We start from the raw sequence: 527064 nt of genomic DNA on the forward strand, positions 1-527064 counted from the left end.
TTCTCCTTCTGCACAGTGGCTGCTGGTTCTCTTTCATCCCTGCTCAGATGGATCCTTTAGCCTCACCCTGGGGATGGTGTGAGGTTGTGCTGGTTTTGGCTGGGATAGAGTTATCTTTGGCTGTGGATAAGTCCATGCTGCAGCAGGTACACCTTGAAGCATCAGTGGCTGTGCATGAGGTCATGCTGGAGCACCTCAAAGTGTGTGGCCATGGATAAGCCCACGACAGAGCAGGTACACCCCTGGAGGGACTGCAGCCATGGGTAAGGCCATGTTGGAGCAGGTTTACTTCTGAAGTGACTGTCGCTGTGGGTAAGGCCACGCTGGAGCAGGTATATCTCTGAAGGCATTGTGGCCCATGGAGAAGGCCATGCTGGAACAGGTACAGCTCAAAGCAACTGTGGCTGTGGATAAGTCTATGCCGCAGCAGGTATACCCCTGGAGAGACTGTGGCTCATAGATAAGGTTCCACTTGGAGCAGGTAAGCCCCTAAGGGACTGCAGTCTGTGGATAAGTCCAAGCCAGAGCAGGGGCAAGGGGAGGAGTTCATTGCAATGTTAAACCCTATGGTCTGGTCCAAAGGGACCAGGGGTGGAGATTGTAATGGAAATACCTTTAAATTCTTGTAACCTGTGATTTAAGTTGCATGTTATAGGAATTACTATAGCAGGAACCCCTTGTTGCTAGCCAGGCTGGGAGCTGGGGGGGGAGTTCATTGCAATGTTGAACCCTACAACCTGGCCCAAAAGGACCAGGGGTGGAGATTATAATGGATATACCTTTAAATTGTTGTAACTCATGATTTGAGTTGCATGTTATAGGAATTACTATAGCAGGAACCACCTGAACCAATGGAGGACAAGCCTTACAAGAAGCAGTGCAAGTGCAGCAGTGACCTGATCTGAGCTGGCTTTGGTGCCCAGTAACTCCACGCAACACACCACCTCTCCTGGCCTGAGTGACCACATAACAGATGGAGCCCAAAATCATGGACTAAATGAACTCAGTGGACATTTTGTAGACATTTGTGGACATTTTAAAGACATTTTATAGGGGTTGTCCATAGACTAAGGGAATGATATCTGTGTATTATATCAAAGGATGGGAAGGGGGGTGGTGGTTAATGAAAATGTATTGGATAGTGTGAGATCTGAGCATGATGCAAATTGTATGAAATAAGGGGTGGAGAATGTGCTGGTTTTGGCTGGGATAGAGTTAATTTTCTTTATAGTACCAAGTATGGGGCTATGTTTTGGATCTGTGCTGAAAACAGTGTTGATAATACAGGGATGTTTTAGTTATTGCTGAGCAGTGCTTACACAGAGTCAAGGCCTTTTCTGCCTCTCACACCACCCCACCAGCGAGTAGGCTGGGGGTGCACAAGGCGTTGGGAGGGGACACAGCCGGGACAGCTGACCCCAACTGACCAAAGGGATATTCCATACCATATGACGTCATGCTCAGCATATAAAGCTGGGGGAAGATGAAGGAAGGGGGGGACGTTCGAAGTGGTGGTGTTTGTCTTCTCAAGTAACTGTTACACGTGATGGAGCCCTGCTTTCCTGGAGATGGCTCAACACCTGCCTGCCGATGGGAAGTGGTGAATGAATTCCTTGTTTTGCTTTGCTTGTGTGCGTGGCTTTTGCTTTACTTATTAAACTGTCTTTATCTCAACCCACGAGTTTTCTCACTTTTACTCTTCTGATTCTCTCCCCCATCCCACCGGGGGGGAGTGAGCAAGTGAGTGGCTGTGTGTTGCTTAGCTGCCAGCTGGGGTTAAACCAAGACAGAGGTGTACTTACCACACAAGCATAAAACCACGGAGAATTTTCCTTCTTTAGCTTGACTTGAGCTGTTGAGGCATGAGAGAATTGCTGGAGAACATTTGGCTCTGTGTTTTCCTCATAGTGTTTCTTTAACAACTTGAGAATGACCCAGTGTCAGGACACAGAGGGACAGAAGTTATTCTATATCTTCTGGGCTGCAAGGTTAGTATTGAATTAACGAAGTTTGGCTTTGTGCATACCTACATATAGCAATTACGTGCTTCTAGCTCTGCATGATTCCTCCATCTGTTGTAACAGCCACAGGTTATAAATAAATAAATAAAGGGCTTAAATTGCTGTGAAACTCTTCTTTGATACAGTTATAGACACAACATTGGAGAGCTTGTGTAAAATGCTGCTAATTTTTTTTTTCAAACTAGAGCATGCCTGACTCCCCAGCAATTCCTTTTTCCAAAACTATTCAAAGATTCCACAAGCACAATGGTATTTTAATCTTCATGAAAATTATGTATATGAAAAATCTGCCTGAATTAGACTAGCCTTCCTTTTGTTGGGGAGGAGCAGAAACTTTTCCCGATATTCTCTTTCTTTAACCATTTACATGTGTGTGTGTATAAATTCATAATTGTATATATTTATGTATTCATATACATGAATGTATTAAAATTATATGTATGTAACACCACTATGTAAAGCACTTAAATGTCACTATTATTCAGCAATGCTCTCCTGTTTCTCTGTCTTTCAGTTATTTAGTTCTGTAACATTTTATCCCCACAGCCTGCCTTCTGAATGGGAGTGCATTGAGATCCACTTAGTTGACTTATCTGTAGTTATCTCTTTAGACCTTTGTAATTTAGTCCCCAAATACTGGAGGAGTGCAATTAAATTGTAGAACTGCAGAGCATTACTAGCCAGAAGCCAGATTGTATTTCAGGGGAATTCATCAGAGCTTAAGAGGTAAAGATGGGCTGGTCCAATCTACAGCTGGATGGTAAAATCTCCAAGGAACACCCAGGTGCTGAGGAAAGTGGTGTTGATGGTTTAACGTGTGTTGTTCTACACTCAGAGTTGCTGCAGCTCAGCGTGCTAGAGATGCTGTTTCTTAGTAAATGTTAAACTGATTTTTTTCTGACATCGACAGCTGACTTACATGCTTCCAGCTGAAACAGTTTTTGGTTAGCTGAAGGCAAGCCACAGCCAAAGCAAAACAAATAGATGTCTTTTGTAAGAAGCTGTATCCATACTGCCTATAAAGGTAAGGCGTTCAGGTCCTTCCTCAATATTAAGGGGGCAGAATGGGAAAAACAAAGCTACAGCAGTTATATAGCTACACCCGCAATATTGATCTCTCAGGGTAGTTAATTGCAGCCTGTACTCCAGCCAAACTCCAATCAGATACTTCCATTGGGTCTCTGTGAATTATATATGTGTTTTGCACCATCTGAATTCACCACCTAGTCCCTGCTGTTATCCTCATCTACTCTCTAGCATTTATCATGCTTCACTGAAACAGCTTCACAAAAGCAAGTGAAGAGATTTATATGTATGAGAGCGTGTTTTGATAGCAAAAGATTGATGAGCCTGACTTCTTATTTTGTAGATGTGTGGCAACCCATCATTTTACTGGGTTTGTCACTGTTTCTCAGTTCTCCAGAGAACTTTGCTGACTGTCTCATTAGATTGTCTTCTTAGCAGAACTACCTTCTGGGCTCTTCATACTATAGAAACTGTGGAGTAAAATGTGCCTGTTGAAAGAGTGAGATATAGTAGATTGCAGAGGTGCAGCATGAACTGTGTATGTAAAAAGGAAAAGCCTGGCAAGGCAGCTACCCCTTTTTGAGGCTGCCAAGAGAAAAAGGCAGGCTGCAGTTCGACCAGTCATCTGCACCCCTCATCTCAATTACTAGCCCTCTGCTTTTGGAATCAGACCAGGAAACCTCTACAACTCCCCCACAATGAGGTGAGTGCTGCCTCAAGCAGTAGAGCACTAGTGACAAGCTTCATCCATTTTCTTCACTGGCTTTTCTTATTCACACATTGACTAGACATGACCTCAGCTGCCATTTTGAAACTGGTGAGATGACAATTCACAGTGGCCTTTTGCTGTCATTAAATCCTTCCCATTCCTCTCACAAAGTCTGTCTGATGCAAAGCAAGTCTGATGTGGACACTTTTCTTATTTCTCTGTTTCTGCCTCTGTGGCCAGAGCAAACATTTCTCCTTCTGATGCTCTCTAAGTACATAAAGTCCAGCTCAGTTTTCAATGCAGAGTTAAACCGGCTCAGTTGTTCAGAGATGTATTTTGTACCTTGATTTGATTTGCTTTATCTTCTGTTCGCATATTCTTCTTTTAAATAGCAAAAGATCATGACAAGCTTAGGTTATGGCCTACCACTCAGTTGGAATTATCTCAGCTTATTTTTTCTGCTGCCCTTACTTAATCTGATATGTGGAGTTCAGAATAGGTTGACCTTGTTGGTTGCAACTTGAGATAACTGGCTCTTGTTCCCAGCTGTGGAACAAATTATCTTTGTGACCCCCATATCCTCTTGATTGCTCTTTGAAATGTGCATAGGGGTAATTCTCTTCTCTCTCTCATCATACAGTGACTGGATCTGTGACATTTGCTGTATTCCTAGAAAAATGGGTGCCTTGCTCTTATTATTAATATGTGTTATAATGCAGATTGTCAACCTTCTATGAGCTGATTAAATCCAGCCAAATAACTGTGTTGAACTTGTCTATAGTGCCTTTGAAAACAACTAATCTGGCATGCCACCGTGCTCTGAAACTCAGACTGACTATACGTCGTCTCACTGAAGACCTCTAACTTGCAGAAATTCTCCACTGCCAGGTGTGTGGGGAGCTGTGTTACAAACAAGAAAGCCTATCCAGGGGAAAGCATTTACATTCATAAAGTTGGATCTTAGGAAAGGTAGTAGGAATGGCAACAAAAGGTAAATGGAATTAAATACTATGCATTTCTTTGCTCCACATGTAAGTACTCCTGGCAGTAGATTATCCAGTTTCTTTCCCATCCGTTGGGGAAGATGTCCCACTGGTAACAGTCCCTTGCGGTGTGTTGCCTCACTCATGCATCCAGCCTTACTTGTGGTGTGGATCAGTAGGGTGCTGTTTATCTCTGATTTGTTTGCAGTTTGGGCTCCATTCCTTGTGGATCCTTGTGTGGCTTGGTCTGTGAATTCCCCCATCTAAGTCCTTCCTGCTGAAGTTGTATGCCTATTTAGGAAGGAATGCAAGTTTCATGGAGAGTAACAGAGGGCTCTGAAACTGTATTTCTCTTGGCAGGGTGGTAAGGGGATCAAAATTCACACCAAAATTCACATTAGCATTGCTGATGTCTGTTAAAGAACTCTCGGAGGTAGTTCTGTGTTCTTGTGCTTTGAAGAGTGTGTCGATCTCAGACATGTACCTGTATTCAGCATTGCCTCTGGGCTACCACACATGGACTTCCTCACTTGGCTAGAGCAGTTTTTGGATTGCAAAAACCCTTATTTCTGGTTTGGATTTTGTCCTCAAGCTTCCACCCCCCAGCTTTAACATAGTAGCATTTAGGTGTTTAAAGCACCCTTGCAGGACCTTACTTGGTTTACTTTTAATTCAATTATTTCTTTTGCATCTTGCCAATATTTTTTCTTTTGGGATGTGATTCTCTCATCCCATTTCCTTCCCTGCTTAATTTTCAGGCATTCTCTGTTCTTTGGCGCTGAGTGCTTTGAGTGTAGAGGCCTGTGGTTCCCTACATAAGATGTTGAAAAGTTTTCTAGCCTGTTACAGGACCATCTGCTGTATAGAGGTCAAATATTAACATTTTGGATACTAATAAAAATATCATCTTCACTTCCTTCTTGGAAGATAACCACCTTCCTTATTCCTAGCAGGGGATGTGTGAATCTGCTGTAATGTTCAGCACTCTGGGGTGACAAATTGATGGCACTGGGCTTTGGACCAGTTCGTAACAGAGGGAACTGTCTGCTGGGCACCCCAGAGTTTGCCGACATCGCTGAGAGGATGGTTACCCTACATTGGTCTGTAGGGTTTTGATGGCTGGCCACCTCTCCGTCGGGAATGCCGTGCCACTAGGTGGTGGTGCTGCTCAGACCTACCGACCGGTGGGGACAGCTATTGGCAGGGGGTTCCCAGAAGAAAAGTGGCAATTTTAAATTCATGAACATTTTTTCAGCTGTAAACTGATCTGACAAAGTCAAGTAATGTAATGTTGTCCTCTCCTTTGTTCAACTGTGGAAATGAGTCCATGTAAAAACCACTTAAAGGTGTGCTTGGGGGTCCATAAACTTTGCACTACAATTTTAAATTTGTATCTTATACCTTTTTCAAACTGATTATACTCTTTTTAATACGACACCATTATACTGTGCCTCAGAAAGCTGTGGACATATTTTTTCACTTTATATTTTGAAAACCCTATGAAATTTGGAAGTGATATTCTGAATCTTCAAAATGCATAACTAGTCAAATGTAGGTGTATATATCCGCAAGTTTGTTTTCTCAAGTAGCATAATTTAAGAAACAAATTATACAGAATATTATTGTGTCCCTCAATTTTATTTTGTGACTTGTTCTAAGTTATTAATATATCTAGGAGCTACACTGGCAAGTATTCAAATATTTGTTCAGGGAATCTAAATGAACTATCTAAAGTGAAGGGTGATCTTTCCTCTCTTTCCATTTTCTCCAATAGGCTATTTCACATATTTCAGATTACATAAAATGGAAAAACTCTCTTCTTTTGGATTGCTTTATTGACTTCTTTGGGTGCATACTAGAGATAGATTGTTCCGATGTATTCTTTGCTGAGAACCAGGTCTGAAAGCAGTCAGCAAAAGGGCATGTGGGAATGTGCATGGGGTTTTCTGCATTTTTTAAAGATTAATCTTGCAGGGGGAAAAGACCACTTTACTTTGTTTAACATTTTTTGGCAAAAAACAAAGTCATCTTCAGGCCTGAGACTGTTTATCAAGAAGTGTCAGTTTTCTTTTCCCCTTTCTAGGCACTGCCGGGAATGCTTGACTGTTCCCTTCTTCATCCCTTCTGCATTTAGTCCACCCATGCAGTGCTCCATTATCTCTTTTTACTAATAATATATACAGTGAAACTTGTTTTCTTAATCTACTCTGATACCCTATTCTCTGAAGGTAGCAAGATTTGAATTTATATGGTCTGCTGAGCTCCACTGCATTGTCTTTCTCTGCAAAGGTTGCAAGCAGGCTGTTTAGCCACCTTCTTCCTCCCTGTCATTCATTCTCCCCTCTGGTTCCAGCAGTTGTTTCCCAGAAGGCAGCTCCATGATCCAAAGACAGTAAGGAAGTCCTCTGGGGCAGCCAGCAATGCCACTGCAACTGAGGTCCCAAAGGGAAAGCCATTTTAGGTTGTTCCCACCATCCAGCAAAAATGCTTTTTCTTGACCAATTATTTTCTTCAGGGCTTGCCTTTTCTACTCTTCTTCTAAAGTCTTTTTCTTAAAATTGGGAACTGACCTGTTGACCCTAGTCCCTCCATCATGATTGTTTTATCTCTCTGAGCTATTTTGTGCTACTTCAGTGGTGCAAAATAATCTTCAGAGTTGCTCAAACAGCTAATGGAGAAAGGGGTTGGTTAAGTTCGGAGTAAGGAAATTTTCTGACCTGGACGTCGAACTCTGCTTCATTTACATGTTTGCTGGCATGTGAATCCAAATATCAGCATTGCTCGACCTGGATCTTGCTACAGAATTTAGATCTGAAAATGATCCAAATTTGAGGGCTGTTCAAACCTAGTGTTTCGGATCAGCTCATGGGAGATACACATTCCAGCTGTAACATTTGAAACTTTGTTTATATTCCAGTTACTTTCCACAGTTTTGAACCCTTCTCTGGCAATAATAAGATTCCAGCAAAGGGACACTGGAACAGAAACATCATCAACTGTTTCTTCAGCCACCTTGCTACCAGATAGACATGAGCACGCTTGGTACATAATCCTTGCATTGGTAGAAAGCTGAAACTTGCACCAATCCACCAAAGCATGCATTAACCAGTAACATGTTTCTGGCCAAATCCTGTGTATTTAGCATTCTGGGCCTCACTGGAGTTACACCAAGGAGAATACCAGCCCCAGAGTGTCTGTTCATTGTTGTTTTGAAATTCAAAAGAGAGAGAAAGTTGATTATGTCAGCATCTTCTTCAAGCCATAATTCTTCCTGCTGCTTCCTTTAGAAAATATGCAAGATAACAGGAATTCTTGTAAATTCTATTTCATCATACATCAAAGCATTGACCATGCTATTCTACTATTTCAAAAGATGCAACCATAGTAAAACTCTCTATGAGAAAAGTTCTAGAAGAAAGCTTCCAAGTTCATAAAGATCCTTTTGGGTGAGTATCTTAAGTTCAGAATTTTCTACTTGTCTTTTTTGTTGTTGTTCTAATGGTATTATAAAACTAAAATTAACTGGAAATATATCTGGCAAACAAGACTTCTCATAGATAAGGGCAAAGTTTGAAAATCTAAACATTGTCACTCTTCCAGTTATAATCCACCATTTCTCCCTGGTCTAGTTCTTATCTTTGCTGAGTGGCTCTGATCAATGCCTCTAACCTGCCATCAAACACATTTCACATATGTATCTCAAATAAAGGCATATGTCATTTGCCCCATTTACAAATAAAAACAAGGCTCAGAGAACTGAAGTGATCTTACCAAAGTCACACAGAAGAAAAAGACTCCAGGAGTTCTGCCTGGAGAGTGTCCAGAATCTGTACATCACAATGTATTGGGTTTTGTCTTACTTTTTTCCCAAAGGTTTTTCCCTTTATTAGCAATATATATTATTTCACTATATTTTCACATTTATAATAGATTAAATACATGGGGATGGTGGAAACAATGTCCATGATACAGTTTCATGTGGGATTCAAGGGGTTACGAAAGCAATAGTTGACCTTGAAGGGTAAGAGGAGGGGACTGTTTATCTTTCTTTTATTGTCTAGTAAAATTTTCAAGGCCTTGTGTACCAAAAAGAGCTGCCAGGGTAACTACAACACAGACACATTTACCATTTACCTTCACCTCTGGTGACCTGGCTCTGTGGTTGAGAAGCACGGCAGCAGACCATAATGTCTCCTATTATGGTCTCCTCATCCCTATAATCTGGACCTACATGAGCAGTCTCTTTTCAGTGTGTGATAACCGTGCAGTCTCAGCCTTCTAGGGTGAAGTTCCCTGGATTTTATCACAATGTAGAGAGTACATTTCCAATAAACAGTAGAAGATGTCAGAGGATGTGACTGAGGTGTACTTGAACCAAGCAAGTCAACTCCACTAATAAATTAAGGCTCAGGAATCCTGATGGGGTCGATAAGCATTACTGTCTTTTCTCTTCAAACGAGCAATCAGAGCCTGATGCCAACGTAGTCAGAAGTTTTGTAGCAGAGCCCAAAGCAGACTCCTGATCTTTCAATTCCTAGATACGTTTCTTAATATTTCTTAGTGGGTTTAGATGAACTTGAAAAGAGATCCATTCCCTTCTGCTGAGAAACTGTCCCTGTAAACCATCACTGGAGTAGGTCATGTACTAGATCATTTTAGGTATGTAAATTGAAAAAAGAAACATCAGTCATTCCTTAGGGTGGGGGGAAGCCACCACTATTCTCACTATTACGATTTCTCAGACTGGTGAACCTGTGGATCAAATTTAATATGACTTCCAGCACTGCCAACTAGGACAGAGACATGACAGAAGCTCTTGGGTGTATTTTCTGTTCTTTATATGCAGTGTCATGTCTGGGAGATTTTTCTTAGGGCAAACATCTACCGAGGACAGGAAAAGAACATTGGAGCAACTGTGATCTCAATGAGAAAGCTACAAAGCTTAGTTTCAATATGCTATATTTAAAAATTCACTTGGCTTGCCCTCCTCCCAGCACCAGTTAAGTATTTTTTTCCAAAATATGAAAGAATTTTGTTTGAATATGAAATCGTGTTAAGCATTATACAAGGTGATCTTTTCAGGATTGGTTAGCTGACTTCCTATGGACAAGGAACAATTGTCAGAGGAGAAGAAGCGAAGCTAGTGACTGGAGACAACAGGGTTTATGTGCTTTTGGCTTTCCTATTTACCAGAAACAGCTGACATTAGAAGAAAATAATTTGTTTTCTCTGTCTAGTCAACCCTTTTCCTTTCAATGTATAGTGTTAAGAAGATGCTAATTATGGAGCTATCCTTTTCTGCAGCCCTTTCTAAGATAAATTCTCATTATTGTGAGTGAGAATAAGGAAATACCCTTCCCTAATGCAGTGATGCAAATTTGTGCATGCTACCATCATAGGAAAATTCTCCAGATGAAAAGGGAAGTAACAAGCAACAGGGAGATTTTCTTTTAGAGTTTTTTTCTGCATAGAGGCCAAAATTTGAGATGTGCCAAGTATTACTGCTCTAATCCTGTCTGGTGTTAGCTATTTGCTCAACACTGGATGGAATATATGGAAGAGAAAATAAATCTTTCAGTGCCAAAGAACTTGATTTAAGTAACATACTTCGAACTCTTCTGGTAAGTATCTTGGAAAGAATGGTTGTTGACTTGGCAAGAAGGTGATTTTTTGACTGAACTGGAAGGGAGAAGATGCCTACACAGAAGGGTAGAGAAAGAAAATACACTGGCCTTAAATGGTGTTATTAGTTTAGTTAGAAGAGTGCAAGACATTTTAATGGACCCAAGATGGTGGCAGACTTTGGGGAAAAGCACCTCAGCGTGAGTTGCCAAAGCCTTTGAAGTCAGTACTGGCAATTTTTGTTGTTATCCCTATTGGAAAGATTATAAATGAATTTTTAAAAGGGATGTGATTGGTCTGAAGGAATGACTGAGCGTGTAATTTTTTAGTTCATGCTTTACTGAGTATGGAAGACGGCAGAAAGAGTACACCACTATAGGGTTTAGAGTGAAAAATGGAGATGACTACAGTGTGGATCTGCCTTCAGATGTCTGAACAGGGAGGAACAACTAGGAGAAGATTTGTAACAAAAAGCTTTTGATGACTTAATTAATCCAAAACCAGTCAAAAAACCCTCTCCAATATCTAACTGTAGTATTGTCAATGTTCATGAAATTTATTAATCAACAAAATTACAGAAAAACAGTAGTTGCTTTTGAATAAGCATCTTGAGGTAGGTTAATCATTCTGGTAGGAACAATGCCCTCATCTCTTTCAATTTATTTAGTCCAGAGGAAGGGAACACTGTTTTTTGATAGGAGCTTTTTCTTGATTTTTATTTTCTTTTTTAATCCCAGGTGTCATCAGAGGATCTTCAGATGGCTACCACCCTCTTTTCCATGGCAGGATCTCTGGGTGAGAGGGCTTATACAGGCAAATATTTCAAGTTATTCACAGAATTACAAGATAACCTAGGTTGGAAGGGACTCTATGGATGTTATCTAGTCTACTCCCCACTCAGAGGAGGGCGAGCTAACATCACGTTCTAGAAAAGGGTGTTCCTTTTCCTCTCTTGTGCTACAACAAGCTACACTTTCTTTAAAGAATACCTTATCCATGTAAAAGAAAGAAACTAGTTAAAAATGCTTTTATCAGATAGTACTTGTGTGTCTGTGTGTTTAAGTTATGCGATACCATCACTTTACTTGGTAAGTAGTGATGACATACAGAAGTCAAGATTTATTTTCAAGATGTGAAACAAGATCTCTTCCTGAACTGAATCTCCACATTTTAGTGTGTCCTGTAAATGTTAGTCATTGCCATATCCACACAGTAGTCTAAAATGAGCTTTAAAAAAGTCTTGAGGTAGTCTCAATAGTCACCTTGGCAATTTTATTGTGTGATTTCATGCATACTTATGTTGTCTTTTTTTCTCTCTCTCTGCAGTCACAAGAGTTAAAACCTGTGACAATGAAAGATTCATCTTTAAGTATTTTTCTGATCTAGGACACAAGACCTCAAGAAAATGCCTCTGTCATGGGACTGATAGGAAGTTGGTCACACAAGAACTGTAGTGACAGCTTTTACAAATCACTGCCTATCCACTAATAGAACAAAGTCAGCAATTCTTTTAAGACAGTTGGACAATAAGATAGGCTTGGTCATGTCTGGTCTGATATGGGTTCACTGTGGCTTTTAGATGAGATGATTGATGTTCATTTTTAATCTTACTGCCTACTGTCTCCAAAATGTAGAGACTGGGCTCCCAGTATGCCAAGAATTGTATAGATATTTAACATGATATACTGTAGAAATATGAAAAGGGATTGGGGATCAATAAATTGTCATCCCTTGCATCCAGTTAAGGGAACAGAAGTGTAAGGGTAAAGATTCAGATCCCAAAGTTCCTGAAAACATACCAGGAATGATTTTTATTAACTTCAGTAAACCATGAAACAGGTCTTAACTTATTTGCTCAGGATCAAAAGCAGGAAGTCTGAGGCAGTCTGAAAACTGAACTTACTCTTGGTGCAGGTCTTTAAGCAGTGAATTGCTATGTATTCTAGTCCTGTCCTGCTGTATATTTTTGTATTTGAAAAGAAAAATCAATTCAGAGAAGTGCCTCTCAACAGTCTTACTGATACACCAGTCTTTGGGAGTTTCTGAAAACTTTCCCTGACTACTACCGAAGTCTGCCATTAGTATACATTTGCTTCATGTAATTAGAAGCAGCTTATTTCCTTCCTGGAACTTGATAGCTGCAATAATTGCATGTTGAAAATACCATGCTTCTTCTGCTTTCTGTGTTCAAAGTTCAGACTGGGTCACCGAAGCAACTGGATCAAATCCATGAAGAACCATGTGTGAAAAGTGCATAGCTTTTCTGCCTGTAAGTTGAAAAGCATGCTGTGGCTGTAAATCAAGCGCAGATGATTAAGAGACATCATCTGTAGCTCAAGTTGTTGGTCAGCCGAGTGGCGTGGCCAAGAACACGTCTCATCAAGCCGCATGAAAGCCCCATGATGATGCAGATCTGAGGCTTGCAAACCGCACCGAGGTGGTGTGTTGCTTCTCAGAAAGCGTTTGCATTAGAGACTTTTCTTTGAGATACGGTGAGTAGTTGTCTGAAATCTCTTTCTGGAGGCTCAGGGAGCCTCAGGGTGCTGTTCCACCCCTTCCTCAGTGACTAGTGATGTGGGCTGCCCAGCCTCAGCCTCAGCCGCGTTAACACAAGGCGGCATCGTGTAATCCGAGGAGGGTAATGGAGAGGTCAGCAACTAACTTTCCCCGCTGGATCCCCAAGTAAGCACAGAGCGGGACAGAGCCCTAAGGATCTCTGTGCCATCTAAATGGGAAACAGACATTCAAACCTGTGAACGGACGTAAATGAGCTCTGGACAATATAGACATTATTTTCTGACTTGAGACCTGGGCTAGACAGGCAGAAGGAACAACTCATGGAACCCAAAGCACATGGCACATTTCCATCTGAAATATACTGACTGCTTTGGGGACGTGGGTACTGAACTACACACTGCTTTTTCCTCCTGGTCACTGCGAGAATACTATGGGCTGTCAGTGCATTATGTTGGCTGTGACCTCTGTATTTCATTTAGTCTTCCTACAAGTTAAGTTGACTCTCGTTCAACAAATCTCCACAGCCTCCTTTACCTTAAAGGAGTCATTTCAGTATATTTAGAAAAAAAAACCCAAACAACCAACAACAAATATCTTAATCCTCAGTCTCTTAAAACAGAAAATTAATTAAAAAAATATTCAAATTTTTTTTTCCTTGACAAGATAATTATTGTTCCCTTTATTCATCCCTGAATATGGAAAACTGACTAGACCAGTAGTTACTAACCTCAGACTACTCACATGATCTGTGAGATCATCACATGCTCTGTAAAACTATCTTAATAAAGCAACTTGTTTTAATAAAGGTTTATGGAAGTCCATGAGAATGTCTGAGAATAAGAGGCCTACTGATCAAAAGTTAACACAAGAGAACTACAGAGTATACCAAATTGTGTATGAGGTCACAAAAAAAAGTTGGAATGGCTCTCCCAGAGATATTTTCTTTTTAACATATTTGTGAGAAATAGCTGTCTTAAGCAGCTATCTAAATACTTCCACTGAGCTCATCACAGCAATATCTAAATTAAAGTGTGGTAGGGATTGTTTTTTGTAAATGTTTTCTAAATGTTTCAATTAAAAAAAACCCAAAAAAACCAAAACCAAACCCACCCCAAAATCACTAACTTTTTGCATCAAAAATTTTCAGGTTTTTCCTTGAAGAGGACAAAGACATTAAAACAGCCCAGAATTAGGTGGTGAAAGCTTTGGGCCAACACATGGGTGAAGCATGGCAGAACATCCTGCCTATCGTGTTACAGATGTGTTCAGCACCTTCTGGTTTTCTGTCTGCAGCCATCTCTAAAATCCCAAGAAATACTCAAGGGCTACGAAGGTAAATTAAACACCATGATCTTTCAGTCTCCAGCTCTTTTTTCTACTGACATCCGTTTGCAAAAATTGGAGTGGCGATAGGTTTTATTGGGAAAATCGTCTGAGATCACGCTGCTAACTAACTCTGCTTCAGAATGATGACAAACCTAGCCCAGAAGTGAAGACCTGATGGCCTGCGACCAAAACATACCATCTCATACATCTCTTCTTTCCTCCCTGCAGTAATACTTATTTCAAGGGAATCTGAGATTAAACCTCAGATAACAGCTCATCACTATGTATAAATGTCAGAGTCCTTCAGAGAGCTTTAATTAGCTTCTTTTCTAGGAAGTCTGAAGATCTCTCCCCTACCTTTCTCCCTCTCTAAAATAATTTTTTGTAATTTCTGGTGTCATTCCTGATATATTTCCTATTGAGTTATAAACTTTGAATGTTTTAACTGTTCTTCAGAGAAAGTCTCTAAAGGAAGTTGCAGGCTTTTCACATTTATTGTGGTTATTTCAAATACTGAAAAACAGAGAAAAGAATCAAAAGGCAATTCATGGGTCTATTAAAAGAGATTTAGTATTTATAGAACTTATCCAACATTCTTTTGCTCTTTTCAGTTCACACAGACATATTCTTTTGTTTATGGATTTGTGTTAAATACACTTTGGCATAATAAAACTATGCGTATTTAGTATTGTTGATAACACTCACTGCTTTGGCACTGAATTCTATTCTAAAGAGGGGAAGTACATCCTGCTTTCAGAGTGCAAAATGAAATAATTTGGATTGAAGTAGATATAAACTTCTAACCCAGATTTGCACTGAATTTAGTTTGAACCTTTACATGAATGTGGTTGAGATTATATCTGTACTTATGAGACACAAGATTTTTGGATACCAAGTGTCAATGTTCAGTGCTCTAGCAAAGGCTTTTGTGTGGAACTGCAGAACTACAGAAAGCTCTGCACAGAGAAACTTGTTTGGATTTTTTTTTAAACTAGTGGGGTTTTTTTGTTTGTTTCTTTTCTTTTCTTTTTTTTTTTCTTTTTTTTTTTCTTTTTTTTTTTTTAAGCAGAAGCTGAATAGAACTGAAAGCTTCAAATGAGTTTTCTGGGTTTTTGAAAGCAGAAATCAGTGACTCAGAGGATGTGTTCTATTGCTGACGTTTCACAAGCCACTGTGATGACTTTAGACAACTGATTTACCTTTTCTATGCCCAGTCTCCTCCTTTATTGAAAAGAAAAAAAGAGGTTGGGGGAGATGGTTTTGATGCTATCTCTGGTTCTTACAAGACCTTGCTCATTGCTGCTGCTGCTTTTTGGAGTTGAGGAATGGCGACTGTGAGAGATTTCTAGGTAGACAACTGATTCTCTTGGACTTCAGATTTGGTTCAAAATTATGCAGTTCTCACTTGCAACAGTGATGAGCAGCTCAAACCCAAGCAAATGAAATGAAATGTGCCTGCAAATGTTGGTATAGCCATGCCAGATCTGTGTGTATGGGAGAGATCCTGTCTCCCTACAGCAGTGAACTTTCTCCACGACATTAACTTCTTACTGCCACCAGAAAACATTACTTGTTTAGTTCAGGTTTTAAAGGTACATGCTTTTGGACGTGACAATCCTGAGATCTCATACTCACTTGAAAGTTTTGGGGGAAATATTGTAGTGGCACTGATCTGTGAAGGCTTGCACAGAATCTGGGAGTTTTTGTCACTGGCATTACTTGATATACTCTTTTATCACGTTTCAGTTGTTAAGATTTCAGGGAAATTTATGCTTTTGAATTCCTGAGAAAACTGTCATATTCCTCTATTTGCGGCTAATTCTGTTTAAAATGAATCATGAATAGTGTAGCTGGAATAACACCGAGTGAAGTTATTGAGAGATATTTGTTTTCCATAACTTAAAAACTAACCCTGAAATAGTGAACAGTCCAGAAACTTTATTAAAAGCTGGATATCAGAAACCTGGCATTAATTACAAATTCCAGCCCTAATGTCTGTTGCACAATAACAATTTTATTACTTTTCAGTTAGATTTGCAAAAAGAAACAAACCCAAGTCAAAACCTCAAAATATTCAACTTTCTCCAATTACTTATTTTGGCCAGATCACCTATGTACCAGTGTTAATGTATTAAATCTTGCAATTGCTTTTCAGGAAAATGGGAATTCTACCTTTATTTAGGTTATGTCCCTTTGGGGTTATTTATTGTTTCTTTTATTTGAATTTTTTCCTGTCAAAGTTTCCTTCTGTGTCTTCTTGGTATTCCTTGTAGCAATGACAGCTTTGACTAGGCTAGAGGAAGCAGGATGGAGCTAAACCATGTGTACTAGCAAAGTAGTTTGATAATAAACCATTAATTTTTACTTTACTGATGTATTCTTAGTAACTAGAACTTGCTGGATTTTGAAATGAGGTTCTGTAAATTCCTGATACTACATAAATAAAATTAAAAATGAAAAAAATGTGTAGGTTTGGTCTGCGAGGTATAATTTGAGGTCTGTCTACAAACTGTTTTCATTTTTTTTATTATTCTGCATGTTAATATTTCACGGTAGGACATAGCTGCTCCTAGTGATACAGAATGTTTCAGTCTGGTTTAGGACTGTGGTACTTGACAAAGGGGTCTGTACTATAATTATGAGATGAACCCTTATAAAAAAAAAATGTTTTCCAGCTCTTCAGAACAGCTGTGTTCAGCTTTAAGAATTTACATCCAGAGGCATTTGTAAATACTGCATTCCTGTGAGAGGGTCCAAGAAGCAGCACAGCCTCTTGGCCCATACAACATCCCTGGATATCAGAGTGTATTGACACTTGCCATTTAAAAAGCCCCTTATTTTAAAACAATAGCAGTGGGAAAAGAAAAATGCTGCTTTGGGGAATCTAGTGGAGGTAAAAGAGTCCAGTCCAAAAAGGCAGATGACCAAACTCCCATCATATTCTCTGATTCAATAGATGACAGTCAGCAGCCTAAACTTACCTCCCAGTTTCCTACCGTCTACTTCAGACCAAAAATGGAGGACAGATTCTTCAAGTGGATGAGAGAGGTTGGCTATTGGAGTGTTTTCTCCATGTTGGCTACCAAGGCTGTGAACCAGGGGCTTGGCCCATCCCGTGCATAACCCCGCTGGAGTCAGTGAAGTCCTGCCCCGGGAACTTAGCCTGTCTCTTTCTGCTGCAAGCTGCAGTAATAGCTTTCCTCATGTGGAACTGTGTTAGCAGAAACCAGACTGAACTGGCCTCACACAAGCCATCGTTATCGCCTCCTAGTAACCTTGCAAAGCACAGGACGACAAGCCGCTGCTCTGTATTTTCATAACCCTGCAGTAATTAGTGCCTGGCATCTGTAATGGAAATAAAGTGCGTAACATCAGAGTTTCTAAGATGACACTGTTTTCATTATATGTTTAATATTTCAAAGAACATAAAGGCAGATACATCAAAATCCCAACGAGCCTTTTTTAATTAAAGCTTCTATCTTTCTTCTTTTCTTCTCAAGATATGCAAATGGATTGAGCTGTTAAAGAGAAAGATAAAAGGAACCCCAAACACTGTTTATACATAGCCTTTATGACTGCAGGTACTTGTTTTGCAGGAAATATTATTTTGACTGGAGCAAGTTATAGTGCAGCTTGACATAACTCAAGGCTGCTTTGCAGTGCTAGAGGCAGACAGTGACTAGAAGGATGCCTTACCTAGTTCTGTGAGGTTTCACCTCACAGCATAGATCCTGCACCCAGATTTCATGCAGTGGTCTGCCAGAGGTGGCATTCTTATACCCCTACTGCCGTTCAGCTGTTTATGATCATACTTTGGGTTACTTGGTTGGCTCAGGTTTGGAGGAAAACAAGAGAGTGGATTACAGCTGGTTCCTCTCTTCCGTGATGACGCTTCCTCTGCTACACCTTAATACCCACACTATGTGTGATTATATACCATTTATATAATGTACCTTACATAAGGTACATATAATGTACCTTCTCTTCAGAACAACAGCGCCATTATCCTTGGAAAATGGGCATAGCTGGCAGCAGGTGAAAAGTTGTCTCTGTCCAAATCACTGGCACAAATCTCCCAGACCTCTTAGCCCAAAATTTTACCTGAGAAGCTTGGGATCAAGATCCATGTTATTTAGTTGGCAGGACAGAGTTTAGGTGGTGGGTTTCACTGATGTAATTTGATAACTCTGGCACTGTAGCTTTTTTTGATCAGCCTTGAAATAGTTAGCAAGGACATTCGGTTCTGTGCTTCACTGTAGATGCTGCTTGACCTCTTGATTCCAGGCCTAGCAGCCAAATAAATTCAAATAAACTGATCCAAATGCTGAAGTGCTTATTCAGGCAAAATTCACTGTTTGTTTTCCTTAGATAAAGATTAAATAAAAACTGAATCAGGACTTCTGGAACTGGCCCCATAAAAGCTGGAAGACAACACTTCAGAGACAACTAACAGAAGATCAATGTGTAAGAGTTCAGTACAGAGATCGCTATTTTTTTATTTTTATTTTTATTTTTTCTTATATATTATCTACAAGCACAAGCTTTCATATTTTTAATGTAAAAATGCATACAGATCATTATATATATAAAAATCAACTAGCCTTGTAGCAAACTGCCAGATGCAACTATCCCCAGGTTTGGGGACAACTTGTCTGGATCCAAGTGCAAACCCAGTGGCTGATCCTCACTTCCATCCGTGGTTGCACTGAACCCCCAGATATGAAGATTCTCAAAGTTCTAGGGAAGTCTTGGTTCCTGATCCAGGTCTTGCAGCATGGGCATGACTAACTCTTCATCAATTGAAGATAAATATTTAAAAACTTCATAAATGACAATCAACTTGTTGTAGGTAACAAGTATCCATTTCACCTTTCCTCCCCCTGTTTGTTTATTGTCCTTCCCATCCTCTCTCCACAGAAATAACGGGCAGAGGAGAGGAATTCAATGTTAGTGTCATATATGTACATTTAAATAGCAGCAGTAGAAACAGAATTTAAACTGTTGATGTCTGCTGCAAAAAGGCTACCGAATGTGGGTTCATGTTGCATTTGGCCTTTTCAATGCTGGGGCACTTTTAGGCTCAATTTGCACATTGCAGAAATATGACACATTTATAGCATAGCCAATAATATGTTGCAACATTGTGAGCAACAGTAAATCAGATTGCATTTAATACTATGTAATATGTATCAACAGATTATAATATACCATATCATAACTGGCTTGACAAGCAGCCCATTACACCAAGGAAAAAAATTAATGAGCAATTAAGTAAAGAAATTTGTGTTTGTGTGGGAGGAAAGGTCACGAAATAGCAGCCTCCTTTTTGACTGAGTGTTTATCATGTTCGGCAGTTTCCAAATTCAGTCTTTGCAAAGGAATGTTACTATATTTATTAGAGGTTCTTTATGTAACAAGTCATGTTTGCACAGTGGAACATTTTCTTTCACCAGGATTTTATAATTGCTCCATACAGACATAAAAGAAGATACAGTTTGCTGAAATTCTTTCGGAAAGTATTAGGGCTATAACTTAGCCCCTCCTTCCTTTGAACTCTCCTAATATGAATATGATTAATTTTTTTTCTCGTCATTCATATATTACCTTTTTGTATTTTAAATGCAGCTCAACTCAACCCCAAGAAAGGTTTTCAGAGAAAAGAACTGCTGAAGTGGTCTTCGAGAGGGATAAATCAATTGCGTGGCATACCGACATAAAGACTTTCCTCTCAGCTATGTTGCCATGGGATTGCAGGTAAGGATTTTGTTTACTTCAGATTCGTGCAACAGCACTGATTTGAAAGATAACAGAATGACTTAGTGAAATGCTCGCTCTGGCTCCTAACACAACATACACATTTGCAAGTTCAGACCTTCAGCTAATGACTACTGGTGCGTGAACAGGCACTAGCTCGTTCTTTTACACTCGTATTGATTCTGCATTACTAATAGGACTAAAAATGGCAAAACTTCTCTTTTTTTTAACAAAAGTTAGAGATATGACCAATAGTTTGGGCACAGGTGTGTCACGGAGATAGTGACGTCACCTGTTGCAAGAACCCCCTGCCCAGAAGCACATGGTGAAGTTTCCACTGCAGTGTGTGTAGCTGGTGTAGGGCAACACACCCGAACATGAGGACCAAAATACAGATATTGATTCCAGAAGAGTGGAATGAATTTTCACTATCTAGAATGGGGGAAACAGAGAAAACAAACAACAGTACAAATAAAATATACACCTGAATGTGATGTTCTTTGATGCTGGCTGGGTAAAAGATATGGGTGAGAGAATGTTTAAAAAAATTTACTTTGGTAAAGTATCTTTAAGCAAATCCTTTTGAAAAGTCCTGACTTGGGACTTTTCGCTGTCCACAGGGATATACAGGCTTGATTCTCCAGCCAGTTCCACCTCCTATATGGCTACCTATAACTGTATAAAGTGCCATCCAACCAGATATCCTCACTCTCCTACATCTGTGGCAATTTGTGTTTGATAGCCTTTTGGTGTTATTTCCTCACAGAGTCAAATAACCATGTGAAGTACAAAGCAGTGGAGAATAAAGTTATAAGTAGTTGCTACAAGAGGGCTGTTCCTTAAGGAGAATACTGCTAATATTCCCATTTGTCATCCCAGCCTTTGGCTGTGGTTCTACATGATGCCAGCCTGAGCTGCACACCACACTGCCTAAAGGGATGCAACACAACTGGTGGGAGACGAGCACAATCTGCATGAAGTCTTTCAGTCTTGGTTCCTGCATCTCTTAGCATACAGTTAACAAGCCAAGTAACAAGGCAAAACTTGACAGCTGGCTTAAATGAGACACATGAGGGAGGAGAATGGAGGAGAAAAAACTGGACACCTTTTATCCCAGGCATGAAAAATATGATAAAATGCACTTTCAATTGAATGTGCCAGATAGAGTCACAAAAAACCTGTGCTGGTTTAAACCACAGAGTGCTTCAAGCAGCATCTGGAAGTTTAAACAGCTGGAAATTATGGCCTTTTGATATGGTAGAGGCCATTCACATCTGATTTACATTTGGGCTTAGACTTTAAATACTTGCCTTCCCATGGATTCAGTTCTTCTTCGGTATAAAATAGAATAAGAGGAATTACTTGAATTGAAACAAGACCAAAACAAAAAAGTAAACAAAAGCTAAAAACTACCCATAACTAAATCAATAGTAATATGGTTTTTTTTTTTAGTTTAATTTCCCAACACATAAACTCCCATTTCCCCAAGTACAGTACTGCACTTTGAGGGGGAAATGCTGAAATGCCACTGGACTAGCTGATTATTTCTTGATGAATTCTGCAGTTTCAGAGGATCTGGAAAAGCAGCTGAATTTCAGCTCTGTTGAAATGTGTGTCTTGCTGGCTAAATGCTCCATGAAAAAGACCTTTCTTATATTTTTTGTATACCTTGCTAAGAACATCAGCACTCATAAATTTGACAAAAATAACAACAAGGAAGGACAGTTTGGAGTAAAAGCACACAATGCGCCAATTTAGAGCTGGTGAAAGGTGTCAGATGAACTTTCTGGTAAAACACAGCAGCCTCTACATGTATTCAGTCCTTGAGAACACTGGTTGTGATGGTTGTTGATGGATTGAGGACTGAATCTTACTCTCCAATGGCTACTGAGCAGCTGGCTGGCTGGAAATGATGTTTAGGCACTACTGACTTGCAGAGGATTGGAGCCAGCCTTGTAGAAGCAGAAGACGCTCTATCAGTGCCAATCCCCACAATCATCTAGTCCTTTGGAGTTTGCTCTTTTTTTCCTTTTTTTTTTTTTCCATGTTAGCCAGAAGGAATGTGGCTAAATACATCTCGAAACAGGAAAAAAGTCTGACCCCGTGTTACTCAAAAAGTGGTGTGGTTTGTCCTTTCTATTTTTTTAATTGCAAAGCTTTGACCATTTTTAATTAAATGTGCTCTGCCTGCCTCGTCCCTACTCCAAGCTAATATACTCTAAAATGCTTCTCTGGCTTAGTACAGCTCTTTTTAGCTGCTGATTTTGGTAAGCATCTTATTAATTGCCTGCTTGACGTGGGTGGTGGAGCTTCGTCTCCGAGTCTTGCCCTGGACCATCTTTCGACGCCGTACCTCACGACAGAGCTCATAGAAGGCCTCCATAATGTTGCCCTCTCCTGTACAAGCAGAGCACTCATAAAAAGCACATGCTAGTTCTGTGGCCAGCTTTTCACCTTCCTCTGTGCTGACCTGCCTGGAGTGATCCAAGTCTGCTTTGTTCCCCACCAGGATCAGGGTGACATTTTTGGGTTTTTTAACTTCATCCAACAAGTTCTTAAGTGGCAGCATTTCCTCAAAGCTGCCTCTGTCCGTGATGTCGTAAACCAGCACGAAGCCTTCACCCCATCGCACATGTCCTTCTTTCTGAATAGCATCCTCCTGTTTTGAAAAGACAGACACCAGCCTTAGGAATTTGATCTATGAAGAAGACACCAGGCCTTCAGATAGAAGTTGGTCCTCCAAAGCCTGCAAAGCCATGTACATCTGCTTTACTTTATACTTTATGCACATCACCTTTTTTATCATGTAGCACAGGAGATCTACTCTACCAAGGTGTCATGGGCTGCCTGTGGGCAGGCTGGTAGCAGGCAATTGGAACAGGGTCTCTGTGGAATGATACCCAGCACACGAACTGCATAGGACTGTGCAGCATGAGCATCTGCCATGTTTTGAAAGTAAGGGGGACCTGGCTATGACAAAACTGGCTCTTCACTTTGGTGGGAATCATTGACTGAGGCTGTCAAGCCTCATCATTTGACTGTAAAAATAGACTGACTTCATGCATAGTAATAACGTGTTGTTGGGTTGGCCCTGAATCAAGGAATGAGAACAAAATCATTTTAATCCTAGAGTAAACCCTGACTTTTTTTGTTCTTCCAGTGTTCGAAAACTAAGCAGGGTCCCTTGCAGAAGGGTCTGGATCCAGCATGCTGTGTCCAGCAGCAAGCTGATGGTGGTGGAGGAGGGGGAGCTCTGCTCAGAAGCAAATCTCTGTCCCCAGAAGTGGAGCACACCTGCCACCCACCGCACTCCCCTTCAGTGCTGTCTATCTGAGCCAAGGTATTGGATAATAGTACATGTACCCACGCACCTGACCAGCTGTATCTAGTATCTCCATGGAAACCACTTCATCATCAATGGTAGCCTGGTGACGATATGTAGACTCTAAAATAAGAACACATTTTGTGAAATGTATTAAAAGAAGGTAATTGGTTTTGTACCTTCCTTACAGCTACCCCAGCACAAGACCTGAGATGTGGCATACAGCTTCACTAAATTTTATTTGTTGGAGCTCTTCCGGGCATTCTGGAGCACACTCAAGTCCTTCTTTCTACAATGGTGACTATGTTACCTCTCCCCATATGGCACAACTCTTTCTTTCCCATGTCTTATACCTGCAAAGGGCTGCGCCTGTGGACGCTGCACTCTGCGCCCAACAAAAGGACAGAGTTTCCTGTGGCAAAGAGCTCTGCAAGGCTGCAGCCCATTTTTCATGTTTGCTCATAGGGAAGGCTGCCACCTGTGAAACACAAATACCGCTACTCTCAAAGTATCCAGCTCAAAAGCCTATCACTGCATAGCTTGAAGTCTGACAAGATCAAACCAGTATGGTTGCAAACCAGTGAACCTAACCACTAAGCTCAGGCCTTATACTGTGATAAAATTACAGAACAGTTAGCTATTTTAGGAATGTCTCTTTGAAACATGCTGAAATCATCACATTCCCCTCTTCTAGCGAGGGCTCAAGCAGTGATTTCCCTGTGTATGATTTATAAGGATAACCAGTGGGCATTAAGCATTCACACTATGCTACAGGAAAAAAAGGAACCTATTTACTGTGTCCCAGGTTCTGGAACCAGGCAACTAATCAGAAAGCTAATGACAAAATGGCTCGTTTTATCTTAATGAGCTGATAAGTTAAATTTGATAGCATTTGACCTAAAACTTGGAAAATGATCTGTGCTAACATTCAGATTTATTACTGTTGCTAGCTCACAGATGTCCTGTATCAAAAGGCAAATGTGTATGCTGTAAAACTGTGGCCAGTGACTATGAATGCTTTGCATTGTCAAAGACACAATTCTTTTATTTGGTGCAAATCTCCTCAATAGGAACAAAGGATATCTTTAAGAAAACACATTTCTTGAATTTGAACTTCTGAAAGGGCTCATGTTTGGTGAATGCCTTTTTTCGTTACATATTAAGAAAGTCACCTCTTCATAGTGATGAATGTTTCAATGCTGTCAGTGCTGCAAACTCTCTCTTCCCAAACCAAAAATGTCACTTCCCTCCTGTGCCACCTTAATTGCTTTAAGTAGCACAGCTGCCTCTAATAGGGACAAATGGTCAGTTTAATTAGGCAGATGGCAAGCAATCTTGCTGTAGGGTTTCAGGCAATGAAGACTAGGTTTTTTAAAGGCTGTAAATACCCCTTCTATTTAGTGTTGCAAGGGTGTTGAAGGAGTTGAGAGTTCCACCTTTGTGATCCTGAGGCTATACCTACACAGCAGAGTAAGATATAGCTAAGTCTCTCAGTGGTATGTCTTATCTGTCCCTTCTGTACACCCTCCTAGCTGCCACAATTCCCCCAGGGGAATGCAGAAAAGCAGGCCCTCTAGTTTGGCATGGAAGCTGCAATGATGCACCTTCAGCAAGTTGTTTTAGTGACTAAAATGTTCGGTGCTAGGTTGGGACTCCCTGTGCAGCACTCCACGTCCAAGGTCATTTAGGAACTTCTGCTTTGTTTCTTTGGGGGAGAGTGCTGTGAAGAAGAGATGGCTCTCTGAGTGAGTAATGTGATATTAGCTCCTTACTTGTTTAGGCCTTGCAATGCTTAAATGCCTTCAACCATCTGGCCCTGCTTGACAAGTAGCTGTTGAGAACTGGTCCACACAACTTGAGAAAGTGATCATCCAATCATGCTTGCAGCGTATCTGTGAAATGTCCTTCTTAGGAAGCAGAGTGTGGTAGGCTGTATGGCTCTCCCTCACAAAATGGGAGAATAAATCTCAAGGACTAGACCTGTGCTCGCTGCAGAAAAGCAGCACAATTCCTAAATGATACTTGAGTTCTCAAAATGGGACTCTGGCGGCACTTTATGTTGCAAGTTTAACTCACTTTGGCTGCTCACATTGGGATGGAATTTGATTCTGGATGAGTAGCACTGATTTGGGTCAGATTAGTGTAAATATATCTTAGTAAATGTGTCTCTGTTCCTGTGCTTTGGAATGTGCGGTAGCTGGGTGAATTTTAATGAGTGTAAAACAGCTGGATGCTTAAAGCAATTTTTGGTGTAATAACAGACATGGCTTCTCCTTCAAGGGAACAGAAACTTCTGAAAAATCTGGTCATCTTGCAAGTTACGAGCCTTGAAGCTGTGATTCCCAGTCTGTTCACATGGATCCCATGGTACTTCACAAATGCATTGCCTGGCTTTGGGATTTATTAATATAACTTTCCCTGTAGCACTTTGTTTTTTGAGACATGGGGCTAGAGAGAAGTTAGATGACTTGAAATACCTGCTGGATCCCTAACTGAAACCGTCCACAGTGCAGGTTTCTGTGTCTCAGCTAAGCACCCTTGACCTCTATTAGGGTTGATGAAGTAAAATAGCTTGTCTGATCTCACTCCTGGGATGAATCACACCTCAAAACACTTAGGAGTCTAAAATTGGTCAGATGAATCCAGGCTGCAAATGTCTTATCCTTGCATCGTCACGATCAAGTAGAAAGAGCAAAGTCTAACACTGTGCCAGCAGCCTTCCTGATATAGGCTCCCAAGATGACTATAGGCAACTTTCTGAGCTTCAGAATATCATTTGCACCAGGTGATGCCTATATATTATACCTATAGCTATATAGCTAAAACCTCATAGATAGAAAAGAAACCCCAGAGCTGTGTTTTACTCTTCACAGACTCAGTGTCAAAACTGCTAGCCTCAAAGCAGAGCTAGGGAGCCGCTGCTGCTGACCGAGCCATGGCGTGCCTGATGCTGTTAGTGCTGTGGAAATAGTTACATGTGGTGGTTTGCTCTCCTTCAATGTAAGTAAATCTGACCTGTTCTGGTTGGCTTGGGGGTGTGCTATGCTTCTGTTCATATTCCCAATAACAAGGTCAAAGGTGCTGATGAGTGTGGCTTTGGAAGCTGATGTCAGATTTCAGGGTCCCACTTGGTTATAAAGCTGCGATCCCCCAGCACTCTTGCTGTGCAAAGCATTCTTGGTTCTCACAGTCCTATCATTTGAAAAATTTATGTTTATTCCAGAAACGTTTAGAGCTGTCAAAAGGCCTGAGAAACATGTTGGAAAGTGGTAGCAGTTGGTTTAAGTCTATAATATATTGACACAATAATTCATTAATAGGAACTGGATAAAACTTTCAAATTACCACAGCTGCTGAATAGCTATGGAAGTAATTTTTTTTGGGAAAAAATAAATTAAAAAAAACTGTGGGGCTCTCTGTGTTGATAAGCATGTTACAAATCTCCCTATTCTTCTGAACAATATGATTTTAAAAAAATGCAGAAAAAACCTGCTAAACTTATATAAAACTTTGAAGCCCACGATCCACTGACTGTCCATGGATATGATGTTCAGTCACAGCTTGACTACCTCACATCCTTGTGCTATGCTTATTGTGTCATATTTAAGAGTTTTGGCCTGTAAGACTTAGCTAGTCATTTATCAAACCTATTTGTCCAGGACTATCCTGATCTATTGAATATATCTGTTCCAGAAGATTATCTTTCCAAGAGAAAAACTATTATCTGAGAAGTAATTGCTAGATCTTGGTTTATATTTGCAGTGATGTAAAAAGCTGTAGCAATGTAAAAAGCTGTTTTCAGTACTTGTCTATTTTGAACAGGCAATATATATCAGGGATACGTCACAGCTCTGGAAGGAAATATTTGCATCGGAAGGGTTTATTGCTTTTAGGAAAACACCTGTAATAGGAGTAGGTAAATCAGCTGAGATGGAGCAATGACATACACCATTTTACATGTAAATGGTCTCTTTTGTTTGTTTTTAAGTACAGTAATTTTTCCATTCAGAATTTTAGTTCATTTTTGTCAAGAAAGGTTAATAAAACAAGGACATTTAAAAAATTCTCTAAGAAACTTTGGTCTCATGGTGGCTTTCAGCCAGTTGGATCTGAGAACTGCAAGAGACCTAGAGAAAGAGTTTTTGTGTAATAATTATAGCTGAGTTTCCAGATCAAAAAGCTACAGCTAATAGGCATGAACTTCTAAGTTATGGTTAAAGTCTTGTTTGATGGCAATGCAGCAGTATGTTTAAAAGACCAAAATTTCCCGTAATTATTTCTGACTACATAATAAGGGTTCCTGGGTGGGGTTTTTTATTTTTTGTTTTTCCTAAATAAACTCCCTGCTCATTTAGACTCCTGCAATCTTTGACATCCATGAGGATGGCACCTGTCTCTATCACATTTGAGAACAGTGACTTTAACAGCCCACTGGGAAAACAATTTACCCGCAATGCTAACCCTCGTGCTGTTTGATATGTTCTCCAGAGCCTTCCTTTGTGAAATCTGTCCTCCTCTGCATTTTCTTGCTTCTTCAGGAACTTTTCACCTTTTAGAAAGCCCCTCTAAGTTGAATGTACCTTCCTGACTCAAAGTCTCTTCTGCTTTCTTCCTTCCCCCACCCCAGCTCTTCGCAAAACTCAGCTGAATGTATTTTTTTTTCTTGCTTGCATCTGGCTGTTACTTACTCCATCCATTATTTACCTTACAGGAGGTTTTTTGTTCTGAAACCATCAGTGGTTTTACAGGAACCACAGCTCTGCCCTTGTGTATTTAGAACATATTTCTAATGCTAATGCAGTGTATCCCCACATGTGTCTTTATTAACTGATACTACAGACCCCAAAATAAGCATAGTTGGGTTATTTATTGTTTATCAATAATACCATCAAATGATATGCCATGCATTGTTATTGCTATCATTAATATCATGTGTAAAAGAACAAAAAGTATTAAAAAAAGAAAGGAAACTGACAGCTCTGATAATTGGACTTGGACTTTTCAATGTTGTAAGTGTTTCCACACATGTAACCCCAAGAGTCAGGAAATACAGAAGGAAAAGTTCTAGGAGGCTGTACGGTACCTGTGATGTGCTTTATATGTACGACTATCATACAACATGAACATTCATGTCAAGCCACTAAACCAAAATGTGTATGAAAGAAGGTATTTGTTTGCAGTGATATTAAATTCAACTCTAAGGACTCTAGCCTGACTCACATGCAGTCTGCTGTTGTGAATGCTGCTGTTGGAATTGATATGGTGATGTGCAAAGGAGTTTCTTTTCTAACTTCATTTTTGGGTTTTTTTTGGCTGCCTTCTACAAGGCTGCATTTGCTGTAATCAGAGTTGTGACTGCAGTACAGCAGGTATTCCCAAACTAGTCAGATTAAAGCTGAGCACAAAAAAGTGATGGGGGAGGCACTGCAGGCAGCAAGTGTGCCCTAGCTTGCCGAGATGCTTTTAGTTGCTGTTTTCAGTCCAAGGCAAAGCTCTCAAATATTTACATCCTGAAAGTTTTGCTAAAATCAGGGTTGGGTGGAGGGTAGAGACCCTTTTAATGCCCCTGCAGAGGCACAGGGAGGAAGGCCCAGTCTCTGCTCTGGGCAGTCAGCAGGCACGTGCCTCTGCACAAGTCAGGCTGCGGGGCTGTCCCTGGCCCATGCAGATGGGCAAAGACTATTAGTAGGTGACCTTAGAAGAAGCTTCAGGTGGTGTGGGGACTCATGGGGGACAAAGGATGCTCTGTGGAGCACAGGGGCACATGCAAAGAAAAAAAAGCTACTGCAATATGAACTATGGAGAACAAATTCAGAAGAAATGAGGCTTCATTAAGTCTGCTGCTCAGTAAGCAGCTTGGTTTTTATCATATTTTCCTCTATAAAAAAGTGGGAAGGAAAATAAATGGCTATTGCATGCATAGCCCCACTAGACTATAAAGTTCTCATCTTGGTATGAAAGGATTTGTTGCATCCCCAAAATTTGCTCTTCAGGTAGAACAGGTGGGAGATATAAAACTAGTCTACAGAAAAACATTTTTTTTGTGTTGATGTTTTCAATAAATAACGTATTTTGGCCTCCAAACAGAAATCCTAGAATACAGTTTTCTTGAAGACAGCTCAAACTTAAGGGGAAGTATGTCTACTTGTTGGCTTCTGCTGCATATGATTTTTCTCCTGCGTGCGAAGACTGGCTTTCCTTTGAGGAGAAGGGGAGTGGTGTTACATTTCCTTTCCTATAGGTTCTGTCCTTATCCAGCTTTTGCTGAGATAGGCAGAGAAAACGTGTACAGATACTTGGGAACTGCATTCATTAAGGCATGCTAAAACAAACCCAACAAAGCCAGAGCAGTGCTAACTAGTAGGGAGTAAGCTTCAAGGCTCTGTTTTTTTTTAATTTTCTGATTTAACTTTCCCACCAACACTTAACTTTCCCACCAACACTAAGCAGAGGCATTAGTTCCTGGTGGGAATTATGCCCATGACAAGTTTAAGTCTAAATAAACCATATTTTGCTACACTTTTCTGTTTGATTGTGGCAAGAAGTCTTTGTTAGTGAAGCTGTGAGTTTCACCTTATTTCTGCCAATATGAATGAAAACTAACCAGTGAGACTTTTTCTCACACCTAAAACAAGCAAAACAAAAGCCTGCTCTCCTGAAGGTGCAAAAGCAAGCACTGGAAGCTTCTGCTCATCTGGAGAACATTTCAGAATATGATGAGCAAGAAAAGTAGAGGCAAAATATTTTGCAGCTGTAGCTACAGCAAGAGCAGCCACTGCCATTCCTGATTTTTGCTGTCTGTTGAGCTACTGTAAAAAGGCAATATTTTTATTATTGGCATCAGGAATATCTTCAAACAAAGCACATTTTCAGATAGCTGCTTCCCATGTTATTTTAAGCATCTTCCTCTGCTGCTCTCAATTACAATCTCATCATTTCAAGTCTTTGTCGAGCATTTTAGAAGCCAGTGTCAGGGGTTTAAAGTGCTCTAGGCCATACCAGTCCATTTCCTTACAAACACCTCGGAGAAATCAGGAATACTTTCATGGCTCATTGCCATAATACATTGAGTATAAATTTCTACAGCTGAGGAGTATAGTAAAAAAATGATATAACGTATTAAATGTATATCAAGTTAAGTAATGTTTCTACTGTTTTGAAGTGGGGGAAAAATAAAAGCCCAGGAAGATACCTAGTAAGGCACAATCTTGACTATTGAGGACTCAATCTGTGAAGCACTGAGGCAGAAGGAATGAGTAATTTTGTTAATAGAAATTGAGGATGCTAGTAACTAGAGTCTGGCTTGAAAATAAGGCTGTTTTCCAGCAATTTATTAAGCATCTACACATTTGTCATGGTACTCCCTGAAATACAGGTTGGCAGCTATTCCTCCTAGCCCCAAATGGTTGGTTACCATTACATCTCACTTTGGCTGAAAGCCCGTACTGGACCACATATGTTATTTCTAGCTCGTGCTTGGATAAGCTGTAGTTGTCAACAGGGGTGTTCAGATGAAATATGCAGAAGGCAAAGTTCTGCAAGATGATGGCAGAACTCTCTCCTCTTTTGCTTGCTATGGAAAATGGTTATTTTTAATCATGAGCATGTTGATGATCTGGTCTATAGCACTGTGTAGACTGCAGTATACTGTTGTGCAGCAGGAGGAAGAGAGGGCTGGGAGGGGAGGCTTCCCCAGGCTGCCTTCCTCCTGGGGCTGCTGGTCTGTCAACCTTCACACCCTAGGACTGAAGGGACCATCAGTTAATGATTTATTAACACTTATTTTAGTATGGGCCCCTTTGTTAAAAGTTCTGTTTGCTGTCTGGGCAGTTTCTCTCTCAGCTGTGCTGCTGGGAGTTAGTATTTTTATGGTAGGGGAGGCAGTAAACCTTCAGGAGTGTTAAGACAAACTTGCTGAGTGAGCCACAAGTCAAGAAAACTAGAAATCTACAATATACAAAGACATGTGTTTCTTCAGCTTGTGATCTGCAGCAGTGAAAGCAATCCTGGGGACAAAGAGTTTGTATTCAGACAGTATTCCAGCTGTCCAGACAATGTGTTAGCTGAATAAACCAGAGAGCAAAGACAGTCCTTGAGAACTGTATTTGGACCTGAGCTCTTTTTCATGGCTACATTGGCACAAAATTAGCCCAGAAAGATAGTTCTTGCATCTTCTCTTGCTACAGAAAATTATTCTTAGTGAGGTCTTGGCTCCCATTGCTAAGCTGTTTCTGGTTATCAACCATTTTGATGGAAGCTAGTTTGGACGTATTTGCACTCTGCTCTGTTGTTTGTACACATCTGTACCTATCAGGTACAGAAAAGAAACTCAGGCTAGCAGTATTTGCTAGGGTTCTAATGTTAATTACATTATGTATGGTATCTGCAAACTTCCCTTGTGGTCCCTGAATGACACCATTTTGCTAACAGAACCCTCAGCTACAGATGTGGTTACATAGGCAAAACTACCTTTCTAATGTAAAAATAATCTTCCTTGCAACAAGCTTTCCAATGGGAAAAGCATTCTTGCCAATGTAAACAATATCTTCACAAAATGATTTCTGCTGTTCTTGCCACAGCGGTGAAATTTGTCTTGAGCTGGTCTACAGGAGATGAAGTTCTCTGCTGTGAGATAATTCAGGGCGCTAACAGAGGTGTCTGCCTCCCTCAAGCACTTGTTTACCTAGTGTATCTTTCTGCAGTCCTTTGGCTGTTTCATGTTATGCTGGAGAAGAATGGTGCTATCATGGGCCTTTTATAATCAAGCTAGTGGGACAGCAATTTGTACCACCTTATCTCCTATCTTTGCTGCTTTACTGATACCTACACATTCTACCTATGTTTGATGGTGACTTATGGGCTGTCTGTATGTTGCATTAGATAGGACTTTATAGAAACACCAACTCAGTTTTTTCCCCTCCCAGTTGAAAAAGTGAACAAAAACCGAGTGACTTAAAGAAATTGTGACATAGTTGGAAGAAATAATCTTTAAAAATGTCACTATTAATCTAGTAGTCCTAGCAAAATTATAACTTTTCTTAAGACTCATGTTTCTTTACGGTTAACTCTGCTCCTCCAAAGTAATGAATAGTCTTTTCTCTATCCCATTCAAATTAAATAAACTCCCATGCTTTCTGTCTCTCTTTGCCTTCATAGATGGGCCAGTCTGTCATGCACTGTTCTGCTGATTATCTGCTCAGAGACAGTTTTCCTTTCAGAGGATTAGCAAAGTTGTATGAAATATGTGAACAGCTAGAGAAAGACATCTAGGGATAGTGCGAGAAAGCCAAGTGACTTTTAGAAAGGTCAACAAAAATATTAACTCCTTGGTTGCTGTTATTTTATAAGTACATTTTTGTTTAAAGTACCTTTGATATGTGAGTCTTAAGTCTATGAGTACTAGTTACTTAAAGGATTTACAACCCTTCTATGAGATGAAGGATTTTATAAGTGAGAAGCAGAGGCAAAGAGACTGCGGGCAACAAATCAGTGACAGAATCAAGAAAAGAACTGAGGAACCTATCTCCTGCACTTCCTTGGGGCTTTATTTGTTTGGTTTTTTCCCCTATATGGCAAAAATGGATCGTTTAAGTCCCTGCACCTCAGAAAGCACCTGATTCTCCCAACTGTACATAAAAATGCTAATTCAGAACAAATGACACAACCCAGTTCATAATCCCCTCTTTTCTTTTTTTTTTTTTGAAATCTTGGATATCCCAGCTCTGTTTCTAGTTAAGCAAATTGTCCCGATTATGGTAGAACAAAGAATGTGTTCTCAGAGAAATACTGCAAAACTTATTTTAAAAAGCACCCACTTAACCATAGCTATGATGAATTTTCTTCTTTCATCATTTGATCCAGGAGATTCTCCCTGCATGTCATGGCTTATGGAGGCAGGTAATTTGCTGTTGCCCATGAAGTATTCTGCAGGCCATCAGTGCTGTCTGTCTACTGCTGTGATGACTCTTTGGGCTTCCTCTGCCTTTTTTGCCCCCCAGGAAAAAATAAATTTACCAGTTCCCTTGATGACTTAGTCTGATTCAGAATCTCCAATTTCAAAATCAATTAAATATTACTTGTTTGATGGCAAACCACAATATCTCTCCATCTTTGAGGTCAGGTGAAGTCACCCTAAATTCTGGGCACTGCCACTAGCTCGTGGGGAAAATTTCCGAGATCCAGACTGTTATTCCTATTTACTAGCACTGAGGAGAGCAGCTATTCACAGCAGCCTTGAAAATCGTGATGTGACGTCCTGGGTCACTGAGGTCCACGGGATTCCTGCATTCAGGCCAAGAGTTCACTTGCAGAGGGTAGGTGGCCAAATAAAGGTCTTTGCACCTCCACTTTGAAACTCATCCGCATAGAGTATGTCCATCTCTGAGACAATGCTGGCTGGCAGGTGTTACGTGTTTATAGACTTCTGGTTTTGTGGCAGTGGTGAGGTGGTCAAGCCCTGAGAGGACCACCTGCAGCGGCGCTGCTGTGAGGGTGGCTGCTTGCAGGCTGCAAACCCTCCCCGAGCCAAGCCGCTTCGGTGGCAGGCAAATTGTCAGCCTGCTGCCACCCCATTCCTGGCAAGCGCTGATGAAATGGTACATAGGAATGCTTGTTTTTGTGCTTCTTCTATGAATCTCTTAGTAGAGCCAAACTGAAATATAGCACAAATTTCCAGTTCTGTATTAAATCCACTGTGGATGTGTTGGTTACGTTTGTGAAGCGCTTTTAGGCTGTGGCTTAAGTGGTGCCCTAACCAGGCCAAGTGTTTTTAGGCCTTCTAACACCACACTGAATTCGCTTATTAATTTGCGAGTTGTGTTCTATTTAAAAATGTATAAACATTAATGAATTTTGGTGAAATCCATGTGGTAACCCAGTCCCCTTTCTCAGTTCATATTTAACAAGCTAAAGAAGACTAAGTTTAATGCTGAATTCATATATTTAATATTTTAGAAAACAACTGCATGTATTTTTTTAAATGTGCAGTTCCAGCCTATTTCTACATAGAGCTCTTTCATTGGACCTTCTGATTCTGTTGCACATGTGGGATAGTTGTGGGATTTATTATAAATATAGATTGAAAGTGGAAACTCATTTGCCTTGATAATGCCAGGTAACCACTTAGCCTGAGTGATTAGGCACCTTTAAAAAAAAAAAAATCGAAAAAATAAAAACATGCCACGATGATGACGGTGACTTGCCAGTTAAGCAGAAATGATGAGAAGTCGAGGCTGATGGTTAATACTCGCCTGAAAAATGACCTTTGCTGCAGTTGTTAACTCCTTGGCTCAGAACAGTAAAATAAAAAGCACAGTGATGTGTACTTTGCAGCTGTCCTACCAATGCTTGCACAGATCGAACATCATGGACAAAAGTGGCAGAGCTGCAAAGCCCTGACTTCAGCAGCAGCCCCATGTGCCAAAGCTTGCAAGATTCAGTGATGCTCCTCTCGCCAGAAAATGTTATTTTGTGGTTTGTAATTTGGCTCCTGGAGATACAGCAGTATATCCAGACACTGCTAAAAATATGGTCCTTCATTTTCTTCTGGCAGGTTACAGTAGTAAAGAATATTTATAAGGTGTGTGTCATCCTTGAATTAAAAGAGGACAAGGTTTTTTTACCCTGATGCTTAGTTTAGGATAATGTTGAATTTCCATCAGGCCTTGTACAGCTTGGTGAAAGCTTTCCTGAAAATAGGAATTATCTGGGGATTCTTTGCATCAGAGGGCTAATGGGTGGTTGAAAACTTGATATAAGAAATAAACTATAAATATGATATTTTTGTCACAGCCCCAGTGATTTTTGGCAAAACCTCCTGTTGCTTAGTAGCTAGATAGTTTGAATCTGTTTTACTCCTGCCCTTTCAAAATTACTTGACAAAGCTGCTTATTCTCCCTTTAGGGCAAATGGGTCTCACTGACACAACTTAAACTTTTTACGTTGGTATAAATATGTAGGTATCCCTCTTTCCACCCAACTGCCAGTCCATGACTGCTAAGAAGAAATGAATGTATTCTGCTAAAACTTCTCAGTAAATTCAGCTCAGTGATGTTTACAGGTAACTGGACGCTAAATCACTGCAGGATGATCATGATAGAGAAATGCATTCCTTCAAGCACTGTTTCTCAAAGCTTTTGGAGGCACAGCCTCTTTTTTGATTGATCTCTGAAGGCCTGAATAGTGGTTAGAATTTCAGAAGATTTTTTTTTCTGACACTTCAGAGCCTCCTTTGAATCCTGTTGTGATCCATAGTTTGAAAAAAGAATACATTAAAAAACAATCTCTGGTGGGCAGCTTCCACCAGATATTACTGTGATTAAGAAATAACTTATTGACAATAGTTTATTAGTTTTTTTAATTTCTCAAACCTTTTCCTCTGAGAAACTTAAAGCACTTAGCTCCACAATAACTGTAATATATAATTTAAGCTGTTATCCTCTAAACTGAATGAGAATGTAGAATTTAGTAAGTCAGAAGAGATTTAATTTTTGTTTTATTGAGATAGGACTGTTGTCTGCATGAAAGGTTTCCGTGTTGCAAATAGAAGACGATTAGATTCCTGAGGGGCATGGTTAATTCGCAGTTGTATTCATTTGTAAAACAGAAACAAATGTCATGTCTTGTACACCAAAAAGGGCATGGGGCCTTCATAATGGGGCAAAAAAAAATAAACCGAGCAGCTTGCTAATAACTTAGTTTGTGTGCTTAAACAAGGCAACAAGAATACTTTTGCACACAGTGTCCCCGTAAGAAATTAATGAACTTGGACTATACAGATACAAAACACTTTATATACTTTTATTGTCAAGTTCTTAAAATGATGTATTAGTGATAGAGATGTGAAGTACTAATAATACTAATAGAACACTATACTGAACATCCCACTGTGTAGTACAAGGCAGGTGACATATAATTCACTGATTAATATACTGATATTAGCAGACAAAGGAATGTATTTGAGTTCAGGTTGTTCTGAGAATTATTTTCCCAATATGAGATTTCTGATACCTGTCACTTCTTCAGCTTACTAGATGAAAATACTTAGTATGATACTGGATACTTTGCTTTGTTGAAAGGGCTGCCTGGTTTTTGTAGTAAAGTGTATTAAACTTTCATATTTGTTTCTGCTGTGCAAGTTTATAGCATTCTCTCTTTCTTTAGTGAGACCTCTTAGAGAAAGAACCTTAACAAAGAAATAGGTATTTAACTGTACGATCTGTATTTGAGCCTCCAAAGAAAGGTTAGGAAGGAGATGGCAACAGATTGTAGGAGAAAAGGAAATTTCCTGGCCCCTTACTTCATGTGCGAATCACTTAGTCCTGAGGTATTGAAGGTGTCTTCTAAGATGTTAATGCCTCATCTCAGGCTTGTTGGCCTGGATTTTCTCTGGTGCAGAGCATTCAAATACATGCTAACTTAGGAAATACTTCAGACCTCAGCCCAAATTTTCAAGTGAGGCCTCTAATTCAGAGCAACTGTTTGACAGGTTTTTTTGAGGTATCTGTGCCAGCTTCTCAAAAGTGCCAGACCCAAGACAGCTAAGCGGGAGCAGTGGAGGAGACATGTCCCTTTTGATGACTGATGTCCCTAACTGGTCACCCAAAAAGCGAGACACAATGTGTGTTTGAAAGTGAGGACAAAAAACTTACTTAAGGGTAGGCAGACTGACTGTAAGTACCTACAATTTTTTTCCCTTGAATTTGAGATCTGTATCCCAGCCATCTTATTCTCTAGCAGCTGATGTTTGGGTTATCCAAAAGCAGAAAACTGATCACACACTAAATAATTCAGAGTGAAATACTAACGCAATTGCTTTCAATGGCAAAATTCCCACTGACTTCTGTGTGGGCAGAAACGTGCCTCATATTAATTCTGCTTTCGTTTGTGTGTGTTACTGCTTCTCTATTCTGCCATCTTAGGTAATAATTTGTTCCAGCTTTAAATGACCATAGAGAAGCTTTTTAGAGCAAATTTAAAGGTTGACTGAGGCTTGGAATTTTAACTCTATGACTTTCCATTACTTCAGCCATGCTATTATATACAGCATACCATGTGTACAGAATAAAATACAACCTACCTAGCGTTGGGTCATATTCCCAGATGAACCGTTTGGTCAGGAAGCGTACAACGAGAGCTGGAGGAACAAAAAGATTCCAGGTGAGATGCACAAGCCATCAACTCATCTGGTTTTTAAAGCTTTCCCAGCAAACTTTTCTGTGTGAACGAGCATGTAGCAGCTCCCCTGAACTGAGCAGAAGTCAGTGTTGCTTATTGCAGCAGTTGAGACCTTTTCTCTGTTTGTGGCCCGCTTTACACTTTTGGAGGGGGGAAACAAAATGGAAAAAATAAAACTCTTTACAGTGTTAATCATTTACCCATGTAACAACACAGGACAAAGAGTACCAGGAGGTTTCCGATGGTAGTCTCTAACTTTTTCCACTTTTTTTTGTCACAATAGTTTCTACCATTAAAAAGCCAAACCAACCCCATTTACAGTGCTATGAGCAGATGACCCTTGAAAAAACGACTATTTTGGATGCTTTAGATTTCCCATAGCCAGTGGAAAAAGGGTTAGAAGTTTCTGAACCAGGATGCTTTGAAACTTCAAAACTAGGGGGGTTCAAAATTTAATTCTTGAAAACTTTCCCTTCAGATTTTAAACCTTGTAAGGTGAACATATAATTGGCTAAATAGCTTCCTTCTGTATTTTGGCATGCCTTCCTTGCAACAATTTATCTTCCGTGTTTTGCCTACCTGTCACTTGAAGCAATCAGCTATAATGTTCTAAACCAATGGTCAACAAATGCTATTAATGAATTTGCAGAAGTAGAAATAAAGCTTTAGATTTTGGAGCACTGCATAACTAGTTCTCAGTTTTGGTTTATGGCCTAAGGTCTTGCTACTTACGTTCTTATATTTAATTTTTTCTATCCCTCCACCCCCTTTTAAAAACAACCTATAAAGGTTTTGTCAGGACATTGATTATGTTCTAATTTAAAACTAAGCAATGCCTTGAATTTCTAGTGGTATAAACAAAGCGTTCACCACTGGCAACTATTCAAAATCCTTTCTGCATTTCTAAAACGGAGCTAGAGATATCACTGCACTAGCTATGATCGCAGTGATTTCAGCTATAGGAAAAGTTTTCCCTGTCAGCCCTACAGGATTGTTCTGTTCTTTCAGTTGCAGATGAGCAGTAAAAGGTGACAGCTAAACCCAGTTCTGATCCTTTTCAAAATTAAAGCCATGGGAATGCCCCACATCGCAGATTTCTGTGCCCAAGACTAGGACAAGGCAATACTCTGCAGAATGAATATAATTAAGCTTTCCTTAATCGGAACCTATTTTTTAAATACAATCAGAACACTAGTTTTCAACAAGATTTAACTATGCCTCACACTTGGAGGGGTAATAAGAAGCTGATCCTAAGGAAATGAGATCACTACATAAGAAGCAATTTTAAATCGTTGTTTTTTTAAGTTTCTGTTTTCCCTAGGAAATCCTATTTTTAAATTTTTTTTTTAGCCTTTGCAGAAATGCTCTCCTTGGCCCTCAGAGTGAATGTGGCAATTCTTAGCCAAAGTAACTTTTCAAGTCGTGGTCCTAATGTGGATGTTGTTATACTGCAAGAAGATCTCTGTGTAGTTCATTTTCCATCCATGATGATGTCTGTACCAGGACTTTTTTCCCCACATTTTACCTCAGCTGGAATAGTTTAAACATCTCGATGTTTCAAAAGTTTGGTCATGATTCTTCTCTAATTGCTAGTAATTGGTTCTCTAATTGCTAGTGAAATAATAGCATGTTCTTTTTTTGTTCTTTTTCTATTTTGACTGGGAAAGTGATGCAGGGTAAAAGTTTTCCTGACATGATTTCAGAAGACTCCTTGCCACCTTCCTTTTCAAGAACAGATTTTAAAAATGCTTTCTTCTTTCACAACTGTACTCTGAAGGAGAAGCAGAGATGTGCTACCTGTATTGCAGTGCCTTACCCTGAGCCTGTGCCTGTACCTGGAGTCGCTAATGGAGAGAAAAGGTGTAAGAGCGGGGGAACCTGTCCAACTATTTTCATATTTAAACATGGTCCACTTATAGTTATGATAACCTTGTACTTGTAGATGAAAATTGCTGGAGAGGAAGGTCAAAGTGATGAAGGGGACTGGAAGAAAGTCTGTCAAGCACTAATGTCTGAGACAGGTAAGAAGGCAGCAGCTCTGAAGGGAAAGAGGGGAGAAGAGCTGATTTTGGAGGTAGCCCAAATGAAGGAGGTGAGAAGGTGACAAGCGATAAGAAGGAAAGGTAAAACTGGACCGCAGCTGCTGAGATGAGCCTGGGAGAAAAGAGGTTCAGCTATGTACACAGGATGAAATGGTACAGGCATTGAGTGCTGCAGAGGTGAAGAATTAGAGATCACAGACATAAGCTCTGGTGAGGAGGTAAAAAGTAGGTTGTATTTGTCTCCAGCAGGGAGGCCTGTATGCAGAAATAACAAATAATCACATATGCAGGAGGGAGCTGAAGAAAAGAAAGGAAGGGTGGGAGGCGGCTGCCATGCATAGGGCCAGATGGCAATTAGTCTCCCTCGCTGGCAGGTCTCAGCGGGAAGCACAGCAAGCCCAATGAGTCGCTCACTAGGCACTGCCAGTAATAAAGTACTTGCATAAGGCTTGCTTGGGCAAGGTGAAGGGAAGAAAATGCCACCTCAGCACAACCCCAGGTGAGTGGGGAAGTGTCAGCTTCAGAGCCATGTGCTCTGTGCCAGTTTTGGGGGCGCGCACACTCGGGGCCATGCAGAGCTGCTGTTCCTGTGGGGCTGGCTCTGCTCAGCCTCCTCGCTTCTGGCCTGGCCGATTCCCTCAAAATAATACTGCTCTCCTTCATGGCAATGGTCACAGCCCATCCTAGGGAGCTTTTCACTTCCACACATTTTTACAAGGCTGAAGATTAGCAGCTGGATTTCACAGATGGGGAATATGAGGTAGTCTTGATCCAGTGCCTGTCCTGTTTATAACTATTGCGAACTATGTTGGATGGGAAATGCCTTCAGTTTTGCCTCATTAGGGGTGCTTAGCAGATGGGACCCTGACATCCAGTTGAGTATTAAAACAATGTATGTGACTTTGGTCTCTGATTTGACTGAAAATAGTCAATGAGAGGAGAGCTGGGAAGGGCATCCAACTGCTTGGGCTGTCAATCCGGAGACCAGCTTGCTGGCTCGTGCCACCTGCCCGAGCAATGATCCCCCTAGAGCAGGGGTATTACTGTGAAGCCATTTTGTTTACATTGAGCTCACTTACTGCCCGATTACAACGCTTTTTAGTAAAATAACTTCTGCCAGCAGAAGAATTAGAAGTGAGGACATTAGGAATTCACTATGCTTAGAGCTGTAGCACTCAGATTTCTGCTGCTGGCATAAATAATGCTCCGGGCAAAGCAATAAAACTTCTCTGTGTCCTTAGCAATGCTGCATAGAAAGAGTTGAGATGGGCATTACTTCCTTCTCACCTCAGCAAAGGTGTGTGTACCCTGTTTGACCTGTCAGCCTTATTTAGACATGTTTAACTCTAATACTAATAATGAGGCAAAAATAACCCAACACACTAAAAAAAAAACCACCCAAATGATGGGTTTTGATTCAAAATAACATTGAGGTTGAGAATGTCTGAAACGCATTATTTTCTTATTAAATTAGGTGACTAATTCCAATGTTCATATTAAAATTACCATTTCCAGTGCTTATCCTCAAAGAAGACGAAATGCATTTTGAAGCAGGCAAGATTCAGATCAATGCAGTACCTAATAGGAGTGAATTTCATGGTCCTCCACTGAGACTTTGACAAGGCTCTTCCCTGAACACTTACTGCTTGTGAAATACAAGAACTTGCAGGCTTAGCAGGAAAGACTCTCCAACAAACTGCAATTTGGATTCCCACTGTGTTTTTCGGAGACATGACCATTACCTAGGGGAATTGATGTAATGTCCCAGCAAAGGAAGAACAGACTCATGTCTCTTTCTGCCTTTCCTTACACCCTCACTTCCAAGTCAGCTGTTTTGTACAGGGTTTAAATTAGGGTAGAACTTGGCCCAGGACCTTCATTCGCTCATGTTTAAACCTTCTGCCTTAGAAGTTATTCTTGGAGAAGAAACATGACTGTCAAATACATTTGCAGTGTAACTCCACTGAAGACAATGAAGTTATATCAGGAATTAACTTGGCATATAAACTGAGATTATCAACCACATGATTAACTAACTTCTTTGGGACTTGTGTGGCTGAGTCCCTTACTCAGCTTTAAAAATCTCAGTCCATATCTTTTGGAACATTTGTTTTTGTGGTGTTTTGCGTCTTGCTTTAGATCTTTGTTTGGATTTAGTAACATATAAATGCTCTGGCTAAATTTACAATCTGCCTGAATACATATCTTCATGAATTTGTTATTGTTCCAGCTAATACAAGCTGAGCTTTTGGGGGAAGAATGGAAGCAAGGTTTTTATTTGAAAAACATCCCCCTTCCCCAAAAGCTACAGAGTTCAAAGTTATTCTAAGAAAAATAACAGTTCTCCGCAGTGAAATAGCTGTATGATGACTCTTCTATGCCATGAGAATTTTCAGCTGTAAAAATGGTCTGAAAGTAGTCCCATTATTTAACTTATCAACAAGTCCATTCCTGGTGCCATGATGATGTGTCATCAGTAAACCATACTTGGCAGGAGACACCAGAGTGGTTAAAACCAGAGGTTATAACGATCAAAAGGCACTTTCATAAATGAAGTATTTAATTTTTTTCAAAACGTATATTTTTGTTAGAGAGTTCATCCCCCATTCACCCTCTCGGAGGCCCCTCATGTATTGGAGTTTCAGTCCCCTTGGAGCATGTGGCGAGCTCCAGCCTGCAGGATGGCGGTGCCACAGGTTTCTGGCATGCAATGTGCTGCCTCCTTAAACAGCTCTGCGTCCAGCTTTGGGAAATAATGGCTTGTTTTAAAGGCACTACCACGAGAATTTAATTTGCTCCTGAAAGTGCAGGTCGTTTGGGGGGTGTGTGTGTGGGCAAGTATGAACTTGTAATGCAGAGTCCTTTTCTGATCATGGTACGTCATGGATGTAAACATGCAGTCATTACTTCTGGTTCTGCATCTGTGGGCCTGCGTTTGACTCAATTTTGATGGTATCTCTGGCAATTCAGTGGTGTGGGGATGTGAGTGAGACATCAACAGAAGGATTTCTCTGCCTTCCCTCCTCTCTTGGTTCGTTCACTCTGTGGTCACTTCCGATGTTGAGACCTACTGTGCTTGTAGTAAACTAGAAGGTAAACTTAATGGAGCAAAATGAGATTAGTGGGAGGAAAGGAAAGGAAGAACTGTACCAAGCATAAAAATGGTCTGTTTTACACTGCCTTGCTGTCTCAAACTCTGCATATTTTATGCATATTTTAATCACTGTCTTAAGCAGTGAACTGTTCAGAAAAATTACTGTGTATGCTTGTATGTTTTTTTATGTAACAGCAGAGTGAGGTCCTCCACTGACTGGTGGTATAAATATAAAAAGTATATATACTTTTATATATAATTACCAATTAAACATAAATACCAAAAGTATATATACTTTTAAATATACTTATATATACTGTATAGCAGTATTTATATAACAGTGTGTGTATATATATATACACTGCGTAATAGTAAATACAGACTAGGATTGAACAGCTATGTGATGAAATGTGTTGCTCTTGCCTTTCAGGAGGTTATGCTGCTTAGTGTAATGTAAGCCTTTTTTCTTCAGTGGTAGTGATGTGGGCTTCAGTTCTGTGGACCCACAGCTGAACATCAGAAATGGTTCAAATGTCTTTTTGTTCTGGTGGGGTATAAAGGGACTGGAATACCTGTCTCAAATCTCTATCTTAATCCCCACAGCAGGATCATGGACTAAACCAACGTCCCATGTTCAAGTACTTCGAAAACACTAACATACTTTCAAATGTAAAACTTAAGCACTGTATATTGGATTTATCTTTACAGTAAATAAATTACCTGCTAAATATGCACGTAGCAGGACTCCAAAGACTGCTTCAGATGCTAATTCAGTAGGCTGTTCAATTAGATGTCAATAACTGACCTTCTTTTGACAAGTTGTTTGGAAGGACTGTGCTACTGTGGAAGAGACAGAGACCATAGTCCTACTCAGCTGTGTTTTTTAGCAGTCTTCATCAGGATATCCATCCTTTGGCCTGACCAAATGTCAGTGTAATTAGTGTCATTTTTTAAATGGCTGTCACTTTCCAGTTTCTACTACAAAGTTTTGGGGAGTATTTCTTTTGTTAGTGGCAATTTCAGTTTATCTCAGATGTAACTGCATTTTACTGCTGTGGGAAGTACCTGATTTTAGGAACTTTTGAGTGGAAAGGGTCTGGAGAAAAGTATCTTGTTTCAAGGAGCTCATCTGAAACTCTGGCAGTACCTAGCATGGTGTATTCACTAATTGCATCTCAACTATCTTAACAGCAGACTGGAAAGAAGCACTACATCAGATTATTTTGCAAGCACTTTTTAATTGCAAGGAATGAAGTAAACCACCTGTGCTTTTATCAGAGCATGCACATCAGTTTACTGTTGCTGCCATGGAAAATGAACATAAAAATCATTTACTTCAGTGCAATGAAACTAATGCTTGCAGGTGCTCATGAAATGGAAAGGTGAGCCATCCATTTCCTGACTTGCACAAGGGTCATTGCTCTACCGATGTTCACACTTATTTCCACAGGGTGACCGTTTACCCAGTGCTCTGCTCCCTGCATGTTTCTGCTCTCTTGCTCACCGACCAGACCATGTGTGGGCTGCCCAGACTAAGGGTTGCTACCTGCCTGCGGTACGCCCAAGCACAGGGTCTTGTGGATGCTCCAGCTCTTCTGCAACATCTAGCTATGCCTGGTCCCGCTTTCATAGGCTTGCAGCTTTCGCACAAATTGAGTCCGATGTTAGGGAATTGTCTGTATCTCCCTTCACTGACCGAGATGTCTGGCCCCCAGGTTAGAGGCAAAATTTGCCACTACTCAGACTGGGGAGAAAGCAATCTTGGCACAGGCGTGTTAGTGGAGCGAAGGCCACTTTCCTTATTCAGTACTGAATACAGAAAATACAGGAGTTGTTTGTCAAAAATTTTTGATTATAACCACATCCCAACATTAATAGCAGGAAGTGTTTCTTGTCTTGCTTCTGGCATGGTAATTTCACAATAAAAGAACCTCTCCGTATATTCACCTGGAATAGTCTACTGTGAATTTCACAAATTACACAGTATTATAGTCATTCATCCCATCGCCACTGAACAGGAGGATTTTTGTAGTAATGTTCTGCCCATTGCCTTCAGTGCTGGAGGCGTTTTTTTTTTACAACGGTTGCTGCATATGGAATACGAACAGGAGGCTTAATTTATATTACGTTATCCCATTCCACAATATATTGCTCCAATATAAGGTTGTTTATTTCATAGGTCTCCTGTCATATAAAAGATAAATGATCAGACTGGTGTGTCTAATGGTTTTGATCATTTTAGGAATGCAGTGTGTAATATCCGTACTTCTATCATTTCTCCTCTCGACTTCATTGTATAACTTGTTATGTCGCCCCTTTGTGAAGACTAAACTTTCTGGTGTGCTATTACTAACACATATGGTTTTCCAAAACATAGTTAGTAGTAACACCTCCAGATGTTTGTGTGTCTGAGACAGAGTATATATGTGATTGGGCTGTAGAGCAAGTCTTACAAATGAAATCACACAAATAACTGTTGCTTTTCTAGATGACTGACACAGGTGAGGTTTGAATTTGCATGCTGTTTTGAAAGACACTGGGCAAAGTGAAGGAGAATAGGATGTTCAGTATAAAACTCTGACATAAACCCCACTCCCCATCTCAACGTGAAAAATAAAATGTTGGATTTATTTGAGAAAGCACTGAAAAAAGAAAAATATTTTCAGAAGAAAGAAGGGGTGGAAAGCTTTTTTCTTTAAAAATCTGGTACTTCATTAAGACAATGGCAAGATGACAAAATTTTCAGGGGGCTGTAGCTTTTCTGTATTTTTTTTCCTTACATTTCTCCAAGTGTTGACTTTAGAAAACATCCCACTCTCTTCTTTTGGTCAAATTAGTTTGTCATCTTAAAAAAGGAAAAAGAAAGAAAGGCGCTAAAGGAGGGAATTCTATAATACTTTAGATGGCAGGATGATCTTCTGGTTATTGTCAAAGCATTTTTGTATGAATGGATTTTTGTTTGAAAATGCACTTTCAACAGAAAGGCCTTTTTATTTTTTAAAGGAAGCTAGTTTTTTAGATTTCTCTTTCAAAGGAAATGCCTGAACACCTCACCATTTGTTTTCAAAGAACCTTGTAATTTAGGAAATGTAGGCTAGTGAGGTTGGGTTTGTTTGTTTGTTTTAAATCTGCATTTTGTTCTTTTATTCACTGCAGTATTACTTTGTATTGCACTGGAGAAATGTGTGGGACTAAATTGTGTTTTGGTTTTTTTTTTTAACCGGATGCCACTGTTACAGGGAGATGGCAAAGATGCACTTTCTTGGCTATAGCATCCACCAGCTACTCAGCTTCAGCTGATCTGTATGTACTGAAAGGGTTCAAAGTTGATTTCACTCTGCTGGTGCTGAGCCTGGCTAAAGGCGCAGGCAATGTGAGCTACTTGAGTAGCGCTCCTGAAAGGAAGGGCTAGCCGGCTGGCCGGCTGCTTTGGAGATGCCTTGAGCTGCTCCTAGGACGGTGTGGAGCTGCTGCCGCATCACCTGCCAGTGCAGAGTGAGGAACATGCATGAGTGCAGAAAGGAAGCAGTGGCCAGTGCAGTGCACGAGTGGGGATTTTTGTTGCTGTTCTGGGTTTTTTTTCCATTTGTTTTGTTGTGGGTTTTTTGTTTTGGTTTGGTTGTTGGTTTTGGTGTGTTTTTTTTTTTTTCTTAAGGCTCTCCTTCAGCTCTTGCTCTGATCCCTGCTCTCTTGCCTTCTGAGCGTGGGAAGGGAGAGAGATGAATAGGAGGAACTGGAAGAAAGGGGAGAGAAGTAAAGTTGCCTTATTAGAGAAGGTCCGCATGTCCTGGGAGAGCCATGGATCCCTTTCCCAGGGAGTAGGGGAGGGAGCATGGTCTCATGCCCGAAGGAGATGAAGACATGTTTCCAACAAAGTGAAAAGCCAGTTCTGTGTGAATCCTTGGTGGTAGGGACTAGTCTACAAGGCCCAGCTGTTCTGCGAGAGCATCCTGGCTGCCAGCAGCAACCTGGCCATAATCCTTACCCCTGCCTACAGGGGAGGCTGCTAGTAAGGAGCTCAGCGAACCAATTTGCCTTATGCTGGGGTTAGTGCTTGATAGTTTTGGGGGCTGGCTGGTGTTTCACCATCCTACTGAATGTTGTTCTTGCCAGGAGCAAAAGACGTTTTGTTTCATGTGGTATGTCCTGGTATGACAAACCCATTCTGGAAAGGTGCAACGCGCTCTTTTGCTGCTAGGCTGAAGACTTAGTGTAACTCTAAATGCTTAAAAATAGGGTTTTATCAGGCCCTGGTGAGTCAGCCTGAATGAAAGGGCAGTTAGCATATTGTGAGCAAGGCCACTGGCATTAATGCTGGATCACTGCCTGTATTTGTAACCTTCACGACGGCAAAAAGTACCTTTGTTAAAGTGCCTTGCTGTGCTACTAAGTGTACCTTGTGTTTCACTAAGTCTGTATATATCAGCACAAATGGTAACCAGAAATGGCATAAAATGTACCACCTTCTCTCATTTGCCACAGAAACCCAGTGATGTAAAGGGATGCAGAGCTCCCTGTTTCATTTTGGTAGACAGCACTGGCTGTTTCTGTGTGGTCAGAGTCTGAAGAGACTATCTATCACTCTCTTCTCCTCAGCCTGACTGTAATAATTTTCTCATTTTAAGTCCATGTATACTTTATCAGATGAGACTACAGCTCACATCAAATGAAAAACAAGCTGTTCCCTGGCTTCTTCTGACATATAATTCATTTCTTTTACATGCACACCCTGGCTTTCTGGGTTTGGCTCCATGGAAATGTCAGGTAACTTGGAAAAACTTTTCATTGCAATTACAATCCAGCTGGAATAGGATATATGGGAAAATCTTGAAAGTTCATATGTCCTGTGCAATTTCCAGCTTTCTTTGACAAAAGAGCTTAGGTGAACACTAGAAGTTCGTATCGGCCCTATTGACTGATTTGTGGCTCATTGATCGATAGATGCATGCCTGTAAGGTGCTTGTGTCACAGGGAAATGAAGAATTAGGCAACAAAATACATTGAAGACTGACTCATGGATTTTTCATGATCCTCTTTTTTATAAGCCTGATGACATAAGCATTGATAAATGTTACATCTTTTTAATACAGTGCACAATACAATAGTTATGGGAACCCATTCTTTTGAAATTGTGCTATTAGCTGATTTTGCATTGCAGCTCCTTGACTACCTGGAATTTTAAAGGTAGAAGATAAGGAATTGTTTTCTTTCTGATGGGCTCATTGCCAAGTACCTGAACCAGACACCTGGAGAAGTTCCCAGAAGAATGAATGGAGAAAGGCATGTGAGAACAGATATATCAGACAGTGACATAAACCACAATGGTTTTCAGGCTTATGTGACTAGTTACTGGCAACATAGTGTATAATCTTCCAACTGCCTCTAGCATCTCATGGAAAGCGGTGGCAAATGTCCTGACAGCTGTTCTCATGTTTTATCTATGCTTTTTTTCTTTACCCTGCCTCCTTTTCTCTGTGTTGTTAAGACATCTGCTCTTGTTACTCGCTTACCACCTGGAATCTTGAACTTTTGTTTGTACCAGCAATTTTTTTACAGCAAACAGCTTTGCCATTACACATGGAGAATCGAGACACAGCAGCAGGAGCAGAGAAGCTCTTTGAGACAAAGGTATCATTTCCACAGTAGGGTTTGCAATGCTAAAGAACAAGAAAAGTGAATGATAGAAAGGCTGTGATCAACAACTGAAGTAAAACATAATTAAATGCTACAGACCACATGCTTCTTTCTCACGGTACAAAGAAGTATGTTGCAAAGTGGAGAAATGATTAGCTGAAGAAGAAAGCTCAGTCTGAATATAGGTTTTCTAACATGCTGTAGAAATGCTCATTTCTAGAGGCAAAAAACCAACCTCAGTCCCTGAAGGTCCCAGGGACCTACAGGCCCAGGAAGATGGGACTGGTAGCCACCTAATGGTATCTAACAGCATCACCTGCAGCATCACCTCTTTTCTTTTGTAGGGCAGGCTGGAAGAGCAGGTGTGGGTGAAGAGCAACTTTTCATAAATCACTAGTGACCAAAGCCTGTTTAAATCTGAAGCCTAACTGGTGATCTGCCTGATCTCACATCACTGCTCATCCCATACAACCGCTGTCAGTAGGAAGATTAATTCATCCCAGAAACTGGAAGTAATGATTTCCTATCAATCAGAGCTATGACATGTTAGGATGGGCAAAGATAACCACTACCAAGTGGCCCAGCCAGTGTACTACAGTGTGGCGTGCTTGGTTTCCAGTAGTAGTGACAGCATTAAATGAATTTAAACTAATTCATTGTTTTGATAAACAACTATCATCTCCTATCTCTGGCTGCAACTACGGTTTTATGAGCACTCATTTGGTGCCTATAATAATGTAGGGGTTATTATTAGCTTTCTGCTTGGAATCTGGATACACAATCCTGGGAACTGTTCAGAGTAAACTTTAAAATTATGTGTGTGTGGCAAGAGGAAAGCATGATCTAAATTTAAATGCTGAATTTCTGCTTTCATTTTCAATGCTTAAGGGCATTCAGCTAATAAACATCATACGTCTTCAAACAAAATAAAAAACACAGTAGTAGATAATGGATGCTGTAAAACCTCTGACTTATCTCAAGTCTGAAACCTGGAGCATTAACATAACTTAGTTTATGACGTTCATCACAGCTGTCAGGAGACCTGGCCCTGCCTCCCCAGAGTGCAATAGCTACAGGGAGTGTTCTGGTCTTAGCTAGCTAATTAGCTATACTTAGTTAAAAGTCTGTATTAAGAGGAAGCTCTGCTACATTTATGCATGCTGAATGATGAGTTATACCCCAAAAATCTGAGGTGTTATCTGTGTGAGATTCTCTTGTCCATAGAAATTACACAGATAGCAAAGATAAGTTATATATTCAGGACTCTTCCAGTCGTTATCTCATTCAGTGGTTTATCCAGTTTAAAGTGACCTTAGTGATGGGATTTTCTTCATTCCTTTTACATGAGGCTGCAAGCACCAAGTTCCTGTTTGTTCTAGGGCGACGTTAAAGATCCCACAGCAGTTTTGCAAGTGTATTGTGTCATCTTTCCCTGCTAGGATCCTCTCCTCCATCCTGAGGTTGGGTAGGTACATGCTACCATAGTGGATAACAGTGTCAGGTGCTCAGAGATCTTTCAGGAACTAAGGAAGCTTGCAATTATGATGATACTAACTTCTAATATTTTCTCAGGCCAGTGTGATAAACCTCTCATCGCTGAGTTTTTCTTTTAATGCTTTTTTTAAAGAACACTTCCTCGGTTTCACTCCATGATATTTTTAGAGTGAGCAGAGAGAATATAAACAATTCCACTTTCTCTGCCAGTATTTGAATAAAGCAATATACATTTATTTTTCCTGTTACTGCCCTGCAGAGTGCCGTATACCGACTGCAGCAATCTGTGTTTGCTTAGCCATTCACGATGACATCATAGGAGCCGTGAGGAAACACAGCCCTGGGAATCTACAATTTGACAAGTAAGAAAACCTCCAATTGCTCATAATGAAGGCTGATGCAGTGGCTAGGGAGCGCCAGTCTGAGACGTGGTTTACATTCCTTGCTTCACCATACTTTTTGTTTGGCTTTGCCCAGAATAATGGGTGATTACATTTTCAAAGCTAGTAGTGTGCCTGGCAGGGCAGAGAGGTAGCCAGCATGATGCATTTAAATGGTGTTGCTCTCTAAGGATGCCCTTCCCCAGTGTTCTCCCATCCATCTCTCCCCACCAAGTCTCCTGTTGTCACTCCCTAGTCTGTAGCTCTCCAAGTCCACCCACCCAGTCATGCCGATTCACGTGTTTGTGGGGATGAGCTCTACGTGGAATTAATGAAATCATCCTGATTCAAAAGATGCTTTTTCCCCAAGACTGGTTTGTTTTTTTTTTTTTGGTTAACCCTGATCATTCCACTGATTCTGAGAAAGGCATGGTGCCTCCAACAGCTGAAGCGGCCAAACAGAGCAGAAGGTGGTCTTGTGGGAAAGGTGCTTAAATTGGCTTTGCTGCTAGAGAAAACACACCCTACACCTGGTGATTTCACTTACACTAGGGCATTTCTAGAAGTTTCTTTTGTGACCTATCTTCCTCTTTCAGCCCCCGAGCAGCTTTTGAAAAATTTGGTCTTTAGTTTCTCTGCACATTCCTCAGTTTCATCTGGAACCTGGGTGTAATGGTACTGCTGCTGGGATAAATGGATTATCACTGCAGATAGGCTGATGCTGACAAAGCAGAAGTGTTTCAGAAATATAAAAAGTACTTTTTACTTGGATGCTGTAACAATGCTTTCACAGATGTACCTTTAAGGAAAGTATTCATTTTATTTTATTGTTTGTTGGAAGCTGCATTTTCAGTGAGCTGTGTACAGACAGCAAGAATATTCTATAACCATCGGTTCCTTACTGCTTTTGAAAAAGGAGGCAAATTTAGCTGGCATTTTTAACTTTCCTGATGCACCCTGACATAGCCTCTCCAGGAGATAAGGATGAGTCTTGTGGTCTCACAGATGACTATGCTGCAGGGTGGGATGAACTCTTCAGCTCCAGCTGAGTTCAGCCAAAGCTGAGAGCTTTGCCCACCTTTCTTACAGGAGCAAGGGTTATTTTTAAAGTAGTCTGATCCCCTCTTTATTGTTTTGGTTTCATATAGAAAAAAAGATACACTCTTTAAGCTCCACTTACAGGTATTGTCCTGCCCTGTGGGCTTGCTGTTTAGACAGCAGAGCACCTGGGAGGGCTGTGGCACCTCCTGCTCATCCACCTGGGGCAGATGTGATGGAGCCCTGGGGGGGGGGCAATAAAAGCCACAGTGATCTTGCTCCTGCCCTCCCAGCAGCATTGTTCTGTCATGTTCCTGCTCCAGGCAGGCTTAGCTACTCTATCTGCTCTACCTGTTGTCCTGGAGGATGAGCAGTCAAGGCAGCAATTCCTGCTCTCTCACTGTTACCGAGGTCAGAACTGGAGGAGGAATTTTGTTATTCCTCCCCATTCTCTGAATTCCCTCCCCTCCCATTCTTCAGGGTTTAGCCCCCAAAAAAGCATGACAAGCAGTGAGATGAATAATTCACTATAAAGGAATGAGCATGGTCTGGTTAGAAAAGGGGTATACATTATACTCTCATTTTAATTAGATAAAGTACAACATTTAAATGTATGTCACTCATTGATACAGAGGATAAGAAGTCCAGGACTGTGTGTTTGGGAAAGCAGAGAAGCAGCAGGCTCATTGCAACCTATAGTCAGATAAGCCGCTGTGACAGAAAGCGTTGGCTGGAAAAATGAAAAACATTCCTGGAAACAAAGCTGACAATGAAAGGGCAGAAAACTCACATGCCACTGAAATTATTCCTAGAGGAACATGCATCAGGAGGCTATTTTCAATTGGGCTGTTAAATTGTTCAACAGCTGGGAAGTGCCCTGCCATTGCTCAATGTAGCTATATATTTCTGGGATGACTTTTGTACTGAATTATTCCTTCCTCGAATGGAGCCTGAGGCACAACCCACTGAAGTCTTTGCCTTTCTTTCTGTAGGTTGAAGCTCATGCCCCCAGGGAGTAGTTTAGGTGCGATGAGATAAGTAATGTTCTCAAATTGATACCAGCAGCAGCCCCACCCCTACAAGACAGAAGTTAAGACTGAAATCCCTGTGCCTGCAATAGCTGGAAACACGGAGGCTTAGGCTAAATTCCTGCATCATAGAGCGGTCTCCTAAAGAGAGAGCTTCTCATCTCTCCACTGTCTTCTGTGTGAGGGTTCTCACAAACATTTCACTAGTTTTTCAAGTGTTTCCTTTGCTATTCATGGCTCTGAAAAGCTTGCCTGTGTCTGGAAAATCATCTTGCATGTAAATTAAAGTACAACTGCTACGTCTCAATGGCTCTTATGTGGATAGACTTACTCCTGGTCTTTCTCTCATGAAACTTGGTTATACTGATTCAATTTCAAAAATCACTGGGAAAAGGATTGTTAGGCCAAATTCTGACTGTTTGGGCAGGGAACTCCTCGAAAACTGGCTGGCTACTTTTTCTCCCTATTCTTTAATTGCTCACCTGCTTGCCTGGGCCTTCCACAACTGTCCAGATGGTGCCAGCGGGGAGCACTGCAGCCGCTCACCAGTTACTGCTGTGGGGGTTTAGGCACTTGCTGTGGAGTGTGTTGACAGGGTTAGTCCCTTGGAAGTGTGTACTTTACAATTGTCCACTTTTGGTCGAAGGCATCGCTCCAAGTGCTTACCCGTCTCTTCATGCCATTCTCACTAAGCCAAAAGCCTCATCTATTTATTCCAGCAGACCTTTCTTGAAGCTACATTAATTACTAAAGAAAGCACATAAAGAGCACAACAGAGGAGGAAAACAACATCCCACAAACATCCATAAACACACAGCTAATGAAACATGGACAATAACTGCTAGCTAGGATTAGACTCAGCTGTTGCTTCATTATGGTCTTGCTCCACCAGACTTGAGCTAGCTTCCTACTAGTCGTGACCAGAGTGCCTAACGAATGGCAGATGGATGTGCTGTAAGCCACAACAGGTGACTAATGAATCCAAAGAGAGATCGCAGGGTTGTGTGCCAAAGGGGTCATGGTAAAAACGCTGGTTTAGTACAATCATAGGCCTGAGGGGAGGGGGACAGGGTAGTTAAATTTATATAAGGGAAGTAGAGGAAGTATGTAAAGAAAAACGAGTATCATTACGACTATCATTGCTCTTGTTGGTAGAGAGTTGACAGGAACTTTTTTGATGAAAATTTTGCCATTTTAGGCTATTGCCCCTCCAATGCCCCCTCCCATTTTCTGAAAGAAAACCTGAAATACTTCAAATTTAGGCAAAATTTCATGACAGGTTTCCCCATCGTTCTGCTTGATCACTCTATCTTTATTTTTTCTTTTTCACTAGAAGGATCTTAAGACCAAAAAAAGGTGATAACTTTTCTGCTAACTATGGTTTGAACTAGTTCTTAGTATTAATGTTCCCATACCCTGTCTTTCCCTTTACTCATCCAAATAGCATGGGCCACATTTCCTACCAGTCTTTAGATTTCAGTATCTGTGTGAGTCTTGATTCTCAAATATAGGCAAGTAAGTTGTAATCCACCCACGCAGAGGGCAAGTCTATGATTTAAGCCAAATTAAATTCACTTTAATTCCATTTGAAAAGATTATGTAGTAGATAAACTTTCTTATGCTTCTCTCCAATAGGACTTGAATTGCAGCAAGTATGCATTTTTTCCTCCTTTGATCAGGAAAATAGCAAGCATCATAAAAAGGGGGTTAATGAGTAACTAGTCACTCCATAAGCTTGGTGCATGGCTGCACAGCTGATGGCCCATGGGTCTTTTCCACCTAGTCCTGGCAAAATGATATTTCCACTGCTCTATAAGATCATAAAGTATATTTGTCTCCAAAAGCCCAATCTGAGCAGATTCCTATAATATCATTTGGTCTATGGTTGTCAAAATTTTGGATGACCCCAACTTAAAAGATAGGGAAATCTTTAAAAGGCATTTCCCAATCACTTCAGTGAGGTTAGATTATTTTTTTTTCAAAGGCCCAGATCCAACATCAGCCTCTGTTGAAAGTTCTCATTTACCATAAGCATAAGTCTATTTAAGCTCTTAAGATGCAAATAGGGACCTAATCAGATTTTCCAGAAGCACCAAGTTTCCTGGCACTTATTTGCAGCTCTGGGGACGTACTTATGTTTAAAATTTTGGCCCTCAGTCCCTGTTTATAACTTGCAATTTCTGTCATTTTCATTATTTCCAAGAAGACATACAACCCCTACTAACTTTGCAAGTACTAATGCACCTGTGCCAGTTTAGACTTTCGTTATAGATTATATATTTAATCTATTTAATATATTTTAATATATTTAATTATTCCTATAGCTTCTATTTTAAAATAATTGGAAGTTTTGTGCATTAATACGGAACCGGATGAACAATACTATGGTATATGGGACAGCAAAGTAGAGGTGAAAAAGCCACAGACATAAATCAGGAGCAAATACAAAAGCGTTAGAGGTTTTTGGTTTCCTCAGAGGTAATCATGCTAACTATTTTTCTGCAAGTCAAAGTAGTGTATTTTTCAGCTGCAAATTCTACCAGCAGTACTCAAATAGAGAAAGGAGGCTTAACTGAGAAATCATTAGGAAGCTTCAAATGATTTTTGGATTAGGTTCTTTAGCCTAAACAAATCAGTGCCCAAGCTCTTGCACCCATCTTACTTAACAGACATGAAATGTATAGCTCACTTGCACAATCAGCTAAACAAAAGAAAACTTGGAGGCTTAGGCTGAGATCTAAGATGTGTTAGGGATCTATTTGCAACAGCTGGCTTTAGCCTCACAAGACTAATTTCTCCAACATTTTTTTTCTAGTTGATAGGTTAGGCTCCTGCATTGGGTTACAATCTGGAGGAGCCCGTCTCTGTCCCTTGGGTAAAGAGCTGCAGGGAGCTAATGTCTACATTTAAGAATATCCTCCCTGATTTTTCCCATCACATACATTCAGCTTTCAATAATGTTAAGGGTATTTGGGTTCCTTGAGTACGCAGGGTTATTTTGGCATACTGTAGGAAGGTTAGGGACAGCCCAAGGCTCTCTGAGTAAACAGAGAGCCTGTGCTTCTTCCACAGTGAACTGTTAAGAAAACTCGTCTGCTTCTCCGAGTAAGAGATGAAAGAAACAAGGGGCCAAAACAATCAGCACCAACCGACCAGGTTTGACTTGTGTTTGCACTGCAGAGTGGGTAGGTTACCAGCCTAAATAAAAGCCGAATTCAGGCTTGACCCATTTGATCCAAGTAAAAAGCAGTTTATCGTAAGTCTGAGGTTTTCTGTGTGTTAACAGAAAGGGCTGCATGGAACCAGGGGCAATTCACTGTGAGCAGGATGAAGGGAGAGAAAGAAGCAAGAAGAAATGTCAGTAGATCCCCAGTGGAAAGGACAGCAAACACTGAAACAGACAAATGCAGTTCACAATTCAAGCCAACTGGCATACCAGAAAAAGCAAAAAAGCCCAACAGAGCCGCAAGATTCACCTTTATGCAGAATTTCTGTTTTGCCATTTAAGTCCATATCTAAAGTAGATGGGACAGGGAGAGAGAGGAGTGACCATTTAGCACTGGCCAGAGGCTCTAGTGCCTGGGTCTTCACCTACACCAAAGAAACACTCAGTCAGACTTGAGCAAATGACTCCTCTGATCTTCGGGGGCACTCTTACATGCAGGGCTATTTCTGACATACAAATGAAAGGTAGCAGAGGCTGACTCACACAGTTAATGAAGGCAATCTCCTGGCCACACTGCCTTTCCTTCCATTCTAGCCATGCTTTTATGCACTAGTTTTGATAAAGTGAGTTAGTATAGAGGCCTCTGGACCAGAGCATTGGCAGTGGAGGATCCCCATTTCTCTGGATACCTTCCCGTTCTTTTGCTAGCTGGATGACGGGCCACTGCCAGCAAATCAACACAAAAATGGCTATGCCACGTAATTAGACGAAGCCCAGGGATCGTAGCATGCTTTGCGTGGTATCTCTGCTTTGCACTCAATCATAATAGCCTGCTGAGCAGACCTGGTGCAGTTTAATTAGAGTGTCTGGGTCCACCTCCTGTTCCTCTGTAATAATATTAGTCAGAAGTGAACCGTCTGGTTCCTGCCTCTCCTAGGCTAGCGTAAGCTGCTGATGTGGAGCTGGCCAGATTGGTTAATTGCACCCCTGACTTTTAAAGGTCAGGTCTTACAGAATCTAATAACATTCAGAAGATTTCCAAAACAAGGTGGATTGGAAAGAAGAGCCTGGATTCCTCCCATGAGATGCTGCCTATTGAGCTGTGGGACAAACCAACCACCTCTGCAGCATCCCCCAGCAGAGCAGCTGGCCAGCCCAGCCAGCAAGGCCACAGCCAGACGGTAAAAGGCACCTTCAAGGGCAGCTTCCTCTCAGGTTTTGAGCCACTGGCATGGGGCAGGGTTGCACTAGCTTCTGGGGGTGTGAACTTCAGGAGAGAGGACAGAGTAAGGGAAAAGTGTATCAGAAAGGAAGCTGTAAAAACAAGTCTCTGCTCAGCTGATTTGCCCTTAACGTAAGGGACTGCATCATATCCTAGAAATTTTTCATCCTTGGCTTATCCTAATAGGAAAGCTGAACAGTTGCTCAGGCAGTATCAGTTGAGGTAGAAAAACTCAAAACCTGAAAACTGGCTTGAGAAGAATAAGATGTTTCAGTAAAGGATGCATGTCCTCAGTTTCATGCATGATCTAACTGTCCCAGTGAGGAAGAGAGTTGATTTGCTGAGGGGGACACCTAACTAAGATCTACAGTTTGTATAGTTTATTCATCAGAGCTAATAACCTCTGTATTTGAAAAGCAAATTCTCTTCTGTTTTAACCTCCTTCATAGGAAAGGCCCCAGCAATCTGCATTGTAAGCACCTCTCTCTCCACAGAGGAGGGGAGGCAGCTGAGGGCAGTTGCTGCCCTTTTCCCCTCCCTGAGTTCCCTGGCAGGCTGGAAGCTCCCCTGGTGGGAAGGAAGGGAGATCCTCAGCTGGGGCAACCCTTCTTTCCCCAGATAGATCCTTTTCCTCCTCATGCAAACACCTGAGTGAAAAGGCTGTAAGTCCTAAAAATTTCCAGTCACCCCACTGTTCCTAATTCAGCCTGCCTTGAGCCAGGTGGTCTTCACTGCGATAGCCACAGAAAGGGGGAAGATTTGAGAGACATCAAAGAGGAGCTCTTGCTCTGCTGCTTCGAGAGGAAGAGTCGTCAATCTATTTAATTACAGCCGGTACATCCACTTCTGTTCTTGGCAGATAGCCTTGTTTAAAATTTTCCGTTTGCTAATCCACAACTGAGTTTATACAAGATGAGTAGATATTTTTTGTCTTTCTGTGGTTGACAGTTTTCTAACGTTGTTTATCAAGTAAAAAGTTTGAACAATTATTTTTTCCTTGCTTTTCTTCATCCTTTTTCACACCTTCTTATTGCGCTTTTAAGGGCTTTTCACTTTGAATTTTAGCCTGGTTTTTGCATGTGCTTATTTTCAACTGGCTTGCATGTAGATGATGTTCAACTGAACACACAGTTTGGGTAAGGAGATGTTTACAAACTGATATTAAAACATTCTGCTTGTTTGTACAAAACAGTAATTGAATAAACACTAGTTATTAGTTTCCTTGCATATTTGCTTTGCATGCTTTTACTTGGTTTCCCCAAACAACATAGGGGTGTTTAGAAAATTCTAAAAAAAATATTTTAAAAAAACCTTAATGTGTTCTCTTTATAAAAATCTATTTTTGCAAGAATAACTACTTTGAGCAGTAGGGCAAACCCTCTGTGCAGACCAGAACAGTGTAACTGAAGCTAAGAGATGAGTTTGAGCTTCATTTGAGGTTCAGTGAAACCGATGGAATCATGCTGATTTACACCAGCTGAAGATTTGGTCCAGTAGTGCTGGCTTGACTTGAATGTAACAAGAAAGTGTTGCCAAAAATGAAGATCTTCTACTGTTAATATTTTTTAACTGAAAAAGGATATGGGGGGGAAGTGCGGGGTGGAGGTACAAGAACTGGTGAGGTTCAAGGTGGCTGTCATCTCAACTCGGAGATAGACAGTTACTATTCTATGCAAGTGTGCTGCCATAAGATGCCCACTTTTATTTCTAGATAAAGCATGTTCCAAGGACCTTTCCAGATTAGGATGCATATACTATCCAATCTTTTTAGGCATCGGGTTAGGAGTAAATCTTGTCTTGATCTTGTATGTCTTACTTGATCTTGTAAATTCTGGCATGCTTGATTACTGTCTTCTAGTGCTTAACATTCCTGACTACCCACCAATGTAGACCTCAGGGTTATTTTTTATGCTGTGGACTCAGATCCTTCTGGTTAGTCACGGATTAGACATTCCTGGTAGTGTGAGCCCAGCTTTTATATCCACAATAAAACAGGCCTCAGGCCTGGCAGTGCTTCTCTAAAGGTCTAAAGCATAATTCTTTCACAAAGCCCTCCAATATCCTACCACCTATAATTAGAGATATTTATTGAAGACTATAAACTGTTTCAACATTTTGACAATGAAAATGATGTGATGATCTTCTCTGGATGTGCAATGCACAGGTTAAACAGCTGCTGTTTGGAGTATTATTTCCTCTTATTTTGCTCTAAACTATACGTACCTATTAATCTTTCCAGAGATTAAGCTATTAATCTTTCCAGTGATGTTCTCACATTGTAACATTAGAGAAACAGGAAGAAGTGACTAGATTTCACTTTTCCCTTCATAACTACACGTTCTCTTACTTCTCATCTGTACTTGATTTTTATCCCACACTGTGTAGATTCTGGTGTGAACTCTAATTTTCTGTAGTGCCCTTCTACAAATTTTTTTAAAGCTCAATTTTTGGTTAAGGTACAGCTGAAACAGTCTAGAATTCAGTAGTTAGGAATTATGATGAGAATAAATTATTGTGCAGTATAATTTTATTATGGTATTTTTTATGTTAGACCCTAGACCTGCCTAATGTACCCATTAAACAACATTTACTCTGGAACCAAAGTACTAAGGCACAAGTGGCTATTTCTCTTCAAATGCAGGAAGGTTTGAAGAGGATGAACTCTCTGCCCATCTTGCTTGTTGTTGCTTCTCCTGCTATGGGCTTCAGCTCTCATTAAACTATATACTCTAGTTAGAAACTGAAGCTTGAAAAGTTGTTGCACTGAAGGAAATTCATCACAGGGAGAAGCTGCCTTGCTGCTACTAGTGGGAGTGGAGGACTGGCAGCTCCTACAGTAGAGAACTGTATTTTCTTGAGCAGTAGAGCTTGCGGGTTTGCTGGAAAGTTACTCCTATTTCTATTGCACCCTCTGGATGTCACCAGGGATCACATGCAACTAATAAAGTCTTTCAGTCCGAGAGTTTCTGCTTCTGAAGATTGGTCCTGGGATCTGAATAGGGCAAGGAAAGAGCAGAGACTGTAGGGAGACAACCCAGTCAAGGCTATAGCCAAGTGTGAGGCTGCTCTGGAAAATCAATGCAACTGATGAAGCATGACATTTTAATTGTCTTGTTTGCAGAACTAAATTAGATTATGAAGAACAATGATCAGTGGCTGTGATTAAAAGTTTGAAATGTGCCATGTATCCTGAGACTTGTACTAGAGTGTGAATGTACTCTGCAACTGCTAGGTTTGAAGTGGCTGTTAGCAAAAAAGGGGCCTAGAAAACAAGTGAGATTGTCAAAGCCAAATGAAAATGCTTTTCCTCCTCCAGATTGTCCCCTGAAGAGCTATTGTGTTAGAATTTGGTTTCCAAAGTTACTGTTAATTCGTGAACTAGCAGGATTTTAATGTTGCTTTAAGTGCAGTTGTCAACGTACCTGTAATGCTGGAGTCCCTAGTGGTACTTCTGTAATGGTATCTCTATGCTATATTTGACTTGCACCACACCAACAAATAGTTTAAGTGGAAATTACATTAATGCAAAGGAGCATGTATGTGCCTGAGCTCTTTCTAGCTCTGCTAGGGCTAAGACCACTGAATCTGTTTTGCTAAAAAATCTCTAGGATGACGTAGCCCCCTACCTGAAAGATGCTTGGTATTTTCCGTCTTAAATTCATTCTCCTCCACCAGGAAAGAACATGTAACACCCAAGTAACCTTGAGCCCAGATAAACAGCCAAGTGTTATTATAGTGCAAAACCTCCCTGTGGTTTTATTGCCCCCTTGAAACACAATTGCTATAGAAGTGTCTGTGGGAAACTGTACTAAAACTGTCCCTTTGAATGTATTAATTAGAGTCTGTCAAGCATATTTTGACTGGAAACAGTTCATGACACAATGAACATATTTTTGGCCTTAAAAGGATACTAAGACAGGAACAACAACAAAACTTAGTTAATACTTGTTATTTTTTTTTGTTATTAGATAGCATAATTCTCAGCAGGGACTACTCTTGATCTACTGACTATAAGGTCTACCTTGTAACATGAAATTCTACAAAACAGCAAAGCTTTTTATTCCTGGTTGCAGGATTGGGTTGTTTTGGGCCTGAGTGTTTACTATCTAGAGACTTGCATTCATCAACGACACATGAACATGGCTTTCTGTTGAGCGATTAAACGTCTGATATTTATGGTCCCACACTGTTGTAGGATGAATGAGTCACATATTTACTTGGGAGATTAGACATCAGGGACCTGTTGCACAGCAAACAACCACGCCTGTAGGTTCTGAAGCACTTGTGGGCTATAAAGCACTAGAATAATTATGCTGTTCCTCCTGAGTAATGTCAAAAATTTCTTTGCTACTTAAATACGGCCTTCGATGATATCTAAAAGAACATCTGAGAAAGGCAAAGAGAACCAAGGACAGGAATTGAGAGACAAGTAAGTTGACTAGTTGTCACAGTTCAACATCCCTGGATATTAAATTGTTTTTTAGACTTTGAGCTGGACTCTCTCTCCTCACAGAGAACTTCAAATGTTACTTGTCTGTGTCAGAGAAGATCTAAAAATGTAAGAAGCCAGGAAAAGAGAAGGGCACAGAGATGCATTGTTTCTGCTCTACTTTGGGGCAATTGCAGGGAGGCAACTAATTTCTGTCAGAGAAATTTCTGCCTTGGAAAATCTTTTGATTAAGAGAATCAGTGCTGTTCACTCAGTTCTTTGGTGACCAGTGCTATTGACTTTCTGGGCTGTGCTTGCTGCTTGGCTGTCTGCATAAGCAGCAGTAGAGACACTTAGGGCTCAACTCGGCTGAATGCAGGTATGAAGTGGCATTAGAAATTCCCTGTAGTACCTTACGTGGCTCTAGCAGCCATTTAGAAAAGCATGGGTCTTTGACAGGTCCTGTCTCGCACCAGCCAGCCTCTCAGGTGGCACTAGGTGACTCTGTTTAAGCCACTTCATAGAGCCCTGGCTGGACACGAAGAGTGTGGACCCTTCATTCCCACGTAAACATGAACACACAGGCATGTTGAACTTCAGTTTCTGAAATTGAACCCTACCCTTAGTCTCTCTCACCATCTCCTCCACAGGAGACTCTCTATGGAACTTCACACCTAAATTCACATTCTCAGGATGCCGAACAGCTTGGGAGTAACTATGGCCCAATAATATCGCTCAATTGATCCTATGAAGGAGATGATGTAATGCAAGACCATTGCGATTTTTACTTTTTTACTGCTTCCTGCAGATGAATATGAGTTGCTTCCTACTAATATCTTTGATTTACATCTCTAAGGATTTTCCTCCTTACAAGAATGCAAATGACAAGTGAGTCAGAGCCCACTTAGGAGAATACCCACCTGTGACAGTGGTAGAGTTACAGATTCATAATCCTACTGCACGGTCCAAAACTAAACCATTTCTGTGGATACTGCTATGGGAGAGCTCGTATACCACCAGATGTATCAACTGAACAAGGTTATAACGTTAGCTTGAGATGATCTCTGAGAGGCTAATACCTGCAGTTTATCTCTGCTTAAATTGCTCCCACAGACAAAACATTAATTTTGCTTTTTAAGTAACCAGTGGGATAGCAACTCTGTTGTGAAAAATGAAGATGTACTATTTTCTCAAGGACATTTGTTATCTCTGACCGGGAAAGGAAGGACATTTACACTCAGAACAAGGTTACCATGTCACAGAATTAGTGGAGAAGTTAAGAGGGAGAAGGTAAAAGATAAGTTTATTTAATAAAGATTTTACAAACAGTGGATGGGAAAATTAGATGCCATTGCTCTCTGCTTTAGGGAGATACTTTTTTTTTTTTTTAAAGGAAGACCAAACATAACGAGCTAACCTCAAAATAGCCTCTGTCTTACAGGAAATATAGGAATTGCTAAATCTTATTCAGCACATACAACTTCCCCCTACTCACTGCGCAGTTACAATCCTGCTTTGTGCAAAACTAATGAATCAAGTGACTGGAAAGGCCCTGATGAAAATAACATACACGCTCTTACACTGGTGAGATCAAACAGAAACCTTTGCTGCAAGAGATCAATATCAACATTTGTGACACCACATAAACCACAGTACAGAAAGACAATTCTTACCCCTTAAAGTAGACACTGACATAAAGCAGAGCAGGTCAGACAGGGAACAGGAACAACTGTACAAATACTTTGGGGTTATCCTTACCATTAGTTGATTCTAGTACTATCCATTCATACTTGCTCACTAACATCAGTTTGGTGGAAGAGGGGAAAAAGCTACACGGTGTAAGAGCTTTGGTGTTTTGGAATTGATTTAGAATTGAGTTCCGTTTTGGATTATGTGTTGTGCAAGAATTGGAGATCTTCACCTCTACTGCTGCACAAATCAGGGGATTAAATAGTTTTTGTGACCCCTAAGTAGAGCTGTGTTCTTACTTATGCTACAGCTCTTTATCTTGGAAAACCAGACTTAAAAGTTTCCATGCCAATTCAGTATGTATTCCTTGTTAGTGTTTGGGAAAGAAAAGAAAAAAAAAAAAAAAGACTATTCTGGATTCTGAGAAATTCCTGCACACCTGGACAAATAAAACACTGTGATTTCCGTAATTCTCATAAATTTTCCTTCTCACCCTGGAGTATAAGTTTGTTTTCATTGCCTACAGTAGGAGTGATTGAGGAAGTCAAGTATTCAGTCATTTCATGCTTGATGCTATGGAGATTACATCTCTCTTGCCTTAATTTTCTTTGGAGCTTCTTTCCAAGGATGCTACTGTGTTCTGGATTAGGTCACACATCATGCTTTTAGCCTCTACATGCTCACATAGTAAGCGTGTGTGACTTCAAAATGCCATCTGTAATTACCAAACCAGTGCTTGCTACTTCATATAATGCCAGTGTCGCTGCCTGTACTTATACCTGCATTTTACATAGCCTGCTGTTTGGGTCAATGTCTTTGGTTTGAGCCATCTTTCATAGCTCAGATTTCCTCTTATCTTGCAACAGTAGTCCTCGCCTTTCCAGCATGTACCCAGGCGTAGAGACTGAAAGGGAGGTCTCTTTTTAACCCGCGGTTCCTAAGCGCAGACCTTAAATCACAGACAGACCTTTGAAAAGAAATGTGGTTGAGAAATACAATTAAAGAGACTGCAAAATGAAGCTCCAAACAGGTGAAACATTTCATTTGTACCCCATTCAGTCACTGGTGACCTTTTTATTAATGAATGACGTTTTTGCAACCAGTCTATCAGTGACATTTGCCTTCCTTTCAGAAATATGCTGAGATCTTTATCACATTGCTGCTGTTTGTGATTGCAAAATGGCCTGGAGCAAATATCCCGCTCATGTAATTTGACATAACTCCATGGAAATCACTGAAGCTATGAATGCTTCTCCAGGGAGAGGATCAAACTCAGAGTATACGTGTATCTGGTTTTTAGGAACAAATTTTCAGTTTTAAACATTTCAGAAAACACAGGTGTGACTCAAAAGTTATTTTGACTTCCCCCATCTCCCCAAGTGCTCTAAAGGCACTTCCCATTTGGTTGGAAAAAACTTCCTGAGCAATTCGAGTCTCAAAGATTATTTTATTTATAAGCTATGAAGAACCAAAAATAGCTGTGTAGATAGAGGAGAATGGGTCTTTCATCCAGGCTCTGCGTTTGATAGTTGTGATTTCATGAGCTGTGGCCAAAACCAGGAAACAGGCAGATCAAATTTCTCATGCTGTTAGTGCAGTTGATATTACCTCAGGGAAGTAATTATTGCCTCAGAGTTTGTTATAATACAGTGAACACAAACAATTTAAAACCACTGTGTACTGCATCCCCTTCTGACTCTCACAAACCAGCAAGGGACTTTTTCCTGCTTGAAGGTGCTGGTAGATCTGTTTTCCCACAGACCTGGTGTGCCAGGGACAGCAGTGCCACACACAACCCAACTTGCAGCATGCTGCTGCTGCTACGCTGCGGAGCCACAACCATGATCTTATCTTTAAAACAGGCTTAAGCACGATCAGAGTGGTGGCCTGACTGCCATCCACATATGCTTTTCAAGAACTTCAAGCTGGAAGGAAATGGCTTGCCACTGGGCTCAAGCTTTGTCCTGCCGATGATGGACCTAGGGATGGAGCCAGGATGCATGCATGCTCTGTATGGCTGCTCTCACTTGAGGTACATTTGCTTAAATGTCCTGACTGCATCAAGCAAACCAGAGAGGACGTACCACTCTCTGTGCTCAAATCAACAGCACAAATTCCAGTTAGATCAAGTTAGGATGTGGTGTAGGTGGCAACCCATGTCTACAAGCTGTAATGAGTCTCCAGTATCCTGGCTTATCTCCAGATGCATTTGGATGGGAAAAGACTTTTGACCAACAGCCATGTGGAATAGATCTGAACCAAGGATGAAAAGGAACGTAATCTTGTTGCTGCTTTCCCACATACCAGTCGTTAGCTCCTAGCACAAACTTCTCAGTTCACTTTTAGCTGAAAGTCTGACAAGGTAGAAAATAGAGCTAGTCATGCCTGCTGCCACTAGAAATGCAAGGAATCAGAAATGCATTTAGTAGTTCCTCTTTACGAACATTTTGTTGATTTCCCAGCTAGCAGCAAAATACTCCAAAGATTAATTTCACTCTGTTCTATGCAGAAGATATACACAAGCAAATCCCAAGGGCATAATGAAATATACAGTGGAGATGCATTTCTATGAAAAAGTATGTTCTGTATTTTCAGATTTCATGGAGCTGTTTTATCTTTAGATCCCTCTAGTGTACACTAGTGTACCCCCACTTTGATAATGTGTTTTCCCTCATCCTGGTTTCCTGTTACCTTTTTTTTTTCCCAGTGGACCTCCTTCTTTCTTACAATCCTGCAAGAATGAAGATACGTTTCACTTTTATTTTGCTCCATTACCATTTATTATACAGAATGAGGACAGAATCTGGCCCATAGTATTCACTAATGTTCAGCAAACATCCATCATAATTTTTAATTAATTTCAGCCAAGTCAATTCATTTTTCAGCTCTATTTTGTGTCAGATTATGATATAATTTGTATCTGAAGAATGTTTTCTGTACAGAGGAATTAATCCCAGTGTAGAAGGGAACACTCAAACAGCAGGTACAAGTTAAAACATACTCTGCTCTCACAGTGATACACAGGCCTTGGATTGTTTCTCCATGTTAGGGTGATCATTACTCTTGAAGATGCTTCCACAGTGCAAAACTATGTGTAGTAGCAAATTTTTCTGTTAACTTGCTTGGACTCCGTATCAGATAGGAGAGGTCATCCATCAAACTGAAGACAGAGCATTTCCCTGCTTTCCCTGTTTTGCAATCACTAGTGTGTAGTAAAATGCAAATGAAAAACATATTTATATTAATGTTACTACTGCCTTCACTGTCACCCATATTTGGAATATGAAATGAATAAACATTTATGAATAGCAGTAGCACAGTCTAAAGATGGAAGAGTGGCCTCTGACCTAAGGCACGTTTTATCTTTGCCTCTGCCACACCGTGGGAGGGGACCACAAGTGTCTCTGCCTGTGTCTCCATTTTCCCATTTGCAAAGTGCAAGATGTTGCAAGATCTTTATTATTTAGTGGTAAAGCACTTGCAGAACTTCAGGCCTTCTGAGATGTGTGCAGGGCTCCATATGGTCTTTAAACAGCTGCTGGAAATGTGTCAAGGAGCAGAATTTGGCTTAATGAGGTTTCCCAGATAACTGAGTGGGAGTGGGTTCTTCTGCCCCAGCTAAATGTCATGGCAGGGGTGATATATCTTGAAACTTCTAAAATGTTCAGTGAAAAGGTGATTCTCTGTCTCCTACAATATTTATTATTATACAATAACTCTTCCTTTCAGCCAGTGGCTCATCTATCTGGCTTCGTTTCTTAAGGAAAATCATCCAAATTCAGCGAAGATGGACTTTGTGCTTTTTTTAAGCAATGACAGACTCTGACCTACAGAATTGGTTTCTCCCCTATCTTTTAATGCCATATATTATTACAAGCCTTTCATCTAAGAATAATAATGGACTTGGAAGTTTTGTGGAACCTTTACAAGAGTGGGAGCTCTTCAGAAAGAAATGAGACGTGCTGCTTTTAGTACCAACATAGCGGAATGAGGATGAGTTTCTCAGCCAGTCCAACGCTCTATTTAAGCTAACAACTGATTTATGCTTGCTCTGGATTTGGCCCTGCTTTCTTATGGTGTCCTGCATGGGCTGTAAATCAGACATGCCATACAACTATGCATGAGCTTTAGAGTAACTTTTCAGTTTAAAAAAGCTTTTTTAAAATAAAACTTCATTTTCCACAGAACTGTTTTGCTTTTTTTGCAAAATGTTAGGGAACACTTTTGTTTTGTTTCTGCACCAGAAGCGATGAAAAATGCAGGCCTGTTGGTTTTCAGTTGCTTTTCTTTCACTGACAATTTTAATTACTTTGCAGAATAGTCCAAACTTTTACCTAATAGGAGCATATTCACTTTCCATTATGAAATAAAATATTTTCATTTTCCAATACTAACTCCCATAAAATAAAAACAAACCAGCAAAAGAATTAAAAATATGAACAGTCGTGTTATTTTCTGAGACTTCTCCCAAGCCCCAATTATTTTCTTAAACATGCTCCGTTAATAATACCCTCTAAGATGTCTTGGAAGCTTCCTAATTTCAACAGGATAAACTACTGCTTTTGGCAATGTTATTCTCAATTCTTTTCATACTAGCACTCACATAAAGCATATCAGCCTGTTCTAAAACCCCATTGATTTATTCTCTTAAATACAGCCAAATTAGGATAAAATTGCAGTTAAGGGTCTTTTCTTCCCCTGATGTGAGATCATTGCACATTTTACTGTTGTTAATAAACACTGTCATTACAGATTAATTGTCTTATCTTTGAGACCCCTGTGTGGTCTTTGTCCTGTGCACAGCCACAAGGTGCAGCTTGTCTCTCCAATGTCTGTACCAGTGACGGAGAGAGAAGGCTTCTGAAATGACACCTAGTGAGCTGTAACCACCGAATCAATGGTTTATCACTGGAGGTGAATATATTCACACTTGGTCTCCCAAAAAGTTAATTTTATTATATTTGGCACACTGTTGTGACGAGAGACCGAAATGAATGGGCAGCAAAATATAGTTAAGCCTGTTTAGAGAAAAACGGCAGAGATTCATACTACAGCTATTTTAATTACTGATCAGCATACATTTATACATGATGAAAAATAGCTTATTAAAATAGTTAAACATAATTATCTAATCTCTAATCTAGACAGGTCTGACTGTCCATGTCCAAAAGCCAGCGTGTCACCTCTTCTTTGGTATCTGTAATCATAAGCTTTTTCCAATCTGCCCAACAAGCCTTCCAGTATGTAGAAACTAAGTCCACATACTTCTGGCAGTTTATCAGTAGAAATAATTGATTCAATAAAATTCTGTTGTAACCTCCTTGTTTGAGCACTCTGACTGATACTTTCTGGACTTCTCAGTCCACGGTATCAATTAGTCCTATATAAAGAGTTGCTTATTTTTAACAGTAGTTTTACATAACCCAGTTTGGGTGCATCTCTCTGAGAGAGAGGGTACCATGTACCCTGCTAACAGCATCTGCCCGGGGAACTGCCCAGACCAGTGTTTTTAAGTGGGCCACACTCCTACCATACAGGCTTAACCCCACTTAGAATCAACTAGCTGCCTTCACACCACCCAGCACTTGGCCCTGATCCCCTACAGACCCCATGGCTCTAAGAGACAATTGTTTTCTTTCTTGCAGTTTTTCACTTAGAGGTGCCTGAGATCTCGTGTAGGCTATACGACAGCTTGAAAGACAGTGGTGTTTCTATAGCCCAAGCGCGCGGGTGGTTATTGCATGCCATGGGAGAGTAACAGGAGAGTGCTTAGGGGTCTTTGAGTGTGCAGGGCTGATGGGGAGGTGCTGGAGAACATGCTTTTGCTCTTCATCCCTACTGCTATAGGAACAGTCCACAGAGCAAACTGCTCCCAGAATCACACTTGGAGGGGTGTGGAGGAATACAGTTGTTTTACTCCATCCCGTCCAGATGACCAAAGGACCAGATCTGGGAGCAAAGCATGCAGATAAGTTATTTGACAGCATGGATGTACTCTGAACAGAATTCTTTGCAGCTTGAGTCTGACCTTATGTATACAAATATGAGTGTGTATTCTCATCTGGTTGGCTCCCTTTCTTTTTCCATTTACGTTAGGTAAATACTTCATTTTATTTGTCCACAATTCAACAGCTTTGCAGCTTCAGAACCAAACACATGAAGTTTAAGAGAGCTTTTTACTGACTTTTTCCCTTACTTATCCCAACACTGACTATTTATTTTAGAGCTCCTAAGGCACCCCTAATATCCAAATTTTCAGTGCTGTCTTCACCACCTCTACCCCCTTGGCTGAAAGGTGACTCAGATATTACAGTGCAAGTTGTTATACATTCCTTTCAGGGATATTTAGAGATGCTTCAGCTATAAAGATTGTAACCAGATCTCGGTCTGTCCGAAAGACTGCTTATGTTTGGATCCAATTGTTCTGGTTTATATCCATCTCTAGCAATGTTTAGTTATCCTTTTAACTGTAAATTATGTTATTTATATGCTTATTTGCTGTAATTTCTTCTGTTATAAGTGACATTTAAAGTTTTGCTCTCAAGGAATTAGGCTAGAAATCCCTGAAGCACTGAAATCACTTGAGCATACTGGCACGTTTCAGCTACTACAAGCTGCAAATGTTAGCCTCTGCCATCAAGCTAGCAAAGTTACTTAAAAAAGCCTGTTGGCAAATATCTAAACCCACCACAATTTAAAAAAAAAAACAAAACACCAACACCTCCGCACCCCCAAAACTTCAGTAGAGCACGAACTTTGATCACAGGGGCAGGAAGTGTAAGTCCACTAATTGTCATTTCCTTGAAAAAGACTATTCTTATTTTTAATACTTTAGCCTCCTTTTGGGAATATTTCTGATCTGAATTCTGTTGTTCTCACTAAGTGATGGCAAGCTCACTGCAGAGGACTTGACTCTAAATAGGAACCCTGCGAACACAGTGGGAATCCTGAAGCAGGCACCCTGGCTGCACTGTGTGATCCCTGCCTATGCTTTCTTCTTTCCTTCTTTTCCCTCTTCCCCTCCAGCCGCAGCTCTAAGCTGGGCTTGGCGCAGTGCTACAGCTGTAGCTGCTCCGTGCAGTCCACCCCATTACAGTACCAGGATTCTGGCGGTGTTCTCCCGCTCTGCTCCTTACACAAGTGGGGGCCTTCAAATGGCTTCAGACAGGTTCAACAAAACTGAAAATGTGGAGATCCTGGCATGTAATTGTGCTGATCACTTTCTGTCCTAAATTGTTGTAAGTATTTTGTCATGATGCTGCTTCCATTCAAAGGGAGCCAAGAGTGGTTCTATCAAAGGAACTGCTTCTTAAGAGAGGCTCCAGCATGACTTAGAAAAGAACTGTTAAACAGGACAGAGCAATTAAAAAGTCAAACGGAAAGTATTTATGCTTAACTATAACTACTCTCTAAGCTTACTTTTATACCTTTAACATTTATACCTTATCAACTTCAGATGGTTACTTAGGTTTGCTGATACAGCATACACAAAAAAAACATTTTGACAACAGCTTCAGGTGCGTTGTAAACTTATTTAAAACCACAATAAGCAAATGTCATCAGTAGCCTCCAAAGCTTTGATGTAAAAAAAACCCTGCAGTTTTTTTAAAAAATCTCCACAACTGCCTTTTCAGTGAAGGATGGTGAATTAACCTACTAATTTCTGCAAGGTTTAATACAATAGTTCTATTATTCAGAAAATGGGCACATTCAACCACTCTACATATTTGGGAAGAGATCAAATGTAGATGAAAGCTTCCACTTCAACCTTTATCAGTGCGTAATGAGACAATTTACAGAGCTGCTGTATCTTCTCTTATCAGCAGCCTTCTAAATCTCCTGAATTGCTAATGGCTTCTGTGAAGCAATTCAGATCAGCATCTGGTGTCTTGTAAAAACCAGTGCAGCAACGTGTGCATGAACAAAATCTGATTTTGAGATATGAATCAAACAGAAATTTCCCATTCAAACAGCTGCAAATATTTTGTTTCACTCCTCTTCTCCCCTCATCAGTTTAGTTAGAACCCACAGATTCAGAAAATCGAGTTTTCTAATACGTTGCTATTACCCTTTCACAGGACTCGCGTTTTGCCTTACAGAGGGGCCTGGGGCAAGGAATGTCCTGGGAGGTGGCTGCTGCCCTTAGAGGCAGGGCTGTTGGCCTTTATCGCTCCCTTCGCCCGCCTCTTCTCCTTCCAAGAGGTAAGCAGCCAGGCCCCGCAGGGGTGAGACCGTGATGGATGTGCCCAGCACAGCCAGAAGTCTCTGGAGATCCACCCTAACATTCCTGTCAAATCATCCGACTACCTGGCTCAGAGGAACATGAGAAGTCAGCATGCATCTTCATGCTCTGTGCGGGCCTACAGTTGAAAACCGTTGCCTTAGTGTATTTTCCCCGTCAGTCGGGAGACAGTAATCAACTGTGCGTGTGTCTCCAGACCATCGCAAACGGGAAGGCAAGCTGGTTAGCTGCTGCCTTTGGTGCTGTAAGCCAGCCACGTTTGCAATGTACGGGGAGTATCGTGTGCTGAGCCTTCTGCAGCTCCGCTGAAGGGAAGCAGCTTCTAGCTGAGGGGCCATTACTACGGGCTGTATCGATGTGCTATCTGACTGCCTGTCACCCTGGGAACCCAGCAGGTTGGGCTGAAAAAAACCTCCCTTAATCAAAGGGGAAATAAATATTCCCACTTAGGCTTTACATGCATACAGGTTGGAGGGGGAAGGATAGGAAGCCTCTTCTCACCTCTGGTAACAACTCTGCTAGTTTTTATTTTCAGCAGAATATGGGGAGTAAATGGAGCTCAGCAGCTTCCCACAGCTGGATGGGGATGGAGGGGATGGAAGCAGTATGCTACAGTATCAGCCCAGGGACAGGAGAGGAGAAAGCAAAGAAAGAAGGTTTGTAAACAAAATAATAATAAAAAAAGGAAAATGCGGCTTTAGGGAGACTGAAACCATTTGTTAACTCAGCAAGTGGTCTGGTCCAAAAGAAAGTAGAAAATTGTTTCAGAAAAACCAAAGTGATTTTGCTTTGGAAACAGTTTTACCATTGCTGATTTGATGTCATTCTGTAAAAAGTGTAAACATAAGGCTTGACTAACCTGAAGAAAAGAAATGCGATGTTTCATTTTGAATTGAACAAAATGTCCCAGCTGCACTCTTTCTTTCAACTTGGCCACGCAACCTCCATTTCTGGTGGCAGGAGGTACTGTGACCTACGTCTGGGCTCTCAGGGCCCTAAAGGCATTCAGACTCTCTTCCTGCTACGTCCTGTTCCCACTGCATCAGCATGCCCTCCTGTCATTCCTAACTGAAGGGATCTGCAAAGTGCCATGGCCATCTCCTGAAGCGCTTATGTTACAAATAAAAGTACACAGCAATGAAATGTGAGACAACAGCAATCACTGGGGCAAAGCGCTGCGTTTTCATAACCATCTTACTGAACCGCATACATATGTTTATATCATTACTTGCATGAAATGAAACAGATATAGCCCATTACGTAGTATTAGCTTGGTAAAGGAATGGGAACATTGTTATCGAATTACCTAAAACACTTTTGCTCAGTGCAGTTTGTCATTAACTGCCAAGAATACCTCATTTTTACATATGCTTTTCTTTTTAAACCTATGCTTTCTACTAGGATTTAGCACACTAAACTGGAAACCAGAATCTAGAAGTTTGATATATAGAGGCCAGGGATGGCCATTTTATCGGGGGGGGGGTGGGGGGGAGGGAAGGTGCAATTGCAAATCCCCCCCAAACTACTGCATTTTGGATGGAGAGTGTTTTACAGCTATAACTAAATTGGCCTACCTGAATCTGGGCTGGGGGTGCTGTATGTAAATATATATGTGCAGAGCTGATAGCACGAAGCAGATACTTAGGTGCATCAAGGACTGTGTACATAATGTGGTGTCTGAATAATTATCATGGTGGACAATTAACCTCCAAAAGCATGCTTTAGAGCTATTTACTGTGCAGCTGCAAAAGCTACATGACTAAGTGGCAGTCTACAAACAGAACTGTCTGCTTCCTCTGACAGCATTAATTGCAGTTCACATCATCCAGCACCACCGTGAAATAGCAGGTTCATGACTTTGCCTCACAGGTCATCAGAAGAGCAGCTTAGACAATCTAAAAATCAGGTGCATGGGTATCGTTCTCCTGGTTTTCAGTTGTCATTTCTGAGAGCAGTGCCATTTTCTTGAATTATAGATAGAAGAGCTAATCAATTAGAGTAAATTGAGGTTAGAGTGGGCATTTTAGTCATTCAGTTACAGATGAATATCACAGCACATTTAGATGATCTACTTGTCAAACTCATGCAGATAAATGTGTTATGTTAACTTCACTTTGTGAATACCTGACATATGCACGATGTCATGCATATCCTCACATGCTTTCCTCAATTCTTTTCCAAGCAAAGCACCCCTTAAAATCCACAAGCACACTGCTGTGTATGCAATAATTCAGTAAGACTGAGTCAGAGAGAGAATATTTACCAAGGAATGCAAAGGCAGCTTGATTCAGTGTTCATCAGACAACACACAGGTATCCAAGGGATGACAATATTCCTAAAAAAACTTAGGCTTGATTTAATTAACACTATTACACCTGAAAAGCGTTATGACAAACACATGGGAAGAGTTGAGGCAATCTTCTTCCTCAGCTTAAACCAGGGAATAATCTTTGACTGAAGAAGCATCTCCGGCACTTCCTGATGTTTGTCATGTTCCTAACCCCTTTTATCATCACTCTATCAAAGCAATCTCCTATTGATTTCTACAGTGTAATGTCTTCTTCAAATACCATACTTATTTGTTAATCTATAAAATAGAAAACAACTTATGAGTGAGGCAATTTTTTTAATACACTAGTCATGTAGAAAGCAAATACCCGATAGGGGGACTCATGACATGAAGGATTCGACTCACTGACCAAACGAGCTCTCTTTCTGTTGTATGGGCCTGTATCTCCACTCCACCATTTACATATAACAGCTTTATTTGCATAAAATATAACGTAAATTTTTAAGTATTTTATGTGCATAAGATCAATGGGATGTGAATTTTTTAATATTAGCTGTCATAGACACCTAAGTTTTTTTTAAAGTTATTAATATGCTTGTTAAGTTTGTAAAATCAAGCTTCAAGTATTTAGCATTCAGGTTTTCCTCAATACCTTAATTTAATTATTTTGTGTCTATTATAAAAGCTTTGGCTACATGATCATGTATTATTTTTTCAAGACCTATGGCACATTTGATGTACTGGATGGAGGGTGGAAGGCAGAGCGTTGGTAATGAATGAAGTTTCTGTATATTGGAGATCTGCCTCATTGATTGGAGAAGGTGGAAACTGTGCAGTTAAGTTTTGGATCTGATTCTGTAAAGCTCCACCTGTGAAAAATGGCCTTAACACATTTGATGCTACAGTAGTGAATATGTTTAGTAAAAGAAAGGTCTTTACTTCCCACTTAAGAATTCCTTATGGTTATGGACTACAGCTGGTCATAGATTTGTCACCAAAAGCATTCTTCACCTATAAACTGACTTTTGATTAACCATAATTTTTATGAAATATTCCTCTATATAACCAAGTTCATATAATGAAAGAAAATTATATAGTAAAATTTCAGGTTTTCAGCATACTGTGTTTCATCTAAGAGAATTATCTGTCAGCTGCTACTGCAGCCAAGACTAGGACATGAACAAGTGCAAACATATGTTTTTTTAATTTTGACTCTATTCCACTTAATCTAATGTCCTTCCAAATGAAACACTTCACTATACAGATCCCATGTTTCTTTAAGAAAAACAAAATAAAATACAGCCCCAAGAAAAGCATATAATTATAAAACTCATCCAAGTATCCCATTATTTGCATCTTTATTGTTTACTATTACTATTATTACAAAGGCCTTTGGTGACTGTTAATAATATAGAAGCTTTGTTGAGCTGATTAACACTGTGATCTGTGCTTTCAAGCTGTACTGGCTAAATTGTGCTAAGAGATGCTTTACTCCGTGGGCTTTTTTAGGCTCATGAGCAGAGAATTATAATTCCCAGCATTACTGGAATAGCAAAATGTCTTTCGGTTTATCCCTTCAAAGTGCAAAAGATGACATTTTCAGAAGTCCTACCAAGTCAGATAAAGCCCCAGCTATGATTCTGTTGAGTACTTTTCTTGTCTCAAATAAATATTTTTTTCCCCACATTGTGATTTATCTTTAACAGATATTAAAAGCTAAATTTAGTTTCCTGAAATAGGATGAACCTAAACATACTAGTATTTTCCTTACAAGCTTTTTAGGGATGGGATTGTGGTTTCTTTCATATTTTTATACAGTAAAGAACCAGTTCAGAGTCTTTTATAACATAAACAAAAGAATGGTAACAATGTATAATGACTAGAAAGGGAGATTTAATAGAAACAATGTCTAGATTTCAAGAATAAGGCACAAAAAATGCCCAAAGCAAACAGAAAAAGGAATTTGCATTAAAAACTTAAAAACTTTATTATTGAAGAACAAAAAAAAACATATAGGAAAGACAATATAAACAGTAGAAGAGGTACTATACTCCTCACTGACTGAGCAATTCCTTTCCATGCCTGTTTTTTCATTGTGCTGGGATGCTTCAAGAAGTAAAATCTAATTTAAACTGATGATACATGTGCCTAGAATCCGTTACTTCCTATTTTAAGAGTGCTCATTTAACACTTAATGGATCAAATTCTGCTTTCAGTTACATAGATAACTGCAGACGGATTTTATTGATTTCTTTGAAATTACTTTGACCTTGTCTCAAATAGAAGTTGGCCTATTGTCATTATTCTAAATACATGGAAAAGTGAAGAGGCGATAAAAATGTATGATTTTCTTTTAACTGGGTTGCTCTGTGGCATGTTTCAATTTTGGTATCTGTGTAGCAGGGATGGAATGTATTCATAAAATAAACACTAAACTGACTCCTTTATAAAAAAATAGCAGATTATTGATATTATTAAAGCAGATTAGGTTTTGGGTTGTGTTTGTTTGTTTATGATGACACAGGCAGTATCGTATTTGTGTGTGATCCTTTGAAAAGTAGGAAAATAGTTGTCCTCCTTCAAGTTGTATAACCACTTCGAGCTTGATTTCCTTCTGGTGGGGTATTCCAGGACAAGGCAAAGGTACCATTTTATTCTGCAATACATTGTGCAATTAATGACTAGAATGTACACAAAAACCTTCCCAGCGGATGAATAACTGTTAAAACAAGGCTTCCCCAACTCAAAAGTAGAGGTCTAAGGTCTTTTTCATGCCTAGACCTACACTCCTATGTTCATTTTTCAAAGGAAGATTTAAATAACCCTATGTATCTCAACAGGATCTAGATTCTTAGAAAAAGGAATTCAGAACAGGCAATCATATCTTATTTTGAGCAATTAGTCACTACTCTGTCAATGCCAGCAGAGTTCAGTGGGAGTTTCAGGTGTACAAAAATGGTCTTCATCTTATTTAAGCAGTAAGGATTGCTAACGGTAGTATGAACTACAGCTCTACTGTAATACTTTAATTTCAAACTTGCCCAGTTTTTCAAAACCCAGACTTAATCTCTGCTCTACTACATCAGATTTACAGTGATATAAGCTAGTAAAATCTTAGTAGCATAAAACCGGTGTGGCAGAGTAGGGAGTCTGGTCAGAGACCACCTCTTTTTGTCTCTTCATCATTTGCTACTTCACAGTAACATGTAAAGCCTGCCTCCATGCTCTGAAAGTAATGAAATTGTATGCAGGAAGGGCTGCAGGATGGTTGTCCACTTTCAAGGTCTCCCAGGCATATATTTAACCAGGGCATGTCAGGAACTCAGTGCTAATTCAAACCCTACTATTTCCAAAGTTGTCGCACACCATTCCGATTTTTAAAGTTTGTGCTGCGATTGAGATATAAATCTCTGTATGCATTCCCTAGCATTCAATTTCCATGGAAATCATTGAGACTCGAAAATAGGAGGGATCAGACTTTCTCACAAGATTTCACATGCTCCTTGGTTCCTCTCAGCTCTGAATTGCCAAGGGAGCAGCCTCTCCTGTGGAATTCTGCTGCCTCTCTTTCTGGTTGACATCAAGAAGTGTTGAGGTATGTGTAAAAACTTAACTTTTTTTTCCCTCCCCCTGCATCTCAAATAGCATGCAAAGTTCAAATGCAGTCACAATTAGATGTTGGTTATAAGTTCTCAATGTCCTCGCTACAGATATTTCATTTCTAAAAGCAGCCTGTTAATGTCAAACATTTCCATTCTAGCATTCAGAGATTATGAGTTTATTGCAGCAGCTGTAATCTTCATGTATTTCAAGGGAAATATATTAGGAGACATTTTAAATGCATTTTCCTCTATTAACATAAATCTTGGCATCTTGTGTAATGAAGTCGAATAACAGGGCATAAATTACCCCCAAAGGCCTGAAGCAATAAAGAAGTCCTAAAGGAAAAAAAAAATTAAATTAAGAATTCAGGTTTAAAATTTTGTGTGAGTTGGGAATGCAATTCCTCGATACCAGGTAGTCCTTCTGTCATCAGCGTACAAAAGCTGAGACACTGGTAATGGGACACAAAACTTTTCACCAGAAGGTTAAATCTCTAGCTCCACAGTGTGTGGAAAACATGAGTCTCCACTGTCTGGCTGCTTCTTGGTGGCTTGTGCGGAGCAAGTCCCAGGGAGACATTAGAAACAGGCTGGAATCTCCTTGTATCTGCATTTCAAGTTTTTTCTCCTTTTAGGCTAGCTATAGTCTAGGCTGCTCAGGCCCAAGTTCAACCTAAACAGCTCCAGAAAGTTCCCCAGCAAGTGGTCTACAATGTAGAAGGAAAAGGGCAACGCACCTCTATGCACTGTGGGTTTGTTGCTGCCAAAAACAGCCCACAGGGACCCTTGGCAACTTTTACACTTCGCCAGCATGAGCTGGCCGCAAAACCAACAGCAATCAATGTGCAAGCTGAAATCCCACTCCAACCCTCCCCCTCGAGATGAGTTTAGCTGCCGTCCTCCGTAGCAATCTTTAGCAGCCCCGAGCTCTGACTCAGCCTGCCACCCTTGCCGCCTCTCCAGCACGCTTCTTCCACCCAGGCCACTGACAAAACCCCCTGTGGTGAGCATAAAACACCGGGCACGGGAGGGAGGCCAGGGCTTCCAGGGCAGGGAATAAGCCATGAAGAGGGACCTCCCTTCACTGACACGTGTTAGCTGTGGCTGCACATGGCAGCTGGCTGCAAAAGCTCTCGTGCTGGATGGATGCTCTGGGTAGCACATCGCAGGCTCAGCAGCTGTCACCAGTGCTAAATGCATCTTGGAGAGAAAAATCTGGTGCTATTTTCTCTTCTGACGCACATATGAAAGCTCATGCTGTTGATGGTAACTGAACTTGTTGGATGCCTACTCAGGATTGTGGCTGCGAGTCAGCAACGTTTTGGACACATATACAACACTAAGGTTGAAGTGGTGGATTTACTGAGAGGTTTGAAGGTAAGCATGTGTTCAAGTACCCTTAATGGCATATTGTTTAAACTCTGCACAGAGGATAGTGCAGCTGTTAGGAGGAAACAGAGATGGTAATTGATGATGAGTCAGCTAAACATTTTGGGTAATCCCTTCAATTAAATTTTTGCACTTAAGTTAGATTGTTGTCATGCCTTAATAAAATAATACAGGCTCGTTAGGGACTTATTTATGGAAACAAATTCATTGCTGTGAGATTACAGATAATCTGTTGCATACTCGACTATTTCAGATGCTCTGGTTTACATGACCTTTTTCCTAGTTGCTTAGCTAAACTGAATGGAGGCTATCTGCGTGGAGCTGCGATGGAGGGGATATATGTTGGAAATGTGATTATTGTACATGGTGACAAACTTGAGTACCCACAGTGTAGGTGGTTGGGAGTCTAGGTTGTGGTATTCTGGCAACAGCTTTGGGTAAATGAAAACTGTCTCTGGCCTGTCTTCACAGGTGAGTTTCACCTCCCCATCCAACAGAGCAGCCCTTCACTAAGCATCTGTTCCCAGACTTGCCACTTGGCTCTCCAGAAAGCAGCCTTACTGCTTATGTTAATGCGAGTTCAGAGACACTGTTCATGTATGCCCAGTTTGGTATGTACTGAAACATGTCCCTGGCCTGGACTAGCAAGCTCAGCCCACAGCTGGACTGAGGCCACAATGCCAGGAAAAAACAACCTTTCTCCATGGCAGAGCTCTATGGAGGGCTGCTTCTAAATAGCATCCTAAATACAGGTGTATAGAAGCACTCTCTTCCTCCATGCCTTGTGCAAATGCTTTGTGCTTCTTTTGTCTTCTGCTTCCTAGACCTGTGTCTCTGCTAGCTGAATAAACAGATTTTATCCCAGGAAAATAAGCCCATAGGACAGCAGTAAAAACAGATGAGGCAGTACAGGCGACTAAACAATCTGTCCTGGGTTTCTTAGCTTGATGCTGAGAAAATGCTTTGAACATTATTTCAAATAGAAGTTTCTATGCATCCTTAATCCCAATCTTCTCTTATTTGACACCACTTCCTTCACTCATTCCTCTTCTTTGAGGAATATATCTATATCTAACACCCCTCCACCGCCCACCCCCCTGCAAAGGGGGTAGATTTAGAGTAGATATAAGGAAGAAATTTTTCACGCTGAGGGTGGTGAAACACTGGCACAGGTTGCCCAGAGAGGTGGTGGATGCCCCATCCCTGGAAACATTCAAGGTCAGGTTGGATGGGGCTCTGGGCAATCTGATCTAGTTGAAGATGTCCCTGCCCACAGCAGGGGGGTTGGACTAGATGACCTTTAGAGGTCCCTTCCAACCCAAACTATTGTATGATTCTATGATTTGATGCTTATTTCTGTTTAGCAGCCTATCTAATGTTTTATTTATTGACTGCATAGTTTCAAAATGGAAATAAGAGATGGGGAAATTTCAAAAGAAAGACATGACTTCGGGAAACACTGTGTATGTACCGAAGTCAATGTAGTAAAGCTCTTGATATAGTAGCAAACCCAGTAATATTTTTTCTGCCAGCGAACAAAGTCTTTGTGTGCATGTCAAAGCACTCACTCTCCCACTCTCCCAGAACTTTCTCGCACTCTTAGACAGAAAGCTGAAAACTAAAATGAAAATAGTTTCAGGGGTTGTACACCCTCTGTGCCTGAAACTGATCTATTTTTGACTCTCATTATCTCTTTCTCTTGGCTTGCTCAAGTGTATTTTCAAAGTATTTTCTTCCATGCATAACATTTTATAAGGAGCTAAGTTAGAATAAGGTCTGCAGTATGTAAGTACTGAAGCTCTGGGTAGCCATTTTAGCTTCCACCACAGGTTCCAAGAGGAAGTGAGGCAGGTAGGACATTAGATTTCTCTCACAGATGTCAAATAAGAATCCTGCTAGAAGCCCAAACATGGACAAGGTACTTTCCTGTAGCAGCCCTTTATGCCGTTCAGGGATAAATAAAGGGAAGCTGAGGCATGAAGGGGCTTTCATAAATTCTCTGGGCCAGACAGCTGCATCCTTGTGTGTGCTGTAAAGCCCGAAGGAGTTGAGCTCTGAATGCTTTTGTTTATGTGGCCTTATATGGCCCAAGTTGCACCATCATCCATGCTGGAAGCAAGTGAGTGGTGGGCAGTGATGCTACCATTATCTCTTTACCGAGCATCCTGTGATGGCAAGTGGCTCTGAAGCTGCAACGCATCGTACAGCCTGGGTCAACAGCCTCCTCTCGCTTCTCCACTAGCCCTCGTACTGCTTCTGCTGCAAACTGCCTTACGCACTGAACAGCTGCTGTTGCCAGCGTCAGAATCAGTAAGGTCAGAATCAGTAAGTACCAAAAGGGAGGCACTGTCTCTGGTTGCTCATTTTTGCCCAGAGTGTTAAAGAAATGGTGACGGTATTGTATTGAGCTCTTCCTCTTTTATATAGGCTTTATCAACAAATCATTGAAAATAAGGACCCTGAGGTCACCAAATCTGCCCTGTGAAAGTTCAACTATATCTACTCTTGACAGATGTTTATCTTGTGGGTAAAAGCCTTCTGTGATTCTTCAACCTTCCCACAGCAATCTGTTCCAGGGGTCCGTCATCTTTGCTGTTAGATGTTTGCCCTTAAAGTCTAACTGAACTCTCCTTACTGCAAATTTAAGGCCATTGCTTTTGTCGTACCCACAACTAGATTTCAAACATTGGAGAATGCTACTCGTTGCTCTCTTGCTCTTAAGCAGCTCCAAGTAGAGTGGAGCGATTACTTCACCATTCTTACAGATGATACTCTGGTTTATACTGGTATAATATTTTCCCTATTTGCCTCAGGCTGATTGACTCACGGTCATAGCTTCTGATTCATTATAAGCCTCAAATCCTTGCTGGATAAAGTGAAACCCAGCCAGACATCCCCCAGGCTGTGTTCATGTCATTAATTTCTTCAACCTCTGTGCCACACTTTCCACTTCTCTATGTTGTACCACAACCTTTTTCTAAATAGAAGCAGTCTTTTTCTTAAAAGAATGGTTGTCTTACACCACTTCTCCAACTCACCAGGATCATTTTGAATTCTTATTCTGTTCTGACACATTTCTTGTCCATCCCAGCTTAGTATCATAAGCATATTCTCCATCCCATCATCAAAATTATCAATTAATAAACTGCAGTGTGCCTGTCAGAGGTCAGGGGCTAACAAAGAATATTTGCAAATTGACCCATTGTCTCTCTGCCACTGCCTCTCTTCTCCGTTCAGTTCTTGTCCTGAATCATTTTCCAGGCAGGTCCTCTTTGAGACTTCCCTGTGCATGCAGCTTTCTTATAACAAGTTTCCGACTGAACTGGGAACAGCTGCTCTTTATGACTTACTCAAGGCTAAGTGTCTCAATCATTGAAAAACAGTCCTTGATCTCACTGCAAAGCACCAAAGTACTAAAGCTCACTTGTTTCAGAATAAAATAGCAAGCTGTTAGAAATTTCTTTTTTCTTCAGATTAAAATCCAACTGTGATTTGAGGTTTAAAGTTCAAATAACTTCTGCTTTTTCATTCTTCTGAGCACCTTGGTGAGTGATGCACTCAGTCTTGTCCAGCACCCAGCTTAGCTATGCCTTATTTTTATTTCTGTCTGCTGCTTCTGACCACAAACATAAGCCTGGCCAGCACAAAGGAAGCCATCACCACTAGCAAAGACTGCGTCAAGTATTATTATAGTAAGCAAATCTAAGGAAGTTAATGCAAATAAGACTTGGAGAGACTATTACACTTGAGTACTTTAGTGAGTGATTCAAGCTGAGATGCAACTTTCTTGGAATTTGCACTGCGATGAACTAGAATGGGTCGTTCTTGGAAACCTCTTGCGCCTGAAGAGTTAATTTCTAACTTCTGCCATTTTGTCATTTCTGTGAAAATCAGCATTTTTCTTGGAGCTTTGGCTGTTGGAGTCACACTATGGTCTCCATTTTTATTACTAAACAAGAAATTAATGACTCTTGGTTACAAAGATGAGATAAAAATGCAGCCAAACACATTACAAAGACTCAAAAATATAAATATGAAATACAAGCAAACTTATTTATTTATTTATTTATTTACAAACCCAGTTCCACTGGCTTCTGAAGAAATTCCATTATTTGGGGTGAAATCTAGGTCACGATTTTTGAGTCCTTGGGTTTGGCAGTATGATTTTAGCCTGTAGCTCAAAATGTAGCCTGCCATCTGCACTTTGGGAATCCATTACCATTGTCAGAACCACACAGTGTAATATAGCAATTGCCCAAAGCAAAACAAAACCAACCCAAAATACTTCAAGATATTATAGTCATTATATCCATCTGTCTAGCTATTTATAAACTAGTTAGCTGAGGTGTTTCACGTATTCTGGAGGCAATAACTTGTCGTTCCTGTTTATTTTTGCAGGTGCCCTTGAACCAAGTAAAAAAAGCAAAGTGGCACAGGGTTGAGAAGGGGAGAATTTGTTTGCTGCACACAGTGAAACAGCAGGTCCTTTTCTCAAAGCCTGAGAAATGATACATGAACTGCAGTGAAGAATTTCTGGAGTTGGTTCAATTCGTTTTGACACTTTGGGGAATACTAATTGAGCGTTCAATAGCTTCAACACTGTGAGAGTGGGGTAAGCCAATCCAGGAAAACCATCAGCCGTGGGGAAACCAATTTCCTCTCTCAAACTTATTGTTCCTGTATGTCAAAGGCGATCCCAAGAGATTCTACTTGTTGCTGACACATTCCAGAAATCATTTCATTTTCCCAGTACTTCTTTTTTTTCTTAAAATCAGCAGAAGCAGGGGTGAGAGTTAAGTATCACAAGGGCAAAAGAGAAAGCTTTCGCTTATAAAAGAAATGTTGAGAAAAGAGGCAAGATAGTTAAGAAAAGGCAAAAATGCCAAACCTGCTAGTTTCTACTGCCCTTGGAGCGCTATGCTGTGCATGTATATATGTGTGTACAAGTAACTACTGTATCTGCAAAAAGATTTATTTACTTGGCTGGTCTCTCTGCTGATATGAAATAGAGTAGCTCTGCTGAACTCATTAGAATTATGTATTTGTTAGATCGTGGCTGCTTAGCTCACTACAAAACAAAGAGATAGATGGTCCTTGGAACATGAAGCTATAAGTCAAATATTGCTAGCCCTCAGCTACAGCACTCTCAGCTTCTGCTGAAGATGTGACTACCCCACACAGTGAGGATGTGCCAGATCTAGCCTTATTCTTCAGCTGTGTTTGAGAAACTATCAGGAAATTAAAGAACTACATTAAAAGTAAGACCCTTCCTATTTCTCATTAGAAAAACCTCCCCCAAAACAGGGTTATATGCCTGTCTTTGAGAGGATGAGTGAAGACCCTCGACAGCCACAGGCACTTTTCACTAAGCAGTCATTACACCAGTGAACACGCAGAACAAGGAACAAGCACCTCCTAGAAGCACTTCTCTTCCTTTTATATAGAGTAACTGTTCAAAAGAAGAACACACAATTATCATATTTACATAAATCTTTTACAAAACTAGTCTCTCAGCAGTTTCAAAGACATTTCTTCATCTCAAGACCTCCCTCCCATTTCCGGCAGGGATATTAGTGTCATCTGGAAAATCTAAGTCCACCTGACAACAAATATTCTGGTGAAACTAATAGCAACAGAGCAACAGCTTTCAAATACTCTTTGCGCTTCTTGCTGAAGGAGTCAGTATTAAAGATTTACTATGTGTTTCTCCACTTCACTAAAAGCCTATACTTTAATATTTTAAAACTTCTAAAGTTGTGTGCCAATAGTATCACATGTGTCACTGGCAGCAGTACCCATTCTACTGGTGGCAGAATTCAGCCATGGGAAAACCTACTGTGGTTCTCCTTGTGTTGTGACAGACCCATAGTAGGTCATCATTTCTTGCCTACTAGGTATTTTCCCTAAAATTTCAACACATGAAGCTATTCCTCACTTCTTTACAAAGTTTACTAGTACTGTCATCACTGTTACCCCAGGACCTCACATTAATTAATTTATCTTCACAGCACTCCTTCATTAGACGCCAGATTTTCCAGAGAGCTCAGACTCAAATTTTTGAGTTCTCAACACGTAAATTGGAGCCAGATTTTCAGAAAAGCTGGGTTCTCATTTAGGTTCTTAAATAAGGAGCAAGTTTTCCAAAGTTCCCAACAACTCTCACAGCAGTGCCTGCTGCCCAGATTGTGTAAGAAGCTGAGGATCCAGTGTGCTAAACTTTTTTTCTACATATGAATATTACATTTTGGTGTCTAAATGTGAGGTGATTTCCCTGTAAAGTCTGGCTGTCAGAGTGGGAGGCTGAGCTCTTTTGAAAATCTGGATTGCTATTGTAAGGTTATCACTACTTTGCAGAAGACAAACTGACAGATAGAATGAGACCCCAGTGCAACAGAGCATTTGCATAACAGATGGAAACGAAATCAGCATTCAGGCTTTCAAGCCATCCATTTCTGTCCATGTATGTTCTTGCAAATTGGCCTGGAGTACGGTTGGCTCATAATAGCATATGTGTCCAGCTCCAGTGAGAACTGCGTGTCAGCAGTGTGCAAGGTGGGCACTGGCTAAAATGCAAGCGGAAAAGCATCCTGCATGATGACAGAGCTGATGTATGCAACATAGGGAATGAGACAGAATTAAGCAAGTTCCTGGAAAGCTGCAATATAACACTTTTTCTGCCCTCCTCAAGGGAGCTGGGAAAAACAAAGACGTACTATCTGTGCTTGCATCTCAGAATCAAAGCAATCCTAGGAAAAAAACTGGGTTTTTTCTGCACTGATTACAACCTTTTACTGACTCTGGTTTACAACTTGAATATCATGCACCGTGATGTAGATTCATCCACTTTAACTCCAAGAGCCAGTAAGGTGCATGCCAGCCACCAAGGACTCCTGCTCAGGACAGCCCCAGAGTGGAAGAAGCCCACAGGACTGAGTGAACTGGTAAGTCTACACGGCACAAGTACGTAATGCTGAATGACATAGGGGCAGAAAGCAAGACTGGGCAATAGCTCTTGGTCAGTCTCACTGTTCACTCATTGCGTTGCCCTGGCTTTGTTTTGGACTGTGCTAACTGGCTCCTTCCTAGACAAATCTGCTTCAAATGGAGTTAGCCCTGAGGTCTTCGTTGCCACCAGGTCTCAGGGCTAAGAACCGGTCTTTAGGTCTATATTGTATAGCAGTACAGGCATAGCCACAGAGCCCAAAACAACCAGCCTTGCTAGCAGGCAAGGTTAATTACTCAGAGCATGCACACATCCCAGCTGGCTGTTCGTTTCTCTTTCCTGAGCAATCCCATTCAGTGCTCACTCGGTGAGATCTGAACTTACTGTTTCGCATGGAGTAGCCCTGCCCAAGGTTGAAATCCCAGCACAGCCATGCCCAAAGCAATGGCAAAACTCAGTGATTTTGGTGGGGCAGGAATTCAGCTCAAATGAAAGTCTGTATAATTGGTTAACTGTTATGAATATTTGGTAAGACATAGGAGACAATATTTATTGTTCTGTTATAATCCTTTCCCTCTTTGAAAACGTAGGCAGAGATAATTTTCAAGCATTCCTACTCAAGCTTTGGCAATTGTAAGGCACCGTATTTTTCGCTTCTAGTAAAGGCGGCTCAATTTATAAGGGACTGGAGCAAGATGGCAAGGGCCAAACTCTCAGTTGTGCTAAGCACCAAGGGTGCTGGCAGAGAGTGGTGGTTGCTTGTCATGTGTAAAGGGTGTTGAAGGATGTTTCAAGGTGGGTCCAGATTCTCAAGCCCAAAGTGGCGTACTTCACAGTCTCCCATTAACTCTGCTTCTCCCGGTCATGTATGCAGTTCCTTATTCATTCCCTCTCTCCATACGATATCTTACATTTTTAAAAATACTTCCAATCTGGCTGTGTTAATGTGACAGATGGGAATGCTCTGGCAGCTCCCTTCTGGTGAAACATTTATAAGGTGTTGTATGGCTTCAGAAAGCAACATATTAGGAAAGGGGGGAAGGGGGTAGAGGGAGGAGCTCTCCTATTTTAATTTCAAGCAGCAGGAGCCCAAGTAGAGTGAGTCAGAGCTCTTCAAACATGAATCCCAAAGCAAAGAACAAAATGGAAAGAGGAGAAATATAGATTAGGCAGCCAGAGCAAACTTAATGCTTTTAATCACTGCGGACCTAGATGGTGATTTGTTTGCAAAATGCCCAGGGAATGGGATGGGATGCCACACGCATGCTACACACGGGTGTTTTAGCCACAGAGAGAGGTAAATCATTGCTTAACATCATTACTGGGGCCTAATTCAGCAAGTGACTTGGGACGTGCCGAATACTGAGCGTGTGAGGAGCTGTACTGACAGGCTCCAGAACAGCCCAGGGACCGTGGCTCGCGTTCGTGGTCCTGCAGGGAGGGAGGGTGTGCGGCTACTGCAGGAAAGCTGCCCTCTTCACAGCCAGCTGGGATGTTTACAAAGTTTAGAAAGCAGGAACAGTAATTACCATTGCGCTGAAAAAGAAGGGTAGGTGGGGAAGATATTTCTGGTTTTCCTCACACCCCCTCCTAGCAATATCACTAACATGAGTACTCCCATAATGCGCAATATAATGGTATCCCAGCAACCGTGCTGAAATAATACTATTTTGTACTTTATGTATAGAACAGTACCTGCGCAAAACTCAAAGTCCTTTACAAAGACGACAACCATAATTATCCTAAGGGCTAATTTTGTAAATTAGGGGGGCACTGGAATACCAGTGATGTTTTTGCCAATCAAACAGAGGGAACAGATACGTATTTTCCTGAAGTCATTATTTATTTATTTTGGCCAAGAGCAGGTTCCAGTATGCTCTTCCGGACGGCTTCATCACAAAATCAGCCTTGATTACCTGCGTGGCAAAATAAAGTTCATAAAGAGGCACTATCTTTCTGTGTTTCATTTCCTGATGTTATTTAGAGATCCAGAACTCTCTTGGTTGCGGTGGTCCAACATACCTTCAAACTAGTCTTTATTTTGCTACTGCCAGATTGCAGTTAGACAGCGGGGTATGCTTTCCTGTTTGCTTAGCTGGAGCCGTTGCACTTTAATGTTTACTAGCACTGCTGAGAAAAATTCCAGCAGGGTTGGTTTTTTTTTTTCTCTTTTTCCACTAGCATTTGCTTATTTGTCAAAAATGAAACATTTTGAAGAGATGGGTTGCTTTTGACAGTTTTCCTTCACAACCCAGGAAGCTTTGGGATCAGTCAGCACAAAGGCTGGGTTTCTTAGGGCTCTTGGCATTGCACTGCCTGTGGGGAAGAGAGCCAAGATGTCTGCTCCAGAGTCTTAGTCCCATGGCTTTTTCTTTTTATAGAGAATTTTAAAATATGTCTCTTGTCAGAATAATACCAAATTTCAAACCATCTAAATTCTCTATTAAACAGAATCACCTTTCAATGCAGAACTGCAGTATTTATGCACTTAACACCATTCCCAGAGGCACGAAAGTACATAGGAGTCCTATTTGGAGTATTATCCAACACTTACTTGTATTACAAATGATAATGCAGTGTCTTTCTAGAGCACATGTGAAATAGAAGATGTCCTCTCACTGATTCATTGCCACCGAGATGACAAAGTCTAACCAGAAATGAATGCGCCTTGTTAGATCTTGGATATATCCCAGATGCTTCTCACTGGCTTTTCCGATCCAAATACTCTCCAAATTTTAACAGCCATGGTATTTTTAGACCTCTCTAGCATCTTCCATCTTAGAGCTTCGTAGCAGGCCTTGGAGGTGGAGGAAACATTGCAAGCCCCCATTTTGTAAATGAGAAGGCTGAAAGCACGAGGTTGCCAAAGATCACAGTGCGGTTCCAAGGCAGTGTGGGGAGAGCAGGACAGATGGCCACCCTCACAGGAGAGGGGAGCCGTGTTATTTCTGGCACACTCAGGCACCTCCATTCTGCCAGCCTCCTCTCTGGAAGCTGGGATGGCTATAGGAGCCCTTCATTTTCTGTCCAGAAAAGTCATGTAATGCTACTTTGTGCTATGAAACAGAATCTGCACTTTTCCCCTAAGAAGGTTGCATTTCAGGAGTAAGTGAAATGACTTGCTCTGAGTCACAAACGTGCCAAAAGGGAAACATTTTCCTGGCAAAATACTAACATCCCTAACTGTGCTAACAGCGAGCAAACCATCTCCTATCCCTCTCCTCCCAGCTTCAATGCCCTTCATGGAAGGGGCATGTTAAAAAACGGTGGCTAGTTTGGCTAGCGCGAGCCACAAAAAGTAGTTTCTGCCTGGTTGGTTGGCCCTTGGGGACGTAAGCAGCACTGATGCTAGGAGCAAATGCAGAACCACACTGAGAGCAGAGCTCCACATCCCTGTTGTGCTCCAGCTGTGCCCCACAGGGATTTAGAGACTAAATATTTCATTTATCCTGCAGAAAGGACTATAGTGTTTTCTCAGGAGCTTGATATTGCATAATGGTATTCATTTTGCAGTGTACAGAGAACTTCAGCATCCTAGGCTGGTACCATTTATAGCGTTTTGGGAATCAGTGAAACATGCTGTCTGTATATCATCTGTTACCATGGCCTGGAAGCATTCACTTCCAGATAGAAGAACAGCTGTAGTAAAGTAAAAGTTGTAGTAAATACATGGCATATAGCTGCACACTACATTATAACTGCTATGAAAAGCAAATCAACCACATCCATTTCTTCCAAAACCTCCTGCCATCTGCATGCTAAACAATGATCTAATTTTGCTGGTGGCCTGGCAGAACTTCTTTCTCTCAAATTAGGGGGGCTGCACCTGCTTACTCAGTGCTGATGAGTTTGACTTACAAGCATGAAATGACTTTTGCATCTCCAGGTCTGTTTTCATTGCAGTTCATGGACTATGAATAATTAACTACAGTACCTGCAACACAGGCATCTGCTTTGGCACATGAATTCAGTTTCTGAGCTGCAGCTGAATTCAGCACTTGAAAATAATTTCAGATGAACTCTTCTGATTCTCGCTTTGATTCATTTTGGGAATATAAGAAGTGACAAAGAACTGCACTTAGACTCCTCCTTTACAGCAGGAGTCTAAGTGCACTTAGAGTGCTCTTTGTCACTTCTATTACCAAAATGAATTAATGTGGGAATAGCAAGCAACACCTCCTCTTGACCTATTAATTCTTGTGGATAAGTTTGTTTAGCTCGGAAACATTCTTATTTATAAGTATTTCCTTCTGCCTTCTCATTTATAGCTTTCTAGTTCTCTTTTATGTGGTCTGTAATGCCCACTGAATGGCATGATGGTTAAGGAGAAACTGGCTGGTTTTGAGCTGTTTGGTTGTATGCTAGGGGAAAGTGAAACCCCCTGCCTGTCCATCTGCAGCTTATGCTGTGTAAATCCAGTAGAACAGCTACGCCATGTGAATCCACAGTAACATGACATCAAAACCATACAGTATATGTGATCATCATGAACCCCAAATGAAAATGGAGAGTGAGCGCAGAGCCAGGTTGGAGTGCCAGGAAGGCATATGCCGAAACAGTGGGGGATCTGACAGGGATGGGACAAAATCAGTCCATGAGGCCATGGGTGAAGATCTTCAATGTGCCATTTGTCCTACAGTCAACAGACTGAGCTGTGTGGAAGAAGGAACAAGACAACTCGGATTAACAGAAGATTAACCACACATGCACCCAATGAATGTCATGGGACCCACATACAAAAGGCTTGTGGGTGTCCAGTCCAGCATGCTGTCAGAGCTATCTTTTTTCCCAGGCCAGTGCTTTGTTTTGCATGTTTATATGTCTAGATACATGTATTTTACTCTGGAACTATTTTCTAGGCATTCTTCTGCTCTGTGAGTCCTCTTATGATCATCTTTGCTCTTGTGCTCTTCTTGTTCTGTTTGTATAGCACCTAACACAAGCTAGTCCAGTGTGCTGAGAACGGAACCGCTACAATTACAGGAGTGACTAAGTCTGGGAGGAAGGACACGAATGGAGTCCAGGGTTTTTTTTCAGAGGTGGGTCCCAAGATTAAGCTCAGATGTCTAAAAAGGTGAGTTTACAATGCAACCATTTCCTCAGCTGGGACTTCACATGCATTATTGGAACATAATATGCTTCAGATAACTATTTGTCAAATTTGCACGGAGTTTGGTCAGCAAATGATTAAAATAAGAGACAGATGGCAAGACAGAGCAAGACAGCATGACGGAAGAAAAATAGCAGTTGCCTTAGGAAACCAGGATCACAAAGACAATAGTAAAATGGGGCATTTGGATTCACATGATATTTTCTCATTCCACATCTTTTCTTCTGACAGTCCACACTTTTTCAGAAGTACCTCCCCTTATTGTTTTTCCCATCCCAATTAGACTTGTGTTTCTCATGCAATTAAAGTCATACCTCCCAAATTCTTAGAGATGGAATTACAGTGTATGTATAAACACAAAATAATGGACCACAGTAAGTTGAGATTAGAAGAGTAAACACAAAGCACATTTAAGATACTCTCAATAATAATCATTATATTGCAATGCCCTTGCACATCCAGAAAAATCTTCTACACTGTGATTCTACTAGATAAGTTCTATGGTTTTTTAATTGTGTACCATTCATTCCCTTTCACTTCTTTTTGAGCAATAGCAATTCCAAATTCCATGTAAATCCACGAATTACCCTTCTAAGCAACCCAAGTCCAGTCGTATAGCACCATCTCTAGTATTAACACATCCCTGCTTAGGAAAGATTAATTCAACAACCTGTGGAATTCAAATCACTATCTAAAATTACACATTTCTCTGGTCCCTTCCTACTCGCAAAATGCAGTAAGTTGGCTAGGATCAGAGACTTCTACTGTATCTTTGTTCCCAAAGGACTATGCTTTTTGCCCAGGACTACTCCATGCACAGATTCTCTTGAGACTTGCTAGTTACTTCATCATTCTTTAACACAGTCTCCTGCTGCTAGTAAAGGAATTTCAGCATGTAACTGAGGTTTCATTCCTTCACTAAACTTAGAATTTTTAACATCCAGAATCCTTTCATCTCTTAGCACACATTTTCTGAGCTAAATCCATCAGCTGTCCAAAACCCACTTTTTTTTTTTTTTAAAGCTGGGAAATGATAAAAGTTCTCGATTGCCCTTTTAACAAGGTCACATAATATTACGTGTTTTGCATGAGAAAAGAGTTGTTAGCCATGTTGTTCTGATCAAATTTAGTTTTACTATTATTTTCTAGTCTTCCTGCAGCTTCAGCTGGATTTGTTTTTACTCAGTTAAGGTGTGGAACTGCTGAAATAGGGTTTGTATGTTCAAGTTTCTATGAATCAAAGCTTCGATACCAGCCTCAGTCACTATTTACTTTCCAACTTCAGATGGCAATTAGCAAGAGAGATTTGAACTCTTCTCAAACACAATATATTTTGCTTTGACATTTCCAGAGTTTTAAATCAGATTTACACTTATAAGCTAGCCTGGTGGTTTCAGTCCCCAGCCCTGCTGAAACAAGCTTTAAAGCATAACAGTGTTTGTTTAAACAGGTATTCAACAGGTAATGGAGAGGCAATGACCTCTTTATACTAAGATATGACATTTATGTAAAAAACATCTCTAAGTTATTCTGAGTGGCTAAAGATGACACATTTCTAGGCTCTTTTCCTAGATCACTTCTGAACACCAGTAGCAGGAAACGTATTGTGGTCACTGTGATTTATTCTTAAAGGAATATATACCTGACTGCTCCATCTGCTTTGCTAAACATGGTTTATTTCTTCCTCAGTAATAAAGGAATCATGTAAAGCTATGTCAAATGTGCTAACGTTTACAAAACACCCTCCCATAAAATACAGTAACAAAATACACAGGGAAATGTACCCATGATCCACCTAACTGGTATTCTGCGCAATGGACATATAGCAGGGACAAATGTTGCTCATAAAATGTGTAAATTAACATGATGATACAGATGAAACAAAATTATAGTCCCACCTCAAGCCAAACCTATTTCAGGCTCAGTAAACCCTGCTTAAACTTTGTTGTGCTCTTTTTTTCCCCTTTATGCTCCAGCTTAAGCAGAAGCAAAAAGCCCCACAAATTTCATTAGAAAGTGTATTCTTGCAAGACTTCCAAACTATTTTAGGATGTTCTGAAACTTTTGATATATACAATTGAAATAGATTTTTTGTGTTCCTTTCTGACCAAGTTATATGAAACAGTTTGAGATACTTTTTTAACAGCAAAATCTCTTACACAAGACAATAGTTTTATAATAAGATTAGTTACAAAACAGTTCCCTTTTATTTCCTTAGTTTTGAAGAAACAGCCTCTCTCTGAGGTTTATAAGCCATCTCCTTCCTTAGCATTTCAAAAGGTGAAATTTGCTTATATGCAGTGGAGCATTTTAAGGCCTCAGTGCACCACAATTCCTAGTGTAATGATCCAGGATATAAACATTGCAGAGGCCATTTGTTGACTCTTTGTACAAGTCTGTATGCCCAAATATCAAATCTAATAAAACAAAGGCAAAGTAGTGATGGGAAGACTACTTCATCTCCATCTTGGAAATGTTCCACCATTTCTCTTTTTCTTTCTCTTTCCTTTTTTTTTTTTTTTTTAAACCCATGGCCCATATGGTATATGACATCTCTGCACAGACTTACTCAAGCAGATCTGTTTTCATGTGTGCTGCAGTGGTATCTAACCTATATGCTCCAAGCCAATTAAGTCTATCTGCAAAAATGAAAAATAGGACAGATGAAACCATGAAGATTTATGAAAAACTGAAGCAGAATACTGGCAAGTTTTCAATATATAACCTATTTCTCAAATCTGCAGCCCATTGGAAATACTGCGTAATAGGCTGATAGTGCCCATGTCCTGAGATAACTTGCACGGAGTTTCTGCACAAGCAGAAAGGATTCCTCTTTACTCTGTTGAAGGGCACCATTTGATAAACTCTCCCTGATAAACTCTCCTTCAGCTATTAGCAGCTGAGAGATTGTGTTTTTGCTGGATAACTCATAGGTTACACAGACAAAAACATCACGTCGTTAGCAAGGCCAGTATCAAATGTAGCTGTAAATCATCAAAATTCAGCTTTTACTCATAGATCATCACTTGTAATTTTGAAAATATATGTTTAGATAAATAATTTTCCTCAAGAGTGCGCAATTAAATCCCAGCTTTAAAAGTGTATTTCAGCACCATAGTAACTACTTCGCATGCTGTTTTTCACAGAATGTAGGAATGTACTTCGGGCTCTGGCTGACCACTCAGGTATATTATTCTCAGTTTCAGTAGCTGGAACCAGACTGTCCACTGTTGCACATGTCAAAAGTATCTGTACTGCTGACAGTCTCTCCCAAATTGTTCCATACTCAGATATGCTGGTATTTACTTCCTATCTGTTTCAACGGGCTTGGATCACAAAGTGTGATGCATGCTTATAGCATGGTGTCTTCTCTCTCCATCAGCTTCACTCCAGAGTAACCTGCTAAGTAAAGAGAGTTGCCAAGGAGCTTGCAGAGCCCGTGCTGAAAGCTCTGCCACTGTTATCTGCCCTGTCACTTGCACTAGCTGGCCCCAGGGCAGCTGTTTCTCCATCACCCTCTCCACCAGGGATGGTTGGGAGCAGCACAGGACAAAGCCCTGATGGGAAATGCAGTCTGTGGCTGAGGGGAAACAGGGGACCAGGTGATGGAGATCAGCTGATTGCAACACTCCCTTTAAATTGCAAGCCCTGGGCTGCTTAGCTTAGTTTAAGCTTGGAGGGTATGTTCTTTGGCAAGTGGAAAAACAGTGTGGAAATTAGTGTGGTGCAGGTCCTATGAAGAAGCTTAAAGTAATCCAGCATCTGGAGATGAAGTAGGAAGCATGATGAAAGAACCTAGAGGACTAAAGGTTGCTGAGGAGCTGCAGCCCCTGTCTAGCACTTCCGCTTCTCTAACTTCTCCTGGGAGAGCTAAATAAATCCCACTGCCGCTTTGCTTCCTCAACAAGGGACAAAGCTTTTAGCTTGTAAGGACAAGGAATGAAGCATCTGGTTGCGTGCCTGAAGTGGAAGCAGCTATCTGCCCGAGGCAGGGTAAAGACCGTGGAGCTCTGCTAAAGTGGTAGGAGACCTGCCTTGTAGCACTTGTCTGGGGCCCAATTCACTCCTAAAAGGGTGGAATTCTGCTTTGGCTGGAGGTGGATGTATATCACAACTACTGCCATGGGTATGCAGGGTCAGAAAGCTGGGAAGGAGTCATGCTACAAAGGTAAGAGCCCTGCACAGAAATCAGTAACTGCCTGGGGGTGTGGTACTATGAAAAATGCCAAATCCGAGAGTCTGAGTTTTTACACTAGAAAGTGTGTATACTAGGATGTGGCTAGTAAATACAACAATGTTTTGTGGGAACTCAAACTCCTTGCTGTCTGGGTATTCATCTATCATACTCTCAAATACTGTGCTTGCTGTAACCACCTGATTTTTGCTGTTTCCTTTTTTAAATGTGTTAGTATGACTTTATATATATTTATTTATCTGTGTACGTGTATTAAAAAAAAATATAATCTTGTTAGGTGCAGTACCTGTTGCTGTAGCAACAAAAATTATTTTACAGTGTCTCTCCTGAAGCAAATAATGATTTTGTGCCTGGATATGGAATAGGCATTTTCATGTCTTCCCCTCACTTCAATTAATTCCATTAATGTAATACATATATACAGTTATGATAGTGTAAAGCAACCAAAGAAGCAGTGAGAACTATTTCCCATTATATACTCCTGCAGGAGGGAATTTGTGGAAGGCTCTATCTTCTGGCCACAGTTAAAGGAGCAAAGGAGAAGCCTTTGGGGATTTCAAACTGGACTAGCTGGGGCAATTTTTCTGCTTTGCATTTCTTGTGTAGAGAGCTGCTTGAAAAATTTCCAGCTAATGTTTTTTTCTCCTGGAAAATGCCAATTCATGGAAATCAACAAGTTTCATGGGAATATGCTGATTTTTTAAAAATATTTTCATTGCACAAAAAAGTAAAAAGTGACTGGTGATGACAAGGTCAAGGAATGTTCTGATATTTCATTTCAAGTTTATAAGTTTTAACATTTTATCTTGCATAAGATTCTAAACAGAGGCAAAAATGAACCATCATTTACTTAAATAAGAAAATCACTTTACGGTCAACTTTTTTGTAACTGCGTGGAGTTGGAAATAGGGTGCACTGAAAATACCAGATCTTTTGTGGAGCTCCAAAATCTGCTGCTATTGGTTTCTGCTAGGGAGTTGTTTCCTGGGTGCAGGAACTTGAAATGGGACTGGGCAGGGCTGTGAATGCCCACTTGAGGAACCAAGGTACTGCTGTTATTGATGGGTTTAAAAGAGGACTTTGGATCACTTGTGTATTTCTAAGCCTGGAAGTGTAGTTTCTTGCTAATGCTTTTCATAAAGCTGTGGTAGATGAGCCTTGGTATAAGATGCTTTATGTATGGAAAATCTAGTCTAAAGCTTTAATTCACTCCTATCCCTTTCAAATACTAACACTGGATTACTTGCATCCCGCATCTTAGCTTGTAGGAGTGTGACTTTAATAAATCCTAAATTGTGGCCAGTGAGGCTCCAAGCCCATTTCTGAACAGTTGTGAATGCATCTATCTTTCTGATGTGACAAGGTATAAAGTACCATATGATCAATTTTGTTTTTAATTAGTGGTCTCTGCTCAAGAACATGACTAAGCAAGTTCAGGTGCTTTAGCTGCTGTGGTTTTCCTTTTATTAGTACAATGATTTTGACTTCTTGGAGGGTTGTGGGTTTTTTGGTGTGGAGCTGGAGTGGGTGGTGTTGCAGAGGTTGAATGTTTTGGTTTTTAAACTTGCAATAAATGTCAAGATTTGCTTGTTCTTGAGAACAAAATATATGCATGAAACACTTCTAGAGAATAAAGTGCTCTTTGTTACTTTAGACACTCATGATCAACTCCTGGGCTAGAAGTGTTTCTTCTAGAGTTAGACTAACTGAAGCAAAGGAATCCATTTCAACTCAAATTAATGAAAACCTGCTCTTGAAAAATGGTTTTTATGCAGAAAGTGTCACTTTGTAATAGGACTATACATGGACTACTTCCCCATATGCAAACTGTACCTATATTCAGGCCCGAAATATTAGATTCAGTAGATGCCTCTTGTCTGGTGATGGAAGAAGAGCAACTCAGAGGTACAAGTGCCCTGTAAGGCCACGTATTGAGGCTGGCAGCCAGACCTCCCCATCTGATCCCTGAGGGTAAGCACTCGTACCCATCCTTCTATATTAAGGTAGACAAGCCCGATGTGAATTCCTGTTTGAACAGCATGGGGTCAGACCTTTAGGAACTTCTTGCAATCCCGCTTCAAAGTCTCCTCCTACCATGTAAGCCAGGCATTTTTTCTTATTTATCTAGCTTTGCTCCTAACTTATTTTATCCATAGCCAAGGCTCCAAACATCCTCCTTTATCAGTTGTTTCCTAATGCCTTTCCTATGTGCTTTGGAACACAAGTTGAGAATCCAATCTATGTCAAGGTGTGCCCTCATTGCTTAATGGGAAAACTCTGTGATCTAACTTGAGTTATATTCAGTTATATTCATTTCAGCCATACAACTTGGGTTAATGCAAATAAGAGCTGATCTCTGCATACTGTAGTCAATAACCCTTGGGATGATCTAGGAGACTTTCCTAAATGATCCTAATTGATTGTGATGTGTGTTTATGAGCACATGTGCCCTCAGCAGCTTCTCTCTTTTTGCATTGTCTTTATTTTTTTTTTTAAACTTAGTTTGTCCCAGCTGATGGGAAATAGGCCTGACTCTGCCTACAGGTGGGTCCTACAAGGTCCATCAAGGGCTGAGTGCAGGACCACCCCCTGCTTGCAGGGAGAGCACAGCGCACTACCATGATGGGAGCTACAGTGGTAGGAAGATCAGGGAGGGGTTATCTTTTGTCCTGTAGCATCCTCCTTCCCCTTCTCAGTCCTACCCTTGGCAGCATGTGAGCCATGTGGGTCTCAAGCAGCTGCCATGGGCAGCACTGAATGCTGAATGTAGGAATAAAAATGAACACTGAATGCCATGAAGCCTGTCAAACGGGCACCTTCAGAGCAGGAAAGTTTGAACACTTCTTTGCTCGACACCCCAGCCTGAAAAAGTTCTCACAACTTTCATCCAGTCCCCAGCCCTGAAAAGACTGGAGTTCAGCTAAGCTCCTGCCCCATGAGTCAGGATCATTGCCCGTGATTTCAAGTTCTCTGCTGTTCCATCCCATGCTGTGTCTGCACTATTGATGGAGCATTGGCCTGGCAGGCTTGCTGCCTGCCCATGCTGTTTAGATGCTAGTCTGCTCTTGGGTGCAAACTCTGGACATCTCCAGAGCACAGTGGATAGACTACTTGAGTCCACTTTATTTCCTAGCCTGGAGATCAGGTGTACCTCCATGTGCTATGGATCCGCTGCAGACTCAAAGTGCTTTGTGACAGTGTTTCCCCTATAGGGTTCCTTGCTTTGAGAAAGGACTTGTCCAGAAATCATCATGTGGCCCAAGCTGTGTGGCAAAACACACTTAAATAAGCAGCTTCATCCTAGGACCCACAATGTAAAGAACTAGGTTTTTGGCCTACACTTCACCCAGCATCAGAGATGCAGCCCTAACATACCAAGGGAATGCTTTTCTGTCCCGCTCTCTGGGCTAACTGGGCTGGGCCATGTGTTCCTCTGTGTGCTAGACGCAGTGCAGGGAAGTGGCCGGCAGAGCAATGTGGACTTAGAAAGTGAGATGTGAGGGTGGGAGAACAGGGGTTTCCAACCAGGGCAGAGAAAAGGGAGACCAGGAAATGATGAGCAGAAAGTGAAATACGCAGGAGTGGGTAAACAGTCGCATCCTACCTGTCTTTGCATTGCTTGTGCCTAGCTTGATGTGACTTTCATTACAGTGTCAGTGGTAACTCCAATAATAGGGGAGCTGGGGAAAGGACTGAAGATAGGAACTGAAGGGCAGGCTGAGGAGAGCAATGACAGTGAGGGAAAGCATGTGAGGGGACTCTTGGGTGAAGAGATGCAGCCCTTCCTTACCACAGACTGGCCTTTTTTTGCTTGTCTGATGCAAGCAACATGCAGATCTTAGGAAAAATTGCTTTTTAAAGGGATGTGAATGATTTGATGCCATGAAAACAGAGCTGGTACCTGGCTGCAGTCAATGGAAAGCACTGAGAAACCTTCCTAGGTAGAAAACATTCTGTACTGGAGGCTTAGTATTTGGGCCTGGACTAGTAAGTAGGGCTTTTTGTTGTTTTTCTAGACTTCTGGCTTGACTATTTGTGAGTGGCCCTTCTCCAAGAAAAATGTTATGCTGTTTCTATGGGATACACAACAAATCAAAATTTTCTTCAGGATCTGATAATCCTACTTCCCTTGCATGCCAGTATATCCTACTATGTGATCTAGTAACTAGCTGTTAGCTGCTGGTACTATACTTTGATCCAGCAGCCACCAAAAACCCATGCCTGTAAACATCATGTGCTATCTAGAAAATATGGACCTCTTGAGTTTAGTAGTATGTTACTTCCCTAAAGACACAAAGCCTGTCTCAATAAAACATTTGGTGTGCTGTATATAGGTTCACTCAGACCTATGCTAGAGAAGGAAAGACCTGAAGAATAGTACAACAAGATGCAAGTTGGTGTTGAAGTCTGAACTATTAATGGCTTGTTTCTGATACAGTACTCTCTCTCACGAGGTTCAGCTAAGAAACTGGCTGTTTTACTGAGTTCAGTCTTTACACATTTCAGTGCCAATCTTGACAGCCTTGGTGACATTATCTGAAGTGATAATGAATTGTAATTCCATAGTCCTGAGCTGTAGCTAAAGAAAACTTTTGTCTCATTATCTTGAACCACCCCTGCAAATCTTGATGCAGAACCTGTAAGAAAAATTGCGTAAGGCATCAAAGCCCCTCCAAACGGGGAATATGATCATGGTGGCTTATAAACCAGGATGCAAAACTTCACTTTGACAGTTCCACATGTAGACAAGTCATTTGATACCACACAGGCAATATTATAAGCTTGTTTTATTTCTGGATCCCTGATGTGGGAAATAGAAGATACACAGCTTGAGCTCTTGGAGCTGTACTTTGAGCTAGGGCAAATACCTGGAAAGGAATTCAACTAAATCATAAAAGACTAGGTTTAAAATCAGGACAGTTGTACAGAGAAGTATTCTAGAATAGTCCTTATGCTCCAAGTTAACGCTGTTCCTTCTTATTCCAGAGTAATTTCCTTGCCTTCTGGGAATGCCAGCAGAGTTCTCTCCAGAATGTGCTCATCTCGGAGCTGGCTGTCATTGCAACGTGCTGAAGATGAATTAGGTTTAATGTACTTCTAAGGTTGTGCTTGCTCATCTTTGTCCATTAGGAGAACAAATTCTGCACATCTTCCCTGACATACCTATACTGCAAAGCCACTATGTATGCAGGCAGTAATACTGGGGGAAGGTCCTTTGGCCTGAACAGCAGATTTAATTATGTTATCTGGCTTAAGCTCTCCTGACTAAATAACTATGTGGAGCAGGGTGTGTATACAGTACTCATTACTACTAAATCTTCACACTTACAGTAAAAGTAGGAATGCTTTTTGCCTAGCTCCTTGCTTTGCAGTGACTTCTGACTAGTTTTCTATCTATAACCTTGGTTTCTTGAAAGGAGGCATTCTTAATTCTCAGTGCACCCTGGTGCTCACAGGCAGGCTTAATGTCTCAACCCACTTTGTTGCTGTAGGAAAAGGGCATCAGGTATACACCTAAGGGCTAATAAGTACCACTGGGATATTGCATGAAAATGTTCTCTCAACCACATCATTCTCCGGGACAGAAGCCTCTACAGCGGAGAGCTATTTCAGATGAGTGCTTCAGTGCCAATGGGAAAAACATAGGGATAGAGTTTAAAATGGACTGAGAGGAAAAACATTTTCTTTAAACCAGCTTGCTGAGTCTCCTACATTCCATTGTGAAACATTTTCTAACCTCCAGTCTTTTTAAAGCAAGCATGCGAGCCTGCCCCTCGCCACATAAAGAGCAGAATGTTCTTAGGCTTCTATCAGAAGCCAACGTGCTTCACGCTTTTCAGAAGGGTCCTGGCATATTCCTGGGTCGGGTACCAAATGTGTCAACCCTCTGATCCAAGGCAGTACCAACTGGTGTTACTGCCACTACTGGCATTCTGTCTTGCTAAACCCCAGTGCAAATTACTGATTTAGCAGTGACAAAAATGTGTACTGTAGTAGGCTGTATAGTATCCAGACTGTTTGCACAGGGATCCAGGGATGCTGATCTGCTCTTTAACATAAACGTGCTTAAATTTGGAACACATATATGCCATATCCAGCTGAGGCTACAGATATACTTTGTGTGGGAATTATTCATCCAGGGCCCCAGTGACAGCACTTTCTCTTCTAGAAACAGTTGCCTTTGAAAGCACCAAGGTCCCATCCTCTGAACTGCGCAGACTTCCTAGCAGCATAAGTCCCAGTAATTTTTTTCTGGTTGTGTTTGTCACATTTCATTAGGTTGTTCTTTAAATGTGCTGCAGTGAAGGTACTTCAGGCCAGCATGTCCTAGCCATGTGTGGGCTTGTATGCCTAGTGAGTTTTGGGGGGTGGGGGGAGGAGGGAAGGGAGAGAAATGCCTCAACAGTGAGGTGGGAAGAAATGCAGGAGCAGTGGGGTATGTCTTGTAGGACATAGTGAAGGCATCTGAGTAGTGGACTCTGGTTGCCCCAAGCAGGAGCACCCAGAGTTGAAGGGTTCTTGAATCCTAGTGTCTTCAAGATTCATTGTGGAGAACATGCTCTGTTGGGTGCCCAGTGAATGGACAGGAAACTTCAGGTTGAGGATACTGCCAGAGATGTTTAGACAAGGTGGTGAAGGTACAGGTGAAGAAACTTAGCTAAAAATATTCTGATTACTGGCTTTGTCTCCCCTGGGAAACATGAGCTTTTCCTATATTCTTCCCTCCAAACACTTCTCTGATATTGCAGTAGCCTCTAGAATGATGTTTCTCAGCCTGTGGTTTCTGAATTGCTGGTGGTTTGTGCGATATCTGGAAGTGGTCAACAAAACAATTGGCAAAAAAATGGAGGGGAAAAAATTAAAGTGAAAACAGGTGCCCTGTGTGCATGGCAAATAGAATGGGGGGGGGAAGGCATTTAATGCTAAGCCTAACTCTTTGGGGAGCACTGCAGAAAGATTCTTTTTTTTAATACAAGTAAATTATTTTGACATTAAAATATATTGAGGGAAAACTATTCTGGAGGCCAAGGAGGTAGATAGCAGTAAAAGAAATCTCATCTAATTTTTCTCCCAGTGAATAAATTTCCTCAGCAACCCTAAATACACCCTGTTCTATATGGTATATGCTGATATATCTTATTTCCTCCAAACCATTTTTACACAATTGTAACCCAAGCTGACATGCTCACATGTGGAGCCTCCCACTTCAGTGACATTCAACTACTTAAAGGTCTGAAAGCATTTATCCTCCCCAGGCTTTGTTGAAATAAAGATATAGTCTAATAGTCATGTTAGAGGTGAACCTAAGGTTCTACAAGGAATCTGTGACAGATGGGGAAACTCAAATTCAAGTCACTAGCTTTCAGAGTAAGACATCTGTTCCTTAACGACAACTACATCATAAGACATGGGGAACCCAAACAAATTAGGACCAGGCAAATTCAGATAGGCACTACATCATCCCCTTTTCCTTGCACTAGCTGCTGTGTGCATAGTCTTTCCCAAATAAGAAGGAAGTTCACCTCTGTCCTGGTTTCAGCTGGGATAGAGTTAATTTCCTTCCTAGTAGCTGGTACAGTGCTCTGTTTTGGATTTAGGATGAGAACAATGTTGGTAACACACCGATGGTTTAGTTGTTGCTAGGTAGTGCTTACACTGGTCAAGGACTCTTCAGCTTCCCATGCTCTACCAACTGAGAAGGCTGGAGGTGCACAAGGAGCTGGGAGGGGGCACAGCCAGGACAGCTGACCCAAACTGGCCAAAGGGATATTCCATACCATGTGACATCATGCTCAGTATATAAACTGGGGGGGGGGGGGGGGGTTAGCTGGGGGAGGGGTGACCGCTGCTTGGGAGCTGGCTGGGCATTGGTTGGCTCGTGGTAAGCAACTGCATTGTGCTTTACTTGCTTTGTATATTATTATTACTATTTTACTTTATTTTAATTATTAAACTGTTCTTATCTCAACCCATGAGTTTTCTCACTTCTACCCTTCTGATTGTCTCCCCATCCCAGTGGGGGTGGGGAGAGTGAGTAAGCAGCTGTGTGGTACTCGGTTGCTGGCTAGGGTTAAACCACAACAACCTCCATTAAGGCTACCTTGCATCTTCATGGGGTAAGAACATGCAAACATATGGCTGTTGCCATACAGCAGCTAAAACTATGGTGTGAAATCAGTGCCTGCCCCACAATTAGTTATTTGTGTAACCCTCACTAAGCATTGTGTTGCACTTGCAAAAGCAAAGTTCCTTGCAGATACAAAGTGGGAGAACCAAACCATTCATTTGGGTTGATACCTAAGCCTTGATTCGCTCTTGAAACCAACTGAGATGGCAAACTGATCTGTAAAAATCAACAGCCCATAACATTAGTACAAGCAAATGGCTTTCTGCTGACATATTATAGAATCATAGAATAGTTTGGGTTGGAAGGGACCTCTAAAGGTCATCTAGTCCAACCCCCCTGCTGTGGGCAGGGACACCTTCAACTAGACCAGGTTGCCCAGAGCCCCGTCCAACCTGACCTTGAATGTTTCTAGGGATGGGGCATCCACCACCTCTCTGGGCAACCTGTGCCACTGTTTCACCACCCTCAGCATAAAAAAAAAATTTCTTCCTTATCTAGTCTAAATCTACGCCCCCTTAGTTTAAAGCCATTCCCCCTTGTCCTGTCGCAACAGGCCCTGCTAAAAAGTTTGCCACCATCTTTTTTTATAAGCCCACTTAAAGTACTGATAGGCTGCAATAAGGTTTCCCCAAAGCCTTCTCTTCTCCAGGCTGAACACCCCCAACTCTCTCAGCCTTTCTTCATGTGAGAGGTGTTCCATCCCCCTGAGCATTTTTGTGGCCCTCTTCTGGGGGGCCTTGTGTCTTGTGACTCTCCTCTGGACCTGCTCCAACAGGTCCGTGTCTTTCTTGTGCTGCGGGCTCCAGAGCTGGACGCAGTACTCCAGGTGGGGTCTCACCAGAGCAGAGGAGAGGGGCAGAATCACCTCCCTCAACCTGCTGGCCACGCTGCTTTTGATGCAGCCCAGGATAGGATTGGCCTTCTGGGCTGTGAGCACACATTGCTGGCTCATGTCCAGCTTTTCATCCACCAGTACCCCCAAGTCCTTCTCAGCAGGGCTGCTCTCAATCCCTTCACCCCCTAGCCTGTATTGATACTGGGGGTTGCCCTGACCCAGGTGCAGGACCTTGCACTTGGCCTTGTTAAACCTCATAAGGTTCACATGGGCCCATTTCTCCAGCTTGTCCAGGTCCCTCTGGATGGCATCCCATCCCTCTGGCATGTCAACCACACCACTCAACTTGGTGTCATCTGCAAACATGCTGAGGGTGCTCTTGATCTCACTGTCTGTCATTGATGAAGATATTAAACAGTACTGGTCCCAATATGGACCCCTGTGGGATGCCACTTGTCACCAATCTCCATCTGGACATTGAGCCGTTGACCACTAGCCTCTGGATGCGACCATCTAAACAATTCCTCACCCACCAGACAGTCCACCCATCAAATCCATATCTCTCCAGTTTAGAGAGAAGGATGTTGTGGGGGACTGTGTCAAAGGCCTTACAGAGGTCCAGATAGACGACATCCATAGCCCTTCCCGTGTCCACTGATGTAGTCACTCCATCATAGAAGGCCACTAGCTTAGTCAGGCAGGACTTGCCCTTGGTGAAGCCATGCTGGCTGTCTCAAATCACCTCCCTGTCCTCCAAGTGCCTTAGCATAGCTTCCAGGAGGATCTGTTCCATGATCTTCCCAGGTACAGGGGTGAGACTGACTGGCCTGTAGTTCCCCAGGTCTTCCTTTTTTCCCTTTTTAAAAATGGGGGTTATGTTTCCCCTTTTCTAGTCAGTGGGAACTTCACTGGACTGCCATGACTTCTCAAATACGATGGATAGTGGCTTAGCAACTTCATCCGCCAGTTCTTTCAGGACCTGCAGATGGATCTCATTGGGTCCCATGGACTTGTGCACCTTCAGGTGCCTTAGGTGGTCTCGAAGCTGATCTTCTCCCACAGTGGGTGGCTCTTCATTCTTCCAGTCCCCACCTTTGTCTTCTGCGGCTTGGGCGGTGGGGCTCAAGCACTTGCCAGTGAAGACTGAGGCAAAAAAGTCAGTGAGTACCTCCACCTTCTCCGTGTCCTGGGTAACCAGGTCTCCTGTTCCGTTCCAGAGAGGGCCCACATTTTCCCTCATCTTCCTTTTATCCCTGACGTACCTATAGAAGCTTTTCTTGTTGCCCTTGATGTCCCTGGCCAGATTTAATTCTATCAGGGCTTTAGCTTTCCTAACCTGATCCCTGGCTGCTTGGACAATTTCTCTGTATTCCTCCCAGGCTACCTGTCCTTGCTTCCACCCTCTGTAGGCTTCCTTTTTGTGTTTGAGTTTGTCCAGGAGCTCCTTGTTCATCCATGCAGGCCTCCTGGCGTTTTTGCCTGACTTCCTCTTTGTTGGGATGCATCGCTCCTCGTGATCCTTGAATATTACCCAGCTTTCTTGGGCCCCTCTTCCCTCCAGGGCTTTGTCCCATGGCACGCTACCAAGCAGATCCCTGAAGAGGCCAAAATCTGCTCTCCTGAAGCCCAGGGTAGTGAGCTTGCTGTGCGCCCTCCTCGGTGCCCTAAGGATCTTGAACTCCACCATTTTGTGGTCACTGCAGCCCAGGCTGCCCTTGAGCTTCACATTCCCCACCAGCCCCTCCTTGTTGGTGAGAACAAGGTCCAGCATAGCACCTCTCCTCGTTGGCTCCTCTACCACTTGGAGAAGGAAGTTATCATCGACGCATTCCAGGAACCTCCCGGATTGCTTAAGCCCTGCTGTGTTGTCCCTCCAACAGATGTCAGGGTGGTTGAAGTCCCCCATGAGGACCAGGGCTTGTGAGCGTCAGGCTGCTCCTATCTGTCTCTAGAGGGCCTCATCTGCTCAGTCTTCCTGGTCAGGTGGCCTGTAGCAGACCCCAACTATAATGTCACCTGTCCCTGCCTTCCCTTTAATCCTGACCCACAAGCTCTCAGTGAGCTCCTCATCCATCCCCAGGCAGAGCTCCATGCACTCCAGCTGGTCATTGACATAGAGGGCGACACCCCCTCCTTGTCTCCCCTGCCTGTCCTTCCTAAAGAGCCTATTATAAAATATAATCTATAGAAGCAAGCAAACTATACAAATGGTTTGTAAGAAAGGTGACAAAGAAAACTCCTCACAGAAAGTGCATTCAGGGAAAGCTCTTTAATTTTAAGGACAAACATTCCCCTGAGTCATAACTACATTTAATTTCCATACGTTAGAGAAGGTGGAGAAAGAGGAGGAGGTTGTGGTGTAAACGAAATGGGAGGTTCCTCTAGTAAAAATTTCAGATGAGCAGTTGCTCCTTCAGGCATCTGCTTGTAGGAATATGCCAGGCGAAAACTCTGCATCCATATGGTGCACTGCAAACAAGGCACTTGTCAGCATACAAACATCAGCTGATTTTTGCACATCTTTTTTGTTTGCCTTATAGCAAATGGTAGAGAGAGTCCTCTAATCTCTGCTGGGGCTTGCTGGTTCTTACCATAATGAAAGAGGAAGCAGGAAATAGAAAGGTACTATATTCTTCAGGGGGTTGGAGAAGTTGAGGTAGCAAATGATTAAGTTGCCAAGACCACACAAGGAGCGAACTATTATCAGTAGCCCTCAGGCTCCTATTTCCTAGTCTGCAGCTCTCGTTAGTAGATATGGGACTTCTTGCATTAAAACTAGGATTGCTCTCCATAAAGCAGCATAAAACTTGGGAACTGCATCAATGCACCCACTAGATGGCCAGATAACCTCCTGGCTACCTGTGCTCCTTATGGCACCTGGGGACATAGGCAAAGAACCTATCTTACAGCTCAGCTCCTCAAAATAAGCCACCCTGTGCTTGGGCACAGGTAGGCTGCACACTTTGCTTTAGTGACTTAATGTGTAGTCCTCTTAACTGAGGGACTTACGATATCAAGGCTGTGTGTTCAGGTTGATGGAGCTCTTCTGAAGAACACTCTGGTCCTACAGGGGTTTTGATAAGGATGTTTTTAAAGTACAGTGGTATAGCTAAAGTATTTGTTTACAGTAGACAGGTCTAACTTTTCCTCTGCTTGGCTACAGTCAGATTAGGGTTTTTATGCTTTAGAAATTACTCCTAGGAGTCTGGGTGACTGTTTAAAAAAACAAAATCACAAAAAAAACCCCAACCAACCAAAAAAACCCCCAACACTTTGAATAGCTCTAGCTTGAAATTTTGTTAGACTTCTGAATATCATGTGTGTGTTTATCACCTCTCTTATGAGGGCTGTCTATCCCTGCTGTGAAGTGAAAAGGACGCCCTATGGATGGCTACCTATCATATGGCCCAGCAAGCACAGAACTGTGCCTTCCAGATAAAGTGGTCTTGTAAAAGAAAGGAGCCAGGCAGACACAGAATAAAACATAAGCCAACAACTTCAGAATTGCATTAAACTGAAATGTACCTGGCCAGATTTTGCTCTCTGGTTCACAACATCAGTTTGTGTGGTCAACTCCTGTTGCAGAAGTTTCTAGCTGATAGACTTTAAGACACAATTCATCTGTTCAGCCTCAAGAAAAACCACCCCATGCTGCTGTGACTGTGGTGAAAAGGGTCCTCTGCCGAGAAAACAGACTTTTAGTGCCATTATTCATTTTTTTAATACCTGTGCTGGGACTTCAAGTGCCACTTGCAATGGTTGTTTTTCTTTGATGTAGACCTTTGAAATAGATTAATTCCAGAAGTCTTTTTGATTTGTGGAAGCTGAATGCATATAAAATCACCTAGATGGCTGACAGCCAGCTGCAGTCTTGTTTAGTCACAAAAGTATTGCCCTCTCTCATGACTTTACCACAATTTTTTTTGTTACCTTTACTGCAGTCCTGACTAATGGCAGCAGACACTCTGAGAATCTCAGCTTTGTTTGAAAGCCCATGGAGATGTGTGTTCCGCCACCCTGATTATGCAGAAAGGCTTGAAAATGTTAAGCAGGTGTGTTCTGAAACCACACACCAGAAAGCAAATAAAAAGAATCTTAATAACAGTTAATTGAAAATGTGAATTTAAAAAAATGAAACCTCCTTTCTTGGGGGGGGGGGGGGCAGTAGTAGCATATGTTCAGGAAAGTGGTTAGTCCTGATCTGATGGTATTTGGAAGTCTGGAGCTAATAAGGAAAGGGCATCTTATAGGAAAAACATCAGCACGTAAAGTTACTGCACTGACTGTGTGATTTGTTCCCCGTAGCACAGGAGCATACGAAATGCCCTCCTGGGTCAGACCAGCAGTCCATCTTAGCCAAGTGCTTAGTCTCTGACAGTGGCAAAAGGAGATACTGTTTTGGGAGAGCATACAAGCCTGGCTGCCTTCTGTGGTCCACTTCTCTCCTTGAGAATTGTTGTATTAAGGATGTTACAGGGCACATCCCTGCCTTCTGCTTTCAAAATCCATTTGTAGATCTGTTATCTATGAACTTGTGTAAATCCTTCTTGAACTTGCTGATGCTGCCTGTATTTTAAAACTCTAGCAGCTAGTTTCAGGATTTCACTACCCATTCTGTAAAGAAATACTTGCTTGTATCTGTTTTAAGCCAGTCTTATACCAGTTTCATCAAGTGGCCTCATATTGTAGTATTCAATGAACTCTGTGTTCATTTTGTCCACCATTTTAATGATGTGTAAACCTTGATCATATCTTCCTTCTACCTTTTGCTTTCTAATTGGGAAGTCCCATTTTTTCCAGTGTCTCATTGTAAAGCTGCTGTTACATCCCCTTAATTTCTCATTCTCTCCTATCCACCTTGACTGCAAAGCTTAATTCAGTCATAAACGAGCATCTTTTTGACTCTAGCCAGACTTCTGAGAGCTACCTATCCTGCAGAAGCACTTGCAGAACTATGCATTGCAGGAGTGCAGGAACTCCCCTCCACCTGCCCCTTCTCTTACTCTCTCCCCAGGGAATTTTCTTTGTCATCCACACTTTGCACTTGTATAGCTTCTTCTATTCAAGGACTTTAAGTATTTCTCTAAGATTAATAAAGCCTTCTCCTTGTATCTCAGCATAGGATGGTGAACAAGGAACCCCAGAACAATGGAAGCTTTCTCAAGGTTATATAATAAATTGCAGCAGAATTAAGAACAGACGCTAGAAAAATAGGACCAAAGTCTCCTGCTGTCAACCACAGCTCACTGTGGTTCATTTCAAGACAGAATTTCTGGATAACATTTTAACGTGACATTACTTCAGAGCTTTACACCAACCTGACTTCAAGGTTAAATATTGAAGTGTATGTATCTTTTCTGGCTGCTAATTAACTATTGGTGTAGACACACTTGGAATTTAGAACTGTCATTCATTTGCTATGTGCACATAAACGTGATCCTTGTACCTGTATTCATATTAAAACTGTTCTCTTTAGCAGTTAAAATTCACTGAGAGTACCCTTGAACATTCATGCAAACTTGTATGAATGACACTGCAAGTCAGATTACGAATCTCTGGGAGGTGTAAAAAGGCAAGGAGATGCTCTCTTGCTATATCATAGGAAGAAAATTACTAAATACTCTGTATCAAACTAGTAAAGCAATTAACTTTTTTCCGTTCTAAATAGATGTTAAGCCCGCTGCTCAAAAAGGTTGAAGCTCTTCTCAAAATCACCTGCATCTCTTCTTACATAAAAATACAGAAATATGTTGAGGGGAAAACTTCCGTAAAGAAATTATTTTTTTTCCCAAGGTATTTTTGTAACTCTTTTGGTAATGGCATGTCGTAAAATGTTTAAAAAGCCTAGGATTTGGAAATTCTCACCCGGATATGAAGGCATCCTGACTATCAGTGAAGGATATAATACTTAGAATTCAGGATTCAAGCTCTCATGTGCTTAGTTCCTGGGCCTGTGCAACTGATCATCCAAACGTCACAAAATGTGACATTCTGGATCTGCAGACAGCTCCTGTATCTTTGCTAAAGATCAGACTTTTATCACTCATTATAGATGCAAAAATTAATATGCCTCAGGTTAATATAAATACTGGTTCCATGCCCCTGCAAGCCACAGTGGAAACACTGAATCAGTACAGCTTTCAGAAACCTTTGAGCATAGCAAAGCTTTGAGCAGGAAAAGGCTGACACAAAGGCATCCAGTGTGGAAGGATGCATCCCCAAGAAAGGCAGCAGAGCTGTAAGACCCCCCTTCTACTGTCCTTCAGCAAGGGACATCTTGGAGAGAGTAGAAAAAAAAGAGGTGGTAAGGGGGAGGCAGTGGAAATCAGCAAAAACCTCCTTTGTAACAATGCGTAGAAAGCCAAGGCAAGAGACAGGGTATTTCAGACCCTTAAACTCCTACATACAGGGACAAATGCTGGAGGGGGAGTTTTGCTTCACATAGCAGATAGACTAGGCAACAGTCAGAATGATTAACTTAACACTTGCATAGACCAGTGATGCTACCCTATAAATAGGTCTTAGCTAAGTTTTCAGTTCCACATAGTTAAGGGCTTAAGCCAACAACAGTACAGTTTAATTAAGACACCATGGCATACGGGATCAAGAACTGCATACCAACCCATGCTTTTTTCTGGTTTTCCCAAAGTAATGCGCAAACAAAAGTTGAAGTTTGGATAAACTACCAGAAGTTTAGGGTTTTGTTCAAAAATTATTTGATTTTCCAAGGGTCTGCAAAATTGGCCTTATTCTTATGGGGACAACAGATCTTCCTCATGGCAATTTCAGGCAAGGCGAAAAATACCATTCAAAAAGCTCCCTTTGGTATTGCAGCACCAAAGCACAAAGTAGAGAGCGGGGGGAAATGGGGGAAGGGGAGAGGAAGTAGCTTTAAAAAGAAATTGCATTAAACTCATCTTCTGAGTGAACATGAAATTGAAGTTACCCTTGAATTATTTTCCCCACAGCTTGTTTCAGCAGCAGATGAACCCCAGACCACTCATTTCATTGAATTGTTGCATTTGAGTGAAACCACACACAGCAGAAGAGACAACCTATCTAGTTTTTGTGTAGTAGGGCTCTGACTTAAGCTTGTTAATACTGAATATAAGCTCATTTCAGTGAATTGTTCACTGCATGCACTTAATGCTCATCTGTGATGTGTCCCCACACAGTATATATATTTTTAATATAAATTTCCTAGTCAAAACTGCACTAATGGTGTCAAATGGTGCCTATGTTGGTGGTAAATGTGTTGACCTTTGAGGGTGGGATACTTTTCACCCCTAGTCTAAATAAGGCGCCAGCAAATCCATCACATGAGATTTATTTAAAAGATTCATCACACTGCTGCTCTTGCTGCAGTAAAGCAGGCTATAAAATTCCACCAAAGCTAAATAACACTGTGCTGCTGAGCTGATGTAAATGCCAATGCACAAAGTGCCCTGCACTCATCACTTGAGGCAGCCTAAACTGGAATCTCAGGCTAAACAAAAGCTTCTTTGCTGCTGTGCGAGTGCTAAATTTTGGGGAAGGCATTTGGATTATCTGTCACTTTTTAGAGTCTTATGGGCATCTAGCTAAGATGAAGACCTAGAATTAAGATGAACACCTAGAATTAATTTAATGCATCGACAATGGTGTCTGGGCCTGCTGCTGCATGGTATGTACTCAGGGTATTAAAACTGCCTCCCAAGCTGCTCACTGGCCTCACTTGAACATTGCATTCCAGCCCTGCACTGAAAAAGCCACTTTCCCAAAAAAAAAAAAAAAAAAAAAAAAAAAAAAATACTCAGAGGCCACAAGAAATGGATGGCTCAATTGAAATGGGTGGAAAAAAACTGTTCTGGAATGGCTTCTATCTAGGACACTAGACAAAATAGAAAAATAAATGCTACCCTGATGTCCCCTTAGTGGCCTGTGTTTGAGAAGAGGTCTTAGGAAGCTAGGCTTTTCTCTTTTAGCAGTGCTTCAGTTTCTTAGATTCATAAATAGCCCATATAATACTTGTGCTGTTTGAAAACTGGAACTTGTTTTGCAGGATTGCAGGCTCTACCTGGGCTATTCAAGACAGTGAATATGAGGCCACAAACCCCAGCTGCTAAAAGATACATGGAGAGATATGTTTGTGTGTGTGCACATATATCCATTTCCCTGTGTTTGTTTATATTTATGGTATTTAACTAAAATTTTCTCCTGAACCAGTGAGGTAAACTTCATCCCTGTGCTTTGGATTATTTTTTGTGCTGGTGAGAGGTGCTGGCTGGCCTGACAGCCCTTGAGGCAGGAGACCTCCGTTTATCCTTGGTTCTAACTATCAGACAGGCAGTGGCGTGAGGGAGATCTCCCTTTGCCGATATCTTGCGAACCTGCCCAGTAGGGAAGCATCTTTAAGTGGGTGAGACTGATTCATTCTTTATTTCTAGTTGCACTGGATGTAAAAAAAGATAGTGTAAAAAGCTCCATTGAAGCCCAAGCATGGAAGAGACAAAGGCTCGTGCTGACGTGTGGAGACTTAGATGCCAGATGTAAAGTGACCAAAATTTTGCCGCTATCTCTGAGGCTGGGAGCTACATTTTTAGCTTCCAGAACTGCTTCCTGAGACAAATCTGTTTCAGATAAACTAATGGAAAGAAAAATCTTAATCCTAAATTGCTGTTTGCTTGTCATTTCTTGGGACTTTTGTCTCCCATGCACTTCACTACTTCTTCATAGTGCCTCTGTGCCAGGAAAAAGGAAAAGGCCACAATGTTAGCGTGCCCACTTTTTTCCTTACATGGCTCCTGGAAAAGAAAGACAGTCCTGTATCCACAGCTGGAGTATTTGTTTTCCATAAGGATAAACTCATGAGGAAAACTTAACTCCCAGCTCCAACACATGAAACACAACTCGGGAATTCCAGAGGCATTGGCTTGCTACCAAACATAAGTATGCTTTCACGAGCATAGCAAAAAGTGTGCCTTGCTGACATGCTAACCCCCCTCTGTCATATTTTGAGTTCCTGCTCTGGGCAATGAGGATACTAGAATACCTACGTAAAGTGGCTGCAAGAATATTTTTTCAACACAGACACAACCCATGTTTTTTTTCCTAACCTTGCTCTTAGAAATGACTTAGAAATTACTTCTGCAGACGTCTTCAGGGGAAAAAAAAAAATCGGCCTGAAGCAGATACCCAGCATGGAAATATCCAGCCGGAATAGCTAAATCTAAGCAATGTCCTGAGAAACTCAGAGAGGATCTGGTATTGCCCTACTACTATTTAAGGCTACCCTAAACAGTGTCGCTTCCAGCTCCACCTGTCACTCTGAAAACTGATGAGTCTCATCCTTCTCAGAGAAAGAAATGCAGGAGCCACATTGATTTCACTTACAGAACTCAGCATTTTGAGGCAGCACAGCTAATTAGTTCCTCTTACTGAAATTGTTAGCCTGATGCTTTGTATGCTAATAACTAGCATTGTCTCCTCAATATTTTAATTGCCAAAGCTCTCAAACCACCTCTTTTTTTACCACTGTCTGAGCCAGGCTCATGTAGAAGTATCACATCACTGCTGAACAGAAAAACACTGTAACTGTGGGCATGTCCTTGCTGTCCTGTGATAACAAGCACTCAGCTAGATGCTTGTATCTAGGAGATGAAGCCAGTAGGTTGCGGTAAATCTGCATTTGTGCAACTGAAAAGAAAAATCTAACATGCTGATAGCGGCAGTTTAAACCATGCAAAGACCAGGAAGAGAGTCCTTGGTCCAAGGAGTCAGGGTCTAGATTGAACTGGAGAGGTCTGGGTTGGAATCCTGGCACAGCTACTGGCTTGGCTTCGGTTAATTCATGTCTTTGACCAGTGTCTGTCCCCAGTACGTGAAATATGTGCTACTGCGAGGGTCTGTTTGCACTATTTGCAGCCTGTTACAAGGCAGGGGTGGAAACTATAACTGAACTATAACTTTTTCAGATGATGAGCTTTTAGAGAATTTGTAGGAAGCGCTCCAAATTCTGAATGCAAAACACCACCGCACCTATGATTGAGGAAATAGCACGCCACACTTCTCCAAGGGTCTACAGTTTTGCCCTTTACAATGCTTGCTTTTAAATGGTATTTCGTCTTCCAATTCATCATACTACTTTCTAAGACAGCCTGCTAGCACTGGGTGTGGGGACACGCGAGACTCCTGCTCTCCTCCCTGGGAAGTGCCATAGTGGGACACAATTCATGGAACAACTGACCCTGCTCTCCACGGACCCGCTCCAAACCCCACAGAAATAAACACATGCTTTTTCATCAATTTCCTCAGACTTTGGATTGATATCCAGATGTCTGTCAATACTTTTTAATTGTGGAAATATTGCTACGGAAACTAAGTTATGACAGCAATTCAGAAGAGCCCAAACCAGTATTTTTCTGGAGGGGCGGGGGGGAAGAAAAGTCTCTCTGCAAATCACTGCAGATTGTCCTGGATCAGTTCTGTTCAAGTCCCTAGAGTGGCGAAGGCTGAGGAAACCTGCTCTTAATCAAGAGATTTAAAAAAAAAAAAAAAATCTTAAAACATCTACCTTCTCACCCTTCCCCCAGTGAGTGTTTTGAAACCTCTGCTTTTCAAATCTCCTAGAGCTGTCTCTGAATCAAGAGGGCCTCCTTTAAACTGGGACCTCCCTAGCAGATTATCACCTCTAAGGATGAGAAAACAGTGCAGAAGTAGTGGCACCAACAAGCTGCAATTCAGATTGTTTGAAATCAAATCTTACCTATATATCAACCTCCTCCTGTCTGTGAGGGACACAGCATTTGTTCAGGGCACTGTACAAGGTTATTTAGTATAGCATTTTGTGGAATCTTGAATTAATTTAACTAATAATCTTTAATTTCCCATTACTAATGCTCTTCAGCTTTGCAAATAATCCAGTGAAATTTCCATCTAGTTTTGAAGAGTTGTAACTAAAGCTCACCTTTCCGCGACTTTGCTTTTTCGTCTTCCAAGAGTGTTAACTTAGATTTTCTTTCTAAAACTGTCTGCATCTAGATTCCATCCCCCACCCCATATGTGCAGGATCTCCTCTATGCAAGCTCTTAGTTTCTTTGCCAGTGTGTTTTCAAATCTTACACCCTGGTCAGAGGCTAAAATATTCATGTTAGCAAGAGTCAGCAGAAAGCTCTGCATCTTTGTTCTGATCTCAATGTGAATTTACAGAAGAAATTGCGTCTGTATTCTGCTATTCCACATGCTCCTGTTAATCCCTATTCTTGCAAATAAGCCACTGCTGCACAAATTGTGCTGTTCATTTTAATGAGTTCAAATCCGTAAAATTTGCAAGTTAGTTCTCATTAACACCCCTGTAGCATAGTCCAAACTTTAACTCAGCTAATGCTTTCAACTTCGTGCCTTAAAGTTACATGTACTTGTTTTATTTAACAGAAAGTTACATTTTTTTCTTAAATCCTATAAAGAGATTCCATAACTGTATTATGGAAATCATTTGTTGTGTAAAATGAAGATGGGGCTCCACGTGGTTAGAGAGCGTGTAGGAATAATCAGATATATAGAATGCAAGCTCTACTAAGAAAAAGGAAAGTTGAAGTGGCCCAGAAGAGAGGATTGTGACTACAGAAATTATTTAGCTCGGGGGGGGAAAAAACGCAACTAGGCACCAGGGAAAAATTCTTAATATAATCATGGTCAACAAGATTGTATTTGTCAAGTCAGAAAGGGTCACTGCAGTCATCTACTCTGACCCCCAATGAAGGACACAAAATGCTTGTCATTAGGGAAATTATTTACTGGGGAATAAAATCCTAGGAGGTTCGTGAGCTACCTAAAATCGGACAAGTTCTGCACTGCTGAGACTACTACTAGAGAACTCTGCATTGATTCCCTAAGAGTAGAGAGAGCCCATACATATGTCTCATGTTACTGCCATTCAAGGCTTCTCCAGGATCATTTAATATTGAAGTATGGTAGCAAGTGGACTACCTGCGTGACAATATTCAGGCAACAATATTCTTTCAAATGCATGAGTTAAGGGAGCTGCCGTGATTTGGCTTCTGGAGATACAGATAGCGTAAGTCCTCCTACAGTAAGGTGGTAAATGACGCTTACTTTACTTCATTTGTGTGCCAGATTTTTTTTTTTAGAAGTAGTAGCTATGACATCGTGCTGAGGTAACAAAATTCCTTGATCATGTCCCAGTACTTCACTAAAGTCCTTGAGTGATATGAGGAGTTACCACATTAGTATCACTGCCTTCACTGCACACTCCTGTGCTATGCCCAGAAGGCTTTTTCAGTACTGGCTATCCCTCATGTGAGAGGTACAGGGATAAACTGAAGGCAGAACAATCATTAGACATACAAGAGACAGTCCTCACTCCTACAGTGACCTAGCAGCTCCATGCATTCATGAACTTCTCTTCTTCCAGCCTGTTTGTGGGGTTTTTTGAGTGTGGGGTTTGGATTTTTGGTTTGTTTTGGGTTTTTTAGAATAGCTGAAAGCCAGCATCAGAGGCACTTTGCTTACAGGAATCAAACTTGGATCTCTTGGGTCATATACCACCATGTTTACTGGGACACTGGCCTTGCTCCTCAGAAAGCCTGCAATCCAACAGGGAACTGCTTCAGGCAGATAAGTTCTTCTAGAGGTCAATATTCAGACTAAAAAAAAAAAAACCACACCACGTTCATCTTGTTCTCCAAATACAACAGCGACATCATTAAGACCATCCCTAAGACTCTTCAGAAACTGTAGAGGTGCAACTGGATTGTCTTACAAAAGAGACCCATGTGCAAAACTACTCTCACTGGGTTAGTACTCTAGGAGGCACACTGAGCATCCTATGTTTGTGACTGCCCTGGAAACTTGTTTTCTGAGCAGAACAGTTTGGGATCTGAGAGCGCTCTTGCAATCAGCAGTTTCAAAGTGTTCTGAAATGTCATATGGAGTATGCCTTTGGATGTCAAGGAGTGTAGAGCCCCGACTTCTTAAGAGTCACCTATTAAAGTGAACAGAGAAGTCCTGGAATTGCACAATGATTTAGTACTTTTAACGCATGATGATGTCAGTCTGTCCGTGCTTGAAACTAAAAACTTTTTTCCATCCGCTATGTCTTGCTATCCACAAAACACAAAAGCATTTTAACCTTCACCAAGAGCAACGGTATTGATGGGGAATGAACAGAAAATGACAGTGCACAATCAAGCTTCAAGGTGTTTTAATCATGAACATGTTTCCCTAAGACCTGTTCCAACTCCTGCTGTTGGTCATTGTATTTTCCCTGCCTTTTTGAACATGAGTGTCACCATGACAGCTACCTCCTGTGCAGAAACTAGAGGTAGGATCTAAGGTGGCAACATACTGTTTTAACCTGGCTGTGAAGGTCATTCTTTTCTGTTGAGTCCCCCGCTTCTATTTGCAGCCAGTCCCTGTCCATGCTGCAGCACTGAACAAAAAGTAGTACTTGCAGCACTCTGATGTGCAACAAAGTTCCTCAAACTTGATAGTATTAAAACAGCTTACCAGAAAGTATCATTCAGTAAACATCTGGCAATTGAAGAAATGCTATAAAATGAGCCAGGCAAAATTATTTTAGGTGATTAAAAAGTCTTTTTAGATACAGACCTAATGTGAGGCAAGATGTATGATATTGAACATGAAATTAGTCCTAATGATACTGAAGTTTTGTTCAGCTGGGTCTAGAGACCTCCTGCAGGCAAATTATGATACTTTTCATACCTGTAAGGTGCAAAAACTTAAGAAATTGCTCTAGGGTCATTCTGCTTTTTCCATGGTCTGTCTCTTGCCTCATCTTCAAAGGGATGCCAAGCTAGCCTGCTCCAGAGCTGATGCTTATTGTACCATGCAGATCAGTAACTGCCCATGATTTTACAGATCAATATACATCATAGGTGCTATAACTGCTTAGGAAATAGGCAACTTTACTGAGGTTTCGGCACAAAAATAAAATAGGAGAATGAAATCCCTACATAATTTGGTGGTTTTAGAGGGGGACTAGGAAAACAGAACAGGCAAAGCTCCTTTCTTAGCTCAGAATCCAATGTGTCTGCCTTTTCAAGCAGGAAAGAGTGGAAATGGTGCATGAACTTTTCCTTGGAGCCCTAGAAGTCTGCAGAGCTATACATAAGACCTGTCCAAACTACACAAGTATTTCTTATAGTACAGGCTCCCAAACTCCTCCCAACATACAGTGAGCACTATGTGAATTTCTACTGGTTTCCACCATAGTGGTGCTGAGTCAAAGCTCAGGTGCCTCTTTCATGCTAGATCCTAAATGGAAATTTAATGAAAAAAACAGTCATACTGAGTATGTTTAAAAGAGGTAGTTCATTTTCATGAGAGAGGCTTGGTTGTTTCAGATGCCAGGTCAGGAACTGCAAACAAAAATCCCCAAGAAATTACCAAAGTGATATTGAGGATGCATGGTGGGGGGTAGTGAGAAATAGACTGGTTTAATTACACTGAACACTAACAAAAGAGTATTCTTGCATGAGATGTACTTATTTGAGATTACCATGGGGTACTGAACGTTAATTAAAGGCAAGATCTTGATTTCTTGCCTCAGACAGTGCTTGCTTTTATTTCAGTGAGGCAGTATCAGTTATACGAGGAGAAAGATGGTCAGCTGGTGGTTCGAGGACAGGTCTGCCTCTCCCTCCAAATGGGGCTGAACCATCCAGTCGGGTTAGTCACTTCCTTTCCAGTAAAAAAATGAGCTTGGATTGCTTTTTGCATCATTTAGTTTTCATATCTTAACAGTACAGCTCATTAATGAATCCTTCATCCATTGACACAACAGGGAGAATTTTGGTTTACATTTTTCACTTATCAAATCTCAAAAGCAGGGGTTTCTTTCTGCTCAGTTTCAACTGTTTTCCATCCATGGCCAATCTATGTTCGCTAGCCTCTAGCTGGTTTATTCACAGCTCTGTGACCAAGCATGTTTCTTTAGTCACAAAGTCATCAATAGGACACAGTATATGAATATCTGGTAACTAAAATACAGTAAGCTGTGTCCTGGATGAAGCTGTCTCTTGTTGCCTTCAACCCTTCTGCCTGCAGCTCTTCAGCAGCAGGTGTTCTGCTTTCAGGATTCTGCATCTTTATGGGAAAATTGCTGTGCTCCCAGTTTTTGTCATTTGATTAGCAAGGTAAATATAAGCAAACAGGAGGAGTGGGTAGAAGGGCCACCTCTGCAGTTGCACTTGCTAGGATATGAATTACAAGAACTCTCGATCCTCCTGCTTTAGTGAATTTCTTTGCCTTGTTTCCTGACCACAGCCATTTCCTCAGCTCCCTCTTGCAGCAAGGGGAAAGGTGGTCGTGTGGGCACAGCATGGTAGTGGGAGGTGGGCAGCCCCACTTCACGCTCCCGGCTTTGCAAAGGAGCTTGTTTGACCAGATCCTCAGCTGGGGTAAGCAGGCATCCGCTGCCAGAACAGGTAAAAGGCCACACGTCACTGAAGGACATCTTTCTAAGTAAGTACATAAATAAGGATGCTGATATTCTTCTCCACTCCAATAATCTCCTGTGACCTACCATGCTCCGTGTAGACAAAGGCCAAGTTTTCTTAATTAGAAATAAATTTCCTGAAACTTTGCCTGGCAATAGATCTAGCAGACGTGGACTCATGGGACAAACTCCTGCTGTGGATCACTATTAAATTATTTCATGTTGGAATTTGGCCTGGAGCAGAACCAGCTCCAGCGTATGTAACCACAAGCATCCAGTTGGGTTAAGCAGTAGTGCTTGGCATCACAAATTCTGTCACTGAGGTTGGTTAACACAAGGTGTTTGTTTTGGCATTCGTACTTCCATGCCCCCTGTTTTGCAGAGTGTGGGGTTTTGGGGTTTTTTTTGTTTGTGTTTTTTTTTCTGCTCCCCATGGGTCTAATACTGCATTCTTCTGTGGTGACTCTCCAATATATTTCTATTTATTCTGCAGCCCTATTCCAGTGAGGAAATAATAAGCCCACTCCGATTTTTTGGCTTCTACATTCTTTCTTGCACTTTCCTGCTCCGAATGTCAGACTTGAAGTTCTCACTTGTAAAACTCCTCAAGGGCGCAGGTTAATTGCTGGGTGGGTCAGGAAAAGATCATGGTCAACAGCTCTGTGTAACTGGCTTCCGCTGTTGTGGGGAGTGGGATTTTTGTTTCCCATGGCAGGCACAGAGATAAGCCACTGACAAAAGCAGCCCTCTAGAGTAGGGTTGTGCAAATCTATGATAAATTATATTATAGTTATACTCAGAGTTGGATGGCAAATATAGCTGCATGAAGGGGAGAAAGACAAGCTCCTTTTATGCTTGTGGCCCTGTGGGTCAAAATGAAGTAAGTCCTACTGGGCAAGTAGTGAAAGACAGGATTGCCAAATATGTTTTTAATGAAAATAAATGTTATTTCAATGCTTTATTTTGCTGTCAATAATTAATAGCAGTGGATAAGCCATAAAGGGTCATGAGGATCCCTCAGGGCCTATAGAGGTTGGGGCTCAGATGCTGGGTATCTACTGCCTGCCTGGGAGCCATCTGCAGGCTGGATCTCAGCAGCCCTGGCCTGGAGGAGAAATCACGGAAAGAAGCTTTGGCAGTGCCTGAGTCACAATTCCCTTGGTGACTTGAGACTATCAGGCTCCTCCTTCTTTCGCCTCAGTTTCCATATTGGCCACTTAAGGATAGTCATAGTGGCGTGCCTTGCAAGGAGGGTCACGGTGGTGGCCCTTGTTCCCACAGCCCTTTGGAAAGCTAGAGTGCTGTTCAAGTGCTACAGAAACTCCCTCCCTGGGAGAGTATATCCTGTGCACTCTCCAGTTGCATCCAGCTTGAAAACTTTTCAAGCCACTTATCTAAACAGTTCCCACACGGTAATGCATTGCTGCCCCAGGCCTCTGCTCTTGCTTGTCTGCAGCTTCCTCTCTGCTGACCCCAAGCAGCAGCAGCAAAACAACCTGTGAACGTCAGGAGCTTCATGTGCTTTCAAAACGACGCTTGATGTTTTCAACATACTCCCTCATTTTCCTGTGCGCAGACTACTGTCTAACATTTCTGGAAAGGCAGCTGGAGACTCCAGCCAATTTCTATGGCATTTTAAAGCTGCACATATGTTTAATATATCTACTACTTCCTTCCCCAGGGCTTCATGCTTCTCTTGCCATTCATCTTTTCATACCGTATGCATAGAATATGAGTTATCTACAGCGTCACTACCATAATATATGGCATTTCCCAACACCTACATGGCAAATCCATTAGAAACTGTAACAGCTGCAGACTAACTCCAGCAGCGTGAATGCTCTACCTGGTGGGAAACAATCATAAAAAGTACTTTTCCCATTCAGAATTATGAAAAGGTGATAGAAACAGAGGCACCCCCACCTTCTCAGTTATTTTTCTGACTCCGGGAAGAGGTAGGAGTCAATGAAATCAGGGGAGCCGGTTTAATCTGAATGGAAAGAAATGCTAGTTCAAACAGCAGGCCAGGTTCAGAGCTAGTGAGGTGGGAGTCCTATAACCAGTAGAGTGGCAATGGGGACCGCTCACGGCAGCACCCTGCAAACTGCGTGTGGAAAGGGAAGGAAAGCCGAGGGGTGCCCTCTCCCAAAGTTGTAACTCTGCCTCTGCAGCAGCGGGTATAATAAAAGACAGTAATGCTGAGCAAACACGGACTTGGAATAAAAGCAGCAAATGGATGAGGATGCTGTAGTTTCCTTGCCCGCTGCTATCTTATAGCAATTCTTGCACTCTCCTGCTCACCACGGTGTTGGGAGTGACTTGCCAGGTGTGCGGTGAGAGGGTACAAACACCTTCAGTCAACATCAGCTAATGACAGCCCTGTAACCACAGCTCAGCTGAAGCCTAAAGCATTTTGTTCATCCTCCTACTTTAAGGCGGTGTTAGTTTTTCATATACTTACATATTTATTTTTGGGTGCTGTAAATGTAAAAGGCGCAATGGTGGTGCAAAGCTAAATGCAGAAAAAGAAAGTTTGCTTGGGAAGTACAGACATAACTTGTTTCTCCTGCTCTGCTATGAAGCCAAAATAGGTGAATTTACCCACTTCTATGTTCAAGGCTAGCTATGTAAAGATATACACTGCTTCCTTTTTTAACCTGTGTGAAGTTGGCTTCACACAACGACTGTCTGGAGCAGTCAAAGATTGGAGCATCCTCAAAGTCCAAGCTGGGGAATGGTTTCCAGGACAGTAGGAACCACTTAAGAGTGGCTGTTCTTTGCCACATCACACCACTGCTGCGAGGTCAGCTCATCTGGATCTTGTGCACTGAGCCTTTAATGATGCACTGACAGTGTGGGCAAAGAGTAAGGAAGGAGCTGGAGATGAGAAACAGAGATGGGAGGAAGCAGTAAGTGAGGAGGCTGAAAAGGCAACTGTAAATACAAAGTTTTCACGTAAAGTACAAAGCAGAAGTGATTCTACCATAGGCAGACTTTAGGGAACATGTACTAAACTGGCAAGGGGAGAGGGAAGGGTGACAGCTGAGAAGAAACGAAGCAAAGAAGTATATGCAAGGCAAGGGGTAGGCAGGGACTCCAGATACCAGGGAGGTAAAGAACAAGTTTGTGGAAGAATAAAAACCTTAGCGTTTCTGAAAGGAACCATTAGGGTCAGCAGCCTGGGAGATCTCAGTGCATTCAGTGACCCTGTGGGGAACTGCAGACTGACCAAAACACTGCAAGGCTTTCATGGTAAGCAGGCGAAGGATTCCTGGGATGCCACCAGGAAGCTCTTCAGTTGTCTTTCACAATGACTACAGGAGACAAGTGGACAGGATGGCCATCTTATCAAGGCAAGCACTGCAGGGGGTGGCTGAGCACAGGCCTAGAGAAAAAGCTGTGCTGCACACATAAATCTTGAATCCTGGCATTCCTTCCCCGGTAATCAAACAGCAGGCTATATTTAGCCCAACCTAAACAGAAACAAAGAACAGTAGAACTAGTCTTAGCTCTAACAGCTGCCACCAGCTGCTCAGAGGGGACGCAGGTAGAGCCAATGTCAGATATAGTTAAATGAGATGGAACAGGGAAGGCAGCTATGCTTGAATGAACAATGTTGGTGTTTGGTTAGAGAAATTCTGCGTTTTATTATTTCATGGTTAGCCAGAAGAAAGATTGAATGTCAAGCAGAGCATGAATGCTTTCTACACCAAGGGCAAGGCTATAGTGAACCATGGACAGGCAAATAAGCAGAGGAAAGGGAGGAGATAACAGATACAAGTAGACCACCTTGGCACTCAGGGCAAATGCTTCTGTGTCTAGCCCAGCTTTTTGGTGTTCCCTCTCTTCAGTTTTAGCATAACAAAAATCAACAAGGGCAGTTTTGAGGAAGTCCAAGAAAGACTGGTTGTCACGCAGCTGCTGACTAAAAGCTTGTATCTGTGTGGTAACGCTAGTGGGGCTTTTCCAAGCAGCACGCTGGGGGTGCCCACAGGTACTGCTGATCCCAGTAGGGCCCCGCACTTGGTTAACGTACACCCTGCCCGTCCCCAAAACCCGCACGTGTTGGGACCACTACAACAGCAGCCGCTCTCCTTGTCAGCACGGCAAGGACTCTCAGGGCCACACATTCACGAGTGACAGTGACTTATTTCACTGATCCATTAACCCATGGCTCACCCTCCGTCTAGGCATCAGTGTCATCCACTGGACAGAAGTGTGGAAAGGTCATGTTAACGCAACTGGTTGCTTGCAGTATTACCTGCTCCAGGGGGACGTATATGCATGCTTGCTGGGGGAGAAATCACCACAAAACCTCACCCAGTGACCTATTTACTGTTATATTTCTGCTAGCATGTATGCACATACATGCACGGTACCTTCAGTGAACCTGTACCTGGTTGAAAAGTGTAAAACCAGAGGATGCAAAAAGTGGGATTGTTTAACGAGTATTTTACCAGTGAAATATTAGGGGACAATTAATATAGTGGGTGTTAAACCTGATCACCGAATAATCGCTTAAGCATCTGGTGGTCATTGCCATTCTTAAGAACAAAGAAAAAAAAAAGCAACTGATCTACTCCACCAGTGTTAAAAAAAAAGAAAAACACACACAAAAAAAAAAACCCAACAGAAAATCCAGAGAGTCTCCTTCCACCCACATTTCTGGATTTCAGAGGCACCTTATTACAGTAATCCCCCCTAGATACATCAGTTGGTATAGCATGGACTTTGAAGCTTTTGTGGTAGCTTTCCCTGCCTTACTAGCAGAGCTGTGAGCTTGATGACTAATCACTCCTTAATAACTCATGTTTCCTCCCCAAAAGTCCCTGAAATGAAACTAGTTGGGGAAAACATATGAGCAGGGATTTGTGAAGTAGAAAATCACTTTGAAATGGGCTTCTTTCCCAGTAACCCGTACGGTTTTTTGAAGGGGGAGGGCAGCGGTGCTGAATTCAGTTCTATTCCCCACATGCCCAGAAACTTGCAATCGGGAAGTGAGCCCTGGTAGTGTATTTCAGGCATATCCCCAAATAATGAAAACAAAACACAGATTTGTTGTAGGCCTCTCTGGCTTGGCTGTTGCTTGAATTTGTTCTGTAGGAACTTTCAAATCCAGGTATCTTTCTCCCAAGTATGTTCCTCCATCCTGGGTTAGACAGGGAAAATAGCGTAAGCCAACAGATACAAATCTACGTCTACTCAGCACTTTACCAACTGTGACACAAAATGACTGAAGTTGGCGAGATCTTCATTTCTGAGATGGGACAGGCTCTTTGCAGGATGGTATTTACTGATGCCAATTTATCGATCATCCTCTTGCCCAAACGCAAGCATCTGAGCTATTGATGGATCAAAAGGTGACAACAGCCCCATGTCTCATGTACCTGATTGCATAAGAAAACCATTAGCATAGCTGCCTAGAAGCTCATATTTACTGGGGGGGAGCCTGTAGGAGCTTTAGTATCTTCCCTGTCACTTAAGCACCAGCAGAAACCACACACACTTCCATGTCACGTACCACGGCTGCAGCTGCACAGCCCGTCCAGACAGATGAGAACTGCATCTGCCCATGGCTGGGCACACCATACACGCTAACACAGAAACCTGGAGTATTCAGCCTGGCACACACACAGCAAAAAGGCAAGTTGGATAGCACATGCCGCAGCTGGACATTCTCTCTTTTTTGGCCAAAACATAAAGGCTCCTAAGCAGAGGTATTTTGAGCATTCATAGTCAACTGAATTATGAGTTGGAAAAGCATCAGCCATGCAGTGCTATCCAATACATGCCCTTCTTTTCTCCTCCTGGTTCATACATTTTCACTCCTCTTTAGCTTTCTGGGCACATACTGTACCTTGTGATGACATGGAAGAACAAGACCTTTAAGTCTTTATTAATTGTTACTACTGTATTTTTAAAAGGAGCTATTTAGGAAATTCTAACTTTTGTTACCATAGGAATGAAGCTGTAGGATTCAGCAGAAGAACAATTTAAACAGCAATGTTTAAGTAATTCACTTCAACTTTAATTCTCCGCTCCCTCCAAGCTCCTCTTGGACATAAAGAAAGAGCCTTTAAAAGCTCGCTCTCCCCCTCAGTGCCGCTTGACTCTAGCCCAAATTAGGAGGTGCAGCCCTCTTATCTATAGCAGGGCCTAGCAATGTCCCTTCCCACCCACAGAGTGTCTCCTCTTCTATCCGAGTGAAGCAGCAGCGAAGTGCTCCTTGGCTCAGGCAGAGCTCCTCATCTGTTTTTTTGTCAGCTAGTTTAAAGCAGTATTTATGCAACTTTTATACAATAAGAACTGGGTGAATGGAGGAGTACCCAGTCCACTGTACAAGAGCAGGATGCTCATACCTGATGAGCTTGCCCAGGTAGCTTGATGTCCTGGTTTCGGCTGCGATAGAGTTAATTTCCTTCCTAGTAGCTGGTACAGTGCTGTGTTTTGGATTTAGTATGACAGTGATGTTGATAACACTGATGTTTTAGTTGTTGCTATGTAGTGCTTACACTAGTCAAGGACTTTTCAGCTTCCCATGCTCTACCAACTGAGAAGGCTGGAGGTGCACAAGAAGCTGGGAGGGGGCACAGCCAGGGCAGCTGACCCAAAGTGGCCGAAGGGACATTCCATACCATGTGACGTCATGCTCAGTACATAAACTGGGGAAAGCTGGCTGGGGGGGGGGCGCTGCTCAGGGCGTGGCTGGGCATCAGTCAGCGGGTGGTGAGCAATTGCATCATGCATCACTCGCTTTGTATATTCTTTCATTATTACTGTTTTATTTTACTCCAATTATTAAACTGTCTTTATCTCAACCCATGAGTTTTCTCACTTTTACTCTTCTGATTCTCTCCTCCATCCTACCGGGGGCAGGGAGAGTGAGCGAGCAGCTGTGTGGTGCTCAGTTGCCGGCTGAGGTTAAACCATGACAGCCCAGATGAGCTGACCAGTGATTTACTACTCAGTGTAATTCTGAACTAAGTGCCTTACTAGAGCACTCTTACGTGCCCCTTTCTGAGTTGGTTTGCTCCTCCTTTTCTATTTGAAAGGTTTTAGTCTACGTTAAGTAAAAAACAAAACAGGACAGGTGAGTTGATTAGCAATTCTGCTGGCCTTCTCCAGCAGGCAGGAGGAGACAAGGCAAGGAAGGAGAACAGTAAAAAGCTGACACAGACTTGCTATTCCCCCTTGTTTGTTTTTTAAACCTTTGAACCATGGAAACTTCATAAGCAGCAAAAAAGTGGAGAAAAGTTTTATTTTCCCTGGCTTTAACTCTCTTTTGAGATGCTATCACTATTCTGACTTGTGAACAGTGTTCTAGTTTGCCACCTCATGTTTGGGAGAGTCTTGGATTAATTGGAAGGGACTACTTACTAGAACAAGGAATGTTGCACCCCATTAAACAGATGTCTAGCATTAACGATGAGATTAGGATGTTCCTCAGCTCTCAGTAATGGTAACAATTCTGTTGACTGTCATGGTGCATGAGGGACAGCTTTAATTCTCCACATGTCCTGAAGCACAACACTTCTTTCTTCATAGCTGCTTTGACTCACTGATCCAAAGTCCCGATCAGGAACTGGAAGAGGAGACTCTCCAGGATATTACAATATGTGTCTGTAACTTCACAGATGCTGTCAGGTGGTGAAACCACTTACAGATTAAGAACCTAATGCCTGGCTCTTCCTCAGCAAATGAAGATGAGCCAAGAAAGCAAGCCAGTGACCGTATTTTGGCATGACTTTCTGGCAATTACAGTGGCCTTATTTATCACCCAATGTCTCCTTTTCATCACACGTCTCTAGCGTCTCCAGCATTCTGCCTTGCATTCTTGCTTCCAGAGTCTGGCTTATCTTTCAGCTGTCTGGCCAAGCCTACTCTAGTAACCTACAGGTTACTGTCTCAACAACGTATTACAAGCTGGTCACAGGGATAGGGAATTACATTACTAAAAAAAGACACTATCAACGCTAATTTAGCAGGGCGCTTATCCTCCAAACCCAACTATCTGAAGACTCCTTTGCGCCCAGCTCTGCTTTTAGCAAAGGTGTAACAGCACTTCCATAGCTCCTACTGTTGGCTACAGGCAAATAGGTATTTTCAGACACACACCCCCCACACACACACTTATTTCTCTGGAGTTGGCCGAGCTGTTGAAACTGGATCCCTTTTATGGGAACATACAAGAGGGGTTTTCATAAGCAAGCTGGAGATTCTGGGAGGCACAGTTGCTGCTCTGTTGAGGTGGCGGATAGCACTCTGTAGTCTCTCCACCCACTTAAATTCAGGCTGTTGTGCTGCCCACTTATTTGCGCCTTCGTTTCCACGCAGATTCACATGCGTGGTCACAATCAAAAAGAGGGGACCTTAGTCATATTTTATGTAATATTTCCTTGCATCTCAAAGGGAAAAAAGAAAAGAGAGAGAGGAGGAGAACTCTGAAAGACTAGGATGTTTTTACTGGCTTTTCATTAAAAATGATCTCCCACCCAGTTCCAGGACTACAGGAAAAACATTTTTACCATAAAATCCTAGTACAGTGAAGTCTACAAAAAGGATACAACAGGTTAAAAAGGCTCTTGTTGATCCTACACTGGTAAGGCATTTTAACTGAGCACTCAACTGGTAGTTTTTCTATTTTTTAAACATAAGCTCTCAAATGCCTCGGAATATCAGGGCAAGGGGAGTCTTTTAGTGTTACAGTTCTCCTGCAAATACTTCAACATCCTCTTGCATTATTTTTAATCCAGCCAAAAGACTGGACAACCACAGAAACCCTCAACCAAATGTAAGACAAACCAAAAGGAGAACCACTGAAGTTACTTGCAAAACTTGGAGGGGACAGTGAAATACAAATGCAAAAGAGGGGTGGGGGTGGGTGCAGCAGGAGAGAAGGAACAGTTTAAACTTATCCCAGTATATTATCAGCATTCCCTCAGGTATTTTATTCAAAAAGGTAGGACTTAATCTGCATTGTCTTTGTATAAGCAGTATAATCTCTAACAACCTCTGCCTCACATACGCCTTTTTTCCTGAAGGCTGACAGAGGGTACTCCACTGATAGCGTTCTGGTAAAATACCTTCTGAGTAAACATGCTTTTATCAACAACCCGTTCCAAAGTTAACAGAACTATAATAGCAGTTTATGGGCCAGAACCTTGGCACTTCTAATATAAAAGTTACTTTGGGGAACCGGACCTGGGTGACAGCCCCTGAGAGTCTAGTCTAATGCTCTCACCGGTACGTCCTACCTCCTGGCTTCTCTTGTGCAGATTTCTCTAAAATAAACAGTATCTTAAAATTCCCAAACTGGCACAAGAGCATGATTAGACTCAGTCTCCTTATTTCCTCATCCCTGTGGTGCAAGGACAGATTAGAGTGGCCCTGGAGCTGTCCCGTTAATGCAACACCACCAAACTACCCAAGAGAGCTGCAACCCTTGTGTTACACTCCTTGTCTCACTGAAGGAAAGGCTGTCTGTAGAAATGGATTTTTAACATTTATGCCTCCCCCTTGTGTTTCTACCATATGAACTCACCAGACTATGTTTATTTCTCAAAAGATCTCTCCAAATGCAAAAACTTTACACATCATATTTTCTTGGTTTCCTGGTAAATATGTAAATCCAAGAGAGCACTGAGAAAAATTCTTTGAGTTGCTGAGTCTGGATGATTTCCCACTGAAATCATCCAGAATTACAGCTATTACAGAAGTCATCCAATATTTAACAGAGGATCTGATCTTAGAGGATAGGAAGCATAATATAAATACCTTCATCTAGCACAAGCTATGAAGAGACGAATTAAATATTACTAATTCTGTTCCAATGGAAAGGGGAATCTTGCCACTCTATGAGAAGTGGGATTAAGTTGGGGTGAGAAGTTTGGTTTTTTGTTGTTGTTGGGGGTTTTTTTAAAGCGATAAAAGTACTTTTATTCTGGAGAACCTGGAGAAAACAGTGTGGAAAGCAATAAAGAGAGCACTCCTGGCCTGATCCTGACCTCCCTGACAAGAATAAGGTCACAGCTGTCTTTTTGTACAAAGAGTTTGTCTGCACAGAGGGAGCAAAAAGTTACCTGATGACAAGCAGAAGAAAAAAATCAGACAGCAAACATACCTGACTTGCCCACGCCAGCTCGACCAAAGATCGCCAGCTTCACTTCTGCGCTCTTAGCCATGCTGGAAGGAACGGAGTGGCGACAAATTCACTCGATTATCAGAAGTGAAGCAGAAGAACTGTTCCCAGCTCCTGTCTTTGGCTTCACCGTGTCATTGTGACGTCAATGCAGAGCCTGGGGAAGAACACCACGAGGATGGAGCTGCAAGGAGCCAGGCTCTCCCTCAACCTCCCCCTTTTTTCTTTTTTAAATAGTCATAACTGATGCTACGTTCCCGCTTTAAACATTGCAGTAACTCCACTGACACATTTGGCACTGTTTGTGCAAAACCTGCCTTCAGCTTTCTAGCTCCCGCTGCTTGTTTCACACTGGCACTGTAATACTGCAAAAGGTACTTAACCCAAAGTACCTGCCTCGCAGGTTCCTTTTTCTTTCTTTCTCTTTCAGCTGCAATTGCTTATATTTACTGTATTTGCCTCAAGTCCAATGAATTAGCTTTTGTAGAATGTATTTAAAAGCCATGAGCACTCACTAATAGCGCCTGCAGATAGCTGATCTTTTCTCAAGCCCTCCAGTTCCAGAAAGATTTCAATTACTCAGCTGCAGTTGTTGCTTAAAAATCTCTAAGCACTTGTACCTTGCCCATTCTGCTAAACAAATCCGTACCCAGAAGTTCTCTAGCGCTCCTTGTTTAAGCTGCCTCAGCTCATACATAAACATTCGGCAAAGCGAGGGGTTAGAAAAAGGATTCCAGAGTTTCTGGTAATACACTTTAACAGGCCACATGGGAATTATCTATATTCACAGCTTTGCTGCATGACCTTGAGCAAGTCACCTGACACTTCATGTCCTTGATTTCTCTAACCTGGACAGTAAAAAAATATAACAGTACCTGTCACTGTGGAATGCTTTAAGATCTTGGGTGAAAAAATGGCAACTGTGACGATGATAATGATGATCCTCAGCCCTGACTAAAACATCAAAAATTCAGTCTCCCTTTAAAACAGGGTAGAACTTTACTTGTGAATGCAACCTGTTACGAAGGTTTGCTTTCATCTGAAGTATCCACTTTAGCCATAAATTCTAACAGTGACGTAGGAAGCTCTCTGTTAATATTACCCGCTCTACAGCAAAATACATTTCAAACATGTTTCTTGAAATAAAAGCCTGAGGCTTTTGCCTATAAAAAAAACTTGTAAAAAGAAAGAGTAAAGACACCTTACATAGAGAAGGGTCCCAATTCATCTCTGAGGTCTTTATGCTCCTGATTCATTTTGCCTAAGAGTAGATACCAGACCACGCTCACTTTGCATGAACGGTTAGGAACTCGAAGTGTTTCAGGAGCTGTATCACCTAGCTGGGTGGGTGGGAGGGGGACACCCGTGTTTCCCTCCCACGAAAGCTGCCGGTCGCCTGCCGGTACCTAACCCAGCGCCGCGGGGCTGCGCGCCCGGCCAGCGGCGAGCCCCTCCCGCCGCCTGCGGCACGACCTGCCGCTCCGCGCCCGCGCTGCCCCGCGCTGGCACCGCTCCCCGCCGCCAGGCGCTCCGCGCCCCCGCCCGCCCCTCGCCGGCAGGTCCGTTTCACGTTTCTGTGCAGATATCGAGTTATCGCCGCCTGCCCCGTAACTTCGGGTGGGCTCTGCTCCCCGGCCGGGTCCCGGCAGGTGCCGCCCGCCCGGCGCAGAGCGGCTCCCGCGGATGCGGGCACCGCCGCTCCCCGGCACGCCCGGCTCCGCGCTCCGCGGCCCCGCGCGCAGCGGGCCCCGTGCCCCCCCGCGCCGCATCTTCCCACTCACGCTCCTCCCCGCGCCCCCCCCCCCTGCACCCGCGGAGAAGCCCCGCGGGCGCGCACGGCTCGGCTCCGCGCCGCCCGCCCGGCGCTCACCTCCTTGCGCGCGGCGAGCAGCGCGGAGGGGCCGCGCTCGGCGGTGCCCGGGCTGCGCCGCGGCGCTCGGCGAGGGAGGCGCGGCCCGGCCCCGGGCGCGCCCGCGCTCCCGCCGGGGGCGGCAGCGCGGCCGCACAATGCGGAGGGGCCGCCCCCCCCTCTCCGCCCGCCCGGCGGCGGCTCCCGCAGCGCCCGCCGCCGCGCGGCACTGCGGCGCCCCCTGCGGGCCGCCGGGCGCAGCACGCCCGCCGCGGCGCGGCCGTGCGGAGGGTGCCGGGCGCGGGCCCGCTGCGCTCCGCCGGGCCCGGCGGGCGGGGGGCGCCGGGCGGGACGCGGAGGCGCCGTCCCCTCGCTGCAGGCTCCTGCAAGCGTTACCCGGTGCCCGGCGTGGTCTCCGGGAGGAACGAGCGCAGCCCTGTAATTTGGCGTGTTCGGCGGTAACGCAGCCTTTAATTACGTGGGACAATGGCTGTTGTTCACATGCATAAATTTTGACGAAGTGCTTGCTAGCGGGCCCGGCCAAGTCTGCTCCACAGTTTAATTTAGCATCTCAAGTACTCTCTTTCCCTCCCTCTTACTTTCTTAGTCCTGCTCCCCAGTACCAGCCTGTGTAACCCTACGCAGAGCCAGATAGCCTCTCCCTGTCCTGGCAAGCGTAACGGCAAAGCGACAGTAAGGTTGCTGCCTCATCAGACCGCTTTCCCGTAGCACCGACTTTTTACCGGGCGCTCTTCCTCCCTACATCCCAGCGTGGCTTATGGCAAAGGAAAGCACTGTTATTTCAATTTGCAAATGGGGAAAACGAACCGTGTAATTACACCAGTCCCTCCAAGAGGCCAGTGTCAGAGCCAGGGATCAAATTCTGAAATGATAGGACCACGTTTACCGGACAACTCTTACTTCCTTGTTTATTAAACTATCCAGTAATGTAAAGATACATTAGTAACAGATGTGAACCAGAGCGGGAAAGCAGAGTTCAGTGGACGTTCCTCCTCTGTTTCTGTTCCAGCCCAGATCTGAATGAGATATGAGTAAAAGAAAAAGCTCTCCCCTCGCTGTCTTTCTTGATGCAAAATTAAATAAAAGTTGGATTGGAAAAGATCTTCCATGATCCAGGTCTCTCTACAAGAGCGTGATAAGCGTTCAGGGGGCAGGGTGGCAGTCCTGAGGAGAAATGAGCACCTACTATTCCCTCCAAGCTGTGCCAGCTGCAGGCACTCAGGAGCAGATCTTAAAATAGTTGAACTGCATATCATTCAAAGGCAAAAAAAAATTAGAAGGCAGATGTGAAAGCAGTAGTGTGGTTTATGCTTTACTTCTTAAAAATAAATGCTGAGGCTTTAAGCCTTCACTCTCTGTTTGGTTTACATAATTTAGAGGGATTAGCTTTTTCCATCCTCCTAAGAGAGCAACTGGTGAGTGTCTATTTTGCATCTGGGGAAATGTGTGTTAGTCTCAAGGCCTGACATTTGTTTTGTGTCTATGGAATTCACCCTGCATGGGGCTGTCAAATTAAATACGATAACTGGCTTTTCCAAAGCAGCAGATAATTTATTGGTCATTAAAAATCCTAGTGGCTGTGCAGTCTGCTTGCGCTGAAGTCTCTTATTGGTGCCAGGGCATAAGAATTCAGTAAACGCTAATCATGGACACAGGCAAAGGTTTCAGGTGGTTGAGACCCACAGGGCTGGTGCAGGACCACTTCAGTTGCTGTTTGTTTCCTCTGTATTCACTGTGCTTCTCATACATAACATCGATGGGTTTGGGGTTTTTTTCCCTACCCAAAATGGGTTTCAAAAGCCTTAGGTTTTAGTCCTATAGACCAAGGACCACCTTGCTTTGTCATAAGCAATGGTTTGTTGGTAGCTGTGGCTGACACGGTGTATTTTCTCAGTGGCTTTGCCACTTGTGCTGATCCTAAAACGTGCTCATGGGTATTATCCTGGCATGGGTAATGAGATCAAGGTTTTCCCCTCTGAAGACCGTCACGTGACTGACTGCCTGAACGATGGGGCAGGTTCCTTTTCTGCCCTTCCGCCTTATGAAAATTTGGGAGAAGGGAAGCAAAGCTGAAGGTAAGTGTGGTCTGATCCCAGATGGTCTGTGTGCTGTCAGTCCGAATGCAGCCTGATCCAGCAGAAGTCAGGAGCACCCGCTTTCCCAACCCACCAGAGCCATGTGTCTTAGGTTTCTCCCTCTTGTCCCTTGCGTCTTTGGTGAGTCATAGTGTTTCACAGCCTTAATTAATTTTTGAAAATAGCACTTTGGTATATTTAAAAATAATATTCTTGTTTTACCAGGAAATGGAGTAGTCCCAGCACAGGAGGATAGCTGGCTTATGGGAATTATTGGCTGGAGTGGAGCTGAGGGAAACCCACTCCTTTTTGTAGGCTCCTTTTCTGCGATGTCAAAGCAGTGAAGTGTATCAACCCATAGTCATCAGTGAGTTTATCTGTGGCTTTATGACTCCTAGGGGCAACACTGAGCCTTGTAATAGGGCAGAGCAGGCGACCTCCTCTTCCTTGGTGAGCTCAGGCACTGCAGACGTCTTGCTGCTGAAGAGCTGGGCCCAGCCACGCTGTGAACATGGAAACTGCAGCTGCAGGTCTATGGCTGTGTAGTTACTCCAAGGTCTGTAACGTGGGCCTGCACCTCATGATGCAAGAGATATAGCTGGCTTAGTTCCCTTGTTATCCACACCTGGTTGCATCCCTTTTTGCTTAGGAAGGTGCCCGCCAGTGGTCCAGAGCAAGAATTTTGGTTCATTTATGGTCTGGTAAATGCCTGCAGTCAGCCAGCATCTGCAGTCAAAGCTTCAGACTACCCCTGTTCACCAGAAACCCTAATGGCTGAGGAGCAGATAATGAAATAGGAATGCGAACAACTTGAAATGCAGATGAAGCCACAGACTCTTAAGTCAAAGCAAAGTGCTGTTTCAGGACTGATTAACAGAGGTGCATCCAAGCAGTTACAGTTGACAGAAGTATTTTAGAAAGGCTCACAATTTTAAGTACCACTAAATAATACTTTACTGGCTTAGTAACATATCTAAGTGTTGCCAAAGTCCAGAGTGTTCTTTCTGTCTGGTCTGGAGGTGCTACCTGTTTATCATCAGAGTCTTCTACTGGCTTATCATTTTCATTCTGGATGCTTATGGTGTATTTTCTGGAGGTGTTTCTGTTGTAAAAGCTAATGGCATTTGCTTCCTGAAAGGTGGGAGAGAGGACTGGTGTGACACTGCAGGCCTGACAGCTAACACATGAAGAGGATGTATGAACAGGAAAGGAATACTGAAGGTATGGTATTTTTTGTCCGAAGCTGGAAATCCCATTATAGATGACAATTTTGCAGGTTTCGACAACTTCCAAAACAAGATATGGGCATGGGATTTGATGAGACTCGTGAGAGAGGAAAAGATGACGGAGACCTGATTTCAGAAGGTGATTTAGGAGTCTCTGAATCCTATGGAAACGAGTGGCATTTCATCTTCTGAGCACCTGTGTGCAACTGAGTCCAAGTGTCTACGAACTGTAGAGCAGATCATGCCGTTGGTGACATGGATGAGGAAACAGACTCCTCCGGTATGATTCCTGCAGCAAGGAAGGGGTTATTGAGCTCATGACTACTGTCTTTGCTGCTGCTGTGGAAGAGCAGCCCAGACCTGCAGTGAGGATTGCTCTGGAGCAGAGCGCACCCGGCCAGAGCTGGATCCTTGTCTCAAACAGCAACCTGTCGGTGACTTGGTTTACTTTTTCGCCCTTCCTTCCAGCACTCTCCTGAGAGCTGAGATGATACTCGATAACTAGTAGAAAAACTTGTTAACACAAATATTTGTAGCTATTACTGAAGGTTCGCGGGGAAACGTTCGGATTGTTTTCTTCATTTTCACAGAATATCTTCCAAATGTTTTTGTGTTGGCTCTCGGCAATGTACATAAATCTGTTCAGTTATGCTAATCTAGCACCATGAAAAAATTGCAACTCTGTTATTAAATTATGGATGAACTTTGCTGTTAGTTTGGTTTGTAGTCAATATGAAGTATTGTTGTTTTAAATTAATATTGCATTTTCTCATGTTTTCCCTCGTGGCTCATGAAACACTGAATTTATAATGATGGGTTTTCTTGAGTGTACGCTAAGGATTTATAACTTCTCTTTCTCTCAACTTTTTCCTCACTATTTAGAAGAAAAATCAAATACATATTTTTAAGATGCAGGCTTCATTACTTAATAAGTGTTTATTTCTAATGTAGTAAATAAGACCACAGTCCTGTGAAGATTTGTTTGTGTTTATCCTTACATGGACAGGCTTAATGGAGTGGCCAAGGAAGCTACAGCTTCCCCATTAGTATCACTGGATACTACTGAAGTAGTGGTATACTTCAGTATTCCACTGAAGGTGGGCTGTGGAGTCGCCTACAGAATCCGGGCTTCAACATTTTGTTCCATTTGGCTTCACAAGGTGCCAAAACAGGGCGCTGGAGATGGACATGGGATGCTCTTCACAGCGTCTTGTGGATCTCACACATGCAAATGCCTCTATGCTATGTCCTAATGCAGGCCTTCTGTCTCAGTAGGCATTTGGCGCATCTGCATGGAGGCATGTAAATACACAGCTTGGGTTTCTTGCAGTAGCAAGATTTTTATCAGGTGTATTTAATAGTGATACATGTGCAAAGCTGAGAGGCACAGCTCAATAGGAACTATTGCGAAGTAGAGTAGCGAAGCATGAACTCACGTTTTATAACACATGGCTAATGGATACTTTTCATATTGCCCAAGTTAAAATGCATAAATTCTGCTAATCTGTGTTTCTTCTCACCTGTGCCATTGACTAGGTTGTATCCTGACAGTCTGCCCTTAAAAATGGGCAAGCTGTGACTCCACACTCATGGGAAGACAGCAGTGACTGCACTGACTCCATCCAAACTCCAGTTTAGTACATTATTATTATTATTGGTTTTGCCCTTTGCTTAGGGTTTGCTTTTCTGGTATTGTTATTTCTCCCTCCGCACTTACTCAGATCACAGAGAGATCCTTTAATAGGTGTTTGTTAATGTAAAATTAATTGCTGTATAATCCTAAAAAAAGCAGGGTGACTGTAACTCTCATACATATTTATAATGATTAAATACCTACTTGCTTTAAAAGTGGAGAAGTTCAGTTTCTACACCAAAGTAAGTTTGGACTAATAATTAAATCACCTACATAATAGTCTGCAAACTAGCTAGTACTCTTCTGCTAGAGAGATTTGTGGTATGGTTTTAATAAAGTACAGTTATAGAATTAAAAACCACTGGTAACAGTTGCGACAAATTTTGCAACAAATGTGCAATACCAGATTTTATTAATGAATGAGTTACACTGGTGTGTCATCTTAATTTCTTACAGATGTATTCATGTTCTTTGAAAGGACCAGTGGAAATTGTCATAAATTCATTTGCTATTCATGTAAATGAATGCTAGCCCTTATTCTTCCTCAATGGTATTATGATTGCAATGTGGATTGCCATAGGGACCCCACTGTAATTCATCATTGCTTCAGTGTTCAAATTCTCTGGTGGAACCAGATATTGGTATCGACAACATCTGGAGTTTTACGTCTTTCATCTTTTTTCTACCTCCTTCCTTCTGTTTAATCAAGAGAATGGGAAGGGGAAATTGCTGCCATTGTTAATATCTTCAAGAAACTGAATGACTGCTAGGACTTTGGAGGATATTTAGACCTAGGATGTAGGAGATACAGGCCTGTTCACAGAGGTGAGACTGAGGAACATCTGCTTTCAACACACTGCCAGTCAGCAACATGCCAGTCAGCATGGCATGCCCAGAGAGGCGGGAGGCCACACTTCCATCTGCCATTCTGAAGCCAAGCGGTGGATTTGACAGGGGATGCCCTTTCACAGGAGAGTGTCTTGGCAACCACAGTACATATATATATGTGTGTGAATATATACCCCATTTCTTTCACTGGGGCTGTTTCATGTTGTATAAAACAGTTCTGTACTTGTATCAAGGAGAGAGGTAGGTTGTCGTGGATTTTAAGTAGGAATCTTTATCCATGCCTGACCAAATCCAGACTTGCTTCCTACCAAAGCCCTTCAGATGCTAGTCCATTCTCAGGGGCAGGGTTTAAATGAGCTCAGGGATACACTGCAAGGGAAATCCTGAGTGTCGGCTATTCCTCAGCATAGACCATGTCTGCCTGTCCTTGCAACGTATGAAAATACGCTGCTTTGTGGGAATGTGACCATGGCCAACATCAAATAGACACATCAGCCTGTGTCCCTCCTAAAATGGCCTGATAACATGTACAGCAAGGTACTGTGCAAATACTGGGCGCAGCCAGGTAGCAGGGTGGGGATACACAATGCTGTCAGAGAGCATCCATAGACATAGCTGAAAGGGCTAACCCTGCAGCCCTGTGGCTAGGATGAAGACAAATGTAGCAGTCCCTACCACAAAGAATATTTAGTTACATTTAGGAAAACATCGGTGTGATAAAAGGATAGCATCCTGCCTCAAAACTGTGTGGTACTTATGGATAGGGTACAGTCTTGTGAGTTTGGAGAGGGCTGGATTCAGAACTCTTCAACAAAAGGAAAAATTCAACTTGGCATCCTATACATAGCACTGGCTGAAGATAAGGTAAAGGTAAAAGGGGGAAAAATGAAGAAATTGTCACCATGAGAGTAACTTTCTTGACTTTTCTGTCTAAACTATCCAGAACTGAAATGCTTCATTTTAGGTTAGCCAGACCACTGCATTAACAGAAAATGAGATTTTTTTGGAAGAGAAACAGATTTTTTTACTTTCCTTGGTTTCTCACTGATTTCTATTCCTGTGTGTAAGAGACAGCAATTTTGTTTACAAAATCCATTAACGTTTATAAATTCTCCAGAAATGTGCTTTTGTGCTTTCCTCTGTCCTGTCTGCTGTGCTTGGGAGGAGCTCATATATAGAGATAATTCATTGTCCTTCTTCAAATCTAGCCCTTAAAATTCCTCCTTGCCATAATCCCTAAAATCAACTTGACAAATGTTTGCCTACAAATATGTTATGACCACTGCCTATCATGCTGAGTAATATTTTTACAATCTTTGTCCTTCTCCATCTATCCACATCCATCAGTTGTCTTCCAGGACTATGAGCGTGTTGTGGTAGGGAACCAACTTCTGTCCATCCAAACGTTCCGCAACTGGAACAACCTTTGCACAATTCACGTCGATGGGATGGTGACACATCTTGTAAACATCTTGAAGGAAATGTAGTAAGTACATTTTTCAGTCAAGAACTAGATGATTTGCTGTCCATGAGTCTTGCAAACTCAAATGTGATTCACATACCCAGGGTTGTTGGGGGCTAAATGACTTCTGTCCTCCAGTGCGTGCTTGAACTACGTAATTTTGCCTTGAAGTGCACCTGTGTATTCCTTCTCTGTGGTGCTGTTTTGGAGAACGATACTCTGGGATTTATATTGCCGCTTTTCTCCACAATATCTGGGGACAAGATCTGGAGGAAAAAAAACGCCAACTATTTAGATACTTGACTCCTATGATGTGTTAGTGTCATCTAAATACTTTTTTGGGACTGTCCCTGAGTTCTTTATGTATAAGGTGATGAAAGAATTCAAGCGGCCTTGGATCCTTCTCTGCTCAGGGCACAGCTGGTGAAGGAAATGAGCTCTTTCGGCATTATAGGAGCTAGCTGGAGCTGGTAACGGGCACTGAGCATTTCTGTGCTGCTCTATGACTGTAGGACACGAGGTGATGGCGCTAGTGGATAATCCGTCCTCATCTGGAAATCATTATTGTTAATCAGTCTAGCTTTTGTATACTAATTACTGTTATCATATTACTTATCAAACTTTCTGTGAACTAGTTTCTGAGACTGTGTGCACGCTAAAAGTTTCAGTCAGCAACAAAGACCTTTAGGCACCATTTGTAAATGAGTGGTTAATAAACCAACATAAAAGTTTGTTAAGACAGAATGAGAGAAGCAGTCAGAGATACCCTCCAACGAAACAGAAGGTAATGTTAACAAACAGATGTTACAAAACCAAATTTCTCAGCATATTATCCTGTGGGGTGGAGAAACTCTGAAAGGACTTATTTTAAAAAGCAACTAGTAATGCCATAATTTCAGAAATCTTTTCAGCACATGTTAAATTCCCATGGACTCCCTGTTCAACTGAAGGCAAAGCTTGAAGGATTCAATAAGACAGAAGCAATTAAAACAGCAGAAAGAAATACCTAAGATTAAGTCTTTAGTTCTTTACCCAGGCTTCCCATCTTCGTATAAACACAAATCCCATGGAAAACAGTGTAACATTATTGTGGAGATTAACTAACCAAGCAGTAGCTACTTTATTTAAGCTGCTCATTATTTCAATATCCACTCATAGTGAGAGAGCAGGAATACAATTAAGAGTACTCCTTAAGGAACACTATCCACTAATGCCTGCACTATACCTTTCATTAGTATGGTATCATCCATAATAATAATGTCTTTAAAAAATCCATTAAATATTTTGGGCCCCAGTTGAACAAAAGATTAAAAAAATAAATGTTTCATTTTGAAATGCTTACAGCTAATACTTAAAATTAGTTTAATGTCTTTTTTTGTTTTGGCTTTATCCAGAAAAAAAACCCTACAGGAAACTCATAATTTAGAGCAATGAACATAGCTGCAATATCCTTGCATGATTAAAGAACATCCTGTACAATGGTATGTTGGTTTTTTCATTTGTTACTTGAGTTTTCTGCCTCAGGAATTAAAGAGGATGTTTTCTCTAATGTCACAAGATTGTAGTTCAACCATTTCATGCATACAGGTGCACAGCAAATGGGCACTGAGAAAGAATACGTCAAGTGAAATAGCTTAGTTATAAGAATTTTACAATATTTTGGCTGGTGTTGGTTAAATTTATTCTAAACTGTGGATTCTTAAACACAAAGACCAGTACTTTTTCCACAGTCAAGAGGATTTCTGTTTACATCTGTTTAAGGACAGCGGTAATCTGAAGTCCTTGTAGCAAAGAAAGAAAGATCAAGACTTTTCTGTCATGTTCCATATCCAGACTGAAACACCAAAACAACAGCTCATTGCTGTCCTTGCAACAAAACAAGGAGATGTCAACATATCTGAAAGTGTCATACACAAATCAGGGAATGGTGGTGTATCTCTTTTCAGTAAAGTAACTCTGATTAATATAGTATAAATGGTAACATAAGAGTTCATCATTTGCTTACCTAAAAGTTTTGGTAAAAAATGTTAGAAGATAATTGTGTTTCAAATTCTTCGACGTCTGTTTGGGAAGTCTTTAAGAGGTCAGGATATTAATGAAGAATTCATAAGCACATTTTCTGAAAATCAGGCACCCAGAGTCGTCCGTTGCTTTTGAAAACACCAACTCTTGTCTAAAATTACTGTTAATTTAATCAGTATTCATCTTTTGGGTGATTTAATTAGCGGATGCTTAATCTGACATATCTCATACCAGTTTGATGTTCAGAGAACAGCGATCCAGTATTTTGTAAATACTAGTTCCATACTAGATGTTTCCAAGCAAGCAGCCAAACTGAGGTAGCCCATACCATGCATATGATGTGGATGTGTGTCTGTGATGCTTTGCATTTCCTGCTAGTCATATAAGTATATTGGAACAAGTTTTCCGTTGTATTTAAAATTACAGGTTACTCTATATCGTTCCCTCTCATGATTCAGTCAGACAACAGGCTCACAGTCCAGCCTGAATACAACATGATCATATGCGGCAAATCAATTACTGGAACGTGGGAAAAAGTGTCCCTAGCTGTGGACGGTGTCTGTAGCTAGTGTCTCCATTCTGGGCATTACTACTAATGGTATCCTCTTAAAAACAGCTAGGGGTGGACGGGTTATTTCATCTATCTTTAACCATTTAATACACATCTAGTCTGAGCTACTGATCTAACTTTCTGCAATCCATGAAGTTACCTCTAACAGGCAGTTCATCTTACCTCTCTCTGAAGGCATCTTGGAGGCTCCAGTGTTTCAATACAACCTAACAACTTACTGCTGATACAATCTACTTCCAGCAACCCTTCTCACCCAGCTGGAGAGTGGTCACAGGCATCCTACCTCCTCTTATAGTCAAAGTGACCTATTTTGGTGAGATACATTGAGTCTAGCGCACTTTTTTTTTTTCCATTAACTGTAAAGTGATTTTAGTTGAGTAGCTCAGACAGAGCCATTTACTATTGGCCAAATAAGTCCTATTTCCAGCCAAAGTCTTGAAGGTTTAGTTCTCAAGGTCCATCCCTATAAAGTATATTTCCCAAGAAGTGACTGCCCCGCAGCTGGAGGCGCAGGACTTTTCTCCAGGAGTTCAAAATTTAGCATTCATATTCTATGTATGTGCCTTACCAGGCAGGTTTGTGGCTTGCTTTCTTGTTTTTACAGAAGATGAGAAACCTGTAAAAATGACATATATTTGTGGTACAATCTTGTACACAGTTTTGGTCTATGGACAACGGTTTGTTTTCCAGACCACAACAGAAGCATTCTGGAAAGCTTCATATGTGTCATTCCTGAGAGCTTTTCACCCAAGAAACTTTGTCTCTTTGTCTCTCTTAACTCCTGGTTTTGTATTCCTCCAGCTTTTACAATTAAAAAACAAAAACAACCAAAAGATCACCTAACCACTGTAATTGTGAACTACAATCTGCCTGTCTTTATTATAAGATCTGAGGCAGTCACCATCATCAACTGCAGCTACATAAAGAGCTTGATTGCTCCTTCTCTTGAGCCTGAATGGGGAGACAGCTTGGTTTTGAGGAGGTCCACTATTGTCCTCAGTGCTAAATCCCACTATTACTGCCCTGGCAACCACAAGCCCTTCAGTAAAACAACCATCTCCAGATGCACACAGCTATTTAACGTGGGGTTCAGGGTGGCACCTCTTAAAAGGTACAAACTAGCAGTCTTTATTTAGAAATTTGAATTCCTAGGCTGAATTTCAAATGAAACAAAGATATTTTCCCTTTTAGGTGTTCTGGGGATGCTATGGTGAGAGGAATGTATTTTTATGTCTTTTTTAAGGCAGGCAGTGTGTGCATTCCATGGCCCTGTGTCATCTGCAGCATTAAGCCACCTTCTTCCCTGATTTATATTAATCTTGTAAGCACCAAAACTCTGCTAACTATCCAGCCAAACTAAAAATAACCTCTGAAAATAATCCAATGTAAAAATGTTTGCCTTCCAAGAGAGAAAGCAATCTACTTTTTACAGCCCTTCTACCATGTTAAAACACTGATTAAGTTACTAGTTACTGACAGTACCAAAAAATGTAAAGAAACTAATTGCTTGTGAGCTGCTTCTGAATGATAATTAGAGAAACCTGGTGTAGGTGCAGCTTTGAACTATCAAAATGCTGTTAGACTAACACTATGGAAGAAATATACTGAGCTCTTAAGATAACAGTGTTTATGCATGGAAATTTCCCTAATGGCGTGCAAATTTATCCCTCCTTTCTTTGATTTGTGCCAAGTGTTGAACACTCATCCTGTATTTTTAAGAGTGTTCCTGATTTTGTTAATTTTTGACATGACTAATTGGAAGGTTGTATTAAGTGATCAAAAATTTGCAGAGCAAAACTAACACTAGCAGTGTGGCTGTTCATTAAATCCTACTTTCCATGTATAATTCAGCTTGAAAAAGCGTAATATTTTAACAAAATGTATACCTCAAAATAAAAAGAAGAAGAAAGAAGCATTGCAATAGTTCTACCCCATAAACCTAAACCAAAATTGGGGATGTGGGTTCATGATTTTGGAAGGCTTTTATTTTAGGAAGGGAGACTCATCTTTTTGAATGCCACTCTGTTGTCAGTGGAGAAACTGAAGGAGTCCTCCAGGTAATTCAGGACACCTGCAGAGCTTGAATTCTGGTTCATATAACTCTTAGCAGCAGCAGCAGCTCCTGATCACTGCTTACAAATGGAGCAAAGAAGTTTAGCCTCCCTATGTAAAATTAATTTCTTGGAATTAATCCCTTTGCCTGTTAAGACTTGTAACTCCCCCAGGTGTCTTTCCACTCATGTGCCAGGTAAGGAGATAGCATGTAGGGATGCAGACTTCTAGCAATATTTATTAACGGCTACATCAACCGCAAATGGTTGTTACGTGAGCTCCAAATTGATTGGAAAAGGATCACTGCATACTGTGTGTGGTATAAGGTGCTGAAATGTGGTAGCCAGCCAGCTCCTGGCACAGGAAAGAAATTTCTAGATAGGGGCCTTACCAAAGCTCTTTGGATATTTTCATTTAATACATAGGAAAAACAAAGAAAAAAGACCAGACCGTTAATGGCTTCTTTGTAATCTGTTGGTGTTGGGTTTCAAACTGCTGAGACTGTAGGAGAATAGCATTGGAGCTCTGTAGCCAAATCATAACAAGAAATGCTTTCCCTCTGTTATTTAGGAAAATAGCAGTGGCTGAGTGATCATTTCCAAAAAGAAGTGGGGTGAAGAACCTTCAGATCCTATGTCTGCCTGGTTTAATACTTGAACTCTGAAAAGCTTTCTCAATCCAATGCAATGAATTGGGAATATCTGAAAAAAAGTGCTGGTAAAGCTTGTTTACAATAGGGTTTCAGTCACTGTGTTTGAATTATATTTACTCAAATCCTCTCTGTTTGGTACGCTTGGTCTCTGACAACAACATTGACATTTAAGCACCACCTTTAAAACAAAGGTCCTACATCTTTCTGTAAGGTTTTTCTGCAATGACTGTAACAATCACTGAAATGCAGAAAGGATGTGTTTATTTCTAGGCTACCTAGTCTATTGTATGGCAGGATTAACCTATTCACTCAAGGTTTTAGAATGTAACTGTAATTTTCATCCCCTGTATTTGTCATGGACTAAATAAGGCACAATATCTGGGGTCTGTTAGCCCATGATTGGGGGGTGCAGAGCAGGTAAGGTGACTGCTTTGGTTGTAGCTCATTTTAGCATGCATATACTAAACCTGGAAGAGTCTAGAGATTAGCACAGCCCTGTGCAAGGATGACAACCATATTTATGAGTTCTTCCACATCATGGCATGTGGTAACATGATGGAGCTTGTCTGACCTCAAAGCTCAGCAGGGTTAGACCCCAAAAGTCAGTACTTGGATGGGAGACCTCTGGGTGCTGTAGGCTTCCAGCTTGACATAAAGGCGGGAAAAAAAAAATCACCCTGAGGACAATCAGTCCTTGGAAAGGGCTACCCAGAGAGGTTGTGGACTCTGTCCTTGTGAACTTTGAAAACCTGGCTGAAGAAAGCCGTGGGCAACCAGGTCTCCATTCAGTGCTGAACCTGCTTTTAGCAGGAGGCTGAACTGGATGACCTGCTGAGGTGGCATCTGTCCTGGTTTCAGCAGGGATAGAGTTAATTTCCTTCCTAGTAGCTGGTACAGTGCTCTGTTTTGGATTTAGGATGAGAACAATGTTGATAACACACCGATGTTTTAGTTGTTGCTAGGTAATGCTTACACTGGTCAAGGACTTCTCAGCTTCCCATGCTCTACCAACTGAGAAGGCTGGAGGTGCACAAGAAGCTGGGAGGGGGCACAGCCAGGACAGCTGACCCAAACTGGCCAAAGGGATATTCCATACCATGTGACGTCATGCTCAGTACATAAACTGGGGAAAACTGGCTGGGGGGGGGGGGGGGGGGCCGCTGCTCGGGGACTGGCTGGGCATCGGTCAGCGGGTGATGAGCAATTGCATTGTGCATCACTTGCTTTGTGTATTATTATTATTGTTGTTATTATCATTTTATTTCAATTATTAAACTGTTTTTATCTCAACCCATGAGTTTTTCTCACTTCTACTCTTCTAATTCTCTCCCCCATCCCACCAGGGGTGGAGAGGAGTAAGCGAGCGGCTGTGTGGTGCTCAGTGGCCAACTGAGGTTAAACCACGACAGCATCCAACCTGAATTATTCTGGGATTCTGTGGCCTGAGGTTAAATTTTATGTATTTCAATGCATTTATGTATTTTTTTATTGATAAAGTTACGTGCTTACATGAGTTGACTGTAATGGTAATATTCAATAATCATGATAATTGTATCATAAAAAAGAGGTCACACTTTTTGGCATGAGTAGAAAAAATATTTTTCATAGATTTCTAAAGATAGCACTAATTGCCATAAGGCTTACTTTGTTTATGCATAGGAAGAATTTCCACCAATTGCTAATGATAGACTGTAAGATACTCAATAGCCTATAAATGAAGTAAATAATAAAAATAATTTTAGCATAGCTTCTTAGGAGAAAAGTCTTTTTTTTTCTTTTTTCTTTTTCTCTTTAAGAAATATAAATGACCAAAACCAGGAGTATATTTGTGATAGAAGCAGAGTGGGCTGGAGTAGTCTCAATTAACAGAAATTACACAATCCAGCTACCAAATAAAAGCTTTGCTTTCCAAGTTTCACCCACAGCTAAGAAGTTTGGTCTAGTCATGTTGGGCTTAAAGCTCCTTGTTTCTCTAAAAATATACTAGTTCTTCTTTCAGTTGGAAAAACAATTACTAGGTATTTTGAAAGGACACGTTTTTAGTCATTTATCCTTCAAAATAGGTAAATACTCAAATGTGTCCGAAGTTGTCCATTTCCCCATTGTTGAAAAAGCACTAATTCCTTGTCCTCTTGGTTATTCTGAAGACCTGGATGGCAGTGTTGAAAGGTTTGAAAATGTAAAAAGTTGGATGTTTTCCAAATGTTAGAAGAACATACTTTAGTTCAGTATGTACATTACATAAAGGATTGCCTGCTGCAGCTTTGAAATCCTTCAAGAACAAAGCGATAATGGAGAGACTCTTTCAGTGACTGAATATAAGTGCATATTTTTGAAGTATTTTTAATACTATTGTAGAAATAGATTTTTTTGCATGTTGAAGCTCGAAATAATACATTTATTGAGATTAAAGAAAAATTCCTGATAAATTCATGACTATAATCTTTCTCTAAAAGTACCTCATGGCAAAGTGGAGAAAAATAGAAAGCAATTTTATTCAGTGATATAAATTAGCTCTCCAATATTTCTTGTTTTAACTGTTACTAAGTAAAATCAACTTCAGTCACAAAAATTAATCAGCTCCATTTTTTCCTCTATGAAAAATCTCAACTTTTTAAGGAAATTTTTGATGTTTCTGAAAGGTTAAGGCTTGGCCAAGGGCTGTATATGGATCATTATCTGACAAGTTCTGTGTTCCAAAGGGCCAACAGTGGGTGGGCGCATGCTCCAGCAGTCTTGCAGTAGGACATGGGCAATATCCCTTCTTCATGCTCATTTCTACCTTAAGTGAAACAGCATAAAACTATTTCCTTGTATAACCAGGTTAGGACAGACTGCAAAAACATGCTGAAAATTGGTTCTCCGAAGGCAAGTGTCAAAAGCTGGTAGAACTTTTAGTTCTATGGCTTCATAGCTCAGCGGATTTCTAACTTTTCTTTACTTCATATTGGTGAGTGCAAACATGAGTACGTGGTACTTTTCTCACTATGGGATTCTTGCGTGGGCCTAGGAGTTCTTGCTGCATGGAAATTTTTTCCTTGCACAAGCTACAAGTCTTGTGCAAACAAATGTGCTGGGGAAAGCGGTTGTCACCGGCCCCCACTATCTCTTGCACAGCTCATGAAAGGGGCAGAAATAAGGGAGAGGGTCCCACTGTACCATCTCAGCCCAGCTGGGAAAGGGAAGCATGTGTGAGCATGCAGGCAGGCTGGCTTTGAAGACAGAGGGGCTGAATTTTGACGCTGATTTTGGTATTTTGCAGCTGCACTGCTCCTTAGTGGTGCCTGTCGGTTAGAGCTCACTTTTGCAGGGACTAAGAAATCTGGTCCTGAAGCAGTGATCTGTGCCAGTAGGCATGTTTTGCTGGTTACTTACAGCATTAATTGGTCTTAATGGCTTCGGGAACGTGTTGTTGGGAGGAATGTGCTAGTTAGGTGGATTATCTGCAACAATGGCAAAGTCCTTCAGGGCGAGGCTTGGTGGAAAAGGCTGGGTTCCAAGGGGAAAATAATGGCTTGCGTCATATAATTAAGAAATGTATCACTGAGTATACACCCAGTGAAGGTGAATTAGGAAGGCTTTTGGATAGATTAATTCTGGCATTTTGTATTGTGTCCTTTTTGCATCTTTTTTGGTATATAAGGTATTTAAACGGCACACAAAATACATATTTGATCTGAATCTGTACAGAAAAGGCTGTAATAATACAATACCTTTTAAACAGAGAGACAACTTACGTCATTTGGGAACTGCAGCTGCTATGAGAGGCAGCAGCTTTCTTTGTAGGAGTTGCGCCTGGCAAAAGGCACCACAGCAATGTTCTGTAACGTTTACCTGTAGGAAGGAACATGAAGACAATTAGATATTTAATTACTGTTCTTAAAAGAACATGAATAGAAATTCAGAATTCTGAATACCTTTTTGGATCCATTCTGTACTTTCCGCTTAAATGAGGCGTACACCCAGACTCCACAACCTGGGAATAGTTTTTAGGCTTCCAGGCTGAGTGCATGTCCAGATGTATTTTGACACAAGTCAGGGCGAGACCCCAGCATGCACCAGCAGTCGCAGGCTGCCTCACTTCCACCAAAAGGCAGCTGGGAGCCATCTGGCAGCAACACGAAGTCTATCTTCTAATATCTCAGCAGATGAGTATAAATGTGGCTAACAGGCAGCTTCTCTGCATTCAGGCTGTAGTCTCCTTGGTCGAAAAGTCAGGGACTTGTGCTGACAGTGGAACCGATTGAATTATTCAGGATACCACTGATTTGCAATGAGATGCTCTAAAACTATTTCACTAATTCTTAAAAGACACCTATTCTGTGGCCAGCTCAGCTTGCTTTTCTTGCTGAAGGTTGTGCCACTGCACATGTTTTTGTTAAAACACACCCTGAAGGACCAATATGCACAAGATTATATTAATATTGACAATAAAGAATTAACATGCATCCTGTCATTAACTTCTACCAAAGCAGATTTTGTTTACAGGATCATGTGTGAAAGTCCTTAATTATATTGACTTTAGCCAGAAGCATTCTTTCCCCACAGAAATATTTGTCTAGATACACTTGCACAATAGCCACCTGTTTTTGTAGGACAGTCAAGTAATAATTCTTTGAAAAAGAGCAACTAAGTGCCCAACATATTAAAGCAAAGCAGGATTAATGAATTATTTACTGTACTAGAAGCAATTTGTATTTTTAGTAAAAATACCAAATATTTAAAATTCTAGCACTGCTATTGAGATAAAAGCGGGAAAAATCTGCTTAGGATCATTTGTCTTAAAGTTAACTTGAGCTGGTTACATTGTTTACTGTATTAGGCAAGATGTATTTCAGCTGATAAATAAAGAATGGAGGTTTTGCCATATGATGCACTTTCCCTAAGTCATGATTGACTCTGAAAGGATTTGCTTTGCTTCTTATGTAGCTTTTCTATTACACAGCTTGTCTGAGACAAGCTTTGACCAGCTTTGCAATGAGATGTGATTACTTTCTACTGCTCTATTTAACCGCAAAAATTGCTGTGAGCTGCAAATCTACTCACATGATGAAGTTCAGACTGAGCTACTGTCAGAGCTATAGAGGGAAACTCCATGCAAGTCAAGAGATTGCTTCTCTTATGCTGCATCCTTTTGAGGAGGCAGGCTAAGAGCAGATTTTGCCCATCTATGTGGAATAAGATCATGTCAAGTATAGTAGCCTGTGGAAATTATAAGATATTACCCAGAAAACTTTGTCAAAGAATTTTAAACTGAGAAAACATGGTGAAATTGCATGGGAGTTGAAATCTAGAGCAATGTGAAGGGCTGCCTTTGATATGTTTTGAATTCAACTAGAGTGAAAGAAAACGCAGAATTTTCCAACACCTCACACTTGAGTGAGAGTTATTCCCTAGCGTACCACAGATTTCTACCCCAGTGATTTTTGCCAGAAATATGTGAATTTATGTTTTTGAAGGACCTGTTACGTCTAAAAGTTTATAATCTCACATAATTATGCAGGCCTCTAAAGCTTATTGGAATATATTAATGGATTTTAATTCCTTTGACCTCTTTTTTGTTTAAACCCTCTTGGTTTATGGTTGTTGTCAGGAAGAGCCTGTGCTTACCTTGTTGCCAAAGAACCTGGGCTTTTTTTCTCTCTCATCACAAAGAAGAGAAAAATTATACTTTGGTATAGTTTTATGCAACTGTGCAGCAGGATCTATGATGGGAAAGATTTTTTTTCCTAGTGACCAGCTGTCTGAAAGCAGCAGTGCATAAACACATCCATTCACCCAGATCATCACTTTCCCAGATTTGATTTAAGACACTTCATTGAAGTTATTATGCTCGTGTAAAAGAGCAACAATATATGAGCGAATCAGGCCTTAGGCCTTGATTTTCATCCAAAAGATAAAAGCAAATGAAGAAATGCAGAGAAGGAAACAATGGGTAAAGAACTGGAACTGAATCACTTCTGGAGGGAGATTTAGGACTTAATCCTGCAAAGAAAAACCTGCTCTGGCCCTGATCCAAAACAGTACTCAAGTCTTAACTCTAACTCCATCAGCAGTTTCACTAAAGCCGCAGTAGTTTCACTAAAGCCTAATGTCTGCCCAAATGCTTTGTAGACTAAGGCCAGAATATCAGTAATTTGCAGGACTGAACCCTCAAAGAAATGATCGTGGTCAATTGATAAGGACTGGTAAGGAGCTGAACTTGCAAGAGAGCTACAAGGCACTGGCTGTGGGCATATCAATGGGTTGCTGAAGTGAAGTGAGGGTTAGTAGGGAAGTTGTAGCAAAACCTACTGAAAGAAAATAGCTTTCCTATTATTTAAACATTCTCAACTTTTTTTTTTTTTCTAATTAAAATAATTTCTAAATAGGTTTTGAAACAACACAATGTTTTTGAGAACCGAAAATTTTTTTTGTGGCAAAATTCCTTTCTTGCCCTCAAACTTTCCATCCAAATTTTTCGGGTCAGAAGCTAGATCCAGAATTGAAGCATATGAGAATGCCTCCACATTTGCTCTCTGGATATAGAGGTTATTGCTTGTCTTTCTTCTCAAATAAATACTTCTGCTGTTCATCTAGTTATTTCACTGGTATATACCACTCTTCTATTTGCACGGTTTTGAAGATGCACAGTCAGTTTAATGGTACATGTATATAAATGGTATATGTAATATATTTTTAATTATTTTCCATCAGCATACTGATGCAAACTATATCATACCCAATTCCTTGCAGACGGCTGTTCCTCGAGCTCAAATCTTTATGGAACCTTTTAAAATGATGATTGTTCCATGGTTAGTTACCTTTTCAGGTAGAAAGGAGAGAGGTATTTTGGCTGTGGGGGAAAAAGGCAGTGTCTGAATGGTGATTTTCTTTTCATAGGGCAAGTATGCCTGTGGCAACATCAGTGGAGATGGAAATAGGTTGTGGATAACTGTTTGGCACTGAATGTAGGTTAGGTAAGACCATTCAATGCTAAGCGAGGTGGGAGAACAGTCCAGAGCACTCGGAGCCAGCCTGAAGCCGGCCAGCCTGCCTCAGGGGGTGACACAGAGGACACTGATTTGGGGGAGCCTGGATTTGCAGGTGGGTGGCCCGGTCTGCCTGCCATCTCCCCCCTCTAAGGCCAGGCTGTGTTTCAGCAAAGGGACCAGACCTGCTGGCCCTCCCAGCCCCGGGGCAGGCAGGCTGGCGGGGGAGTGCCTGCAGGCTCCTGGGGTGGGAGCGTGACCACGCTGCCTCCTCCTGTAGCTGGGCTTTGAGTGGTTTCGCGTCCTGCAGGGCCAGTTATGCCTGGTGCTCGCTCTGGGACTGCTGCGTTTTGGGTTCTGCATGCTCTTTTCCAAACCAAATGTGATAAAAATTTACCTTATAAGGAGTCATTTGTGCAAATAACCCGGGAATCCAGAGCTCACATGTGGGTCAGAGTTCAGCTTCAAGTTTGAGCTCACACTTGCTGGCTCACGACAATCTGGTTTAGAACTCCTCAGGCTTCCCAGGATTTGCATTAGGATCCAATATTTTTTTTTCTTGGATGTTTGGATCTGTGGTTTGTACCGTTTGAAACAGGATATTCAGATCCAGACATAGAGTTTAAATCTAGATTTAATCTGAGCTGTCTCTAGTTATGAGCACATGTAGAGGAAGAGAAACAGGGTGTAAAGAAGGTGACTAAATTCCTCAGTGCTCCAAAAGTGTTCATGTTCAGTTTTATTTGTATTTGGACAGAGATTTGAAACAATTTTCAGATTATTTAAACAGTCTGCCTCATTATGTCTTGATCTAAACTGGACATCTTTCTAAAAAGATATTTCTAAAAGCGCTGCTATAAACTAAGTATAAATTACTGATGTGATGCAGGAATTGCTAATTCAGAATCTATGGCTTACAGTATTTTAGCATTTCCACTGGATGATATACTGGCTAATCATTAAGACGATTAAGAGGAAGACATGAATGAAAGTAACTGCAGATGGTCCTCAAGCTGCTGGAGTGCTACATCCAGATTTCAGATAGACCTCCAACTGTTTAGGCTCTCATTATGCAAAGCAAAGGTTGCCCCAGAATTAACTTTTACTGCAAGCCCCCCACGAGTCTTTGACCACCCAAATACCTACTAAGAAAATTTCTGCAGCGTACCACTTCATTTTCATTTACGCCACACTTCATTATAAGTGGTAAATAAGCATAGATAGCAAACAACCAACAAGAGTCCTTTTGTCTACTACCCCACATGGGAATCATCTAACCTTATAATAGGGGAAGATGTGCTTTTGGAGTCCAACCAAGCTGGTAGTAGTCCTTCTACATTTGCTTTTCCTTAAGAAAATGCAGTTCATGCCCTTTCCCACTGAATAAATGGTTCTAATTATCTGAAACATTTCACATTTTTTCCAGTGTTTAATCACTGGCTTCCAAAAACCCTGGACTTGGAACAGAGTCTTGAAGCTCTGCATGACCACAGCCGTTGCTCTTATCTGACTTAATCTTGCCCACCTCAGGGATAATTTACAGCTATTTGATCTGTTATATAAAATACATCCAAGGTTATTGACCTATAGCCTCCCACAGTCCCACTTGCTCACACAGGATATTCCAGGGTTGCTTTAGCTCAATTGAGCAATAATATTTTCTAAAAGTAGCCCCAGTGAAACTCGTAGGGCTAGCTACTTGTTTAGGAAAGTCGTGTTTACTGTGTAAAAGTACCAGAGTCCAACTTGGGATAATGCTGCTTTCTTGATGAAAACACCTGCCAGGGAAATTCTGCAGCTGGTAAAAAAAAATAAAATAAATTAATAAAAAAATAATAGAGCCTGTACCATTAGAAGCATTCCTAAAGAAAAGAAGGGAATCTGCACTTATCTGGAAATCTGTGGGTTTTTTTATAGTGCCTAAGACTGAAAGATTCGTATAGACCATCCTACGACTTTTATCTGTAACTTGCTCAGGATGGGAGAGGATCCTCAAGAAAGCACTTGGGTACAAATGCTCCAGAAGTGGCTGCCTCCCAGTACTCTGATGGCTCCAGGCAAACTGGGGTTAATCATATACTCTGCAGTAAGTGGAAAACTGGTTGCCTCTTTGGTGTTTAGGTTTGAAATTACTATTCATTCTGCACAAGACACTAAAAAGAAAGGTGTTATCCCAGGGAGCAATCCTGTTTTGTTTCTTTCTGCTGTTAGGTGAATAACTTGATATTTTCAGAAAGTTAACTCAGATGGACTTATGAAGATGAAAGTGTAATTAGGGGTATAATCCATCTTCACATCTGAGAAACTGTGTAAAACCAGTGAGAAGGAGCTGTACAGCAACAGTCACATGCACTCCTTAAGCCTGATGCTGATAGTGACTCCTTGGCTGGTACCGTGTGACCTTTTAAAGGCTTGTAGTGGAAAGAGGAAGAAATGTCTCCTGACTCTAAAAATCTAGTTTACCATTTCAGTCTATGACAAATTAACTGCTTTGTTACAGTGACCGTTTACCCTATTTGAATCCCAGCAAAGGCAAAAAATGTGAGCATGTCTGCCTGGCATAAAGTGTGGAAGTAAGCAACATGCCTCCATTCACCTCTGGCTTACTGTGCCGATGCTAAATTCAAGAAACACAGAATTTGAAATATATGTAAGAATGTATTGGATGCAGCATCAAAGCATTGTCTTGATCACCATCATCCATTCACAGTCTTGCAGAGTGTAGTAATGCATATTTTCTTGCTTATTCTTAGATTTGTAGTTTGACCCATGAGAATTATTTTTATCTCTTGCTGAGATCGGGGGAGTAGACAGGCTACACTAGAGCTTTGATATATTAGCTGATTAGAGCTTCTGGCAGCCTTCAGGATGGAGTTTCTCAGCAGCAAGTTCTCTGGAGGATTTCTGAGGGTGGGATTACTGTTAAGTTTTTTTCCTGATCACAGTCCTGCTGCTAATAGAGTGTGTGAAACAAAAGTTCAAATGTTGGCACATTCTCCTATGGGATAGCAATATTCACAGTGTATAATTTCCATATCTGAAATAAGCTACGTGATGATTTTTTTTTTTCTGATCTGTGGTGTATCCAGAAGAAGCATAGTCCGTGGTTACTAGTCTAGTTATTAGTGCTTCGGTACTGCTTTTCCAAGCTCATGCAAATTAGTGTAAAAAAAAAAAAAAATCATAGAAGCTATGTGATTGCTTTTCTATGAAAACAGGGTATCAAAAATTGAGGAAGCGGGAATTCCTGCTACCTCAGATGCCTGAGTTAGAAGCATAGTCATTGTTCAGCTCTGATACAGTCCTTGTAGAAAGTTTAGCATCTGAATTTCCTACAAAACTGCTAGTTCTCTCCATTAACAACAGAACGATCCTGCTGTAACTAGGTTCTTAAATTCGATACTTAAATTCGGAAGTGATCAGTTATTCCCCTCCCAACTGCTAGCACCTTCTGGGGCTTACTTCTGTTCCTCAAAAGCTTTGAAATCTTTGATGGAAATATAACTGTGATTTCCCCCATGCCCCCACCCCCCCCGTTTGGAATTGGATATGGACCTTACAGGGGTACACTGGTAAGCCACTGGGAGACTATCAAGAAATAGTATCTTTCAGACCGTTTGAAATAGATTCAAAGTAACCAAAATGCAAAAGATGCACTGTATCCTCTTACCAGTCCTACAACGTATCTATGTTAACTGAGCAATATTTGTAGGTTGATGCTCTTCGCTGCACATGTAGTATTAGGTTTAAGAGAATTTTAAAAGGGATTAAGAGATTTTAAAAATAATCTTTCGCTCGCTGTGGTAGTTAATCACAAGCTGTGAGTGCTGGTTTCTCTCCAGTGCTTCCACTGAAGAAGGTGGAAATTTCCTTCTCTCACCTAGCCGAGTAAGAGCGCTGGGGTCCCCAGATGCGTACGATCTTTGCGGCTTCCAGTGGAGGTGTTACAGCAGAGCAGAAGCTCCTTTCCACCTCCCAGCTGTATACTCCTCATTACAATGTGTTGCCAAAATTTCTGCAGGAATTCACAATGTTGCCATCTTTCCTTGTTGCTGTCCTCAGAGTCCCACCTAGAGACTTTTAGAGGAAGAAGCGCTGCCTTTCCACCTTCTCGCGTGCCCCTTTAGCAATCAGGTGCCAGCCATTGGCATGGCTGAGGTGCCTACACCTGCCTTCCCAGCCCTTTGAGCCGCATATGCGCACCATCCCATGCAGCTGCCACTGCACCGCCCACCCCTGCCACACCAGAGCATCAAGCCATCAAAGGGCAGCTGCCTTGTACTTACCAATTACCCTCTTAACCACATTTTTTGCGTGGTTTGGAGGGAGAAGCAGGAGGAGTACCCCAGCGAAGCTGACCTTGGTGCTTCCTCTGCCCTAGCCTGTGGGGCCGACAGGCTCTGGACTCCCTGGGTGGGGGTCAGCGGGTATGGTGTGATAAGGTGTGCACACGGACACCACAGCCACGTTGCTGCATTTGTCATTTAATTTCTGTACCTTTGATTGGCATGGTAATATAGAAGGCTAAACCCATATGCAGTTCAACAGGGATCAACGCTACGTTATGGGTTGATAATGAGGTCTAGGGGGACTTAGTATCCACCAGCTGCACATCTGTGGAGAAAAAAAAGGAAGAGAAATGAATACTATCTCTTCCTTGTAGCAGTACTTAAAGCGTTGAGGCTGCTGGAATAAATCCTTGGCCTGAAGGAGTCTTAAACATGTTGAACCTGGAGTGGTAATTTACATCTCCTTTGAGCCTGCCAAGGTCGGCCAAGTATAGGCCACAGAAGGCATCAAGCAGAGAATATAATGAAATCTAATTCTTCCATACTCCAAAAACTTTATCACTCCAGAAAACATGTTCAGGAAAGCCTGTAAATGAGGGAAAATGAGACAGAAAAGGCACAAGTATTAGCAAATCAGAAGTGAATTCAACACTGGAATGTGTCTCACGGTGGCTGCCCAGTGTAGGATAAAAATAAACAAGAAGTGATCTAAGAAATGGAAAATACGAGCAATGAGAAGACAATTGCGTTTCATCTTCCGGCCACGATGCGTAACGAAATCCTTAAAAACCGATCCAACATTGCCACCTGCGGGTCGCTTTGGTGAGGAGCTGGAGGGGCCACCGCCGCGCTGCCCGGCGAGGGGGACACGGGCACAAGCCTGAGGGGTAGGTGGGAGTCTGCCGTGTAGAGCCTGGGGGACGGCGAGCCTTCAGGCCGGGCGTTATCCATCACAAACGCGTAATTCTGTTCGTCAAACGCAAAATGGGATGCTGTTCTGAGACACTGGTAATTAAACGCTCTTCCTGTTGTAAAATACTAGTTTCAGCGATTTAAGAGAGGGGAATCATTAATCTTCAGTTCCTTCCTTAGGTCAGATAGCAGTATTGGTGATCCAGCTAAATTTCTCTTTGTGGTTTTAACTGAGTATTTGGAGTCACACGCCACTCTCTTTTGCAATGTCAGATTCTCAGTAGCTCCGTTGACTTCCTGGGTTATACCTGCAGGGAATTTTGGCTTCAGGTGAGTTACACCACAAGAGAATTTGTCAGTTATTGACAGGTCTCTGGTTGAGTGCAGTCACTGACCATAGTTAAAAATTATATTCAAGGGCAACCCACATTTCAGCAAAGAGTGCATTCAGCTGATGTATCTGTTTATTCAATGGCATTGTATTTAAATGCAGATTTTTAATAAATATTTCTGTTTCTTCATAGTTTCATTCACTGATGATACATTCTGATTGTAGTACATTATTTCTACGCCTTCATTCTTATGAATGAAATACAAGAATGAACAGTGAAATAAAATAACTATAAAACAAAAGAAAATGCTCCACTGGTATACAAACACTATATATATATATATATATGTATGTTAGACCCGTTACATATGTGTTCAAAGAACGTATGCCTACAAAGAAGCCAAAGTAAGAGGATGATGATGCATTTAAACACTCCATATTCAAGAAATGGGTAGCATTGAATTAGCTTGTGTTCCATTTATGCAGGTGCACCATAGTTGGCTGGGGCCACTTGAGAGGGTCACTGTAGAAGATGCAATGTATAGTATCCTGCTACTTTTCAGGAGGCTACCTTCCCTCCATGGGTGTGCAGAGAAATTAATAAATACATGTAATGTGTTGATTTTACTGGATCTGTGCTGACTTCTTTCAGCTGAAGGTCTGGAATCTGGCATAAAAATCCATATTGCTTGGCAAGTGTTTTATTGACCAGGTTTTTCTTCTGGAAAGAACAAAGGAAGCAGATGGAAAGCTTGCGGAGCGTGTTGCCTGGATGCAGAATGACGAGTGGTCAACTGCAGCAGGAGAGCTGCTGGTGTGAGAAAACGTGAGGTGGAAAGATGGCCGATGCTGTCTCTGTCAGTGATCACCATGAAAACAACCCTAAAAAGGCCTTGTGCTATTACACGTTGCCCTTCTGGGAAAAATTAAAGTAGAAATTTGTCGTGTTCTGCCCTATGGGTGATAAGGTACCTGCTGTGTAGTCCAAGGAGGGGTGGAAGAGGGGTTGTTCTCATGCGTCCAACTACTCCTTGTATCCATCCCGAGCTGACTTGTCCGACTGCTGGCTCCCTTTCTGGGCCAGTTGTGCCTGTGACCTACCCGATTAGAGGGAACCAGCATGCTAAGGGTGGAAGCTGCACTGGTTACACCAGCATTATCTCCCCCTGCTTTGGGGAGCACCAAGTTTGCTTCTCACAGAGAAAAATATTCTTTATAGGCAGGATGCCACATCATTCTTCCTTTCCTCTATCTGTCCTCTCATCTCTATTTAAAGTGACGTTCAGTTCTTCTTGAGCTGAGGGTGAGATAACAGTGATTAGAAGACAGTATAATTTGATCCATGCCCAGATACTCACTGTTATCCCCTGCTTAGCAGATGACCATAAAGTCTTTTATAATCTATGGCTGAAACAGCAAAACGTATGTGCAAATTATTATTATTGCTATTGTTATTGTTAGGCTTTATTATCTCACCTAGTGCTGTATTGTGAATTATAAATTATTACAAAGCTGTTATGTAAAATAATTACCTTCTTAATAAAATAATGTGCATGGGGAGGTACTGAGGATTATGTAAGTATGGCCACAGGACAATAGGAAAGCTATTCCAGTCAGGTACCACAGATGGTTTCTGGCACCTAAAGTTTACATGCAGCTCACAATGTAATCAAGAACCAACCTCCAAAACCTTATTTTGACACTTTGAAAACTGAGCAGGAGGAATTCTTCTCCTGTAGGCCTTTTAAAACATTATTTGCTGTGCTTCTTCCAACTGTGAAAAAATATTTTTGAAGGAAATGGATGAATTTTTTGGGACATACATTACAGATTTGAGAAGTATTAATTAGGATGGACTTATTTTTTCTATTCTTTCAGATGCAGATGGCGATGGGAAAGGAGGGTCTGCTGTGCAAGAAGAGATGAATTAGACTTCCAACACTATATCTAATCCAAATGTAATACTGGATTTCTCCACCTTCAGAAATTTGAGGGTTTTTTTGAACACATCATTGCTCATAGAACATAGAGGTTGTAGGTTATGCTAACTGACATTACTGCTGCTTAAACTATCCGTTGCAATGTGTTGTGAAAAACATGTACTTCATGTATTCCTTCTGGAATGTAAGCGTGTGGGGCAAAATAAGAATGAACTGAAAAACCTCCTTCTGAAATATTTGAGGGCCTCGGAATTATTTAATCTTCCTTTTTCTATGCTCTCTGGTTTGTTTCACAGTCATGACATTTGTGTCTTGAGACTCTCTGTGGGACTTGAAATATTTCCTGCCTAATTTCAGAACAAAGATGTTAGACTGATGTAGGCTGTATCATTTGTAGGTGTACATTGGTGTGTTCCTATTAGACTGTAGGGTTTCTTTTAGAACTGTGCTCTGAAAATGTCTTAACTCTGTTCATTTCTCTCTCTCCTCTTCCTTGGAAGGCTGTGGTTGTGCTCACGCTCACTAAAAAGATGCAAAGCCTAGTTACACCGCTGTAGGACAAGGAGAAGCAAATGAGGCCATGCTGTTGCTTCAGCCTCTGCTTTAGAGTTTTACTTCTGCTGCATCCTGTGAGTTGTGATATGTAAATCTCTGTTGGCCATAAATCCCCAGTCTTGTCAGAATGCATGCAGATTATAAAAGGGAAAGGAAGGGTAGGATGCATTTTAATGTTTTTAAGCTTTGCTGAGGACATCTGGCCTGCGGTGATTTGCTTAAAAGAGGATTAATTGTAACGCAAACTCAGGAAGAATGGGGATTCTTTAGTGACAAGTGTCAAGTATACAGGAAATGCATTGTTTATAGGAGCCAGTGGAATCAAAACAGAATTATAAAACCTTTCCAGGATCTCCCTGATGTTTCAAAATGCTTCAGAGAAATCCATTATATTTGGAGAATTTCCCCAGCAGGAATTCTTCATGTAATAGAGTTTTGTCCGCAATGTCTTCCATTTTAATAAAGGACTTCCTTGAAATCCAAAGTTACAGCAAATGAAGTGAGGCTAAAATGCGTTTGCCTTATGCGTAGAAGTGCTTTGCAGAAATGCAGTTTTGTCAGCAAATAGACTGTTATGTGTTACATGAGAGTGTTTGTGCCATGTAATTAAATTTCTACGTTCTGGCTTGTTGCAGATAGACATCAATATGGACCCACAACTTTAGTCCTGTGGATGAACATCTGTGGCCCCACAGCCTTACTACCTGAGGGATGACACACTAACCCCGGGCATATCTACCTGGTGAGCTGGAGGCTAGTGTAGAGATACCCAAGCTAGGAGAGATCCCAGCCAGTGTGGATTTCCAGTGTGGCTCGGAATGCAGCCCAGCCGTTTTTTGTGAAGTACAGTGCTCAGACTAATAAACCTGCCCCAGAAGAGTCTTTGGCTGTGGTCCTGCAGATACGCATGGGGACAGATTCATAAAATGAACCAGATCTGTGATACATTTTCTGAAGGGTGACACTGCACTAATTGGATTTTCTAACAACAATAGCACTCACTAGTTTTGAAAATGAAATACTGAGAACAGAAAAGTGCTGATTTCAGAATAATGTGGAGGTCAGCTATTACAGTCTTTCTATGAAATAAATATTGGATACCAATAAATAAGTGACGTTACACTCTGAAATGTTAGAAGACTTTGGATTTTTGTTCTGAGAATGTGCTTTTGTAGAGCATCAGATAGGAAGGCTGTGGTATATGTTTTAGTGGAAGGCTTTATTTTTCCCCATCCCCTTTAGAAATTTTTTGAGAATATGAGGTTAAATGCCAAGGCTGTCAGGAAAGTAGTTGTGTGGTCAGGAGTGCCAGGGAGAGTCCTGTCTGGCAGCAGGAGCTGTATCTTCTAAAAATCTATGTATGAAGGAGATTTGGGACAGCTGAGTTCCTTTTTTTTTTTCTCTTTTTTTTTTTTCCATTTCTGTAACTAACAGCTTGTGAGACCTAAAGCAATAAGCAAACAAAATTGTCAGTTCCGTAAGACAAAATCCCCAAAAGGCAGAAGGAGAGGGATCAAAATGTTTCTACTTGGTAGTATTCTTTACTGGATTGCTTGTTGCTTTAGGTTTAGGCTTGCTTCCAAACAAAACACAAATTTAAGATGACAAATGAAAAGAAAATTGAAATAGCAAAAAAATTTCAATCCTTTGAGATTTTTTTTCAGGAAAATAACTGCATGAATTTACTAGAAATTTGTGAATCATATCAGCTGATAAAAATGTGTACTTTTGGCAAAATATTTTAACTGAATCTACTGTGACCTTTCCAAGTCACTTCATTTTTAGCTGTCTCCTTTTATGTGTACATAGAAGCAGCACAACTGTATGTTCCAGCTAAAAAGAGGGACACGTATGGAGTTTGTGTGTGGTAAAAGTATTTCATGCTTTGCCTGCTCTTCTGACAGCCTTATACTCACCTTGTGCTTTTGTGCCGCATGTTTTTCCAGAGAAGCATCCTGTTGCCATCAGAGGAGGAGCGCCTGTCTTGCTGGGGCCGGGACCCACTCCGGGGCAGAGCCGGACCCTGCCCCGGCACTGCGGGGACAGCCCCTTACAGCCACCGTGTGCGGGTGCCTGGTCCTGCACTCCTGGCACTAGCTGCAGCGCGGGTAATTGGGCTCCAAAATATCGACCTCTCGTCCTACGTGAGCTGAAGAAGTATTCGGTAACAGCAGAGAGTGTAACATCTGTATTTATATTTAAGGAATTGGTTGTTTTTCATGTACAGAAAATGGCATATGAAGGTATTCCATTATAACTTCATTACCTGAGCTTTAAGCTTCCAAACGGGAAGCAGATAGTATGGATAGTGAAAAAACAGCAGTGACCTTTTGGCTTGGACTGTGTAGGTTGGCTGCCCCATAATTTATGGTTTTGTGCCAAGCATCAGAAATTTCCACGGGATTGCAACCGCCCCTCTGGAGCAGGATCCTGCCTCCTCTCCATGTAAGCCCTTCTTTCAGCTCTCCATTTTTCAGAGATTTTTTTTCTCTGAGGTGCGTGTGGCGTTACCAAAAAAGAGGAATCTGATTTACTCTCCTCATATCTGTTTCTCATCAACCGATTTGTTTGGGGGGGGTGGAAAGCCATATTACTCCCAAGAAGTAGTGCTGGATTCTGAACAGAAATAATAATCACCTCACTCAAATCCCCCTCATTTTAACTATGCATAAGACTGGGTTCAGTGAAAAGATCCAAGTATCTCCTTTTAACGCACATTTTGCATCATGTCTCTTTAAAGCCTCCCTTCCACTTCCACAATCAGCTAATTACAATTAAAAGTAGTGGAGAGGGTCACTCTCAGCAGTTGCTAATGGCAGCTAATCCATTACAGGAGGGGAAGTAAAATGTCATCTCATCCAACTGATACAGGAAAGGGCTTTTGAAGAGTTAGATCATAATTGTCCAGACTAGAATTTGGCTATGACGGTGCATTTAGAAGAGCTATGGGATCCTTAGTAACCATGTGAGTGGTTAGGAATTTGGTTTGATGTCTCATCCAAAAGAAGTTTAAAAAAAAAAAAGAAAAAAAAGAAAGAAATAGGAAGGAAGATGTGGGTACCTGCCAGTGCATGACTAAATAGGTTGCGTTCACTGAATGTTTTCTTACTTTCTCAGGAGCACCTGCTCGGGATCCTTTTCATTGTCACAATTTTTCTGCTGACCAAGCTGCAGAATTATTATCAGCACACTTACGGGTGACTTACCTGAAGGTAGCTGATAAATCCTGAGCAGAGATTTAATTGGACATTTGGATAACACAGCCCTTCTGCACATCACTTGTATTTATTACCTTGATTGCAACTGCATTGTGACACCAGTTCCCAACAAGACTTTTTCTTGCTGGACATGGTGGGGGTTTCTGGGTGCTGGTCTTCCACAGAGGAGGGTCTGAGTGGGTATTAAGACCCATTGTGCTTGTGGTGTTTGGGAGAGATGAGCAGCTGTGGGAACTGTGTATGCTTCTGTCCTTGAGGGTTGGTCCCAGCTGACCTGTAGGCAGCTGGCTACGTGAGCTATCTGGTCCTCACTGCACTGAATGCTCCCACGTGCTCCAAAAAAGCCCCATCCCCAAAACACGTTGCACAAAGACAGCCCCTACCCAAAGTATCTAGAGATGCAGTGAAGTGGAAGGGGCTACAGATGGTCCAAAAAATGGTGGCAGGGGAAGAAGAAAGAAACAATAAGCGCCTCTATTTCTGGAGGCTGGCCTGGGCGGTGGTGGCAGCCCCGTGTTAACCATGATGCACCGTAAGCTTCCACTGTGGGATTTGCAAAAGCAACCTGCCTCAGGCTTCCTGCATTTACTGCTATTTACAGGCACCAGATTGTTTCACTTTTTGTGGGTTTCCCCTAAGCTGCTTAATGTTCAGCTGCACCTAATTTTTTGAAGCATGGAAAAGCATTGCTGTTTGCTGGGAAGGGCTGAGAGAGGATCTCATCATCCTCACCACTTGAAATCTCCTGAGGTCCCTTTCCATAGCCATGTTTTTTTCCTCTATCCCATAGAAAGGATTACATTATGGTAATATTAAGACTGAGTGCTGATGCAGGCTGAAATCGGGAATCACTGAAGTTAAAGTTGTGTACGCTGACTCAGTGCTGCTTCTCTGCGGGTAGTCTTTGGCTACACAGCCTGATAGGACAGCATTTCTATTTTGCCCCCGCCCCCCAGGTAATCAATCAGCTCCCTACCACCTTTAATAATTGCAGTTAATTTTTCAGACCCTCAGAAGTGGTGGGGTAGAGATTTCCCCTCTGCTGTGTGAGAGGGTGCAGCTGAGCAGGTCAGCAGAAGCTGGTGCTTCACCTGCTCCACCCTGTGTGTAGCTCAATGGCATTTTGGCTAAAATGCCATTCAGAGACCTGGCCTTTCTTCTCCTTTGCTTTCCTGAGGTTGGGCCAACAGCAGAAAGCAATGCCTCTTTGAGTGGCCCAGTTATGCTGATGGGTTTATTGCAGGGAACAGAGACAAGCCCCCTCCTGCCACCTCCCTCTGCTCTGAGAGGGGGGGAAAACAAGGGGGCAAGCACCCATCCGTAAGTGCCATTGCCTTGCCAGGGTCCTCTAGGAGTTTATTGATGCTGTAAGGCAAGATGGCCTCACTCCATCGCATGGGCTCATCCCAGCAAGTCTGACTCAGGTTAGTGACATGCTGCTTTGTATGTTTATTCTAGAGAAATGCATATTGACCATTGGGTTAACTCCGCTATTAAGAAGGAAATCCACGGCTTAGGGATTATCTAGATTTATAAATGCTTTGTAACTTTCATGTGACCGAGTGCCTCAACCCAGGAAGTACTGTGGATACTGTTTGGGTTTTTTATGGTACTTATGCTGGATGATATATCTTGCAGGATGAGGACCAGAAATGACCCTTGAAATATCGCAAGTAGCTAAGAATGGTACTGAACTCATTTCCTTTCACGCTTAGAACCTTTTTTTTTTTAAATAATGAGAATCTGTTAATTAACAGACTCAATGGCCCGGTCCTACTATGTTCTACAACACACATTTGTCTCTGAATGTGAGACTTGATTTTTTTCTTATAAGCTTAGATTTAAGCAGGTCAAATACCAGGCTAGGTTAAAAATGTCAACTGTTTTCCAGAGAAAGTTTCTCTGCCCACAGAGGAAAAGATACCTTTTTAACTTCCAATGTAAAAAAATGAAAACATCTTGATGGGTAATTTATATTTAGACTAATGCCACTCCTTCTTTTTTTGTATAAAAAGTGTGACCGGTTCTATGTACTTTGACAAAACACCTAACACGAAAGCAACTAAGTAATCTGCAGGTATCCCTCTCTTGACTTGTCTTTATGATAGCAAGGTATTTTCAAATGCTCTACAGTGGCTTTAGTTCTTCTATTTCCAACTTCTGAATATTAACTAAATTATTCTCATACTGCTACAGCTTTTCCTGTGTACTTTGGTACCTGTCATGTCAAGAAGCGTGAAATCCACTGCTTGCATGCTATACGTGGGGTTGAACTTTACATCTCTGTGGAGAAGAGGAGCATGGTGTCTCCAGTACCTCAGAGATTAAAATACTTTTTCTTACTCCTGGGAAATCAGCAAAACATTTCTCTGAATAAATGACACATTTGCAGTCTTAGATAAATGTATGAATAATCTGGGGTTTTCCTCAAGATGGAATACATTTCTATTCTTCACACATGTAAAGTTGTACTGTGTTTGCTGTGGGAAATGACATTTTTACCCTTGGTGGCATTCATGGAGATAAGAGGCCCAGTTCTGTTATACAAGTAGCCTAAGAAGAGAAATCATCCATTCCGTGTATTACCGAAAGGGGGTGTGTGGGGGTGGGTGTATTTTACTTGCTTCTGAAAAAAAGCTGAATAGCGATTGTTTGGGTTTTTTCCTGTGTGTGTTTATAAAGCACACTAATGCGATGAGAAATAGTTAATCAGTGCTGCTCTCTAACTGAGCCTGACCGTGACCTTAGATTTAAATCAGGAGCAACCCCATTTGAGTCAGCACTACTATCTGAACTTAAAAGGAATAAAAAAACCCCCAAAGCCTAAAACACAATGAAAAAAAACTTCCTTCTTTTGATTTTTAAAAGTTGTTGTTGATTTTATTGTGATTTCTGTTCCAAAACTCATGGATGCTTTGGAAACTGGGGGGCTTCACAGCCTGTTAACTGTTTACTTGTGTCTTTTGTTTTGTTTGCCTTTTTTTCCCCTATAATAATGGCAGTAGTGGGAGGAGCTGCAAAAATCTTTCTACGAAATTTGAAATTGTCACTAAAATCTTCATCAGTACTTCAGTAAAACGTAAAAAATATTCTCCCTCTGGCAAGTTTCCTGGTGAGACTAGACATGTGGATAAACTTTCCTCGACAGTGAGGCTTGCGCTTCGTGGTTAGTATGGGAAGAGTCAGTCTCAGGGATGAAGGGGCTGGCAGGGCTCTGTGCTGCTTGTTGGGTGCCTGCCCCACGTGAGAGCCTGCTCCAGCTGAACGCTCCATCATATTTATCATAAACTGGTGAGCCTATGATAAATAACTAAAAAGGTAAAAGGTAAATGGATGTGTCTGCTGTTCTGCAGTGAGACGCGTAGTAACACTGCTGCCCACAACGAGGTGTTGGTAAACTCTGCTTGCCTGCCTTACCTTTGAATACGCTATGGGAAAAGTCACACAAATAATAATACTTAAAAATCTGCCTTCATTGTCTTCAATCAACAGCGCAAAATGGCCATTTCATCTTTGGGACTTATACTTACCGAGTTGCTTAAAAATGGCAATTCATAAGTTCTGGTAATGTCATATTTGTGTAATATTGCACACGTTTGTGAAATACTTTGCTTTAAAATTCCACGGTAACTGCTCTCAGTGATGTTAGTGCAGTGTACGAAGATCACTGTGGTTTTGGTGTGGTAGTTTGGGGGTTTTTGTTTGTATGTTTGTTTTTAAACTATAACTTAATTGGAACTATTTCTTTGCCAGAAATCTTTCTCCTTTTAAGAGCATGTGCCGTAAAAGTTAAAAGTCGATTTTATAGCTATAGAAAATTATATGTGTTATACTTTCAATTGCCACAGAGTGGCAATGTTTCAAAAAATTTTATTCAGGTCTGCTGACAATATTGTTGAACCCCAGCAGTGGGCTGATGGTGGAGGGTTATCTTGTAACCCTCTCTGTACTCTGCATAATTCAGTGTGGCAGGGACAAGTACCCGTGTCAAGAGGCAGGAGTCCCCTAAGATGCTGGGGTAGAGAACTGCGGTGGTTAAGGGTGGGGATAGGGTAGAGGGATTTAATTATATATTTCAAAAATTCTCATAATCTTTTTAATTGGGCTGGGAGAAACCAGCATTGCTGCTCTCTGAGCTTTTCATGTTCTTTTCCTGATATTTAGGATTTAGGGAATCCTTTTTTCTGCCCCCCCCCCCCCCCCCCCCCGTATTTATTTTATGTAGGAAAAATCAGAACTGTGATTTTTGAAGCTGAATAATGGGCAGAATTGCATACTTACTGTTTCTCTCACATTTACATCCAAATATTCTGTAATGCAAAAATAATATATTAAGGTTCTGAATTGCAATAAGGCTGTTTAGCATCTTTTAAAATTATTGTCTATGCTTGGCAAGTAAAGTAATAATCTAGATTCACACAGACACTGTCTTAATCTCTCAGTGCACTGGGGAATCATGCCTGTTTGAAGCTTTACTCAGATAAATGCGTGTGAAGGAATACATGCCAACAGAATTTCTCAGATTTGCCGTATTCGAAAAAGACCAGAGATAGGGCCAAACCCCGGATCCAGCTAGCTTCAAGCTTAGTCGAAGTCTTGTAGCTCAGGCAGCTATCTCAGTATTTCCTCAGCATCCAGACTCCCTTACAGAATTATTGAATATTAAATGTTAAGGTAAAAAATAAAATTAACGAGTTGGATTTTGGCTCGTCCCTGGGATTATGTTTTGATGTTGTGCCCTGTAATTGTTGAATGTCAGTTGTATACCAGCTCCTTGATGCTGAGTATAAAGGAACTGGAATTCCAGGCTTATGGAAACATGATATTTAGGAAAAGTTGTCACTGATTAGTACACACTGCTGCTCCATGTAATGACGTACAGTTGTGCATGTATAAAATCAAAGGTAGCCTTTCCTTTTCCCTGGATCTGGTCCCTTTTCCTTCTTCTTTTGCCTAATCTTGAGGTGGAGCTCTCAGGCTCTGCAGTCACACCTGCCCTGGCCCCACTCTCTCCATCAGGTAAAGGTACTCGATACATACTGGTCAGGACCCTGGGATAACTAAGCAAATTGTCAGGGATGAAATGGAGCCCTAAAGGGAGACTAATAAAGTGTGAAGGTACTGAGCGTGTCTATGTGTACAAAGTAGTCGCTTATGCATTTTGTCCCCTGCAGAACTGCTGCAGAGTAACACAGGCAAAAAAAGGAGAGGGCAAGGTGTGGCATTGGCAAGTGCTGCTGTGAAGCTGCTGCGGTGCTTCTGCCTGTAAGAGAAGTAAAAACAAAGTTCAGGAGAACCAAACTGAAGCTTTTTGCCAGCCATATTCCTCCACTTCTTTACCCTAATAAATAAGGGAATAAAGGATTAGAGGACTTCAAACTTGTTTTCAGTGGTGTGGAAGATTATGCTCAATGCTTAGCTTTATTTTAACCCACAAACCCAGTCCAGGGGGACGTTATGGCTACAGCTGTGAGATTTATACTGTCATGGTCAATTCTTGTAGCACTTGGTGAATGGGTTGTACGTCCATACACTGCTGTGTTTTTGTTCCATCTGTATCAAGCGGTCTAGTGTACGTCCTTGCCCCATCCCTCTAATTTCAGAGGCACATCTCTGAATGTCCCTCCCAACCCATGGACTAACCTGAGCAACAGGCATTAATAGACGTGTCCCACCAATTCAATGATACTCTTTTTAAATCTTACCAAGTTTGCACAGACATACTTTAGCAGCTATTAGTTTCCAAGGACATTCCTATTCCTGAGGGGATCTTAAATTCATTGAAGGGTTTTCCTTACTCACTGTAGAATATTAAGCAATAGAGTTATCTTTGATACCATTTTAATTAATTCTGTTGCAAGACACTAATTTATTCAGAAGGCTACCACTGACACTACACGCGCACTGTATCGCTTATAGCTAGTCTAATTTAATGTGCTGCACTTTTATTGATTTTTACTTTAGCAAAATACAGACAATAATGCATGGATTTGGAAAAGCTTTATAGTTCATAAACATTGGCACATTCATATTTGACTTTGTCAGCAAAGGAAAATTAGATCAAACAAGGTGCAATGATGCATTTGTTGCTCTGGGAGCCTCTAGTTCAGAACTTGACACTGATAAACTGTTATAATTAATTCTCTCCATTTAATGACATGGTATACACTATCAGCAAAAGTGAGCTTTGATGTCAACGTATTTTATTGATCATCTTCCTATATTAATTGAACATGCCTTGATGGAGTCTTTCCTTATATATGACCAAAAGGGAAATGTAGTGAATTTTGCTTATGGGCCTAATCAAAAACGCGTGTTGAGACAGTTCATGCATGCTCACCCAGAGCAACACTTACCCAGAGTCAGAGAATGTTTTTCAGTGATAAAGCAGAAGGAATTGGGAAAGTGAACTTCTTGGCTCTATTCCTGGATTTGTTATTGAGTGAGGCAAGTCATTAAACACAGTTTGACTCCAGCTTACCTATCTGTTCAACGGAGATAGTAATATTTTCCTGTTATGGAGAAAGATTTTAAGGCTTAATTAATTAATATTGTGGAGCTCTTTGCCATACTCAAATGAAAGTCAAAATATTGCTTGGCATAGGTTAAAGTGTATGACAACAAAATGTAATCTGATAGTGCTTTAATTTTATGCATTTTTTCTGACAATTAAAGTAATTTGATTGCACTGATGCTAACATTCAAATACTTCAGGGTTATTGGAGAGCTCATACTAAAAATGAGTGCCATAATAGTTTACAGACTTGCATGTAAAATGCTAAGAATAGCTGGTTATCAACACTGTTCTCATCTGATGATTTTATTTTGCTTTACAAGTGCAGGGAAAGTGCCAGAAAAATCAAAAATTGCAGGATGTTTTGACGTTAACAGACACTAATAAGTAGTACTCAGTGGAGCCGCAGAATGAAGTGATTAAGTAGGTCAGCTTACTTAAAAGAATAGGAAAAAAAATAAGGCTAAAACAGGGGTGCAAATGGGTAGAAAGCACGAAATCCACAAAAGACAGCAATATTTGTACAGCTGTGCCCAGATAATGCACTGGTAACAACAAAAGAGAAATAATGTTAATGAAAAACAGACAGTCTGGCAAAAGAGGGTATCCAAGATATGTGTGTCGGATTCCTACAGCACTGTATATGGGGAGGAGCGGCAAAAGCAAGTACTTCATCAGCTGATGGTGATTGATCTCAAGACCTCAAACTGCTATGCTTCTGCCCCCTGCCTGGTGCCACATCAGGCTATTGCAATGCCTGTGTCTCATTTGAAATCTGGAGGACTTGAATGCGTTGCTACCAGTCAAGGGTTTTGCTTACTCCTCAGGCTATCTGCCAGACTCTTGCTTGATCACATTTTTTGGATGAGGACTCCGTAATAATAAGCATCAACTTAAATGTCCACCTGTGTGTATTCTGCATGCGTAATGATCTTAGCAGTAAGTTTTCAATTCACTTCCATTACTATTTGATCTCCTTTCTTAAAAATATTTTCCAACAATATTATTTCCATTCCAGTGAAAAGAACACAACTATCTTTCCTTTCTTCGATGTCGACTCTGCTTGTGAGACTCTTGGAAGAAAACAGGCATTTTCAGGCTCAGTTGAGCCTTTGTGGCTACACAGTCCAGCCTTTTTTTCCTAGCATTGCAACAATGAACTTGTTGCCAGCACAGTAACCAGCTTCTCCTTTCTGATTCCTGTCATGCTGACTACTTGAATCAATATTGCACCTTAAAATGATGAGATACCTTGATTCAAGTCGGATGGATCAGTGCCATGAGGATGATAGACAGAAATCTTGCAGATAAGTCTCTGAGTCTTAGAATGCACTAAAAATTATCCTGAAAATCTGCTTTTTCTGTGTTTTCATCTGGGTATTGTCTGTCTTTTTAGTTTCATCCTCTTTTCCACAGGAATTTCAGTTGACCTCATTATGTGTTTTTTTTTCTGGCACAGTCAGATTTTTGTAATAAAGTGTGTTGCCATATATAACAGGATCCCATTTCTCATCTCTGTCAGATGTAATTACATTGATGGCAATGCATTCAAATCCACCTTGATATTAGAACATTACTTGTTTCACTCAGCGGTGGGACAGAAACTGAAGAGTTTTTTTTTTAATATGCATCCTTTCACAAGGGCTTTCATGGTCGAACATTTGCAACAAGGCTTACTTAAATTTGTGTCTCACTAGTCTGAATCCCAGCATGTATCTGTACCTTTCTGCTAATCGTTTATGTGGGCTACTGAAATTATGGAGTCCTCTCAGTTTCAAGCTGGCCAAGGTCAACAAGCTCCCCTAGTTAGAAGCAGGCCTGAATGAAATTCCTGGGAGCAAATATCTAATGAGACTTGGAGAGGGGGCATGTTGGGCTGCCCAAGACAGGATGGGTTGAAAATGGGTGTGAACGCCAAAGCTGAAGTATTCTTGGCACATATGTGAATTATTTTCAGCCTGACCTTGTGAATTCCATGGACCGAGTTCTTAAGCCTTTTACACTGAATAATGGTATTTTCTCCTATAAACTATTCCATTGACTTGAGATGATGTTTGTTACAGGAATGTGATGCTCTAACGGAGTAAGCCATTGTCAGAAAGCGGTCACGGCCCTTCTCACATTTCAAATGGGGAATTTCACATTTTCACTTCCTTTGCTGAATAAAAGATGTAAAGTATATCAGATCTCATGAGCATCACCCTTCATTAGTTGCTTCTGGTTACACTCAGGTTCTGAGAATTACTGTACCAAGGTGCCTTTGTTTTCAGTGTTTTTTAGCCCCGTGCATGTATTTGGGTCGTGTCAGCTAGCAGTCTACTTCAGAGGGGCTGTTTCCGTGCACAGCCTGCGTAAAGCTCCACATTTAATTATTGCAGCTGAAGCTATTATGCTTGTAAACACATTACCTCTGCAAAGTCCCCATAATGTCATTTTGATGTTTTCTACACTACTGATCTACCTCCCGCTTTGTGTGGATTTCCTAAGCCGACAGAAAATATCAGAGCTGTCTTGCCCAAAAGCATCAGGCCACTGCAGCCATTTTGTAGCTGCCTCCAGTTTTACAAGGTGTTCGGCGTGTACTTGAACAGCTCTGTAGATGCTTGTTTGATGTGTAATGTGCAGCCTCCCAGGGCTCCAGAGTTTTACCCTGAGCTGGTGCCAAGGTTCTACTCTCTGATATGGAAATGCCGAGGTAATTTCATGCTTTGTAAAGCTCTATGAATATTTTTAATTATGACAAAAATGCCATGGAAATGAAGATTGTTCTGGGTTTTATTGTTGCATGTAGTTTTGTATGACTCTAATTTCATAGCAATTTAGTTCGTTTGGCACTTTGAGATTTGTGGGTTGTATGGAAGCATAAGAAAGTGAACCCATATTTGTCATGGATATGATAACCTTGGCTAAGTTAATGTAGGGACTCTCGTGCAGAGTTCTAGCAGTGCTGGATTTTTTTTTTTTTCCTGCCACCCCCATTGGAGACTGACAGTCTCTAGGCTCTGAAATGCCTCTGAAGCACAGGCTTTCCCCACACTACTTCAGTAGACTTCAGTGCTACCCTGTAAGGACCATGTGGGTCAGGGCAGGAGACAATATGTTAGGTAGCCTTTGTGTCAGCTCAAACTTTGGTTTCTCTTCAGAAACTGTGGGAGTTTTTCCTTATAAAATCCTTTCTGCCTTGTAGTAGACTCAGAACATCAGATGATTTCCTTTAGGACATAGGAACTCCATAACTGAATAAAAACCCAGTTTACTAGGTTGATACCTGCACTCAATTTGGGCAATTTGTGTCCTCATACATATTATCCTACCTTGAGCATTGGGTGGGCATAGCTTTAGGTGTGCTACCACTGAGACTGAGACTGGGTAAGGACACCAGCAGGAGTGTGCTTCATGGGGAGAAGACAGGCACTTGACTTCTCCCTCAACTGTCCCCATCTAAGCCAGGTCAATGTCACTGCAATGATCTCTCATCCTCTGCCCTTCTCCAGCGTTAGTCAAATAGGTTGATTGAAAACACATATTGGTTTTGGCCATGGTGAAGCAACTAACAGCCCAGGCAGAGCTGTCACCTGTGGAGTCATCCCCTTGGTGTTGCTCAACGGCCAGTGGTGTATGCAAAGCTGCCTGGCATCCTCCTGGTGGGGCTGGGTGGAGACCAAACACCTGTACCGGCAGGCACTGCTGGCCCACGGGAGAAGAAGGTTGCAGATGGGCTCAGGGGACTCGTCCTCATCCCATCTGAGACTTCAGCTGCTCTGTTGGAGAAAGAGGCATTGGTGCTGATTTCAGCTGAAGGCAGCAACTAAGGGCTCTGATTTTCCTAAATCGCTCAGATGGCATGGCTACCTGACTGACTTGCTCAGGTCTGCTAGCCTTCTTCTGATTTAAGGGGTTGTTGAAGATGTCAGGGTAGGGACAGCAAACCATGGTCTTAGAAAGAGCTGGGTGTGAAAATATGCTATATGAACTGTGAAGGAGTATTCCTGGAGGTGAAAGTCATGTTAGAAAAAACAGTTTGCTGACTCATCGTATCAATTTCTATTAAATTACTTTCCAAAAAAATAAGTGAGGCATCCTATGTCTGCTGAAATCAATAATGCAAGTCCCATTAGTCTGAGAGTGTGTTAAGTTCATAATTGATGTATTTGACCTATTAATGTGCTAATTTATTTAAACTGGACAGACCGTACGTGTTTCTTGAGAGATGATCAAGAAAAAGGAAAGCAGATTATTTTTAATTAAGACTTTGCAAGTAGGTGTGTAATGGCTCTCAAAAATGGAGGGGAAATTCTGTGGAGATGTTCTAACACTTATGTATTTGAAAAAGCTTTTGTTTCCCTTTCTACTGTTGGACATTTTTTCCAAATACTCTGGAATGAGCCCACATATAATGTACAGAAAGGCAAACATGAAAAAAAGAAAAATCCCGCATCATCCTGTCCTTTGTGTTTAACACTCTTTCTGACCCCTGAGATACTGAAATGTTAAAGATTGAATTTAAAAAGAAAACATCATTGCCTTACCTGATAAATCTACAGATTTTCTTCCTATTTCCACATAATACGTAAAATTCTCTTAAATCCTGCTAACCTGCTTTCCTCGGTGATTTCTGCAGCTGAAATTAGAACACCTGACGGTGCCAATAATATATTTGCTGAATCTTGTCTTTTCTCTCTTCTCTGAATGAAATTCACCCCCTAGGAAGTAAATTGTTTGTGAATGAAAGGAGATTTTTATGAATATATTTATGATTTCAAGCGATTTGACCCATTCTTACATAGCTGCAGGCCCATTTTCCACACTGGGTTGCTTTTGAAATTGTTTACTCTGAGTACCCGGTAATTGGCGTGATTAATCAAACGGTGTGACCGATTGCTTTAGTCGCGTGTTGTTGCCTGATTGATTGGCTGGGGTTTTCGTGAAGCAGAGGGAAGATGCTGAGTCCTTTAAGCAGAGCGTCGCACTGCAAAGCGGTGAGGAAGAGCGTGGTGGGAAGGCAGCCAGGGCTGGCAGCAGTATCCCACCAGGCTGGGTCGGGGCTGCTTACCCCCACCCACAGGTGCCCCAGGCAGAAGGGTGACAGCACAGATGCTGCTGCTGCAGGAATACAGGCAGGGAGTGAGTCAAATAACAGGGCACTGCAGCCCAATGCATGAAACGGTTCTTTGTCTTAATTTGGATTTCACGCTGCTCTCCGTCCGTGGGTAACTTCTGCTGAGGAGAGATAACAAATCTGACTGCAGACCTCACAAGGCTCTCTTTTTCTTTGGCTTCGAGGTGAAACTTTGACTCTGAGGTGCTTCTGTTCAGGGCCTTCTGACACTATAGAGCATGTGAGCTATATACTTCCCTCACCTGCAGAGCCAGGGGGACAGCTATTCTTGTTTGTTTGAAAAATGCTTTGATACCTGCGGTTGGGAAGTAGTATGCAGAAGCTAATATCTTTGCGTAGGAAAGAAATATCTTTAATGCAAAAAGGGTGCTTATTGAGGCCGTTTGGGAAATGGGAGCGAAAAGGCACCGATTTAAGGCATGCACATTTATATTGGGATATAGTAACCCCATACTATGAAGACGGAGGAAAAAATTTTAGCATAGATGTCAGGGAAGAAAAGAAGGATGTTATCTGTGCAAAATTGCAGCTCCTATTGTAAATTTCTGGGGAGAGAAATGTTTCCTGTAAGTATGACTCAGGTTTCTGTGAATCAATAGAGCCTCTGAGGGTCAGAGGAAGTCAGTACATTTTAGAGGTGAAAGGTACTAAAGCCGGTGGCTGACTGGGGCGAGCCAGAACCCAGTCCTTCTTCTGGATGTTTTTCCTTTCAGTTTTGTGGGGGGATAAAGAGCCTAGATGGTTCTGCAATGTAAAGTATGGTTGAATTACTGAGGAGTACCCCCGGAAAGATGTACCCACCTTAAGCAGAAAAGATCACTTGGTTTTGTTTTGTGTTTTTTTTTTCCGTCTTATATGGCTGGGGAAGGTGCTAAAGACAGCCAGAAATTCCCAGCCTCCCTCTTTCTCCAGTGTGATTGTGCCTTTGACCTGCTCAGATCATAAACAAAAATGGAGAAGCCGGCTGCATCTGGAAGGAAACATACAGGCTACAATACAAAATAAGCACAGTCAGAAACCGTGGCAATTTTTTTTAATCAACTATATCTTCTGAGACTTGATGGAGAACTATAAGAGTAAAAGAGATGATACCCAATAACAGGCAGGGCTGATCAAATATTTAATAGCTCACAAGAAAGGTAAACATATATGAATATTTTTCTTGATGTAAAACTCCATTCACAGAACTTGCTGTGTTTCTCAGGCATCCTGTAGCATCCAGATACCCTAGGACAGATAAAAAAGAGTTGCATACACTGTTTAAATGTTAAATAATCTCACTGGCCTTTTTGAGTATGTTTACTGCTTGCGTTCTGCAAAAAAAACCCCAAAAAACAATGTATGGAGTTCCTCTCCATACACTATTTCAGTGAACACTGCACAGTGTTAAAGGAAAGAAATATCAGACAAAATCTTTCATACACTTATTTATGAGGAAGAGATTCAATGCCAAAGACAGATTTCTGACTTTTTTTAAAGGGAAATGACCTTTTGTGGTATAGTTCACCGTTTCTCCTGCATTGAAAGACTAATAAGCATCTGGAAGCTAGTCAGGTTGTACATCTGAAGTGTGTCAATCATTCTTGTTATGAAAAGACAGATCTTAAAAAAAAAAAAAAAAAAAACAAAAACCAAAACCACAAACCTGTCAACTTGTTTGTTAGGGGGACTGTGGGACATACTTTTAAAAGTCACAGGGCCTGTACTTATCAAAAAGAAAGCTAAGATAAATTTGCACTTGAACACATAAGTGGCAACCCGTGTACATTATTCTAGCCACCCTTTGCACTTGTTTTTGTTATTGTTTTATCCATTGCTGTCATTGAAATGGAAGGACTTTAGGTGTGAATATATTTAAGAAGGATCCACGCTTTTTTTTTTTTCATAAAAACCTTTGTCACTGAAAAATAGCTTTGCTTCAAAAACTTCATGGACTAGGACTTCTTCTATTTATAGGGTTGTGGGTTTGTTTTGTTTTGTGTTGTTTTGTTTTTTAAAATAAACCTCATTTCATGCCATATTTATCCAGACTTGCTGAGGCCTGTAAAGCTTCATATAAATCTGGGCTTATACTGCAGCTAAGAATAAATGGTAATTTACAGCTTTTCCCCCTAGGCCAGGCAAACTTGGTAGATCTGACTGAGTGTTGCTTTGGGGTTTTCAGGGGCAAGGGAAGAATTTACTGTAAACCTGAAATTAAGTCCGTGTAAGCTAAAAGCAGGAACACTTTTAGAAACATTTGAAACCATAAAACATCTTGATTTTTATTTTTCTCTAATAATCGAGTGTGATATATGGTTCAGTTAGGATGTTACATTCATTAAATCACTGATTACAAGCAACCACAATTGTTTTAATTCATCAGGTCATTATATTAAAGGTAAAGCTCTAGCATTGTCACTAGCACAACCTTCAAGTAGTTGATGAGCTACCTGAGAAGCTCTTGACAAAGTGTGTTTGATGTGGAGTCCTGCTTGTAGGTGGTGCTCTTAAAATGCAAGAGGATTTTCTTTTAACGATTTTTGTCTTCTAGTGATCTGTGTCCTATAATACCTTGAAATATCTTTATCATGTTCCTGCATACTGCACATCACAAAATAATTCATCCCCAGATTTTACAGTAAATCTAGTGTGCATAGACAGGACTGTGGGAATTTCATCTGTATCATAATACCCTGTTACGCACCTCACTGTCAGGTCCCTCTGCTCCAAATTCTCCGCTTCACCGCAATTCTGCCGGGTGGATTTAGAAAGAACCAGAGTCCCTTAAAGCTGCTCTGATACCACTGCAGCCCAGCGTACATATAGCCCAAGAAAAATTAGGATGCCTTGCAAGTATATGCTGAAAACAGATTCTTAGGGAAGAATGAGAAATGCTCATAATGCAACATGCTCTGGCCATCGATCCATGACATAATGCCACACATGGCCTTCGATAAATTCTGGGAAACGATGGCAGGGATTCACAAGCATCAGTCTTATGTGAGTCAAGGGAACTTGCTGGTGAAGCGAAGGACTCCCTGTTCAGTTCGCTGCTTTGTACTGCAGGAGCTACACAAATGCAAAGGTCAGGGCTTTGACTTAATCTTTGCTATAGGGCCTTCTTAGTAACTGGGAATATGTTTCAGCTTGTACTGTGCCAAGAAGGGGTTGTTCAGATTTCTGGAACGCAAAGTGTGTGTGTGGGAGTTTTAGGTCAAATCACCAAAACCACATTATCTGATTCAGAAAAAGCCATGTTTGACTTCACAATGGGTTCCCCATTTGAGCAGGTTTTTGCTGATTTTTATTTTTTAAAATTTTCTCAAATATTTGCGTGTTTTTCATTCAAATAAACCAAATTCCAGATTAATTTGTGAGGTATGCTGCTGAATACTTCCGTCCTTTCCTCCTGGAGTGATGTAGTGGGTTATAGAGCCCTTAGGAAGCCTTTTGGCTGTCGGTGTACCTTTGACCAGTGGATAGGGGCTTGAAGGACTTCTGGAGCTTCTGGAATACCCTTGTATCCGTATCTTTCACTAACTGACCACTTGCAAACACTTACAAATTGCCCTGTTTCTTTTTCCATGAGTAAATGGAAGATATCTCATTGCCTCATTATTTTTAAAGCGTTGCTGGTTTATTAATAGACTCGCTGTTTTTATTGTTTAGATGCTAGAAACAAATAAGGTTGCCCTTGTTTTCATAGTTCCTTTTTTTTTCTCCAGTCTGTATTTACTTTTCACACCTCCTATTCAGAAAAGAAGAAATTTCTTTTCTTTTTCCTTCACGTCCTACCTTCTTGCATTCTTAAGGAACGCTTTGTATGACATTCCAGGTTTCACCCATTGAAAAAGCCTGGAGCCAGCCTCTCCAGTATGCCAATCTTTGCTTGTTAGCTTTGCTCACATTATACCTTCTTTCTCTACTCGGGTGTAGGCTTGCCTTGGCAAGAACTGTTCTACTGCCTGTGTCTAACACAATCCTGAATAGTTGCTAGAAAACACCTTTTTTACTTTTTTTATTTAAAAAAAAAAAGACTTAATTATCATTTTCTGGAGGATTCGGTTCTATTGGCAGATTGGCATCTTCCAAAGCACTGGCACTTTTTGAAAAGGTGGAGTATCACTAGACCCCCATAATTTAAAAAGGATGCAATTTTTGCATTCTCTTGGCTGCATTATTCTTTGCTGCAACAGCCAGACCAGAATGTTTTAATATCTTAGTCCTTTACTGAAGGTTTCATTCCAGAAGCGCTTCTTACTTCTTTCAGCTATTGTTCGCTTTAACTCTTTGATTCAGATAGTATTGTTCTGAGGCCAAAATGCTACTAGAATTTTATATTTAACTTTTTTTGCTTTTTAGGTAGCTTTAGTCTTTAGTCCTGTTTATGCTACCAGCATTTTAACATTTGAATATTGTAAATGAGTGGAATATTGGAGAAGACTGCATAAAGTACAATCTTAATGTCAAAAATCATTGACTATTACAATTTAATTTACTTAGTAAACAAGAATTTCCTAGCTTAAAATTCAATCCACAGCTCTGAAGTACTGATGACAATCTTAATTTCCTAAAGAAATTTACTGCTCTGTCTTTTAGATAACCTCTCTCTTCATCCTAAACCTGTGTACTGAAGGAAATTTAGACACGGTTAACCCCTTGCATACCAATTTCAGATAATGCTCCAAACACCACCAGAGTGATGGGTACCCAAGAGAGGCCTGTGTCCTTCACTGGTAGCATTGAGTAGGTCTTTTCTGTCCCCAGCTTCTTACAAATGAAGATATGAATAGCATTTGCCTTCTGGAGCTCTAAATTTGGGCTTTGTGCCAGTATCTACACAGGACCTGAATTTCTCCTTCATTTTCTGGATTAATCCCCATCAAGTGTGGCAAATCACTGCTCAAGGCCCCATTTCAGTATAAAATAAGCACATCCCTCTCTGGCTTTGGCCACTTTGAAATCAAGCTTTTGTTGACTGAAGGCCCAAATTATATGAAAATCAAAAAAACGCCACATATAAGCCAGGCAGGGCTCTGAAATGCAGATTCATTATTGTCTAATTTAGTAACGCTGTTAGAAAACAACTTTGTAACTGATCAGTTTAAAGGACATTCCCACAAGAATGTAATGGAGTTCATCTTGCCTAAATGACTTAGAAAATTTGAAACCAAACCCTGAATCTACTTTCAGCCACCGTTTTAGTTTTTTAAGGAAAAGCAAGGTGGTGGCCCATTACTATAAGCAATGGAACCACACCTAGATCCAAAGTTGCTCTGAAGTTTGGTGCCCCAGACACAGCCTTATTGCACTTACGACCCTATTTTGTTCAGATCGATATTGGTTATAGCTCTGATAGCTGCACCGAGGATGCACCCTAATTTATAGTGGTGTGAGTGATAGTGTGGTTGGTGACAAACCAGATTCTGATGTAGTCTTCTCGTTTTGGAAAGACTATTTTCATCATAGTGGTCGAATGGGGGGGCGTGTAGGTGTGTTGGGGTTTTGTTTTGGTTCGCCCTCCCCCCTTTTTTCCTGGGGGCATCGTCTTAAGCAAGACTCCTGCAAAGATGAATAGCTTGCCTATCCTTAAGTTTGGAGATGGCTCTGATCAAAGTGCAGGATTGCGGGGTGGGACAGGGAAGACACGACAGAGGACGTGGCCTCAGGTTTCTCCATGTGCCCCTCTGGTCACTGGGCCCAAGTATCTCGTGGGACAGGATGAATTCTTCTCCACCCCTTGCAGGCTTAGATCTGTATCGTGAACCTCTGAAGAGTTCTCCACGCGCTTTATTCTACCTCCTGAGAACAGCCGTAAGGAAGCCTACGTTGTTTCCCAACACTGTGTCTGCTGCTGGTATCTGGGTACCGGCTACAGCTCCGGCAGCTGTAGCTCCCACAGAGCCACAACTAAGGAGCAGCCGCCTCCCGCAGAAGCCTAAAGCCCCGTGCGGGGCTGGGCTTGCCCCGGTCAGGGTCTGGCCCCGTCCTTTCTCTGCTCCACCAGCCGGCCCCCTTTCCCCCCCGCGTGTTCGTGGCATTTCTGTCCCCCGATCGCGGCGGGGGAGGGAGAGGCAGGAAAAATGACGTTGGGGAGGGACTGTTGTGCGCGTTGGCGGCGGGGGGGGGGGGGGGAGATGCGTTTTTGCCTGCCGCCCCGCTTTTCCTGCCCGCGGAGAGGAGATGCTGTTGGGAGAGGGAGAGCCGGGGGATCGGGGTAGGGCGGTGCGGGGGAGCGAGGGCGGCGGCTGCCGGCTCCCAGCCCTGGCCTTCCGCCGGGGGCTGGGGCCGCTCCCGCCGAGGAGACCGCGCTCCCGGAGCCGGCGAGCGGCTCTCCCCACCCTTTCCCGTGCAGCGAGCGGCGCGATCGCCCAAACTCCTGGGAGGGGAGACACCCCCCGCCGCCGCCGCCTCCCCTTCCTCCTCCTCCTCCTCCTTCTCCTCCTCCTCCTCCTCCCCGCCGCAAACCCCAAATAAAAGGGGCGGGGGGCGGCAGGATGCGCCGCTCGGCGGGGAGGTCGGCGCCGCCGCCGGCCGCCTGATGCCGCCGCAATTCGCCATTGCCGGGCACGGCTTGGAGCCGAGCGGAGGGAGGCGAGGGGCAGAGGCGGGGGGCCAGGGGGCAGAGGAGCAGCAGCCCCCCCTGCCCGGTCGCCCCCGCGGGCCGCGGCCGCCGTCCCCCCCGATGCCCGGCCGCCGCCGGCGGGGGGCCCCGGGGGCCCGCTCCTGCCTCCTCTGGCTCTTTGTGTTGCTGAAGGTAAGTGCCGCGGAAGGGGAGGGGTGCGGGTCCCCACCTCCCGTGGGCACCGAGCCCCCGCCGCGCCGCCTTTGTGTGCCTTCCCGGCGGCTCGGCGGGACCGCGGCGCCCGGGCATGGCCAGGTAGCAGTGCCCGCTCCGCCTCTCCTGCGGGGCGGCAGAGGCAGGGGCTCAGCCCCGGCTGTCCCCTCTTTGTGCTCCCGCGGGTGGCCGCACAGGATCTGCATGTGGATTTGGGGGGGGGGGGGGGGGGGGGCGGTGCCGCCCCGCGGTGCGCGATCCGACGGGCGGGCAGCCCCCTCCGCCGTGCCCCGCGCCCCGGGGCGAGATGCGCCCCCGCTCCCGTATCCCTTCCGAAAGTGCCAGCAGCCCGGGGGAGCTGCGGCGGCGCTTCCTCCCATCCTCCGCCTCCTCCAAAGTTACCCGGTTCCCAGCGGGGGTGCCGAGAGAGGGGTAATGTGCCGTTTTAGGGGTGTAATTGCCCCGCGGGGCCGGGCCGTGGCGGGGGCGCCGCGCTATCCTTCAGCACCCCCGGCCCCTGCCGCCCACCCCGGCCCCTGCCGCCGCCCGGCTGCGGCGCTGGCTCCGGGGAAACACACCCCGCCGCGGCGTGTTCCCCCATTAAATGCCTCTTATCTTTCATGCATCCCGCCCCCCCCCCCGCAAGAGAACCGTTATGAAAATGGAGCTAACAAAGGGGCGGGTGGTGTATCGTGACGGTTTTATCGTGGCAGAATTTAACATTGCTTTCTGATCGGTACCGTGCTATGTTCAGGCTCAGCCTATCTTCTTGGCAGATTAATTTTTCAAAGTTCTGCTTAATACTGCAAGCTTGGTTTCACATGACATTTTTTATCTCTACGCTTTAGGTCCTTTAATGGTTTCTCAAGCATATTTAATATGCTTCGTGTAACTTCTAGAAGAAAATGTATGTACCGTCTAGGTGAATATCACTGACTATAAATGTCATTGCCCTAAAGTACAGTGTTCAGCACTACTAAAAACTTTCTTATATATTTGTCAGTCATTGTCAAGGAGAGCTCCGCAACTAAGGACCTGACCTTTCAGAGTCTTCTAAATGTAAATGTTCTATGGAAATCAGCAGGACTCCCTGTGTGAATAAGAGTTTGCAGGATCATGTCCTAGAACAGCAGTGGTGTCACTTCTAAAATTGACATTGCATTGACAGAACTATTTAAAGGGAAGCTTTCACAGCATCTGTTCACATATAGTAGTCAACTGTCAGCTGTCTCATTTTCATAACTGCTGAAACATACATTTATGCAAGATAAAATGTTAATATACAGACAAAATTTTGTTCCTTGGAATTTGGTGATTTTTTCTGAATTTTTATTTTTAAGAAAGTAAGACTGTGGACGTTATGGCCTAGCAGAAAGATGAAGGTTCTAGTTTGTTCCCTAATAGAGAAGTGCACAGAGTTCTAAGTAGCTGTTTTATCCCACAATCACAGAGTTCGTATTACTGTGAATCCTGGCTTTTTTAAAAAATTAAGGTGTTTTGGTGGTGTGGTTTTTGGTTTTGTGTTTTGTTTTTTTTTTCCTGTTTTGGTTTTACTAGCACTACTGCGACAAAAAATACTGTGGTAAAGCAAGACAGGAAATAGGTAGTTTAAATTAGTAAAATACTATACTTGTAAAATAAATAATAAATCTCAAGAAATTTGGTAAGGTTTGAAGGTAGCCTCGGGTCTTCATTCTGGTGGAAAGTAAACATTACTTCTGAGCCAGATAAAACTCAGACAAACCCGGGACTGGAATGACAAAGAAAGCTGATGAGCATTAGCAGAATTTTGTAGTGTAAGAGAAGGTAAAGCTGTAGCTCAAGATAGAGGTGCATCAGTAACACCAGGCATGACTGGATTATGACTTCGGTTGGATAGCAAGTCTACTGTAATTAGTTATCTTGTACATTATTATCGGATGCTACAATAAGAGGAGAACTGACACTTCAGAGGACACTCAAAGTAAACATGGTTACAGGAAGGGAGTTGGGGAAGCAAGAGCAGTGCTTGTTTCAGATCACTGGAATAAGACAATTTTCCCGAGTCTGAAATTCACTGAATTTTCTTTAATGTCTGCATTTTTTTTTTTGCAGTGACAAATAATTGAAAACAACTAATTTCAAAACAAGGCATTGCCCTAGTTTTGTGCTGTTTAGTTCTGCCAACTTGTTGAAGCAACACTAAAATTATCCAGCCTCAAGTTACTAAATTGATGTTTCACCTGGAAGTTAATCTCATTGAGAAAGCAGCGGCATTGAACTGATTAATCTGAAAGTGGGCAAAACTGATGTCTGCATGCTTACTGTTTCAGTGTTAGCAGCCCAAATGTCACTTGCTAAGCTGTATCTGCTTGGTGGGGCCTTGATGCCCATCTGGCAATTCGTAAAATCATCAGCAGACTTTGCACAGTGATAAAACTGCTCAAAGCACATTTTCTCTTCTCTTCCAATTGTTGTATTTCATGGTGTAAAGTAATAGTGCCGACTTGTTCCAACTCCTTATGTTGTCTGAGGTTGCTGGTACAGTCAATGACAAAAGGAGCTCAAACAGGAATATTGCCCACTGCATGTCATGTGCCTGATATTGTTGTCCGTGGCCTAGTAATATTATCGCATCGTACTTCTTTCACAGTACGATGCGAATGCTTTCTGTGCTCCAGGTAATACCATAATCTCTTTTGGAAATACAGCAGTGTGATCTTGAACCTTTATCATTCTCTTTCTTCAGTGGTTTTCTTACGTGATGTCTAGTTTAGAAACTAGCAGAAGAAAGGTACTGTGTGCGAGCTCAGATATTAATATGGATTTACAGTACTTGGGAGAGGAACAGGGCTGTGTCTTGCTTCAGAGAAAAGCCTCCAACCATTCTGCTGTAGGAATCTCTTACTTAATATATTGCCATTTTGCAATGGGTCTGTGTTCTCTGGTGTTTCAGTCTGAATGGCTGGAAGGCATACTCTTTAGCAGCGTGCTTTGTAATTGTCTCATTTTGGTGTGGCAAAGGCATGGCTGATCACAGCTGAAAGGAAAAGCTGTACTTCAGCTAAATAAAGAACAATAAAAAGTAGACACGTTCCCTGATCCCAGTGACTGACGCTATCTTTCCCACCTTTTCTAACTGCAATCCAGCAACCTTCCCTTAGTCACGTCTACACCGAGCTTCGACCAGTTGAAGTTGTGTCCTGGATTATGTGACCGATATGTCAGATGTCCCATGCTGTTACTAGCTTGTATCTGGGTGATTCTATGTTTCCTTGTGTGTGGGACAAGGTAGAGCTCGAGTAGAGGACAAAAGCATCTTAAACATGCCAGACCTGGTGCTGGGACATCATTTACAATCTGTTACACCTCCAGGAGGGTCTGACCAATGCTCTCAAGTAGGAAGACAATGAGAAAACTGGTTGTCACAGTAGTTCCATGTATGGTCTGAATAGAAGGGATGATACTCTTCAGGAAAATTGTCTACTTTAAAATTGTCTGGTTTATTTTACAAATAAAAAATGCATCTCTTATTTCCAGGAGACTGAGGTCTTTGTATCAGTCAGAGCTCTTCAGGCTCTGCATATAAAGCAGCAACACCCTCTTTCCTTCCCTTAGCAAGGACAACTTTTTATGTCTAGCAGGGTAGACTTTTGTCCACTACTACATCAGTTTACGGAGTTTGGTGTCATAGTGCAGTCTAAATTCAGGTTTACATGGACCAAGGCGTTCAAAGAGATTTAGATTCTGTAAGACTTTACTTAGCACAACCTTACCCAACAAAGGAAATGCATTTCTATTGGTGTAATTTTCAAGAATTTCTGCATCTAATGTTAATAATCTGAAGCAAAAGCCATACCATCAGGACACTGCCTCTTTCTGTGGGAGAAACCTTTTTAGGAGAAAGGCTGATTTCACAGATGGGAGCCCAAGTGCTTCATCACTGTTTCCTCCTGGCTGGAAAAAAAACCTGGACACAATGTGAATATTGGTACGGAGTCCTTTTAGCATCTCTTCTCTCTCTGAGAGATGCTGGCTGAAGCTCTTATCGAGAAAACAAGTTTGTTTGTTTTTTTTTCCTCATGACCACGTCCTACTAATATCAAAATAAAACCCCCTATCTTACAAGTTAGTTTTGCAAACAAAAATGGATGTAAGGTTTCTCATGATGGGACAGACTCAGAGGAGCTACTTAGGTAAAAGTCTGAACTTTTCTGCCTACCGCTAGTCTGAGACTATCCAGGCCATATGGGAGAGAAAAACATCCTCCCAGCAAAAGCATACACTTTTCTTTTTAAGAAAGTTTATTATGAATGGTCATCCTTAGCTCAAAACTTCTACAAGTCATGTTCTCTCTCATTTCATTATTTTAATGGATTATTTCTAGACCAGGGTGATTCTAGAGGGCAAAGCTAATGAAGAGGATGCTTGGATGCCAACTCATGTTTACGGAACTGTAGTAAGGACTTGCAAAACCCTCTCTGCCAGTGGAATAGAAGTCTGCTACTACTCCTTGGCAAATTTCTGATTTCATTGTGGTGAAATGATAGTGGACCATCAAGAAGAGATCTTTCATCCCTACAGGAGTAATGAGCCCCAGACTCAAATTGCACGAGGTCAATAAGACAATTTCTAGGTTGTATCACCTCAGTCAGAAGCTGAGGGAACTGGGGTTGTTTAGCCTGGAGAAAAGGAGGCTGAGGGGAGACCTCATCGCTCTCTACAACTACCTGAAAGGAGGTTGTAGCGAGGTGGGTGTCGGCCTCTTCTCCCAAGTAACAAGCGATAGGACAAGAGGAAATGGCCTCAAGTTGCGGCAGGGGAGGTTTAGATTGGATGTAAGGAAAAATGTCTTTCCTGAAAGAGTGGTGAAACATTGGAACAGGCTGCCCAGGGAAGTGGTGGAGTCCCCATCCCTGGTGGTATTTAAAAGACGAGTAGATGAGGCACTTAGGGACATGGTTTAGTGGGCCTGGTGGTGTTGGGTTGCTGGTTGGACTCGATGATCTTAGAGGTCTTTTCCAACCTCAATGATTCTATGATTCTATGATTCTACACTCGGGGGTGATCCCTCATTAGGGTTAAGACAAGGACCATGCTGAATGAAGACTTACCTGTGGCGATCCCATGGCAATTCGTTAAAGGGCTCACAGGCGGCATGCTGACCGAACTTCAGAAGCCCACTAATCTCTGCATTTCTGATGTCACCACACATAGCAATCCAGGCAGATCATGACATGACCTTACAGAGCTTCAGAATGAATGTTAAACTGAACAAAGTCTTGTATAAATCCATCTTGAGACTTGTTTTACTAGACAGTCTCAGCTCTGGAGAAGAGAGCTTTTTTTACTTAGGCACATGGGTCAGGACAATAAATGTCAAAAAATAAAGCTTTGAAGACAGGTCTTTTTGCTGAACAACTTGAAAGGCTCATAGTTAACTTTGGTTTTAAGTGTTCTTTAAAATTATTTGCCTTTTCCATTGGAGAAGTATGTATAATTTTTTGTCATCCTGAGCACTCTTATCTTCTAGTAAATTAGTGATTACATTTCCATTACTCAAGATTTTAAGGATTCTATTCTTGTAGCAAAATGTAATTGGTTGCAATGCAAACAAAAAAAATCAAACTTTGATAAACGTTAAAAATGTTTTAAAATGAAAAGCTTTACACAGAGTTTAGTACCTAGGAGTCTACTAAGAAAATGAAGAGAATGGCTTATTAAATATGTTCTGCTCACAAAAGCCATTATAACTTTTTTTTTAATTAAGCTTCTATCAATGTATAGATGAAAAGAGGAAAATCTTTATGAAAGAAATGTGGCAACATATACTAGCTGCCACGTGCGCAATGTGTAACAGATGAATAGAGAATGGGAGATACTTGAAACAGAAAGGTTACCTTGCTTTTCATAGCACTGCATAATCTTGAATGAATACAGCCAGTGAAGGGAGCAACTCCTAAGGAAGAAGTCTGCCGTCTTTACGGTAAGCCAAACGTGATGCATTTCATTTCTGGAACTCCTTCATTCTTATGCTAGGAAATTACACTGGCTTTTAAATGAAGGAGTTCCAGAAATAAAATGATATGCATCATGTCTGGCTCGCCATAAAGATAGCACATTGTACCAGAGCAAGAGTAGTATGTGCTGTGCTCAAATTACTATGGTTATCTTTGCATTTTCTCTTCTCTTATATGCGTGTATTTAGAGAAGAAATGCTTTACAGTAAGCATCGGTGATGGGAAAATTGGTGACACAGCTGATAGTAACAGGGAAGAGAGCTATCTGGAGATATGTTTTTAAGGGAATTAATACACTCAGCTTTCAGTATGCTGTTCTTGAGGTGGCAGCATGGACATGAGAAGAGAATATGTGGGATAGGCACTGTGAATGGGTAGAAAACATAACGTTGGGGATGGAAAAATTCGAGTGGGACATTTAAGCACAGGGATCGAGCACTTCAGAGGAGCTGAATGGAGATAACAGAAGTTAACAACTCTGTGCTATTCTATGTCAGCCAGAGATTTAACATAAGGTAGCTGTTTGGTAGATATGAACACCTCAGAGGATAAAAATCCTAAATTCCTTATTAAGTACTTTGGGAAAAACAGATAATGTTGCCTGTCAATCTAACAGCTGTGATTTTGAAATGATTTGGCCTCAGTGCTCTTTAGGAGGTTGAGACATGGGTCTTCTAGTTGTGTCAGAAGGTTTTGAACAACTAGCTCCCTTGTGTGCTATAAACCTGTAGGTCCCCAATTTAGTTATGTTGACTTCCGACTATGTAATGCAAAGGCCAAGGCTTTGGGACAAGAGAGGTAGGTCCCAGTCACTAAGTTGTCGATCAGATCAGCAACCACTTCAATTTTAAAAGCTTTCAATCATTTCCTTGACACATCCCTAGAATCAACCAAGAAGGGGCTGTTCTTCAAGGCTGAGAGGAGTCCCCAGAGCAGCTCACAGGCTGTCCCGATTGCCTTGTTACCTTTGTGTAGTCTGCTGTTTGGCATGTGTCTGTTATCTGGACCACAGCTTTTCAGGATCATTTCCTCGTTGTTCATATGGAAGTCATTTTAATATGGAAGTCATTTTAACATGGAAAGTCTTTACTCCTCATTGACCTATCAAATGAGAAGGAAGGGTCTAGTTCTCATTCCACTTACAAACAGCAAAAAAATTTTAAACTCGAGCAAGAAAAAAACAAAACACCCCCCCCCCCAATTAAAATATGGTGAAGAACACGAGAGAATTGGTGGAAAAAATTCCACAGAAAGAATGCTAATTAGTGTTTTCCCAAAGTACTGCAAGGCAGATTTAAGAAAAAAATGAACATTTTCCAACAGCAATGAAATTTATTTATTTATTAGTTGCTTAGCACTGCTGTGCCTAGCTTTGTTCTGTATGCAAAATATCTGCAAACTCTGCCTGAAGTCTGAAAGATAGACACATCAAAATAAGGATGCTCTTGATAACTGAGAAATGATTATCATATATGCCAGTTGCTGGTATTCTCCAAGGGGCGGATATACCTTCCAAACAGAAATAAGTCACAATTGCTTCCCCCAGGAACTGAGCAGAAGGCTTTTTGTTGTTGTTGTTGCTGCTTTTGTTTTTATTCGGTATTGATTTCTACAGGATGTTGCTCATCAGAGCTTCTGGACATTTACATCAGTTTAAAACATCAAAAAAAATTAATAATCAATGTGACTTTAATCCCTTCAAAGAGAACCCATTAACCTACAAAAAATGCTCTAGCTCACAACAGTTTCATGAAAGTAACTGTAAGCAGGGCAAGAGATGAAAGAGAGAAACATCACTTTTTTTTTTTAAAGAGAATTTTATTCAAAACAGAGAACATAGCTAATATTTTATTGCAGTCTGCTTACTGTAAATGAGGAGGTTTGTTTTTTAATAATTTTCTTTCTCTAATTTGGCTGCCTCTGCCTAATCTTGCACTGATATTAGCTTGAGTCAGTGTCTGCTTCTGAGGAAAAGATTATGATGTCATAAAATCAATATCAGAGGATCCTATACCGTAATCCCTTTTCAGGGAAGTCCATTATATCAGTGCCTCTCCTTCTGTGAGTAATGGCTGTAGAATCAAGCCCTCTAATTTCGCTGTGTGAAGGAATAAGCAGATGGGATGGGATTTTACATAATTAACTAGCAGTTATTAAATACAACAAGAAAAATTATGACATTTTCTGAAAGATAAATGAATACATAGTGAACACTTAAGTGTATTTCAAAATGATCTCTGGTATAAAATTACTTCTCAGTCGGTTACAAAATGATGTGTTAAGCCAAAAATGCTTTTTTATTTTTAAATCTTTTTTGAAAACTAACTCAAGACTCCATAGGCTCCAATGCTCCGTCAGGTTTTCTCAGCAGCATTGTGGGAAAGCATGAAAACTACAGAATGGTGATACGGTATGATGTCACCAGCATTTAACTGAAACGGAGGCACTCCATGGGTACGGCTAACACTTTTGTCATCTCACCTGTTGTTTATGTGCAACATCGACCTGTTAGCTGGAACCAGAACTGACGGGTTGCCTCTAATTCTTAGGATGCTGGGAGCTATCAGAGAGTCTACTGTGCTTCTGGGAATGGGTCCAAAGTCCAAACGAAGTCAATAGAAGTCTTTATGTTGCTTTAAATGGGCTTTGGATCAAGCTGTAGCGGGAAGACCTGCGATCTCAGCCGGGTCATGCTGTGAAGTTTGACATGCAAGCACAGAGCTAACCGTGACATGCCAGTGACCTTGGGCTCGCTGCAGTGTTGGTAGCGCAAACTGGAAGCCACGGGACGGTTTTGATTTTTGGAATCTGAGCTTAAGAAACTCTGAATCAGATAAATCTTGAGCAGTTTTCTTGCTTAGGGAGTAGCTGTATTGGCAAGAGTTGGCGTGTTGTAATCCGCTGCTGGAGACAGTGCAATAGGAGCACACTTGAAGGCTTCTGCTCTTAGAAGAGGAACTCCTCTGCAGGAAACTTAAGTTATGTAACTAATGCTAGGCAAAAAATAGGGTGGTTTTCTCCAGGCAGAGCCATCAGTCTCCTCTTTCTCTTTGTCTGCAAATTTCAGGGACTGTTCAAATAAGAGTTCAGATTGAAGTACGTTTCAACCTATAGCTAATTTTGCTGGCATTGCAGCATTAACACAGATACATGGGTGGATGAAAACCAAATTCTACATCAATACCAGATACTCACTTGTATACGGATCTGAACAATACAGCTGGCCGCTGCTTCTTTAATAGGCTAGCTGAGTCAAAAGCGATACCAAAACCCAATTACGATCTGGGGCCTTTGAATTTCAGAACATAAACTCTCATCCTGCTCCACTCTGGTGCGATCGGAACACAGACGTTATTTCATAGACTCTTTCACTTACGCTGTTCCAGTTAACTACAGAACAGTAGACTTCCATATCTGTGATCACACAAATGGAAATACCAGTTCAAAATATATTCACGTGCTTATCTGAAATGCAGAAAGGAACTAGAATTTGTGAAGTAATTTAAGATAGGTGTCTGGAAAATAATTTTTCTCTAAAGGGCAAATGCACAGCCAAATTAAGAGCTGGTAACAAGTTCAAATTACGTATTGAGTAGCAGAGCTGCTTTTGCTTGGAGGAACTCATGGTGGAGTCAAATCCTCTGAATTCCTTCCACAAAGAAGTAAAAATTGGATGTGTTTTTAGATGTACACACAGAGCAATTGTGGAGGTTCATTGAGCTCTGTCTGTTTCTGCATGGACATGTTTCTGTTTGGTTTAAACCTTGAGAATTAGAGGGGGAATAGTCAAAAGAAGTTAACAATAGCAGCAAGTAAAAAAAAAAAAAAAAAGAGTTTTGGCCCTTTGACTGCAGTGCTTCGTAACAGCTTTAAATGGGATCTGTATCCATATCTGCTGCATATTGTAAATATTCTTTAAAAAGAAGATATTTAGCTTTTCCTTTTCATATTTTTGTCGTCAATGACCCAAACTTTGCAGGAGCCTTTTTGCAAAGCAACATGCCAGAGACCGGTTGGCTATGGCAGACATCATGCTTGATGCTGGGACAAAGGGGTTTTTATGTGGTGGCATACCAGCCTAGCTATCAGATACCAGTTTTTCCTGGTAGGCATTACTACACCAGGTGATGGACAGTAGCAAGTCAGGATATCGGTAAGTGTCCAGGTGGAGGAAACAAATTCTGGAATGTCTGTTATATGGTGCATGAGCATTCGGCTTGGAGCAGAGCCAGAATGCCTTCCCTATGGCCTCGCCAGAAGGACTGGTGTGACTGGAATAGTTGCAGGTGACATTATTTCATACACAATTAAAATATGTTTGTGAACATTACGAGGTTAAGAGATAAAATGGAAAAGAAACAGAAGCATTTTGGAACGTGCCAGAGCATATCTTACAGGCTTCGTCTATTCCAGTTATGTACATGGTTATTTCTGCATCCCTTTTCTTTCTGTAACTAAACTTCAATAAAGACGTGACCTGTTTGGAGGTTGGCTTTTAGTAGTGGTATCTTGTAATGGTTGTATAGGATCAACTGTTCATTGTCAATATGTACTGTGGGGAAAACTCATCTACTGATCAGGGTATTTTTCTTTTTATCTGAAAGATTTTTTTCTTTTATTTTTTCTGGAGATAGGGATTCGTTGCCCTTATGAGTGCTGGTTATATGATTAAAGCATATGAGAGGTAGTGGCTACCTGAATTAATACTAGTTTTAACTGGAAGAATCAATCTTGCCATTGAAATGTTTAGTGTAAGCTGATAGTTTACCATCTCTGCATTTGTCTGCTGTCCCGTAAGGTGTATGGGTCTCATATGGTGCTTAGAAAGAAAGGGTCAAATTTTCTCATGCTTATTTCCCAGTGTAATAACTTACTGTGCTGAGGTTCAACAACACAGCAGAATGGGGCTCACAGCAAACTATCTTGTCTAGAGTGAGGTAAGCCAAGGGCTGCCACGTTGGACTGTCTGTAGATGCAGTGGTAAGGCTGCAAGTCAAAAGCAAGGAATAATTCTCTTCAAAAATGGTGCGGCAAAAGTCACAACGGTGTTATAAGCTGGATGTGGTCTGGTTGGATATCACTGGACAGCTTTATGTTTTGCTGTCCATTTATCCTTCTAGCTGCCTTTAGGATGACAGTAATGCTGATATTCCTCGCTCCACTGCATAGCTGCGAGGGCGTACAGGGCACACTGCCCAGTTGCGGCACGTGGGGAAAGGGGGGGGCAAGAGACTGCAATGGGCCAGTTGAGAAAGCAGGCAATTCAGAATTGTCCCCTGGTTGTCAACAAAATGACAAATGCTGTAGTACAGAGCAGGGACTCCGCGCATCTCCTAGGATACAGGGAAACGTGTAACTGTTTAGAGTCATACAGTAATTTAGGCTGGAAGGGACGTCTGGAGACCATGTGGTCTGAGCCTCAGCTCAGGGCCATGTCCAGTTGAGTTTTGAGTATCTGCGAGGATGGAGATTCCACCACCTCTCTGGACAACCTCTTAGGCCCCCGCAGGAAAGGAATGACAGTCAATTAAACCTTTTTAAAAATCATGAATTGGGACTCAAAAGGGCATGAAACTGTCTTATTAACCTGACTGTGTTGTGGTTTTTTTTTTCTTTTTTTTCCTTAAATGCATTTAGAAAATAATTTTAGGCTATCTTTCTCCGTAGAATTTAAAACTCTGGGCTACAGTCACAAGCTTTTTGTTGAAGTCTGCTGGTTTGCTTGCATTCACCAGCTCCTTGGAGCTTGAGCCTTAAATATAACATCAAGGATAAAATTCTTAGAGCTGCCAATTAAGCTGCCTTAATTATTACCTAAACTGTCTGCAGAGTCAGACAGGTATCTGCCATCGCTGCACATTCATTTCACAGGTTTACATTTCTCAAGAAGGCTTTTTGATTGAGATTTTTTTTTTCCTCCCCTCCCCCCCCCCCCTTACTTACACTTCTGGGAGGAGAACGATGCCTTCATATATTTTACAAGCTGAGGCCTTAGGCATGCAGGAAACCATTAAAGCTTCACCGCGGGGGTACTTGTGAGCGATGTGAATTAAAGGCTGTTGGGGCAGGGCTGGCCTCTGTCCTGGCTGGCTTAGTGCTGGAGCAGAGGAATCAGTCATCACTGATCCTCTCTAACTTTACAGTTAGAGAAACTTGTGAAAATCAAGGTGGAAAAATACATATCTCAAGGGAATATGTGGTATCCTTTCTGGAAATTTCCCTTATGCTTTTTGTATTGATAACTGAACCACTGCTCCTAAAATCAATAGAAGATTACAGGGACTTGACACACTTAATGAGCTCTAAAGGAACAGTTACTTTGGACTGTGATTACAGCTTCTGCTGCCTGACTCCGCATCATACTAGCATTTTATTACTAATGATTTATAATGTTGGAGGGGAGGATGAATTTGGTGATTCATTAGTTTTTTCACAGATTTTGCCTTGAAATTTTGTTAGCTCATACTTTCAGATGTTTACTTGTCCATGCTAGAATACAGATTCCTTTTTTTAACTACAGGATACAGAATAATAAAAAATACCCCACTGTCCCAAACCAAACAAAATAACCCACAAAAAACCCCAAAACCCAAACAAAAACCCCTCCCCCCTAAGTTTAAAAAGTCCCTAAGATGGTTGTTGTTCTATGGCCCTTGCTTCTTCCAGTTCTGTTCCATGAATCCTGATTTCCAAACAATATCACCATAAAAAAGCCTTCTGCTTATAGCTTTAAAAAATCAGATCTTCCAGTGAATAACACAAAAGCGTATCTTACAGTTAAAAAAAAAAAATCTCATAATGTCAGAAGCAAAATGATGCTTTTTCCCTGAAGACCCTACAATGCCAGATTTAATTTATTTTGGGAAGAAAGAAAGACTATTCTGCAGAATATGCTTACCACTTGTGAAGTGAAAGGTGTCGCCAGAGAGTGTGAAGATATCCTGGAGAACAGAGCTTACACAGAACGAGCCGAGTTTATAGAAAAAGGAAAAACCTCTGCACCTCTTTATATTTAGCATAAAAGAAATGGATAGAAGGGATTTCAAGATGTTGTGCATGGCCTAGGGCAGATCAGCTGTGCTCAGACTGTGGGTTCAGAACGTTCGGTTCTCTAATCCCAGTTCTCTTCAAAGCTAGGTTTAGCTATGCCAAACTCTCTGGCCTCCACTGCGCAGGGAGGGTGGTGTGAAAGAGGAGACCCTGAGGTCCGCTTTAGCTGCTGCTGTGCCCAACAGAGCTGCAGGGCATGTGGGAAAGGGGCTGCAGACTGAAATGGCTCTGCCAGAGATCCCCTTGCCTGCAATGCAGTTTAAATGCACGATTTTATAGAATCATAGAATCATTGAGGTTGGAAAAGACCTCTAATTTCAATTGATGTTAATAATTTGGAAGGTTTATAGATTATTAAAACAGGGATGGTCTGACAGTTGCATGTCATGTGGATACAGGAGTTTCACATATACTCTGGTTTTCCACATTGCGTTGTTTCTTGGTGTCTTTTACAGGTTTAAAGAACAAAGTCTAGTGGTGTCAGATGATGCTTGGGATTGATCCTTTATGTTTTTGTCCAGAAACGCTACCCCCTGTTCCTACAGTACTATGTGACGGATGGCTGGTAATTGCTGTGAATTTTTGCAATGATAACGAAAAGGCTTTTTGCATTAGGAAATGAGCCCCAACCTGAATGAGGGGAAGCAGATGGACTGCAGAGATGTGTCTGCATCCTGCACCCAGGAATGCATGTGCTTAGTTAAGAAGGCTAATAGAGGGGAAGGGGAGTGTCCCCTTCTGCCCCCTGATAAATCCGTCTCTCTGCTGTCATCAATGGCTGTAGAATGGGAGCTCTGGGATTTTTCTCTGCTGAAATGGTCTAGTCTCATTTATCTCTTTTCCTCTTTGCATATTGACATATTCCTTCTCTGCAAATATTTATCCAAACTCTTTACTTGGAGTGTTGGACTAAAGGTCATATCCATTTTTTTTCTCTTTCTCTCCTTTTTTTTCTCTAGTCTCTCTGTTTCTAAAGATGTCAGATTAAATAACTGATGATTTCTTCTGATGCCAGAAGGCCTTCACGATATGCATATTGGGCTTTAGTGTATTTTTCTTTTCTGCATCTCAGTGTTTTCAATTTGTATGCAGAGCCATCCTCTTACCATGAACTCCTATGCCCAGAGCTGAGGATTATGTTCTTATCCAACATATGTACTCAGCCTGAAATGCTAAATCTCTGCTACTAGAGGAATGGAAAGATGTTATGGTTAAAGGATCTATGTCAAAGTAACCAGTCAGATCAAACTATAAATAGTTTCTGGTGACAGGCAAGATAAAGATACTCCCTGTATGTTTGCATCCCCTGACCAGCACCAACTCATAAATTTAAATATCGCTATTCTGACTGTGAGGGATTAAACAAATATGTTTTTTAATTTAAAAAAAAAAAATCAATTTTGTGACAGTAATGGAGGAGTCTCTGTGGATGCTGTTTTCTACAGGAGCAGTCAGATTTTGGTAGCCTGTAGCATGGGGACTGTGGAAACAGAGGATGACAGTGGCGTAGTGGGGCCTGAGTTGTTCCCCCACCCCTTCAGCCAGCCCGGTCTCACTGGGAGACCAGAAGCAGTTCCTGCAGGACTCGACCTGCTGGTGTCTCTGTCCCATCCTGTCCCTATTGCAACAGTTCAGGTAGGAGGAGAAGAGGGGGCAGAATAACTCACCGGGCTTTGTAGCTCCCCCTATAATATGTCAGGAGATGCCCGCTGATGTTGGCTGTTAGTGTGTACAGCTGCAGCGCAAGGGTGGCTTTGTGGCAGAGCAGGTGAAGGTGGTGGCAGGGACCTGCCCAGGTGTTGGGGAGGATCCAGCTGCTCTTACATCCCAGCCTTGCCTGCCTGTGAGTCATGCCGGGGCTCATGGAGGCAAGCTTGCTAACATTGCCGTGCTAATGGTGCTCCTCCGTCCCTGCAGCTCTGCGCTGGAGAAGAGTGCTGTATCCTCCCGTTTTCAGAGAAAGGCAACTTTGCTGGCTATAGAGAAGAAAGCAGCACCATGCTTTCAGCTGGTCCTTTCACTTTGAGGTCATTTGTATCCTGAAAGGGAGGAAGCAGAAACTGTGTCCTCCTCCACGGAGCAACTGGACTGTGCTAGTGCATCCCTCTCTGACAGATACGCAACTGGTACAAGCCACAGAGGCATTGCCATGATACCTCAGCTCAGGTGTTTTCTGAGGGCTTACGTTACCATTCACATTACCACATCATCGTAACAGAGTGCTGACTGGTACCTAAAATGCTGGTGGGGAGCTTAGCAGTGGATAAGCTGCAGGCTAATCTGGTTTTCAGTTTGTGAAACTAGGCTCAGTACTTGAGGGGGAGAGGAGGAGTGCCTCTGAGGCAGCATCTTGTTGGAGAGTTGGAAGAAATTCCTAAGAAAATGCAAAAAGACAAAGAATCTTCTCCTTTTCCTTTCCTTCATGAATTAAATACTAGATGATTTTTTTGTTTTTACATTAATGGGCAGAGTGTGTGGATGTTTTATTTATTAATGCTGTGCAAAAAATACTGTGGAGGTTGGGTATTCTGAAGGTTTGAGAGGGAAAATAATGATTTGGATTGACTGACAAAAAATATTTTGTAGTTCTTGCTATGATGGAGAAGCCTAAGGAGCTTCCCAGCAAGTATTTTGATTCTCCAGAAAGAACGTGTCAATCCTAAGCTTTCAGCCCTCTTTAAATAAAAGAAAAATGGAGGCAGGGACAGTCAGTCAAGGAAAATTCAGTAACTTTAACAACCATTTGCAGGTATTCGCAAATAGTTGCAATTGTCTGAGATCCATATTTTTCAAAGAATAAAATACTAGCCCATTTCTCGCATTTATCCTTTCTAGTGTTTGTCCCCTTGCTATTGTTTCCTCGGCCTCTTTCCCCTCCAGCCCACTTCTTCCCCTCTGTTTCACCTGTCATCTCCTTCTGCGCCGCTCAGCCCTGATTCTCCTCCACCCGCACTTAACCCTGCTCAAGTCCCTTTGGCTCACACCCAGCCTCTAACACACCCTCCTCACCTAAACCGTGTAACCTCATTTCTGAGGTATTTTGCTTTTCACTTCTACGTGAAGTTGTATTTCTCCAGTAAACATTTTGGATTGCGTTTTATAACAGTCAAAGAAAAAGCTTCTTTGCACACACCATTTGCAGCCATTTAGCCCAGCTCAATAGTTAACTTCCAGTGGAATGCTAAATAGTCACAAAAAGACTATGATTACATGAAAAGACTATTTTAGTGAAAATAGCTGCTATTCAAATAGAGATCATATTTCTTAGGGAAAAAAAGGGCCAATTACTGTGCTTAGTCACCTACACTGTGAATTCAAATGAACTTCATCTAAAGCAATGGTTTTACACCGATTTTTACCAAATGTAACTAAAATCAACATCAGTGCCTGTGACTTTGAGCTCAGCTGGCTGTAACTGTGCTAGGGTTTCATAACCTCGTCCCGGTTACAGTTCATAGAATCACAAGATGGTTGAGGTTGGAAGGGACCTCTGGAGGTCATCTGGTCCAACACCCCAGCTCAAGCAGGGCCACCTAGAGCCGGTTGCCCAGGACTGTGTGCAGACAGCTTTTGAATATCTCTAAGTATGTACCTCCACAACCTCTTTGGGCAACATAACACCACCAGTTGGCCATATACAACCACCAGCTGGCCCTGGGATACCATCACAGAATCAACACATAGCAGACCGTTGATATAGACACACTACTGTAAAATATAAATAGATCAACTTTTTTTTTTCCAAACTAAAAATTCTTTCTTCCTTAGAAATATATGGTTGTTTGTCTTAAAAGTATTGTACTGTAATCTTAGAAGGATGGGAGCTCCAAAGCCTTTGTGAAGAGCTTAAAATTTATTTTTATTCTGCCCCCCCCCCCCCCCCCCCCCCCCCGCCTTAACCTTTTCTTGGAAAGCATTTAACGCAAGCTTGTTTGGGTGTTTTTGTCTGTCTGAATTACATATATTCCTTCCATTAATCATACTCCAAGCTTTCTGGTAGATAAATTGGTCCTCCTCTACACCAGGACAGGTTGATGGCCCATAAAATAGATTTTCCAGGACTATTGTTACGGCTATGTGATTTATACCAAGGCCCTCCCTAAGTTCTAAGCCCACAATTACTAACAACAGTGGTGCTCCCACACAACATACTGGGATTTAATCGGACACATTATTAGCAAACAAGAGTGCTTTCTCTGGAAGGTATATGACCTTGCTTTTGAATATCACTGTTTTAAGTTCTTATAATTTTTGCTAGAAAACCAGTCACTCCATCAAGTTGTGAAAGCAAATAGATAATGAACTAAAACCACAAAAGCATGTTTTGTGAATGTTATCTTCGAAGAGTTTCACTGGAGGTCTCCAATCCGTGAATGGAAAGCTGGTGGCTAGGTACAGGCTCTGATATAAAAGGAATTGAACGACAGCTGTAAGCTGCAGCTGGGGATGGTGTGGGACCCCTTCAAGAAAGGTGTCCCGCTAACGGCACAACAACTCTGTGGCTTCGCTGGTGTGTGGGGTTCCCGAGCAGGTGGTGCAGCTGGACTGATGGCTCTGGAAGAGTGTTGAATGGCATGTGCGTCATGTAGTAGCAGAGAGGGGCTGAGCAGTGGAGGTGAAGAAGGGACACAATGGTAGGGACAAATGAGCAAGCCTCAGGTGGCTGTGCCAACAGTCACGTGGCTTTGCAGATATTTCCTCTTCTTCCTTCCAGAAATGTTGTCCAGGTGCATTTACATGACTTTACAAATCCTCCTGAGTTTCTGGATATCTGATAGCCAGAACAGGTTGGATGCTCCTCATAGGAGCTACTAGACTGTGGAGCCTTGCATAAGCAGTAGGTCCAACCTCCCCAAAGTCCTGAGATTGCTACGCATGTGCAGGATAACTTACAGAGTTAAGAGGAAAGTGTTGCCTTTATGCTTCTGAATGCGTTAGGAAGCACTGCAAATGCTTTCAAAAGCATCTGCATGTGTGTTTCTGTACAAGTCCAGCAGTTTGGTTTCCTTAATCCCACACACTAACGTAATGACAGGTGGACCAGCAAGGCAGTACCTTGTTTCCACTGAAATCGATGTCAGTCTTTCCATTATATTTCCACCTATAAAGGTGGTGGGACTGGGCCACAGGCAAGGGCCTTTTCGTCCCAGTGCCTACTTGCAAGCATAGACCTCATCTGAGCAAAGCCCATAAGGCTGCGCCTGACCTGGAACACATGGCTTTGACAAAGCGACCCGTGTCCCGAGGCCTGGGGACATCCTTAACTACCCAGCTGAACCAGGGCTGGAGAATTTACTCTCTTCAGTGATCACATTGACTTCAGACTGTTTTGCAGGCTTCAGGGCCAACAAGTACAGACTGCAAGACCCAGCTATGAAATGATGAGAAATAAGGTGTTTTCCAAAGTACGGTATCTGTGATGATATTACCTTGTGTTTAGTGGCAGCACTTATTACAGTGGTGTCAGATCTTAGGTTCACCTGGCTTATGTTGCTTCATCCCAGTAGTTTGCTGGTTCCAGGAGGTTTCATTCCTTTTGGCTCCAGTCCTGCCCTGTGCAAAGCCACCGGCTCCTCTCTTGCACCGCCTCAGGTACTTGTTGGACCCTTTTTTTGGAACTAGCCCTGCTCACCGCTACAGCTGGGGTAGTTTTGTGGAGGGTTAGCAAGTTCAGCCTTCACAACGAGTGGTCCAGCAGGCAGTGGAAGGTGTGGGAGCGGATGGCTGGGAGGAGACGGGGGAAACAAGGAGCAGTTCCTCCTTCCTCTGCTGACAGCAGGCTGTTGGGTCCGCACAAACCGTCTCATGTCTCTTCACTTTTAGAAATAAGAGCAGACCCAAGCAGCACTTGAGCAGGAACCCACCTGGAACAAGCCGTTCAATAGGAAGGAAATTCTCTTGAGTTTCTCTTCAAGAAGAGTATGAACTGTACTTGGAGACTTCACTAAATTCAAAGTCTGGTTGGTCAAATATTGTTTGTGTTTTCAGCTATGCACAAAGTCCCTTGCAGTGGACGTGGTGCTAGCCAGTGTCGATGCACGCTGGCCCAGGGTTGTTCTGTCCCAGAAGACTGCTGTGAGTCATGTGTGCGTCATTATCAGTGCTAGTAAAAAAAGAAGGGGGAAAAAAAAGAGAAAAACACAAATGGAGAAGCTCCCCTGCCTCAAATGAATAGTAGGCAGGTGTAAACATGTTTTTTAATATAAATAAAAATTTCAGGTAGGTTTCATCTTGCAAATATTTCAGTGTGTCTTATGTAATTGTTTTTGGGAAGTCTGAGGAACTATTGGGAAAAATGAGTTCTGCATCAATGTAGGGTGTTATAGTCCTGTCCTGAAATTTGTAAAGGGGTAATGCTGGGACTACTGCCTTTCACATCCTGTAACTGATTTCCTAGAAGGGCTTTGTGAATGGGGAAAAAGGACGGCCAGTAAAGGATGGCTGAAATTTTGATGAAGACCAGACCAATTTTACCCATGGGAGTTCTTTTACCTTCTGGTCATTTCTAGAAATGATTTATTCTCTCCAAAAACATTAGGCTGTTCTAGATGTACATCAGCTGTCAGTTGAAAAAGAGTCTGGAGATGAAACACATTCAAAATATCTGCCATTATTAAGTAAATAAAGTGACCTGAACTGGAAGCATTCACTTGGTCAGCAAATCAATTACTACTGTAAAACCCCGCTTGGCTGCATTTTGGTAAACTACAGTTCTGCACTGGAAATGGTTATTTTTAGGTTTTTACTTCAACAAAGACAGTTAGGAGATTCTGCTGAAGTGGAAGCATCTCTGCAGATTAGCATGGGACAAAGGATGATTAAACCCTGGCACCTAAAGATGCTGAGAGGGGTAGAGAGTATTAGCACTGGTGTTCATGTACTTGCTAATGTCTATCTTGTCTCCATAGGAAAATGAAAATTAATGATGCAGTATTTTATATTTTAATGATTCCATACCTGTGTTTAATTGCAGTTTATAAACCACAAATCTTATCTTCCTGTCATTAATATACAAATGAAGATACTGAGTTTTGTTTTCTGGTTATTTTTTATTATAGATTAACATGTCCTTTTGAGACAGCTTATTGGTAATTGCTAAAAATCATTCTCAGATTAATGTACACATTTTATAGATGTCTAAGAGGGGCCCTAAAAGGAACGTGTTTGCGGAGAGTTTGGGACCAAGCTGCTCTTTGTGTCTTCAAAAATATATGCTAGGTGACCTGGGTAACCTGCCCATGGCATACCTAATGCACTTGCAGAGAGGGAAATAGGATCCAGGAGAGTGAACCGCTGCCTGTTCTGATCACAGGAATGAGTGAATTACTGAATACAGGCTAAATTTCAGTCATAAATAATGCATTAACATCAGTATTACACCTTCAGCATTGCCCTTCTGCCCTTAGTAAAACTAAAGTTCACCTTTTAAATTGTATTCAGATTTATAATTGAGCATTTTGAGTGATGGCTTCATCTACTGCAAGCAAAAGGAAGTGATTTACAATGTGTGTCAGTAGAACATTGTTATGTGAGGAGAGATTAACAATCATAATTTCAGACTCAACAGTATTTATAATTCTGAATTGTCTGTTTTAATGCAAATGCTCTGTCTTAAATACTGTGCTCTGTCTTAATAAGATAAAATAATCCTTCCTTGCTTGGGTAGTCCCCTAAATTAGTGTCCAGCCTAACATCCTCAGGATCATGCTTTTGCATTGTTTAATCCATACTGATTGTACAAACTGAAAGAAAAAGAGAAGAAACTGGTCTCTTACATATGCAGCACAAGAGGCATAGCTTCAGATTTAAATTCCTCTGGATTCATTTCCAGTTGTTCATTTCAAGAGGAGGGTCCCATAGGCATCAGTGGGTTCAGATCAGAATTCCCCTGGTTGAGCAGCTTCTGCACCACGCTTTTTGGCAATTTCTGCACTGTAGAAGTGGTGTCAGTAGAGAGTTAACCAAGGAAGCATCAGCCTGACCCAGTGCACCACTGACATAATGAACAGAGTACACTCAAGCAAGGAGGCAAGATATGGGACTGGTCCCCTGTGCTGGTAGCAATTACTCGCCGGCCCTTTGGCTGGATGGGTCTGCAGTGCAATCGGGATACGTGATTACATCTCAGGTACTTGTGCCTAAACTGGTTTTAATCTAATCGGGTCAGCTACTGTTAGCAGCAGAGCTGTGGTGATGTGGGCTTCAGCCGCTGAGTATGCAGCAGAGGTGCAGCCTGCACCAAAACCGGTGTTTCCATAGCTAGCAGGCATGGGGCCAAACTCCCTTCCACACGTGTAATCCTGTTAAACTCAGTGGGACCGCTTCCATGAGGGAAGAGCAGCAGAATTGGACTGTGCAGCATAACCATATTAAAATGGCTTGGCAATGGAGTGCAGCTGCATTTGCAATAGGAGCGCCTGGGAACAATGAATAACCAGCCCGCGTTGGCGTCTGGTCCTCCCTTCACAGAAGGAGAAACTGCTTTCTGGGACTTGTCCGTTGCAGCTGAGGCCTGTGTCTGTGGTGAGATTTGTTTTGCCTCACATTAGCCATTAAAAAGATGTGTATAGCCTCGGCCTGAGCTGTAGATTTTGCTGTATACTCAGTGGAGAGGAGTGGATTATACATCCCAGATCTTTCACATAGGTGCTAAGGTGTGATAACTTACCCTCCAGAGCCAGTCATCTCTGTCCAGACAGCATGAATCCAGCTTGCTCAGGCCAGATGCGCCAGTTGTGGATAGTTTCAGCTGGGGGTGAGAATGAAGCCAGCGAGGAAACTCGAGGCTTTCTGGCCGCAGCTTTGTACTGTCCTGGGGTCCAGCCAGCGCCCGGGAGTCCCTTCCCTTATGGCTTGGGTTGTCTTGTGTTGGCTTTTCTTGCCCACATGACAGCACAACCAGGGGGATTTGGGGGCAACAGATACCAAATAAAACACAGCGCTGGAAATTTCCTGGCATCCTTGAATACTGAGATTCAAATGAAATTTCATTCAAAAGCTTTCTGTAAATTATGTGGAAAAGTGAGGGGTACAGTTTTTCTAGCAGTGCATGGCAAGATCTTTTGAGGTTTTTTGTGCTTCAAAAAATCATGACATTTTGAGAACTGACAACTTCAAACTTTATTAATAGCACAATTGCTCCTAGGGGTACATGGTGCTGGAAGGATAGATGTCTGGAAACATTGTACATTCATTTTGCCCTCATTATTCAAGAAAAAGCTTTCAGGTACTGGGGAGAACGGTTGTTAGTATTTTCTCAGTGCCAGGTTTTTCTCCGGTGGTGTTTTTGTTTCTGCCCCCTTTAATACAAGGGGAAACACAGGATTGTGTTCTGTATCAGCCTATGGCATTGCCAAAACCTGACATAGGATTTGCACAAAGTTCAGAGCTGATATTAGAAGCTCTATCTGTAATATTTATTAGGCATCACGGTGAAACCTGCCTGGTCTCTGGTTCCACTATAATTTTGAAACTCCCATTAGACTTGCTGGATGTTGTAACTGAAGTTCATATCTCTTAAATGCACCTTTCGGGCTGCATATGATTTTATGCTGCAAAAAGCAGAGGAATTTCAGTATCTCTTGTTCATGAAAGCTTCTGGGTAATTTCATCAGTTTTGAATGAAGTAATTTGGACTAAGGTTTTCAAAGCTCTGGAAGAGATTTAAGAGAACATGAATGGGAGGTGAATATTAAAGCATCAACCCTATGTTTTAAATCCAGAATTGATTTCTGTTGCCTTTGTAGAGTTAGGATTTCACCCTGAAGTCTTAGTGATGATGGCTGAAACCTAGTCAGTCCTCTCTCCCTTCTACATAATACAGGTTAAGCCAAGAAAGCCTGGATGAAATAAATAAATACCTATTAGTGTCTTTCCACTTCATTTTTTGGAGGCAGAGAAGAGTTTGGCCAACATTTTTTGGTTGTGTTTCCATTTCAATGAACACTTCTTCTCCAATTAGATGTAGAAATATTGAAAAAGCATGAGAGAAACAGTTCTCTGGCTAGTAGCAGAAACTGCCTGGAATCACGTAAAACTGCATGTCCAAAAAGTCTGAACAGGCATACAAACTTCGAGTTGCTTATCTTACCTGTTAAAAAGATCATCCATTTTATATCATTAGCTTTTAATCTCATGCATCCAAAAGCAAGGCTTTCTTATGCGGAAGAAAACAAGGCTGTCAACCCGTACCTGGGCTATGTTATAACGTACCTGTTCAAATTGCGTTGCATTATTCATCTAGAAGTAAATAGGAGCCTTCTTATCAAACACTTGATTCCCTTCTTCTCTCCAAAAACATTAAAATCTTTAATTACATGTTTTAAAAAAATCTAACTTGATTTTTAGAGAGCATACAAAGCCATGTGGTTAGTCAGCTCTGACTACAGAAAACATAACCCGCGTTGGATTCTCAGTATCACAAGACAAATGCATAAGGCTTGGAGTACAGTCATAAGGCAATTTACTCCATCAGCCTCCAGCTTTTGGATCTCCACAAAATGTAGAGGTTTCCCAAATTGTTTGTGCTGGTTATTGTAATTGTTGTCTGTAGACTCCTACTTCTTTTATTAAACACCATACAAGTAGCTAAGAAAATTTCACTTATTTTGGCAAACAGTTGATTAGATTTTGCTGAAATCTTTTAATTGGTGTTATCCATTCCATGAAAGGCACTGCAGGAAGTGGCACAGAGATCTCGTGTTAAGCTGAAGGAGAAACAATAGCATCAGTTCCTTCTGTGCTTAATCTCATACAAGATTCATTTGTAAAACATCCTCCTTGGTCCTCATAAGTTGAAACTTTAACACCAGAAGTAAATTCAGCTTTGAAGTGCTTTCTTTTTCATTCATATACTTACTTAGGTGCTTCTTACAGTACACAGTGAAACAACATTGTTTCACTTCATATGCCTTGCTGGTTCCAATTAGTAGTTTTATTTATTTATTTATTTACTTGATTGTCATGGTCTGACATGGTATCGTGGTGGTTCTTTTATACAGAAGAAAAAAGGTGGGGGTGTTGGGGGGTTTCTTTGGTTGTTTGGGTATATATATATATTTATTTTATTTTTGGTTCTTGTTCATGTTTATTGTGTGTTCTTTAAATGTAATATGCATTCCTAAAATATTTGTGTTCACATCAGGCTACATAATTTTTTTCCTGTTCTCTGACTTTGTTATTGTTGCCATTGTTTTACAAAACACAGTTTTGAGACTCAAACAAATTGGTACGCACCCTTTGAAAGGCTGAAATTAGTCTTGGAAGTGCAGTGTGATATGGACTTGATAGCTCTTTGAAACAAACAAGGCTGGAGGTGTGGTTTGCAGAAATCCTCCTGGATGCAATCCATTTCTGGTGCCTGGGCTTCAGGGAAGTTGATCAGCAGGTTGTGCCAATGGATAAAATATGTGGATAGGATTGTTTGGTTGCTTTGGTTTTGGGGATGGGACAGATCTGTGTTTCTTCTATTTCTTTTTGTCACAGGCAATTTTATTTTCTAGATTAGTGGCTCAGGTGTCTTTATTTCTTTTCAAATCAGAATAATACATTGCTTTTATTACAAGTTGTACTTACTGTATGTATTTCTATTATTCATAACATGGCATAAGAGGTATACATAAAATAGTATGGGTAGGAAAAAAAAGCTCACATGCTGCCTGATAATTAAACATATGTCAAGACTCGTAAGCTGTGAAATTTCATGAAGTAATGCCTGAATCCTATGGTAATATGATTTTAAGCAAATATTTCTTGAATAAACTGGGTGGCTAGGAAAGGTTTTTCTCCCTCCAAAACTGAATAATAGCAGCAGTAAATTATAATAGTTAATACCCATGTGAATATTTCCATTTCACCTGCCAATCTCACACTACTTTACAGAAAAGAATAAGTAGCTTTTCTCACTGGGTTTATAGGAGGGAGTTTGCTGTACTGCATACATACCTTATAGATGGTTATAATTTCTAGAGCCGTCACTCAATTTAGCTTATAGTAATTTAGCCCATGGGAATCCTTCTCACTTATGTTGCTCTTCCTTTTGTTAACATAAAAAAAAAAATCAAGAACTGGGTAACCGACACCAAAGCCTCATTTCCATGGAAAGGCAGAATTTCCTTCCTGCCTTGTGCCACTGCCCCGGACCATAACTACATCTCCACGCAGACATAGCTTTAGTTAGTTACCCAACTAGTGAAAGCTGGACTTTTCCTTAGTGCATGCAAGTGAAACGCTTCCCTTACCGGTCCCACCTTCACCTCTGCTGAGGCTGCTGCTCATGTTGCAGCCCCCCTGGTTTTTAGGGATGAGCCTTGTAGCTGCAAGTCACAGACCGGCTTATCTGCTGCCACAAGAAAGCAGCAACATTTGCCCTCTAATGACCTTGGAGCTGGAATGAGTAGTGACCTATAAAAGAGGCCGTATATCTACTTTCCAGTCCTTTAAAGCCATTTATTCCTATTAGCATAACTTTTTTCCGCATCAATTTATTTTCGCTTGATGAGTTAAGATCACTATCAAAATGCAGTGAAATTAATTCAGAAAAGAATATGTGAAGGAAATTTTCATGGTTCAAATAAAAGCAGCCTCCTCCTCTTTTTTTCCTGCCTTTTTGCTTTTTATTTTACTTTTATGACTGCAATCGGAAATCTTAGGACCTCATTTTTACTAAGCATAAGAACAGCTTATGTGTTTCACTGGCAAGTGCCAAGGTCTTAATGTGACTATATCTTCACCTTGTCAGAGGGGTATTAAGAGACCTGTGACAGATGTTCTGGTTCTACCAGAATGAAATTTTAAAAAGGGTGCAAGTGAATATGGCATGAATATTTCTGCATAAAATAACTGTTTTATGCCTGTTTTATGCCCCTTTGGAGTCTATTTTTTCCTTTTTTTTCTTCCGCATAAAGTTCTTTTCTTGCTTTCTTCAGAAATCAGTGGGTTTGTAATTAGCGAGACAAGTTAACATCTGAATCTCCTGATTTACTCCTGATACAGGTGCTGAGGTTTGTAAATACAAGCGGAGCCAGGGACCGGTAACACTAGCTGAATTGAGAAAATTCAGAAGAATCAAGGACGTATCTGAGATCATAATCTGAGTAATGTGTGGGGTCCTATAGGACCTCAGAGTAGATAATTGGAATTTCATGGCTTTTAAGACTGCTGATGTATTTAGAACATTTTATTGCCTTGCGGAGCACCAACAAAATTTGATTTCGGCTTCAGAACAGAGGCATCTGTGATAACTGTTTTACAAAAAACCAAGCCCCATCACTGTGAGGGGACATAGTGTAAATCAGTGCCAAATTTGTTTCATCCCCCTTGTGTTTGCATGTTGAGTGGGTGAGAGCAAACATTTTAGCACCTTGGAATTCTTCTAGTTGCTTGCCATTTAATGCTCTTATCAGACAAACTGTAAATAAGAGTGTAATTAATTATTCTCTACTTACATGACAACTTGCATATAAGTTCCGTCCCCCCAGGAGTCTATTATTTACCTGATCGTGAGGGAAAATTACTGCAGGGTTATCTGGAGACTACCTGGAAGATGAATGAGTTTTGCATCCAGTTATTTGCACATCCTTTCCTACCTGATAGCTAGATTTTGCTGAAGAGCCCACATAAAGAAGGAAGAATTAGAAGACACCAGCTCTTACAACTGCAGCTGGCTCATTCTCACTTGCCTGGAAGAATCAACATACGGCAAATTCTCTACTCCTAACTAAATTTTCTGCATAAGAAAGCTGCCAAATTCATAGTTCTGGAGACAAAATCCCCGTGCCTATCCACACTGAAGATGCCACTGAAAGTAATGCCAACTCCACACGCTGCAGTTCTGTCGTGGAGGGCACTTTCTTGGGGTGAATCAAGTACTTTGTGTCCATCGCGAGATCCTCTGCTCACTCCTGCTATTACTATTGGGAAATGAGTGCTCTCAGGGTCAGGGACTGCATCAGCAAATGTAATTTTCTTCTCTAACAGTAGTAGAACTTCAGCCTCTCTTTTCCGTTCCCTGATTTTTGGCCCCTCTCTGCTTCCTGAAGTCCTAAAAAAATATTTTAGGCATAAAATTGTAAGTGACAAAAGTGTAGCTAGTGAGAAAATTCCTCCAAAAAGTGAGACAGGAGAGACATTAAGACATTTGCAAAAGAGGAAAGGAGGGAAGGGACTAATTAACCTTTTGCTTTGTCATTTTCATGGCTTTGCCTTGAAATTTTGTGCATCTTCCAAATTTCAAAACAAAGATCTAATGCATGAATAGATACAAAAGTATAAATTTTTTTCCTCCCTCTTCCCCCCCCTCCAGGATTTTAATGTTTGGGGGAAAAAAATCATGATTTTCACTCAGTTTCTCCTATAGTACTGTAAATTAGAAGTGATTATATAGAGACCGCAGAAACCTTAATTAGACACCTCATTAATAACTACTGTAACCTTTATAAATGCTTTAGGATGACCTAAGCATTCAATATGTAAACCTTTGTCTAAAACTTTTCCCAAGTGAAGTTGGTAGGAGCATTACCATTGACTTCACTAGAGGTAAGACTTTACACTGTAGCTTTTTAGTATGCAATCAACCTAATTCAAGGTTGTGTGACATAATGATTTTTCTTATCTTCCTCCCGGTATTCTGTCTGTTTTGTAATTACCTAGTGCTTCTCCAGGCACTGGAAACAAGATTGTACTTCTAACAGATATTGAGAGATTTAGGGCCTTTCTTAATAGGATATAGAAGGACCCTTAGCATGTTAATAGTACACCATGATCTGAAAACACTCTTTTTTAGAAATGGAGTTCACAGTTAAATCTCTTAAACTGTTTGTAGTTTGATCAGTTGAGCTTCATCTAAAAAGTCTTACAAAGAGTAAGACTGGCTTTTTTTGTCATTTTGGTTTTCATTTGTAAAGGAAGGAGATTCAGTGACCATCCTACTGATACCAAATATACATTTCTTGTCACCCAAGCACAACAATCTTCAAATTTTGGATGACAGAGACAGGCATTAACTTCTCATCTTCTCACCCTTTGCATCTTCTTAACACCTCATTACAGAGGAGCACAGGTTCAGTATTTTATCCACCTGAGTCACTCAAAGAATTTAATTGCGGGTTTTCCCTTCCTCTTTGCAGTTAATTTTTGGAGGTCACTAACCTATTGCAGGGAAGCTGGCTAGCTCCGGTCTGCTGTTTGGCTTAGTAAACGGTCTGGCGGTCTCTTTACCAGACAACAGGGCTCTTTTGAATTTAATATAAGGATGGTTTGGAGCCAAAAATCCTCTGGAAGATCCCACCAGAAACTGCAAGGCAGCTCAGGGAGGGATGGAGTGGAGTTTGATCTGTACTCTTGAATGAATACATGGTAGATAATATACAGTAGGATAAGGCTATCCATATGGGAACTGCATGCTACCCGTCATCTTCATCAATAGCTTTCCCATTTCCCTGATAGCTTGGATGTGAGATTTCCTTGATACCTCAGCTGTACTGCAGAGGATTAAAACCTGTCAGAGATGGTCTCCAAGACTGAAAGATGGATGTTGTGCATCCCTCTAACTAGTTCGGTCCCTTTCTGGTCTGCCTGATTATCCATCATTTACAGCACAAGTGCAGCTCTGCAGAGCAGGCTCTATCAGGACCAACTGATGTGCTAAAGCCAGCTTCTCCACTCCACCTTTACCATTTTTACATCTCTTTCTCTTCACAGAAACTGGATATTCACATAAATGTACAGAAACTATGGAGTTTTCTTTGGCTTTCTGTCTGGAGAAATTTTCCCTGGCTGATTATCTCACTATTATTGTAAATATTACACATGGAAAAAAAAAAAAAGGACAAAAAAAGACAAATCTACAAATCTGAATGCTGCTTGAAAGGGAAGAGGTAAATGAAGTAGAAGAAATGCTTTACAGAATAGAAATAGGCTAAAGAAAAGCAGCTTAATTCAGTAACCGATTGCCTAAAGCCAATTTTAACCATGAAGAGGTTTGTCATTTCAGCTTAGAATAAAATTGGGTGAAAAAAAAACCCCAGAAGTGAAATGGTTTAGGCTTCCAGGGTGAGGAGAGAGCTGTGAGACTGCAGCAAACCAGCACATTTGCACACCACCGGATAGCAGGAAGCAGTCAGAATAGCATTCTCATTTACCTGCATGCCAGGGCATGATCCTGACTACAGCTTTCAAGGTTTATGGGAAATAGGTCCTCAGATCTCATTGCAATTCAATTGGAGCTGGCTGTCTAATTTCCTCCTCTGCAAATCTCATTTTATATGAAGCACACAGCTACAGAGGGCCAAAAGCAACATCCCTCAGGTAACAGCACTGTGTTCAGCATGATGCGCTCTGTGCTCAGAAGTTCACCCCAAGAGCAATTGTGGTTTAAACTGACAGTACCAACAGGAATGTGACAACAGGCTTTATTGTTATTTAAGGCTGTGATTTTAATAGTAATTTCCACAAAACAAAATTTTGTGAGGGAGAAAATAATATTTTACACAGGAAAGGGAAAGCCACTGAATGAAAATGCTAAATTCCCATCAACCGTTTGGTGGTGAAAGGACATCTTAAAAGCTTCAAAGTTCTCTGTTATTGTATAAGAATTTGCATAAATCCCTCATCCCAGAAATGAAAATACCAAATGCCTCAAGCCACAAAATACTCTCAGTGTATTTCTGATTTCACTGTGACAAAGAAGCATTGGAAATCTCAAGATGAGAGTTGTCTCCGGGGACTCTACTCTGATTTCCCTTAGAAGTTGGCACAGCATAGGTGTAAAATGGCTTCAGAAGAAAGGATTCATGAGGTAATTAAAAAAAAAAACACCCAAACCTGGTGAATGAGGTATCTTCAAACCATAGTCCTATGATGTAGATGAGAATTTAACCAATATTCAGAAGCAAATTTTATGACTTGCCTTTTCCTGTGAATTAGCTCATGGACTCTTTGACCTTCACTCTCGTGCTTCAGGGACTGAGTACTCCCATTCTTTTTGTGCTGCAGTTGGCTCTTCTGTTGAGTTACATCCATTTGTCCTTTTTCAGTCCACTAAATGGCCTTCAGCTTCTTGTGAAGGTCAGGAATAGGAAGAGGATTTCAATAAAACAGCATTGTTCCAAAATACGCTTTTTTATTAGCATTAAATCTTGGAGCAGCTGCTAAGAGGAAAGGATCATAAACATTATTGGGCACTTTTAGTTGCAGTAAATGACAGTTCCAGGTTGTATTATCCTGTCCTTCTCTATATTCAGCATGAGTCTTTCTGGAGTAAAACTATAATATTGAGCCCTATCAATGTAGTCTTATCTGAAGTCATATACCTATGGAAGCCAAACCCTGTTTGCTTTCAAACCCAGGTAGACCTATCAACATCAATAGAAATATCAAGTGAGTTAAGTGAAAGGAATGTGACACTTGCTTTTTTTGGCATGAAGTGAACAATGCAAATGGCTATAATTTACAGTTTATAAATATTCATGAGGAAAAGCTTAGATTCTGTGACTCATACTAAAACTGTGTTGTTTTGTTGAATTTTTGCACCAAACTCTGGGGAAATTCAGGTTAAGTAAGATTAAAAAAACAAAAATAAAACCAGCAAAAATGGTTTTATCTGTGATTTGTCTTAGTATGGCATCTGTTCACATTCCTTGGGTCAGAGCCTGGGGTTTAAACACTAACTTGACTTATGTTTAAACTGCTGAAGTGACGAGCCTGGACTCCTGTTCTACTGACCCAGTTCTCTCATTGGAAAATCTCCTTCCCCTGCAGAGTGAGTGATATGTCTGCGGCAGGGCAAGCCTGTGCTCCGCTCCTTACGTGATCAGAATTAGCTAGTATTTCTTGTATATTTTAATTTTCAAGCCACTTACGAAGTGATTTCCCCCCCCCCCCCCGCCCGCTTCTCTGCCATGTGCATTTATCTTTGGACTGACTTAGTTCTCTGCATCACCAGCGTTTATCTGCCGCTTCACAGACTGATTTCTCATGCACAAAACCAAAACAAAGCTTGGTGGAGTTTCAAATGGAGTGTAAGCAGGCAGCTGAAAATTAGCAGATATATGCCTACCCTGGGCTATGAGGCAGGCAAGGAGAATTGACTCATAAGTCATTGCTAAGAATGGACTGGTCCAAAAGTCTGTTGGTTGCTCTGGTCCCTTCAGCCCCGTTCACTTAATCTCCGCCCAGAGGATTAGCTCTCACTTAACACAGCAATTAGCCAACCCATACACCCTACTATGCAGCAGCAGCCATATGTCTGTATGGGGTATTTGCACCCCGTTGGAGGGATCTTCCTACTTGGTTCTATTTTCTCTTTTGAAGGTAGAAACCTCAGACGCAGATGTAACAACCTGGACAGAAAGGACTGGGTCACCTACTTCCATGGCGCACGTGGAGTGGGATCCCATCGCAGCTGCACTATCAGAAGTAGCAAAGTGCAAATTCTGGTTCCCACCTTGGCTTCCTCTGATCAGTACTATATTACCTGTTAATGACCTTTTCAAAATGGAAAGTGTGATAGTTTTACTGAAGGATACTCACTGAGAAATTGAAGCAGTGTTGGTGGTTTTGACCGTGTTAAATATAATTCTCTTTCCTTGTGAGAGGGTACCTTCCCCCTTTCAAAAAGATGCTGAAAAGGGGCTTAACAATGTTTAATAACTTGTGAAGTCATTTGATTGAAAGAGTATTTTAGAAAAGATTTGCTTGTGATTTATCAGACTTTTTCTATATCTTGATGAAAAGCATTTTCAAGGGCAGCTATGGGGGAAGAAAAAGTATTGGTTGCCTGGTATTAATTTTAGTTTATCAGAAAAAAAGAAAAAGCCGAGTGATTAGAAAGAGAAGCTCTTGTCTGAACATGGCCACCTCTGCAACGCGTGGGCACTGCAGTGATCCTCTTCTGACAACCCCCTGCTGCCAAACCTGTCTGCAAGTTTTTGGATCCTTTATCCCAGATGTTGGATCTCCTCAGCTGTCCCCAACCCACTTCCCAGTTACCCAGCTCTTCTTCAGCCCAGCAAGTCATGAGAGCCAGGCCATATCCCTGCTGCCAACTGCCCTGGCATTGGCACTGAATTGGTGAGGGGGGAACACTTTAGTTTTATAATTTCATTACGGAATTCAGTGGGAACCCAGGGTGAGCTTCTTTCCTATAAATCATCAGTAATGTAACCACTGGCTTGGTGCAGTCAGGATTTAAATTAATATTCTCAGTGTTTGTAGGATGGTTTGTTAAAATTGCTTGCTCTTTGTTAGATCCTGACTTTCAGCAGTGACTTGTATAGAGCCCTGGAGGTAGGGACAGTTTTAGGAACTGGTGATGCAGCTGACATTCATAACAAGATGATCGACAAACGAGAAACATTTTTATTTCTTGGCAATCATTACATCTTGATGAAATCAGCAAGAGATTTGACTTACAAGAGGGAAGGGCTGAGAGAAAATTATTCTTCGATACACCAGAAAATAGGCTAACTTTGACATTAGCTGTTGGTTTCATTCCTTTTTTACATTTTATGGGGACTGGCCACGTCTACCTTACTTGTCAAGAGCAGGTCCAAGTCTGTTTTAAAGTCCAACTTTATTCACCCTGTTTATTTGCTTATGCAGAAGCCAAAGTTAGGAGGGGCCTGGCCTGAGCTCCTGTGCTTGCCGAAAGCGGAGAGCCAAAGACATCCTGTGCTACAGCGTGAGCCACAGCTGCCTCCTACACGGTATGGGCAAACTGGCCCATGAATAAAGGTGCAGGTGAGGAGGCATTGCAAAGGAGGCATTTTCTGAATGCCAGGTTCACACCCCCTGGTCTATGTGAAAGGGGACCTTGCTTTACTCCTTCTTCTCCTCAGTTGGTCCTGATCTTTCTCGGCCAGAGAGGGGGAAGTCAGACAGTACTGCAGCGAGCTGGGAGACTGTCTTCAGAGCCACAGCGAGATCTGGCAGACAATTCTTCAGTTTCAATAGTAGGATTTTTAATATGTTAAATGTAAATGTTGCTTGCTGTCTTCCATGCCATTGCAGATCAGTGTTACAAATCTAAAGATACTCTTACAGTTCTTGTTCCCATTGGCAAAAACTAACTGGGGAATTTCTTAGGGGGAAGGACGCAGGGAAGGTGTGCTAGAAGGAAAACTGGATCTTCATGGTAGTCCTATGCTAAAACCCGCTGAAGTAAATAAGAGCTTTCTATGAACTTAAGTGTTTTCAGTCAGGAAGTGTAAGTGCATTTGTACATACAGAAGCGCAAAAAGAGGCAAACAATCTGCTTGTGTCAGCTTTGCTTTTCCTGAAGATACGCAAATGGCTTTTGCTTTGGTTTTTTTCTTTTTTCTTTTTTTTTTTTTTAAATTTTAACAAGAATATATGCCCTAGGGGATGATACAAAGAAAGAAGTGTTTTACCTGGAAATTTTCGTAATGGGTTCATTCTCCTGCTCATTAAAAAACCCACTGAAATGTGAAAATTTTCAGCCATCTCATTTCATTTATCTGTGAGCATCCAGACACCTCGCTGAGGTCATTAGTATCTCAGGTGTATTACCTCACCGCAGTCTGTTGCTATGGAAATAGCTCCAAGCATCTTCAGTGCCGTGGCTGTATACTGCACATGCATCTTGGCAAGAAACACTGTGTACAAGGGAGGAAACTTTAGTTTTAAAACATACTGATACAAATTTAAATATTTACAGGTATTTCAAATTCTTTACCTGCCTGTAAATCCACCAATACTTGGTGGTGTTTTTATGCAGATGTATTTCTTTCTAACCTGCCTGATTTTTGTCCCTTCCATTTGTGTGTAAGTGATTTCTGAAGAAAAGGAATGGCCTATACAGAAAATAACAATCATAGAAAGAAAAAGTTTTTTCCTCCCATGTGTCTTTCAGATTTCTAGGTATTCCGATGGGTGGCTCCCAGCGATACAGCTATACAAGCACTGCATCTAATATACTACTGTATTTAATAATAGATCAAGCTGCACATAGTGTCACGTTCTCCCTGAATTTACTGTTTTGACTTATTCTCTTCATACTGCACTGGTAATTATTGGATGGCTTAAACATAGTTACTCTTCCAGGCTGATTTGCACCTTTCATTTAAGGATCTTCAAGAACTTTATACAAGTTAAGTCTGATTTAAGCTGCTCTTACCTCTCTGAGGGAATATGGAAGAATTATCACAATATTCTCTCTGTTCCAGCTGCAGGCTGCTGACTCTGTGGCTTACAGCAAATACCTTTGGCTTAAAGGGGTGTGGAGCAATTTATGTGCTGGACTATCTGAGCGTGTGCTGTACCCCCGTGACAGCTAGGAAGGGTGACAGACCAGGGCAGCCGATGATCCCAGGCTGCCAAGTGCCCCCTGGAGAGGTATCTGCAGCTGGATTCCAATTAAAGGCAGCTGTGAGGGCTGATCTTAAATTTCTTGAAGACTGAAGTGCTCTCCTTTCCTTCACAATATGCAGGGTTGGGAAAGCCTAAAGGTGACATAAGACAGAGACAGCTTGCGGGTTTTTTGCCCTGCCCCCGTTTCTTACTTTAACTATGAGGTAGCATTCTTCTGATTTGCCCAGTGGTGAAGGTTTTAGATATTTTTACTAGAGAAAAACAGCCAACTCTTGTACGTAGGAAGGAAGCTAGAGCATTAGCAGAAGCACCTCCTCTGTGGGAGATGTGCAGTAAGTGTCCATTACCTGTGTACTGTCTTTGCTTTTCTGTTCCCACACTGTTCCCTGTTGCCACTAAAGTTTTGAAGCCCTTTATTTTTTATTTTTTTTCCTCCAGAATGCCTTTCAGAAAACCCTGGACAACGCAGTGGGCAAGACTCATGTTTTTAATCTTCTTGGTTTGGGATGCGCAGTGAGCCGTCCCCCTGTCATTCCCTGCTCATTTGATTGTTCTGTAAGCTTATAAACTTCTGTTTGGTACAGTGCTCTGGAGACTTGCTAGCAGCTAGCTAATAATTTCTATAATCCCATCTACCAGACTCAGGAGTGTGGGCTATATTCTGTTTCCACCCTTTTCTCAGAACATAATCGCTTCCAGTGGGGTCAGACAGATGTAATAGAGAGACAAATTTCATCTACACAGCTCGACAGACCTTGCAGGGTGGTTCTGTTGTGAAACCTGTGTATCAGTGATCATCAGCAGGTTGAATTTGTACAACAAACAGTTTCCTAGTACACCTGCCTGGCTGTTGATATAGGTAATTGGCCCATCTAGATCAGCAGGCTGGCTCAAGCAGCAGCCATGCAGCCTGAGACAATATAAAACCCCATAAAACCCGCTAGAGCACAGGTTTGTTTGATACCATAGCAGGCGGAGCAGGAGAGTTCATAGGATTTCTTTCTAACCCTTGCCAGTGATAGGTTTAGGCTTTGAAGCTGTGAGATTTGATTACCTCAGGTTTCTCCCCCCCGCCTTCATGCACCTAACACACACACGCTTTTCCCTTGATTCTCTTAGGCATAATTGGCTGGGAGAGGGGCAGTAAGGACGAAGGGGCAGCAGTAGCACAGAATATCTTTCCTTCTTAACATCCGAGTCCCAGTCTTGCTGTTATCCAAACATACATTTTATGCTTGCACTTGAAAGAGAAGACTTTTTCAAGCTCTAAAATTCCCTAGAGAAGAAAATACTGGGTTTTTATTGCCTTCTCTTTTCATTTATCATTTTTAAGATGTGCAGAAATGGAACTCCTGACGAGATCCTCGCCTGATAGCAGCTGGCAGTACTTCGCTGACTTTGAAGAGTCTCTGCCAAGTTACACTCAATATGATCAGGCTCATTTTGGAAGGAACTGTGCAAACAAATTATCATGGAGTGAGATGTCGAAGTTTGTGATGATACATAATGTTGCACCTAATATTTAGCAATGGGGTTTGGCTTGGTTTTCGGTGTTCTTGTTGAGTATGACATCTGGTATGATGGAAACTTATACCCACTTTATAAAGTTTAAGAAAAATATTACCAAATTAATTCTGGTGGCTGCTACCTTAGGTTCCTGATTTGGTTGGTGGGATGCAGAGTTTTTACTGGGATTGTAAGTAGAAGGCATTGGTATCATGCTTATTGCAGTTGATGGAGCTATACGTGGCCCCAAGGGACAGTTAACCCATATCACCCCACAAAAAAGGGTGGGGGGAGAGAAGGGGGGGGGGGGAAGAGCAGTGTCTGCTCCCAAAATGCTGACTGTAAAGCCCTTATCTGCAAGCATTTGTTATAGACCAGAACTATGCATTAGTAGGAATTCCTTCTATGAAGAAGCACACCCTTCCTGGGGCATGTCTTTCACTGCCAGTATCTTGCAGTGAGTGAAAACAACAGGCAGTGATGGAGGAGAGAATTGCCAGAACTGAACAAGAGCTTTTGTTTGTTGATGAAATGCTGCTTGTGAGGAAATCCTCAGGAGTTTGGCGCTAAAGTGTGTGGATGCCAGGGTGTCATGACTTCTTCCACTAACTTTTGTGTTGATGTATAAACATGCAACTCTGCCAAACATAAACTTTTCTTTTTTTTTTTTTGAGGATTTTGAGGGGACTGACTACTGCAGCTATCACTAATGTTGATTAGTAGCAGTAATAGAGACATAGAGCCCAAGCAAAAAAGACCATCATCTTCCAGCACCTTTGCCTTTATAGTTGCTTCATAGAGCTTTAAATAATTATATTAAGTACCTACAGGAGACTCTCATGCCAAGCTCCTGCTGATGCTGTTGTCGGTGGAGCTATACCATTGTAGGAAGTGGTGGGCAGTCCTTTTCAGCAGAAAGCTTTTGTGTAGACATACACTATTTACAGACGTCATTGAAAAAAATTTACATTTAGAACAGACTAGAATGAGGAAAGTACAGAGTTTGCCAGCAGGAATTCATGAAGCCCGTGTATAACTGGTTTTATTGACAAAGACATTAAGAAGTGACAACTGACTTTGGGCAAATTAATTTTGGATCCTCAAACAGAGATGAGTTAAAAGCTAGTGACATGCAAGGATTAGGCGCTGAACACCTTATAATGATGTGGACATCTATTTTTCTGTCTGTTTATAGCTTACTATATGCTTGCCACTTTCCAGTCATATTGGTCTATCCCACGCAAACTTGTATCTCAGAAAAGCTATGTGTAAGAGAGAAAATAACAGACTGAATACGCTGTCTCCAATGTCAAACGCCTTGGAAATGGTTCCACCTGATTCTATTTTTATTTCTATGTTTAAAATGTGTCATATTTACTTATAGAACTATACTGTATTTTCCTTCTTTTTTGACACAGAAGAAAAGCCAAGATCTAAACAAGAGTTTAAGGAAGGGGAAAAAAAAAACCCCTCCCTTCTTTACCAACACTGTAAATTTCAATTACAGAAGTGTAGTCAGATCAAGTGCAGGGCCATTTATTTCCTTCAGCTGTCAGTTTTGCAGTTTTTTGTTTATACTTACTAGGGATGAAGAATGCTTCCATTTTTTAAGAACTCTGTATAAACTACTAGTGTATCAGTTCTGATCCTGTGGGGTATTTTTACATTAAAATTTCCACTGAAGACATGAGGACAAAGAGGAACTCAGAATCAGGCCCATAGCCAGAAATATGTGAGAACTTAAAAGCCAAGCAGAATAATTGGATCTTTGCTAACAAACTGACAGAAACTGTCACAGATAATCAGATTAACATGGCAGAAAGCCCTGAAAACAGTGACAAAGTAATGTTCATTTCTTACCCACAGGAAACTTCGAATTTAACAAGCCAAAGAACAGGCTAGCTGTGCGTAATGTCATTATCAAAGCCAAAGTGATGTTTGCTGTCACACCTATACCTCTCTCTTAAACCTTCTGAAGAAATGGAACGCCTACAAGTGCTTTCCAGAGGAACCTCATTATTTATCCCCGTGTCCAAGGTGCATGCTGCATGCCTTTCCCAATGCCACCCTTTACGGCCACGTCTGCCTGCTCAGTCGCCCCTCTCACTTTGCAGGGGAGCTGGTGCACTGAGGTCACAGCCAGAGCTGGACTGCAATGGAAGGCGATGGCCATCTGAACCTCCTCTTGGAGTGGCGTGTTCTGAAATAACTGTAAAAAGTGGCAAGTGTTTATTCAGTATTTTTAGCATGGCCGAGCGTGTCGGAAAAGCATTCTCCCAGAGCTGTTGTCTGCTGATAAGATACGTATGCAAAAGACTTGCGTGACCTATTTGATTGGGCCTTTCATAGTCAAAATTAAGATGCACTAGGGAAGAAGAAAAGGGTAAAAAAGTGACAAAAAGACAAACGTAAGCCTATTTCCAAATCCTTCCCCTTTAGATATCCAATATAGCGGTAGCAAAATCCTAATTCTCCAAATGTGTATTTGTGGGCTTTTAATGTGTGAAGAGACTTCTTTTTAAGCTTGGGCTTTGTGGAAACCGGCGTTCCATTTCTTCAAACTGCATCTGTTGTCTTAGGCAAATCACTTTAATCTTCCCCTGCCTCAAATCTCTATGGTGTAGCACAGATAGATTAAGTTTACTGCAGATACCCAAATTATCAATGGCAGAAACCCTCCAGGAAAAGACTCCTTTGATCTTGCAGTAAGAAGAACCCTACTGAAGCTAATGAGACTGAACATGCAGGATAAGTGCTGCTCTAGGTATAATAAAGCTACTGGCGAGGTGGGAGGGAGAGTTATTTTTCCTCTGCATCTAGATTGCGTTTTGTCGGTGGAGGGAAGGTAGAAATCCAAGTGGATCCAGGTTTGTGTCTGTGAAATGTCAGTACATTTTTGTCAGGCTGCTTACGTATGCATTCTGCTCTCCCTGCGTTCCTCGTGAGTATATAAGCCATTCTTCTCCAGTGACCCAGCAATGAGTAATTACCTCTCCTCCACATCGTTTAATCATGCTGGTATTTTACATGGCACAGCTGTGTTGCACTTGCTGCTGCTGGAATTAAATGCGCCTTATGGCTTTCACATCAAAAAGGGCTGATCCTGCAAGGTGTAGCCTGCCCTCCTCGCTGAGAAGTGCCGGCTGGCACTCTGGGTGACACCTCCCAGCTCAACTGCGGGTCGTGGGGCCAGGTCCAAAAATTGGTTGGTTGAAACCTGTGGCCTGTGTGGTGCAGGAGGTCAGCCGAGGAGGTCAGAGTGCCTCTAAGATGATCAATCTGTGCAGCCTTCGCGCTGAGATGTTCAGGATTGCCCAGACTGAAACTGGAGTCCCTTTTAGCAAAGATTATTCCTGCGAAATGGTGCTGTAAGAGTGGAGAGCATCGTAAAGTTGCAGGCTGTTATTGGGTGTATTTATTTTGCTAACTCTCTGTTGTCAACCTGTCTACATGATTTTGATGGAGATTTGTTAAGTGCTGCTTTTCTGTCCTTTGTCATGCTTTCCTTATATTCTATCTGAGTGCTGTAGGAAAGACGCTAAGAATACGGCCATATCCTTTTGTTATGGTTAGGCACGCTGTTCAAAAACAATCCCTGAGACCAGAGATGGTGTGAAATAATTTTCTTTTCTTTTTTTCTCTCTACAGTTGCTTTTATTCTTGATTGATGGGGAGATCCCTCATTAGTCATCAATGGAGTTACAGCACCATAGAATAATTTAAACAGGAAGGGATCTCTGGCAGTCATCAGGACCAACCCTCCATTTAAAGCTGGGAATTTTGTAGAAATTTTGTAGAAATAATGAACTTCTGGTTAAAAAACAGAAATGGAACTTTGAAGATGTGCATTAATTTTTCTTCTTTGCCTTAGGTTTCTTTCAATAATCTCAGTCATATATTGTTTATAGTAAAAGACTAAAGATATTTTATTTTCTAGGTCCTTTTATACTGTGTTTGCCACTTTGCTCAGCTAACACTTCCTTTTCCCACACTTTGTCTGTCTATTTTTTGTAATAATCAAAATGCTTTAGGGAAAGGACTAGCTGTTACTCTGTACAACATCTAGTGCATTTGAATCTTAATCATGGTTATATTACAACAACAATACTTTTCGAAAAAGATGACACTACCACCGGCAGACAGGTCTTTCATAAGAATGCTAGATACTAATTTTCTATGACAGGACTGTAGTACAGGATGTCCAATATCAGTCATAAAATGTTCTTTCTTGAAGCAATGAACTTTGGTAATAAATTAGTCACCACTGTCTCTTGTACGTGAAAGAAAATGAAAGTTAATCATGGTAGTGAATAATGACCCAGGATACATCTTATGGAAACAAATGTATGTTATTTTGTTTGCTTCAGTAATGGTCATATTTGCCTCAGTAACAAAATACAAAATGGTACAAAATAAGTCTGCTCTTAGCTGCTTGTCTGCTACCCATCAGTGGTTCATTACTGTGTTGTGGTGGTGTTATGTACAAAAGCATGTATACAGCATATTCGATCCCTACCTGTGTTGAACGCTTAAATGAAAAATGTGCACCAAGGCAACCACAGGCAGCCTGTCAGGCTGAGGTAAAGCCCCCTTTAAACATGTACAGGTTCAAACAAGCTCTTGTAATTGCAATTTTCGTCAGCTACTGACCTGGTTCCTTTGCAAAGCAGTGACTCCTCTACAAATTGCTCTGTGGACCACAGGTCTCTTGGTCTAGGCTTGTCTTCCCTCCTGGAGAGGGAAATGCATGTCAAGGCACCTAAGCGCAACGAGGAGTCATAGCATAGATGCTGCAGGTCTGCCTGTGCTTCAGCAAGTACCTTCCAAACTTGGCAGAAATTGAGGTATCAGGGACCTGTGGGGTCACCCTCATATCCTGAAGTTCAACTGGCCTGCCTACTGGGTTGGTATGTCCTAAACATCAAAGGTTTACCGAATAAATTGACAATGCCAAAGGGTTTGCAGATGACCTTTTAAGCAATCCTAGCCGCCAGTGCAGGCTGAAGGCTTACAGTCAAGGACTATGAACTATTTTGGTTGGTTTTGACTAGCATGGATCATTAATGTAGTATGTCAAGAACTGTATGTGAGCTTTTGTTTTGGTATAGTTTTATTTCTGTTCTCTGAAATTACTTCTGCTTTGGACTAGTGTGTAGCACACAGGTCAGCATGTCAACTAGCTAGGGTTAGATCTTTTAAGGCTCTGCCTACAGGAGGAAAAATAGGTTTTAACTTCCTAATTTAAAAAAAATCATGTGGAATCTTTTTCTGTGTTTCATATTTTCAGATTTTGGGAGATTTTTACATGCATGCAGTTTGGGGACTTAAATGGGTGAACTTGTGCTGGGTGCTGTTCAAACACAAATACGGAGGCAAATTCTGCCTCAGAGATCTACCTAGGAAAGACAAAGTCAGGCTGCTTGATCAGCAGTATTGCAGCTGCAGGTGGTTGAAGATGGAGTGATGCCATGATATGAGCTGACAGGGCTAAGCAGATGTGCAGTGTAGCTTAACTATTGAATGCAGCAGGAGAACAGCATATGCCACCAACATAAACATCTATTTTCAGAAAATCTGATTGGCAGCAAGAAAGGCTAGCAAAAACTAAAAAAATACAAAAGCAAGGAATACAGAGAACCACTATGTGAGTGTGGGTTTTGTTGGGGTGGGGTTTTTTTTTGGTTCAGATTCAAAGGCATGGCACAATGCTTCATATTCCTAAGCAAACAGCTGTGTGTATATGTGCCTCAAATTTAGCTTTATTTTAAGAATAATTTCTTGGGCTAGTTTTTTGTTCCTTCATCAGAACTCTACTTAGGCGTGTACCAATTTCAAGGAGTCTTTCACTGAAAAAAATTCACTGGGTGCAAAATGAAATCCCTATTTTTAAAGAGAGACTGATTCTGGAAGAGGTAATATTTTAAGGACCTGAACATTCATCTGAGATGTGCAACCCCTCAGGTCCTCCGCCTGTTTCAGCAGGCTGCCACTTCACAAGCAAATGCCCTAAATTATTGATGGTTTCATGATGGCGCTCTCAGCCTTTCAGGTTGGAGCTGCCACAATCTGTGTTTATAATATGCATTGCGCCAACATAAGAGCGACTGAATTTGTAGCCTGGGTATCAAGCCCCTTGTGTAGGATGCTGTGAGCAGAAGGACCTGAACTCTAATTTTCCACCACTCATCCCTGTTCTTTTGACTATAAGCTCAACTTCTTTTAGGCCCTGTTAGCATGTATATACTCAGAAAGTGATGACTCCAGCAGGTGAAACATATGAAACCTACACCAAAATAACAAGTTCAGCCGCAGTTAAAGTCAACAAGAACTTGTCAAATGGGAATGTCTTAGCTTCCCACCTCCTTCCCTTTCTTTTAATCTGGCTTTTGCTCCTTTCCCTGCTGCCCTCTTCCCTTCCTCCCACCTTGTGTTTCTTGTCTTCCATGGAAAATGTTGCAAGCTCTGTTTCGTCTTGGTGAAGAACAGGGAAAAAAATCAATCTCAATTCCTTTCTGCAAGATGAAAGAACAATGTCCCATCACTTTTACTGATGTTCAAATCAGGCAAAAACTAAAGAACCTGCATATTTAGAAAGCAAAACAGATTGTAATTGGTACTCCCACTAGATGCAATAATCTTTGAATGCTGCCAAGCAGTGCTTAGAAAGGTGAGAAATTCTTTCCTAACGCTTGTGGATGAAAAATGCAAGGAAATAAAGTAATTCTTGGTGTGATTCTTACGAAAATATCCATCAATTTTAGTAAGAGTGGAGAGAAAACAGAGCATAAGGGAAGAAAAAGAGCACAGAAGAAAAACAGCCTGTTAAGAAGATATGATTATGCCTTTTAGCAGTGTCAGTGCTGGCATAATTAAGCTGGTGTAGGACCTGTTTTGTGAGTGGTTACTACAGAAGAAGCAGTGTTTTCTTTGTACCGAGTCTGATTCCTTACTGATGACTTATTAATGCTTCCACTGACTTTGCAGAGGTGGAAGTAGCTGCACAAAGCCTCCACCAGCAGAGGCGGGCGAAAAGCATGAAACGGGTGCCGGGGAACAGTGAACAGAATTGCAGAAAGAGTGAATTATTAAGTCAGCAAACTTTTAACACCTTATTTTAAATTGGCTGGCAAGATTCGGATAGTTCAGGGGACGATTAATCTAGCAGACTCTGTCTGCAAAGCAGGGGCTCTGGCAGCCACTCAGGCTTTGGGTTTCCCCAGCTTCCCTTTCGTTCCCACCCCACTGCCACAGCAAGACCTGACCCTGCTGCTTGCCAGCCTTCACTTTGAACAGCATCGTGATGCTGGTTACCCTTCCGTTCCCTCCCGAGGCTTTTCCTTCTCCTTCCCCATGTATTTTTCCTTTAACCCAGATCAGTTTAATGGTTGGGTTCAGAGCAGAGCCCTAGAGCCTTGGGGCTGGGTCTGCCTTGGCAGGACTGTGGGTGGAGGTGGTGGGCGATGCTGGGAGGAGGGCATCAAGGAGCAGCGGTGCTGCAGGAACACCCCAATCATGGCACCGTGGCCTTGGAGCTTCTCCACTGGCTGTTTTGTATAAGGTGGCAGTTTAACAGCTTTTCCTTTGGTGCTGGCTAGAGCCATGCTGGGAAGGCAGCCCCTTTTTGCCCACCCCCACCACCCGCCATACCCTCCACGTGCTTATTCCTGCCTACACCCCCAGGCCCTCCTGTGCCTGTGCCTTCATTTGTGTGGCTACACAGAGAGGGAGACTGGGGGAGAGTTTCAAATTGGAAATAACCACTCTGAGTGATGCAATGTGATGTGCGAGTACTGTGCCTCCAGGCCATGGCATGGTCTCTCCTTGTTTATCATCATTGCTGGTATAATTGTAATTTGTGCCACAAGAGAAAGGGCCTTCTTATATCCAACCTCTGTCCTTCTCCAAGTGGCTGAATAATACATCCCTAGAGCTACCACCTGGCTCAAACTTCAGAAGTCTTGTTATAAGCTTGTGGAGCCCATTAACTGAACATTTCCTCAGAGAAGAATATTAGGATTGTTTCCAGGAGCGTCTGGCTTTATATTGGGTTTATCTTACCCTGAAACCTCAGATACATCCAGTAACTGACTATTCAGAGAGGAAACTCATCATCTTTCCCACTACCATGCGGCTTAAAGTTTCTTCTCTCCAAGGAGACAGCTCAGTGCAGAAGGAATGCCACATGGGGAGGAGGAAGACTAAGAGGGCTTCTTTGGGTCTGAGGATGGTGAGAGCAGTGAGAGGGTTGGCAGAGGGCAGCTGGATCATGGTTCCTGAGGAGTTTCTGTCTGGGGTAGATCAGTGCAAAAGAATAACAAACAGGGCCCCTGAAACATCAGGAGACAAAGAGACTGTCTCTTCTCTCTCTCCAAGACACTGAAGACCTAAAGTCCACAGCTCTTTCTTGCCTCAGCACCTGCTTTAGGAAACCCCTCTCCTTTCTCCTGCCCCACAGTACTGTGATGCAGAGGTTGTGAGAGCAGCTGATGTTCTCTGCTTTCCTGAGGCATAAAATGCAGCAGCCTAGAAAGCAAGGCAATCGGGGCCACTGCAGAAACACTGAAATTAGTTTGCAAATGTGTCAGTTCATGCATTTTCTAGCAGGTGTCAGAAAGGGTGGCTGTCATTTCAAAAGGCATTTAATTGGCATTCCAGTTTGTCTTTTTTTAATTGCACAAATATGCAGTGAGAAGGAAAACTGTGAGTGGGAGATTAAATAGGACAGTCTGTCTGCAATAAAATGGAGTTTCCTTCATTAAATCTGCTCAGAAGTTGCTAAAATTTTGTCATTTGCTTTATCTCACCATGTAGTTTCTGGAAAGAGGGGAGAAAGTGGGTATGTTCACATAAAAAATAATTTATTACTATCACCTTCTGTAGATGTCTAACAGGCTGATGTTACGGTAGAGTTCCTGGCAGAGAAATGGTTGACTCACAAAGGCTTTAAGTTTGCTTAGAACTTCTGCACAGTAAATTCAGGAATCCTTTGAATGCTCAGCATCTGTGTGTGTCATATCCGAATCCATGTACTGACTTCTGAAATGCACTTGCTATTCAACAGCACGAAGCAAGACTGTAAAAACTAAAGAACATTAACCTAACCCCTGGCTATTATAATGATATATTTCTTACTGTTTGCAAGGGAAATCCATAGATCTGAGACTCACCAATTCACAAAGTACACATGGACTTCCAGAGAGACAAATTTGTGATGGTACCCAAATAAATACAGCTAGCTGCACTATAGGGTTGATGCCTACAGTCCACGTGTGTCTTAATGCCCAATTTTTAATCAGTGAAGTCCTATTAGTTATCTCTATTATGAGTTCTTGCCCATGTTTCATCTGAAAAGCTCTACACATCTTTTAATCAATTTTATGGTTCAGATACTTTCATTCAAAATTTGTGTTCTGCAAAATATTTTCTTGCATTGACTAAAAATCATTATTCTGCAAGCCACTTTCTCGGAAACTTTAGATATTTGCTAAAATATGAAATAGCTACATTTAAAGCACTTTTTTTTTTTTTCCTAAACTAAATACTCCCTGGGAAAAATTGTAAGATATTTGTGCCTCTGAAATTCACCCATTACTTTGAGCGATCATCTCAATTTCTTTCTATTAAAAGTTTGACATTAGCTACAACAAAGCAATCATTAATGACACATTATTTGTTTTATGGAAGTGCCCAATGCACAGGCTCCTGTGCAAATATGCACTGAAAACTGTTCTTTTCTTAGGAAGATAGAGAAGGTAAGCACAGAGAAACACAAAGCAGCATAACTCTGAGTAGATAGCGATGAGCTAGTTTAAAACCTTAGCTTTCAGTCAAGTTGTTATAGCACTTAGTTTATACTGCATGTATTTTCTTTCCTCAGCTTCTTGCAGAGGATGTTCCTTGGACAGAATATAAATACATAAATTGAAATCTGGCTGAGATTTTTCTCCAGGCACCCAGCTGGCTATGGGAAGTTGCATGCTTTTTGACCACCAACACGTTCTCTGCTCAGGGCACTCCAGCAGCTCGTGGGAGCCGCTCTTGAACTGCATAGCGCTATGCTACAATTTGGGCCAAAGCCCAAATTATGCCCCCGATGGGCCTGGACCTTTGGGTGCCCCATCTGATAAGTGCAATTCCAAACTCTGACCCTTGCTGATAAAGAAAATGGCACTTCTCATTATTTAGGGCCAAACCCTGAAATCCATTGGCAAGTCTTTCATGCCCAGTTTGGCTTTGGTGAGATTCTTGCTTGGGTCAGCTTGTTGGGTTTTGCCCTTGGGGAGTGGTTTTTTTTCAGTATTTTATCCAGACTGTGGTGTTTACTCTTCCATAGAAGGAAACCTATAAATGCTGGTGAAATTTCCATAGCACTCACCTGACAAGCGGCATATAATGAGTTGGGTTAATGATACTGCTTCCTCAGGAGCAAATTGGAGACTTTCACTGCTGCAGTTGGTAATTAGGGATTTCAGCTGTTCTGCACAGAATGAAGTTGAGCTGACAAAAAGGTAATTACACTGCAGTGCATTAAAAAGCAGGTACCGCATGTATAATTACTGGAGACTTTGTGTGTGTGTTTTCTTAACTTCAGTCATTCCCTAACAACAGAACGGGGGACGGCTGGCGTAGGGTGCTTGCCAAGAAAAGCAAATTAGGAGGGTTATTACAAACCAATGTTTTCCTGTGTTCAAAGCCAAACTTAACAAATGCTCGCTCACTCCTGAGTGGGGGAGTAAGGAGTGGAAAGAGAACCAGAGAGTTGAATTTCTGAGAGAAATTAAGGTAGTGTGTTTATGTCTGCACGGTTATGTTCTGCCCCTGCTTTACCACTACTAAGAACACAGCAAAATGGCAGTATACGAAGGAGTCGCAGGAGGCCTTCAGTATTTATTTCCATGCGGGGTTGTCTGCCGTGCAGTGGCCGTCTCTACGGAGCTGGGCTGAAGCACCGGTAGCCACTGCGTTAGTGCTTTGAACTGCAACAGCAAAACTGTGCAGAGGTGGGTGTCCCCTGCCCGGTGGCTGCGCCACCTCTTCATGCTGCCCCTCTGCTGCAGGCCTCATCCCGCGGGGGGAGACTGGGAAACACCAGCATTTTAGTGATGGATGTTGTTAGTTACAGAAGCACTCTTGTTTCTCTTGTGGCCTTTTGGTTTTGGCATTTAGTCTGTTTAAGTTTAAGTTTGCACTGGATCTTCCTTTATCATTTGGTATGTGCTATCTGATGTCTTCATCTCTGTTGCATCCCCAGCTTCTGCATGACAGCAACCCCCTCCCCAGCCCTTCTCCCTTTGCCTTTACGTGGACAGCTCTGCTCCCACTGCCAGAAGGGGCGATTCTCTTTTTCTCCTCTCCTCTCCTCCTTTCCATCACCATCTCTTGAAAGGGTCAGGAACATGACAGCAGCTCTTTTCACCTCCAAGATCATTTATACGTAGGGCATCCTTGCCCATGCAGAGCTGCTGGCGCAGCCGAGAGGAAAGGCCATCTGTGTCAGCAATGACAGTCATTTTCTATGAAGATTAATTTGGAAGTTCCCATTGACAGGATCCCTTTGCTGCAGTCCTGCGTGGCCACCGGCAGCTAGGCGGTTCGGTGGCAGTCTGACAGCTCACCTCCTGGTGGAGTGAGTCCTGGGCCAGGGCACTGGGCTGCCATGCCATGCTGTCACCCTGCTTCCCTCCAGCTTGGCAGCTTATGCATAGCCTAATCCCCGGTGTTTAAATTGCTGGAACAATCAAGCCAGAGATTGGTTTGATGGAGAAATTCATGGCATTTGTGAGCATATTTAATGTATTTTCATTTTCTTGCAGAGCAGGGTGGTGTGGCCTCTCAGATCCTGTGGAAATGTGAGGAGCTCTGGGCTGGGTTTCCTCACCAATTGTGATCACTGACCTGTAGCTACCTCCTTGATGTTTTGCATTAGAAATGTATACATTCAGCAAGTTAAACACTGTTAAAGGAGCCCAACTGCTGGCAAAGGGGTGCTCAGCAGGATGCCAGGCACTGCTCTGTCTCCCCACCCCAGAGAGCACGTGCTGCATCTCTGAGCAGGAAGGGAGAATCCCCTGCAGTTCCTCAGGCTTTCAGTGTGCATACAGAGATGATCAGGAGTGACTGCATCTAAATTAAAAGGGAAAGTGATGATAACGCTTTGGTATCATGATGGGTGCTTCATCCATACCTGGGTAGATCAAATTAGCCATGCAAGACACGACACAGAAAAACACTTCTAGGTACAATACATAGAAAATGAATTTGTAGTTGCCTTTTGTACATAAGTTGAGGGCATTAGACCTTGGAGATCACCATTTGTATTGGTCATCCTCTTTTATCATACAGGCGTGTAAAGGTGAAAGAGAGGGTTAGTCTTCAAAGACACCACTCTCAACTGGGGAGTAATTCCTAGAGGAATTATACTTCTCAAGCATGTGTTTAGGGTGAAGTTATCACTTCAAATATGAGCAAAGAACGGAGATGCCAACATTCTACTTCTGTATCTGAAAAGCTGCTAACAATTTTTTCCCCCATGTATGCAGGGAGAACTGCAAGTACTGGTGCGATGCCTTAGAAGGGAATTTCTTTCCATATACAGTACACACTTAAATGCAGAGAAAATAATGGACTAGTGAAATGCTTACTTGGCGGTATCCATCAAACTTCCCCAAAAACCTAAAAGCCAACACTGAAATTTTATAGCCTCAAAGAAAATAATGCTGAGTGGCATGCTGCAACATAAAAACATGCAAAATGTTTTCATGATATAGATACAAGTGTAAAATAAAATTCTCTTCTGTATAGCCAAATACATCACAAAGAAGTAAATATAATAATTTGTTGTTGATACACGAACCTCCCTCAGGGAGAGTAATTTCCACCTAAGGAATAGCGCTGCTCTACTGTTAGCAAAACAAGAGTAACAGTGAGTGCAAATGAGGTCATCTTTTTACTGATGGTCCAAATTGTGAGTCTGCTGCTGCAGTTGTCACAGTGATCATCCTGCCTGAGCAAGGAGCCCCGAACTGCATTCTGAGAAGGTGGCACTGAGAGTAAGGGAAGTCTGCTTGTGCTTCACGTCCCAAATTATTAATCTAGCTCCTCCTACCATTTAAAAATTGTAACATTATTTCTGAGGTCTTAAGGCAGACAGGTTTGCTCTGCCACCTGGAAAACCTCAGTTTCTTTCATGTTCTTCCCTCCACCGCCCCTTACAAAAAAAAACCTCTCAAAACCCTGGAGATTTTTATAACCAGCACTAATAAGCTACTCCCAGTTGTATTTTCTTGGTTACAAAGCAGTTACGTAGTAATTCCATGGCTCTTTTGACATAGGAAGTCCTTTTTATACTAGTCTGCGTTGTCTCTAATGTTGAATCCAATTTGCACGTGCTCAGATACAATGTTGTCCAAAAGCAAGACTACTGGAAATTGCATTCTTAAGAGAGCAAAATGCTTGCAGCAGAATAACTAAGATTATATCTGCAGTTATCACTGTAGACTTTACATCTTAATAATAGAGGAATCATTGCTGATAAAACAAGAAAGCAGTTCTACGTTACATGATGTAAGGCTCATGGAGATGCTGTTTACTGTATTGGGCATAGTTATCTGAAAACTATCCAAAATGTTTAGTGCAGTATAACATGATGCTTCCTATGGTGTCCTGACAGTCCTGTTGTCATCCAGTGAGGGTAGCAGTGTTGTGGGGGTAGAGAACGCTTTGATTAGACAGGAGGGAAAAAGATGGTGCTGATGAAATTCTTCCAGATCAATAGGTCCTGGGTTAAATATTGCCATGAGATTTGTCATTTCAGGGTCTCTGCAGACTCAGGTAGGTTGCACCGCATCATTGATTTTTTTCTCTAGACATGTTCTCAACTATTTCCTGATCGTGAGACTTTATAAAATCTTTTTTTTTTTTTCCTCTTTTTAGCAAAAGCTTAACTTTTAGTGCAATTATACAATGGTAGCCGACATCGTGATGTGTCCTGGGCCATAACAGCTTGCCATAGTCCATCAGCAGATTTAGTTCAGAGAATTTAGGGGGGAAAAAGGCACAGAATTTTAAACAGTTGTTATAATGAACAATTACCAGGTCCCCTTGTTTTTTCCTTTGTCGCCTTGTTGCTATTACAATGCAACTAGAGCCTTAGTTACTACCAGTCTGAGCCATGGTGCTTTAAATCCTGGTTGCAGTCCAGAACATGAGGGTGAGCAGGATCTGCTATCACGTTAAATGCATGGAGCCTGGGGAAAAGCTAAGAGTGAGACATTTGCTTGATTGCACGTTTTTCAGTGTGCTAGCTCCTTCCTTGTGTTGAGAGCATTGAAGTAGCAGTGCTTGGTGCGACTTTGCAAAACTTTCACTTTCCCTTAAATTGTTGCTGATTTTCCCCAGTGAAGTTAATTCCAGGAGCATTTGTATCAGAGATCTCCATTAAAGGTTATAGGGTTCCTTTGTTACAAACAAATGCAATTTCACCAATAATTTTAGCTCTGGGCTAATAAAAACCAGCTTCTGCTGGATCCTATAATGACATACAACTGCCTGGTCTTATGACTCTGCAGGCCATTTCTAAGCTGTGTTTTTTATATCTCTTCAAAAAAAGCTGCCACGAATTTGGAAAAGGCTTGGGAAAAAAGGTATGGGAGTAATGCGAGGCTTGGGGAACATGCCTTATAGTGGGATATTAAAGAAGCTCGGTCTAGTTAGTTTATCCATGGGAAGGGAAAGAGTCAATTTGATTATGGTCTAGAAAAACCAACATGGAAAACAGACTTCTGATACTACATAGTGTTTTGTTCTCCATATTTTTTATTCTGTTAGATCAGAGGATTTGATGCTGAGTTTAATATGAAAAAAAAATTACATTATGGGTAATTAATCTCTGTAGCAACTTAGGGAAGTAGTGGATTCTTCCTCACTTGTAAGTCTTCAATTCAGTAATACCTACCTCTTTTATACATGTTTTTCTTTATTATAAGGCAAAGAAAAATTGATACAGGTGATGCCAAGACTGGGAATCTGTGTAAAAGTGTGTTATGGCTCAAGCAGATGTTTTAGGCTTAACTTAAGAGAAATTGGTTGGTGTTCTCTGGCCTGGGTTATGTGAAAGGTCAGAATAGACAACCAGAATGCTGCCTTCTTGCCTTACAAAAATAAATCTGAGAATATGTTCAGTTAGTAAAATAGGCTGTTATGAATCAAGGGGTGCTACTAAGCAAAGAAATATGTAGTAAAGCTGTACATTAGGAGAGAAATGACCAAATCAAGGATATTTCCTCAGGGGATATATCCCCGTCTTGTTTCTTTCCATCTTAGCAAACCTTGTCAATTTGAATGACTGGTGGTATTGAACTGATAATGGCCAATTATGCTTTACTGGCTCCGTTAACATAGGACAGTTGTGCAGAAGTAAAGCTCACAGGATGGTGCTGGTTACCCTGTCAGTGAAAGGCCGGTTAGCCTGATGATTCTGCAGAGATTGATTAAGCAATGGCTCTTGACAAGGCTTGCAACATCGCTTCAAAATAATCAGACCTCTGGGAACTTTTAAGATTACCAGCATGAGCCTTGGATTCCCGTGGGTGTATTTATCACGTGGGATCCTCACCATAGAGTGGCTATTAATATGCAGTTGTTTGCATTAGAAATATTTTGCTGCTACTGATCAGGTCCCTTGGAAGATTCATCTGGTCTGTTTGACTTGCTATCAAAAAAGCCAGTAAAGCCACACTGCTGACTTTAAACCTCTGCTTCTTATGCTTAGTATTGCTCCTTGGCTGCACCCAGGTACAAACAGAAGTCCTCATGCTACCTATCTCATCAGATTTACACTGGCAAGTAAAAAAAAAAATGGCTCCAGCAGTAGGGCTGTCGGAGATAGGTGGCCTAGCACTGATGACCCATCTCTCCTTATAAAGCAGTCAACAGGTGAGAAGCTCTCCCATAAATGACCTAAATAAACTGATATACCCTGTCAGTGACAGCTTGTTTTCCATGCTCTGCCAGAGACAAGAGTTTTCCATGACTTTATGGTGCAAATCTTTTTTACAAACTCAGTCTATTTCTGGCATGGCAGAGAAAAAAAGGAAACGGTCTTCTCTACCGATGGCAGGAGGTAGAGACTTTCCAGCAGCATGCCACAGCTGTGGCCTCTGCTTGCCAGAGTGGGACAAAAAAGGACTGCCTGCGTACACCTGCGCGTAGATCTATCATCCATGCAGCAACGTTGCCACTCGTGCTTTCTTTACCCTTCACTCTCTGTCTGTGCTTGTTTACCTGGTCTGCCCTATGCTCTTGTCCGACGGAAGATGAAGATCAACTTAGTTACTGAAAAGTTCACGTGCTGCTAGAATCCAGTTTCTCTGCTCATTTTTACACCTTTCTAGAGCAGAAGAAAATAGCAGAAGTGAAGCCATAAGTCTTCATGTAGGCTGATAACACGTTGCACGAGGAAAGTTCTTGGCAGAACTTGATTAGCTTAAGCACAGGGTCATGTTAATTGTATCTCTGTGGCTCTTGGATGAAGCTAGGCTACACGCAGGCAGCCCAAAGCCTGGGCAAATGAGTTTCCCATCTGTCTGCAAAAAACCTCTGTGGACATACCCTGAGTGACTCAAGCTTTTTCAATTAAAAAAATAATTGGGATTAGCAATTAGCTCTTTATTTCAGTGGGCTTTGGCTGTGGTTGAAGGCATGTCCGTATGCAGTACCTGGGAGATACCTGAAATAGATATGAATGAACTGCTTCTCTGCAGCACTAATGAGGCTCTGCAAAGCGCTGCTGTGACGTGGCTGCTCTGCTGCGTTCCCCGAGTGCCCTGCTTCATCCTGTCTTGTGTAGGTGCTTCTTGGGATTACAGTGCAGGAATTAAAAGCCCTATGTAAGTAGTTCCTCATTCATGCAAATAATGCTGTTGTCATCACTGAAATGATTGGCATGGTGAAAAGCTCGAAGTTTAATCGGACTTTTCTCCTAATTTAGAATTTTTGTTTAGCTCTTTAGGAGAGTTTCCAGATTATGCATTGGGAGGAATGAACAGGACAACAGAGACAGATCTGAATTTTCTAAAAGCTGGAATGAGAGTCTTCTCAGCTTAATAGCTTATTACTTCTGCATATTCAGTCTGCGTGGAATCTCCCTGCGTGGATCAGGCAATACCTGTAGACTCAAACTACAAACTTTTGACTTGTGTAGATACAGGTTTTTGCACACAAAAGGCAAAAATCTTAAGAGTCAAATTTGAGAATCTTGTTCACTTCATATACAGGGTTTGTGGGGGTTTTGGGGGGGGCTTTTTTTTTTTTTTTTTAGAAGAAGTCTATAGTAAAGAAACTAAGAGGGGAACTGAGAAAACAGATTGTAGAATACAGATATTATTGGAACCAGCTTAGTAGCTTAATCTGATTCAAAGAACAGAATTTAGCAGTATTTCAGTCACTGTTGCTTTGACTGGATTTAAGATAGTTTTACTGGGAGGGAGGGAATGTTAAAGGTGGATGATGTATTCTGAAAGTGTAATAAAGTGTTAGTTCAGTAGCACCCCTTATATGAGAGTGGCCTTTCCAAAGCCAGCTAAAGTGTTACCTATTAAGTAATGATGCAGTGAGCAACTATTGCCTTCTTGCTCTAGCATCCGACAGGTTAAATAACTTCTGCATCAGTCATTCTGCGTAGCGCAAAATGTCATTTTAATCGAGCAGTGACATGGGATCAATAGTGCGTGCTTTGAAAATTAACTATATTTGTCTTGTACTGCTTGCTGGATCTTGAGGAGGTGACAAAGAAAGCAGAGAGTATTCTGAGTAATATAAAAAGTGAATAAAAACTTGTTTCAGTAGTAGTATTGAAGCATCCAGCATTAAGGAGTTTGCTGTCCTGAGACAAAATTCTAATCTTCTGAGACAGGCTTAAGTCTATCTAAATGAATCATTTACATGTTTGCTAGACGCACATACACACGCATGCACACTCACGCGGACACACACTCACATACAGATTTCCATGAAGACATAAAGTGATGTGAAACTATCACAGGTAATAGTCCAACAAAGTGTATGTACCTGTCGGCCTTGATCATGGTGGAACTCAATTGTACTCCGTGTTTTTGAGGACACTGTGAAGTAGTCTTCTAAGGAGACGACGTTCAGTGAAGTAGTATCTTATATAAACAATAAGATGTGGGACCTTGACCAAATGTGCTCAGGCTCTTAGAGAATGAGTTCAAAAGTCCTTTATGAATCTAAATTTAGATAGTGATATTAATTTCAGAATATGTCCCCTCTTGTTTTCATGGTCACTTCAACCCATATCAACAACATTTTGCCCTTTTGAGCTAGTTTTATACGAGGTTGTAAGGTCTGTGATGGGACCATTTATTCAAACTATATAGAAAACTGAGAAACAATTGTAGCTGGTCAACAGAACAGGTGTTATTGTGGCACAGTATCACACGCTGAATCTAAATTCAGTTAGAGGGCACTCGCAAATCATATGTATGCATATGGGTGAAATAGGTCCGATGAATTTATAAATCAACTGGTTGTTGTACAAAAGGTAAAAAGGTCTTTAGACATCCACCACATTGCCACCATCGCTGCCAAACAAGTGACTTCTTATGGTCTTCCGTCTTTTCATGATTGTATTCCACAACTCAGTATCTCACATAGCTGAAGCTAAAACTACCAATAAAGTTAATTTCTGGGTTGGATGACTTAATGAGAAAAATGTGGGGAAGGATGACTTAGAAACTATGCAGTGGATACAGAAATATGGTAATTAAAAGAACATGTACTTTCCCTAAATTGCTCCGAATCTATAGCTCTGCAGGGTAAAGGGAAATGAAAGCAGACATGAAGCTTGGTGAAAGGGAGATTCAAGAAGCAGAGGAATAGCACAGGCATGGAGAAAAGAACCCGCAGGAGAAAGGTGTGAATTACTATTATTAAAGCATTATATATCCTATTTTTCATTAATTTTTTACTGATTTTCACAATGTATAAAATTGATTTAATTTTTATTGATCCAATGATATATCCTTAAATACTTAAATATAGTCTTAAATATATTCTTATATTCTTAAATTTCAATAGCCTTTTATCTTTTTCTTACTGGCAATGAGCATTGGTCAAGTTCAGATAGGACAATGTGTATATTTTGACCCATGATAATATCTGTGAAAGCTGCTTCATGTCGTCTCTTTCTCATCAGAGCCCCTGACCTTCATCATCAACAGAGCAAATTGGTCCATTTATTTGAAAATCATTAAAAAAAAAAAAAAGGTATTGGTGGTTTGTGCCTTAATAAATGGATGTGAAATCTACAGCAATGTTAACCAATCTCAGTAGTTCTTGAAAATTAGTAAATATTCCTGGCTGTAATAACAGCCATAAGTTCAGGTGCAGAATTTCAGGAAGGCACATCAGGAACAGGTATATACATTCAAGCATCTGATAAATGGTACAGATTAGTGAAAAGTTAAGGGCTAACTTGTGCTCAAATTTAGTCAGTCTAAAACACCTTACCAATCTGAGGCTGTACTTCGTGTGTGTGCATATACACAGTATGTACATACGCTATATACAGGTATATGTGTATAATGTATACAGTGACGGTTTGTGTAAGGGGTGGAAAACATGGACATTTCTCGGCAATCAATGGAGAGTCGGGGATCCTAAAGTGCTATTTCTGAGTGAAAGCACTTTTGGATATTGCTTGCTTTCTCTAAAAATATATTTCGTTCTGGCGTTGCATTTATCTAGGCATTGCATTCAAACCAGAAATGAACTGCAATGGAGCACAGTACTGGAGCTTTTTTGAACTTGGTTGTTGTGAGAATCTTAATGGTTTGTCTTGGTTGTTGGGATCATCTCTGTGTGGATTTTCTCCATCTCTTTGGAGGACTGGAAGTAGAATTAATGGCTGAAAACTACCTGAGTGAGCAGAGCGAGTGGTGTGCGCTTAGCTTTCAGACTCAGCCTTTCTCTCCTCAGAAACTCAGTTCTAATTCCAGAAAAGGATGCCTGAAAAGCTTCTTATGTTATTTCTGTGCTCATCATTGCTCTCAACATGTCAGCGGGATGAAAGCCACTATAGAAATGTAAGATCATTATTATCATTCTTGTTTTCCTCAGTATGGATTGAAAAAGGGGTCATGGAGAATGATGCTAGCAAAAATGACTGGAGAAAGGCGAATAAAGCACACATGTATGACTTCTAATGAACATTTTGATGAATTAGATTGGAAACAACATATCAAATATTTCCTTGCTCTGACTGAAATCACTGCTGGTTGCAGCACCGCAGTTAGTAACAGAGAAATGGCAGTGCTGTGTCAGACGAGTGGACCACGCAGCATTGTTTTCCCTCATCTTGTTTGGCAACGTGGTAATAAAACATGTTTAAAACAAAAATCAAGAGTAGGGCAGATGCTGATTTCCCCTCACCCTGCTCCATTTTCATTGCTTTTATATGGCTATGACTTCAGTGATGTCCCCGGAGTCACATCTGCTTGCCGCTGCCGTCAGCGCAGAGCCTGTCGAGGGGGGCTGGCAGAAGGGGCTTGTTGGTACGGGCTCTACCCCCACCTTGGCCGCTGGCTTGAGCCGTGACCTTGGACTAGCTGATCCGTCTCCCTGTGCCGGGGTTCCCCGTTGTGAAGAAACGAGAGCAGGATAATTCTGAATTGCCTTACAAGGCTATTGGGGGGTCTTAATGAATATTCGCAGAGCACTTTGAGACCCTTGAATGAAAGAAACTATAAAAATGCAAGATGTTATTATTTATTTATTAAGGTCCTCTGGGTTTTGGCCAACAGCATGAATTGTTGACATTTAATTATTGAAACAGTATGCCTATCAGACCCCTTATGGTAGGAAGAGATAAATAATGCAGAAGACTTCAGAAAACCTGGTCAATACCCTCTCGAGATCTGAAGCAAATATACCAGACACGTAGCTCAAGCCTAAAAAGAACTGAATAATTAAACCAAGGAATGAGATCAGTTGTTCTGAATGCTCTTTATAGTTCGTGCACAATGTTCTACAAGTTATTTATTATTAGTCCATTACTGACAAGCAGCCTTTTCTAAATAAATACCATACAGCTCGCCTATAATGGTGTCTTTATTGTGTGAATGTATTAAGGACTGGTGAAAATGTATGAGCATTTTAAATTATTTGAGCAATTACAATGTTTCTTCCTGATATCTTGAAGCTTTAAGGGTTTTTAAAAAACCTTATCATAGAACCGATTAATACTTTAAAATATGCAATCAATCATCTTGATATGAAAAGAAAAAAGGATTTAGATGCTCAGAATGCTTTTGAAGAAGCTGCTTAAAAAGAAGGAAAAGCCTGTTCAGTCACATTAATTATACAGTGTACTTTAGATTATGTTTTTCATCCAAGCGTTGCAAAGTTTTTACAACTGTTGAAGCTTAATGTCACTGCAAGGCAAAGTACATAATTTACAGTACTGATGAATAAACCGAGACACCTATGTGTTATAAGACAGCCTGTGGCAGGATCTTGGGTGAGCAACAAGGAAACAACAAGGAAATTCTATTCCTCCTCTGCAGGGCATACTTCCTCCTCTCCAAACTCTTAACTATAGAAAAACAGTGGTATTAACATTTACAGAGGGCTACTAGAAGGGAGACACACTTCAGGAAACCAGCAAATACACTACCTTTTGCCCCATGTTCTCAATTGCTTGCTCATTTTAATGCCCGGATGTTGGTGGCACAAAGATTTATAAATAGGTGCAATTGGCTGGCTCCAGCAAGTCCTTGTTTATCCGATGCCATGCTGCAGGCTGAGTAAATGTGAGATTAGAACTGCTCCATCTCCGTGACAATGCAGTGATGCATGGACACGATGCTAAGTGAAACCTCTGTGGACATGATGCTAAATGAAACCTCTGACTGAGCAATGGGATTTTAGCAGTGATTTGACTGGAGATTTTTTTTTGGCCAACTCTCTTGCAAGGCATTAATTCAGGAATTTATCCATTGCAATAGATCATAACAATTTTGCCTAACTTAGAGCTGTTCATTACATTATTATATTCTGTCTGTCATCTCAAGTAGGAACAGTATTTCTCTTCATTTCCAGCTCCGTGGCAATTATATCACGGCTGACCCTACTGAAGGAACAATGCTCCGTGCAGAATCATGCAAAGTGTAATCTGCTGTCCATTGATTAACTGGCATCATCTCCACAGCATCTCTCCTCTTTCTGGCTGTCTCTTGTTAAAGTACTGACCGTGTCTGACCCTGCCTCAGTTATCAGATATGACAAGCTCACAGCCTTAGGTAGTGTGACTCAGAAATAGTTGGGGAAAGGAAGAACAGCCAATTTCTGTGATGGCTGTAGAAGAGGATTAGTGAATTCCATAGATGTGAATGATTCCTCCAAGCAATGCAGCTACTGAGCTAAAGAGTGCTGAAGGAAACTAACAATTCACGCTGAAACTCCTCTGGCTGGGGCAAATGGTGCTTCTGGATGCTGCTCCTCATGTGAGTGGGTGCTGAAAGGATGAAAACCCGTATTCTCCTTCACTTTTCTTGCTTTTCTAGCTGGTGTATTTCAAGGTAGCCATTGTACATTTATATTTGATGATATTTCCCATATATTTGTAATGTAAGACTGAGTGTTAATATTTCATCTGACACTAGCAAAAAAAAAAAAAAAAAAAAAAATTGTGGATGATTGTCCTCAAACTGTTACTCTGAATTTACTCCAGCATAAGTTAACGGGGTTTCCTTCTCTTTGTATTCTGTCGTACAAAAAAGCTACAAATGAATGAAAAGATTTTTTAAGTGCTTACTGATGTGTTTGGCTCAACTCTTGAAGTTAAGCTTTCATTTGCTGTGATATTTAATCACATGATAGGCATTTCACACGCTGCAAGTATATGGCATTTTCAAAGAGTCCAGCTATAGCACTGTTAAGTGTAGCTTCCATTTGACTATATCACCAATAAGCACTGTGGTTAGCGTGAGGTCCAGGGATTAAATTGTCTATGCCATAAACCAGGGTAGTGGAATATTGAAAACAGAAGCCATACCCCAAAATACACGCTATGCTTAAAAACCCAGTACCTTCTGGGATCTCTGACAGAATGCAAAAATGTTCCCATGATCAAAACCTTTCTCTAATGATTCTGGTTTATTGCCTTAAAGCTTAAAGACAATCTGAGAGGGGAAAAAAAAAGTTGTTTGGGGGGCTGAAAAAATGGACGGGAAGATCTAGAGTCGATCTGTGGCTTAGGCATTGACTTAGCTTAGTGATGCTAAATAAATCAGATCCTCTTCCTTTGCCTTGCTTTATTCATGGAGAGGGAGGAATGACCATCTCTGTACTTGTCTAGTTAGATGGCATGCCGTCTGGGACAGGGAGCCTGTGACTGTACAGTGCTCCATACAGTGATTCCCGCAGCTTGAATAATATCGTGAATTTAACACAAATTTTAGGAGTACTGCGGTATGGCGCAAGGCAAAGCAGACAGAAAAGGATTGGGATATTAAAACTACTGCAGCTTTTGAGAACCAAGGTATTGTGTTAATTTCTTCCTGTCATTAACTTTCCTTGTCTTACCAATATTTTCTGCAGGATGTGAAGTCATATCTGGTACTGATTGCTGTGTAGTCTGAAGCACAGATAAGTGTCAGCTTGCATTAAGATGTAGTTAGACCTCTCTCCCCCCCCCAGCCCTCCCACTCCCCCTCAGTGCTTTAATGCTGTAAGTAGGTCATTGCAGAACTGGAAGCTGTATTTTTTCCTTCTCCCCCATGTGGCTGCTGGAATACGTTTAATTGCAAAGCAGAGCATCAAAGCTGGAGTAGCCAAGCTCACCTCCAAAAGATAATTAGCGAATATCTGTTTTTGTGCAGTGCGCTGGAGGGTAAGCTACAATTAGAGATGGATAAATATGCTGGCGCTTGGAGTCCTCACGTTTTTAAAAACAATTCCTGTTTGAGACTTCAATAGATGCGTGTTTTATTGGGCCAAAGCAATGCTCGGATTCCCAATTCAAATGCACTGGTGGGTATACAGTCGGGTAACGGGGACGTGGATGGCTTCAGTGCTGTATTTTGGAGGCTTGGCTAAAACATAGAACAGAAGTAACAAACTGAAACTGAGGAGGAGGAGAGAAATGAGGTTTTATTCAAAACTGAGTCAGGTGAAGTGCAAAGGTCCAGGAGACGTGTGGTAAAGCTGTAATCCAGCCAGTGCTGGTTGGTTTGCCTTTTTTTGGCACCAACCCCATTACTGTGAATATATGAGGACAGCTGTTTGAAAACACCTGATTTCTGGGTGTGTTTAACATAAAGACTATTTAAGGTTTTAGAAGATTGAGCTGGAGAATTGATTGGACAAGGGTTTGTTTATATAAGTTTAGACAAGCTGCTAGGTTTAAGCATAGGATAAGGAATCAGCATATCTAGAGTCTCTTCCCGACTCTGCTAGGAACTTCTTAAATGAACTCCCTGTAGGAACTTGTGCAGCAATGTAGCCCCCAAAATAAGGATTCTGGTATTATTTTAAAGGCTTTAGTAAATCATTTCACTCTAGTGATTATGAGATAAACTGATAAGCAGTGTCACAAAAATCTTTATTAACAAACCAAATACAAACTCTCATATTGCCATTTTAAGCATTATACCAACATACTTCTTGGGTTTTGGTTGGATTTGGGTTTGGTTTGTTTTAAGTGGATAAACTTCCTTGTCTTGGTCGTATAGATTGTCTTATTAACTGGACAGTTAAATGATGGAAGTTTTATTCAGAATTCTCTTGCGGCCATAAATACATGTTGTCATTCATCACTGGAAAGGGCTAAATCTGCAAGGACTACCTGTCACACTTTAATAACGCTAATTACATTTCATTGGCAGCTACAGCCAGAAGATTTTAATCCAGATGGCTTCCTTTCAGGTTAGAAAAAAGTATACAGAGTCCTAAAATTCAAAAACCTAACTTTTATCTACACATAGTACGCTGAGACCTCACGTGACCATTAAATGAGAGATTACTGAGGGCTTTTTTGGAGATAGCTGGGAAATTCTGAATGGGCCATGACTTGTCTCGGGATGGGATGTTCAGAGGAGCTAAGGGCCCTGAGCGCAGCAGACCCAGGGGAGGTGCAGCCACGTGGGGCCTCTGCAGCCCAGGGCCTCGCTGGCGTTCTGCATCTCGCCCCATGGACCAGAGTAGAGAGTTTGGCAATGCACATCAGATTTGAAATGGTGGGTCAAGTTCAGCGCTGAGGTGAGTCTCCCCTGAAGTTGTGCCAAACTGGAAGTGGCCCCACCTGTTGTAACTCTTTGCAGCAATTACATTAGGGGTCTTTTTATGGGTCTTTATCCAGCCTTGGAACAAATGTGCGTGCTGGCACTGTGCTGCTGGCTCTTGACTGCTACACTTTACTCGTACTAGAGCTTATTTCATATGTATTTTTTTTGTCCTGGGCTGCCTTGTCAAAAGCAAGGCTAGTTTATTCAGTTTCAGTTGAATCCAGATTGACAAACGCAGGGAAGATATTAGTTCACAGTAAAAGACACCCCTGCTCCACTGGAAAACGTTTAGAAATGTGTAAACTCTTCCCTCTTTTTGCCATCAGATCATTCTGATCACTTTGCTTTATTTGGATATAAGGCCTCCAGTTCTTGAGTTTTCTGAATCGTTTTTCTGTAGGTTTCTAACCTGTGCTAAGTCCTTGTGGATATCTTTTTTTTTTTTTTTTTCCCCTTTTATGAGAGCCTGTCCCTGGATCTGCCACTAGCTCTGCTGGTTACATGTCCCTATTTGTGCCTTAATATGTGGAACAGGATAATGCCACTTTCTTCCTTTGTAAAACTATTGAAGAGTTACAGTTGAAAAGAAAGCTCAGTATCATTATTTTTTCTTGCTGTATGGGGAGCTCCTTTTCTGTGGCAGAAATAATAACATTCATTCTTCATTAATTTAAATTACAAATCAAAAATCGGTAGCTTCTCTGCAGAGACGGTGACAACACCGCAGCTCTAAAGCGCAGCATGCAGAGTCAGACCTTTGGCTGATATAGCTCAGCATATTCCACTGGAGGTAATGAAGCTGTGGTTTACAGCAGATAAGCATCTACAGTATCTCTAAGAGCCCTCTCCACAATCTGTCACCTGCTATTGTGGGCTCAGCAGCAGGATGAGATAATAGAAAAGATAGGGAATTATGGAAAGGCTCATTTTCTTCTAACATAGGAAAAGGAATTTGGTCAGAAAAGCAAGGCATGAGTTAGTCCATCTGTTCTCCAAGGAGCACTCACTCCAGACCCTGTCCAATACCTGTTGTCTTGGGCCTCCTGTGGTTTGCCAAAACTACAGGGCCAAATTTTCAAGCAAGCATTTCAGGTACTGGTTAATGGGAAAAGGGCACGTGACAAGGTGCGCTAAAATGAGTTCCCCGAGTCCGTGCAGCACAGCTGTCCTTAACTGGGCGATTAGGATAGCTCCAACCTACGTTTTCCACCCATAGCGTTCAAAGACAACCTTGCTCTGGCTCCATCGGGGCATGCCGGCAGCTGCAGAAAGGGCAGAGGAAGCTGCCCGTGTTGGCTCTGCACTAGCTAGGAAAATCCTGTGACTTCCCTTGCTTTTTGCCCAGTTGGAGTGATGCAAAAAGAGCAGATGGCATTAAATAATTTGGCCGATGCTATTTTCATTATTCATTCTGCTGTAGAGCTCTTGCATAAAATCTGTGGTTTGGCACTCGCTATAGCTTTTCAAAGGAATAATATGCTTATGGTTGCAAAAACAAAATATTGAAGAAACAATTTTTTTGTATTCTTGGTGTCTCTTGGAGTTGAGATGTACCACCTACTTTTCACTGGAATTTTCAAACTATTTTTGTGTTTATTTTTTAATTTACTATGAATATTTTTATCAGAAAATAAGTTCAATCAATAGCTTTTCAGTTTTCGTCAATCACCTTTAGTTAAATAGCCTTAGAAGCCTACAACTTTTGTATTTTTAAAGGTTTGGGGTTTTTTTTAATCATTAAATTATGTGTTTTACCTTTAAAAGCAAAACTTTTTTTCCCCCAAGGTGTGAAAAGCTGGTTTTCATTTGTGTTAAAAGACAGAAAATGCTGAATGACAGTGTTCAGCAACTATCTTCTGAAGCTGTGTTTCTTTGTTTTCTGTTCTTGTGAGTGACCATGGAAAGCTAATTATTGTTTGGTTATACTGGCTGAAATGTGTAAGATATCCCTGACAAGAAAGCGGTGTTTCCTTTTCAATGGGCATCAAACAGACACTTCATGAGTCTAATCTAACACCTCATCTAACTAATTTCCTTCCAGATATTTTGTTTCTTTAATTCAAATTGCAAAAATACCACATTTTTTTCCATGTGCTTGTTCTTTTGGACATCTCCTACTCAGGTGACAGATCTCTATTTCATATAATTAGAGATGATATAAAAAGCTACAGATTTCAGATCTTTCTCTTCAGGGAACCGTCTCCTGGGCCATGAAGAAAAATGGAAAATTATGTATTTCCTGTAAGGGATAATTAGATCACTTTAAAGAAATTCCATAATGAAATAGGATGTTGAGTTAGTGTACAAAACCACGCTAGGTGTTTCCTTGAACTTGCTTAGAGAGCATAGAAAATTATTATTATGTGGCAGCTGATATTATAGTGCTGTCCTGTCATTATCTTCTTTCTGAGGTCCCATAACTGGGGCTGAGCTAAGCAGTTTCAAAAAAAAAAAAAGAAATTTCCTTTTTAATCCTGCAAATAACCTTGGCTGAGTATTAAACCTGAACTTTTTCCAGCCACTGAATTTTTTGGATATGTTGTTTTCCATGCCTGATATCCATTCAGGACAGGAAGGGGAAGTACCAGAAATACAACAGGAAATTTGGATGAAGATCTATAATAGCAGAAAAAGTATGTCAGAGCACCAGCTGAAGATACATTATTCACCACTTCAAAATGGCATAGGTTTGAACCTGGCTTTTGATCCTTAGCCTACTTAGATGTGCAGAAATGTGTTTAAATAGACAGAATCTTTAAGTGATTGTCATACATATATATGACACACTTAAATAAGACTAATGCATTTCCTTTCCTGAACTGGGAGGGAGATTAGCTCTAGGCTTTTTTTGTGATCTTGACATAAAAAATTAGATTTTGTTGTTACTACAATTTGCATTCCTGAATCATCTTGAGCTGTGCATCTAAGACAACCCTGTGTTATGGATATTAAAAGTGTTAACAGATTGACGTAGTTTTTCCCCTCACCAGAGTCTAAGGAACGTAAGCCCTTTTGAGGTCAGCTTAAACACTCAAGTCCTGCCTTTAGTATGTGTAATAGGAGAACAGCAGGAGAGCTACTAGCATATCTCTGACAACTTGTATCACCCTTGACCCTTACAGGTGCATTGAGGTCCACTCTGAGACACACAGAGCTACGTGTACCAAAACTCAATAGAAAATTCTGATTTTTGTACATGGTCAGACATTCCCACCAAAATAAACAATCTATTGAGGCTCTCTATATACAGCTAACATAGGGACATAGGTTTGGAGTAGAGTGTTTTATGATCATTTAGAGAAAGTTTATTCTAAAGTTTCCTACTTTTGGGGCGTAAAACACTTCAATACTGCACTGATGCTGTAAACTTCCTTTTGCTGTCTGTTGACTCTGCATCTTGATAGGGAGGTGGAATGGATGAGAAGAAATGTTCTCCACCTATGTGAAATGTAAAGCATATAAAATGGAAACCCACATTCCTCCTTCCTCCTGCTGGAGGGCTGGTGAGGTACTGAGGGGACAGGCAGTCAGTTGTTCTATTTCTGCAGATTTAACAGTTTCTCTGTATTAACTTTTCATCTTTGAAACCTTCTTTTGTAACTGATTGACTCCCTGTGAGAAAGGAGCTGGGTTTTGAGGGGTCATTTAATGCTGCTCTCTAATTGACCCATGGGGGCACTACTGACCTTGAGCGATTCACTTTGGTGCTGAGTCCTGAGCTTTCTTACCAAACAAATTTTGAATGCCTTCTTTTCTTACCCAATAAAAAGAGAAATACTGGACTACATTTGCTGCAACCTGGTGGCATCTGATCTCCATGATGGTTATAGAAATATGATGTCTACAAGGGGAAGTGAAATTAGTAGGGAGGTGCTCCTTTTAATCCTCTGAGGAGTATGACAAGAACGCAGCAGTCCCTAGAAGCAGTGATTTATGCTAACCTCAATACAGTAACTTCATTTAGATCTTCCTTTTTAGTCCCTGCACAGAGTAAAAAATGCTAGAGGCTCTGCAGTCAGGCTCATTACAGTTAGTGCCTTTAATCTGTATAATACACTCTTGTTCAAGTTACTTCATACTCTGTATCTTTTTTGGGTGCCCTCATGATCATAAAGAGTTTGACTGGGTTGGGACTGTGTTCTGGGGATTTATGTTCCCTTCTGAATACAGACTCCACTGCAGAGTATTTTCCTCTATAAATATCTGATAAAAAATACAGTATTATAAAGCCTTGGCTGGCAAAGCCCCTTATTTAGTTAACCAAAAGGTATGGGATCCAGAGTCACACTGCATTTTTTTTAAAGTTGTAACATGAGGATGTGTAAGGATCAGGAAGAAAAAGGTTCAGAAAGGCTGAGAGCAGTCACCCATGGGTGGCAAAACCTGACCTAGATTGTCAGTTCATCCTTTTTACTCACAGAACATACATTTTTAGCTGGTAAGACCTTCTTCTGTCAGATTTTTTTGGGGCTTGGGGATTTGCATTTATTTTGAACTAGTCATTTGAATGCTCTTTGTGTTTTTTTGGGGATGTGCACACACACATACATATATATGATGTTCTTGACAGATTTGCTAGGTGTATCATGTACTTTGTTTCATGCATTTATTTTTCTTTTGTGGTACATGTTGTTTTGTGCTGTGTCACATAGGATAAATAGGAGATGACAGTAAACAACGTGTCTGATGTAGTATCTTGTATGTGATCTGAGGGCAGTGTCGATTCCACCCTTCAAGGATTCCCCTCAAGATCTCTACCTCAGCCTCAGATGTGGCAGGGGCAGAAAATGCTTCCTGTCAGAACTGAATCCCTTTGCACAATAAAACTCTACAGTACAGTGACACACTTACAGCAAACTCCGTTAGAAATGAAAGTCTTTTTTCCAGTGAAAATAGAATAAATTTGATCAGTTTAGTACAAAATGCAAAATACACTTCCAGTTGCAGAAATGCACCTTCCCATCCCTCCTGCAAAGGGAATCTCTCCTTGCAGTAGTGAATGTTACTACCCTGATTTACCATTACCTTTCACCTGTAATTTATCATGTATATGCAAAAGGGATGTAGCTGTATCTATTCTGATGTATCAGCATAGACCTTTTTCCCACTCTTTTTGGGTGGTACAAATACTTGAATGAGATAGAAAATGAAGAAATAGGTACAAGGAACAGCAAAAGCTTGACTATTTGTGATCTTACGAGGCCTCGCTATATGTCTTAATAATTGCTGATGGACTGTGGGTCATTGCAGAACTGTAGGGGGACCATTGCAGCTTTAATGTGCAGGACGTTAAGGAACCACAGGGCTGAGATATAATATTTTTATTACCATGATGTCTCAGAGCACCATTCATGGTGAAATGAGTATAGGTGAAATACATTGCTGTGAATTCACCTACAAGCAGGTAAGATTCTCAGGCTTTCTGAAATATTAGACTACTCTACACTGCAGTCACATATAAGCAACTGGCTCAGGTGCTGCTAACAGCCTTGAGCATGCTAAACCCCCTTGGGAAGCTGTGGAGGGCACTGTGGGAGATAGTGCTGTCCTAAGGCAGGCACTTGAAAGCCAGCTGGGGTGAGCCTGCCCATGGAGAGACAGGGGAGCAGACCAAGGTGGAAAGCATTGCAGCAGGCATTGCCCAGGCACCACGGGGTCCCCCAGGCTGCCATCTACTCCCAGCTTGCCCGTGGCTGGCACCGTGCTCTGCAGCAACCCTCACTTCCATGATAGAAAGGGACTATTTTGGCTTTGAGGGGTCCAGAAGTGGGAGGCAAGGCTTGGTGATGCCCAACACCTGGAGAAAGGGAACTGTGGTCTTAGAATCATAGAATCATTAAGGTTGGAAAAGACCTCTTAGATCATCGAGTCCAACCATCAACCCAACACCACCGTGCCCACTAAACCATGTCCCTAAGCGCCTCATCTACATGTCTTTTAAATACTTCCAGGGATGGTGATTCAACCACTTCCCTGGGCAGCCCGTTCCAATGTTTAACCACTCTTTCAGGAAAGACATTTTTCCTCACGTCCAATCTAAACCTCCCCTGGTGCCACTTGAGTCCATTTCCTCTTGTCCTATCGCTTGTTACTTGGGAGAAGAGGCCGACACCCACCTCGCTACAACCTCCTTTCAGGTAGTTGTAGAGAGCGATGAGGTCTCCCCTCAGCCTCCTTTTCTCCAGGCTAAACAACCCCAGTTCCCTCAGCCGCTCCTCATAAGACTTGTTCTCCAGACCCCTCATCAGCCTCGTTGCCCTTCTCTGGACACGCTCCAGCACCTCAACGTCCTTCTTGTAGTGAGGGGCCCAAAACTGAACACAGTATTCGAGGTGCAGCCTCCCCAGTGCCGAGTACAGGGGCACGATCACTTCCCTCCTCCTGCTGGCCACACTATTTCTGATACAGGCCAGGATGCCATTGGCCTTCTTGGCTGCCTGGGCGCACTGCCGGCTCATGTTCAGCCGGCTGTCGACCAGCACCCCCAGGTCCTTTTCCTCCAGGCAGCTTTCCAGCCACTCTTCCCCAAGCCTGTAGCGCTGCATGGGGGTGTTGTGGCCGAAGTGCAGGACCCGGCACTTGGCCTTGTTGAATCTCATACAGTTGGCCTCGGCCCATCGATCCATCCCCAGTCTTGGGGCTCCCCACTCAAGGGTTTTCCTCCCTCTTGCGTACTGAGCGCCCCATCACACGCCGTGGTAGCACTTCATTCATTGGATCAGGAGTCATGTTTTTAGTTAGTTCGGTTGTAAAAACCTCATTGAACCTCATTGTAGTTGTTTTTTAAAAGACGCTCACCTTACTATGAATTGAGCCCACTTTCGATAAAATCCTATGTATGCAATAGCATGAATGAATGAATATTACTGAGGCTGATGCATAATAATTATGTGAGGCTGACAGATAATTTCCATCGAGGAGCAGGACTGTGTGCAATTAACTTGCTGAAGGAATTACATGGACAATTATCGTATATTTTGGGTAATGAAGAAATGCCAACTCACTAAATGGATGTCTTCTGAGTAAACAGTTATGTTCAGTTCAAATCTCATTTATATAATGAATGATATTCAAACTGCATTTGGACTATAATAGATACAGCTCAGGTCACCAGCTAATTTAAAATACATATAAATAATACAACTCCCTTGCAGATGTCATGAACAGAAAGGACCAAATTTGGAGCCTCTGGTCTTGAAAATGGGAGCCTTAAGTTCAGAAACGCCACTAGACTCATTTGGCAAACCCCTGCACAGCTTCACCCAACCTTCTGCAGGTCAAAGGAGTAAGTTATTGTTCCTACCACGTGAGACTTCTCCACCTCCTTTCCCCATCTCCTTAACCCAGAACTGTCTTTTTCTTTCCTCCTCTGAAATACAGTAGGGTCCTAAGATAATTTCTTTCCCCCAGAAAGTTATTAACTCTTGAGAAGAGGGGCTATTCCAATTCTAACTCCATCAGGTCTTTCACAAGAGCACTGCTTTTTCCAAATTGTACCCTACTGCAAATAGAGATAAATCCTTTCAAGAACCGTTTCAGCCTGTAGAAGCAACTGTCTCCCAGACACTCCATGATTGACCAGTCCCAGTGCACAGTGGTTACTCTCAGGTTGTCTCTCAGTGATCACACACGCTTTGTCATCAATTTTTTTCTTAGCTTTTCATGGATTAATCGTCCTTAGCAAGTCAATGGCTAATAGGGGGAGGGCTGTGCTGTGTTGCTGCAACATGCAAGCAGATGCGCTTGAATTTTCTGATGTCTTCCCCATTGTTTCGGCTGAAATTTTTGGGGATGTCAGATCATTTTTGTACTGACACAGAAACAGAATGCATCCATGCAGAGCATTTACAATACAGCAGACCAGACTAAGATAGAAACATTTTAAATGGCAAAGTTTTTAATTCAGTCTTTAATTACTACAGGAAAGGCTTAAATGCATCACTCAACTTGGTTTAAACTTTGGTGTGTTTTTTGAATTGTCAAAGGCAGAGAGTAGATATTTTTCCATTTAAATCAAAATTTGCAGACTTGAATTCTTAGCAATCGTAGCATCTTACACAATGAAACTTGTAGTGATTGTGGATGGCTTAGAGTTCAGAGGTAGATTCTAGCCACAGAATCTGCTCTCAGATTTGAATATTGAGAAGTTCGGAGTTGTTTAGATTTAGGTTTAGAGAGGAGCCATTCACAAAGACAAGAGGCAAATATGGGTTTCAGTGTGGGAAGAGTGGCATTCTCACTGATCTTTATTAGCCACTAATTTCATAGATTAGAAAGCTTTAATTAGTATTAACAGCATTGAGCCACCAAAACATAAAAGGGAAACAATTAATTTACAAGTTTGTGTTCTTATCCTACTGATATCCAGTTAGGAGCTGAAACTCCTGGGGTTCAGCTGAAGCCGAGAAAGCTACTCTCTCTGTCCTTCCTCCCATTTTGATGATAGGAAGCATCTTCCTCTCCTCTTCCTCCTCTTTTCTTTGCTTTGGGAAAGCAGTGCAGTTACTGGGGATTTCTCCTTTCCTTCCATCCTGTCTCAGTGCTCTCGCCTGTGACTGTTGCAGCAAAATTTGCCTTCCCTGTTTTGGCTGAATTCCACCACGTCAATCATCCTGTATGCAGGAAAGAAAGAAATCACTATGAAATGGGTGGCTTGATCCAACTTTCTTGATTCCGCTGAGACGGCTAAAGAAATCTAGTTACTGTGATTTTGGCTTTATTATTTACCCTCTGTGGGGCCTTTAACCATTCATTTAACTTATGATATTTACAGACAGGCATTAGCTCACCTACCCATCCTCTAAGCTAGCAGGAAGCTATGCTAGCACTAACCCCATGCTAATATATTTGACCTCTCATCAATGTGTATGACACTAGCATTTTATTTATCTCATTTAAATAGTGTCTGTCTGGCTCACAGTTCCTGTAAAGTACCATGCAAACAAATCCTCCATGTGTCTTGGTTATTACTCTGTCTGTAGAACTTCTTAAATGGGTAATTGCCACAGGAGTAGAGTGAACACTTTGAAATTACTAAGGGCTTTTCAGGAACTCGGTATTAATAGTTAATTAAGCTAAGTAAAAATGTCTTTTAGTTAAGGGCATAGGTAAATTTAAGAGATTATATATTGCTTTTTCTCCAGCTTTATAATTAAAATTAAGTCCCACAGAGGATCTATACCTTTTGTATCCATATCCACCCCCCAGCAAAATTCCTTCTCTTCCTGTAAGAGAAGGAATAGACTGCTATAGACCATTGGCATAGTATGGTACGTTTAGCATAGAAGCTGCTATACATTGCTTCACAATTTGTTTTCTTGTTAGATGAACGCTCAATATTTTTGGCAAGAGAGCTATATTGTTGTTGCTTTGCAGGGCAATCATGCAATAGGAGGGTTGTGGTAAGCAGAGAACATATCTCTCAGCCTGAATCTCTCTAACTAGAGCCAGCCTTGAGGTGGATTGACCCCTGAAGAAGAAGGTATTGCTATTTTGGCTAAGTTCTCACAGAGCAATTTGCCTGAATGCTGCTCTGTCACTCTTGTTCAAACAGCAGTGTAGGTGATGTAAAATTAATAAGCCGTATGAGTCATATACACATGATATTGTATTTATAGCATTCTTGTGAGGTCACATTAACATGTATTAGAAAAGTGCTTTGAAATTCTCTGGTGAAAGATATCATATCACAGAAATACAGAGTATTTTCCAATCTTGACATCAGCTTTAATCAGCTCTTCAATTTAAATTGTCTAGACCTGAACTTGAGTTTGGGATCCTTTCCCTCAGGGTGGCAAGAAGGTTACAAGACTGAAATGCTCCCAAACTTCTTGGAAAACTGAGTGAAGATCCAAGAAGTCTGTGGCTTTGGCACTTCCCATGTTACATTTGTACCATAAACCATGCAGATTTTCTCTAGTCTTCCCCATTCAGCTGCAATAGCAACAGTAGAGCCACATAATTAACCAAGAAATATTCTTTCATTACTATTCGTTAATGTAATAGCTGGGAATTTAGGCTCAAATAGTCAACCAAAACATACTCCTTTGCTACTGAATTCGGAGTGGGAGGAAGCGCAGTGGGGGAGAGAACATGAGTACAAATTGCCTTTTCTTCTCCACTCTCATTTGTTCTCAGTACTGGGCGGGCTTGCTGCCTTCTGAAAGGGCGGGAGACAGAAGCAGGGAGTTAAGGCAGCAAATTGGGATTAGTCACTGCAGCGATCATGCATAGAGGAATATGTGATTATTTCAGGCTGACTTTTTTTGGTCTCTTGTCAAAAAGCACAGTTTCTGTGCACAGAGTAAGTGGAGACTTAGCAGAAGGATTTTCTGTGCCACCATTGCTGACATTAGAAAATAGTTTCACAACTGAAAGCTTTTAAAAAAAAGTATTTGTGGGGTTGTCGTGTTAACACGCAAGACCTTGACCTGAAGTAAGGATGACATGCTTCTGCACAGAAGAGAGGAGATACAAACCCCTTATCCTCTTGGGGAGCAAAGCAATGAAAATTAAAATAGATTCATTATCCCATAGCTGTGCTCGATGCCTGCAATGCAGACTGAAGAAGCAGTGAGAGCTCCTGTTAGGACTGGAAACCCATTGGGCTGGTTGCTGTCACCACTGGATGAGGTAACCAGCTTGGTCTCCAAAGGAGCAGCATCAATCCACATCAGTCAGGAGCAAGAAAAAAAGGGATACAGAAGAAGGAGAGAGAAACTGCGGAATACAACACACAGATAAATCAGTCAGAGATACAAAACACTTTCTAATCTATTGTTTTTTAAATTTTATTTTAAAGGTGAGGAATGTGGGAGCAAATCACATGCAAGTTTTATATGAAATTTGTTTCCTATTTATATATTTTCTAAATATATATTTTCTAAATATATGAAGCAAGTTACAGAAGCTGTTGAGATTTATTACAAACCTCTATAAAAAGTAGGCATTCTTGCTTATTTATGGCAAGACAGTGTCATGTACAAGGAGCAGTAAGGAAGGCAGCAGAAATAGGTACTTGTGTATATAGCAGACTTGTGTCTGCTGTTACTGGCAGAACAAAAGGCAGGTAACAGTATGGAAAGACTAGCATCAAATAATGGCTGCAAAAGTCTTTGTGGAAAAGGACAAAAGATTAGTCTGTGTGGGATAACCAGTGAAGGGATTCAATAAGTAAGCTGACATCATCAAAACATGCAGGAAACACATTTTAAATATTAAGTGTTCAATTCAACTCTTAATTATCTAGGATAACAGGAGCTGGGATAAACCAAAGTCAGAGGTAATAAAACATTTATAAACAGGGCTCTAAGAGTATGAGCAATACATCCACCTTGAAAACTTAAACAAATTTCTGTAGTGAATAGCTGTAGTCTTGACCTGGAGCCAGCAGAGAAGGGAAGAGCCTGAATGACTTCTGCTGTGCATCTGTCCTTGTGTGGCAGCCCAGGGCAGCCAGCCGAACTGGGAAAAAGCAAAGCCAAGATAACGAGAGCTTCAACATCTGCCCGTGCCCAGAGCTGACTGTGCTGTGTGGATGGAGCCCCCGAATTTGATCACCCAACGTGTAATAACAGTTCTGACTAGCAGTGGCTCTAGGGGGTTATTATTCAAGGCAAATAATGCTGTGTCAAGCCCCTTATGTTTCTCCAGTTTCTAACATGACACACAGTCACTAAAATAGTCCTTGCTTTTATGAACCTTGTGCTGCTCCCACAGCAGAACAAGCCCTCCTTCTGTTAATTGAGACACAGAAAAATGTCTTTAACTTCTCAAATTACTGAATCTTTTTTTTTTCCTCCTTCCCCGAACTTCCTTGCTTCCTCCTTCTGCCAGAGATCACTGTAGCAAGAAAGAAATCAAACAGCACACTTAATGCAGATAATTACTTCCTGGATGGGATCATTTTTCTTTTGGATATGCTGTCTGACAGTTAAAATCTCAAAGAAAAAAAAAAAGAGAAAAATATCTGAGAGGTATTTAATTAAATCCCTCTTAAAAAAATTCTGTCTTACCAGGGCAAAATCCTTCTTATCATTTTTTGTGTATGTAGAATCAATTAGTTATCACAGTTGTAATTTCTTCTGCCCTTTCAGGAGTTTTGTTTGAATTATAATCATTATTCTATCTGTGCTCTTGGTCTTTCTCCCTAGATCCTCATGCTGAGCTGCTTTTGCAAAAGCATGCTGGAATTTCTTGGAATAGCTAACATGAAATACTTAAAATGAAACAAAACAAAACCCACCAAATAAGATGTGGATATCAAATATGTTCTTAATTTTTCAAAACATAAGTTTGAATAAAACAATGGGCAAGTTTTTCAGCTTCAGGTAAAATACTTGAGTTCTCTCAACAAATATAAACCAACTGCTAACATCAGTGAGTTAGCCTAGTACTTCAGGAATCATGCTTTGGCCCATTGGAACTCATAAAGGCCAGATTTTTAGGTCTGTGAAGGTACAAATTGGTGCCAGTGGGATTTTCAAAAGCAGAAATATATATACTGGATCTGTAAATACCTTTGAAAAATCTCAGAGTGCTTTTCACTTAGTGCAGAATACACTGCCAGTACTTTGCCTAGCCATGAAGGCAGATCAGAGTAATGTTGGGGTTAGCCACAGCGAGGGATGGCGCACTTCTGAGACCACGTGTTGAGATCACAGCTTCCCTGGGGTGAAATAAGGACAGATGATCTTGCCATTAACTTGGCAGACTGGGACCCAAGGGGAACAGATTGGATTCACATTTGAATGGGAAAGGTGGCTTTGTTTCCTTCCATCCTCACATCTACAGTTATCAAACTGTGCTGTAGCAGGTGATGATGAGAATTGTATGCATTTATTTCAAGCTACATTCATGCCAGATTGGACAACAGGTTTTTTCTGACCTGCATCTGAATGATAGCTACTGGCTTTTCTAGGACAGCTTAATAAAACAGTATGGTCTTTACTTTCCAAATTCTGCCTTACAATGTGTAGATGCAGACTGCTTTTTGCTGGCAGAGACGTGGTTTTGTGTCATTTGGAATTATTTGTAATATGATTGTAGCAGAGATTTCAACCAAGAATGGGGCCCAATTATTGTAGGAAGTACAATTTTTTCTTTTGTTATTATTTAATTTGATATGGAAGAAGGATTTGCTCTGTTAGCCCTTAAAACTTACAGGTAACACAATGGCTCATGGGCTGAACAGGCTCCAATGCACTGTTCTGCACCAGGCACAATACTGGACCTCATTTTATTTCTCAGAGCTGCAAAAGGAGAAAACTTTGATTATTAAGTGAAACAGATATGATCTTGAATCTTTCTTTAGATCTCAAAATCTTCTGTCCCTCCACAAACTTCTTGTCAGGTTAGGGAGCTAGCAATGGGGAGAGAGTCTGGGATAATAGCACCTTGTGTCTCATAGTGGTGTGAAGGGGAAAATTCTGAGGAGCTCAGATGTACCAGTGTGAGGCACAGAGCCTCATCCTAGGGAATGAAATTGTTATGTTCTCATAAAGATCACTGAATTGCAAAGCTGTCCAGGACTATAAAGATGTAGCGCTCTCATTTTATTTTTGCTTCTGCGTGCCTTGGTAACAATTGGTGTGGTGTGATTTTTTTGATTTCACACTTGCTAATTGCTATATGTTTCAGAAGCACGTGTCAGTTTTGTTTCACAGCAAGAGCCCTAATCGTGAATAACTCCTCGTCACTGCTGTGCACTTTCAAATCTATTCTAGGTTAATCAAAAAAGTCACACATTATGACAGTATGAAGCACTCGGAAAGAAGCCTGTTTTTATGACAGAGGTGAAGACGAGTTACACTGAGGCAGTGTATTTTGAGAGAATAAAAGATCTCCCAAATCTGTATTCCTCTGCATGTGTTACTTTGTACATAACGGGACTTTCATGTGGCTCAAGGGATGCAGGACAAATTATTTCATAAGGATGATATGTCCTTGTACTGTTTTTCCAGTGAATTGGACACAGATGGGTCTTCCATTACCATCACTCATGCATGTCTTTTTTTCCTCCTTTCAAGTAGAGACAAACAGGAAAAAAAAAAAACCCAACATTTCTCCAGCTTCTGTTTTTACTGTGGCCGATACGAAGACATTCCTGCTCTTTGGAGCATGGTCTCTAGTATTTGGGTCTAGTCTTTCCTATTTATGCAGACTTTCTGCACTTGTGTGTGTCTTTATAAGGACATTGATGTTCTTCTCTTGCTGTCTTTTTGGTATGCAAAGTGTGAGAACTGAATGAAGAGCTTATAGGGCTACAAGATGAGAAAGAAGAATACCGTCAAATAGATTATAGTTTATTCATAAACTTGCAAATACTCAATGCAAGTATGAATGTTCACTTTTTCACACACATACTAAGAAATGTATTTGCAACAGCAGGGATAAGCAGAGCATGGCCAGTTTGGTTACCATAGATAAATACATCTTTGCTTATAGGCTGAGCTGTGGTAACTGATTGTGTTTATGATCCAGATCTTTGGGGTAATTTAAACCGATGATGGTGCTTGAAGCGAACTCAGAGTATGCACCCAGCCTGTTACTGCTGGTGTTTCATTAAGCTGTGGAGAAGCTGTTGCTTGCAAATGACTTTTGGTGCTGTGAGATGTAGGGAGCTCACAGTGCTGTTGGGTGATGAGTTTCTCCTCTGAAGAAAACACGTTGACAACACTGAGTGTGCTCTCAGCGCTCTCGGTATCACTTGAGAACCATCACAAGAACATGCCTGGAGCTGCAATACTTAATATAACCTATTGTAATTTAGCCACAAAACCCCCCAACCAAACACCAAACCTTTTCCCTTCTCTGCTGCTTTAAATTTCTAAAGGCTGATGGGAAACAGCTTGGTCAGGAGCATACTTCTGTCCACTGACTCTCCTGGCGCCTGAGTTAGGTGGCAAAAATTACATCAGGAATAAACCTGAGCTGAGAAACAAAATGTAGTCTGCTGTTGATAGTAAAGGGGTTTCATTGCTGTATGGGCACACTGGAGTGGAAGTGGAGGAAAAAACGGAAAGGTATCAGTAAGGACCTGGCAGAGAATAAGTCAAGAATGTATTTAAAATTTTAAAAAGCTATAAATAACTAACAGAAGCCACTCATTTAGCTTGGTGACCAAACAGCCCCCATTGCCATGGGGGCTCAGTGCTGCCAGTGTGCATGTTCTTGCATCTTTCTGATGGGTAGGTTGTGTATGTAAGCGTACATAAAGGACCATGCTCTGCAAGTGGAGAGATTTAAAGGTGCACACTTGACTTTTAAAAAAAAACTTGGTGCCCAGCCCCGATTTTTTTAAAGATCTTGTAGATACTTATCTGCATTGTAAGACACCTATACACATTTACAAAACTGATCTTAGTGACTTTTCTTGGTCACATATGTGGAAAAAGAAGAACCCGAATTTTGGTGTTCTGAAGTACAGGCAGGTGTGCTCACAGGAGGATCATGAAAAATGTTTTGGTTCAGTCAAAGAGTTGGGCAAAAGCTTAGGCAATTATTTATGGCTTGAATTTTGAGTGCAGGAATTGATGAGATAAGAGAGATTTGTATATTTGCATTGCAGTTATTGAAAAACGACCATACTGAGACTGGCAAATGGCTGCCAGCCAACTAGACTAAAATATTTTTTGCCTGGATTAGTGTAATGCAAAATGACCGGTGCTTATGTTTGGAAGTACCACTTGCTGTGAACTAAAGAAAAGGCAAAAAAATCCATGTCATCAACTCCATCCTTCCCTTTCACTGGTGAGAAAAATAATTCATAAAACGGAAGAAGCAATGACATAAACCAGTACATGGTGAATTCATATCTAGACATTAACCAGGAAAGAAAATCATTAAACGGTGCATATTTTTATATGTCACATTGATAATATTATTGTATAATAATACATAATACAACGATAATATATTGCATTGTCTGGTGACCTGAAAGCTTTTCATATTACCAATGAGTTAATGCCTATGAAATAAAGCTCAGTAAATATTTACTGTGGGGTATGTCTGGGAAAGGTCATGTTGACTCATTTAAGGTCATGCTGTTTTTAAAATCATCCTTTTCAGAAAAGACAATAAAGGATTAGCATCCTGAGTTAAAATGAGGTAACAGTGTTCTAAAATTATATATTTTTGTTTTACAGTCAACTCTACTTTAGGGAACAGACTTCCCATTGACGATTTCCACACACCCTTTTCTCAGCTGACTTTCATCTCTCAGTGTATTAAGCCTTCTCTTGCCTGGCTAGCCATTGTCATGCCTGGGGAAAAGCTCTGTCAGGTATTAAAAGAGAAATATATAAAAGAAAGCTAATGGCTAAAGTTTAATTCTATAAATTCTGCATTCTAAGGGTTTGTAACTGCCAAACCAGCTAGAAATTTTATCTGTATGCTCTCCATACTATCACTGCCAAGCTACCTCAGCCTAAGATACTAGGCTGATGAATGTATTTATAAAGGTTTGTCTGCATCCCTGTTGGCCACTGAATAACTGCCAAGTGTAAAAACCACGTGACAGCAGCAAGGAATAATAATTTGTATGAAGAGAATACCAAACCTGCAGAACAGGGTTCTCAGCATCACCTAATGAACCAAGACTTTTATTACCCTTTGAATGACTTTTTAGCAACCTCACTTCATAAAAGACACAAAACAAATTAGAAGGAAGTTTCAGAGGTTTATTGCTCTTTGGCAACTCAGGAAGAGAGACCTTGATCTCCTGATTGATTCTTGTACACAGGGCCAGCCTTTGTCACATAGGCAGAGGATTTATGAACTTGCTTACATCTTTTGCTGAGTAGGACCTTTTGTATGCTTAAAGTTATATGCCTTGCTCAGTCATGGCCATCATGTACTTTTATACAGCTGAAAGAGACTAGCTAAACAAAATTTAAACCTTATAGTATCAACTTAGACAAAAAAGATTAGGAGCCATAATACATAAAAATGGCAGTACAAATCTGAGTTGCAGCTGCCTTCATACCATACACAGCTGACGTTTCTGGTCTCATCTGACTCTTGCTGTTTAAAAGGAAGGTGCACAGAGAGAGAAAAGTATCTGCAGAAGTCAGTTTGTTTAATATTAAGTGGGTAAAACAAATTCTTCAGATCCATCTCTCCATACAGAGTACAGAGGGAGCCTAGATGATGAGATTTGACCGTATGCCCAATTTTTAGTTTGATAAAACGAAGCCAGATGAATCTCACACCAAGTGCCAAAGTCTCAGTATAAAAGTTCTGACCAACATGTCATTAAGGCCTCCTCACTTTGAAGGTAACAAGAAATTCAGTATTTTAGTTATACACACAGAGGTGTGCAGAATATTTAAGCAAGTTCTTGTGATAGCACACAAGTGGAATTCAATGAAGGATAAATGTGGTGGCCCTGTATCAGAGTAGAAGTAGAAGGAATTATTATTTTCCTGATCTGGTAAACACAGTTGTAGAATATTCTGCTTTCTGAGTCGAAGCCATTAAGCTGGTAGGAGAGGACATTGTAGCAGAATTACATCTTTCACGAAAGCCATATAACACTCAGTAACCTGGACTGTCATCCCTCTGTAAAGGTAACAGCAGTCATTCTCCCCTGGCCGGTCACTTCCTCTGGGCAGTTGGGGTGGCACGTGTTACATCTGAAAGGACTTTACCCCTGCAGCTGAGGATCCTGACTCCGTTTCCTAAGCTCTTTGTATTTGCTCCTCTTATTCACTTCCTTCAAGTCAACCTGCAGCAGCTGTACTAAAAACTAAATGCTTGATACACTACGAACAAATAAATCCTGCTGGAGTTAGCCCTGCAGGGGAAGGTGGCAGTGACAAGCTATGAGTTTTTGTGGCATTAGAGAGTTTGATAGTGTTCATGACTACCGAGCAGCACGTTGCCAGCAGTAGTGTGATGGAGAACTCTTCTGTTGGTAGGAATTTATCAAATCAGTACAAATGGCTGAGCTGACCCTAAAGCCACACTAGAAATGAATTGAAAATCAGGCTGTAACAACAGCTGAGATGTTCGGTGTGGATTTGCAATTAACCCTGTGCTGTACAGAGAATTACAGAGCTCGTCTCTTGTAATCAGGGAGATGGCACTTGCCTCTCTTTCAGCACAGGTTAGGAAAAAGCAAAAAAACCCCAAGCCACCAAGCAAAACAACCAACCCCACAAAAACCTGCACAGCAAATACTTTAACAAGGGAAGAAAACATTCAGCCACAGGCACTATGTGTAAATAACATGAGAAAATCTCAGCAGGTTATTTGGTCAGCTCTTGCCAATTTAGAGAACACGTGAGCACAACAGGGTAATCAAAGGGCAGAATATCAGGTTCCACTTGGATCTGAAAACAAAATAAACCTGCGCTTGAACCTGACTAGGCAATCTTTCAGGGGATAGCCATAGCCACACTATGGTTATGGCTTTGGGCAGAAAGGTAGTAATTTAGAGCATGGAATAGGAAGACTGGTGATCTGGATTTAGACTTTTGTTCCTGACCATGCCGTGGCTCCTGTGACCTTTGAAGAAAGGGTGGTGGGTGTTTGGGGCTTTTTTTCTGGGGAGGATGAGGGGCAGGGAGTGATAGAAAAATGAGTGGCAATAAGGCAGACCAAGTACTTGTTTAAGGTGAACTCCAGACCAAACTGAAGTCAGCAGCTTAGATGGGGGCAAAACGTACCCCACATCTGCTTCTGAATTCTTCATGTCAGAAAAACTGTTTTGAAACAGAAAATTATTATTTTTTTCTATTAATGGCTCCTTATTTCAAATTTCCAAACCTCTCTAGTAGTCTCAGAACATATTTGAAAAAATAGAGGTTTTGAAAATACTTAAGAGCACTTTGGTGCCTAATTCCCATTAAAATCACTTAGAGTTACGGAACAAGGAGTTAGGCTCCTGGAATAGCCCCCATCTGTAAGTTCATTCATTGGTGTCTAGTCTGTTCTGTCATTATAGATTAACATGGGGGGAACAGAAAGTCTTGTTCTCTTCCACCATTTCCCACTAAGTTGCTTTGTGATTTCAAATGAATCCGATAACCACCTTGGTCTCCAGTTTCTCAGATAAACGAAAACTCTAACTTCCTCCCAGCTGTGCTCTTTGTAGATAATGCAAATAACAAAGCATTGCATTCTGTCTTTAAGAACTAGTTCACTTGTGCACATACGAAGGGTATATATACACCCTATCAATTAAGAATGAAGGCATTTTCACTTTTGTAGTACCCATAAGGCTCAGTCTCTACCCCTCTGTCATACTCTCTCACAGAGCATGTAAGACAAAGTTCAGCTGACACCAGTCCAGTCCAGTTCCTCTCAGCTGCACAGCCGTAATGGAGCACACCATGGTCAGAGTTTTCTCATGGTGCAACATCAGTCTTCACGTGCTGTTGGACATCAGGAATTTTCTGTGCGACTTTCTAATGTCACCTTTCAGCATCAGTAGCTGTTCAGAAGCTGTTTCAGCATCAGAAGCTTATATTACAGACCTGTCATTTGCACAGGTGAATCCACAATTTTGGAGCTGAAGCACTAAACAGCATGAATGAATTTGTCCTTCATCATCCAGAAAACACGTCTCCTCCAATATTCCTTCTCATGTCCCATAGGGCACTTTGAAATGTAAGATACCTCAAAGATCGTTTGACACCATGGAAAGAGAGATTTCTTTCTAATAATCCAAGTTCTTCAAAACCCACATTAATTTCTCACTCTGCCTTCTCCTTCAGCATATTCCTGGGGTGATCTGTTCCATCTTCTTTCCTCTGTGATGGAGAGGGAACTGAAGTATACTTGGATGTGTTTCGACCTGTGGTCGCTGTGCTGTGAAAGCACTTACTCTCAATTGACGGAGACTATGTACATTCTTAGGATAATGTATATGTGGAGCATACTGTTCAATTAATTCCTTTTCCTAGAAAGTAATCTTTCTTTTCCTTTCCCCCTAACTTCTTTTTGGAGCTTAACAGAGGAGCCACCTAACATGAGCTGGTCTTCCCACCTGACCTATGTACAACTCCGATCATATTACATTTGTTCAGGTAGAAATTTGCTTTAACTGTTCTCCCAAAGACAGAGAACAAGTATTGATTGGCGAAGATCACTACAAGGGCCAGTTTGACAGAGTTAAGGGAATTAATGACGCAATGTAATATGTTTCCTGTGCTGTTTTTTGTTTTCTGTTATTCACATACAGGCTCAAGAGGGAAGACGCATTTTAATTAAAGCACATGGTTCATCTGCCATGTGTATGTGTTTGGGTATATCCACAAGGGATGGCTGAACTTTAATTGCAGAGGCTCCAGAAAGGTCTGAGTGGATAGATGCAAGTGTTAGTGGTTGGGGAAGGGGACCAAATTCATATTTTCCTTCAGAAGAATTATCCTTTTTGAAATAATTTTAGTACTAGAGAGAAGCTAAAAATCTAGAGTGGAGAGAAGGCAAACTATATCTGCCCGAGAGTAAATTCCTGTCGTATTTGGGTTATATATGTGCAGTTAGGATCCATAATAGGGAGAAATGCAATCCATGAAGTTCTAACCTAGTTTTAAACTTTGTCAACATAAAGGTCTCTGGATCATCGTACTTGGATTTTGCCCTCTCCAGTTTACACTAGAAAGATGGGATAGAAGTATATATTTAGCAATAATTTATTAAATATTGGATATGCTAACAAGGCAATACATAAAAGATATTAGCCTTACTGAATGCAAACATTTCTTTTTCACATATTTAGCATTCTGGCATTTACTTAATACTATTGTAATATCAGTTGATAGCGTCAAGAAAGATTTCCTTCCAGTGGCTCTAAAGTAGATTATTAACTTTAGAATCGTAGCAAAACGTGATGGAGAGTACATACTGTATTGATGTTTGCTTAAAAAATGCCCTTATATTCTGAATCGGTATGCAGAGAGGGAAAAAATACCTGTCCCTTTAAAACTGTCTCCCAGAGCAAAGAAATGCTGAAGCTTATTTATAAAATATGACTAGCAGATTGCTATTACAGGCTTTTTAAGACTGAGAATAGCAACAGTGCTGAGGACACTATTCATAAAGCAGAATGCCAGAAATGGTGTGTTAACCTGCATCAAACATCATAAATTATTGAGAACTGCTGCTTTTGCTATCTTTTCACTTCTTAAAATATTCCTTTTTGTATGGAAAATCTTGAAGATAAGGGTTTCCGTTTCTCCCATGGAGTATTTCTTCCGAAGAGTATTTATTAAGGGAGGTTCTCTGCACAACCTGTGGAGAAGTGTAGATAAAAACAAAAGCCCCAGGAATAAATATCTTTATTTTCAAGAAGTCTTTACATTTTTGTTACAAATCTTTAACATTTTTGTTCACACTCTTGAAGACCATTTCAAACAATCCTTTCCTCTCGCAGTCAACACTCGTCAAGTCTGTGCCTGCTCCAGAATTCACTGGAACGTGTGGAAAGCTCAGGATGTACTTTCCTCCGTAAATTCTATAAGGATGACTTTGCCTTTTTTGTTAAAACTATAGGATCTAATAACAATAGCTAACAATTCCAAAGAAGCCTCGGTGTGGGGCAGTTTCCACCCAGTCCTCATCTATGCTCAGAGAGGATCTTTCTCAGGTCATGGCTATGAGAACTGCTTTTTCTGAGACTGCTCGTATCTTTTTGTGAAACCGTATCAGTTTCAGTCATATGAAATGTTTTTTATTGAGAGCCTTTGAAACAAGAGTAAAGAGCCTGGATGTGGAACATAAACAGTGTAAGGTTTGATGTTGCAACATTTAGCAGAAAATACTCTGTGAAGAGTATGAGCAGGGACCTGTGAAAATAAGACAGGTATGGTATTGGGCTGAGACAGATGATGCAGTAATGATGGAAGCAAGGTGGAAACCTGAAGGGTCGTGTAAAGTAAAGAGTTTTAGGGACCTCTCTTTTTTCCAGCTATAAAGGATTGGAAGGTGGCTGGGATCATCCCAAAATTGTGAAGTCTCTAGCCCACACAGAGAAAGAGAGAATTTTATAAAACAGAGTAAATTACTGAAACAGTTTGAAAAGGCCAGAATTTGACTCTGTTCCCTGCACAGTGACTCACATGAAACAATAAATTTCCAACAAGTGCATAGTACATTTATTGGAGATAAGATTCCAATTTCTGAATAAAATGAATGTTTACCATTTTTATTGTAATTGTTATTCAGTATCATTTGTCACCATCAGAGGAAAAACATACATTAGGAAGCTGGTGCAAAAATACTGTGATGTGACTTTTATGCATGTTTTGCAATACTATTTATTTTATGAAATTTCTTATGTGCTTTCTGTGGAGGTAGCACTGCAAGACTACAGCAGAGGCAAAGATCCTGAAATCTGGATCCCAATCCTATCTTTGTTATAAGGCTTGGACTCACTGCACCCGGTGACAGAGGACTGCAGGAATTTTGCCGAGCTGGGAGCACAGACCCTTTGGCTGTTCAGGGCATTTTCAAAAGTAATTCAGATCTCATATTAATCCACAGGTACTCTGTCTGAAAAGGTCATCCTGGCTCTCAGTCATTACATTTAAGTCCCTAAAATTAAATAAGATGAATCTTGGTGAGAATGAGTCATCGTGTGATTTAGAATGAAATTAGCATTATTGGCCACTGGAACAAAATATATCTGAGTATAGTAGAATCACTCACAAAAATAGCCAGTATTTCATCCAAGAGGTCTGGATATAGTGTTCAGTACTGTCTTGTAGTACTTACATTGATGTTATTCTTGACCACCATTATGCAGTAGGTGATCATAAAGGTACTTTTGCCCTAAGAAGTAGATCCTCATAGCTTTAAAATTTACTCCTGCTTTGGGATTTTAGATGCCCACTTCAAAAACTCTGTGATACTTCAGGATTTACTCTATAAGAGCTGACAGAAGTCAGATTTGTTCAGGGTCTTAGTTCCACTTGTCTAGCATTAGATAACGTGATGCAGTTACCAGTACTTTAATTTTACAGAGCTGATGAGCATCCACAGCTCCTCCTAAAGTCAGCACAACATGTAACTACGTGCACTTTGATAACTGGGCCCTGGCTCAATGTGTTTCAGAGTGAGACGTTCAAAAGCTAAAGTACATACAATTAGTAGCTGGTTTGCAACTTTGATCTCTTCCTCATGTGTAAAACTCATACTGTTTTAAGGGAATAAACTGAGGATATAGAATTCTGAAAAAAGAACTCTGAGCTCTGCTGCACACCATTTATTTTCCTATTACTCTTTGAATATTGTTTATTTGACATGTTGTATATCTCCTTGCCTCCCCCTCCTTTTTATTTTAATTGGGACCTGGTTATTGGCTGGAAATTCCACTAGCGTGACTCATCCCTGTGCTGGAAATGACTGTGAACAGGCATCACATTGTGGGATTTACTTCCCCCCCCCCCCCCCCCCTTTTTTTTTTCTAAGTGCTTTAGTGTGGCACGAGCTTGTAATAATAAACTAGGAAGGAAGTTGGAGCTAATCATTTGGTTCTGAATGCACAAGCCTTGCCAAATTTCCCCACAGGCATGAAACAGCCGCTCAAGCTGTGACACCAGCAAATTAAATCCTGGAGGTAGCTGACCAGAAGTAATGAAATGTGTATTTACCATACTGATGCTGTCAGTCCTAAGACACACTGGCTTTACACTCTAGTTAAGTGGGGCATGTTTGTCACTTCCAGCGGTGCTTAGAAAAAATACTCAGGTTTGTCCCTAGCCTTCTTCCCAAAATCACAAGCCCGGTCCTGGCTGGTAACCCTCAGTCTCATACAACATGAAGAACAGGATGCCCAGAATGATCTGTTCTTTTAAAACACTGCCAAAGTGAAATCCATTTCCCAAAGGAGATAAGTGATCTCATCTTACGGCATGTTAATTGCCGAGCCTTTTTATTCATCCCTTATCTGCCACTTCATTCTAGAAACCAAACCTTAGAGCTGAAATGAAAGGATAAAAATTATTTCAGGAGCCAATGGATAATAAACAACAGATGCCTCCCACAAACCATGTGTCCTGTGCATGCAGCAGTTTAAAAGCCTGGGCATACACAGGTGTGTGGAAGAGGGCCACATAATCACTGAGAAGAATAGGTACCACTCAAGGGAAGGATACATGCAGGTGGGCACTGGCGTGGGGTGGATAAGCCACACCGCTACTGAAGAGATGTCACTCAAAAAATGCCTGTGCATCATGGCAGCAGAGGTTCAAAAGCATCTGGACACAGGCACACAAAGGAGGGAGGCTATCATTTCCCAATCCCCACATGCTTAGGAGATAAAGGACTCAAAAAAAGTTATTTTCCCCAGTCAGGTGTTGCCATAGGTAACAATAGCATACATCTGTGAGGTTTCTGTGTATTTAGCTAGCAGAGGCATGTTATGCTAGTTGTGTGAGAGCTATCAAAGAAGGTTCACTGAATGGTACTTGCTGTGAATTCAAGAAAACATTGCAAGAGAAAAAATAAAAGTACAGTCTTCAACATGGTTAATACAATACCTATGGAAGAATCAAAGAATAAAATCACACCCCACATGAGCAGTCTGAAAGCATCTAATTATATCCTGGGGATGTCTATAACTCTGCAATTATATGCTTAATTTCCAGCTGTACTTGATTAACATCACAAATTATTTATAATACCACCAAACACATGGAACTTGCTTTGAAGTGTTTGTTGGCACATATAAATTTGCTGGTCTCTTTTGTCTGTCTCTTCATAGCAAGGTAGGCACGTTGAGTTAGTACCACGCAATTCAGCGGCAAAGCCGAGGGAAGGCTAGAGTAATTTTAGAGATAACACTGTTCTCTTTCCTCTACTGAAGCATTCAAATGCAAGTCTGTGGAAGGTCAGAACCCGCTGACTTCTGTGGGATTATACATGCACTTCAAGCTTAATACGTAGAAATAACCTTGCTGAATCAGGTCTGTCTTTCCTTGTTTGGCCTTGGAAGACAACCATGCTTTCTGTGATACAATGGTGCACATGCTTCTGGAAAGCCAGTCTGTGGGTGCCTTCTTTCTTCTGTCTTCCCACGTCAGGAGAGCTGAAATAGGAATCATTCCACATTTTCTTAGTGCAGGGAGAATGGAGAGGAAGAAGGATAAGAGAACCTCTACTTGTTTTTGACCAGATATAAACATAATCCCCTGTTAAAGGTTTGAATCTGTGTGGATCCAAATGCTGGATCAGGATTTAAGGCAAAACACAAACACTTGAAATGTGGTATTTTGATCTACTGAAGGGTAAGCCTGTTGAAGTCAGCTGAGGCTAAGGAAAACACATGGAAGCTTTTGCATAATTGTAGTCTTACATTGTAAACCTTTTGGAGCAATCGCTCTGCCATCTGTGAAAAATTACCCAGAATTCCACACCAAAGTATTCATCCATTGATAACATTGGCTTATATCATTTTTAGCAACTTAAAAGTCATTTTTTAAAAGACTAATCAAAGGAAACCTCAAATCAGCAGCTGAAGTTGCATTGCCTCTATTTTTAACCTCAGGCTTGAAGCTGTCTAGACTGGTTATCCTATTTGGGCCGGACTTATTATACATTTGTTACCTTGTTCTCATGTTGGGCCAGATGAGTGGGTTTGCTTACATCCTTTCTTCTCAAGCCTATAGTTTTGCCTATAGGGTGATATGACCTTAGGTACACTGTGAAATCTCAAAGCTCAATGATTAAAGCATAAATATACGTAAAGGCAAACTACTGTTATTTAAAATCTTACAGTCCTAGAACCAATTCTTTGTTCTTGGGGTATTTTTTTGGGGCTTTTTGAATGTCGGGAGTTGGCAACACCATATGTGTGAATTCCAAATAGGGAGCCTGGCTCCTGCAGCATAAATCCAAAAAAGATTATTCTCATGGAAGAATCCCCACTAAACAAAACTACAAGAAGACAGGAGGTAGCCAAGCTGCTAGAATTACTCTCTGAAGGAGGTGTCTAGCTCTTTGGTACAGGAACAACTTGACTGAATGAGTAAGTTGCAAACTAGCCATGGTTGCCCACCCTGCCTTCCAAATAGAGCTCTCAGCCTGTGAAGTATGAAGGAGAAAAAGATGCCACGGAGTTGGGAATTGAAAATATCAGGTATTACAGTTTTCACTGGGGGTAGAAAAATTCTAAGCAGCAGCATGGCCTAATAAACAAAAAGGCAACTCTCAGTTAAAGCTTGAACTTTTCCTTCTCATTAATTACCATGAATCTGTTTCGAAATTCCTGTAGAGAACAAGTGCTTCTTGCTGACAGCTGGTTTGCAATTAATAAAAAGGAAAGTGTTTTCAGCTGGCAATGACTTAACATGCTCATGATATATGAAAACAAGGTTAAATTGCTTCTTTCTCTCTACTACTAATAAAAGAAATATTGAAAATGAAATGGTGTAGCTTAGGAAATGAAAAGTGCCAACCAAAGCCATGGACGTAGTGCTGAGAGCTGCTTATCACCTGGTACTTGCTGGAACGGACATATTTGGAAAATCTTAGTCAGTGCCAAATATTATTCTTCGGTTGCAGGCTTTCAGAATATATTGCATTGAAGAATATATGATCCTGTTTCTGCAAGATAAAAGAGTCTTGGTATAATCATCTCTTTTTTGGGATTTAAATGACTTACACTTTGTGGCTCTATTGGAAATCCTCTTGCCCCTGATACCCTTTTTAATCTCATCCTCCTTCTGCTCTACTCCACCTTCTGTCAGAAAAGAATGGCGGAGGCTTTGTTCCTCGGGATGTAAAGGAAGGAGTAGCCAGAGCATCAGAAAGCACAAGGCAGGAACCAGCCTCCGCTGCAGAGACATCAGCCTGATAATCAGATGCCTGTGGACTTTGTCTGACTGTGAATTGTATTCTGAAAAACTTGCTAGGGTTTGATGTTAACTGCCTTGCAGAATATGAAATGTAATTTTATCGGAAATATAACTTGAGTATCCTATGAATACCAAGGGAAATGGGTAAAAGTGAAATAATAGATTTTACTTCAGCAAAGTCTTTATTCTTGTCTTGTAGAATGCAGAACCTTTCCAGGTTACTGTCCGAGAAGACAATTGTATCATTGTCTCCCTGGAAGCATCTGATGTGGTGAGCTCATCCTCTGTATATGTTGTGAAGATAGCTGGAGAATCCAAGAACTACTTTTTCCAGTTCGAAGAATTCAATAGCACTTTACCTGCCCCTGTGGTTTTTAATGCCAAATACCATGGCCTATATTACATAGTAACTCTGTTGGTAGTGAACTCAAATATGGTTTCCAAGTCAGCAAGATCAATCACTGTGTTAACCAGTAAGTAACACCTTATTCTTTTTTTTCTTCTGTTTCTTCTCTTTGTGTGTGTGTTTTTTTCCCCAGAAGTTCTTCTTGTGGAGAAAGTTGGGCGGGTTTTTTTTGTTTTCAATAGGTCCTCCTTAATGTGTAGGATGAATCCTTCTGTGAGAACAGTAGGAATATGTGTTGAGAAGGCTTGTGAGTGAAAATACACAAGGTCTGGGCAAGAAGAAAGGGACAGCTGTGGGTTTCCCCTGGGTGACCCTTCCTGAACACTTGACTGGAGAGGTTTAACACACTGAAATAAGTGATGGATGAACCTCCTTTACAGATGTTCATCCTAAACCCTTTGAACCAGGAGTTCCAAAAATCTAGTAAAAGGCATAAAAAGCGTTGACTGACATTTCAGTGTAAGCACTCCTGTTACGTGGTGAGGTATATTCTGTTTTAAATGCTATAACAATGTTCTTTGATTGCTAATACATTGAATCAGTACTAAACCTGGAAAGCAGGTAGTAGTCACCATGTGTTTCTGCCAGTACAGCTGAAGGTTTTTGTGATGGAGACCATATTTGTAGTAGTCTGTCTCTTACTACCTCCAGGTGCATTGATCCTGGGAGAGAGGTGTGATTTTGTTTGCTCTGTCATTATGCGAAGCACCACAGATTTCTGTGTGATCCCTACCGTATTTCTGGCTCTGCTGTTGCTCCAGAACTGTTTCCATGTGCCAACCTGAAAACAATTTGTAGAATATAAAATGATTTCTTCATCTGAAAGACAGATTCAGGAAAAGACAGACAAAAAATTATTTGGATGGGGCAAAACCAATTTCCAGATTTTTTTTTTTTGCTAAATGGCACCTTAGAATCTACGGGCAGTTTTAGTTGTCTTGCAGATGAGGAATGGTTATGATTTTTTGTACTTATATTATTCTGTCAGTGAGGGATGCCATCCACTGTAATAACGTTCAAAGCATATTATAGTAGCCTCATATGTTACCGAGTGAGGTGCTTGAAATTTAGGAGTAACCAGATTTTGCATCATCCATACATTCTTCAGCCTTCCCTTGTGTGCTCGACTTGTGCCCTGATGAGCATAACCATGAAGGATCCCATGCGAAAAATATCACGGGGTTGGGTAATGCAAGTCTTTCATAAGGCATATGTGCAAGAACATCTATGTGTAGCAGACAATTTAAGGGTTCATAAGCAGCCTGAATTTCCTTTTCTTTGACTGCTTTAACCTTGCAGACAAAGTAATAATTCTAATCCAATTTCCTATTTTATGGTTTGTTTGTTTTCTGAAAAGAAAATAATGGAAGCATCAGGTGTTATATACAACTGAAAAAATTGCCTCACTATGCATTTCCCGTGGGTTTTGAATGCTGCACTTGCAGGTGTGCAGCAGGGCTCATTGCTGTTTGATTTCCAGAGCCCACAAGGGTCACTGGTAGCAGGGGAAGGTGTGATCCAAATGGCAGATGGAGCACACACTCCTGTGCAGGGGATCTCTGAAGGAAGAAGGGAGCCAGCGTCGCTCAGCCCATCAAAGCCAGCCTCAGACTTCCCAGGCTCAGGGGGTTTCTACAAGGTGTTCCCGAAAGAGCATGAGGCTGACGGCTCCGAGGGGCATAGCCCACGTCGCTCTCACTCCTCCAGGGCTTGATCCAACAGAAAGGAGCCCACCCCTTTTCACCACCTGTTTTATGCGGGTGTGCTGGCAGCATCTCAGGGTTTCCTGCTGTGGCCTCTGCTGCTCACCCAGACCTTGGAAGGACCAGTGATTTTTGCAGTCGGCCAGTGCTGCTCGAGGAACTTGTATAACAAGAAGGGAACAGCGAATTTCACTGGTTTTGTCTCAACAGAAAGACAGCCTGGTTCATGGAAAAGAAAGGGCATTTTTGCAGGCAGGGCTGAAGGATGCTGTACTGAGCACTAGAAGTATGCTGTAAATTGTGAGCTTCACAAGGGGAAGGGCCCAGTTTTCTTCCTAGTATTTTCTGTTAGGCAGACTGATGAGTGCTAGCTCTCATGTAGCAGCCTCAGCTACTAACGTAGCTCATCTTTTCGAGCACAAGGCTACAGGAATGAAAGTAAATTTGGAATGAAAAGACAGTGTAGCAGGCTGGGCTTTTTAAGGTTTATTTCAGTACAGTGCTTTTGGGAAGAGATCTTAAAACTCATGTAGTGACCATTGGCTTCTCCTGCAAAACTGCATTAGATGATAATTGGTTTTCGTTTTCTTTTTTTAATTTTTCCTTTTATTGGTATTGTCCGCTGCCTGTTTTACATAATTTTCTGACTATTAATTAACTTTCTTTTTTTTGGCGGACAATAATTAGGATAAATTCATACTTTTCTTCATGCCATATGCTCTTTCTGCCTGTTTAAGATCCTTAGTTTATTTTAACCATGCAAAGTCATATAACTATCTAATTTATTCCATCTATATCTTACACATGAAAAAATGGCAGGTTGCAACCAGCTTCCAGGACCAAATTAATTCCTGCTCTAATTTCATTGGTATCAGGAGAGCTTTACCAGTTGCAGATTGGCCCCATTCATTAGGCTGCTACAAGATAAATCAAGCAGGATAGCCAGTGGTGCCAATGTGGTTATTCCCAAGGCTGTACTTCGCTATTTCACAATAGTTTTCTGGGATCTCCTGATGTCTGCAAAGGAGTCAGTGCAGGAAGATGTAGTCTTTCATCTTGGCCATATGCTGGAGATCTGAGTTTCACACAGAGCAGTGTGTATCCAAATTGTGCATGTCAAAAGGAGAGCAAGGTCATTCAAAGAGATTGCCTACTTAGAAATTCAGTGAGAGCCGTGGAAGACCTCTGCTTTCTGATGGTATATCTTGATGACATTTCCTTTTTCCTATTCACATCCCTCAGCGATGTGCTGCTTCTCAACATATTGGCAAGAAAAAGGTACGTCTCTTCATAGGTTGAAACTTCATCCCACTTAAGTCAGAGAAGGCTTTTCTGTCCAGAAAAAAGATTCCTCAAGAGAAAGATGATTTAAAAGCTAACAAAAAATATATTTTATACATTATATATGCATATATAATTATATATGTGTAAATATAAATACATATAAATATGTGTGCATAAATATGCACATATAAAAATATAAAATATCTTAACATTATATAAATATACATATATGCATGTATGTATGCTACCATTTGAGGCTTCTATTGTTAATTTGGGCCTTCTCTACAAGACTGAACGGTTTATTTTCTGCTTGTCTCTGACTGGAATAATTTCAGGGCTTTCTCATGTTAATCAAAACACCACCAACTATAGAGTTTCCTTGTTTAGTTTCTGTAGTCCAGATTGTTGTAATGCAAAGTATGAGCTATTTGTTGCAATATTTCTTCTCAGAGCCCAAGGGTTTTGTCAGCTTGAGCACAGCCCCCATCCCTGCATTGCTTCCTGAGCTGGGACATTAGAAGGATGAGATGAACAGGGTGCATTCAAATCTTAGATAGGAAACCTGTAAAATAGAATTTGAGCACAAAATAACACTTTTTCTTCTGATTCTGTAGCAAAGCTGTGTTCAGCAAATTGGGCTCAGTACTTCACTGAAAGGGAAAAACTGAACCACTGACCACTTATTATTAAAGATCCCTGTGATAGTTTTCGCAAGAATAGGTGTGTGAATCTCGCTGTCCTGGCCAGATTCCTGTGTGTGTAATTGTGTTGTGCCTATCAAAATGACCTTCCCTCCAGCTGTCAGTCTGAACAAGGTTAGAAGTAGTTCTGGTATCTAACACAATTATTTCAAACCTGCTTTCTTCTGCTCTTGGAGTTTTGGCTTTTCCATGGGAGTGAAGTAACTCCAGAATTTATATAATTAATTAGTGTTTTGCAATATTTGAAAGAAAGTTACACCTTATTACTAATTGGTTTTAAAGTAGTTTATGAGAGAAATAGAAAGCATGGATATAAAATCAGTGACTGAAATTCTCACTCATTCTCCATTTTCCCAGCTTGAAGCCTTGTCTTATTCTTCCCATGGTGACTCATACCCATATAGCCTTTTTTTTTTTCAAATTCACTGTCAGTTTTTGTTGTGAAGGAAAAATGTTTGTACATTTGAAGGAATGGGGAAAGCAGTACATTGCAAAGCTATTGTGTGCTGTAGGAAAAATGTTTCTCTGCTGGGAATTGGAGAAATCAGGATCTCAGGATCTCTGAGGGTAATTAAGAGCGGCTTTGCCTGACTTCTATTTTAGCTTGTGATTAGGAGTTTTGAGTGGTAAATGTCTCATTGTTTCAAAAGCCGATGATTCCTTACATAAATCACTGTAAAATATATTCCCTTTAGGGAGAGTTCTGCCTCTGTGTCTTCTACAAAAAATATTCTCCTCAAGAGACCAGCGGGCCTGCTGCCTGGGACTCTGATCTCTTCAGCTCTCAGAAAGTAATTGACATTAGACCTCGTTAATGCTCGGTTGTCATTGTGCCAAACGCTACAGGAAGTGATTCAGCAGGTCGAATCCTTTCCTCTGGTGCATTAATGGATCAGAGCTGTTGAAGTAGGAGCTTCAGAGGTTTTTTCCCAATGAAATATAAAACTTAAACCCTTTGTGCTTTTCTTTCTTAAGGGATGACATGGCACATCTTTAAAAAGGCTGGTTATCCGTGGCAGCCCTGATTTTGAAATGTAACTCAGAAGAACATCTAGGTCCATTAGTGCTCAGCATTCCCCAGCAAACAAATCATGTTGTGCCCTTCTTAAGGTGAAAAAACTGCTCCATCAAAATCAAAGAAACAAAAAGATCTGCAACCATATGAGTATTTTTTCCTGCCATAATTTCCATTGGAAGGCTGATTTAAAGTATTGGCCTAAATCTGTTCAAGAACAACAGACACACCTTTGTTCTTGTGACAACATTATTTTTTAGTTTGTATTGTCTTTTTATTTGTCATCTATGTGGGCATCTAGAAATTGCAGTATATACCATCATTGCTCAGATACTACTTTCACTTACATTCCCCTTTCATAAACAATTGCACATGGTATCCTCTATTACATATCATGAAGTTGAACATTATGTTCCTATAGTATTAAACAGCAGCTGTTTAATCTCAAAAATGGTTGCTTTTTAGCAAGAGAGAAAATGATCCCTAAAGTTTATAGCATAATGGAAGCTTTACCCTGGCTATGACTTACTCCCAGTAACTATATAGACATGGAAACAGTGTCATCCTGGGGAGAACGTTATGTAGTTCACAACTTCTTCATGTGAATAAAGGGGATTACCCATGGGAGTTAGGTCACTCCACTAATGGGGCTTCTTTTTTATAAAAGTCACGATATGAAGGTAAATCATGATTAATTTGGGTTTGAGTGTGGGAAGCAAGAGAGTTGATCTCAGTCCCATTCAACCACCCACATACAATACTACACCTAAGCTACCACAGTAGTCAGTCATTAATTCAATCTGTAGAGTGACCAGATCTACGAATATTAAAACCAAATTGATTTGGACTGGAATATGGTACTTATTTTTAGTGTACTTTTTTCCTTTTTTTTTTTTCCTGAATGGCAAACGTTAATGTGTCTGGCACAGATTGAATGCGTTAATGGAGGATTTAGCATCCAGAATTTTCCAGGGCATTTGAGGAGGAGGTTAGCAGCATTTATTATGCCATCTTGATGTTTGTATAATGCAAACTATGTGCTAAATGCAAAATGCTGTAGAGTCCAGGAGAAACACAGAAGTTAAGTTTCTCATAAACAGATATAATGGGAAAGCAGTTGCTGTAGGAGCAGCAAATTCTGAGACACTAAGAAAAAAGGCAAATTTAGGTCCTGATCCTGCAAGCTTGTCTATGTGCGTTTAATATAACCTGCAAGTCTAAAAATAAAGAGACTGTACAAGAAGAAGTGCCTTAAACATGCTATTAGAGGGACACTGAAATTCTCTAAGTCCCTTCTGTAATATGACTTCAGACTTCAGTGTAGTGCAGAGCGTTTATAAAGCTCTAAATTTCTGAAATATTATATTACACTTTATTTGGGCTATTTCTTGAGAAGCACTGCAATTTGTGAAAAGCTGGATCCTAAATACTGAAAACTGTAAAATTAAAAAGACCAGACTGTTGATGCTCTGAATTACAAATATAGATAGTGAAGAGTGACATTTTACATATTCTTTAAGTTTAATAACCCTAGGAGCAGTTAGTAAGTGAAAAACAGAACATGATTTTTTTTCTGCTGAGTGTCCTTTTAATTTCACAGTGTGCAAATAGCTTTTGATGTGAAGATTTGGTGCCGAAGGAAGTAAGATAATGGAACAATCTTTAAATTGCATTATATCACTCATGCTACTCTGCTAACATCAGCCATGAGCAAGGAGAGGATAGCAAGCGGAAGATAACAACAGAGAGAGTCTGTAGTGATTACTGCTTAATTCAATTATTGGTTAATTAAATCAAAGCATCAGGAGGAAAAATAATTTGGATTAAAAATGAATATAACTTCCATCCTTTATTTGATTTGTTGTAGGAAGGAACAAATGGGGTAATTTAATCACTGACATAAGAAAGTTTCAGTAATTCTTTCAGAAATAAGGAGACCTCAGATGTGAATGAGATAGCAGAAGAAAGCCCAGGGCATACCCGCTAACATGAAAGATGACTGCATGTAAGAGTTGTGCTATTTAGAGATTGTTATTGTCATTTAAACTACTATTGTGTGCTATGTGAGCTGTGATATGAACCCTCTGGTCATGTGGATAGATCAACTGTTTATTTCAGAATAAGCGATGGGAAAAGCCTCAGCAGAAAGAAAAGGGTAGGCTTTGTTTCCCATGATCTGCTCTACTTCTATTTATTTCTAGGCTATCACGAATTGTCAGCAAAATTTTCACAGATCCCATCACTGAAGTCCCTGTTGGTATCTGTGAGATTGGGAGTTTCTATTTGTAAGTGGTTAACATACGAATATACTGATATTTACCTGAAGATAATGAAGCGTCTTTGCCATGAGAAACAGTTTAATAATCCCACAACATTGCATTCCCATGCTCTGACAAAGTTAAAAATGACAACACGGCTTCTTCTTAAGACTCAGGGAGAGATTCTGTTTGCACCTGTGGCTTTTGTTCTTAGTTGTTTTTTCTCCTCCACTTCTCATCACATCTGGAAACTTAGTACTGTGGTGACAATACTGTGCTATTAATTGGGACTCAATTTTCGCTTCCACTTCAGTCTTGCTTTTCCGCCTTTGATTAACCTCTTCCACCTTCCGTGGGATAATGCCACTTTTGAAACTGATACTGCTCTTCCCTTTCATCTACTCTTTCTCTTGCTCATTGTGACTCTATGCTCTTTGGAGAAAAATATTTTATTAGTTTTTCTCCGGGGCCTACCGCAGCAGAACTTTGAACTCGAATGTGTCCTCTAAGGCTATGCTAATGAGCAGCCTGAATTTTTCAATCTGTTCCCTACAGTGTGCAGGAACTAAATCAACAAGATAATGCTTATAAGGATATAGGCATAATTACTGAGGGTGTTGTGCATTAACTACCTCTATTAAAATATCTTAGTATGACAAATTTCAACTAACACTATAACCTTGTTTTGATTATCTGCTTGGCCCTCTTAAACAATGTAGAGTTGGGTTGCTATAATTTTTTTCTTCCTGAGGAAAGCATGAAGCAAAAGGCTAATTTTTTTTAATTTTTCTTTTTTTTTTTTTTGTGGATAAGGGAGACTGAATAAAACTGTGACTCTCTTATTAGCAACAATCCAGACTCCCTGCTACAGTGAATTGACACAGCTTTCCTTAGTCAACGGAACTACACTGGTCTAGATGCCAGATCACAGGACACGGGCTGTTTTTCTTACTTTTTATAGCCCACCTGGCTCAGAGTTCAGAGTACTAGATCAGCAGTTCCACGCTTACCTCCTTTCTGTGCACAGGCTTCCCCTGTGCCCTCCTGTAAACCACTTTACTTCTCCGGACGTCAGTTCTTCGTCTGTAAAATAATGTAGTACTGCTATATTTTGTAGAAGTTTGGTGTGGATAAATACGTTGAAGACGGTGGCCCTCTCAGATATGGTAGGAATGGGGACTGCGTAATTACCCATGAAATAAAGAAAAGAATACATATTGAAATAGAAAATCTTCATTCAGGTAGCTTCCTTTGGCCATTACAGTGATAAGCTTCTCAGCTAATCTTAAAAGTTCAGATTTATGCCAACGTTATGAGCAATTTCAAGTGTTTTGTTGTTTTTGTCTGGGCACTTTTACATGATCGGCAAGCATTAAAGATGAAAATCTTTCTGGGGTGATGACTGTGAGTGCTTGAATAATAACTGCTATTTCAACCTTATTTTTTATGGCAAGAAGGGAAATTTTTCTGTTAAAGTGTAAGCATCAAGAACATGAATTGTTTTGTGGGGGAACACACAAACCTTGGCTTTGACAACATCCCAAGTAGCTTTGCCCCAGACCTCTGTGAAGCCCTAGATATGACCTGGTGGATTTAAGAGTGCCTGTGCCATACCTAGCAAAACCATTTGTTTCTTTGATGTTGTATATGTGTCAAGAACTCAGTTTGCCTATTAATCTGCTCCTTTCTTCCTTCTTTCCTTTTGTTTGTATATCCTTTAGAACCCCTTCCTGTGAGCAGTGTTTCTATCTATGATTACAAACCATCTCCAGAAACAGGAGTGTTGTTTGAAATTCAGTACCCAGAGAAGTACAATGTTTTTACCAGGGTAAATATAAGCTATTGGGAAGGAAAAGACTACCGAACAATGCTGTACAAAGGTAGGAGGAAAGTATTCCACTAAAAATTAATGCTAACTCTGCTGGAAACATTTTAAACAGTGGTCTTAGGTGTGGTTTTGGCATGTATTGGTTATAATGATTTATATTTCTGGTAATGTGTCTGTTTATATAACAACTTTTATATCATGAAGTAAGGGATGGGTCTTCGAAATTGAGCTAGTGGCTCACTTTGGATTTAAACCTGCTTCCCATCCTAGTTCTAGTGATACTTCCTTTCTTTCGGATTTTAGAGGAAGACTGGGTGGTCTGGATTTCTTTAACCAGTTCTGAAATTAACCTGGGAAGGGATCCCCAATTTCTGGTGCTTCCAAATAAGCATGTACACTAAAATCCAAAAAACTTTGCACCAGTTTTTATATCTTCCCTGCTGCTGTACAATCCAAAACAAAAGAAAAGGAAAAAGGAAAGAAACCCAAAACTCAGCAGGAAGGACAGAGATAAGTTTTTGCTTTCTAGATATGCTTGTTGAAATCCCTGGATGGCATTCTGTGCTAGTTGAAAGCATTAAAATTTCCTTGTCCCTTCCCTCTGGTGAAGGTTTCCTCTTTGGTGAATAGCTGATAGGAGAGCTCTGGGATGCCCCAGAGCTGGGAAACCCATTCAATATACCTGATTCCCGGTGCAGGATTTAAACCTGGTAGCTCTGTATCACCATACAGTGGCTAATATACTATGCTGTGTAGTACTGCGTATTACCATAGCTTTCAGTATTATCCCTGAGCTAATAAACCCTGCTGTATATTATAAATTTCATTTTTCTTAAAATAATCTAATCAAAGGCAATCTGACAATCTAGACAGTCAATCTAAACAATTTAAACAACCAATCCAACCATCTGAACAATCTAACAGAAGCAAATTCTGCTTTCTTTTTTATTTGTTTAAAACTGAACTCCCTTTTGCCCTGCAGTATAGCTTAAGCATAGCATTTATCTCAAAGATGTAAATGGGACTGTCCTATGGAAAGCATCCTAAGAGGTGAGAAAGGCACCTGCATACTCTGCAGGCCCTGAAACCCCAATGGTTTAACATTGCATAGTGGCAGTAAAATGCCTTTGAACAATCCAGTAGGTGCTGGATTGAATTTTAGGCACTGAACTAAGGCTCCCAAAGTAGAAGTCTGGTCACTGTAAGCTCTCTCTAAAGTCAGCAGAGGGAGATACGCACCTCCAGAATGAGGTCAGAAAATTTTGGAGTCTCTTTGCTTCAATACAGAGTGGGGCTAGAAATCACATTTTTCAATGCTGTGAAGTGCCAGAAGTTAGGAAGGGTGATTCTGGATCATAGCACAAAATATGGGTGACCTCTTTCCAGAGAACAAAAGGGATACCAACAGTAATTTTTGTCTTCTACAGCTAATACATGGTTCCAGGGGCTATAATGCTGCAGCTGCAGCTGCTGATTAATAAAAAAGTCAACCTGAATTAAGAGATTCACTAATCAACCCGCACACTCCTTCCCGTAGCCAACTAGCCCTAAGCAACTTCTCTTCAGCCTGCACGTGTTCTGATGGTGGACACGAGCTCAGCTGTCAGTACCGCGGCTTGCACGCAGTTGCATGGTGGATGGCCCTTTGAGCATCTACCCCGAACGTTATGCCTCAGTCAGCAAAAGACCAGGGATGCTTTTGCGTGCAGCAGTTAGAGGCCTGCAGAAACTGTCAGATGCTCTTTGAGATATTCAGTGTCATGTGGAACAGGTTGCCAGATTCAGTTCCCTTTCCTGTGAAAAGTAGTTCATGTTTCTTGTGCTGGGCTTTTTTTTTTTTTGTAGCAAAGTGGCTTTGACAGCCAGGAAAAATGTCAGCAAACTGAATTATTAGAATTTCATGTCTCAGACCAGGCTGAGCAATGTCTAAACATCTGAAACACTGCCAGTTCGGCATGTGCAGTTGCATTATCAGAAAGTGAACTTTTGATGTATTTTCCTCTTTTTTTCCTTTCTTCTTTTCTTTTCAAACCTTCTGCAGATTTCTTTAAAGGTAAAACAGTTTTCAATCACTGGCTACCAGGTATATGCTACAGTAACATCACATTTCAGTTGGTATCAGAAGCAACCTTCAACAAAAGCACGCTAGTGGAATACAGCGGGATCCAGCATGAGCCCAAACAGCACAGAACAGGTGAAGAAAATGATTATGTACCATTTGCTCCAAGTCTGTCTGTCTGCTTTCCTTTCTGCCATGGGGAGGGGATTGATCCCACAGAGAGGAAGGTCTGTGTGGGAGCAGTCCTGGGAGCTGCTCCTGGCCAGGAGCATGGGAGGAGGGTCCTGCGGCTAGTATGTAGGGTTATGTGTACAATACAGTGCAAAGGGAAATTTGCATGAGTGTTTCTGTTATGAAGCTTGCTTCTTAGAAAATAAATTCTGCTTCACATGAGATATCCTAGGCCTTGTGCTAGGAATTAATTTTTAAGCCACAGGAATGGCTGCACAGAGCATACTGTTGATCTATCTATATTGGTCTGTCTCCTTGCGCGGTGAATCATAGCTAAACTGTTGGAGAAGGCCTTCCTCATTATGCAGTCTTCTATCACGGAGAAGAAGAATGTCATAGTCGCCCCACTTGGCAGCCAGTTTATGCCCTGAAGCATGAACTTTTAATTTCCAAGACAGCAATGTTGCAAAGGCTGAAAATTGCATTTGTTCAGGGTCCAGAACTAATTTAATTTGGTCCTGGGACAGTGCCCAAAACTTTCCTGTTAATCTGTTGGACCACAGACATTTTCCAGGGTCCAAAGTGAAATGAACCAGTGGTAAAATCAAAAGGCCAAATTTTCAGATGAATACACTGATGTTGGTCCATTGCCTTGGACAGAGCAAAGCCAACTGATGCCAGCTGAGTTCTGTCCTGAGGATCCTAAATATAGTTATCGAGATATCGAACCATAAGAATGCAACCAACAGGATCACGTTTTTCTTTCCTGCTGCCCTCCCATCCCTCATTCTTCGCACGATCTGCAATGAGATTGTAGTGTCTGGTTTTGTATTAGTGGCTGTGGCTGGGACAGGGGAGGTGAGCAAATAAGTGTGTTGTAAGGTGCCAGCTTAAAAGGTGCCAGTCAAAATTGTTTGCAGAGGCCACTCGCACTTATTGTGTGTAAGGGCAGACAGACAAGCAACTACAGTGAGGCAGACAAAATGTTGTGTGTTCACCTCCTGACATAAGTTGAAGTAACTTCTTTGTGTGCCAGAATTTTGTCTTCTGGTGACCCAAATCTTAAGATCAAGCTTTCACAAATATTAACATTTAAACTGATGTTTAATGCTTGTGAAAAGATGGCTGCTAAAAGCATATGAAAAGCCCTACAGCAACATGAAGGTCATACTTTTTAAATACGAGCTATGCCATATATTAATTTTGCATATGCTTTTCAATTCATTTCTACAGAAGTATTTTTTTCCATGATCAAGATCTTTCTGGAAGACACAATAAAATAAATGAAGATCCACTCTTACAAATTCACACTCGAGTAGCCTTGGTGCTGTAATAGCACTGAAGTCTGATTTACTGTGACTTCACATCTATTTTTCTTCCTGGTATTCTTGAGTCGTGATTCTTCTGTGAATTTACACTCATCTTGATCCCGCTAGAATCACTTCTGCTATAAGTATACGTAAGAGAAGGGAGAATCTTAATAAGAACAAGTTATTTCAAAATATCCCTAGATGCATTGTTTTTCTGCAAACAATATTTCTCTGGGGAATTAACACATCGCAAAGGTGCACAGAACATACCTATTAAAAGACTAACCCTTGCTTCTCTTTTAGTTCCTTACCCACCTCGAAACATTTCTGTTCAGATTGTACCAATCAACAGAAACAACTGGGAAGAGCACAGTGGGGATTTTGCAGAAGAATCATTCATGGGACCACAAGAAATCATAAGGAAAGAAAAACTTAGCCGTTTTTCTGACAACACACCTGACATTCCAGCAGTGAACACATCTGCAGCCTGGCCGGACTACCGCTATAACAGCACTGAGTACGAAACCACGTCGCAGCCGTACTGGTGGTCTAACGAAGCTGAGTCATCAGAGGGTGAAGAGGAGTTTGTCAATGCAGTTTCCAGTGATTACGAGGCCAATGAAGTCAACACATCTGGAAAACTCACGCCAGAGCCCCCCTCATTCCTTCCTGTACAAATGGTGCTGACCTGGTTACCACCAAAGCCACCTACTGCATTTGATGGTTTCCATATCAATATTGAAAGGGAAGGTAAAACAGAGCCTTATACCCTTTTCATACCCCTTTTCTGTAATTCCATTGGTGGGTTGTCTCCTCTACAAATTATTAATTACCTAGTACTCTGTTTCAGCAGGCTTTGTTAGATCTCTTGCATTTCTTGAGAAGTTTCTTGCATTGAATAGCATCTAGTTCTGGCTGGCCTTCATAAAAGTGAGGGAGGAGGGGTAAATCACAGTTTGCAATTCTCTTTTGTGAAACAAGATTTATACTGTTGTACATATTGCCGCACTGTTTACACTGCAGTTATCGTAAATCCATTCTGCTATTGGAAAAAGGAGGAATGAGCTGATAGAAATTTGAGACGAAGAAGGTACATTATATCATGTAGCATTGTCTGCCACTGAGAAAGGTTCTCAGGGGGACCTCAGCTGGAAGGGGCATACAGAAAAGACAGTCTACATTCAGATTAACAGTTGTCTCGGAGGACAGCTACTGAATGTATTCCTTAGGCCACAAGAAGGCTGTGGTGGAGAATGAGGAGACTTTTCAAGTGATGGAGCTACAATAAAATAGCCATGTTGCTTAAAGATTTTCTGTTTTAAAATCTATTTTCTCCAGATGAATTTTATTTCCTGACAAGCAGTTCTCATAAGCCTTCCCACACTGAGGGCAAATACCTTTTTTGCAGAATGAGAAGGCAATAGATAGAAAATTGGAAACTCCTTTTCTTCCATGCCATGCTGTTTTTCACTTGCACAGTCATGGCAACCCTATTTTATCATCCCTGTTACTGAATGAAAATTTGGCCTGGGTTTATTGTTCCTCTACACCTATACTGCAACCTTAGTCATTAATTACTCATGTGCTGATGGCAAGAAATAAAACTACCCACATAAATCCAGTCCTGTTGGATACCTTTTAATCCCACAGCAGAAACAGTATTAGCACTTCTGATATAAATCATTTTCTCAGTGGCTGGAGCCTTTCAAATTTCAATTAATCCACACTTTTTTTCCCCCTGATTTAGAGAACTCCACGGAATTTTTGACAGTAAGTGAGGACACTCACAAATTCGTTGCTGAACTGAAAGAACCAGGAAAATATAAGTTGTCTGTAACAACGTTTAGCTCCTCTGGCTCTTGTGAAGTTCGGGGAAGTCAATCAGCAAAAACACTTAGCTTTTACATCAGTAAGTATCTCAACAAATCTGTCTTTTTCTCCCAGACCAATATAACTTCAATGTACAGAGTTTGACCACTGTGGCATCTGCTGCAGGATCAGAAGAGTCTGGTCTTCTGGAATTCCCTGTGCCAGAGAAGGAAATAGAGGGCAAATATGTTATATATTATATCCTGCCTGGATGGGCCTTCATCATGCTGTCCTGGCAGAGCTAAGAACTGGAAGCAGGTGAGGTATTTGATAGAGTCGCTGCCCAGTGCTCAGAAGTGGCTCACTGAAGCAGGTTCCCCTCTTGCATCTTTCAAAGAGAGGATTTAATTCCGAGAATTAAATCGGTGGTTATAGAGATTCTGGAAAATATTTAACTTCCTTAGTCCTGGAGGCTGTATGTACCGGGTTAGGGATGAAGGGCATCTCAGGCTGAGAGTGTGGGAATTGCGCAATTAAACACTGAACTCTGAAATTACATGGTCTCTGAGAGAACACGGGGCAAATTACAGTAGATGAAATAGTTCAGCCTCCTAAATTCAGAGGAGAAAAAGTAATTTATTATTTCCCTGTAGAATTCCAGGGTTTCTTAACTGAAGATTTAGTAAAAGACAAAGTAATAATACACTACTGTGTAAACCAATATCATGACTGACAATTAGATCAGCAAGTGAGACAGGTGTTGGTGAATTCAGATTATTATCCTTCTGATGGCCGTGGTCACCTTTGTACCTTTTTCTACAAAAGGAAATAGATATAGCCTACAAAATGCCCATACAACGAGAACAGGGGAATACTTGCAGCACTACACAATTTTACATGTGGGAGGATAGCATCTCCCCCGAATCATGAATGCTGCAACAAGACACGGTAGCTAAGGCTAGCAGAAATATTCATGTTAAAAGGAAATGTACTTAAGTACATTACTAATAAAAATTGTGTCTTTAGTAGCTCATAACATTTACAAATATAACTGTTTAGGCTTAAATTCATCATAATGCTTGACTGCACGTAACTGAATTCCACTATCAGTCCTATGTTTTTAACAAATTTATAGCTGAAAGAAATAGTACTTGGAAAACAAAGAGAAAAGAGGAAACAGCACGTGAGAGCAAGGGTCTCTGCTGTTGTAATCTCACTGTCTTCTGGTTTTCTTTAGGAATAGTTATTAGACAGCTTAATTATATGGAAAGCATTAAAGTATATATAAGTATACAAGTATATCAAATATATTATGTAGCATTGCTATTAGTACCAAATGTTACTCCATTTTACGGGGTGTGACTTATTTCCATTAAGCAATATGCAATACAGTGTCCTCCATAAAGTCTACTAACTGGGGACAGAGACCTGAGAGAAATGAGAAAATGTTAACCCAAAGTATAGGTGTATGGATTGCTAGATTAAGGATGAACTTGAATCTCATTGGGTATAAAGTATTAAGATGTTACAGAAATGTAATGAATATTTTCACTTTACATGTAACACATGAGAACGTTTGTTTTTTGGGGGGTTGTCTGTTAGTTTTGCAGGCTTTTAGAACCAGATGAGGATTCTTGGCAGTTGTCTTATTTATTCTGTCAAACGCAAGATCCTTAGTATTTTACATAGATTTTATATGTATTTCTGGTAGTATGCCAAATCTGAGATGTGCACAAGTACTTTTGAGGTGAAATTGCTTTTCCATTCCTTTTTATGAGCCTGATCAGGCAGGCTTTTTTTGTGGAGACTACAACTTTGGGCCATGACATGAGGTAGCTCAATTCCCTTAATGCCGATGCTGAAACAATTTCTGAATAGTAAGAGCTACACATAACATCCACTGGTTCCAGAGACTAATCTAATGATCGAATTCCTCTTTTTACCTGAATAGGTGTGGGTCTGCTGTTGTGAATAAATTTTGCTCGTAGCTTCAGCCTTATCTTATCCTTGTAGCACTCGGTCAATGAATCATCCTGTCAAATTACTGGCTTGTATTACAGAACATTTTTGTTGCACCCAGATAGCAATATGGTTTGTCAAATGTTATAGGCTGATCTTACACCAAATTCTTGCTCTGGCATTTCATAGAATCATAGAATCATAGAATCATTGAGGTTGGAAAAGACCTCTAAGATCATCGAGTCCAACCATCGACCCAACATCACCGCGCCCACTAAACCATGTCCCTAAGTGCCTCATCTACTCGTCTTTTAAATACCTCCAGGGATGGGGACTCAACCACTTCCCTGGGCAGCCTGTTCCAATGTTTCACCACTCTTTCAGGAAAGACATTTTTCCTCACGTCCAATCTAAACCTCCCCTGGTGCCACTTGAGGCTATTTCCTCTCGTCCTATCACTAGTTACTTGGGAGAAGAGACCGACACCCACCTCACTACAACCTCCTTTCAGGTAGTTGTAGAGAGTGATGAGGTCTCCCCTCAGCCTCCTTTTCTCCAGGCTAAACAACCCCAGTTCCCTCAGCCGCTCCTCATAAGACTTGTTCTCCAGACCCCTCACCAGCCTCGTTGCCCTTCTCTGGACACGCTCCAGAACCTCAATGTCCTTCTTGTAGTGAGGGGCCCAAAACTGAACACAGGATTCGAGGTGCAGCCTCCCCAGTGCCGAGTACAGGGGCACAATCACTTCCCTAGTCCTGCTGGCCACACTATTTCTGATACAGGCCAGGATGCCATTGGCCTTCTTGGCCACCTGGGCACACTGCCGGCTCATGTTCAGCCGGCTGTCGACCAACACCCCCAGGTCCTTTTCCTCCAGGCAGCTTTCCAGCCACTCTTCCCCAAACCTGTAGCGCTGCATGGGGTTGTTGTGGCCGAAGTGCAGGACCCGGCACTTGGCCTTGTTGAACCTCATACAATTGGCCTGGGCCCATCGACCCAGCCTGTCCAGGTCCCTCTGCAGAGCCTTCCTACCCTCGAGCAGATCAACACTCCCGCCCAACTTGGTGTCGTCTGCAAACTTACTGAGGGTGCACTCGATCCCCTCATCCAGATCATCGATAAAGATATTAAACAAGACCGGCCCCAGTACTGAGCCCTGGGGAACACCGCTCGTGACCGGCCGCCAACTGGATGTAACTCCATTCACCACAACTCTCTGGGCCCGGCCGTCCACCCAGTTTTTGAGCCAGCACAGAGTACACCTGTCTAAGCCGACAGGTGTAACAAATAAAATAAATTTTGTTTATAAATTTTGTTTTATACATTTGTTTTATTTTCTCAATAAACATAAAGTACCATTAGAACTGCATGGAGGAAGGGATGTCAAAGAGAGAGTTGTCACAAGCATCACTTAAAAGAGACAAGAAAAGCTGACGATTTTCATGAAATCCGAAATTTTGACCAAGTCTAGCTGAAGTTATTTTCCAAATTGTTATTTTATCTACATTTAAACCTGTGTGCTCTACCAAGTGCTTCAAAAAGTCTGATGGAGAATGAGATTCTTCACTGTGGTAACCCCTGTGAACTCGATTTACACGCTTCAAGGCTGTAGTACACTTGGAGGGTACGTTAGTATCTGGAGGGACGAAAAATTTTGTGTGCTTATCCTTTAATAATTGTCAGTGATCTGTACATTATTGGATATCACTGCTTTTAAATATTGCCTTGGAGCAAATCTGATACTGCTGGGTGGTTTCTGGTAAGCAATAGCGAATACTGCAATCTGAATTTTCAAGCAGTGACATTTCTCTCGTCATCTGCTCTGCTACAGGTGAAATAGCACCAGCCACAGGCTGTTTCCCAGGGACTGCCATCTTCGCAGCTTGCGGGCTGTGGAGATGGACAGCCGTCCGTCCAGCCTCTTTCACTAGTAGTGAATAATCCCGTGAAAGAAGGATGTTTTAACATAAGTGCCCTAAATGCATAGAGTGGCTTGCTCACATGTGGTTTTGGGACATGTCCCAGGCCCCACGGGTGAATGGATAGAAGAGCTCACTGAAAAGCCCCAGCATGTGACCGTGACGGTGCTAAGCTCCACTACTGCCCTGACATCCTGGACGGCATCACAAGAGAGCGGCGGCAACAGCACCATCGTGTCCGTGGTCTCCCTGACCTGTCAGAAGCAAAAGGAAAGTCAAAGGCTTGAAAAACACTACTGCACTGAGGTAAGGGGCAAAAGCTGGAGCCTTTTTAAATACAGGAAAAAATTGTTAATCATCCTGCTGTTTGGGATCGTTGTGCCCAAGGGCCCTATCAGGCTCAGGGCTGCAAAGCACAGCGGTAAGTGCTCCCTTCTGCAATTTGAAGGGACACAGCTGATGCAGAGTGGAGGGGAGAGCACAGCATACAGGAATGACAGTGTGCAGTAAACCAGATTAGTGTTAAAACTGTATTTCTGCTGGACTGACTTTGGCCAATCCTTTGTTCAAGCTTGTGAGTTATGTTGTACCCTTTGAGACACTTTTGTGGCAGTAGGCAAAATGGTGCCATATCATAATAACACTAAGGCATACGCTGTAATCCATTTGTATTAAGAAAAACGCTCACATGCATGATTATCATCAAACTAGCATAAATTCTTTCTTAGATTTTCTACATATGAATACAGAACCTGACTCTAAACTTCCTGGAAGTTTAGAGGTGATCAGAAGTCAGCTTTTCTTTTCATCCATAAAAAAAGATGTCAGCACTGGGAAGTAAATAATAACCCAGACTACCTGTGATTTGGATGGACAACAATTCTTTAGGGCTGCCATATGGGACGTGTTTATAATGATCAAGAATCCTGAACCCCAAATACGGCAGTTTTCTGTTACTTGAAACCCTTAGTGAGTGCAACCCCACATCAGATCCTGTGGCTATGATGGATCAGTGGCATGTGGCTTCAGTTAGAAAGAGGTTTTAGCCCACATCTCAGTTACCTTACCAAGATGTTGATAAGGCCATTTTCTGAGCAGTGCCACAACTTCTGTCTGGCTCCCTAAATATGTGTGATGGAGGAGTCCGCAAAGGACTACAGTGCTGCCCTGCTGCACCCTCAGCTTGCCCATGGGAATGGAAGGAGACTGCTAACACTCCCAGTAAATCTTCATCTCCTTCAACTTTGTGATTAGCCGTGCAAGTTAATTAACACAGGGAGTCTGCATCCTTTAAAAATGTCTTTTAAAATAAATCTTTGTCAAAATGTTTTGAGTTTTATTCCAAGATTGTCCATGAACTTAAACATTTGGAAGTGTCTTTAGATGACAATTTGAGAATTATTTTTCAGAATCAGCTTGTAATCTCCTTGAGTTATTTTCCTTTCATTTATTAAAAGTGCAGTCATTACAACAGGAAGCAAAACAATACAGTACATGATTATAAACCAAAGATAGCAAGTATATACATATATGATTAAAGTAAATAATAGAAGATTCATCTACAAACTCAAAAACAAGTACCTAAAGCTAATCTGTGAATAAACAACATATCTGTAAAAGTAAATGAGTGTTTATTGCAAGTAGGTAGAAAGGTCTAAATACAGTTATTTGTTTCTTTTTGTCATTACAGATATTCATACCACCTCTAATCAAATTTTATCAGCTTATTATACTTGGAATTATTAATGTCTGTTGGTTTGAATTCTCCTTGACAAGCTGAAAAGGGCAAAATTCAGTGCGGAGTTCTATCCATTTCTACCATTATGCATGATTTAAAAGTGATTTAGCTTTCCAAAGCAGCTGTTACAGACAAATTCCCTTCCTCACTAAATCTGTTCTGGCACTGATGTAGTCACGTGCATCGCAATAAAACACCAGTGCAAAGGTGGCTGTGATACAGACTTTGGAAAGGTTGCAAAGAAAATATTAGTAGGAAATATCAGCCTGCAGTTGTAGAAGAGGTGCATGAAGTCCTTTCCTCAAAGCGGCTCTGTGCATTTGTTGTTAGCTGGCTCTTCAGGAGACAAGGCTTTTCATATTGAATCAGACCAGGAATCACCTGGTCAAGCATTCTGCCTCCAGCTCTGACTGATACCTGGTGTGCCACAGCAGAAATTTTAATGGTGATGTTTCAAACTGAAAAGAAAAATCACAAGGTCCCTTAGTCAGGTTTTGTAGTGCTGTGCAGGAGAGGTGAAATAATTCCTCTCTGATTTCACCACGCGGTCATTTAACACTTGCATTCAGAAGACAGCTTTCCCATAACGCTGCCTTCAGCTCACATAGCTGCAGATGAATCAGATGGCCCATGAAAAACCTCAGGCTTTTATTGAAAACACACCATCTAAATACTCCAGCCTGAATAATATCACCTGAATATGAATAATGTAGCCTGAATATTTCAATAAACTTTGACAGTAGGAGAGAGTGGGTCTGCAGTGTGACAGCTGGCCTTACACAGCAAGGCAAGTGTGATTCTCTGAGTCAGATCATTTGTCAAGTCAGTCCTGACCACTTTCACAGTTTTGCCATTTTGGGCTTAATGAATGGAGTTTTAGCTGCTGATGCCAGTGTCTTCAGAATCACGCCTTTTGTAACTGGAGTAGTTCATGTACAGTCTCAATCTTCTTTTAATTAACCAAGTAAGTACCTCATATCTGATGTATTCCCCTCCTATTAGGTGAATTCAAGCAGCAGCCTCATTGAAAATCTCGTTCCTGGTGCCCAGTACCAAGTTGTGGTTTACTTACGGAAAGGACCGTTGGTTGGACCGCCTTCTGATCCTGTTACATTTTCCATTGGTAACCCCTGCATCTACTGCTTGATATGTGTTTTGTTTTGTTTTTAAATATGTATAGTGTATTCATTAAGCCCTAGAGCCCAAAATTGTCGTGTTGGTTATTTCAAATGTAATGAGCACTTACTGAGAATATTTTTCTTGCATTGTCTAGCTCATTACTGAGGTGGGGAAAATACTCCTTCAGTGGAAGACAGATAGTTCACATTTAAATGTTAAGTTATTACCAAACCTAACTAGAGACCAATTATGGCCAGGATTCACACACAGAGGGCCCTGTGGAAAGAAACATCTTCACCCTTGGACACCTGAATATATGTTTGTCTCTAGCAGTGCTCATGGTCTATGTCACTTAGGGTGGCAGTCACCTCACTTAGGTGTAGCCAGCCTGAGCTGCACGTGGTCTGTGATGCATGGAGAGATGTGGGCACTTCCTAGAGGTGCTTCATTCCCACTGACTCATGAAATGTGTGGGACTGCTGTTAAGACATTTGTTGTAAATGTCCTTTATGAAGGATGTAATGCGGCCCAGTCTGAAGGCCACAGTGCTAAGAGTCAGGACAGCTGGCTTATCTCCTACGGTAGTACATGACCATCACCAACTTCCATTGTGTATGCCTTGATTTTCTTGAGTCTAACAGTGGATCTTGATGTTCTCTGCTTTGAGATTTGAAGATAAGAAGAACCCTCTGAGACTGAGAATAACATTGTCAAGAATGTGGTTTTATGGCCAACAGGCAGAGCTGCTGCCCCCATGCCTGTAATTCAGGATTTCACCAGGCTCCTAAATAAAGAGTCACTTAGGATAGAATTCAGTATCTTTTAGTTTCAGTATAATTTATTTTGTTAACGTTACCACTTTAACAAAACGTATTAAGAAGAGAAAGGGCAAAGAGAAAGAGATTCAGTGTAAAGAATTACATTTGCAGAGAAATATTTAGCCTGAGTCACCCAGCTTCTCCTTTTAACAAATAGTCTGCCTTGTGTGAGAGCAGGTGGCTGAAAGCTAGAGATTTTCAGTATTTTTCATTCTGCTTCCTCTCTGTGATGTAGGGAAGAAAGCGAAACAGAAAAAAACAAAGTGAACCTGTTAAGAATTGAGTCCTTAAATGAAAGCAAATATGTGGACTAATGAATATGGTGAGAGCCTTTTCATTCTAGGCAATCTCCTTATATATTTTCATAAATTGGGTCTGAATAAAAATTTGAAAAGAGAGTATGGTATATTTCAGTAAAGGAAAAAATAGTAAGTAAAATACATATATACTTTATTATTAAAATCTCTATCATGCGACAATTTTTACAAATGCTTTTGGTTTTCTTTCTCACTGTAGTTACTTCAGAAATCTGCAAAATTCTATTTTCACCTGAGAAAGTAAAATCATACATTCCCAAAGTAAATAAGTTCCTTCATTATCTCCACTTCTGTGTGGCCTCACAACCATAAAAGGTTTTTACTAAACTCAAAATGGCAATCAGTTTCTAAACAAAACATCTCATAGGTTTCTTATTATAAAGGGGATGTTTTTATGGAGTAAAACGACAGTTGTATGAGTTTTCATTTCATAACAGGATATTGAATTTGATATTAAAATAGTAGAACTCCAAAACAAACGGTTCTGTGAAATTATCAGTTGTGGTTAATGATGAATGAAACTGAAATAAGATAAAATACACTTTAAAAAGTATTCAATTCTCCCCACGTTTATCCTAAGCCTCGCTATCACTGGGTGAGTATTAACACTTCAGAGAAAGCAAAGAAAAGATGTGGTAAATGATTTATGAAGGGAAAGGCAATCATGTGCTAACATGGGCTGAAGTAATCTGGGTGCTGGTCTCGGCTCTGACCCGGTGTGCAATAGCTGGGGCTCTGCAACCCTTGCAAATGTTAGCAAAGTACTTATTTAAGTAGCCTCAGTTAAGTCATGAAGAATAATTGCTTTCCAGACAAGTAAGGGTTGCAGAAGTTGACCCTTATGTGACACTGTTCAAATCACTTGACTTCTCTTTCTCAGTGTCATCATCTGTAAGGCAAGAATAGCATTACATGACAGCACCTTTAGGTTCCCCAGGGAAGGAGGGATAGACGTAAAAAGTTTCTCGTAGTCTTCATCTTCCAAAGTGTTATGGCTTTTGATGCTTTTGTTTTTGAACAACTTGAAATATCTCCTAAACATCCTGATTTTCAAAGTAGAATGGAACCCTCCATTTATGAAAAATCAAGCCCTGGACTTCATCTCAAGCTAAGCAGCCAACACCAAGTAGCCTGTAGTCATTTCTGGAAAAGTAGACATAACAAACTGGAGGACAAATGCTGAAAAAATGGTATTCAACTGCTTGTGACAAGGAAGCTCTTGGGAATTAAAGTCAGGAACAAACCAGAAATAGGTAGAATTTGGTTAAGGAAAGGTATTGTTTTAAAATAAAGTGTAACTGATAAGACACGCATTACTAACCACAATTTCTGGTTTATAGTGCCCACTGGAATAAAGGATCTGACGCTTTACCCTTTGGGACCTACTGCTGTGGTTTTGAGCTGGAACAGACCTTTCCTTGGGGTGTTCAGGAAATATGTTGTAGAAATGTTTTACTTCAACCCATCAACGATGACCTCTGAGTGGACAACCTACTATGAAATAGCAGCAACCGTCTCCTTAACTGCCTCCGTGGTAAAGTGACCATTGCTGACTATTGCTTTCCCATGCCTGTGTGGCCCTGGCACCTTGTGAGATTTCTTTGCCCAGCCTTTCCCCCATGAATATGTACATATGCCTTTAAGCCTGGCACATTTTTCCAGGCAAAGCAGAGAAAATGGCCAGGATGCTAGAGGCATTTTCTGTTCTAAAGTAAGGGAATGCCAGCTGAACCATGCTAAATTTTAAGCAGAGCGGTGAGATGAGCCTCTTTTTTGTTGACAAATGGGCATGTTCAGCAAGTCCAGAGGCAGCTTCAGTTTGTGGGTCAGTTTGTCAGGCTTTAAAAACTCCATCATCTCCTTGGGGGGAAGAGATTAAAAAAACCCCTTATCTACATAATTAATATTGATAATATGGATTTGGGGCTTGTGGGCTAGTCTTGCAGGGTGCCATCTGGAAGGCTTAGCTGCAGAGAAGGTCTTGTGAAAATAGCCTTTATGTTTCTGAAGCTACAAAGACTTATGCCAGGATTTCAACTAGGTGGAGACTGGTCTCTAGAAGAACACACATACACATATACACACACGCATCTTTGCAGAAATAAAGTGAAATGTTCCTCTTCCTTTCCATTAGTTCTAGAGAAGGTGAATAGATTTTATTCAGACTTTGCTGTAGCACAAGACAGCAAGCAATTTTAGCTGAAATTAGTTGTTCAGAAAGTTATGAGTATGCAAAAAGGATAGCAATAACTTTTGCTGCTTGTGAGAGCCACAGTGATTTACTGTAATTGATTTGCATAATACCATTTGTAGAGTCATTTTGGCTACAGCGGCTTAACTGTAATTGGGTACGTGACTGTAAATCTAGCACATAAATCTCCAGGGAAATTAAAAACAAAAATAACTTACCAAATGAGTAATTAATATCTTGTAATCATGACTCAGCACAATTAGATTAATACCTGAGTGATCCAAGTCATCTTAGAAGTAATGCCATCTTCCAGAGCTAATGTGGTTCATTAGAAAATGAGATTATATTGTCCCTTACTGTTGCAAATCCTGTTCAAGGAAGCCAAGTTGGAATTCCTTTGTCTGAATTTCAGTCTGAAATGTGACAGTGCTATATCGCAGCTGAAGTGAGCATTTCTTAAAGAATAATTTTAAAGAGTAAGCCTGAATTAGAAAAAGAGTGTCTCCCTGTTCTTCTGTTATGGCATTTAACATACAGGTAGGTGTTGGTGAACTTTTGTTTGGGTTCTCTAGCGGTGCTCCAGAATCCCACCATGTACCGCAAATTTCCTTATGATCTACTGACATCTCTGAGTGGTGTATTCTGGAGCAAGTGGGCAGGAGTGTTGATCTGCTCGAGGGTAGGAAGGCTCTGCAGAGGGACCTGGACAGGCTGGATCGATGGGCCCAGGCCAATTGTATGAGGTTCAACAAGGCCAAGTGCCGGGTCCTGCACTTCGGCCACAACAGCCCCATGCAGCGCTACAGGCTTGGGGAAGAGTGGCTGGAAAGCTGCCTGTTGGAAAAGGACCTGGGGGTGCTGGTTGACAGTCGGCTGAATATGAGCCGGCAGTGTGCCCAGGTGGCCAAGAAGGCCAATGGCATCCTGGCCTGTATCAGAAATAGTGTGGCCAGCAGGACTAGGGAAGTGATCGTGCCCCTGTACTCAGCCCTGGTGAGGCCGCACCTCGAATACTGTGTTCAGTTTTGGGCCCCTCACTACAAGAAGGACGTTGAGGTGCTGGAGCGTGTCCAGAGAAGGGCAACGAGGCTGGTGAGGGGTCTGGAGAACAAGCCTTATGAGGAGCGGCTGAGGGAACTGGGGTTGTTTAGCCTGGAGAAAAGGAGGCTGAGGGGAGACCTCATCGCTCTCTACAACTACCTGAAAGGAGGATGTAGCGAGGTGGGTGTCGGTCTCTTCTCCCAAGTAACTAGTGATAGGACGAGAGGAAATGGCCTCAAGTTGTGCCAGGGGAGGTTTAGATTGGACGTGAGGGAAAATGTCTTTCCTGAAAGAGTGGTTAAACATTGGACCAGGCTGCCCAGGGAAGTGGTTGAGTCCCCATCCCTGGAGGTATTGAAAAGACGTGTAGATGAGGCGCTTAGGGACATGGTTTAGTGGGCGCGGTGATGTTGGGTTGATGGTTGGACTCGATGATCTTAGAGGTCTTTTCCAACCTCAATGATTCTATGATTCTATGATTCTAAGTGTCAAGCCCAGTGAGGAGGCCGGGGAATCAAAAATCAAGCTATCTGAGAGCTTAGATCAAAAATTATTTCCTGAAGGGTTATCACTTGATGAGAACCTTTGGAACTGAATTTGCCCTTTCACTCTGTTTAGTTGCTTCGTTCATTTTGTGCTCTGCATCTTTTTTTAAAATTGTCAAATCAATGTTGGCATTTTCAATATTACACCAGGGGCATGTCAGAAGAAGTCCAAGCATCTTCAAGGTTTTGGTGTTAATTGGACACAACTTTTCCTAAAAAGCATAAAGAGAATAGTCCACAAACCCTACATTTGGATTGCCTTGTAGTATCTGGGGAAAAAAGGCCACTACAAACAGCAGAGATCTGTAAAAATAGCAATTTCTAATTTGTTGAAAATTTTCATTATTTGCTTTTATTTTGAATTTTAAAAATATCATGAGGCTTTTCATTTAAATGTAAAATTAAATATTTGAAGTGTTTTGTGCTGTCAATGGAAGTATTTGAATTTTCATTTAAATATTACATACGACATTATAATATAAAATACATTGCATTTTATACTTCATTTGTATCTCTTTTGTATTTATATATATAATTTATGTCTCATAAGTCATTTATGTTTCATTCGTATTTCATTTATAATAAATGATAATACAAAGTTAAATACACTTTGAAAATTGGAAAAAATGAGTCTTCTGAAGTGACAATATCTGAGTCAAAAACATTGTTTCTAATTTATCCTCAAACCCTATCTAATCAAAATAGAAAAGCCTACATTTTCCAGTTAAATATTCTGCCTTCATCAAATCAGAATTTTGTGATGGAAGATCGCTCTGCAGGAATCATTCTCGCCGCCCTGGAAATGAATGAGAGGTTCCTGTGGTGGGTAGGACCTGGGCCCATGTTCATGTGGATAAGAGCAGAGCCACCACAACCATGTTTGCTCTCACCGCACAGATTTTTTAATAAATTGAAATCCCAAAGTACGGAGGTTTCCACTGGAGTAAGGAGTGGGAGCTCAGTAAAATGGTCCCATGTGTGGGCAGTAGCTTTATAAATATTGTCATGTTTTATAAGTCACACCTCACGCTGGCGAATTTTCTCCTGAGCTGCTGTTTCTCTTTTGTCACTTTACAGAGAATAGCTAACCTGCTGCCTGCTTGGTATTACAATTTCCGGGTCACCATGGTGACTTGGGGGGACCCAGAGCTGAGCTGCTGTGACAGCTCCACCATCAGCTTCATAACAGGTAAGCAGGCGCCTGAAAAGACCTTGGAAATGCTTCCGCGAGCAGAAGTGCTGAGCAAGTCCGGCTTGGATGTTGCGTTTCACCTGCACATACTTGCAAGCTAGGGCATTTAATAGCTAAGTGGGGTTTGGGGGGGTTTTGTTTTTTGGGCGTTTTATTTTTCTGATTTTTTTTTAAGGAAACCTCTGAGGACTGCTTTAAGTGATAATTTTCCTATGCAAAGCACAGTGTTTGATTACTCTGTTCCAGTCCTCTCCATCAGCTGAATGCATGGCTCCAGTGAAGGCCAGTGATCCTGCTTGTCTTTTATGACACTGTATGTTTTACACATTGAGAAGTTAATGGGTAAATAAGTAATCTAAATTCTTAGGTTTGGTAATACTATGAAACATTTTTTCGTATATTTTCAATGTTTCCAAATGCTTTTTCCTCCTTTTCCCCCCTCCCAATAGTCCACAGATCAGACCGTGACTGCACCTCGGCTAACATGGAGTAGAATTATGCATTCTTAGGCAGACCAAGTGCAGGTAGTATGTCCGGTAGCACGTTATTCTTGTCCTCTAGCTTTGCCTTTTCTGCTGGGTGTTTTTTACATGCTCACAGTAAGGAGAGAAGGGTGCTCCTGTGATCGAGGCATTGCACCCGCGCTGGGTGGATTTGCCTTGGGAAACTGTGTGGTGCTGGCAAGTCATTCGTAATCTGGATTCTCAGCTGCAGTAAATTGATGTAACCACATGGATCGCCCTCTACCAGTTGGGACCAGCCTTGCATCTAACACACCAATCTTCAATGTGTCAAACAGATTAGCCATAGAGGGAACAGCATACAGGAGGTCCTGTTAGCACCTTGCCACGTGTTCCTAGCATCCAGGCTGGTTAAGTCAGATTTCCCTATTGAATCATTTTGCTTTTATGCACCGCGTTTCAGTTCACCTTGCAGAAGGTGACTGAAAGCAGTAAATAATTCAGATGCATCAAAAGAGGAAATAAAGTATGACTCACTCTTCTTTTCTAGCTGTAGAAATTATATTACGAGGAGCCTACAAGGTCCCAGCCACTCCCTCCAAAACAGATACTAGCCTCGTCCCAGATTTTCTTTTTGGTGAGAGGCTAAAAAGGTGTCTCTGAGGAAGGAACTGCATGAGGCACATTTGCAATGATGATTAATGTAGTGCCTGTGCTCAACAGACCCACGAAAGAAAAATTATTAGTGGGTTAAGTCCTAGCTCCACTGAAGTCAGCAGAAGCCCTCCCATCCTGAGATATCTGGTCCCAAGCTACACTGCCAGAAAATTCTGGTGCTTCTCTAGTGTATCAGAAACTCATAGCACCCACCAGGGCCCCATGAAGGGTCTCCAGGGATATTCATTGTCCTTTGGCATCAATCAATCAACTTTTCTGTAGCACTATAAGGAAGCAATTTTCCAGCTGGTTGTTTGCTGTATGAGGGGAGAAATGTTTTTTCAAACTGATTTGGGTACCAGGTTCAGCATTTTAGAGTGGAAATGTTCCAGCAGGGCCCTCACGCTTCAATATTGTGTCTCCAGAAACCTGCAGCAGAAATTAGGGAGATTAATGTTATTCTAAAATATAAGCCGTCATCAGGATCCGTCTGGGTCTCTGTATGGGGAAAGTAAAGACTGTTACTGCTATTAGATGAAAAATGGATCAACTCCTTAACTAGCAGATGTAGACAAAAATCAGAAATGGATGAATCTCTTAGATAATGTCATCCATTTATGACTGGCAAAACCTCTCTTCAAAAAGGTCATGTGGTCCTAAGTGAAAATATCCAGAAAATATCCAACTGGAAGGTTGTACCAATGCTTAATACCTCTTATTATCAAAGGTTTATCCTTTGCTTCTGATCTGAATTTTTCTATTTTTAATATCCAGTCCATAATTCTTGTTACACTTTTCTCCAATCGATTGAAGAGACACAAAGCTTTTTTCCTCTCTCTGTACAGAATTTAGTTTCACTCTTTTCTGCTGTTAAATTGCTTCCATTGAGCTCTTCAGGTGCTCTCACAGGAAGGCATTTTTTCATGTTACTTTTTTCCCCCACTCTGCCTCTCTAATTTTTACTGTCTTTACCAAAGTACGTGAAAACTGAAAGTGTAATACCAGCCTGCTGAATACTCCTACAGAGGCAAAATCAACTCCCTATTCAATGCTCTCCTGTTTGTGCACACTGGAGGTCTGTGTTGATTTGCTTCTATTCTATGGCTTCTGACTCCTTCCTTGGGTAGCTGCTTTCCAGAATTTATCATCTGGGAAGTGTTGTCTGCATGCCTTTTTCCTAAAGACTCAGCTTTGCACCTGGCACTTTGAAATACATTTTGTTTGAACAGGCCCAGCGTAGGGGCCAATAATTCAAATCATAGCCCTGTCCAAATCCTCTGCTCTTCTGCCAGTTGCCATGTTACTTGCATGGTTCATCAGTGGTGCTTTTACTTTCAGAGTATTGATGAAAACGTTGAATAGCAGTGAGCCAGATCACGGCATTTTAAGGGAAGAGTCCTAACAAAGAAATCTGATTTGATCAAATTACAAGCGCTTATCAATAGATGGTCACCATTGAATGTGAGCATTAAATACGCTCCTGTCCTCTGGTTGCCTTATTACTTGAAATCTCTTCAGCTTTTTCCAGGGACTGCTGTCAGGCTAACTTGCGAGAAAGTGGCATGCCAATTTTTCATGTCTGCAGGTTTGGAATGTTTGTCCCCAGTAGGTGCTGCCTTTTCACTCTTTCAAGTTACCAGGGGACTGCGGAGTTCTTTATCACCCTCAGCCTCTTTCTTTCCAGAGAAAGAACAGATGGTTTTATGGAGCACTTGGTCCCTTTCTGCATCATTCTGAACAATCCTACCTCCCCTGTAGAAGTTGCCAGGAACTAAAACAAAAAAACAACAACAACAACAACAAAAACCACCAACAACCACCCCAAATTTTAAAATACTAAATAGAAGGTTTTGTAGTCTTCTTGACAGTACACCATCTGTCAGTTCTTCTGCGTATAACTAGAAAGCTAACCTCTGCACCTGGAACATAAGCTTGATTTTTTAAAACAAAGCAGAAGGATCATCTGGCAGTTTGGGACCACACCTTGTAGCAAGCTCAGAGCAGAGAAACCATTTCCTTAATGCAGGATCCTGCTGCTCCTGTGGAGTCTATAGCTAGGCTGGGGCTTTACTGAACCGCAGTACCTGGAATGAAAAGGGTATTAGAAGAGACCAGATGATATACAGCTCTCTCCCATGACAACTGGTCAGATGTCCCCAAGAGAAGCGGGGAGATTTGGGGGATCCCAGAGACCTATCAGAAACAGCATTTGTTCCCTTGGGCTCCTGCAGCAACAGTTGCGCGCTGTTGTTTTAACGCAGGGAGAGATTGTGGCACTGCCAGTGTTGCTGTGGTGACTAATGAGTTTTTAATGCCACCTGCTGTAAACAGCTGGATTTAAAGCAATCACAAGCAAGGGTGCTTTAAACCACCAACATTTTCTTTTACAATGAGAATGCTTTTAGCTTTGGAGAAGCAAAAAGAGTAAGGAAGACAGACTGTTGGTTGAGTACCACCACGTCTGTCCTTGTTGTGAAGCTGCTGTCTGTTGGTCCTGTGGATGCTTTCATCTCTCACTTCGGGCCAGGTCATCTCCGGGATGTAACTGCCCACAGCCTCTCTGTGCCACTCAGCTCCCAGTGGAACATGGTGCTAGGGCAGTCCATCATGCAAGCCCTGTCCCTTAGTCTCATTTCACATATCCTGGAGGTTCGCTGCCAGATACCTAAAGCAAACAGCTGTGTGAACATTAAGAGGGAAAGCATGTCATCAATTTTTAGGTATAGGAGGAAATTATTACTAGTGTATAAGATTCATGCCAGTCGTGACCTTAAAGTGTAAGAAACACACAGTCCTTGTGTAGGGATGGACTGGGAACTCTAGAAATTAAAAGAAGCATTACTTTAAAGATTTTATACTAAATAAGGTTGCTTCCTCTCAACAGCATAAAAGGACATTTTCAAGATTAATTTGAGAGAATAGTCTTACTAAACGTTTCTAAATGGCTCTAAATTGTCCGTGCGTTGTGTTTGCTGCCTTCCTCAGCAATTACTTCAGTAAATCTGTTCTCTAACGAATGTCTCGATGCAAAAGTCATAGAAACCTTCGTGAAAGCAGCAGTGACATCTTGTGGCCCCTTCAAACAGACCCGAGCTCCGAGTCCGTCCTGCGTTTCGTCTGGGCTGCTGGCACCCGCAGCTGTGCTGGCATCCAGGGCTCTGCCAGGGAGCGTGGTGGGAAGGGCCCTCTCACCAGGCAGCCGCACCTGAGCCGCCTTTGCACAAACACACTGGACTCAACGGGGCTTGTGCAGAGGAAGACCAATCAGTCCGCATCGTTTTCCCTACGCTGCTCCTAAAGAATCTGCCAAGCACACAAATTCGTACACTTCCCCGTTTTGTCCAGGTTACCCCGTTGATAGCACTTTGAGAGGGGGTTATGATCTTTACCGGTCGCTGACTTTCACTTTTGGTTCTCCACTTGGTTTTAACTTAAACCCTAACTGGGGACCCGCATCTCCAAATTAGGCAATCAAGGTGAGCTGATCAGCTATACTCCCTCTGCAATTAATAGAGAGGCATCTCCAGGAGGTAATTCTCTTACTCATCTTAAATGCCTATTTTAGGAGGAGTTACTCTGGAGGTTGCTACCTTTCCTCTTGGGCTGCACAGGGAGCCAAGGCATTGCTGGCAGCTCCAGCGCAAGACAAGCTGTCGAACGGGCTGACGGGGCTGCGGCGGGGCAGCCTGAGCTGTGCAGCGCAGGGGACAGCGCCGGGCAGGAGCTGGGTGTGCGGAGGAAGAGGAGGGCCAGCAGCTGCTTCACCTAATACCTAATAATGTAGCTACCATGTGCCTGTAGACTAGACATATGGTGCTTAGATGGCTGTCGGCTGACGGCTGCCTTCTGTGGTGGTGGGACTTTCACCCTGGGAACAAAGGCGGCCATAACTTTTCACGCAAAAAGATGTTCTTTGGCAAACCGCAGGTTTGGGGCTTTTCCTCCTAGGGAGATGCAAGCTTAGTGAAGAGAAGATATTTTTTCCTATGGAAAAGCTATTGAAATTGTTCAGTGTGACAATTCTTATTTATTTCTCACTGACTGTCATTTCTTTTCAGTGCTATAACAGAGTGAAGCAATATCTGAGGCTTTTAACTTGACTTTGCATTCTATTTGTAAATGTTGACTCAAAAAATGGTTTATATCAGCCAGTAGCTTCATGCTTTTTTTCTTTTAAACTGAAAGATTGCAAACAAAAGTATATTTTTGTTCCGAATATCCCCCAGGTTAAATACCATTTTTCATTTTTTTCAGCTAGCACTCAGTTGCAGATGCTTTTACTAATATGTTTCTGCTATCTTTATGATACTCTCTTCCCAACAGTATCCTCTGGCAGAAGTTTATTACTGGACTTGGTAATCAGCTGTGTTAGACCCTGTCTGTAATACATTTGCCTTCTTCCTTCAGCACCGGTGGCACCTGAGATTACCTCCATAGAATATTACAACCACCTTTTGTACGTCACCTGGACCTATGGAGGAGATGGTACTGACCTTTCTCATTCCAGGATGCTGCATTGGATGGTGATTGCAGAAGGAAAGAAAAAAATCAAGAAGAGTGTAAGTATGAGTGGGGAAGGTGTCGCTCATTTTTCTGTACTTTTTTTGTTGAGTTGATAACTTTGTGTTACAAAGTTTAAGCAAGTTTATTAAGATTGGTAGAAGCCTGATCAGTTAAGTTATTTCACAGTGTTAGCACGCACTTCCAAAGACTCAAGCTGTCAAAACAGGCAGTGGACAAAATGGTTCTATGGTGATCCAGTGCAAGTGTTGATAATTTAGATGAGAATTTAATTATAACTTATTAAACTTCTGAGCTGCAGACAATAAAACATCAAGAGTATTTCTGAGTGAACAGATATGGTCCTTTCAATTTCTATTTTATAATAACCAGACTACACTACTAGCTGAGTTTTTTTAGTTCATTCAGGCCAGGTACTATCACTTCCCATTTTCCGACTTTATCAAACAGACATCCTTATAAATTATGTGTTTTTCATTTTCTGTTTAAATACAAGTTCCACTAACTGATGGGATGGGGATTTCACCCAGAATATACGCACTTCTTAGAAAACTTGCCAGATGTTAAGATGTGTTCTTGGCACATTCTCTTGAACTCTTTGAGCATATTTAAAAATCACTTAGAAAAAGAAATCTGGGTTTTCCAGCTATGGATTAAAGTCGTGCTGCTGCAGGGTACTGAGACCTGAAGCAAAAGAGCAGCCCCTGGACACAGAGTGAGAAGCGTTTGAAATAGTGGTGGAGCACTGCAGTGCAGGAATGTATATGGCCAGCAGTGTAGCTTCATACAGCCTGTGGCCTGTGACTGTCTTCTACATCACTATTGATCTTTTAATCGTTGACAGGGACAAAGTGTCTGGTCTTTTTCAAAGGAAAGGTTTCCCTTCTACAGCTGAAGACTCAGCAGATGCTGAACGGGAAGTGGATTTTCAGTGTAAGCTCAAATTCATCAGCAATTTTTACTTGGATTTATATGGAACACCCTAGTTTTCATTGGATTCCTAGTGGCTGCCAGAGTGCACCCATCTGGAGCTTGTTGCAGCATGAATCTAATTACATGATTAGTAGAACTGTTCAAAAACATGACATTTCTGAACAGCAGGAACTTCCAATATTTGCATCTTTGTTTCAAACAAGGAAGAAAATTCCACTTCCCCCCCCCCCCCCGAATAAAGTATTCTAACAATTGAATTTTAAAAAATTGTGCTGCGATATACCTCCCTTCCTTCCAAAAGTCATGTTCTCTGTAAGGTTATTATTCTTCCAGGAAAAAAAATCTGACTTTTGTGCTACCACTTCTGGTAAAAAATATTTGAAAAAGAAATTCTTAGATTGAATAAATATAAAATACAGTAAATATTGAATATGAAATTAAATTAAAATGCATATTGAATATTAGATTAAACAACAGATTAAAAATAGAGGGTATCTACAAATAAAACTTCAAAGATGTCTTTAGGAGTATTTCTCTTTATTTTATTTTCAGAACAAGAGAACCCAGCAAGTATTCTTTAAGAAATTCCTGCAACAACCTGTTTATAGCTAACTTTTATGGTACTGCTCATATTTTAAATATGGTTGCATGCTTGCAGGCTCTAGGGTGTACCTGTTCTCCTAAGCTCTGTTAGTGACTTTCAGAAATAGTTTCCTTTAAAAATCGTACTATATTGTACTCTCTTTATGTGATTTACTAAGATTGTTAAGATTGTTATTATGGTTGTTTTTCTTGTAGAATTATTAAAATAAATAGGTAAAATAACCAAGTTATGATGACTTTTTCTACCTGCTATTTGAATACTTCCCAAGACTCTGAAGAAGTTGGTCAGTTTTGAGACAAGTGACCAAAATAATGTGCATAGTCCTGTTAGTCTTTATTCAGAACTGTCTATCCCTCTTGGAACTGAAAGTTTCAGCCTGAAAATTAAGTGACTATGAAAACCAGCATGAGATTCCTGAATGCGCCCTTTGTAGATAGTCCACAAGTGCTCTGAAAACAGTCTGTTGTAGTGTCTGAATTCTGCATCCTTCTCCATGATCCTGGAGAAACGGGGAGCTTACTCACCCCTAAAATAATAGGAAGAAGTTATTCACAATCTTTTGAAGCTCAGATCGGCTTTGGATCATATCTGGTTTCAAACTTGCAGATGACTGAAGTCAGGCCATGAGACCTATTGTCAAGTCAAAAGGTCTCCAGGTAGGTGTTAGACTTGCCCAGCCGGATTTAATTTGCAGGTTCTTAGGATATATAAAGGCTCGCCTATATGTGTCTTGTGTACTCCTCTTAGAGATACCTGATCTGATTTAAATTCCCCTAACATTGCAATGGACTCAAATCCATGGTTTGGTTAGCATTTTGCACAACTTGAAAAATCTAGATGCAAGAGTAGTCTCATTTAGAGGGATATTTTCTTTCTTCCTTAAATTTTCACTGGTAGTACAGAAAATATGGCCTAAGATTGTCTTCTCTCTGCATTGTGATATTCTACTGAGCGTTATGGCTTTCCACATTTGGTGTCAGTGGGAACACGTTCATGTAACAAGTCTAGAGTATGCAGAAGACATCTGCTGTGATGCACAGAACTTTCTTTGTAGTATATTAAGTGACCAGATTAATTTTACAAGAAGGATATCTGGTTTGGGTCATATTGTTGGTGTTTATAATTATTGTAGGTAACACGCAATGTGATGACTGCAGTGTTGAGCTTGCCTCCGGGGGACATTTACAACCTCTCAGTGACTGCTTGTACTGAAAGAGGCAGCAATACTTCCCTGCCCCAGCTTGTGAAATTGGGTAAGAAATGCTTGTTTGTAAATTATAAACTCACGTCTCTCATTTGACTATAAAAGTAACCCTGTCAGCAGATTCAGCATCTTCCTCATTTCAGTGTCATGTACCTGTGCCCGCATTTCTTTTGCAAAGCTGTAATTTTCACCTCACCTTGCTCTGAAGATTGCCTCATTTCCATATGTGAAGCTACTCTCCTAAAATAGTATTACTCAAGAGGAGCAAGGGTGGCAGAATCTGACTGTAAGTGGAAGGAGAGTGGAAATCGCTTAATGCCTCGCTGGGAGAACAACGCTGCTCCATATTTGCTTCCCTAAGGTCTTGAACACAGGGAGGTTTTGGGAGCGGTGACTCAGGCTTCACGGCTGAACTTTTCAATACAAAGCAGAACCTTCCTTGTTTTTGACAAGCCTGTTTCTGGGTCTGCACTCTGCCACCTGGTCTGGTTTCCTGTCTCCTCTCCTCTCTCCCTGGACATCTCCATAGTCTTCTAACACCAAAAATGTACCCTTAAATACAAATCAATGACAGTACTCTTTACAAAACCAGTCAGATTCAGGGTTGTGGAACTCAGCATCATTCTAAGGGAAATATGTGTAATCTACTCAAAGAAACAAAAAAAGACTTAAGAACTTCATCCTTTAGGTAGGACTTTAAAATATAACTATATATAACTAAATATAACTATATATATATATAAAAATAAATATAAGAAATTTTTTACGCTGAGGGTGGTGAAACACCGGAGTGGGTTGCCCAGAGAGGTGGTGGATGCCCCATCCCTGGAAACATTCAAGGTCAGGTTGGACAGGGCTCTGAGCAACCTGATCTAGTTGAAGATGTCTCTGCCCACGGCAGGGGGGTTGGACTAGATGACCTTTAGAGGTCCCTTCCAACCCAAACTATTCTATGATTCTATGAACTTTCTGTCCAATACCTTCCTTTACCTGTGAGGAAGACTGGACACTATACCATTGTACCTTAAGAGATTTTACTTCACTTTTGCACGCACGTAGAATTATTGAGCTCTAGGTAGCTAAAGCTGTGAAATTTTGAAGTATGCCTAACTGCTTTTACAGCCATTAACTCCACTGTGAAGGTGGGTAAAGAAGAGTTAGTAATTTCAAACTGGATTATCTTCTATACATGCATAACAAACCTTTTGTGAGTCACAGTGAAAGAAGTGAATTTAAAGGGCTCCATAAGTTTTAATTGAATTAGAGGTCTTGAAGCAATCATTGTCTATTCGTCTTTCTCAATATCTCTTACTCAAATCTCTTAAACAGCGCTGGGGCAAGCAGTACAGCCACAAGAATCTGAAGTTCTTCCAGGTCTTTTCACCAAAGGGAATATTTGAAAGATGTAGACAAATTGCATGGATTTTCCCTTCCCTATACAAGTTCTGTCCACTGTTTTCCCCATGCCTTGTATCTGTGCACAGTTAGGTGCGTGTGTTCGTTCCCAGGACTGAGTGGGTGGATGTGTGAGGGTGAGTATATCCCCCTGCTACCATTGTCCAAATATTTTAGGGGGATATTTCAAAATATCAGCTAGCTTTATCTTTCAGACAGGTCCATTAGTCCCATGTGTTATTCATGTTGTACACCCTGCAGCCTAGTCGTATCTTCCCATTCTTTGCTCATGGACAGGCAGGCTCTTAATGAACTGGTATAGTTATTTTGCCCTTGCTCTTCCATTGACAACAAAGAGAAGGTGGAATGAATTCCTTTTCAATAAATCACTTCCAGACTTCTGGTTGTTGGTTTTCGTTGGCTTGTTGTGTTTTGTTTTTTTTTTTTTTTTCTTTACGCTGTTTGCACTTTGAATAGACAATAATAAGGATATTTTACCAGAAGTTTTCCTTCTCTCTGTTTCTGAGGGAGCAATGGGAGTTGTAATTAGCAGTAGTGGGAACTGAGTCTAAGTGATAGACGACTTGGCACTTGGCAGTCACTTAAGCTTTCCTGCCAAATGTTCTTCCCTCCATGATGTTTGCTTCATCCTGGCAACTTTCCACTTGCAGAAAAATCAAGCCATTTGCTGGAGGCGAAAGGAGGATTTGCTTGGGATGATGCCCAAATGCAAAACTCATATTTTAATTGAGGCCATTTTTTTTACCTGGATTGAGGGATGGAATGTGTTTCTGAATCCAAGAGCAGATATATGGGTGTAATTAAGGGAGAGGGTCTCTTTCCTATGCAGTTCTGGGACAACATGTACGCTGCAATCCCCGTGACACAGAAGAAGCCACGTGAATGTGCCTCAGTCCTTACCCTGCTCTCCTCAACGCTCTCCCTAATGCCAATATAATCTTGGCAGCCTCCAACCCTAGAACACTGATCTGATTGTCTGAGGATCAGATACGTCTCCAAAATGTCTATAACCACTTGAGCAAGTCCTTTGTGCCAAGTTTTTTGTGGCGGATCTTACACTTCATGTCCAGTCTCCTGTGACAGCATCTCACAGAAGGAGAATAACAAATTATTTGTGAAGGGGAAAAATAAGAGCAAAATGCTGTTGTACATAGCACATTGTATGTAGTGTGTCAGGACCCTGGAATCAGGTCATTTTTTGAGAATGACAACTTTCATTAAACATCCATAGATTAGGAAATCTGAAAACTCTGGAGAACAGCTCGGAAATGTACAACCCGAACTTTGCACTCTCTGAAGGCAGACTAAAGGAGCCCAGGATGCCTGAGGCGTTGAAAGCTGGGGGTTGCAAGTACCCGTTGTGTGAAGTCTTCAGGATGAAAATCAGGATCAAGCCTTGGTCTTTAAATAATCTTGTGAAAAAAAGTGTATCTCATCTTAACACCATGCCTTGGCTGTTTGCTCCTGTCCCTGCTCCTCAAGGTTTCCCCTCCTGTTCTCCTGTGCTTTCCGTACTCCGGGTTGGTTCAGGCGGGGTTGCAGTGTGGGGTGGCCTCCACTGGAGGTCCGCGTGGCTTCCCGCGGGCCGCTGCCCGCCCAGTCACGGGGGTCCGTGGGCGGGGAGGTGGCCCTGGAGAGGAGAGCCGAGGCCGCCCCACGCGGGACCGGGGGCGCTCCGTGCAGGCCCTCGTCCGTGTTTCACAGTATCTCTGACGCCATCTCTCCCAGGAGACCCCCAATAGTCGTCCTATCACAGGGTTGTCTCCTCCTTGCCATGTAGGAACCCCAGTCCCTTGTATACGTTTGCCTGTGCCAGTTCATCTGGCACAACAGCAACGAAAATTGAAGCAATAAATTGAAGACCCCCGAAATCTGGACCTCTGCATTCAGTGAGGAGAGAAAACTCCGGCAGCTAACTGAAACGAGTGCAGACCCAATGGCCCTTAAAAGTTAGCCTAGAAAAAAAAAAACAAAACAAAAAAACCCCAGACTACAAGATTTTTTTTAAACTGCTAATTGACTAAATATTTCCTCTGCTACAATTAAATGAACCTGGATGGCTTTCGCTTGTGAGAAGCTGCTGCTTTGTCATCTCCTGGGGCAGGCTTTGTGAAGCAAAGATTTCTCAGGCCAAAAGTGTTGCTAACAGGTGGACAGCCATCTTCTCCCAAAAGAGCATCTGTTAACATCGTTCTATTAATAGAACATGCTGATCATCCTCAAACAAGGGCTCTGCTGAAAAGGGAAGTGAAGTAATTATCCAACTGTCCAAACAGAGAGCAGTTTAAATAGAGAAGAAAAACTAAGACACTTCATCATCTTCCCATTTGACAGTGGTAGTTTATCATCATGAGAGGCACAGCTTTACATTGGCAGGCTTTATCTGAAGGAAACGAAAGATAGAAGGGCATCAGGCATTGCTTTCATTTTTGTTCAAGGCTTCCTCTTCTCAGTTGTCTGGAAACTTAAAGATAAGCTTAATAAAAGGAGATTTTCTCTTAACCAGAGCCAGCCCCTCCAAAATCACTGTTTGCTGTCAATAAGACTCAGACCTCCGTGACTCTGCTGTGGGTGGAAGAAGGAGTGGCTGATTTCTTTGAAGTCTACTGCCAGCAGGCTGGATCTGGTCAGGAAACAAAAGTCCAGGTACGTAAGCGTTTCTTCTTTGGCTTCTGCTCTTCATCTCTGAAACTGGGACTGGGTCTTCCATCTTTCTGGTTTGTTGTCTGCTGCTTAGCATTTGTATGTAAAGCCCAATGACATTTTATGCTCGGTACACAGGTTAGATCGTTAAATCAAATATGGTAAGGTGGTTCAGAATTAAACCTTTAAAAGCTAAACTACTAAAGCATTTCAAATACTAAAATATTTCATTATTTTGCAGTATTAAAATTGCCTTCTGTCTTATTGATGAGATTATAACTAGTTGGATGGAAGCTATGTGCATCCAACAGGGTGACAGTCTTTGGCTAGTCATGAAAATGGCTCCAATATACTGTGCAAAACCTAAAAGGCCACAAAACTAAGGGAATGTCAATGGGCAGGAAGGGAAAAATGGTCAGGCAGCTTGATAAGGAATGGGAAAAATAGACATATTTAGATGCCATGAGATCTTTTATGCAGCATATAATTATTTCTGGCTTACTTTATTCCTGGTTTTGAGAACTGTTAACTGAAGTTCAGTAGGACCTTCACTGCTATTCAAAAAGTACATTTATGCTGCAAACGTGGCTGCTCCTCATGGATTTTGTTTCTCAGGGTATTTCCTTCCAGACCCACCTTCTCAGCCTCACAAATGAACCTCCTTTTCTCTCTGTCCAGTTAGGTACCTGTGCTCAGAGGCCACCTGAATATCTGAGTGTTTAGATTGGTAATGTTGTTCAGTGAAGAATAGAGCAGTAGTAGTTTTAATTCTTTGACATTCAATGCTGTGCAATGTATGAGGCTTACTTGGCAGTTTAGCTGATGGTATAGTGAATCACTGTGATTACATGCCATGAAACATCATTCTGTCATGTGGTCTGTCACACATAATGGGGAATCATTCAGAAAAAAAGTAAAAAATAACCCACTCAGACTACTGATTATCCCAAAAGATAACCCATATGTTGGGTTTTGCTTGACTGATTTAAATTTCCCAGAGAGGAAAATGGAAAACATCCAACCAAGTCCAATTGCCAAACTGTGGCCCCTCCTTTCAGCTCAGGGAATAAAAGTCCCCTCCCTTACACTCATGTACATGTGATTTCATCTGTGTAACGTACCTCAGAATTGCACTGCAACAGGAACCGTTGCTAGTCTAGAAGGAACCTATGAATGACAATAGGCCACTGCAAAAATCCAGTGCTCGGGACTTGATACAGGGTCTTGCACTCCCCACCTGGAGTGAGTTCGTTCATAAAACTTCTTCTTGTTCCCTTTCTAAACCATTGGCTCAGTGTCCCTATTTTTGTATCTGCAATCCACCCTATGCTGGAGAGTACAGAAAAGCTGCTGAGGACCTTAAGGAGCTATATCTTTAAGTCAATGCATGTGTTGTATTTGTTTTCTTTTGCCATATCAGCATTTATGAAACACAAAATTGTTTACCACTGACATAGTAATTAAAACATTGTATAAAGACATTATGTAAAGAGTTTACACTACCTAGAAAAACTGAGGTGTGGGATATCTGATCATGGTTATTACCCAAAGGCTTTGTTCTAGCTTTGTTTTTCACGTTGGCCATGTGAAAGGCTCACAGCTCTTCATGTCCAGACGAACTGCCTCAGAGGCAGAGATGACATGTATTCATACGAGGGTGCGGAGATTGTGACTACCTTGGCCACACTTCGAATAAAAATAACTTTATTTTCCTCCTACCTGTATGGCTTAGTAACCAGAGCTCATGAGCTCTGCCCACCTCTGGGGATATCCTGGGGGTCACAGTGCCTTCCCCCACCATGCATGTGTCTGACCAACCCCCTACAAGGCACCCTCTGCACTCCCCAAGGGGCCTGGGGCTCCCTGGGGTGCTCTGGGCTGTTCCTGCTGCTGTTTTCACCCCTGTTTCTCTCCCCTCTTCTGCCGGACTGCCAGGCTACTTGCCTATTTTCAAGGTCAGGCCCTGGTTACCTTTCCTGGGTTTCAAAGTGCTGGTTTCTTTCACCAGATCTGACTTTACGTGGTCAAATATATGCGTGGAGAGGGGAGCACTGATTTGTGCTCTTGCGTTTACGGGAGAGACAAACTTCTGTGTATTTTTCCCCATGTCTGCAGGAACCTGTCACTGTCTCTTCACACGTGGTGACCATTTCCAGCCTAACCCCTGCCACTTCTTACAACTGCAGTGTGACCACCTTCAGCCACAATAGCCCCAGCGTCCCCACTTTCATTGCGGTTTCCACTATGGGTAAGGAGCACTTCCCTGCTTTCTTCTTCCTCCTCCAGCTACAACATCTGTTTCTCCTTGCTTTCTAAAGCTGCTCTTGGTAATGCTAGCCCCAGGGGTTGTTTGTGTCATGGAAAGGCTGCCAGATGTGGATGGGATGGGGAAGCAGCTTTAAAAAGTCCTTAGAAAAATCCCCACTGGGGGGTTGACTTGGAAAAATATAAACTGGAGGATCAATTCTCTACTGGGTTTTAGAAATCAGGGACCTAGTTTGTGTTGTCAAGGCTGAACACCAGGGTACTGCTTGATGACATTTATGGAGAAAAACGTCTTCTCAGCCAAGCCCAAACAAGAGGAAAATCACATTTATAAGCTGCTGAGATAAAAAATTGCTTTCTGCTTTCAGTGAGGAAGTGGAGAAGGGCCACCGCAGGATCTTGAGCAGTCACACCCCAAAGAGATAGCTCCTGATGGAGGCTTCCTGGGCATGTCATGAAGCCTGGCTCTATACTGACTCTGAAGAAAGAGTATCAGTGTTGAACTGCCCAGAGCAATGGACTTTTCTTTAAAAACTCCCCTTCAGAATGATCAGTGTCATCTCTGCTTAGTTAGGGAGTTATGTAGCTTTAGTCACTGGTCCTGTACATCATACTCCACTCCATGCTGGAGTTCAGTGTCTGATACTTAGCTTAAAAATCCTCATGATTTTTAATCTAAAAAATGCTTCTCTAGACAACTGTGGACATAAAGTTATTCTGAGCAAGTAAAGTAGAGAGGGTTTCTTATATAATGAGCAGAACAGAGTATCTGGTCTCATAGTAGTACAGTCGATAAGCATGTAATATGGAACAAAAATAAATCAAGTTTTTGTTATTGAGAGTTGATTCCAGCTCTTATTTAAAACAGAATATTTTGTTAAAATTTATTTGCCAAAGTAATTCAGTCAATTTCAACCCAGTATATTACAAAGCCTCAGCCTGTTATTTTGCTTTTGGGACAGAAAAGGTATTGGTTATTGTTGAAGAATAACTTCAGAGTTGAAATGTACTTTGGAGACATAGATGATGATGAATATCTGTGTTTTATATTTCCTTTGCCCTTTTCTCTTGTGTTATGAATGTCAGTTAAAAAGGAAAAAAAAAATCAGAACATGCCAAAGTTTAACAAAATGCCGGAGTGAAGTCATTTCCCCACAGAAATTTTGTAAGAGCAATAACTAGTCAAAACCTCCCTTTATCTCCAGTGGTAGATTTTTCTCTCTGTAACGCTCCAGGCTGAATGAGATCAGTTCAGAAAAATAACACTATCAACATTCAGGGAAAAAAAAACCCAAAATTGTCAGCACTTTTGAATTGAATAACCAAGAGTCCTTGTTTGTATGTACAGTCACCGAGATGAATCCCAACGTAGTGGTAATCTCCGTGTTAGCTATCCTAAGTATCCTTCTGATTGGACTGCTGCTGGTGACTCTTGTTGTACTCAGGAGAAAACATCTACAAATGGCCAGGTAAGTCCAGATTTATGCTAATTCCAAAAATTTCAGACAACAACAAACACATCATGACAATGGTTGCAACTGAGGATGCTTGTGTGCACGGGTGCTGCTTGAGATACTTGTGAACAGGATACCTTCAAAACAGTTGTCTTGCTGCTGTTTAGGAGTAGCATGTCTTCTCCCTCTATCTACTTTCATTCTTGACCTGATTTATAAGCCTCAACCTTTGTCTCATTTTGAGCTTTGCAAGATTGGGTCTATAAGAAGTGCAATCACTTATTACAAAAAGGTTGTGTGAAGAATCTAAAGGATAATTAGGATCTGAGGCAACTGGGCATGAGCAGGACATCAAGATGCTCTGCAAATCTTTCATATGGTTTGGAACAGGAGATTTTCCATATCAACAGATAAGATGGTTTGTTCATCAGGTCCAGGATGCTGCAGGCATGTTAAGGCCTGAGCCCTGGCAGCCAAACCCCTAGGACGAGGGAGGATGTGTCCAGGGCCCTGAGAGTCTCCCTCTAGGGCATTTGCCAGTCTGCCCCCAAATCCTGGTCTTCCAGTTGTCCAAATTCTGCATTCATATGGGCTTCCTTCCTATGGGAACTGCAGCATGGGAAAGAGCTTATGGGCTCACCTGGATCTTGTCTTTCTATGCTGTCAGGATGCAGCCAAATATACACTGAGACCCACAAATCCAGAAGGGATCTCAGGTCCTGCTTTTTATCTATAACATTAATGATCCCAATTTGTTGTGTCATACAGATGAAGGGAAAAATTATCTTATAGGAGTCAACCTTTTTTTTACAGAATCTGCGGTTCCTTCAGCTATCTGCACCAATCATTTGTACCTGAATATTGAAATTCAATTTCCTTTTCCTGGTGGTCTTACCTGTAACAGTTCATTTTAATGCGGGTTATGTTATGGCCTGAGTGAACTGTGGAAGTTTCTCCAAACCCTCAATATGTGGTTCACCTCCTGGTTTTGGAAGTGTCCCAGAGTCTTCATCCTTTTATAATCTATGTAATATTTTATATTAATATTTTATATTAATTTACTGTCCTGTGTCAGGAAAGGAAATTATTTCATGTAAAAAAAAGTATGTGAAGAATCTTGCACTTGGCTACCCAGCAGACACTGCATTTTATGTGTCATGTCTTGGCTATGTATTCCATGCAACAGATGACCACATCACACATGTTTTGCAGACTATCTCTTTCAGTGAACATTATGTGGTTTGTTCCTTTTAAATGTAACTGGCTCTGTGAAAATCCCAGATAAATTAATTCTATTTCCTATTTAATTACTGGGCAAGCAGCACAAAGCTTTTTCTTTTTCTCTTCATCACTGCTTCTAGCCGTGGAAGATAAAAACCCCAGACGGAAATTAAGAAAGTAAATCCAGTAAGAAGCTGTAAGCAATTGTTTGCTTAAATCAAGGAATCAAAAAGTAGTCAAGTCAGTTTATCATTTGTAGCTGAAAATAATGGACTTATGACAAATTCGCTGGAATGTTACTCAGGAAACTCAGGGGTTTTTCCACAATTGAGTTCACAATTTTGTGAACTCAAATTTACCATGATCCTGTCAAATGGAGACAATTATACATCTTCTTCTTAGAGTTGGGACAGTGAATTTTTAGTATAGAAAGGTAAATATTTAGCATGTGTACAGAGGGCAGCAACTAGTGCTAGCGCCAGACTATAGAAAGCCCAAACCTGGACAGAAGATGAGGTCTATTTGAGATCTTTATTAGCAACTTCTCCCTTGTTTCACTCTTTTTAAGCATTATTAGGAAACCTGATCTCAGGTGGTGTTGAACATTTATTGGTTTTGGACAACTATGTTAAGGGATTTCAGTTATGTTTGTCACAGATTATCTCAGACCTAGTCACAGATGTGCGTGTTCAGCACTTCTCTCCAACTCCGAGAGTTCTCTGTTAAATCAACGTCATTGCAAGCATTGTTAATCCAAAAATGGTAACTTTGTACCCAATGGTCTTCCTGAAACAGGGAGTGCGGGGCTGGAACCTTTGTCAATTTTGCATCTTTAGAGAGAGATGGAAAGCTTCCCTATAATTGGTGAGTGCTTGAAGCAAAGCTTGTAATTATGTTTTTCCCCATCTCAGCTTTTTGGCAAATATGCTCTTTAATCTTAAGTGCTTATTTTTTATGTCATCACTGTCGCTTTTTAAGATAAAACTACTATACCTGTTATTTTAGTATTTTATTTCTTGAATGATGACTCAAGACTATGTATTCTGTCACCTGCTATTTTTAGTAGGGAATGATGTATATACATGTCAACCAAGTTGCATAGACGTGTTTTGGGAGGATATTTTTTTTCCTTTCTCTTACAGACATATTTCCTAAAATAACACAAGTATAGAAACTTGATCTATAAATCCATTAGCACTTCCATAGAGATATATTTACATCCAGGAGTAAGCTTGCCTGTAGATGACCAATTAGCAACTGTCTTCATGCAGTGCCATTAATAATTAATTTTTCCTTGCATTGCAAGACAAGGACAAGCCAACTCAAATATTTACTGTAACTTAAGTTAAGTTACAGTGCTGTTGAAAAGACTTGGAAAAAAACCCATATTCTCGCTAGTCTAGAAAACCACTTACAAGAGTTGCAGGCACTGACTACGGACTCCAAACCCACTGACACCATCAGCCAAAGAGAAGTATTTGAACAAAGAAAGTCTGTAAGATTAGCTTTTATAGAAGCAAAAGGGCTCTGATAGCTACCTGACTGGCACCAGTGTGGTCATTTCCATTCCTATTTTGATAATCAAACGGGTGGTAATCACTGACCCAAGGTTTACTGTTTTGTTACTAGCAATCTCTGCAAAAACCTCTTATCTTTCAAGGCAAGTCCAAACACAGACATTTAGAAGCATACTGTCAGCCCCGTTCCAGCATGTAGGAAGAAGAAAATATGCGCCTTGGTTTTACACCCGTGGTCAGCTTTGTTGACAGCCAAGAAGTTGAAAAGAGGAGTTGGTGTGCAGGGAACTGCTTCCATGATCTCATAGGGGACAGCCTGCCAGCAAGGACGGCATTAAATGGATTGACACTGCACCACAACAAGCCTTTTGCTAATAAGCATGCAAACTGAACTAACAAGCCCAGTAAACCTTGTCAATACCTCACTGTGCTGCTAATTAACTGGATATTAAACAAGCTTCACTTGCTTGGTTTAGCTTTAATAGCAGCCAGCTGTATGCAGTACAAACTAATCTCTCTTTCAGCTTCTCTTGCTTGGACTATATTAATGGCAAAGAAGGCAGAAGATCAAACACTCATGTTAATTAAATATCCAAGCTTGAATCAAATGATTAAACTAGGAACATATGTTATTAAAACCATAAAAGGCTTTTTTATGGGAAGGGGAATTAATTAATAGGTTTGGATGTGAAAGTGAAGGTTCTTGTTTCTTGATTTAGTATATGTGTATGTGTGTGTGTATATATGTGTGTATATATGCATATATGTATACATACATAAATTATGTTATAAAAATATAAATTGGGGAAAATATTCCTGCTTAATACCTCCACAAATTTTTGATAACTGAAGGCAGTGTGCCCCAATCTTGTGGTCCTGACTTCTCTGAGAGTTAGTAAAGATATCTTGTTCTGTGTGCCTCTGTTGTCTAATGTCAAGAGCAGATTCACTGTCCATCCAGGCAGACAAATGGAAAATATGGCCCTAAAGACAGGTAGAAGGATTAAGAAACCCGTTTTGCTTGGGGTCATTCCAGGGATCTAGTAAGGGAGCTATGGGCATATCCGCTGACTCCTAAGAAAAGCTCAGCTCAGCAGAGTTTTCAGGATTTAAGCAATCTCTGCATCTCTCTCTTTTAATTAAATGAAATTGTTCAGTACACCTGAGCAGTAGGTGAAAGACTATGTAATTCCAGGAAAACAATACTGTATTTATCGGGCAATCACGTATTCTTCATACATTGAATGAAATCAATTGTTTTAGATGTCAGAGTTCCTAATCTGTGAACAATATAAGTAGGTCTGCCAGCACGTTAGCCTGTGATTTGATAAAGTGTGGAAATTTCTCATGATGATTTGATGATGAAAGAAGACCCAGGCTTGAATAATTCCTTCTGCCCCTGTAGGCAAGAGGAAGTAAAAACCTCACTTGGAGTTTCCCAAAGGAAGGAGGAGTATTCCAGCAACATCATCACTTCTCTCTTCCAAGCCTGGTGAAAACCTCTCTGTGGCACCAGAGATCTGCTTATGGAAAACCAAATTTCATCCTCAGTCCAGGCCCATAGAAACCCTAATGGATAAGCCCCAAGGCCCTGATGCTGCAACCAGTATGGCATATGATTAACTAGAAAGGGCTCTCGCTTCTGGCTGACCCAGATGATCCCTACCAACGCCTGGGGAAGGTGCCCTGCAGAAACTGCGCTGCCCATTTTCTCTTCAGCAGCAAAACTCATTAAAGCATAACTTGGAGTTTTCACTGCGTGGGCAGAAGTTTTCCACCACTGGTTGGAAGATTAAAATTAGAGATGATTACATTTGATGTGACTTGCTTGTCAGGGAAAACACAGTATCTACCGACTTCATAAGAGCCAAGAGTACTGAAAAAGGGAATTTCACTTTGTGGTTCTGCTTCGGAACAGTTGTAGAAGGATGATATTGCTTTTAGGACAGCAGATTTTCTGATGGGGGAAAAAACATGCTGAGGGTGTATTTGGCAAAAAGTCCTGCTACTGGGGCAATTTTTGGTTAAGTTTCATGAGTTTTCCACGTTTTCAAAGTACCTGTAACCCACTCCACCAATAGGTAGAACAGGCCTGACTGGCTTTCCTGGAATAATGCATAGCAGAATCTGGTAAACAGGTTGCAAATACAGAAGTTTAGAATGATTTTGTATTCAAATTTCCTTTAGCCACAATGAAACCTGCTGTGAATAGTTATTCATAGAAACCACAGTTAGAAGAAGTTCAAATAATGTTTTGCTGAAAACCTAGGAGAGAATTTAAAGCACTTAAAAATGGGACTCTGCAAAATGTTATATGGATGTTTTCAGAAATCTGACTCAATAGAGGGTATTAAGAGATATTGGAATGATCTGAATTTATCTCTGATACAGATGTTCTGATATCCACAGGATCACTTGCAGGAGCAAACGTGGGAGATTATCATAGCTGTACATGGTAAAAACAAACTATGTCTGTCCTGAAATATCTCAAAACATCAGAAAATAGACTTAGCACCACCTATGTAATGGCCGTGAACCTGTGGATGAAATTTTCAAACAGATTTTACTCTCTGAAAATCTGTCAGTTTATCAATTAACATCGATTTAGAGTAACAGGCCTGAATCAAGACCATAAAACACATTTATTTTGATCATATAGAATTTTATGTTGGATAGCTGAAAATCCTGCATAGGGTGTCAGGTTGAGGAGTAAAAATTCTATGGATGCTAATAATAGTCTTACGAAGTAAGTAAGAGGAAACCTTTATGGATTTAGCTGATTTTTAAAATAGAATTTGCTGATCTCCTGATTTCTGTTTGTCTTACTAACTCTCCTCACTTTTTCATCTTTATGTATGTTATTTATTAATGCTCACAGGCGTAGAAGTGTATTTGCTTTCCTAACTCTGCTACCCTCATGCCTTTGGACTGATTATCTTTTGGCATTTTATATTAATCCTTGGTAAGTGATTTACTTGTTTTTCCATATGCAATGTGTGAACAATGTTAATTTCTATTACATGAAAAATGTGTGATACCTTTGTTTTCAAATGGGTCAAAGCTTTTGAAGATATAATTTTCTTGTACTAGAACATGGATTGGAGAGGATGTGGGTATCAAAGTATTTGCTACCCTGCTTCATCTAGTTTGTCTGTTTATGCTCCAACCCATTTTGGTATTAAAAAGCTAATCTTACAGTGGTCATCATATTCATCTCATTGCTCTCTTTGCAATTTTTGCCACTTCATTATAAGTCCTGGCTTCTTCTGTCCCAGTTATTCATCTGTTCATTGGCTGGCATTGCCTTCTGCTGCTGCTGCTTTTCTATTACTAAAATTGCTTGATTGTGCCCCACCTGTTTGGTGTGTGATGTCAAATACCTTAGTTTTTAAAGGTGCGGTTATGCTCTCCTGACATCAGTAAAAGTTTTGCTTTTGGAAACAACAGTTCACTGAGAATCAATACAAACTAGCAGTCCCAAAGTGTAAAATTGGGTCACTGTGTGCACGTCTCTGTGTTATGTGTATGTATTTAATAGTTTAGTCTGTAAATAATTTATAAAGACTTAGTAAACGACTGATTGTTTTTTTTTGAAAATACCTAACCAACAAAGCCACAGGGTCTATTTAGAACCAGAACTGTTTTACAAACCATTTAACAAATAATTATAATTGAGTGTGATCTAAAAATACTTAACTTATATAAAAGAAACTTAAGTTTCTGATGGTCTTGAGTCCAAGGTATAGTGATTTACAAAAATGTGGTACCGAAGTTAAGATTTACTTTTGACCAGACGTTTTCCCTGGTGTTACCATATGACACCAAAGCCCTGGCAGGCAGTCACCGACATCTTCAGCATAGGGGTTTCTGAGACTGGTTTTCCTCAGGTCACATTGGGTCTGTAGAAAAACCCATCTAAATTTTCAGTGGGCCCAGAAAGGAGTGGGGTTATGTAACTAAAGAAAAGTCCATTTCTTCTCCCATGAAAATAAAAGCATATTCTCCACACACACACAGCTGAAGAGCTGATGGAAGTCTTCCACATCTCTCCAAGGTTAATATTATATTGACTTGTGACTTGTCTGACACACATAAACTCAACTAACTATCGGAGCTGCACAGTTTTGGAGGATCAGGCAAGCAGTTTATTATTGTGGAGGTCACACTGATCTCCCTGAACTCTCTAACGGCCAAGATGCCCAAGGTGGCCACTGTCAGTGTCACTGCTGCAAAAAGAGTTGCCATCTTCTTTTGACCCTTTGCCTCTTTTTGTTTAATATGCATTAATACGCATTAACTCACCTTTCCAGATGTGTATCTTTCTTCGGAGGTTTTCTCTTCAATCAAGCTACCTAGTCTAGTCTAGAAGACCAAGTTTAAAGGAGCTGGAGTTGAATGATATGAGATTAATCCCTCTCTTTGTATTTTAATCTGTGGGGTAAACGGAAGAATAGATGAAACACCAGCTAATGTTTCAAATGTCTTTGTTTTGCACACAAGTTGGTTTAAAACATTTATGAACATTCAGGAAACAATTGCAATGCTAAGAAACAAAGGCCTCTTGAGACTATCAAAGCACAAGAAATTGTTGCTGAGACATGTATGTCAATCATTTGGTTTTTTGCCTCTTGAAGTGTTCCTTGGAGAAGCATTTTTAGAAGCATTCATATCATAAACAGCATTTAGATGTTTTTTTCTTTTGAAATGAATTCCAATGTGCCCAATATTAAAAGGTTTACCATAGTCACAGGGGATAGAAATGTGTTGAATAATTTAGAGAAATTAATTTTAAGATTTAATTGGAAAAAAATCTTTGAAGATGTAGAATAAATACTACTAGGCTATGTGTATAGTACACATGAATGTAGAGATACTATACAGATAGTATCTGTATAGATAGTATCTGTATAGATAACATGGTAGGCTGAAGAGGTTTGTGATATTTGCAAAGTAAAGCTTTGTGAAGTAAAGCTCCACATCAGTGTAAAGCTGGTATTGCTATAACTCTTGTTAACTCTGCAGGCAAAGCTCCACATCTAAATGGAAATGTACCTTGACAAGATAACAAAATTCCTACAGGTTGTGGCTGCTCCAAAACCTGAACATTTTATAAAACTTAATTTTGGAAATGAATATTTTTTTTTTTTATTTCACTTCTAAACTTAGCAGGGTAGAAAAATAAAAACACTCTTTAATATTTCTTTCTGTATATTTTCATTGTTTTGAAATTAAAAGTTTTCACCTTTAATTTACTAATTGAAGCTGTGACCCAAGTTATCTAGAAATCATTTTAATATCATCATGAAATTAAAAATAGCATCAGTATAATGTGATGAATGAACAGATATTGTTGAATGTCCAGGAAAAAAAAAATGACGCTACTAAAATCCCTTCTGAGTAAGGAAGAATCTATTTGTGCTCTGTGGCTGGTTTAACAAAGGGGATCAGTGTTTTCAGACCTCTAGCCAAATTATTCCAGGGTGCTCACTTTGTGCATTTAATCTGATTGATTGCTTAACTTTTTTGTGGCAACAACAAAACGAACACACACACACGCCCACTCCAAAAAAACACATGGTGGTAGTTAGTGTAGTGCGATTCTTAAGTCCGTATCTTATGGGTTATACTGCTTAACGCACTCATAAGCTTGCTTGCAACTGTCGCTAGTGAATTATATCGCTTATAAATCATGTGAAGACAGTGTGTTACATGACTGGCATAATTATCTCTAGCTGTTAAAAGTCAATTGAAACTATCTAAGGTTTAAGCTTGAGTCCCGCTGAAGTCAGGAGGATATTTGCCATTGTCTTCATTGATCATCATAAGCAGGTTATGAAATGGGTGAGAAATAGTGTTCAGGCCCTTTCCTTTTTCCTTCACCCTTCCTTGAATTTGCAAATGGTGGTCTTCTCCCTTTACCCAACAGACGCTTCTCATTCCCGGTTGCTCTCTAGTGTTGGCATACAGTTTCCCAGCCTGCTAGAGCCGGAGCGGAGCAGCCCGGAGGGCACCATGGTGCCCCGTCCCCCGCAACAGCACAGCCCCCTGCCAGGCTCAGCCGGGCTCAGGCCCCGGGGACTCAGCCCCAGCCCACCTGAAGCCAACGGCGCTGTTGGGTCAGGATTTGTAGAGGACCCATTGCTTGTGTTGGGCACAGGCTTTCCCTTTCACAAGAGGGTCGTTCTCAGAGCCACAGAATGGAAAACGCATCCCATTGGTGTCAATGGAAATTTTGCTATCAGCTTAAAAATGTCCAAGAATATTATCACCAATCTCATCCTGAGTATGATGGTGACTGGAAAACATATGTTCTTAAATCAGTACTAACTTTGAATAAAGACTATACAATAGTTTAATGAATGAAAAAACCTTTTTTTTTTTTTACAGGAGTAAAAATGGATTAAAGAAGAGAAAGCTGACCAAGTATGTAACTTCTTTGATATTTAAAGAACTAAAAGAAATACATCACCTTAAACTAAACATGCATTATGGAGTACATGGTATAGCGATGTCACAGTTACAGATACAGAAAACTTCTTGGTAAACATGTTCTGAGAGAGATGTCTGAAGGCAGAAAACAAACAATTGGACAAAAGCAATTCTTCTCAACAGATAGGTTGTGGTAAAACAGTTCCTTACTGATAGAAAATTAGTCATCGGAGAAAAGATCAATTATCCAACTTAGTGATTCCAACAGAGGTTATCCTTAGTTAAAAATGACAAATGGTGAAAAACTGGGATGCATTGTTTCTAGTGATATTTCCCTCTTGACATGAGGCTCTCATTACGGTTGTTGCTAGAACATTAGATCATTAATGCTAACGGGTAAACAGGAGTAATTAAGTGGTGATAAGACAGGTTCCTTTGGGCCTATTGCCTCAAAGTAAATGAAAAGATTACTGTGTACATGCTTCAGTAGCTTGTAAATTAGAGCATGATAATTAGATGAGGGAAGCTGTTTATCTGTGTTTCGTTATTCAGAGCGTTAGCGTAATTATTTCTCCGTTATGTTCAGAGGCTGTGCCTGTACTAACACATAGACCCCCACCTGGCGAAAAACTGTGTAGAATGATGGGAGTCGCTAAATCAAGGCTTATTTATATCTGCTGAAGCTCTGCATGGTTTTGTATAGTTATATGCCACTTTTTTTAGCCACCATCTCTCTGGGAGGAGAATTTGACCTCTAATGACAAATGTGTATACTTCTCAAAGCCAGCAGAGGAAGTAGTCACGGCAGTGGCATCCAAAATGCTATTTTAAGGCTTTTTTTTTTGTGGACTTTCTAAAAAAATCAAAACCTAAATATGAAATCCATTTTTCTGCACGAGCAAAGCTCAGGTGGGTTTTAAAAGTGTCTCTGCCAGATGTGAACATATCTGAAAGCAACATTTTATATGGCACAAGAGGCAACTTAAATGAAGCAGCAGCTGCCCCGGTGCCAGAAGCACGCTGGTGGGGTGGTACTGGGAGTGGGTCTGTGATGGGGTGCTGGATCACCGCTTATTGTGCTGCCACCTGTGCCTTGGGGACATACCCACCTGTAAAAGCAGTTCAGGGACCAGGGAATCGTAGGAAGGGTGCACGGGCCATTCCCCTCACCTCAGACCAGTGGTTTCCCTTGGGTAGGACAACTCCACCCCCCCCAAAACCAGGGTGCTTACTAGCATCAGCATCCGCAGCTGCACATTCCGCTCACCCAGGGGGATCAGCACCCCTCTCTCAGCCTCTCTTTCTGGTGCCATTATGGTGGGATGCAGGTAACGAGCAATATGCCCACCATTTGGTGGCACTGAACCTCAGGATTTTAAAAAGTTTATTTTTTTCCTTAATTTCTGTGTGTTTTTCTTTTAAAGCCCTGTCCAGTTGGATGATTTTGATGGCTACATCAAGGATATGGCCAAAGATTCAGATTATAAATTTTCTCTGCAATTTGAGGTAAATCTGCAGGGACTCTGTCCTCTCCTGCCATGCCTAGATCAGCTTTTTCCAGCTGTGAGGTTTTTGTGGTGTATTCCTGTGCTGTTTAATATGCGCTGTTGCTAGGTGGGTCAGCTTCACTTCCAGTTCTGCCAGTTCGACACTTCCAGTGTTGTTAAAGACTGCATTTAGCAAGCTGATTTGAGTGGCTCATCACATTTGATTCAAGATAATTGTCAGACCAACAGAATTCTTTTAAGTTTAGGACATGCTGGCAGCCTGAATTGAATTCAGGATTTTAATGTCTTTGTTTTATTTATTTAATGCCCTTAATTTGAGGGGAAGCATTGGAATGAGAAGGTAACATCAAAAATCTCATTAAGAGCAAGGAGGTCTCTCTAAGACCAGTTCAGGTACATTCTCTTAATTACCTAGAATTTAAAGTCAGTTTAGTAGTATAAAACTAAAAAGCTCCTATCCTAGGGCTAGCTCCCAAAGATTTAAACACGGAAAAGGAGTGGGGAGGACTGTCAGGGTTTTACCACCATTCTGGGTGGCTGACATGTTCCCTTCCCGCCAGTGACAAGTCCTCTGATGTGTCAGATGTAGCTACTGAAGGTAATGACTAGAAGGATCTTCCAAGCATTCCCCAGTATCAAGATCAAAAGCCACTTGAGGGCTTGAAGAAAACCCTTTAAGTGGGGTGGATCACCACCATAGAAATAACTTATCAACCCCCTGGTTTGACACTATTTTGGCTAATTAAGTGCACGTAGAGAGGAGCAGTCTGCAGTTAACAGCCTTGGATGGCAGCAGTGCTTTGGCAGCATCAGCAGGAGAGACCACGTCATTGCTCTCGAGCTGTTTGGAGCCAAACTCAGAGGCATCAGATAAGGAAAGTCAGTGTAATCCTGCTGTCAGTTTATAGAGTGATTTATGAACATTTTCAGCCTGGTACCTGCCACAAGTAATCACTTGACAAAGAATTCGTTTTTGAGTGTTTGTGAGTTTGACCTTGGTATTTTTCTTTCTCTTACCCCAGGAGCTAAAACTGATTGGGCTTGACATACCCCACTTTGCTGCTGATCTTCCCATGAATCGCTGTAAAAATCGCTACACAAATATCCTGCCATGTAAGTACAATACATACAGACTCCTGCTAAAGTCCCTCAAGAGGAAAAGTAGAGTTTTAATAAGAGAATTGGAGAATCAGGACAGATTTTCTGACTGATAAAAGCCTGTTCTGAAACCTGCCCTTAGAGAGAACCAGGCAATAGATGTTTTTTCTTAGCTTTAAAGAGACATAGCTTTCTGGGGATGTTTATCAAGACAGGAGTTTGGAGGTGAGAAACACAAGGTCGTTTCTACTACTGAGTAGTGTTACTATATTTTTCTTACAATTTTAATGAAACTTAAGGGAGCCCAAAGGGACGGCATTTGGAGGGTATATTTTGCAGAACAGTAATGATGGTGCATCCATGTAGTGTTTACTGAAGCAAACATTGTTCTCTGTCAGTAAATATGAGCATTCTCTATTTTTTAATAGATTCATTTTCAGTTTTTATAGGATTAATTTTAATTTTGCCTAGTTGGAGATGAGTGCCGTATTTGAGAGCCAAATTATTTTTTTTTCCTTTCACAGATGATTTTAGTCGTGTCCGGTTAGTTTCAATGAATGAAGAAGAGGGATCTGATTACATTAATGCCAACTACATTCCTGTGAGTAAAGAGACTTGGTCAGTGTAAAGAACAGTCCCCTGCACAGCAGGTAGAGCGTGTCACCTGCAAATAGCACAATATCTGCTGGAAGCTCAATCATGTTCTCAGCATCTCCTTCAGCTTCCAGTATTTTGCCTGCAGGGAACAGCCACCAAAAAAAAAAAAAAAAAAAAAAAGGGAAGAAAGGAGTGGGGGGAGATTTTTGGCAAATTTTGCCACAGTAGCACTGGGTGAGCTGTGTGTGAATCTTTGTGAAACCTAGATTGGACGGGTAGAGAAATGGGGAGGAAATGTTAAGTAGTCCACTGGCTTTTTAAGACAGCTAGGAAAAGGATAAGAAACTTTAAAGAAATTTTTCCAGGTTTCTACAGCACATGGAAAAAGGATGAAGCCAGACACTCCACAACTGACAGAATGCACACAGCCCAGACCTTCTGCTTCCTGCCTCATCTCTGGTGCTCCCAGCGTGCCTCCCTCTGCCTGGCATAGAGCAGCCATTTACCAGGGAGTAGCACCCAGAGTTTTAGGATAATTGAAGTATACACAGAGCTGTAGTCAAACAGTTTGACGCTGGGGGGGGAGGCTAAAAACCTCATCAGCTCTTTCCACTCTCGCCCGAGCTTGTGCAGTCACTTAGGCTTATCCCTGCCACTGCCGCAAAGGTTTGCGCCTCTGTTATCCTCTTGCTGTGGCTCAGTGTAAGCTGTGTTAGGGAGAGCAACGTCCACTGGGTCGCTCTGCATGGAGAGGAGGCAGTACACTACGGCGTCCATTTAGAAAAAGACCTTTCACTTGGGGACCATAGACAGGTGAGCACTGCTGCACCCTTGCCGTGAACAGAAGACAGAGCTGGCCTTGGCTGTGCTGGAGAGAGCTGAGTCAGCAGTATGGAAAAGGGAGGAGCCCTCAGATGAGTCAGTGAAACCACTTCTCTGCCACTGTGGCATTGCCCATGCATGTACTGCTGAGCACGTTGCCTGTACTTAATTTCTGTGTGTCAAGGGCATGAACGTAAACACTCAAGCTGCAAGTGCCTGAGCTTGCAGTGAATCAAGAAAGAAAAATGTTCCAGCGTTGAAAAGCATCGCTCACAACTCAGGAAACTTCTATGACATGGGATTATGGATAATAGGGTTTTATGTAGCAGTCCTTTTCGGATTGCTCAGTTCTGCTTTTTATAGTTTACGTCTCTTTAGTTCTACTTATAGCATAATGCTGACCACAGAAACTGGGACAGACATGTCATCTTAATGTTTGGCTTTTCCTGATGATTGCTTCTCCACTGCGTACCTGCCTCCAAACACAGATACTAGTGGTGACCTGTGTCTCTGTGATAATAGAGATTTGACACTTAGATCAGACGTAGCCCATGCAGACAAAAAAAACAGCAAATTCTGTGTAGTGCAAAAACTCAGATTGAGCTGACTTCGAGATGTCTGGAGGAAGGCGTTTATGGAAAGTGCTCCCAAATCACTAATATTTTTAGTGTCTGCATACTGTGGTGGCACAGAAATTGCCCAATTTACATGGGATCATGCTGTGTGTTGGATATATCTTTTCCTTTTATTAGGAATATCAAATAACTTTCCAAATGCGGTTTTGATGATACCATCTCAGCAAATATGGTTATAGCAGATGCCAAAATGGCCATTCTGTGGATCTTTTATTATAGTCTTTGTAATGGTCTTTTGGTTTTGGAGAGGGGAAGGAGTCTTTCCATCTAAAAGGGTGTTGATAGGGATAGGAGAAGGAATACAGGGATATAAAGCATCTGAGCTTCAATAAAACATAGCAATGATAATCTGTTAAGGGTGTTGACTCAGCATGTTCTCTATTATTTTAAGCAGAATTCTAATTAATATTTTACTAATTTAAGTCCTTATGACATAAACATGTGCATATAATCCTGTTCATTGCTACCTTCCATTTACATCAGTGACTGAAAATCACCACAGGCACTGCTTGGGATGAGCAGGCTAAGCGTCTGTAATTGGTTTTATGTCTATAACTAAACAAACCCTTAAATTATGAAACCTGGAAGAAGCTGGAACTTTGATTTAGGATTCTCATTACTTGTTTTTTAAATGTTGCCTTTCCTGCTTTCTGGGCAAAGGTTTGGTATAGTAACAGCTTCATCTTCTGTCCTTCATTCTAGATTGCTTACACTTTGGGAGCATCAAAAACTGGCAAAAGTTGTAATCTCAAAATAAATACAAAAAAATCATGAAGTAGTTTCTTTATATTGGAAATCACTTTTAAAAGTACAAATTGAACTTGAGCAGGCTAAAAAATACGTATGCCAGAGAAAAATAATGTGTTCTGAAGCAGTAATCATGTTGGTAAACAGCACCTTTTTGTTTCTTAGGGTTATAATTCACCCCAGGAATACATTGCAACCCAAGGACCACTGCCAGAAACTAGGAATGATTTTTGGAAGATGGTTCTCCAGCAAAAATCTCAAATTATTGTTATGCTCACTCAGTGTAATGAGAAAAGAAGGGTATGTAACAAAATCTTGCACATAGTATAAAAGAAACTACTCTGAAAACGTATTTGTTTTCTGGTGAGTGAATTTCTTTGTATTGTTTTCTGATCATGAGGCAGCATCATAACCAGACCTGGAATGGCACTTCATTCACTTATGGCAGGCATTTCAGGATGATTAAGGGACTGGAGCATCTTTCACATGAGGAGAGGCTGAGAGAACTGGGACGACTCAGCCTGGAAAAGAGAAGGCTCAGGGGATCTTGTCACTATGTATAAATACCTGAGGGGAGGGAACGGTGACAAGGGACCCCTCAGTGGTGCCCAGTGACAGGACAAGAGGCAATGGGCAAAAATTAAAACACATTAATTTCCATCTGAAATCAGGCAGTGAGGGTGACTGAGCACTGGCACACGATGCCCAGAGGTTATGGAGCCTCCATCCCTGGAGATATTCAAAAGCCGTCTGGACATGGTCCTGAGCAGCCTGCTCTGGGTGGCCCTGCTTGAGCGGGGGGGGCTGGACAAGATGACCTCCAGAGGTCCTTTCCAACCTCAACCATTCTGTGATCCTGCATTTTTAGGTTTAAATAATAATAAAATACAAGTATTATGCTTTACATTTCCTTGACATTATAATTGAAATATTTGGAATATATTTTTTTATATGTATATTGTTCCCCATGCTTTGTTCCTTTTAGACCTATTCTATGAGGAAAAGTAACAATCTACAAAGACGCTATGTATTTCCATTCTTCACTATACTAATGCTACCCTTCAGAAAACCGATTTATAGATTATGTCCACAGTTACACAAATAGGAATGATCAGGCTGAAAGTCACTGCAGGATATATTACCTTTTATTGCAGCATCAAGTAAACAGTGCTGTAGACATTTCTAAAACTGAGATTCAGTATACTTTTGATTGTGCTTTTTTATATATGCATATACATATATTTCTGTAAATACAAATATGTATGCATTTATTTCCCTCTCAGGTGAAATGTGATCATTACTGGCCTTTTACGGAAGATCCTGTTGCATATGGGGACATCACAGTGGAGATGCTTTCTGAGGAGGAGCACACAGACTGGGTTTATAGGAATTTCCGAATTAGCTATGTAAGTGAAACATTTTGCATGGCCCTACTAAAAGAGTGGGAGTAATTTTGGTCCAGCCTTTTCTTTAACTTTTGTCCATTTCTAGCATTTGGTGAAAAATGCCTAAGAGAAAGATTGATGGCCTTACCTGCACTCCACACAGGCAAATGGCTAGATCACAAAACTTTCCCTTAAAATTGCCGTCTCTGTGAATTTCTCAGCAAAGTGCAAGACTGAAACAAAAGTAGTACCAGACTTCCGGACATTTCTGTGGTGCCAATAATTAGCGACAACAAATGTGTAAACTTCTTTTCTTTATCTCAGGCACATCTTCTTGCTATAAGCTATTAAAAACTTGAAAATACCAGTGTAGAAATTGAAAATATTTTTCAAAAGGGCAGTTCTGCAATATTCACATATTCCTATAAAGTATTGAAACACACGTGAGAGCATGCGATTTCCAAATTAAAGCTGTTCAGCTTTTCAAGCATTTCTTTCCAGCTTTGTTTTCCGCACCAGCTTGTGAAGGAAAGGTTAGAGATATGGAGGGGACGTGAAAAAGCCGTGCACTGGCACGTCAGCATTGGCCCAGGACCTTAGTCCTACTCAGCCGTGTCTCACTGCGTTACAAAGTGTGCACAGGGTGCAGCCTAGGAGTGCAAATGCATAAAACACGATGTGTTGGGTTGTTGGCATCAGTTGAAAATAATGACGAGACTGCAGTTTGCAGTTCAGGTAAACTGTCCTTTACCAAACCCAGGGCAGCTGCTTCAGGGTCTTTTGCACTGATCTTATTTTTTAATATCCTTTGCCTAAGGATCTGCTGTTGCCTGTGACTGGAGAGAGGTTACTGAATTGCATCCCTCCCCGTGTTTTGAGTTCCTTTAAGTCTCAAAGACAAAATGAATTGTGTTGAGGATCCTATTTCACCTAAAGCCACTAGAGTTTTTAGCATTAGAAACCTTTTTTATAATAACGGGTATTTTTCTAAATATTTCCTTTGCCCTGTAATGATTTTTTCTTCCCTTTTGGTATTTTTTTTTTCTTTGAAACTTGAGAAGAAAGGCTCTCAGGAGTCCAGTCTTGATTGTTTGCCAACAGCGTTGTTCTTTATCTGCGGCAAAACGAGAAAAGGAGAGGGAACAGAATAGAAAGAGGAAGAAAGCCTAAACTTGAAAAATGCAACAATCCTGGATTTAAAAGCAAAATCAAATCAAACCACCACGAGGAAAAAAAGCAAAACACAAATCCCAAACCCAGAAACAAGAGTTCACACCTTTTTGATAATGATGGCCTAATACCCCTCCCCTTTTTAATCAAACAGCATGTAAATTCTTTGCCATTTTTTTTGGCTGACTTTACTTTCTTAGGCTGTATTTGGGGAAAAAAAAAAAACCCAACCACAAAATGACAAAAACCCCTCAGTCTGACTGAGCGTGACTGCACTGTTAAAACTCCTGTGAACATGCTGCTGTTCTGCTTTTCCCATTAGGCTGATGAGGTGCAAGACGTGATGCATTTTAACTACACTGCCTGGCCAGATCATGGTGTCCCCACGACCAACGCTGCCGAAAGCATCCTCCAGTTTGTACAGATGGTCAGGCAGAAATCAGCAAAGAGTAAAGGCCCCATGATCATACACTGCAGGTAAATGCTTCAAGGAAATGGGGAACTAAAGGGTGTAACTTGTTAAATAGGTTGCAAAACCATTGGAAGGAGAGGTTGTGGGGCTCTGCTCACCTGTTAGCTGGAGATTGTTCTCTTTGGTGTTGAGGGTAAAGGATTAGTCCTCCTCTTTGACTATAGTGGGGCTGAGATTTCAGCCTGAAGCCGTAGACATGAAGGCACTGCTTTCTGGAGTAGAGTGAGCTCTTTGGATGTTATAAACAGATGGCTTCAGGAGGCGCAGCAGGCGATCCTGATTTACACCAGCTCAGAGCCTGCCCCTGCTCTCTCATTTCCACATCATCACAATATGGATGGTGTGATCCAGCCAGCAACCTGCCACAGCGTGTTGCTGCCCTGCAGAAGTGTGTCTCTGCACAGATCCTCCTCCTCTGGTCACTTGGTTTTCGGTACATTTGGGAGGTGACATGAAGAGTGCTATCCTGTGCTAGCACTAATACCAGTATCCCATGGCAACAGTTTTATGGGTTTTTTCTTTTTTGGGGAGGAACATTGTTTTATAATACTATCAGATTATCTCTTGTGCACCATCTGGTCTTTTATTAAATTGCTCACTTACTTGGCCTCTCTGGGGGCAGCTGCCATGTTAGTGATGATATCATACCAGATTGGTTCCTGATACAATCCTCCCAACTGACTTCAAACCTCTTTGTGGCTCCTAGTGCGAGAGCTACTCACAACAGATTTCTCAGAAATACGTAAATAGATGGGTTGCAATGGGTGCATACATGTGCATTTTGGTGACACACTCCTAATGGAAGCCAAGGCTTGATGAGATTAATCTCAGCCAACCCTACATCCCCCACTCCAGAGGCAGCAGTTATGCTGCTGCACAATAGGTCAGCACCCTCCAGCGCTGTCTTTCCTGGTGTTGATGTGATGGTCAGCACTGACTCTCTCTTGCCACCACTTTGCATGCTTTCTAGAGCTCCTTCCCAGAAAACAGTCTTTTCTAGCAATATCATTGCTAGTTTCCAGATAAGGCACTTAAGTGTTCTACTGGAATGCAAAACAACAGCAGCATTTGTAAAAGCAGCAAATCGTGCAGCTCTCCCCTGTAACTTAATGGAGAAGTTCATAGGGGATATTGTTCGGGAAGTGCTAATATCAAGAAAGGTGCTAGTAAGCCAGGGAAGAGATTTATATGTAGCGCTGTGAAATCAAATCCCTTATATACCACTTAATTGTTCTGGGAAGGAATAGAAGCAAGTATCAGAGAGCTAACAACTGTAGTGTTTTCTTTTTAATTAGGATGCTTCTAGCAGCAGAGATAGATAGATATTTCAGATAGTGTTTTTAGAGTAGACTGTATGTCTTAGACCACATAGATTAAAAGTAGCAATGCTATGAAATTAGTGGAAGGGAGGGAGAAAGAATGTATTGATCAACAGCAATTGTTCTCAATCGTTAAAGAAGGCACAGAATGAGTTTATCAATTAATGAATCTGTCAAATAAATAGATCAGAAGTTCCGTTGTATTCATCTCATTTGAGATATTGACACTTTTGTTAAACACAAGCAAAAACAAACCAAACCTGTTTCGTGACAGTTATGTTGAACTGTGTTGGATGAACTGTTAAACTTTATTGCAAATACTTTCAAGGTTTTTCTGAAAAATATGACAGACAGCAGAAGGAACTTCTGCTAAGACACACACTTCTAGCCTTAGTAGTAGGTATGGTGTTGGGATGCTATTTGAAACTCTATAAAACCTCTAAAGCCACACTCATAACGAAATCAGACTTAAACGGTACATGTGAAATCACAATGCAAAGAATCATATGCACATAAGAATCTCTAAATCAAAACAGCGTGTCTTTTTTCTAGTCACTAAGCTTCCCTTTCTGGGGGGATGAAGATTTGTCAGCCGAGTGGTTGCTGACTATTTCTGTCTCATGTTCCCAAGGCAGAAGTCCTGGAGTGTAGACTCTTCTGGGTGGTTCGTCCTTTGAGGATGAACTGCAGTAGTGCAGTGCCTTTGCAAAGCCGAGAGCTTTACAGAGTGGAGAGCTGTGGAGCTGAATTGTGTAGGTTCAACCCCAGCTGCCTCTGTGCAGCAATCACTGCCAAGCAGGTCTCTGCAGTTATGGCTACAGCCCCTGTAGTTAGAGATGTCTCATGAAATCTTTGAGGGGAGCAGTGAAAGCAGGAAGAGCAGACAGCTAAGGGTGGATGAGGGTGTGCATGCACATTCTGCATGTGAGGGCATTAAGAGGAGTATAGGAAGGTGAAATAATTGCAAAGCCATCCACTCCATACGTTCTGCCTAAACAATGGATGAAGGGTTGCATGGCATTAAATCCTACAGATTAACCACCCTGTCTGACCTCAGATTAGCTACATCTGATTATCGCAGCTGCAGGACACCTGCTTTTTGCAGTACCAATGATTTTCCTGTGTCCCCCCATGTCGTGGTTTAACCCCAGTCGGCAACTAAGCACCACACAGCCACTCGCTCACTCCGTCCCCCGCCCCCGCTGGGATGGGGGAGAGAATCGGAAGGGTAAAAGTGAGAAAACTCGTGGGTTGAGATAAAGACAGTTTAATAGGGAAAGCAAAAGCCATGCGCGCAAGCAAAGCAAAAGAAGGAATTCATTCACTCCTTCCCATTGGCAGGCAGGTGTTCAACCATCTCCAGGAAAGCAGGGCTCCATCACGTGTAATGGTTACTTGGGAAGACAAACGTCATCACTCGGAACGTCCCCCCTCTTCCTTCTTCTTCCCCCAGCTGTATATGCTGAGCATGACGTCATATGGTATGGAATATCCCTTTGGTCAGTTGGGGTCAGCTGTCCTGGCTGTGTCCCCTCCCAGCTTCTTGTGCACCCCCAGCCTACTCGCTGGTGGGGTGGTGTGAGAAGCAGAAAAGGCCTTGACTCTCTGTAAGCACTGCTCAGCAGTAAGGAAAACATCCCTGTGTTACCAACACTGTTTCCAGCACAAATCCAAAACATAGCCCCATACTAGCTACTGTGAAGAAAATTAACTCTATCCCAGCCAAAACCAGCACACCCATCAGAAAAGCCTGAAATGAAATGCATGTCTCTGTGTGTTGCAGTGCCGGAGTGGGACGAACAGGAACCTTCATAGCCCTGGATCGGCTCTTACAGCACATCCGTGATCATGAGTTCGTAGATATATTGGGCCTGGTGTCTGACATGCGGTCCTACAGAATGTCCATGGTGCAGACAGAGGTAAGATCAGTTCACTTCAACATTGTGAATGTATCATCGGATCTATTTCAAACCTCTCTGTAGCGTATTCATGTCCAACGACTGTTGTTCCCCCTGAACACTTGACAAAATAGCTATGAATAGATACAATTAAGTTTTCAGCTTCATTGTAATATTGTCACATTCTTAATCGGCTGCATAGGTGGGTCTGATAATATATCTGCAATCTCACTGATGTCTTCCAGAGGAAATGAGTTATTCTCACCTTCTGTGAAATTAATATGGAAAAAATGCATTAGAAGAGATTAACATATGAAATTTTCAAACCATTTTGAAAAGAATTGGGCTTGCTGAGGGGATTAATAGCTCATGAAATGATATCAGTATTGGACAGCCATTCACGCTTGTTCAAGAAGGTATCATCATCTGGCCAAGCGTAGGAACTCAGTCACACAATAGTCATACAAACAACAAGCAAACCAGACAAAAGGATTGTGAGTCTGCCAGGCACCCTCCTTGCCCCTCTCCCTGCCCAAAAATCACTGGGTAGTTCTTTTTCTGTTTTTAAGGCAAATGTCAGAAGAATAGTCATATTGTCAGTATAATGGAAAAAAAATCACAAACTCTTTTTCCAAAGCAGATATTTTTATGCCTCTGAAATCTTCCCAGTTCTTCTGCTAATGAGGGAAAGATTTCACACCTGTTGTACTCTTCACTGGTTAGACACAGTATAAGCTGGCAACCTCCGTACAGTTGGAAGTGCCACCATCACTGTTTGCAGGGTAGGTCTGGCAGAGACTTTGTTGCCAAGGATTGTTGAATCCAGAGCAAAGCAAAGAAGATTAAGCAGGGTGAGGAGAGGAGGAGGAAAACCTGCAGTGACAACAACTAGCGTCTAGAAATGAAAAAAGGTCATTGTTCTCAGACCATTCTGGATCATTCCCGTCAAACTACCACTTTTCATCACAATTCACTGTATGCAAAGGCAGATCCTTATGTAAACACCAGAGAAACAAATCCTGATGGTTGATTTCAGCTGCAACTGTGTTACCGCTCCAGAGGTGATGTGATTTTTTTTTTTTTTAATGTTTTTTTTTCATGTACTAACTCATTGCCTGCCTGGAGCTGATGTCAAGGGCTGGGCTTTGGTGGTCGCTGAGCTCCTGCTGCTCCAGGCAGTGGCCAAGCCTGGCCGCAGAGGTCACTAGGTGGCACTGGCACCTGGGTGCAGAGGCCACCCAAAGGCTTCCTTGAAAAATCTGAAACCACACACAGCTCACCTGGGTTCATGTTGCCTCGTACACTGGAAACTTGGCAGTGTCTTGCTGAGCAGTTTAAAAAAACAAATGGCACAGGCCCAAAAAGGGGGGTTAGATTGGAGAATACCCTGAATTGAAACAAGTCATTCCAAATTAGTGGGTGTGAGGAAATTCTGTAGTCTGAAACATGCTTCAAACTCATATTGATATCTCCTGGCATCAGCAGACCACTGGGGACAGGGGCTGAAATCTCAGGTTTTGGGACAGTTGTTTTTGCCTGAGATCCACTTGCTCCCTGTGCCTAGTGCACATAAAGCTTAGTGTAAGGATTCATCAGGGTTCGCCTTCTCTCTCTTTGAAATCTAGAAGTCATCAATTAAGGTTATTCCAAATTGAATTACAGTGTTTAATCCGTATTATAATAATGCTTAGAAAAGCCAGTCCATAACCAAAACCAAAACCAAAGATAACCACAGTCTTGTTGCACAAAAACCTGTTCACAAACATAATGGTGCATGTGATTGTCCCGACTTACTTACAGTGTCATTTGCACAGAGGTTGATACCCCCCCAAATAATTAACTGCTCTGTGAACAAAATCAGGTTTCAGCTTTTTATTGGTAAAGAAGTCAAGCACAAAGGAACATGAAGTTCATTAAAATATTTCAGGTGCGTATGTGGCATGGATGCAATTTGTTGTACATAAAGCATTCAGGTATCTTTCTGGGAATTAATCCATTTTCAGGCAATATAAAGTAGACCCACTTTAGCTCAGATCCAGCTGAACTATTCTATTCTATTCTATTCTATTCTATTCTATTCTATTCTATTCTATTCTATTCTATTCTATTCTCATCTCCCATCATCATTCAGGTTCTTAATAAATGATTATGATGCCGGGGCAGCTCAGGTGGATTTCGTGCTTCCCCAGCTGCTATCTATAAGAATTGCAGGCTATTATTTTGGGAGCTGACAACATTGCGAGGGGCTGAGGAGGGAGAGATGGCGAAGCTGTGCAGGCTGTTACTGTGAACTATCAAACTGTTTCACTCTTCAGGTTTTTGTCCTGCTTTCTGAGGTGCAAAAATGCCCGCTCATTTGGTCTTTTCTTCCAGGAACAATACATTTTTATTCACCAGTGTGTGCAACTGATGTGGCAAAAGAAGAAGCAGCAGTTCTGCATCAGCGATGTCATATATGAGAACGTCAGCAAGTCCTAGTTCAGAGTCACAGGTGGTAAGTCAGGCAATCCCGGCCCTGTGCCATGCCCACAGCCTCAAATCCCGGCTACTTGGCAGCAACCAGTATCATGGATGTTTGCTCCAGGAGCTTTGCTGGTCGTTTGGAGCTTTCCGGGCCTCATCCCCCTCTGAGGAGATGTGCACATGGAGAGTGCGCGGAAAATCCCTCTAGCCTCTCGCAGTAAATAATCCGCTATACTTTCCACGCGCTGTAAGAGTATATTGGCTCACTCATCGCTCGAAGAAAAAGAGAATCCAGAAATCCTGAGTGAGCCATCTAACCATTCCCCGCCACTTGTCCTAACATTCCTTACAAAGCTTAAAGGAGGGGAGGACTTAATCTTCAGCCATTCTCAAGTCACTTACCAACTGCCAGGTTACCAAGGCCAGCAGAGGTTTGGGGATGCTCTGCCAGCACTGCTGTTGTGGCAACGGAGCCTGCTGGAGGGCGAGATGGTAACCAAAAAGCTCTGACGTGAAACACTGGGGAATTTTTTTCATAAATCTAGAACCAGGGAACAGGCAGGGTCTCAAACTGGAACTATCGCTGTTAGCATAGGCGAAGCACCATCTTGCCTTTCCACTGAGCCCCAGCGCCTGACCTGTTGCACGCAACCAGCCCAGCCCAGTCCCCAGCTGCAGAGTAAAACACATGGCTCTGACCTGCCAAGAGGTTTGCTGGTGGGGACAAGCTGCGAGGACGTACGTCACTCCTGTTTAAGCTAATGAGCTTAGTTCATTAGGTGGCAGTAATAACGCAGCCGTAACCTTAATATTTGCTTTTGGGTGAAGCAGGAAGCTACAAACTGGCTTCTCAAATAGCTGGTGGAGAGCTGGACTGTGGGCACCGACACCAGCCGTCTCCGCTGTGTGTCTGTGGTGTTGCGCATGCGCCTTTATTAGCCTCTGCGTATGTCATTCCCCTGCCCGTGAAACGAACGCCAATTTACCTCACTTCTTTTCCTAATATTCAGGTAGTTTACCGTCCAATCTCAGTCCCAGAGCCCAGCTGCTTGTACTGGTGGGCTGCAGTCCCAGCCTGTATAGAGGGCTGATAAAAATAAATGCCAAGAACTGTATTTATTTCCTTTTTTATTTCTAAAGCATTCTGTTTGTTTGGTTCCAGGTGAGACCATGAAGCACACCCATCTTCCCTTGCTTCTGATTTTTTTTCTTTTGATGGCTTGAACGGCCAGTTGTTCTGCCATGAGAGACCGCTGCTTTGCAGTACACGGACAATAAAAGAAAGAAACTTTTAACTTTCTGAAGCACTGGGGAGACAAAGCCTTAACGAGCCTGCGGTGTCTTTCGAACTGTTTAATTTCTGGACTTTTTTTAAAATACTGGACCAAATTCAACTAAACAACATGAAGGAAAAGACACTATATGTGCATAAAACAGATTGCTCCAGAGTGTTGGGTTTTTGTTTGGTACTTTTGGTTAATTTTTTAATATCTTTTTTTCTGTGCAGGTTGGGCTTAAGGTTAAAGTAAGTGCAATATTTTTTTAATGGTTGACTGAAGAGCTTTCTTCATGTGTCACTGGTCTGTGCTAACGTCCATAGGAGAGCAGGCATTGTTAGTATCTAATAATACCTCATTAGAGAATAGCGAGGCATGAACATACATGAAGAAATCTGGAGATTGTGAAAAGGGGGGGTGGGGGTTGCTGGGTACATGGATTTGACTGTTTCCTACAGCACTGATGTACGTGGGGTCTGGGGGGAGCACAAGACCCGAGGAACGGACTGACGAGCAGAAATCCAAACCATGAAGCCTGAAGCTGAAGCAGGCAGCCGACACTGAGAGATGGGGTGGTTTCGGTTCTTGACTGCGCTACTACTAATTAAGCAGAAGGATTGCTCTTTTCGCCAACCTTTTCAGTAACGCCACTGATCAGGCTCTTGTTTTAGATGAATCTAATCAAAGGGCAGCTGAGTTTCAAGCTGGGATATCTTAGACTCCATTACTATAGCATTTAACTGTCCGAGCAGTCTATGGTGCCTATACCCCTCATTAGTTTATTATTTTTAATAAGTATTAACCCTGTGTAAAAACATGAAGCTGATTCAGGTTGGCGGGTGGAAAGAAAAAAGAAAAAAAAGTGCTTTAATGGATGTAACTATTTCTCCGAGCCAGGAATTCACGATGTTACAAAAACAAGGTTTTGGCATGTGAAGGGCTGGTTATCGCTTTATTGCTACGAGGCTGCCGAAGCATCAGTATGGATTCCTGCAGGGGCTTCGGGGTCAGGGCGGGGGGCTCTTTTCTTTTTTGCTGTCAGTTTCAGTTCTAGTCAGAATAATTAGCTATATATATATTTTTTTTTTGTCTTTGTATAATTCCGGTACATCATTGTGTATTGTGACATGGATGCTGTCAGAATGGATGTTGATAGCATTTTTGTAACCTGTTGCTTTGTGTCACCTCATTGGAAGTTAGCAGCAATGGTACTCAATGTAAACAAAACAAACTTGAACTGAAAGTAAACACACTGGATTGCTTACCTGTGAAGAAGTCACTATCAGCAAAACAGCAAATGCACATGCATAATGCTTTTTATTCATTCACCCCGGGGCCTGCTATCTCCTGTCAGGGTACCAGGGTGTAGTTTGGTAGCTCAGCTACTTGCAGGAGCCTGATAACCTCCTTCAGATGACATTTTGTTTTTTTTTCTTCCAAAGAGTTATTCCACTAGCAGGTAAATAGGTGTATATTCCTTTAACATCTACTGCATCATTGTATTGGTTACAATAGAAAACTTCCTTCAAACTATCCCATATATATTATGCAAAATTGCATAGACTTAACGTAATCTCCCAAATAAAACAGGTCCTTGTGAAGGGTACTGAAGAAACAGGACTCTACCTCTGATTATTAAATGGGTATGATATGAATTGCCCCCCCCTTCTCTTTCTATGCATCTAATACTATTTCCAGAGTTTCCACTAAACCCAGTCCTAAAGCAGAGATGCTATTTCTCTAAATCAGATGCATAGAGATGGATGCAAAAGGGCAGAGAGCCCTGTCTTCAGGGAGCAGACTGCTAACAAGAAGGGCTTCAATGGTGCACGTTTCTCTCTTATTTCATCAGTGCGCCTCAGCTGGAGGGCTTGCTGTTTCAGTAGGAACAGCAAAGATTTGTCTGGCCTAATTTGAACAGAAGACAATTATAAATGAACACTTGACCATTCAGACCTTGCCTTCATGCTTTTTTTTTTTTTTTAATATATTTCAGAGTTTCATTATATGTTTACTCATAAAATATGTTCACATCACTCTAGAGAACTAGCAGGGGCATAAAAAAAAAAAACCCACAAATGTTCTTGCTTTCTCATCTACTGCCTCCTCCCTCCTGCTGGCCATGGCTCATTGAGTCTACAGTTATTCTGTATCATAGACCAGGGTAAGCAGGTTACTTTTAAAACATTCACGTGCACACAAAATATCACAGTGTGAGGTGGCTGTAACAGAAGCTTGGCTGAACGTGACAGGGTACACGATTGCTGCAAAGATGCCAAAATCGCATTGTTGCAAATGATAGTGCCTGAATAGCCTGAATTTGCTCGACAGTTGTTGAATGCGTGTCAAAAAATTATTCCATTTGCACAGTAACAGGTGTGTATTTTTCCTTTAATAGCTACTTAATCACAAAATCAATTACAATGAAAACTCCTTCAGAAAAATACCTTTTCCTACCCCATCTGGTATGCAAAACTGCATAACTGGGTGTGTTGGGATGCCAGCGGAAACCATCACTCCCAGAGTTCAAGACATAAGTAAAGCAATGAAAGAGTCTGGGAGACATTGTGGTTCAGAAGGCTCATGCAGAGCCTTTTAGCCTGAACTGACATGTCATACTTTTGGTTTTACCTTGTCACGCTCCTTGAAAGCAAGTCCAAATGAACAATGATTTGGACTCATGCTGCACATTGATATGGCTCCCAGCATCTATCAAAATAAAACTCTCAAGTCGCCGCAGCTGTAAAGCTGTCTGAAGCTTCAGGTTTTGTAATAGTTTTTTTGAATTATGGGTTTCATGTCTATAGCTCTGCTGATACCATAGATGCTCTATATTGATCTGCTCTCTTACAGTATCTGCTGACCCAGATGCATGTAAAAGCAGCTCTGCACAGTAAGTGACCATTAATCGAAACTAGGGCAGCTTTTCTTCTTGTTGCCTCATGCTGTGCATGCTGCCATGGGAGGAACAAACAAGTAAACCTAAGGACACGTCTTAGAAGAGCTAAGAAGTTTTTAGAGCCATGTGTGAAAGTGCTGTTTCTCCTAGCATACCCTGTGCAGTGAGCCCTGACATACTTGGGTCTTCAGAACTGTTTCCTTCCATCCTCACACAAGGATTAAGAACAGGTTGGGAAGCCTGACTTGTTCTTTACGTCATTTTACAGGGTTTTTTCCTGCCCCTAAAGAAGACAAAGTTGCCCCTTGTCAAACGTTCAGCATCATAATCTTACGCACAAAAAATGGCCCTTCCCTCCCCTCCTCGTTCAGTTCATTAACCACTGAGTCACACCACCTCCCTCCCGCTCCTAACTTTTTGAAGGGCTTGTATGAAAACAGTAGTTTCATTCAGGCAGGCAAAGCTGTTGCTTTCAGCCATTTCTTGTGAGAAGGTAAGGTTGTTAGTGCTGTTGAAATGGATGGGAGGGGGAGGGTTTGAGCTTTGCTGCTGCTGTCACAGGCAGCAGCGGTGGCTAGGAAGCATCTAGGAAGTCTCCCCATTTTCTTTTATCGCCTCTTTTAATCTACAAATATTATCAAGAAGCATAGACTTATATCCTGATATTGCTTTTGGTCTGGATGCTGAGGAAGTAGTAAAGGGCCAAAGTTGCAACCCAAGCACTGAAGGTTCTGTGTTTCTTCAGAAGAAACTGAAGAAAGATACCGAAGAGCCAAAGGCAGCTCAACAGGCACTTAGTAGCTAAAGCTTAACATAGCAGCAGTAAAAATTCAGGACGGTGGTGCAATATTTAAACACAGAACCCAATGCACGCTTAAAAATTCCCTCGTTTGCACTCCACATACATAACGCTGTTGCTTGTATGTGAAGGCAGGAGGCTGAGCACAGAAATAGTCTCTCAAATACTCTTGATAAGTCAGACTTGATCCTTAGACAGGGCTGCTTGTTTCGTGTTTTAGACACTAGACAGACTTCACAGTTGAGGAAAAACATCACAGAAAAACTGGGCTCCTATAAAATGGTGGCTTGGCCAGAAACATTCCCATTCATAATCACGTTTCCCTTATTCATGAGATGCAGCCCAGAAAAATCAGTGGAGATACCTGCTTGAACAGAGGTCTGGTATTCAAGCTATATCATGCTTCTGTATATGTCCTAAAAACCTGAAAACTCAAAATGCCTTCAATTCTCACAATTAAAAAAAAAAAAAAAATCTGCTAGTTACAGGTTTCCTAATTAGAACAACTTAATCCACATCATACTAGTTATTCATGAGTTTCCAATTGTTCCCTTGGTTAAATTAGCAAAGTACTGATGTTACTGTCCAGCAAAGCACTTCCAGGGACACCTTCAGAGTTTCACAAACACTGATGAATACACTCAAAGTCACTGGGAGCTCTGCACATTTCAGAATATCCTATCATTTTGGGTATCTACTTCCCCATAAACCATTGATTTCCACACACATCAATAATGCAGAAGTCTGCACTTATTTCCCAGCCCCCCCAAAACCCACCAACTTTTATATAGCACAATGCTTTGGAGCAATAGAAGTATGTATAAAAATCTCATTTATAGATCACAATTTGTCTGAGCAAAGCACTGTTTAACATTTGAATTGCTAGACGGTAAGTAAACCATTCCATGCATCAATATTGGTTAGAAGCGTTCTTTACGAATTAAATGTGAGGTTTCACAGTGGTTTTCTCTCCCCATGGCGTCCCAAGGGAACAAGCAGACTAAAGGCGTGGGAAGAAGTGCCTTGCTGATGTTAAAAGGTATGTGCTTAGAAAGCATAAAACTGCTGAGTGAACATACGCTGCTAAAACTCCCTCCCTCCACCCAGTTAAAAAGGCAGACTCGATGGCAGAAAAATAGTAAAGTAGTTCCTATGTTATCAAACATGACTTTTTCCCGCATCTAATAAGGCACTTTTTGACATTTAAAAAACTTTTGTTTCCTTTTCAAAGACACTATTCGTGTTATCACATCTTTCTAAAATATTAGTGTAAACACCAAAATCCTCACTGCTCAAATCCTAAAGAAAACATTTTGAATGTAACACTGCATTTTACCACTGTTTTCATTTAAGACACTGAAAATTTTGAAGAAAACATTTTATTTTCATTTGATGAACCCCAAATGAGATCTCCTTTTGATTTCTCATAACCGTCAACAAGCTGAAAATTCAAAAACTGCAGCAGAGGGGTGAAGCTCCCTGCAGCACCTTAAACCATCAAGGAAACTCCAGCAAAAAGGGAAATATCTGCCTTAATGCCGCTCAGATTTCACAGACTGTAACGCAGAAATCGTAACGTCTAGTTCAGCAAAGGTAAAGAGTAAAATACAACTCACGTTGTACTGGGTTAAGTCAGTAGTAGTTAATTTAAAAACGATAAAAAACCACAGAAACCAACCAACCAACCCCCACACGCCCAGATTATTCTGCTTATCCCTTAAGTATATGGAAGGGGTTTCCTGTTTTCCTCCCAAGTATCTCCAAAGATGCCTCTGAGCACACTGACGACATTCAAACTTGTCTGGCTCTTTCTATACAGCTTAACAGCTACAGAGAAACCCAGCTTCAAAAAGCCGGTTGTGAAGCCACCTCTTTTCTCTCAAGAGATGAAACACGGGCGCTTCCTCCACAACCTCCGCATGCCAAACTCCACAAAGTCTGAAGAGTCTCAGAGCTGATGCCTCCTTTTGGGCAAAAGCAAACCGTCTGCTGAATGCTAGGATAAGCTTGCAGAGAATATGAATACTGGCTTCGCATTTTGGTAATTAACAGGGGAACAAGGGTGCAGGTAACCACCACAGTGCCTTTTATGGAATCAGACATACTTTCCATGAGAAAATACAGTGAGTCTAATTTTTAAATATGAGTTTCAAAGACCTTTTTAAAAGTTTCCTACTCCTGTACTTACAAGTAACGAAGCATCTATGTAAGAGCAGCTTCAGGTCTTCCTTTATTTTCTTAGTCATTCGCCACCCAGTGTAGGGGACTTTGCTGTACAGTGAACACTCTTCAGGCTAGGTACGGACACTTACTAGAGAGGGTGGGGAAGAGGAAACTGTAAGTGGCAATCAGAGAATACATCAAGCCTTTGGAGGACTGGGCTTGACCTTTAATGATAGGACAGGCAGTGAGACAGACAATTTTCCCCCATAAAGCTATGTATATACGTTGAATGGATGCAGTTATCGTGCAGGTGTGCCGGTTCAAATGTTTCCTATACGGAGAAAGCAATCGAGAATCCTAGTTTCTTTCACTGGATAAGACAAGAATCCATTTCTTAGTGATTGCTATGGCAGTTGGAGGCTTCAGTTTGGGATTCATCACTTCTTGACCCTTTTCTGGATAAGACTACATTTAAATGACAGGTGTAGAACCTACATACTTTTCACAGGCATAAAGAATATATATTAAATGTAAAAAAATCCATAGACACATAATGAACACACAGAAGAAGCATTTGTAAGGACATTTACAATAAATGGCACTAAACACCTTTATTAAGATTTTTAATTTTTCTTTTATGAAAAATGAATAGGATTCTTTTTTCCCTTGTACGCAGAGGAAGAGCAAACTAATGGCAAAAATCAAGAACGCTTTCTTATTTCAATACCATCTTTGTAGCCACAAAGATACAACTGTTTAACAGACAAGACATACTGTTTATTGCAGACTTCAAGCTGATTCATGTGAAAAAGGCACTATGAAACTTAATCAAACTAGACGATTAAATTTGTCTAAATTAAGTGATATTATATATTATATATAATACATATATTATATATAAAATCACACGACCATGTGAAATAACAGAACGTTTTTGTGACAAAAATCATTGCATCTTCAGAAATAGTATTTGCTGGAAGAAATGTTTCCTTTTCTCCCCCCTTTTGCCTCCAGGAATCCACTTTTCCAAAAGATTACATTTATAAAGGAACGGTAGCTTTTTACATAAGGAAAAACTGACATCTGGGATCAACACACAAAGAAGTCTAGATTAGACACTGTTCTTTTGAGGGGTTAAGTTACAAACAAAAAAATGCAAGGATATTAAAAAAAAAAATGTACTGCGAATTGTTTCATGGCTACCTACAGCAGATCTGATCACCTCTTTGAGCTGAGTTGTGTTACTATTTACTAGTTATTCCTTCTTGTGCAATATAGTTCATCACGAGTGAAGTATTGATAAAATCAATGTACAGAGTATTATTTTGCTATAAACAGCATCATTAGTAATAAAACATCTTGGGAGTGATGCAAGAAAGACTCAGTCTATGTCGGGCTGCTGTTCATTCTCTAAACATTTCCTCTCTGATTGCTGGCATCAACGACTTAACTAAACATCCTGCAGCTGAATGCATGACAAGAAAGACTGAGCCAAAAAGACATAATTGCAAACTACAGCAAGAGATGGGATTCAGAATCTTATTATTACTTTTTACTGAATTACTTATTTTTTATTGCTGGCTCAGCTTCCCTCGGATGAATCACAAAGACGTGTTCCAGTCTATCTGTCTATCTGTTTATCTATGGTTAATTCCATAAAGCCAAGGCTCATCTTGGAGTGTAAATGAATCATCTGCCAATATTTTCACCTGTCAGGAACCTCCATTGAATTTCTCATCTGTTCATTTTTAATGATGAGAAGCCAGCAGCAGGTACTTCTGTGGAGACTACTGTAAATTTTCTTTATGGTGGCTAGTTACATTTACAATATTATAAGACATTCCCCTGCACTGCTTCCTAAAGCAAAGCTAGATGGTATAATTCTATGGACAATGGAATTAAAGAAAAGAGGAAAGACATTTAGTGGCTGCTTCCTTCATCAAAGGACTCCACACCTGAATCTGTGGCAGCTGCACTGATTTTTTCTTGTCGTCTTCTCATAATTTCTTGCAGTTCAGAACTACCACTGTTAGCCTATAAACAAATAAAAAAGAAAAAGGGTTTACTTGTGGTTTTGAAACGTGACGAAGATCCTCTGCTAGCATTTTATTAAGACAGATGTTTGAACAAATTAAACTCACCTTGCAGCTCCAGAACTAAAAATGCACTAAGAATCTGGTTAAATAACATTTGGAATAGGAAAGGATTTACACTATTCTTAAATGTGGACCAGAAAAGAGCCTGCGGACTATTAGAAGTGTCAAGCTTGACTTTTAGCCCTGCTGAGCATCTTTAATTCTCATGCAAACCCCTGGAAGTGTTGGATATTTACGGGGTGAAATATGGCCTCAGTAAAAGCAGGATTAAAGCCCAGCAAGTTTGTTAGGATTCCACCCTTGAGTACTTAAATATCATGGCAACTGTATTTAGAAATTAAAGCACATAAACCCTTGGTGGGTTTAGATTTACGTAAACACAAAATTCATGCATGCACATGGGTTTGCACAGCCAAGGCCTAAATGAGGATTGAGATACCTAATCTTAGTATCCCATGTTACACAATACACCATCATGCATTTGCAGTTCAGAGACACAGGCTTCAAACTTAGAACACAGTAAGAAGAATTGAATCATTTTACTATATTATCAACAGTGTAGTACTGTGAGGACAGGGCCTTATTTCACCCTTCAGGGTGAAAAACAGGTCTGCTGAGCTAGCTGCAAACAGATTGCTTCAACAATGTAAATGAAGTTATCAGCAAGGCCAGGACACATACCCACTAGAGCAGAACTTTCCAGAGTGTGCATGACTTTGAATGAGACTAGAGGATTATAAAGCAAGAACCATAGCTGCTACTGTGTTATTTGGCTATGACATGACCTTTCAAGCTTCAAAACTATCTTCCAAAAGAGCCTCTGAATAAGGAAGCAGAAATTGTTTTTGAAATCTGTAAAACAAATTTCAGGACTGTTAAGGGGGAAAAAAAAAAAATCCTTCAATTGATTCTGAACTCTGAAAATTTATCCCACTACATAAAATTAATTTAGATTTATCCTATTCTATCCATTACAAATGCATTATCTGATGCCATTACCTGGCAGACACGTTAGGTGTCCATAGGGAGGGAGGCTAGGATGTTTCTGCTAGGTAAATTACCATTGCTCTCTCCTCCCAGAGTGGAAGGGCAAAGCAGGGGGCTTATAATTGACTCCCTGAAGGTGAGAGTGCACTTTTATTTGTCTTAATTCATCTTGTCCTTGCCTACTTGGTTTCAGATACAGAACAAGTCCAGCAGTCACCCATTACTAAGTCATGCATAAAAACCATCAGCAGATACCTGACAACATGTTTTATCAGAGGTCACGTGCAAATATTTTTCTGAAAATGACTGAGCAGCCAAGGCTGAAACAGTTTACCTTCCTGATAACATCAATAACAACATGACTGATGAGCTTGAAACACTGCTCAACTAAACCAACTGCAATACATCATGTGGCACAGCACAAGAGGGACATCCTACTCAGAGACGGGGTAGCTAAGTAGCCTAGGACTGTTCTTAGGAATACAATTTTTGGAACAGACTGCTAGATCTTGGCCTTAGTGATTTACCCAGCTCAGTCTCTAACCAGATCATGAGGTATCAGTAAGCTCCACCGTTCAATCCCACTTCTGTGCCTGGGCCACTCCTTTCACTGAGGTGTCAAAGAGAATAAGCTATTCTTCCAGCCAATTTGATACATATATTAGATAGAAACCATTTTTTGTTTTAGAGGGATGTGTGCCCATGCTTCCCATTGATGGAGTAGGAAGACAATGAGAATGTGGACCTGAAGGGTTCCCTTCTGGAGATGACAAAGGTGGTGTTCAGGATATTCTGTCTCTACAATTATCTTCTGTAGCGCTTTTCAACACCAGAGCTTGAAATGCTCAACAGAAGTTAAGGAAATGGACACATAAAAACTCATAATCATGGAGACTATTAATATTTTCACTTTGCAATGAAAAAGTAAATCCATATAGATGACCAGCCAAGTTGCTATAATGCACTGTACTTGGTATACAAGGTGAACTTCAACTCTCTGGCGCAACCCCAGAAAACAGCTCCCAGGGGGGATACTCTGATCAGTACAAAGAGTGTGGTGCATCCTTCCTCCTTCTGAAACACCGCTGCTTGCCACCACCATTTCCTCTGGCAGAAAGCAGGTGTTCGGCCCTGGCTACGGCCAGCTCTCTGCTGTCTGAAACACTGGTCTCGCACGGTCTTATCTTTCTGCTTTTGTTTGGCCAGGCCCAGAAAGCTGTTAAACCCCAAACACCTTCCCCACGCTTGCAGTCTGTTTATACAGGGGCCACAAAACTCCATTAGGAGTCTTGCTTCCTTGGATGTTTTAAACTCTGGTGTGATTCAGGGCTGAACGCAGTTACCGTGAAAATGAAGTAAAACAATTGAAATTACGGTACCTATTCATTTTTTTCCTCGTAAGGGTAATATTACTAAATGCCAACAACAACTGGAATTCCAATTACAAAATACTGAATTCCTCTGCCTGAGGTAGAAGGACACTAAAAAGAAAATTGTAGCTGCATAAAAGTGAAGATCTGGTTGTCCGTATTTGGGAATGCAACCCCAAATCTGAGAGGTAGGCCTTTCACTGGCTTGCAGAAATTATATGAATCCAGAAACACTTGTGGAAAATCCTGAGTAGAAATAACAAATAAAGACGAGGCATGGAGTTCTGTAATGCTAGAGAGTGCATGGGTTTGCTCTGTCTCTGGCTATTATTGCTATTTGTACTTAACACCCAGGTCATTTACTGCAATATGACACCACAAGTACTACATAAAGGATGCCAGAGAACTTCATGAAAATTTATCACTGATTAATCATGTAGGACAATTACGGTGGTCAAACCCATAACCCAGTAACTGCTCATAAAAAGCATTCAATTGTAAAATAGGCCTGACACTGGTACAAGTATGTGTGTGCTTAAATGCTTCTGTTATTAGAAGCGTTTCTAGTTTGAGCAGTAAGAACATAGCCCTGTCTGGAACACACAAGCTCATCTTTGCTAGGTCACATGTAGACATTTTGGCTGTGGTACTCATTCCTATAGCTTCTCTTAAACAAGGACAGCCTTCCTAAACCCTGCGACTTGAAATATTATAGGAACAGAAAGGAAGATGCGACTTAATGTTTTGGGTAGTTCAGTAAACAACAGGCTAAAGCAATCAGGAATCGCATAAATTCTGAAATTAATCAGTTAAACCTCAAACAACTGAGGCAGAAATAAATATTTCAATTACCTTTTCACTAACAAAATCCAATGACCTTGTTAAACTCTCAGTACCTGTTTATTAACACTTGTAGAGCATTTATTAGACAAGTTTTGACTGCTCAGTTTCCTGCAGAGCTAGACCTAACTGAGGCAAGCAGAATAACAGAGGAAAAAAAAGACAGACTTCTACAGTCCAGTGTATCTCTGCTTTTCGAACTGACTTCCACCACAAAGGCACTTCCATCTCAGCACACAGAAGCCTCATGAAACTGAAATAAGATTGTTGACATTCCAGAAAAGTTGAAGAATACACATATATCTTCACTAGGAAATGATGGATTGCTCTGGACTGTAGTGACATATATTCCTAAGAAAAAAAGTGAAATATTTCTCCCTTCCTTTCACAGGAAAACAGGGCTTGAAGAAGGGAATAAAGCAATTTTAAAAGTGTTAGAAAGCAATGCTCTCTGATCCACACTGATCAGGTAAATTGTAAAATAATGCATTATCATAAACTTGTCTTTAACAATATGCCTGGTAGTTAAAACTTAAAATCATTTAACAAGACAGTCCCAGCTTCATGAGGGGATAGAAACACATTTTATACTTCTTCAAGATTTTCTTTTAAACAGTATGTCAAGAATATAGCTTCTTGTTTGGGTTAGTCTCACCTCTAGACAGTATCGAGTCCATTTCTCCACTTGCCACAGCAAGTTTTAAAAAAAGAAGTAGATGCACCTGCAATTCTCCTGGTTTAAAATTGGTAAGCATTCTCCCTAGCACAACTCTGTATACAAGCTTTTAAGGTGTTTAAGGAACAATACTACTGTAATTAAACAAGTACAGTATACTACTAAATACTACTTTACAGCATACTGTAAGCAAACTGCCACAGAGCAATGAATACAGAGATACAATACTTTTACCCTTAGCTCAGTAATTGTGCTAGCACAGTGTCAAACGTGTTTTCCCCCACTTAGGAACCCACCAATACAGATGCCCCAGTGTTTGACCTGAAAGGCCTTGAGATTCAACAGTGAGCTCACTCTACCACTTTCTCACGCCTAATAAATTAAATCTCCTCTACAAAGATAAAGCAAAACTAATTCATCACCACCAAAAGTACCAGGAGTACCTGTTTGTCCAAGTACCAGGCAGAGCAAGAAGCAAGAAAAAGGGCATTTCACTCTCTCCTATTGTTTTCCCCAAAGCCCTTTTTGGCTCATTTTGTCTTCTTGCAGCCTGATTACAGCACACAATGTCTTAAACTCGAGCACTACCATGCACTTTTTCTAATGCTTTGTGGACCCCTTTAGAAGTGGGGAGAGATCCCACCTGGTGTTTTGACAGATGCTGTTTCAATGGATTAATACCAAGTAACTAGGGTACAAATAATGCTTATCAGCGTGATGGGAACTGAGGAAAAAACAGCTGCCTCACAGAAAGAGCTATTTACTTCTATAGGTTCAAAAGTGGCGACCCAGCATCAGGTTAGTAAGAAGGGTTATACATACCTCCAAAGCAGACTTCTGTACCGTAATTTGGCTGTAGACTCTAGACCCTTCCGGGCAAACAGTCCTTAGTTCCTCTTTATTGAGGGAGAAAAGCTGAGCACCCGTCAGCACGCCAAGGCTGTTGACAGTCCTGATGTCACACCAAGGGAACAAACAAGAAATAAGCAAAAATACACTAGCCAAGGGAGAGAAGTAGGTTGTCTTCATCCCACATTGTCTCAGGTAGGGCTATGAAATCAAGGCAAAGCTTTATGCAACAGGACTACTCTCGAAGTCAATTCAGTATCTGTTATAACAAGTACCTTTTGGTGGAGGCTAATAATTTTTTTTCCTAAATATATCTAGATCACTATAGATCTTTAACCACTTGATATATATTGATATATATATTATATACACACATATACATAAAAATATACATGTGTGCATATATGTAAAAACAAATTCTTTTCTCCAAGGGTGCAGCTGACGTGTTTTGATTTTCAGAAGGCTGCTTGATTTTAAAAAGTGGGCAGACCACATCCTAATTTCTGACAGGAAAATAATTTTAAGAATTTTTCTTACATTTGCCCTCAAACTTACACAGGGTTGAATCCTTTGGACTGCAACCATGCTTTCACATCCTCAGGCGAAGAGTCGTAAGTGATGTTAACTACCGGGATGTTTGGTCGTGGCACGTGGAACTTCCTCTGGGCAGCGCTCCGGCCAATGGTGAGCCGGTGAACAAGTTCATCCTGCACCTCCTCCATCTGCGATTTCCTGCCTAGAGAGAGAGAGAGAGATGCCCCACGGGAGTTATTCTCAAGGTTGCTTTATCAAAGCCAGGTCATTTCTTATACTCCGCTTTAAATCTTATTTTTTTTTTCTTTAAAGATTCATTCACTAGATCTGACTGAATTATTATTCTCCTTTTTCCCCAGGGAAGGTTTCAATATTCCCACTCCTCTCTTTGCAAAACAAAATAAAAGCAAAAACCCCCCCCAAAATTCAACTGAGACCTAGAAAGAGGAGATGAGCTTGATGTCGCACAGAGGCGTAGATCAGTCTGACAGCACCCAAGCTGTAGAAGAAAATGGGCATGGCGGGTTATTCAATTGTCATAGTCTGTGTTTCTTCAAATAGAATTATGATGTTTTAAAAATGAAAACAAAAAAGATGAGGAAGAATATAAGATTGCTTACACTGTGGAAAGGCAGCACTTTCCACAAACATTTTTTAATTGAAAGTTCAACTTTCTAGTGCAAATCAACGTAGGCAGAAAAATCTCACTGCTGCTGACACGTACACGTATCACCTTACATCTAATAAGCTATCATAATAATCACATTTTTGAAGGGGTTTTAAGAAATTTGAATTCACTCCAAGCCTGGAGTGACTGGTTAGCTGAAACAATGTCATACTTCGTATTAAAAAAAAGAAGAAAAAAAAGAAGTAGTTGCTCTCACCAGAGACACAGGAATTGGGCAAGACTTTTTTTTTGTTTTTTTTAGAACAAAACAGTACAAATTCGCTATCCCACAGAACGCATTTGTGTGAAGCATTTAGTTCAGTTGCTGGTCATTAGCAGGCAACAAACTGAAATGCTTTTCATGCATTTCAACAAAATCAATTATAATGACACTGAAAATTGTTTAAAACGCATATAAAAAGTTCTGTGGATAATTTCACAAAAATAGGTAGAATCCAAAAGGGTGTAAATATCTTTTTGGGCACAGAGAAGATACTGATTTAGCACAGTTAAGCTCTCTGTGCAGTAACTCTGGAATAACTATAAAAATCCTTTGACACACAACTTTAAATTATCTCAAAAATTCTCAGGATTTCCTTACCAAGATATTTCTAGTCATCTTTATTCAACCTTCTCACTTTGATACACAAACTAACTACAGCACCTTCCCTGATGCACTCAGATGGCAAAAGCTATTCCTTTTCTCCCACTACACTGATAGCAACAGAGGAAAACGACACAACTTTAGTACGAAAAAACTGTAATATAGCAAAAATGTTTCTTCCTCTACTTTCCTTTTATATTCTCCCAAAACCTCTCCAAGGATCAACATCTCTAGCCAGTTAGACAAATGAAAACAAGCTTTACACAGGCTTTTAGGATTATTTTTTTTCAACCACCACAACAAAAAAAGAAAAATCCTTGTTTTAGCCATTTTCCTTTTTCTTTTACAAAATAGCCCCAGGTTGAAAGTGGACGAAATATCTCTAGTAAAATAATTGAGGCATTCAGGCCCTATTGTGTTAGGTTTTTTTCCCCAGAGTGTGAAACAGAAGCCAAAATGACATGTGCTCAGTGATATGTGAAGGTCTGAGATGGGATATACAAGTAAAGCCTTTAGGCAATGTTATCGAAGCATGCACCAGTTATTTTCCCAAACAGGAAGAGAGCGAGAAAATTGCTATCTACCTTCTATTACACAGATTTTGAAAGACTTATGTTTTGTCTAGACCAAGACTATATCAAAAGATAAATATTTAGCTGTTAGATAACAGATTCTTACTGTTGTTCAATGCATTATCATAAATAAACAAGATACCCCCCGTGTGAAGCAGGTACTACATCGCGTGTTCTCTGCAGGGTTCAGGTGGGTACTTGGGCAGCAGGTCTACGGGCAGGGTTGCCCATTACCTTTGCAGAGGCAGCTATTCTGCGAGGACTGTGAGGTATCTGAAGCCCATTAACCGGGCTTGAGCGACAGCTCCCGGGAGGGCACAGGAGCTCTCACGTGTGGCCTCAGCAGAGGCTGACAGGGCAAGAGATGTCTTGTAACCACTTAGTCTACAGCAACCCTTCACACCTCACACCCTGTACCTGAACCCAGGTCCACATTTTCCATCTGTAATGGACAGAGAAGGCCATCGTGGATTCAAGGAAGCACACCTGCTACAGCGTGCAAAGCCCTTCTTACACGGCAATAAAATGATCATTTTTGTGCATATGTGCGTGTGAAATTCACCCTCACTTTCCCCATCTTTTATAACTGCTCGGGTTTCTGTTTTTATTTAAGTAACAAACTGCCCAAAATAGGACAAAGGCAGAAACTGGCCCTACTGTTTCTTTGGGAAACGGCAGTGAAGCCTGTTCCTCCTGCCAGGCTGTTCTCCATTTACAATTTCCAGCCAGTCAGTCTGTTATGTGAAAATATTAAAAAGGTCCCAGAGCCTTCCTGAGTTCAGAGCTTAGGCGAGAGCTTGTCTACCACCAGGCAATCTCAAAGCAGGCTCCATCGACTGAGTGTGGTTATCCAAGCAGACATGCTTCTCATCCACTGGGGACAGGGAGGAAAAGAAGCCCTTCTTGCAGAAAGGATTACGCTCAGTGCCGGTTTTTACCTCAGGTGGAAGTGGGATTTTCTAATAAGGCAGGGAGGCAGAGGATGGGAAAAGCTGTCAACTCTTGAACTGCAAAAAGCTCATTATTTTAACAGCTATTACTTTAAAAGCTATAGCAAATGCCTGCCTACAAGTTTCAGTTATTTTTAAGCCAAGCAATCACATCGCTTAAAGTGCATTTAGGACAGAAATTATTGACTAAATAAGTTCTCCTAACCTACCTTGCTTTTCAGTTGATACAGAGTAGGAGCCTCAGCAGCAGTTAGGCTTTATATTTACAAGGTGGCCTTAATCAGAACTTTTCATGACTGCCACACACTGCTGGATGCAGGTTACCATGTCTTTCCAGCTAAAGGGCTATGGGGTACGTTCTCTCGTCCTCCTAAGACAAGGCCACGAAAGTTTGCTCAGTGGCCTGCCAGTTGCTGTTGCTTTGACCAAGCTAAGGGGAACTGATTATAAGACGAGTCTCCTACAACACTATTACAACGTGGTTCCTATGCATCAGCCAGACCTGTAAGTCTTCTTTCAAGCCTTGGATACATGTTCCAGAATGGTGCAAATGTCCTAGAAATATGGATGACCATGGATAGAAGCAAAAAACAGCCTAACTGATTTTAAAAGCAATTTAGATTGTAATGTGGCAGTGAGTTCAGGTGGAAAACATACATTAGCCAGAATACCAGCATGGGCATTTACAGTGTTGAAAATCACTGTCTGAAGATCCCAAACAGTCATGAAAGGAGAGGATTTAGGACTGGGACAAGTGCAGAAGTGTTTTGTCCCTACTTACCATAGTGATTAACGAGGGTCAGAACACACATACGTGTATATTTTAAACACAGGGTTAAAGCTAAATATTTCATAAATATTTATCTGAAACACAAGGTTTTAAGGAATTTAAGGATTAAGCAAAACACACAGGAATGGGACAAATACTTTTTTTCTTGCTTCTTAGACAAACTTACGATCCACAGGAACTTGCTTCTGCCTCTGGGTGTCTCGTGCAACACTACCACCGCTGTCGCTAGAGGTGCTGCTTTGGCGGCTGATGGTTCCTGGCGCTTTGGGCACGGGAACCGGTATTGGTGCTGGTGCGCTAGGAGGGAGGGGGACAGCCACAGGGACAGGAGCGGGTGTTGGAGGTGGCAAAGGAGTAGCAGGAACTGGATCAGGTTGTTTTGCAACATAGTCTGTCCTTTGTTTCTGAAAAGATGCAGAGAGACCCAGCTCGACAACAGAACTTGGACAAGACATCAGACAAACGCAGGTTTCTGCAGAAAATGCTGGGATGCTTTGCACCAACTGATTTCATTTATCACACAAAGACATCTTACTTGGCAGATATAGTTCCAAAATTTGCCAAAACTTGATTTGGCATCAATTTCCTTCTCTGTCCGACACAAAATTCACAGCAATGGCATCATCCGAAACACATTTCTTTCTTTCAAACGGCTGAGTTCTATAAATGAAATTGTTTTTAAATCCCAAACTTCTATTACCTGGCACTTTTTAACAGCTTCCAAAATCTTTGAATTGTTGGACTTTATCAGAGTAAAAATGTATATTTTAGAGAAGTTGTGTAAAAAATAGTGAAAAATTAACATATCCAGCCACACCTAAGCCTGACTAATGATTTAACTTACAAATGTCACTGAGGTTGGGTAACACATTGTTTCTTGAACTCAGACACCATTTAAGAGGTTCCTGCTCCTCCTACCCATTCAGTTGTGCCTTTTCAGCTATTTGTGTGGTCACTACATGCCATCTCAATGCACTAATCCAATTAAAAAACCCCAAACTCCACAATTCTTGGAATAGGGTTGTTGTTTCTTCCCCTCCCCCCGCTTTACACAATGTTCTAGCAACATGCAAATTATCTTGCTGCTAATAACTAACTAGCAGGTGTCTCAAGAATGATTTTCGGCAATAATTTCTTTTCTCCTTCTTTGCCTTTAGAATGGCACCAGTTACAGGAAGAGGCATGTATTTTCCCAAAGCAATCCCAATGACAGACAAACCCAGAAGCTCATAAGCAACCTGTGCTACCCTTTTCTTTCAAACAGTTCAAATTCCACATCTCACTGTTTTAACAGTGCTCCCTCTCCACAGTTTTGGACTAACACAGCTTGAAAGTTTAATATTAAAGTTTGTTTGCTCAATAGGGATGCCTCATTTCTTAGTTATGAGAAGTCTGCTTACTTTGGTATGAAAATAGATGAGTACATTCCCCAGATTCATTGCTCCTTCCTGGAATACTCTTCCCTATTTCCTTGGAGGCAGAGGGTTTACGGCAGATCAAGTAGGGAAATACTTGTAGGAGCCATATGTTAGAATCTGAGCAGCACATCACTGCCCTGACAACAATCAAACTTTCATTAAATGTCAGCAACAGCCCTTACACAGGAACCCCCCAACTCGGGAAGTCTAACTGATGGGCAAGGCATTTTATAGTGAATGTAAACTAGGACCATTATAGCTAAGCTATGCTGAGTTACACCAGCAGAAAATTTATCCCATCAGCTTCTACGGGCAGTGAATTAAGCCTAGGAAAAAAGTCTTTCGTTTCCCTTCCATAATTTTTCACTTAAACTGTAGTAGTCAGCTACTGAAGCAAATGCAGTCTTACAATACATTCCCCATTAAACCCTTTTGGTTTTTTTTCCCTTAGCATTTAGTTGTTCAAAGGCATTCATCTCAATTATTTTGTTTTCACCTTGTGCAGTGCATTGTGGGGAGATTAAAAAAAAAATCGTATGATTGACTTTTCTGTATTCTACTACTTCAATGTTAAGACAATAAATGCTTTTTTAAATGTCAAATGCCAAGAAAAGTGAAATGCATAATATAAAAGAGAACAAGCAGAATAATGTGTATTTAAGAAACCTGTCCTTTGGCGGAAAGAGAGTGCCCTACTAGGTATATAGTAAGTATACCATAATTCATGATATATAGATGGACTGTGGTATATCCAAAATCTTGTTAATGAATTTTAAAATGTCACAGAAATTAAAATGTTTTAATGATATTCAGATTTTTTTTTAATCTTGTTCACAGATTCCAATTGCTAGACTGTTATCCCCACAATGTACCCTCATGTGTGCCCTCATGTGTCCACACGCAAGGAAAAAGCACATCTCTTTTATGGTATAGGGGATTCGTTATAAACCAAGGCATCAACTGCATGCCGCCACAATCATAATCCAGAAAAAGTGTTAGCTAAACACTACACGTAGCTCTCAATGGATGCTACTGATGTAGTTTCAAAACCATGTTGTACTGCAATCATGAGCATCATCAAAACGACTTGCTGGAGTGAAAATAAAAATTAAACTGGAAGCATCACTCAAATTCTAAATTTAAAGATGAAACCACATTGAAATACAATTCAAATTTTGTTGAACAGGGCACAAAAGCCAATTATATATTTGAATCACGTTTAAAATTTCTTTTTTTAAACGTTTCTTTTTTTAACTCCAGATCTTTTGAGGACATCCACACATTCATCCCATCACTTCTATTCATCGCTACAAACAAAACAAGCATGCAATATGGAATTTGTAACTACATAGTCCAAAAGAGTAATTTCTGAAGTACAATATCAGAAGAGTAATTTTGTTACCTCTGAAAGCTCTCCAAGCAATTTCTGTGAGGAAAATGGAGTAAATCACATCAAATAGTACTGTTAGAAAGGTAAAAAGTAACTGCCTCGCATACCACTCCTGAAATTTCATACACATTAGCAATTTAAAACAAAAGAACATCAGTCCTAATAATTACCTCTTCTTACTCGCTAAGCAACTCACCAAGTGAGTTATTTTCTTCTTCTGAATAATGAGTGGAGTGTTGGCTACAAAACATACATATGTGACACCATATAAGCAACAAGCTCTTTTCAAAGCATCTATCCAGACAGAAACTTAGAAAAAACCAAAAAGCTGACAATGGTCTAAAGATCGTAAGATGAATGTAGAGAACACTTGCAACTGTAGAACACTAAGAATTAAATCACAGCAGATATCAAAAAAAGAAACTTATTTATTTTAGCTTAGAAAATGAGGTAAAGGTCACTGCTGACAGACGTGTACCCACTAATTTGCTGACAGCCATTAGAACAATGAACAATCCCAGTTTGGTTTCTTTTTTTTCTTCTTCCTTCTATTTTTTTCTTTTAAGAATAAGCTTGCAATCCTCAACTCATGTAAATTGGAACAAATCTTTTAAATTATTTGGAATGGTAATGATACTCATTAAAAATATGGATATATCAGAAAAGCTTGCTGGGACTAAATTTCTTTTTTTTGCCAGAAAAACTTTGTTTTCTACAGGAAAAAAATAGAGGTCCCAAAGCTCTTTTTCAACACACTACAGGCTGCATCTTGTTAAAAATCAAGATTCAGTATGATTTGATCTATTTTTAATGTAAGTAAGATAATAAGTTTGAGCAAAAGTGCTAACAGTATCAACCCTAATTTTTGATCATTGTAAAAGAACTGGGAACTACGTATTTTCAAATACGTTTTGGCATCAAAAACGGGGAATATGTGTATTCGAACTATGGCAAATACAGATGTAGCATTAAAGAGGCATTGAATACAACCATAACTAGCATTAGTGCTGGGAAATGCTCTCATTAAGTTAACACAGACGCAGAGCTTCCCATTTACTCTCTTTCCGAACATTTTAGTGCCACATTCCTGTCTGCACAGCGACAGGAGTTCACCAAGAAGGCTGCAGAGCATTCAGCCTCAGTTTTGTCAACAGCATGGTGGTTTGGATGTTTTCTTGAGACTCACATTGGAGACCTCTCATTTTGGGGCACATACCTCCTTCCTTTGGCTATATTTGAAGAGGGAAGAGAGAACCAACTACTTGTCTTACACCCAAAAGGGACAATGAGGTACCCAAGACTGGAGGAGCAAATTTCAAGTGAGGTCTTTCGCCAGAGTTTCCTTTGGTGGGCTCAGCTATTATGCAGAGTCAACCAGCTGCCTATTAAAATCCCATTATAAGGCAACTAGCTCTTTGCGGGGTGTAAGGAATTTATGTTTTTATTGGATTTACAAACCTGCCTTGCTAAAATCTTGCCAGAAAGCAAGAAGTATGTTAGGATGGAAGAAGGAGAAATTTAGACAGAATTTACTCATTCAAATTGGTGTTAGCTAGGATTAGTCCCCATTTCTTTTAAAAAAAAAAAAATTATGGGCAAACTGTGGACTTTTAATTCCTATCATTAACCAAATCCTTTTTACAACTATTCAGTACATTTTTGTGTAATAAGTAGCATCCCATAATTTGGGATTGGATCAATGTTGAATTGGACAGGAGACAACTTTTTTTTTTTTAAAGCCATCAAAAAGTCTTGGTCTGATGGCAACTTTAAAGAGCATTTGATATGAAATGAGGTAAAAGAGATACTGGCTTTTGGTCAAAAATTATGACATCTCTTTGGCCACTGCAAAATGAACACCTGGCAACTGCATCTCTTCATTATCAAACACTTCATGATCTGCAGGAAAGATACCAGTTGGCAAAAGATGAGTATGGCATTAACTTGGAGCACAAATGTTGTGCTTGAGGCGAAACAACTTCCCACAGAGATATTTTAAGTGAGCTGCTAAACAAAGAGACTTGAAAGAAAGGTTTTGATGGTAGATCACCGAGAAATGCAAAGGACACTTGTCCCAAGTGAGGTGGAGACTTTTGTCTCGGTGTTTATATATACATAAACATGCCTCTTACATATACTGTCACACTTCTGTGGACAGTCGTGTTTTTTTAAAACAAGACTATAGGACTGCATTTGGCTTAACATTTACTCTCTGTGCCTCAGGATTTCATACACATCACTGATAATATACCTGTCTCACCTCACAAAGGGTGTCATGAGATTAATTAATATGCCCACCAAGATACACACCTCTATCCCAATTGTTTCTCAAATTTCTTTTTCAAAAGCGTTAAAAAAAGTTAATAAAATGCACAGTAAATAGGAAATATTACGATCAATTATTTTCTAGGTTCACCAGCAATACTTGTACAAAAGAAGAAATCAGAGTGCTTGGGAAACCGTTTATGTTCATATATAATGGGATGGTGAAGTACCACTGTTGGTTCACAATAAAAAGGCAGAATAAACCACCAACACCACAGGAAACTCTGATAATCAATAATTAACATTAGTGGAAAACATAAACAAGCAGCAAAATGCTCTCCCAAATGTACAAAATACGGTTTTCCTGGAACTAATTCAACTGACCAGAGGACAGACAATGTTACAGCCTCTGACTCACAAAGATGATGAAATAACTAGGATATTGCTTTTAATGTTTCTGCCAGTATCATCTTAGACAATTCAGCGCTTTCAAGTAACTATCTGGGACCTGAATCCTGAAAGGGACTGAGAGAAAAATCAGGATTTAATCTAGCGTGTGACTCAGAGGTCACTAGGAAAGGGAACAGAGCGAAAGTAAAATGAACTTTGCAGCTCTGAGAATAATTCTGATAATGAGGTATCCATCTCTCAGAGAAAGGGTGTCTGTCTGTAGAATAACTGAATGAAAAAAACCTCTCTCTTTCAATGGAATCCTTAATCCTTCCTAATAATCTAGAAATGTCCTTTGGTCAGCTGTGCTTTGAAGGCCATTAGTCTGTAAAGAAACACGCTAACCTTGTACGTAACACTTGTCTGCGGCACGAAGCGGGCCAGGGTGCTCCCCGCAGCAGACAGACTACTTTGAAAGCAGTCTTTCGAAAACCAGAGACGACTTAGGAGACCGGCAAAAGCTGTGCAGCACCAGGCACTGAGCCTGCTCATGTTCAGGGTCTGGCAAAGGCAATGACAGGAACCACTTCAGTTTCCTGCTCTACCCACAAGTTCTCCTGTTTGACCTTGGGCAAGGCAGTCATCCCTTCAATGCCTCATTTCTCTCTGAAATAGCAGCAATGTCTCATAGCGCTGTTATGAAAATAAATAGGGTTATGCAAACAGATCCCAAATGAACCATGTATCCATCACAGGGAAAGAGACAAATGAGCATGCTTAGGAGTGCTAAAATTATAATAATCACCGTAAAGTTAAGAACAACATTACTGACACATCTTGGTAAAGACTCCCTTTATCCTATATAATTCATTATATTCCTAAATAATTTCACAGTATTTCAAGCTCACGTCTGAATATGATAAAGCAACAAACAAAACAAACCATGGACTGTAGGGAACAACTTGCCAGAGGGCAAAGAAACAAAATTATCTTAAATGTTGTTCTCTGACCGTAATTTTCATAGGTCCATGGAGATTGCTTTGTGAAAATGATTATTTTATTATTTCCCATGTCATGTCATTATTTCAAACAGAAAACTTCAAAACCTGTAGTGCATTACAAGGAACACTATAAGAACCTCTACTCAAAACTGTGCTCAGTCTGCTCAGGATTTCTTGGCAAATTCCAAACACACAAAATGACATGCACTCGAAGTAAAAAAGTCAGTTCTTTAAATCAGGATTTGAAAAGCACTCTAGGTACATGCTTCATTTCACACACAGGCAAAAACCATAATCAATTTAGAATGAGCTCACACATTACTGGCAAAAAATTAGGCATAGGAAAAACTCAGAAATGGTCTGATTCAAGCCCACCAAGCTCAAGATCGGTCTACCACATTATTGTGCCAGAAATAGCATAGCACCCGTTTCTCAAGAGACTTTCCACATCCATGGAAAGACTGGAAATACTGCAAATGCTGCAGCTTTCATGATAGCTGTGCACACAGAATCCGGCACAGCGACACCTTAGACTGGGACTTTTAGATGAGTCTGCAGCAGAGACAGTCAACAGTAACATTATGGCATTTCTCCGTTTTCAGTCATCAGCCAGAGTGTGTAGGCACAAGGAACGACTATTAGATTAAATTAAAATAAATTAAATTAAACTTCAAGCTTCAACAGAAGTTTAGCTTGCATTTGGACTGAAAGTCTGATTCAGAGGCAGGCCTGGAATTTCTGCTTAATCCAAACTTGTTTGCCTAACCTTTCAAAATCATTAGATACAAAAGGGAAGAAACGGGTCTTAGAAAATACAACCTCTTATTTTATGAGCCTTCTGCCCACTTAAATGTTGTCTAAAAATGCACATTACAACTTTATCCTGTATATCCTTACTCAGGTGGACAATTGCACTGACATAAGCTTTATTTTTTTTTTTAATATTTTACCTTCTAATTCTATTCAACATATAAAAGAAATGACAACAACAACAAAAAATCTTAATTCCACACCACAACGTGAAAGAAATAAAACCAAAATTAGGTCAGGAGAATAGAGTGCTATTGATGCACAGGCATAGTAATTGAAAAATACCTGCTTTGTGAATTCAAAAGCAAAGACGCCTATTTTTTATGACTCCAAAATTACATAATTAAATAAATTCAAGACTAAGATAGAGACACACAAAGACAGAAAATAAAAAGAAAAGCTAGTGTTCACTCTTCTAGGAGAAACAAAGATGACCCTACCTTAAATAATTCAAATTCCTTCTTTGGCATCAACAGCTACCAATCCACAAAGGATATTTGCAATTAAAATAAATGCATACACATCCATTAGGATAGAAATTACCACCTCTAAGCAAATAAGCAGGGGAAAAAAAAAAACCCTTAAAGGAAAAGATTTTGCCGTATCTTTATCAACTTTATACTTATGTTAGACTCTACGCGATACAGAAATCAGCCTCAGTCTGTAAAAGAAATACAAATCTTTTGACATATCAGTGGAACATGCAGATATTTTAGCTTTCCTGTGAATCTCTTCCTCCTCCACACACACATGCACACTTCAAAAGAAAGTTTTGCTCCCAAGGAGCGGATGGTACCTGTATGGTGCGGGTATACGCCGGCTCTGACCACCCTAGACCACCTTCTTGATTCCTCAGAGGGTCCAAAATGTTGTTTGGCACAAAGCCTGTGCTGCCACTTTTATTCTGAACCTTCCACCACTGCTTTCTGTCATCCAGAATCTGAAATAACATGGCAATTTAATTACATATTTTTTCTGACTTTCCTCCTGCCTGTACTTAGACTGAGCATCATTTAAAAACAAAACCATAACCTTGCCAGATTCTGTGATTGCCAGCAGATCTTACACAGATGTCCCTAAGAAAGCCCTGTAGGCTTCCTTGATTATCAGCATCACTAGTCCTACATGGTAGTACTGCACTTTTCAAAACATGGCTCTCAAGAAAGTATATGGAAGGAAAGTGTGTAACGAACCTCTGTAAATTCAGACATGTGCTGGACAACACAGTGGACTGACAATCAAATACTTGCGCAGAGAGGCTGACATCTCTAAAACCTATATGCTGTTGACAAAAGGAATAAGTAACTACTAATAACCCAAGGAAAAGCACATCGTTCTATGAGAGCACAAATCTGGGGAGAGCGCACTTCGGAGTAAACAGGGAACTAGAGCGGGATGGCCAGAAGTCTGAAATCTGACCACCTGCCGTGCAATCTTATATACAAGATTTTCTCTCTTTGTTGCTCCCTCCCTTCCAAATTTGTCTAGCTTTCAGGGTACCAACTCTTCCAGGAAAGGACAGTCTTTCACTATGCCCTGTGCATAGAGACAGTGTTTGCCGGAGCCAGTTATTTAAATACTACTAAACGGGGCTTTTAAAAGCAGTACTAGAGAAGATGGAAGAAACACACAAATATACTTCTAGCACAGGTCTCTACAGCATCAGTTCATAAATCAGCACAGAATCTCTGTTTATCATGTCTACAATGCAGATATAAATCAAACACATTGAAGTAATCATTAAGGCCAGCCATAATGCCCACAGGAAAGGTACCCTCAGCTTTGAGTAGTACAAGAATTTTGTATTTTCTCTTTGCAAAAAAATTACCTCTACAATCTCTTCTTTCATGACAGAAAGCTCACTGTTGTTTCTTGCCATAAATTCATACTTGCATTTGGCATATTTCTTGGTCTGTGCTTTACTGTGTGCTTCATAGTTTCTGCAAAGCAAATATCAGACTATTGCTCAGTGAGACATTCAAGCAAATAAAAACAAAGACTAAATGCCCTCTTCCAACAACCTGCAAAACATTTAAACAAAAAAACCCCATCATAACGTGATGTTGCTGTAGAACCACCTATTCATAAAACACTGATTTAAGTTCCAAAAAAAGAAAAAAAGAAACAAAAGAAAGAAGCAGTTGAGCTACATGGACCTGAAGAACTGCTAATCTTTATCAGCTCACTGCTTACAAGATGTATGATAACAACTAAGATTAGCGGCTGCCATTGTATTAAGATAAACATGTACACTATAGTTAGTCTGGTTTTCTACAGTTGGTTAAACGATCATTTGCCAGATAAACAAATTACTACACTTAGTATATACTTGATATCTTGTGCTTTGTATGAAACTATTTCTACTGTTGATCATAAATTAAGTTTCAAACAAATAATAAATGAATAAATTTTTGCCATCAACACCAATGGAATTAAACTCCATTTAAAAAATGCTCACCTACTGTAGGTCCGTAAGATCTTGACCATAAGATACCATCAACTCTAACAACCTCAACTGACTGTATCAATTAAAAATGAAAAATAACTTCTTGCCAGTTACAGACAGGGTTCATTGTAGAACAAGGCATAACACAGTATAACTCTGCGTCTTTCTGTTTCCTTGAGGAAAGATCTGTTCAGATTGCCTTTGGGTAACAAGCTGCTAGTTTCTTTGACACGTACCTCTTCAAGGTGAGAAGCCCCCCAGTCCCCTCAAAACAGGTCCAAAAAAACCAGTAACATTATTCATTTATTGCAAATTATACCCAACAATCCAAATCCATACCAGGTAGTAAAGTTTAAAAAAAAAAAAAAAAAAAAAGGAAAAAAGGGATAATGAAAACATGAAACAATCAATGGCTTGAAATGCTTCATACAACATCACAGCACAGGGATACGAATGCAGATGGTTGCTGACATTGGTGCTGTGGGTCCCAGGTGTGCCTGAGCAATCCAGTAGTTACCTAGCTATTGCATGGCTGTGGAGAACTGTCTCACTTGACTTGAAGAGCAGAACAAAGGAAGAGTCATATTTAGATTGAAAGATTATTTTGAAAGGAAGACAAAACACTAAAAGAATTTAAGGAGAGAGTGAAAAACATGGGACAAACCTTAGCCTGAAGAATAGCTGTTATGAGGTTGAAAGACATGTGAGTAATCCCAATTTTTTCCGCCACTGAGTCAAAATTTATATAATTTTGAAGTCCTTTCTTACTATTTCAGGGATATGACTAACGTCCTTCTGAAGGTACTTTTACTTTTAGGCTGCCTTTCCAAACACATTTCACTAACTGTGTCTTCCTACCTTGTCCACACCTAACTATCCTGATCCCATCAAAAACCATAACTCAGGGAGAATTTTAAAAAAATGCTTACATTTCAGTTTTACTCCACTCTGTTGCAATCAACAGCAACATCCCCAGAACATGGGCCAGGCATTGGCTGTATGCTTCTCAACACACCATAATTCCTTGAGCCCAGCTCAATGAGCCAAACAGTTTACTTGGGGCACAAATATTCTCAGTGCTTCCCTCCATCCATCCTCTGCTGTGTTTTCTTATTGCCTGTCAGATACACTGTCACTGCAGCCCTCTGCTCTCCTGTGCACGAGTGCCTAGCGGACTGCAGATTCCCAGGGTGCTATTTCACATATGACAGCACAAGACCAAACTACACAGCATACCACTTTGAAACGCCACAGAACTTGCTGAAAAACTCCGCAGTACTCTTTCAGCATCAGAGAGAGTCCCCGATATACCTAGTAACGCACTGCAAGTTTAAGATCCTGACACAGTTTAAGTCACCCAAGGAAAGCACACCTTACTGGAGGTCCTGGCACGCTGGAATAAGGCTCACTGAAGTTCCCTGTGATTAAAATTTCCCTGGACAAGGTGTAACCTACCTGTCCCTCAGAAGGTAGTGGGTGGCTCAGTCACTGCTTTCGGACCGCTCATGAGGAATGCCAGCTTTGAACAAGGACCAGCAAACGATGGCTGAAAGGGTCAGCTTGAATTTCTTACTCCATCCCCCAAACCTGCTCCTCCACCTGCTTCTTCACAGATGCTTTAAAACTTATCTTTAAATGGAAGTTACTTGGTGGAATACATATTAACAGCTTTCCCCCAATAATGAGCTCCTACCAGGCATGTATTATAAGTCTCAAGAGCCAATTAACAAATGGAAGTTTGTGTCGTGTTGAACAGACTGGGAGATAGAGGCACACTGTGGACGGCTGCATCAGTACCAGCCATCTAGACTCCTTCCTGCAATCAGTGGTGAGAGACGGGCACCACTACAGCACGTCCCATTTCATATCTTTCAAGAGACTAATTTCACCTTACATGAACTGCTTCTTAGAAACACCCATTTCTCTTTACCCGCCACAAAGGAGGCTTGGATGACTCTTTAAGTTGCAGCCAGATACACTGATATCATCAATAGTTCAATGCAATAAGCCCCATTCTCTAAACCTGAAATGGAGGCAACAACAACATTTTCACGGAATACTCTTACTCTGAAAGGACAAAACAGGTCTTATCACGTTACAGATAAGAGAGAAAGGAATTTAGAGTACAGATCATCTAGATTTCAAGCTGACTGGTCCTGAGACAAGAACCCAGAAAGTATCCAAGTTTGAGAAAAAGATTAGAGATGACTACTACTGCTGTTGTTGTTACGAAGAATAAATCCAAAGTTCAGGAAAAGAATTGAGTCTTCACTCTGCACACCACGTGGGAATATGTTTGCATGCAGATTAACAGGATCTTTTAGCACATAGCTCAAAACTAGGGGTTATGCAAAGGTTTTCATCAAAAGAGTTATATTAATGTTGTTTTAACCAGCAACCCGATCCCAAAAACTTAAACATCTTCTATGGCACATAAGCTAAAATACTCTTCATATGGTGTATACGGACTATGGTTTGGCATGGGGGAGCAATTTCAACACCACTTTACCAATTTACCTCCACAATTTGTACTGGTATAAATTCTCCCCACAGACAAGGCCGAGACTCCAAGGATCACTGCATTTGATCTTGTCAAGCTATTTGGATTTAGGCTAAAATGAAGGGGATGAAAGAGGATGTGGAAAAAGACACTGGTTGCTATGCAAACATTTCAGAGCATTTTTTTGTAACATTTGAAAGAGAATGGAAGAAATGAGGAGTTACTATTCTGAAAGTGGATATTTATGCACCAGCCCAGAAAACAAAAAGCAGGAGACTACGGAGCACTAAGTGAGCAGCTAAACAAATCAAACAATCATTGGAAACAAGGACAGATGAATCTCAGAGCAGACATGTCATTCTTTGTAGTTCTGAAAAGAGCAAAGAGTATATTTAAAAACATGAAACAAAACAGAAATAAAATTTGAACCCAAACAGGAGCATTCTGTGTTCTCAATCAGGTTGGAATTCCACTATATCATTTTTGAAAAAAGCATGGATTTAACAGCATACATAAACAGGGTAGTTTCATAAAAATTATACTAGAAGAGTCTTAATGATGTGCCTTAGAGAAGCAAAAGCAGAATACCCACTGCTAACCAGAATCGCTTCCTCATAGAAATAATGATCTGCTCCAGACACAACCAGAGGTAATTACAGACACCGCCACCCCAAATAGCAATAAGTCGGGACAGTTATCCACAGCACCACGTACGCCGTTGATTCAGTGTTACCTATCTACATGTCGGCTAACAGTTTGCTTAAAGGCAGCAACAGCTGCCCCCTGGTCCAGCAGAGGCCCTCTTTTGTAAACTGTGTTACTGAATGCATACCCATCGGACGGAGGGTAGTCGGGAACACTGGGAGGCTGGAAGACAAAAAAAGAAACAAAGCCACAAAGTGGATTAGTGTCATCAGCAGCACCGCCTAGTTCACTTAATCCAGCACCCCTAGGGTCCCCGTCAGGGTTCATGTGTCCTCAGGTGCTCACGGTTCTGCTATGAAAAGTTAATAACTTCTGCATTTCAAATACATAAACAGGGAGATCAAAAGGATAAGAATAAAAGACTTTCTATCCTAAGTCATCCCACTGCATTAATATTGCAGTGGATATTCTTTAGAAGAAAAGTTCTTCGGGGCAAGGTCCATGTCATCTCTCAGATATCACTACAGCAACACAACTTATGAACAATGGCTGAATGGCTTTAAAACAAACTGCACTGAGAAACCGCTTTGAGCTTTTGTTCTAGTTGCACACTTAAAGCCAGAAATCTCTAGCTAGCTAACAGTAAGTCTGTATGAGAAATAAAACCTCCCAAGTAAAATTATCACTCTATTGCAGGATCATAATATCAAGTGGCTCATTTATGTCACCCTCTCACTGAACATGACTATAGTCAAAGAAGAAATGCAAAAAGGAATGTGATAATTGGTACAATTAACGATTTTAATTAAGGAAAATAATCACAATTTATCACAAGCACATATATAAGAATATTCAAGGCTTTAGGAAATTCTTTTTAAACAGCAGTCCTTTAAAAAAAGCCACCTTAAATCCAGCAATGATACTCCGCTGCTAAGTAAGAATTATTTTAACCACCATTCCCCAAACCAAAAACAAGCTAAGCAGTTCATTTCTGGAGATGATGATACTGAAATTGCTCATTCTAGATTTTTTTCGTTATACCACCATACAGTTGCACAAGTTAGAACAGCTGAGATTCATCAGGAATTGCCAAATCTCTAAGCCTGGTTTGTTGGGTTTTTTGGTGTTGTGTTTTTCTTTTTTTTTTAGTGTCTGTGTGGCTACAGAAAAGCCACTCACCTAATTTCTACCTCCAAGAGAGACACTTGCCTACAGGGCTGAGGGTTTATGAAAAGAAATTAAAACCACACAAAAACCCCCATACACATAGAATATTCTTTAAAACCATATTATTAAGACCTCCTTGAAAAAAAGATCTCAAGTGTCACTGAGCTTATACCTTACATCAAAAGACACCCAGGAAGCAGGAACTCATTTTACTTCACACACAAATTATTTGCATCACCTTAGCCTCACTGGACTCTCTACCACCAGTTCCCTGTTGTTTCACTGCTGTTTGAAGTCCTCATCGCTGAACTGACTCCACCTTGAAACCCCTCCGGTGGGAGCTCTGTGTGTGGCTACATCTCAAGATTCAGGGATGGAAAGACAAAAAGGGTTCTCATGAGCGGGAACCTCCAATGCACTTTGCCAGGTGCCAGAGCAGTCCCTGCCCAGCAGGGAGGGCGGCCGGGGCAGCCGCATGCACCCTCTCTCCACTCCCAGGGCGGCACAGCTCTCGACACGCAGCCTCGGCCCTCGGGAGAGCAAAGTCACACCGAGACACAAGGACAATCAGCGGCAAGAGACGAACACTTACATTGTCTTCTTTTTTTTCCAGCACCCTTTGTTAAACAAGCTCTTATGGCAGAATTATGAAAGAGTAATTATTCCGGTATCACCCACTCCAGGGCAGTCCTTTTGCTGCAGACAAAAAGCATTTTGCACTCACGCAGCTTTTTCCAGCTGAGCACCTACAGCATTTCACAGCTATTAAGCAGCTCAGTGCTTCTCCCCCTAGGGATGTGCTGAGGAGGCACTGGTGCGGGGAGCCAAGGTACCGAGGCTAAACGACTTGCCCAAGACCACGCGGGAATCGGCAACAGTCATGAAACCAAGGCCTGACGTCCCAGATGCCAGGCACATAAATGCCTTCAGTGAACTGGGATTTATTTTACTTTTTTTTGTCTTTTGATGATTAAGATGAAGAGGCTAAGCTGGCACAAACAGCTACCAATCCAACCAAAGTTACTGACACCAAAAAGAATGACATGAACTCCCTGAAACACAAGCAACCAAAATCCCTCAATGTATTCCCCCCAAAAACAAAAATGGTTTTAACTTACTTTATATATATATAAATAACAAATTAAATTCTTACAATCATCAGAACAAAAAAATTAATGTTCTTTTTTCAATACTATTTTGCTTTTTCTTTTTTTTTTAATTTAGGAGCACAATGTAAAAAAAAAAACCTGCATGGAAATGTAGAGCAGCAGTGAAACACTGAGACAATGTTTCATGAGACTTTTTTGGGAGCTGACTAGGTAAGGGGGTGACAGCAATGGCAACAGCTACCTATCACATTATTGTGCCCATTAACTTTACTAAATGCTTTTTTGCTCAAAATGAATCACTGGCAATAACTTAGTTTTTGGTACATTTATTCCTGTATATCTTGTTCGGCACAAAGCCAAACAGTGTTTTGAGTAATCAAATGTGTACCATGTTATCCTCCTTTGCTTGGCAGACTTTTTACCCGATTTGTTTGTCTCTATAGCTGAGTAGACTTTTTTTTTTTTTTGACTAACAGATTTTCATGAAAATAAAGTTTTATTGTGACAAGCTTTCCACGGGCAGTTTTGATAAACTTTTGCTGGGGAAGCTTTGTTGTCTCCAATAAGAGAATTGCTCTGCAAGAGAACGCTATCTCACAACAGCCAATAATCCTTCCCTTGAGTCTGCTTCCATATGTGCATTTTTTCACTAACCGATAAAAAAAATATTTTATGTATATTATAAAATTAAGATAAAATCCAGTATCATCACGTTAAGATATACTCCAAACATAGTACTGGTGTAGATTGCTCAAGGAAGATAGGAAAGACTATGGACTGAACCTAGAAAATTCTTAGGTGGACTTCCATATCACAGCTGCTAACAGGGGATCTTGGACTAGCTAACACTTTATTGAAACTAAAGCTAGCGTAGACAAATAAATCAAAATTTTAAATTAAAGCTTATGTCCTCCCAACAACAAAAAGCTTCCCAAACTAAAACTTTTAAACGTTTAAAAAGGCAATAGCTTTTTTTCTGAATTAAAAAGCAACAAAATCCACTTTTATTCTTAAAATTTTCACATAAACTGAAGTACATTTTCTGGCCAACTTTACTGAAAAAGAGTAGGAGGTAGAATCTTTATAGCCAGCTCCTTTTTTTCTCAACAAAGTTAGTCAGAAAACGCACTCTGGTTTCTCTGAAGGCTTTAGACTGTGGTGCATGTTTCCATTCTCTAAACAGAATAACCCATTTTTTGCTATATTAATCACATTTCTTGGGAGAAAAGGATGGGAAAATATCCCTGTGCAATAATTCTTCTAATTGGCAGCTGTTTTTCAGAAGTAGGCCTAAATTACCTGACATGGCATTACTGTGATAGCACCTCTAAATGCTTTCTTGCAATACAGTGAGAGTATCAAGAAATTAATGAAAGAAATATTAAATTCCACATTTGTGAAGAAGCAGCTTAAATCCAAAATTCCCTAAAAAGTGGTGGTTTTTTTCTTTTTGTCTGTGTGCCTGTGCATGGATGCACGTTTGAGAACACTTTGGTTCAAATTCTACCTGAAGTATATATGATCAAAATCAATGGGATCTGAAAGCACAGGTCAAGAATCAAACTGAACCGTAGGGGCTTGGATTGTCTTCCCAACTGAGGCAGGAAGGCGCACCAAGTTCAAGGAGAGCAGTAGGCAAAAGCCTTATATTTTTCCTAATGACATTTTTGGTGGCTGAACAGGTATTTGGTTTTGTATAACTTTAATATAAGTACAATGAGCTTGCACTGATGTAGCAGACGTCAGAGCACGGTTACTCCAGCCACGTCACAGAATATTTTCTTTATGAAGGAAGCAGTTGGTGTTGCCTTCAGCTAATTTACAAAACGCTGTCGCAGGTAACCTACCTCAGCTGACAGTCTTTTCATTTCTTGCTTCCGCTGTTGCTCTGCAACGTTTGCCACAGACTCAGCCAAATGATTGAGTTCTTGCTCCTTCGGAGCTCCCATGAAGTTCAGCAAAGGAGGCTCCCAGCCATTTCGGAAACGGGGGACATAAGGTGGAATAAACTGGTCTTTGGGCCAATCCACTCTGTATGAAAAGTAAATTAGAGATCTGTATCAAGGGCCATACCAATATTGGTTTAATAGGTTTCTTAAAAACTGAAATGCTTTAGAATTTCTATTAGTATAGAGGAGAGGCTGGGATTACCGTACAGGCAGAATTGTGCTAGAACAGAAAATTGGCAGAAAACATTTATTGACCACAGCTATGCTCCCTGCTGTGCCCTGCAGAAAGAAACTGCTCCTGCCATAAGGACTCGTCAGTGGTAAAACACAACAAATTTCTGTCTTGTAGCAAAGGATGAGTAATAGAAGAATCAATCACAAACAAATCTAGTATTTGTTTTAACTGTTAGATGGGGAAAAATATTGCAATGCTCTGTTTGTGTTAAAGCACCAGACAAAAGACTTCTAAGAAACAGCCTGCTTTATGAGAAAGTTTGAAAGCAGGTGTGAAGCATGGAGGCTGCAAGGGCCTAGCTACACCTAAAAGAAAAAGTTAAACAATAGCTTTTACTGACAAAAAAAACCAACTCTACGTGCTCCAAGACAAGAATTATCATCACATTTACTGTTTTATAGTCCAGATTGATCTTTTAAAAAATACTGTATTACTTTTCAGAGCTCCATTAGTATTCCCTATTGTAATACAAAATACCTAAATAAACGCTTTCATGCTCTGCCTTTGCACTATACATAACACACTGTCCCACAATATAAAATACTGTATCTTCACAGTGGAAGCAGGAACGGGAATGTACATTACAATCTTTTAACAGTGTCATTGTTGACACAGCTCAAAATTAAGGGACAAATGCTGCCAGTCACACAAGTTGCAGGAGCAGTCAGCAATTACTAGCCCATTAGCAGGCCTGAGCTAGGTCAGTAACCCTTGAGTTTCATCATTCACCTCTCCTGCTACACCACACCACAGTGTACCTCTTGTCCGACACCTCTGTATACCGAGATCAATCAGACCATCATTTCTAATCCGCACAGGTCAACCAACTATATTCTAAGTGCTTCATTCTTCACTGCCCAACATGAGCTACTTCTCTTTCCATTGAAGTTTTTTCAGGATGGACTAAACGAATGATGATGGTAGTTCCCAAGACAAGAAGCCCATTATTTTATCCAGTGATCCATTTTCCCTGCATGGGGCTCCAACGCTATGAGGCAATTTCTACTGCCAGTCCCACCACAAGCTGTTATGAAGCCAGCAGAGCTTGAAGCAGGAAAAGGCAAGCGGATGGTGCTTTGCTGGGGTAAGCTCTCTGGCAATTGCAAGGAGATGCAATTCCTGTTTCCAGCTGATTTTGTAGTAGCAGGCTGAACAATAGGCCCAAAGGACGAATTTGGACATTTCTGGTCCTGGAGCAGTGAGCTCAAGGAAGGGAAAGACCCGTACGTCACTATCCCTACTCTGAGGATGTTTGTCACTCCACACTCCAGGACTTTCCGTGCAGCCTTCCTTACCAGCAAAACACTCAACTACTTTTTAATCAATCAAATAACTAATTAAAGAAATCCACTTGGTAGATGTTTATGTTCCAATTTGAAATCTAAGACCAAGTATGAATAAACACAAAATACATGATGCATTTCCAGCCCAGGTGATTGCATACTTCATCATCATCAAATATACTTATCTACCATAGAGTACAGAGTTAAAACGCACTTTGCTAATTTAAGCTTTTTCTTTTGCATGTTCTATTTACCTAAGTAATTTCAAACCATATACCTACCTCAAAAACAACAAATGCACAAACCAGTTAATTTTTAGCTAAGCCTAACCATAACAGTGAATCCATTAAGTGCAATGTGTAGGGTATGCACATGTAACATAGTTCAGCCAATAAACATTGTTTTAAAATTATAAGCATTTTCTTTATAGCACTATGATGCTTTTGAAGAAGTAAAAACATTGTCAATTTTTAGCTTTTGGAAATTGAAAATAGAAATCCGTATCCTGTTCTTCAATATTTTGTCATTTTTTATTGCAGCTTCTTCAAATTGATTTTTAACAAAGTCCAGATAGCTGGTTTGGAAAAATAATGGTGAAAAACAACTGGAAACATGCAAGGGGCAATTCAGAAAAAATAACTGTAAGAGGTAATGTTAAGAGGTTCTTGATACCATGGACAAAACAAAAATTTCTGTCTGCATTTTCTCCCTCCTTGAGACCCCTAAAATCAAACCACTCCCAAATCCCACTGAGGCTGAAGAGTTCCTTTCCAAAAACTTCAAAGAACAGTTCTGAAGAGTCCAAAGCCTACCAAATGAATATTGAGTTTATTGGGGGGTGGATAACCTGGTTAAGATTGTGTCAATAAACTTGGGTTTAGAGATCATCTCTAAAATATGCAAATGCTTTTTCTCACCTGGCTTTGGTCCATGTGTCACCCAACGACATCCATAACTGTCCTTCCTCACTGGTGACAGTGTATCGCAGGAAGTCTACAGTATCTTTTGTTAAGAGGGGGCTGAGTACTGTACCAGCAAGCTCTGGACCTCCTGTTGTCTGCACCACCTAAATCCAAGTATTAAAATAATACAAAGAACATTCACATTGTTAGTAAGGAAGTTACTGTGAATATAAGTTATCTACAGTGCTGCTAGGAAACATTTATTACTCACAAACCGCCCCCCCAAAACTCTGAGAGGCTAACAATGTGTCTTAATGTCCTACAGATTAACTAAACCATTTATTGCAGAAGAACTGCTTTTCTGGTCACCAACCATTTTATATTTAGACCCACTTTTGGCAATATTATTTTTGCTCTACTGATCAAAACCACACATACTTCCATTAAATAGACATATGGCTATGCTTTCAACTCTCCTCCTGCATTATGTACATTTTCTCAATTTTTTATTGCTAATTAAAAATTGTAATGGCAAAGTGTAACACACAAAGTTAAAGATGATTTAAATAAATATATTTAATAGATGGGAATATACGCAGAAAAGGATATAAATTATTTTCTAAAGAGAACCTCATCCTGAGATACACACATTTCTCGTTAGTTATTGTCCAGGGACACAGTATTTCAATCTTGTTAGCCTTGAAAAGGTTACAGAGCATATAAATACAAGATTTCTGAAGGAAAACACTGAGAAAATTATAAAACCTTACCATATGTAGTGGGGTAAAGAGAAAATGAACCAGTTCAGCTGCGCTAGGATTCTGGATATGGAACTTTAATTTGGCCTGAAGGAATGGGAAAATGATACATTTTAAGAAACGGTTAACTTTTATGACAATAAATACTTCACATAAGAATGGCCGTCCCTGGTCAGGCCACAGGTCCGCCTAAGCCCAGTGTTTTGTCTGCAACATCCGCTAAGTGCAAGCGCTCATTCATCCAATTGCTTTTGAACCCATGTATATCTTTAGCACCTATTGTGCAAAATAAGAAGTTCCACAACTGAATTATATGCTTTGTAAAGAAGCATCTCCTTTGGAAATTTGCCGCCTCTTAGTTTCATTAGTATTCTGTAGTTCTTTTCCAAATGAGAACTGAGTAATCCTTTTCTACTCACTTTTTCCAGTGATGCTTATGACCATTTACAGATTTATTACATTCTTCCTCTGTTTGGTCTTTTCCAAGCTAAAGTAATTCCTTCGAGCATTCTTGTCCTCCCTGTACCTTCTTCAATTTTGCTACACTGGGAACAAAATAAGGCCAGGGAACATAATGGCATATTGATGCCCTTTATTTGTTAATTTTCTTTTTTTTTTCCTCATGGTTCTTAACATTTGCTTGGTTGCTCACCACTGAACACAGATGATGTTCTCACAGGAATCCGTATTACATCAACATTTTGTTCTGATTTGTTTTATATATGAGACTTTTCCCCACCTGTCCATGCTCTATCATTTCTATCAATATTGAATTTCACCTGTCACTTTATCTGCTATCATGAGATATTTCTACATTTGTAGACTCTACACTCCCTATTTGCCAGAACACCTGTAAATATGTTGGACAGCAAAAGCCTCTGCAGAGGGATGTGTGGGACTTCACTGCTGAATTTACTGCACTTTGAGAACTGGCATTTTAGTCCTATAATTTGTTTTCTATTTCACCAAACAAAAATCTAAAAAGCTACATTCAACCTCACAGTAGCTCAATTTCTTTAAGAACTTCAGGGTGTGCAACCTTGCTGGATGTGTTTTGGAAATCCAAAGAAACAAAATCAAAGAACTGATGGATTTGTAGACATTATTTTGTTTTGCAAGATGTATGTTTGCTTCTTTCTCGATTTAATATACCTGCCTACAAACTGCATCCCATGTGCAGGTACCTCGGGGGTACCTGGTTGTCGTAGTCCCTCAGATCCTGGGAATGACTTTAAAGATTATCAGCATAACCTTAACCACTTCTCTTCCTCCGGAAGAAAGGCAGTTTGAGAGAGATTACACACCATACTGTGTGGTCTGCTGACTTAGTTTTTGGAATAGATGGATGAACAGTGGCCATTCAAACAGGGTTTCCATTCATCTGCCTGTAACTTGCCATTTTGATTTGCTGTTATTTAACCCATTACCGGTTCTTCAATTTGAAACAGATAATCTCTTGTGCCCCCCATAAAAATGGTCTTCATGAACACATTGTCCACTATCAAGCTTTTCCAAGTAAATATATGCATAAAAAAAGATCATACGCTTTCTCTGATACAGCTTCTTGGAGGATTTCTTTTATTTACTGATCACCTCTTGGCCCTGCAGGCTCCAGAAGTAAGAAGCATGCCAAAATGTGTTTTAAAAAGTTATAATAGTTTTTATTGCATCTTGCCATCTGTTCCTCAAACTGCTTTTGGCTAGCCTCATTCTACTTTTACATCTAGCCTTCCAGAGTGTGCCTCCAAGTGAAGAAAGGCGGAGGATATGTTTTTACTTCTAATAACTTCCTATACATTGTTCTTCAGTCATAACAACTTTCTTTTGGTCTTTCTAAAGTTTTTTTTGACAGATGGTAGGCATTTCCTAGGAGCTTCCAGCATGGTGTTTTAAAACAGTTTCTATTCTACTGGCAAAGACTTTATTCTTCTAGCTACTCCTTTTATTTTTAAACTACATTCTTCGTTTTATACACTTCTCCATGTCTGACATAAAGCACCAAGAATTGAAATTTCATGCTTTTGTGGCTCCTGCAACGATGCTGAAGTAAAGCACTGTTACAGCACAGCTCTTCAAGAGCAACATTAGAAACCAGGTCCTAGATGCTGCTGAGCACCAAAACTAGAACTGCTTCTTCTCCTGCACAGAAGATAAAGATTCAAAGATGCACACATTGTTCTTGGGTGAAAAACTAATTTAAATGCAGAATGCGGTAAGAAGTAAGAATGGAAAAAAATGAACATTACAAACACTATTACTGAGAAGTATCAGCATGTTCTACGACATCCATCCCCCCAAAACCAGCAATCCTTTAAGGTCAGAATCACAGCATTCAATATAGGGTTTTAAAAAAATACATATTCTTAACATTTCTAAATATCTCCTACAGCCCTGCAATCAGAATTCATTCCCCAAGAGGAAGAAAAAGTTGACTGGACTCAGTGAATGCAAGAACAATTTTCCCCGTTGGCATAGCTTCGCCAGCAATTGGAAGGGACAGTCAGTATCTGAAAGTAAATACTTTGAAGGTGTCCCACTTGCTGCCTTCCTTTAATAGCACTTGCAGAAGAGGAGATGCCAGGAGAAGGCTCTTGAATTAGCATTGCCTCTTGCTGAGAACCTATAAAGCGACAGCAATTTGTCGGCTGGAGCGTTCTGAGGACAAAAAGGTCCTCTGTAATGATGGCAACAACCACAGAGAGTCTGATGGGCATAGCTGAATAAAACCAAATTAAGGCCACAGCTGGTGATGCTGGCAAGCATGCAACAGAACTGTGATCCCAACAGACGTTCCTAGAAATTCTTTTACAATTTAAACTCAAATTCCCCAAGTAACAGGCTTTAAAGAACCAGGAAAAGAAGAAACACAACAATGCTGAAAAAGAAATACGCTCATCTAGTCACTGTGTAGCCCTTGAGGAGCAGGATCCCAAAGCTGGCTCAGAGGCCAACCTAGGCCAGAGGTGGCCAGCTCTGCTCTTGTCTCAGTTCAACCTTGGATGGAAAAGGAAAACGTGAACACCCAAGATCAGTCAAGTATCAGCTGAGCTATCTTCCTGCGTGTCAGCCAAGGACCAAACAAGACTACATTTCCAGCTGTATCGGCATTCTTGAAGAGGATACTTGTGGGTTTGCTCCTTCTGAAAGAGCAGTGGAGACCAAGACAACGCAGACCCAGGCTCACAATTCCCTGGATGGCATGATCACTTCTGCACAGCTGGCAGCAGTAGGGCATTTAAGACCCACAACGTTTCTCTACATGAACAAGGCACCAGGAAAGTTAGACAGAAGACAGAAGACTTGATTAATACATTCCCAAAGACAAGATAACCTTCTGCAGCTCCCTCAGGGGAGTCAACAAATAAAGCATCCACACCCTCTGGAATAGCAGGAACATCCAAGAAAACTCAAAAATAACTACAAAGCAAATCCGTCATGTAACTGATTCTTCCTTCTCCTCTTCTTCTTTCCCCAGAATTTTAGTTCTTCATTTCATACTAGTGAAATAAGACATGGGAAAACCAATGCAGCAAAACTGACACCCAAATTAATTTGTAGCAACGGGGAAAACAAAGATCATGTTATACTTAACATCAGCTATCCCAGGAAAACACTGTTACTGCATGCCTCACACCACCATGCGCACCAGTCATCACTTACCAGAAGATTGAAGCCATGCTTGAATTTTTGGAAGCAGTCAACAAATTCATCTGGAGGTGGTGGTTTTGCACGGAGAGTAAGAACTCCCTCTGGTGAACAAAATGAGATTTTTATATATCCATTTATATGGTACATAATTTCTATAAATATTACAGGTATAGTAAACATATAAATACATAATAAATTTACCAACTTACAGAATTTTGTAAATATAGAACCACAACAGTGAGCACATTCTGCAGTCATATCTCTAATTACTCACTCCTCACTGACTTCAAGCAAATAATTTTCATAGGTTTCCCTCTAAGACTATACTGCGTAGGATCTTTTGTGCTCGAAGTGAAAGAAAATTACTACATTCATGAAAAAAACAATACAAAAAGACACATTTGCTAGCTGCTTCAATGATCCTTAGAGAAACAGAATTGTGTGCAGTAAGAACTCCTACCTCCAGGCCCTTTCTTTTTACTTTTCTTAGTTTTCTTCCTCTTCGAAAGTTCAGCAAATGCTTCAGCAGCTTTTTGAAGTTTGGTAACAAAATGTTCAATGTCATCCAAAATATGGTTCAGAATTTGCTATGGGAGAAAAGAAAAGTAACAGTTTCTCTACAGAACTTATAGCAGAAATACTCCAGAAGTCAAAATGACTACACTCTCAGACACCAACAGCTTCCTCGGAACAAAGTCCATGCTAGAACACTGCTTATTTAGATTCATTATATTCTTAGCTTTACAAACCTGTAAAGTATTTTAAATCTTAGATTTTTAAAAACTTAGGGCCACTGGAAGTTTTTTAAAATATAAGCATCAAGATTATTAAATTCAGATTGGAATTACACAGTTCGTTCACACATTACATTTTCTCTCACAACACATGAAAAAATTCTAATTATTTGTGTAGGACAGCATTTTCCTAAACAGTGTAACTTCATAATCTCCTTTAGTACAAAGTATTAAGCTGTTTGTTGAATGTCAGAATGCAGTTTTATAGAAGAAGTACTCTTCGAAGAATTGTTTTCAAAGAGCAAGTGGAGAAGAATGAAGGAGCCCCTGGGGAAAACATGTATACACCAATTCAGCAGGCCCCAACATGTTTTCTTCAAGACCCTCGGATGTTGCTGAGGGCAACATCAGAGTAGAAAAGCAGAAAGTTAGAACTGACGAATGGGGCAATATTTGATATCACATACATCATAAGACCTGCCCAATGTTGTTGCTTATAGGCAATGTCAGAAATGACCACATGTTCATATTCCAGATACTGCACATATCTTAAGTCCCACTAAATTAATGGAATTTAAGTTTATCCTTACATAGTTTGCTGAATTTGGCCTACCACATAAAATTAGTGTTTATATTTCTAGCTCTTCACAGCAGAAAACTTTGCATCAACATTCAGTACTTTATTTTTTCTTTTTTTTAAAGAAAAAAAATAAGAAAAAGAACTGTCGCCTACTCATTTTTAGGTCTACCACACAAACATAGGCTGCCTGGAAAGCCTTCCTCCAGAACTGAATTTCTCATGTGGAAAAAGCCTTCCCACGAAGTAGAGCTGCAAAATTTCACAGACATTAAGCAATATCACTTGTAGTTTCTCACTTACAACATCTCTGTCAATCCTGGCTGCTATCATCTCTGCTGTTTCTTCATGATCATGGTATTGTCTATGTTTTTCAACTGCAGAAAAGGGAAGAATAGAATAAGACATCCATATACGCAAAATTAGTAACCAACACTTCCTATACAGCTTATGCTTGAAATCATACTGCTGTAAGAAAAACACGGGCAATGTTTGTACCATTCACTTTGCAAGAACCCCACACAACCTGAAAATCTTGCACCCTAATGCCTGATCCTGCCAAGTCTTACCAAAAAAAAAAAGCTTAGGTGTACGCTTTCAGTCAGCTTAGTTGCATAAATGAAGTTAACCACAGAAGTGTGGTACCAGGGTCTAATTAAAAAAATTAAAGCAGAAAGTGGTCGATTATAAATACAACGTAATGAGAAATCATCCCATTTTGCAAAATATGCTGCAAGCTACTTCAGCAGAAGTGAGCAAGAAGGAAGAGTGTAGCCATGACTTCAAAGACAATTTTGATGTAAAAGATAATAAGCAAAAAGGGATGTAGGAATTTGGGCAGAGTGACCAAGTCTGGCAACACAGAAATGGGAGATAAAACAGGTATTTCAAATAACAACGGTCAGAGTCAGTGACTTTTATTTGAAAACAAAAAGGGTTAACATTTTGATAAATTAGAAGCTTTACATTTTTAAGTCGCACTAAATACTGTATTGCTTTTGTTAACAGGTGGTATTTTAGTAAATACATTTTAGAAAAGATCCACGTGAATGGAATAAAAGGAACTGCAGGAACTCAGACCCACAAGTGGTCTGGCAAGACAGACCACTTGACAAACTAATGAAACTTTTCTGAAGTGAGGAGAAGTCAAACAGAAGAACAAACTAGCCTTTACTCAAGATAGATGTAATACTGTAGATTAGTAGACAAAAACATTAACGTTAGAGATTACTCTGAATATTTTTAGTTGTTTTCTTTGCATAGTTGTGTACTTTGTTGAGTGATATAGTTTAATAAACCAAAAATGATAAAGACTCCATGGTTAATGACTTCTAATTCTAAAATTTTAGTATCTATTATTAAAAAAAAACCAAACCCAAACCAAAAAAGGCCTCACCTTAACCAAGATTATTCCCTTAATACAGCCTGTTTTAAAGAAGGAGCTTTACTGTTTCTAAGGAATATTTTTTTCAAGAAAATCTGATCAAAATAGAATGTTTCCATTAGAGATTTAAAAAACCAAACCAACAAAAAAATCCAAACCCATCAGAAATGCTACAGCATTCCTTAGTTCAGGCTTTTAAAAAAAAAAAAAACAAAACAACAAAAAACTGGTTTAGCCATACAGGCCAATATAACGATAAGTACAAAATAAATAAATAATGCTGATCTCCAGTCACCTTTTCATCCGTGATTATATTTTTTAATTGTCTGAAATATCTGACCTATGCTCTCCCTGTTACTAAAGAGAGCATCATTAAATTATTAGATTTAGGACAGTAATTGTCATAAATTACTGTCACTATTGTGAATGTTATTATGTTCACAAAAAAGCCCAGGTTAAAATCAGTAGCCCACACCCCCATCCAGATAAACACAAGTAAACGAAGCTCTGAAGAGAAATTCAGGAAAAAACAGTTAAGTACAAGTAAATGACAAGTCAGATTACGACAGTCAGGTCTTATTCCCCAGATCAGGCAATGGTGGCTTGGGGCATTTCAAGCTAGACTGGGAGAATAATCCTGTCTGCTCTCAGCGAGGACAGAGGGGTGACCTCGTACAACCATTTCCGTATCTGGATTCAATTACTGTAATCTTTATGAAAGTGGTCTTTCCAAATTATTTTTGTTATTACCGAGGATCACAAAAACCTACTGCCCAGAACAACTGGTTGTCACTGCACTTGCTGCAGCAGCGGCCTCCCAGAAATACTCACACTCCCCCTGCTCTGCAGCCCATGCGGACCATGCCGCCACGCGGCTTCTCACGTCCACTTGGGTGATGGTCCCTGGCGGCACAGGGGCAGGCGCCTGCGGTGGCGGAGGGATGACACTGTCAGCTTTGGATATCATCCTAGAGGAAGAGAAGAAAGCCCAGAAGTGACACTTGAAGGAAAAACGTTCTATTTTCTAGTGCTTAAGCAGAGAAGACAAGGAGGCTTTACAAGGACCTCTTCTACTGTTGAACATACTATGGACTTGCCAAGTAAGCAGTACTCAAGACCATGATGTGTAAATATGTTAAACATAGTAGGAAACCCACTCCATGATGTGGTTAGCAAACCTTTGTCACCTGGCCACATGGGAAATCCCCAAGCAGTGCCACAGAACATGATGTCTAGAGGCCTGCCAGTTTACGCAGGTAAATTCAGTGCCTTGGGTTTAGTAGGTGGCATTTTTACCGCCACATGCAGTTCAATGGCTGGACTTCCATTTTGTGTGAAAGTCTTCATTAGAAGTTACTTTTCAGTCACCATAATTGAGTATCTATTCCCCAAATTTGACAGGCTGCCAACAACCTGTTTCTTAAAAATCCTACCAACAAAACCAATTAAATTTACAGACTGATTTTCCTTTTTATATCAGTGACCTGTTCAAACTATCTTGATATAAATGTATCAGTGCTCCCACCTGCAATTTTCCAGTTCTTAATCTAGTTTTAAATACCATAAGGAAAGAGGTCTTTGAAGTCATTCTGCAACTTGATACCAACAGACAAAAAATCCCAACAACTCCTGTCATGCACACATCCCATCGCTTCCCCACTCCGCTGTTTAAAAGCCAGATCTTCACCTTGAATTCATCTGTTTATAATCCCATCTCATTCGTGGCATTCAACAGCAACACAAAATGTCAAGTGTTATTTGGTCTTTGAACACCGAAGAAAAAAATGTTTCCTTCACCTTTCCTTCCTCCAGTCTCCTGGGCACTGTTCTCCACATGTCCCACACTTCTACTTGTCAATAACCTTGCAGCAACTCGATAACGCAATGTCAGGCAGAAGGGTCTCTCCCCATGACCCGATGCCAGCATGTACATGATACGACAGCGAGTAACCGGCGCTAAGCTGTCACGCACTCATGACCTCTCGGCCTCATAGCCCTCAGAGACTGATATCTTGGGTTATTTTTCCCACCAGATGTACTGACCTCCATTCTTTTCCCAATTAAATCTTGTTAGTTTCCCAGCCCATCCAATGTGTTTGAGTCCTTCTGGATCGCCTCTTTATGCTTACACCTGTTTGTTACAGTCCCACAAACAGTAAAGTCTACTTATTTAATTTTAAACCCACAGATAAAGTTAGACACAGTTCAGTTTTTGTTTTGTTTTTACAGGAGTGTCCATTACTCTAGGAAAACTTGATGAGTTGTGCATCAGAATTTAACAGGTAGCTAAGACTGTTATAAACTCATTCATATAATGGTGACCTTTTTACGTAGTGATTTTTGCCCAGCAGAGACTTCTCTATCTGGACCACAAAACTAAGTGTTATTGAGAGATACTATCAGGACGCAGTTACATACTAACTTTTCAACAAACTACCACCATTACCATCCAGTGTCTAATATATTTGTGCCCTTGTTTCTATGCCTCTGTTGGCTACCTCTCATTTCTGTATTAATCTTCTCTGAACCCAACAGACTCTTTTCCCCCACATCTTCCAACTGGCAGAGAAGCTTTCACTACCAGGGAAACAAGGAGTCTTCAGCATCGCTAAACAGGCAGGCAGGAAGATTATTCAATCTTCAGTTGCTGTTTTATTTAACATCTTTAGATCCCAAAACCTTTTATCATAATCTTATTTACTTGGAGTTATGGGGCATTTATGTTTTCAGTTTAAATTCTGAACTACTTGACCCATATGCAAAACTGAGACATGCAATGCTATTCTCTGGCAAGTGGTATTGATGTCAGCTGTTCCCGTCACTAAGGTGGAATCGGGAAAGGTAAGAGTGACGCCATAAATTGAGAGAGCCTGAGACAATTATTAAAGCAACGCCTCTACATGTGGTTTTGGAAGTGTATTATCAACTAGCAATAAAGAGTAAAAAACAGCAGGCAGGCTTGGAGAGCTTCTGAATGCTGTAACGCTATTTGGTAAATCTATATACTGCCAAGAAGTTAGGTTTTTACCTCAGTGTTTCAAGCCTCTTCTTTTGTTTCCCACTCTTGCTGTCGCTGATTGCACTTTCAATATCTTCATGAATAAAGCTAGCCTAAAGAGACAGAAGCAGAAACCATCAGTTATCAGCTATATCTCCTCATGCACTTTTTTTTAGGGCATCTTCAGATTCCAGAATCCCTTATCAAATCCCATTTATTTAAAAGTTCTGGGATAAAATATTTTACACATAAACAGAACAAAGAAACACACAACGCTGTTGTCTGGGAGTCAGTATTTTTGTCACTGTTCCAATCTCAAGCATTATCATCAGATGAGTATGTCATCTAGATACCAAATTTGTCTGAACAGCTGTAATTATCTCAAGTCAATCGTTATTGAATAAGCTATTTTTTCCCCTCCACGTTCGTCATTTTTGTTTTTCTCAAGCATGTTAGGGGAAAGACATACTATAAAAAAAAAATCTACTATAGATAGTAGCAGCAAAACTACTATAGATAGTAGCAGCATAAAGGATTAGGAAAGTAACTTGTAGCAATACAGTTTCCTTTAAGAAATAACGATAGCCTCCAATTTCTCTTTGATTTAATAAAAGGTGATTTTTTCAGAACATTTCCTAATCTGTAGGTTCCTGCCCCTTCATAACTGCAGTCTGCCTCCACCAGTGGCCCACAAGTGAAATTTTGATGCATGTCTAAGGCATTATTCTAATAGATCTTGCATTAAATAGGTCATGCTTCTCATAGGATTTAGAATGCTCTGTTACACGTCTTCAGCTGACAAATTAACTTCCTACACAGGTTGTCAAAGCCCAAATCTGTCAGTGTCTGGCTCCCTTTACAAGGTCCACACCTTTCTTAGTACCCTCGTAACAGAGAAGTATGGAACTTTTTGGGAGGAATATGTAACTTCTGCTGGAACCAGAAGACTTTGTTGAATTTAGGATCCAAGGGGATTAAAGGACTTCTCAGCTGTAATGAATTGCACTACAGAATATGTACAAGGGATACATTAAGGTTAAAGAATTAATAGAAAAAACTTAGGGGGATTTGAGGAACTTAAACCCAGAAGAATTCCATTAATCATACTCTTGATATTTATTATTTAACAACTGTTTAGAAAATATCGAACGCCCCAAATATTATTGATTTTTGACTAATCTTTTATTTCAGAGGCTCCTGAGGTTCATGGTAACTTCTAATCAAAAGCAGGAAAAAGCCAAGGGAGAAAGACCTAACCTTTCAAACCCAGCCAACTCTCGTGGGTAAGGAACAAAAGCTAGGGTATGGTCACAGACTCAAACAATACCTCAGAAGAAAAGCGGAATCCTGGACTTCCAAGTCATCCTTAGGTGCTGTGCATTTTTATTTGTACACAGAGGAACAACAAAAGATGAAAGTCTGAAGAAAAAAGACCACCTCTACACTTTGGGAAGCTGGGTCCAAGCTCAGACCTCCGGACTTCAACAAGGATCTCTGCATTATTTAACATAGTGCCACCTGAACTTCTCACAGGATCCCAATTTCCATTGAAACAGCAAGTTCTGTGCAACTAATCACACAGTTAGCCAGTCATCTTCACACCACTCTCACTATACCAATTTCAAAACGGTTGCACAGTATGATTAGCAATCTGTTGTTTTAAGACAATGATATGAACTACTACAAAGGAATTAAAAAATCCCCATGAAATTATCAATTGGAATTTAAAGAAATACCAATTATATAGAGTAACTAACAGAAATTAAAATTTATAACCCTGGAAATACAGAAGTATTGCAGAATACATTAAAAATTTATTTATGCTTGAAGGAAATATTTTAATCAGAGATGAACAATCTCTTTCCTTGTTTTGCCCCTCCTGCAAGTAATTTCCTTTTCATTATCTCTCCAGCAGAGCAGAGATGCAGAGAGGTGGGAATGTAGAGAAGGTTTAATTGTTCAGTGACAAAAAAAGCAGAAAAAGGGGAAAGACTAAGTACGACTCAGGGCTCGGATTAGTTCTTTGCAGATTATAAGATAAATTTGAAATAACTATTTTACACCACTTTCTTCAGAAGTGTGAATGTAAACCATATACATATTCCAGAGCTTTACTCATTTGCAAACGTAAATGAACAGCTACAGAGCCCAAGAATCAAAATTTACAGTAACGACATATTTGCACATCCACTAAAGATTCAGTTGACCTACAGGACTACTCTCTTGCAAGACATGCTACACTATATTTACTAACATTCTATAAGTAGTGTTGATACCATAAATGCATTAAACTTAAAGCATATTTATAAGACTAAAAGAATAGAATTATTTTCTATGAATCAGCCCATTTGATTTTATCCACTGAACATGCCAGTTCATAAAATTTCCCCTATTCAAATAAATCATAGCAGATGCCCATTACTACCTTACCTTAATCTCATCACATTGGAAAAGATGCAAATCGGGCTTGTTTTGGGTTGGTTCTTTACATACTAATGCAAGAATTGAATTGTAATTGCATGCATTCATCACAGCTTGGCAATGCTGAATTGTGCTTAAAGGAAAATTCTCCAGTTCATTCTGCCGGAAAAGGGAAAAAAAAAATCAAACACAAAACACCACCTTACTATACAGTGTCCTGATCTCAGAAAAGCTGCACGAGTTAAAAAGGGAAAGTGATAATAAGCTAATTAAAATACCAAATCTCACATACATCATTTTTCTGCCTGTTCCCTTTTTCTTTCTCTCTCTGAAAATGAGACTGCCACTCACAGATCTTACCTTTGATTCCAAGTCCACCAAACTGACAGCTTTGTCATCCACTTGAAGAATCATATCTTGAGTCCACACTTTGCCTTTGGCATCCAGCAATTTCAGCTTCCTTATTCCATCATCTACTGTAATCATTGCCTCTTTTCGGTCCAGAACAAAGGTGGTCAAGTGCTAGTGAATGGGACGTACATTTAAAAAAAAAAATAAATTAATTAATTTTCCCTATTGCTAGGCAGTGTCAGTATTCAAATTGCCAAGAAATAGCATACAAATTATTCATGAATAAAAGTGCCTTTGTATATGACAGATCCCACCAATAAGCCATACGAGAGGTTGTTTAGTCCATAATGTCATTTTAAGTCAACTGATTTTTGTAACTCACTGTTTGTCATCCTCTGTCATTTCCTCACTAAAGTTAGTGGTTAGACTTGAAGGCGTATTCTGACATCTTTCAGGTATCACAGCTAGAATTAAACCCTGAGTATTTAATTAGCTTTCTTGAGGAGTGAAAACCTGTCTCTCTTGGCAAGCTGAATCCAGGAAGCATCAGCAGAAGCTTCCCAGAAACACCCTGCCAACATACCTCCACCACCACCCTGACCTGGAGTGTCCTCATCTCTTCCAGAGCTGCCAGCTAGCACGCTGATGGCAACCATGATGGGCTTGCATCTGACTGGGCTACCTTATGGACAGGCTAGTCGCTTCTTTTATGCGGATCACAGGAGAAGTGTAATATACTAACTACTTTTGCTCACCATCAACTTGGAATACTCTTCAGATTTGATTAATGGTCTGGAAATTAAACACTACCTCACAGACATCACCTCAACTAGTTTCCCTGTCATTATGGTTTTGACAATTTTTCCTTCAACATGCCAACCATGCAAGACAACCCATAAAATGATTTCATTTTATCCAGGCATAAATCCAGTTTCACATTCTTATTGAAGACCTGGTTACACTCATTCAAGCTGAACCAATTTTAATATATGCTTGCACATCTATCTTCTAGGTAACTTAAAAAAAAGAAAAAAAGAAGAAGAATTAAGTGTGCTTTCTTCTGTTATAGGATAACAGCACTTAGTTATGACAGACAAGAGAGCAGATACAAGCTGCATATAATCAAAGTATTTAAAAGAAGCGAAACAAACTCTCTACTGACTGCTGACACAGGAATGCTTAGACTCCAAATACAAGTACTAATTTTTATGCCAGTACAGTACCAAAACTGTTATGAAGAAACCAAAGAAAAATACAGACAGACCATCAGAAGCAACACAAGTATTCATTTGCAAGCTGATCATAGGATAGAAGCTCTTGAAATTAAGACTCTTCTGCATATGATCTCACAATTTACAGCTAGTTTAAAACCCAGCAAAAAGGAGCTGAGAATCTATGGTACTTGCAAGACTTGGCTTAACCCATGATAGTGGTCTGATAGCAGTGGGAGAAAGTTTGTGCCAAAGAAAGACTACAGAATGAGGCATTGCATCCAAAAGTGCTTAACAGGCTACATATGGGCACCCAGGCTTACTTTGCTGAATATTTTAAATAGATCTAGTCCTGGATAAAATATGACCGCAGCATACAGTAATTCTGCAAAGCAGCTTAAGATGGGAAGTAACATACTTTGCACTTCACACCGGGGAAGAATCTGTGCAGGCAGAATATGTTTGTTAAACTACTACATAGTAGACTAACTGGGGCTTTTAGGGGTTAATGCTCAGCTCTTTCTGAATATTCTGTCACCTCTGCTGATTATAACTGATCAAAGTATTCATTTTAAATATCATCCAGTGTGCCTCACCAACAGCACAGGGTTTTTCAGCTCTGCCTCATCCTTGCAACAAGGCAGGTTCAGAGACAGGGCAGCATAACACGTTGAATTGATACCCCATTGAGAAGTCCTGTCCATTTGCCAAACTACACACAACTTTGCTTACATTCTTCTACATCAAAATTTCAGCTCATTATGGCAAAGCTATAGAATTTGAGACATTTCAGTGTAATCTATTCCGACGTGACCTCGGGCTGGCAGGATATTTTGGAAGATGTATATGCCTTCAAGCATATGTATCCTCAAAAATCATGTAGGCAAAAATAACTGCATGTAACTGAAAGCTATAGCTGGTATATTGCTCCTCGTCTCACCTCTACGTGATACTGCGAAGTTTCGGATATGCTGCTGGCACTGTCTCGTGCATAATTCTTCCTTTGTTCTAGAGATGGGAGGAAAAGAAAGAATAATTATTCATTCAACTTCTTATCATGCTGTTTTGAATACTTCTCAGAGACACTTAAGACTAGTTGTATATGTGAAATCAGAAGATGAGCTGCTGATAATTTCTGTATTTTGACAGAAAAAGACTTCCCCCCCACATAGTCCAGCACAAGGATCATACTTACATCAACGATGTTAAGAGAGAGCTGGCGGGTGCAAAGAAAAGCCAGTTATCTCATCACAGTGAGTCAGGACACTGGAGGGGAGCTGTGTTCGGACTGAAAACGCTTCATTGGGAAGCCTGATTATTAAAATCACTGGCTTGCCACTTTGGTAGCAATACGTTAACCAGCGTCAGGCTTACTGAATTGTATGAATGCACTTGAAAGCATAAGTATTTTCTGATATACATGTTAAATCTGCAAAACAACAAAGCCACACAAACCAGACCTGACTCATCCTTCATTTCTTCCTAAAGTATTCAATTTGATGAATTACTAATGTAGAAATATGCATGGAAAGGGGTAAAAATAAAAAAACCCACACCAAATATCTCTAAACAGAAATATTTTTCAGCTGAACAAAGCACAATGCTGCAAAATCAGAAACTTCACTTTTTCTCCATACAATAGATTAATATCAAACCAGGAGAGGAGGGAAGGGAAAATGCAAGACGAAGACACGACACACACCCACACCACAAAATAATGAATTCAGATGAATACTGAAGAGAACTTTTCAACTTTAGTGGAAAAAATTTGAACGCAACATTTGGAGGATTTTTCTCTTTTTTCGCCATAACCTCTGAAGGGCCCAATCTGGAACATCAGGAGCTTTGCCTAAGGAAGGAAGTCACTAGGAGACTTGGCCCAGAAAGGTCCAAGGAAACTCTGCAAGTAGGCAACTCTTTTCTCTCCATTTCATTAAATAACTTGATTTCTGATCTTCAAGTAAAATAGGCAGTTTAATTTTGTTCAGAAGGAAAGTACCTGATGTACATACAAAATCTATCAATTTCATCATACTCTGAGTACTTGGCGGGGGGGGGGGGGAATAAAAGTGTGTGATTCTGTTGACAGGAAAGATAAGTTACTTTTTGCAAAATAAAAAAAATGCTGACTACTACCAAGCACACGATCTGTGACATAGAGAGATCTGCAGTGAGGACACCATAAAAGCCACGCTGTAAAAGGCTTTTCAGTGATCAGGGTTCCTTCAGAGAGGAATTTCAGGTGCTGACAGATACAGCAGTGCCCTCATTTTCAGATGTCACTTGTAGAAGTATTTGTCACCTTTTATAATCATGCCCATTTATCTCTCCAGTTCTCAGTGACTTTCATGAAAGACAATACAGTTTCTGAAATCCCTCGCTGGCTTGAAGTCCCCCTCCCATGATGACAAACACCGATCATGCAGCAGAACCATCCTGCTACTACTCAGTTTGCTTTAGCAAGAGAAGTGTGCAGTGCAATCAGCCAAATTCAAGAACCCCATGGATTATCAGAATTTTTAACTAGGTGTGTGAATATTTTAAAATAGATGTCTTAATTTAATTGTCCACTATTCTGAAATGCCAGGGCAGAGGATCTGCATTGATTCCAACTGTAACTACTATTTCTGCTTTTGCAGCATGCTACTTAAAGTTTTTTTTTTTTTGGTTGATTTTCTTTTTAACCACAATAGATACACACACATGCACACCCCAACAAAACAGTCAGTAAAGCAGTACTGTCTGATTTGCTACCTTTTTTTTTTTGTTTGGATGATGATCTGAAGAAGTAAAGTCCATCTGTTCCTAACAAAACAAGGGAATTAAAAAATAGTATCTAATTTAACCCCATAGAATTATTTGCATCTCCAGGGGGATCAGTTAACAGTCTTCTGTTATCGGCTGTAAATTATAGTTAAATGCTGTCCAGTAAGAAAGAATAGATGCTTTAAAAAAAGAGTCACTTGTTTCAATTAATGATGCATGAAATATTCAGCTTTGACTGTCATTATCTTTTTTTAGGCGAACAAAAGTATTATTTTTTAACAATATCAAATTAAACCAGGATAGGAAATTTTACATCCACTGTAAGGTTTATAAATCCTGCAAATAATAACAGTTAGAGTCATTTTAAATAAACAAAGAATACGTAGAGGTTCCAAAGGAATTAAGAAGAGAGTAACTTTTGCAAGAGATTCCTTGCTCTCATTCACAGAAATTTTGCCCTGTGTTAAGACAGGATATCCAAAACCGTTCATAGCACTGATTAACACATCCTATTCCACAAAGCAGCCCTAACACTCACAATAGACATAATGGCAAGGTTTTCAACACACTATGTCATGGTGAGAACAATAGTGTTTATATAGAGAGCTTTCTGAATGCTAATAAAATCTGTGGTTGCCTACACTTGAGAGCCAAGGAGAGCCCCTCAAGTTCTGCATTCTTAATTACAACAGAAGTAACAAGAACTTAAATAAAATTTCCAATTAGCAGAAGTCAATCTGTGTTTGTGTTAATAAACAAAAAGTATGGTCACCACAACAACTGACGGTCCATACTGAGTTCAGCAACAATTCCTATTTACCTATTTATTTCTTTAATGCAGGTAGAATGATTATTAGAACCTGCTAGAGATCCAAGTTATCATTTAGAATAGAATAGAATAGAATAGAATAGAATAGAATAGAATAGAATAGAATAGAATAGAATATTCCAGTTGGAAGGGACCTACAATGATCATCTAGTCCAACTGCCTGACCACTTCAGCGCTGACCAAAAGTTAAAGCATGTTATTAAGGGCATTGTCCAAATGCCTCTTAAGCACTGACAGGCATGGGGCATCAACCACCGTTTTTTGTTGTCCTATAGGCCCTTCTACCAAAAACACCATGTAACGTATGTCACTTACGCAGGCTTGGAGACTCCCTTTTCTGGGAGTCCAAGAAAGTGATGCAACTAAACTCTGCAGTAAAGCATGCAAACTAAACTGGGGAGACTTCCAAGTCTTGTTGCAGTTACAGACCAAACCAAAAAAAAGAGAGGGTACCTCACAGGCTCTTAATTACTGCTCAGTGCTGCAATTTTTATGTGGTTTTGGATGAGCTAAGAAGTGGCCTATAGCAGCTGTGAATGTTGTCAACATGGCTATAGAGGAGCTGGAGGTATATACAATGGGTAACTGCTCCATCTTGAAATTATTCACCCTTCAAAATACTTCTTCTAATAAGTACCCTAGCATCAGGCAAAATTCTTCCATCGCTTCAGGAAGGGTTTTTCCTCAACCTTTGTTTTTCAAGCTTTTTACAATTCAATAGTTAGAAAGTGGATCTCCTTTCCCATACAGGGTCAACCCAGCTGCTAATAACCCAAGCTCCCTGATAAATAGTTTTCTTGGCTGCCTGGCATAAATTGCACTGAAGGAAGAATGAATGAAGTCCTCCCATGATAATACAAACATAACACAAAGGAAAAGGGGGGGGGGGGGAAGACTCGCATCTAGAATGTATCCCCTTTCCCATGGTTTTTGCCAGTAGCTCAAAACTAAATCTCGGCCTCTGCTTTCTCCTGGTGCCTGGCTCATGTCCCAGATTCTACCATCAAACCTCCACAAGTTCTCACCTTGCCCTCAGAAAAGAGAACACAAACCCTTTTGCACCCCCTTCTGCTGATGTGCTCCACTGCCTTGAACTTCTAGCAAAATTGATATAAGCCTACAAACCTGTTCTGCATCCTTTTCTACCCGGATGACACAAGAGTCTGCTGCTTCTTCCTACAGCACTTCCATGCTTCCACTTCCAAGTCAAATATATCTGAGCACATGACTCTCTCAGTCTTTTTCATCCATATACAGCTCCTTATTTTTCTTCTTTTCCTACAGAGTTGCCCATTGCCATTCTTCTGGAAATGTAGCTTCCATCTTCTCAACTCTTTCACTTACCAAAGTGGATGATTATTATTCATCAATATTAATCTGACTGTCTTTACAGAAACCCTGAAAACGCCTCTTGACTTATTACATGATTTTCAAATGCAAGTAACTCATATCCTTCTATTGAAAATGAGCAACAGAATTTGCTGACTTATTGAACGTACTGGGTCTGGCTGGGATGGAGTTAATTTTCTTCACAGCAGCCTGTATGGTGCTGTGCTTTGGATTTGTGACCAAAACAGTGTTGATAATGTAGGGATGTTTTAGCCATGGCTGAACAGTGTCAAGGCTTTATCTATTTCTCACTCTGTCGTCCCAGTGAGTAGGATGGGGGTGCACAAGAAATTGGGAGGGGACACAGCTGGGACAGCTGACCCCAACTGACCAAAGGGATATTCCATACTGTATAATGTCATGCTCAGCAATAAAACCGGTGAGTAGTCTTTCCAAAGTAGCCCTTGCTCAGAGACTGTCTGGGCATTGATCTGCTTGTGGGAGGTGCTGAGTGATCGCCTTTGCGTTACTCAGGTTTTTTTCAGGCTTTTTCCTCCCCCCTCTTTCCTTCACTTATTAAGCTGTCTTTATCTTGATCCAATTCTCTCCCCTACCCCACTGCAGGGAGGAGACAGGGGGAATGAGCAAGCAACTGGGTAAGTCCTTAGTTGCTGGCTGGGGTCAACCCCCAACACTGAAAGAAAAAAAAAAAAAAGTTTTGTATCATCCATTTTACTCTCCTAATCCTCCCGATCAGTCTCAGCCTCTCACGGGTCCCTTCATGCATGAAGAGAGTTATCGAAGCTAAAGCTAAATTCTGCCACAGAGACTTCCAGATAGGATGTATAAAACTATCCAAGGATGAATAAAACTATCAAAACTATTGAGTTTTTTCTACTTACTCTACTTACTGCAGCTCTTACATCCAATATGTAAAATACAGTGCAGCCTTAATAACACAGTTAGCTCAAACCCTGCTGATACGCTGCACACAATTTACCTATTTTCCCTCTGATAAAGGAAAAAAATAAAAATAAAAAAGGATCATGGCAGAAGACACTTAAGTTAAATTCTTAATCACAATCTATAGCAAACGCAACCCAGAAGAATTTGAGCAAAATAAAATCTCTCACAAGGCAAGGACAATAAACTTAAAAGCAGCACAGCATTTCACTCATAGGTCTTTACTGTGAGATCTACTAAACCTTTCAAAGAAACACAAACACCGATTCACAGAAACTAATACTCTTCCCGCTGTCTCATGTGGAGAGATGCTACTGCTATTCATGTCTTTCTGAACTTACTGAATTTGCCAGTCGTCAGGAATGGACCATGTTTCTGGTTTCAAAAAGATGGGAAAAGGTACTGATTTCATACCAATTTTAGAAGCAGCCAAAACACCAAAACATAAAAAATGACCTCTTGACCAAAGACTTTTACCCAAGCCAAGAATACACTAGACAGTAAATGACACAGACAAACGGGACTTGAGATTGCCATCGCTCATTCTCTTCCTTGCCCTCCCTACACTAAGAACTCTCTGCTCTCCCCAGTTATTTCTGTGAAGGACCACTTCATACTTTGGAAAGGTAACTATTCCACAATTTCAGACAGAAACACCAGTGTGGCCCAAGGTTCCTTGAGGCAGAGCTATGAACAGAACCATATATAGCTAAAGTTAAGAGTCCTGTCTCACCCATTTTCCAACTGGAAGAGGCTGCAGCAATATGGCAAATTAGAAAGCTGCTTAATAAACTCTACCGTAGCCTGGCTCTGTGCCACTGTCCAGAAGACCACACAGAGAAATGTATCACCGCAAGAGAAATCGAATTCTTTATCTAGGTAAGGAAAATTCTTACCAAAAGCAAAAGATCTCAGTCTGGGTCTTAACAGATGACCTGAAGCATGGGTGGTGCTGGTTAGGGCTATGATACCTTTAGGCACAACAAATTTTCAGTTCCTAAAAGCCTAAAACAGAAACGAGGAATCCCGATGCCTAGACTTCCACTGATGTCTTACAAATAATTGCATAGGCCAGATGTAATAAATGTTATCAGCGCTATGGTTATGATAGCGCAAAGAAGGGTAACGGTGGATCCCACCTTCCCCTGCCATAGCCAAATTGGAAAATGTCTGTACAGTGCACGAAGAGACAAAGCTCTGAAATCTGATGGCAATCCATGTGGAGATGGATTAAGAGTCTCCCTCACAAGCTGTCCTAAGAATCCTGCAGTGACAGTATAAATTATTACCACACACCATCAAGCAGAAAAGCCCAATACTTAGTTTACTACTGTATATTTATGGTTTGCATTGGGCTGGTTGCTGACACCCCTTTAAGAATGCATTGCAGCAGCTGGAAAAACTCAACGTGAGACTGAGAGCAAAGTGCAGGAGACGCAACCTACACATCTGGGGAGAAAGGTCAAAACTTGAGTTCAAAACAAATCTCATTAAGAGAGGAGCAAACACTATCACCTTCAGAGATTTGTGCCACAAGCTTCTCCCTGATGGCTATGTGGAACCAGCTGTCGGAGAAAGTGTATTGTTTAGAAGTCAATTGTCAGTTTAATTCATTCCAGTATCAAATAACACAAGCATGTTACATGGATGGCTTCTTTTAATGGACTAGTTTACCTAGTCTATGACCTGCTTGTGATTTCCTTGAATTTATTACACGACAGTTCTTGCTCTGAATGAGGTATTTGAGCAAGGAAAAAATACACATGCAATTTCACTGCTAGCACCTAATCACAGCCATGAGAGTATAAACACAATGTATAAAACACCTAGTCTTTTCTGATGCAGTGTGAAGACAATTTTAGTAACATCTTTCAATTCTGTGCCGTAGAATAATCTAACAATTTGGAACGAACCACTAGCTCGCTACTCCTGGGGAATGGGGCTGCTCCACGCTGTGTCACCCACTGGCAAACCCCCAGCACAGCCCTGGCTATTGGCGCCAACTGACGCTGCACGTCTGCCCCAAGCAGAGTTGCAGAAGACAGATGGAGAAGCCAATGCTAGAACAACTGATGACAGTACGAGCCAAAACCCATTTCAGATTAAAAGATCAGAAACTAAATAATGAAATAAAACCCGTAAGAATGTGTAGAGGGCATCTTCCCTTCCAGTTCAGTGAGAGATTTATCATGCAAATATAAAACAGTTAATTTCAGGAAGGAAATGAGTGAAAACAAAGAGATTATTTGACACAGGAAAAAAGGTGGTTGCAAGGAAGTTTTTGCTATCGGACAACCACATCAGAGATAGCGATGGCTCCAGTCTAGTTTCTAACTGAACTGTCTGTAACACCACTAAAACTCCAGCCTCCTTTCCCACTGGCACCGTGGTCAACCTTCTGCCTGATGACCAAAGGACTGAACAATCATGAACCACCTCAGCACTGGGACTCAAGAGAGAAACTTCATGCCATGACATATACGTGTGTGTGTATACACACACACATATACACATATGCACACACATTATTATAATTATTAGTAATAATTTTTTAGTCTTTACTGTGCTTGGAAGAAACTGAATTCAAGATCTTCACTTGTTGATACCCATGGATAGGTGCTTTAGTCCAAATGGCACTCCAAAGTCTTCCAAGAAAAGGAAGTTTGTCATGGACAAAGTTTGCTGCTAACTTTACATTGTCACATTTTATCGAAACAAAAAAAAAATGGTCCATTTTACTTTTACAGTAAAATTATATATAGTTTTTTCCAATATATTATAAGTGAATCTATTAAATATGAGCTTTATGTATTTACATAAATAAAATAGGTACATTTAATATACAAGTACATAATATAAAATATTTAAAAGTCTGCTTTATAGGCTTTCAGTCTCATGGATATAAAATAAAATACTTAAGTTAGCTATTAATTATAAATCAATGATAAATAAAATATTTTATAATAAGCATTTTCAACACATTTTAACAATTCCAGTATCACTCAACTGCTTCCCACCCCCCTTGGGACAGCATGCACAAAAATCACTAAGGGAGAAGAGACACATGCAGGATGCAGCGGAATTGCTAAAATTAAAAAAAATATAATTGCCCTGAATTTGAGAAAGGTTTTAGGTGTTTTCCTTGTTTTCTCCAGTTCGTACATTTGGCGATACTGACAGCCTAGCTCTTTATGCATACAAAACAGAGCAGAAGCAGTAAAATGTGCAAACTCCTCTCTAAAAGCTGTGCCAATATCTTTACTCGGAGCTCCAGGATAATTGGGTCTTCTACTTCACTCAGTTCCTGGCAACTGCAGCTATACTTTTGTGATATATCTACCAGCAATGGAAGTGAACCAAGATGAACAATTAATTTTACGGGAGCCACCACGCAGCAGTTATATGGTAAGCATTTTCAATTAGTACCTCAATTCAATTAAGTATTTCAGAAGTAAAAGGCTGTTTACCATTACATACCTCAAATTTACTCACTTCTCCCCATCTTCTACTGACATATGACTATCCCATAACATGTTTGATATGAAAAAAGTCAGAGAGGTATTACTTTAAAAGACCACAAAGATTAAAGGACATGGTTAAGACACTTACTGATACTGCAACGTTGTTCAAACCATGTACTCTTGAAAAATTATGATGATGATATAAAATGAAAAAGAAAAGCACAACGCTTTCATAACGTCTCATGAAGAAATAATCTGCTAAGAGTTTTTCGCAACGTCTCTTGCTGGTTTCTGTTACCACCTACTATTTCTGTCAACACCTGCAGTCAGTTTGTCAAGTGAACCCATACAGGATGCAGAAATCGCTGTTTAAAACAATCACTTCAGAATTCTCCTCAGTTGCAGTTCCTGCCTTTAATACTGTGTCAAGTGACTGACTTTTGTAGCATACCACTAAAAAAGATAAATTTAAACTCAGAATGATTCACATGCAACATAATTTTTAAATGACAAATGTTTCAAATGGTTTCTACTTCTGTCTTAGCTGATTTTTCTAGAAGTGGACAGTCACACTATTCTATCACAGTGCCTTCAGCCACCAAACCATGGCAGCTTTTTCACACCACTCCTCTTTTCAGAGGACACAAAGCTAGGAGACCTCCCATTTCCTTCTTAGGCTTTTAGCCTCATTAATTTCAAAGCAGTTTGAAAGCCAACAAGGCAACCAGTACAACAAATTTGTTCTCATGTGCTCACGGGTGAGTAACCAAACTCAAGGCCTGAAGGCTATGCTTCCAAGGGCAAAGTTAATGCTGTTCCAATGCCACAAAGCATGCTGCCATCACTCCCCCAACCCCTGAGGTCACTCCCAGCCATCACCCCACCCAAAATAGGAGGGAGGAAAGATTAGTTACTACTAAGGATGTTGCGGTTAACTAGCCACTGCTCTTTGAGCTTTCCAGTTTGTTAACCTGCAGAAGAGGTGGTAGATGCAAGAAGGGAGAGCAGGCTGAGGTGCGAGGGGTCCTGCATAGGACTGGGTTCTCACTGCAAACCTCGTTCTTCCAGTCTTATCAGTTGTACTGACTTTCAAAAGAGCATTTAACAACAGGCACAGATTTACACAGCAGAACATCTCTCAGCTTCACTGCCGCTTGTATTTCCATTACCAGCACAGCTATCAGCAGGATGTAGTCACAGTGGAGGTGGATGACCAGGAAACGGTGCAATTTGGCTGGCAAGGAAGATGACTACATTCTGCCTCCACAGTGATTTGGCCATGGGCTAGAGTAGCGTATACAGCCAAGACAAATACTAGCATCTGTAGTTGGTAAGTGCAAAAACATTTAGGCATTTACAAATAACATCACATTTGACAGTCACAAAGCCTGTCGAAAATAGCAGGCCAAATAGGGCTCCAAATCCGCTACATCAAATCTAACCTCCGTTAAATCCTTGTGTCAAACAAGAACAATATTGTAAATTCCTTTTCTGCTAGCAGGGGATAAAGGTGGGGAGGCAGGGGGAGACACAGGTCATGAATCAAACCTATAGCACAGCTAGATCCCTGAATGCCTTCTCCCTGGTACATACCTTAGCTATAGGATCACTCTTAGTTTTGTGATAAATGCTTTATACATTGCTGCCTTAAAAATTAGCAGGTGGGAGTTCTCTGCTTAGTAAACCATAAAAGCATTTTCTAGCTAACCTAGTTTTAGTAGGAATAAAATCACTTTGTTCTTTCATTTGTTTATACACACACACACGTATGTACATACAGTTTCAGATTTATATGCATAACATATTTTCACTATGACATCACAATCAGTACTTTAACAACAATTTTAACTTAAATGTTTAGAAACTTTATGCCACCTTACCATAAAGAGCTTTTGCACTTGATCTTGAATTCTGGTCCCTCTCCGCCTGAGCAAATGTTGGTGAACCATAGCCACTGGAAGAAAACATTTCTGGTTAACTTCTGCATAGATGTATTTGCCACACAGAAACAGGCACTGAAAAAAAAACATCCCCTTATGTAGGACTACACACACCTATGATGTTACTAATGGAGGTAATGATACTGGGTATTTCTTCCGCACCATGAATACAATGAAGCATGTTTCACTTAGGCTGGAAGCCCTTCTGAGCTATTTTTTGTTGCATTAATACAGTATCATGCACGATGGGGGTGCGGTATACACATAGATACTACCACAATGTAAGTAATCAATACTAATACTAATAATAATAATAAAGACTATGCCAAAGACTTGGTAGGATTTGGGGTTTTTTTCCTGCATACACGTGTTAATTGTTTTTAACAATTTTAACTGCTTTTCATAAAAGGACTATCATTGCCTACAACTAATGAAAAGGCAATCCAACATCCTTACAGTGTAACAACAAGAATGAGTCATATACAAACTCACTTTAAAGGGACAACAATATGAGAAGCAGATGACAGCACAGATGCCCTGCTCCATACACGAACACACGTTCTTTGGCATCAGATTAGGTCAATTCCCATTAGTGCTGCGAATGAGCCTAGTGCCATCCTTCTGACACCGGGAGCATTCTCTTATCTCAGACAAGGTAACGCTTTCAGGTAACAGTTGCTCACAGTCCTGTTTACTGGGAAACGGTACTTTCTCACAGATGGAAAGGGCAGCCTCATCTTTTATGCATAACAATGCATTCACTCAGAGCTAACCTTAAACATCTCAGGTATGTGAAGACCTCTCTGAGTAATGTAATAAGTATGTTACGGCTACAGCAATTTATTTTTCTGTTCCAGACGATTCCATTCAGTAATAAAGCTTTACCCTTACACTAATAACAAAATCAGTCAGATGATATCTGTCAGTTTGGTTACATGGTTTGGAAATCGCACATTCTTTTACAGAAACTGCCTTTGTATTATTCCTACGGGATCTAATAATTATAGCTCTATCAGAAATGAAAGCGTAAAGGAGAAAATATAACACTATTTTTTGTCCATAAAAGGAAAATCAAAGGCATAATCTTACTTCATTTGAGGAAAATAACTCCCATATCCACCAGGAGGGGTGTTTGATATATGTCCATTCATTCTTATCGTCACTTACTGAGAGAAACAATCTGGGAAAAGAAACAACAGCATATGAATTGAAGTCTCTTAAAAGATGAAGGTTTAATACAGATGTAATACAAACCTAATGAGAAAATTATGGTTGAAATGGGAAAGGAATTGCATCAACAAGCTCAACTGTTATTATTTGCATTGCGGTGATGCCTTAAAGACCTGTTATGGAACTTCCCCCAATTGCAATTTGGTAGTTATTGCTCCAAATAATTTATGATTTAGTGAATAAAGCCATTATTATTGATACAGTGGTCTTTAGGAATAGCTTTAGAAGTAAAAGGCTGACTAAACAAAGAACAACATCTACTGCAGAAGTGAACAAGATGTTCCAAATGGCAACTTTAATAGTCAAGCCTGCTTGATTTTAACCTCAATTCATTCTTTCAAATGAAACTTTTAAAATGACCTTTTGATACATATTCTATGAAACTTATCAGCTGAATTGTTAGAAAGATGCATTATCAAAACAAAACACAATTGTTAGCACAAAGGGAAACTTGGTTTGCTATTTTGGGACTAAAAAAAGCCTTTTTGTTTGGTTTTTTTTTTAAAGCAGCATTTAACATCCTGAAAGTTTGGCATGCCAAATGAAACCTCTTATATAACAGCGATACTGAAAAAGCTATGATGAAACAGTTAAAAGAATGTCTTCTCCCTTTAATAACATGCCCACTGAAGTATAAATTGACTCTGGAAAGTGACTTTCATAAGCCTGTAAACAATTAACAAATCTCTATTCAAATTTACCATGGGCAAATACTCTTTCATTTATACATATATGAACAACATATATTTGAATATTGGTCTACATCTCAGTCATTAAATAGAAAAAAGATTTCTTTTAACTCTGCAAAATAGTCAAAAGTACATCAGATAAAATTTGTGCCTAACAAAAGCGACAGTTCCAAAGTAAGCACAACCTGCTTTAGGTTGTGCTTACAACCACCTTACAACCAGCTTATCTTCTGAATCACTAAGTCAACTTACTGCCTCACTTCAACTGTTCTCTTCCTGTTTTACAAAGAAGCGGCAGCTGACTGACCTACAGTGCATACTGTATTTTGTATCCACTTATGTTCTGCTACTTTCCTCCTTCACGCAAAAATACAATCACAATCAAATTCTATTCTCAGCTCTCACGTCTTCTGTCATTTCAAGAGATGTACAAGCTCCTTTTGGTCTTCTATACTGAGAACAGAGTCATTTTTATACTTTTCTGAGGAACATCTGACATCTCCTACCTGCGATGCGGTTAGCAAAGCTAACTAGAACCGAGCTGCACTGATTACGTGCCAGATGTAATCAAGTGGAAGCGTGGTATTGCCTTTAGTGAGCACATACTTGGTAATTTGGCCTAGCATCTCTTTTTTTAAAGTTTTTCTTTTAAATCTTTGCTTGCTCCTTGCAAAAGGTCTTTATTGACATAGCCAGGTTTTACTTCCATTTCTCCTGCACATCCCCACAAATACATCACGTATCCAACTTGGTAGCCTGTTTGGCTGCTCTAAGCCACTTTTTATAGAGTGCAGTATTTAGCAGCTGTCTCCAATAAATTACTATCTGTGCCGAGTGCTGCTCAATTCATTAGCAATTACAACCCTTGGAAAGCATCCTGAAATAGTCTCATGACTTGAAAGAATAAAAATATTCATTTTCTCAGCAGAATTTGCCAGGTCACTGTGCACTCCTTGTTCCGTTTCAGCGACTGCGTGGACCGGAGCTACTCAGAGTGCACAGCTCATGCTGCCATTAAGCTCTTCAACACTTCCTATCAGCTACTGATTCTTATTGTCTGCAACCTTTGCTCAATTTTGCTACCCTGCTTAACAGTTTACCCTGTGATTGGCTTCCTAACAGTGACCAGATCCAAAAAACTCACACAAATTATGTCCATTGCTTTTCAGTATTCCCCCACTTCCTCTACTTTCCATACACGCTTTTATAAAGATATCACTTATTTAAGAATTCTATTTGCCGTATCCTTTTATCATTTGTGATTTTTTCATAGCCTTATTTATAACAAATTCTGCAACTATCTGCTTTAAAGTGAGATCTGGAAAAAAATTTGCTTTTAGACTCCCTCAAGATTATTTCACTCCTCTGACATCTTAATCTGACAAATACTTGATTTGTTATTTGTACTCCACTTTTATGAAAGTGGTAAACCAGATATTTTAAGTAGAAGGAATGTAATATATTAGAACTTAAAGCTTCAGTCTTTGAAGTTAGCATAACACACTGAGTTTTAAAGCAGCAATGAAGCTGAACAGCAGATTTTCACATTAGGGGAAGAAAACGTCTCATGACTAAATACTTGCCCACTGTACGGCATAACACCACTTAGAGTAAATATAAAAAGCTTTAAAATTATAATTTGAATCAAGTGATAATGAATATCTGAGGTCAGAAATTTTGTCTGTTTTTCAAAAAAATTCCAACAACCCAGCTTGTTCTGCCAAGTAAGCACAAAAGTTTCAGTGAGTTTTAGCTGTTATGCAAACAAAACACCGCTTGCTATTTGATAGTTGAGTAAAGCCAACAATATTTCCTGTTCCTTATGCAATTTTCCACTGTTAAAAAAAAATCAAATGCTTTTGAAATGCCAAGACAACTACTTTGACATGACAATTTCAAGAGGCTATGCAATGCTTCTATCCCTTGGTTCAAGAAAGCTCCCGAATATGAATACAAACAAACCTTTTACAGTCATTATTTATAATTAGGCCAAATATTTATAACAGCATCCCCAAAATTATCAGGCAATTTCATCTCTTTCAACCTAAATATTTCAGAAAAAAAAAACATTTTAGGAAAACACTTTAAAATTTTTATTAAGTGCATGATGGAGAGAAGGGGAAAAACATAAAAGGATAACAGAATGTGCAGTGCTTCGTTTATTATTCACTTATACAGCTTTCTCTGCTGTATTTCTCATCTCAATGCTCTTTCATCTCCTACAACCAGTCCTGCAGCAAAAGTCAACCCGTGCACACTGCGAAGCCATTGTCATCCAGGAGTCTATTAATAAACTCCACTTCCTCTTTAATCTTCCCTTTCACCTCGGCCCAGCAGTTCACAGCAACATACGCTGGTGTCCTAGACTTTAAGATAAACATCCTTCAAAATTAACTGTATGAACCCTTTTTAATAGGTCCTGAAGTTTCAGCAGTTTACTTGTGAATATGCTCAAGAATGGCCATGTCTTTCTCAGGATCTTGAAAAGACATCATGCCTACTCTGAACAAGAAATATGTAAAAACAGGAAAACAAAATAAGAATTTAAGAAGAAAAGAATAATAAGAAAAAAGCTAAAATAATATGAAATAATAAGAAAAATATTAAGATATTTATCTTTAAATATATTAAAGTAATATATTATTAAAAATAGTAAGAAAATAGTTATAAACAGGAAATTCCTAAAAACAAATAAATACTAAATTCTCTTCCCACAGTATCAGAGACTGAACAAAAAGAAATCCACCTAGGACTTCACTGCTGCCATCAGCTTTATTTTTGAAGGGACTCCAGCATATTGATACTAAGCAGCAATATAAATGGCAAGGGTCCAGCCTTTGTAACAAACCATTTCTGAGACAGATACACTTTGGTTCCTTGGCAGTCAACAGTTACAGCTGGTCTGATCCCAAACACGGGGAGTATTACACTGGTATACAACATGATTACATCAGTCATAAATATTCATGTAAAAAAATGCCCAAATACTAAAATATTCTTCGCCTTCCCCACCTTGTAGCCCAGCAGCCTAATGAAAGCAATGCAATCTGTGTGCAACAAGCAACTGAGCCATTGACAACTCACACGCCCTGCCATTTAATTTCCTAGTAGGAGTTTGAAGGTAACAAAATCCCTCAATTTATTTCAAAAAAAACCCTGAAATTCTAGAAGGGCAGAGCTATCACAGTAAAGAAAATGAGATATTCCAGAGACCAATGCTCTTTTCCACTCATCCTGAATCAGTCGGTCCCACCCAGCAACAGATCATAGTATCAGATGGAAAAAAGAACAGCAGCTTAAAGCCATGGGTATTTTAGAAACGATGCCGGGGGCAGGGAGGAGGAAGGGTTAAAGAGAGGAGGATGTAGGGGAAGGAAAAGGAAAGCCAAGAATGGCTGGAACAATAATTATCTACCGATTAAGAAAATGTTATTAGTAACAAGTCATTATTATCACATGCCCCCAAAAACCCCAAGAATTCTTCCTCAGCTAGATAGCAGGCACAGGCTGTAACTCCAGCCTAAACAAAAACAAGTGGACTATTACAAGGTAACACTTATCTGTAGCGGATCTGACAGTGCAGCAATGTCAGAAAAGGCTTTCTCCACCCTTTCCCTTTTTAAAAAATTACGGAACAACAAAAACAACAAAAAAAATCAGATGTATCCATGCTACACTGTAACTCACTATGCATTCAATAAAAGTGCCTCTTACTGCTATTCCACAGCATTCAGTACCGCTGTTCTACAGAATGTAGAAAAACTATTTAGCTTACTGCGTGACTTACTATTTTTCATTTGTTTCTTCTCGAACCTCACCCTGTTCACCCCCCCACACTTTCCTTCCTCATGCTAAAGTTTGAAATAGTTATTACTTTTAACCCCCTTGTTTCTCCACGCTGAGGTAATTTCTTTAGTTATTCCTTATGTTCTTGTATTTTGGTGTCTTCTCCTCTTGTGCCTACCTTGCTGTTCTGGCCCAACGCTCTCCTATTTGTATCTTCACTCCAGCCACAGATTTTACAAATGGGAAACTCGTGATAGAAATAGGTCCCACGGAGTCAGATGAAATGTTGCTGCTGCCCTTTGCTTTGGGACTTGTGTCAGACAACAACCAAGAGCAAACACGAGTTCTGCTGGCTGTTCAACATCTTGCCTCGAGATAAACACCAAGATGCACATGCATGCATACATAAGTATTACTTTGGAAATGATCAGTAGGAATTTGCCATCCTCAGTATGTTGGTATCAGAATTTCTCTGAGACAAACTGCTACCGGTCAGGCTGGCAGCAGCTTTGTACTGTAATGTTTTCCATTTTTTATTAAGGGGATTGGAGCATCCAAAGGCTGGTCAAAAAGATGACAGCAAAAATCACACAGAAAATTGAAAGCTAGACCCTACAAGTGATGCAGTTTCAAGACAAAACATTTGGACTTCGTTTACCACCGCCCTGGCTGTTGCCCCCTTTGCCTCTTTCAAGCCACTCTTTATTAATGACGGGGGGGCTGAAGCTTTCTGAGAAAGGAACTCCAGTATACACTCCTGTGTCCAAGCATCAGGACTTCAAGCAACCATGTTAATACAAAATAGCCACAATAAAATCATTTTGAAAGTGCTGTTACTTTCAGGTCTTCTCTGGGTTTAGAGCAGTTGTCCAGGACGGCCATTAGCGCTAATTACACTGCATCTTAGTTTATACAAATCCACGCTGAGTTGCATCCTGTGTTTAGATTTTAGCGCCTCCCCAAACAGCCCTTCTGCTGGATGTGACATTAGCTAACTGGGGTTCCTGCTAAAGAAGCCTGGGGCTGGGGAGGAAAGCACTGGATGTGCCCCCCTCTCCCCCCTGATTTTCACTCCTTATAGAAAGCTGAACTTAAACCCAGAATGTTATTTAGCTGTTTGTCTAAGGGGGCAGAGGGGTAGGAGCATTTCAAGACACTAATGGCTGTGACAGACAAATTAATACGGCTCTGGCCAGGCACCGCACGACAGGGCACACAGCACTGCCCAGGAGGAGGGGTTTGCAAGTGTATTCGCCTCCACAGAGCAGTGCAGCAGATGAGCTCAATCAACGCTGCTTTTTCCAGTTTCAAAAAGTGTTTTGATTTTCATTGACACTTTCTGAAATCTAATATTTTTCCTCAGTCCTTCAGTAGAAGGAGTACAATAAATTCATCAGCAGTATTCCTTTCAGCAGGAGGGATAGGATAAATTTATTAAGAAAATTTGGTGACATAATTATCAATCAAAGTAGGAGACTCAATATGTTAATGCAAGACCAGTCTTCAGAGCAAGAATTGTTAGCTAAAAGAAAAGCTTTCTGTTGGGAAAACTAGTAAGAGAAAAAATGTCCTTTAAATCTTCTTTTTCCTACTATGATATTTTCCAGCGACTCACTGTTAAGGAAATATTCTACCAATACAATTAAGATCAGTATCTTTTATTTTGAGAAAGTGGAGAAATATGAAGACCAACAGGAAGAACTGAATGAATAAACTTCAGATACATCTTGTTCATAGATTTAGCTCTTGCTGTTGCCACACTAATAAAGACCCTGCTTGAAAACAGGTTCTTATTCTGGCATGGCAACCTATTTCCATTCATTTCACTCAGGACTGGGCCATGATTTATAATTAACCGTATTGAAAGAAAATAAAACAGCTTTACAGATACAAAAGCTTCAAAGACTTAAAATCCCTATTGCAACAAAGGAACGTTAATAAACTTGCCAAGCACTAAAGCCACCACTCACTGCTATTTTTAATTAGAGAATTAACCACCTCATCTAAAGCAAGATGAGTATTAATTACCCAGATCAGGATAATTACGCAGACCTTGCAGAAAGTATCATCACAGCTGGAAGACCAGTATCTTGTATAAAACAAAAAAAGAAAGGAGGAAAAAAAAAAAACCAGAACAAAAAACCCTCCACACATACAGAAGAAGAGTCTAAAGAGGAGGTGTCTATGGCACATGAAAGAACTTGTAGAAGGAAGTAGAAAAAGGGGATTATAATGTACCATTAAAAATCAGCGTCTCCGCTAAGTCTACCTCAAGTATTTAAAGGGGATCAAAGCAGAAACTCTTCCAATGGAAGAGGTCACGGATTTAGAGAGCCACTGGCATACTGCACCGGAGCTTACTTTGGCACCTCATCTACAGCACCCCGGAATCCCTGTGCACCCATGTGGACTCACACAAAGGACACCGGGAAAACATTTCCCACGGGACAAGCCCCAGCACCACCCCTAACCTCTCCCTTCCAGTGTTCAAGGAACAGCTATAAGACAGTTGCAAGAGAGGAAGCTAAGAACTAAAATTCTATTTGCGTTTAATATTTATTGAAATTCAGAGCAGTGATTCTCAATTCATACTTGACTTTGAAGGCTACTGCTATTATTTCAGACCTGAGGAAGGGCCCAGGTGCCTGGAAAGCGTCGACTTTATTTTCCCCCCAAGTACAGTAGTGAGCTAGCAAAGGATACTATTTTTACTCACAAATCCTAATCCCAACATGGCTACAACAGTGCACTCAATATCTCCACCTGAAAAGAGATGTACAATAATTTGTTCTGGTTTGGGGTTTTGTTGTTTGCTTTTTAAAAAAAAAAAAACACAAAAACAAAACCAAAAAAAACCCCAAAAACTGACTGGTGAATACAGCTGACCTAGCACAGATACCACAGTTTTATTTCTCTTCTTCACACTCTGATTTTTTTCATTACTTCCTTTTATTCCTTATTACATCATACTTCAAACGAGATCATTAGCTTTCAGAAGAGGGCACTCCAGACACTGATTTGAAAATCAGCTTGCGGTGTACAACCAACAAGCCATCAATTTGACTTCAGAAATGAGAACTTATAAACAATATTACAATACTAGTGTGCATGTTTAGATGGGCCAGCAGAAAACTCAGCACTAAATAGTGTGCAAAGGTGCCTCTTTCCAGATGCCATATGAGCATGCTTCCCACCACCCTGAAGACACCACATGTCAAAAAGATAATGAAATTTGGACAAACTTTTCCCCTTCACGTTGAAAACAGGCTGTGAGTGTAGCTGATGAAATATTTCTGAACAGTTTCTTGCACTGAAGTGCTTGTGAAAATGTTAACAAATGATAAGACTTACTGTAGTGGTACTGTAAGTATATAAAAATGAACAAGACAATGTCTTTAGGTGTTGTCTGTTGTTTTAGATATAGTTTTCCTCTCAGTCTGGCCAAAAACTCCCAACGTAGTTAAAATACTGCTTGCTGCTGCAAGTTGACCAAATGAAACTGGCTTAACCACCTATCCACATCTACTTGCAAGCTTAATAGCTGTCTCATGACACACTGACGTTATTAAAATTGGCATGGTAGAGTCCACAACAAAAGCTGAACTGAAACTATATAATAACATACTCCAACCAGACCATTAAAATTAACATGAAGGAGGGGGAGGAAAAAGGACAGGAACACTCATCAATGCCTCTCTAATTTAGCTTAATAGAACTGTGGCAAGATCTAATTCTTGTTTTCACAAATTTACTTTCTTCAGTTTTGGTGAAGTTGCCGTATTAGCTTTTATCCTGTAGGCCTTGTAGCCAGACACTGACACAGTTATTGTGGTCTCAGACATGGCAACAGATGACTCCCATTGCAAGGCTTTCCTATTGCTCCCTACTTAAACTTTTACTCTAGCCCTATTTAAAGGGGAAAAAAAAAGCCAAACACAAAAAACCCACGCAGTTGATATCTATTCTTATTTATTCTTAACATGGTAGCACACAGAATAAATCAAGACAAAGGCCCATTTCCATTAAAATCCATCAGCTAGTTACTTAGAAGAACCAATTTCTAGGTTAGTAGTAGGTTACAATCTTGAATTAAACAAGACAAAAAAAGTTGAGTAGGAGGAACATCCACTGGTTTCCTGATTATCTTAAACACCCAAGCTCCATACTACTGTCAACCACCCTTTGATGGTATCCTTTGATGATATGGACCCAGCATCGTTTATAAAATCTTGATCTCTTCCACCAATAAAGTGCTCCGAATTCCAATTCACACAAGTCTGAAAAGCCTCAAACTTGACTATGGAAAGGGTTCATACTCTGTCTTACTGTAAGATTTACATTCTCTATAAGGTGCAAAAAAAAAAAAAAAAGGCAGTTTCCATGCAGTTCAGTGAAAACAGAGAAGGCTATGTTTAACGAAGGTGAACAAATATGTAAGATTTAAAAGTTATTGATCAGACCACAGCAAATTAGCAATGCTGAGCTGAAAGGTAAGCTCACAGTGGAGCTCAATAGCAAAACTAAAACTTTTCTTTTAAAACTTGAAATGAGCACGTTATTCTGGTAACGTTGATTAACTGTTCAAAATTCCCTATTAAGAAAGGCCTAAACCAAATAATGTGCAAACAAAGGCAGCAAATGAAGCTTCATAAGGCTGATATGCAAAAGCTCATGACTTTAGGTAACGTGATTTAAAACAAAAACCACCATCACAAGTTTTTGGGATTAAACAAGATTTTAATGCTAGAAAAGTTAGTAGAGTGTTCATATTCTCAGAAGTAATTTAAAGTATTCCCCCAATATTTTTTCAATGTACTTGCAACATCATGTATACATGAAAGAATTAAATTAACACGTGATACCTGGGAAGCATTTGAATTAATTCCAAATCTAGTCAGCATGTCTCCTAAAAGGGACCAGATTTTCACTTGTCACGCACACATAAAACACATAAGAAGTAGAATTTGTCCTCAGAGCTATGCAGTGTATAGCAGCAACATTGCCAGTACCTGTGAGTCAAACCTCTGTGCCCTAACTCGGCGCTGAGGTTTGACTCTGAAGCTGGTTTATAGACCTAACAACAGAAAACTCTATGTTATCTTTAAAACTTACCCTGTGTTACAGGAATCCTATTTCTTTCAAACTCAGGGGCCTAAGAAAATTACTTTAATCTACGGGGGAAAATGCTGCTCCTGGAAGTTGGTATCTAAGTTGCCATCCAGTCACTCAATCGATCACTACCCTCTTGTATTTTTCATTAGTAGTAGGAGACATTGTGAGAAGGGGCCTAGATCGTGTCCACATAGTAAGGTAACAACAAAAACAAAACCACAGGGACTCTGAAAATAAGGCAGAAGAGAGACAAGGCAGAAGAAAACAAAATTAATTTTTAAAGAAATTTTAAGCTATTTTAAGACCTAGCACCAGCAGTCACTGACTTTTACAAACCCTGTTCGGTTTTCCCATCTATGAAAGAAAGAACCCGTATCACCATCACTCAGGGGTGCTAAGTGAACCAATTGAGATATTCAATTTAATATTGTTAAAAATACAATTATTTCGTTGTCACTGGGAAAAAAAAATGTTTTTCAAGGGAACATTTTTCTTTTTTCCCTTCTACTTGAAATACCTCCTTAACACCAATCAGGTAATCTAAAATCATTTCCCACCCCACAGCAGAGTGGAGTAACGTAGAGATATGAGAAGAGCCGTGTGACTTGTTCGCTTGTACAGAACTGTGAAGCCAAATGGCCAGTCCCTCTATATCATACAGCATTTCCCTGGTGTTTTTCCTTCTGAACCATGAATTTGAAACAGTAAACTTCAAGGACAACTTTCCCTCACCTAGGATTAAAAACAGCATATGACTGCGCAGTAAGATGCATGACCTTGAACACAGCCTACGCAGTTCTTAGCACTTTCAGACACGCAATAACTCACCTGCATCCAAACATCAGCTGGAGATGCTTGTTTGGGTCACCAAAAATCTTGAGCATCAATTTTTGTTTGCATTAATGCACACATAACCCAAAGAGACTATGTTGCAATTCAGCGAGTAAACAAAAGGCACTATCTTAAAAACCTAAGCGTAACTGATCAGTCCACTCTGGGGCTACAATTATTCAGCACGAAGTGATTCAAGTGTAAAAGAACTTACTGAACTGAGGTCACAGATGAATGAAGTTACACCCCGCCGTGGTATTAACAGCCTACTTCGTAACTCAGCATTTGTATTGTGGAAGAAAAATAGACTGAACAATAACAGATTCCACAATTTGTGGGAAGAAAATTAATTCAAACTTTTGGCATTTCATGTTTCTGATTTTCTAGTTTCCATTATTATGTCTCTCGGTACAGATACAATTTTCTCCTCCATCAATCTGGGCCAAGCCCTTCCTCTACATGCATTACAAAAATGAAAACAGATATTCAACTAATGTCAAATTTTGGAAGTTTGTTTTTTTTTAAATTACCTGATCAAATGCAGAAACGTGAATTTTTTCCAAATCAATTAACAAATTCACATTTCCAAAAGCAGTCTCTGATGTGAATGCCCAGGCTTGGCAAGTTACAGGCTTGACTTTTAGAAGCAAAATTATACACTTTTCAAAATTTCAATGCCCTTATAATCACATACTAGGTTTCCAGCAAACATCCAGCGATTAAAGATGACAAAATTAGAAACCTTATAAAAGACAAATTATAATCAGTGCAAAATATTTTTGGCTCCAATTTCCTCTAATTGTGGAGCTTTAATTTTCACATATCACAAGAAAATTTTGCCCAGGAATTTGTCATTGCTGGTTGCCAAGCCAAATTTAACAAGCTATTACTAGAAAGGGATTCTGAAAGACTGCAACCAGGTATTTTATTGCAATTTGCTCATTCATTGAATTGAAAACGTTTTGCTGAGACCTTTCCAATGTCAATTTTTTTTTTTAAACTGATGTCAGATAAGTTCCCAATGGAAACCTCAGAGGAGCTCTACTTTTTGGAAAGTTCCCAGAGGTTTTGAAGGAAGCTAACTTTTAAAAATCTTCCAGAATATGGAATTACTGTTCTCCACTCAGTTCTTTTATTAGAAATAAGCATGTGTGAAATAAGTGTGGGTGGGAAGGTGGAGAGGAGAATGGGAAGGAGCTAAAAAAGCCATATGCGGAAATGCTTTTTGATCTTTTCCTGCTTGGAGGGGCGAGGGATGGGGTTGGGGATATCGGAGTGCACCATTCGTTTCCATGTACTTCAAGAATTGTTCTAGAGCTGATTCTAGTAATCTTAACATGACATAAGAAATACCTATCTAAAATCTTTTTTCAAAGATATGGTTACGCTCCTGAAGAGCTAAGAAAGAGTTAAATAATCTCTTTACCTTTCAAGATGAGTCACTACTTTATGGGGATCTTGCACAAATGATAGTCACTGGAGATACTATAGGTTGGTTGGAGTTTTCTTTGTTGTCTTTTTTTTTCCCCAAAAAAAAGCATATTTGGACCACTCTGTATCTCTTTGGTACTTCTAATACATGATACTGAACAGAACTGTCGAACTTCACAGGCTGCTCAACTTTCAATAGCAATGACACTACTGCAAAGTGAGTTACACCTTCAATTGGAATAAGAAGGATTACCCATGGAGATAGTCCTTAAAGCAATGAATGTTATCTAAGAACTATTTTCCATAAGGCCCTTATCCTCCTGGTTACACCCATGTGGCTAGAAAACACGTAGAGCCCTGCAAAAGACGCTAGAGAGAGGGCATCCACAGAAACATTTGGAAGGATGAAGGCCTATATAAATAGAGCTTTCTCCCACATTGCAGGCAACTGAGAAATCCTGTTTATTATAAAACTTCACCAGCTCCTCACCAATGATTAGATTTTCTTTATAAAGCTCTGAGTTGCCTACACTATTATACATTTTCTATTCTAAGAGATTGAGAAGGATAATTTTTCCTTTTCCAGAAGGCACACTAGATAAACTTTAAACTTGTACCCAGTTTCAAAGGAAAAATATTTGTCCTACACAAAGCCTCCATTCAGAGTCCCTGTTTTTACCACAGTAAGAAAAATAGCTGTGCCCTGGATAATTTGTTCATGTATGCCAATAAAAGCACATTGGATTAGAGCCAGCACTTCTAGCAAGGGCCCAAAGACTTCTGAAATCCTATGAAAAGCAGAACTCTTTTTCTCTACTTATCCTTTTTCTATTTGCTATTCCCAGTACTTATTACTTGTTTTCATTACATTTGTCTTTATATTACTGTGAGAAGCAAGAGGAAAATAAGACTACAGAGTAAAAGCAAAGCTTTTAAAGAAGCTTTTTTATGAAAAAAAGCTTTCAGATATCTTTATACAATGTTTAAAATGTTAAGCATGCACCCTTTTGAACTCCACTCTAATTAAAAATGATAAAAGAGACTAAAGTATATTCATGTTTTAGAGGTATAAAGAATATATATAATAGAGGTATAAACATCCTGACATAGATACTTAGGTACCTATGCTTTCATGCAGGACTCTGATCAAGATGCTTGCTGCTTAACCTAGGGCAGGCCTGTGGCAGAGCCAGGGTGTAAAAGAACCTGGAGAATATTCTTGGGAAGTTATTCAGATCATAGCAGGATTTACCATGCATATGTGCTTCCCCAAAACCCAATGTTTTTCTAAACAGTTTCACAAACAATCACAGAAAATAGAGCTGAAAAGGAAAGAAGTTCTCTCCCATCCTCGAGGCAGGAGCAACTGTGTCAAGGTACTTCCCAAAAGGTATTTGCCCAATCTCTTCCTTGGGCCACCAGTGAGAGAGGCTAAAACCCAAGCCTGAGGAAACCCAGGGGCTCATTAGCCTCACTCTGAAGAAGTTTTTCCTCAAGAAATAATCTAAATCCTTGTTGCCATTTAAACTCACTTGATATTGCTTCTATCCACAGCATACCCATGAAATACATTAGGTTCTTAATTTTAGAAAAAGAAAAAAAATGTAGCAACAACATGTATCCAATCAGTGTTAAAATGGGCTTATAAAAATATCCTGTTCTTCAGTCTTGTTTCATAAGAATAGTTAACACTGCTACCTCCTCTCTCTTTTATAACTTATCGCTCATATCAACACTGCAATAGGCCTGAAAGGATGTCGTCTCATGCATATCATCTCATATGTTTTTCCAGCTAAGCAATCCAAAGTAAGCAGACGTCAATTTCTATTTTCCCATAGGAGCCCACAAGGCAAATTTCAGGGGGAACAATATTACAGTTACTTCATCTATATATTATCTTTCATTATCTCAGTGTTTTTCTAAACCATATCCCCTTGCTTCTTCAACTTTGTATAACCTCTTCTCTTTCCTCATATTGTTTAATTCAGCCTTATGCTTTTCTCCTCTTTTTCCTTTTGTCATGCACATCTACAGCAGACTTTCTGAAACAAAGTAATTCATGAAAAATAATTCAACTGCAGCCTCAAAGTAGTTCTCGACGTTGCCCAAGGCCTTTAAGACAGGGACTCGGGCTTGCCATCCACATCATGACTGTCCTTCATCTCCTGTCTGATTGGGTTGGATGACCACTAAGATAATTAACACTGACGGTTGTAAATATTGTCTTTCCCAATGGAGGTAGCAAAAGCATTAGAGGTAGGTTTTTTTGTGAATAGATGCAGTAATTTATCCCAGCTACTGCTTTAAGCTTTCTGAAAACTCACAGTCATTCACAGACAGATTTAGGTGAAACGGCAGAAGAAATTACTGCTCTAATTGCCTATGCCCTCTTTCTGCCTTTACAAGGATGCAAAAACGTGACATAAAAATCTCAACTTCTCTCTGGGAGCCAGAGTTTGAAATCCAGCGCAGAAGAGTGAGCTGCAACTTACGAGGGTTGAGGTTACGGCCCAAATAAGATTTAGCACAGGGATAAGGCAGTTTACTGGGACAGCAGGAAGGTCATCAGATGCCCCATCTTTGTCCATCCACAAACAGCTTAGACAGTCCGCAGGCTACCCACACTTGGGTCACGTTTTAAAAAATTTCTTCACAAACCAAGGAGGTAGCCCTTAAGAGACTCCCTACCCCAAACTAGTACTTTGCAAAAAGCCTGCTGAATAGGGGCCTGTTCTCATGTTCCTCAGCCACTTTCTTACGTTCTAAGAAACACCTAAACAGCTTTTAAAATCACCTGTTCTCTCCAGACTTGCCTTTACTGCAACACCAGCTATCCGTACATTACTTCACCGACATGCCAACCCAGTTTTATTGCAAAGAGAGGCCACAACACCATGGAAAACCTCCACAGAGTGCAGTCATCAGTGCACACCAGTGAAGATTTTGCATCAGAGGCACCATGTCTCCTGCTGCTGCTGTCTGCAGCCGGACACTCTCTGCCAGACGGCAACACAGCAACAGCGTCTGGTGTTACTGAACCTCCTCCGGCCTGGTCTGAAATGCTACGTTTTGTCCCATTTCCACAAGCAAGTCAGACAGATGCAGCCTACTGCTCAAGTGAGACAAGCCTCCCTGGTCTGTGTGCCTATCACCCACCCCACAACAAAACGGCCCCAGGGCTTCAGCTGCTCAGGCGCAGCAGGACTTGGGTGAGGGCAGCCTTCAGTCATGCCTCTAGCTGGTATTTCAGCAGCAACCTGCCCCACATTGCGCTCAGCGCACTGTTCAGCCCTACAAAGTTGTTTTTGTAAATATCCAAGTAACAGCTGGTGACGGTCTGTAAAAACCTCTCCCAAGGCAGAGCTGCCCCACCACTCAGCACCACGCTTTTTTTCCCCTGACTTCACTCGCTACAGCTGCAAGACCCAGGCCCCCAGGCAGCCCCCCCGGCATGGGCCTGGCTCCGCAACCCATTGAGCCACCTTCTCCAGAAACAACCCTGTGGGCCACCCACTGCACCCACCCCGGGGACATCGCGCCTGTTTCCCTCGTCAGCCACGCAGGAGGGCCGGTGGGAGTGAAGCCACTAATTGGGATGTTGCATTGTGTGGCAGGAACAGAGAGGTCACCAGATCATTCGCTGCCCATGCATAACAAGGTCAATACTCCTAGCCAAAGGCATCGGCGCAATTAATATCTAGCCAAGCTGGCCAAGCCAACTACTTCAGTGCCCTTTGTCGAAGGGAAAACAGTATGGCTGGAGTCCAGAGCACTGAAGGTGACATTTAGGCAAAATACATATCCAAAAAAATTTTGCTTCTTTTGCCATTATTTGGCTTTATGACTCAGTTCTTCCGAGCATATGTAAATCTCAGCCAGTGCCAGCCTCTCAGGTGATGTTAATGGGAGATATATGCACACATTTTGTCTAAGCGAAGTTAGAAAAATGGAATGAGATCGCTTCTCTCATCAGATTGGGGAGGTCAAGGATTACAGAAATTAGAAAGGGAGAGGGCGATTGAGATTCAGCCCTTTTCCTGCTACAAGACCGTTCTCCTGGGCACTAGCTTTCTCATTTTACTGCTGGAGCAGCACCTCTTGAAAAATCTTACACCTAAAGGAAAAAAAATGCAGATGAGACATGAGAAAGTCCTTCTGCTAGCAGAAACGTAGTGCTGAGAGCACAACTGTGCTGCCCTTCCCCTCCTGCCACGCTTGCTCCTGTCACCCAGGAGTTTCTCTTGTACCTTAGGAGGGGCCCTTGGTTTGGATCCTCACACCTAGCTAAAGGAAAAGTACACCAGGTTTCAGCTGACAGCCTTGAGACTTGCTAAAACCCGCGCTCATTTGGAGAATATACTGAGAACTTACTATCCAGGGATGGGGAGAAAGCTCATGCTCTTTTAGGCTCAAATAAGGGCACTTGCGGCTAATAGTTTCAAAACCCCTTATTGTTTCTGAAAGATCGATGTTGCCCCCATCTTCCTCGTTGCCTCTTTTCCCAATGAAGAGCGTGTATAGCTCGGTTTAGAAAAAGTCCCCAGAGTATTTGCATGCTTCTGCAAGTAACATAATAGAAAATCATAGATTTTGGGGAGGGAGGGGATCCATTATTCTACAAACAGGGAAATCCCAACAGATGTCCTAACATCTTTTCCTGCTGCCCAGATCAATTGGCAAGCACCAGGGGCTCCTGTGTAGTTCACTCCGGCCAAGTTTCAGCATTGCTCAGCAGATGGCTACTTCTCGCTGTGCACAGGGCTTTCCCCTCCCCGGCACTGGACGGTTTCACATCAGCTAGAAGCAGAGCACCGGTTTGTCAGGCTTCGCAACCAGTTCCCTTCACACTTGCACCATCAACAGCGTGGCCCCCTCTCTTGCTCAGGCTTGGTGCAGTCTGGAAGCTCAAGAGATGCTAAACATCCACTTTCCTTTTAATCATGAGCAGAAGCAGCATCGCAGCCCTAACGCATGTGATCAGACAGCTCTGGCACGTGACGAGAAGGACAAAGTACTCTGGTAACACAAAACCAGCGGCAGTGATGGCTCTCCTTCAAAATTTTGGGCATACATTGCACAGGGTCCTCATTCCTGGTAATGAAGTCTAACACACTGAACTGTGGCAGATGACACTTGCTTTGAATGGTTAACAAACAAGTCATTAACCACTGTAAATTGTCCTTAGTACATAAGATAGTAAGGCGGCTCTAATGAGGGAGGAGAGGATATTCTCTTGGGCTTGCTCTTGAAATGGAAATATGTAAAATGTGATGTCATGTAATTTGCACTTCCCTAACATTAGGCTCTTCTTATCTAATGTTCCTCTCCTCATGTTTTAGCGCACTCCAGGGGGATGTTATCCAAGAGGATAATACACGATGCAGAAAAATAGCCACATGCAATGTAAAAACTAATGCCAAACTGACCACAAATGCTCTTCCAGAGCTGGTTTCCAAAACTGTCCAAGCGGAGGCAAGGAATGGAATAAATCTCTCATTCCTGACTCACGCTGTTGGCCTAAACACGGGGTGGTTCGTTACTCAGAAATGGCATTTGGACGCCCCCCTTCCCAGGAGCAGAGTGCTGCAGAAGGGGGAGGAAGCAATCCACAGCTCCAGATTTGTGGAAGAGAAAAGATTGCACAAAACTTGAGGAATCTGGGATACATCTCAAGCCACAGGAGTAACAAAGGAAATTGTAAGCAATATAATGATTTTTTTGTGTATTTTTGAATTATCTAGAGAGAACCGTATCTCTACAATATAATATATCTTGCCTACTCTCCACATCCCACAGAATTCGAGTCAGCTGTGTTGCTCTCTCCCAAGCCTACAAATAAGGCCAGGAGGAAAACCTTGCTTCCACTTTACTTTTCGTTCTTTTTTTTAATCCCTGTTAAATTTTAATCCCTGTCCTGTTGCACACAGAAAACAGACCCTTGACAAGTGATTGCTAATATAAGAAATATTTGAAGCAACAGTTCAATACTAAAAATCAAATTACAAAAACAGAAAAAAAGAAGTCCATAGGGTTACCAAAATTCTTGGAAACTCTGTTAGAAGATGGAGATGACATTAAGAACTATTTAGAAGTGGGATGCAAGGGGTAACGTCACAACAGTGTACTGAGTCTGAGACTGCCTGGACACTGAAATAGTTATTCGATAATCACTGTAAGTCAACTATGAGATAGGCTGACTGATAGCATGAATTAGAAGTCAAAGAAAGCTCTAAAAGAAAAAGAGCATTATGAGATGCAAACCAGTCTCTCTCCAAATGAAAGCTACAGTTATCCAATTTTTTTTCCTTTCCGGAGAGTTTTAGGGGGAAGGGGGTGAAAGACCCATAGATCAGTCAGTTGCTCAGCTTCCATTTGTCTTTTTTAAATACTGATTTTGAAAAAGATTCAAGTTTTATGAGAATCAAGGCACTCGCGTGCACCAAGATGATTCTCAGAAGAAAAACATGGCATGAGTAATATTTGTGTGCGCAGTAGTGCAGTCAGCTGGACACTTTTGTCATCTTTAACACTCACTTCCAAATGCCTCAGTAAATAATTTATTTCACCACAATATGCTCCCCGGATTAAATCCCACACTGTGTAATCTGAGCATTGCTGTCCACAGATCGGGCTGCTCAGAACTCCCAAAATACTAGCTTTGCCTGATTAAAAAAACCTAAACCAGGAGAGACGATTGGCACTCTTTGAATACTCCAAACTTAAAAAAAAAAAAAGTTTTAGAAAGGAAATTTACTCTTCTCAGAAATTTACAATCCTCCACCTTCATCAGCTACTCTTGAAAAATTGCACCCTCCCATGTGTCCTCCCCACCCCCTTTGGATACAAAGGAAAAAATATCTCAATTGCCAATATCAGGTTGGTCAAGAACAAAACTCAGATGCCTGAACTTCATAGTTTTGACAGATTTTCAGAATAAAATCGGGAATCAATGAGCTTGAGAGCCTGCTCCTACTTTAAATTTTTAGGCCAAGTTGGACCTGAAGCTTGGCTGTTCTGCAGTTATATCAGGTTTTTTGGTTTTGTTTTGTTTTTTTTTATTGTGCACAGTGCTTATTGTATTGTGTACATAAAAAAGGTATGCATAGCATTTAATTTTTGTTTGTTTGTTTTGACCACCTCACATAAGCACAGTCTCTGGGAAAGGAATTAGAAGTTAACTGTTAAAAGACTACAACTAAAAACGGCCTGGGTTGAGTGAGGATTCACAGAGGTAAAGCTTAATTATTTACAGTTTAGTTCCTGAGAGACTAGGTCCCAAGGTCATTTATTACCAAGAATGAATATAAATCACTGGTTTCTATTTTTGTAGTGCAATCACCAGCACTCAATAAGAGCTATCAGGTGAGTAGGAGGAGATATCCACCCTTAAATAACACCATGGGATGGACTTTATGAGCGAGAAAAATGACAGAGGATAAATGTACTGCTTAAAAAGGGGAGATATGTTCCAAAACAAGAAGAATTGACATAAGCGGTCAGCCTCTTTACTGAATCTTCAAATGAGAGAAGTTATTCAGAACATGCCAGCAGCTCTCCGAGCAAACTGTGAAAGTGAAAGCTCTCTGGAGCAGCAGGAGCTGACGCTCGAGCCCATGCTGGGGAAGCTGGAGCCACTCTGCTAACCCTGTGCCCACAGGACACGCCACGCACTGGCATCGGAAAGCCTGCCAACACTGCGCGGATTGCACCATCAGTCAGATGACGCTGGCTGTGAACCTACGTAGCCAACCCCACCTATGCAGCTGTCCTCCACTGCAGGATCCTCTCCCGAAGCGCCAGCATGGATGCCTTTTGCTGGCACAAGTGCCAGGGAGATGCCAGTAGGCTACAGAGGCTGGAGCAGCACGAGCAGCAGGCATGGGCTCCCGCCTCTGTGCAGGCACATGCTTGGGAGGAACAGGAAAAGCACACACCCTGTGAGCCAAGCAAGTACAAAGGTTTCAAAAACAATACACCTGGGAGCAGGCACAGCAATATTGGCCGGCGTCGGCTTTTAAAGCAACAAAACAATCCCCAGGAGCGGCAGGGATCTTGGCTGCAGCCAGAGGGTGCAGCCGGTAGTGCAGAAGGACCTATGTGCCACAATCCCCCAGTGACAAGGGAATTTTGAAACTGTTGATTATACTCTATGGCTTAGATGAGATGTCATCCCAGGTGCCTCTGTATTTGTATCTTTATTGCAGCAACCATCATGGCCCTAAAGGTATCTCCCGCTCCACATAGGAACAGATTATTTCTCCCCACTTTGTTGTGGAGAAAAGGAAAGAAAAAGAAAGCAGAATTATCATGAGAACAGTAATGAACATAGTACTAATTAAGGCATAGTTCAGGGCAATATCTGGACTCTCCATGGCATGGCTTGCATGAACAGCCTGCATCACTGAGGCCAGCACCCTCACACTCCCCAGGGTGATGGTGGCTTGGATAACTTGCAAAGAGGATCCGGAAAAAAATCCAGGTGATTTGGGTGTGTGTAACTTTGTAATACAGGTGTTAAACATACAAGCCAAAAGAGCACAATTTTCAGTACCTGCCTTCTGAAAATAAAGGGAGTTTCAGGTAACTAAGATCGAATATCACAAGGTATAAAACATGCACTAAGCCCTGGGTTGATTTGACTTCCAAGCAGGTATTTGTACCATTTCAGATTTGTATTTATTGTTCAAGTTCCAAAAGCATATGATTCTTCTTCTGCTTCAAGGAAAAAGATGCCATGTTATGCATGGCAATGTAGATGTTAATGTACATTGGACCACAAATCACCATTTGTAGAATAAACATATTAGGAGGGTACATATTATTATAGCCAAGCAATGGTGTTTATGCTTTGCGAAGATAGCAGTAGCAAAACAAATGCTTGGTTATACAAGGAATGAAAGTTCAATGATTCAGTAACATCACATGTCAACTGCAAAATGAATATACACAAATGTATCACTAAGACAATATATTATTGTAGAAAATTTTATTCTTGTGAATAAGTGGGATCACTCTGTTGTTATTGAGGTGTTTTTAAACGGCCATAAAGGAATACAAGTGTGTTAATGACCTATCAGAGGTGACAAAAAGCTACAAGTTAATCCTTTTTTTATACCTTGATTCCCCCCCAACACACACACACACTCTCTACTTGTGTAGCCTTAGCAGTAAACATTTTATGGCTAGCTCTCTTTTAAGGAGAGTTAAGAATAAAAATTTTAAACAAAATTCATTCCAAATACATACACAGACCTTTATTTCTATGAGCTATCAATTAGATAGTGGCTTATCAAGATCCTTTGAATACCAGCCTATGCAAATATATTGAGTTGCAAGAGAGAGATACATACTTAACTCCTCTCTATCTTTTAGCCTGTGAATCACCTATTGTTTCCTGATTCTGTGCTATGCTCACCAGTTCTTTGGCCTGTAGCATCTACTCAACAGTACTACGTTTAAATCACTGTATAAATTGCAGAATAATTTAGGTTGGGAGTGAACTCTGGAGGTCATCTAGTCCCAACCTGCTGATCAAAACAAGGCTAACTTTGAAGTTAGACTGAGATACGATCTATGAGTTGTGTACAATAATCACAATGACTCCTCAAGCCACCAGATATTCAGCAAGTGACTGACAAATAGCTCCTGACCACCAGCAAAATACACTCTCCCATTTTGGTCCCATGCTTATGTCCTGTTACATCTGAATGGGATCAAGAACAGAAGTAAAGTTCTTGGCAAGAGCACAGCTGCCGACCTGCGACTCAAATGCAGTTCAACAGCATTTTAGGAAACCTGGTGTTGGGACAAACTGGCTGAGAAGAATGCAGCACAGCAAGGACAGATAGCTGCAGGAGCCCAGAGGAAGAAGGTGCACAGTGTGGTGGAGGGAGGACCATGGGTGAAAGTCAACAGAGCATTTCTCTGGAGGACAGCAGCACAGCTCAGTTGGCTAACACATGGAGAGGTTCCTGCAAACCCATTTAGTATGGCTTGCATGGTCCCTGGTGACCCAGAGATCCCGCTTCATGAAGACATCTGTATTTGCAACAGCCTTGCTGCAGCTGTTTGTACACTCCCCTTAACCGAGGCCTCACTATGGGGCCACGGGGAGGAGAGCGATTGTGTTACAAGCAGCTCCGTCCTCTAGCGTAGAGCAGAGGACGAACATTGACCATCTAGCACAGAATTTGACAGGCTGTAAATTGATATCATCATTTGAGATTAGCATAATTCACATATATATACACATATATATATTTAAATAGGAATTGTAGTACCTCAATATGCCTCAATTTTTGGCTTTGCCTCTTTGGACTTGACATATCCATTGAGGCTACAATAAGGAGCTATGCCAAGTGCAACAGGCTGTACATTATTTAATGGTTCAACAATCCTACACTACAGTTTGTCATGATTCTCACAGACAGAAGAAACCCCTGTTAGCTAACAAGCTTGAAAATGGTCACTGAGGATAGTGTTGAAAGCAGCCTACGTTAGAAGGTATGTCCAAAAGATAGGAACAAATTTTGCTGTTCACACTTTGAGCATACTGGAAAATTGAATAACTGCTTCTCCACCAGCAACAGCAACAACAAGAATGTTCCGAGCAAATTCCAGGTCCTTTAACAAATCACAGTGCTTAAAATGACCAACTGCTTAAAATCCCTAGTGGCTGTAGCGGTTCCTGGCAAACTGAAAACATTCTTCCTTCCACACTTCCTCTCTCCAGTACAGCTGAATGACCTTGGTGGTGGGAGAAGGTCAGTGTAGATGAGAAAATAGTCTTTAAAACACTGTTTCACTATTTGATTTTAGGCACTAAATTCACATTTTGGAGACAAAGCCAACTGTATTAAAAACATTTAAGTCTTGTGACTTAAAAGAAGATCCAGGGGTTCCAAGAACAAGAATTTGAGCCCCCCTCAAACAATGCCTTCCTGCAAGTCAAGGAAGCAATAGCATGAACTATTTCAGAAACATCAAACTACTAAAAAAAATCCCCAAAAACCAAACAAACAATGCACAAAAGGAGAGGGATGGGGCAGCGGGGACACACTTCTAACTTCACATACCCCTCACTTTGCCCTGTACATTGCAAACTAACATAAATCACTCTTTTGCAGGGCACTTCTAAGATTTGGTTTCTTTGTATTTTTGCCCTTTCCAAGCCCCTTATGGTCTCCCATCCTCCATGAATAAGCAAAAACTGTGAATAGTTCGCAAGTGAGTTCAGACAGCTTCTCAATACCCTAGAGTAGTGACTTCCAAACTTTTGGACAGCAAGGTCTCAGTATTTTTTTTCCAGGCAGGCATCCTTACCTTTATATTGATTGCGTTACCCTTAAAAGAAATAGTCTCAAATTAATTTTAAGCAAAAGTTTACTGTATGCCACACATGCCCTCGACTCAGGGTATGTCTTAAAGCCAAGGTATGAAGCTGGGCCAGGAGCCACAGAGTATACATTAAATAACATAAAAGACCAGTTGCCCCAGAGACTGCAAGCCCAGTACTCAGCGTGGCTACAGCAGTGTCCCAGGAACCTCTGCTCAGGGTGAACTCCATCAATTCAGCCCACCTAATTACTCTTGAACCTGTTTCACCCTGTCTCCACCCCCACACCTATCCTCTTGTTAAAAACGTTATATATTTAGAAACTAGTAGCAATTATTCTTTTCAACAATTAAGATCAAATCCCAAACCTCTTACAGCACCCAGACAAAATATTACTCCAATATAATTAATTCCATGTAGCTCCTCTTTCCCTCATAACTCATTGCTCATTTACAGCATGGTTGCGTCTTCTCATGTGCTTGCTAACAGTACCAGCATTCTTGTAGTTCTGGCCACAGATGAAGTGATAAAAATGAAGCCAATAAAATTTGCACGTACAAAAGATAAATAGCAAAGCTAGGAAAAAAAAAAAAAGAAGGGTTTGAAAACCGTGTGCCTGTCTTGTGCTACACTCTAGCTTGCTTCACTTCTATGCACCTGACAGGTATTTTACCACAGGTATTTTATCAACAGCTCTAGGGTGTTATACAGATGACTTCAACAAATAGAAAGTTCCTTTGGACTTATCTGATAAATATTGAAATAATGGAGAAAGTAAGGGAAATAACTTCTCAAAGTGGGTTTGAAGCACTTTTTCTGAATGCCGTTTCTCCTCAAATGGCTTCTTCTGTAAGAGTACTAATCTCCAAAATAAAATAAAATAAATGCTTTGACAGTAAAGGCAGAAGTTCTGGTCTGATAAATAACAACATAAAAACAGCACCTTTGCACTCAGCAGATCTGCCTCCGGTGTGCAGTCAGGAGCGATTGCTGCCGACTAGTGAGATAAATAACGTTCTACTACCGTCACGCTTGTTTGAAACAGGGTATCGATGCTATTGTTGTGCAGCAAACTGAATACTACTGTCTCCTATATAAAGCTAAGTTCTTCATTAATTTTCAATTACATATCTGGACAGTTCTTGCTGCACCACTCAACAACAGGTAACGGCATACACGGACAATGTCAGAGCATGCTTCGCTCTGCACAAACTTTATGATGTGAAAATGCTCAGGAAGGGAGATCGGTCTATGAGATTGGCAAATGGTTAATCCAGAGCCAAATAGAAATTCCAGCCTTGTAAAGCTGCTTTTAAACAAGCACTTTCCAGATTCAAGGACTGCAGTTTTTCTTCATAAAATGCTACAGGTGCAAGCAATCCTAAAGGGGGGGAAACTAGAGCAACAAATCAGTAAGCAAGTGCACTGGTATAGAAGATTTTAAAAGCAGTTTTCACTGCCAAAGTTCAATGTCATACGTGTGGGCTGCAGGTATAGTACATAGAATAAGAATACAACATACACATAGTGTACATAAATACCAGCTTATCATCTCAATGAAGACTATAGACCAGAAAAACTATTTTAACTTACGATACTACCAGAACATGACTAAATTGTATTTTACAGGACTGGTTAGTAAGTGATTGAAGAGAAACAGGCTGTGCAAGTTCTCAGCATTCAACCTGGCAAGCTACTACTTCTTAGAAACTATTAGGAGAGAAAACATATGCTTGAAAGTGAGGCTTTAAAATATTTTGGAGTATACTTTGACAATACTTAGAATAAGTAACTAGAAATAGTGCCTGCTCTTTGGAACCTTGAAGTCAGAGAGATAAGGAAGCCTCTGAAAAAAAGAAATAGACAGGAAAACAAGAAGCCCGGCTTCCAGAGCCTCCCAGGATGCACAGACAAAATACATCACCATTATTTTCTTACCATTATCTGACTTGAAGCTCCTGAAAGCCAACTATTTCTCTTAAATCAAATATAGCATACACCGTATTTCCGTCTGGAAGCACCTGCATCTTTAGTAACACCTCAGTAAAAAGTCAGTGTTGCTGCTGTTGTGTGTCACACTGCCATTTTTTTTGAGAAAGTCCACCCAAAAATAATCATATCAAGTCTGAAATTTCTTATAAAGCAGCTTAAAGAGTAAAATACTGCTTGGCTAAGGTCTGCCATATTAGATTTTCTTTTTTTTTTTTAATGTTGGTTTCTTTTTTTTAAGAAAAAAGCCTCAGTGAAGTAGTAGTAAAGACTTCAATAATCTCCATTGTTCATATTAATGAACTGACACAAAATTGAACTAGCAGGTGATATCTCTTCTAAAAAGACATTATTATAAACACTCAATTTGTGCCAGTAACGATGTACGTGCTTGTGATATGTCAGATCCATTTCATTTCATGCCACCAAAGAACAAATCAAAAACTTAAGGCAGAGAATAGAAACAGAACCACTAAAAATCTCATGTTTTACTGACAGTCAGAGCTTTCCATTCCTTCCATATTTCAGAGGATGGTTGACATCAACAAAATATTTTCCTTACATTGAAAGACTCTTAAAATGGTACCAAGAAGATTAGAGGAACTCGCTCTCTTTTTTGGTGCATCTTTAGGTCAGACACTTTAAATAGAGCTTTTGGCACACAATAAAATAAGCTAAATCAACTTCACTCAAACTCATGGCTTTTTATGACTCAAGCTGCCAAGCCTTTTAGTTATGTCAAGCTTCTGTAAGAATTAAATGCTGTTCAGATTAACCTGGCATAAAGGACGGGGTCCTTATCGGGTGAACACCAGCACAGCTATCACGAGTTCAGTAGCTCCGCGGCCATTCTGCCCTGGGGCTCAGAAGAGCTGTCTCTGGTCCAGGACCAAATCCTGCCAGTGCTCCCCTGCAAGCCAGGGTAGCTCTGGGGAGAGGAGGAAAAGCTTCTCTCACAGGTTCACCTTCCTGTACTTATTTACTACCATTGCTATGTCCTTCACCCTGATAATAAAGGCAGCTGTTTGAGCTGCTCAGAGATGGGCAATGTGAGGATGAATCCCAGAAAGGCTACTAACAGGAGGTGGTAGGACTGCAGGCTTGCAACGCATCGCGATGAAGTCGCAGGCCTGGGATCCACCATTTCGGTACAGGAGAAATTCTGGTTTTAAACACCTCTCTGTTAATATGTAGGGGTACCACCTCTGCAACATACGCTCACATACATATACGCTCCAAACATTTGCACGCCAGAAACAGTTATAGCAACTTATTTTCATGATATTCATATGATGACATTTGGTTAAAAATAAATGGATATTTCAGTGAGAAACTGCCATTGAAGCAAAATGTATCACTATTCCACTATTTCAAAGTGTGAGAAAACCACTTCTATCTACCCTCCCAGGGCAGGTTTGGGATTATCCCGGGTCCTCCGAGGCCTCACACCAACTGCGGCTTCGTTAGTCCGGGCTGCCACATTCCACCTTTCTGAAACATTTTACATCTGGCTTCTTTTACTCCTCCTGAATCATGAAGTGCAGCACATCTTCCACCACAGGAGGTAGACAATTTCTCTCTATGCTTTACTTTCTCTCACACAAGACTTTGCAAGCACACGTTCTCAGTCAGCAGGCAAGTATCAGGCTGGTATTAGGAAAATGTCCTTTTATATCTCTGACAGTCTAATAGTAGCATATGGCTCTCTCTTGTTTCACAAGGTATCACCGAGAAGTATTTTTTGCCAGTTCTTATGACTCAAGTGGGACAGAGGCAAACTTTCAGAGTGTATCAGCAGATGTTCCCTTAAATTCATGACTTGTTTCCTTGTTTGGGTTTGACGAGCGTAACCCGGTAAGTGCTGGCATTTCTCTACCTGCTAAACCAACCTACTGTACAATTACCTTTCGTGTTTGTGCGCAGCCTCTGTTTGGATCACATGCAGACAGTACAACGAAGAAATACATTAAAGTTCTCTCAGGTAAGCCGATTCATCCACACAGCGGTGCATTGAGATTTTTGGTCCAGTCTTAAAAGCAGCAATGCCTGGGCATCACTATACCAACACTGCTATGTTCTTGCTGCTTGTGCTGGCTAGATATCTTAGTCTGTAGCTACACATAACTGTTTTTGTAAATGTGACCGAGAACTCCCTTTGGAAGGGACCTACCTTCAACTCTGCAAACAAATACCACACGCTGCAGGAGTGGACAGACTCTTACGGGGCAGGCATTTACCAGAGTGCAAGTGCATCACTGTGTTAAACCTAAACGTAAAAAACGCGGATCACAAAACCCAGACCACCTTATAAACCTAGCACACAGCTGAGCTACCAAGTTAACAAACATTAAGGACATCAGCACTTCTGTTTCCATACCCCAGTCTGCCTCCTGGCCATCATCTTCTGTACCACCTCCCTAAGCAGCTCCCTCCATCGTCACCTTTTTCTCCTCTTCTTGAACTGCTCACTTGCCATGGAGAATCAGGTGATGAAGCAATGTGTTACACATGCAGTCAGAATCCCTTCAATTCCACCTCTCCGGACTTCAAAAGTTGTTCTGCCACCCGCATTTCCAAACCTCAGTCGATTTTTGCTTTCTGAAATGACTGTGCATAAAGCTTTGTGGGGCTCTGTGTTTGTTAAAACACTTCAGAACCTTTGCCCTTTGCTACTCAACCCAGTTATTCAGTAAGAACCTGGGTACTTTCCTATCCTTTCCTAGGTAAGTGGGGGGGAGAGGTTGCTGAAAACCACCTTTTTTCCTGAATTTCCACTAACCCATCCTCACCTAGGAATCACAGCAGGGAGCAATCTCTCAAATGCCTCCTCCCAAGCAGGTACAGCACCCCTGTGAGGGACCGGGAGAGGACGGACACACAGACTACACAGCTCACGTGCAAACTGCGCAAGAGCTGCTGCTAATGGGCATCAAAGCTAAAGCTTCCTCTGTCCCCCCTGGAAAAAAACATGCCCTTGGTTTTGTAAAGGTTTCATGTAAGGATTTTCAATCTTGAAACAGGAATATTTTTCAGCAAAAAGCTTTGAAATTGAATTCCTTTTCGCAAAAGCGACTGGTTTGGAGAAGTGATTGCTGAATGTATACAGGCCCCCTTACGCCACACCAGTGCGAACACATTTTTCAGAGAGCTTCGACTCTGGATGGACAGTTTCTCTACTTAAACACATCCACTGATCTGCTACCATGTTCTCATTTTGTATTTCTGTTTAAAAAGTTAAAAAACTATGTGTCCTAATTCATAAGCAGTGTGATAGTTCTAGATTTTTCAAGCATTTGTTAGTACAAACAGAATTAAAATACATTTAAGCTCAGCTGCAAACAGAGATTTTAGTAGACACTAACAACTCAGGTAGCAAAATAAATAACAATATTTTTTCTAGGCTAACCCTGATGTTTGGACAGGTGTCTGGGATTTATATGACTTGATGGTTACTAAAGTATTCACATCTGTGCATTAAAGCTGTCACCAACTTATAATACTTTTCCCTCCCTCCTGATTTGAATAAATACAGAAACAAAATACCCACTCGCAGTTCTCAGAGTTATCTCCTTGACTGATCACAGAATTGAATAACCGGACTGATTTTTTTCTTCCAACTCAAAACGCATAAGTGATTAACAGCCCCCTGCACTTTGATACAGTGCTGAAAGGAGGGCTCTCCTTCTGAAGAGAAGACAGATCTTCTGTTTCTTTCTACAAGCAAAGGGAAAAGAAAAAAAAAAAAAAAGAGGAAGGGTGCTTTCAGTTTTGTTTCTCCATACCTCTTTCATCGCAACTTAAATTTGCATACCCTGTTTTTCCTGAGAAGAGAACGAGTGACTGGAAAACCAGTACATTGATATATATTAAAAAACATTTAAAACAAAAAAAACATTAAGGTTGAAAACTTATTGAATAAGACTCTACTCAACCCTACTCCTTGAGAGGCTGCTACAGGTCAGACTTCCCCAGTCCTCTTCATTTTGCCTGTAGTCCTGCGCTTTCATTCACATGGTTTCCACTAGCCTTGCTCTCCTTAAATTATGAGTGAAACCGACAAACTGCAGGACAGCAAAGGTGAGGTTTATGAGCACCGAAGGAAAGAGTCCAACCTGGCCCCAGCTGGGAGCCCTGGCTCACAAGGAAGAGGCAGAGCCCCGTTTCATTGCTTCGCATCCCTTATTCATCCCTCCTCTATTTCAATATAAACCAACTCTGCTAAGCCAGGACATGACCAGGGCCCGTCATGAAGGATTTGTTGCTAAGCTCAATTAATTAGCCAGTGTAATCACCAAATGTCTCCCTTACCATTGGTTTTCTCTTTTTATATCAACTTGTAGCTTAAGACTCCAGCCAATGCTACGTACTCTTGATATTTTATAAGTTGTGAGTTACTAACTACATGGATTTAGATACGTGCCAGCCTGAAAAATTCAGGCAGGCAGAAGTTGCTGATGGCAGAGCTGAAACCGCTGATACCTTTGACAGAGCAGAATTTTTAAGGACTAAGCAGGAGCAGATGGATGACAGCACCAGCTTAAATGTACTATAATCACTCAGGTTTAGATGGCTGTTAAACTAATGAATCTCTACAAAAATCCATGCAGGACACTGTAAAATAATTGGTGTATTTACTGTGTATTGTAAAGTTATAAGGTGTTATATTTAAATAAAAATAAATCAGAAACCATAGTACAGGCAGATACTTTGGAATAAAAAGTAAACAGATGCCAATTACAGCCCTTTTATTAAAACAAGCGCTTAACTAGTAGTGACAGAAGCTAGATAACTATAAAGACACACTAAGATGCTAAAATGGTACCCAATTTGTTCTCGGTGAATATCTAAACACTGACACTTATTCTGGTGAATCCTAGTGCCTTGTGCATTTCAATTCTAAGAGTGCTTTTGTAATCCTTAGAAACAAAACAGGTTTGAAGCAAAAATGTTTTTAATGAGAAGCAAAATATCGACTAGCATCCCTACTGTATACCCACTCCAAAGCATCTTCAGGGGCATATTAATCTCTCTGACTCATAGCTGCTATTATCCAAAGCCTTCCTTTCTCAGTGTTTTGTGATTGAAAAAAGAAAAATAAAATAAAAAAAAGATATCAAACTGTTAAATCTAGCTTTTTCTGCTTCACTCTCTTTAATTACTTATTGAAAGGAATTCAAACTTCATGAGTTTGAAGGAAGCATTCTTCAATGCCATACACCAGTATAAATCCCAGAACACAAAGTATGGTAACAAGAAGGAAAAAAAGGGCAAGGGCAAGGGCAAGGGCAGTGTAGTTTTTCCATGTGCTCAGGTCCCAAATTACCATTTAGCTACTTGAAAGCATCCCCTTAGCTCATGTTCACCACTTGTCTTTGGAAGCTAAGAGCTTTAACTGTGCACAGTAAATAAATACACACTCTAAAATAAACCAAAGTTCTCTTTGTAAAGCAAAATAATTAAAAACACTGCTGCAAAAAGTAACTTTGTTTCAGTTAAGTCTGATGAACTCTAAGTAGTATTCCTCCTTTGCACTAAAGGAAAATATACAGTATTTTAAAAATATAGAGGAGTTGATGTCTTTTTCAGGAAAGGACGAGGGGGAGGCTGGGTGCTGCAGAGAAGGAAATTGAGGGATAGAATAAACCCAGAAGTACGACAGCCATCAGTGTTGCATCTGAAGTAGTCATCACCGCTCACCAAGCTGCTGTAGCCTATGCACACCTAGTACTCTGAATTCATGTTAAAAGGCACTCAGACACAGGGGAGCTGCGACTGGGAATCCTTTAACGTGACTCGATACGCACAGTACGTAGCTGTTACAGATTCAGGACATTTTAAAAAATACACAGAAAATTTCTAAAAATCCTCTCAAAAACAGCAAGTAGGTTGTTTGCAATTTAATAGATTTACTGATATGTTAAAATATTAATACTCTTTTAAACTATTTAACACAAATATTACAAGATAAAATATTAAAGCATCAATATTAAACATACTGAACAGTGCAAAATAAACCAAAAGTACCAATATCAGGGTAAGGTGACTAAACATTTTTTTCCAAAAAATTTTGGAGGACATTCAGGCCAATTTACAAATTTTAAGAAAAAAATAAGGTTATAATAAGCTACAGTAGGATTTAACCTGAAGTGGAAGGCACAATTTGTATCTTTAAAACACTTCCTATTAATATCAACTTCACTTCTTCTATTAAAATCTCAAACTTCAGCACCTCTGGGTTTTTAATTCAGAATTCAAACTTTAATAATGTTCTCCAAATGCCAGTACAGGATCTCCTGAAGACACATCATTCTACAGCAATATTTTTTGAAATGTCACATCAACTATTAAAAAACAACATGTCATGAAAAGCAGACTGTGAAACAAGTGTGGGGGGGCAGTTCAAGTCCCTCCTGTGTTGTTTGAACCAGGTTTTGAGTATAAGGAGTTTGAGCAAAAAGCCACTTATGCTGAATCACAGTGTTCATTCCTGGGGATGGCTGAACACGGGAGGGGAAAAAAGTTGCAGCTGCTTCTGCAAGCACTAGGACTTCAAGCTATCTGTATTTAGCATCATTAGTATTCACAAAGATATTTCTTAGCAGTTTGGTCAAACACAGACTACGTGGTCAACCCACTCCCTAACTAGATGACTAATTCTGAAGGTCAAGCACTAATATCCAACAGCACACTGGCAGGATGAAATGTCTGCTTCTAGGAAATGAACTGAGAAGCCAAACTGGTCAAAAGGCAGGATCTTGTGCTTGGGGAAAAAAAAAACTACAAAAAAAAATTAAAACCTAATGCAATTAAAAGGGCTAAAAATGCCAAAACAGTGGAGTAATGCTGTAGTTCAGTTCAGTGTGGCTCCACTAATTTCTCACAGGCTGATTCCAGATGGCGAGAGGTTCCTGCCCCGTTTGCCACCTTCCCTCCTCGAAAAAGGGGAGTGGGTACAAGGGAGCATCCCTCTGTCCCACCTCCCTACAGCCCTCCTTTCTGAGCAAACAGCCTGGCACTTGGACCCAGCTTGCTCCTCTCTTCATCCCCAGCAGGACCAAAGCTGGTGACACTATAGGTGCGGTCCGACATTTATATCTGTGAGTCACTGCCCCATGACAATAACCACAGAGCACAAAGGGACTCTCAAACCCCCAGCCTCTGGGCTGCCCAATCATACAGCTGCTGAACCATACCTAATCTACCATTGCTCAAAACTCGAGTATGATTTTCTCACATCCTGTGGCACCCTTTTTTGCTGTCCTCTTTGGCAACTTAGTTGCGTGAGAAGAAAGCAATGGTTGGTAGCTTTATCAAATTAACACCCATGTTTCCTCCACTGCAAACAGTAAAGGATATACTACACGAAACAAAGTTCAGTTCAGCAAGAGAACTTAAAAACCAAAACAAAACCACCATGATTTTCAACTTTCTCATTATGAAAATGACTGAGCCAAAGATAGCAAGATCACAGATCGGTGGACCAACCGTAACCCTGTCTCTGCTGTTCACAAGATCAGAGTACAAAGTATTTCATACATTCTGGAAAAAGTTTCTGCTATTGGAAAACTGCAAGATATAGGCTGAACAAGGTGTCATAAGTTACCTTGGACTTAGGCCTTTCATATTGCTCAAGAATGTATTGATAAGTACTTTAACTCAACCATTTCCAGTCAGGAAAGAAAAAAAAAAAAAGAAAAAAAAGGCAAAGCTTACTGGAGAAACTTAAGCAACAAACGGTAAATTAAGAGCAAACATACCTGGATCCACTGAAATGTATTTCCTGCTCTGGGACCAGAAGCCCCCTCCTTGTCTCTGTGGGATGGGCAGCTGTTCTCTTCCTACTTTTAAGTCCTTGATCCTCTTCCCAAATGACGCTGTTAAGAGCCGGGAACAGGCAACGTGCCAGGCAGAAACAATCAGCTGAGCCTGGGCGGTGGCGGGCTGCCCCGACTCACCGCCCGTGCCCTGCAACGGGAGGGTCTTGGGCATGAGGAGCGGGCTACCCCAGCTGGCTGCCCACCTGGTCACCTGCGGGAGATTTAGGAAGCCCAGGTAGGTGCAAAACTCTCTGCGTCGCTGGTGTTATACGGTTTAAAGTAAGAGCATGAGAGAAACGAGTTGTTTTTTTTTTTTCCTCAGCTCAAATTAAAAATGTAGATAGTGGCTGGCAAAGGGCGTTTTCCGAGTACTGCTGTAGGGATGGGTGAAAGGCAGCGGAGGTAAAAGTCAACAGAACCTTTAAGCAAGCTGCCAAGAAATTCTTGATCTCAAAGTCATCTTTGTCACTGTCACAGACACAGCAAAATGAAAACCAACACGCAGCTCCCTAGGCGTTATCCGCATTGGTCACAACTATTTATCAATATCCACTGAAACAGAAGGGAAGAGTGAAAACTACATGGGGTCTTGGGCTGAGAGACCAGACCCCATATCAGGCACGTGATGCCTGTGCCCCCACGCACCCCTCCAGCATTCCTTGTTCTGGGGAGAGGGGCGGCATTTGGGGTATACTTTTCCTTTTTCTACAGGAAAAGGTTCTACCCCACACTTTATCTCCCAACTCCTTATGTAGGATTTACATTCTGCCATGAGTGCAGTAACACCCACAGACATTAACGAGAGGGAAATGATGGCTGCACACAGGGAGCCACTGCAGGGACCCGCGGGCACTGCACAGGGGACAGGGTCTGACACGGTCCCACACTCATCCAAACCAACATTACACTCCTTTCCAAAGGGCGCATCGTCTTACCTCCCTCCTTCCCCAGTCCCAGCAGGGCCATGGCCCATGGCTCCACACCGTATCTTAAAAAGAGCTCTTCTTCCCTCCTCCCAAATTCACGGCTATCGTCAGTATCTATTGACAGACTTAAGTCCTATTTAAAGGTTACAGCTGAAACCAGTGACTGCGCTAAGTCTATATGGTAAACCATTTGAATAATCTGTCAGGCTAACAGAAAAGCCATCAGAGAAAAGGCCCTGCACGTTCCTACTTCCTGCTCGGTACCGCCGATACTTGATTTGCTCTGAGCTGAAACAGAAGCTGCTCCTGCAACAACAGCAATCATCACACACGCCGTGGGCACAGCTCAACAAAAACGCAGGCATCGCTTCAGGGCTTCTCCTAGACCAGAGGCAACACTACTACTCGTTGCCACCTTGGAGATGTCCCAGTCCCACCTGCACACATCACCCCTAAAACAGGTTATCTTGCGTAAAGAAAATAATGTCTCAAGAAAGGTGTGTCTCATTCTCCCCCTTAACTGGATTAACTGTGGACCCTCACTAATTCATAACTCAGTGAGTCCTTTTCCCAACTTCTAAAACCAGGAACGTTCCTGCCCGCTCTCACCACAGGCTGGTGTTGGAGCTCCTCTCTCAACAGTTATGACAATTTGGGGTGAAATTTAGTATGGAAACATTATTTTATTTTAGTACAGCACTCAAAACAAGTGATTCTTCACTATTCAAAAACAATTTCAGTTTGATTACAAGTGATATATCCACCGGTAAAAAAAAAAAAAAAAAAAAAATCCACATCAGATTTAAGCCAAGTTCTTTCTGTCAATACAAAATTCAAAAATTTAAGTCTTCTACTGCAGCATCTGCTTGCAAGTCTACACGTTGCCTCTAAGCCTTTACTATATGCTGAAAGTTGTTAGAAGCAACATGCTTCGTAACTTTTGGGACAAAATCCTAACGCTTAGAAAGGAAATCCTTAGGATTAAGACTGTGCACTCACAGCTAAGATCAACCTGAACTGGACACAATTTTATCAACAAAATAAAACAAAAGTGTGTAAATCTTGTAGTTTGGCGTCAGGAAAATAACTTCAAATGAAGCCTAAGACCATTGAGATAATCATCCTTTTATCATCTCGGAGGAATCAGATTCTGAAGGTCTACAAAGCATAGGTGAAATTAATGCTTTAAATTCTCACAGAAATCTTCTTTTACAAGACACTTCACTGCTGATAAGCTATGAATACTCAGAGGGCTAACAGTCTAAGATTTATCAATGCTGTTACGTACTTTCACAAATGACAATCAAAAATCATTAAAAACCTCAAATAGCAAATAACACATTCTTTCATAGTTAATAATACATACTTTCAAAGCTCCACCTCAAAAAAAAAAATATTTTAAGACACAATCAGGCAGTACTGACACTCAAGATGCTGCTTTACCTCTTCCCTAAATGACAAATAACTGCATATCAGCAAAGAGAAGTCATCTTCTTTATGATTTAAGTATTGTATGAAGTTCCTCATCGAGTTTTCCAAGGGTGTTAACCAAGAATTCTTTTATTTATTAAGTAAATGGTTACTTTGTTTCTGTGCAACATCTATCCATCGTGTTATAATTTTACAACGGTGAATACCTTTGTAAAAGGGAAGGAGAGAATCAAAGTATGGCTACTCACAGTAGTTTAACTGAAGAAATCATTAATTTAGTATCAACAAAACACTAAATTGCTGTATATTTCCATGCAAAGAAGGTAGCTTTATAAGGTAAACTTCTAGACAATTACTGCAGTCTTTCCAAAGCCCCTGTGACCAAGGTCAATTTTATTATGCTGTGATACCACAAACAGTAAGGACTTCTAAAAGGTACGCTTGCCTACTTGCTAATGTTTTTTAAACATGCAACTTGAAAGAATAAAGAAAAAAAAAGAAATCTAAATTTTCAAAGCAGAACAGAGAACAGTGAGAATTCCTAGGGAAATGAATACTGCTTGCAGAATTACGTTTTCTAGTCTGCTTTGAAAAATCTCAATGCATATATTTTGGAACACTGTTGATAATGAAAACCAAGCACATAAAATCACTAACAGGTATTATGCCAGAAATCCCATAACATTTCAACTGCACCTATTCAATCCCTACCAAACGTGTCAAAGGGGTTTTCTACAGAGATTTTTGTGAGCATCAGGAGCGGTGTATAACCCGATACCATTCCTACGGCTTCCTACGTACACCACAAAGTTCATCTCACATTGTCTGTCAATGGCACATGGTCATGCTCTGTTATTTCAACCCCAAACGTAGCACCTAACACCTGAGCACGGAACAATTCAGAACACCAAGTGACAGGTTGCGCACATCCTGGATGCGACAGAAAGTCAGACAGGACACGCACCCCCAAGGTTTTGCTTTGCCAGGCCACCCAGTTCTTAGGTAGCAAGCCAGGAGACTAAAGGGCTGGTTAAAAACACCTGGGAAGTGAGCTCACCTGCGTAACTTTGAGGAAAAGCCCAGAGCAGACAGCAGCTGTTCAAACCAAAGCTGGAGCGTCAGAACAGCAACAAATTTCAGGAACTCCTCCCACTTACAATCACCTACGGGAGCAAACCTGATCTCTAAAATAAGTTACAAACAGCACCTGAAAGGATTTGCTGGTTCAATAATGAGAGCTTCTTTGCCAGCAAAGAATGGAAATAAGCCCAGTGAAGAGAGAGCAGAGAAAGTGATCCCGCACACACATACAGGCAGACGGAGCGCTGAGAAGTACAGAAAGGAGGAACTAACTGGGGGAAGGGACCAGGGAAAGGGGACTGTGGCTTACAGCTGCTTGGCTAATTGTGTTTTCCCTATTGATAATGAATTTAAAAAGCATGCTTAACTGAAAATGTTTGAGTGATGGGAAAAAAATACATCCTTATGAGTGAAGATGAGCAGTGTCACACTAACCACCTTCAGTGACAGCACAGAGGAAGATTTTTCTAAATTTTTTTTCCAAATAATACAATCCATTAAGCAATGAACTACTTTAAAATGAGACACTGCTTTTCTAAATGGTCACATGGTAGAAAGGCTTTTTCCCCCACTTTGTTTTGTTTTTAAGAAGACAAGTAATAATTATAAATAAGTAGAAAGAGTTCTGGTCTGAATTTCTTTGGACATCCTCTTCTCTGAACAAGAGTAAGAAGCATGAGAAACAATTTAGCAGCTGTAGAAGAAATATTCCACTTTTTTTTTTTTAAAGTACACAAAAAAGATTTGTAAGAACTGTAAGAAAAATTCATTTACACAAGAAGGAAAAGTCAACAGCTTTATTTAAATGAGAAAAGCAACCGGACAAGAAATAAGAAAAAATGAGCCCATCTTTGCAATACACAACCATAATGATTCCTGTGTTTGATCCATTTGCTTTAATATTTTGCATCTGTTAGCAGCCAACCCTCCATGGTTGACCACAACATAAAGCAGGTGATCTTTGTGCTCCTTCACTAAGAATTTTAGACAGAGAAAGTCCCTTCGTCACCCCGCAGAGGGATCAGCGTGAAAACTGAAGTAAGAATGATACCCTTCCTCTTTAAAAACTGAAACCTTCAACTGGTGCTTGCAGTTCAACATTATAAAACCGTACAGGTGTATCAATGTCTTGCCAGTATCCTGAACTTCACTATTCCTTTTCACAGAAGGAATTTACATTTCCTTATTTGCTATACAGAACATATTTTTCTGCACTTCACCTCTGTTATAGGAATTATTAGTTGCAACCAGCTGCACCTTCCTCTAAACAGGCATGTGCCAAAGTTCACGGGTTCCTGAAGCTCTCTGGGGAACACATAACCCTACTCAACACAATTTGACAGGAACATATAAATACAGTGTAAGCTGTCAGCTGAATCAAATCCCTATTTATCAGCAATTAAGCCTACGAAGAAAGTAGCATAGGAGTCTCCTCTTTGCCCGAAATGCTATTTAGCCACAGAAGACAAAACATAGATGCAGCCCTGTGTTAAGGCGAGCATGTGTTGCATGACCTGTGTAAGAGCTACAATACGTTAGCAAGGGCTCTTGATTAAGCTGCAGAAAGGACACCGACAGGGATGAAATCAGATGGATATTAGGAGCTTGATAATAAGTACAATGCCTTGCCACATACCCAGCTTCAAACAGAGCGGCCTGTGCCACAAAAGCCAGTATTGCAGGTTTGCCTTGACCTAACTGTAGAGCAACTGAGGAGTGAAATGTAAATTACGCCAGCAGGAAAGTGGCTATTCTTTGAAATCGCAGAGTATGATTCAGCCACCCACGCCCTCTCTTACTGAGTAGAACACGCGTTTGAGTGAGCAATTGCAAAGAGGAGACCAACAGCAAGCAGCTCAACGCCGACTACCAACAAGCGTGCGTTCCTCTCCTTAAAAAGAAAACAACAGATAATTCCTAAGGCAGCTACCTAGCTACTTAAGATGTACTGCCCACAAATACAAGAAAGCAGATGGTAGGTATAGAGCAAAGGGACACGGTTTTGTGTCTCTCTAAAAAACACATACACACCATCACAAGGGCAAACAGCTACAGTTCAATACTTAGCTGGCTGTTGAGGATTTCAGTGAAGTGGCAATCTGCAGTGGCTTTTCTGCACACCCAAAACAGTCACCCCACCAAAAAAGTAAATTTCATATGGCCCAGTGAAATTTCACATGGTACAACTTTATCACAGTAGCGTTTCACTATGGAGGAGATGAAAGTAAATTGGCTCCAGGTAAATAAATTTGGTAATTAAGTATCTAAAATGTACTTTATTTTGGATACTTACATTTGGAAGTTGCTACTACATGACAGATGCTATGTGGTTACACAGTATACTACTATGACAGTGCTTTTAGGGAATACTGTCCGTGAATAAATAGCACAGAGCAGCCTTTTACTTTTCCCTCTAAACGAATCTTCCCAAATGCAGTAGATAACAGTAAGAAATTCTGCATGGCTTACAGTGGGCTGTATTCCACCTCACTTACTGAAACTCAAAAAAGGTAAACTCCCCCACTTACAACCTAGGCTGCATCAAGAAGAAATCTTGTCGGTAAAGATATTGGCAACAATATATTACAGTAAACATTTTCATAGTTTTACATTTTCTATACATCAACAGATCTTTCATATAGAATTTCTAAATAAATAAATAAAACGAAAGAAATTTCCATCTCCAAATGATAGCAAAGAGTATTTCAGCTTCTGCTATAATAGCTACAATATAAACTGAGGAACTGTACTAATGCCGACATAGGACTACCTACTAAGATGCACTACATGAAAATTGGGTTGCTAGCAATTTCAAAATGTTTTGCCATGTATCACATCCTTATTGGCTCAACCATTACACTTTCAGACCTTCACCAAAAACTGCAGTGAATAGCAGAGATTACAAAACTCCTCAGTCAGCGCTGTCTGTTCCTTACCCCATTCCCAGCTCTGCATTTCCAGGAACAAGATATCTGTGCACACCTGATAAAAATTAAACCAGATACTAGAATGTTACTCACAACGACTCATGAAAATACAAATCAGAAAAAAATTAACATTTTACACAGCACTAATCATACTGCTCAAGCTATGAATTTCTCTCAGCAATATAAACATTAAACCTGTATTCAAGTCAGAGATATTCACAAAATATATTATTTATCTAGTTTCAACTGAGAAACTAAAGACACAGAGTACCCAAACACCAATCAGCTTTTCTGCTTAAAGCATACCGTGGTGCCAAAAAGCTGATTTTTTTAAAACAGTTGTAAAAGCCAAAGGAAAAGAACCTGGTTTGAAAATTTAATCTTTTCATCCTTAGTGATCAGTGCAGTCTAAACAAGGTATTGAGAATTTCATTCATAATACTCTTAGATATCGATGCTGCCTCTTCAAGTATCCACACAGCGGTGGGCTTGGCATACCCTGCCTGTTCATACTGATCCTGGAGAAGGACGCAGGAGCCGAGCGGGCTGATGCTGCACACAGACACCCCCTGAGCTTCTTCATGGAGATGTCGCACCGCACGGCTCCTCCTGACCGGGGAAGCCCATCCCTTTCAGTCTGCTCTTCACGTTCACCTCCATTTCTCTACGTGGAAAGGGAAAGAAGAGTTTTCCTCTTTCCTCTCCTGCCAAATCCCTCCGTTCAGGCCCAACTTGTGAAGTTTGAAAAGTTGAAATCAGAACCCAGGAGTTTTCAGAGTTCTGAGTGCTCTCAGTGAGGAGGGACACGTTCATCTACAGGTTTGCAGAACAAGGCTTCTCACATGCTCACTGGTGCACAGCTTTTACTGCTTGTTAGGTTAAACGGTGAAGGACCGAATACTTACTCTGTGTCTCCAGCTAATTTACAGATACTGCATGTTTATAATCCAATGTCCCAAGTGGGCGTTCAAATGAGTGCCAGGTCTTAATAACTGTATTTTAACTCTATTAAGTATTCTAAAGGAAGATAACAAGACACTGTCAGCTGTTAAGCAATGGCATTCCCCTACGAAGTTCCCTGATTAAACACAAGTAGGAAAAACAATGCACTGTACGGAAAAAAAGAGCATGTATTGACTCCTCCTGTCAGCCGTATTTTCTTAACAGAAGCCAACATCAATCAATCTCTTCACTCAATGTGCAATTCTCACCATCTCCATGTGGAACACATTAATGAGTCTCCATCAAAAAAAAGAAATAATCTGTATTTATCAGGTACACAGCAGTAACAGGCTCTGGTATACACAGTGCTGCTTTCTACACGTTAAAGAAAAGCTAAGAGGTTCTTCTCTTACCATATTGACAACGCACACTTCATTTCAAAGACACTGTACTAGCTTCAACAGACATAAAATACAAGTTCACAAAGCCAGTCTGGGTGCTCTCTTTTGCTGTTGGGTTTTTTTTTTCCCCCCTTCTCTATGCTTCTGCTAGCACTGAATTTAGCGCTGGCTTGGCACTGCACTAGGAATGCAGCAGTGGTGCAGCTGCACTGTTGAGCAGTGATGCTTGCAGACTGCAACAGCAAAAGTGAGAACGGAGAAGCTTATAGCAGAGAAACACTGATGGACTTCACCCACTGCATGAGGTCTCCTGCTGCCGCAGGCAATGCGGTCTGCCAAGACAACGTTTATCTGACCACCGACAAAGGTTAGTCTCTGCGGTTGGAGACCACGACCGAGTCTAGAGATAAAATACAGCCCTCCAACACAAAAATAAGAGTTTTGCAGTGGCAAAGGAGGCTGTATCACTGTTCTGCTCTTCCAAGGAAGATTTTCTTTCCTAAAGTGAAATGATATAATGAAAATCACATACTTAGGTAAACATGTAGTACTCTGGTGAATAAGCTTCTGCTGGTAAGAAATGCTTTTCCACAGAGCTATACACACATCCCAGCACAAGCCCAGTCTTTCCCACAAAAGTCTTGGTGAGGAACAAACGGAGGAGAAGGAAAACATGAGAAGTTACCTGTGGATAAGACCAGCAGACTGCAGGCCGTGAATCAGCTGGTTTCCATATCCAGTATGTAATTTACGGACAACATTATGGACCGAAGTTTTCACGTAAAATTATGAGAACCATTAATGCAGTCAGCAAATGACCATTTGTTGCTCTCAAATGTTGCCTTAAATGCAGTTTGCAAAATAGCCTCAGACGACACATTTTAACCTCCTCTAGTTACAAATGAAAATAAGAAATAATGCATGTGTACTGGGGCAAAAAAAAAAGCTGTGCCGTCTCCTTTTGCTGATTTGAATAAGCCATGTCTTTTCCTCTTCAGCTCATCCTCTGAAGAACATTAATCTGCCCCAATGCTACAATCAAAAAAATGTAAAGAGCTGGTGATGAGGTTTATCAAAGGGTCAGGATTAAAAACCAAGCAGCAAGCACTGCATAGGGTTTCTACAAAGCTTACTACAGGTCATCTTCTCATTTCAGCCTACATCTGATCACCTATCTGCATGTCAGTGCAGAAGTACTGCTTGTAGCCACTCTGCTCTCCTATCGGCGGGCTAAATCATGGCTCTACAGATGAAACTGCAAGGGTATCCCAGAGCCCATCCAAGCACACTTCATTTTGATTTTTTCTCTTCTTTTTGGCAAACAGCACCCAGATACCGCTCTGGTGTAATCAGGTCTCCTGACAATGTGAAACTCGCACTTTAAAGACTCCACTGACAGATGGATTCAATTTAAAGCATGACTATGAGCAGCTGCTGCTGATCACCGGCTTGCAAAGTGAACTCATTCATCACAAAATATTTCAAAAGACTGAACTGAAATGGAACAAATGAATTTGAAAAAGTACAGGAGGTGCGGTGTTAGCCTTGGAGAATGTGTCAGATGTAAAAAGCACAGCTATGGTACTGCTATTAATTTATTTCTGTAAATGCTGGCTCCACTCTATTAGCAGCATTCTCCAGATTCTCAAAAATCCAGGAGGGGAGCCTGAATAAGGTATTAGAAGATGTAATTAAATACTCCTTACTGAAGGTGATTTTAACTAAGTGAGCCTCTAAAGGGAGCTGACAGGATGCTTAAATTGTGCTGGGGAAAACTTCAAGATGACAAGCCTCAGAAAACTGCTGGAGGGAGAAGAGGTTATTTCCCCAACTGCTCTAACTCAGCAAGAAGTCCCATCAGCCGTGCAAGGGGGCCACGCACTCTGCCTTCGCCACCTTCACTTTAAATACTGCGAGGGGCCTTACTGCTTTTAAAATGTTTTCATCTTCCTCTTTGATCCCTCAGTACGGCTGCAGTCAAGAACATGACAACCTTCAAAGTACATAGCCTCACAAATGAAACCACCAGTTGACGGTCTCTGAAGAGATGGGGAGCTGACACAGAACTGAGTAATTCACACTTTTTTTTTTTTTTTTAAGTTCAGGAATTATGCAGCAAAAGTAGACATTTTAAACTTCGCTGTATTTGTCATGGCCACTGGATCATCTCTGAGTGACTCAGTTTTTCCCACAATACCTTCTACAAGTTATGTACGGGGCAGCTTCACAGACGTTGGGAACAAGGGTAATATGCAAGGAAGAAAATTCTCCGCGAGTTGCCTCAGGTGGTAATTCATTGTTGCCAACCCTTGCTAGGGTTTTCTAGCAGGGAGGAAACAAATAAAGTTTCCAAGACTTTCTTGAAGGCAATTCTTTACCTAGAAGTGATAGTTATTACATCTGCAGACAACTGTACCATCAAACTATACTTATACCAGTGCGACTTCATGAAGAAAGCATGTAAGTCTCATGTGGAATATTCATACATATATTCTAGTTTTCACACAGTCACTTTTGTATCAATATGCAGTTGTTACATCAGATTTTCTTATCTTAGTATGAAAAACATACTCATCTATTTTAAGCTGCAGTAAATTTAATAGTAATAATTTGTTGTAATATTTATTGATAGATGGAGAGTAAAAATAAACAATACTAACCTATACTAGGATTGTCCCCAGGTTTTTTCCGCAGTATAGAAAATGTAGTCTTTGAAATGGTGGGGGGGGGGGGGAAGCCCTCTCAGATAACAGCATTTCCCTCTTTCCTTCTACAGAGTACCTTTGTCAGTCTACTTCTCTACCCTTCCTCAAGCCCAGGTAACAAGACAAAGCTCAGGTGTCATAAGCTTGCGCAAATAAGGCGTACCAGCTACCCTGCAACTCCCCTTCCATGGAAGGGAAAAAAGCTACCGCTTTGCCATCACCCAGTCTCCTGCTACCTGGTACGAAAGCAATGCGAGGAAGCGATCAGTAGATTAACACCATGTCAATAACTAGCTCTAAGACAACAGTTCTGTTAGTTAACTCATTTTGGGGAGCAGCCGACCATTGCCAGGATACATGCTCTGATGCGGGGGTGAAAAGCCGTGTGCTCAGCAGCATTGTTTTATACGCAAGAACCAAGGCACACGCGCACTCTGGCTCACACACCCTCCGCAAAGGTTATTCATCACCACAGCAACCTCTCAAAACAAAGGTGGAAGCCAATTCAAACAGCCCTGTTCCTCTGATGACAGAGGATGAAGGGTGCTCTCTGCCTGCACCCTACAGGGGGCTTGTTTGCTTGGGTTTGTTTTTATGTCATTGGATCTCATTTACTAATTTAACTTTCAGCAGCCCAGCATGCATGCCCAGAGCAGAGAACGGCCGTACCTACGCATTAAACGAAAAAATTCTTCTATAGCCCTGGTTAAAAGGACAGAGAAGAATTCCTTCTTGCCACATGGCTGAGCAAATGCCACACTCTTATTGCATGTACCCACCGTCACCCCACCTTCCCCGCACCCTCCCCTACGTATCAGGAATAGCTGCTGTAAAATAAACACCCCACCTAAAACCAAGAAAAACCCCAACCTGTTTGACTACCATTTCTTCCTTCCCTCACCGTTCCTTTTCTTCACATCCTCTTTCACTCCACGGGAGCGTAATGATTTTGGATACGTTAAGAAAATCTGACCGAGACAGTAAAATAATCGTAAACTCAGCACAAACAGAAAGCAGAGTGTCTCTTCTCTCCCCAAATCTGGAAAGAACAAACCCTAACGCTTCCCCGAATCACTTGAGGAAAGAGATTATGATCATTTCTAAACCTTTTCAAGCCAGGAGGAAAAAACCACTGTCTGTAATGACAAGCTGTCAACACTCGGCGAGCAACATGGCTCTCATTTGTGACACTGATCCTTCGCCTGCAGAGCGGAGCATGTGGGCATCAGCAGCCACACCCCAGGCAACGACAATACCCAAAATGCCCAGATTTCTCTATTTCTCGAAAAGCAAATCCCCCACCTGAGCAGCCAGGTCTTGATGTGAGAATGCCCTCCCTATCTTCAGGACTTAAAAGATAGGGTAACCATGTGTTTTGAAATACAGGATTAAAAAAACCCAATGGTTCCTAGGAATTTTATTTTTTAAATGGAAAACACAGGTGACTGGAGCAGATAACACAAAGTCTCAAAGGTTAAGTTCCATTTACTCCCATCGAGAAACAGGTTACATTTTGCTGTAGTGAAACCACCAAAAATACCCGTCTAGCTTCAGTGATTCCATGAATCTAAGCAAAACGTATGCCAAGAAGAGTGGTTTGATTTATACCAACTGCTTAAGCTAACATTTTTCTTAAGTTTCAAAATAATCATTGATACCTGGCCATTAATCATTTGCAGGCTTATGATGGTTTGCAATTTCTATCAGTGTGTTTCAGCATCCCAGCAACATAAACAAACATCTGAGGCAGGAGGTTCATTTACCCGATTCTGATATATTTGTATTAGCCAATCACTTTGGTGTAATACTGCTCTGACACCAAAGGATGCCTATAATTAAGAAGAACTAGGAATGCAAGAAAAAGAAAAGGATCAATAAAAAAAAATTAAAAAAAAAAAGATAAATTTCTAGGTAGCAAAAAGCAATACAGCAGGATTGAAAGCGAAGTGCAAAACGCTGTCTAACCCCAAGTGCAGGACACTCTCCACGTACGCTGCACTTGAAGCTCTATGCTCTATCACTAGAGTGCTCTCAGAAATAGGAAAAAAAACCTGCATTTGAGCTCACGCACATTTCTTAAGTGCAGCCATAGGCAAACCCATCAAATTGGATGTATTCATAGCACAAGGTGGTTTACGTCATGGTGTAATCACTACTTGACGTGATAAGCAGGCGTTGGCTGACTCAATCTTTATTTGTGCAGTGAGTTTTCAACGTACGTTCCTGATGATCTTGGGTTTTGAAAGAAGTCTCTCCACATGGAGATGCTTTCCCACCCACGCTACATGGGAGCAAAGGTTTTTGCCTTCTCCCCCATGCTGGCATTCAAGCTTGTGAGTCAGACTGGGACCACAGATACGACAGACAGCAGCTAGTCTTAAGTTTGGGACCTTCCTGACCAAGACATAGACATGCTTCCACTGTAAGAGAATACTTTTATCTACATGAAATGATTAGGCTTCTAGAAAATCTGTGGTTTCTAAGTATTTTCAATTATTAGAAGTTACTGGTGAAAAAAAGTGCACCTTCCCAAGCGATAACGATTTTAAATAAAAAAACATCGCTTCAATTACTACCTTGCTTCCTCTATTTCTACGCACCCAGAAAATCAATTGCAACAATTTTAAAACCTTTCTCCTCCAAAGCTGCTGGAGTTAGCACTAAAGTTGTTATATTATTTAAGCGCTGGGGTTCAGAGTTCTCGAGCAGTATAAAGGAACTGCGTCTACCTTCAGCAGTTCCCAAGATAGCAGCTGTTACGCTTGAACTGAAGCGGGAAAAGCAGCGGTAATGAGAATGAGGGGAACTTAAGGACAGGTATCTTCCAACTTGCAAAAATACAATGCATACTTGACAATAGCACCAAATTTGTTTTTCCAAACCTTCCGTTAATTAAAACCTACTTGGTTTAGCCTGGCTTAATAGACTACTGGACCTTGAAATAATGCACTTGAGTTCCTTGTTCTGCCTTTGCCTCCTCCAGCATAAAGCCAGAATTACTCTCATAATTTTTCAGGCCAGAGTAATTTTCCAACTCCACTGCTAATCAAGTTAGCACGTACAGCTCAGTATGGCACTGACCTCCAGGTTTTTGTCCAAATATTCTAACGAGCACTCCTAACAACATGGTAAAAACCTGAAAGAGTCGGACAAGAGCCTGGGACGTGTATTGCCCTTCCCGCACCCATCCTTACAGGGGGCTCCTTCTACCTTCTCAAGAAGATAACTTCAAGTGGTTCTGCTTAAAGAACCAATCTTCAACTCTGATATTCATAGGAAGATTCAGTATCTGATGCTGAGCTGTATCGTGCCAATGCTTTAATGGGACTCCATCCATGTACGGAGGGGCTACTTCCCCCAGGTTTCACAAAAGATGTTTAAATGATTAGCAATAGCTAAAGGCACATATGTTGTTTTTAATAGCGAACGTGTGCTCTGCAGACCAGGCTGCATCTCATCAATAATTCCTTGGTGCAACACTCCTGGGAAGACAGCAGTCAGCCCAGCATGACCGTGTCTTAAATAAAGCAGGGTGTTACAAGGTGCAAGGCAGCACTCCACACATTTGCTGTCAAAGAATCACAGCATTTCAGCTGCTGGAAGAAGCAGATTGCCGTTGTTTTATCAAGAAAAATCACAGATGGGAGAAACTGACTGGAAACCACCTTCCCCTCAAAAAAATAAATTGCTAGCTATTATCTTTTGCAGAGAGAGTATGTCTAGTATTCAACTGAAGACAGGATCACGCTTCGGAGGTCAAAGCAAGCACACTCTTTTCTTTACAAAGCATCTTCAAAAGGAAGCTGGGGATGAAGTTTGTCTGTGCACAGACACACAGATTTAAACGGGGGGGGGGGGGGGGGATCAAAAAACCATGCACTTACATAAAAGGCTTTGGGGAGTTTCATTTTCTATGCAGCTGGAAAGGGAGTGAACGAGCACACACGCACACACACACACGCATTTTTAATCATCCTCATGCTGACAGAAGCCAGTCACTACTTCTGTTATCAGACCCCCACAGCTTGTATTTCCATGCTATGAAACGCTAAGGCAGAGGGTATAAAACCACCTCTAATTAAAAAGGCACAGTGATACCATCTAGTAGAACCCACCAACTGCTACAGATTTGAAGTTTGGCCTCACCAGGATGTTACTCATTCAGTGGAGGGAGAGGAAAAAATAATCCATAAACATACAAACAAATAGTAAGGATTTCTTAAGGTTAGCTGATAACCTGGATCACACTCATTTTCTTTAAGCTCATCAGTCACCCTCTGGGAAAAACAAGCAAGGCAGGTGAGTCTTTGCATCCAGAAACTTATGGTTTGTAACAAGGTGCCAGTTGTTAAAGAGACAGAGAGAGAGAGAGAGAGAAGCTGCGCTTACACACAACTCACCAGTGACCACTTGTGCAAATGCCACGTGCCTGGGATTAAAACTTCAGCCCGGGTAGATGCTGTCCCTGCCACTGCTTGACTCAGCTCAAGTGGCTGGCATCTCTCCAGTCACTCAGAAGGCAGCTGCCCAACAGGACAAAGCACTGAAAAAATAGAAAAGAAACAGGTTCAGCTTTGCAATTCCACTGCGCGTTATACAATCAGTTAGACTTGCTGAGCGCTGACTTCTTAAAATGTGATTTCCCTTATTGCATGAGAGGGAGAAGTACATTTCTGATTAGAGTTCATCCAGTACTGTCAAACGTGAACTTTCTAAATACCAGTAATATCAAAAAGAACTAACGGGAACCTCACAGTCAAGCTACTTGGACAACCTCCACCCTAAACCCTGCTTTCACGCACAGCTTGAGGCTGGATCCCTCTTCAACGGTGGGGTGAGGAGTTTACAAAGCCGTGGACCTGACAGGCTCAGCAGAGCTGAGAAGGCTGCAAACCCAAAGGGAACGAGAGTGCAACGCGTTTGTACACACGTTTTGTAAAAGCTTGGTCAAGCACAAGGATGGAGGTATTGGTGAGAGCGGAGCCCCTTCCTCACCTCACATCCCCGTCGGGAAGCAACTGCTGCCCACGCAGCCCCGGCACTCAGCTGTGGCTGAGGGGCAAGCAGCCCAGGGTTGCACTCACAAGGCACCAGCAGCAACGTGGCCCGAATGGGAGAGAGATGGGAAAAAACGTGTTTGTACCGAGAGAAACTGGGGACAGCTCAAAAAACTCCCCACAAACCAGTGGGGCTGGAGCCCATGGAGCACTTGGGGAAGGAGGATGCAGGAAAGGAATAAGGTGAAAACCAAGATGAGAGGCAGAGGAAGGAGAAAGCAAATGCTGTAATTTTTTTTTTTTTTTTTTTGAAGGTGACAATGATGGTATTCTTTCATTTTCTCCTCAAATTTTTGCCGCTCCTCAATTTTGAATCTGACATTCAAGAGTTCGGACAAGCTTAGTCCTTTTCTGTTTCATTTCTTTAGTCATATCCAACACTTTGTTCTAACCTGGTTGTTCATACAAGTCACTTCCAGCTTCATAGCTGCACCATCCCAGGCACTGACCGGTCCTTCAAATTCTGCCAAACGTGCCCTGTTTACAGTTGAATTTTCTTATGAGTTACACACTTTGGGACATCATTTTGATGTTATCCCAATTCTGTGACTTCCATGAGAGGTTCCGTTCCCTCTCCCTTACAGGGCCAACCCTGCAGTGATGTTTTCCATTTTAAGATAAATCCAATTAAAAATAATTAAAAAGGACAGATCGATTTGATATAGCAACAGAATTAGGAAGAAGCAGTAACAAGTCAATCCAGTACCAGGGCAAGCAGCAATAGGTCAATTCAGTCAATCTGAATTGATCCAGTAGTTGCATTTTAATATATGAAGTAGTATACTGAGCTAGTTTATGTACGGAACCTTATCAAGTTGCTTATTAACATGACCAGATTATAGTGGCGGTTTATCTGGTAATCACCTAATTCTGTCAGAAACTTAAAATTCTAATATTTTAAGGGAAGCTAGGCGACAAATGGTTTGCTGTCCAGGAAACCCAGGTTGAAGAAACGATACCTGGGCACAGCACATTGAGGCAGCATGGGCTGCCTTCCGTCCATACCTCATTTCCCAGCCACCAGCCTTGGCCCCTCCCAGCTCACGGGCCTTGGGCAAGACCCTCTACCCCTCCATGCCCATTTTCTCCCTTGCAAAACATGGACAAAGGTGACAGTCTTCTCAATAAAATACAAGCGCAAGTGATGAGGAGCACTCTAAGAGCCAAGTATGTTTAGTAGCATATCCGATGCTTACCAATACCCTGGGTCAGTGTGAGAGGGTTGCCATTGATTTCAGAGGAACCAAGGTCAAACGTTGAAAAAGCAACAGACCAGAGAGGCTCAGGAGCAATCACAGCGAGACCTTTGTATGTAGGTCCCTCTCTCTCAAAAGGGCAAGGAGGGAGACAGAGCCGCCTGAGGATACGCCCAAGAGGAAAAAGGGGCATGCTCAGAAGTTACCTCTAAATCAAACAGGGTCATCTATAAAGCTCTGAGACAGGGGAATAGGCTTGGCTGCATGCATACATATACACACACATATATATGTATATGTACGTATGTAAACAAGGACAGACTACACCTCTTTTCTTTTCCAATAGTAACTTGTGATCTCAGTAGCTTCTTACGCAGAATTTAATTCTTCTCAGTAGTATGGAAGAACTAAAGAATTCTCCTAAGAAAAGAAAGTGCCAACCACTAGCACATTCATTGTTTCCAAGCTCCTTATCTCCAAAATTTGTGACAGGTTTTGGGATTCTCATCTGAAAGGCAATGTAAAACAGAAAAGGAAAAAACAGATTTCACTGGTGAGTCTCAGAGCTCGTCCTTGCTAATGTGATTTTACTGTTTGCAGCCCTGGACATGAACACAGTTAATGAATAATGACTGTGCAAACAAAATATCAGATAATGATGGGAGGGTGAGGGAAGGTGAAATAATTGTGTGGGTGGCTTGGATTGGATTTGGCATCAATTAGAAAAATTGATGCCCTTTTAATTATAGGAAAAAGGCTTTGCTAGAAAGATAAGACAGACAGGACAATCAAAACACTTTAGTCTTTGGATTTAAATGTATGGAAGTGGAAAGTTTGCAAGGTTGGGGTTTTTCAGTGTGTTTTCTTTTTATAATAAAAAATTTAGCTCTTTCTGAAAAATTACATCCGAATGCATGTATAAACCTTTAGCTCACTTCAAAGCTGTTACAGCAGAGATTTGTTCAGACAGCATAGATGTCTGCTTTTATCACTCTCTGGGAATATTACTTACTACAAGTAGGACTGCCTCCTACAAGGTACAAGATATCTTTCATTTCCCTTCTAGTAAGAGCCCAAGTCAGTAGGAGTTACAGCCACTTGAAGAATCAGTCCAATAACCTATCAGCATCACTTAAGATTATCCCCTAATTGGTTTCACTGAATATATTATCAAAAGAGGGCACTAGAGATTGCCTCCGGTTTTATTAAGGTTGCACAGCACACGTTTCTTTCCCTGCTTTTATTCGTAATTCCAGCAGCACATGCCAAATCCTCACATGTGAGAAATGGCTAATATAAGCACATGAAACACATTGTCCTCAATACACCTTTAGTAAGCCAAAGTTACTTAATAATATCCTTTAAAAAATGTAAAACAAAAGGGAAAAGGACATCTCTCTATGAAACACACACAATTCCTCAACTACCCACTAAAGAAAAATGCCTTGCAGCTCTGGATGTTTTACTGCTGCTCTGTACTTCTACAGCTCTTTTCCAGTAACATCAACAATCACACAACCCATATGTACATGATCATTTCTACAATGAGATATAACCACTTCCGAATAAGTGCTATTTCATAAACAACCTTTACTATCCTACAATTTATAATCACCATTTCTATTATTCAGTATCTTTCATCAACAGACCATCAACCATCAATAGAAGATTTAATCATATTGCCCAACTACCTCTGCAGATGTGACTTACAAAGTGAAAGCACAATACAAGGCAGAATTTATCCAGGAAATAGGAACTGCGATACTTAATCTTGCAAAATAACTGAGAGATAATTTAAAATAAGGTATCTACAAAGAATAGTGTCTGTGCCAAGAGACTGTTTGTATTGGTTTTGCAAAGAGGGGACAGAATGTTCTCTTCCAAAGAACCACAGAACAAACTTCCTGAACCAATGTGAGTTTTCTTTTTGCTTGTATTTAATCCAAGTAAGTGCAGCCTGGCCAGACTTACTTAATAAGAAAAAAAAAAATTTCACTTAATTTGGCATAGCCTTGTCTTGAAAAAGCACAGTCACACCCTTCAAAGTGAGTGGAACTGGCCACCTGAACAGATCTAGAACTACTGCTGCTCTGTGAAATTACTAATAGTAGCCTGGAAGGGGTTTTTTTGGACCATTTTTTTTAAACCATTTTTTCTATAACATTCTAAGCAGCTGTAATCAACTCTTTTTTTTTTCCTTCTTCCTTTGTTTTTTAATGCTAGTCTCTTGATGCACACCAGCAGGGTTTGAGAATGTAGAGATAAGAGATGCAGCATGTTGAGATGGTAAAGAAGCACAGGAAAAAGAATTTGAAGTCATCAAACACCAGTTTATTTAACACAATATTTTGTTCCTAGATCAGTCATATATGTCTTCTAGCAAAAAACCCCCAAAAGAAAACCCCTACTTCAGCTCAGCTTTTACCTCCTTTTGCCTTTCCGGAGCTGATGGGTAAGTCCACAGGTAAAAGCTTCTTTGCAAGGCAAAGAGAAAAGCATTACTGGTAAGGTCAAAAGAGACAACATATCGTTTAGTGTGATGTTTTTGTAAACCCTGTTTAGAAACAGTAATGGATTTAAAACAAAAAGAATTTATATACACCCTTTACCCTACATGAGGACACTGAGCCCCCCCCAAAACCACACTGAAATCTAACTCTACAACAGTTCTGTTTACATGTACATTTGTGAAAGTTTCTTGACTAACAGAAATCCTCATTTCACAAAACATACAATGCAAAACTGCTTCCAGAACCACTAGAAGTACAGTTTTTCCCCATCAATGTACCTGTCATATTTGCCACACAAATACCCATCTCTTCTCACAGTCTCACGGGCTCAGATGCTGCGTCATTTTGCCTGAAACGGGCAGAATGCCAAAAGAGATGGAAACCTCCCCACAACTCATATGCAAGTCAGACACTTCTTAAAAGATTATATTCAACAATATCATTTCAAAATGCTACACTACAATCCCACTGTAGAAGAGTCATCCTAAATAGACCGATAAAATACCTCCCAGAACTGGGAAGAATATTAAAAAAAAAAAAAAAAAAATATAGAAAACTGATGGAAAGACAACAGAACTGCAAAATGTATTTCATGTTCCTTATACTGATACAAAGTTTCCTAAATCTGAGTCAGATGTCTAGAAGTTGTCCATCCTCATTGCTGCAGAAGTTCAAAATTGCTATAGGGTTTTTTTACTATTATTATTATTATTATTACTGCCCTTTGAATGCTTATACCTTCCTTGGTTCTGTACATTAATGCCAGACTTGGTTTATTAACAGCTAACTGTTAGATGACTTCAGTGGCTATTTACTTATCACTGTTTCCTTGTTTACTTTTGCCTTTTTCCCAGCTTCAACTTCTTACAGGGTGAACAATGAAATCTGTTTTACTTTTAGGTTCCTCCTGCCACAATGTTGAGGTTTCAAGCTCTGCAAGGATCAGGTTTATTCATTTGAAAACCAATCATTACCATTTTTATTTTGTTTTATTTTGAAATAGGAAACAAATTATATTAGTCTCAGGTTTTATAAAAGTTGTTTTCATATTTTCAATTTGGATCCACTTGTAAACTTGAGCACATAAAAGTTACACTGGCAAATATATTCATATATAAACCCTTAGTCTCCCTACCAGAAGCATATCTTAGTAGCATTCCTAAAATTATTCTTTTTTAAATTGAAGTAAAGAGAGATTATTAATAAAAGGCTCACATGGTTACGTTTCTGCTTTTCCAAAGTCAACAGACGGTTGGTCTTACATTTCAACAGACCCAGGATTTCTTGTTAGCGCTACAAGACGACGACTCTGTCTCTTTAGATACATGCATGCAGTAAGCAAACAAAACTGAGAGCAGCATATTATTCAGGAAGATTAGATTATTGTCTTAAAATACCGTTACAGACTTTAAAAGGATGCGCATGGAGGGTATCGCAGTTGGGAACAGGCACACGGATGTTAGCAGCTCAAGCATAAATTCCCCGCCTACTCCTGCGAAGGGAGATTGTAAGATTGTGAATGCTCTTAAAAACCACATCGACTATCAGACCTTTGACAAGGACTGATGCAGCTTAAAAGATGTGTGGGAACCATCACATGTGGTATCGGAAAAAGCAGTAAGAAAAATAATTTGGTTTTTGGAAAGGAGCAGGGGCCGCAAGAAGGGGAAGGTGTCTTTCTAGTCACTCTGAAGGGTGTTCAGAGCGGAGCTGCTCAGCCCTTGATTCCCTGACTTACCACGTTTGATGTGACTTGAAGAGCGTTTTAAGTATCGATTTCCAGATACTACCTTGTGGCAAAAACACCCATCATATCCCTGTTCACCATGCAGATAGTTTGCATTCCCCCTGCACCACCCAAAGACATTTCATTTATTTCATTTTCTTTCACCCTACTACTGGCTTCGAAGGGGACGTTGTTTGCCACAGGTGCTCAGAGCAGCAGAAACTAGACCGTGAAAAGTAACTGTGCTAGTTCTTCTAGCTGACCTCTTTTGCTCAATTTTCCTGTTCAGCAAAGGGAAGAAAAACCCAGATGACATTCCACAGAAATAGGGAAACAAAGAGGATATGCACGGACTGGGGTAAAACAACATCCATCCTTCACATATCTCGGCACTAGAGCCTACCAAAACATCCACTGTCCTCAGTAGCAAAGACAATGAACTTTCCCAGCTGCTTGCTATCAAGTCCTTCCTTTGCTAGCCCTCTTGTAAAATGAGAGCTGAAATAATCCAGGCAACTGTCCCACTGTAGCCTGACAAGTCAGGTTCCTCTTATTTTTTCAGAAAGGCAAAGCGCGCTACACAAAATGCTCAGTATTCACACTGAAATTTGACAAATAAAGAAACTTGTCAAGAAAACTTGCTAATCTTGCCTTGTGTAAATTTACTACAGCTCATTTATCTTGTGAGACTTCTAGAGACGTGGAGGAAGGAAGCTGGAAAAAAGGGAATCCCTTCACAAGGAGAGGGATGGGGAAGCAGCACGAAGGAGCAGTCAGTAACTAAATAGTTCAGAAGAAAACTCATGGCCAAAAGGTGAATGACCGAACATTTGGTTCAGACTGATATAAATTTAAAGCTGTGCAGTTATTAGTCCTTCCTGAACCCGACCCTTCCTAACTCTGTCACCACACTGCAAAACTGCGTCATCAGGAAGATCTTGAATTTTTTCTGTTTATCAAGGAAAGCACAGAAATCAGGCAGCCTTTTGAAATTGCTTCTACAAAGAAAAGCACAGAGGTTTCCACATCAATACACCTACAGAATTCCACATTATGGCCACTATGGTAATAAAAGTTATTTTAAGCACAGCCTGTAGTAATAAATCCGTTCTAGTGCCAATAATTTTCTCTTTGTAGCTGAGGAGCAGGGGGAGTTTCCCCATCATGACGTAATCAGAAGTTGCTTCCAAGCTATATCAAAACTTGGATTCATGAAATTTTTATCTCAAGAGAAGATAGAGCACACCATAGACATGGCCCCTGAAACATCTAAAACTTCTGTCAAGCTCATATAATTTTTTTTCCACACTCAAGCACATCAAGTCACATTGTTTATTCTCAATAATAAAACCAGATACTCTTCATCAGTACGTCCTATCCTTTCCCTGGGAATCACAAATAGGTGCAGTGTCAAGACATCTGGATGCCACGATTTTCAGTTCATCTCCCCATTTTCACAAACACCATTTCTGACCTATGCCTTTACATTTATCCCTAATTAGAATCACTGATGTTAGAGCTCATCTAGTCCACTGGGGTCAAAGCATTGCATCATAAGTGATGTTTTCCAGTTTCTTCTGATATTGCCCATCAAGGTAATAAAGCTTCTGCTCTAACTCAAAGCAACCTGCTACACAACTCAGAAGCTAATGACCTTTTTTCTTCCACTCCATCATTGGTACTGACCACAGTCTTTGAACTCATTATTATTTTCTGTATGACCTCTACTTCATGAATTAATGGTTTATCAGAATTTAATGTGCTTCATTGTATCGCATTCCAAGTTAAATCATCCTAAAAATCAATGCAACTATGAAAAGCAAGGTTTGTAATAGCTTTTATTAGTCTAGTAATGCAGCTGGGGGGGAAGAAGAAAAAAAAAAAAAGAGAGAGCAAACCTGTTTTCAGGCCAACTATAAGGTCTAACGAAAAAAGTGACATGTTATCTTGTCAAAAGAAGAATGAGAAACCTAATAGTCTGCCTACTCTGCAACAAGGACAAGGTGGCAATTTTCTTGGGGCCACTTTACTCCTTCAAAAGAATCTGCAATGCTCCCAATAGAGCATAACTACTAATTCCTATAAAAAACAGATTCAAACAACAAAATATATTTTTATAGTACTTATCACTACCACTTTACTACTTCTGTTGTTAGTTCCCATTGTGCTAGTACACATCACCAGGAGCAATCTGGTCTGGAGCAGGACTCTGGCCAGGACAGAGCTCACAATACTCTGAAAGGCAGGGATTTCTGGAGACCTTGCGCTAAATATTCTCCTCACATCCTACATAAGAATAACAAATATGACTATTCCTTCGCTGTAGGACAAGGTCCCCTAGCTCCATGTCCTGTAGGTGATGACTGGTACCAATGATGGCCAAGTACTCGTAAGGAGCCCTACGAGGGACAACTATAAAGTAATATTCCTTTAATAATTTCTACCCAGCTACTCCCAAGCCTGAGATAGGAATCAGCTTTCTAAAAGGTCCCACTTCTTAAAAAAAACAAAGAACAATAAAACCCACCACTTATCTCTATAAAGGTTTTCTTGTTAATGTTTCTTTTATTGAAGCCTATTAAAAGGTAATGTTTTCAGTAATGTCTTGCAGTAATGCCCTTCTACAAGTTAAGGGTGTACGAAAAGGAAATCCTTATGTTTAAATATTTAAAGTGTAACCTTCCACCTTTTCTAAGCATCTCTCTTCCTCTGTTTTATAATTTCGGAACAAGAGTGTTCGTCCTTGATCTGATTCCAGTTTCTTTTTGATTTTCTTATATCATCTCATCTGTGCTTTCATTTGTCTTACTAATAAGGAGCTGATTCTGCAATGTGGCACATATAAGTACAGAAGTTTAATTAACATTCATTTTAGGCCAAGAGCAGGATTTACACCCCAAACAAAAAAAGCCTAATCCTGGGCTAACTGATCGTACATAAAAACAAACATGCAAAAAGTTCAACCTCCCTGCAAACTGATTAAAAAAAAAAAAAAGCCCCAAACACCATGGTTACATGGACACTTTTCCCTGGCTCTGTATTAACCTATCTGCATACCACTTGTATTTCCACACCATTTCTGCCTGGCAATTATGACCAAAACACAATAACCTAAAGCAACACAGCTAGACAAATTTGGAGCCACACAGCCAGAATAAGGACATTAAAGATCTACATGACCAAAAGGGACTTTCGTGCATCCCATCCAGAAGCAAAAACCATGAAAGCTAGAGGAAAGCCAGCCTATTAAGTTTCCCAAGAATGCCTAAAATTTTGTCTTGCCAATATCAACAAAGTATTTTAATTGTGTTTGGTTTTGTTCACTGCATAGAGTCATGTATTATCATTACCAATGCTTAACACACTCAAACATAAAAATCCTCTGAACAAACAATTCCTAATCCAATGTTTCATCATTTTGATCTTACCACCAGAATTCTACTGGGGAAAATAGATAAATAAAAGCAGAAATCCACTCTAACCATTTAAAATAACGTTCATCACTTTGTTACTTTATGCATTCAAAGCTACTTTTAGACTTGCAATTGTGGCCATAAAACATCACGTTCATGGTGCTCAATCAAAAAACAAAACAAAATCCCAAATTGGTAAACAAATTCAGGAAAAACATGGGTAAAATGGTGTTCACTGTAGGCTGAAAGAGGTTATGCCACATCTTTGCATGGAGCAATAAACTCGGGGCCAAAATACAAAACTGAAGATAGAAGGTTGTACTGGAAAGGCTGACAACACGGGTACCACAAAACACACCTTACACACGTGTGTTACCAGGCTTGGAACAAAAGCAGAAAGCTTTTGCTGTGTTCAGAGCAGTTTTAGTGCAAACCCATGAAGCTCCTAAGCACAACACTTTCTGTTTCTTCTCTTCCTCACCATCTCTCTCCTTTCACAGAGCAGAAATCTGGCAACATATCCCATGGAGTAGGACAATTCTGCAGCCTCAAGATCTGTAGAGGACCACAAATGTATCCTAAACTGAAGCTGCCTGTTTGGCAGTAAGGAAACCAGATTTTTCTGCTAGCAGAAGCAAGAACACAGCTCAGGTGAAGCCGGTGAAGCCGTGACCAAGCCAGCAAGGGTCCAGTCTTAAACTCTTATTAAACACACAGGTTTGCCTGTGAATACAGAATGGCCGTATATGTTGAGATTTTAATTAAATGTTAACGTCTGTATCATTGCAATTTATTAGGTAGTCTAATAAACCACAGCGTAACTTATTCACAGAATTGGGCTCAGCGACCTGCTCAGAAGCCTACCAAAAGCAAGGAGAGCGGCTGGGTGCTCAGCAAACCTCTCAACTTCTGTTATGGCAAAACACATTAAAGCAAAGAAAGAGGAAAATTTTGGTAACTCTCCCAGGAAGTTTCATTTCTTTGGAACATTACAAAAACCAGAGAAGAGAGACACCCCTTTTTAAGCCTAACGAAGAAAGCAACAGTTACCAGCCTAACTGGTAGCCGACCTTTACCAATTGTTTGCAGGAGATGTGATGAGGTGAGAAACTCTAGAAGCCTCTCCAGTATGTCAGGTAACCCACTGCATTATTTACATAGTCCAAGCAGTGTTGTTTGTCTTTGACTTCGAAACAATTTGTGCACCTTTATTAGAGTTTAATAATAAATCCACAGTTCCCCTCTGTTTGCCAGGATGAAATAAAGACTGCTAAAATAAAGGAAGGATGCACATGGGAGACACACAGGGAAAAGACGACAGAAAAACCTTTTGGTACATCAAGATCATATTCTGGAGGAAACAAGTTTATTTTCCCAGGAGGCTCAAAACACTGCTGTTAGTGTCATGCCATGCCAAAAAAAAGCCCAAACATAAACCAGCTACTTCAGGTTGCCCACCTAGGACACAGACCTATGAAATACATGAATTATGTCAGTGGATTACACCAAACACACCCTGTGTGCAAAAACTTCCTGCAAGCTTAAGGAATTGTTTTAAAACTAGACGAATGAAGAAATGGGCCAAGGAGAAGTAAGTGACAGCTTTTAACTAGGGTGTTTCTAGAAGAAAGACCAAATCTAATACTGTCTTTCACAGCTCTGGAGCACTGAAATCTAATTTAATGCAAAAAAAAAAAAAATGCTGGTGATGTCTATTTGTGCACAAATTTCTTACGAGACATAAAAAGAAAAGATACAAAAGAACACTAAATACGCCCTTCAGAACCAGAAGTGGAGAGATGCCTTGTTGTTTTGAAGGAGGGCAATATTGGCCTGATGAAGACAAGTATTTTAAAAAAGTTTCTATTGGACTTAAATTAAAAGAGTAGTTTTTCTCAGAAACAACCAATAGACCTAGAGATGCAAAACTGATGTCTGTTTTGTTAAAATGCAGACATCCTCAGGAGGTTAAGTAATTCTGCAAGGTCTCACACATCTAAAGATTCCTAGCACAGGATTTAAATGGAATATTTAAGTCAACTTAAGAATACATACAAAAACCACACATGTAAGTGACTACCATCTTTATCACTTTCAGCTTTACCCCCTTCTAGCATATGGAAACATCCACTATAGGAATTTTGTTACCAATATTACTATTACAGTTGCAAATTTGATCAAAACAGTTTACAGGCTTAGCATGACAAGACAGGCTTACCAAATGAGCTTTCAACCTACTGGTCTGAAAAATACTCTTCCCATGAAGACAAAAGCACAGTAGTCAGCACATTACTGAAAGTCTAACTCGGGTCTAAAAATTATTAAGTTAGAATGTATTTACAGAAATGTGAATTTAAAACGTATTTACATTTTAACCAGAAAAAGTAACGGTCTGCTTGTCCAATGATCCTTTCAAGCTCTAAACTCTACTATTATTATGATTTTTTTTGGCCCCTCCTATCACAGGCTTAAATTTAACTAAGATTAGTTTGATTTACTGGCCCTCTAGGAATTGGACAAACATAACTAATATATTAGGCTGAAAATTCAATCTTTGATTAACGGGCAACTCCATGGGGACCCTCAAGTCCTTAAAAAAGTTAATCCTCATGTAAGTGTTGTGGCTTCAAACTCTGGGCTCTTCAGTAAGAACATGCTAAACTCTTTTCCCACCCAAAGGAAAACAAAGATGTGGCAATTCTCCGCAAAGAATTAACAGAATAACACTGTTGCTGGACATACAGTGAAAAGATTCTTTGTCTTGAAAGGCATAAATGCATCTTTCTGCATAAGAGATGATTATGTTAACTGGAGCACTGTTTATTCTGTTACGCCAAATATTGCCTCAGAACCTCAACCAACCATGAGATGGCAAGGCTATCTGCCAATTTATTAAGTTACTTCAGAAGAATGATGCTCAGGCCAGGATTTCGAAGTTCTAAATCTTTCCTTGTAGGAAATTAATGTAGATGCAGGATGACTTCAAGGACAGCAGCAGAATGAAGATAAAGTCTGTGCACATCATCTTCTACTTGAGACTAAGGTAGCTGTTCCACTGAGAGATGACACATTCCACCTACAATGTAAAAACACTTAAATACTTGTCTGTAATAGCTTTAATTTTATCATCTATAGCATTTATAAATTAACGCAGCAAATATTTGCTTAGTAGCAATGCTGGGCCAGTGACTTCACAAGATCCCCCGATCTACCCTTGTGAAAGTAGTAAGGTTAATATACTCCACAGTCTGTAGAGCAAACAACATTAGAACAAATTCTCTCAGGAAAACTAGGCAGGAAGATGCTATATTTATAGAAATGGGAGTTTAAGTCACTTGGTTCATTTTTTTAACCACTCATTATTTATACCGATACCGGCAATGGTGGGATGGCTGCTGAAGAGACCAAGAAAAAAAAGTTTTGACCACAGTGTTGTCAACATGCAGCTGGGAATTTAAATACCTCCTCCCTGTTCCTGCAGTGAGTAGCAATAGCATGGCAAAGTTTTGTCCCCAGACTGCTACTGATTTACATGAAACTGCCAGAAACGAAGACTGCTTTCAGTGGGCAAAACCAAACACAGTGGGCACAGATGGATTAAAAAAAGAAATGCTTATTACCAAGCTGCAAAAATACTGCAGCAACAGGAAAATGAGAATATTATGTTTAATTACCTGTCTTCCTGAGGGAAGTAAAGATGTTTTGCATACAAGACTTACTCAGAGACATAACAATTCACAGAATTAAAAACATGATTTTCAGTCTAATTCTTTTCTAGGTACTTGAAGTGCATTTTTGTTGGCACTACAACCACACAATGCTGATACAACAAAGAGCCTGTCAGCCCTTTAAATCATATTTTTAAGTTCCAGTGAGACGTGATTATGTGTTATTCAGGTTACACGTGGATTCTTCTTGACAGTGTGAAAGCTGGCAGTCCTCTAGCCAGGCAAGAAAATAATAATTTCCCCATGTATCAATGCTTAGACAGTTCCTAAAAATCTAACTTTAGCTTGGCATATTGTTTTCTAGAAATCTGCAAATCCTTTGTGATTTGACAGTTTCCGGTATTATTTTCACTGTGAATCTCCTTGCAAAACCAGGGCTGAAAAATCACATTTCTCTGTCACAGCCCAACAGAGAACTCGTCTGAGCCACGAAGCCCAGCTGAGCACTTCCCAGCACAAGCACTGGGACACAGCAGCAGATGCAGGAGCTCTCTGCTTAGCTTGTACCCAACAAGGAAGAAAAGATTAATATTAAAGGTTCTGTACTTCTTAATTTTTCCCTTTGTAAGGTGTTACAAACCCCATGTTTGGGGGGGTTATGTTCCATTATGTTCCAGGTTAAGCAAGACTGCAGAACAAGGAGGGGGTTGGGCAAAAGTTTCCCGCTAAATTTGCACGAGGGAAGGGAAATATCTATGGCCTTACAGAGTTATTCTCAATCAGTGTCCCGGGGGTATAAACTATACCTGTTCTACATAACTGAATGGTTACTTGCATTCAAGTCAGGACTGAGATGCAAAGCATCAACAGATTTCTAATTATAACTATGTAAAATATTACTCCACTCCCAACTATCAAAGATCATAAAAGAGAAGAAAAAAGAACTGTGGACATGCACAATAACTCCTCCTCCTCCACCTCCAGGAAAGCTCTTCAGGGACACTGACAGAGAAAACAAATTACCTGTGGCTTCCAAGTTGGTAACAGAGTTGGTCTGCAAACATGTCTCAGCATAAGGCCTCAGGTCACCACTTAAATTTCTTTGTATCTCTAGCCTTGAGCAAGTTCAACTTGTTTACTAAAACTGGCTCAAAAAACCCCACAACAAAACAAAAATAACCCCCAAAATCTGCAGAGGAATATTCTCCAAGGGCAAAGAGGAACTGGCATATTAGTTGAGAACTAGATTCCCCACTGTGCTTCTGGGAGGAAAAAAAAAAAAAAAAGAAAAAAAAAAAAAAAAGAAGAATCACCTCACAATATCCTGGCAAATGGAAGCTATGGAGTTTTCTACCCCCTGAACTAGGAAAATGGCCTCTTACTTATCACAGAGTCACAGAAACCCCACCATGAGCAGGGCCCAAAGGCAGTTTGGGCTCAAGAAAGATCCATCCATTCTTTATTTTTTACCCCATAGGTGCCACAGCCATCACTCAATGCTGCAAATAAACCGATGATGAGAAGTAGGCAAGAGGAAGCTACCAGCTGGAACTGAATAAATATTTACAGATGTCCCAACATACCTAGCAAAAAGCCTACAAAAGTTGAATGTAGCAAGCTAGCGGGATCTGACCATGGTGAGAAAGACTCTTACAAAGGATTTTTGGCATTATCAATTAGTCCAGGCGCATCTCGACCAAACGTGCACCAGCAATGGAGGTTGCTGTCCCTTCCAGCCTCTCTTCTCGCTCACCCAAATGTACTCCAGAACGCGACACCCACTGCTGTCTACAAACAGCTCACAGACGGTGCTAAACCCCTCAGCTAGATTGTAAAGAAACCCAAACCCAACTTCATAATTCAATCCAGCTGCAAGCTCAGAGAGGCACCCAGCCCATCATCTGCGATACAGCCTGTGCTCTGCTCTGTTGAGTGCTTGGGGGCACTGCCAGGGTTGGCCCACAGCCCTACCACAGAATGAGTGGTAAAACATCACCCAAAATAAGAGAGAACATCTTACACAGAAGAAGAAAGAGAGCAGCCGTCACATTCTTGCATGTGGGAGATGCCTGCATCTTAAAAACCAAGCCTCTTTTGATTAGAGCTTGGCAAAAAAGCATAAAAATCAAAGAGGAGGGAATTATTCTTACTAGGTAATGCAAAAATATTTACACAATGGTTCCTTAACAGTTCATCCCCACCAAGATTTCCTCCTTTCCTTTAAGTGCATATGCAGCCCCTTTTACTTCTGTTACCTTCTTAGGAAAGGGGTGATGAAAAGGAGCTGCTTGAACTACGCTGGACAAGGTCCAGCCTCCAGGGCACTAACCCTGAAGGGAGCTCTTACCTGTGCGGTGCTTCAGAAGGAAGCAACACCTCGGCAGGGCACAGGACGCCAGCTGGCAGTCACCAGAGGTTACGTCTGCCTGCTTTTAAAGCATGGGGAAGAGAGAGTGATTTTCAGGAGCAGGACCCCAGCGGTGCAGACCGTGCCCATCCAGCCCCTGCGCCTGATCGGCACCCCAGCTCCTGGGGTGTCCCCTTCCCACAGCCACTGTGCTGACAGAGGGAGAGCCGTACCACCAGAGCCCAAAAGCTCAGGCCAGCGCCTGCATTGCTGCCTCCCCACACCTGGGAAGCACCAGAGCAGCATCTCCAGTCACTCACTCAACACTGAGTGAGGAGGAAGGCACGGACAAATGGGATGCAGCACAGGGGGGCAGAGACAGAATGAGGAATTACTTTTTCTTAGTACACCAGAGATGATGTTTTTTATTGGACTTCACAGACTTCACAGATTTCAAGAGGACTACTAGAAAGTTAAATGAAATGTGCACACCTAACTCAAGTCCCAAATGGGATATATAGTGCCCAGTTACCATAGCAACTTCCCTTTCAAGTTCCAGGACAAATCAGATTTCTGATCCTGTACACTACTGCAATTGTGAGAACAAAATGGACTAGATAACTATTGATATATCATTATTTCAAGTGCCTGAAAAAAGCAAAGCTAAATAAATAAAATTATTCCATTTAAGATCAGAAAAACACTTTTTTTTCCCAGGAGGTCAAGAGAAAACCCTATGTATAACAGATATTCAAAAGCGAGAACCCAACGAGTTGTGAAAAAAAAAATCATCAGGGAGAACACGATGGTCCCCATGAGCCGGTAATTTGACATATAGCACACCTCAATTAGATGAAAGCACATCCTTTTAAAACATTATTTAGCATAAGAGTTGTAAAAATGCGTAATGCCTAGTGCAATACCTCAAAGGCTGATCAGGTAAGATCTTTCTTTAAGATCAGGTTACTACTTCATGCAGGAAAGATGACTTTACTTGGAAGAGATCTCTCATTCGCCAATTAGCATTAGTGCTTTAATAAGGGAATATTTCCATTTTAATCTGAGCCAAAGTCTCACCACTGTGTTACAGAAATGAATTTTGTTATTGGAAGTAGCATCCTCTTCCAAATCAGCGGGCTGCAGACTACTCGCTACAATGAAAGTGGCTTTCCTTTATAAGCATTTCTGCAAATACCCAGCTTGGTTATTTATACTGTGCCTTTTGGAAATTCCTCATACATTTTTAGAACGGATTCATCATTTCCTTTTATTCAATGTTCAAACCCAATGTGAAGGGATTCTATTAATTGTTCAGAAGCATCCTCATTTTACTGATGGATGAAACTTTATACTATTCCTTTAAATACGGTTGCAATACTGAAGTGTAGCACCAGCAAAAAAGCCGGCAAAGTTTACCTTCCTTTGGGATAAATGGGAAAAAAATTATATCTAGCTATCATCACAGAGAAAAAAAGCTGATATTCCTGTAAACTATGACTCATTGAGTTTTTTGGTTTTGTTTTTAATTTATGAGTAAAGGAATCTTAACAGCCTTTTTTTTCTTCAGGAAGTTTAAGGGTTGCAAAACTTCCTTTTCCTCCCAATATTATTATCTGTCAAGAGAAGAAAGAGCCTGCAAGCCGTTGCATTGGAGGTTGGCAGAACTGTAAGCTTACCTTAAGAAGGCTGGTAGTTAAGCCGACAGTCACAACTCTTAGTTTGTTACAGAGAAGTAAATGGGTTATTGAGAGGTAGCATGGAAGTCGCAAATCTGTTAGAAACATCTAGTTTGTCCTAACCATTCCCATCACCCTGCAAGTCACCTTTGCACTCTCTATCAGCCATCAGCTTCGGACAAGATCATTGTATTACTGCCGCAGTCTGAACTCTATTTAGGGATAAAGAAAAAGGTTAAAACAAGATCAATTTATAACTGTATCATTTCAGTTCTGTTTACCAACTGACGAGGTAAGCATTTCAGAGTGTATGTTCTCTATAGGTTGCAGAAATGTTAAGCAGTGACTTAACTACATGACAGCATCAGAATTAAGACACATCTACAACTTGGTGAGAGAAGGGAGGAGAAAAAAAAACAAGAAGGAAGAAATTGAAAATCATACTTTGTCAGGTCAGTTTTACAGTTTCTGAAATGCCAGTTGTTCATTTTAGCACACCACTAGTCTCAAACGGTGAAGGTACTCAAGTATCAAGATACTCCTATTACAAGCAAGCTCTGGGCTTGTATTTAGGCATGGGAGTGAGAGAAGAGGTAGGGGAAAATAATCGCTGTTCTGGGAATGTATTTAGACATAATAGAGTGGAAGACTAATGAAGAAATTATATGGGTTTGCACACTACCACCTTGCAAGAAGAGCAGTGGCAGAGTTATGTTAAGGGCCAGTTACAGCTCAAGTCACCCGGGGACTCCTTTTGTCTCTTTCTGCTCTTCTGGCTCACAGCCCTTTTAGATGAGAAAAGCAACCGTGTGCCAGCGGTGCTCACGTGTCCCGAGTGCTTCAGGTCCTTTAAAGACAGATGGAGGGTCGCAGCCTTCATTCTCTAGGTCTGTATTTTTAAGAATCATTTTGCATACCTTCAGTATGTGCATGGACTCTCAAGAGCCATTACAGAGGCGTAACTTTCAGTCAGAGCTTTGCATCTGCCCTCTTAAAAATCTAATTTCTCAAATGCTCGTTGTCCCCTCCCCAAAATGAGTATTCCCAACTTAGGTTCCTCTTGAGAGCAAAATTTAGTGTCTTCCATGGCATAGTCTTCAGCTAAAGCACTGTATCCTTCTATTAAACTTTTATCTTAACACAGTATTTTCTTGAATTGTCAAAAAATGCCACAACCTGCTTTTAGCAACCTGTAGGCAAAGCACCCAACACCTCTTTTGAGTTGCAATGCAGCTTTTGCCCCTAATTGTCCAAGCTCTCATGACTACCATCACCTCTTCCTTTACTCTTGGGAACAACATTTTAATTTGAATGCTGGTGCCTTGTGTTTCATCCCTGTTAGATGAACCAGCATATCCATGTCCAGCACTAATAAGTTTAAATGAGCAGTGACAGTTTCCAGTCATGCAGAAACATAGGCAGACTCAGATGTCATTCTCTCAAATCAGTTACCATTTTGAGAGAGCATCACAGTCAAATTGCCAAAATACATATCTGTTTTTAAATGACTCATTAAAATCCAGGGCAGATCAAAGGGCCTGATAGCAAAAGGATTATTAGGAAAAAAAAAAAAAACAAACACCATATTTAACATGTTGGCTAACATGTTAGAATCCCCAAGAAGATAAGGTAATTTTAGTTTCAAACAAAAGTACTTGTCTTTGTGAGAAAAGACAACTTATTATTAATTCAAGATAAAATCATGGTACTGGAGGTGAGCCAGTTTATTGTTTTCACATGACTTAGCAGACTAAACTCAAGATAAGAGAAGAATTCCAGGGCTTTGCAAAAGAGAGATAAAAGCTACAAGCTCTGGTCTTCCGAGTGGCAGCACTGACATTCCCTACTCCAGACCTCTTGTTTGCTACCACTGTCATAGCCCCACCTGATATCATGGCTGGGTATTTAATTTTCCAGGGTCATTGGGACAGTCATTTTGGTCTTCACTGTCTGGTAGGTAACAATACAGGTCTGCAGCCAGCGCAAAAGATCTGGAGACTGTAAAAATATATGGAAACAAAAACAGTTTCTTTTGCTCCATCCATACAGTGGATGCTATGAAAAACACAGGGTTCATAAGCAAGAGAATTAGTGGTGTACTTCCCATTGAACTGTTAGCCTTTACAGGGTTAAGTCTAGATAGAGAAAGAATTGAGTGAAAACACATTGAAGTACCTCATGGCAGGGGACCCTGGAGGCTCTCCTAACTCTCAACAGACACACACTGAAGTTTTTACAGAAGTGAAATGATGCCCCATACATTACCACCAGCCCATTCTGCTCATTCCCCAGTCAACAGCCCCCACTTCTTCATCTTCACATCACTTACCACTGCTAGTACACCTACCTCTACAGTGCCAGTACTGAAATCATGACAGCCGATTCTTCAGCCTAGCAAGCAACTGGAAATTGAGATGATTTGAATGGAGAAGAGCTTAGACAAGTTTACAGTAAAACTTGCTTAGTTTTGTTTGAGGCAATACTGAAGAGTAAAACTAAGGATGAGCTGCCATATTTCACTCAATAGCTTCTGAAATTCTAAATAGGCAACCTTGCACGCAAGAGATCTCAGCTATTTATAAAATGAACAGCTCCAAACCCAAGATGTTAATCCTCATGTTTACTTCACCAGGGTGCAGGAAGTGCCCAAACTATGTTATTTGTCACTAAGCACTCACATCAATCTCTGAATTTCCACCTCTCATCTGAAACGTACAGCTGAACAGAGTAAAATCAGGATCAACCTATATGAAAAAATGCATTGCAGCACTTTCAGCCTCTCCTCACTATATAGTCTAAAGATGGTAGCATTTTAAGACTTCTTTGTAGCTCATACCCCAGCGACATACCAATAAGATGGAGTAATTCCTGAGGACTGCAGAAGAACATTAAGGAATATTAAAGAGAGACAAGGGAGACCATTAGGTAGTTTTAGATCCTCTCTCTCTCTCTTTTTCTTAAAAAAAGCCCTTTCATCTCAGGTAAACAGAGAGGTTTTCTTGGTTTATTTGCTTTTATGTCTGGAGTTAGACATTGCCCAGCAAAGTTTTCATGAAAACATAGCGCTCATTTAAAATAGTACACAATTCAAACAAAAGAAGTGTCTCACACTAAGATGAATACACAAAAAAAAAAACCAAGAATGGTGACAAATGCTTTTAAATTGTTTCCAAATTATCTAAGTTTCTATTACTAAAACAAGCACACAAATTTTCTTGGGGTTTTGTTTTTTTGTTGTGGGTTGTTTTTTTTAATTTGAGATTTTGGGCTTTAATCTCACAAGCATTTAAGTTAAACACAACAGGCAGAGAGACAAGTTATCCCATTACTATCAGTGGAACAAATAAGTATTTATAGATCAAGATTTTAATCCTGAATCAACCCTCTCCCCCGCAGCTGAGGGCAACTCCTTCATGAACACCGCTACCAAGCTTTATCAGCGAACGTTTCCAACAACAGGGCTGAAGAATACCTTCAAACCGGTCAAGGTAGGTCTTAGGCAATTCTCAGTAAGTTTTGAAACAAAAGATTTCCATTCACTACATCCAGTGAAGGGGGAGAAGACTTTTTGCTAAGCCACAAACATTTGAGTACTACTGTACACCAGAGCCTACGCTCCATCAGATTCACAGAACATGAATTATATCATTGTCTGGAACATATCAACTGCTGAAGACATATGTACATAACCAGATGTGGTTTTCCTAGGCAAGACACTAGAGCTAGATGGAAAAAAAATACACAACTGTTGTAAAATTGGAAAGAAACTGAAAAACTATCTGCGCAGAATACGTACACATATTGTCTTAAAGGCATAAATGAGAAAAAGCAAGAGAGGGCAGAAGCCTTGCCTTTTTTTTTTTTCCCTGCCAGAGCAATGACTCAGTGCATTTCTAGAAGCTCTAGGGGGAATATGTGTCCAGAATGGAGAGTGCACATTTAGACGGAGAATGCTAATCACATATGGTTTCTAATCAGGGAGTGCAACACCACCATCTCAATGCCTATGAAAAAAAAGTTTCTGTACAACAAAAATGACCCCAAGCTCCAGATCTGCATCATTTTTAAGGTCAGTTGATCCCTGAAGGCATCACAGGGTAAGAACAGGGGAATACCTGGAAGTCTCTGTTATTTTATGTCATCATGGCAACAACACTGCCTCAGAACATTTCCTCATTACTGGAAGGAAGAGTCCCACGTAGAGGAGGCATGCAGGGAGCACATAAAGAGCAAGGTCATCTGTAAAATCGCTATGCACTTTTCTTTACGTCCTAAAGAAGTCACTGCACTAAAGCTCTGAGGGAGGTTTTAAGACCAAGGAGGACTTGCATCACTTGTGACACATTCCCACGCAGTCTTGTGGATTCAATTTACTAAATTGCCTGAAGTGACATCTGCAAATCTTGTTCAGTAGCAGCCATAAGGGAGACACGGCCATGGAGCGGAAGTGTTACTGCTCGCATTATTGGGAGTACTAGCACTGTACACTAACACTGTACAACACCACCTCCATGGTCTAGGCAGTAGGAAGGCCCTGAGACTCTCAAATGTCAAGGTGAACCTCTACAAGAACCTCCACAACACTTCCATGGATTTCTCCCACAGGGTAATACAGCCTTTAACTGTTAGAAACTGTTTTGCAATCAAGTGTCTCAGTCTGCCATGTGAGCCAAAAATGATTATGCAGAGAAGTATATAGTGGTTCAGAAAGTGATCTGAGTTTATACAGTTTATACAGTGAAGCATGAAGAGAAAGTAGTACAGACTCTAGGATTATCTGCTTTTAGCCTATGAGGTTTTGGGGGAAAAGGTCTATATGCAGAGGAGAAAATCTGTACTGCGTTTGCTATGTGCCAAAATATATATATAAACACAAACAACAGTATCTAGAGGGTAGCACCACACAATTCAAACACAGAACCATTAAAAATTCACTACTGAACTTAGTGAAAAATGCCAATGTTTGCCAGAGGCAGGCAGTTTAAATTATTGTGTCTATCATGGACAGAGAGGAAGGACAAGAAATCTTGTTTTATATTTTTCTACCAGAAATAGAAAGGCAGAAACTCTCCTCCTTCATACACTCTGGAGGTCAAACTAGATGATGTAATGATCCCTTGTAGCTTTAAACAGGTTTTATAGATTATCTGACTTAAAAATAGACACAATGTTTAAATAATAAAATTCTCTTGAAATTGAGTGCCTAGTACAAGCCTCCAGTCACTGGCTAAGATCTGGAGGAGCTATGACCATATGAATATTTGTAATAAACCAAAGGGAAAATCTTAGGTAGGTGTTCTGAAATTGAAATTTTATCCCACTGACTCTATCTGCCTGAAAAGCAAACAATACGTACTATCGTCTATATAGTCTGCTTTAGCTAGGTGCAGGTCTCCCGAAAAGTGTGCAGACGGAGGATGTGTCTGCGGTGCAGACACCGTACCCAGGTTCGGGTACTGGACCCAGTCTAGCCATGGCAGCAAGGACCTCCGTCCTCAGCCAAGAGGCGTGGAGTCCACTGCGTCCCATGCAACCGTAGCCTGTTTCTGGTACTGGGAGAGTACAGCTAAAATCGGCTTGGATATGCCTGCACTGTCCTGACATCTCTGCTGTAGGCACTCCTCTGAGTAACTTAATTCAAAGCCTGTTACCATACAATAATTGCCAGAGGTCACGCCGTCACGGTTCAGATGAGGACCTGAATTCATTAAGTGAACCAATGTATGTGTTGCCTTTTTTCTTCCTTTTCAAGTACAAGGCCAAAGGAGGAAGTACAGGAGAAATGTGTTGTCATCTCATCAATGGAGTTGCTTCTTGTCAACTACATCATTGTTTAACTTGTCACAAGCACAAGCAAAACAATACACACAGCAAATCCCACTGACTTGTATGAATGGCCTGGAAGTCCACTGGAAATCACTTAATTTCGTGAGCCAGTGAGTACACAAGCAATAGGAGTCAGATTACTTTGCTCATATGTTTTGACAATGGCAATTTCGTTTTATTTATTATGATAATTCATAAAGAACCATCAAATACAGTGCAGAATCTCTTATAAAAATAATTACAGTCTAGTAATGCTAGATCTCATTGAAGCACACCATTAATTCCTTGACAGTTAGGGAACGAGCCAAATACTTTGTGCAAATGAAGGATTAACAAGGTTTCAACACACACATTTCCTTGCACTTAAAATGTGCAAGGAGCAAACCTTATTAAAACAGCATTTCATATTATACTTTAAAATGGTAGATTTTCTGTACTTCAAAAGATAGCTATTATACTACTGTATGTTACAGTCTAGGATAACAGAAAAATAAATTCCTATCAAATTGCTGTACGGCTATCTGCAGGGAGCATAGAATAGTTGCTCTTTCCTACAGCCCTCAAGAAAACCCAGACTCTTAGTCAAAATGAGGTGTCACCAGTCTCACACAATGAAGAGAGAACAGCTGTAATACAACGCGATGAATCGTCTTCCACTTTGCTACTGAAAATATTTTGAGCAGCTAAAGCAACGTTTTCTGAACCTACCGTCCAGTATTTGGGACATCTCCACATGGGCCTCAGGGTTATATTGCCTACCTCTGTGTGTTTAAACTGCTTCCATTTCTAGGCAGAAGGACTTTGTGGTTGTACACTTTATGGTTGTTTTTAAAATAGGATTTCCCTAAAATTAAAAAATAAAAAAAGAAGGCTGGTGCCTTTTCTTCTTACTGTTTAATGATGTTCAAAGCTGCCTGAAAATTTGCTTACACATAAAGGACTGAATCAGTTCCCTGCTTTGCATCATTTCTGTTTTAGAAGTCCTTGCAGTGCAGCCACTATGGAATCATGCCGCCCATGATCCAGATTTGTGCGATCTCTCTAACGTGTTAACTGATTCAGGTCTTCATAATTAGAACTGATCCAGAAGCTATTAGGAAACATCCCTAGCAATTTAAAGAAGCATTATACTAGATATTAAGGTACGATTAGAAACAGATCACTTGTTATAGGCAGCTTGACAGCCCGACTTAGTAAACTAGAACCCCCTAAAAATCACCAGAAATATCTAACAACAATATTCAAATCGAGCTCTCATAACAAGCAATTCAGCGTTGCATTCTTCCAAACTTTTCCATCTTATCTCAGATGTTTACAGTAAAAAGAACAGAGAAGTTTTCTTCAAAGCACAATGATTATCAATCCTCTCCAACATTCCAGCAGCACAATATTCTTCTTATAATGTGACCAAGTAACCCCCTCAGATCCTCAGGAGACGTCAGCAAAATAATTGCTCCTCCTCAGTGTTCCTTTGTTATTACTTTGTTTTTTTCTTACCCTTATTACTTCAGGCAGAAATGACTTGGAGATATTATCATCAAGCTACCAAAACAGAATTCCCCTGCATTTATTTTCTTTTAGGTTAAAGTTTTACAATTAAATTGTACATTAGAGCTAAATCTAATGATTTTCTACCTGGCTAAAACCGACTGGCCCACTAAGTCTTCAGTTTAATTTTTCCCCCTCTCTCATTTTGCTAACTAGAAGAGAAATTAATCTACCTTCAAGCCTGTTGGAATCAATCTTCTTTTCTCTTTCTCACAATTTATAAGTCAGAGGCTTAAAAAGTGTTCATATCCTCTTTTAACAAGCTGGTTATGCGAGATAAGCGCAAGAACATTAATAAAAATAGCTCAGCATTAACTCATGGATGTTTTACAAAAGTAGGCCTAAAAAAAAATAATCCTAAAGCCTAATTGTGATTTATACCACGTCTCTTTTCCTATGCTACCAATTATCAATCATCTCTAAAAGATCCCTTCTTTTACATGCCAATGTCACGGATGCAACTGCTGCCAGCTCATCCCTAATCAGGTGAGACACTGCACAGCACAGACCACCCCCCAGTTAGGCCTGTGACTTGTAAAGACGGGTGTACTGCAGAAGAGGTTTTATTCTTTACCTTTTTTTTTTTTTTTTTTTTAAAAAGAAGTCCTTCACAAATATTTCATACCTGAAAGCACAGCTTCTCTCATCTCCACTCTCCCACACATTGTACCTCGGTATGGTCTGAACCATCACTTTTACCACCACCCTGAATGTCTCCAGTGTTCACGAAAACTGTATCTAGACCAACGATAATACAACCATCAGCACTGAAACTTTTATTATTGTAATTACAACAAAGCAGCTGGTGGTAATAATAATAATACTTAGCATTTATATGGTGCTTTATATCTTCAAAAGGCTGTCTAAACATTTGCTAAATAAGCCTCACAGAACTCCTGAGAGACAGATACATTTTCTGGTTTATAAATAGGAAAACTGAGGCAAAGAGACGAAACAGCTGTCTCCAAGATCAAGATCTTTAGATGATTTTAAAAAAGGGAATGGAGATCTCTTCGGACAATAAGAACTTTTAGAGTTATAAAAGTATGGCTTAAAATACTCAAAGAATCCGACGGGACATTAACTCTCACGCTCTGCGCATTCCACCCCCTCCAAAAAAGTCAGTAAACACTTTCCCGGGGAAGATTAAGTTCATTGCTGCCCGCTGCTCTAAGCTACTTGCCACTGTGGACCACAAAACACTGGACTGCACAGGCCAGTAGAACCATCTCATCTGCCAAACCTCCAACCTGGAAGTCCAAGCCCCTCTGAAGGAGTCAAACCGTTGATAAACTGCACAAAACTGTGACTTCAATCGGTCACCGCCAAGACTGGGCCTCAACAGCAACTCGCTTCTCCTCCAGGGCTGTATTCTGCTCTGTCACTATTTAAGAAACATATGAACACTTCTTTTTCTTGCATGTTAACATTTAGCTTTAATATAAAAAGTGAGAAAAACTTTAAATTCTAAGTAGAAAAGAACAAATGCCACCACGTATTGAAGGCACTTCCGAGAATATTTTACATTCATATTCAGTAAGACATTGATTGAACAGACTTTTTGTGTGTGTATTAGACACCTCACTCACACAGAGAAAACAAATGCCTACACACACTCTAACACCTCCTATTCAGGTCTCGAGCTCTAGAACTGCTTGAAATGAGCTTAAAATTATTGCCTAGACAAAATACACAGCGTTAAACCTTTAGAGAAGACATTACTTTTAAAGCCCTATCCCACAAAGACTTGACTACCCATGTAATTTTACATACGAACTGTCCCACTGAGATCAATGGATCAAAATGCATTTCAGAAGACACTGGAATAAATACTAATGACACAAAAAGGAAAAAAGAGTTGATTTGTGAGAAAGGAAAAACTTTACTGCAAGAAGTGGCATGAAGTGCATTCTGTGAAGCTGGAGATGGTCCACTATGCGCAACCGAAGAGTGAAGCAAAACAAAAAGAGTAGGGGAAATTTAGGGGATAAATAAAGGAGGAGAAAGAAATAAAACAGGAGATTAAAGTTATATCGAGACTCAAGAGCAGGATGGACCAGAATATGGAAGACAGTGGAGAAACATGGCTCAGGCAAGTGGAGAAGGAAGGAAAACATTAAGAGCTAACCCAGGGGCCAGGTTGAGCAGGGAGAAGAGCTGAGACCAAAGCTGAAGGCATGGCTCAAAACGCAGCAGTGCTTTAGCACAGGAGCAGCCGTAAGAAGGGAAACAGTGACTGCAACAGAGAAGTTGTGTTTGTTTCTCAGCAGCGGTAGGACATTCGTCACACGGGTGATTTACGTAATGGACACCAAGGTACAAAGTCCAGATTCCTCACTCTGTCCTGCCCTCTGTACGTGAGATAGCACTAAGAGGCTAATTACCAGTTAGCCCGGATTTATTAGCCATAACGACGTTTGCAGCTAAAATAGGAACAGACTCCACCCTCCTACCTCCCAGACTTCTGCCCTCACCCCTGGACAATTCTTTATCCCTAAATACAGGAAGAGAAGGAGACAGAAGAGAAGAAACATTAGACTAAGGTTGCGAGACCATGGGAAGAATTGCAAAGCAATAAATAATGCTAGAAGTGGAGAAGAGAGTAAGTAATTCCACTTCGGGAAAAGCGAGCCTGAGACAACACTGAAGTGAAAGAAGAAGAAAAATGTATATTGAAATACATAGCCTGCCACCCAATTCTGAATGTGTAACACAGATGTATATTTATCTCTCCAACTGAAGGCAGTATAATGCACTCACTAGCTTCTCAAGACATGTGCAAAGCTGTAAATTACTTTAGAGGCACATCTATAAATGGATTACTTTTCCATGCCATTTTAAAAATGGCATGGAAGATCATCAAGCTGAATTTTATTACAACTTGATATCACAAACTCCTCATGATGTAACTCAATTTCATTGCATAGTCCTTGCTATACCATTGTCATATGCACTCAGTCACAGTGAAGAACTCAACACACGAGATGAATGTCTCACTCTTTGTACAAAAGTTTCACATTCACATGCTCTGAGTAATAGAACTGCACGTTCAAAATAGTCTTATCATGTACACTGGGATTCCCAAAGGCACTGAACTCTTACCAAATCCCTGTATCAACCAGATATCTCACTCCCTGAAACACCAAGTGTTAAATCCCTTATGGATTAGAAAAAGAAAGCTTTCTCAAGGCTAATTACTCCAAATTATATTTTACAGTGGAAACAAAGAGATCTTTGACTCAGGAAATAGAGAAGACGACACCTCAGACACACTGTGGAAGCAAGCAAAAAGAGCAGTGGCATCGGAAGAAGGAAGAGTACATCAGAACGAAGAGCAGAGTCCTCAGTCTTCATGAAAGGAGCATTCAGAGGGCTGAATTAACATTAAGCCCTCTCAACCACCCCAGAATGAAAGAAAGTGCTTATCAACCAAAGTTCACGTTTCAGGTGAAACACAAATCACTAGGAGCATTAAGCAAACAAATCGCAGCAACGTCAAATTCTACCTAAAGTTAAAACATTGATAAAATTGGGATAATCTTGTATCTCACCAGGCATCTGCAAGTATCGAAGAGCAAATGGACTTCTGTGATCTCATGTATTTCTCATGGTTTTTAGATCAAATTTTGGGCAGCTGATTTGGGGGGTATGTCAAATAACGTTTCCCTTTCCTAATGAGTCTGGACCTATACTAATGAACAGCCAAAAGGTACTGCTAACATCTGACTTTCAGCTTCTTTTTGCACTTGAGCCAATTTCTGGAAGGCAAGGGGGAGGAGAAGGGAGTACTGATGGGAGAAGCAGCAAGCCTAGTGCCTACTTTTCTACTTGGTCGAATCTTCAAAAATGCTTTTACACGCAGGAGCAGAAATCAAAATAATACACACAAAACCCCATGAGTCATCCCTTTATTTTCCCGTTACACACACTCCTGAGCTACAGACAATAAGGCTCGCAGTGATACTTTTGCAGTAGGTTAAGTCTGAAGCATCCAGCAGCCACAGCAAACTCCAGCCCCCTGCCCCAAGAACCATCTACGGCAGCTTCACAGTTAAGTCAGCTGAATACAGCTCCTCTGTGCTCATGGAAGGCTTGAAAGAAGTCAGATATTCCCTTACCTGCAGTGGTAATCTATAAAATCCAGAATATCCATAAATGGTAACATTTGGGATTATTAAAAGATAAATCCTCTGTCTCATGTAAAACCAATGCATTCTTGAAAAGAAAAAAAAAAGTTATCTGCACAAAGCCTACTTCAAGTTACTGAACATCCATAATAGCTACCCTCACTCAACAGATACCATTTTTAAAATGGTGAGTTTTTCCTAAATATTCTGTTGAAATACTCAAAGGTTTCCCAGTATTAGAGGACAACGGGTTCATCATTTCGCACCCTAGGGTTTTATAGCAGGTTTGGGCTTTTTTTCCTCTGTAGTTTGTAGAGAACATAGCAATATCCATGGTTGGTTAAAATGCCAACTTGAGTGAGGCTTTAAGAACAAATGCAAGCAGAATCCCCTGTCACAGCGTCAGTAACGAAGATGCCTGTTATGCGTCAGAAAACAACAGAAACCCCCCCAGAAATGGATAACTTCAGGAGAGATGTACAAATTCCACAGAAAATACTAACCCTGCACCGTTGAAGCTAGAGACATCTGCTAACTTTGTCTATCCAGAATGCATAAGGTTGCTGAAGTCTATTCAGAAATAATGCAAAGAAAGTAATTTGTAATTTACTATTTCCACTTTAGATCTCAATCCTGTGGAGATTCACAGCGTGAGTAACTTTAATTACCTAGACAGTGGCATAGAGAGGGGAAGGAAGAAAGGACTGCAAGTGTTCAACCAGTAGCATTCAAGGCCCTGAGTTGGCTAATATTTAAATATTTTACTAAAACTGACATTACAGAATAAAATCTAAGGCATGTGTCAGTGATTGTGGGCTCATGGTCACAGCTCAAAATGAAAAGAGGTCCTCAAAAGCTAATGCTAACAATGTTTTCCTTTGTAACTGATTCATTTTTTATCCCCCCAGTGTCCATGACATGCAATTAAAAAAAAAAAAAAAAACAACAAACAAACCCCAAAAAAATCCCTCCCCACAAAACAGATATGAAGGTTGCTTCTTCCCACATCACCGTGGTCTTTCCAAGAAGGCTGTGACTAACCTCACCAGGCAACAAGCAGAATCATGTAGGATCTCTGAGTATCACATGCTATAAAAGACACCTTGTCTTAGCTTTCCGTTTTCAGTGAATGAAGAGCTCTGTTTTGTAAACAGTTATGCAAATGCCTTTCTATACACACACCAAATAGTCTCACTGACTTAGATGAAACTTGAAACGACTTTACACCCAAGTTCATCTATAGGCACAAAAGGGAGAAACCCAGCAGTCACTCAGGACTGCAGTAACAGCTGAAGTTCCCGGCAAAATGTAAAATTCAGATGACAGCTATCATCTAGCTTGAGACCTAGGGTGGGAAACTGAAATTTCCAGGTATCAGGGTTAAATCAAGATCCGTACAAAACTATGAGAAAATTGGTGTTGGATGAATAAATCGATGGGTGAATCAGAGTCTAACTCTGGGGTTGAGATAAAATGGCAGCAGCTACAGCTCTCCCTGAAAGCAAGAATTCTAGTTTCTGGTAATGCAAAGCATTTAATATTGGAAAAACAAGAGAACTAGCACTGAAAACAAGAAATTAGCCTCTTAGTCCTGGTTTTTTTTTCCCCAATATGAAAATTTTATATATATATATATAACTGCACTGTTAGTTTAGTTACCAATGGTATTTTTAGTGACTTGCAGTTTTAGCGGGAATTGTGCAAGTATGGCCCTACTATGAGGAAAAAGGGTATTTCAGGCATCATGCTGATCTCTGTACCACAAAACAAATACTGAGGCTTCAAAATCAGTTAAAAGTATCTAGTCGCGAGGTGTTGATTAGGCTCCTTGGGAACCCAGGACTAGAATGATGAAAACTCTGAATCCCTATGGACAAAGGGGACAGAGAACCAGGTGCTGTTAAGTGAGAAAGCAAGAAGAAATCCTGGTTTCAAAGGAAATGTGAGAAACAGAGCTATGCACATGCAGAAAACAAACACACAAGCAAAGCACCTTTCCAGTTCTCTTTGAATGGAGATATTAGGATTGGGCCACGCACACCGTACCATAAGTGATGCAGCTCCAAGGTGTTAGGCGTCTTTTCTTTCTGGCCACAAGCCCCACAGCAGAGAGAGAGAAGAGTCTGGAGGGGTCACAGACCAAAGGGCTCCATTTTTCTCTCTGGCACAGCTGAAAGCTGTGTCTTCAAGAAAATCTCGTACCTTTGACCAGTCATTCACTGTTCAAGCAGACGGAGTGATGCAGGAATTGTAATTAGGAGTATAAGAGCAACAAGTGCTAGACACCGAAATTGAAGTTCACAAGCACTTTATTAGTGCAGTCCTCAGTGCGTGGACTTGAAGTCTTCTGTTATCTCACTGCAGTAGCTGAAGAGAAAAGTTGTTATATATTTAATCTATTTTGACCCTCAGGGCACCAATTATTTGACTTCAGATGTTTAGATTTTAATAAGCTTTCACCCGCAGGGGGGAAAAAAAATGCAGCAGTTAATGTGACTGATTTGCCATTTACAGCTAGGCTATGGACAGAAAGAAAATCAATCATATTTCATGAATTTAGTTGTCACCAAGTGCAAAACTTCTGCATTTTTTTTCTGTCTGTGCATTTCACAGCAGAAGTAAGTATCTTTAGATCAATCATGCCCTATTATCGCTATATATAACCCAGCACCTAATCACTACTGGGTGTTGCTCCTTGTGGGGTGTTACCTCTCTCCAATTAAACCTAATGGGATACTTTGGCTGCTTTCAAAATTACACACAATCAGAAACATTCATTCTGAGCTATGAGAAGGCGTAACTCGATACTGCAGCCATTATGAGTATGTGACAATACAAGCCAGCTGGACAACTGAAGTCCAAAGCCACTTATATTTCCACAGCCTCCCTCAGTAAAAGCAAGCAGCAGCCCCAACCTGCTTCTGTGGAGCCCTGAGCACAGTATCTCATTACCTGACAATACCCATATGCTAATAATGCTACGCTCACTGTGAACTGTGAATCAAGATGAGATACGCTCCATCTCCCTTACACCTTGAAAACCCTGTAAGCTCTCTGCAGTCCCCACAGCTCACTGAGAGGAAACGACCAACCCATTTCAGGCCCGGCCCAGGAGAGGACCACTTCTCAGAGGCCACAGGTTGCAGCATTTCCATGGAAAGGAGACCAGTTACACAATGCTGATTCAGAATTTCCAGTTGTTAACAACAAAAATAGACATTTTTATGTTCTCCCATGTAAGCAATTTTTGTAGCTGACATATAGACATTGCACAATCACAAACGAGAAGAAAGATGGTCAATAGGAAGGGAGGAGGACCACATTTTTGATGATGGAGAGGCACAATTAAAATATGGTCTACACTGCAAAGACACAGGAGAGTCATCATTTAGTTAATATTTCAGCAGACACAACACAGAGCAGTAATACTTTTATCTTCAGTACTTCACTTTAAGTAAACAAAGCAGACTCCACCAAAGGTCATACTGCTACATGTCTATAACTTGGGGGGGTACAAGCCCCACGAGCCAGGCAAAGCACAGTTTTTGGGTGGGAGGACTGGTTCCCAAACGACATCCTCAAGAAAAGCGTTTCACCCTTCTATTATTGCCTGCTACTAGCTGGCTTGAAACTAGGGTTTAGTGGAAGCTGCAATGTCTCACTTTTCATGGATACAACGCAGACCTACTGAAGTTACGGGGCGGGGGCAGGAGCACCTTAGATCATGCCACAAAATGCCACAAACCTGTTTTCCACTGTGTGCCCAGGTTGTCCTTCATGCACTGGCACGATGCGTAAGGGAGCGCGTGTCGTGGCGATGAGAGGGGCAGAAAGAGGAAGAACGCCAGGGAAAGTTAGCAGAGAGAGGGAAAGGGCTGAACAGCGGAGGAGAAGGAAGACAGCCGGGCAGAGCACCAAAGAAACACAGGCACGCAACAGGATTATCCCACCCGAAAGCTGCCCTTCGCCAGCTACCACCAATACACGCCACCTTTGGAAAAGCCAGCTTAACCGCCGGGGAAAAAATGCCACAATAAGGAGAGAAAGCCAGATCACCTGGTAGGAGGTGAGGCAGGAGGAGGAAGAGGAGGAGGAGGAGGGCACGGACGCTGCCCTTCCCGGGCAGCGGCGGGGCTCCTCACCCGGTGCCCGGGCCGCCCCCGGGGCCGCGGCGCGCTGCCGTTGGGAGCCCGGTGGGCAAGGTGCGAGCAGGTGTGGCGGCGGCGGCTCGCGTTACCGCAAGGGGGGAGAAAAATATACGTACACCTATACATACACACGTACACACACGGAGAGCTCTGTGTATATAAAGCCACGGCGGCGGGGAAAGGCTTCAGAAGTAAGCGCCGTCCCCAGCCGCCGCGGCAGAGCCGCGCACAGCCCGGAGGGCCCGGGAGGGAGTTTTCCAGCGGCCCCCGCCCGAGCGGAGGACGGCGGCAGCGCCCGCCCAGCCCGCGCCGGCGGGACCGGGGGAAGGCTGGGGTTAATGCCCCACAGTTCGCCATGTTACGAAGCCGGGCGGTTGCCCGGGCGGCTTTTAGGGACGCGGAACAAAAGGGGGGCTCGGCGACCGGGGGAAATCCCGCCCCGCCAGCCCCTTACCTTCCCGGGCGTGCTCCTCCCGCGGCCGCGGGTGCGCCGCGCAGCTCCCGCGCCGGGTGGCGGCGGCGGCCGCAGGGCTCCGCGCGGGGCGGCCGGGGCTCCCCGCCGCCACCGGGCTCCGGGCAGGGGCGGGCGCGGGGTCTCCGCTCCGCGCCGCCAACAAAGTGCCGGAGCGGCGCGGAGAGGGCGCCGGTCAGCGGGAACAGCAGCGGAGCGGAGCTCCCTCTGCCGGCCCGCCGCCCCGCCCCGGCCCCGGCCCCGGCCCCGCCGCCCCGGCCCCAGCCCCAGCCCCAGCCCCAGCCCGCGGCCGGGGCGGGGCAGCGCGGAGCCCCGCGGAGCCCCCCGCGCCGGCGGTGCTGCCGCCCAGCGCCATGCGGGCTCTGCGCGCTGCCGGGGCTGCGGGGCCGCCTCTCCTCTCCCCCCGCTCCCTGTTGCGGTTTACAGGGGACTCGCGAAACGCAAAGGTACTAAGAGCAGCTCCCCGGAGCTGGGCTGAAATATGGGAGTTGTTCAAAGTGATCGTAAGCGTTCACCAAAAAAAAAAAAAAGAAGGAAAAAAGCCACACACAAAACCTACCAAGACTCCAAAGCAAAATCCTTCCCCGAAGAAGTAGGTGTATCTAAACCGCCTTTGGAAGGAGTCAGCTACGAGAACAAAATTCTCCCGTCCTCACTCGAAATCCCGGATGAAATCTCCCAGCTGTTTATGTTGTTTCCATCTGGCACCACATTCCTCCTGACCCTGACAACTTACACGTGGCTTTCACTCAGCACAGGGGAATAGTCCCATGCACAGATACTATCGGTATGCTTACAGGTAGCCAAAGTCCTGACGCTACGCTGTTGCCACGGTCGTGATTTCTATGATGAGCCACTTCCACTCCTAAAATCGAGCTGTTCCCTGAGAATCTCGGTTTTCACTGATTTCACTTTCAAATAAGTTTTTGTCTTTTGTGACTCCAGAGAAAAGCTAGAAAACATAAATCTTTCAACAGCATCGGACAGATGAAAAGAACTCCCCTTCAGGTAGTATATAGGAGAGCTAATCTGATTTTTGAGGTTCCATTCCTGATTTTTGATAGGATTGAATTGCCAATCCTGAAAGACTTACAAACCTGCTTAATTACGTCGCCGAGTCTTCTTCCAGGCTTCACCAAGATTCCTTGTGAAGATCAAAATCAGATCTAGACCAAACACATAGCCATTTCCAGGATTGAGCCACGGTTATCCAAACATAGCAACAGGTCCTTTATGCTACAAAGTTTCTGTGATTCCAGGCCCTCTTCAAGAAACCCGCAGAAGAAAAGTATAAACTAATGAAAGAGCAGCTGCTTGCTGAAATTTCCACTCAGTTCCAAGAAATGAGACTTGGCAGTTTTATAACACTCCGTGACTCATTTGCAGAGGCAGGTGAAGTCAGAGCCATCACTGCCAGAGTCGCGGCCCTGACAGCTTCTCCAGGAAGGACGCGGATTTTCCCAAACACTTTTTAGAAAAGAAGAAAGGAAGACATTGCTCAGCTACTGTTTGCAGTGGTTCGGTCGCTGAATCTCTTCTAAAGTGATGCTAGTCCATGTTTGACCTGGTGTCTTCCAGCAAACCTTCCCGAGAATAAGGTCTGAGTTCTGCAAACTGTTGTTATTTTGCCAGGCTCCCGGGCAGGTTCGGAGCTGAAGGCAGCCGGCAGCGCGCAGGCATGAGGCTCTCACTGCGGGCTCCCCTGAACCAGACAGGAGACAGTAACCCGAGCTTGCAGATCAGGCAGGGAGAGGTGGGGCCTCACTCCATGATTGCTTAGGAGTGCACCTTAACCCTGCTTCAAAAAAAAAAAAAAAGGGGGCGAGAGAAAAAGAAAAGCAGTTCAGCCAACTTCCCCTTCCCGGCTCTGAACTGGCAAAGCCCCTCGTCACACTGCATCTCCTGCTAATGGTGCTGTCGCTGCTACTTCTTCTAGTCCGGAGGGTCCTCCATGAAACAGGAAAGTGCAAAAAAATCTTGTGAAATAATGGGGGGGGGGTGTCGAGTCCACTTTTATGTACCTAAACAAGCAATGAAATGAACAGATACCATACACTTATCTTGTTAACAGGAAGTTTGTTTCCAACAAACATTCAAACCTTAAAGAATCAGATTATGGAGAGGTCACCTAGGTCATTCCTGTGAATGAACGCTTACAGAACAGTGACATCTAAACTGACATTTCCAAACCGTTCGTGCCAGTGACCATACACACGCTCCTTAGGTAAATAATAATAGTAATTTATACATAAAAGTGCTTAACCCATGAGAGGCGGAAAGGAATACGATAGACGCTATTAAAGAAAAGGTTGGGGACTGCTTCAGTCCTTGGCAGGGGTAAACAGTGCCTCTCTTCCCCCTTCTTTCCTGGATAGCAGCCCAAGACCACCCCCTGCTCCAATTCCCTTTAACAAAGGACAGAATACAAATGCCGAAGACCACTGTGGGCTGATATTTTTTTGGGAAGAAAATATTTAAAAGGAACAGAGATAATAAAGAGGAATATGGAAAGAAAGTGGGACGTGAGGATGAGAACAGGGAAACCAGAAGAATAAATGACAGAGAGAAAGATTTGGGAAGAATAAATTCTATTTCTGTGCTTTATCAACTTTTCTTCAGGATGTGTACAGTAGGTATGGACATTTATAAAATTATTTTATATTATTTTGAAGCTAATATCACTGCAGATAGGAAACCAGAACATTGTAACATAGGGGATGAAGAAGACATTTCATCAACATTTTTCTGTTTGGGGAAAAGACGAAATATGCCAAAGAATTTCCTTCTGTTGTAGAATAGCCTAAAGATACTTTCTGTGCTGGGAACCTGCAGAATGACTTACACACAACGAACGACTTTTACACAACCGTCTGGCAGACCCAGCAGAGTCTGTTTGCTGACACCCCCCCTTCCTGCGTGGAATTCGGCCAAACGCCACGGCCCCAGCCAGTTGCAATCTCCTTTGCAGGTGTACACGGGATGGAAGGCACGGTGCGGGGAACAAACCTGCAGAACCATGCAGCCATTGTTCAGGCTGTATTGAAAATAGATGGGCAAGTGTTCAATTTGTACAGCATTGGCTGCAGCAAGCCTGGGGATTTAAGATTAGCTGCTTGATACTGGAAGGTTAATCCAGAGGAATCCACAGCAAATGAGAGAAACAAAAGAGACTGGCTATCGGTCCATGTTCCTCCATTCTTTATGCTATAAAAAAGAAAACAGAAATCCCAAACACGGAAAGTATTTATTTGCTGCTTAGCTAAAATTATAGAAAACATTTTGCATAAAGGCTAAACATGGTCCTATCTAGAAAACAACGCAGGCCAGAGGATCTGAAGAATAAGCATAGAGATTCTTCTAGTCCCAAAGTAATTTGTAGTCTGATTGGGAGTTTCTTTGGGATGTGTCTGGTTTTAAAATATTCTGCTTAAATGTGTCATCCTTCGTGCTATAAAAAGATATATATATTTTTAGACCATTTTCAGTGTAAACTAACTGAATGTAATTGTTCTAAACTCAGATCTACTATTTTAGTAGTAAATCTATGAATAACATAATGGCCTCAAAACTGGTGAGAGAGATTCGGTCTAAACATGTTGGGGACATTCTATAAACTTCTAACTGAATTAGGAACCTAGGGTCTGCTATCCAAAAATTAGCTTTGGGCAAACCCTCTAGTGTGTTAGGTTTTGGTTTTGGTCTGCCCCCCCCCCTGCACCAATGGAACATTAAGAAGTAGTTAGTCGATTCCTTTATTGGAGAGCTTTTGCTTAGTTGATTAATACGAAATTACAGAAGCTACTATTTCTTTAATAACCTTTCTAGGGAAGCTTGGTTCAGGCAAACAAATTAAAGTAGACCAGAGAGCTACCCACGATCTAAACGTGAAAAGGAAGGAGGAACCTAACGTGTCTGTAACCCTCTCCTCGCAGAAACCAAACTCCAGACTCAGTTCTGAACCAGAGGGAAAATGTCTGGACTGCTCCTGGCTGACTCATACCTTTTATGCCAGGTACAGAGCCAAAGCAGCGCAAAGGATTCCCAGAAGCCTCATTTCCACCCAAGAAATGATTCTTCCGAAGAGCTCGAGGATACGGCAGAGAATATATCAGGTGGGAACAAGGTGTCTGTCAGAGTGCAGTCACGGCGCTGAACTCCACGGAGACTCCCAGCGACCGTGAATGATAAGAGTGCCTCAAAGCACCGTCATGAATCACTTTGCCCAGGTTATATGAGGGACCACTCTGTACTGCAGAAAAGTCTGGCCTCTTAAAAAAAAGAAAAGGCACAATCATTTGCTCGTGGTCCTTGTGGCGCCTGCATCTCCAAGTCAGAGAACGTGGAGTTACACCTCCTGGATGTTCTGGTCTCTGTTTTGCTTAATTTGGAGCTTGCATCAGTAAATATACATTTTCCCTGTTTGTTCCTTAGTCTAGCTGCCAGGGGTTATCAGATTTTTATTCCTTGTTCCTAATTATTGTTACATCCATGAGGGAGATTATTTGAGTGAGCTGACTAGGATAAATGAACCAGCTGTCTATCCTGAGCCCAAAACTCTTCAGCCTGAAGCCGCCGCCATCTATGACTTACAAACTTGCCATCCAGCCATTCCAGTTACTAATGCATCCATTACAAGCCATGTAAATTTATGGCTAGGATTAAAGTTGAATGCGTGATGATAAAAAGCCTTCCAGTAAGACAAGGGCTCTGTGACATTATGAATTATCTGGCAGTTCTTTCTGCACAATCCTATGTGGATCGCAATCAGCTAGTGAAGTAATGCAGAGGACCTTTCTCCCACTGGAGCCATGGGGAGTGTTGCCGTTTGTTTCAGAAGGAATAGAGTCAGATCCAAATCCTTAATTTGTGCATTACTCAATCTCTGCACTGAGAGCTGGTCGGCTGACACTTGGATTTGGAAGTCAAGGAGCCTGTCCTGGAAGAAACCTGAGGCATAAGAAAAGCCATATGGGAACCACTGACATCATGTGGGCAAAGTTCAGCACGTTCGTGATTACTAGATTTTGATCTGTCCCCTCTCAAGAGCTACACTGTGTTTGATGGATGAGACTCTAATTGAATTTAAGCAAATAAATTGCAGGTTAGAAAGCAAACTCGAACGTTGTTATGCATTTTTGATGCCTCCATATACTTGTCTTACGGAGACAAAGATGAAATAAGATGCAGACAATCAATCTTTTTATATCTACGCTCTGCTTTTTATAGGGTAGCATGACAGATGTTTTTTATTACAATTGTATGTTTATTGGGAGAGAGGTAGAGCATTAAACCTCAGATATTTCATTTTCCTTATATCTCATATTCATGAGAAAGGAAAGAGGGCAGGCAGAAAGAAAAATATATAACTGAAAGAAATGTTTTGATCTGTTTTGCCAGAATTTATAGAATTTTCTGGGGTTTCGTTTTCCTTCTAAGGTTTTGAACTATACTTCTCTGGTGGAGGAGGGGGAACAATCTTAGCTATATTGCTCATCCCAAGCCCTCAGAATTCTTGAGTAAAGCATCTAAAATCAAGACATTTCTTCAATAATCATGAGGTGTTGATAAAAAAGATGCAAACATTTTTATTTGGGATTGGGGCCCGTAGATTTCATATTTCCTAGCAGAAATGTCAGAGGGAGAGGCTTTTTTTTCCTAATAAATGACATTCACAAGATGATACGTTCACAGGACTATAGCCAATTAAGCTTAAGACATGTATCAAATATCATTACAACAATACTAAAAATCATTAGATTGGTCAGAATTACTTTGTAAACTGTATTTTTATTGTTAAATGTGCTGAATTTTAATTTTGAAAATAGTTGTCAAACAGTTCCTGTTTTTAAGGACAGAAGGGCCCGGTTCAGCTGTCTGACCGAGAATGTGTAGGTCATCTGAAATTCTGCATTTGCATATGTGGGAAAAAATCCCCATCATTTCAGCACACATTTGCTTAGTTCGGATTGCATAATTATTTCATTAGCTGAGGGAAGTAATTAATAATGCTGATGACAATTTTTGGTTACATAGCTCTTGCCCCAGACCTCAAAATCGTCTACCAGCATTAATGAATCTGGAGACACAAACTTCATTGTACAGAAGGAGCAGCCAAGGCTCAGCTAATACTGAAAAACCTCACAGTTATAGCCTGAAACTTGGTAAGTTGTGTTTTTATTAAAGCCTAAAATCATAGAATTTAAAAGATGAGACCATCTGTTGCTGGGAGATCAGAAATGAAAATAGCAATAAATGCATATAAAACAAGTCTGTGTGTGTGTGTGTACATGTATACTTTTAAATACACTTTAGGTGCATCCTATGAGTTTTGGGTGGAAGAACATGACTCGTTATTTCTGGTCACACTGCATTGGCAAAGCTGAAGAGGCTCCGTCACGCTGGGAAGTTGCATCCATTGTGCACAGAAGCAGGGCTATGGTGGGACCCAGGAACCCAAGCTCCCAGCATGGTGCTCTGAGCATTGCAGTGCCTTATATAAAAATGGGACAATGTCTCTGAATTTTGTTTCACAGAGTCACAGTTCCAGTCCTGGGAGTTACGACCGAGAAGGTTATGGCATGATTGAAAGGCTGCATATATAGTCACAAATGCAACTAGACTCAACAAGCTTTTTCTTTCCTAAGAAAGGTGCCCCTGAGATAGTTTCATTTGCATACAGTTTTCAGATAAAGTTATGTAATGTCCAAGTTCATAATTGCTTAAGTCTGTGAGAGATGTGGCCACAAAGAGAAGCCACCTACCTTAGGAGACCTTATGCAGCCCTCCTGGAGCACACTGAGCAAGCAGTCTTAACGGCTACTGTCAGATATTGAATAAAAATCTGCCCAGAAAAAGCAATTAACCCCACAAAGCTCATCAGGTGGACTATAATGGCTTCTTAACAGTTTACTAGCACACCACACAATAGTATAAGGCAAAGTAAGAACATAAATACAACCAAACAAAAACACGCTTTAGAAAGGCAGGGTTCAATTACTTGGGTTGAATTTTGCCCAACCTCTACGCACGCTACAGAAATCACTGCAGAGCAATAGACGAGATATGGAGAGAACAGAATATAAACGATATGTCAGTCAACACACACTTTTAAAGCAATTTTGGAACCTTTATTATGGACGCCTGGGATAACAGTCTGTTTTAATTGCCTCATATGTTTATCCCATGGCCCATTCCTGATTTCATCACCTTTGTATAGGATCTTGCCTCAAAGACCTATGAACCTCTTGTGAGATGTTTCTTCTTCTCAGATAGCTTTAAGTAAATTGAAGGAGTTGAGGACAATGACTCCACACTTTAACTTACCAAAATATCCCAAACACTATGGGACACACTGCATATATATCTACAAGGTGGGAAGCATCTTGTACAGTTTACAGCATATCGCTGTTCTTGTCTGCCATTCTCCTTCCTCCACCATGTGAGGAGTTTTTAATTGATTCTTCTAAATGCTGTTTTGTACCACTAGCTTATTAAAATCTCTTAGGGTTACGCACCTTGGAAGTTCACTGCAGATGCGTGTATTCAGAAACAAATATTTTCCCCTTTTACTAAATAAGCAAAGCTTTAGTATGTGGTTTTCAGACAGTCCCAACGGATGTCCTTCCAGAGGTCTGAAAGACCTTTTGTACTCCAAAATAATCCTGTCTGGTAAAGAGGGGATGAGACATTTCAGAGGATATCCACCATATGCATATTATTCCAGGGAGAAACAGTACAAAGATGTGGTTTTTAACACAAGGGCTTACGACAGTTCATAGTGTTTGGCACCCTCTCTCTCACCGATGCAGCAATTGGGAGCTAGCATCGCCAGCTGTGTGACAGACATCTCAGGAAGTATTGAACAGAAATGGCTGGGGCATGGAAAAAGTACTCAGGAAAACTCCCGTCTGGAGGTCACTGCCTCTCACCAGACCCAGATGGTGGAGGGGTCTTTGAGAGCACCATCCCTGTAATGGCCATCCTACCATCAGCTTGTTCAGCTTTGTTCAGCTGTAACTGAAGAAGCGACACCAGAAGAGAGAAGATCCCATAGCATGCTCCACCCCTGTGCCTCTTGGGCATCGGGTTGCCTTTCAGGCAAGGGATGTTTTGCTTTTGCTGGGTGGCTGTTTGCCAAACCTCCTTTCTCCCTCCGCTCCCCCAGAAGTGTCCCTCCCTCCTCCCCAGCCCTGTGCACCCAACTGTAGCCTCCTAGCCTGAGAAGCACAATGCTGCCATGGCTAGGGACAGTCCTCAGGCTTTGTACTAACCCAGCAACACCTCAGGACATGTCAGACTTTGTCTGGACTTGTTTTGGCCCACCTGGAATGGTGTCTTAGCTTGTTTAGCCGTAACAGCAATTTTCTAATGTCCAGGTGGCTATTGCCCAATTTACTTTTGTTTAGCTCTAGAGCGGAGCAAAATCATATGGCATAATCATATGGCATAACCATATGGCGTAATAATTTTTATACAGATAATAGTAACAAGCTGATAGTCTGTGTATTAGGACATATTTATAACCCTAGTATAATGCAGCAGAAGCCTCCAAAGCGTGGACACGGGATGCAGCCCAGAGAAGTACAGGCACAGGATGATACTGGAGACTTGAGGGTGATAAACCATTCACCCACAGTGAACAAACTGGGGTCAGACACAGGCCCAGGATGGCCAGGCAGGGCCGTGGGGATGGGGATGGGACGAGACGTGGGCCCGCGTGTGGGCCCAGCTTGGCAGGGCCCATGGCTGGGCAGGGCAGTGCCGTGGGGAGCTGGAGACCAGCCCTGCTGCGGCATCACTGGGGCAGGGACCGACGGCCCCCGGGGGGCTGAAATGGGGTCCTGGGCTGTGGACTGGGCAGGGACAGCGAGGGCTGGTGGTGCTCCCAGGGCCATGACACACGGAACACTGATGCCTTGCTGCAGACCCACTACTTGTTTTGTTCATAAGGAAGACTCGTGCCATCGCCCCTGGAACACAGAGAGGCAGTGGAGAGGAGCGTAACACTGGAGAATGAGGGGTAGGTCTGTGAGGCTGGTTTCCTTGTATAACAGTTTTTAACCATTTTATTAATAGGACTTACTTTATATTAATTAGATCATTTGGACTGTGAATATTTGTATATTGTAACTGTACTACTACTAATTAATTGTGTGTTGTATATTAGTTAGCCTGTTAAGATTTTAATTAGACTAAAAAATTCTTGGCTTGTGTGTTCCCTCTTTACCAATAACAAGATTTTGCACATAAAACCCTCTCCATCAGTCCTCCCCTCTTTCCCCGTTCTTCCTTTCCTTTTTATTGTGATGCCACATCACTTTTCCCACCCCTTTATAAGTAACTGCACTCATCAACACCCACTGACACAGTGACGGGCCAAAAGCATTTTTGTCCTTCCTAGCGGCTGTAAGATGCCAGGCATTTGACCCCTCTGGTGCCTGAGGTCAAAAAAACAGAGGTGTGTTCTTCAAGACTGAAAGACCCTGACCTTGATGCGCCCATCAGTGACACGCCATGAACGTGAGACTTGCAGAGCTGACTCCCCGTCCCTCGCTGTGAAACCAGGCAGCACCGGGGCCTCTCCCTCCCTCCATGACCCTGTACAAGAGACACAAGGGGGTGACGAGAGGGGAAGGGGTACAGGGTGGGGAAAAGCCACCGTGCCAGGCTGCAGGCAACAGGCATGTCAGTGGAAAGGCTCTCATGCGGCATGATAGCATCATGGTCCATCCCCACCTCCGCACCCGACCACCACGGAAAGCGGGAGAAACCTGAGCTGCCTCCCCTCCTGACCCTTCACAGGGGTGCTTTTCAATGAGCTGAAGGAAGAAATCGAGCTTACATGCAATGATAATCACCCTGTTTGTTTACAGAACCATTTTCCCACATCTTTTGTGGTGTCGGTTTTTAAAAGGGTGAGATTTTCAAGGCTGGGACTTGTCCTCACATATATATGTATACAGTGCCTAGCACGGCCAGGGCTCCGTGCTGAGAAGGGACTCTGTATCCTACCAAAACAGGCAAAATAATAACAAAAATAATGTCAGTCCTTCCTTTTTACATGATCCTATGTTAAAAGAATAAGCAAGCACTTGGCCAAGAGAAGAATTTCTTCTTCCTCTGGAGTGGTGTCAGCCAGCAGAATTCACCGCTCCAAAAGGGCAGAGACACCCGGACTGCTGTTGAATTTAAAAAAGGGGGGTTGAATGGTCTCGATCAGGCGATGCTTGTGGCTGCTGCAGCTGTATGGAGACAAAAGGAAAAACTGAGAAGGACTGAAACTCTTACAACGTGACACGGATGACTTAACCCCTAAAATGAACAAACCAAGGATTGGGAACACACTCATGATACGGATATTTCTGGACTATAAGAAAAATAGGAAGAGAAGAAATTGAGTTAATCCCAAAGTAAAATAAACAGTTACTGGAAATAACTGAATAGATATTTTGGGAGACTCCCTGGAGACGCTGTTAGAGCTTTCAGATTCACAACTATAAGACAGTGATACGTGCCAGAAATGTACACAACAAGGCATTGCTAGCCTACCTGGTCTAACAGAAACCTATTTCAAGGATTTGTAACCCACAAAGTATTTGTGGATTTGTGGGATCTGAAAAAAAACGTAGCAGGTTTATGACTGTTTTTTCCTTGCATTTAAAACTTGGGGGATGTATTTTTTTCAATGGAGGTGAAGAAAGTGAACCTTGGATGTCTGGAACATCCCTCCTTCTCAGTCTGAAAACAAAAGCGAAGCCAACACAAATGAGATAGTCAATGGGATTTCCACCCTAAGATCCCAAATCTCTTTTGAAAATAAAAATGCTTAAGTGCTCACATTTCTTTAAACTTCTGGTCTTTTTCTCTTTGTCTTTATTGCAAAGTGAAACTTATTTTGAATTTGTTTTGATAACAGTTGTACAAATTCTTTTGCTCCCTTCTTTTTAAGCATATTCACACATTGTACAAGCTGTAGGAAATGGCAACAATTTTGTCATAACGCTGCTCCTAATGTTCCCTCAAAATAGAGGCTCCATGACACATTAAAATGCATTATAAAAAGAAGCTCTTTTTTTATAAGGTGTATTATATGCATGCCATAGCCAAACAGGATAAGGGTAAAAATAAGCATACCTCAGATTTTTTTTGTTTTTAAATCAACACAGACTTTTATAGTCCTAAAGGAAAGTGCAGGTCAAGGGCGTGTGAGTAGGCAGACTCTGGTTCTGCACATGTACCCGCAGGAGAGGCTACTCTCCCTTAGCCAGGCATTACGGCCAGCTTTGCATTTCTCGCTTGTTCTCTGCCTCCAAATTCTACCTTGCCCTCTGGAGAAAGTGAATGGTTACATGGAGGAGAGTGAGACACAATGAAGATTTATTCAGTTGTAATTACAAAACACTCGAGATCCCGAGATGAGAACTGTGATAACACTGAATCCAAAGTCCGGTGAAGCCAAAAGGATATTTTCAATTTATGGGACGTTGGAGCAGGCTCATACATACTGCAAAATTACTACTGAACTTTACAGAGTAAATGACTTGCAACAGATAAATCAGGATGCACACAGTGATATGAAACTAGAATTAATTATGCTTTCATGTGCCTTTGCTCTGTATTATTCCAAAGAGAGATTCTTGCTATCCTCATCTAAGTTATAGGCTGTTAAATTATCAGCACGAAGACTGCAACAACTGAAAACAAATCAGGAACAATGGCTTGAGCTTCCCTGTCTGTGAGAACAGGGCAAATGGCAAAGACTGTTTTTCAGTGCTGAGTTGAACATAACATATATAACATCTGACAGCAGCCCCAATCAAACCACTATAGCACGGAGAGACAATACTCCCCCAGTGTCAGGCTCTGTGTGCTGAAAGCAATTTTCAATTAACTTTCCTCATTTACGAGGTAGATGCTAGAGCAGTTTTAAAGGAATCCAAAAACTTAGTGGTAAATGAAAAATTCTCGTGTGCTTCATTCAATGTGCTTCTCCCAGGAAGAGCAGGGAGAGACAGTTTGACAGCTTATTTCTTTAGTGGAGACAGACAGACATGTTATGTTACCCAGTCGTGTCAGCACTCTCCATTCACTGGCAATTGAACACACACAATAGGTAAGGTTGTCCTAACAGGGACATGGGAGTTTTCCTGCAACCCCCCGTGCAGTTTCCTTGAGGAGCTACTGGCCAAGAAAGCTGAAGGTTTTAAAGAAAATTTTGTGTTTATGAGTGCATCTTCTCAATATGGGGTTAACTCCCATTGGACACGGATGTGACCAGCGCTGCAGGATGTGGGCTGAATGAATTTTCCCATTTCAAGCAGATACAAACTTCTCCAGTTCAGACTGTGGGCTGTTTTCTCCACACAGCAGTCTGGCCAGTGCAGTGACTCTAGCTGATGGCCACTCATGGCCGAATCTGAGGTTTGGTGGACGTGATTCTTGTTTACTCTGCTACAGCACTGTAGTTTCACCATTTCATTTACTTATACGAATATTTCATTTATTTACTTACTTGAAAGCCCTGTAAGACTGCAAGAGCTGGGGTAAAAGAGGCTTTAATATAAATATGAACCGGAAAATTACAGCTTTAGATAATAATTCAGTTTGGAAGGGACCTCTAGAGATTATCTAATACAATCTCCTGCTCAAAGCAAGGCTAACTTCTAAGTTAGCTCAGGTTGCTCAGAGACTCCTACAGCTGAGTTTGGAGTATCTCCAAGAAATGGAAATTCCACAACCTATCTGTGATTTTTTTTTTTACCTTTCATCTACTTGGAATTTCCCATGTTCCAACCTGTGCCCATTGCTTCTCATCCTTCCCTTGTGCACCTCTGAGCCACATCTGACCCCGTCTCCTCAGCACGCTTTCGTTAGGTAGTTACAGACAGCAATAAGACCTCCCCTAAGCTTTCTCTTCTTAAGGCTGAAGAAACCCAGCTTTCTCAGACTCTCTTTGTACATCATGTCACTCAAATAAATAATCTTAGTGATTTTTCACTGCACTCCCTTCAGTTTGTCCATATCGCTCTTGTATTCTGGGGCCCAAAACCAGACACGGTGCTCTAGACGTGGCTTCACAAGCCCTATTGTAGAAGCAGAATCACTTCTCGTGATCTGCAGCTACCTTCTTGTTACTACTGCCTAGTACGTGCTCAGCCTCCATTTCCCTGGGGCATGCTGCTGATGCATGCTCAAACCTGGCTGCCTACCAGGACCCCCAAGTCCTTTATGGCAAAGCTGCTCCCTGGCCCAGTCAGTCCCCAGCTTTGTCCCCAGCTCTATATCCCCATGTTTGGTCATAGTTTTCAAGCATTTGTACATTAAATTCAGCTGTTGTTCTGCATTTTGCATTTGATTTTAAGCAACCTGGAGTGGGGTCAATGTGTGTCCATTGCTTCAGTCTAGCTGCTGCATAACCCTGGTTTGAGTGCTTTCAAGCATTTCTGTTCTACAAAACAATAACAGTAAAAATATGGTAATGTCTGCAAAACCTGGGAGTGAGTAATAGAAAAAATAACAAGAAAAAGACAATACATGACCTATTCTTGTTAATAATACATTATGATTATTGCTTATACGGTCTATTATTATCATTATTATTATTATTATTACCCTAATAAAGAACCCAGCAGTGTAAGAAACCAGTTCATAGAAATCTTTGGGAGCTAAAAGGATTCATATCAATGTAAGCTGTTTCAGACTTGGGTTTCACTGACTATCGCGTCCATTTAACTGTAACCCTTCCAGCTCTTCTCTCTCCTTTACTTAAAATACACATCCAGACATAGTTAACATATTGATGTAAAATGCAAATATGGTGAATTCGCTTCCATGTCCAACCTTTCTCTCCCTCATCCATAAGCTGCTTTTTATGACCACCAACACTGATTCGAGGGGCCTTCTCCCTGACCATTCCCACCAGACTCTTCTCATATCCTAACAGCTTTATGACCCAAACTTTCTTTTGCAGTTCAAAAATAAATCCCAAGGCTGGAAATCTCTTTTCTTTTTCAAATCACTAGATTTCTGAATGCTGCTGGCTATGAAATCTGGCTTACCATACATCCCCAAACATGTCGACACAAAAGTTTGTGTTGACAGGTTAGGGTATGTTGCCAGACTGCAGAATTGTAATGCAGGACTGCTGTGCGGAGGCATGGCAGTGTGATTGTCTTTTTATGGAATATGAAGGAATTAATTGCATAGTTTAGAATGAACTTGAGTCTCTGGGTAAGAATAAAATTCTTTTGCTGCTCAACACAGGAACAGGGTACTGTTCAAAGCATGTTTATCCTAGTGAAAATACATTCATTTTTCTGAGTAACAGCTATAAGAGAATGAAGGTTTCTTTAGTAGTAGGCCTGTTTTTCAACAGAAAGTCTTTCCTCTTATCAACATCTTTTCATGAAGTTTTATTTTCATATTAGGAAGATTTCATTGCTGCTATTAAACAAGACTTTATGGGCTAAGGGTTGGAGTAAAGTCAGACAGAACTTGATTAATTGATGGCAAGATTGAAGGTTTTGACTGTGGATCTCACAATACGTTGGAAATAAATAGCTCAGTCCCCCATCATCATTTGTCAGCAAATGATTTGCTACCTTTTTCATCCTCATTGATATATTTCATTGAGTTTACAATGTTATATTGACCTTATCCTTGTTCTAGTCATCAATTTCTATCCTTAAGATATTTAAGGATATTAAATCTTTAGAGTTATTGCAGTAGACCTTTCTCTTCAGAGGATTTATTATTTTATACTAGAGGAATGTGATTTTTTAATGACCTGCATTTTAAATTATTTCTCACTTGTAGGCAATTTTGACCATATAGTAATAAAAATGAGGTACAGGTCTCCTCCTGAGTCCCAGGAGGAGAGCAATAAACTCTAACAGCTAACTACTTATAGTATTACTGTTTGCATTAACTTAAATTGTGGGAATATGCCAAAGAAATTGCACTTGATCTCTCATTAAGTAAGTTGCCTAAATTTTAGTATGCTTTATTTCACGTCATTGGGGCTCATTCTTGGGTTTAAATTTGTTTTGTTTTGTTTGGAGCCCTGTATTGATACTTGGAAACAGAAAAAGTTGGCTGTCGGGTATGTTTTTATAGGCCACAACAGGGGGTAATTTAGAATTGCCTTTTCTACCACTGAGTCATCTTTTGGACTCCTATGAAGATCCACAGATACCTTCTTCTTTCTACCAACAGCCGACACTTTGTTTGCCCAAGGGTTGTTTTAGCATCCCGCGGATTCCAGGCCGTGTTGTCACAGCTGCACTTGTTACAATAGGAAGTTTGCCATTAAGTTAGAGATATAAAACAGAAAAGAATTTATTTAGCTTAGAGAGTTATAAAGCCAGAAAGTATTGAGCTTCTAAACTGAAATATCATCTAGGGCATTAAAAGCACACAACAGTGCAGCATAGAAGAATTTGGACATTGAGCAGTCCAGAGGATGACCTCGTATACAGAAGCTCAGCTGTTTTATATCTTTCAAAGCTACCTGCATAGATACTCTATAGACACTTGTATGGCCACTATACTGAGGCTTGTGAGGTTGCCTAAGCTCCTGGACAGGGAGATTTCTCTTCCAGCCTCTTTAAATGCCTTTTGGGCTTCTTTAAACAAGGAGATCAGAGTGAGAGCAGCACCTCCGCAGCAGAGTCCTTTCAGTGTCAGAAAGTTTTCCTGACTGCTTACACACTTACACATAGTAGGGAGCCCTGATAATACGACACAGAAGCACGAAACACAGACACTAGTGTTACGCTCTCACAAGTCAAGATTTATTTTTCCATTTTAAAAATGATGGGCGTATTTCAGTGATAGTGCTCTTTCCAGTTGGTTCTTTATGGAACTTTATACGAATAGGAGGGACGCTCATATTAGCTATCAGTGTGTATCAGTATATAGATATTGATCACTAGATCAGTTTCTCAAAGATATGAACACTTGAACCCAAGCTCGCTCAAGACCACAGCCCAGACCATAACCCTCACAGTGCTGAGGATGAAGAAGCCAAAACTGTGAAGATTTAACTTGTGAGTTCAGAACCTTTGAGTTTTGCAATTGTCTGGTACATTTGGCTCCCAGTTCATTTGGAAAACCTCCTATGTGTATTCAATATCTGGGTCCTACACCTAAGACAGGGAAAAAAACTACTGTAGTTGCAATAGGACAGACAGGCCACTGTAGGTCCAGAACAAAACAAAACCCAGCACTCTCCTACGACAGCTGCCACCACCATCTTCCACCCAATTCTGGAACCACGTGGCTGTTCAGATGAACAAATCTTTATGCATCCTTGATCTTAGTCTTTGCCACTTTGGGATCCACAATAGTTCCTCCTTATCAGCGGTTTCAACTTAGTACAGCCTAACCCCTGTCTCCCCAGACAGACCTTCAGCTCTTGCTCAGCATAGCAGTTAGGCAGCTGGAGAACAGGCAGCTTAAGGATGGGGGGGGGCGTGGAGGTGGGGGCATCTTCCTAGGGCTTAAACAGTTGTAAGGGTTAAAAAGGAGGCAGAGGAATAAACAAAAGACACAAACATTTGATGTTGGAGAAGAGCTTGTTTGTTTTTAATACACCAGAGAAATAGCTGAAGCACAAAACAGCCATGTGAAAAATATGAAGTTAGCTTGCAGAGCTGACCTTGGCAGCGAAGCAACAGACGCCTGAGAGACGGTATCAGTTTTGCATCCAATTTCTGTGAGATGATTGAAAACAAAACAAAAGAATGTTAGAAGAAAGCTGTCCTTTTCCTCTTTATTTGCAAGGATTTGAAACAGACCCCTCTTGAAATAAATGTGTAAACATGTATTCTTATCAATATCAGAATTTTCACACATTTTTGCAACAGTAGTTATTATCCTGGACCATGCTGAGTGTGAACCAGAAGAGTCTCAAAAATAAAATAATAAATCCAATCTAGAGATACCTTAGACCATATTCTTTAAATTGAATTGTTCAAAGTCTAAAAAGTTTCTGGAAAGACAAGGATCCCATCAAGAATATTAGAACTCCATTTCGACACATTTTGAAACAAGAAAAAACGTTTCAAAATAACAAAAATAGCTTATATAGGTAAGGTATGGCTGTGTTCTCTTGGCTAGACAAAAATCAAATTGATTTGCCACAAATGTAGATTAAAAAATTAGAAAAAAATTAAACCAATCCTATTTTGTTCTCATATAATACCTTACAGTGCCTCACAAATATCATTTAACTACATTCAGAACTTAATGAAAGAGACAGCAATTATCTGTCCCATTCCATCATAGGAAATAGAAAGACAGATATCACACATTCTTTAAATATTTATTCCCGCTATAAAAAGAAATGAAAAGACCATATGCAAAATTTGTATCTGGTCTGGTGTCTATATTTCAGGTACTTACTATAACAAATTTGGGGGTTAAATTCTATTCATTCGTAACGTCCTTTGCCAAAACATAGCATCAATTTCAATATATATCGCCACATTTTCCTAGTTGTTCCTCTTTCAACACAGACAGCCATTCATGAGATACAGTAAGAACTCAACCCGATGTAGCACAAGCCGGCGGTTCCCAAACACAGCGTGTGATCTACCTGGAACAGGCGGAGGAATTTGATACCAAATTGCAAAGAGATAATGTTGAAACAGAAGCTTGCACACAAAAGCAGTATTTTTAGTTGCAGAATAAGGAGCTGGAGGCTCAATGTGACCTTGCGACACTCTGTGATGCTGTGGCACACCTGGCACGCTTCACCAGAACACCTTCTTACAGCAGCCGGACTGAGCACACCGAGCCCAGGGTTTAGGTCAGCACTGCGAAACAACAGTACAGGAGGACAGACGTTTTGCAGGCACACTGGTATTGCCCTTGTAGTTCTTTTTAAATGTTATTTATTTTACCGTATCGGTTTAGTATGGGATGCTCCAAGAAACCGATGTCCTTAACTTAACCACAAAACAGAAACAGAATGGACACAGAGTCTGCCTGAAGTCAGGGAAATGTGTTGAAGGGATAGGATTTCTCTTTCTATATGCATTGAATCGTTGAGAAACTACCAGCAAGTATGCTGTAAAACTGTTTTGCATTATCTAGAATTTGCACACCAGATAAGCCTCCACACCTTTTGAAATTTTAATCACTTTATCAATAGCTTTATTTGTTATATGCAGATAAATGAATACATCCACAGGCTTCAAAACCAGGCTCCCCTTCTGATAAGCGCTCGATATGCATTCTCACTCGTATTATTTTCCTTTGCAAAGTGTTCTGTTACGAGAGCAAAGGTGACAGAATCTGTCCCACTGTAACAATCTGCTTGTAATCCAATAGAAGAAAACCTAAAGAATCCCATTTTACAGCTGCTGTATGAGGCAGAGAGAGTATGTGATTTGACAAATTGCACAGAAAACACATGCAAAGGTGAAAATAAACTGCAGTTTTGCTGACATCTAGTTGAGCCTATGCAGCCTTCCACAACGGATGACAGCCGGGTTTGTACCGGTAGCAGGTAACAAAAGCTGCTGCCCGCTAACAACTTATCAGAAGTTGTGAGTTTCTTTCTTATCGTAAATTCAAAATGGATAATGCATTTGTTATTGTTAATGTTATTCGTGTCATCATGGCTCCCAGAGAATAAAAATCCCATGACACTGAGATCATGGGAAAGATTGAAAATAACTCCCTTCACAAGTGAATCACAAAACTGGAATCTTTGAAATGTCTTTGAGGGTAGACCGTTTTATACTTAAATTATAAAAAGTTATCCCAGAAAAATTTTATATCTAGAACAGAATCTTTGGCAAAATTGCTAGTTGTAAACATCACAAATTATGCAGTCTAGCTGTGAAATATTAAATGAAGATATTTTTAGTTTCCCTTTAACATTGAGCCCTTAAGGTGCACTTGGGTTCATATTTATTTTTTTTTTCTCCGTGAGACCTAGTAACTTTATAAAAGTGAAGTTTGAGCTTCTTCAAGATCTGAAGTATCAAGTAAAAACATGAAATACTGAAAGTTTGAAAATGAAGCTGCAGCAATCAGTAGTGTTCTTTCACTGTTGCTAGCCAAATAGGAGGGTGGGTATGAAAGCAAGCACCACTGGAAAAAAAAGGCAGTCTTTGCTTTCTCTCTTAAACTTTCGTACAAATGTCAACAGGCAGAGTCCTCTTGCTGGCCTACTACAAGGCAGAAAAATAAAAGCGACATAAATGAATCAAGAGTTGTGGGGTTGGTTGTCAGTTGTTTTTGCTTAAGAGTTTCTCTTTTTTTTTTTTCTTCCTACTCACTAATAAAATGGAGCAAATTGTACGCTGTTGTATAGATCAGGTGATCTTCAAGCTGCTACCTGATTCCTAGCATTGCCTCACCACCTGGAACACAGCTGATTGCTTATAAAGGAAAGATAAACCTAGTTTTCTGCAAGAGTCCCTTCACACAATGACAGGCGCTCCACTGCAAATGTAAGTCTTGCATAAAACCATTGCTTGAGCAATCTCAGCATGAATCAGCAGCTGCAGGGGATTATCTCCATCAGGATACGTGGAAAGGCAGAAGAGGCTATTTCTGAAGGGAGTTGAATATGTAACATAAATCTTTTGTTAGGAAAGATTTACCTTATAATTTGAATCAACTCAGTTCTAGTGGAAAAAAGTCTTTCACAAGAAAGGTCTGGAGGTGTATCTAAAATTACTCAAATCTGGGAACTAACAGCACCTTTTTCCAATTGGCAAACTCCAAAGTTGGAGTCCCGAGTGTCATAAGGGTCCCAAAACGAACAGCACAATTTTTTTTTTGTGCAAGTAACTTTTAAATGATTGTGGGTTTGTCCATTCTATATTGTAAATAAACCTCAATAATCTTAGTTTACATTTCCACGTTTCTGATATAAAATAAATAATTTTGTACCATAAAAATGAGGGGAACATTCTACAGGGAAGACAGGTAACTTTGGAAAGGAAATGAGGAGTGGTTTTATCGTTCAGGACTGCTGAGTGTTTGATCTCCTTGAGGAGATTACTCAGTAGTGAAGACCCTCTGCCAAAAATATCTGTCTTCAGCTTTAGTATACTTTGTCCTGGACTCTCTGAGCTGCTTTTCTGAGAAGGATGCAGCTCTGTAGCTGTAGTGCAGATAGCAATGCCCTGCCAATAGGAATAGATTAAAACTTGGTGATGGCTTTGAAGATTAGGATCTGGCCCTCGAATTGGCAGCCGGAGTAGACCTGAAGCTAACAAAGATCAGTGCAGAGTAGAATAGCTGCAGCTCTTAATCCCCCCGAAAATTAGACAGTTGCATTCTTCAGCGGCAGAAGCCCCGGTGTTGTCTTTACCTTTGGACAACCTCGGTAACTGACGGGCTACTGTAGTCACGATCTCTTCTGACAGGATACAGGGAAATGGGATCAAGTTTAAGGATGAGTTTTTGCCATGCTGCCAATGAGCTAATGAATAGGCTGATCCTTCTGATCACATTAACATCTGGATGGAAGGAAGAAAATATATTCTAGCTATGTAGGTCAGCTCTGGGAGGCAGCTACTATTATTTTGGCATGGTACACCATTAATCTGAGTAACTGGTTCCTCATTCAAGCATTAAAGACTGTGGAATTTTTGATGCTGAATTATTCTGTGGAAAACTATGTATCCAAACAATTATACCTGATGTACGGTTGATACCACTCCATTTTCCCAAGTGGTATCATACATCTACTGAAGCAGGATTTCTGTCTAGGACAACTTAGCAGAAAAGGACTTCTTGCTCCTTACTGATCTCACAATGCTGTTGATAGGGAGTGACCAACTTCTGTGTAATGCTGAGTGGCCAAATCGTACATTTTTCCTGTTCCACATTGTGATGTAAAAGGGTTTTCCGCATTGATGGTCAGACATGCCATCAAAATGCCATCAAAAGACTGAATATTCACATACAGTTTCTACCCAGTGCCACAAGAAAGTCTTGCCCTTTCTTTGCATCATTGCTACCCTCTCTGTATCTTGCTGATATCCAGCTAATCCAGCAGCAGGAACATTTGCAAGCCTTACTACTTATTGACAATGATTTTTGTCTAAAAATAGGATGAAATAGTGCGATAAATGGGGAGGCTACCAGTATCCATTGTTATCCTGATGCTCCTACTGCTTTTATGAAATTCATGGTGGTCTTATTTCTCTGAAGCTCATAATTTCCATTAATAAATATACGCTTCTTTGGCAGTCAGAAGACATGCCAGGCTAGTTTTGCATGTTGTCATGTTTCAGAGTCCAAATGTGAGAGCTTCATGTGTGTCTAAAACTAACTCAGAGAGGTGGGAATCCCCTGTCCCCTGGGAGTGTCACTCCTACTTGGCTGATATTGCCTGTAAAATAGGATAGATAGTCACCCCAGATATCACTGCTGTGGTTGGATTACACGGTTAGTACAACAGGATAAACAGCTAAGGGATCTGCTTAAATGAGAAGTGGCACTAGGTGACCTAGGTTTGCAAGAAATGTTATTTGAAATATAGACACTGTGTGTCTTCCATTTCTTCTAACAAAAGAAGAAAAGCTGGACACAAACTGAAAATGCACTCCATGGTTGTATAAATCCACTATAACTTATTCAATTGTCTTAATGCCCTGCGTATCAACTATCGATTCAACTACCATACATCTTCTCCCTAGTGTGCTACTGTGCCACTTTGTAATTATTTCCATATGTATATGTTAACCAGATGAGTTTCTCAGGCTTCTGGAAGAAAAGATCTCCAGTTTCTGAAAAAAAAAAAGGTCTAGAGAGGCGATGGTATATATTCTGATGGTGGCTTCTTCCAATCGCAAAAAAACCAAAACCAAACTTCAGGCATATTTAGGCAGGCAATCTTCTTACACCTTTAAGCAAAATGATAAATCAGTAGGTTTGTTTTCTGCTTTTAATGCACCATCTTTTCTTCAATTAACTAAGTTTTACATAGTGTTTAAGTCTACCTAATAAAGATTGTGGAAAAAGAATTAAGTGCCCAATCTATTTTCACTAAAATCATTGTACAGAGGCCCACTGGCTTGACTGGAAACAAGTCTGGACACATTTTGGTTATCACTAGAAATATAAAGGCTTGATTTTTTTGGTCACTGGTTCCATAACCATATCCAAGCTTATTGGAAAATACTCATATTTCTTTTATAAGTTGTTGAAAAATCTGGAATGTCCTATGTTTTCCAAGTTATTTTGAATTATATTAATGCAGCAGCTAGAAAACACTTAACTGCCAGGTCCAGCTACACATTTTTTTGGGAAGCAGCTAATGCACCTGAAATTTCTGTAAAGGGGTTAATAGTGGAGAAACTTCCTTCAGTTCTGAACTGAGTATAATATAATATAATATAAGCTCTTTACCTTTGGTAGATGAATGCATTTGAGATGAAATGACAAACATTACTGTCACCTCTCCACCCAGAGCAGATATGAGAGCGGCAAAACCAGTGACTGCAAGGCTCTGCATTCCCCGCAATGCCCTAGCAATGACTTTGGTTCTGTTCCTTTGCCTTTATGTCTTAACTCTCAGCCGAGACTGCCCACAAAGCACCTAGCTAAAATTACTTTCCTTAATCAGCAGATATCTCAGGGAGGTGGGCAAAAAACCCCGCTGACTCACTAAATAAAGGCCACCCAATCGTCAAATGGTAATACGTTGTGTAATCACTACTAATTGCCCATTGTTCTCGGTCCTCCTAGGCCATGGTGTACCTTAGGCTGACAACAGGAATGAACTTAACAAGCCCATTTGTTTACTACTTGAAGTTGATGGATGATGTTTCTGGCAGGTTTTTGGAGGATGCTTTAGAACCCCTAGCTTACAGATGCATTTGTTCATTTCCAACACTCTAATGCAAGAGACATGACACCACGTGAAATGCAAAACAAATAGGAGAGAAGAAAGGACTTGATAGAAGACAAAATTTGCAGCATGACTTTTCCTGGTTAACTCTCTTTGGGAATGTGCCTATGTTGATGGTTCAGGTAAAGCTGTTTTATAAATAAGAGTTAGTGGGTAATAAACACACTACTGAGAAAGACATTGAATGACCTCAATGAATGACATTTTTTGTATGATAATGCAGAAATGATGAAGAAAAGTAGGCAAACGACATTTGTTTTAAACAGTACTTTGCGACTACTCTGTTTATGAAAGTATCAAAGGAACATCACAAATGTCAATGAAGACATACCATTATATTGCATGATTTGTAACATGGAAGCTGACCTCATTCTTCAAAGAAGGTGACTTTTATTGACTCCTTCTACTGACTGCAGTAACAGTTGGATACCCAGGGGTGGTGCAAATCAGTCCAAATCTGACCTAGCTCAGAGTGTATGGCAAAACGAGGAAAAAATAGCATTCACATCTCTAGTCTTAACTACAGAGTTGTTCTTCTTGCAGAGTACTAAATAAGGGGTCTGCAAACTTTTCTTCAGCAGTCTTAACGGTGGCTGCCAATGGCAGTGCCAGCTCTCATTTCATTTTGCATTTCTGTACCACAAATGTATGTCCTACATTTCGGGAACTTCCACACTCGACTTGCAGCAAAACATGGGCTGAAAATCACTTTCCCTGTCTTGCCCCGTAATAGTTAGAAAAATCCACTGTTTGACCACAGCAAAATTTCCACTGCTGATTGATTCCTAGGTCTGTTTGGCTGATTATAATTCCCCAACCTACCCTTATGTGATTCACACCCATACATCTGCTCTAGCTTCAGCATATAATTGTTATTCCATACAGACAGCCCAGTATTTATTCAGACAAGGGTGCTCTTGTGTATTCCTCCTTTTTTAGCTTCTCTAAAAAAAGTAAATCGGTCACAATACATTACATTGTATGTCCGTGTTTGTGTGTGGGAATAAAAACTAATTTTATTATCCTGTCAAAGGCAGCAGCTGATTACTAAGACAAAATAAATAAAAGAAGTATGTTAAATGGAGTACTGTACATTTACATTAGAGACAGGGCATTCCAGGCTTCTCTAAAATACTGTGGCTGCTTAAAAAAGATTATGATTTCTGTTATTTTCCAACATCCTCTTCCATATTATAAAACAAATATTTGCTTTCCTGCAGATCTGTTGCTACAGTAAAAAAAATCTAGGCCATGACTCTGGGATGCTGCAAGTCTTTGACTCCTATGTTATCATTTTGTCCTGGGAGAAGCAGAAAAGATGCTTGTGGAATGAGCAAGTTGGTACTGCTTGGATTATCTTCATAAAAGAAGCTGAAATGAGTTTAAAAACATTTGTGCTCTGCCAGAGTCAGCTGATTTGGTTCTCAGGAGTTTGTGTGAACCGTTGTTTCATGGGGTTTTTGGCTCATGTGTGTGTTAGGACTTGGGGAGAGTTCAATGAACCCAGATCTCAAAGCAAAAATATTTTATCTACATTTTCTAGTGGAGATGGTTTTTAAAAGCTAAATTTAGTTTTCTGGAAAATATTTTAAATGTAATTTAGACTCATTTAAGTTGTTCTATGAAAACAATCCTTATATAGACTTGAAAGTCTAGGGCTGGCAGTTTGGCTTTTAGTTTAAGGCATTATACAAGTAGGGACCTACTTGTAAAAAATTTTGTAACTACAAGCTTAATGCCAAGTCGTGTGGTATCTGGACGTGGAATTTGAGCTATTTTCAGTAACATCTATCGAGATAAAAGCATAGCATCGTTTTTTCCTAGAAGTATAAAGATTCTCAGCAAAGGAATTAATATAGGTTTTATTCCTGATACCTTTGTGCTTCCTACCACTGTTTTCCATGGTACTTGCAGTCAGATCAAGAGCATATGAAAGTGGTATGTTTCTTTTTATCTACTCATTCACATTACAGCTCTGAACAAACATCCAGTAACCATGTTTCCCCTCAAACTCACATCCCTTCAAGTACTTCAATTCCAAGTTTCGCAGATGGAATCAAACCAGCAGCTGGCACTCCTGAGACCAAGAGACTCATACGCAGTGAACTGAAAATTTGCACAGAAAGCCACAAAAGCAGCTTTCATCTGGAGTCTTCTGCATTGTCATCAAGTTCTGCAGTGGAAATCGGGTGAAGGGAATACATCAATTTAGTTAGCAAAACATCTGTAAAGAAAAAAGCATAAGAATGTCCAGCAAATTAGCTGTGGCTTTAATGGAGGAGCTGGTAAGAGGCAGAAGAGACAGGTAACAGAAAAAGCAAAGAGAGGTATCAAAGCCTGGTTAGGAGCCACAGGGCAGAAGCCCGAAGGCCTTCAGGAGGGTAAGGGTTACTTCAGTTATCACAGTGAACAAAGTATTGCGCTTCCAGGCAACCAATTCACACTCAGCTACAGTCAGCAGTAGCCTGTAAGTGCTAGTGATCTGACAGATAAGATGGTGATCTGACAGTTGTTTAATGGAATATGTAGAATAAATCCATTTTTCAGTAGAATTAAATGAATGTACTAAAACATAACTTTATAGTTTTCCACCAATGTATTTTAACTCTCACAAGAAGAAGGAAAGTTGTTCAGATGATAGGATTAAACTGTCTTTGGCCTCTCAAGTGATGCTGTCAACAAGAGGGCTTTCTGATACTTTTGATTTTTTTTTAAGATGACAAGCTAACTGATAGCAGGTTTTGGTCTTTCAAGTTGGCACAGATTTGATTAATGATCCACAGATGGAAATCTCTGTAGCTCTTGCCAACTGTAGTAACAGCCCATTCCCAGATGCTGGGCCGATTTTTAATGGATTTTTTTTTTTTTTTTTGGCTGATACACTACAATGTAACATAAGTTAAATTACTCATATCATTCCTGTAGGTTACCGGTTATTAGTTTCCAAATTCTGCTCCCATTTCTTACTTCACATATGGTTATTTGTTCAATGCCTTGAATAGGTGAGATACTAGATGGATATTATTGGTTATAATACTATATTCACATGAATTATTTTTAGTGTTGTTTTATTATTCATGTAACTAGACTAGCTGAAGTCCCCAGATATGCTAGTGTGATATGGGTTTTGTCTGTAATCTGTTCGCAGCTGTCAACTCTTAGGTGGTCACAATGTTCAAGGGATTTGCAGGAGCTGTAGAGTGTTACTAGTTCTGTAAAATTACTTTTTTTGTCTGCCAGAAAAATTCCTTCCCAAAAGCCCGCACTTTGTAATACTCCCACACTGGTCCTCTGTACTTTAGCAAACGAAGAGTGCCCCAACTATCTCATGGAATGTCTCTGAGATGCCGGAACGCACTGCTCCCTTTGGATTTACTGCCCCCACAAAGATGGGGCAATCCAAGTCTGTAAAACACAAGGACAAAAATTGAGGTAAAGGATTAGGTGTGAAACCAGTGGGAAAACTGACAAGTAGAACAACTAGAGAATGCTATTCTAGCTGATGCATAACTGGATACCTCTGTTTGCTCCAATACTCTTACAATGAGTTCCTATGATATGCTTCAGCGTTCAGAGCCAAGGATGCAGTTTCCATAGAGATAGAGTACTTTCCAGATAAGGCCTAAGATTAACTGCTTAATGATTTTTCCTTACATGGTCCTATACTTATTCCCTTGGAGTTAGGCTTTGTTGTCAAACTTCAAAGGCTGTTGATGGGTCTGAAGAGATCTAGCTATCTTGGGACCTTGTGATTTCTTCCTGGTTCGTGCTCAGTCAGCTGATGAACCTGTAACTGTGGAAGCGAAGATGATGGTTTCACCTGGAATCAAGTGGTATGTGTGTCTAAAGATTATTTCTTCTTCTGTTTTTATCCAGTCTGACAGCCAGCCACTTCTAGTCTAAATCTAAACTGCTCTTTCATATAAAGCTATTCATACATCCACATTAAATGTTATAGAAAACCTGGGTCACACCAATATCCACATGCAAATAAGATTCTTGTTTGTAGCATCCTGTAGTGATTGCAGACGGTCCGTTACTAGTACAGACTAGCTTGGACATGACTGTGAGATGAACTAGTGCCTCCCTCTAGCCTGTCAGGCTGTCCCTGTGTCACCATCAAGAAACAAAAAGAAAGGAACAATAATTACACTTTTTGGAATCCCAGTCTGTATTTTGCATGACACAATTATATGATGTGCAGCACCAAACGTGCAAGTCTCACAGAAATCCAACTGGCAAGTATCTTCATTGCACTAATGAATTTCCAAATATTTGTATAAACCTCACAAGCAAAGTTCTACTCAAGAATAATGACGGTACTTCCTATATTTTTGACTCACTCCACTGTTACATATTTTCAGTTCCTTGGAGTTATATAATCATTATGCATCTTGGACAATAGTCTCTGTTCCCCCAAATCTCAATAAAATGGAAACCTTTGCAAATCTCCCTGTCATGTCTCATACTTGTAAAAGTACTGTCACTGTCTTCTACCATCAGTGCTATTAATTTCTTTCAAAGTTTGATCCTGCCAAAAAAACAAACCCCCACAACTGTAGTTACTCCAAGCATAATACCATGAGCCAAATTAATCCATGATCTAATACTGATGACATTGGTGGATTCAGTCCAGAGAAAAATGTAGCTTTAGGTTGTTTTGAAATGGAACATACTTTCAAATCTCCAAACAGCAATAATATTTGTTTAAAAGTTGGGAGGTTTTATGCCCTTAGGGCAGAGATAATAGTATGAAATTGTTGTCTATGCAAAGAAATTCTATCTAGTAATCTTTCTAAATAACACAAATGCATATGTTTAGTTTCTCTTATCTCTTTCTTACTATCCTCTATTTTCAAGTTCACCTATTTTTCTGCTGTGTCCTAAAAGGCAAAGACAGTCTAATACATAGTACTTTCCATTTAAAAAAAAAAGTTCTACTTTTTCAAATCTAATTTAAAGTAGTAGCAGAACAACATTGCTGTGTTCTAGTTCTCTGCAATGCACAACTTGCTCTGATAAACCAGCAAATGTCATGTTGCCTGGTTAAGAGAGGCTTACAGTCAAGTTGCACACTAAGCTTTATGCATCAGAGATCAGAGCATTTTACATCCTGGCCCTGTACCACTAATATTAATGGTATAACAACTGGACCGTAAGTGACTGCTGAAGAACAGAATCTAAAGAAAATCTGCATGATTGTTCAAAAAGTGATTAGAAAAGGCTTATCAACAAGCCTGACTGATGTTACCCAGTTTAGATTCTTTTTTTTCAAACTGTTGAATTTAGCAAAGCTTATACCTCTAAAAACAAGAAAAAAAATACAGTACATGCCAACATAAATATAATTCTGTGTCTGCTGCCCTGTAAAGGTCTTGATAACTGCCATGGATTATATAAATAAATTTCACTGTGTTCTTTGCATTTGGTCTAGCTCTTGTCATTGCTGGAAGCATTTGCTGGACTGGCTTGGCATTATTCCAATGTAAGGAGGTCACTTAAGGAGTATCACTGATCTTCTCCCTGCCACATCTGGTTGCGTGACTAAAGGAAGCAGACGAATGTGTCTTTTGAATGATCCAATTTGATACTGAGTTATAGCAATCCTGCATCAGTCAGCATTGTGCCTCTGATATAGAGACTCAATAATGCATAGGAAGCATATGTCAGATGACATTCTGTGCATGAAGGTGAAGGACTTGTAAAATTTAGCAGTGGAGCAGGATGTGCTTCTGAGGAATCAGGTCAATGCTTGAATATAAAGTATGTATAGGTGACTCCTGTTGGTCCTTTAAGACATAATGTTTTGCCTTAAACAAGATGACAATTTTGGAAGCTATTCTGTCTCATCTTCAAAGGCTGAGGGCAAATGCGTGTAGTGAAGGCATAAGGAATCATCATTCAAAGGAAACAGGAAAGGAAATAAAATCACATAGGCTGAAAGGAAACTCCAGAGTTAACCTCATCCAACCTTCTACTCAAAGGAGGGACAACGTAGATCAGGTTGCTCATGGACTTGTACAGTCAAGTATTGAGTATCACCAAGACAGGAGATTCCACCAACTCTCTGGGCACCTCTTCCAGCATTTGATCACTGTTGTGGTGAATTTTTTTTTTTTTTGCTTACATTTACATTTACTTGGAATTTCCCATATTCCAACTTGTGTCCATTGCTTCTCATCCTTCCAGGGTGCAACTCTGAGAATAGTCTGCCTCTGTCTTCTTTACACCCTTTTGTGGGTAGTTATACATAACAATGAGGTCTTCCACCTTTGCTTTATCTTCTTATACCTGGATGAACCCAGTACCCAAAGTGCAGGACTTTGCACTTGCCTTTGCTGAACTTCATGAGGTTCCCTTCATCCCATTTCTCCAGCCTTCAACAGCCCTGCTCTCCCCCTTGAGATTCCTCATTTGGGATCATGTGCAAACTCCCTGAAAGTACACTCTATCCCATCATCCAGATTGTTAACAAAGACATGACATGTTACGGGACACAACGATGGTTACTGAGGGATGCCACTGGTAACCAGTTGCCAGCTTGACTTGTACCACCAACCACAATCTCTTGAGCCCAGCATTCCAGCTGATTTTCCACCCACCTATCCACTTACTCAGTTCTTATCATTTTGGCTCCAAGGATACTGTAAGAGACCATATCAAAAGCCTTGCTAAAGTTAAGGTACGTAGCATCCATTGCTCTCCCCTCATCCACACAGCCAGCTATCTCATTATAGAAGGCAATGTGGTTGGTCAGGCATAATTTGTCCTTGGTCTGGAAATGGCTCTTCAACCTTCCCAGGAACACGTAATGAGGCCAACTGGCCTGCAGTTCCCAGGATTCTTCTCTTGTCCTTCTTGAAGATGGGTGTGTTTACCTTTTTCCAGTTATGAAGAATCTCCCCCGATCCCCATGACTTCTAAAGGTGTTAGAGAGCTGCCATGCAACGGCATTAACTTGCTCCCTTGGCACTCTTGGAAGTGTTCTGTCTGGTCCCATGGACTTGTATATGTCCAACCAGCTTAAGTACTTGGAGGATAGTAGGAATAAGGCTGTCTGCTACGGTTGATTTTCAGAGGCTGATGTTTTAATTACTTTAGCCTTTTAGAACAGTAAGTATAAACATCTCGCACTGTGAAGAACACCTTCCCAGTGAAAACATCAAAGCAGCCTACAATTATGAATTAACTTAGCTAAAGCTTGTTCCTGAAAATTTGTATTACTGTTTCTTACAGTACAGTAAGCTCAAAGTGCGGTATTACAGATGTGATGATACTTAGAGAGTAAGAATTTTGCTGAACTGTTTCCTGGAAAGCAACTGAACTGCCAGAAAATTTTAATTCTCTTTTAGCAAAGCTTTTACAATATCTGATTCATTTTTATTATGAATTGAAATTCTTTTTGCAGAGGTAAATACTTATTTAGCTAGCCTGAATTATCAAGTGATTCCAATATGAGGCTTGAAAAGAGGTAGGAGAGGAGTGTTATGTTACTTCTATGTCTCCTCCTTTATAGTGCAGTCATGCTTTGAATAGTCTAGAGAGCAAAGCTGCTGACTGAGATAGTGTCCTGGTTTCGGCAGGGATAGAGTTAATTTCCTTCCTAGTAGCTGGTACAGTGCTGTGTTTTGGATTTAGGATGAGAACAAAGTTGATAACGCACCGATGTTTTAGTTGTTGCTAGGTAATGCTTACACTACCCAAGGACTTTTCAGCTTCCCATGCTCTACCGACTGAGAAGGCTGGAGGTGCACAAGAAGCTGGGAGGGGGCACAGCCAAACTGGCCAAAGGGACGTTCCATACCATGTGATGTCATGCTCAGTACATAAACTGGGGAAAGCTGGCCGGGGGGGGCCGCTGCTCAGGGACTGGCTGGGCATTGGTCAGCGAGTGGTGAGCAATTGTACTGTGCATCACTTGCTTTGTGTATTATTATCATATTATTATAATTTTATTTCCATTATTAAACTGTTTTTATCTCAACCCACGAGTTTTTCTCACTTGTGCTCTTCCAATTCTCTCCCCCATCCCACTGCGGGGCGGGGGGGAGCGAGCGAGCGGCTGCATGGTGCTCAGTTGCCGACTGAGGTTAAACCATGACAGTCCTTTTTGGCGCCCAACATGGGGCACAAAGGGTTTGAGATAATAACAGATTAACCGGAGTGTATTAAGGAACTTTTATCTGTTAGTAGTTGTGGGTCACAATGTTGGTTTCTCTGTTCTCGATATTGATTTGTGTAATCTGCATCGTGCTCCTTTTTTTGCTGTACGTGTTAAAGATTTGTGTTGGTTTTTGCAGTTTGCTGTGGTCTGCAGTGAATAGTAATGTCTCGCTTGTGGGGTTTGTTTTTAGAACATTGACCTTGGCATTAGTGTGGTATGTAAGTTTCGCAATGAAGCCGTTACTGTACCATGGAGACCATTTCGTGGAGACAACGAGCAATTACAGTAACTTTTCTGAGAGTTTTTTTACGGAGGAAATACAGAATGGCAGTGTCACTACCTTATTCTATGATGTTTCCTCCTTCATTACAGTAACTTTTCAGTATTTTGAACATCCTTGGGTAGTTAAGATACTTCTATTAATACTTCTTGGGAATATTGTTTCGGTTTTGTCTAAAGTTGGTAAGCAATTTAAGAATATCATCCAGAGATCTGCCCCAAGGCTGAATAATTATGAGTGGCAGGGTGTGTGGGACAAGATGGGCAAGTACCTAGGCCAATGGGCACCCCCAGTGTTTTGGAACTTCACCCCTGAGCAAGTGCAGAATCCTGAAAAGTTAGTAGAATATTTGGACAAAGTATGCTGTCACCCTGGCAACGCCAGAGAGATGCAGCTCATTGCAACGTGCTGGGGCCTGGCCCATGCCTACCGAGCCCTGTTCAACACCATTCAGTGCCCTCAAAGGGAAGAGAAGGTCTCTGGATCTGACGGTAAAACGACATGCCGTGTGGCCACTCTGAGCCCGGTGACATGCTCTGCGGCTACTCAGACTCTGGCAACAGGCCCTGCAGCCACTCCAACCCTAGCGACAGGCCCTGCGGCCACTCAGACCCCGGCGACATGCACTGCGGCTACTCAGACCCCGGCGACAGGCACTGTGGCCACTCAGACCCTGGTGACAGGTAGTGCGGCCACTCAGACCCCAGCGACACGCCCTGTGGCTGAACCAAAGAACCAGCCTGTGCCGGTATCAGTCGCCCCTGTACACAAGAAGAAATCTTGGAAGCGGAAGTCGGCTCGTTTAGTAAGGGAGGAAGAAGCTTCTTCTAAAAGGGAGCCGGAGGAAGAAGTGTACGAGACAGACTACCCTGGAGAAGGGCCATCACGAGAACAGCAGGAGGAGAGCCGGCTGCTGATCGGGGAGGAAGAAGAGGAAGAACTCATAAACGAGGCACTGACCACCCGATCTCTATCCCTGAGTGAGCTGCGAGATATACGAAAAGATTTCAGCCGCCGTCCAGGTGAGCATATTGTCACCTGGCTGCTCCGATGCTGGGATAATGGGGCCAGTAGCCTGGAATTAGAGGGTAAAGAAGCCAAGCAGCTGGGATCCCTTTCTAGGGAAGGGGGCATTGACAAAGGGATTGGAAAAGGGACACGAGTCCTCAGCCTTTGGAGGCGACTCTTGTCAAGCGTGAAGGAAAGGTATCCCTTTAAGGAAGATGTCATATGTCACCCAAGCAAGTGGACCACCATGGAGAAGGGTATCCAGTTTCTGAGAGAATTAGCTGTGCTGGAGGTGATTTATGATGACCTGAACAATGAACAACTATCCAAAGATCCAGACGAAGTCAAGTGCACACAACCCATGTGGCGGAAGTTTATAAGGAGCGCACCATCATCATACGCCAATTCATTGGCAGTGATGACCTGGAAAGATGGAGATGGATGAATTGACTAGTCAACTCCGGCAATATGAGGAAAGTCTCTCTTCCTCCCTCGTCTCGGCTGTGGAGAAACTGTCCCAGGAGATCCAGCAACTCAGAGAGGATAGGTCCTACTCTTCACCTGTACGGACCAGTATCTCGGCTATTAGGAGTCAGCGTTCTTTTGCTCAAGAGAGAGAATATAAAGGGTACACACCACGGGGCACCCTATGGTTTTACCTGCATGACCACAGAGAGGACATGAGGAAGTGGGATGGAAAACCTACTGCAGCCCTAGGGGCACAGGTACGTGAATTGCAAGGGAAAACAATCACAGAAAGAGGTTCTTCCAGGAAAATTGCTGCTCCAGTTTCCAGCGGGCAGTTCCCCACAGTAGAAGGGCTGATCTTACTCCTGATCTTAATGAAGAAACTTCTAACTCATATGTACAAGAAATGAGAAATGAGTACTGTGATGAGGATTAGAGGGGCGCTGCCTCCAGCCAGGGGGAGGAAAGGGACAACCAGGTTTACTGGACTGTGTGGATTCGGTGGCCTGGCACATCAGACCCACAGAAGTATAAGGCTCTAGTAGACACCGGTGCACAGTGTACCCTAATGCCATCAAGATATATAGGGGCAGAACCCATCTGTATTTTTGGGGTGACAGGGGGATCCCAACAGCTAACGGTATTGGAAGCCAAAGTAAGTCTAACTGGGAATGGGTGGCAGAAGCACCCCATTGTGACTGGCCCAGATGCTCCATGCATCCTTGGCATAGACTACCTCAGGAGAGGGTATTTCAAGGACCCAAAAGGGTACCGGTGGGCTTCTGGTATAGCTGCCTTGGAGATGGAGGAAATTAAACAGCTGACCACCTTGCCTGGTCTCTCGGAGGACCCCTCTGTTGTGGGGTTGCTGAAGGTTGAAGACCAACAGGTGCCAATCGCTACCACCACGGTGCACCGGCAGCAATATTGCACCAACCGAGACTCCTTCATTCCCATTCATGAGCTAATTTGTTGACTGGAGAGCCAAGGAGTGATCAGCAAGACTCATTCACCCTTTAACAGTCCCTTATGGCCAGTGCGAAAGTCTAATGGAGAGTGGAGACTGACAGTAGACTATCGTGGCCTGAACGAAGTCATGCCGCCGCAGAGTGCTGCCGTGCCGGGCATGCTAGAACTTCAGTACGAACTGGAGTCAAAGGCAGCCAAGTGGTATGCCACAACTGATATCGCTAATGCGTTTTTCTCGATCCCTTTGGCAGCAGAGTGCAGGCCACAATTTGCTTTCAGTTGGAGGGGCGTCCAGTACACCTGGAACCGACTGCCCCAGGGGTGGAAACACAGCCCTACCATTTGCCGTGGACTGATCCAGACTGCACTGGAACAGGGTGAGGCTCCAGAACACCTGCAATACATTGATGACATCGTGTGGGGCAACACAGCAGGGGAAGTTTTTGAAAAAGGGAAGAAAATAGTCCAAATCCTTCTGAAGGCTGGTTTTGCCATAAACCAAAGTAAGGTCAAGGGACCTGCACAGGAGATCCAGTTTTTAGGAATAAAATGGCAAGATAGACGTCATCAGATCCCAGTGGATGTGATCAACAAAAGAACAGCCATGTCTCCACCAACTAGCAAAAAGGAAACACAAGCTTTCTTACGCGTCGTGGGTTTTTGGAGAATGCTTATTCCAAATTACAGTCTGATCGTAAGCCCTCTCTATCAAGTGACCCGGAAGAAGAACAATTGCAAATGGGGCCCTGAGCAACGACAAGCCTTTGAACAAATTAAAGAGGAGATAGTTCATGCAGTAGCCCTGGGGCCAGTCCGGGCAGGACAAGATGTAAAAAATGTGCTGTATACCGCAGCCGGGGAGAACGGCCCTACCTGGAGCCTCTGGCAGAAAGCACCAGGGGAGACTTGAGGTCGACCCTTGGGGTTTTGGAGTCGGGGATACAGAGGATCCGAGGCCCACTATACTGCAACTGAAAAAGAGATATTGGCAGCATATGGAGGGGTTCGAGCTGCTTCAGAAGTGATCGGCACTGAAGCACAGCTCCTCCTGGCACCCCGACTGCCGGTGCTGGGCTGGATGTTCAGAGGGAGGGTCCCCTGTACACATCATGCAACTGATGCTACATGGAGTAAGTGGGTCGCACTGATCACACAACGGGCTCGAACAGGAAACCCCAGTTGCTCAGGAATCCTGGAAGTGATCATGGATTGGCCAGAGGGCAAAGATTTTGGAATATCACCAGAGGAGGAGGTAACGCGTGCTGAGGAAGCTCCAATGTATAATGAACTACCAGAAAATGAGAAGCAATATGCCCTGTTCACTGATGGCTCCTGTCGTATTGTAGGAAAGCATCGGAGGTGGAAAGCTGCTGTATGGAGTCCTATGCGACAAGTGGCAGAAACTGCTGAAGGAGAAGGTGAATCGAGCCAATTTGCAGAAGTAAAGGCCATCCAGCTGGCTTTAGACATTGCTGACCGAGAAAAGTGGCCAGTGCTCTATCTCTATACTGACTCATGGATGGTGGCAAATGCCCTGTGGGGGTGGTTGCAGCAATGGAAGCAGAGCAACGGGCAGCGCGGAGGCAAACCCATCTGGGCTGCCGGATTGTGGCAAGATCTTGCTGCCCGGGTGGAGAACCTGGTTGTAAAAGTCCGTCACGTAGATGCTCATGTACCCAAGAGTCGGGCCACTGAAGAACATCAAAACAACCAGCAGGTGGACCAGGCTGCTCAGATTGAAGTGGCTGAGGTGGATCTGGGCTGGGAACATAAGGGTGAATTATTTATAGCTCTGTGGGCCCCTGACACCTCAGGCCATCAAGGAAGACATGCAACATATAGATGGGCTCATGATCGAGGGGTGGACTTGCGCAGGTTATCCATGAATGCGAAACATGCACTGCGATCAAGCAAGCCAAGCGGTTAAAGCCTCTCTGGTATGGAGGACGATGGCTAAAATACAAATATGGGGAGGCCTGGCAGATCGATTATATCACACTCCCACAAACCCGCCAAGGCAAGCGCCACGTGCTTACAATGGTGGAGGCAACCGCTGGATGGCTGGAAACACATCCCGTACCCCATGCCACTGCCCGGAACGCTATCCTGGGCCTTGAAAAGCAAGTCCTATGGCAACACGGCACCCCAGAAAGAACTGAGTCAGACAACGGGACTCATTTCTGAAACAACCTCATAGACACCTGGGCCAAAGAATGTGGCATTGAGTGGGTGTATCCCCTATCATGCACCAGCCTCTGGGAAAATTGAACGATACAATGGACTGTTAAAGACTGCACTGAGAGCAGTGGGTGGCGGGACGTTCAAACATTGGGATACGCATTTAGCAAAGGCCCCCTGGTTAGTCAACACTAGGAGATCTGCCAGTCGAGCTGGCCCTGCCCAGTCAAAACTTTTACGTACTGTAGATGGGGATAAAGTCCCTGTAGTGCACATAAAAAATATGCTGGGGAAGACAGTCTGGGTTATTCCTGCCTCGGGCAAAGGCAAACCCATCCGTGGGATTGCTTTTGCTCAAGGACCTGGGTGCACTTGGTGGATAATGCGGAAGGATGGGGAAGTCTGATGTGTACCTCAAGGGGATTTGATTTTGGGTGAGAACAGCCAATGATCTGAATTATGTGATGTTAAGTACATAATATTATATGCCATACTAATGATATTACAATAAGAATCACCCAGATTAATGAAGAATAACTTCAGTGAAACCAAGCAAAGCACAGTGATGATGGTACCAGAACTGACTTCAACATGAAACAATCCAACACCACATACCATCTCTATTTTTCCTGCCCTGAAAGATTATTACGACAGATGGAGCCCGAAGTCATGGACTAAATGAACTCACCGAACATTTTAGAGGGATGGCCCACAGACTAAGGGAATAATATCACTGTGTGTGTGTGTGTGTATATATATATATATATATATAAAAAAGGGGGGGATGGTGATTAATGAAAATGTACTGGAAAATATGAGACTTGAGCATGATGTAGATGGTCTAGAATAAGGGGTGGATACTGTCCTGGTTTCGGCAGGGACAGAGTTAATTTTCTTCCTAGTAGCTGGTGCAGTGCTGTGTTTTGGATTTAGGGTGAGAACAAAGTTGATAACGCACCGATGTTTTAGTTGTTGCTAGGTAGTGCTTACACTACCCAAGGACTTTTCAGCTTCCCATGCTCTACCGACTGAGAAGGCTGGAGGTGCACAAGAAGCTGGGAGGGGGCACAGCCAAACTGGCCAAAGGGACATTCCATACCATGTGACGTCATGCTCAGTACATAAACTGGGGAAAGCTGGCTGGGGGGGGCCGCTGCTCAGGGACTGGCTGGGCATCGGTCGGCAGGTGGTGAGCAACTGCACTGTGCATCACTTGCTTTGTGTATTATTATTATTATTATCATATTATTATTATTATAATTTTATCTCAATTATTAAACTGTTTTTATCTCAACCCACGAGTTTTTCTCACTTGTGCTCTTCCAATTCTCTCCCCCATCCCACCGGGGGGGGGGGAGCGAGCGAGCAGCTGCATGGTGCTCAGTTGCCGACTGAGGTTAAACCATGACAGATAGAAATACAGGAATGGCTTATTTCAGCCAGAACTTAGCACCCATAATACCTGTAACTTAGCTGTTTCACTTTGTCTTGGTTACAAGAACTCTAAGCATGGGAACAGACTTGTGTATCTCTCTTTCTCTCCATTTCCCCTTCCCATCACCCCAATTAACACTGCAAGATCACCTATCCCACCAAGCCTTGTGTGAGCTGCTATGACGCTGTTGTTCATTGACCTCTGTTCCTTCTATAAACGCATATCATACGCATTGGCTTTGTCATGGTTTAACGCCAGCCAGCAACTGAGCACCAAATAGCTGCTCACTCACTCACCCCAGCCCCGGTGGGATGGGGGAGAGAATCAGAAGAGTAGAAGTGAGAAAACTCGTGGGTTGAGACAAGAACAGTTTAATAAACGAAATAAAGTAAAATAGCAATAGTAACAATAACAAAACAACAACAATAATAATAATAAAAGTATATACAAAGCAAGCGATGCACAATGCAATTGCTCACCACCTGCCGACCGATGCCCAGCCAGTCCCCGAGCAGCGCCCCCCCCCGGCCAGCTTTCCCCAGTTTACGTACTGAGCGTGACATCACAAGGTATGGAATGTCCCTTTGGCCAGTTTGGGTCAGCTGTCCTGGCTGTGCCCCCTCCCAGCTTCTTGTGCACCTCCAGCCTTCTCAGTTGGTAGAGCATGGGAAGCTGAAAAGTCCTTGACTTAGTGTAAGCAGTACATAGCAGCAACTAAGACATCGGTGTGTTATCAACATTATTCTCACCCTAAATCCAAAACACAGCACTGCACCAGCTACTAGGAAGAAAATTAACTCTATCCCAGCCGAAACCAGGACAGTATCCACCCCTTATTCTAGACCATCTACGTCATGCCCAGGTCCCCCACTTTCCAATACATTCCCATTAATCACCACCCCTTTTCCTGTCTTTTGATATATGTACACACAGATATCATTCCCTTAGTCTATGGGCTGTTCCTATAAAATGTTCGTTGCGTTCATTTAGTCCATGACTTTGGGCTCCATCTGTCGTAATAATCTTTCAGGGCAGGAAAGATGGTACGCTCTGTTGGATTGTTGCATGTTGAAGTCAGTTCTGGTACCATCATCACTGCTCTTTGCTGTTTCATCAAAGTTCATTCTTCATTAATCTAGGTGATTCTTATTGTAATACCATTGATATGGAATATAATATTATGTAGCAATTAACATCACATAATTCAGATCATTGGCTGTTCTCACCCAAAATCAAATCCCCTTGAGGTACACATCAGACTTCCCCATCCTTCCGCATTATCCACCAAGTGCACCCAGGTCCTTGAGCAAAAGCAATCCCACGGATGGGTTTGCCTTTGCCCGAGGCAGGAATAACCCAGACTGTCTTCCCCAGCATATTTTTTATGTGCACTACAGGGACTTTATCCCCATCTACAGTACGTAAAAGTTTTGACTGGGCAGGGCCAGCTCGACTGGCAGATCTCCTAGTGTTGACTAACCAGGGGGCCTTTGCTAAATGCGTATCCCAATGTTTGAACGTCCCGCCACCCACTGCTCTCAGTGCAGTCTTTAACAGTCCATTGTATCGTTCAATTTTCCCAGAGGCTGGTGCATGATAGGGGATACACCCACTCAATGCCACATTCTTTGGCCCAGGTGTCTATGAGGTTGTTTCAGAAATGAGTCCCGTTGTCTGACTCAGTTCTTTCTGGGGTGCCGTGTTGCCATAGGACTTGCTTTTCAAGGCCCAGGATAGCGTTCCGGGCAGTGGCATGGGGTACGGGATGTGTTTCCAGCCATCCAGCGGTTGCCTCCACCATTGTAAGCACGTGGCGCTTGCCTTGGCGGGTTTGTGGGAGTGTGATATAATCGATCTGCCAGGCCTCCCCATATTTGTATTTTAGCCATCGTCCTCCATACCAGAGAGGCTTTAACCGCTTGGCTTGCTTGATCGCAGTGCATGTTTCGCATTCATGGATAACCTGCGCAAGTCCACCCCTCGATCATGAGCCCATCTATATGTTGCATGTCTTCCTTGATGGCCTGAGGTGTCAGGGGCCCACAGAGCTATAAATAATTCACCCTTATGTTCCCAGCCCAGATCCACCTCAGCCACTTCAATCTGAGCAGCCTGGTCCACCTGCTGGTTGTTTTGATGTTCTTCAGTGGCCCGACTCTTGGGTACGTGAGCATCTACGTGACGGACTTTTACAACCAGGTTCTCTACCCGGGCAGCAAGATCTTGCCACAATCCGGCAGCCCAGATGGGTTTGCCTCCGCGCTGCCCGTTGCTCTGCTTCCATTGCTGCAACCACCCCCACAGGGCATTTGCCACCATCCATGAGTCAGTATAGAGATAGAGCACTGGCCACTTTTCTCGGTCAGCAATGTCTAAAGCCAGCTGGATGGCCTTTACTTCTGCAAATTGGCTCGATTCACCTTCTCCTTCAGCAGTTTCTGCCACTTGTCGCATAGGACTCCATACAGCAGCTTTCCACCTCCGATGCTTTCCTACAATACGACAGGAGCCATCAGTGAACAGGGCATATTGCTTCTCATTTTCTGGTAGTTCATTATACATTGGAGCCTCCTCAGCACGCGTTACCTCCTCCTCTGGTGATATTCCAAAATCTTTGCCCTCTGGCCAATCCATGATCACTTCCAGGATTCCTGAGCAACTGGGGTTTCCTGTTCGAGCCCGTTGTGTGATTAGTGCGACCCACTTACTCCATGTAGCATCAGTTGCATGATGTGTACAGGGGACCCTCCCTCTGAACATCCAGCCCAGCACCGGCAGTCGGGGTGCCAGGAGGAGCTGTGCTTCAGTGCCGATCACTTCTGAAGCAGCTCGAACCCCTCCATATGCTGCCAATATCTCTTTTTCAGTTGCAGTATAGTGGGCCTCGGATCCTCTGTATCCCCGACTCCAAAACCCCAAGGGTCGACCTCAAGTCTCCCCTGGTGCTTTCTGCCAGAGGCTCCAGGTAGGGCCGTTCTCCCCGGCTGCGGTATACAGCACATTTTTTACATCTTGTCCTGCCCGGACTGGCCCCAGGGCTACTGCATGAACTATCTCCTCTTTAATTTGTTCAAAGGCTTGTCGTTGCTCAGGGCCCCATTTGCAATTGTTCTTCTTCCGGGTCACTTGATAGAGAGGGCTTACGATCAGACTGTAATTTGGAATAAGCATTCTCCAAAAACCCACGACGCGTAAGAAAGCTTGTGTTTCCTTTTTGCTAGTTGGTGGAGACATGGCTGTTCTTTTGTTGATCACATCCACTGGGATCTGATGACGTCCATCTTGCCATTTTATTCCTAAAAACTGGATCTCCTGTGCAGGTCCCTTGACCTTACTTTGGTTTATGGCAAAACCGGCCTTCAGAAGGATTTGGACTATTTTCTTCCCTTTTTCAAAAACTTCCCCTGCTGTGTTGCCCCACACAATGATGTCATCAATGTATTGCAGGTGTTCTGGAGCCTCACCCTGTTCCAGTGCAGTCTGGATCAGTCCACGGCAAATGGTAGGGCTGTGTTTCCACCCCTGGGGCAGTTGGTTCCAGGTGTACTGGACGCCCCTCCAACTGAAAGCAAATTGTGGCCTGCACTCTGCTGCCAAAGGGATCGAGAAAAACGCATTAGCGATATCAGTTGTGGCATACCACTTGGCTGCCTTTGACTCCAGTTCGTACTGAAGTTCTAGCATGCCCGGCACGGCAGCACTCTGCGGCGGCATGACTTCGTTCAGGCCACGATAGTCTACTGTCAGTCTCCACTCTCCATTAGACTTTCGCACTGGCCATAAGGGACTGTTAAAGGGTGAATGAGTCTTGCTGATCACTCCTTGGCTCTCCAGTTTATGGAGAGCAAATCAGTTTATGGATGGGAATCAGGGAGTCTCGGTTGGTGCGATATTGCTGCCGGTGCACTGTTGTTGTGGCCATCGGCACCTGTTGTTCTTCGACCCTCAGCAACCCCACAACAGGCTTACTGCAACATTCTAAACTGTTAAATGGATTGACTGAGCACAGTCCTAGTACAGGATTTTGGAACACACACACACACAGACACTATACTTTCCTCTGTAGGTGAGTTCCCTATAATGACCCTGTCTGGGCTTCCCCAACTATGTCTTTACATCTTTCAGCCTAAACCCTGAGTATGTATACACTTACTTTACATTCCTTTATTTTCTGATGGTTAACTTTAGCAACTCTGTATTCTGAGAACATTTGGCTAGAATTTGGGGAAGCACGTCCTTTTCTTGGTTTTGTTTTTGTTTTAATCATTTCTTCAATTCTTGTCCCTTTGGTTTTGCAGTGGCTCAGCTTTTCAGTGAAAACACTGGCTACTCAAAGTTTGTCATTTCTTTTTCTTATAGCTCTCCTCTCTGTCTGGCCAGCACTGTCAACTTTTCCCTTTCAAAAGACAGAATGGGACCTGAAGACTGAGGAACAGAGAAGCTATTGTAGCAAAGATTAAACAATTTTTAATATTCCTTATTGGTTTCATGACTCTATGGTTGGTGCATGCTCTGAATGTGCCTGATCCCTGCCCTCCAGACAGATGGAAAGGCTCCTGATGTTCTAACTTGCATGCAGAAAACGTCAGGAACAACATTCTTAGAATAGGAAATCCTTTTGAGATCCTAACACTAAGGTGGTGATTAAAGAAGTGATCTTACATCTGACCTCACCTGAAGAGATGGAGAAAAAAAGGTACAAATCCCACTATGAGGCACACAGTTGATCTCTGAGGTAAGTCTCCTATTTCCCCTATTATCCAGCTTCCATGTGTTACATTTCTCCTGCTAAACCACTTATCTTCTCTTCCTTGCTGCTGGCTCAAACTCCTCTTCACACTCTTCCCGATTCCTCTACAGCCCACTTCCCTGCCTAATCCCCTTGGCCTCCATTCACACACACAAACTATACTACCATGCACCCGCAGCTGAAGAGTGCCTGTGGTTCAGCCCTCACATTCCCTAGATCTATGTTACAAGAAGTTGCATGAAACTAGAAAAAATATGGTCACCTGCTACAAAAGGCTGATCTAGAAAGGATTCCTTGACTTGAAGCACACTGTTCTATTATTTGTGAAATACGATTACATCTGCCTTTTATCTTTCATCTTGTTACTCAGCGATAATTGACTGCTCAAGGCTGGCACTCGGTTGTAATTATTCCCCCATGAAAACACAGCAACATGCTCTGCAATAGCTCTCACATATCTGCACACAGCATCAGTAACACATTATCCTTCAGCAAACAGCTATTCCTTCCCCCCCTCCCCCCAAATTAGCTGTACAGATTCGTAGGGGACATTTCTCCAAAGAAAAACTTAATAGAGGTAAAGAGCATCAACGTGCCTACAGATTACACTGAATGTTTCAAACCTGCAATACATTAAAATAACTCATATTCAAGGTCCGCTAACAAAGGGGCTGCCCTGCTGCTGTCTCTGGTGGCACCCGGAGATTTCCATTTATCTATTTAGCCAATTCATTTTAGAGAACTAAGCATCTAGTAACTTCCTGAGTACTGTGTCTACAAAGCTGCCAGGTACAAGCTGAAATAACCATCAGTAAGTCGTCTCACAGTAGAAGCTCTCAGCTAGATCATTAACGTACTAATAAATATGTAAGGAGCTCCACTCAGTGGCAAAAGAATGTATTTCCAACTATGATATCTAACACAACATGAGAAGAAAGGAGTCTTTGGAAATGTAAATATGTATACTAAACACCCTCTACTTAATTCAATCTCTGCTTGATGTATTTTAATCAAAGCACTAGAATCATGACCTTTCACTAGGATAGCTTTATTCATCTTCAGCAACAATTTCTGAGAAAATTCAATCACTGGCTGTGGAAAGATGTTGTTTAATCAAGCAGATACTCTGAATTATAAATGTTAAGTAAAAGAGAGTCTTGCCCAGGTGCTTTATAACCTATGATTGGCATACTTGTCATTCTGTGCAGTAATGTGGTGAATCACTCTGTGTGATTACAAGGCCCTGATTACTTCCTGGCAAGTTGGGGTGGACGAATATTTATTTAACACTACAAGACAGTTACTTTGATAATAAATAGATAAATATGAAACTTTGAATAAAAATGTTTTAATGACATTTCTTTGTAAAGTTATTGGAGCCTGATATGTAATCACCTTGGCTATAATAAAAAAAAACTCAGTATTTTTATTTTAAGCTTGCTAGGCTTTCATTTGTAAGTAACTATTTTTTTCCATCTTTCCTTCTTTTTCTCATACCTTCTCTAGACTTTCTGGAAAAACTGAGGCCTGTTTCACAGCTCCCAGCTTCTCTAACAATCTCTGTATTAAAAATAGTCTAGCCTGAGTACACAGAATTAGCGTATTTCTAAATCAAAGATTCTCAAACTGTGGGGAATAAACATATTTAAATGGAGATGCTACTAGGGAGCTAAGAGGAGGGCAATGGCGGGGGAAATGCCAGAGGAGTTGCAGCTAGGACCAAAGGCTCTCAGGCTCCAACAGAGGAAAACAACAGCTCTGAACACAAGCAGAGGAAGCACGCCTGATAGAAATGACCGCATTAGGATGTTGCTCCTCAGCAAGAGTTGGCTGACAATGCTAGATCAGTTCAGCATCTCCTTTTGCTCCTGCTCTGCGTGTATTTGGCCCCTTCCCTTCTCATCCTTGCTCTTGCTTCTGTTTGAAACACTTCCTCCTGAACACACTTCTCATTCCACTTGTAGTGGCTCCACGGCAAAGTGTTCCTCCTTCCGCAACCACAAATGTGCTTCATGGTAGTATTTCCCCTCCACATGCTCAGTTTAAGAAATGCTGCATTAGAAATTTCTAGTTGGAGTTGGGCTAGAGATGCAGAATGTACCCTGGAATGTAGAAAGAAAACGTCTGAGACTGCTGCTGAACAAACTGGCTGACTGAATTACGCACGATACATCCTGAGTTAGGCCTAGGACAAACTTCGGAGATTTTCCATTACTATGTTCTGTCTCGGTATTAAAGATTTGATTTAAAAAAAAAATGTAGATAGCTTTATTTTCAGTATTATTTCTGTATGTCTTTAATCATGTTTCCCAAAGATAAGAAAGGTCCCCCCTGCTTTGCGGAATTGCAATTTAAGAAGTCATATCCTTCTGTATCACTGTTAAATCTAGACTCTAAAGGCCTAATTCCTATACTTCCTGTCCAGCCATGTGGCTGTACTATTACTGTACGTAGGAATGGAAACATCTTCAGTGCGGAAGGCAAAAACCAGCTTCTGGAAGCCACTCCTTGTTACAGAGCAGGGGAGCTAGCAGGTGGGAAATGAGGCCGGAGAGGCTGGGGCTGGGGCCAGCGGGGAAGTGCCAGGCTCTAACTGGGACTCGATCAAGTACCTACCGCTGGAAGCAGATCCGGGCACCGTGTGGGACCAGTGCTCCTGTAATCATCTACATGCTTATACTAAGTCCATCTACCAGCAGAGTTATAACTTTTATAAAGCTGGGCAGTAGCTGATAACAATCAACCCATGGGTTTCTACCCAGCACAATTCTTTTCCTCAGGATGAAACACAGCAGTTAGCAGCATGATGCCTAACGTCTGCCTAGGTGCCACAGTAGGTACCGAAGTCCCTTTTGAAGGATCTGGCTTTAGTGACACCCAAGATGTTCCTTACTAGACTTTTTATGTTCCTGCAGCATATGAAAAACTTAATTCATAATACTACCCCATAGTTTTGCTGGGCCTAGTGGGATTTTTAATACAGTCCAGATTTTTATAGGTTTCACATCTCCATGATTTTTCTCCTTTCGGCTACCTACTGGCAAATTGGAAATATTTTTGCTTTTGTCTGCCTGTTACAGATCTTCTGTCTTCCTAAGTGGATGCCGTATTGTTGTGTTGTGCAGGTGGAAAATCACGCTCCAATTTAATAGAAGACAAAATCAATCAAAGCTATGAAATAATTAAAAATAAACTTCCCTAAACAATCTTCCCTTCCTTTCCATTCCTCAATACTGAATTTTAAGTAGGTGACTTAAATTTAATGCTAAGTTTTTATCTTTACTGACCCCTAGGGGTTTTTTTCACTTAAAAAGTTTGTAACATCAGTTACCAGAACAGGGTTTTAAAATGTAAACCCAAGCAGCATTGCTAACTAGGAGACGTTATTCCACGTTTATATTAGGCTTTGAAAAAAGTAAATGTAAAAGTGATAAATCTTTTCTTTAGTCCTGTTTTAAATACAAACTTAGATAAGGGATCTCCATCTGTCTTTCCACCTAGTCTCTGCCCCATTCCTATAAATGTACCTTTTGGTGTGCAATGGCTCTACTGAGGACAAAAACAGATACACCGTTAGGAATGAAACAAAATGACAAGGAATAGGACAAATAGAGAACATCAATGCAAGGTTTAGAACACTAAGACTAATATACCATGACATTTTGGAACACACTGCTATCATATGAAGTATAATAAAATTGCATTTGACTTTTGCACTCTGAAGTTTTAGCCACTTAATATTTTATACATTAAGCTCTCAAAAGTATTCCTAAGAATGGGATAAAATACAGAAAGCGCTTCAGTCACGAAGAGTTTTATCAAGGGAAACACACTTTTTGGGAATTCTATTTAAGTATGACTTAATGTAACTTTAAAAGCTTTCAGAGATGTATTTGAGTTCCCCATGATCATAATCTGGAGCCTGAGACTTGCTAGATTCAGCTGTAGGCCTATGTCAAAGCACAGTGGGAGACTGGTATCACGGTTAGGAAGAAAGTCCAGAAAATCTTAGATACTGAGGTGGTCTATGTGGTAGTCTGTGGGTGTGTGTGGAAAAACCGGAAGCGTCAGCTACAGTGGTAGTATGCACAAAAATTGGTCATGAAATTACAAAATCATTAGGAGCTGCTTTTGAGAACTCTGGGATGACAAATGAAACCAGCGGAAGGTCAGACACTGAAATACGGTGCCTATCCTTTGAAAAGCAGCCGTGGAAGAGTGACGTTACCTCGAACTTCAATGATCTGTTGGTGATTTACATGTTTTTTCTAGTTCTACGACTAAAAAGGAGATGAGTAACCGCCAGCCATTCTGATTTTTCAGCCTGTTGAGAGAATTCCCCAATTTTTAAGTAAGGCCGTTGACACGTCTTCAGCTGCTTCTGGCTTAGGAGCCTGACGAGAGCAGGGGAGCGCCCGCGGGGGCACACAGAGCCGACCGGGGGGAAGCGGGGCTGGGGGACGGGCAGGGCCGCGCCAGCGCGGGCACCGGTTCATGTGAAACCCCCACGTACTGAAAAGCAAGTAGGAGGCTGGGGCGCGCCGGAACTGCGGGGGATGAGCTCCTCGTCACAATAAAGGCGCGCTGAGGGGCCTTGGCCCCTATCCCGGGGCCAGTAAAGCGTTATTCCTCCAGGAACCGGGGTGAGGGAAGCGAGGGCGCGGTTCTCCCACCCGCGGGGAACGCCGCGGCGGCAGAGGCCGTTGCGGCGGACGAGGGGTTCAGCACCGCCGGCGGGCGGGATCGCTGCGGGCGCAGGGCGGGCCGGCCGCCCTCTCACCGGCCGGGCAGGCGCTGCGCTCCGCTC

The 527064-nt window shown here is 41.2% G+C and overlaps 3 protein-coding genes across 6 annotated transcripts; 1 reads left to right on the plus strand and 2 right to left on the minus strand.

The window, feature by feature from the left end:
* Positions 1-18687: 18687 nt before the first annotated feature.
* RERG (RAS like estrogen regulated growth inhibitor) lies at positions 18688-130935 on the minus strand. 2 transcript variants are annotated; one of them, XM_076342060.1, is made up of 5 exons: positions 130871-130935; positions 128983-129157; positions 37358-37414; positions 23330-23403; positions 18688-22617 (listed from the first exon to the last, which is right to left on the minus strand). In XM_076342060.1, exons 2-5 carry the CDS (start codon positions 129041-129043, stop codon positions 22210-22212), a joined length of 600 nt encoding a protein of 199 aa, XP_076198175.1. In that variant the 5' UTR covers positions 129044-129157; positions 130871-130935; the 3' UTR covers positions 18688-22209. The 2 variants fall into 2 exon arrangements, with proteins under 2 accessions (XP_076198175.1, XP_076198185.1); XM_076342070.1 differs by lacking the exon at positions 130871-130935 and adding an exon at positions 129876-130017.
* Positions 130936-179516: 48581 nt separating this feature from the next.
* PTPRO (protein tyrosine phosphatase receptor type O) lies at positions 179517-337368 on the plus strand. Its single transcript, XM_076342166.1, is given in 29 exon segments — positions 179517-179904; positions 179906-179945; positions 179948-180000; positions 268205-268478; positions 277094-277252; positions 279242-279394; positions 281044-281490; positions 282488-282649; positions 286534-286733; positions 289168-289288; positions 291760-291953; positions 295274-295385; positions 300914-301065; positions 303697-303817; positions 307691-307830; positions 309943-310075; positions 311441-311561; positions 313563-313631; positions 317163-317246; positions 320672-320707; positions 322138-322219; positions 323244-323334; positions 323844-323920; positions 326286-326420; positions 327404-327526; positions 328998-329152; positions 332250-332385; positions 334738-334858; positions 335990-337368. Coding segments are annotated over 28 exon segments (3795 nt in total). The 5' UTR covers positions 179517-179784; the 3' UTR covers positions 334843-334858; positions 335990-337368.
* A 4801-nt stretch (positions 337369-342169) lies between these two features.
* Positions 342170-480847, minus strand: EPS8 (EGFR pathway substrate 8, signaling adaptor). Of its 3 annotated transcripts, none has more exons than XM_076342104.1 (22): positions 480686-480847; positions 446813-446955; positions 398870-398960; positions 397721-397794; positions 387433-387500; positions 385291-385452; positions 384940-385089; positions 382540-382622; positions 380343-380479; positions 378431-378504; positions 377277-377403; positions 376829-376917; positions 373181-373255; positions 372426-372574; positions 369889-370072; positions 365854-365987; positions 362003-362114; positions 360971-361114; positions 353067-353304; positions 349339-349519; positions 348757-348886; positions 342170-343999 (listed from the first exon to the last, which is right to left on the minus strand). In XM_076342104.1, the coding sequence occupies exons 3-22, from the start codon at positions 398929-398931 to the stop codon at positions 343886-343888; spliced, it is 2487 nt and encodes an 828-aa protein (XP_076198219.1). In that variant the 5' UTR covers positions 398932-398960; positions 446813-446955; positions 480686-480847; the 3' UTR covers positions 342170-343885. The 3 variants fall into 3 exon arrangements, with proteins under 3 accessions (XP_076198219.1, XP_076198227.1, XP_076198209.1); XM_076342112.1 differs by lacking the exon at positions 480686-480847 and adding an exon at positions 480109-480168 and having other exon boundaries at positions 365953-365987; XM_076342094.1 differs by lacking the exon at positions 480686-480847 and adding an exon at positions 480109-480168.
* Positions 480848-527064: the final 46217 nt, after the last annotated feature.

Source organism: Aptenodytes patagonicus, chromosome 1 (assembly GCF_965638725.1).
Source record: "Aptenodytes patagonicus chromosome 1, bAptPat1.pri.cur, whole genome shotgun sequence".
In the NCBI taxonomy this organism is placed as follows: Eukaryota; Metazoa; Chordata; class Aves; order Sphenisciformes; family Spheniscidae; genus Aptenodytes; species Aptenodytes patagonicus.

Bases quoted from the DNA above. Each gene is read 5' to 3' on its own strand.
- EPS8 (XM_076342104.1), bottom strand. From the start codon at position 398,931: ATGAATGGACATATATCAAACACCCCTCCTGGTGGATATGGGAGTTAT. The intron at 378,505-380,342 runs GTGAGTATTTCT...CCTTTTCTGCAG, and splicing joins GGCTGCAGAGCAGGGGGAGT to TTGAAAAACATAGACAATAC. The intron at 348,887-349,338 runs GTAAGTTTGAGG...GTGTGACATCAG, and splicing joins TCCAAAGGATTCAACCCTGT to GACTGTCAACAGCCTTGGCG.
- RERG (XM_076342060.1), bottom strand. From the start codon at position 129,043: ATGGCTAAGAGCGCAGAAGTGAAGCTGGCGATCTTTGGTCGAGCTGGC. The intron at 37,415-128,982 runs GTATGTTTGCTG...TTGTTCCTCCAG, and splicing joins AGCTGGCGTGGGCAAGTCAG to CTCTCGTTGTACGCTTCCTG. The intron at 22,618-23,329 runs GTGCGTGGGTAC...TTTTCAAAACAG, and splicing joins TACTAGATACAGCTGGTCAG to GAGGATGCTATTCAGAAAGA.